Raw genomic sequence first — 576,716 nt, forward strand, 5'->3', positions numbered from 1 at the left:
TTTACCTATTTGATAGGCCATTCTCAATTGTATGTGCATATTTGTCCATATGTATAATGTGACTTTAAATGAAAAAAAAAAAAAAAAGTGAAATAAACACCAGAAATAAAAAACAGACATCACATTCACTTATTAATTTTAATGCTATACTGAACAAATGTTTTGTTGAATTTACAGACCTTTAATTGAAAGCTTGGTATTTCTAAATATACAATGCATTGAAGTAATTACAGAAAAGAAAATCTACATCAAATAAACTGGCAGATAAACATACACGTACATTATGTAAAAAACAATCAATCAGAAGTATGCACTCTCATATGCATTCTGGTTTGATATAACATTCAACAGAAAATTATATCAAAATAAGTTTCCATACCATTTTGAATACATACCAAGCTAAAATCAAATTAAGACATAAAATCAGTTTTCCATTAAGAAAAAAATGAATCAATAATGGAATTTTGGGTTATATTTTCTTTTATCAGAGATTAAGTCACACAAAATTCTGGAATTATTTGTACGATATGATTTTTTCCCAGGCAAGCAGGTGGTTCATTGTAATACAAAACATTTAAAATATATTTGGTATAAAAAACGCTCATTTTACACTATTTTCTTCACCATTCTACAGAATTAAATATGTATAGATAAAAAATAAAAATGAGAATAATAAAAGTATAGTACAGGCAAATGTGCACTACAGCTCTATATGCTTGCTTTCGAAATTACACATTTAAAACTTTTGCAAAGGATGGATTTGTTTAGAAGTTTTAGTTCAATTTAGGTTTCTATTTAATAAAATATAAAATGCATTATTGAAATATATGAAGATGCAAAAAACACAGAAAAATCATTTGAAGATTATTCTAATTAAAACATACACACACACAAAAAAAATGCAGATTGTAATTTAGCAGTTAAACTTGTTTTTATAATATTATTGGACAGAATTTTATATATCCATGAGAGGTAAACTTGTAAGTTTCATCTAACAACATAAGAATTCAATTAAAAATGATCAGTCTTTACATAAATGACTTTTTAATTAAGATATATCTAAACAAAAAGCAATTAAACATATAATATATTTATAAGAGGTAAACAAGGAGCACTAAATATAACTACCCTAGGAAAAATAATCAGTACTAAAAAAAATGCCAGTTAAGGTAAATCAAACATATAATAATTACATAGTGATGGAAAAAAAAAAGCCTACAGATGATTAAACATTAAACAAGTTATTGGATGAAAAATAAAAAAATGCAAAAAAATATAGGAACATGATGCTAATTCTCACTTTTAAACAAATGGTACGGCTAAAGATTTTAAATGGCAAAATGGGGTATTTTAAAATAAAAATATGTTAGAATTGCAAAATTTTACAATTTATTTTTATTATCTGTAATTATTATTACTTTTTTTTAAAAAAATGAGAGTATCTCCAAGTAATTTTTAATACTTCAAAAAGCATGCATCATACCTAACTGTACAATGTACCTTGCATGTGCCATACAGTTAAAAGTACTCAATAAGTTCTAAACATGCAAAAACACCACTTACATAATTTTGACACATTAACTGTGAATTACAAGATGGAAAATTTGTGCTATATTATTAACAGCCCTTGTGCTTCACACAGGAAACCTTTAAAAAGGGGGATTCTTCAGATATACAGGTAAGGAATTTTTAAAATGTTAAGATACAAAAAAAAAAAATAATAATAATAAGCAGATGGCAATGAGTTATTTTTCAAGTACTGGGTAAAAACTTGTGACTTAAAAGTGAAAATTAAACTGCAACTTAAATCACTCATAACAAGTTCTACAGTACTATAGAATTCAGAAATACTTCTAAAATGGCTTCAAATAAAAACAGGACAAAAATTAACTTGCAAATTTCAGATAGGTAGCAGAGACAACTTATTTAAATTCACAAGACTCACAATTACCATAGAAAACACACACTGTTCATATGCTCACTAATTCAAAAAAATTATTATACACATATAAAATTTTATTATAAATTAATTACTAACATTACATTCAATATTCTGTCAATTATGAAAATCGTAACAAAAATTCAAGCTTTTGGTCTTTCACTATCACACTCAAAAAAAATTTTTTATCGCACTTTTTCTTTACATTCTCACTCTGTTACAAAAAGACGTGTAAATACAAAGACATAACGAAACTGTTATGTTCTTCTAACTGACACGAGATCATGCTAGCAAAATCTTTTGTAAGCATTCTATCAATTCCACCAAAATTAAAATAATGAAAAGTCATAATGAAGGACTGACTTATAAATGTATAACCTTAAATTAATGTCGATTTGAGAAAAAAAAAATGATGATTCTGATATAGATTTTAACTACTGTTTTGAAGCAATAACGGGTAAAAAATATTAAATAAACATCCACATTTTCTATACAAATTCATTCTTAATCAAACGGTTAAATATTTCGAGCTTCCTGAATAAAATTTTACTAATATATCAAACATTAAGAAAGTTATAATGATTAGTTATTTACAACATAAAAATCATTCAAATAACAACACATTAATCAACCATAAATGCAAATAGTTTACCCTAAATTCAATTAAATAAATGTTAAGGGACAATTTAAATTAAAAACTGCATATAATTACAAGTTTGCAAAACAATGCAGGCTAGAATACAGCAACGAATATAGCAAAGTTTACAGAAAGCAAATACATATTTATACTGTTCAAAGAAACCCACCAAAATCGTGAAGATTTAAAGAGTCAGTGAGTTTAATATTTAAATAACTATTAATAAAATAAATTTATCTACATAAAATCTGGCTTGAAACTATACATGATATAAGTTATAGACCAGATGGGAAAGTTACGAAATTATTCTTATTCAAGCCCCTTATAGCAATCATCGTTATTTACCATATAATAAAATTATTTTTAACAAAAAAGCAATACAACATTCAGAAGTTAACTTAAAAATTACAGAAACAGACAAAGAATAAATAATTTATACATTATTTTTACTTGGCACAAAAAATGTTTTATACACAATAACAACTTTAATTATTAAGCAATCTTTTCTTATATTAACAATAAAATAAGAGGTGAACGGTTGAAGCAGAATCGATTAATACCGGAACAAATTCATATTTAAAATACAATAAAGCAACTATTTTTTTTTATTTTTGTAAATGAAACACATATAATCTGTCGCCTGCAGCTTGATTAGAAGCCCATTTGAGTAAAGAAATGATAGGGCTGTAAAGACCTCAAAATGGTGAAATTGTAGTATATACTTAACAATTACAAGATAGTAAAAAAATGAGCAGATTTCTCATTTCCAGAAGAATCGAAAGGTGGGCCTTATTAATAAACCACCTCGATACATAATGCTCAATGCTGACAAAAAACTCGGTAGAAAACTTGCACAATATACGCTGCTGCAGTTGGTTTTGAAATGACGACAGAAATGTAAAACGGTCCGGAGATGCTTTGGACAAGTTTTTCGTTTCAATAGATAAGTTATCCGAAAAAGGTTTAATCTACATTCAAAGTGTGGAATGTTAAGGTATCATTAGAAAATCATTCCATGCAGTATATTTGTCAACAATGCAAATTAGAAGCCCAGAAAAAAAAAGAATTAAGCAACTTTGTTTCAAAAATTAACTATTGAGGGGTGACTTGACCATCAAAATCTACATTTATGAAATAGGTTTACAATGATCTGTTCTCATTTCTTAAATTTACAAGTATGCCAAAAACATTCGCACTGAATTCCGAACATCCCTCCATTTATGATATCAAAAATTGTTTCATTATGTATAGATTCCCTGCAAAAACATTGAAAGAACTGGTATAGAGAAGAGATACAGTAAACACATGAAATCTGCTACTGCAGTCACCCCACACTACACTGGAAAAAGGGGGTAAGTCCAGTTATACATAATGCACATCTACGACATCTATATAACACGACAGATGCTTGGAAAAGTATGGTGCCACTCTAGGTAGAGTGCTGCAGGGGGGAGATGTTGTGGGGGAGTAAAGGGATTTCAACTCACTGACAGTGTAACTACACACATGCACAGTAGAAGAGTGATTAGCAACATAAAAGACACGCGCAGATATATTTTTAAAAAAAGTAAACTGAGGTCCAAATAGTTAACAAACAACAAACAAAATGAAACATAAAATGACAATGGCATTGTTTGGTTCTGTGCAAAATTCTGCAACGACGACAGCAGATTATTTTTTTTTCTGTTACATTTTTTTTTCCTTTTAATTTATTAAAAAAAGAGTTCCTGCTGTGTCGTGCCCAGAGAGAGATAGAGAGAGAGGACTTAAAAAAGAGGACTCTTCTTCATTTCTTGCAATCTGTCCTCTCCTCGCAACTTATCTAAATTAAAAAATGTATGTCCAACAGTGGAAGTTTTGTGGTTTGACACACTTTCTTAAGCATAAAACTCCTTGTTGCTGCTACGTGTGTATGAATTGACCGTAGGGGATCGCTTAGGCTCATCCAGTGCATAGCTTCCTTCATCCTTTTTCCTCATGCGGTACACAATAAACATGACCAAGAGTATGGCACACAAAAGGCCTACGACAGCACCACCGATAACAGCTAAAAAAGAAATGTGAAAGTGAATATTAGAAGTATAAATAATTTAATAATTCACGCAACTTAAGAAATTTATTGAAAGATTTCAAATTCTATTAAAGGGATTTATTTTATATTATATTATATTATATATATATATATATATATATATATATATATATATACACTACATTCATATAAAGTTGTTTGAAGGGTCAAATCTCACATTAAAAATATTTTTAAAAAATAAGAGGATAAAACATTTAATATATATTTCTGAATATAAGATGATTAATGTATAAGTCAAGATTATATTATCACCTACATCAAATATTTAGACAAAATTTAAAACCTGTATATAAGACAAAAAGGATGCTCTTTTAAAAATCCTGCAATTTTAAAATTATGGCCATGAGAGTGAAAATATTGCTGAACAGATGGAATATTTTCCAAGCATGTAACTATGAAGTAAAACACCAAATATCAACAACAATATTTAAAACTTTGACCTACAAATTTATTTAATTCCTTATTTAGATGACTATTGGGACCTATTTCGGACGTTTATTACTAGTTTAATTCTTATAAATATATCAGGGTATTTGAGATATTGAAATGATTTTTGCATTGAATAATAAATTGAATAATCTGATGCACAATTCAGATTATTATATGTGAAAGGGTTAATTCTATATGAAGTTAGTATATATTTTTACCCCGTTCATACAGCATGGTATCTCTATCTGAATAGTACTGTACGAGTTAGACATATTTTCTGTGTCATTTTAACTACTTAATGATTTTTAAAAATTGAAAACCCCTTCCCATAATGTCATGCACAGTGAATTTATAGTAGATATATTTTCTATATAATAAAGGTTATTCATTTTAAGTTAACTTACAAAAAGAAAGGAATAAAAATTAATAAAAAATATGGAGAGTAATAAAAGTTTAAGACTATTGAGTTCACATGAGAAATTTGATTTAAAAAAATCATTACAATTTGGAATATCCATTTTTAAAATCCATAACTTTCACAGAGATGACAGATTTTGCACAAAAAGAGCTGCACTTCATAAACCAATAAACTGTTACAAAAATAAACCCCAAGAATTAAAATAAATGATTAAATAAACAATAGAATTGATAAAGTTAAACAGAAACTACACAAGATACTAAAATTATCAATGAATTCATTATATAAAAAAAATTAATCGATCTCAAGAATCATAAAATTCGATTTTGAAAACTAAAATGCATGTTTCTATAGAAATGTATCATGTTCGCTTTGGAAGATATTCACTAACTTAAACATCATTCTTAATTTTTGTTAAAAAAAAATCACCAACATCATCCATCATAAGTCAAAAGTAGTATAATAACACAGTGATCAAGAAATAATAAAGACTCATTTCTTGAAATAAAAAACAATAATTTATATGACCAATAACTATTTTTTTAACATCTTAAAACTATATTTAAATCAAGCTACTAATTATTATAGCTTCTAAAATTACTCTTGCTAATAATATGTGCTCTTGATATATGGATTTACATAAAAATATCACCCACAATTACATCAAATATCAATTATAAAACAACAATCTCATCATAAAACAGAATAAGTTTAAATACATCTTAAGTATTAAAATGTGAAAAGTAGTCAAAGGCAAAATTTAATTTAAAAAAAAAGAATATTTAAAAGTAACTTTATCACATATATATTAGAACTTTATAATGAAAAATTCATAATCGATTTTTACAGTGATAAAATAAGGTGTGTGAATATCATACGAGTATTTTTTTCACATAAAAAAATAATAATAATCTCAAAAATTAAACAAAATTCGATAGATTTATTTTTAGCAATCTAATAAAATAATTATACTTTTATAAAAGAAAATGTAATTACATATTAATCCAATTATTACAGATTTAGATAATTACTCTTTGTTTGCATTTGGCAGATTTGGAGATGGTAGAGACAAAAGATGTCAAAATCGGATAAAAAAAACGGTGGCAGTATGGTTAGTGACCCTAGTATTTTTTATTTTTTTCAAAATGAAACAAAGTTTATTTTAGTAATAAAAATAGGGTATAGATGTAAATACAATAGCAATTTTTTAAATGCACATATTATAATTTTCTGCAGCATAATTTTTATTCATGAATTGAAGTTCAACAAGTATAAATTCTCATACACATCTGAATTAGTTTGTTTCCCATTTAATTGATAGAAAGGGAATTTTATAAAATAATCAAAAATGTAATTTGCTCCTTCTACATCCAATATAAAAATTATAATTAAATGATTGCCCAAGTCTGAAATATTTAACCAAAACTGAAACACTCAGAAAGCTTAATTCCATACCAGCAAGTATTCCAGGCTGACCAAAGAAAGAAGTCTGCCTTTCTTCTTGTTTCTGACCCATGATGGAAACATCATTGCTCTGTGTGTTAGAATCTGTGAATTTCGTAGGCACAACTTCAGGAATATTGTGTCTAGTCGTAGCTTCATGAGTCACAGGTTCTAATGCATCAGGGATTCTATTCTCTTCATCAGGCAATGATGGATATTTTGGCTAAAAATAATATTTTTAAATATTTAATACATTTGAAGACCATTTTCAGTTTTACATAGCAAGTAAAATTGCAACTAAGAGATATATCTTTTAAATCATTTTTTTATAGGATAAAATAGCATTGTAAGATTAAATGATACTGAGTAAAATAATATTTATTTTTACTTCTCTATCTATTTGGTTTCATAAAGTAAATACATTAATATTTGATTTCAAAAGCACACCCTTGTTATGTATCTGGCAACAGCCAGATTAGAGAAGGGAACTTGTGTATCTGGCAACGGCCAGATTGGAGAACCTTCCAGGCTGTGTGACGCGCACGTGCTTTTTTACCTTTTTGGGTTCCGTAGTTCTTCGTATTGTACATGTTCGGTGTAGTTGTTATTATGCTCATTTGTGCCTGTGTATCTTAATGCTAATAAATGTTCTTTGCGTGTATGTAAAACAAATCGTATCGTCTCTCGGTCTACCTGGCATACATGACAACCCTAAAAATAATACCTGGACCATTTAATTTCCAGTAGCTGATTTTCTTGATTTTATATGGAAAAAATTGTGATTCCTGCATAAATCTATAAACTCCATGCGATAATTATACAAACAGAATATCCAATAACCATAATACAATCATAAAATGAAAGTAAATTATAAAAACTATAATACAGATCAAATCTATAAATAAGAAAAAAATATCCAATTCAAAAGAAAGAAAAATTTGCCAAAAATTAACAGTAATGGCATAAGAAAGTAACTATAAACCCCCTAAAAATAGAAGATATTTCATATCAAGATGGCTCATAAAAATAAACTTTTTTTTAATTGGAACACTAAAATATTCAAAACTAAATTTACAATATTAGATTTTAAATTTAAACAAATATATTTTCATCATCAATAAAGCAATGATAGTAATACAATGAATTCTTTAAAATATTAGTTCACTTAATTCAACTGTCTAATGTCACCATATGCCAACTGTATAGCATTCAAAATCTAAATTATTTATAATATATGACGCAATAAATAATTTAATAAATTATTCATTACTTGAGAATATAATTCCATTTAACACATTTCATAGATTATAATTTTTTTTAAAAATTTGCAAGATTTATATATAAGCTAAACTAATTGTAAAGTTAAATCAACAACTATTTTCAATTTTTTATATTATTTTTACATTTTTACTCTAAAACAAAAGAGAAAAATAAACTATATATTTGTGTAAATATTAAAAATGTTTTTTAGCTTAAATACAAAAACTGGACAGAAACTGAAATATAAAGGTTAGAAAACTACCAAAATCTTTAAGTTTCTAAAGCAAATATCCATATTAATAACACAGCCATAATCAACAAAACTTTAAAACAGTAACTCAACATCACAGAATGAGTATTTTATTTATATGATAAAAAAAAAAAAAAAAAAAAATCTGAACTTGAGTAACAAAAAATTCAGCACAGATATATTTTCAATAAAAACAGTTGCTAACAATAAAAATAATTTTAACAGAAACAATAATTTTGCAAATAACTGCCATTGATAATAAAGAAATATTAATCTAAGGAATAATCTATAGCAATAGACAATAGTTATAACTGAAGATTAGAAGTTATAAAAAAATGTTTTTGCCATCATAATAAATTTGATAACAGATATATTATTGAAACACAATGGGGGGGGGGAATGTTTCGAAAGAAAAACAAGATGAATTGAACGTTGCAAAAGAGTTACAGTGAAATAATATTATTCATATGATCCACAAAGTTTTTAAAGCACCCAATACAATATAATTTCCATAAATTACAATATCTGGAATAAACCAACTAAATAATTGATAAGTAAACTCCTTAAGGCAAAAGATTTCTACTAAAATTACTACACTAGTAATTTTAGTAGATAATTATAATGTTATCAACTAAATGATATTATTGTTATGATAAAAATATAAATAATAGAAACTATTTAAAATACAGAGCAGTTTTGTTTTGAGATTCAATGACCAATCAAATGGCTTAACTTTATTTAACATGATAAATGCAATCATTCACTCCTATCAAAGCATTGCAAGGAAACTGAATTTCAAATATTTTCCCTGACTGTTCAACTTCAAATTCCTTTTGTGCACATTGAAATAATAATGCTTGGAGGTCATAAGTATTATATGCATAATAGATTTGTGAATGCTTGATAGTTGACATCTGATTCAAACAAAGGGATGAAGAAGGGGATTGCAATGATAGAATGAAAGCTGCAATAAATTGCAGGTTTATATTGTATTCAAATGTCTCCAAAGAATTTAAATAATCAACTTTCAAGGTGGGGAGAAAATATTTGCTTTCGATTTACATAATTTTCATGTTGTATAATTTCTTTTGGAAGCTAATACAATTTATAATAGAAGTTATGTGAATTCTTAGAATTTTTTTTGTGGAATAAGAATTATTATAAAATAAAAATGTAATTGCAAAATATTGCATTGTGTCTGTGTCATGATCTCGAAAAACTCAGTCAAAGAGTGAATAATCATTTGTTGAAATAAATATCTTTATAACAAACAATAAATTGCATCTCAATTAAATAATTTGTAAAGTTGGCTATTTATCTAATAATTCATACATTTAAACCATATTGGAAAACATATGATGTTCAACAGTAAGATATTGTTATTTTGAAAACAAAGTTATAAATAAGTTGAAAACATTTCCCTTCTCATAAATTTGTAAATACAAAGTAAAAAGTAAAGGGTTTTATACCTTATCCATTCTTGACCTAACAGTTGTAGTAGTGGACATAGTGGTTGTTTTAACAGGATTCTGTGGATGTTCCAGAGGAGATACTGCAAGAAAAAAATTACTTAAAATCTATGGAAAATTAACAAAAGAAAATCTGAAAATTAGAAATTTAATAATGAAAAACAATAATTTGGATAATTAAATTACAAGTGCTGGAAATCTAATTTTTGTAACCAGATAATACAGCATATACACCATTTGAATTATTTACAGTTTTTTGATTTAGATTTAGCATTTTTCAAATATATTAAAGGAGTAGAATATCTAAATATAAGTAATAACAATTTTGGAGATGAACAGAAAGGAATTGATTTAGGAATCTAATAATTATTTCATTGCAGTTAGGCAGCATCTTGATATAAATTTCCAATATCTACCATTTCTTCAGAATGCGAGCATGTTTGCAAGATACAATATTACTAACATCCTTTTACATCAGAATGGCAATCTACAGTTATTTTGCTTCTCAATATATGCATGTAGATTCGAATGAATAAGCTCATTTATTGGTAGGTAGAGTTATAATCAGAACTAACATGTAGTATAAGCTAAATATGTTAATTCTATTTTACATCCCACATATTATATAATTCGATTAGAAATTTAATAAGAGCCTCTAAATAAAATAAAGCTTCATTAGATTTGGTAAAAATTTATTTTAATACGAGGAAATCATGTAAAATGCTATATTTAAAATTAGAGAAAACACTGCAGGAGTTTTTATTCACAGCATAATATTTAATTTTTATAATCACAAATATGTGTTTAGTAAATGCTTCCATAACCGAAGACTGCAAATATGTAAATTGAAAGGTCATACAAATAAAATGTTATTAAATGTTAAATATTCCAACTAATTTCCTTGGATAATATAAGCTTAATTATTAAAAATATGATGATATATTAGAATGCTTTTTAACAAAAACTTGCCCATTTGATAAGTATTACTTTTGTTTTTGTAATTTCACTCCATCAAAATTATTCAGGTATAAAGAATTAAAAATCATACAGAATCAAATTAATAACATTGTCATAAAAATTCACTCATGAATCATCAAGAATTTAGTACTTACACAAATACTTTTTGATGTGAATTATAAAAATGCTTTGCTATTACAGAAATCCTTATCACAAAACAAAATCATAAAAACATTTATAAATACAAATTAATCAAACATAAAAATGTCCTCCACAAATATAGAACAGTATTTTAATGTTCATTCAGCACAATTTACTCTAAAAATTTTAAGTAATCTGCTTCTACGTATTAATGACATTGTTTATTAAAATCAGAAGAATTAAGTTTCAAAAATTTATATCTGCAATAGATTTCACAGTTCATTATTTGATTAATACTTATAATAACTTAAAATTAATATATTGATGTCCAATCACAAAATATGCATTGTATGTTTAAGAAAATTGCACAATAATGAATATTATTCAAAATATTTCAATTATATCAAGCAAAAACTACATAAGTAATTGATGCAACATGCAAACCAAGCTTCAAACTATACGAGATTTAATATATTTATATGGAAATTAATGCACGAGTTGTTGCTATTGTCTTTTTATTGAGACACGTTTGTAGTTACAGGCTCTTTAAAATTAACCTCAGGGTTACAGTTCTGATTAACATTTTATTATGAGGACTTCAGTTACACATGCCTATCGCTACCAGTTTCAAGACTGAATTGTGTGCATAGTTAATATATCTACTACTTTCCAAAAATGAATAAAAATCTGGGTTTGAAAAATATGTGTAGAATCTAAAAAAGCAATTAAAACATGTATAAAATTTTAATGCAATAAAGTAATCACTGAAGGGTGGTTGCTAGTGGAGCAAATCTGATAGTTTAAATTGTCAATTTGGCAACAAACAAAAGATGCATATTAAATTCAAGATATACAAGAGATAAGGTCATAAAATCATTAAAAAAGGTTTAAAAAATGCTTTTTGTTTTTGAAGCTTTTCTATAACTTACGTCCACCTGATCCTGCATCATCTTCATCCTCCTCTTCATCCTCGTCCTCCTCATCATAAGGTCCAAAACCAGACCCTGGTGCATCTTCATCATCAACCCCTCTTCCAGAAGAGTGATCAAGGTCAGTGAATTCTTCATCTAAAGCACTTCCTTCAATTTGATCCCCCTGGAAAACAAGCCAAAGCAGTTAATAAAGTGAAAAATTGACAAAAAAATCAATATCTTGAATTTAAATACTTATCTGGAAAATAAAATTAATTAAGTACAAATTTACTCCTAGCAAGAAGTGGAAAAGATAAATAAATAGCCTACCGGAGAGTCATTCAGAAAGTATAATTCACTATCTCCTTTTTTTACATCTGGATCCTGAAAGAAAATTTAAATTTATGTTATAAATCAATCAATCTTTCTTGTACATTAACAGTATATATTTTTCAATATAAACTTATAAGAAAAGAATGATTATTAAACAAGCAAAATTAGTATTTTTGAGCAATTGTAGGACGAGAGCTTAAAACTTCACAAATATATAAACAGTAGTACAAACTCATTCATTTTTAATATCCCCCCCACACACTTTTTAGCTTTTGAATTCAAAATGATGCTAAAACTTGGATTAATGCACGATTTCTTGTCAAATACGCCAAAATCGAGCCAATCTTTCAGAAGCTCACCAAAACATACCTCCAAGATAGCCATTTTGGAAAGCTATCAGAAATAGTCAAAAACAACTTTTAGAGTTGCAATAAAAATATTACATGTCAATGAGAAAACGACCCCAAACAATTCAACTTTGGCCACTGTATATTAAAGTGAAGTCCAGCCAAAATTTAAATGAATATGATAAGGCCATGATTCATTCCAATATGGTATCAAAGTAAAAAAAAAAAAATATTTTCAATAAAAATTACTGAATATCATTTGACTTATTATTACTTAGAAACAAATCATTAAATTTTACAAAATAATAATTTAAATATATTCTAATATATATAATATTAAATATATTCTATACATTAATAAAATAATATATATATATATATATATATATATATATATATATATATTCAATTTATCTATTCCCATTCAGTAATCTTTTTGCTGAGATTTTAGATTTACATAATTAGTTTTAGAATTTGTTATAATTAATTTTGTTTTTTCTAGCGAACTGAAAAATTCATTATTTAAAAACAAAACTGAATTAGAAAAAAATTAAATGCCAACATCTGCATTTAATGCGAATTTGCGAAATTACTGATGAATTTCCCCAAAATACTTTTAATTATAAACAATTCATTTTTCGAATTTACCTTCACAAATAATTTAAATTCGACTACAAGTAAACTAAAAATTCCGCGCCATTTATCACTTCGAATAATAAATGCACGATAAGCAATGCAATTTGAAAATTAGTTTGTAAAAATAAATTGGAAGCTGAGTTTAGTAATGATCGAAAACTGTAGATGGCGTAACAGGCCTGAAGGAAATTAAAAGGATTTCATTGCTCTCATGTTTAATAATTTGAGTTTTAATGATAAATTTTTTAATATAACTTTTTAACACATATGCAATTTTTAAATACAAATTTATAAAATGGAAAACAGTTAAATAAAATCAGAAGAATATTTTAATGCAATAATATAATATATATAAAAAACGGAAATACTTGTTTACTAGCGTTTCCAATGTTAAAAATATTTCTCATAAAATTCATGGAACAAAATGGAAAATAAAGCAATAAAAATGAAATATTAATAAAATAATTTCACTGAGAACACAAAATTAATCAAGAGAAAACTGCATACAAAAAATTTTACAGTTAATATCTACTTGTACAGATATTAGTATTCATTTTCATTGATTCATTTTTTAACAAATACAAATATTTATAATTAATGGGACTGTCACACAAAAAATTGTCAATCGTATCTACATTAGTGGTATATAAAATAAATAATATTATTTGCAAGATAAATTAATTAACACAAGCGTGTGTAATGACATATATAGCATGTCATTATAATGCAAAAGGTTAACAGATTAACATTATTAAATTAAGTGTTAATCTCGGTGTCTTTTTAAATCTTGCTCAACCCATCAAATTTTTACTTTTAATTTCTACATAGACAATTTTATGTAGTAAAAAATAAATAATAAAACATTTAATTTGACGTCACCTTTAAGTAAGTTGGTTTCAGAATTTTGTCTATAAAAAAATTCAAATTTAAATTCATATTTTGTTTAAATTCTAAATAGAAGACAGATTTTTCAACACAACCCAAATGTTATTTAATTAAAGGACCAGACGGCTTTTAAATTAAAAAGCAACATATCTTGTTCGATTTATACAAGCTAATAAAATAAGACTCGCCAAAAAAAAAAAAAAAAAAAAAAAAATTAGGAACATTGTTAAAATAAACATGCAAAAGTTAAGCGATTTTTTGCTTTTATTTAAATAAGTTGGAATGCAAGATCCATATAAATTAAATTTCTCTAAAAATACCGGAAGAATTAAAATAATAATAAGAAATCTGGAGGCACCACAGCACACACCTCCAGAACTGCAGAGCCTCTAGGGAGTTATATTTACTAACCGCCCTTGATTATTACATCCAGTAAAAGAATCCCGAATGCGATCCTAATATTATCTAACGAAAATAAATATATTGGAAAAAATTTTAACTTTCAGAAATAATTTAAATCCCATGAAATGGCATTTTTATATAAAAATTTAAATATATATATGTAATAAATTAATAATATAAAATAATATAAAAATATGAAATTTAAAAACTTTTAAATAATAATATAAAATTTAAAAACTTTTTATATAAAATCTGTTTAATTACATGCAACTCTTCCCCACAGACCGAGATGCACAGAAATAGTATTATAAAAATCACATTTAGTGCAATTACCTACAACTTTCCATAAATGGCAACAAAAAAAAAATCTCGCAAAATTAAGAAAACACACTGCTTGATTAATCATTAAAAGGTAATGTTTTTCGAATTTGCAATCGCTAAGAATCAAAGAATTCTTTAAATTCTTGGGATTTGTAAAGCGTATTTATTACAGAAGATATTCGCTTCTGCAATTCGTATCCACAATTCCCAGCAGTAATTTCCGTTACTTTCACTTCGCACCTACCTTCTTTGTGATAAGAAACAATTTTACAAACCCTCGAAAATTAATAAAGCAAGTTCAGATGACTATATCAAATCTAAAGGTTCAATACAGAATTTCCTAAAATTCCGTAGTCCTCCTGAATACATACAACGGCAATTTGTAATAAAGATTTTTTTTTTGAATGAAAATCATGGAAAAGCCATCAAATGGAGATTGCTGTGCAGGTGAAATAATAAATACAGCCAGACTTGCGTTCGTCATCACAAGTCACGAAATAAAAAAAGAATAAATTGAATCGGCAAAAAGAATACGATATTAAGTTGAAATTCTCACTCCAACATAATCAAATTTTCAGTTTGTACAAATAACGTTCTTTTAACCCTTAAACGCATGAAATTTCATTTCTAATAAATTAAATTTGAATCGACTAGAAAATAGGTGTAGTTAATAGAAAAATAATAATAATAAAAAAAAAAATTTTAATTTTTTTTTTTTTTTTTTTTTTTGAAGGGGAAAAAAAAAGATGCATTTTGTACATTATCTTCAACAATCTCTCTTTGAATTTTACAAACCAATTGCGTACAATAATACAATATTTCAAACATAAATTGTACCTCATATTACAAGACATGAAAATTCACGGAACAATTATTTTTAGCATTCAAACATCAAGGAACATTGCATTTGCTAAATGGTCACTGTGTGGTACCCTTACATAATCGATTTTTACACCTCAGTCAATTTGGAAATATAGGCCAGTGGACTAACACCGTATTTTCGTTCAACCATAGAGGGCAGAGGATGAGATGACCCTCTAGATTTAAGGAACTTGTGTAGAACCGGTTTTGTATACTGATGTATTTTACATCACAAAAAAAGCTACATTTTTCTTGCATAAATCGATCAGAATATGCAAAAATATACATACGATTCATTACTCTTACCTTGTTTCTATCCAGAAACAATTTTCCCTGCATGTTTTCATTATTTTTATACAAATAATCGTTATTCGTCACAATTACGAAATAAAATTGTACTCAGATAGCGCGCCAACAATGAAAATTGTCACTGATAAAGAAATAAAAACTCTCAAAGATTCTAGTTGCGTTCGGAAATGATAAAATAGTTTTGGTAAAATTAAAATTTAAAAGAAAACTATGCAAAGGTCTGCTACATAAAGAGATACGAGGTTTTAAACATACGACGCAAATGTATATAGCTGTGCATTTAAGTGTTAATACTTATCCAAATTTAAAACAAAGCCAATGAAGGGAGAGTGATATGGTCCTGCATGAGCAATTTTTACACCAAATTTATTGAAGCAATTAAAAAAAAAATAGATAGAATTGGGATTCAAAAAAAGTTTTTCATTAACCTTAAATACGACAAGCTGTGTGATGGATTTGAAAAAAATCAATTAACTCATAGTCCATAAAATGTTTGAGTATGTTCGAACAAGAACATGAATGGAGCATGGATAACAAGAACAGGCCATGATATGCTGCTGATAACAATCACATTAAGAATTCATCGATGTTGAGATAGCCAAAAACTGGTTCATCATTTCATCGCGAAGAATATTGATGATACACTGAATTTACATCAGCCACAAAATTGTTACGACCCTGTTTACGTAACAGTAATAACAGATAATTAGATTTGGTGCAATGAATTTCTTTCTCCTTCCCTCTCCCCTCCCCTCCCCTCCCTTTGTTAGTCTCTGTTTTGAAATGAGCTTCTTTTAATCTTTTAAGAAAAAGATTAAAAGAACGACGAGTTAAATTAGTATCATTGCATTTTTTTTTTAAATTTCAAAACAAAGTTAAAAATGATTTTATTACAATAATACTTTCAAAATATACAGCTGACAAACAGTAAAAACTTGTAGAGTTCTTAATTAAATACCAAATTCTGATATATTTACAATGGTATCCCTTCTTGTAAAAACATGTCGTCAAATTTCATGAAGTTATTTAAAAGACGTTATCTTTAAATCATGTTACATACAATATCAATTAGTAGTCATATACATTATCATTAAACAATCTATAAGTCATATTACATACATTGTACATACGATGAATGGTAAAGTTCTTTTCAGCCTTTTAAATTCAAAACTGAGTCTCGAATAGCCAGGGAAATAATGTATATTTACTGTAAAGTGACTATGCTGTATTTTTTGAGACGGGTTATAGCGCTCCTAGCGTCGAAATAATTGTTATAAAAATAACTCAAAAGAATAAAGGAGATCAACCCAAAATATCTAGTTACAAAATTATACACTATACCATAATAAAGATACAGGAAAAAGTTTGATGGAATTATCGGCAAAATCGCGGAGATATTTTGAAATAAAATTATAACTTTCCGTGACTACAAAAAAAAAGTTCGTCAGGGAATTGAAAAATTTATTTTCGATTATTATTAAACAATTTTTCCGAGTTAAGCACCGAAGAAATTAAATAATAATAATTTCAAAAATTATAAAAAAAAACTGGAGAAAAATGAAAATGAAATCTACGATCGCAAATTTCATCATGTGAGAACATTATTTTTTAAGTCATTATTTGTCTTAATTCATTTAAGTCATTAACCGGTTTAAAACAATCACGAGGCATCTCTATCGGTCTCTCTCTCTCTCTCTCTCTATTATATATATATATATATATATATATATATTATGAGATAATTTTTTTAAACTTTCATTTTCAATTTTTCTAGCTGACAAACAAAGTTTTGGAGCTCGACCGGTTTTGAGATGAAATAAAAGCTATGATGTTATAGTTCTACGTCAACCTTTTAAAAACACTTCTGCTGTTAAAAGGAGCGTACATAATAATAATGCAATACTGGTAAAAGCAGGTAAAAATATATGTGATTAAAAGATGAAGAAAATTGCCGTTTATGCTTTATTCATTGCCTACGCGATTTCGAGCTTTTAAACCCCCTAACCAAAACAACATGTTCTCACATGATAATAATCTGAAAAATGCATTGGGGGGGGATAGATTCTGAGAATACATATTTCAATTATTAATTAAAATTTAAGCGGAATGTTGGTATTAAAAACAACTAATAGATGCCCATTTCAGCTTGACATCTCTCTTCGATTCCAAATATTATGGCCCGATTTAAACCTGGAAAATCGATCTACAATTAAATATTAAAGATTACATAAAGGAAATTCAAATCGTTTCGATTGGCTCTTCACCATCGATGTAGTTTCACCGCCAAATCTAAATTATCGTTTCATATATAAATTTCCTTTATAACGAAGTTTTTAAGGAGATGATGAGACTTCGTTTAACCGAGATGCGATAGAAAGAGAAACAACCGTAACAGATCTAGAAATTAACAAATATTAAAGAACGGTAGACCCACAAATAGGTAGAAAAATACGGTTCGGTACACAGTGTCGTTAAAAAAAAAAAAAAAGATTGAAAAGAAAAGCCCAACGTTCGAAACACCTGAAAAACCAAAACGAATGCAATAAGTCACCACCACTACCAGGGTCGACACAAACTCGGTCATTCCTTCCCAAGCAGCCATTCTTCGAAATAAAAGTTACACATGATTAATGTGCTGTGGAGGCACCAACATGCATTAGCAGAGACCAGACCCACGGAAAATACGGGCTAATCGATGGGGGCGCTAAAAATAAGCCAGCAGAAAAGTAGGACGAAATGGTCTAATTGCGACCAAAATAAAAAGCCAACTCTTTGATTACCTGCACTGGAGAGAAATCCACCACCAAATGAGGACCGCGCTAATCAATCACGGTCCAAGGTTGTAGGAAAGAGCGGAAACCTTGGTGCCGAGGAACTTTAATTTCTCAAAATCATCTCAATCGCGATTTAAATAAATAAATTAACCATAAAATAAAGGTGTATATTATTACCAATCATAGTTGTAAACGAGTTTTACAGGTTCAACACAAAAGTCGTTAAAATAATGTCTTGCATTTATCTTTAAATTCATTTTTAAAAAATTAAGCATTCTTTCTTCTAAGACTAATATATTCAGTTTCACCACAAAGTACAGGGTGGTTATAATAAAAGTTCCACCTTGAAATGATCATAAAAGGAAAACTACGGGACCAAATGTTATCAAACTTGGTAATAATTTAAAAGAGGTCATGAGATTTTTTTCCACCGAATAAGTTCAAAAACTCACCACCAGGGAGGGAAATGGAAGGAAAACTACTGGACCAAATGTTATCAAACTTGGTAATAATTTAAAAGAGGCCATGAGATTTTTTTCCACCGAATAAGTTCAAAGACTCACCACCAGGGAGGGAAATGGAAGAAAAACTACTGGACCAAATGTTATCAAACTTGGTAATAATTTAAAAGAGGCCATGAGATTTTTTTCCACCGAATAAGTTCAAAGACTCACCACCAGGGAGGGAAATGGAAGAAAAACTACTGGACCAAATGTTATCAAACTTGGTAATAATTTAAAAGAGGCCATGAGATTTTTTTCCACCGAATACGTTCAAAGACTCACCACCAGGGAGGGAAATGGAAGAAAAACTACTGGACCAAATGTTATCAAACTTGGTAATAATTTAAAAGAGGCCATGAGATTTTTTTCCACCGAATAAGTTCAAAGACTCACCACCAGGGAGGGAAATGGAAGAAAAACTACTGGACCAAATGTTATCAAACTTGGTAATAATTTAAAAGAGGCCATGAGATTTTTTTCCACCGAATAAGTTCAAAGACTCACCACCAGGGAGGGAAATGGAAGAAAAACTACTGGACCAAATGTTATCAAACTTGGTAATAATTTAAAAGAGGCCATGAGATTTTTTTCCACCGAATAAGTTCAAAGACTCACCACCAGGGAGGGAAATGGAAGAAAAACTACTGGACCAAATGTTATCAAACTTGGTAATAATTTAAAAGAGGCCATGAGATTTTTTTCCACCGAATAAGTTCAAAGACTCACCACCAGGGAGGGAAATGGAAGAAAAACTACTGGACCAAATGTTATCAAACTTGGTAATAATTTAAAAGAGGCCATGAGATTTTTTTCCACCGAATAAGTTCAAAGACTCACCACCAGGGAGGGAAATGGAAGAAAAACTACTGGACCAAATGTTATCAAACTTGGTAATAATTTAAAAGAGGCCATGAGATTTTTTTCCACCAAATAAGTTCAAAGACTCACCACCAGGGAGGGAAATGGAAGAAAAACTACTATGGATATGTTTATGTCCTATTTTACTTACCAATATAGCATACAGCGCCATTTCCCCTCTGGTGGTAAGTGTTTGAAACTTTTTTTATTGCGGAAAGGAAATTTCCATGATCTTTAAGCCATTACCACGTTTGATCACATTTGGTCCAGTAGTTTTCCTTTTATAACTATTTCAAGGTGGATGTTAATTATAACCACCCTGTATTATAAACGATGCCGATACACTGAATCCACATCACAGTACATTGATTTAGGCAATAAGCAAAATATTTAATTAATTATCAAATTAATCAAATATTTACTCAAAACATAAAATTTATAAAAAATATAAACTGTAGACAAAATTTATTTCATTTCGAATTAATTTGACGAAATGCTGATTTTAAATATTTAATTATCAAAATGAATGTAAAATTTAACCTTTTAGGCAAATCTTTTATGTCGTACACGATTTTAAGTTCGAAAATCTCTCGGTTTCAACTGGTCGCAGAACTGTTATAACCTCAACATAACCCATTAGTAACAATGATATCTAGATTATTGAAAATTACGTTGCCACATTTCAATAAAATATCAGTCGTTTGCTAATTTTAATATGGTTTGCGTGGATTAAAATAGATATTTTATCAAAAATTTCTCGATTCCATTTCAGTTTCCAGATTTTCTGTATTTCAATTTGGGATATTACTATATTATAAAACGGACTGAAGTTCTGAAAATTATTATAGTAAAAAAATTTTCGTATTAAGAATTTCGTATTGAATTGCCAATTGGAGGGGAAAAAAACAACTACGAAATCAAATATCCCTCCCACATGTAGTAGTATATATACGATAACTGTTAGCTGTAAAAAAAAAAAAAAAAAAAAAAAAAAGCACGAAAACCTCTAATAAGTCTCCCGATTCATTTTAAAACAAAGTGTATAGGGAAAAAAAAAAAAAAAAAAAAAATTGGCGTATCCGAATAGAAGAAACTTTTGAAACTTTTAAAACTTCCGATTTATTTCATCGGGAGGCATTTTTTGTACAAGAATAAGTGGTCAGAAATACGTCAGTCTACATCGCGATACAAAAGCAGGAGAGTAAAAGAGAGCAACATTTTCTCCTTCACTAAGATTTCGATAGGGATTTCTTTGACATGTGTAGATTTAGAATAGGGAAATTTAGGCATCTTCAAAAGAATGTTGACAGAATTACGGATTTTTATCTCTTGGCTCAGAGCGAGAGAACCTCCTGAAGTGAACAGTTTTATAGAGCGCATGCATAATTAAATAAAAAAGTGGGAATTGAATCAGAAAATAAGAGAAAGTTTGAAAATAAAATTAATATGGGTTAAATTAAGATAAAAAGGATATTAATTAGGGCTTAATTTAAAATATATATTAGCAGCTTTATTTCCCCTAGAAAATTGTTTTCGGATTATATGAATCTAATGAAAATGAAAACTCTTGTTCAAACAGTTCAATTGGAATATTTAGACTATATCTACAGCAAAGAATGAGAATTTAATTTCACGATCATTAGAGTTTGATCTTTGTTCCTAAACAGACACTGACAAATATCATTTCGATTTCGAAAGTTTACGTGACGAAAAATGTTATTCCCTGCAAGCAAGATATAAGAATATCAAACAAAAATGTTCAAATCCAACCAGATCCCAGATTAGTAAATAATGATTCGCCAGAACCAAATAGATCCAAAAATAATTTTTCTGCCTTTTTGTGAGTAGGGAATAACAATGAAAGTACGCCATCGTTGGACAGAAATGTGAATGTTTTCGAATGCTTGGTTACAGTTAGACACAGACAGTGAAGGGGAAAGAAAGAAAAAAAAGGAACAGCACTCGTACGTCCAGATCCGAAGTGGCAATGTATAGTCAAATTTCATAGAACACTGAATTCCAATGAATAGGATAAAGACATAAATCTTCGAAAAAGAATTCGAAATTTAAAAATATTTTGCTAATAAAAGAAAAAAAAAAATAAACGAATTCTCAACAGAATTTTAATCAGAACCAGAAAATGTCCATGTTCTCAAATTAATATTCGAACGTAAATGCCAAGTGACACATTATTTGCTGGACGCGATCAATTTTTTTTTCTTTTTGAACAAAAGAATTTTAAATTTCAGGGCATAAGCACATAAAGTTTATACATTAAAAAAAAGTATAATTAGGAACAGGAGTTGATTGAACAATCCAAGACCAATTCATCTGAACAAATAAAGTTCAAATCAACACGAACCGATTGAACAATTCAAAAACTACCTGATCTGAACAAATCAAGTTAAAAAAAAAAAAAAAAAACACGAACCAATTGCACATTTTAAAGCTACCGGATCTGAACAATTCCAGTACAAATCAACACGAACTGACTGAACAGTTCAAGATCAATTTATCAAAACAACTCTAGTTCAAATATTATTCCAATTAAGAATTCTTAAAAACATTTTGTTTAGAAGAAATTTTGAAAACATTTTGTTTAGAATAAGTTATATCTGAACAGAATTTTAAAAAGAAAAAAAAATCTTTAAAGAAAAATAGTAAATATTACAAATGTATTAAAAATAAACAAATAAATAAAATATTGAATTATCAACTGTAAATGCACGTTTCAGACGGTCATTTAGATATAGCAAATCCTATAATAGTAAGTATTAATTTTTCGGCAAACAGATTTAATAAATGAAAAACGTTCAAAACTGTCCTTCGTTTTAAAACCGAATTTTGTTAAAAAAAAAATAAAAAAAAATTCCAACACTCCCGATTGGTAGACAGGACTGTCTGCTTTTCCTTGAAGAAATTATACAATACAAACAAATATTAAAAAGTTTTCGAAAAACATTTTTACTGAACAAATATCCTGGACTCTGTACTTCATCTCATCTTTTAAAAGAACCAGATGAAAGACACATTGTAGTTTTTTTCCCCCATCATGGACCCGAGCCAGAAAAAAGTCAGGGCAAGGCCTGTCTAGAGGGTCGCCTCGAATGAGCAAACATCCGAGAAGAATTCCAAATATTCCAGAGGAAATGATTGTTTCCCTTCGCTAATCGGACAAGAAACAAAACAATTTATGCAGAAATAGTTACCAACTTTCTTACGAAAGATTGAGGAGGGTGCCGTCCGTGCCAGGAACATACTCCATGTAAATACTTCCATAAGCGAATATTAATGTGTGTTTTTGAGAGGGAAATGTCCTTTTTCTTTTTATACCATCGGGTCAATGACTTCCGCCAATGAGTTGAAAATAATGCGAGACCACATTTACTGAATCTCAAACCCAGAGTTCTAAACGAGGGTTTCGTAAATTATGGACCGCGAATCCCAAGTGAAATGATGCAGAACAATTATGGAGTTGCGTAAATACGCAAGACACCTTTCATATTTCCTTTTTTTTGTAAACGTTTGAAATATTTCATAAAAAGTTACTTATTAATATTGTTAGTAATTTGTAATGCGAATTCCAAACCATGTTAGCTTTACAGTTAGAGATTTAAGGAAATTCTTAATGGATCCACGTCAGCGACTCCCGATCTTGGGAGACAAAGATGAAGGTTCTGGAAAATGCAAGAATTATGGCGAAATCACGCTTAGGAACCACCAAGATTTAAGTTCATGTGACATCAAGCCTTATCTAGAGGGTATTTAATCTCGAGTAAAAACGGATAAATATTTCTTTACATTAACCAAATGGTACTCAAATGGGTATTTCAAGCCTACATGCTAAAAGTTGTCATACAATTGCAATTTACAAACATACGAATATTCAAAAACTTTTTATTTATAATAAAAATGTATAAATAAAAAAAAAAGGTTCTATTGCGCACACGAACTGTTATAACTGCACGAATCTTATCTTTAGTGGAATATGCAATTAATCTAAATTTACAATTTCATATGCTCAAGAAAAAGCCCAACCATGCAGCTATACCATCTCTCAAAGAACAATTTAAAAAATCCTAATTCAAAAAATACCCATGAGATAATCCCTGTTACTATTGTGAGAAGCATTCTTCATATCTGTTTCAGTTATTTCATTCCTGCATGCTAAAGAGGTTGCAAGATAAAATCTACGATACATCCGAATGAAATTATTTCAGATTAGCATTCAGATATTTGATGACTAGCTAGTTAGCTTGAAATATTATGTGTTCATTCCCAATTAAATCTACAATGCGTAACTTCATCTTCATGATCTCTTCCAAGAAAAATATTTAAATCATAAAATTGTGACATGCATTAAAACGCTTTTATTTTAATAACCTTTTATTCTTTCTATTCAGAACATTCTTAATAGAGTCAAGTCCCATGACGTCATAATGCAATTCAAAACAAAACTGCCCGCTTCAATTATCTACGAATTTTCGTGATACTGTAACTTCCCTGTTTTATTCATCGAGTAAGCTAAACAAGCGTCTTCTTTCAACAACGCAAAATCAGAAGAGCAGAAATTGATGAAACAATGAGAGCGGTTTTGAACCTTGTGGAAACAATGTTATCTATTATCGAAAATTAGGCAATAAATAATAAAAAATGACAAATTGATGAAACTGCACGGTTATAAAATCGGTATTATTATTATTTTAATTTTCAATTGCTGAAAAAAATTTTACTGAAATAATATTTTTGGGACTTATTGTGGAGGAAAATTAAAAATAAAAAAAAAAACTCTGTTCCGATATGCTACTTAACACCGTTCAATATTATATATATATATATATATATATATATATATATATATATATTATATATATATACACACACACACTAAATTTGGTAATTGTAGGTCAATCAGTTTCATCTATGGAGCACCAACACATATATTCATCTTTATTATTAGTAGATACACATATATAGACATTTAGGCAGTCATAAGCAGATACATATGCCGCTATCCAACGTGTATCATTCGTTGCGAGCAAATTTCACAAAAATTAGCATAAAAGAGACTATAGCACAGATGTTGCCCGTGTGACCAAAGGAAGTCATATAGGACAATTATTAAATGCACAAATAAAATTCAAAGCTTCGTTCTTTTTCAAAGCTGCGTTTACTTTCTTTCTATCGTTGCTTACAAGGAAATTATAACCATCTGAAAAAGAAACTGCAATTGTTTTAAATAACTTTTTTCTTACCTTATCAATAAGCGCTTCTTCCTTTACTTGTTTTCCAGTTTGGGGTGGCAAAAATTCTCTCGAAAATTCATCGAAAAAAAATTAAAATTCGTTCTTTTTTCAAATATTGCTAAGGAGATAGTGTGGTTGGGTTAAATAAACAACCAAGATTATTTTTAAATCTTCAAATTCTGATTTCCGATCCTTTTTGATGTAAATAATAAAGAACTCAAATGCAAAAAACTTAAACTAATTTAGAAAGATGAGAGAGAGAAAAAAAAGAGCAAAATAATATGGGCGTCATGTATTATTTAAATATCATTTTCTATGTCAAAAAAATCATTGTTAATTTTCGATAACATTTCCACAAAGAATGAATAACTTTGATGATAAACTGAGCAATTCATCAAAAACTATCCGAAACAGAACGGGTGTTTTAGATAAATATTATTATTTCAAAATGAAATTATAAACACACCTTTTAAAATAACATTTTATCGAAGAGTCAAATTTTTAAAAGCATTGCGAAAGACTTCAGACAATATGTCCTCATTTCAGGTATGAGACTTCTGATTTGGCAATAGAGATTTTTTTATTGTCGGAACAAAATGACATTAACCAAATTAATAATATTTGAAAATTATAAATATGAATTCCTCAAACTTTATTTGTTTTATTCAACCAAAATATTTAAAATCGTTAAATACTGAAAGAAAAGAAAATTGAAAACAAGAGACATACAAATTTCGATATTTTCTTTGAGCGAATAGAGTAAAAAAAAGATTTAAATGCTTATTTTTCCTACCATATAAATAAGCAATTGTATAATAATAGTCATAGAAATAAAATAAATCATTTATTTGTGTCTTCCAAAACATGGAATTTCGCGTTGTCTTTTTGTTGATTATTCTTCAGTTTCGGAATTTTATCTATAGCAAAGTAAGCAAAGTTCTAACGTAAATTGCAAATATTTTTGGTAGGAATGCATAAATTTCCTTTAAAAATGACAGTAATGTTGAAAAAAAAAATTAAAATTCCTTCGAAGAAATTTTCCACAGGATAAAAGTGAATAAAAAACTATGCAAATTTATTTTTCGTAAAAAGAATAATAAAGAATTCCACTTTAACTTATAGTCCTACAAGACAAATAACTGAAACACGATATTGACTTCGTTTATTATTCGTTAACTATCTTCTGAAAGTTTATATAGTAATGCCCAAAACAAATAAAAATACTAATTTCTTTTTCTTTTTAAGAACTTTCCGAAGTTTCATGAGCATATTTTACAAAAAAAAAAAAAAAAAAAAAAAAAATAAAGTTTTCGCAAACTTTAACATACGAAATTCCATTATTATGAATATAATTATACTCAGATAACTTTGAATAAGAGTGTTTACACAGAATTCGAAACGAGCATAAGAAAGAAAAGAACTTCATGCAAACGATTTCTTCCAACTATAGAATAAATATTATTCTATCTTTAACAAAACAAAAACAAACAAAAAGAATAGTGAAAGACAGATAAATATGCGGAAAGTGCATCCATTTTTACGGAAATAAAACATCCACAGATACACAAAAACTCTTCCCGTAATAGGTGCCTTACCCAACCATTTTTCCGATTTCTAACCAATTCTGGAAAAAAGTATATTCCTTGTTTTCTAGAACAGTCAGAAGCTCTTTAAATTCGCTTCCATTTCGACGAACACAATGGAAAAGGACCCGGGTCTCCATTCGTTTGCATATAAAAAGGAAATTCTGGAACAAAATGTAAGCCTTATGCATTCGATTTGCAGTTAGGAGTTCGCGGTTTTTACTGCCGATAGGCTTCTTTTCTTTAAGTCTTTTTCCCAAGAAATGTTTCTTGTTACACCCTTTTTAATGCCGTTTCTTTTAAATGAGAACTGTTCTACTCTCTCTTTTAAAGCTTTGACAAATGCATTTTCAAAGAGAAAATGGTACTAGAACAAGTTTTTTTTCCCTCACATACATAATTTGGTGTTACGGTTTAAAGATTCTATTCAATGTAAATCATGAATATCAAAGGTGTGATTTGAAAAGTTAAAGCTATGTCAAAAGGAGTCGACACATTAAGGCCATATATATTTCCTGAAATATATATTCACAGTAGAATTAGAAATAGATAATCATTTGTTAAACGATGAAGACATAAGCGCCTTATGTTTTTAATTAAATGAAATAAAACTTTTTTTTTTTTTGCAAGGTGAAATGATAATTATTACATTTCTTAAACAGAGGATACTTGGGGGGGAGGGACATTAAAGTATCTTTTTCTTTTTTTACCAATTCTTATTAATAATGTTCGTTTACAAAAAAATTTAAAAAAATAAAGATTCCCGGAAAAAGTCTGTTTCATTATAAAATAGGCAAAGTCGGAATTGCCAAAGCACGACGATTTTTTTAACGATATTTTACAAGTTATTTCCTTTTTAGCTTCCTTTTAATTATAAAGGCCACAGAATTCAAATTGTTCATATTAATTTTGGAAAAATATTCCAATAATATTCCTAATTACCGTTTGTATTACGTTATTTAATAATTCTAAGAAATATTTGATCATACTATTAAATATTATTTAGACTGCTTTTTATTCTTTTGTTTAATACACTGACAGCCGCGCTGAACTTCTTACAATGTAATTTATATGGGTCCACAGGTCACAGGTGATCCCCATGGAAATCAAGGTATTAAAATGGTATGGAATTTTAATCAGATGTGCATTTATTTAGATGAGGTATACTAATATCAACTTTCTAAGTGATCTGCATTTACGCAATTTCTTATTTCAATTCACAAGATTTTGCTATGTTCTTATAAAGTTTATAAATATTAAATTAATATCGAAAAAAAATTTGGTTTTGAAAGTTTGACGGGAAAAAGGGCCCTTACTAAAATTTCTAATGCATACATTAAAAAAAAAATCCTCTAGGCAAGCTGGAATGCAAAGGTAAATTCCGTTACATCTAAATTACTCTCTGGCAACATAAATTGTTGATGTTAGAAACAATCACAATTTGAGCTTGAAAATCAATTTTCAGCCCCTAACTTCTAAGATATTGCAGTTATCGAAAAACTTTATATCTTCAATATTAAGAAAGATACAGAGAAATAAAAATTTCACCCCCCACCACCACCATTTTCATCTCTGAGCTTTTCAGATGGGCCATTTACCAACTCATCCGAAGTTTTCACATTTCTAACAACATATTACAAGCCAATTAATATCCAAAAAAAATTACTCTAGTTATTCTTTTCACAAGATAAATGCATTTTATATACACTTTTTAATGAAGGGTGGTTTGATGTTCTAGGGAAAAATGATCGGTGAAGAACTTTTATTATTATTATCGAAGTCTTGCCATGATAGCCATTGCAATAGGTAATCTTCCTATAGGAATCTACCTAAAAGGGGAGTGTTTTCTATCTAATTCTTATATAACTAAACATGTTACAAGCAGTGTATGATACATCATTCTACTGGCTGATTTATGTAATCAACCCTTTTAGACTGGCATCCCTCAAAGTACATTAAAAAAGACGGTTTTTCACTGCATCCCTCCTTTTAAATATAACGATAATTTTGGAGGACATCAATGAAAAATTTAAATCATTTTAAAACTTTAAGAATCATAATCACACAATTTACCTCTAGAAGCAATTTTTTTTTTTTTTTTTTAAATTCTATAAATTTTGTTTCTGTAACTGTACGAACGGAGTGTAACAAACAATTGCACTGTTCTACAATAAGATTGGACTTAGAGTTACTAAATTTGGCACGTCGTTATTTCTTTGGTAGTATGTGCTCATTAAAAAAATAATTTTTTAACTAAAAATTAATAGATACTTTCTGGTTCACCCTTGATAATTTCGGAACTTTAAAGTTCAAAATCTTTTCATTGAAATACCAGTTTTAATTCCGTGCAATGTTTTTCGCTAATTATAATAAATTAAAAATTAAACATTATTTGCAAAAATAGTCTGTTTTAGTAGTGAAATGTCAATTAATTTTATTGTTTTATCAAAATTCTCACTAGCGTACCTTATTAAAGTTATGGTAGATAAAAAAAAAAATTGCTTCAAAGCAGAATTTTCACTAACGCTTTTATTAATTTGATGATGTTTTCAAGCTGCCATTAATTATTTCTGTAAATTGCGTGACATGAAACTCATTATGCACAAAAATGCAACGGCTGTTACAATCAAGCCAACTGAAGATAAATCTAGTCTAAAACATTATCCTTTTATGATGTTTCTTCATATTAAAAATTAGAAATCGAAAAAAAAAAAAAAAAAAAAAAATTAGTCAAACAACCTATTTTGAAACACATTTTCACTGAATGCAATGACGGCAAATAACAGAAAGCAAATGCAAACAGAATTTTATAAACATTTTCGCTTAATGTGAATGGCAACACGCATATTGTTTGCAACGGATTCTAAAACCCTCCGCACTTTTGCGCATGCGTTAGGATGGGTTTAATACGGCAAAATAGCGGTGAGAGGAAAGAGGAAATGCATCCTCTCGTGTGTCACCCCGTAGTGACATAGAATCACCGAAAAGAGGGCGTCTCAGAATATTGAAACGAGCAATAATATATTTTCCCATTTTAAAATTCCACAGTCGAGAGAAAAGAGAGGGGGGGGGGAGACCCTCGCATGTGCTCAACAAAAATCCCTACTCTCACTCATAAATTTGGAGCAAAATTGGGAACATAGAATTTGAAAGAACTACATTCCAAAATTTATGCATATTGCTAGTTGCTTTTTTTAGTTATCGTTTTCTATAAATACAGGAATAAAATAAAACAAAACCAATTTTATTATTATTATTATTATTAACGGGACTAGGATAAAAATTCATTAATCTCAAAGTCAAATTCTTAAATGTATTACAATACTTAACATAAAAAAAAATCTGGTTTTCATTATAATAAACTAGTTATTGTTATAATTATTAAAATATACTCAAAAGTACTGCCAATAATCGTCAAAGCATAATTAATATACGCTCATTTCCTCGGCTGTAATTAAACTTTCGCAACAAGTCTGGTTTTTATTGAATAACAAAGGTTTGGCATCATTCATTTCGCAACGACTGCTTATACGATATGTATATAAAAAGAAAAAAACAACACCCAGAATTCACCGGAAAGATTTAATAGTGCTGACTAGTATTGAATGTACCTGAAAAGTCCAACAGAAAATAAAATATATAGTCACGCTATTATGACGTTAGAAGGCTGAAAATTACCATAATCGGACTGTCGGAACGGTTGAAGGCTCGAATGTCATTCGAAAGAAAATAGAAAACTAGAGAGAACCCGATGAAAAATAAATCTTCCAATTTTACAGATGCCATTATTTGGACATTACAGCAGCATCTAATGAAAGATAATGTGTCCCGGCATGACGTACTTTCCGAGAACGGCAAAATCAAGAATTCTTTTAGTGAGAAAAATAAAACGTTGCAAACGACATTTGAGTAAGGAAATGTCATCGAAGGTGTGGTATATTTCGCAATTCGTAGATTGTTTACGATTCCGTCAGTGGTCAAAACGGACAAGCATCAATCATGAGAATTATGTCCTAAAAAGTCATAACAGATAATTATTAAGATCAAATTTTGCAATATTTTCCCAATACGTCAGAGCTTAATTCTATTTATTTTACCTTCTTATTTAAAGGAAAGTTGTAAACGCCACTCGAATTATTCCATACAATTTGGTGGGTGACGCTTTTATAGTGATGGATATAAAATAAATTTGTTCAGTTATTAAAATATTTGGTTCTAAACGCCAGCATTGTTTATAAAAATTTTGGTTAAAAATAGCCTTCAGTTTTAATTTGCTTAGTCCAATTCAGTTCAGTTCATTAAACCATTTTTTTATTTCAATATTTTTATAACTTAATGATCAATTAATGAATTAAATTTTGGCTTCATAGCATGGCGCCATCTGGTAATAGATTGCAGATAAATTGATTTCAACATTTTGAATGATTATAACAATGAATTATAAATTCAAATCTCGGAACAAATCCTTTTTTTTTTATTTTTTACACTTAAAAAAAATAGTGTTTTTATAATGCGCAACTAGTATGATTTTGCGAATAATTTCAAACCTCATAATGATAACAGCAATAGAAATTACTCAAAAGAATCCAAAGCGAGAAAAAACAAGTAAATAAATAATCATAAGTAATTTTTAAATCACCTCTCTCAAACTTCTACAATAAATCATATTTTTACTTAGCTCTGTAATATTGTGAAAGGAATCGAGTATGCATACTGGATCAATGCTGCTTTGTGCTATCAATTTTGACTAACAAATGATATAAATTCAAAATTTTAGTCTAAAAGCTACATATCAAATTCATCGATGTATTTTTTTCAGTTTTCAGCTATCATTTTCTAATATACATAAACGGACGAGAAATATACATACAGTTTTAAAAAGATATTGGGGGATGGGGGGGGGGAATCTAAACAAAAAATTCTAACAGAATATTTTGAAGATTATACAATTTTAGAATACTTATTTCAACGCTACAATAGAGTAAAGTTTATCTTTACAAAAGTAAAAATGAAGAAAGATTATATATGCGTATCGAGCTAATAAATTTGAGATAAATTAAAAAAAAATATTATAAGTAATCTAAAATGTAAAAACACCCTTATGATCTAATCTTTTTTTTTCCGGGGAGAACAAGTTACAAAAATTCATGGTTAACTCTAAGAAATGCAATTTAAATGTGTTTTTTTTTTCCCCTCTATACAATTATATCTGAAAACCTCAAAAAATCAGCTTTATCTACTTTTGTCATTTAATTCTGGTTGAGCAAAAATTTGGATAAATTTCACAATTCACTTGCAATTGCAAAGGAAGCAAAAAATATATAATAAAGATAATGGGAATTTAAAATTATTAAAACGCATTTTTTTGATGCTGCATTTCATTTAACGATGTTCGAAACATCTGACTGCTAAGATCGAAAAGCAATAATTTCCACACTGTTCTTACGCTGTGCGGTGGCATCTCGTCTACGGTTTTGTTTAACCAAACGACATTTAAAAGTTCGTTTCATGTAAATAAGACAGCGGAACAAAAATTTTAATTTTAACTCCATACCACCTGCACCAGTTGCGATAAAGAAACAAAATCCAAAAATAGACAGATTTCATACCTGAAAGGAAAGAAGAAAAAACAATTAATATTTAATTTTATCAAAGTTGAAAAAGATAAAATGCATTAATAGATTAAAAAAAAAAAAAGGTATAATATGAATTAAAATTCAAAAAAAATGATGCGATATATGAAACTAATTCCAGTCTTATAAAATAAATACAGATTCTACAGGTTACCTTATTCAAGAAAGCACAATTTTTTAAAAATATTTTGCACTTTATTACTTAATTACGCCACTGGTTTACAGAACTGTATTCATTCACGGTTTATTCAAAGCTAAACAACTATTCGTGATTAAGATTCCTCTAAATTCATAAAAAGCATTCTACTCTGCGGTCGTTAGCTCATTATCTAAGGTTAATGGTTTAGATGGTAGAATTCATTAATTAAAAAGGAATAATAAGCAGTTTTGTGTCTTTATTAACTTCCTGAAAACGAAAACGTTAACTCTTTCCGCGAGAACAAGATCTTAATTGCGTTATGGTCCGTCGTTAATAAATCAAAATGCAGAACGGTTAGAGAATCTCCAGATAAACTATCATTTAGCTATTTTCGCCCTAAATCATGATATAATGGGAAGAAAAGCTCTTCCAAGAAAATATCCCAACGTCTCGAGTAACTTTTCCCATTAGGAGGGGGTAAAAAACGAAGAACAAAAGATTCCATGCCGATTAAAAGCATTCTCTTTTGTTTTAGTAAAAGGAGAAAAGCTCAAGAATACGAAGAACTTGACTCCCCAAAATCATAATTGTACGCCACCATTTTTCATCCAACAAAAAGAGCAAATAATTATCTCCCCCTCTCTTTATTCTTTTCGACGAAGAACAAAAAAGAAGAGAAAAGGCGGGAAAAAGTCGAGGCATTTTGTTGCCATTTCTTTTCCAAAGGGGGGGGGGGAGTTTCCAGAAAAATCGAAAACGTATCAGCCGAGATCCATTATTCTTACGTTCCGAGAAACATTACGTATTTTTCAAAGTGGCGTGAGGTGTTATATAAAAAGACGAGTGTTGCAGAAAAAAAGAAAACTTGGGACACGCTATTTCCGCTCTCAGGTTTAACAGAGACTCGGCGATCACAAAAGAAACTCAATTTGTTACTTTCATGTGGTGCTTAAATGGTTCCCTTTCGCAAAAAAGTTTCTGAAAGAAAACTTGAAAAAGCAAAAAGGAGAGCTAAGTGCAATCCATCTACGAAAGCATGCAACAGTTTTTGAATAGTAGTGATCTATGGGTATGCCATTATGTAATACACACGCCCAAGAAATGACATTTTCTAAAAAGGAGAAAAATGTATCACTTTAAATATCGTTCTATGACAATATATTCTAGAAAAGAAATCATCACCAAATTCAATTCGTAAAAAGAAACTCACATAAATTTAAAGTAACATATTAGAAAATTGTGATATTAATATGCATTATAAAGGCTAAAGAATTTGTGTAAATTCTTTAGCCTTTATAATAATGCATTATAAAAGCTAAAGGATTATCACAGAAATACTTTAGCCTTTATAATGCACAATAATATAAATAAATTCTTAGAAAGCCATTAAAAATTAAAGAAATTTTAACTAGAAAATACATATAATGAGGTTTGTCGTTATATTCTCTCAAAAAATATTACTCAAATCGTAATTTTAAAATATTATACAAATCGTAAATTTATTATGATGCTAACATTTTTCTTAAATGTTGGTTTCATTTTCTTAAATATATTTCACTCCAGATAAATTTAAATTTCCGTTTTGCAACGATTATTATTTAAATAAAAAATTTTTTTAAATTTACATTTTAATTTTCATACGGCAGCAAAAGATATAGGAATTTTGAAATATATGTTAATAAAAGGCCTATTGGAATAAGAAATAACAAATATGAAATTACATATTTATCGTTTAAATATCACGATAATTCCAAGTAATACTAGAATTGATCCATGAGATATTTCAATAACAAACCAAATATAACTGACCGCCCCATCAAATAGCATGTTTTATCAAGTTCTTCCTTTAGCACAGTGCCAATGGGTATCAAAATTACAATGGCGACATGCATTTTAAACGTTTTGTCCAAAATAATACGAAAAAAAAAAATTACTTTATGCTGCCAACAAATATATCATGCCAATTCAACTCTGAAATCTATTAACATTTTTCAGAAGATATTTTATAGTTAACTATCTAGCATGTACTGTTACATTTGTTATATGATTGTGAAACCACAAGAAACGGGACCATTTTATTCTTTATTATTATTTTTTTTTACTTTGCATTTATATTTTTCATCATTATAGTTGAAGATCTTCTATAATTACTTACAGGAGACTAGTGCCATTTTTAATTACCCCCCCCTCGGAAATTATTGTAACAAACGAACAAAGTGAAGAACAAATTCTTTCATTAAGAGAAAGAAGAAAATATTTTTTTCTTTTTCCCACCGATTTTAACCATTTCAAGGACAGCGGAAAATTCATTTTTTTTTAAATTTATGACCATTTTAATTAAAAACAAAATTTAATAAATAATAATTTCGCAGAAGGACTTCAATTTCAATATCTATAAAATATATAAAATAATTAAAACTTAAAAAACGCATTTCTTTATACAAAAAAGTTCCATACTTCAAAGATTAAAAACAAAGATGCAAAATAAATGTTATAATTTTAAATCGTAAACGATATAAAATTAATCTTTTTATTCACAATTGCATCAATGTGCCATGGATGGTGATTAAACGATTGCAACAGTATGATCAAATTAATTAAATTTATAAGTCTAAACATGAATTAAATTCATTACAACTCAAATAAATCTATACAACAAAAAAAAAATCAATCGATTAGTTTTTCCAAGAGAAAAATACAATTACTTTAAACATATGAATAAAAGAGAAAAAAAAAAAATCTGCCATAAAATTGCGCAAACGATACAGAATGTTTTTTATTATTTTTCTTTTTAATATGAAATCGGTTAAATAAAAATTTTAAATCGATTGGTTCTTCCAAGAGAAAAATACAGTTACTTTAAACATATCAATGAAAGAGGAAAAAAGGTTATAAAATTGCGCAAACGATAAAGAATGTTATTTTTATTATTATTTTCCCTGGCGACATCATAGTACAATTAATGACAATCAAACGATTAAAACACCCGGACAGTTAGAAAATTAAACTAATAAAAATTCAAGAATCTATACGTCAAGTATTAATTAATCCAGAACGATTCTCCGAAATAAATTCATGCAAAAACACACACGTATAAGATATAACAATCGGTCATCTTTTCCGAGAAGGGAAAAAAAAAATGAATATTATTTTACTGGTCACAAAGTGTCATCAAAACACGATATAATTCAGAGAAAGCCAACGAATATTATTAGCCATTTTACTTCCTAAAGCCAATGTCCTGTGTCCCATCCAGGGTGAAAGTTGTCCTTAGAAATTGTCCCATTTATTGTCGTTTATTTCCGTCAGGCTTAACGGGTTCGGGATTTCTTACCCTTCATTCGTTCTACGAACGTCAAAGGGGTGAAAAAAACGTTGGTATTCATACTGGAACTTGTCATGTTTCCAGCTGGCAGTACGTCGGAAGAAGGGGAAGGGGTGGGGATTGTCGCGATTGTTTCTGATCTCTCAAAACATCGTCCTTTGCTTTGTCAGCAAATGGATATCTTTGATACCATACAATTTAATTAATCGTCATCTTTAATTCACCGACTGATGTTAAACAAGAAATCAATACACAGAAGTGCAGATGGGCACTTCAGGGTACTCAAATAAGGGTTTTCAAATAAGGGTTTTTTGAGTACCCTGAACTAGAATAATTTGTTATTCCAGCAGAAAAAGGAAATTGAGAACTTATAATCTAACAAAAATATCTAATTTAAAAAAAATAATCAGTAACCCGCTCTAAGTAAATGCTGTATAATTTTGCAAATCGGCATCTATTCAAAATAGAATTTATAACCAAGTTCCAGCCATCCTTGATCTTATAGGTGATTAATTTTGACAACTACATCATTAATTTTTTCCCTTCTATTAATTTATACAAATATACAAAAATATAATTCGTATATTTAAATTACAATAAACTTATATTGTCCAAATAATTTCCTTAAGATATGTGCTACGTTCAGGGTGAATTTAAAAAAAAAAATGCTCTAGAATAGTTCCGTTTTTGAATCTTTGCACAAAAAAGATTGAAAAAACAAACCAAAAAATGCCGAATAATATTTTTTTTAAAAAAAATGATAAACTGGATTTTTTTCCCCCTAAAAAGAAGTGTAAAGCAAAAATCTTTTAATTTAGAAAGTAATCAATTAATCTGCTTAAAAATCTTGCAGATAGCTTGAAAAAATATATTACCTAGATCATGAGCTAAAAAAATAAGTAGCATTTTCATTCATTCTTTCAATATCAGGATCCGACACAATTAACACGAAATTTTCATATGTTTTCGAATAGTGAAGAATTAAAACAAACTAAAGAATATTTCTGAATGAACAGATTACTTATTTTCTAGTTCAGGAACCGCTGAACATATTGAGAAACTTTCAAACTTAATTTGAATAAAAAATATGCGTTAGATTTTAACTTATGATGTTTCCCATAAGAAAAATCGACTAAAACTTTGAATTTGAGAAAACAAATTTTAAAGATGTAAAACAGCATTCAAATGTGTATAAACGCAAATACAAAAATTACAAAACATTAAAAAATCAAATAAATTTCAAATGATTTTATAAAAAAAATTGTTCGAACAGTAAAAATATTATTTCGCAAAAAATCGACTTTTCAATGTGACTACATTGAAATGACCTACATTCAATGTGACCTAATTTAAATTATCCCTCTTTTATAGAGAAAAATTACTAAAAAAGATAATTCAAGAGGTATAATAAATAATAAAATCCAATAAATAATTAAAATAAAAAGTCAGGGATATTATAAAAAAAATCAGAAATTTAATTTTTAGAATACGAATATTATTAGCTACGTAGAATATTTACTATTCTAATAGAATATCAAATAAATAGATTTTATATAAATCGGAATATTTATTCTTAGAAATCTAAAATATTAATAGAGAGTAACATACTTCACGATGAAATTCCATATAACTGTTCTAATAATATAATAATGTGAAAGCAAAATTAGAAAAAACCGACCGATTTAGTATTGCATTGCAGCGATATATTCGGTTTTAAATTTGAAAGAGAATTGGCATCTTAGATTTAAATTTATTTGTCTAATTTGTCTAATTTTATTTATTGGCATCTAATTTTGTCTAATTCTTTTCATTGTGTAGAATTCATTTTTTTTTCATTTCATTTTATTTTCATGTTAAATCGTATTCGGTTAGCAGAGCAGACGATTTTCCACTGAACTGAATGGATTTCGTTCAAATTTGAACAAAATTTACAAATTTCATGATTCACGTCAAAATATTGAGCTCGAATTTTTTGATGACTACAATACTTTTACTTTGTATAATTCATATAAGGGAAAGTAAAAAAATCAATAATTCTATTAGCTTTCTGAATTAAAAGTTTATATGGTTAGTTTAAATTAAGAGGTTTATTTTTGGAATATCTAATTTATTTTTAATTGCGAAGTTAATAATAATTTTTTTCCTCCTATAAAAAGTTAATTAAAAGTTTGGTAATTAAATAATAAAACAGGAAGAACATGTTACTAAGCAGGACATTTTTTAATAAATATCATTTGAACAAATTATCGGACTGAATATATTTTTAATTCCATATCTAAAATACATTTTATTTGATTAAAATAATTGTCCGAGAAACAAAAATAAAATTATGATCTGTTTACATTAATAAATGGAATTTTACCTTCGAAGAATTACTAATCATTTGTGCGAAAAAAAACAAAGAATATTTTCTTATCTAAACTAGAATCTTCGAAAGCTGGAGAGTCATTAAAATTTTTTTATCTCCGTTGTTCTTCATACAGCGAATTAATTTTTATTTCTTATACCAAATGAATCTTTAACTGATATTATTTCTCTAAGTTTTTTTTAATTCTGTTTTATAAATTAATTTTTAATTTAGAATTTCTTATTTTTATAATCTTCTTTTCCCTTTAGTATATATTTTTTTTGTTTTGAAATGTCAACATACGTATTACGCATAACAAAAATAATACAAGCCTTCTGCTACTGAAATAGTACACTTCTGTTATCTTTACTATTAATAAAAGTGAGTGTATGTGTGTGTATTTGCTGGTGCTATACAGGCCCCGACCCTTTGACTCAGTACGGACATACTAGAACTCGGTCATTAAATTATATATCACTTTAGGTGGGAAGGTGTAGGTAGAAGATATTTTTTTTTCAATTATTTTTACTTTAATTAAGTTAAAAGAAATTCTGGTGCATAATTGCCGAAAAATGTTACAGCATAAAAATATATACATCGACTTTAATTTCAAAAAATTATATTTTCAACAATATCAACTTTCCAGTCATGTTATTTTTTAACAATTAAAAAAATTTTTCTTTTTTAATGTATTTTACACCAATTTATTTCAATAATGAAGTGAAAGTCAAATCGTTTCCATTGTTAATATGACGCTGGAATTTTTTTTATATTAATGATAATCAAAATAAGAAAATTCATTCCCCCCCCCACAAGCTGAGAAGTTTTTAATATGAGACACTTTTAATAAAATTCTTGAAATTCTATTGTATTTAAAATAAACTTCGGAATAAAGCGATTTTTTAAAAAAAATGACCGTTTTTTTAAATGCGGTTGTTCTTTCCTGTATTATAACTGGATGTATAAAGATAGAGAGAAAATTAAGGAAATGCAAATCACAATGAACAGCTTATAAAACAATGCGAGTTATATGTTTATCAAAATCTAAAGTTTAAAAATATTTTAAAAACCATTAATTTTGACGAAGCACCTGGTCTTTAAAGGCGGCTAATTTATAATAACGAAAACATTTTACGACACTACAAACCATAAACACTATGCATGAATAAATTTAAATACGCTTGCCTCTAAAGAAAAATCGGAAAACGCAAATTTGTTCATCTGTCTTTCTGTCTAATTCAATTAAACAAACAGACAAAAACATACCTAGGTGAAGGCAAACCCCTTTGACAAATTGATTCCTTATAAAAGAATTTCGTCACAAGGTAACTGGATCAATGCCGAGTACGCGATTATAATGCTTCCTATTTTTTTTAAGCGTCTATAAATTTAAGGTTGGCTCTATTTCAGTTTCTTTTTTTAAATCGCAATTCATTCGTTTCAGCTCAAGACTTGGTATTTTTAGAAATGGAAAGGAGGAACGCAAAACGGTGGTACAAGATTTGGGAAATAGATAAATTAAAAGAAACGGCAAACAAAAACAATTCCTTCAAGTAAAGATATATATATTTTTAGATGTAATGAAAAATTTCATATGTTTATATTGATTGCCGCCGTTGGCGTCCAATTTGTTCGCCAAGATTATTAATTTATTAGGCTGTTAAATTATTAATAGTGGCTGAATTTCTTTTAAAAAAACATTTCACCTAGTTATTTAATACGACTAAAACACATGAATTCAATTGAAACAGTTTACTGCAATTTATAAATAGTATGTATTATGAAATAAAAGCGGAAAGGAAAATCCTACCACGGATTGTATGACTGGCAAACGCACGTGTTTGCATTTTTTTTTTTATGGAGAGTTTAAATATCGTAAAAACATTGTTCCTGAGAGTATCAAATTGAAATAATAATATTATTCAAGTTAAATGAAAAATTGTACGAAAATGAAATTTATATTATTAAAAAGGTAATTTTTTTTTTTAGTCTCAAGACAAAGCAAAAAGCAATTTTTATAAAAGCATTTTAAGATAATTGTTTGGAAGATATGAGTCTCAGTTTCCGAATGCAAGTCACAGCTATTATGGCTAGATTTAAGATTAATATAAGGGCGCCAAAATTGAAAAAATTTCGAGCGATTTCTCGCCAAATATAATTGCGACAATTTTTGATGGCGACTTTATAAGTCGTTTGTTAACATTTCTGGTATACTAGTACACCCAGGATTGCAGACTTTTAAAGAGTGTTTGGACAATTGGCACGATTTTGACGCGATTGGCGAGAAACCGTATATTAATCTTAAGTCTTACCATGATTACTTATCTGGCAACGGTTAAGCCTACATTTACGCTTAATTAAACTTTTTGTTTGAAGCTTTTTTTTTTTTAATTTCTTTTGTATCTTTTTTCCTCAGACCGAATGTCCTCTTTAGTGACATGGCGAACTATTTTCAGAACAGTTCTAATAATATATTGCAGCTCCATTAGTTAAGCGAAGCGCTTGATTCAGTATACTGTAAAAATGTTCAATGAATAAAGCAATCTGAAACTCGCCCATATTTTATTTATATCTAGCTGTTGCCATTCGACAATTAGTTATAAACTCGATTTCCATGGCACGTGCGTTTTATAATAATATATATATATTCAATTATAATAGCATTAATGACAGACATAAAAAAATACAGTTATATAAATAATTTAGATGAAAACTTAAAAAAAATAATTGGTAAGAATTCGAAAAATTCTTCATTATATGAAACCAAACAAATATTCCAATAAATGAAAACGAAAGAAGATGGAACCAATTTTTTTTAGATACGTAATCATAAAAAGTTCATATTTATAGATTAAATATAATCAGCTTAATTGTAGCAACGAAATAAAAAATATACATAAAACTACGATTTCAAGAAATAAATAACCAGCCACAAATCGGACAAATAATTTCATAATTCCCAAGACAAATAACGTTAAAAGCTAAGATTTTTAATACAACGAACACATCCCATCTTCGAATAGCTTCAATAATAAATTGCATTATATATATAAAAGATGTTTTTTACCAGGGAAGATTTTTAAAAAAGCTCGCCAAAATTAAATTATTTTTCACTCCTTCATTAAGTTCGGAAATCTAATGAAAAATGTCGATTAGTCACACAAACCAAAAACGGTTGTTATAGATGATACACGACGCCAAGAAAACAGCCAAGCCCGTTGGGAAGTAACAAATTACAAGAGTGGTCCGGGAAGCGTCAAAATTGAGTGCAACGTTCTAATTATAACAGTCATTTTGATTAATTATAAGAATCGCATGAAAACCGTCGTCGTATTTTCTCATTAAATTTTCATCGCCATCAAATCGTTTTAGAACGCTGAGATGATAATTGGCTCAGATTTTTCTTATACTTATTCATTTTATATCTTAGCAGAAACTTGTAATCTATTAATCTGTGGGTTTAGAAATAAACCGTAAAACAATCAACCCATCCGCTGGCCATAAAAAAACAGCATCAATGTTTTAATGAAACAAAAAATGTTTTTTTAAAAAATGAAAATAAATATATTTTATTATCCATTAATAATAAAAAAAAAATCCAATTTATTACTAATGACAATACATGAATTTTCTATTATAAAAATAGCACTAAGTAACTGAAGTTTTGATTCCAACATAAATAAAATGCAGACAACGATATTGCCGACAGTAAAGTAGAAATAAATTCTTATCTACTTACACAAAAATTAACTATTTCAGAATTTAGCTTTCTTTTTTGTGCGATTTTCATATAAATTTTTAAGAACCGATAATTTAAAATCATATTTGAAAAAGTATTCGTACAGAATAATTTGGAACAGTGAATATAGTACACCAAGGGTAAATCCTTAGCGAATTGGAAATATGTTCCCATTTTAAAACAATCTAAATAAAGACGATAAATATACTTCCCCATGTATTTCAATGTTATTTTCTAACGGCTGTTTACCTTAGTTTCAACAATGTTGGGGAAAAAAAAGTAAAAACAAATCCTTTCTGTTATTATTCATTTCCTGCAACGGTTGTTTGCAAGATAAATTCTTAAGTTCTATATTTCTTTTTATTAGCAGACGATTTTAATTTTTCGAAACAGATTTAATAAAAATACATAAAATATTTATTTTCATATGGCATAAAGTTAAATAAACAAATTTTAACAATAATTCTACTACTCTAGTCAAACTACCAGTTTTTTTGTCAATAAGTTGCAATTATTTTTTTTTTTTTTTTTTGTACTTAAGGCAGTTCGAAACGTGGATATTCGTCAGAATCTCGAATTCGTTTATCCTGAAAGTCACAATACTTTCTCTATACTTCGTATATTCATAAAGATTATGTTAAAAACTATCAGATTTCTCCTGTGGAATTTTTTTTTAAAGCTAAACACCGAACATACACGGTCGTTTACATTAGCACGACAATTTTTTGACAACGATGCTAAGTTCTTGATGTTAGCAGATGTTCCTCGTAGCGCCTCATTTCCGCCATAAAAATAATCACGGCCAAATGTTGCAAGTCCATTTTGATGAAGGCAAATGGAAAAGGAACTAATTTGATATGACACAAGGTTTCTGCATTTGCTTTCCTTTTCAATTTATCATTACTAAGATCAGGGAAACTTGCAACATCGCGGAACTTTAGCCATATTATTTCCCACTTAAAATGGCGAAACTCAATCCTATTTTTGATAGTTTCCCGTTATGTATTATTTCAAGTTATTAATTCGACTTTCACTTCTTGTTTTATTACATGGTAGTTCAAATTCTTCCTATAAAGTCTTTATTTCACTATAAATAATCTTCCAATACAATTTTTATGATTAACCACTATTTTAATATTTAAATAAAAATAAATTATTAAAAAAATTTGTAAATATATACCACGTTTTTAAAGCGTATTAAAAAGTATACAATAATTTCTCCTGTTTCTATATAGAATCTTAATGCCATGAAGATACATTATCCCGAAATTTTGAGATTGTGGATCTTTAAAATTCACAATCAAACTTTCACGATAAACTGTATAGAATTAAGAATCTATATGGAACTAGGAGAAGTTATTTTATACTTTTTAGTATACATTTTAAAAACATGACATATTAATTTTTTAAATAAACTATTTCCTTTTAGTCTTGTGACCATGGAATTTTGCAATCGATTTTAAATTAACTTTTCGAAGAACTAACAATACGGAATGGCGCCATCTATCGGCAAAGAAAGCTTCTAATGGATTGCAAAATTTATATCCATCAAACAAGTAAAGAGAAAAACAAGAAAACGAGTTAATATCACAATGCCATCAGGTTCTGAACTATGTTTACAGCTCCAACTCTATAGCCGATTAAGTTGATATTTAAAATCGATTGAAAAATGTGCACCGAGTAAACAGAACCGATAGCAAGTTAAAAAAAAAAAGTTAAAAAAATCAAAACATTTGGACTCATTTCACCAATATGGATACAATTCCATAAAACATAAAGCAAGTCAAGATGAGATTTTTTTTTAAATTTTTTTATCTATGAATATTTTTAGATATATCCGATGGTAGAATAAGGCATTAAACTTTCTTCTATGAAATTTGAGGTATTTATATAATTAATGGAATAGGGTAGGCATGTAATAGATGTTGAATTTGAAAGCAAGCAATTAAGTTGGAGGTCGTAGTGGAAGTCGCTTTCAATAAATCCATTAATTTTCTATTTCAACATTTAATGTATTAGTAAGATTTTATCCTTGTGTTCCATGCTTTTTTCCAGTTTCCCACTCCACAAACAAATCTCAATGAGCAGTTACGAACAATATTTAATAGAAAATAGGTAGCTTCAGAATAAACGCAACACCTGTTCAAAACGTGAAACAGAATCATTGCATGCATAGATTTCCCAACAATTTGAATTCTAAATTACGGCAAACAGTAAACAAGTTGGGTGCAGTCAAGAGAGATGGCTGCGGGGAATATCGACCGGTCACTTCGATGGTCAGTGAGCTTTTCACGTGCCTGTCAAAATAACGCAACTACGACAACAGAAAAGGAAAGGTTCAAGTTTGGGCAGAGATTTTGACAGGTTGATTTGCATATTAGTGGAATAATACAGCAGGAATGGCCATGTTATTCAAAATGCATACATTCAAGTCATTTAATAAATACAGTAAATATCAAAGATGTCATTAACATATAAAGGTTTGTTTGTATGGAAGATTTATTACCGATTATGATGTTATATATTCTTTAGAATAACACAAAGCAAATAAAAATAATAATATTCCTTCCACTGTAATAATTATTTTTCAAAAAAAAAAATCATTAGCACCACAAATAAATAAATATCAAATATATCATGATATCAATGCCTCTTTAACTAAAAATAATTTAAGAATAATAAGTTATGAACAAAGCCTGTAAGACTAGTAATTAATTATTTTTAAAAAGATTGAAAAACTTGATTATTGTAAGTATTTTGATATTTCAAATGCAGTAAATATTACGGTAAATAACAAAGCTACAACATAATTAAATTCATGGAAATTGCATCTCACATTTTGATACAACCAAACGACCCATTTACTAAACTTGTTCAAATGTTCAAAAGAATGATTTGTCTTGTGTATTCTTTTTTCCCCCTTTCATGGAAATACAGAAATAAATAAATTGAACAGTCACAAACGATTCGTAATTTATTTGAACAAATCGAAACAACTAATATACTAATTATTCCAATTTTTATTATATTCCGTTCCACTGGACGATTAGAACATCCACATTTAAAACTCCAATTAAAGATCCAAAGAATCAGCAAATAAATTATTCACTCATTTACCACTAGCAGACGATTACTAGACTCCAAACGATTTTTAAATGTAAAAGGGATATTAGCATTTGTTAGAAGTAATGATGAAGACGTTGTTTCTTGTTTGGTTCATTGCAAATGAGAGCGACTCATTACATCTAAATCCACCAGACAGAAGAAAAATAATTCCAATACTTAGAACAAAACATTCGGTTATTAATCAAAAGTATTCGATACAAATAATCACCTTCAAGAAGGATAATATCCCCGAATCGTCATTTTCCCTAAATGATCTTTAGGTTCTCTTTTGGGGCGAAACCCTAAAAAAAAAGGACTCAGAAACAATAACACAAATCAAGCTTAATGTCTTAAATCGCCTAGGTGATTATCATCAGGAAAGGGAGACTATGAGAATAGCACTTAAAATTACGATTCTAAATTCAACTTATCTCGAAATTACGCACTTAAATCGGGCTAGCTGGCCCATAATTATCTCTAAAATTCTGCCCCGGTTTTAACTAATGCGTCCTTGGAGGAACTAATAGTCGCGTTTATAGTATGCGTAGCTGTGAAATACGCTAGCAGCGACAAATCTGGAAGTTTCACGTAACATATATCCTCAACCTTTGCTGCTTGTAATCTAAAAGTTGGTTAAATAAGGCAATTGTCAACGATTAAACTAATTATAAAGTTTGTAGAAGCCCAACAATTTTGTAAATGCAGCATACTGTCAGGCATGAAACTTTTATATACAAATAAATAGTCCTCTTTTTCCCACCCTTCCCCGTTTTTTTAACAGATATATATAAAGCTTCTAAAAATATATGTTTCAAAATCTTTAATTTCGAAGTTCTAAGAATGCCATAAATTAGAATGGATTTTATAATTTTGAAATATGGATAATTAAACGAAAAAAAAAACTTATACTAGCACATTACAACTAACAAAAATGTTTTATAAAGGATTCGATTCCACATATATATACAAGGTTTAAATAAATTCCGGAAATGAAGATCGAACTCTTGATTCTACGAATTTTATATTATGTATAATATAAAATTTATATTATATTTATTTTATATTGTATATAATAAAATAAATATATATGCATTTATATCTCTGGTTTTAACTAAAATATGAGAAACATAAATATTAAAATAATAAATTTAACTAACACATTATAAAGGAATTTTAAAAATTTCAGAACAAATCTAAATGAATTTATGAACTCGGGCTTAAAGAGTAGCATTGCAATTTTTTTCTGTAATAGATGCACACGATGCATTTTATTAATAAATAACAAACGATTTTATTAAAAGGTTTCATTTTCAACATTGATTTTGGTTTTCAAATGTATCGTTTGGCGTTTTCATGAATCATTCCGTTTAAAATCATTTTAGAGTTGCATCATTTTTAATGGGATGTTATGTTCTTTTAAAATTTAATTTTTGGTTTACTTGTTGTGAATTATTATTTATGATTACGGGAATTAAATTCATTTTTGACATATGGCAGCTTTTTTCCTCTGCTTTAATTATTTAAAAAAACATTTCTCCACTTTACCATACTTATCTACCTTCATTCTTTCAATCAAGTAATTTATTCTGCAGCCTAACACCACATTAGCCGAAACACAAAAAAGAAACGAAAGCAAAACCGAAACAAATGGATGAATACCTTTTTAAGGCGAGAAGCTACTTGGAGCGAAAAACCGGTTGGTAAGCATATCATTCACTCTACTTTTTTTCCCCCACGTCTTTACCCTTGTTCTACATTTCTTCTTTTTGGAACAGATGTAGAAAAACTGCCAGTGGATCGCACGCCGCAACTGGTCAAGACGTTGTCAGATCTGTCTCACAATACCCCCATTTATTTTTGAGTGGCATTGCGCTTTAAGAGAAAATCCCCGATTCGTGCAGGTTAAGGCCGGTAGAGAACAATGCGTAAGAGAGTCAGTTACTGACGTTTTTCTTTTGTATAAATCGCTCGGGTGTTGTAATGGATGATATGGTTCAGTAGGTCAAACGAGCGGATGCAGAATTTAACACCATGAGAAAATAACGACCCTTTCTAACTTATGAGAGGGGGAAAAAAAAAATTAACAACAATTATTAAGCTAGAAAAGTTGAAATTGCGACTTTATTTTAGTCATATTAACGTCCCGTTTCAAAATAATACTAGTCGCTTTAACCTCGTAATTTTGAGCCATGGTCAGAAGATGAGGATGACATTTGAACTGTCATTCCCCTCTCGAAACTTTCGCACCACAACAGCGAGAGGACTGTTGGCAATGGTGAATTTAGAATGCACCAGATCAGCTTATATGGCGGTTCTTCGATGAAAATAGATCTCAAACCTGGAAACTTCCAGTTTCAAAACCTTATCACCATGCTATCGCTGCCCTACTTTTCAGAGGTTGGAAAAGCAGGAGGAGAAAGAGGGCGGGGCGGAATTTGTACATTTTCGAACCCAAGCAATGCTTAGTGGAAAATTCTTTAAATAGCTGGACAAATTTTGTTTCACAATTCAATATATTTTAACTGAATCTACATAATGATAGTTTAATCCATTTTTATTAATGCTTTTATGAGGATATTTAAAAAAAAAATTTTTTACCATGAATATTCCGAAAAGAAATTTGACTAAAATAATAAAGTAACTCAAAATAATTCAATTATTCATAGTAATTGCACTATAACACGTAATAGCATTAGAATACATGTGTTAATACGTTATAATGCACTATAATACATTAAGGTATACGTCCACACTTAAAACTTCGAAAATCGTTCAAAAAAATCGTTTTTTTTTTTTTTTTTTTTTTTTTCTTCAAAATATTTGCTGATTCTTTAGCTTTAAAACGATACCAAGATGTTGCCAATATTCGGAATATTTCTCGAGTTATAATTATTTTTCTTGAGGTACTTTCACTAAAAACTTTAGTTTCGGTTTTTTTGAAACTCATTTTATGAAGAATCTTATTTTTCCATTATGTTGCTTCATTCAAATAATCATAACTCAACAAAAAATGAACCAAATGCAATTATTTATATATCAAAATCTGTATGAAACAGTGGATGTTTTGTGCCTCAATCAAAGTTATATTTATAGAAATAAATTTTTAATAGCTATTTAAGTATAAAAATGACAGAAAAAATCTAGCTTTTTCTATTCATCGTTGATGAAAAAAATTCTTAAAAAAGAACTGTATATTTTTATAATTTGATGGAGGCAGACAACATGAATACTAATATTAGGCATCATTTCCAACTAGAATTGTGTGTCTGTACAAATTAGAATTTAAGATATCATGTTTCAAAAATTATACTAAATAGCTCATTAAATATTATTTAATTAATAATTAATGTAATATGGTTTTTTCTCACTGAAATGTGTTTAAACAGATGTTAATGACCTACTGTGAAAAAACTGGATTTTTAAAGATAAATTTAAAAAATCTTCTAGTGTGTACGTACACCTTAAAAATGTGGGAAATTAAAAAAATAATTAAATTTATCAAAACAAAACGAGGACCCCACCCACCCCCTCTCTCATCACCTAAACAGAAAAATGCAGCTAAAAGAAAGATGAAACTACGCATTTAACTGTATCGTGAATAAGAAACTATATCTAACAAAGATAATAGTATTATCTTAAATGTCCAACAACAACGTCGATTTCAGGATTTATAACTTGCGCAATAAAACTGATTCGGAAACAAAAAAAATTCGCTGATATTTAGTTTCAAAGAGCTTTTAAAGTGTCGAATGTATTGTAATTCCAAAATTTAGCTTGCTTCTTGACCGTTATCGCACTTCCTGGTGTTAATTGGGGGAAAGTTCAAGAACAATTAAAGTCGATAAATTAGGCGTTTACGGCGAGTAGTTATCCGTGAAAAGATAAAAACTAGCTAACATCAATATGGATGCAAATTTAATCTGAAGAAATAATTAAAATTAGAAAACTATTTAAGTGCATCACGTGAACATTCATTAGCTAGCGAAAAGAGGGGGAAATAGTATGGCTTGACCTGTTTCTTAAACACCACGGGATATTTGTTTTAATGGATACGAGTGTATTTTGTAGTATTGGATCAGGAAATAATAGAATAAATAATTACTATTCCAAGTATATTGTACTTTCTCATTCAGCCAGTGAAACTAAGAATAGTTATTAAAAATATTTGTCACAATATTTCCTTTATTCAGCTTAACATACTATTTTCTAGCATAAAATCGAGCCAGCCGTTTCATTGTGCAATAGGAAGAAGAATCAACATTGATAAGCATATGATATTGCAGTTTCAAATAGTTTCTTTGAGATAATATTATAAAGGAATCAAATCTTTTGTCATACCTTGAATATTTTTATCAAAAGTTTGCCAAGAAAAATATAATCACCAGGATATATATATTATATATATATATATATATATATATATATTTTGTTCGCCTTTATTTTAACCGTTTAAAGGGCCATTTTTTTCTAGTCATATTATGTTAAAATATTTTTAGGCATGAAATTAGAATAAGAAAAGGGATTCATTTAGCTTATTAGATAAATTTAATAATTAAGTAACAAATCAAGACGCATCATCTTGTCTGAGATAAAGAACTGAGGCATCTAAGTTTCTGACTATCTAAAAAAATTTGTCATGACTTATGCCAACCTACATAATTTCATACAAGGATTGATAAATTTGGTGGGAAGCATACTTCCCACGGCCCTAGAAAGGGTTAAATATGTATCCTTCCATAAAAATATCAAGAATAAATATTAATCTAAGTAAAACTTGCTTAAAAAGCTCACAAAATGAAAAACAAACTGAGGCCAAGAGGGCTAAAAAAACTGTCCACCTTTTACTTTTTATGCTTGTTGAGATATTTTAAGCTACTTGGAAATTTGAAGTTATTCATAACTAAAATTAACAATTTCTAATATCTAAACAGGTAAAATAATAGTTTTTATCTAAAAACTAGATATTTGACCATTTAAGGTACGAATCTGTGCATATATATTAAATGTCCATACGTTTAATGTTAAACTCTTGCTATTATTACATTAATAATCGATCTTCCAAGAATTAATCACGTAAGAAGGAAAGTGGAAGAACAATTAGTAAACCTGAATGTATTAAGGTTTTACCATAAAAGAATATATTTATTTAAATATTGGAATGGTTAACTCAAGCTCACATAAGCAAGAAATTCTTTAATTTTAGAATCAAAAGTGCCTGTATTACCTAATAAGATTACAAATATATGCAAAAGTTCTAATTTGTCGGAAGACAGTCAAGGAATCCGATCCGATGAATCACAGACATCTGTTTCCGAAGGTCATCGTAAATGGATGACAAGTAGAAACACATAAACATGCAATTTCACATCTGCGGCATCCGGAAAAAATAGACTAATTTAAGGATACGAAAAAGAAAACGAAATATAAGCGGAAAATTATGATGGATGAATTTCCATTACAAATTATTTTCAAATTTAAATGATGGACACAGTCAAGGACAAATTCATTCTTTAAAAATAAATTCTAATAACTTAACCTTAAAAAACCTTGGTGCAAAACTACTATTTACCATTTTAATCAAATCCCTTCTCTGTTTATACACCAACCACTAATTTTTAGTACATCTTTGGTTACAATTGAATTTCAAAAAATTTCCTCAAAGCAAAATAAGTTGAAATTTTAAAACACTTTTATAAATAAATGAAAATCAACAACTAAGAAAATCTCAAAAATCTTTCCTCAAGAGCATTAAGAAGCTTTGAACAATCAGGACACGGAAGGTAAACGAATATCTGGTGAAAATACACAGTAGAATAATGCCAAAAAAAAAAAAAAAAAAAAAAAGTATTCTAAAAACAAGCATTGATAAATTTCTCATTTTACTTTAAAAGGAATAAATTGAATAGTGAAAAGTAAACATACTTTGAAGGCAGAAAGGCTAATAGAGTGAAAGAAAATATTCCAGAATCTGTGCTCTTTAAACTTCCACAGCCTCAAATAAATTGCGCCATTTTTAATTTATAAAGATAAAAGCATTTCCTTTAGAAAAAAAAAAAACTTGTTGATAAGAAACATTTCTCATCTATTAAAGTTATAAAGCAGACTACAAGAAGAACAAAATCAATCGTTACTTCATATTTCGTTCCTGCGTTCTTCGATAAAAAATATTATAAAAATCTTCAAAGCGACTCATTTATTACAAGCAACTCAAACCGAAAATGGAACTTTATTTTCCCTTGAGCGTTAAGAAATGCATCTTATAAGAAAAATTGCTACCTTGTAACTCAGATTTAAATCTTTGAAGATGTTGCCATATTCCAAAGATGCGAATTACATTTCGCCAAACGATCATTCCGTCGTGCACAGACAGCTGCAAATTTTCAGCCAAGGAAAATTCGCAAACATAATAATTATTCCTATTCTTAGTGTTGGAAAAATATCAAAATTCTCCGAGCGTTAATTCTCTTTTCTACGACCCCAATACATTTATTTTAAATATTTTTGTTGTTGTTATAGAACTTCGTCATGTTTGTTTAGAATGAATCTTTCTTAATAGTCACGCAAGGATAAAATAACTACGTGGTGGGTTAGAAAAAAAATTCTTGAAATTAGTTCGCATAAAAGTTTTCCATCTTTACAAATATAACTCTATTCACGAATAAATTAAACTTTTTTTTTTCATATCTTGAAAAATTTATGTATCTTTAAATTATCTTATTTTCTGAAATGAAAGTTTTGTCCATTTGATAGAAAGAGATTATAACGATTGAGAAATAAAATGCCAAAGAAATCGCAAACAAATTTACCTTTTTAAGATTGGATTTTGAGACAATGCTTTATGCAAAAGAATTTTGCAAACTTTTTTGTGCAAAAAACGATAGTGCAAATATTGACATTTAAATCAGTCTCAACAAAGCAAGGGTAACTTCATTTAGCCAAATAGGGAAAGAATCAAAACGAAATTGGCTCAAGTCATTTAAGATACACGAAAAATATTAAATAAGTGATGTTTTAAAAGAATGAAGATATAATTTAACAAACTTTTGGTCGTCATAGAATTTATTTTACAAATATTTATTTAACTGACTTTGAATACAAGAAATTTCTACCAAAGAGAACTGCAGCTTTAAATCCTTACCAATTAAAAAAAACAAAAAGTGCTGCTAAGAAATTCTCTTTAATAAACATTTTTATTTAATGCAACAATTTATTACATTGTGATGAAGAAAATTCTAAAGGCTTTCATATTATATGTCATCTGTTTCAGTGATGCCAATTTTATTTCGTGTAATATTAAAAAAAAAATCAATTTCGATAAATCTTCTACAATTAGTTTAAACACATTTTTGTTACAACGATTTGCTACAACAAATAGCAAAATTATAAATAATAATTTTAAATCTCTTAATAACTGATGTGCAATTAAGCAAAAATAAATATTTTCCAAATCATTACAAATTAATGCTTTAACATTATTCAAAATAATGGACATTTTTTACTATGATAAAGTTTTTAGGTTGATATTCGTTTTTTAAATATTGTGAATTTAAAATCGTTTGCACATAATGAAGCGGATGCAACAATCAAGTCAAAGCATTATCAAGTCTAAAACGTTAGCATGTATAAAGAAAGCATTATCATGCAACTATGTTTCATGTTAGAAATTCGAATCTTTTCCCTATTCCCCATCCCATTTATCATTTTTGATTCCTATTGAGGAATAAATTTTTATAGAAAAAAAAAAATATTCTTATTAAGAATAAAAATATTCGTTAAGAAAAGAACATAATTAAGCATTTCAAACTTCTTTTCTTTGTTTAAACACGAATTAAAAAATAATATTCTGACTTCAGACAAACATCAACAACAACAAAAAAAAAAAGAAAAAAAAAAAAAGGTTTTCAAATGCAGCAACATTAAATTGATTATATTAGTCCAAAAATCAATACACTTTTTTAAAAAAAATGAAGACTTAATTCTAATGACACAATAAAGTTAATTTTTTCACTTCATCGGAAATAAAAATAACAACTACCTCGATATTTTAATATCTGTCTAAAAAGCAAACGTCAGATGCAAACGATAGATAATTGTTTCAATTATTTTCAAAAAGTTCTTTCGAGAATTAAAAATATTCTAAAATAAATTAAATCGAAGCAATTTACCATATTGGATTTTAAAGCGATTAATCTAGCATGCAAATGTGTTGCGCAAATAACAGCTTTTAAACGGTGTAATTATTTTTATTTTTTATATTTTTTCCTCCTTAATTCTTTCGAGGCACAAGGACTTAATAGCTTTTTCATTTTCTAAAATATATTCAGTATCCAGTTTCAGTTTAATGTTCAAAATGAAAACAAAATTTACAATTGGTGTTTTTTTCTTTCCTCTCCTTTTAATAACCGAATCAAATATTTATTTTTAATTCACGAAACTGATTATCGTCGTCCATAATTAATAGGAATAGCTGGATTATGGACTCTGGAGAGGTTATTCATAAATGCTTAAATTAATAAAAATTTGATTTTTTTTTTTTTAAATTTCTGCAGAGGTTTTTGGAATATTCCGCATTAATGCAATTAAGAAAATAGTTTTAATATCGTAATTTTATTAACACGTTTTTTGAAAAAAACAATAATAAATGAATTTTAGGTTAAAGAAAAACTGCAATTTATTTGCGAATCAAATTATATTGTATTTACAGGCCTTGGATAAAATGGGGAGGGGGAGATGGAGAGAGGGAGGAAGAAAGAAAAGGCACTACGTAAATAAAATAAGGCGGGAAAGAAACTAATAATAAAGGAGTGCGTGTGTGCACCTGCCGACATTTTTAGGACAAACTATTAGAACAAAATCTAAATTTGGCATAGGCATAGTTTGAAAGATGGAAATGCACAAAAAGATTAAACAAAATTTTGAAATTTTCTACCAAAACTTTAAAATATCATTGTATAAAACTGATTTTAACACCATTTTAAAATTTAAAAAAAAAAAAAACCCTTTTTAACCATATTTATTTAATTGATGTACTGATTTTTTTTTCTCAATTTTGGCATTTAAAAAAAATATTTCTTTGTTTAATTTTCAATAATAGATACTTAGCTGAAATATTTTCATTAAAGGATTTCATGCATGATTTCTTTCATTATTAAAGTTAAGAAAGAAGGATTCTGTTTAAGATCAGCGTACTTTACAAGACAAATAAAAATTTTACAAAACAGCAACATTTAGAAAACAGATGAATAGGATATTTGCTTTTTTAATAGCGCTATGACATTATGGGACTGTCACCATTAGAAAGGTTCTGTACACAATAAATAGAACTTAAATAAGACAATTAAAGTAAGAAGACTTTAATGTCTATTAAAATTTATGGTCAAAATTAATGTTGAGATATTTAGGAACATCAGATTATACATTAACGTTTATTGAAATTAAAAACAACCAATATTTTCGGAGAACTAGCTGGTGACCGAAGATAGGTAGTAAAAATTATACAAGAAAAAAATTATCTATATTAGAAGAGCTAGTACATTCACGAATTTCGTTTTACAGTAAAAATTTTATTAATAAACAGGGAATGTCTGTATAATTTACACTTCAATGTAGTAATCTACTCTTAATACATGATTATTACTTTTTTTTAAGTTAGTAAATAATTAAATGATTAATATTAAATTAAAGCAAAAAAAAAGAATAATGAAAGTAGAATAAATGCTAAATGTCTTCATACTCCACAGCTCTTGCGAAACTCTATATTCCTTAAGAAAATCAAACCAATTCCCAAAAACACAAATTACAATAAATAAATAACCCAGCGGCAGTTGTCTTTCCAAAACTGTCTCGCATACTCCCTAATAAACTTGTCATACCAGAGAATGCCTTACAGGACACTCGCATAAAATAATTATGAAATATTAATTTGGCGCACGAATTTAGCATTTTTATTGAATCTATCGTGTCACCCTTGGCGAGTTATTTGGCGATTAATTCCTGGCATGCGGTTAATAATATTAAAAATCGAATTTGTATTTTACATGCGTTTTAGCGTTTTTAGAAATCAATTAGATCTAAAACGGCGGGATTCATCAAAATCTCGAGTTTTTCTGTACTAAGTATACGAGAAAGTAAAAAGCATGCTCGTTTTTCAGCAACAAACATTTCATTAGAAATTATATCGCCAACGATGCCAAGTCGCCAATGCTATGAAAGAAAGATGGGACATCGATTTACGATACGAAAGTGTACCAGCAAGTAGATTTCGATCATATTTAATGTTTGATATAAGATGTTTTCAACTGTGAGAGATAATTTTTTTAACGACAACATTTTAGTTCTATTATGAAGTATTTAACTTCCACGAATAATGTATTTGAAACCTTGGATTGTAGCTTTGCAAAAGTAAAATTATAATTTATACGTGAAAATGTTCAAAATCACTCATCGTTTACTTTAATTATAGATATTTTATAATTCATAATAAATTCTATCTTTTTTTTACTGCATTATAACGAAGACAATTCAATAACTATACCTACATTTAATTCAGTCAATGACTGTACTCAGAAGAAATATTTATCATTGTTCTTGTAACGTAATAGTAATTGTCAGCAGCGCCATCTGGTGTTGCAAAGTTTCAGTAAAAGCCAAGCGAATAAACAATATTATTAACAGACGTTTCTCTCGTTATTATTATTATTTTGCATTTTTATTTTTAAATAAATGTTGCAAACTCTTCATATATAACTTAATAAAAAAAACTTACACTAATTGTTTAACTGTAGTTAATTGAACCCACGCTTATTAGGGAAGCAAAAATAAACTCATTTCATGAAGAATGAAGGGGGGAGGGAGACCATGTTTTCAAGATGTAATCTGATCCGAGTTGATATGTGGCTTCGCATTATTTGTTATATAATTCTAAAAATGCTCCTTATCAGCAAAAAGTTGCCAATCCTTGTTCTAGACGATTGGTAATTAAAAGATTGGTGCAACGGTTCTATAGCAAAATAAAAGAAACATATATCACCCCCCCCCAAAAAAAAAAGGAGGGAAACTTTTTCCACCATTAACCAACAAAACAACTTTCTTCTCTGTGGAAAAGAAAAAAGGCGTAGAACAACTTGCGAAAAAATAATTACCAGGACAAGTCGTGCAAGGCGATTGAGCACATGCTACAATCTAAATCAAAACAGCCTTTCAGCAGAACAGTTCCTCAGAGAGGGGCCATAACTCAAAAAGAAACCCTGACAGACTTCCTCCATCGACATAGATTATTTTGACAGGTGCTGACCAATGTCCAGCCTGGGCCATCACAAGCAAGCGATATCGGAGTCTTGCGAACCACCTTACTCAGCCAATAGATTTTTATGGGGAGGGAGGCATTGTTCGTGACATCAAAGTACCCTCCCCCCATACACACGTGGCCGACCCATTGTTTGGTCAGGTGGTGACAGATAATTACTCCGAAGAAAAATTGATCGAGAGTTGTGGATGTGTTTGTGGACGGAGGGGGTGGGGGGTTATATATATTACAAAAGAGGAATCGGATGTAAAAAAGAACTAAAAGTTGGCAGTTTGGGACACAATTCTTCTTAGAGGGGGAGGGGCTGCTTGTTTTTTTACATAAAAGGATTGATACAAAAAAAAAAAAAAAGTTAAAACTTATTACAGCTTTAGAGCACGTGTTATGAGCTTTTTGAATTCATTCAATTAGGAGCGAGTTCAAAAACGCAGAAGATGTTTACTTTTTACAAAGCATTACATATAAACAATACAAGTTCCAAATTACAACAAAATATTAGTTGGATTCAAAAAGAAAAAGGATATCAACAGGGGAAAAGAATTTTTTTTAAAAAAAGCGTCTAATAACAAACTCCGGAAATGTGCTTTTCTTACTTACAACATAACATACGTCTGCGGGATAAAAGTTGTACAAAAATGGCCAAGGATGACTTTCTGAAAATCATACTCGAATAACATTCATAATTTCATCTTTACAAGTTCAGTTTAGTTATATTAACGTATCGGTTTAAAACAACACTAGGGCTATTTCGGGATGGACTTCGTCATTTTGAACCAAGGTCAGATGACGAGGATGAAACCTGAGCTGGCACCCCCACCCCCTCCAAACTTCCATACCAAACCAGTGGGAGGGCGTTTGGCCCCGATGGATTTAACATGCAGCAGACCCACTTACACGACGGTTTTTCGGTGGAATCGGGTCTTGAACCTGAAACCCTCCGGTTCTGAAGCCCAAACCTTAACACCACGCCTAAGTGGCCCTTTCATCTTTACAAATAGAACAGAAAATAATTTTTAAATTCATACCAACAATGATAGTAAAATCCAAACATATATTTCATACCTGAAAAGAAAGAAAAAATTAAATAAATATAGGATTTTATTAAACTAAAAAACAAAAACATATAAACAATTCATGCACAGAAAAAGAAAAACTTAACGAACGAACTGTAAATCAACAGCAAAGATCACTGCAGCTGTAATACAGCATTATGATTGTATTCAAGTAAATGTTGTAAATTGTTAACAATAAATTTTGACATACCAGAAACAAAGAAAAAAAATCACACATACACATAAACAGCTTTTCAAACACTTACATTAAGGGGATGGTGGACACTATTAAGTATTTTTGCGAATTATTCATTTGAAAATTATGAAACTTTTAAGTCATATGTATTAAAATATTAATACATCAAATTCTTTTTAAAAAACTTTTTAAAACAAAATATTTTTTAAATATTAAAACATATCATTTTTTTTAAAAATATTCCAATCGACTTAATTTTTAATTTTTTTTCTATAATTCGTGATTTTTTTTATGCGCACTTACTGAATTTTCATAAGAATTTTATGTTTCTCAGAACTAAAATTGACTTTTAACTATCTTAAATATTATATATATATATATATATATATATATAATGCATGCCCTGTTTTCTTTTAATACTTAGCCGAAGTCTTTATTATCAATCTCATCCAATTTCTTCAAAAATTAAGATACATGGAACATTTAAAGATATTTAAATTTATTTGCAAGATCATTTTGAGAAAAGTCATTAAAACGTGTTTGTTTTCCTTAGGCTCTTCGAATATTTATTTTATTGGACAAGACATTTTATAATACTATTTTAGTGGAATATAAACTTATATTTTGGTGATGAAACGATTAAAAAAATTACACAAAAGTGGACGGAAACGTCCACTTTTGCTTATTTCAAAATCCATTCTTCCCTTAAAATGAAGTCATCTTTCTAATAATGATTACATGATGTTAACAATTGCCAATAACGATTATTTGGTAATAATCATTTGAATAAGATTTATTTCGTGGTAAACAATTTCAAAATACAATTACATTTAAAACAAAACGAAATCAATACAAGTACATTCACCAGATAAGCTCCAAAATGATTAAAAATAATTAATAACGTTAAAAAAAACTCTTTTCAAAAGAAAATTCCAATAATCCATATAAATAACTACGCCCAACTCGCATCCATTACTAATGACCCACCTCATAATAAATGAAATGCATTCAATCAGAAAAAAAAAATATTCCGTTCAACAAAGAGATTATAAATAATTAGGTGAGGTTGAAAGAGTTAATTTTCACATGCGTAAAATTTCAGCTAAGCCTCTTCTTTTATAAAATACTAATTAGTGGAGAAGAGGGTTGAAAAAATATTTAAAACATCTCCAAGCAATGAATCAATTTCAAACACTCCGGTAAACCTAATTAACGAAGTTTAAAAGCAAAGGCAAGTATCTATCGATTCATCCGATGAATCCAATTTGAAAATCTGACTCAGTTTTCCAACTTCTTCATTCTTTATTAAGTAAGAAATTAAACTTATTCAGAGGAAGGGGATTAAATGTACTTGCGTCGTTCTTTGGAACAATGAAAGAGAATTCCAATTAATGGTACCCACAAGTGGGAAAAAATATCGAATTGATTTTTCCACCACCTGCCTCTTACTCAATTTTTTTTTTTTTTTTTTTTTTTTTTTTTAGAATTGGAAAGTTAAAAAAGAAGAGAGAACACATACATTAAAAAAAATTGTAAAGCATATCTAACTTTGAAAAGACAAAAGCAATGACGATAAGTCTAGACAGAAAAATCTTTTACAAAAAAAATATACGTATATAAATAGTAAAAAAATAAAATAAAATAAAATCGAATAAATAAAAAAATTAAAACAAATTTGGCAGATATGTCATCTGTTATATTCAAATACAAACGATATCAAATAAAACATTAAACTCTAAAGAAAGTTTTAACAAATAACAAATTCTCGAATAAATAAGTTCTTGATTTAGTAGAATTCAATATTAATGGATATAAGATTCAGATTTGCTATTTAATTAAAATACCTTCCCCAGTTTCAATCAGTGGTCCAATGTCGCCAATTTTTATATCATGAAAGTTCATGACCTCTAAATAATGCCATAAATTCTTCACCATCACCTTATAAAGTGATTAATGAAAAAAATATATATTTACAGCTTTATTTATTGTGATCATCCAAGGTTTTCAATTAATGCTTTATGTAAGTTAATCAAGTTCAGGTACTGAAATTCGGGTTATCGAAGCAATATTTTTTCGGTATAATATTTGGTTTAGAATGACTTTAGGTAAAGAGTTCTTACATTTTAAAAAGAAATTTTTTTTCTATGATTTAACTTTCATCAGATAGTAAAAATACAACGAAAATTCAGATTGCAGACACAGAAGAAAAAAAAAAAAATCCTTACAAAATTAGGGTGAGGGAAAAAAAAAAAACAGCAAACGATAAATAAACATAATCGTCCAAAAATAATTAAAAGATATCTAGTACTACTTATAGTATATGAATATTAAAATAGTAATAATAATTATAGAAGAACTAAAATTATTACAAAAAAAACCATAAAAAATTTAGAAATAGCACTCTAATCTGAAAAAAAAAAAAAAAAAAAAAACCACACACACACACACAAAAAAAAAAAAAAAAAAAAATCCTAACGCCTTTCAACAACATTAAAAGTAAGACGATGAGTCCATTCTTTAGCCTCAAAGCATAAAATGAATTCGATTACTCAAGAACTTGTTATTAAAAAAATCTTATACGGATTTTCTTCTTTAAAAAAAATTTAATCGAAACGGACAATTCATAAATTACAAATATACGGATAAAAAAATGTCACTACAGTTTATATATTTGCTCAGATATGGATTCGAATTAAGAATCATTTTTCACGATGGCTTGCCGCGACAAGCCATTAGTGTCAGTTCCGTCTGTCAAATCGTCTGCACCCAAATACAATCGAATGATCAATGTCCTGGAAGATTTTTCTCTCAGTTCCAAACGACTCCCAACAAATGTCCTTGACTTTCTTGGAAAAAGACTGAATTTATAGCTGCTCGTAAACTGTGACATTAATTAAAAAGCACTTCATTCCCATTCAAATTGCTCACTGCCCACTCGAGTAGGTTGGATTCAACATTTTAAAGGATTAATTTATTTAAATGAAGACACTTGTTCAGAGAACAAGTGAAGAAGATTCGTGCGAAGATTTACACTTTCAATTTGAAACGTCGGTTAGCGAGAAATATTTAAGCCTAAGAAGAAAGAAATTGATACTTAGGAACTAAAGAATGTTTTGCAAAACTTGTACCATTACTGGCCAATAATAATAATACATTCAGTGAAACAGTAAGTGTCATTTGAATTATTTCTTCCATGCTGACATAAATCTATTCAAAAATGATAAAATTAGTATCACAGCCCTCCCCCTCCCCCAACTAGGAGGTTTTATAATGTTGGGGTAAGTATGTTCGAAAAATAAGCTTTACACGTCTCTTACACGTGTTAAAGAGTCCAGAGGCAATAATCAATCTCGATAACATTCAAAAATTAAATAAATACACATGAACAAACGTAAAAGAGTCACTCGTCCTACGAGTGATGTTTCGAAGAACGAGCGATGAGGGAATACCTAATGCCACATGCTGAATTCGCCTTTATCAGTCTCTTTTGAGCGCTTCTTTAAAGAGAAACTATATTTACATAAAACAAGCTTTGATTGGATAGCGTTGTCGAACACGACTCCAATTAATTTAAGCAAGTGCCTGTGGTGACTTAACCGAACCGTCTCTGATCAAGATTATGGGACCAGGAAAGGATAATAATGATATCGACAAGTTGATGGAAAAACATAAAACTGAAGAACTTATGGAGCCAAATTCTGTGTCAAAGCGAAACGTTACAGATGAGATTTAATCTAGAAAGGAGAAAAAAATAGACCCAAAACAGCAATAATTCTCCAATGAAATAAGTAAGATGATACAAGGATGGGAAATTATTGCATCGTATGTTGAGACTTAAGATATTTACCCTCATAAGGCAGTAGTTAGGAGCACTACAAATTCTTTTAATGATAATACTATGTTTCATGTTCGTCAAATTTTGAAATGAAGCGAAAGACAAATGACAGACATTTTTTTTTTTTTTTGTAAAAAAAAAAAAAAAAAAAAAAACTTTATTATAAATAAATTATATTTTTACAAATTAGTTTTACTTTTTAATTTTAAAATGAAACACATTGTCCAATTTTACTTTCTATGAAAAAAAAAAATGTTTTGCTTCACGAATGATTTGGTAATGAATATACATATTCAGTAAAATTCTACTTTATTTTATGTTTTTTTAATGCATTCAGGATTTTTTCTCCGAAGATTGCTTTCATCAAACAGTAAGCTGCTAAATGTCAGATTAACCAGTTATAAGCAAGACTGATGAAAGCAGACTAACCAAGATAAAAAGCAACAACATTCTTAATTTGTAATTGCTGTTCTAAAAAACATATTCCATGCGATAGTTCGTCAACTATGTTTGGCATAGAAACCAAGTGAAAGATGCCAAATAATTTTTGCTTTGATTAGTTTATTTGCTGCAAGCACTTGGCAACTGGTTGAATGGATTTAGTTGATGACATTACAATTCTATGACAAATATGTCACCTAAACATTCATATCAAAGCTGTAAATAGAATGGCACAATGCGCACATATCTATCATTAACATTACACATGACGCTCTGATTTATATTTTACACAAACTTTAAGAATAGAAGAAAATACATTATCATTCGGCTTTTGTCTATTATAATACAAAAGAGAAAGACGATGGATTGTTCATGTGAAAATGGATGTTCTTTCAGAGAAAAATTCAGAATAATCAAAAGCATTAAACGTGAAAAATGAAGAGTAACTTATGTCTAGCTGGCATTCTATTAACTTTGAAAGATTTTCGGATACACTGGCATATATTTATTTTTTAATAAACAAAAAAATATATAATTTAATAAATAAATTTAACGAAATATATTATAAATTAAAAAATCGTCAATGAAATTTAAATTACTTTGAAATACTAAGAAACCAAACGATTCTAATAAAAATAGAAAACGATTTGAAATAATTGAGGCAAAATTGAAGAACTATAACTTTAAAAAAAATCTTAATCGTAATTCTAAACCAATTCTAAAAAAGAATGCATTAGTAATATAAATTAAAAATAAAAACAACTTGATTAAAGAACTTCGAAGTTTAAAAAATTAATATCCTAATATATAGAAATAAAAATGTTATCAATAAAAATGTACGGACAAGAGAATTTAATTTAAAAAAAAACTTCATACAATGACGCAGCAGATTCAAAAATTCGTTAGGTTCATTTGGTGTTTATAGTGCGAGACATTATTTGGTCGCATTGAAATAGTTAAAAGAAGCAATAAGCTGATATATATATATTTAAAAAAAAAATAAGTTCACCTTTTACAAATTTATCTCTTCGTGATAAATAAATATATCATATTTATCATAAAGAAATAAATTTGAAAAAATTGTAAAATGTTAAAAAATAGTTTTCAAATTTGTGAATTAAAAAAGAATCCAATAATTTTTTTTAAAAAAATTCGAAAATGAAGCATAAAAGTGATGACTAATCACTGAGACCAATGTAAGTAAGACTGCATGAAAATGAAGCAAATGGGGAATTTAAAAATTTGAACATTCAATAACGATATGTTCCACAGATATAGTACAGCCACAATACGGCCAAGTAGAAGTTGGTTAAAATTGCAGATAAAAGTGGATAAATTCTGTGCGTCCAATACCAATTCTGGTCAGAACTGCTCTGCCCAAAATCTGAACTGATACGGACCACTCTGTACTTATCATTTGAGAAGAAATCGAATCCACTTTTTTTATTTAAAAAAATGCATTGATAAGAAAGTTGAGGTCCACATCCCAATCAACCACCAGTAACGTGCATGAACTCCTCATATGAATCTTTCCATAAAACTTAAACAACGTTCGGGCTAGATTACTTAGAAAACAACAGGATAGCTATAACAATCCTTTTGATATCTTTCAATATGTTAAAACTGTTTTCCAGATATGTTAACCTCATATATTAGATATATTTACAGATATTCTTAATAGATGCCAAAGCAATCATCTCTGACCCAGGTGACAAAAATGAAAATTCCGGAAAATGGACCCTGTCTCTTAGAAACCGAGATTCGGAAATTCTTACGGAGATTTCCATCATATGTTATGCCTTGTCGGGAAGCTAAATAAACATGAAGAGTTCAAATGAGTTAATGTCTCTATGAAGTTTATAGTGCGAGTTGTCGATGAGGAGGGCCGTTGATAGTGACGATACTGTCATTAGCGAATTGCTTTCCATTTTTGTTCATTTTCAAAGGGGCCGTCCTTTTATGTATTGCACTTCGATTGTATTGTGTTACCTGTGCTTTGTTTTCTCCAAAACATTCGCGAATTAAAACATCGTTTTCCATTACCCAGCTTGTTGACCAGCACTTGTGAAAGCACACTCATCAGACGATTTTTGCAAAATATTTTCCTCCTATGTAGAGAGAAAATTTGCACCTAATTCTTTACACAAAATTTTGTAGAGAACTTGCTGCTTCATTTTATCAAACATTGTTATTTTCTTCTGTGTCAGCAAAAGACGCATTGCAAACTTTGCAAAACTTCAGTGACCTACCCCACCACCTTACTTCTTCAGAAGCATGCAACAAATCTCAAAAGAAAATTCGAATTAAATCTTCAGCGAACATGAAAGCCGAGTCATGAAAACCCGACATAAGCGAAAACAGATCAGATCGGAACAAGAACAAATGCTAAATATATTTCAAAAGAACCCTAGTTGAGAGTTGGGGGCGGCAGAGGGCACCCGAAAACTAGGAACAAAATAAAAAAACCAGAGCAGCCGGGGAAAATTCTTCGCCAAACAAGGCCCTCGAAAAGATAAAACTACCTTTCAAAACAAAGAACGGAGCAGACAACAACAGATATTCCACTATAATTTAATTAAGAGAAGAGCACGAATGACAAGTTCTCCAGTTTTATTCGATAAAAGAGGGCTCTTTTCCCGGTTTGAGAAGATGATTAAATTGTAATAAAAGGGAACCGGCTATCGATTTTTCAAGGACTTTTCGAATTAAATAACGACAAAAATGGATACTTGAGCCGATGGCAAAAATGTTTTAACCTTATGTTGTCAAAAAATGGATTTCAGTTGTGAAAAAGTTGCCATTTTACCAAGACTAGATATCAAAAAGTTTTATGAAATAATAATCAGCTTTTGATATTAAGGAATCCAAAGGACAACATAATATTTTTGTGATAGCCAAGATCTATAAAATAAAATCCTTAGGGGACAGAAATTACAACAGTTTTTCTAAGTGGAAAATTTAAATGTTAACTGCCTTCTGTGACCATCTTTTTCGCAAAAGATTTCTACATTTTTAGATGTTAAATAATTTATATGGCATGCATTTAATTAAAACATTTTTAAAAAATATCTTTAATCTGATGAGATAGAAAAACATGATTTTAATTGAATAAGTTTACCGAAAATTACTAAGCGCATATTAAATAAGTGCGTATAAAATTAAATAAAAGAGAAAGTGAGAATCCTATTCAGAAAAGTAATTCTTTAGATCTTAATTTTAATAGTAGTTAAAGTACGCGATTAAATGATTCGATTGTTGAGCTTCAATTCCATTATAACATTAAAAAAAAATCGTTTCAAATTGTGTATCAAATTAATTTAAAAATATTTTTTTTTAAATTTTTAATTAAAAAATTAATACTTTTAACGAGGTAATTTTTCGAGTTTTATAGAAAACGTAAAAATCATTCCCAAGAGAAAACAATTTAGGAAGATATAAACATCAGGCAAGTCAGAGATTATCTATATGGCGACGGTTAAACTCATTTTTGAACTCGCTTTAACCCTTTCACTACTGAGCCGGCCCAACCGGCCTTGCAAATTCTATGCCGGCAAACCGATTTCTGTTTCAAACGATAGGTGTAAGATGTAAAGCGACGGCATCCTACAACCCTCGTTTGAAACAGAAACCGGCTTGCTGGCATAGAATTTGCACGGCCGATTGGGCCGGCTCAGTAGCGAAGGGGTTATTTTCTGTTAGAGGAAATTTCTCTATCATCTCCATTTCTTTTAGATCTTCTCTCTTTAGATTGAATAAAGATTTCGGCGATAAGGCGAGCTTTTTTCCTAGCATTTTTGATACCATTTTATAGTTTCATTAAACAATTCAGCAAAGCATTGAGTCAATTTATAAAACGATGGGTCTAATATTCCAAAAACCGCCCATGGTGAGAAACTCTTCCAGTTCGTGTATCCTCCAAAACATTTTGCCTTCTCTTAGTACCAAAGGACATTTTAAGATGCTTAAATCTTTTTTTCTTATCCTGATCTTTTATATCTAAAGTAAGTCATTTCTAGTTTTTTAAAAAGACATTCGAGTTGCGTGCAGAACAAAGATTTTTTCCGATAACGCAAAATTACAGAACACCAGAAAACCATTAAAGATTTTATGTTGAAAAATAAAACCTTAATACTAATCAGAAGTGCTGTTACATTTTTTTAAGGGCCGTGACATGATTTAAAAATGTGTTCAATTCAAACGAACTAATAATACGATGAAATAAAACTAAATTAACACTCATTAAAATTATCCCTTCAATTAATGCACGCAAACACGGGCGTGGTTAAATCTCCGAATCAAAATAATTTACGGCCAAAAAAGGAACATAAAATATCATAGAAAATAGTTAAGATGGTTTATTTGACATGTTTTGACGAAGCAAGTCAAAATAAGACTAAAACCACCACTCATTACGACTATAATTTTAAGAATAAATAATTACTTTCTCGTATGCGTACTACAGAGAAAGTATGGTAATCGTCAGACAATTCGAACTCAAGATTTTCGCGAATTCCAATGTTTTAAATCTCCCTGAATTCAAAAAACAAATTTTTGGAAAATGGACATCAGTCTGACTGCGACGAAAACATCTCACACACACTTTGAGATAAAAAGAGGTTGAAATTTGGTATATAAACTTAATACCAAATTTAAGATTTCTATCAAATAGACTAAAATCCTCTGTCCGAATAAAAATGAACACGGTAACTTTAAAACGAAGCGAGAAGAATAAAATTCGTTCAATACATTTTGAGCCAAATACAGCAATGGGTGGACTGTCTGTTGGACTGCGCTTTTAGGTATTTGTAAACGTTGTAATTCAGAAATGCAAGGACTTAAATTTATCAAATTCGGTATGTGTTTTTGGTTTTGGTTATATTAACGTCCCGTTTGAAGCAACCCTAGGGCTATTTTGGGACGGACCTCGTCATTTTGAACCACAGTCAGATGACGAGGACGACACCTGAGCTGGCACCCCCCTCTCTACACCACACCACACCAGCGGGAGGACGTTTGGTCATGACGGATTTAACGTGCAACAGACCCCCTTACACGACGGTTCTTCGGTGGAATCGGGTCACAAACCTGAAACCCTCCGGTTCCAAAGCCGAGACCTTACCACCAGGCCACCGCGTCCCAATTCGGTATGGGATTTTGTGACTACAAGTGCAATTTGGAACCAAATTTTTGTTTCATTTGGTTCAGAAAAACGTGTCTCAGACACAAAATCGATTTTTGGATACTTTTAATGAGCGCATGTCAGGATAAATCGCCAAATAACTCGCCAAGGAATGACACGACATGTTTAGTAAAAATGCTAAATTCAAACCAAAAGTTAATAGTTCGTAGCTCATGTTTTAGCTATGAAACTTCTTCTAACTAGTGTTAAAAAATGTTTGAATGCATGACTAGTTTATCGGAGTGTACGCAAGAAAGTTTTAGGGAGACCACTCCCGCAGGTTTAAAACAAAATATTATTTATGAATATATAATAGACTATAATGAAATATTAGTTTTAATGAGAAATATATTTGAATTAGATTTTAAAAATTAGATTATTGCAATTGTCAAAAAATTAGAAAGCGGGATTTTGAAGAATCCTCATGTTTTATACTTTCTTGAAGCAGATTAACACTCTAGGAATTAAGTCTCTCTCTCTCTCTCTGCATGCACGACAACTCAAAAAACGGTTTGAAGTAATCTGATGGAATTTTGTACAGTTCACCATCTGTCCGTCTGTACTTTCACAATCTTCCGAATGTGATAACCGAAACGCAATTGCTTAAATAAACGAAATCCGGTATGCGATTTCATGACTATTCTGCATCAAATTTTGATTTCAATCAGTTGGAAAAGAAAAATTCAAAATACGCATTAGGTTTTCCGGTACTTTTGTACTAACCACAATTTGAATCGCCAAAAATAATTGTAAAAAATCGCACGCTAATACATTCTTTCGTAACAGCTATTTGACAATGGCATACGTTATTAATACACTTATGCAAGAGTATTACATAAGCAAAACTTGTAAAATATTGTATACAATATTATATACGTACACTTACGTATTAGTGCGCGTTATGCACGTGTACTGTACACAATATTACACACACACACTTGTGTATTAATGCGCGTTATGCACGTGTACTGTACACAATATTACACACACATACACTTGTGTATTAATGCGCGTTATGCACGTGTACTGTACACAATATTACACACACACTTGTGTATTAATACGCGTTATGCACGTGTACTGTACACAATATTACACTCACACTTGTGTATTAATGCGCGTTATGCACGTGTACTGTACACAATATTACACACACCCTTGTGTATTAATACGCATTATGCACGTGTACTGTACACAATATTACACACACCCTTGTGTATTAATACGCATTATGCACGTGTACTGTACACAATATTACACACACCCTTGTGTATTAATACGCATTATGCACGTGCACTGTACACAATATTACACACACACTTGTGTATTAATACGCGTTATGCACGTGCACTATACACAATATTACACACGTACACTTGTGTATTAGCGAGCATTATGCATATGCACTATACACAATATTACACACGTACACTTGTGTATTAGCGAGCATTATGCATATGCACTATACACAATATTACACACGTACACTTGTGTATTAGCGAGCATTATGCATATGCACTATACACAATATTACACACGTACACTTATGTATTAGCGAGCATTATGCATATGCACTATACACAATATTACACAAGTACACTTGTGTATTAGCGAGCATTATGCATATGCACTATACACAATATTACACACGTACATTTACGTATTAATGTGCATTATGCATGTGCACTGTACACAATATTACATAAGTACACTTATGTATTAACGTGTTATGCATGTGCATTGTACACAATATTACACACGTACACTTATGTAATAAGTGTACCCATGCACACATTATATATTATTAATAAATATATAGTTATGTATTATTATTATTGCATAAATACATGTGAAAAAGTCTAAGGGACTCCCGCTGGTAAATACATAACAAATGTTATTCAAAATAAAACTGAATCTTAATTTTGGAAAGGAATACTAATTAGGCATTCTTTTTATTGAAAATAAACTTTGAAACAGAAACTGGAACTGGAAGTAATGGGCCCCATAAATTAATAATGTATATTTTTCGGGAAAAAAAAAGAAAAAAGAAAACTAGTAAAGAACTTTAAAAGCGTCATAATATTCAGTACATTTTTACAAAGAAATAATCATCAAGTCAACCATTCATGAGCAAAATTCTTTCCTTTTTTTTTACTGCCGCAAACGTGTCCCATTAGTGTTCCTTAAAGAATGGAATCTGTACTAAAAATAATTAATGACAGCATCTTTCTGCGTAGGCGCTGTGGCCATTTTTCCGACCCCAGGAATCCGTATCATCACACCCGAAGAAAATTGAACAACGTCATGTATTCAAATGAGGAGCCTTCAACACCAGACAACACGATTATTTATCCATAAATTAGTAACCTAAGAGTTCTTTTGCGCGACATTAAGCAAGACGGCGCAGATTCAAATCAGCATCCATAAACGAAAGCTGAAAGAAAATGGCGGAATCAGCCAGGGTGGCGGAGGATTACGAATGGAAATGAGACATCGCATCGCGTCAGATTTCACGTATCATAGTGGCGGCGTCAGTTGGCAAGATTTTAAACTCCATTTGTAAGCCGAGAGAGAATTAGTAAGGAAAACTGATATCAAAGTCAAGACGCTGCTTTTAATGAAAAGGTATAAAAAGAAAGTTTTACAATTTTTAAGGTTATTATGCGCATAGGCTGGTATGCCATCGCATATACATCATACGACTTGCTTCATTGAAAAACATGCAAAACACTCTACATAGCCATTCATTATACTTTAAAGTTACAAAATTTGATAGGTAATTATTTCTCATGTCTATTCACTTTCTAATATACGTAGGATAGAGAAAGTATAGTAACCGTCAAAAAATTCGATCTCCAAGCTTCAGACATCACTGAATTCGAAAAACACATTTTTGGAAAATGCCCGCCTGTTTATCTGTGACAACTCCGACTTTCGAGAGAAGTTTTTATGAATTTACTAGATAAGAACCAATTGCTACATTCACGTGTTACCCATTTGGCAATGTTGATGTGGAAGAAATAACTGAAGATATAAATTATATATTATCTTTATCTCTCGAGGAAAACGAAGTTTTTCTCCTTCAAAATGACAATTTTAAAAGCACATAGTTCAAAACCCAAGAATAATTTTTGGAATCTAATGTACGAAGTAGAATATCCTAATTTTTAAAAATTGCAAATAATTTAACATTGTTCTTTTGCTCTACCAACCTGTGTGAATCTGCATTTTCAACGACGAATATAATTAAGACAGCATATCGTTCCCTTCTCACACTTAAAATCCAGTGCAAGATTAGTAGTTAGTAAATATATACCAAGATATTCAAAACTGGCGGACAGTAAGCAAACTAAGTCTTCTACTAACTATTAAACTACGAGAACTAGCTTTAGATGAAAATGATTTATTTTCTAATGTATTTTGAACTGTTTGATATTAAATGCATCTTTAGATATCATTATATTTGTGGCAATTATTATTATGTTTTTAGTTATGTATGTAAATACAGGGTGTCCCAAAAAAATGTATACACATTTTAGCAGCTGATAACTAAGTTATTTCTTCTTTCTTTACATACTGAACCCATTGAACCGAGTGATGGCAGACAGACTTAAATTTGAAGAAAGGAAATTTATTCTAAAATGCTACAGGAAGTATGAAAATGCAATAGAAGTGCAAACACGATGTAAGAGGGAGTTTAACAAAGAACCACCTACACGAGTTACCATCACTCGAATTAGAGATAAGTTTGAAGCTGATGGAACTGTTCAGGACGTCCATAAACCTGCAACAGTTGTTCAATAGAGGGCAATCATTGAACATGAATGTACGAATGTCCCAAGGGAATTGTTCCATCATGTGTGCTATTCCATCGCTTCGCGTTGTCAGCAGTTTCTGGAGCAGAACGGACATCAGTTTTAGAACATGCGATAACAAGACAACAGAATGATATTTGTAGAATCTTTTACATGTTGAAAATTATTCGAATTATAATAAACCCCAAATTTACAATTATTTAAAGTGTGTATACATTTTTTTGGGAGACCCTGTATGTATTTCGTATTTATTATTAAAATTATAATAAATATTGTAGACTTTTTTTTTTAGCTCGCCACTGGGTGTACCGCAACATCTTGAAAGAGTTAGAAGTGGCCTATCCCTTGGAAAAGTCTGCCCACCCCTGATCTAAAATGGGGATGGGCTGCTCATTGCTTATTTTTTCGTAATTTAAAGGAGAAAAGTTATCTTCTAAATTCAACTCATTCCACAAAGAATTATACCACTTTAAATTCTGCGTTTGAAAAATCACGTGCGTCAAAAAAAAAAAGGGGGGGGGGAATACAATATCTCCACTCCCAAAAACAGAACCACAAAGAGAAAAGCAAATTTACGAAAGAAAAAAAAATAATAAATCAGTCTAAATCTAACGGAGAGCTATCGACGACAATGGGAAGTGACGGATTAAAAGTGGTCCGGACGCAGTGAATCACCAAGCTGGTAAGTTCCAAAGGATGAACAGACATAAAGTGTTCATGCCGGATGTTCGAAAAAGAGATCAAAAGATATTTTGTGTAAGAGTGGGGGTCGCAAAATGAGGGTTTGTAAATGCACAAGCAGGAACGACTTCTTTTTTGGTAGTATTTTTATCGTTTGGTTTCTTTTAATGCTGAGTTTCCTCGACTGAAAAGTAACAGTGTAACTGTATTCATCTACAGAGGAAACCAATATCGTTTTGTTTTTATTAAGGCTGTTATATTTTTATTTCTTTTATATAAAAGAAAAACAGAGGTCTAGAATAACGTGATGATACAGATAAATAAGAGCTTAAACTGAAGATTTCTTTATTCCGGAAAAGAAAGAAAACATTTCCTTTCTGAATTCAGCTTTTCTTTTTCTTTTCTAAGAACGTGTCGTGAAATACGAATGACGAATAATAACCCAGGTTTTTTCGTTGAAAGAAACATTCGGTCAAGAATTAAAGAATGACACATCGCTTTATTGTCAACTCTTGAATATTAATACTGGAATGAAACTGATGACAAACCAAGTTATTTTTTAAAAACTTATTCTGAGAAATAATAGTGAATCATTCAACGAATTTTTTTCTCTATTAATATTAGTAGCTATAATGACGATTTAAAGTTTAGCATTGCTGAACTAAAGAACAAAAAGGTATTTAATATTTGAATCAATATTTTGTGGCACTTTTAAGAAAATTGCTATATAAATTATGCCGGAGAAAAATTAGTTCAATTCCAAACAGATGAATGTTAGTTAAATGAAATGAATTGTTAGGAATCTGAGCTTCAAATTTGTCAATAAGAAAATGGCGAAAATAGAATAATGTTGCATAATATAAACTACAACTTTCAGAAGAATTAATTCTCATTAATACGGGTTGATTGTTCAGCTTGCACTTTCTGCCTTGAACTATAGCTATATGCACAGCATAGCATAGCATATATTTTTCTTCAATAGGACCGATTCGATATCTTTTTTTTTTTCCCCTCTCTTTTCAAAAATTTAATTCATTGCTAAAGAATGCAGAAAAGATAAGAGTAAGCAAAAAATAAAAATTGTTATAATATTCCATAGTACTTTTTTTATTAGCCGTCTTTGGTGACTAGCTTGTTCGCCCAGATTGATTTTTCAGACTGTTAAATATTAATGTGGAATGCATATTTTTGAAAAAACATCTTGCCTCATTATTTGATAAAACTGAAAAATATGATTTTAATCGCATAAGTGAAAGCAAATTATAACGTATGCAATTTAAAAAGTATAAATGCTACGAAATAAAAAAAAAGGAAATGAAACTCCTGCTTGAGTGAATATAAACAAAAAACCTTTATTTTTGTTTCAATTTTAACACTGGCAAAAGGATGCAAGTTATTACTTTGAAGGGAAAGTTTAAATATCACAATAATAAAAATTGTTACAAAATGAGTATTACGAGTACATTTAAAAAAAGTTATTAGAAGTATAGGAAACATTACACAGAAATGGAATCGACATCATTAAAAAGGTAATATCAGTTTTAAGAAAAGGTAAAAAACATTTTTGCAATATAATAGTTTTGATAGATACCCATATCAATTCCCATAAGCAGGTAAAATCAAAGGGAGTATCCATCTGTCAATGGTGAAGCCTATTTTTAAACTAAAGTTCCCCCCCCCTCATCTCATTTGCTCTGAAACTATCATATTATATATTATATATATATATTGATCTTCATCTAGAGCATCTCTCTTTTATCCCCACCTAGAGCATTTCTAATAATACTTTACAATTTAATTAATGAAGCACTGAATTAAATGCAAAATTTAAAACGTTCAATGAAGTACAAGGTGGTTATAATTAAATTCCCCCTATAAACAGCATCCTACAACGCCAATGGGTGAACGGATTGCAACGAAATTTGGTGTATACACGAGATGCGCTCACGGAATTTCGGGGGAAAAAAAATTCCAAAATGTCCACCAGAGGGTGCTTTTTCCGGAAGAAAACATTAAATTTAACACAATAAACGCCTAAAACGGAATACAGGAACAATATTAACAATCCTGGACAAGAAAAATGAGTAAAAAATTGTAAAACCGGGAAAGGCTGACAATTCTAGGAAAAATGACGAGATTTGTTTGCTTGGGAAAAAGAGGAAATTTTATGCAAAACAGATTAGGGTAAGAAACATTTGCAGTCGTTGTCATGTTTTATGTCGTTGTTTCCGACTGTAATGATGACGGTATCTTGTTGCGACGTTGAATGGCTTAAAGATCTCCATAACGCTTCATGTGCGAAGCATCACAACTGATCAGTTACGATCTGCTGTTGAACACACTGTCCACCGACTTCAATTTTGCAGGTGAATGAGGGTGGTCAAATGGAGTACCTTTCCCTACATCGTCCTGGACACGGTTAACAACTGCTCCTCATGTGCAATTTCGTCCTAATCTGTTCTTGTTTCTGAAAACTAAACTGTTTTCCTCAAACAGCGTACTGTTGTTCTGTCCTTACCTTTACTTAATATGGTTCGATGACAAGGTGATCAGAAACTAGTCAATAAATATCAGTGTCTGAATTCCGCTTTGGTCATTTATTGTGTTAAAATTAATGTTTTTCTGGAAAAAGCGCCCTCTGGTGGACATTTTGGAACTTTTTTTTTTTTCGTAATTTCGTGAGCGCATCTCGTGTATAGTCTATACACCAAATTTCGTTGCAGTAGGATGCTGTTTATAGGGGAAGTTTAATTATAACCACCCTGTATAGTGATTTGTTTACAGTTGACTGTTGCCATTCGACAATAATTAATAAGAATGATTTCTGCGCCACGTATATTAGCATATATAACATTATTTTGGTTGAAGCAGAATGGAGGTTTGAAGACATAGAAGAGACTGTATTTTTAATTTCGTTTTATTCTCTTCCGGGTGGCAGGCATCATTAGTTACAAGAAGGCACAGAGCGGCACAAAAGTAGAAGAGAAAAGGGGAAGGACGAAACAAATGATTACTAGTCTTATATAACACGGGATTTCCGGCTACGTGCCGATGAAATACATGTGTTGATCTGTGACAAGGGCAACGAAAGTATCACTTTCATTTGATACGTAGTAGTGATTGCGCAGTAATTTTTACACAGTTTCAGTTGTATTAATTAAACAGAAAGTGGAATTGTATCAGGAAATAAAAGAATATTTTACTGAGGGCTAAATTAAGATAAAAGTTTTGGAAATTAATTTGGTTAAATTAAGAGTTTAAAATATCATTACATTATATTATATATATATATATATATATACAGAAATACAATACATTGTGAACAATTTTATTTAAATAACATACAATCTCAATTTCCAAACGTACACAGGCGTTAAGCATTAAAAGTTATTGGTGCAGTACATAAATGCACTCTCTAAATTTAAATTAAATCGTATTTTAAATATTCCAAGGAATTCCTCGTCCAATCACACACAGTTTCTAATTTTGAATTAAATTTTGTACACAATTGTGCCATAAGTTAACCAAGAGTCAATTAAAAGGTGAAGGCCTCTACCGTCCTAAGAACCACAGCGAAAACAGACATTCCGCGGCAAAATTATGTAACAAGGAAGGAAGAGAACGTTTCAAATAGAAGGGCGAGCCTCACGAAAACGATTACGATAGTATCTCAGAAAAATATCAGAAAAGTATTTTAGATAGTATCTTATAAAACATATCAAATGATTAACCCTAATTTTAAGAGAAATAGCTTTCTTCAAATAAAATCCATCGCTAGGACGAAGGAAAGATATATTTCGTTCTGATCCAAATTTATGCATTTACTGAAATGAAAACGAAAATAACAAATGTAAAAATTTTGAAATCTCAACATACTATTTTAATAGGGGTAAAATTGAAAGGAAAATCGTTCAATCATTACTTAATCGAATTTTGAAATAAACTAGGTTTTGCAAACCCACCTTTCTTTTATGACGCAACAATAATGTTTTCGTTTACCGTGAGAAAATAAATTACCCATTATATATAATAATATCTCTGAATCTAAATTAAATCCCAATTAATTTCCTAATTTTTATCTTAATTTAGCCCATATTCATCCACCTTTTTTTAAAATTTAATTAATGCAACATGAGCTCTAAAATTGTTGAAATCGACAAGAATTCACACTCGGAGGAAGGCAAGATTTGTTGATCTAATCACATTCTTATAAAAGATCCCTATAATTCCCTTACCTAAATCGAAACGTGTTTATTAGATTATTACACGTATCCTTTAGATTGCTACGAAGTATATCCAAGTAAGCCATATGACTCATAATGCCATCTTTAAAAACTAAATTTCCTACCCCGGATGAAGCCATGCAACCCCAAATCACGACGGAGTCACCATCATGTTTAACTGTAGGGTGTAAATTTTTGGATTCAAAATAGCCTAATACTATTTTGAATCCAAAAATTTACACCATAAAGTGCAACGGGTGTCACTGCCAAAAATGTTGATTTTTTTTTTTTTTTTCCATCACTAAATATAACTTTTTTTCACAAGTTATTGGTACAATTGATGGATTTTTGTATATTTTAAACGCTTTTTCTGAATTTGCAAGCTGATGAACGGTTTCTCTCTAACAATTCGATTTTTATATTCAGTTTGTGTAATTACATTTCGCACAGTTTCAGCATTTACACTTCTGCCTATGATTTGAGAAATTCTTGCAGCAAGTTGGATGAACTATACGGTCTAAGTAATCAAAATTAAAGTGCTAAAAATTGGTTTAGATGAAAATTTTATTTTCCAGCAGGACAATGACCCCAAACAGAACGCTAGTAACGTCAAAATGTGGTGTCTTATTCATTGTAAACAGCATTTACACATAATACCACAGGACCACGACATCAATGTCACACAAAATAAGAAACAAATCCCTTTTAAAACAAATGTTGCAAGAAGAAAGGGATAAAATATCTTCAAATACCACCAAAAATGGGTCGAATTGGTACCAGGATGTTTAAAAGCCATTATAAAAACCAAAAGACATGCAATTAAATATCGAAACTTACTTTCTATACGAGATATTACAAAAATTTCATTGGTGTATTCTTAATTTTTTAAGGCAAAAATCTGCGTATGTTTATTCAAAATGCTTCTAAAATTTTTCAGTTTATAGGTTTTCCGTTGATTGTTCTTTGTTTTTACTTTAAATTAAATCATTTGTTATGTGTAAAAACATGTTTGCACTTCTCGGTAACGTGTTATTTATATTGAAAGTCAGATTTATCAAGTAAAAGTAAGGTGTACTCTCAATTGTTTGAGCCACTGTATAGTTGCAATGCATTAAACTGCATATCGAGCGTCGATAACGTCAAATGTGCGTGTTCGTTTTTTTCGATACAGGCAGCATTATTTCAGGCCGTACAGGAAAGGTCGTAACTTTTAACTGCTCACATGTTAAATACAATGTAAGTAAGACCATAAACAATCTTCGAAAACCACATTTGTCATCAGTATTTCCATGGGCTTTCAACTTCAGGAGCAATAAAACCAGGAATGCATATGGCTTTTCATTTCATTTCACTGCAAACATCAATAAAACACGATACGAATTTAACCGATAAAAAAAAAATCGTTCGTAATGTGATCGTAAAGAGAACGTTCTAGACAAAATGGTACCAGAACATACATTGCGGCAGATCTACAGGGAGACATAAGAACAAAATAAATAAACGCTGAAACGAAATCAGATATATAACTTCGCTGCATGCAACACAATACGAAACCCCTAAAAATATATCGTATTTCGAAAGCAGATTAAAAACAATTTTTATAAGAAACAAAATAAGAAGAAACATTTTGCATACATTTCAAAATAAATTCAAACGATAAACATCAATTCTACGTCAAATGGGCCAAACGATAATGCTTTCTTTCTTTATTTTCTGCGGATGGAAGGAAAATACAAAGAAAAGAAAAATTATTACAGCTGTCAAAATATTCATACGCTGAAAGCAAATGCAGCGTAAAAGCACAACTGGGGAAGATTTTTTTTTTTTTCCCCTCATTCGATTTTGGGAGATACCTTTTCTATTTATTCTTTTTCCCCCCTCCCCACCAGTTCTTTTTTCTTTATTCTATGTTCCATGCGTGATCCTCGGCCGATGTCGCATGTTTTATACGAATGCGAAGATTTACGGCTGTATCAGTGCTATGGGAAATAACCCGAATGGCTGGGATTTCCGTGAAAAACGCGACGCCTCTACAAAGAAATAAGAAAATTTGTCGCACGTTGGGTAGTTTATTCACTCTAAAACTGGGAAAGGGAGCAATATACGAATTCCCTTTTTTTTTTTTTTTTTTTTAATATTTTTCCCCCATCAAAAAAATAATAACTGCTATAATTCATGGATTAATAAAAAATATGTTCGTGCATTCCTTATAAATAGTAGTAAAGAAAATTCAGAAACTTTTATTTTCAATCGCAATCTTCGGTAGCCCCCCCCCCCAAATTAAAAAAAGCCGTTTTTACTTTTGCGTCAATTCTTTTGAAGAAAATGGGCTATAGTTTAACTTTTCGTAGTACTAATGCAGAAAATAATGAGTTTCATAAACAAAACCAAAATGGGGAAGTGAAAAAAAAAAACCCATGAACGTTAAAAGGAAGGTTTTTAAACCTATATTATAATTGTTTTATTTATTTAATTTTTTATTTTGCAATCAGTTTTTTTTATTATGTTAGTCAATTAAATGATACCTCAACCCAATAATTATGTTTCATGCGCTTTCATTCACATTTTAGTGTGAGAAAAGATTTGCTGTCAGGTTTAATTTATTTAAATATTTAAATTTAATGAAAAACTTTTCACTAATTTAATAATTTTTATAAATGTGAATTAATTCTTTTCCAAATTCACAATGTCATGACAAAATAAAAATTGCAAATTCCATAAAATAACGAGAAACAGATGTTGTTGCTGCTGTTCCAAATGACAGTAACTTGAATTTTCTTTACTCAAAAAATTTTGAAACACTTTTTACTTTTTCGTTTATAGAGTATAGAGAAAGTATTGCAATAGTTAAAAAAAAAAAAAAATCGACCTGGAGATTTTTTGGACTCACTGGAGCTCACGAATATCCACAGTGAGATCAAGATACGGCACATTTCATGGTCAGCTGCCATAGACAAAAAGGAACTTAAAAGAACTCACTTTTCAATAAGAACCTTGCATTCAAAAATGGATTTTCAAATCTGCATTGCAATCGCTTCAATGCCAACGTGACGCCAATTTCAGCAAAAAAAGAAAAAAAAAGAAACACTCCCAATGCGGGCCTGATTAGTATATCGATCCCCTGTCTCAGTAAAAACCAAAAATAAAACTTTAAAAAGTAAGAATAAAAAGATTCTAGCCATCGAACGGAACAATTAATTCTTAACGGCACCCGATCCATGCAGAACACAAAGAGAAAAGGAACAAAAATTATAATTCTTCCAGCTCCAGTTCCCGCGCCTGCAGACGATCACCTCACACCTGGAAGTATCTTCTCACGTTTCACGGGCGAGACTACGTAATTTCTTCCTCTTCTTTTTTTTATTTTCTTCCAACTAGCGGCAATTTATATTTGTTCTTCCGTTCGCGTTGCATCTCATGCATAAATTTAGAGCTTCAGAAATCGTAACAAAGCAGTGCTCGCTTGGGTGGTCACATTTTCCTTTCCACGCGGCTTTGCAATGCTGTTTTAAAGCGGAATTATTCTTTGGTTCGATTCGATAAGCATCGTTTTTCAGGAAACTTCTGATATACTTTTTATAAAATTGTACATATATATTCGATAAAAAAGACGGAAAAAAATAATTTGAAACAAATAAACAAAATGATTTATTTTTTAAATTCGTATTTAAATATATAACGATCTGAAAATAAACTTCGCATTTTTAAAAAAAGTTCTTAATAAGAAAATTACAATAACTAACCACTTTTTTTTATTTATTTAATCTGCTTTCATAAAATTAACCTTAGAATGCACGACTTTTTAAAATTTATGGAAAAAAAAATACACGTGTTTTGTATCGCCAGCTGCATATAATTTAGGAAAATTATTTTTTTTTAAAATAGATTTTTTTTTCTCTGGCGAAATTTTAAAACAAAATGTGCTAATTGGTTACATATGAATTAAATAATATTCCAGTGACATAAATTACATTAAAACCATTCTGCAATAAAAACAAAAGTTATTTTTTGCCAATATATATATATATATATATATATTTTACAAAAAGAAAATATTTCAATTGCACTTTTTATGATAGAATTATTTATATAACAGCCATCTTGGTATTTTTTCCAAGTTTCCAATTTAAATCTAGTTCTAGTTCGGCTTTTTCTATATATCATGTTTCCTGCAAATGTTTATCAAAGTGCATTTAAAAAAGAATTTCCAAATACTTATTGTTGCCCTCTGGAAACAGTCATCTGAAACGTATAAATGAAAATAAAAATATGTAGTCAAATAGATAGCTACACGATGCATTGTAAGGTAAAATTTCTCACTTGAAATACATTAATTTTATTCAAAATAAGGAATTGCTGAACTAATAATTTTACACGGAATTTTATCGTTTGCATTTATATATAACTTTTCTGAAATGCAATTGTCTGTAATTGTTCTTATTAAAAAAACAATTTGGTATTTTGCTCGATTCGTAAGAATAAACATATTTATATAATGTCGAATATGACAAATAAGTAAGAAAATACAATAGGTTTGAATTTAATTATTACGAAATTTATTTCCTGAGCACTATAAACAAAGACAGCAATTTCTTTCATATTTTAAGCAATATGTGATTCATTAGTAGATTTCGCATACAAATTTCCGTTTACATAGTTTAATTTTGTTCGTACGTTTTACATATAAATCTTGACATTGTTTTTACTAATTAGATAGTTAGTAGTTAATATTATAGTTACTTTTTAACATCGATTAATATTTTCAATATGAGACTGCCAATTATATTCTATGCTAAGAATTATTTATTTAAGTGCTAAGAATGATTTCACTTTGGCTAGCCATTTATATGCTACGCATGAAATAAATGGCTAGCCAAAGTGAAATAATTATAATTCATCGCAATAGCTTAGGGAATATTTCTGCTGGACAAAATGTCTCTTGCTAAGTGATGAATATGCTAATGTTTGAAAATAAAATAAACGAATAATCTTTAAAAAAGAAAACAATAAAATAAATGGCAGGGCTACGATGACCTTGACTAGGTTCCGAAACGAAATTCGATTCTAACAGATCTCATCGTTTTATTGAGTTTGGTGCAAACAAGCAAGTAAAATGAAACCAGATTTATTAAAACTTGATTTTGTTTCGAATATTATTACTTAGAGAGACTGGTGTATCTAAAACTGGTTCAAGTGAGACAGGTACATGTTAAGAAAATATTAACAAATAAATCAAACGAAAACAGAATTTTTTAAAAATCAGAATTCATTAAGAAACTGCTCGTGACAAGGTTTAGGATCGAGCAATGGTAGTCGAGAAAGTCGATTCTAACAAAATCTCATAGTTACTATAAAGAGTATTAATACCAGTTTAACATGCGCCAAACAAATCTAATGAAACTAGATTTTTTTTTTTTATTAGAGCTTATTTCAAATTAAATTGTTTCGTTTCCAATTTTATTGCTCTAATTAATATCATTAGATCATGCCTAATCATTTCAATCATGCTGGATTTTTTTTTTTTTTTTTTTTTTTTTAAAGAAGATATTGGTTGCCAGCGGATTCTAAAATTCTAAACGTTCTTGCGCATGTGTTAAGATGGGTTTAATTCGTAAAAATAGGGGGCGAGAGGAATGATGAAAGGAGGAAATGTTTACATTTAACAAAAAAGTAAATACAGGAAATGCCCACATCTTTCCGCGTGTCACCCATTAATGACTAGGGATGACGAATATTTTCAGAGCGGTTATTACGTAACCAATATCAAAAAGTCACAAATACAAGTGATCAATACTTTTCAAAGAGGGGTGTGATTCAAATCCTTGATACGATCTTGCTGGTGATATTTCGATTACAGGTTTTGGATCACGATAGAAAGTAACAATCGATACGATATCACTGAAATTTGTTGGAGTGGTGACTTCACTGGAAAGTCACAATCGATACGATCTGTCCAATGGAAGCTCTCGAAAGAAATCTGTGATTGGATTGAAAAGTGAACGGACCGGTTATTGGAATTATCGTATCGTATCATTGAATTGCATATCACTGAAATTTATCGGAGCGGTGATTTCACCAGAAAGTGCGCAGCTTCACTGGAAAGTGTGAAGTCACCGCTCCACTTTACGGGAATGACTTCCGATATTCGCATTTGATGATGCACTATTCCATACAGATCATTTTTAATTGCTCGTGACATGATTGACTTTGATTACATATATTCTGTTTACTGTTGGCGCCATCTATTGGTAGAATAGAGAACTAAAGTAAACATTTTAAAGTAATTACATATATTTTTAATTCACTCCAATAAATAGTTTTGAGAAAGAAAATAAAATTTAAAAAGTAAGCTGAAACAGATAAATTAATTCAATCACACGTTACTTAAATTAGTAAATTAAGTATTAATTACAATTAATAAATTTTATATTTAATATTAAGTAATAATTTTTAATTAATAATATGATTGAAATAACAGATATTTGGAACACATATTTAAAAATAACAATATTATCTGTTATTAAAAAAATCGTGGATTATGCATGTGTTAATAATGACATAGAACCGTCGGAAAATGGTCGTCTCAGAATAATGAAACGAACAGTAAAGATTTTTTAAAAGATTTAAAAAAAAAAGTAGATTAAAAAAATGAGAACAAATCTATATACATAAAGCGCTAATGTATTGTTAATGTTCAGTATTCTGAGACGAACACTTTTCGACGATTCTATCTCATGAAGGGGAGAGACGCGGAAGGATGAGTGCATTTCCGGAATTGTTCGTCATTCTTTGACCTTAATTTTCGCCCTATTCGACACTTTTTTTGTTCATTTTTTTTTTCACGTGCATGTGATTATCGTGTCGTTTCTGACCGTATTATTTTTAATTCAGTCTGCGAGTAATCCGAGTTTATTTCATTGTTAAATGCAAACATCCCCTCCTTTCATATTTCCTTCGCCCTTATTTTGATGAATTAGATCCATCCTAATGCATGCGCATAAGCTCGGAGGGTTTTAGAATCTGTTGTCAAACAATACATGGTCGAATGTAACAGTTTAACGTAAACAAACCATCGTACATCGTACAAATTTCAAATTGTTTCATTAAACGTCTCTATAGCTGTATTGAATTCTACGCTTAGGTAAGGTAATAAATGGAAATACAAAATATTACTATAAAATATTCGCCGCGTCACCAAAAAGTCCATACAGACAGAGAACAGAAGATATAAAAGAAGCCAAGAAACACAAGCTTCGAAGTTTAATCGAGCGTAAAAATAGGCTTAACCGTCGCCAGTGGATAATAGCTAAGGCTTACCTATGGAATTCGATGCTGTTATCTTCCAAAACAGTTTTCTTTGAAAATAGTCTTATCTTAAGACTCTTAAATTATATTTTAATGATATCGATTTCATTTCCAGTACAATCTCTGTCTTCAATTTAATAATACTATTTAATTCAAATTGATACACTATTTGATACAATGTTCTTGCATATTCGGATGGAATTAAAATTCATCCATAAAAACATCAAAATGCGTCAATTATGAATTCCGCGAAGGATTTCCATTTCCGCTTTTATTTCCAAACATATATACATTTTTAGTACTCTCTAATAATGTAAATGCACCAAACAGGCGCCAACCCCCTCGAACTGTAACACTTTAATAAAGCCAGTGTGCCAACCTTCTCGCCAATCCAAAGTACGGCAGTACGGTGCTAGCTGCAAGACTATGAGCATGAAAAACCTACAGACCTCGAGAATTAATTAGGCTAAGCTGTAAATTTAAGTATTGGCTAAATGTAGAATTGTTGTGTAACTGCAAGTGAATTGTATAATTGGTTGTCTATTAAATTCTTTTAAATTGTTAGAGCTCGTTCTTATTGCAATGATCTTACACTTTTTAATTTGCTAATCTTAAATTGATTTAAACGAATTCGCGTTTACTCATTTTTTTAATGGGCATTCTGCATGGATCATTTAACAACTTAAAAATTAAATAATCTGGGTGAACAAACGGGTCGCCAAAGGCGGCTAGTAATCTTGGAAACAAGTAAGGATACCATTAATCTTCATTTTTATTTTTCAGACACTACGCATAATGGCAACAAAGAGATTACACGCTTCAACAAAGTACTCAAAACACTCCAATCACACCAGAAGCTATTAGAAAAGCGAAGGCATATCTTAAGAGCAACCACAAAGGAGCTTTTAAGACAGAATATCACCAAGATGAAGCGAGAATTCAGGCAAAGGCAGGGGCGTACCGGCGTGATATAATTCATTCGGGCCAAGGAATCGATCCGCGTGGTGTTGTCTCGTGCCACAGCCATCCAGGTACAGAGGATGGGTTCGGAGAAGCATGGGAAGGTTTCCAGATGGACGCGTGCGTGGACCGGGTTCTTTCGTGTGTAAAGAAACGCGGTAGGGGCGGGAGAGCACATGTTGCAATAGGGAAAATCTACTCAAGAGGAATATTATAGAATACTACACACACTTTAAAAGGATAAAGGCTGGGTAATGTAAGGAAATCGAATACTTGCGGGAACAGTGCATCTATGAAAGGATAGTGTGTTGTGGTTTGGGGGTCATAATATTCATATATCCTCCAACAGTGCTCTCGTGTGGTACTTTTTTGAGGGGGCGGGGATTAATGCCTGGCAATTAGCAATAGGTGTTCGAAAAACGATTTTGTACATTAGACGCATTATTTCCAACTGATTGGAATAAAAATTTAACAGCACTAAAAATATAGTCATAAAATTCACATACCAAATTTCATATATTTAAGTCATTGCTGTTTTCAGTTGTCGCATTCACATGAATGTAAATATATATGTTACCGTTAAAGTATATAATGCAGCTATTTCATAGAATACCTAGTTATTCCATGAAATAACTGATCGTGTCCGTTCAAGTTTGTAATATGTTATTAATTTGACACTTTAACTAGTTATTCTATGAAATAACTATGTATTCTATAAATTAACTAATGAGAGACAGTTAAAATGAAAAAGAAGCAATTTATCTAAAATGAAATTAAACTAATGATAGACAATTAAAATGAAAAAGAAGCAATTTATCTGATTTATGCAGCGTATAAATGGTATTTATGGAAACGTACCATAAAATCATTTGTTACAACAAGGATTATTAAAATGACACTTGGAATGACAAAGAACATTATTTTTAAAACAAAAACCTTTTTTTGTCGACACACTGGGTTTTACACGAACATTTTCGAAATCCCTGACCAGTACTTAAACTTTGAGCTGTAGTTCATAAATGCAGCAGGGGTGGAAGGTAAATGTATTTGTCGTGCGAGATATATGATATAGATTATTTTACACTTTAACGGGCTGCAGATCGTTATTTTAGGAAATAACTAGTTAAACCATGAAATACAAGAGAATTTTACACTTTAACGGACGCGATCAGTTATTTCATGGAATAACTAGGTATTCTATAAAATAACGGATTTCATACTTTAACGGTAACATATAGATCAAAAGAAAGTCACCTTCCGATGGATTAGTTTTTCCCAAATTTGATTTCTATATTTTAGATGTTAAATGTGTGTACCAAATTTTATCTATCTAACTCTTCATTTTATAGTTACAGAGTTGATTTATATTCAGACAACCAATCAGACTCCCTCTGAATGGATTTCGTTTAAAATTCATCGAATAATGAAAAATTTGACATCATAAGATCATATAATAAATTCCATCCCTCTAGCTCAAAGCGTTTATACTATTTTAAAAGACAGACACAATCCCAAATATGCTTTTTTTGGACAGGGAAGTTCGAGGCGTGGAGATCTGAATTTTTTTGATGAACACAATACTTCCTCGTTGTACTCTTCGTATACTAGAAAGTAGAAAAATACTGGCCGAGTGTTTTATATAGGGCGACATGTTGGACAATTAAAATCCAGCATGAACGCGAGAATCGAAAATCGTCGGGAAGTTCTTATTTAGTGCAACTGTTGAAACTATAAACCAAGTTTATCATTATTCAATAGATTAAAATAAAACTACACTAGAAAACATAACAATCACCGGCAGTGGACCGTAGACTGTCTAGTAAAGGTGTTATACCAGAGAACGCCCTGCATTGACATCTGGCGTACAATAGTTACGAAATATTAACCTTTGGCGCGAATTCAGCATTTTTGCAGAATCTGATCTGTCTTCCTTGGCGAAATTTTTGGCGTTTCATCACTGGTTTAGGTTTAGTTACATTAACGTCCCGTTTGAAGCAACGCTAGGGCTATTTTGGGACGGGCCTCGTCATTTTGAACCACGGTCAGATGACGAGGACGGCACCTGAGCTGGCACCCCCCTCTCCACACCACACCAGCGGGAGGACGTTTGGTCATGACGGATTTAACGTACAACGGACCCCCTTACACGACGGTTCTTCGGTGGAATCGGGTCTCGAACCTGAAACCCTCCGATTCCGAAGCCGAGACCTTACCACCAGGACACCGTGGCCCCCCGTTTCATCACTGGCATGCAGTTAATATTATCCGAAGACCGAATCTGAATTTTAGATGTGTTTTTCCTTATCGATTGAAGCAAACATTTGTTAATAAGCTACATTCGTGGTCAAATTTTTTAAAAATAAAATTTTAATATATTAAACTCATTGCGTTTTTTTAAGCATCGCATTTACATGTTTTTTTAATGTACAGGTGGACAGAAGGTCAACCCTTCATTAGTTTTGGCTTAGAATTTGACACTATAGATGTTAAGTATACATTGCCAAATTTTATCCATCTAGCTCTCTTCGTCTTGCAGATTATCATGTTAACTTATATACGAACAGACGGACTTCCTCTAAATGCATTTTGCTCACATTGATAGAAATCTGAAAATTTCGTGTAAACATCTTACACCTAATTTCATCCTTCTAGAAAGAGAAAGTGCTTTGTAACTGACAAACAGACGGACGGACATTTTCCAAAAATGTGTTTTTCGAACTCAGGTAGATATGAAACGTGGAGATTTCGCCAAAATCTCAGCGTTCGAATTTTTTGACGATCTCTATACTTTCTCTATATACTACCTATACAGGAAATTAAAGAGACAGGAAAATTCCCCTCGGATCACAGGGTTATTGACACTTGTTATAGCCTTCACTCTCCCAAACGAGATAGATCCCTGGCGTGCTAAAGCATCATTCCGGAGCAGTTCAAACAGAGGGCGCGGAATTTTAATTGGATGAGGCCGGAAAGTCAGTTTCCCTTTAAACCTTTATCGTCCGAGACAAAAAAGATGTCCCATAATGCTTTCTGCTGATGAATGGGCAGCTCTGTTCACTGAAAGAATAATTTCATCGTGTGTGTAATGTTGGCTTTAATTGCGGCTGAAATAATCTTCCAGCTGCAAACAGAGAACTTCCTGCAATTCAGATGCAAATGCAGGCACAACGAGCAGTTATTTCAATAGATTCGCCACTGTATTTGAAGTCATAGGAAAATTAAAATCCCACTGTTTCTAATTATGTTAAGTCATACCTTCGCGGATATTTAGGCATTCATGTTGTTTAGTTAAATGCAACGACGTCCGAGATAGATTTTTCAAAATTTTTACAAATCACGTATTTTTACTTTCTAGCATACGTAGCGCAGAGAAAGTACTGTAACCGCTAAAAAATTCGAACTCGAGCTTTTGGTGAATCACCACATTTTAGTCCTCCCCGTATTTCCAAAAACATATTTTTGGAAAATATCCGCCTGTCTGTTTGTGACAAAGATAATCAAAAATGCTTTGAGCTGGATGGTTGAAATTTGGTATAAAGCCTTTACACTAAATTCGCGGATTTCTATCCCATTGTGTAAAATGTGTGTTTCGAGTATAAATTAACACTACAACTGCAAAATGAAAAGAGCTAGATAAATGAAATTCGGTACACAGATTCCACCTATTGTAGACGACACCTATTGAATTTTCGGCCAAATCCAACTACGGGTTGACTGCCTATCGGTCTGTATTTTCAGAAACATGTAAACGCGATCATTTAAAAACGCAGTGGTTTAAATGTATCAAATTTGGTATGAGATTTCTTTTACTTAAATTTGCAATTTTGTGCCAAGTTTTTTGCTTCAATCGATGAAGAAAAATGCTTCAAAAACACAAATACAATTTTTTTAATACTATTAACGCATATCAATCATTAATCGCCAAATAACTCGCCAACGATGACATAATAAATTCAGTAAAATTACTAAATTCATGTCAAAAGTTAATATTTCGTAACTATTGCACGCCAATGCCATGAAAGGTGTTCTCTAACACGACAAGTTTATTAGAGAGTAGGCGAGAAAGTTTTGGGAAGACCTCTCCAACTGGTTTAGTTATATTTGTCACAGACAGACAGATAGTCAGACGGTCATTTTCCAAAAATAAGTTTTTGAAATGGGGAAGGTCTAAAATCTCGAGTTCAAATTTTTTGAAGATTACTACACTTTCCCTGTAATATATATACGAAAAGGTAAGAAAGACGTTATAACCACAGATATTTAAAGATATATTTCCGTGATTAAAGGGTTAATCATTCAATTTGACGGCAACTTTTTGAAATAAATCGCTAGTTTTCTACCATCAGTGGTATTAAAAAATTAGAATGGGGCTTGAACATGGAACAAATTAATAATGTCACGACCACCGGTAACTTTTTACACACTGAATAAAGTAATTATAAAACCTTGACGCGCAGCGTTCGACTTATTTTAATGTCTAGAGATTAAACGAATATTAATTTACAAGAGAACGATTTGTCAAGGAATCGCTCAAAACAATTAGCATCTCACGAATCAAGTTATGAAGTATCTGCGCTTGTGCAGTGAAGGTGATTTCAGATTAATTCTAAAAATCATCCAAACAGTATTAACATAATTATCGGCATGAAAATAATCAACAAGCAATAAAGGCCAATACGTATCCGATAACAAGTCCAGGATATCAAAATACGCATTAGATGGACTCATTAGGAAGAACAGGTATTTAACGATAATTAAAATAAAAATGCCATTTTCCCGATCGACACTTCAAGGTCAGATGGATCTTATTTATGAACGTGAGGGAAATGACAAGTGAAGAAAATGATGATTAATTAAGTTCTTTTGAGTAGCAAGGTGTTACGGAGAATTTTAAGAACCAAAGAGATGTGCGCCTGAGTATTAATTAACTAGTAACCATTGTCGACCAGTTGGTTCGACGGAATGAATGGCTGCTAAAAAATTTAGTTAAGACATTTTGTGTCATTTGGTCTTAAGTATTTTCACACTTCTTATTGAGTACTAATGCCTCCTTTTATCTCAAGCCACGTAGAATGAACGGCCCGGTGAATCATAGATGCGGTTGATGGTAACGTGTCGAGTTAAAACAGAAGGATCTGTACTGGTAATTTATATACTGCACTGCAAAAATTTATTAGAGAAAAAGTAAATTAAAGGATCTAAACTGTTCACATTTCAACATAAATTCTGTAATATTCACCGTGGTATATTTATAAAAAAACATTAGGCATACCCCAAGAACAATTTATGAGTTCTGTACGTGCTGTGCTGTTATAATCGGGAACAGCGGCAGCAACTACGGTTCGTTGCACACTTACGGAATAATGAACAACTAGCAGAACGCTGCTCTTTTCTTGTCACAATTTGTATTTTACACATGACAGGATCGTAGCAGACGCCGCTTTCAGTGCCTTGGCAATGTTTCCAATGCAATTCTATGTCTTCCTCAATTAATTACGATAAAGAAAACTAGGCCGAATAGTAAGGAAGTCGGATAGTCGCGAACCGGATACTCAAGAGTGTACTGTATTATAATAAAGCAATACACACTGCTATGAAAAACACATAACGCTATGAATGACAAAAATTTCACTGCATCACACAATACACTAACCTTAATTACGGCAGCACATACAACTGACTGATGCGCTATGATTTGTAAAAAATTATCACTTATTTACGCATTTATCGTTAGTGCATGGCATAGTCAAATAAATGAAAAATCTTTAAATAAAATAAACTATATGACTATGAGTAATTTAATTTTTGTGGTAGGTTAAAATATATGCCACAATATATAAAAATTTAAGCAAAAGGTAGTAAAAGCTTAAGTATTATAAGATGATGTAACAATCAATTTATGCAGCAGTAACTTTCGGAATTAAAAAAAATGTAATTTTTAATTGAAATTTTAAAAAAATTTAACCTGAGGTGGCATTTTTAAAATATATATATAGTCTGTAGAATGGAAACACACAAACACCTTCATATTATTAGTACTTATATCTGACTCCCTTTTTTTTTGTGGGGGGAGGGGGGGTACTTCTAAAAAAGCTCAAAAACCTCTGGTGTCAAAGTATTCAACTGTCTGCTTGTAACTATTTCCATATCCAAAAATAAAAAATAAAAAATCAAATAATATCAACTCAATGTATTTCCCTGAAAACACATAACCCTAAAATCCACGTTCAACAAAGGCAAATGAAATTATCCGAAACAAAGCACACACACAAATAAACACAACTAAATTTCAAAAACTGAAACTTCAAACTCAAAACCATTCATTATACTTTAGAAACAAACAGCGCTAAAGTAAGGCGACGTCTAAAGACAATTTTCATAAAGCCCAAGAAATAATACCCCGAATCATCAGGGACTAAAACAAAATGGAAAAATTATACTTTTACTCATGCATTTATAATGTAGCCAATTACATCACTTGAGCCTTCTTCCATACCAGCAACGGCGTCGAACGTACTAAGGGGCTATAATTACTAGGCTGTCCTCCATTGGAGCCTGCAAACATGCTATTAGTGCACCGGTTAATGCTGTATTGATACCTCGAAGGCGGCACAAAAAACATTAGGGTGAATTCGTTTTGAAAGTTTGGGTGTCAGTTTACACAATAGAATATGAGAACTTATTTAGGCCGGGAGGAATGCTTAGAGGAACGAAAGGATTTTTTTTACTTTCTCCTATACGCATTATAGAGAAAGCATAACAATCGACTAAAAAATTCGAAACTCCAGATTTTGACGAATCTCCGCATTTCACACCACCCCGAGTTCGAAAAACACATTTTTGTAAAATATCCGTTTCTCTGTTTGTGACAAAGATAACTCAAAAACGATTTGATCTAGACAGATGAAATTTGGTATACGTTATTTACATCAAATTTGCAGATTTCTGTCAAAATTTGAGTAAAATCTTTCAAGAAAGTAAGCCTATCCAACTGCTCAAACATAAGTTAAAATGATAACAACAAAACGAAGAAAACTAGAACAGATAAGATTCGATACATAGATTTAACATATACAGTAGACACCTGTCAAATCAAATCTCATTTAATAGAATCAAGTATCGAAACTGGTTTAGTTTTATTTAGTTATATAAACATGAAGCGTTTAAAGCTACACTAGGCCCACACCAGGGCTGGCACCTCCTCTCCAAACTTCAGTACCACACCAACGGGAGGAAATTTGGTTCCGACGGATTTAAGATGCATCTGACTCATTTACGCGATGGTTTTCGCTGGAATCGGATCCCGAGCCGGGACCTGGAACAACGGATAGAAGATAGTTTTCTCTTCTAAGGGTCTGGAACAGCAGAAAAGGGGAGAGCTTTCGAGAGCTTTTTATATTCATTATGTTCCACCATTTGTTGATTATTACGATGAATTCCATCGTAAGCAGAATCATTCAATCTCTTTAAAGCTTTTGCATTTGTTAAATCAAATATTTTTAAACATAAGCCAACATTTTGCCTTTCAATATCACTGATATTTTTATTTATCTGAAATAATAATGCTATTCTTTCTGAACTTTAAAAGTTGTCCATTTGTTTACAATTATTTTAAAAAGTAAAATATTTCCTGCGAAAAAAAGTTCAAGAAAAATTTAAAGCAAAAAAATTAGGGAAACAAAAAAAAAATTGGTTTTCTGTGAAGTCAAAAAAATACTTTATAAGCAAACAAAATAATTCTGCTATTAGTATTACACAAATTGAATCGTTAAACCACTCGTATTTACACTTTGCAATGAATGAAGAAAGTCTAATGCTAAGAGACAAGAAAGGATTTTAGGCTTAATGTATACTTCACATTAAAACTTATAAAGCGAAAAAAAAAAAAAACTGCTATTAAAGAAAAATAATTAGTCTTCATTACTCGCAGGATAATCAAGTGTGATACGGCACTTCGTTTTAATAATCCAGAGGCGATGTCACAGAATTTTGATGCAAAAAATGCTCAAAAATCTTCACAATCACAAACGAACGGACGCTAGGGATAATGGACATCAATTGACCAAAATCAACTGACCATCGCTTAGTTAAAATTAGTAATGGCGGAAACGGTCACTGTTTCAGGCCCATAAAACTTTTATTGTTCTCTTCGTTCTCGTAGGCCCCGCCCGAGTCTAGAACCCTCCGGTCCCGAGGCTGAAACCTTGCCATGCCACTACGGCACAAGGTTTTTCATTTAGAATCCTCCAATTTCAAAATAGCGACTTTATTATGAGGTTAAACGATGGATTAAAAGGAAGTAATTAATATCCACATTTTTATAAATCGCTCGTGAAATAAATAAAAATCTCCAAACACAAAACAAAAGTTAATCGCACATTTGCTTTGCCTGCAAACAAACATTCCTTTTCTGATAAAGTCAGAAAAGCTACCAACCCAAACTCACTAAGTAAACCCTTAACAACATGCTTTTACTTAGTTCATGTCGAGCATTTAAGCCATATCTAATCATTTGAAATGCCTCCGACATAAAAGAAAGGCTTTAGGTCCTTCTTGCGAGAGGAAGTCGATTAAGCCCGATAGGAAAACTGCAAATCCCGGCAAAATCTCCCATCGTCTTTTATGCCTTCTTTACGGCCATATGTTCCAGATTCAAACTGCTGAAGATTCGAGATTTTAATCGGCGGTCCGGGATCAGCATTTTGGCGGGACTCCATGACATCATCAAAAATACATGTATACTATTCAGAAAAGTTTATTTTGAGGACCAAAGTAATTTAAAAGTCGGCAGCGAGTGTCTCTTTTTGGCATTACTTTTTCCACCAGTTCGCCAAAATGGCATTTACAGCTGTTTGCGCGCAGGAAACTTTAAATATTAATTGTTTAGCAGGGTTAACAGCTGGATTGGAAGGTTATAAAATAGGAAATGAATTTTTAACTATAAGGTACGAGCATAAACCCGAAGGTCTGGTTAAATATTTAATCCGAGAGAGAAATCAGAGGACTGAATTAGTTGGTCATATTTTGAAAGATCGGAACTAGTAATTTCCGTGTACCATAAAATTGTTAAATGAAATATAATGCAATGAAAGGTTTTAGATACGTCAAGATAGACTCGCATTCAGATTAGTTATTACTATTCGCTCGCTATTAGATTCGAAGGAATTTTCTTAATTTTGAATAACATTTTTCTAGTAGCTCCGATTTTCTTTTTAAACACATGGTTAATATATTAAAAGTTTATTAAAGGGTACAATTTGATTTTAACGAGAACCAAAAAGCGGCAAAAAAAAAATTCGAAAAATTCTAAAAATATACTCAAGTGCATTATTATTTATTATGAAAAATTTTGAACGTGCGAATCACATGCTATATATTTGATGATTGAAATCGCCAAATTGGCGAAATGTTTTCTTGGCACGTTGTGGTCGCCGCAACAACCAACAAGTACCTAAAGTGCAATACATAGTTACTATATTAAAGCTTATCAGTTAATATATTAAGAAAAATATAAAAAATATTTTTTTTAAAAATGAAGAAATTTGTTCGGAATGAATCATTTCATAAATTCTATAAGGCATGGGATACAGTTATTCTATAATGACTACTGATCACAGCTGCGTAAAAATACATTGCCATATTTATTAAATATCGAGTAAAGACTCATGCTATGAAAAGGATTAATGTAAAAAATGACAAAACCTACAATCAAAATGGGGGGAAAAAAAAAAAGGCATTGAAGAGAAGTAAACTACCGGAAAGTTATTCCTTAATATTGCCCCAAACAGTGTATCTGAAGGCAAAATTAACACACAATATTGTTTTAAATTTATTTGCTTTTAATTAAAGCTGCACTTTTCCTTTGTCACAATTTCATTGCCAAGTGCATTATATATGCTTACTAAGACGTAATAATAATTCTAAAATATTTCAAACAATACTGGCAAAACAAACCTCAAATGTCATGGGTCAGGTGATTCGCTATCTACCAATCACAAAGCGAATAAAATGCAATGTTTACATAAAAAAAAAGGTTTATATAATAGAGTGAATACAAGAGATAATATCGTTTGCACACTAATAAAATAAATGAAATTATATATTAATATTATATCTTTGATATTATTATGAAATGATATCTTATTATTATATCCCGAGTTCAACGCCGCCCTAATTGGAATTTTGACCATATTCAGATTGTATTTAGAAGCAGAATCCATAATTTTAATAATATATATACGTAACAGCTATAAAGGTACCCATTTTTATATCCTGCATTTCATTTCACATTATATTTTCTTAAAGAAATACAGCTAGTAGGTTGACGCCTATCGAATCATGCAATTTACAAAGTCCCTTCCTCAATTGCTTCACCTCCATATATTTCTGAAAACACAAGTTCGCATAACCCTAAAATAAACCAAAAGAAGAATTTTCTACATACAATAAAAGTGTTCAAAAACTCATTAAATTCGACGCACATTCATCATTTCATGAATACACTAGGTGGTTCGATTCATTTTTCCTATTCTTCAGAGCAATTCTTCGTAGTAAATTATTGAATTTTTTTAAACTACATTTCAAATTTTCACTTAGCGGGTGATAAATTATTTTAGTGCCTATTTCATATTAAATCGATATCTACATTTTAAAACTTTTTATTCTTTTTTTTTTCTGGAATATATTTATGAAGGAGTTATAGAGAGCACTTATCCACTTTTACGCAACGAATATCAGATGCATTTTATTAAATAAAACCGAACGTTTATAAAATTAATGGACGAAGATACAGTGACATGAATAATAATAATAATGTACTTTCCCAAGAGCAATTTCGAAGCGATGATATCCCATTTTAGCATTTCATTATGGGAAAAAAAAAAAAAAAAAAATCTACCTATCTCGTTTCGTTATTGAATTAGTTGCAACAAATGCGCCATCTGGTGAACTAAATTGTCAGTGCTCCTCAGAGTGAACGAAGCATTAAATGTAACTTATGTTGGAAACGAATGGAAAATAAAGAACGATAGCGATATAGAAAAAATATATCTGGCGATTCGCCATAATGATATTTTTCCAAAACACGTTTTGCTCAGAATATTATGATATTGCGCATTAAGGAATATTATTTTATTGCTTATTTGGCCTACGTATATAGAATGTGTGGTATTTACTTTGCGTGCGTGTGTGCATATCAAAATTAAAAGAAGTTAAAAGTTTCATGCAAATACTGATGTACTAAAAACATTCGTGACGAATACAAAACGAATACAATTCGTTCGCAGAAAGGCAGCCTCGAAAGAAATATTCCAAGAATGATGTCTTCACATTCATTGAAATCTCAATAGTTTCAAAAATTTATGGATTAAACTACAACTATATTATCTCTGTATACTTCGAGCACGTGAAAAAAATTAAAAATTGGAGTATACATTTCCGAAATAAAATTAAGAAATCGGATAGCTCACTCAAAGAGCAAGAACATAAGAAGAATTCATCTGATCGCGACAACTTTTATCGATAAGGAGAATAGTTTACCCTACAACTTAGCGTAAAAATAACTCCTTGGAACTATTATCTTTAAACCTTATCAGTTCGTGCAAAGTGTAAAAGGACTGCCTCTTATGAACGTTTCACATTTTAAATACAAGGTTATCAACATCAAATGCTGCTTGCCACTGCATTTCAGGTGATATTATATATATATATTTTTTTTCCAAATCTACAGCCGCAGTTGCCAATAGATTCTAAGAGTTGATTATTACCTAAAAAGACAACTTAAAAAGGTAAAATAATCGATGATATAAAAATGACAGATAAAGCAAATACAAAATATTAGTTATAGAACAATAGACATTAAATATGAAACAGTAATTCATGATTTGCGCTATTAAATATACGAATTTATAACTTCTCATCGTTTCAACCATATATATTTTATAAAAATTGTTTTGGCTAGAAAAAAATAAATAATCGGCATTTGTAACTTTCTTTTTCAACTAATTGAAAGTTTAGTATGGCAAAAAAGATATTCAAATGGAAATACCCCCCCCCCCTCCCATTTAATTCATCCAACAGGAGAGATTTGAAACAACGGTCAGAAAAAATAGAAAAAAAGATTTACGGCATTTTGGAAAGTTTTTCCTGCGTTCAACACATTCTAAAATATTCGCCAATTTATGGAACCAAAAATAAACCAGACTCCATGATTGATAAAGAATATAAAGAAAAGAAACAGAATTGGAAAGTGCCTGAATTATTCAATTAAATAATTTAAGAATTATTGAGAACCTTTAGTCAAATAATTTAAGAATGTCTACATTTAAAAGTAGACATTCTTACAAAATTATAAACATTATATCACTTACAAAATTAAAAACATTTTACAGAGGAATCATGGCAACAGCTTCAACAGAAAACTCGACTTCTTTATTAATCGATTCTTGATCTGGTTCTGAAACAAAATCTGACCAAGACACTAAACCCAACATTTCCAAATTTGAAATTTTCAAAATAAAGATTGGGAAATTTTATAAAGCTCAATTATATCGTTAACTCTTCTTAAACCTTTGAAATCTTTAGCGTCTATTTCTTTAATATTTCTTTTTTTTTTTTTAATATTTATACATACCACTTTATATTAATGTTCTTTAAAAAGATTCATTCATACCATTTTACTTTAATATTTTTTCCCAAACAATTTATTCTTTTTACTTTAAATTTTATTTACGCAGATTAAATACATAATTTGGAAAAATATATTTCAAAAGTATTCACTTTCAAAAAGTCAATAAAAGTATTTTTTTAAAGTTTATATTCTTTACTAACTACATTATTACGGAAAATCTACATTCTTTTCACGTTTCATAAGTCATCAGGTATAAATAATCATTATATACGAATATTATATTATATAACATATATTATATAACGAATATATATTATATAATATATTATATAAACACTCAGTAGAATTGAGATAAGTGGTTTTGAAATTTATTATGGTGGCAATTCACTTATCTGAACAAAAACAGAAAAAATAAATGTATATGATTTAAGATGCCTTAACAGAAAACAAGGAAAGAACATAAAAAAAAAAAAAGACAATGCCTTTTGCCCTAAAAGAATCTTTAGCATTTTTTTATCAATTAAAATCAGCATCCCCCCTATAAAAGAATATTTTTTAGAACTGAAAATAACATGACATCGAATGTAGTCCTCTAAATCTCAATAATAAATAACATTACTGTTCATTACAGTATCCTGAGAAGACCAATTTTCGACGATTCTATATCACTAAGGGGTGAGACGCGGAAGGATACTGTATTTCCGGAATTCAATTTACTGTTAAAAGTAAATATCACCTCCTTTCATCTTTCCTCTCACCCCTATTTTGCTGAATTAAACCCATCCAAACGAAAGCGCGGAGGCTTTTAGAATCCGTTGGCAAACAATACACACCTGCCATTACACAACATCGCCAATCACAGAGTTGCTGAGAATGTCACAAGAAATTCGAAAGTGTTTAAAAATTGCCAGCTGATCCATTCATGAAACGATGTCTGGATGAATCCTTCTTATGAAAGTAGCTTATCTCGTAAAGACACAGAATTTGCAAAACCACCTGCAGATAGAAACTAGCGAGAAAATCATCAGCAATATCGTCACAATGTCACTGTGTGAACCAAGAGAGCAGGTGGAAAAGCACGTCGGTCCCAGTTTCAAAAACTGATAGGGGGTAGGGGATAGGCGATGACAAGGAACTAAATATGTTTCTGTATCTCTATTTTAAACCCTTTCTTCAACAAGGGGGGGGGATCGAACACTACAAGTACGGCCGTCGTCTGCAACACATCTGCTAATAAAAAATCGAATGCATCTACGTTTCTAAATTTCCATATGGGAAGACATGCAAGTATTCTTTGACAAGAGGGGGTTCAGTGAATAAAAAATTCTTCCGGTTAGTAGGAAAGGGCTTATTCTTTTGTTCCATATTAATTCTTTTATGTTATGTTAATTCTTACGTGTTGATTGCAAATATTACTAATACACGCATAAACAACGGATCTGCATGGAATCTAGCACTGAATTCGCAACCCTCCGGTTTCGAAAATGAAACTGAAATGACTTTCAGGAAACTAAACACAACGAATCCTAAACATATATTGAAATTATTTTCTTATATAGTCTATTGAATAAACATCTAAAGGGCGCGAGAATCATTATATTATATATATATATATTGTGAGTAGTTGCTTTTACTCTAAAACAGGAACGTACCATTTACAGGAAGGATTGTACCGCGGTCGGTGATGGACGTTAGGTCACAACCACAGTTTTTTCAATAAATTTAATAAATGTTTAAAAATATTTTAAATGCATTTTATAATAATACTTATATTGGTCTAGTTTCTTGGTTCATATCTACGCGCACATTACAACGATATTCAATATAATGTGTGTGCGTTATCGCTATTATAAAATTAAAATCAAATTTTAAAATTAAAAAATAAAATTAAAATATATAGATCAATTCTAAGTCATTATCACGCTGTAATGTTCAGGACTAGAGGATAGAATGTTTCCTTTTATTTTATTTTTTGACCAGCAGCATTCTATCTGAATCAAGAAGCCAACATTAAAAACAGAAATTCATTACCCACGCACTAAAGCAAATAAATAATAATTAGGAATCTCATATTACTTCCCGACACAAATAATCTTACAGAAACAGTTTTACAGATAACTGCAATGATCGGAAATGGATCAATGCCATTCGGCCTTGGAGACAAAAAAGGTGACAAAAATATCGGTTCACGAATGCGCAGAAACTTTGGCGATGTTTTTATTAGGGGCAAAGACATGGTTCTTTCTATATCGTTTGATTCCAGTCACATCGAGCTATAAAAGCGGAGGCGCACACACGAGTAGTTGTCGAGTTAATTCGCTTTATGAAGTGTTGATCTCCAGCGATATCTTTCTGAACACTTTATGCTTTTTGAGTTTGTTTAATAATGATTTGATGACAGCGCATGTACAGTCAATATTTGCAAGAGTTGTCTTTGTATATGTTTCTGATGTGAAGTTTCAGATTTGGAATAAATCGCTATAATATCCGTTAATGAGCTTTTAGACTTTTCCCAGTAAACAGCTTTTAAAATATACTTTGAAATAAAGTCATCAAAAGAGATTGGTTCGAATTCTTCTGATTACATATTTTGAAATCAAAAGTTTCCAACACAAACGGTAATGTATTTAGCAAGTACATATCTTTATCCGAATTCAAATATTCTCATTAATCATTCATAATCATTTCCGATTCGAAAAACACTAAAACCAAACTAGACTTCATTCAAAACTTTTACCATTAACAAAAGCAAAGTAACAATTCAATACAAATTTCATTCGTTGTTAATCGAAATGCAAGTTTATCATTTCCAAAATGCTGAATTTATTAAATCCACCGGGAAAAAAAATTAATGGAATTTTGCATTCATCTTCGAGAAATATCTTCCGCATGCGACAAAAAGTTAATTAAATCCAGATAATAAAGTAAATAAACTGAAAGTAATAACTATTCGGATTATTCTTTTAAGTCCTGTGGATTCAATACGTACTAATTAAAAACCCGCGTCTATTTATAAACTAGATACCAAATGTTATTTTACATTTATATGGATAAACTTGATTTGTTTGCGGAATTTCAAACCCTAAAATTTAATTCCTTAGTTGTTAACTGCAACCCAGCCTCGTAATTAAACTAATCAAAACTTTTACACCTTTCTAATTGAATGTGAACATTTTATAGCAAATTAGCAAAGTAAATTCGTTATCAATTCCGTCACATTAAAAACTCCTTGCACAAAATGATTTTAATTTAAATTACATTTCGATATATATTTTATTACTAATTTATTAAACATATTATCAATATATAAATAAATATCTAATTACTGAAGTTGGAAACTTGTGAAAACATTCACTTTATTTCAGAATAAAATATGAACATACTTATATTCTCGAAAACTGGAATAAAGAAATATTAGGAATAAAAAGGGAGAAAAAATAAAGAAAAATATTTGAAAGATCATTTGGTTTTGCAACAGGATAAAGAAAATTTTTTTAATTGAACATCATACCACTTGCAATACACAAATCAAATCCAAACAAACAGAATAGATTCCATACCTGAAAAGAAAGAAAATTCAATTAATATTCTTTTTTTAAAAAGGATGATAAAGATAACAGATAATAAACTACATTATATAAATGTAAAAAGTTTTTCATAAGTCTTGCCAACAAGAAACAAATTTTGAGGTTAACTTTATTTTTCCACAGGAGGGTATGATTTATACACAAGGGTAACCGGTGAAACATGTCCTTTCACAACGGAGCACAAGAAAAAAGTGTGAGAAATTTTTCTCACAACACTTTTATTGACAGATTCTCATAGGGATTTCCTTGACATCCCTATAAGAATCTGTGAATTTCTATGACATTTGAGTAAAAACCAAGACAGATTTCCCCATTGACAATCATTAACTCGTTTTTGTCAATTTTCATTTGATGAAAATCCATATATATCATCAATAGTAATCGTCCGTCCTCCATACTCAAGTTATATCGGAAAATTAAACTTAATCGTTACACATTCTTTTGATTTAAAGAACCAATGGCTCCTAGAGGCTGGAAGAGTTCAACGAACCCCGTCTTTATAACTGAACCGATTTCATTATTTTTACATGACACTTTGTATGCAGATCTAATAAATCAGAGGTTGCCCTACGTTTATCATATTGTGAAAGCATAATTGAAAGTACTTTCGCTTAGTGCGATAAGAAGTAATTCGTCAAAGTTGGTTAACACTAAATTAATGTTATTACAATGATCAGTCATTATAAATATTTATCGATATTCTGCGATATAGAATTCTTTTTTAAAAGCGAAAGTATTTTTAATGATAGAAACTTTCTTTTATATGTCTAAGGTACACAGAATGCAGAAACCGTCATTCACTATTGATGCCATCTCTATTTACATTATTACATAATATTTACTTTAAATGGTCATCGATTACAGTAGGGAAAACCATTTATTAGCAGTGGAATTCGTCTCACAAAATTTTTTTTTTTTTTTTGTATTCTTTAATAAATATGTTAACCCAGAGAATGCCTTGCATGGCATTGGCGTACAATAGTTACGAAATATTATATCTTAATATATATAAATTACGTGTCACGTTGTTTTTCCGCGATGGACTCCTAAACTACTTAACCGATTTTAATCAAATTTGCACACCGTGTGCAGTTTGATCTAACTTAAAAGATAGGATAGCCCTTTTTTTGAATTTTTAATGAGAATTTTAGTTATTAATTAAAAACTAACTTTCCCGCCAAAAAAATCTTTTCATTTTCCCCACCGCCAAATGAGTACGGCTTCAGTTTTTTCCCCCAACAGTCATGAGGCTGGGCTTAAGATTTTTCGGCTGATTATTTGAAACGATTCTATTTATTTTCTTAATGTTTGATGCATTTAAAATTAAACATTGTTAATGAATCGTTCTGGTCATAATGAATCTGAGAATATTTTGTTGACAAATTCTTGAAATATTACATAAATTAGGAAAGATATTCTTTAGTGCCCATAAAGTTTAAACGCTGATTGACACTATTTTCAGTAATCAGATTATAAAAAAATGCTTTGTTTCAGTAAAAAATATTATTATATTAATTGCAGATTAATCCTTTCCACTTTAATTTATAGTATAAATTCTACGAAACTAATAGAAAATTACAGAGATGCATATTACATTATGACTTAAGGCGTTTATAATATTATGAGAGAATTATATGACTATCAAAATTTGAAGTTTTAAAATATTTTGATGAAGAAGCTATTAAAATAGGAATTGCATAAAATATTTAATTATTAAAATTTAAACGAACCTTAAGATTGGCGAACCGGCTGGTCGCCAAAGGCGGCTAGTATATTATATATATATATATATATATATATATATATTGCGTAAATTTAGCCCTTTTACAGCACTATGTCATCCTTGGCGAGTTATTTAGCAATGCGGTTCATAGTATTCCAAAAATTGAATTTGTGGCTTAAATGCGTTCTTTAAACCGATTCAAACAAAAATTAGACACAAAACTGCACTTGTAGTTGCAAAATCCCATATCAAATTTGATACATTTGAGTCATTGCTTTTCTGCATTATCGCGTTTACATGTTTCTGAAAGTACAAACCAACAGACACTCAACCCATAGTGAGATTTGGCACAAAATTAGACAAATGTCTATACTACAGATGTGAAACCTATGTACCGAAGCTTATTTATCTAGTTTTCTCTGTTTCAGAGATATCATGTTAACTTATATTCAGACAGACGGACTTCCTCTGAACAGATTTTACTCAAAATGTGACAGAAATCTGCAGATTTGATGTAAACCGTTCATCAAATTTGACCGTTTCAACCATCTAGCTCAAAGCGATTTTGAGTTATCTTATAGTCAAAGGCAAATAGACGGACATTTTCCAAAAATGTATTTTTCGAACTCAGGCGGGTCTAAAACGTGGTAAAATATCTAAAACGAATTATATCTGTCTAGTTTTTTTTTCGTTTTGTAATTATTGTGTTAAATTATATTCGGACAGTGTGACAGACGGATTTCCTCTGAACAGATTTTACTCAAAATGCGATAGAAATCCGAAAATTTGACGTAAAAACAATATACCAAATTTTAACCCTTTGGCTCAAGGCGTTTTTCAGCTATCTTTGGTACAGGCGGACATTTTCCAAATATGTCTTTCGAACTCGGGGTTGGTTCAAAACGTGGAGATTCATCAAAAGATCGACTTCGAGTTTTTTGACGATTACTAAGCTTTCTTTAAACTATGTATACGAGAAAGTAACAGAAAAAGAAAAAAATCATAATGCTTGATATTATATAGCCAAATAAAATAATTTTATTGCCATTAACATCGTTTTTCGCGCAAAAACGTTCCACTTTCGGACCCGAAAGAGCTCTTAAATGTCCACCCCAAACATTCCCTGAACTTTTTATCGCTCAACAGAAATAGCTACACGAGTTAATGCGGCGTCCGGTGAGAGGACTTTTAAAAAGGACGACCTCCCCTTCCGATCCACCGAGTCGAGATCATGGCCGACCGTCAAGACAATCCACCCCGGTGGAAAAGGATCACGCCCCTTCCACGTTGCCCCCGTGGAATGCCACGCTCCGAATATCATTTGTTCCGAAAGCTTTTCGCCGCCTGAAAAATAGCCTTCCGGCCGGTCATTTGTCAGAAAGGAGGCATCAACCCCTTTAGAAGGCACTCTCGACTCTCAGAAGCCTCCAATCGATGCGTCCCGAAAAAAGAATCCTGGGACGGAGTGAAGTAGAAAAGAAAAGCAGTCGCACGGTGGTCTGCTGAAACTGAATAATGGAGAATCAAATATAATCGGTGTATGACAATCTCGTTAAAATGCCATTTTCATTTACTCTGGAGTGGAAACGTCACTGTTGTAATCCTTTAATGGAAACGTATAGTCAATTTGACTCCCGCTCCAGGATTAATCCCTTGTGAAAGTGTTGATGCATTTTTTGTGAGTATATAGAAACTAAATAATATAGCATTTTTTAAAGAATTATTAAAATAAATGAACTTTTTATAACTAACAATAAAGATAAATGTGTGTCTGTGGTGATCATAGCTTTTGCACGACATTCGTACGGTGTTCACAGCTTTTTGCAAGGCATCCATCCATTGTTCATAGTTTTAACGGCATTCAACTCTGTTCATAAGTTTACATAATATTCATTGTTGCCATGTATAAAATAACAAAGCATAAACAAATGAATCTTAGCCACACAATTAAGATGCTTAAATATGAGTTTACTAAAAGAGGAATTCGCCGTCATTAATGGATCCAACACAATAACAAGCTGATAAGATTTTGATCCTAGCAGAAATTTACGATTCTAAAATCCTGTTTAAGTAATATTCTGGAATGAATACTGGACTGGCACTCCTTTATTCACCAATAAAAGGAGAAAAAAAAAAATCACTAAATTATTTGGAAATATGCAGCGACTCAAATAAGCCAATGCATTTACTTTGAATTACAAATGTGTAGCATAGACGCACCTCAAAGCACTTCCACTAAGGACATCCAGAGGTTGACGACTATTCTAAGCAAACTCACTTCAATTAAGGGCTATTTAAACAAGTCAGGACTTTCTTTAAAAAAAAAATCCCGTCGAGGATGATTAGTATGGGACAATGCAACACAGCTAATCTCCACCCTTTTCTTGTTTCTTGGCGCCAATCTGCTGACTATTCAATTCATGTTCTTGTGGAAACAAAACCAAAGTTAAGCCTGGAAAATTGTCGCCTCCCCCCCCCCCCGAATACAAAACGAAATTGTATTTCCAAATGGAACTGTTTTTCTTCTACAAGCAAAAATCAAACTAATTTTTCAGCGAATATTATCATTAAAAACAAACCGAAAACTTATAAGTCAGAAACAAAACTCACCTATTTGCCATTAATCTTCCAATAGGTGGATAATTATTGCAATGTCTTTGGATCCAAGATAATATGTGGATAGCAGAGAAGTCGAGAATTTTGAACTAAAATGCGATTTCTAAGAGGTTTAAGTTTCTGAATCGAAATTAATTTAACTTAAAATTACTTGCCAGATGTAATCGCAATACGATTTCAGAAAGATCCATTCATGGGATTTTACAAATTAAAGCAGTAACAAGCGAGTACAAATTAACGAAATACTTTTAATTACTTTCAAATTGGGGAAATGCTGCCACTTGGCATGATTTTTCTACGCCTAAAGTATCATGGTCCAGTGTACTATTTAAATGGTCATAAACTGAAGATCTTGGATTTATTCATATGGTACAAAAGGAAGAACTGACTTCCTTATTTATGTATTAGGTTCACCTCATTCTCCATTTTCTTTCTTTCTTCTCCGTTTCATTTGAAATGAGTAAAAACACTTCTAAATCCTCCAAACTGAAAATTTAATTTAATCTTATTTGCCACTCTTATTTAAAACATCAAGGAGTCTTACAATTTGAAAAGCCTGATACGAGGCGTATTCGTACTAGTAAGTACTAATAAGTTATGAAAAAAAACTCGTAAGAAAATAATTTTTTTTTTCCAAGCCAATTTTATTTTTACATGAAAGAGCATACTGTAACATTCCCCATTTTCCAGTACTGGTAAGACATTGTGTTGTACTGATTCATTGTGTCGTCACTGTTACTTACTAAATTCCTCGAGATAGCCAGATGGTGGCTCTTTTCACCTGGGTGGTCTCGCATCTGTTTATTAGCGACTACAATGAAAGACCACATATGGAATTCCTCGTCCCAGAGGTATTGATAGTACCTTCAAAGAGAAAGGGGTGTCCAAACATCTTGTGAAAGGACCTTCCTACGACCCATTGGCGCAGCTGAGAGAGCATATGGCTGAACCCCGATTGGCCGAAGGAGAGCTCAAATGACCAATGTAAATTAAGAGGCGGAGATTGTCGCCGAAATAAAGCACAGATATTTTTTTTTTAGAGAGAAGAGAAGAAACGAATTGCAGGAACTGTTGGACTACGCCCACGAGTTCGGAGTCTAAGAAACTACCCCTGGAACGGTCGTGCTGACGAGATACAGAACTGAGTTTCAAGAAAAACCTTCGATTTTGACTGTTGTATCTCCTACTACAGGTGTAAATAACTATTAATTTAACCAAGATTAGAACAACTTGTTCTTTGTATATATATAGGGCTGTAAAGTAAAGAATTGTCTGGAAATTCTGCTTCGTTATTTGATCAGCCTAGATCAGGACATTACAATACCTTAAACTATTTTTCTATATAGTTCCCACCAATGTGCGAACACTTGTAATAGCGGGTTATCAGCTTTTCGAGACTTTCTTCATAGAAACTTCTCGCCAAAAATGATAAACACAACTCATTTTAGGAACCCATCGGGAAAATACCTGCTGATATAGTCCACCTCACGATTGTTGGCGTTCGACTTCAGACGAGTCCACTTCAAAACCGGTTGGAAACAAGACGAGCCAAGGTTGCTATAATCATGCGTTGGCGAAACAAGTTTCCTTCGTGAAGCGTCATTATTTGTTTACGATTGGCTTTGCGAGTGCCTTGCGTTTATTGGTGCTTTTCCGACTTCTTATATTTCTAATCTAAATTCATCTAAATATCAGTGCCATAATGCCTGGGAATCGCATTGTTTCCAAAGAAAGAAAAATAGTTATGAATGTTTTGAGGTATTTTGAAAAGGAATGTTCTCAAAACGAATAAAGTATCCCACTTTGTCAACGGATCAAAAGAGCTGCAGAAACGACCAGTGTTTCGACTAGAACACAGTAAAATTAAACATTCATCAGCTTTGTGGCTTTTTTTTTTTTTTTTTTTTTTGCATGATTTGCATCCTGGTTTTTCAGTATACATAACTTTCTCTATTGACGGTTCTTATGATGCTTAAATATTATAGATTGTTAATATTCAAATTAGAAATTCTTTGTTTTTGTTAGAATTAAGACAAAAATTTCTCTGAAAAAATGATTTGGTTTGAAAGCTAATGCGTAATAACATGAAATTTCATCTGCCTAATGTAAAACTTGATTAAATAATATTGAATTTTATTATATAAGGCAATAAAGAAACCTTGAATTACTTTTCGGAAGGAAGTAGTTGAGTATTTCACGGAATACTCGAGTATTTTACTGTTTTCTCTTAACAATGTAATCGTATTTATCTAAATGTCATCGATGTTGCAGAATAAAATATCACGTTCGAGTTCCTTTCAAATATTACCGATTTGAAGCCAAATCTAGGGGGAGCGGTGTCACCCCTCATCCCCTCCTCTCACTAAGTTCCTGGGAATCTATATAAAGTCTGAAACTGCATATGCAAATACCAGCTATCTTGATTGATTATAGTAATGCTGAATTAACTTAATCATATGATAATTAATTAATTAAATCATAAGATAAATGATTGATTCAGCCATATAACTGTAGTATTATTTCATTCGCCGCGACTTTTTATTTTCACAAATATCGTATCATAGAAGCTGAAAAAAAAAAAAAAAAACTGAATGCTTGAGACAAATCTCCCCGCTAATGCGCCAACTATGGAAACCTTAAAAAAAGGTCCGATGAACTGTGTTACAGGAACAGGCAGGAGATGAGGAGTGAGGTGCATGACGAAGCAAAGGTAACAAATGTCTGACAGGATGTGATAAGAAGTGCAACATGGATTGGGTAAACGCAAGGCCAGCAATTTATAAGTTTATGAAAAATAAAGTTATGACAAATTTAGAAGTAATTAAAATGGAAAAAACAAAGGATTAGGGAGGGCTAAATCAAAATGTTACGAGGTCTTTTAAAACGGAGATTAGGAACATATTTAGGAATATCAAGAACGGCTTTGTTATCATGATTGTCAATATTTTTGAAGAATTTTTCAGCAAGTTTTTTGATAAACTTTTTAAGTGGAGGGTAATCAAGTGCTTTATACATATTTGTGTTTGGCATATACCAATAGCAATTACAAAATCTTCTGATAAGGTTGTTTTGTTGAATTTCAATTATTCTAAGATTAGATTTAGCAGCGTATCCCCAAACCGGACATGCATATGTTAAAACTGGACGCAAATAGGCAGTGTAAATAAGTATTTTGTTGGCCCTGCTCATTTTGGAGTTTCGAGAAATTAAGGGAAAGAATTTACGAGTTAGGTCTCGAAACTTCTTTTTAACATAAATAAAATGGGGTTTCCATGTTAGTTTATTGTCAAGAATGACACCTAAATATTTGCATTCCTTAGACCACGGGATATTTTGGTTTTTAATTTTAATTGGGCGGAATTCTTTAAATACATGATTTTTTGTGAACATGATAGCTTCAGTTTTGCTAGGATTAATTTCTATTTTCCATTTATTGAACCAGTCTTCAAGTGTTTTGAGATGCCTAGTGAGTGCTATTGAGATGAAGTTTGGATTTTTATTCCTGGCTAGTATTGCAGTGTCGTCGGCATACATGCAGAGCATGGTATTAAATTGTCTTGGTATGTCGTTAATGTAGAGTGAAAAAAGAATAGGACCAATTTTGGAGCCTTGGGCAACACAACTTTGATTTGCGGCTTGCTTTTATGGCCCTCCCCATTTCCTGCTAATTCGATGTTTTCGACTCTACCGTCGAGCGCCAACAATACTGAGGTGGACTATAACCTAAGCGGTCTGTAACAATTTCTGTAAAATGAAACGGTGATTACTTTCCGAATATGTCTCGTATTAGATGATAAGGTGTCCAATTTACATAATAAATTTTCCGCACATAAATAATGCGAGTCATATGCTAACACCTTAGATGTACCGCAACACACTGAATTTTGAAGCGCAATTTTGGAAAAATCAGATGGCAACAGAACAAAATACATATCTTAAACCTTTGCACTCGTTAAAAGTAATCCGATGCATAATTATTCACATAATACAACGATTTGTTTATTTCTCTGAAAAATAAATATGCATAATTGTTTTAAGTCGAATTCCTTTGAAAAATGAATCGACATCTTTTTAGCATTCTGTAGAAATGTTTAATAATTAGAATTGAAAAATAAATAAAACGTCAAAATGATGCACCGTCTTGAATGTTGAGTGTGAGGCACCATCCGACCGCAAAGGGTTAAATATTATTCATGAAATGCGATTTTCACTTCTTACCTAATAAGTTTATTCTCAGAATTAATAATGTAATTCAGATTTAAAATAAATACTATTCTGAATCATGCGAGTGTATAACTTAATAAATGCACGAAAAAAGAAAAAAACATTAGGTATATCGAACACAGATGCTCACGGAAAAGATCGTGCACATCTCAGGACAGGCAGTCAATGAAAGAGCATCTTTCCATTCATTACAAAAATGAAACCATTATTGGAGACAATGCATCCAGATTGCGTCATTATTTTTAACCATTCAACGTCAAGTACTTTAATAAATATTTGCAACGTTAGGTATATGCAATAAAGGAAACTACTATATATTCACAAATGATTTAATACATAATTAAGTTAAATAAATGATTACTAATAATAAAGGTGTGTGTGTGTGTGTGTGTGTGTGTGTGTGTGTGCGTGCGTGCGTGCGTGCGTGCTTGAGTTAGCACCTCTCCAAATCCCAACATTTGACCTACAGTTACCAAAATTGGTACATATAAGACTTGGAGGGTAAGAATGATGCAGATGCAAACAATTTTGAAAATTTAATTAGAATTTTAATTACTTAAAATTAAGCTGAATTTTACCATTCTTTCGTTATAAATTCTGAAAATAATATTGCACAAAAGTATATTTTGCACCGTTTCAAAATTCGAACAGTTATCTTATTAATCTCTTAGTTAACTTTAATCAGTTATCTAACTAACAGTTATCTTATACGAATCAAATAGCTATGCAAATTTTTTTCTGAATTTCAAGTTTTTAATATTATTTTTTAACATATTTTGGCCTAATTTCCAACAGCAGATTACACTTTTATTCTGAAATTCAAACAGTTTTCATTATTGGATCAGATATTTAATGGCGTGACTTTATTCTATTCTTGAAAGGTAAAGAAGGTTATCTTTGACACCAGTGTAATTTACAAAATTGAAGGGGGGGAAAATGAATCTACAATATCAGGAAATTTAGAGTAGATAAATCACACATTTAAGGCAGTGAGATTATGGGACTGATCCGTATTTGAAAGGTTCATGCTCCCAATAAAGAGAAATAAGACAATTAAAATAGCTTGGTATTAATATTTGACAATTTAATGGAATCATGAACATAAAAATGTATTTAAACGATTCTAGGCATGTTAGTTGATCGTCAATGACGATTAGTATATTATATATTTAAAAAAATATATTAACAAAACAATTGCAAACAAACATGATCAAGATGATCGTGAAATGATTGTCAAATGTTATGTCTATATTAAATCGCTGTTATGTCATGGGGCTTATCTCCATTACAAAGGTTTATATGCACAAAAAGTACATAAGTAAAACAGTTAAAATAAGATGGCTTTATTGCCTCACAATTTGGCGAAAGCGTGGGCATGAAAATATATTTAAACGATTTAAGGTGTACGTACACACTAGAAGATTTTTTTTTTTAAATTTTAACTTTAAAAATCCAGTTTTTTCACAGTAGGTTATTAATATATGTTTAAACACATTTCATTGAGAAAAAACCATATTACACTAATTATTAATTAATTAAATAATATTTAATGAGCGAATTAGCATAATTTTTGAAACATGATATCTTAAATTCTAATTTGTACAGACACACAATTCTAGTTGGAAATGATGCCTAATATTAGTCTTCATGTTGTCTGCCTCAAAAAAGTTATAAAAATGTATAGCTTTTTTTAAACAATTTTTTCATCAACGATGAATAGAAAAAGCGAGATTTTTTCTGTCATTTTAACTTTTAAATAGCTATTAAAAATTTATTTTTATAAATATAACTTTAATTGAGGCACGAAACATCCGCTGTTTCATACAGATTATTTTGATATGTAAATAACTGTATTTGGTCAATTTCTTGTTGAGTTATGATTGTTAGAATGAAGCAACATAGTGGGAAAATATCATTCTTCATAAAATCAGTTTTAAAAACACCGTAACTAGAGTTTTTAATGAAAGCACCTCAAGAAAAATAATTATACCTCGAGAAATATTTCGAATATCGACAACATCTTGGTATCGTTTGAAAGCTAAAGGATCAGAGAACATTATTAAGCAATAAAAAAATATTCGTTAATTTGAACGATTTTCGGAGTTTCAAGTGTGTACATACACCTTAATCGGAATTAAATATAATCAATATCCACGGCAAACCAGCTGGTCGCCGAAGGCGATTAGTCCGTAATAATGAATCTAGGGGAATTGTATGTAATGACTGAGATGCTATTCCTATGTTGCTTGATGAAGATGATGGAAAGTAAAATCGCATTATTTGCGAAGTAACAAAACATGAAGAACATGACATCGTCGCCGTTCGCAGGCGAAGATTAATTCCAATTTCACACATTCCAAAATCCGTTAAAACGTGACTGAGATGATCTTGAAGGAAAAAGAAAAATCCAGAAACAATTCACGTTTTATGAAAATGCAAATATAACCGCTCAACCCATCATTCCAGTGGCATTATAACAATCCCGCCGTCACACCAATCCAAGGATGCTTCAAAACAATGGGGCTCTTTCAGATAACAACCCGTTGTACCGAGAAACACACCCACGAAACATTTCATAGTTTCCAAAAATAATCACAAGGACCGCTCCGAATGTTCCGCGCCGGAGTTAAAGAGGCCAAGAACGGATAAAACAAGAGCAACCTTGTTCGATTCCAGAGCGAACTTCAACTCAGCACGTCGCCGAGCGTTCACCTTTTGACCAATTAATCACGGCCGACGACGGCGAACTTGATACCCGGGACCTCGATTTGCAATGCAAATGTCAGATGAAACCTGAAAATTCGAAAATAACAAGAAAATAACCCTTGGAACAGATATCGTATTTCTTCTAATAGTTCTTGGCATGAAAATGGTATTATTGACTTTTTTTAAAGGAAGAAAATCACCGAGATTGTCACTCGAGATATGCGAAAGAACCAGTAATAAGAAATCTAGGGAATATATAGTACGTTCGGCATCATCAGGGGGCCACTCAGACAAGGAGGAGGGCTTCCGGTATGATGGTTGATTTTCACAACTGTGATGAGTAGAGAAATGGCGAGGAGTCAGCTACCCTCTGCCGATGACTGAATGTGCTTCCTATGGATATGGCTGTACTGTGGCCATAGATTTAACCTTATGCTCAATCTTTGCGGTCGCGCCTTCCAGTCATTCAGCTTCATCTGTGTATTTTCGGGCTGGTTGGAGTAGTTGTTTATGGTAACAATTCGTTTAAAGATCCTAAGACTAGTAATTTTTGATGACTTAATTACACAAAATGATGATACACTGCAAAACATACGCATTCCGGATTTTTATTTTTTTTATTTTTAAGTGCCGGCACTTCGATTTCCGTTCTGTTATATGCAATTAATTTTTGATTACCTATGAGGTACAGTTGTACCTGGCATAGGAGAGGTTGCTTCATAACAGGTTTCACTGACATCCGCATAGCATTCGGCCAGGGCACAATAATATACAGAATATATAGATGTCTCAAATGTCCATATTATATATATGCAGGAATCAGTTGTTGGCGTAAAAACAGTAGGCAACTTTTTAACGGAAGACATTAATCAGTGAATTGCCGTAGATATCATAGGTGCCAGTGGCGTAACGATGGTCAGGGGTGAGAAGGCAAAAGGGAGCGATACTGAAACCAATTAGAAGAATGCCAATTTCAAATTCGAATATCCATTTACCTTCGTTGTAACAATGAAAGACACAGCGGAAAGAAAAAGGAAATAAATAAGTGTGTAACAACAGTGGATGGCTGGGTGTGTCAAAACTGTCCAATGTTGCCGATGAAACAACAATCAAATTTATTGAAGATATTAGACGACTCGACTGAAAAGCTAATACTGTAAATGACATCACAATTAATAACTTGAAAGTTTGAGGTTGGAATGTATAACTACAGTGGCTGTTATCCCCTGTTCTCAAATGTAGACACCGAGTAAATAAAGGGTCTCACAAAATTAACGCAAGATTTGAATTTGCCACCATTCGTGCAGTTAAGTGTTGACAACCCTATTAAAAAAACATATGACAGCAAGGGCATTACATTTGTACTAGTTAGCATAACATTTTGACTAGTTTAGGGGTTATTAAAAAGGGAGCATTACACAATAGAACAACGTGTTAATGCAAGATTTGAATTAAATAAAAAAAAGTTATTCTTCGAATTGTTGGATATTTCTTGAATCGTAAAGTACACAGAATAGGGTTATGTACGGAATATCCTATAGGGTAAATGGCCACCACGGCTTTGCTGGCACATACGCACTCTTTTGTCGAAATTATACATGGTCATTTTGCATAAATATGGCTGAGTTTCGTTGATGCAGCGTTAAATTTCCTCCTTCAATATATTGTAAAGTCTCGATCCAATAACAGGTAGCGTTATGATCAAATTCTTTATTTACGGCTTTATTACATAAAAACAACTCTTTCTCATCTAGGTTAAATGAATGATGCTATTTATAGCACGAAATTTAAACAAGAATAGTTCCTCGAACAAATTTGGAGAAAACGCCTTCACCAGAACAGCTAACAGGCGGTTGGCGAATTTCCTTCGGGTTGAATTTTTCTCAGAAGTCCACTTCATACCAAGCTCCTCTCTCCCTCCTCTTCCGAAAAATTTCACCTTTTATCTTTCTCTCAGACTCCACATTTCCTGTCCACTCCCTGTTACCCAATCACCGTTCAGAACAACCTGAATCGTCTCTGGTCGCCCGTGGGAAATGTCCATTGATGATCCACCCTCCACAATGGGAAAAATGAAGGACATCTGGAGTGTTTGACACTCTCGCCTTTCGAAGACACGATTTATTTCCCTGGGAAACGCACGTGTGGTTCCTTATCTAGATTAGCACTAATTGGCCAGACGACCGTACTTAAAAGGAGGGTCTTCCATTTGGCAATCTGGAGGCACTTAACACTGTGGGAGTTTCGTTGATGAAGAATGGCCCGGAATGTAAATTATCGAGTGTGAGAAAAAGGAATGTCACAGTGGTCACCCAGGGAAGAAGCTGAATCATTACAATATACGTGCTTATGGGCTTGTTGGCACAGACATCTGACTTCAAACAACCGTATAAAAAGAAATCCAATAGTGTTAAATCACACGATCTAGGGGGGGGGGGGATTCTCACATTTTCGAACTGTGACCGTCAGACCTCCAGTATTTTTTAAATATTGTTCAACGAAAATACGTTGTTCTACAGAGTAACGCTCCATTTTATACTAACACTAAACTATCAGCTGTCAAATGGCTTTTTTTATAGGGTTGCTAGCATTTTATTGCACGAAAGGTGGCAAATTGAAATCTAGCCTTAATTTTCCGTCACCTTTTACATCAACATATACACACATATTATATATAAGCATTATTTTATGTAAAGCAGAATGTAGTTTTGAAGACAGTTAAGAGACTTTCTATTTCGTGACGTTGTTTCATTTCATCTTGGAGAAGCATGCATTATTTACAAGCTGAGACGCGGACAAGGCACGTCCGCCACAGAGCGACACAAAAGCAGAAGTGGGGAAGAAGAGCGAAATAAATTATACCTCGTCTTATATAACCTGAGATTTTGATAGGGAAAATATTTCTTCATATTGCTTATATATTAATAAGATTCTGATTGGGATTTCTGACGCATGTCAATCACAAGTAAGGGAAACATAGGGATCTTTTAAAAAGAATGTGCTTACTAGACATTTTTCTATCCCTTCACGCGGAGCGTGAGAATGTGTCGGCGTTTAGCCGATTTAGCAATTTTATAAAGCTTATCTTGAATTAATTAAGTAGAGAAAGTGGTATTGGATCAAGAAATAAAGAGAATGAACTTACTATGAGCTAAATTAAGATAAAACTTTGTAAATAAATTAAATTGAAATTAGAGTGAAAATATCATTACATATATCACAACAATAAGGAAGTGTCAGTCAGTCCCTTTACAATTGAAGGATAATTGCATTGAAGCAGTTCAATCCATATTTGTGTTTCCAAAGTTTTAAATTAAAAGAAGAGGTATAACAAATAGAGTAGAAGAAACAATGAGAAGATTCGGTTAAAAGGACCATAGAGACCGCTACGGGATAAGACCCATGAAACTGATAAACATTGAAGCGATTCATTGTTTGAAGAGAAACTTGGAAACTGGTTTTATTACCAGTTATATCAGTCAAAAAAGATTTTAAAGAAATATTATCTTGCTTTTCTAACTGTACTTTAGTCCGTATCTATCTATTATCCATCTATAATAAGCATACACTATACACGTGGGAAAAAAAAACTACTGTTCGTTTCAGTATCCTCAAACGATCACTTTTCGACGATTCTATCCCACTGAGGGCTCAGACGCGGAAGGACGTGCGGATTTCCGGAATTAACTTTTTTGCTAATTATAAATATTTCCTCCTTTCATCTTTCCACTTACCCCTATTTTGTCGAATTAAACTCATCCTAACACATGCGCAAAAGCACAGAGAGTTTGTAGAATCCGTTGGTAAACAATACTATATGATGATGATGCCGTGTCCGCGTTACCACGGAAAGGGGGTGCAGTAGCTTCTGAGGGTAAAGACCCCTGAGCACCCGAGGGCAGAAGTCTGACTTCTAGCTCATGAAACTCACACACATTCGCTTGCACAACCCCTTTTTACAGGGGGCACATTCACACACCTCACAGAACGCAGATGAAGAACAACCATGCCCGAACCGAGATTCGAACTCAGGACGCCCAGATCACGAGGAAAAGGCGCTACCCCTACGCCAGGACGCCGGCAACAATACTATATGAACTATATCATTAACTTTGTTACACTCATAACTAAATGCATCATTACGAAGCTTAATACAATTAATAAGATGTTCCAACCTTGAACGACCAACAACAAAAAACCTATAGCATGAATAAAATACCGGATGAAGATGGTGAAACATTTTTTCTAGAACTCCATAACCAATGACATATTCTTTGTTGCAGCTAACAGAAACCAACTGCTCAACACGAAATGGTCTTTAGATATCAGAGATACACAATTAAGTGAAAGAGATCAGATAGCAACAGTTCCAGAAATAACCTGCGATGCGCCCAACATAATAGGTAGAAGTAATCGCCTGTGATAAAGATGCATTTCTTGGAAAAATCATCGCTTATTATTGCGAAGGTTAATCGAACCGAGGCGAAAATATGACAGCAAAAAATTGCCTTTTTTCCTTACCGATGCTCAAGGCGGGCAGAAAAAACATGACCAAGCACAAAACAGTGACTACAACTTCCACTACCACTATGCAGAACAATAGGTGGAAAGAGAAGAAAAAAAACAATGACGCACAGAATAAAAAGAATCTGACCGGCTAATCTCTGCTGCCAGGTTCAGAAGAGGAAAAATTCGTTATGTTTACTCAAAGGCTAGAGCTAAAGAGGAGAAAAGAGATAAAAGCAGGCAGAAAGAAAGACAAAACCTTTCAAGAGAGAGACAAGAGATAACAGTAAAAGTTGCTGGACACAGGGTGCATCAACTTCGGCAAAAAGTAGCTGCTCAACTTGATAATAAATTTTTGAAATAAAATTGACTTTCGGCATATAAAGAAAAAAAAAATTGGTCGCACCGATATTCTCTAAATACTTCTACAAAAACACATAGCTAAGGTTAAAAATAATTTTCTAAAGGCGATATGCAACTAAATGTTTTTGATAGACATAAAATACTGATTACAGAAATTCATGATTTAAAAATAAATAAATAAATTATAAAATTAAAGGAGATTGAAACATTTAGTTCAAAACAAGGGATAATTTTTTTAGAATGCATTCGTCTATTATCATTTGAGAACATGATGTTTTGGTTAGGGGATTTTGAAGCTCGAAATCGCGTAGGCAATGAATCAAGCATAAATGGCAATTTTCATCATCATCTTTTAATCGCATCTATTTTTTTTTTTTGCCTGCTTTTACCAGTATTGCATTATTATTATGTAAGCTTCTTTGAAAGCAGAGCGTTTTGAAAAGGTTGACCTGCTTTTACCAATATTGCTTTATTATTACGTATGCTTCTTCGACAGCAGATGTATTTTTAAAAGATTGACGTAGAACTATGATATCATAGCCGTTATTTCATCGCAAAATCGATCGAGCCCCAAAACATTGTTTGCCAGCAAGAAAAATTGTAAATGAAAGTTTTTAAAAAAATTATCATTGCATTATATATAGAGAGAGAAAAGTGATCGTTTCAAACCGGTTTAAACTGGTTAATGACTTAAATTAAGACAAATAATGACTTAAAAATAATAAATGTTCTCACACTTCTGCAAGTGTCCTCCAAACGTGCACCGTCCTGTTGTAGAGAAAAGAGAGAAATAAGATTCGTCAGACCATATTAACTTTCTTTCACTTATCAATAGACCTGGGTTTGCGAATGCGACACCACTGTAGACGACATTTACCATTAACATCTGTGACAATTGGCTTGGAAATTGCTGCTCTGTCATAAATGTTCTGTTTATGAAGGTGCCTTCTAATTTTAATCACTGACACTGGAGAATCCAGATGTGAATTGAGCTCTGAGGTCTCTTTTTCTACAGTTGTTCGCATTTTAGACAATACAATTCGCTTCAACACCCGTCGGTCTTTTTCACTGATCTTCTCCTTCCGCCCATTATTTTGCTTTGCTGAGTTTGTCTTGCCACTCTGCGCGTATGCTGTCATGACTTCAGACACCTTACCTCTTGAAACGCCAGAAAGTTGGGATGTTTAGGTCACACTTATTCCAGCTAGACGGGCTCCTACAATTTGGCCTCTTTGAAAATTTAAGAGGTCCGATATTTTACGCTTTTGAAAAAAATTCAAAAATTACAGAACTTCAAAAAAGCTAACACATACTACCAGAATATATTTGGTCTAGGAATTAATTCGTGCGGTTTTACAAGAGATGGCGTAACTAGCTTATTGTCCCATAGTTTCGTTTGTTCAAACATGCATTTAAAACTACTGTTATTGCGCATCTAGTTTAGTATATGCCATTTGGTTTAAGCGTAAACAACAACAATTTTTATTCAACAGAAAATGTCAAATTTTGTGCCTGATAAAGTGCTTTTGCGGGGGGGGGGGTCTTCTTAATTACTTTAACATGAAGAAAAGTGCTACCGAAAGTCATCGTATTTTGGTGGAAGTTTATGGTGACCATGCTCTAGCTAAGCGAACGTGTCAGAAGTGGTTTGCACGGTTTAAAAGTGGTGATTACGGCTTGGAAGACCAAGAACGACCTGGACAGGTGTGGTGTACTATGAGCTTCTGAAACCTGGTGAAACTATTAATGGAGAACGTTATCGACTTCAGTTGATGCGTTTGAAACAAGCTCTGGCCAGAAAATGACCAGAATGGGATAAGACATAATAAACTTATTTTTCAACATGATAACGCTCGACCACATGTCGCAAAACCAGTCAAAACAAATTTGGAAAATGTCGGATGGGAAGTGTAACCCCACCAGCCGTATTCACCAGACATTACTCCTTCAGACTACTACTTGTTTGATTGCATGAATAACGATTTGCTTGGACAGCGGTTCACTTCTTCAGAAAATATTGAAAAATGGATCTCTGATTGGATCGCTTCGAAAAGTGAGGAATTATTTCGACACGGAATTCGTAAATTGCCTGAAAGATGGGGAAAAGTAGTGGCTAGCGATGGACAATATTTTTGATAACGTATTTATGTATTTTGCTTTTGAAATAAAGCTAATTTTTTATTAAAAACCACACGAATTAATTCCTAGACCAAATATATTGCTATTTATATATAAAAAAAAACCCGGTGGATGTTATTATATTTTAATTTTTATGAAGCGCATTCAAAAATGTCACTTATCCACAGGTATTTCCATCTGCATATTTTAATAACCACTTGTATATTGCAAAAAAAATTGGACATTTCAAGTTTATCAGTCCAGCTCCAGTATTTAAAGAGTAGAAATTCAGTTTATTTCTTAAGCTTTCTGCAAAATTCTAAACCATTCATCTCACAAACATTTCAACTACGTTTTTGCTTTATATTTTTTTGAGCTCAAAAATATATTTCTTCCAATTTACTAAACATTTTCGGCTTTCAATTGTTTTATTATTATTATTATTAAGGTATGTGACAACGATCAGGATGAACTTTTTGAAAAACGTTAGAAAATTACTATATTTTTGAATAATTGCGCAAAAATAATGATTGAAAAACATCTCAAACCAATTCAAGTAGCAAAAGTAATTTTTAATTTTTTTCTTCTCTAAAACGTGGTATTAGATTATCTTGGCGTGGTAAAAGATTATCTTAAACCATCTACAAAATTTTAAAAAATTGATTTTATCTAGTTCTAGAACTAAAAAATAAGCTTTTTTAATACTGATATTCGAATGATGATAAACACGAAATTTTCAAATTCTTTTCACGTTATGAAGTACTAAAATATCTAAAATATTTCTAAATGAATAGATTACTTATTCTCTAGTTCAAGGACTGCAGAACACAATGAGAAATTACTATACCACATTTGAACAAAAAAATATGCATTAGATTTTAATTTAGGAGATTTCTTCTCTTCTTTTATTCAAAACAATATTTATACCAGACTAGGTGGTACCCGGCGCGTTGCTGCAGCAGAAGAAATAATTTTGGAAATATCGATAGAAATTTGAAATGGCTATCCTGTTTCACTAGGAATGATAGAAAGGATGATATTTATTTTCTTGTCGACAATGAATACATTCATAGAAATTGAATGATATATAAAGGAGAAGTATAAACAATAATAATAATAATATATATTATACAGGCTTTATTATTCAAACATACGTCAGAATAGACAAGGATATTTTAGGGTACTTTTTGCTTCTTTGTCTTCAGCCAAAACAAACAAATTTCCTGGCTGTCCGACTCGTAGGCACCCAACAAAAAATGGCCATGTGAAAACATACATTTTTCTAGGTCCAAAGCAATAAGTTGGCAAAGTTCTATCGTAATCGAATGAACGGTACAGCAGCGCATAAGGTATGAACAAACAAAAATTCCTTCTTATATATAAGATATGATAATTGTACTATGCCTATAACTTTCGTGTAGGTGCAAGCAATAAGTTGGCAAAGTTCTATCGTAATCGAATGAACGGTACAGCAGCGCATAAGGTATGAACAAACAAAAATTCCTTCTTATATATAAGATATGATAATTGTACTATGCCTATAACTTTCGTGTAGGTGCAAGCAATAAGTTGGCAAAGTGTTGTCATTGGATGAATGCTTTGGCAGTGCATAAAATACGAACAACAAAAATTCATTTTTCCATATTACATTATAAATATTTTCTTTATTTTGAACTAGATCAAACTTTTTCTTCCATAAAAAACTAGCAAACGTTATTTTGCTTTACGCGACATGCATTAATAACGTAGTCCCACGTGGGGCAATAATTTACAGTACTCTAATACACTTCGAATCCACGAAAATAAAATGGCGAAGAGGTATGCCATTAACAGAATGAAGTGCTTTGTACATGAGTAAGTAAAAAAATAAATAATTAAAGACAAACGATGTACTTCTATAAACAGAATGGTCACCTTCTACGAACAAATGATTAAGTTTTTCTTTTTTCTCCCCCTTTTTTCGGGCCATACTTCGCCCCCCCCTTTTATTTTCTTGCAGAAATTTTCTTCAACATATTTCATTTCGTTTATTTTAAAAATGGCGGAGGGGGCATTAAATTTCTCGGAGACGCCTATCTCGAAAGCGCTGTAGCAAGGGTTACGTCTAATTAACTGCAATTTCAGGGGTAAGGGGAGTTAAATCCATTAGCAGCTCTCCCTTATCTCTAATGAGCGACCCGAGGATCACACAGGGAGTTTAACAACGGGCGATGCACTTGCAGACCATTTTTCATGGCATCTTAAAAGCTGTACAATAACGAAGGAACATTAAATCTGCGGCGATAAAAACCTGAGCAATAATTAGTAACACGTCTTAAGGAATTTATTCAGTATCCCCCGTCACGATTTATTGTGCGTGTGTGTATGTGTGCAAACTAAAAAAAAACAAAAAAACAGTACCATAATTGAAGTAAAAACATTTAAGATTATACTCTGTTTCACCCTAACTTGGCAGTATTGTAAAAGGTAGAAAATGTGACGCTCCGCGTTGCGAAAGAGTTCCCCATCAATTCCGACTTTAAAATAGTTAAAATGCGCGGAAATTTATCAAATAATATCATAAATTACAGAAATCCTTTTTTTATCAATATGTATTTAAAATTATTCTCAAGTTAGAAGTGCTTATCTGTTAAGTATTTTGTAAATAAAGCGAACGAATAAAACTAAAAGATTGACATAATGAATTCCACTTTGGCTAGAACCGGTCTTCAAGGTCAAATATTTGGCGCGCTTTTCTTTTACGTCTTCGCCAAACATTCAGGTCTTGTAAAATATGATGATTTTACATTATCCTGTATTTGACGAAAAATCCATGTATATTTTCGTAGAAATGAGATCCCAACATTAGATAAAGTTTTAAAAGATGTGAACGATGATACAGATATCTTTTCGAAAAACATTAACCGAACTACGCTTTACCGAATATTGAAAGATTTAGGGTTTTCTTTTCAGAAACGGTGAAACGAAATGAAATAACTTTAATGATTTATTAAAATAATGTGTCAATAATATTGAAAAAATAATGAAAATAAGGAAACAATTCTCCGATAAAGTGATAATATAATAAAGTAAATAAATATTTACTATTTGGCGAAAAAGTTGCGAGATAAAGTTTCGCCAGTGATTTGCATTTCTAGTAACTTTGTAACCCAGTTCCCCTGATAACGACTGCGATTCGGCATCCCTAGAATATACACTACTGCCAAGTTAGGGTGAAACAGAGTATAGTGAACAATAAAATTACCCGAATAAGAAGGCCAGTAAACAAAATTCTGTGTATTGAATTTTTATCTAAAACTATATACTAAACGGCTATTGTTTGCCATCGGACTCTAGAATCCTCCACGTTTTGCGCATGCGTTAGGATGGGTTTTAATTCGGCAAAATAGGGGGTCAGTGGAAAGGAGGGGATATCTATATTTAATTCCGGAAATGGCACACATTGTGATAGAACACCGAAAAGTGGTTGTTTCAGAATATTGAAACGAACAGTATATTGTTATCTATGAAAGAGTTTAGTTACAAGGTGGAAAATCTAAAAAAAATAATGAAAAATATCTAATACAATAGTCGCCGTTTATAGCAATTGCGGAAGTAACAGACTACAGGTTATATAGATAGATCTTGCGTATATATATTAAATACGTAGAAAATGCGCCGGTTCTAGTAATCAACAATTTGCTTATGGTGATCAACTTCGATAAGCAGGGAGTTCCACGTGAAGATTTTGTTAGAGCCAATCAAGAAAATGACAGATTTATCGAAATCAGCAGAATTTTCCGAAGATTATTGTGAGGCTTGCTTCAACACCGACATAAATCAAGAAATTTAATACAAGCGGGAGTGGTCTCTTCGAAACTTTCTCGCATCCTCTCCAATAAAGGTCTGATCACCCGTCCTATGCATATACCTGTGGACCTTGCGCAAGGCCGTGAATGCTTTCACAGCAATGGCGAACAATACCAACGGAAGATTGGTCTTTGGTGGGAATTTTAGCATTTTTACTTTTACAGCAAGAATATGTATTTTGGGCGTCTTCTTACGATCGATCGACTCCACATTTTATATGGAATTACAGTTACAGTTACAAGATAACATACCCAATATGAATAAATCATCACATTTATGAATTACAGCGGTTACATGCATGTGAAAGTACAGACAGACAGACGGTTAAGTGTTTGACATAATAAATTCTTGTGCGCAAAATTTTATCGATCTACTTTCGGTTTCGTAGATAGTGTTCACCTATTTGTTCGAAAATGCCAAATTTCAGCCATCTAGCTCAAGACATTTTCCAGTTATTGTGTTCACAAACAAATATAATAGACCGATTTCTCTCTCTCTCTGGATTCGGAGAGGTTCCGAAACATTAAGATCTGAAATCTCGAGTTTAATTTTTTTAACGATTACAAAAACGATAAATTTTTTTAAAAAATTGTTCCTACATAAGTTTTATGGCATATAAATATAATATAGCATGCTAAAATCCCGCTGGTCATACTCATGTAATGCAAATAAAATGCCCAGTTCATCATGCGGAATCAACAGCAAATTTTATATTAAAAAGCAAAATTACTGCGACACATGTGCCAGATGATGCAGTTATTTAATTCGCATACAAATGCCACATCATCTAACTTGATTCCTTTTTTTTAGGAAAGTTCATGTACACGATTAAACAACAATTAAATGCAAAATTACTAACATTATACAATTTAAGGGGTCCGACTACGTTAAAAACACTGGTTTTCGACCACATTGGCGAATTCTTCTTTTATTACTATTTCTTGTAGTTCAGGCTTTCCTCTTTCCAAAATAGTATTTTCTAGGAAAAGGAAGGTCTGATCTATCATCCAAGATAATTTTAAACAATTTTTTAGCTAAAATATTTCTTTAACTTCAATTTTCTTAAACTTTAATTTTTATAAAAATTTTCCACCGTTAACATGATCTCAAAAACTAATAGAGGTATTTACATAAAAATTTCAGCGTGTGTTTTAAATACTGTGGGCAATGAAATGAACCAAAAGTATTATTGTTGGTGAAATACTTTTTTATTTATAGATGTTTCTAGAAAAATTAAGTTGTAAATTTATGGAAAAAATGTATATATACGTCCATTTTTACCCATAATTTCTTTGCAACTCAAAATGTTTCTTAGATTTTGGTTCATTTCATTCATCAGTATATTCTATAACTTGTGTACAAAGAAAAATAAGATTGCTGCATTACAATTTTGTGTAGAGTGTTAACCGTTTTGGTTAAATTTCATTAAAATTTACTACAAATTTTTCTATTTCTCAAAATATATTATATTTCCAAATAATTTTTTTTTGTATATATAGTGTTTATAATTGACAATACATCTAAAAACCATAAATAGTTTTTAAAAAATCCAATTTTTCAAAAATATTGCTTCGAACGTAGTCGGCTACCTTAAATGACCATGACAAGAGAAAGTTATGCATAGTTAAGTATATATATCTGGAAATTTTAGGAATACATTTCAGAAATTCAAAAGAAAGACAATATTAAACTGCGCTGCTCTGATCGATTTTCCCTTGAGAATCAAATAGTTCTAAGGCGGTACATACTTCAGAGGATATTTAAGCTTTTTCAATTAGCCATTTGAGTCAAAACATTCCCCACCAAAATAATGAGAATATATATTAAAAAAAAAAATACCACCTTTCCTAATTAAGATAGCTCACTTCAGCCATCACTCAAGCACTGATCCTTGAAAAAAAAATACAACAAAAAAATGACTGAATCTTTTTTTCCCCCAAGGGTAAAAAAAAAGGATAATAACCCCGTCATTATACCCCCCCCCGCTTACTTACACAGTACCGTCAGTCAGTCAAAAAAGATACACCCCATAAGAATTACTAGCACGTCAACCCTCCTTTAAAAAGAACCCTACTGAGACCAGGACATAGTAAATCTCAATCTAGTCAACAGGCGCTAAATGACGCGCGCGCACCACGCACAACACACACAGAGGGACAGAGAAAAAAAAAAGACAGCGCATTAACCTTATTATGATAACTCCATGCTGTTGGCTGAAGTCCACAAAAGAAAAGAAGAAATGACAAAGAGCAACACTGAAAACGATGAAACGAAAGCAGGGTTTTTTGGGCGCCAAACAGGGCTGGGCAAAGAAGGAAAAAAAAAAAAAAGAGGGGGGGGAGAGAGAGAAAAGAAACGTTCATCTACTACACACTCCTTTCACTGAATAAAGTACACTCCAACATTAAGTCTCCTTTGGACGTACTCCATCATTTTTTTTTATTTATTATGCGCACGCGTACGACAAAGGAATTCGAAGACGTAAAAATAGATAAAGTGGGAATATTCCCCGATATCATAATATTCTTCCCTTTTCTTTTCGGTGAGTGTAAACACGATGAGATATGCTGCAGATAAGGTATAAAAACAAATTGAACATATACAACTTTCCCTCCCCCCACACAAATTCTGGTATGATACATTGTCTTCAAAATACAATTTTATTCACCAACTTCGCGAACAATTCTAGAACAAACATTTTATTCTGAGATGTAAAGACGCAAGTGAAGTAGCAAAACATCCCTTTAATACACAACATTAAACGAGTTCGTTCGGTAAACCAGTAGACTTAGTTCTTTGGCCTAGTTTATAATAGCAATTCTTCACAAACAAATAAGGAATAATTTACATTAGAAGAGAGACATAGGCAATAAAAATTTTTAAATAAAAAACACAAAAGTTAAAAAAATAAAAAAACCTATCAAAATCGATCCATTGTTCTTAGGATAATTAAAACATTTAGTAATAGGTATTACCATTCATTTATAATCAACAAAATGTGTAAAAACATTTTTTGAAACTTTTGCATTAAAGAACTAAGCCTACATTTCACGTCGATGTTCTGTTTATTTTAAAAACATATGCATTCATAGTGTACAGCGTATTTGATTTTACGTTTACTGTGTTTAAATTAGACAATATAAAATTTATCTTAAATTATGTTGAATGTTTCGTGAAGAGCTTGCTTCTTATGTACCTTTTAGAGAACATTTTTTCTTGAATTATCCTCGAATCGGAGAATAAAATTGTATTTCACAAGAAGTAAATCACAAAATCGAAGGGGAAACATAAACGTATTTTTATCCGCAACACGCCCAAAAAGAGAAAGGAAAAAAAAAAAAAAAAAAAATTGCGATACAGAAATAACATTTATTACTAACATATACAGTGGCTCCCAAAAGTATTGGTACACCAACAAGAATCAATTAAAAACCTCATTATTTACCATTATATATTCTTATTTTTACATGAAAATTTTTTCATAGCATATTTTTACAGTTCTTAATAAAGCAGTGAAGAATAAATTTTAATTACGATGCAAATTATTTTTTTAAAAATGACAAATAAAATTGCACACAAATAGGACACAAAAGTGATTATACACTTTAAAAAAACATCACTAAATATGAAATTTTCTAAATTTTTTATAAAAGTGTTTAGTATTTAGTAGGATATCCTTTATTCTTTATAACAGTTTTTAAACGTTTGGGCATAGATTTAACTAAACGGTCGGTTACTTCTGCACCGATCTTGTTCCATTCTTCGATCATTACTGCTTTCAGTTGAATTTTCGATTTAATGTCGTGACTACTTATTCGCACCTCTAATTCTTTCCAAATATGTTCTATAGGGTTTCAATCCGGTGATTGAGCTGGTGTTTTAAGGGTTTGAGGGCAATGATAGAGGCAAAAAAGACGAACATTCATGGCCGTGTGTTTAGGACGTTGTCTTGGTAATACACAAAGTTGTTTGAAATGCCCAATTTTTGTGCTGACACTTTTAAATTATTATTGAGAATATTTATATAAACTCTATGATCCATTATGCCATCAAGGAATACTAAATTGCCTACTCCAGCCGCTGACATACACCCCCATGACACCTCCACCGCCATGTTTTACTGTTCCAACTAAATTCTTGGGATTAAGTTCTTCGTTTTTTTTTTTTTTTTTTTTTTTTCCTCCATACAATGATTCTCCCATCCGACCCAAAGATGTTAAACTTACTTTCATCTGCAAATAAGACACGATTCCAATAGCTCTCTGGCTGGTTTATCATAGATTTGGCAAATTTTAGCCTAGCAGTTCCGTTCTTCTGACTTACAAAGAATTTTCTTCGTGCAGAGCGGCCATGTATACCAGCATTCCGAAGAATTCTACGAATAGTTTCACAGGAAATAGAAGTTCCATTTGATTCATTATATTGTGAAGTAAACTTTATTGCACTCAGACGTGGATTTTTTAGAAATTTACTGACAATATTTCTTTGACTTCTAGCTGACAGAATTTGAGGGCGACCATTACGAGGCTTGTTTGCAATCCTTTTTCCCTCCCTATAACGTTTTATTATGCATTGCACCGTTGAATGAGGTAGATTAGTTATAGTTGCAATGCCTCTAATTGATTTTCCAGCTTTAAAATGAAATAATTAATTTTCGTACGTCTAAACTCGTTTCTTCACGAATGCGCGTCATATCTAAGAATAAAGTAAATAGAATAAATAATTGTGATATTAAATACTGAAATCAAACGATTTTAGTGTATTTTTCAATTAGAAGAAAAATAAGCCGCAAAAGATGTTTTTTTGGTGAATTTAAATAAATAATGTTTGGATGTACGAAGACTTGTTCTAATTTTGTGAAATTTTTTATTTATTTTTTAGAACAATACTACTTGATTTTTTATAAAAAATATTTGTTCAGTTTTATTAAGAACTATTTAAAGATGCTAATTAAAAAAACCCAACTAATAAAATGCTTTATTAAGAAATATAGAACACAATTTCTGCAAATTTCTTTAGTGTACGAACACTTTTGGGAGCCACTGTACCAGACATCGGTAGGAATTAAAATCTTTTCATGTCTAATAGCGTAATTTTTAAAATAAAATCCTTTTATCGCATGCATTTAATTAAAATAAGAATGCCAATTGAAACAGACGATTTTTTATAAACCACAACTAGCTTATTTTCTCCGTAAGCTATTAATTGTTATATTAGCACTGCAAATTCTGTTCACAAATGCTTTATATACATACATTGTATATATATACATCTTCCTTTCATAGATTGACTAAGCTTAGTTTAAAGTCATTAAGATCAATAAACGGCTTCGTTGAAAAACTTGTTTAAAAAAAAAGAATTCAAACAAATTAGGCGGTTCTAGTAGCGATATGCGGAAAGAAATGAGCAATTATTATACCTCTTAATTCCGCGACTAATCTTACGTCCTACTTTTAAAAGTAAATCTCCATCTTTCTTCTCACCTCTTGATCGAAATAAAAACCTCCTGATGCATGCGCAAAAATGCAGATGATTTCCGAATCTGAGAATGAACACAGTATAAAATGGATTTTGGCGTTTAATGAATTTGAAGCTTTTTAATGCAATTGATGGAATAGAAGCTGAGCATTTAAATCCGCCCTATCCGGCTTCCGTTTCTACCACATTAAGCCAGATGTCTCAAAGTCTACTGTATTGTGTGTCCACCACGAGAACACTTATAGGAAAATGTCTCTGTTTACGTAGGGCGTTACAGACACAGGTTTCAGTAGGGAAGATAAATTTCGAATAGGAGGAATCGAACAGTAGTCTGGGGATTATTTTTTTTTTCCCCTTGGCGTCAATCTGAAGCAATAAAAAAAGCAGTTGCTGATTCTTCTTCTCGCTTTAGCCGCAGTGGCACGTGTTTTTATATTCGCTTAACTTACTTTTTATATTTTATTAACCTTTTCTTTGGTTAATATTAACTGCATTTCATTATTTAATAATTTTTTTTGTTGCCCCTTCAATTTTGACATCCTTAATTTAAAAAAGAAGAGACTTTAAAATAACAAGCACATGAAATTGTGCATAATGTTGCAGAGTTTTGTTCCGAAGAAGCTGCAGCAAAATTTTCTCTTTTACAAGCTATGAAAAGAGCTTCTCAAGTGACTGGAGTGTCGGAATTTGCTGTTAGAAAAATTAAAAATAAAGTTTCGACATTAGAACGAAACGAAAGTTTGGAGAACACCTGGAAAGCATCGCAAAGGTCTAACTATTGAAATTGTGAAATGGATGACTTCTACCTACGGGAAATGAGTTCCTCCTATAGTAACCTAGTTCTTTAGCGACTGACATAAACCTAGACATTTGGCGGGAAGTGTTCTCATGGTGGACACACAGTACTTCATCTTTATTTTAACCATTATTTATGCGCATACGCAAGACAAAACTCAAAAATACACAAATAATATTTCTATATAGATACCATAATGCTATTTCCTAATCAGTTGACACCCCCCCCCCCCATCCCGTCTTGAGTAAACACGGTAAAATATGCAACAGATAACGAAAATTGCGCTTACTTATACATTCCCCTTCAATTCTTAGATGATGTAATTACCATCAAAAATGCAATTTTATTCTCCGGTTCGCGAATAATTCCAGAAGAAAATTTTATCGGAAGGTGTGAAGAGGCATATAAACGTGAAACAACCCCTTCACGTACACAAGTTCGGAAATAATAAATTATTGAAAATAGGAGATGGGAGAGTCGGTGATTTTCGAGAGGGAAGTCGTTTTCGCAGCGAATTGCAAGCTAATCTACCAAGAGTGGATGAATTACGTGGAGGAAAGTGGTTTAATGTCGCGCGAATGTGAAAAACTAAATAAATAAAACAAAACGGATGTTGTAATAAAAATGAGCTCTCCCACAGGAAATGGTTAGTATCAAATAATCCACTAAGTATCAAAGGCCATCATTTGAATATATTAATAGATTTGAAAATGGTTATTTAAAAAACATTTTTGTGTGTACAAGGAAATATGACCGGGTGAAATTTAAAGATAATGGAAAATGTGGAAATGAGGAATAAATTAACTAATTTTTACAGTCATTTATGATCAAAAGAACCCCATTGGGCAACTACGATCCCATGTCTCTACGCAATATAAAACTATTTTTTTTCTAACAAAATGCGTCATCTAACCCTGCAGGATAGGTCTCTTCAAAACTCTCTTGCATACTTTCCAACAAAAGTGTTATTTCAGTGAATACCTTACCTTACATTGAAGTACAATAGTTACGAAATGTATGAACCTTTGGCGTGAATTTGGCAATTTTACCGAAACCATTATGTGATGCTTGGCTAAGTTTTTGGCGACTCATCCTTGGAATGCGATTAAAAGTATCCAAATAATGAATTTGTGTTTCCCCCCAACCTATTCAAACAAAAATATGATAAAGCTACACTTGTAGTCACAAAATCACATTTTCAATTTGATACATTTAAGTCATCTTATTTTTAAATTATCGGATTGACATGTTTTGGAGGGTACGGACTCACAGATGGTCAACACCTTGTGGAATTGGGTTTAAAATTTGCTGGATCAACCTTACACATGTTGAATCTGTGTACCGAATTTTATCTAAAGCCGCGTTCCGACGATCTGTGGCTTTATGGATTTGATCATAAAGCTGCCAACTGACCCACTGTATGACCATCCTCGCCAGTGGACATCGATCCGGAGTCCCCCGCAAGTTGTCGGTGAACTGAACAGACATCAAAGAACCACGGAAAACCACAAGAGAGGAAAAAGAGGGGGAAAGCGGCGTTCCTACGACCTCTCCGCCTGCAGACGAGGCAAGTTTTCCCCTGTTTTCCCTCGCTAGCAGTTTTCTGAGGTTCTTTGATGCCTGTTCAGTTCACCGACAGACAGGCATCAAAGGACCCATGAAAACCACATGAAAGGCTCGGGAGGGGGACGCGTGCCTCGTCTGCAGGCGAACACATCGTAGGAACGTTGCTTCACTCTATTTATCGTGTTAACTAATACTCCAATAGAGGATAGACAAATTCCTCTGAATGCATTTCGCTCAAAATTTAATAGAAATTCTACAAATATGGTGCTACATTTTATTTGTCTAGCTCAAAACATTTGAGTTCTTTGTTACAGATAGACAGCCATTTTCCAAAAATAGGTTTGTCGAACTAGGAGAGATTCTAACATAGGAATTTGTCAAAATCCCAAGTTCGAATTTTTCTAGGATTACAATACTTTCTCAACACTTTGTATACGAGAGAGGGAAAAACTTTTGCTATTTAAACCGTTATTTAGAATTCTGGTTTCATCTCAATCTAATCTTCCTGAATATGCTTGAAATTTAAACTGCAATCCGTTTCTTTTCTGATTGAATTACAGTAAAGATAATTAAAATATACCGACATTTCGAGGCCCAAAATTTGTCATTTAATGGTAAATTGGTAATGCCATTCCTAGTATTAATCAACGTTGGAATGTGAGAAACAATCCATCAGTCGATCGAATATTTCCATTGGTTAAACAAATCAACTTAACAAGATTTCGCAGACAAAACAAGCACGCGTGGGAAGTAAAATGTTGCTCGTCAAGTCGCTGCGCACATGCAAAAAATACGGAACCGTAAATTAAAAATAGAAAAATTATCACAGGTTTATTTTATTGGAAACTTATTAATTATAACAAGCCGCTTTAGGCGACCCGTTTGTTCGTCCCGAATAGCATAAAAATGCTGTTAAATTATTAAAACGCGATGCATTTCTTAAAAAAAATCACCTAATTATTTAATAGATTAACCCTTTCTAGGGCCGTGGGAAGCATGCTTCCCACCGAATTTATCAATCTTTGTATGAAATTATGTAGGTTGGCATAAGTCCTGACAAATTTTTTTAGTAAGTCAAAAACTTAGATGCTTCAATTCTTTATCACAGACAAAATGATGTGTCTTGATTAGCTACATAATTATTAATTAACCAAATTAATTAATTAAAATTAAATTTATCTAATAAGCTAAAGGAATCCCTTTTCTTATTCTAATTTCAAGCCTAAAAATATTTTAACATAATATGACGAGAAAAAAAATGGCCCTTTAAAGGGTTAACACACATGAATTCAATTGAAACAGTTTACTGCAATTTATAAATCGTACGTATTACGAAATAAAAGCCGAAATGAAAATACTACTTCGGATTACACAACTGGCAAAAGCACGTGCTTGCATTTTTTATGGAGTTTAAATCCCGTAAAACATTATTCCTGAGAGTGTACCAAATTGAATTAAAAATATTATTAAAGTTAAATGAAAAATTATAAGAAAATGGAATTTATGTCATTATAAAGGTAATATTTTTTTAGTCTTAAGATAAAATAAAAAGCATTTTTTTTTTATAAGAAATGTTTTGGAAGATACGAGTATCAATTTCCAAAGGCAAGTCACAGCGATAACGGCTAGACTTATTATGTATGGGCGTCAAAATTGAAAAATGTTTGAGCGATTTCTCGCCAAATATAATTTTGGCAATTTTTGATTGCAACTTTAGAAGTCGTTTGTTAACATTTCTAGAATACATCACAGATTGCAGAGGTTTCCCCCCCCCGTAAATTCAATACTGTGATATAATGAAATAAACCAGCTATTGCGGTCTCCCCACTATTTTCAAGCACACTCAAATAAAGGTTTCATATCCCTTTTCCCCCACATAAAATTACGGAATTAGTAATGATCTACTTTGGCGTATATCTAACATTTTTACTGAATCGATCATGCAAGTATGTATTTCGGATGCCCGTTTTTCTTCCAAAATATATGACACCGAACAGAATTTCATTCATTTATTTAAATCAACGCACTTATCAACGCAATTTTGCAGCAGACTTCGACCTCTTTTGATTCAAAATCTGATAAGAATCTACATTTCAGATGCTAAACCCGTTGTACCAAATTTCATCTATTTAGCTCTTTATGTTTTGAAATTATCGAGTTTACTTGCATTTGAATATACAGACATCTTCTGAGTGGATTTCGATAAAGTTTCATAGATATCCACACATTTGATCTCATCTCCCAAATTTCATCCATCTAGCTCAAAGAGCTCCTTGGTATTAAAATATGTCAACTAGTGATGCCATTTGCAAATTTTTTCAAAAGTAGTTATGAAAAATGAACAATAAGTGATTAAGAAGTTTATGAACTATATATTTTTATATTACTTGTTTGCATTAAAAAAAAACATAACATAACTGTAATTTTATATCGTTTTTTATTGAATAATTCTAAACTGAACAATCGATCGCCATTAATATCAAATAATTATTTTTATTTTCTTCAAGAAAAATTGGAAAATGATTCAATTGGAATTCGGAGAGATATCGGTGTTTGAAGAAGTTGTTCCTGATTTTTTGAGAAGATCTGTGCGATTCGGGTTTCTGTGTTAGGATCCATCCGATAAAGAACTATGGAGTTCTGGAGCGACCCCTGAAGTAGCCATTTTGAGCTAACAGCCTATTAGTTTTTTTTTTTTTTTTTTTTTTTTTTTCCCGTGACTTATTCTCCGATTTGATCGAGGAACTATTTCATGATTAAAATTTCAACTGTTGTGTGAATTTTGTAAATAATATTAACCTAGATGAGAACAAGTTGTTTTTGTGTACATATATAAAACTGTAAATAAAAGAATTGTTTTGTTACGCTGCTATCTTATTGGATCAGTCAGGATCAAGACATCACAATGCCTTTACGACTTATATCAAAATAATTCAACAAAATTTTATTCGCAAGTGAAACTACTTTCCCGTTTTCCTGAAAAGCGAAATACAATATGTAGAACATTTGACCTTGAGATATGTATACATATTTCACACTACGAACGATACTCTAATCAAGAATTATGACAAAAATAAAATTAAAAAAAAAAAAAAAAAAACGACATGCCGGAAAGTTACTACAATAAGACATTTCCAACAGCAAAGAAACTATACAGCTGCGACGCAATGCGCAAAGAAAAAAAAAAAAAAAAGAAAAAAAAATTAAAGAATTCTCGGAAGCTACGGAAAGAGAAAAATTCCTGACAGTAGGATCCAATATGGAAAACTTAATTTTCTATCTTTCCCAGTCACAGAGAATGGGAAGAAATTCGGAAGACGAGACAAGACGTGACAGGCGAAACAATTTTCTGCGACACCCCTGCTGACTTTCTAAAATTGAGAAAAAGATCTATCTATTTTATCGTTCGGCACAATGAACTTTTCACCGTCTTCTTCCACCCTTTCCCTCTCCACGAGTCAGACCGTCTTAGACATTAAGAGTGATAACTAGTAAAATAATAGTTAGCTTTAAGAAAAAATGAAGTAATATTAAATAAGGAAAAGTCAGGCGGAAAAAAAATCAATTTTCTTTTGTATGACATATACAAGAGATGAATAACGTAACTGTCAAAAAATTCGAACTCGAGATTTTGAAGAATTTCCAAATGTGAAAACATTTTTTTGTTTTAGTTTAGTTATATTAACGTTCCGTTTTAAAGCAACACTAGGGCTATTTTGGGACGGCCCTCGTCATTTTGAACCACGGTCAGATGACGAGGACGGCACCTGAGCCGACATCCCAAGCTTTCACACCACACCAACGGGAGGATGTTTGGCCCCGACATATTTAGCGTGCACCAAACCCGCTTACACGACGGTTCTTCGGTAGAATCGAGTCTCGAGCCCGAAGCCCTCCAGTTCCAAAACTGAGACCTTGCCCCCAAGTCTCCGCGGCCCTTTCATCTTTACAAATAGAATAGAGAATTTTGAAATGCATACCAACAATGATAGTAAAATCCAAACATAAATTTCATACCTGAAAAGAGAGAAAAAATAAAATAAATATAGGATTTCATTAAACAGAAGGAAAAAAAAAAATCATGTACAGAAAAACTTAGCCGACTGTAAAACAGCTGCAATTCTTGAATACAGTATTATGATTGTATTCAAATAAATGTTGTAAATTGTGAACAATAAATTCTGACATACAGTCATACTAGGAATAAAAAAAAAATTATACATACACGAAAAACAGCTTTTCAGACATTTATATTAAGGGGACGGTGGTCACTATTAGGGATTTTTGCGCATTATTCACTTACGAGATATGAAACTTGTTAAAACGAAATATTACTTTCAAAAACATAAAGGTATATCGTTAGATAAACTTTTTTTGGAATTAACTGGAAAACGAGTTGGAGCTAGACGGATGAAATTTGGCATAAGGCCGAACAAAACAATTTAAATGAAATCTGGAATGTGATCTTATAATTACAATTGTAATTCAATGTAAAATATTGATTTCTATCAATAAAAAAAGCTTCCAAAATATTTATTAGCTTTTGATACTTGTGTATTAACTGCATGCCAGTGATTAATCGCAAAAAGAAAAGGTCAAAGATCACCTGCAAGCGATCGATATTTCATAACCGCTGTTTGCAAAGGGCATGCGAAAGTACAAGTTTTCTTTACTATTTACGAAGAACGAACTGCCATGTACGGAAGCTGAAATAAAAATCTGAGCATTCATGGCACAAACCTTGTCCATGAAAGTCCCCAGTTTTATGCAGAGGGAATGGAATAACACCTGTATTAGACAATATGAGAGAAATTGTTTAATACTAAGAATAAAAAGTAACATTCTCCGTTTGATTTCCTTGTATACTTGGACAATATGGTGTGTTTTGCGCTTACTTCCTTATTACAGCGAAGAAAATAGAACATGCATTTTGAACCGTTTTATGCTGTGGAATACGAACCACAATTTGATTCAGTATGCCTGTTTTTTGTTGCCAAGACATAGCAAATCTCATTTATCTAGATTGTTGTATATTCGCGATCACAAATAATCAAACATGTGTTTATCTCGGATCAAATTGTAAATCTGTTCGAAAATTCGACTATAACAGAAAATTCAGACAATTCTAGAGTTAAAAAATCATCGCAAATTTAATCCATCTCGAACATTATGTTTTTGAATTATAGTGTTCATATATACAAAAACTAATGGACAGACAAATATCAGATTCATCTAAAACCGGTTTAAAAAAAAAGAATTTTGTTATTAGGATGGCAAGCCAAATTTTACTTTCTAACTTATTCTGTTTTTGATTTACCGCATATTCCTTGGATCCTCAGACATAACATGGCGAGACAGATATAATGCGTTTTTCGAACCCTGGGAAGTTTAAAATTACAATAATTTATCCTTGCATTACGACAATTTATTTTTGCATTTCATATGAGATCAAGCAACCATTTTCGTTTCACATACGTTGAAACAGTCATTATTTTGAAAATATGAAATTGTTTTTACGAAATTGTTCAACACTGTTAACCAACAATAGTTAATGAACGCTCATTTTTCACTGATATTTCATTGAAATTTACATATAAATGCATTTATAATTTGTCATCGCTTAATGCCTCATTATTAACTTTAAAGGTATATACGCGGGCGTGTCATTTTAACATTCCAATAAAAAATATATCAAAATATCTATTAGTAAGAATGTAATAAATAGTATCAGTTTTCTGATTATATTTTCTATCATGGCTGTCTTAAAAAATGCAATAAATAAATAAATTCACAGATACTGATATTATCGGAGAAAAATCGTTTGCAAATGAAATAACATACTTTTTAAAGTCACATTTTAGCATTTTTATGAGCAATACCGGTAAAAGCAGACAATCAAAAAATTTCATTCTTTCTACTGCATTGTCTAACATTTTTTTTTTTAAATCAATGGTTTATTTTTAACTGACTCAATCAGTTTTTCTATATTAATTCAAGTCTTTTTTGAAAGAATATTATAAACAAAATTCGGAATGCTTCCATAAATAAATAACACACATTTAGAGACGAATTAAAAAGGAAATCAATCTCTCAATTTAATTTATACAATGTAAAATCAAAATGTTGCTTTTATACTTTGTAATTAAAGTATAATTTTATTTTTTACATTATTATTCCATTTCTCGCACTTAAACAAAAGGCAATCATTTTATCTTTGCTCTTTACAGCCGAGTTTTTCGATATATAATAAATAAAAGCTTTAATTAAGAGATAAAAAAATAAATAAAACATTGCAATTTAGCACATTTAAAATAACATAAAGTGGTTTGACTTTCAAATTTAAATACGAATTCAAAATAACGGAAAATAAAAAACGAATCATTTTTTCTATTTTTTTTATAAAAAATGATTTATAGTTGTAGACTTTCAGTTACCACAGTCAAGTTCTGTATACCCCAAGGCAAGTGTATGCTCCCATTCTTATACCAACTTTCATTCGCAACAGTCGCAAGGGAAATCAAGAGTTTACTTGTTTCTTAAAGTGCACATATGAAAGAAAGAAAAGAACACAGTTTTTTTCCCCCATCTATCGATTTATTCGGTGAAATGAAAAAGACATGCGTCTTTATATAGTATTTTCTCCATTTCTTTAATACTTTTTTCTCCACTTTCTTTCAGCAATTGATGTGAATTGAAACTAAAAATGGCTGGTAAATTCTATTTCATTATCGCTCCAGCAAAAATAAAAGTAGAACATCGCAAGAAAATACTCGAAGAAAATATTCTACATGGATTGTAACAATACTATGGTTGAGAGGCGTAGCCTGGGGGGAGGGATAAATACAAAATAAAGAAGATTCGATTTTTAACCGAAATATTGTAAAACGATATTTTGGGCTCTATCTCTGCTTGATTTTTAAAAAAAGATTCATAATTATATAGCAGTGAAAATATGCACACACACACACACAAAACTGTATTCGATATCAATTCAATACGCGTGTTTATATGCAAAGTAAAACAAAAAATATTTTTAAAAATTTCTTAATATCAAGAGAAATTTTTTTAAAAAAATTCTAAAGCTATTAAAAATGGTTTTCGGGGCCGATTATAAGCTCCGATGTTATTGAAGGAAAACAGTATAATTTTGATTACTTTTTATTTAAAAATTAGTAAATTTTAAAAAATTATTTCTTAATGAGAACATTATATAATAAGTAACTATCTGGCAAATTTAGTATGGTTATATTTATGTCCCGTTTCGCTACAACACTAAGACCTTTCAAAATTATGAGAACCGTAAAACCTCGAAATTTTTAGCAGCATCAGATGATGAGGAAGACAACTGAACCGATATCCCCCACAGCAAACATCCAATCCATATTAAAGAGATGACACATGGCTCCTATGAATTTATCGCGCATGAGGTTCATTTACACGGAGTGCCACAGGATAGATGTCAAGTCCATGCCCTCCTCTGTCTTAGCAACAAAAACAAAGGTTTTCGAAACTAGTGGAATTTTGGCGATATCTCAATAAGAAGAGAAGATACGTTGTCCTTTTAGAAAACACTTAGCACTGTTGCGAAGATAATAAAAATTTGATACACAGAATTTAAGCAAGTGGCCGAGTAAATTCTGTTTTTGGAGTGATGATCTCCAACGAGTTCTCATGCCTTGCAGCTGTTTAATAACGACATGATGTTCGTACGCTGTAGATTTCTACAAGTACTGTTTTGTGTACACTTCTTTAGTGCTTTGTTGCTTATGTTTCGTGCACAATATATCGTCAGTAACCATTATTAGACCTGTTGAAAAGTTCACCGTAAGCACACACAATGGACTGATTTTCTGTAACAATATTTTTTTCCGACATAATTCGAACGTAAACATGTTGGAGAGATAAATTTCCGGATGATTTTTTTTAAAATTCAGAATTCGACGCTAAATTTATAAAAATGTGCAAGAATTATTGCGCTTTTTCAGCACGTTTTATGCGATCTACCTAAAAAGATACAGACGTGATTTTTACTATCACACACACACACACACACACACACACACACACACACACACACACACACACACACACACACACACACACACACACACACACACACACACACACACACACACACACACAAAATATAAATAAACCCACACCCACAAAAAATAAATAAATAAAACTTTATTTCCAAATCTTATTTTAACCGAAAAATGAACTTAATTAAATTTCAATTTCGGAAAAACTCTGTATTCGTTTATTTTTTTATTATGGAAACTCATTCTTTCTAAAATATTAAAATCTAAAGCTATTCATTCACTTTCTAAGAACTCTTGTCTCATGTGGTGGCTAAAATTAATTTTAATTTCTATATTAATCTTTAAAAGAAGCCCGCTAAGACTGCAAACTTAATTAATGGGCATCTTTTAGAATTTTTCAATTTGTTAATAGTTTTGAGGAAAATTCTGCAGTTTTAATCATGATATTTAAGAATAGAGCGTCAAAACGAGGTAGATTTTAACTATTTAATTAAGGGATGAAATTATAATAAGAGTTTATTAAAAATTTCCAAGAATATTATATAAATAATAAAATTATGATTTGCTAGATATTATCAAGGTAAATTCATATATTTACATATTCATCTGCTCCAATTTTTAAGAAAAAAGCCCCATGATGATTCAGTTATTAAGGAAAAGCAATTAAGATATTAACTTTTACAATGGCAAAATATTATTAGAACAATTTTTGGAATTTTTAATCGCTAATATTGTTATATTTCAAAAAATATTATGAATATTTTAATCATTATTCAAAATTAAAAGCGCGTCTTTCATTAAAAGGTATCAGCATTTTTTTTAAAAAAATCCTTCTTAAATTAAAATTTCTCCCAAAGAATTACCTCTTGTCTTAAATCTAAAAACTTTTTTTTTTTTTTTGTCGTATAAAAATATTAAGATCACGAAAATTCTTACAAAGCTTTTCAAGTTTTTCAACGTTTAGAAGGAAAATGTATTGGAATGAAAATAAACTAAAAATAAAAAAATAAAAGTGAGAAAAAAAAAAATCAAACGACTTTTTTTTTATTTTAAATTGCCAAATGAGCATTACTTTACAATGTGATAAACATTAAAAGAAATAAATAATTCAAAAGAATGTATAAAGATGTCGCTAATGTGAATCCCCCCCCCCTATTAAGGATTCCAAATTTAAATCGGCTGGCCGCTTTTGATGTGTCATGTAAGCAAGGATCAATTTCAATTACGTTAAATCATACTTTGAATTAAACATTCCCCCCCCCAACTTGAATATTTTATTTTTAAAGACGGAATTCGAAAATATATTTTTCATTCACTTCCAGACGTTCTAAATTAGAAAAATTTTGAAAATTTATATATTCTCGATGATAAGATACTATTTTAATATTTCTGTTAATTGATTAATATAAGTGAATTTTGATTCATATTCGTGGAGCCATTGTAAAGTCTTATTAAAAATATTTACAATAATCGAATTATAAATTAAAAGATTTAAAAACAGAAATCATTTTTTTAAAAAACCTGCTATTTAATATATTAATGTGCATTTATAGAAACAATTTTTATTAAACTTATCTTGCTGTTTTTCATTTATAAATTAATAAAAAGGTTTGAAGATATTCCGAACCATAATTAAAAAAAAAAAAAACACCAAAACATGCTAATTATTCGCAAAAGTTATTAAAATAATGGTTTTGGGCATTCAAAAACTATCTCATAGTTTTCGTATAAAAAGGGGGAAAAGAAAGAAGAAAGGAAAACCAAACGAAATCCGAGCTCCAGCATCGAAAGCGAAAGCGTTCAGCTGGGAGATGGAATCTGGCATCGGATATTTGATGGCGGGAGAGAATCCAAGCTGTGCGGGACAGAATTGTTCTCCCGCAGTTAAAGACCAGAATGGAAATGCTCAGTTATCAAATTACAGAGCATAGTGTGGAACTCGATCGGCTAACAGCTTGAGCGGCGGGGAATTGGAGAGAAGAATAAATTGGATAATTCTTTTGGATTTATTTGCTTTTGGATTTGTTTCGGTTTTTGTAAAAGGAGGCCGCGCTTTCCGAAAAATGAAACTACGTTTCAATTTCAGAAGAAGAAACTGAACAAGAAGAAATTAATGTGAAGCGCGTTTGTTTGACAACTTATTTATATTTGTTTGTGAATTTACATTTGGAATTCAAATGAGAAAAAGAGGAAGGTTATTTTCTTAAAGTGAATTACACAAAATTTCATTTAAGTTACCAGCAACTAAGGCGCAACTATTAAATTACCCGAGAAAAAGATAGTGTTAACGCGCACAATACATTTGATTTTTTCCACACGTTTTATGCAAAAATAAAAAAATAACATACAAAAAATGCATTCTATTTATTAAAAAAATAACAGGATATTCTAAAACCACAGCGTGATTATGTTTCAGACTCAATTCATTTATCTTTCCACTTTTTAATTAACTTTTACAGTAATTCTTCACTAAAAATTAATTATAAACTCTTCATAAATATTATATTTAAATAATCATAATCATAAATATTAAAAATATAATATTTAATTATACATATTAAATGCATCTCATACATTGTAACGCGCGTTTTAAACTCAGTCACCAAAATAATGAAAAATACAGTGGTAAAATAAGTTTGAAATATTTTTAAAGAACTAAAAGAAAAATTGCACAGAAAAATATAGTTCACAAAACTAAAATGCTCATATGTTAAAATTAAAGCGGTAATATATATGAAATGAAATTGAATGAATGATAAAATTTTAAAATACAATTTAAATCATAATTAACTTCCTCATTTTTATCTTCATTTAGCTCATATTCACTTCATTCTAAAATTCTCTCATTTCCTGATCCAATTCCCATTTTTTTTTATTTAATTAATTCCACGCACGCTCTGTAAAACTGTTGACTTCAGCATTTTCTCACGCTCTGATTGAAGGAATAAAAATCCCTAGTGCTTACAATATTCTTCGAAAGATACTTAAAATTCCCTTTCCCAAGTCAACACGTGTAAAAGAAATCCCCATCAAAATCTCATAGAAAAATCATTGAAAGGAAAAATTTCGGATTCTTTTGCTTTTGTGACGCGATGTAGACTGATGCATCCTTGACCACATTTTCTTTGTACCAATTATGCCTCCCCAAATAAAATAAAGTGAAGATAAAATTTCAAGTTTTATCTTCGAAGTTTTCCCCTATTCGACCACGCAACTGATAAAATCTCTCTCTCTCTCTCTCTCTCTCTCTCTATATATATATATATATATATATATATATATATATAAACTCCTGTTACTTTTGAATTGTTGGAACAGTTAACTTATCCCAAAGTCACAGATAGATGAGGGGGGGGGGGGGGGTGCTGTCAAGTTAGGCTATCGCCATTTGATGAGAATCTACAAATTTGGTTTCAAATCAGTATACAGAATTTCGTTCATCTAGCTCATAGCCCTTTGGAAAGACAGACGGAAGGACGGACGGGTAGAGATAACGCCAAAGATATGTTTTTCGATCTCGGGGAGGTATGACACGTGAAGATTTGTCAAAATCTCGAGTTCAAAACTCCTTGCACCGGAAGGCGAAATTTTCCAGTTCTTTTCAGTCGGTGTGCGGTTCCCTCGCGTACATGTGACGACTTTTTTTATTTAAAGTAATTTTTATAGAATTAAAATTTATTTTCAAATTATTACTTGAATAATTCCTATACGATCTAGTTAGGAATATAGGTGCAAAAATTACAGAATGTAATTCAAGAAATCGTCCATATATTCATAAAAACTTTATCTGATTTTCCGTTCCATTTTCTTCTTATCGCTATTAAAAATTCTAACTGCTTGCAGCTACTCTTTGATATTTCTCTATTTTCGAATGTTCACCCCCCCCCCTTCTACTACAGCGACACAACAGTAGTTAATACCCTGTTCTGTAAATGCAAAATGCAACTATAAGATATCCATTATGCAAAAATGCATTTTGTTGATTTTTGTGTTAACTTTTTTGAGTATTGACAACACTTTTGAGAGGGGATACTGAGCGATACCCAGAGGCCATGCGGGTAACTCGATGGGGCCTCCGATGCGCAACCCCACCTAGCACGAAGGAACAAACAACATTTGATGACATTGGACATTTGCAAACGACCAAAAACTCTAGAGGAAACGCACATTGGTACAGAAAAAAAGAATAGGAGAAAAAATTTTACATATTAAATTTTGATACGTTAAAAGTGCATAAAATACTTTAAGTGTACGTTAACTTTTTACTTTAGGTGAAAACTAGTCAAGAGCTTTGACAAAATGTCCCGAATAGAAGATTTAATTGTAGCATTTTTATGAGTTCTGCGACGTCAAGAAACATCCAATTTCTTGAAAATTTGAGTCTGTGTTCTCGCCATAGTGCACCGGCTTTGATCACTTGATTTCTTGAGCCTTTTCGGTGCTACACTGACAAGTCGAATATTTGTCAAAGAAACGACTTTGAATCAAGGAAAATACACCATGTCCAGTGCATACTTGATTAAGATAAAAATCCCCCTCCATTCGGTTAACCCAAACATTTTTAAAACGTAGGTTGTTCTTCCCTTGATGGAACTATTCCATCATTTTGAGAGGGGATGAAAGTCCATCTCAAAAGAGTCAATCAGTAACTGGTTAATAAAAAGTGTTAATTACCCACTGGTTAATATATACAATTCAAAATATTAAATCGCTATTTAATGAAGATAAATTAAAATTTGAATTTCACTATATTTAAAGAAAATTGAATTCCATTTTTGTCGATGACAAAATTCGATAATTTACAATTCAAACAGATAAAAATTAAAAATTGTTGAAAGGAGTAACAATTTAATATAACTTTTATTTCCAGGGATTAAAAGAAAAAAGTTATAGCAAGTTTTAAAAACAAAATATTTTTATTAACCATGAATTATTAAATTTCCAATACGATGCAATTTATATAGTACACAAAGTACAAATTTCAAAAAGGTGCGGATGTATTTTTGTATCTATGTATTCAAACAAATATGAGCATATAAACTAGGGGAAAATCATGTTTAAAAACGTCTTCGAAAATCATCAAAAATGCATATCATCGTAAATAAGTTGAAACAACAAAGGCAGAAATAACAGAGTTCAGGTTACTGAACCCATTACTAAATTCCTAACACTAATTCCTTGCAGATAAAACAGAAAGATGTTAAAATAATCAGGTTTAAATTAATTTCTTAACTAAGAGCAAACAAATTAACTATTAGGTACCAGAGATTAAAGATCATTGAGTCCAGGTGCTCCGTCGAAATAATCATCACGTCGTCGACCCATTACTAAAGAATTGAGGCATAAAACTATCACAAACAGTTCGCAAAACTATCTTTCATGCCAAAATTATTCCATTCGTAGTCAATACAAACAAGAAACGCCGGTTATTTTAATCTTTTCACACGTTTACGCAATTTAGAACCCGGGGAAACATTTATTTATACAACAAAACAATTAATCAGAACCTACCAGACTTCCCAAATCTGCATTTGCTTTTACTTAATGACCCTAAAATCCTTGCCGCAAGATTCAACTTTTCTTAAAGTTAACTACTATCCATTTAACGTAACTTAAACTAACGCCAAAACCTCTCCTGCCTTAAACAGCGATTAGCAGACCTTAAAATCCCGCGCACTTGCTCTCGTTTTCATGCTTTTTACTGTCAAAACTCCCCGAACACTTTAAGCCTAATTATCACTTAGATGGAAGGATGATGCAAATGAGAGCCATCTTTCACCAAACCGCGCAAATCGAAATATCCTTCCGCGCGTGAAATAGTCCCTCACCTCTTCTCAAAAGTAATCGCGAATTAAACACCGATAACCAGATAGCCTGGCTTCATTTGCATAAGGGTGAGTGCCAAATTAATTGCTGGAAATCCAATCAAAGATCTGCTGCAGCAGCAGACAACTCGCTGTCAATGGCATCCGTTTTCGAGAGGATAATGAATTGCAAAATGGCTACTGTCCGAAATCGTCTGCGAAGAACTACGTAATGCGCCTCAGGTTTTCGACAATGTGCAATCAACGACAAATGAAAATGACAGTCATCAAGAAAGAGATAGGGCGGTGCATATTTAGATGCTACTTCAATGATTGATGACGACGCTGGGTTGAGAATAGCTTTCGGAACGGTGCGAAGAGGTAATTAACATAAAGAGCATCGGTATACGGAATAGTAATTTTGTCTACACGGCTTTCGCATGTTCAAGAAATGAAAGAATGGCGATTCAAAAAATTCTTTAAAATTCAAATGAACTGTTCTTCCGAAAAAAAAAAAAAACATTAAGTGGTTTAGTGGGATAAAGCATGTATTACGAAAATTCCGTAAACTCGAATAGGTTCGCTATAATAGGTATATGATGACAATCAACAGGTTTCAATACCAAATAGTGACATTTATTAACAAGAATACACAGATGATAAATACACAATCGAGACGTATACAAGCAATACACAGCAGTGGCAGTGCATACAACTCACAAGTAGTAATCGGTAGCAAACAACAACCACAACACACAAAGCGGCCAGACAGAACTCAGCAGGAGGAGGGGATCCACGTAGCTATTCACTAAAATCTCTCCAAACGGCTGCTTTTCTCCACTGTCTCTTCGCTTTAGCTGTACTCAACTGCCGACTCACTATTATACGACTGGCTACTCCACACACGACACAATGCTGCTTCAATACTTTTCTCCAAGACTTGGCGCACGCCTCGATTCTCACTCCAGTAACTGCTTGAGATCCATTCAACGTTGGGTTGATCCAACTAATTTATTGCTGACTCAATTCTAACTATAAGACTGACTTCGGCTTGGATTGCCTACCAGCCTTTTATAGATTTCGAAGCAGGTTCTTGAATAATCAACATAATTCATTTTCTATTGGTCTCATCGCCAAAATTTCTGAAGATTTGAGTATTATCCATTTTGTCAACGAACTCGACAAATCCATCGCCAAGTCGTCAAGTTTGTCGCTCTGGCCGTGGGTCATTGATCCGACATCCGATCAGTATCCAATAGAGCTAAACGTAAAATTGTCTTTTCTACGATGGAAGTAATTGCGATAAAAAGCAATGTTGAAGATTCATAATACATGGCTTGACTGAAGAACATGAGTCGAAGAATAGCAGTCATGTTTCCATTCTTTATATCTTAACTATTATACAAAAATTGATGCATCAATGTGCTTTAGAAGCAAACTACTAGCTGCAATCTGGCTTAGTCTTTTATTATTATTATTATTTTGTAATGAGCGGAATCGAAATTCTCCTGTAGAATCGGGTCTCGAATCTCAAACCCTCCGATTCCGAAAATCGAGACTTTACCACCAGGCCACCACGGCCCAACAAAACAAGATAAGAATCATCAGAAAAACATACACCCCCCACCCCCTGCCTCCCAAAAAATCTAGCAGAAATATATGCCAGGAGGAACAGCTAGTGAATGTTACAGCTAAAGAATATATTGATCTCCGTACTTGTTTATTTTAATAAGTGACAACACAATATCTAGTTAAATAAGTGAGTTAAAGTACCCCAATATATGAAATTTTTAAAAGCAGAAATCCATGAATCGGGATTGGAGGAGAGGTAGAGGAGAAAAATTAATATTACACTCTAGGCACCACTGTAGTAAGTACAAGTTGATTTTGAGCAATAAGTCATTTTCACTAAGGAATCGGAAATCGATATCATGGTAATTAGTTCCTAATTACATACTACACCTGAATAATACATTAATTATCAGCAGAATCGCCCTATTACTTCATTTAAATAATTACTTAATTGATGCCTAACCTTGAAGGAATTCTTATATAAATACACAAGGTTGCAGAGAAGGGTTGAGATAACATGGAGTCCTCCCTCTCAATGACAGGATATCGCTGTTGATTTGTATTCTGCAAGCACATCATTAACAATATTTATGTCAGCTAGATCAGCTAATACAATCGACAAGTTGAAAGCAGCTATTGGAAAAGCAAAGGCGCCCAAATGCCAAACGACCCTTTCAGGACATTTCAATAATGATGATTGAAAATTGCAACCTTTTACGATTTTTTCAATAGTTTTAACACTCAATAGCTCACTCTTTCAATGACTAACATTTCAATCATTTTTACTTCCTCGTATAAGATGCATACAAAGAGAATGTAATGTAAATTTTCGAATTCGATACAAATTGAGTTATTATTTTTGATAATTCACGAATATTGCTCATTTGCGGTGCTTTCTGTCCGGTTCCTGGTGATTATTTAAGAGTGTTCTCAAAAAAATAATTCCCCACACTCTAAACCATGCGAAACTTTGCGTATACGTTTTGTGGAAATACACAAAAATTGCTCACATCTTAATTCAAATACTTAAGAATATATCAGTGTTTTTTTACATATGATTTCCTAATTATTATAAATAAAAATTTCGAATTAGAGAAAATAGACAAATTTTCGTAAGAAAATATGTTTTTGGAATTATGTTTGCATGTCAATGAACATAACTCAAAAATGGTTTCGGCCAGACGAATGAAATTTGGTTTATGAACTGACGAACGAATTTGTAGATTTCTATTAAAATTTTGATCGAAATCCATTCAGAGGGAGTCTGTCTATCCAAATATAAATTAGCATCAAAAGTACAAAATAAAAAAAGCTAGATGGATATAAAAAATTTTACACAGATTTAACACTTAAAGTGCAGACATATATCAGATTTGAAAGCCGGTCCATGAAGAGTCAGTCTGTACTTTCATAAGCCTATAAAAGCGGTAAATCAAAAACATACCGACATAAATTATATAAAATTTGACATGTGATTTTGAGATAATTGTAATAGCGTGCCAAATTTTGGTCTCAATCAAAAATTTGAGGGTGTGATCTTTTCAAAACTTTCTCGCGTACTCTTTAATAAATTTGTCAGAGGCCCTTTACATGGCACAGGCGGACAATAATTACAAAATATTAACTTTTGGCGCGAATTCAGCGTTGAAGAGGTGTTTTTGGCGATAAATTCCTGGCATGTGATTAATAGAATCAGAAAATAGAATTTGTATATTAGACGCGTTTTTCTCAAACGATTGAAGCAAAAATTTGACACAAAATTACCCTTGCAGTGACAAAAATCCCATACCAAATTTGATATATTTAAGCCACTGCGTTTTTGAATGTTCGCGTTTATATATTTCTGAAAGTACAGATCGTCAGACAGGTCAATCCTTTACAGGATTTGGCTCAAAATATAACAGGTGTCTATACAATAGATGTTAAATCTGTGTACCGACCTTTATCTACCTAGATCTCTTCATTTTTAATTATCGTGTTAGTTTAAATTTGAACAGGCGGACAGATAGACTCCTGAACGCAAATTGGTCAAAATATGATAGAAATCTAGAATTTCGGTGTAAAGACTATATACCAAATTTCCTTCATCTGGCTCAAAGGGTTTTTGAGTAATATTTGTCACAGACGGACAGACAGATATTTTCTGGAAATAAGGTTTTCGAAACGTAGAGGTCTGACATGTGGAGATTCGACAAAACCTCGAGCTCGAAATTTTTGACAATTACTAAACTTTCTCTTCATAAATGAGAAAGTAAAAGAATCGGATCAACCTCAAAGACTTTAAAAAAATGGAGTTGCCGAAGTGCCAGCCAACAAATAACCTAATAAACCGATCTCCTTCAAATTTCCAATCGCGGTCATCAACACAAAAGAAACTCGTTGAACCGAAAATCGATCTTCCCAACCCTCAGGGATGTATCGATCAAATGATCGCCGGGATCGAGGCAACTTTTGAATTGGATTAAATCAAGGGAGCTTGGGAAAGACTTTAAAAAATGGCCAGACACAAGAACGCTTTTAAGTGCCGGCATTTGGCTTATATCGATCTTTTAACTCTAAAATGATTGCAGAGGAAGAAACCAGAAAGTTGACTCTTTTTGCACTATAAAACTCTTTATGCGCTAGAAATAAATGCCACATGTACAATTGGTCAAGATGCTTACAATGCCGTGATTTAAGTGATACGAAACATAAAATTCACAAAAATTGTGAATCTTTTAGAATCAAGCAATGAAATTTACTAATTTTAACATGATTAAAATCAAAAGATTTTTTTTTAAACACTAGTGCCGTCTTCGAAGACCAGTTTTTCTAACACGATATTATTAAGCTTTCATGAAATAACAAAGTTTGATTAACTTAAATCTTACCACAGAGAAAAAGAAAGTTTTATTTTCAAATATAATTACACAATATATAACGATCAGTTTGATTATTTAACTATTTTGTAAAGTAGGAAAATCAGTTGATGAATTTAAAAACGTTCTTATTGATCAACGAAACCGCCGGGAGTGGTCTCCGAAAACCTTTCTCGCAGACTGTAACAAAGTAATGACAAAGAACGCTTTATATGACATTAGCGTACAATAGTTACTAAATATTAGCTTTTGGCTAAAATTTTGCATTTTTACTGGATCTATAATGTCATCCTTGGCGAGTTATTTGGCGATTCATCCCTGGCATGCGATTAACAGCATTTGAAAATCGAATTCATGTTTTAAGAGTTTTTCCCAACCGATTGAAACAAAAATTTGACACAAAACTGCACGTGCAGGCACAAAATCCCATAATAAATTTCATATATTTAAGTCCTCGCGTCTTTGATTTATCACTCTTGCATGTTTCTGAAAGTAAATACCGACAGACGGCTAATCCTTCATTCGACTTGGCTTAAAATTTAACAGGTGTCTGCACTATAGATTTTAATTCGGTTTATGGAATTTTATCTATCTAGCACTCTCCGTTTTGTATTTATCGTGTTAAATTAAATTCGAATAGCCGGACAGACAAACTTCCTCTACGCATATTTTTCTCAAAATTTTGGGGTAAATCTACAAATGTGGTGTAAAGATCATATACCACATTTCATCTGTCTAGCTCAAACCATTTTAGTTATCTTTGTCACAGTCAGACAGAACGATATTTTCTAAATGTGTATTTTTCGAACATGAAGATTCATCAAAATCTCGAGTTCGAATTTTTTGACGATTACTATACTTTTGCTATACTTAGTATACAAGAACGTAAAAAAATGTCAAGTTCCTCATTAGGGTTTGTGTACACAGACTAAGGAACGCTTTTCTACGAGATCCCCAAAACATATTTATAATCATTATACAAAACCAGGGGTGGACATTAAGTCAATCGCGATCGACCTCTGGACCACCAATTTAGTAAGATATAAATTGATCATACTGAAAGAAACATATTTATGGAACACCGACGAAAAATGACTAAAATATTTCAGACGAGTTGTTTAATAACGGGGGGTACATTAAACAAAGAAATATTATGATGAGAAAATAAAACTTCATTCCGAATTTGAGGGTAGTTTTTATGAATTTACTAGATAAGAACCAATTGTTACATTCACGTGTTACCCATTTAGCAATGGTTGATGTGGAAGAAATAACTGAAAATATAAATTATATATTCTCTTTGTCTCTTGAGGAAAACGAAGTTTTTCTCCTTCAAAATGACGTAATTTTAAAAGTACGTACCTAAGAAACTAAGAATAAATTTTTGAAAATCTAATGGACGAAGTAGAGTATTCTAATTTTAAAAAGTTGCATGTCATTTAACATCGTTCTTTGGCTCTGCCAACCTGTGTGAATCCGCATTTTCAAAGACGAATATAATTAAGACAGCATATCATTACCACTTCACACTTAAAATCCAGTGCAAGATTAGCAGTTAGTAATTATATGCCGAGATATTCAAAATTGACGGACAAGTATCCAGACTAAGACTTCTAGCTATAAAATACGAGAACTACAGTTAGATAAAAATGATTTATTTTCTAATATATTTCGAATTTTTTGATACTAAATGCATCATTTGAATTATATTTGTGGCTTTTATTATTAGTTTTGTATCTTGCTGTTATATTTCGCATTTATTATTAAGTTATAATAAATATTGTAGACTTTTTATCTAGCTCACCTCACCTACACTAATGGGTGGACTGCAACACCTTGAAAAAATTAGAAGTGGCCCGTATCTTGGAAAAGTCTGCCCATGCCTGTACAAGACCATTAAAGAAAATCGTCCCTATTCCCAAATCCATACCGATGCAATACAACGTGTGCAACGGGTCAATTAGAAGCACGCGCGCCAGCGGTACTTAATTCCAGTAGAGGCAGACTGAAAGAAGGCGTAAACAAGTCTGATTCATACGGGATGAACGAGTTCATTCAAGGTCCGAAATCATTCACAACAGATCGTTCCCTCTGTCAGCGGAATCGATGCGTAAACACAGATACGGGTCAAATCTGGGCGACGACAGCTTTTAATGATGCCTCTTTTTGAACGCTCTCCAAATATTTAGTTCGACCGATCAGCTCACTAATCTGAGGTATAAACAGGATTTTATATACAACAGACAGGGAGGTTTGCCCAATGAATTAGATTTTATTCTTAACAAAACATAAATCGCTACCAGGTCTTTAAGTGATAGCAGAGATTTCGATTTCAACAGGACAGAAATACAGAAGCTCTCAAGGCGATGATACTTTTCATCAAATGAATAACAAATATATACTAATAATAGAGATGTGTATACATGCATGCGTGTCAGTGCGTCACAGTCCAGACTATTTGATCTACAGCTACCAAATTTGGAGTACACATACTTTGGAGAGTGGAAATAAACACCACAGATTTTTAATTTTAATTAAAAATTAAGTTGAATTTCGGCGTTTCTTCCATGATAATTTCCAAAATTATTATTGCACGAAAATAAATATTACATCGTTTCAATTTTAAAAATTCTTTTTAATGACATCCATTTAATACTCGTCCGTTTCTGGAAATGCAGATCGTCAGGTAATCAACCCGTAGACGGATTAAGCTCAAAATTTGACAGATGTCTACGTTTTAGATGTTAAATTTGTGTATCGAATTTTGTCTATCTCGCTCGAACAGCCTGACAGCTGGACGTCCTCTGAATATATTTTACTCAAAATTTCATAGAAATGTCCAAATTTGATGTAAAGAGCGGAAGTCCGTATACCAAATTTCACCGCCTAGCTCAATCCGTTTTTCAGTTATCTTTGTCATAGACAGACGAATGGGCATTTTCGAGAAATGTGTTTTTCGAATTCGTGGAGATCTAAAACGTGTAGATTCGACAAAATCTCGAGTTCGAAGTCTTCGACGACTGCTATACTTTCTCCATAACTAAGTACACGAGAAAGTAAAAAGTACTCTAGATATTACAAATATTATAAAATAAATGCGTAGCAAATGCAAATATTATAAAATAAATTTCTACATAACATTTATGCAGAAAGAAAAATTTCGATTCTGGAAAAGCTGAAATCCGCATTTCATACTGCCATGGTGGAAAATGAAGATATTTATTTATTTACAGCGATTCATGACAGTTTGACACTCACATCCGAACATAACATTATTTAAGTACACAATTAGTGTTTATAAATACTATAACAAGCAGTATTAGCTTTATGTATAAATTATTCTACAACTTAGAGCTGTCAACGATAATTGTGTGTGTGGTGGCAATTATTATTCGAGTGTGCAAATGTAATACATATTAAATATTGTTACGGTATTTCTGGGGTTCGTTTGGATAGTGGGGGTTAAATGGTGTGAAGAACGCTCAATCATGAAGCGGCAGTAGAAAATAAAACAGCGACGTTTATTTACACGAAGACAGCACAAAGACGACAACTATATACAGCACAAAAGACTATTATCTTCAGCCGAGACGTGCAGCATACAAAACTCTACTACAGACAGTAGCACACAGCTTAGTTCAACACTAGCTTCACTCTGTCGCTGCTCCGCTTATCTCTGGAAGGCCAGTTCTTTAACGTCGGTTCTGACTACTCTTCGACTCCACTGGTCCACGACTCTTCTCTGTCGCTTCCAACTATGACCCGTTCACGACTCAATTCACCGTCGGTTCACCACTCCTCGGCAGCGGCAGGACTGCTTCCTTTTATAGGCATCAGGAGGCGGGGCTAGAAGCCTCTCAACCAATCAGGAACGTTCGAGGCGTAACTCGGTTCCTACTGGACAGATCGGGAAAATTCTCGATGTTTCGGGTATAATCTATTTTGACGCCAAAGTCGCCAAGCTCTGGGATCTCCTATGGAACCCACTATGCTGGAAAGCCGCATCACAGATTCGTAACAATATATTACTTAAGACTTATAAAAGGTATATTTCAAACAGATTCATTAATTTAACTTTTATTACCGCTGCTGGACAGAAATTTGATCAACCTTTTTGTTTAAATCCATCGTTTCTAATGAGTTAAAATTAGTATAATACTTTATAATTCACAGGATATATATTTTCATCAAATTTATTTATTTGACAACTATGATAATATTTTTTTAACGTCCAATCTGCAATCCCCCCACTTCAGTCGAGTGGCTTCAGGCATCTAGTTGCTTAGTCGAAAATCCACCATGGTATCCACTGAATAAATGGCCATATAAACGAATAGACCGATCCGACAGATATTTAATTCACTGACGGATATGGCCCAAAATTTAATACAGATATCTACAATTTTGGTGATAGAAAAAAAAATACAAAATTTCATTCATTTATCTTAGGATTTTTGAGTTTTCATATGAATCGTAATAAACTGACAACAAGTTTCACTTTGCCGAATTTCATACAAAATTAGAAAGATGTCTTCAATTTTGGAGATGAAACCAATTACAAACTTCCATTTATTAATATCCTGTCATTTCTGAACTGTAATTGCATACATCGTAATCGATTGACAAGGACCATTTTGCCACTTATTTGTCCGAATCCAAAATTTCACATATCTACAATTTTGGCGCCTCAAATTCCATTCTTCTAACTTGTTTCGTTCTTCAATTTATTGGATTCAGATAGATAAAGATGTAAATAATCCCGTATTGTTCTACCTTATTTAAAGAAGTTATCAAAGTAAAGAATCATCAAAATTTCAAGGATGGATTTTTGACAATTGCCATATTTCCTATTTATACATTTCACATAAGTGAAATCTAGAAGACAAATTTATTTTTATTATCGAAGTATTAAAACATCAAAACATATCACTAAATTCCCGCTATTCTCTTTTGCGTGACAATATCGTTTGCATGAATCAAACAGTAGGAAATCGGAAACATTTGGCAATGCTTTTGATGTAGAAAATATCTCTAAGCATACATGTCAACTTAGTCATATCAAAAATTCAATTATGACAGCACCTAAACGCTCAAACTTTGTGAAAAGTAAAAGTAATTTTTAACTCAAGGTGAGATATTTGTAGAAAGAAGTGTTAATGCGTTAAATACTTTGGTTCTGAGACAAAAATAACAACATGCTTCCTTTTTAAAAGGAAAATGTTATTCAAGCGTTACGAAAGCGTCAAAAGATATTGTGACGCACATTTTAAACGTCAAAGAAAAGGCAAATATTTAAACAAAACTGAAGTGCTTTGCTTGAGGTGGCAAGCGTCGATTTGATAATCTGAGGGTAACTTACCGAGAAATGTTTACAAGTGAAAGCCACTATAGATAAAACATAGCACGAATTTTTAAAGAATCTGTTGTTTTTAACCATCCCCACTTTTCCGTTTTCCACGAAATAATTTGACGAAGAACTTGATAATAAAGGACAGACGAGGCGAGTGAAAGAGGAATTTAGTTTTTCAAATTTTTACTGTCCTGTCTTTTTTTTGTTGTTGTTGTTGACAAAACGCAATATTTTAATTAAAATTCTTTAAATAATGTTTAACTACAGCAAATATACAAACATATATTAAATTCACAATCGAATTACAATTAAAATAGATTCGAATTTTTAATTGAAACATCGTGACATAATGTCTTAGGCGCTTGTTTTGTTTCCCTTTATTTTAATTTTTTAAATTTGCTTTTAATTATGTAGCTGATACAATATACATACAAATGCACATAATAATTTTAACTTACGCAACGCATTTTAACTTAACTAAAACAACATATTGTTCCAATACATATTTAAACATATTTTTTATAAATTTATAAAAATTCGAAAATAAAAACAAAAGGAATAAATTTCGGAAGCAAAAAGTTTCATTTTAAAGTGATACGCAAATGGTTCTCGTGCAATAATATTCTCCGAATTTATTAAAAAAAATGTTAACATACTGATTAATTTTTAATTAATAATCGAATTTAAAATGTTAAAATCTGTATTGGTAATTAATTACGTTATTATGCAACTATTTACGAGTTTGGAAGTTCTTTGAGCTCAATTAGCTTTGAAGCATGTTTTGAATAAATGTGTATCAATTAGAAATAATTACAAATTTACAAAAAATAAATTATGTGATTTACAAATGGCAATGAAAGACTGTAAATATAATTTTAAAAAAGAACTAAATAAAGTATGCTAAAACTTTGCTCAGTTTTTACTAAAAACTATACTTACTTCAAAGTCCAAAAACTACATATATAAACAACTCTTTTTTACTATTATTTTTATTACAAGAGCAAAATTTGAAACCAAATATAACATTTATTAAACAACCCCCTCTCCCCTAGTTTAATAAAGGAGTCCTCCTACCAAAATGTCTTTCTGCACTGCAATATAATCCGCCATTACATATAATTTCTAAAAAATATATGCGTGCAACTACTAAAGCACTACGTGCACAGAAACTATCACTGCATCTTTAAATTAAAAGAGATTTATTAACAAAAGTCAAAACGAGAGACATTCAGCCCCCCCCCCCCCAAAAAAAAAAAAAAAAAAAAAAAAACTAGAATCACGCGAAGTAGGTGACGAAAAAAGGTTTCGCAAAACGGATGAAACAGAAATGTCAACCACACCCTGCATAACTGAACAGAAGAAAAACATGTGGTTTTCCTAATTACCGCCTTTCCTGCAATAAAGGGTTGGATTTCAGGTGTGATATATATTTATTTCTTTTTACGAGTCGAAAACAGATGATAAAGTTACCGTTTTAAAACAACGATCCCCCCCCCCGTAAAAGGAAAAATTAGTTTTGCTTTCCTTGACAGAAACAGAGCGCGAATACAGCAAACGATTACAATAAATTATGACGGATTTTTTTTTTAACTGAAACATTAGAAGGCAATATTTTTTTAACATTAAAAATAGAATTCGGAATTAAATGCGTTTAATTCAACTCGCACAGTGTGTTGCTGACGATTCTACAGTTTAAGTCAGTTTCATCAAATAAATAATTTAATTCAAATAGCTATTTTTTTTTTTTTTTAACTATTCGCCATTTAGACAGCGAATTTCAAATTTCAGAAAAAGCTTTGAAATTTCTTATAAAATTTATTAATTTTCAATAAATAAATTTGAAAATACTTGTCGTTTAATTTAATGATATTGTAGCGAAAACTATGCAGTTTAACAAGTTGTTATTCATTAAATGAGAAAAAAAAAATTACAAATTCTTAATCTAATTTAATGATATTCTAAATAATCAAAGATCGTAGAAACGAACTTATTCTACGGTTAAGTATAGTAAAACAGAAATAAGCTATACATTTATGTAAAAATTAATTTAAAATGTAAAGAATCCTCGTTCGGAAACATTATACATCTATCATTATTAGCAAAGCGAAGCAAAGGTTAAGACAAACAACAACAAGCAAACAAACAAACAAAAAATCGCATAAATTCTGAAATATTTTATCCTTTCCAGGCATTGCTTCAATCTATTGTACTATGCACATATAAATTTATATCAACAACAACAACTAAAAACTTTAATCTCGTGTACTGAGGGTTAATTGGTCACAAAACATAACTAGTCACTTTTGGCGACCAGCTTGTTCGCAAAGATTGATACCTTAATGTTACATTACTGATATGGAGTATATAGTTTTCCCACCTAGTTATTTGATAAATTCAAAAAACATGAATTTAATCGAATCAGTCTACTAAAAATCACCAGGCGTAAAAAGTGTATATACTACGAAATGAAAAGGGAAGTAAAAATTCTTCTATCGTCCGATGAAAGCACTTTTTTTTTAAATCTTAATTTTAGAAATGGCAAAAGCATATGATTGAATGCTTTAATTAATGATTTTTATATGATGAAATTCAAACTCAATTTCAATTTTTTTTATATCAAATAAAAAAATTTAAATATTATCAAGAATAAAGAAGGGGGGGGGGATGTGTGGAAACAAATTGATATCATTAAAGAGATAAGTTTCTGAATTTTAAGACAGTAAAAAATTATTTGTTGTCATAGTTGAAAATATGATTAGCAATTTCCGTAAGCAAGTCACAGCGATTGCCTGCTTGGTGATGATTAAGCCTCGCATCTTGATTTCTTTTGCATCATCCTGACTGCAAATGAAACGATGGTTTCGGTGATAAGGCGAGGCCTCTTCCGGACATTTCTAACACTATTTTGTAGTTCCATTTATTAGCAAAGTACAGATTTGACTTAAGGGAAATTGTAAAAACGTTCGTATACCGATTTGTTCACATTTGACTGTTGCCATTTGCCAATAAGTAATAAGGACAATTTCTATACTATGTGCATTAGGGTTTTTACAGATATAAATTTACATTGTCTCAAAAGATTAAGATAAACATTATTTAAAATCTGGTTATTTTCCCAATCTTGTTGAATAACTGAGTTTCCACGAAAAGATAAATGTTGTATAGCTTGAAGCCCAGTTACACATCACGCAATCTCTAGGCTCATTTATAAAAAAACTGCAAGGCTGTATTATTTACTTTACCACAAACGATGCTCCAAAGATCCTAGATGGGTTTCAATCACAGTTACAAGCCACTCATTTGAGATATTTTAATTCTACGACTTTAATTACATTTTTCTACTGTTTGCAGTGTTGGATCGAAGCACTGTCTTTATTAACAAAACAATATTTCAATTTACTCTGAAAATTCCTTTTTAGGCAAATTAACTTCAGTGGCGGATTTCTGATCAGCCAGATTAGATAGCTACCTAAAGGAGTGACGTTTCGACGTTAGGTTCGTCTGAGGCTAGAATTTCCCAAAATAGTAACATGCTGTCAACTAAGATTTTAAAGTAGAATTATGATGTTTATAACTGAGTGAGCTCAGAGAAATTTATCTGCGCTTTATCCGAAGTCCATTACATTGTTCTGACAACAAAATGCGGCCAAAATTGTTATCACGTCTACGATTAGAAAGGCACAGGGATTCTTCAAGCAAATCCAGCCTTCTTAGTGCAATGTATGACCAATCAAATAATTAGACATAGTAAAATCAGCCTTATATTACCATTTTTTGTAAAAAATTATTTAACAGTACACCTGAACAAAAAGACATAAGTCAATTATAAATAATTCCATTAAAATTAATTAAAAATTGCAATATTTTTTATTGAAAACATCAATTTATTCCAATAAGAATCGAATACTTTAAACGATGCAAATACGCAGTGATTCATAGCACAGGGTTTAAAGCACGACACAAAAATCGCTTTGTAATTTATTCATACTGCAACCATCAGATAAAACAAAGAGCAGCTGAAACAACAAATAAAATGAGAGATCGCTCAACGTTTGGTTACTTAAAAGAGTTCCACGTGGTTTCCCAGTATTTAAGGAAAGAGAGGGAAAAGAAAGTTTCACGCTTCAGTGCGAAAGCTGAAAATTGGATTAAGTATGGGAAAAGTCTCAGTGGCGGATGACAGTGAAAACAAAATTTCTTCTGTTCCTAAATGACGATGCTTTTCGATAACTTTTTTATCGATAAGTGTTTAGCAGTATCAAATTGAATTTATTATAGCTGCTTACACTTCTTTTTTCACAGAAAAATCAGTTTAAAGGCGTTATGTGGAATATAGGGTGAAAATTCAGCAATGCGGTTACATGGACAATTATATAGCGATGGCAATGCAGTTTAAATGGCGAAAAGAAATGACGAATTTATTATTCATTTCCATATTTTATTTGATGTTTTCATTATTAATATTATCCAGCATATAATCCTGTTTTTAAGTTGCAGAACAACAACTAAGGAAGGCCCTGGTAACGGTTAAAAGCTCTGCTGTATTCACAATATATTTAATGTACTCTTCAAGTTTTAAACAAGCCATATAATAAACACTTTTCACTTGTTTCATATTTATAAAGATGGAATTTTGTAGTTGATTTTTCATTCATTTTTTGATGTTTTAAAAATATAAAATTCTGTATAGTTAGTTTCATGCTCTCGATTGTTAATGCAGTATTATAAAGTTTTCAAAATTTAACTATTAATTAATCCGTTAAGTTAGTTAAATTTTGAATCCATACGAGTATTGCCATCTAGCGGTAGAGAAAGTAAGAAAAAGACTAACTGAAATATTTTACAGTATTCATAATAAAATTTAAAATAAATACTTAAAAATAGAAAATTACAAAATTGATTTATCTTTTTTTTACATGCTATTAAAATCTTTTTAATATTTTATTAAATTTAACTAAATTATTTAGCGTTTCTCTATACTGACACATAATACAGCATAATCATATACACACAATCATTAATAGAATCATACAATCATATTAAAGGGAAGCTAACTGCATTTAAATTAAATTTGTAAGATTTATAACTCTAGAATACAAATTTAAGATTCCCACAATGCCATTTTCAAAATATCAAATCAATAAACATCTTTTCAGACGATTAAGCATACGGTATAGTATATCAGTATTTTTCACCCCCCCCCCCATTCTTCATTTCTTTCTATCCTATCAGAAGATTTTATCACCCCAAACTAATACGCTCTCCATAAGATTTACAATTTCATTAAGTTGCGGCTTTTATTTATTTATTCTATCGACAATTAAATTAAAGTCGCCGACAACTGTCGCAAAGGTACAAAGACGACAGACAAGAAATAAAAAGTCAATGGATTTAATGCCCCCTGTCTGTTCCGTGAATCCAGTGGTAACGAAGAGGGGTGAAGGACCTTGAGCGGGCCGGAATCGATAACAGAGTCTGGCGAAAGCCTGATAAACCGATTTCAACTCTTCAGGTATAAACAACACCCTCTCCTCGAAATAAACATTTCAACCCCCTAATTAGTGGAATAACAATTTCACGGAAGATGGCTTTGCCCCCTCAAGAAGAAAATAGGCCTTTCGCAATGGTTACTAACGACAACTAAGGCATAATGATGAAAACGCGATGCCAGGTGGAAATATTAATCTGCGTTTAACAATGCTTATAAGGATGTCGTAAGTAAAAGGCAATTAACAATATTTTGAAAGTCATAGGTAAAGGGTTATTCTGAACGAGTGAGATGTCACAAGTGGTAATACCAACATCGTTGGGGAAATATATTGTTAATTGGATACGCTGAATATAAATAATGTTGAAGGACAATTAGAAAAGAGTTGTTCTGGCAGGTTCTGTAACACGCTTAGAAGACCTGCCTAATCTTTCTTTGACAGTATGAAATTTGATGGTATTTTGTTAATGAATGGAAATCCATGAAACCGCTCCATAATTTCCGAATGTTTCCAACAAGAGGGGCAAATCAACGAATGAAGAAGCAGGACGAGGATCCACTAACTCAGAAAAAGAACTAGAAAAGGTTTGTTTCAGCAGGTTTCGTAACAATGATAAGATTAAAACTTTGGCAAGCAATACGAATTTTGGTGACACTCCACCTATAAATGAAAATTTGCCAAACACTTGCTCAGATTTTAATGTTTCCGCTAAAGCCACGATTCAACAAGTAGCTGGATGAGAATCAACTCATTTAGCAGGAGAACTAGAAAAGAGTTGTTATGGCAGAGTTGTTGTAACAATTAAAAAAAATTAGCAGTATGAATTTTGATGGCAATACATATAAGGAATGGGAATCCATGAAATCCTTCTACTGACTTGGAATGACTGTCGATTTGCGAGGATGGCAGGGAGTGCTTAAACTCTGGGTTCTTAACCTCCGGACATAATAGAGGGCAAATGACAGGGCAATGAGATTCCTTATGTGCTTGTGCAAGAAAAATTCAGTATTTACTCCAAGTATGACAATTTATAGCAACACATTTTAAAGAGGAAAAAATCTACGATTGAAGGAGAACGAAAATCAACTCATTTAGAAGGAGAACTAGACAACGCTTTTATGGCAGAGTTGAAACAATTTAAAAAAATGGCAGTATGAATTTTGATGGTATTACATATAATGAATGGGAATCCATGAAATCCACCGATTCGGAATATTCTCAGCTGGAGGAATGATTGCCGGTTTAAAGAGTGTTGTGGAGTGCTTGAACTCGGGGTTCTTAACCTCCAGACATAAAAAGTGAATAGGATAAACTGCATAGTATTGAGATCCCTTATTATGTGGTTGGGCAAGAAAAATTGAGGATTTACTTAAAATATGGCATTCTATAATAATACATGGGAAAGAAGAATGATTGAAAGAGAAAGTTCAACTTATTTAGAACTAGAAAATAACTATTACATCAGGTTTTGTAATAATTAAAGGTCTTATTTTTCGCTCGCAATATGAATTTTGATGACACTTCATATACAAATGGAAATTCATAAATCCTTTCAACAAATTCCGAATGTTACTAACAAGAAACTCGTATCAACAAATGTGGAAGAACAAAGATCTATTAATTAAAGAACAGAAAAGAGTTATGACAAGTTTTGTAACATTTAAAAGATCTAATCTTTCATTGGTAACATGTTTCATGAAAGTCCGTGGAAAACCGCAGAATAATTTCAGCGCATTTTCATTGCGTTTATTTAACATTTCATCACTTGCGGTGGGGAAGGCGTGCCAAGCACGTCGAGATGCGTTTGTCACAGATTCGCCAGAGACGTGTTACATACGTCAATTGGCAACAGTCACAAAAGCAAAAATGATGCTCGCAACCCATCAAACGGAGACTGTTCGTCGGAACTTAGTCATAAGTAGAAAATTAATTCACTTAGACATAAATCTTTTTCCGATTTCAGTAAGGTATCGGATAGTTTGTCTGGCCACGCTGCGTGTCAAAATGGATTGTTTTAGCTTGGACATCTGTGAATTTCTTGACACTGCAAGTGCTTATAATACAAATATAATGATGCCCACAACATTATAGAGATTTCAGAGAATTAAAAAAAAAAAAAAAAATCAGACACCACAGGAATAGAGAAAGTATAGTAATTGTCAAAACATTTGAAATCGAGATTATAACGAATCCCCACTTTTCAGATCTTCATGAATTCGATAAACTTTTGAAAAATGTCCGTCTGTCTGTGACAAAGATAACTCACCAAAGCTTTGTGCTAGACGGATGAAAATCGGTACACGGTCTTTACACCAAATGTGCAGATATTTGCCAAATTTTGAGTAAACTCCGTTCCAAGGAAGTCCATCTGTCCGGTTGTTCGAATATGAATAATACGATAACTATAAAACAAAGAGCTAGTTAGAAAAAATTCGACGCACATATTTAAAATCTCTAAAGTAGACATAAGTCGAATTTTGTGCCAAACGCAAGTAGGCGTTGACTGTTTGTCGGTCAGTACTTTCAGAAACAAAGCGATACTCCAAAAACACAATGATTTAAATATATCAAATTAAGTATGGGATTTCGTGACTACTAAGGTAGGTTTTTAATAAAATTTTGTTTCAATCGATTGGGAAAAACATATCTAAAATACAGAGTTGATTTTTAAATGTTATTAACCACCAAATACTAACCACCTCACCAAGGATGCCACGATATATTCAGTAAAAGCACTAAATCCACGTCAAAAGTTAATATTTCGTAATTATTTTACACCAATGCCATGAAAGGCATTCTCTAGCTTAACATCTTTATTAGAAAGTATGCGATAAAATTTTAGGGAGACTAAGACTGCTGGGTTTCCCCGGAATTTAAACTTCACACAAAGAATACAAAATCGAAAATAATTTACATAAAGTTTTAAAACTATTTCAGCAAACTCAATTATTTTAATTTTTGCCTATTGCAGCAAAACGATATAAAATGTTGATAAGAATTTTATTGTGTATTCGTTGATAAAATATCTAGAAAAAAGAAATATTTAAATATGATTGTAAAAACCAACAACATCGAAACGATTTGATTATATTTAAAATCTGAACATATTATATATATGTAATGATATTTTTAAATCTAATTTAAACAATTTCCTAATTTTTATCTGAATTTAACTCATATTAATTTCATTCTAAAATGTTCCCTTGCTTCCTGATCCAATTCCATCTTTTTTACTTAATTAATGCGACACGAGCTCCATAAAACTGCTTTAATTAGCACTTTCACACGCTTCAAGTGAAGGGATAAAAATCTGTCAAGCTAAGAAGATTCTTTTAAAATCCATATTTCCCTATACTAAGTCTACACGTGTCAAAAATTCCTTGTCAGAATCTCATAGTATAAAATCACCGGGGAAAAATATTTCGCGCTCTTTTCTTGTGTCGAAAACTGACGTATCTCGTTCTTGCTAGTACATATTAAGCCTACCGGGATGGAATAAATCGGAAATTTATCAATTTCAGTGTCTTCTCTCTTCGGCCACGCTGCCGCTTAAAAAATTATGTTCTTGCATTATATATATGTAAACATAATTTTTTTTAAAGCAGAGGCTGGAGAGACAGAAGATACTTTCGAATTTCAAACTTGCTTTATTCCATCCCGGGAGGCATGATTTATGTATAAGCAGAAGCGACGAGACACATCACACAGAACGACACAAGAGCGAAAAGAGGAAAAGCTCATGAAAAATGTATCCCTGCGATTACATATTGTGAGAATTTGATACAGATTTCTTTAAACGTGTCGTTTTAGGTAAGGGAATTAGATGGATCTTTTAAAAGAATGTGCTTGGATGTACAGTTTTCTATTCTTTCACTCAAAGTGTGGGCACTTATAAACTTCAGCAATTTTAGAATTCGCGTTGAATTAATTCAATAAAAAAGGTGGAATTGGATCAGGAAATAAGAGAACACTTTAGAATGAAGTTAATATGCGTTAAATTAAGATAAAAATTAGGAAATTAATTAAGTTTAAAGAAAATTTTAAAATATTATTTCATATTATATATACATTCCCACCTTTCAGACGATCTAACGTCATAAAAAGTACATTCAAGGTCGAAGTTCTTCATTTTCAAGATGAGCACGCATTCCATATGGCACACCAAGCTAAGGGCACCCATGTAATAAAAGGCATTAGCTCTCAAAACGAAATAAAATTAATTCAGAAGCTGTCTTCTCAAACATTTGCAACAAACACACGAGACTGGTTTCTTCACTTGCAGCAAAACAAAAGAGCACACGGGTGTACAAAAAAAAATAGCAAAAACCGTAACATCGAACCATTGCATGCATGAAAAACACTTCAAAACTATTTCATCGTCAGAAAGTCAGCAGATAAAAAAACATAAACGCCTTGTTCAAAACGCTCCGGTCATCTCACTTCGAATGGAGAGCACGTAATCCACGAGACACGTATTCAAATTCCCAAGCGTGTTGCCAACGCGGAGGACGATATATTTGTATTCACGGCAAGCAGCTGGCGCGCGTAGGGTTTTAATTCATTTCCGATGGAACGCTGGGTTTTTTTTGGGGGAAATTCTATTATTTCATCAAGAGAAACAAAATGAAGAGGATCTTGAGAGATTTTATATTTATGCCGTGTTCCAGAAGTCAAGTCGGGTTCGTTCTCTCTCTATTTTAAACACGGAGACCTTATTTTTGCACAATAACATACAAATGTTTTCAGTTCATAAGTTCAGGTGGTGCATTCATTTCGGTGGTAATTATAAGAGCTCATCATAAGGCTGGCAAAGGGAAAGAGGATTTTATATAAACAAATGAAGTAGGCTGGAGTTTTTAAATAATTATAAAGAAGTAGAGTACATTTGGTTTGAGATATATATATATATTTACTTTCTAGTATATGTAGTACAGAGATAGTAAAATAATCCTTAAAAAAATTCGAATTAAGAGTTTTTAACGAATCGCCATGTGTTAGACGTTACCGAGTTCGAAAAACACATTTTTAGAAAATGACCTTCCGTCTTTCTGTGATAAACATAAGTGAAAAACGCATCGAGCTAGCAAGATGAAATTTGGTATTCTTCACACCAAATTTGCAGCTTTCTATCAAATTTTAAGTAAAAATCTGTTCAGGGGGAGTTAGTCTATCCGGCTGTTTGAATATATGTTAACACGATTACTACAAAATGAAGAGATCTAGATAGACAAGATTCGGTACACAGATTTAGCATCTATAGTGTAGACAGACACCTGTCGAATTTTGAGCCACATCCAACCACCGGTTGACTACCGGTCTATACTTTCAGAAATATGTAAATGTAATAAATAGTTCAAAAATGCAATGATTTAAATATATAAAATTTGATACGGCATTGTGAGATTACAATTGTAGATTTCAGTCAATTTTTTTGTTTTAATCGGTTTGTAAAAACATGTCTTAAACAGAAATTCAATTTTCAGATACTATTAATCAAATTTCAGGCATTCATTCGACGTTACTATTAATGCATGCGAGAGATTAATCGCCAAATAACTCGCCAGAGATGACACTATAGATCCATTAAAAATGCTTCATTCATGCCAATGGCTAATATTTCGAAACTGTTGTAAGCCAATTCCATGCAAAGCGTTCTCTGGCAGGAGAAGCTTATTAGAGAATATGCTAGAAAGATTCTGTTACAGCATTCCGATGGTTTTAAGTTTAAAAAAAGGATTAAGTATGCATAAACACAAAAAATTAAAACCTATTATAAACAATTCTTTACAAATTAATAAAACGCTAAAAATGTATTAAAATAAGTTGAGCAGTGTGCTTACATACAAGTTAGACAAACAGGATATTTGAGAAGTATTGAACATACAATAGATCCCGCTTGTGGCGGATCACAGGAAACGATCCATAGTTGAACTAATCAAAACTGTGATGAATGCATTTCCCGTATCAAAATATATGGATTCTAGTGATCAGCAATTTGCTTATAATTATACGTTTCCATATCCGGCGATTTAGAATTGGGAGTTTATAAGGACCCATCAAGAGGATGAACTTGATTCATTGAAAAGTCAGTTGATCTTTCCAAGAGGATTGTGAGGATTGGATTCCTGGATCATTGACATAAATTGGAAGGAATTAAAAAAAAAAAAAACTTCAGAAGGAATAATTTGTCAATCACAGAAAAATCAAAGAGATGAAGACACACAGCAAAGATAAAGAAGATTTTAAAAAGAGAGAGAGAGAGAGAGAGACAGAGAGAGGCAGAAGAAAATTATTATCCCATGAAACTTAGCAAGCCCTTTGATTCTTAAGATATAATCTTTTGTTTGGTTTAGTTATATTAACGTCCCGTTTGAAGCAACATTAGGGCTATTTTGGGACGGACCTCGTCATTATGAACCACGGTCAGATGACGAGGACGACACCTGAGCTGGCACCCCCCTCTCCACGCCACACCAGCGGGAGGACATTTGGTCATGACGGACCCCCTTACACGACGGTTCTTCGGTGGAATCGGGTCTCGAACCTGAAACCCTCCGGTTCCGAAGCCGAGATCTTACCACCAGGCCACCGCGGACCATAGAATCTCTTGTAGAATATTATTCGTATAAAAGGTTTATCTAACGAATTCCTGAGCATTCAACAGCATCGATGACTTTTATAAAAGTATAAACAATTAAATATGTACGAATATTTTTTAACCCTGTACATTACATCCATTTTTCTGTTAAAATGTTCTGGATGTGCCAGTACATTTGGACTTAGGAATGTCTTTGGTTTGGGTCTAAAGTGATCGCTATCAGAGACATCCACTGTGTTACAAATTATGTAAAACAAAAATCAGAAGATGTATTAGAAGATTATCAGCCTACAATAGAACAACTAAAGTTAATAAATCTAAATGTGGTATCCCTTAGCAGAGTGCAATAATATGCAGCAACATGCTGCTATAAATGCATATAGCATATTTATATATAAACAAGATGTTTAATACCACAACCTTTCACATCACAACACGAATAAATTCAAGATAATTAGAAATCGAATAACATGACTACTAACAAATTCTCATACAATTATGTATTAGGATGCGCACACGTTTGTACACGGAGATGTTACCGGATAAAAGACAGGTCAAGGGAGTGAAAGTTTTAATACTAAATTTTTTTCGCTTTTAAATAAAAAAAAAAAAAAGGTATTGATTAAAAAGTTGTAGATATTATAAAATTCTAAAAAATTGACATAAAACGTAATGATAATATAAGTAGACCAGAAGCACATTTAAAACACGAAATAATTGTAAAAGAAATAGTTTAAGTTAGGCTGAAATATTTTATTCTACACAAGTACGGGCAATATAAATAAGAACTAATTTTTAAAAAAATTCAAAATCGATACCAGCATTATTTTCTTAAAAAATCGATTCAGTCGGAAAAACAAAAGAAAGAAAGTTGTCAAAAAATGTCTTTAAGTTTTACTTTATTATTATTATTATTTAGAATTTGAACAAACGGGGGGGGGGAGGATTACTCAAGAAATGTTGTATAGTTTCAAATAACATCATAATGGTCGGTTTTCAAGGAAAACCAAGAGCGAAAATCGAATCTGAAAAAGAAATATATACTGTTCGTTTCAGTTTTCTGAGACAACCACTTTTCGACGATTCTATTTCATTAAGGTGAGAGACGTGGAAAGGTGTACGCAATTCCGGAATTCTTCGTCATTCTTTGACCTTGATTTTCACCCTATTAAATACTTTTCGTTCAATCAAAAACGCGTATATGAGTATCGTGTCGTTTCTGACCGTATTATTTTAATTCAGTCCGCGAGTAATCCGAGTTTATTTCATCGTTAAATGTAAGCATCCCTCTCCTTTCATCTTTCCTCTCGCCCCTATTTTGAAATTAAACCCATCCTTACGCATGCGCAAAAGCGCGGAGGGTTTTAGAATCCGTTCTCAAACAATATATTTGAAGTGGCTGATTATCAAAAAACATTAAAATTAGGACTTTTGAACGTAACAATAATCAGAAAATTAATTCTTGATAACCCAAATAAAATGTTATCCTGAAATTTAATCGCCCTCATCCTTTTTTAATCGAACATTATAATACCAAAAATGTCTTCCACATTTCAGTATTTTTCATGTAAATTCAACAGGAATAAATAGAAACATGAAAATCTTCAAACCATTGTAATGAATTGATATAATGAAATTATATAACTCGAATAAAATTATTGAAATGGAAAAAATCCAAGTAATTTAAAGATATTCAGAATGACGTACACCAAAAATTTGAGAGAAGTATGTTCTTTTAAAAAGTAAAATATTTCTTTAAAAATATATTTATGTAAAAGAAAATCTCAATTCCAAATTTAGAATTCCACCTATAAGCATTAATATTATCAACATAAAACTATTCATAAATGAATGTAAAGAAAGCAGCCATAATGAAAGTAGTAAACGTTTGAAGTATTGCAGATGTGTCCTAAGAGCAGTTTTATCTTAAGCGTTGCCAGTTCATTTTAAATGAAAATTTTTCGATAGCAAACTAACAAAATTCTTGTTTCATTCAACTGTTCCGAATTACTTACGAGGGTTCTTAAGAATTTTCATTACGCTAGCGGAAGAGATTTCAAACGCGAAATTGTTCTCGAATAAGTTGTTTTTAAATAATATGCAGCAAAAAGTCGTCTGCGAATTTCCCTTTCACAGATTGGCTTTCGGGCATCTTTTTAATGGAAAACTTTGCCAATTAAAGTAGAGAAACAGCTGTTATTTAATTACATCTTCAATTTACTTTCCTCCCTTGCAGCAAACGAAATGATTAAAAATAGATACATTCAAAGGGAGAATATAAAAGAACAAAGGAAATTAATATTCTGATGAAATGCAAGAATTTTTTTTTAAAGCATTGGAGTAGTTTAGATTTTTAAAAAAAAATGCGCGTAAAAGAAACACTACAACTTTTTCTCCCTATGATAATAAAATGCGATACAATTCGAATAAATAAAGCCAAACGATAACGAATATTCTTCATTACATAATAAAAATCAAAATAGTTGATACAAATTCAGCTAGATTTCAATTTAATAAGGAAAAATTTCTCATTAAATTATTCTACATTTAAAAAAGGAAAAAACGAATTCATTATGTTTAAAAATTAACGCATTATTAAAAAAAATATATATTTTATACAAATTCAGGTTGATTTCAATTTCAATTTTTTTTGTCATTAAATGATTTTACATTTAAAAAGACAGAAAGCTTTCATTATATTTAAAAATTAAGGCATTATTAAAAAAAAAAAATCAACATTTTTTCTACGGGCTTTACAACATTTAAGTGAGCTATTATGAATCTATGTTCCATAATTAATAAATTTATAAAATAATAATTTAAAAAAATATTATGTCGCAAAATGCGACGCAATTGTTTGTAATAAAAGACAATTTCGATCACTTAGAAAGGGAAGAAAAAAAATGCATTAATATAAATCAAGCAATTAAAACTTAATTGGTTTATCAAAACATACGTTTTTCATATATCATAAGAAAAAATACCCAATTTTTTAAAGTACCAATCAATGATAAAACATTAAAAAAATAAATACGAAGTAATGAGGATAGTAAAAAACCACTTAAAATCTAAAATTTTTTTCTTAAAAACCCTTCTTAAAAATTCATCAATAACTTTCATCGAAAGACGAACGACTTATGATATTTAAAACAACGCATTTCCTCCAACATAAACTTGCACTAGCCTTCATTTTCCTCATAAATAAATGATAACCAAAAAGTAATCCAAAAAACGCTTCAGGCCTTATCTGAGATAAATCATTCAATGAATCAAAGACAATCTACCGAAAATGGGAAAGGGGAAAAAAAAAAAAAAGACTAATTTTTCATTCAGTCTATTCCCATTATAGCTTTAAAAGAAAAAACAGAAATAAAATAAAAAGCATATTTATTACTATTGTTTCCCTTTTTTCAAGCCCCAAAGCTAAAGCCATCTTTAAAATGCATTAGAATCGCATTCGAAAGCCAAATCATTTACATAATGGGCAGAAAATGGCTCCTTTCAATAACTGGGGGGGGGGGACAAAAAAAGTCAGGGAATATTTTCTACATTTTTTTTCTCACATAATTAATACAAATTTAAGATTCTTGACTTAATTCAATGGTTTATGGTCGCAACTATTGCTGCCAGCATGGAAGTTGTATTCTATGATAAATGGAACTAAAATGTAGCATTTAAAGAAATTTTATTCAATTCTGTTTCTAAAAGTTGGAAGCAGGAATGAAAAATATAGATATTATACCTAAACTGGAATTTTTTTTTTTTTTTTTTTAAGGAAGCTAAAATTGATTTCTCTTTTCTTACTTTCGCATATACATAGTACAAAGAAAGAACAGTCAAAGAATTCGAACTCAAGATTTATCAAATTCTCCACATTTCAGGCCTCAGCGAGTTCGAAAAACGCATTTTTGGAAAACGTCCGTCTGTCTGTGACAAAGACAACTCAAAAACGCTTTGAGCTAGACGGATGGAATATGGTATATGGTCTTTATACAAAATTTGCAGACTTCTATCAAATTAGGAGTAAAATCTGTTCAAAGAAAGTCCGGTTGTTCGAATACAATTTAACACGATAATTACAAAACGAAGAGAGCTAGATGAATACAATTTGGTACACACATTAAACATCTAATAGTACAGACATCTATCAAATTTTTAATAAGGCTGCTGTAACTGAAAGACAGTTTCGAGTTGAGATAGCGAAAGAAGAATGCGAGGTCACATCCGCCCTTCTGAAATGTCATGCCATACGAGTTTTGCTCGATTACTTCCTAATGTTTATTTTTCTATCTGCAAATCTTGTTCATGTTTGTATGCCCAAAATAAAAAGTAGATGAAAAACTTAAAGTGATCCATTGAAGTTCTCACATGACTCAAGGCAATACAATGTTCCATTGAGAATTTATATGAAAGCGCACAGGGACAGATTTCGAGACGTGGTTAGATGAAAAGGTCGATTTCTGCAAAAACACCATCGTTTCTAAGCTTCCAGTTAGAGCTATTGTTTAACTCACGACAACAGGTTTAAACTGCATCTAGGCACACAATTAGACTTGCGAGAAATTTCCAACACCGATATTATTGCCCAAGTTACTACGATTATATTTACAAATTTGAAACTGTTATCGAACTTATGATTCTGTAAACACGAAGCTAAGATTGTTCCGTCATTTCATTACAACCTTCCACATTGGCAGAAGTATACAAAGGGTATTTAAGAAATCACAAGACTAACTCTGAAGTTATATTAGGCATACAGAGACAAATCATTTTTACAATGGGGCATGGAGTCACAATACAAAGGGGGGTCGTTAAAGGGAGGCCCTAAATTAGTAAATTCGAATGTAATTATAGATTAACTTTGGTAAGTTTGTTTTTAGTGATCACAACATTGGATGAAGGCATTTGAAACCTGCTCTAGAATGATGCGTAAAAACATCAATTCCCACGGTTACAGCAACAGGAAGAAAATTTACATAATAAAGAAGATAATATAAATAATAAACAGCTCTAAAAAAAGCCATTGGAAAAAGTACCTATAGTATGATAAAACGCACGCGATGGCCATAGTTTAAGAATAATTTGATAATTTTAAAATAAAAAAGCAATTAAAAAGCACAATATTTATTATTATTATTATTTTGAAATTCCCACGTTTGTTCAAAACGAAGAGGAATTCCCTATATCAGCAACACACACACACACACACACACACACACACACACACACACACACACACACACACACACACACACACACACACACACACACACACACACACACACACACACACACACACACACACACACACACACACACACACACACACACACACACACACACACACACACACACACACACACACACACACACACACACACACACACACACACACACACACACACACACACACACACACACACACACACACACACACACACACACACACACACACACACACACACACACACACACACACACACACACACACACACACACACACACACACACACACACACACACACACACACACACACACACACACACACACACACACACACACACACACACACACACACACACACACACACACACACACACACACACACACACACACACACACACACACACACACACACACACACACACACACACACACACACACACACACACACACACACACACACACACACACACACACACACACACACACACACACACACACACACACACACACACACACACACACACACACACACACACACACACACACACACACATATATAAACTCACTAATTCACAAATTAAGAAACCCCCTCCAGTGTTCGTCCTCTGCATTTAAGACACTATTTTACTGTAAAATGATTTTTTCTTTGAATGGATAGCCTAAGTTTGTCCCATAGCATTAAAAACACTTTGCATATAAAGAAGAAAACATTCTATCATATCAGTGCAATTAGCATGACTAATTTATCATTTAACTATAAATTAGGTTATTTAAAACAACTCTTAATCTTTTGATTAAAAAGCTTATGCTGTCTTCATTAATAACAGCAGGAAGTAGTTTATTTCAAACTTCTCTTTCACAAATCTTAGTTTATTTGGCCAGCAGCCAAAGATAAAACACACAGTTTATAAACGGCTCATTATATTCGTATCAAAATCGCAAATCAGTTAGCGCTATCTGACAATTAATCGTCTGCTCTGACTTCTCCAGGATTACGAGTCTGGCAACACAGTAATTATTAGATCAAACAAGAGTTGAGAAGAATTATTCTAGTCAGCCATTCAGATACTTATCGTTTGAGAATCGCTTAATTATATCTGAAGTCTGTTAATTCTTCGATGCAGATAATGGCACATATTTTCGCTAATTGTTAATAAATCCTCAAAGTGCAAAGTTTAGTGTTGTAATGACAGAAGACAACTCGAAGAGAAAAAAATAAACTGCTTGGCGGCAAATTAAATTTTGGCCGATAAAAAAAATTGCAGGTAATTTTGTACCTCCTATGTGAGTGTATTTCCTAGATCTCTATGTAATATAATATATAAAGTTTATATAAATAATGATATACACAAAAATATATTAAAATATTTTAATTAATTTGCAAAAATGCAATGGGATATAAATTTTTTCAAAACACCCTGTATCTGCGTATTATCAAAACTAAGGGTTCCGGAAGTTTTAAATACTGTGACACATTTTTAAAAATTTGAATGTATAGCAAGCCACTTCATCCTCGGTGCATATAAGGAATTCCAGGTTCCTTTCTTTATCTTTGCCATGGCGATAGCAGAAAATAATTCACAAGATGATTTTCATCATCATGACACTAGACACCATTCTCTTCTTTTTAGTGCTTAGGTGCCTGACAGAAACTTTTTTGGTGTTTATTATTATTTCTAATATTTTTTTTCTGTATGTCACTGTATGTTCTGTATGTCTGTTTTCTGCACAAAACTCCTTTTCGTGAAATAGAAGTTCATAATTTATTACAAACAGCGAGCAAACGTTAAATAACAAAGATTCAGCCTAATTTTTTTTTATTTATTTAATTTAAATGCATACTTCAGGAAATAACTTTGAATTGTTGAAACTATATAAACTGTCCTAGAAATAAACTTTAGCATGGCATGTGGACATTTTTTGTTGTTATTATACGCTATATCGGATGTTCTTTTAACAATTAGTGTTATTTGCTTTAATAAATATATCTAAACTTAGTAAAATAAACATTCTAACTTTTCAAATAATATGATCCAAGATATTTATAAGAGAGAGAAAATTATTTTTAACATGCAATTTGACTTCAAAAACAAATTTCCCGAAAACAAAATGCTTGTATTGTGAGAGAGTCTATGTCTAAGACTATAAGAGTCACAAATTATGGTAAATGTCACAATTATACAAAATATATAAAAGCGTTAGTAAGATTTTTTTTAAGTGCACATTTTGAATAATCTATCAAAATAATTTTAAAATAATAGAATGACTTCGTAATTTTGTAAATAATACTCAATTTTTTTACCCCAAAAAATATTTTGTATCATTTTAGTAAAGAACATTATCTTTGTACATACCAAAAACATTCCAATATGTTATTGCAATCCAAAATAACAGAAACATAACATACCTAAAAAGAAAAAGAAAATATTAGCATCAGATACCTTAAAAATTTAAACTGACACCGATATTACATTCATAATACCAACAAAGAGGGATAATGAAAGACATTCGAATTAATATATGAAAAGTTTTTAAGTAATCATGAAAAACAGTTAATGAAGTTTTTAACTGAAAAACATTTCAAACTAATAAAAAAAGAAATGTACTATAATTTTTTTTTCCCCGGATTCAGAAAACGAAAACTTAATTTGAAAAGAGTCCTAAAGAAATTTAATTTAAAAGATTTTATTTTATTTTCACCTTTTTACTTTCCAGTTCATATTAAACTGACATGGAGAATGCAAGAAGAGTAATTTAAAAAAAAATTCTTAAAACTAAAATGTATAAAAAACAGTTTAATTAAGAAGCGTTTCTCATTTATATTCTCTTTTCAAATAAAAAAAATCTCGTTTATAAATAACTTTGTTTAACTATGATAATTCAGAATGAATTAAAAAAAAAAAAATGGTGGTAATCTAAAAATAATCTACAGCTCACATTGAGAATAAATACAACATTTTTTTATCAAAATTCTATATTCTCCACTTCATAATTACCGAAACTAAAATTATTCAACATTTCAAATGTTAGTTTTTACATTTATATTTCTATAAAATAAACTTTTTGGAATTAGAATAAAAAGAATCGATCAAGATTACTTTTGCTTTTATGCTCATTAAAAATGTATCAACATATAACAATACACATATTGTAAATATTTATAATTTTGTGACGCTTATAATTTAAACGCATTTTATACGTATGACAAAAACTACGCATGAAATGTTTTGTTTTTGAAAAACAAAACATCACGTATAATTTATTTTATGTATAAATGTTACCGTTAAAGTATATAATGCAGTTATTTCATAGAATACCTAGTTATTCCATGAAATAACTGATCGTGCCCGTTCAAGTGTGTAATATGTTATTAATTTGACACTTTAACTAGTTATTCTATGAAATAACTAGGTATTCTATAAATTAACTAACGAGAGACAGTTAAAGTGTAAAATAAACAATTTATCTAAAATGAAATTAAACTAATGATAGACAATTAAAATGAAAAAGAAGCAATTTATCTAATTTATGCAGCGTATAAATGATAGTTATGGAAACGTACCATAAAATCATTTGTTACAACAAGGATTACTAAAATGACACTTGGAATGACAAAGAACATTATTTCTAAAACAAAAACCTTTTTTTTTGTCGACACACTGGGTTTTACACGAACATTTTTGAAATCCCTGACCAGTACCTAAGCTTTGAGCTGTAGTCCATAAATGCAGCAGGGGTGGAAGGTAAATGCATTTGTCGTGCGAGATATACGATATAGATTATTTTACACTTTAACGGGCTGCAGATCGTTATTCTATGAAATAACTAGTTAAACCATGAAATACAAGAGAGTATTACACTAACGGACACGATCAGTTATTTCATGGAATAAATAGGTATTCTATAAAATAACGGATTTCATACTTTAACGGTAACATAAATACAGAATGTATTAAAAAATCTCTTTTTCACAAAATTAAACGAAGATAATGGTTAAATTATACTTTTATTATGAGGGGAGGGTCAAAAACTTTAAGTCAGCGAATGATAACGATCCATCCATTACAATATACTCCCGAGAATCTGGTTCGCGACTATCCGGCTTCCGTACTATCCGGCCAAGTTTTCTTTTATCCAATTAAATGAGGAAAGCAAAGCAACATTGCCAAAACATTGAAGGAGGGCGTCTTCTACGTTTCGTGCGCAAAATACAAGTTGTGACAGGAAAGGAGCAGCGTTCCGCTCCTGATTCATTATTTCGTCAGTGTGCAACAGACCTCAATTCCGCCGCTGTTCCTGATTATAACTGTACTGTGTGTACAGGATTCGAAAATTGTTCTTCGGGTATCCTTAACGATTTTTTAAGGGTACCACAGTGAAGATTACGGAATATATGTTAAAATAGGAACAGTTTTTATCCTTTCACTTATTTTTCATCTAATAAATTCTTGCATTGCAGTATATAAACATATATAAACTACCAGTAGAGAGCCTTTTATTTTAACTCGACACGTTACCGGCAATGGCTTCTAAAGATTCATTGGGCAACGGCCGCGTTCACTTTCTATGTGGGTTGAGTCGTCATTTGATGCCTGTATCTTAACGTTATTAGTGATTCCTATAAACATGAGATTGGTGCGAACCACGCGTTTATCAAAGAATGGTTTTATTGAGAATTAAGAGGCGTGGCATTTAAATACAAAAACGAAAACTTAATCTTTTTATGAAAATGCTTTTTAAAAACCTTTGACATTTTATTTTTATCTAGAAACATTATTGAATAACAATTTTGTCACTATGTATAGTAGAAGTATAATTAAGAAATGTTTTTCCCCTCCATTTTAGTTGTCTAGAAAATATTTTAAAGGAGCATTTGACATGTTGCATCCCTTCGCTTTGATTTAGGATTGAAATTGCTTTCTTCTAGATCATCAATAATATTTCTTGCATCCAATTTCGATAAATATACCCAAAAATATAACTTTATTTATTCTTTTCTTTTCTTTTAATTTCTTTCTAACCGTCTTTAACGATCAGGTGGTCCTTTGGGGATATTAATGATGATTAATTTAAATTTCTAACGTATAAGTTATTCACGATTTCCTAAACAAGATATATTTTAAAATTAAATTGCGACAGGCATAGAAGTGTGTTGGCTTAGTACTCAATAAGAAGCGACAAAATAGATATTATAATAGCGAGTTTCGGTATAAAAACTTTGCCTTTTGGTAACAATGAACTTGGGTATAAAAACTCTCCTCTGGTATTGATGGGCAAAGAAATGAGTTCATAAAAACTGCGGCCTATCTGGCTATTTTATTACCCTTCCGTCATATTTGGCCAGATATTCGGGAAAGTAGTGGAATTCAACCATCACAGACGGAGACATACAAGAAGATAGAGAAGTAAAGCTATCTTCACAGTGATTAAAGGCTATAGATTAGCTAAACGAGGATAATGATGACAGTGTTTTACTGAAACTACCAGCCCATAAGTGAAGACTACGAGGTGGGGAAGGGGAGATCCCAGAGTACTAAGAAATGATACATCTCCCAAATTTAAAGTCAGCCACCACTCAGCAATTAGAACCCAAGTCATAGCAAAATCCGATGCATCATTAAGGAAATTGGAATAAAATATTCCGTCTTCTATTCTATTTCAACTTTACATTGGAATCACGAAATCGCTTTCGAACAAACCTCTCGTGCTCTGAATGATCTCATTATAAAGCCAACAAGGGAGCGTTTTGTTTAAATTGGAACATTTTTCTCCCTACGCTGCACCAATAAAAGAAGAGTTCATTCCAATAAGAATGTGATGTTTTCATAATTCCTCCCCCACTTCAGAGAGGTGGGGCATGAAAAAAAAAAAGCCCACTCGAGTGTTAAGGGAAAAAAAAAAAGACAATGATTGACGTTTCTTTCGCTTAGGTTTCATTACAAGACCTTTTGATGACCTATTGAGGGACCACACCGCAGGGTTGCTGGACTCGCCAAATCATCTTGGCGATCTAAGATATCGCCAAAAAAATAAAAGTCGTTTAGCGTAGAGTTCTATTTCACAATTTTTTTATTTCGAAAAAATTGTATTTTTATTTTATAAATGCTGAGTGACTATAAGGAAAACCACATCAAGCGGCTGTATTAAGACCATTTCTAATACATGAAAGAAAGTACAGATTGAATGAATATTAATATAAACAAGCAATAAAAAATTAATGGTGATTTGGTAATATGATAATGTCACAGGATTTTGTTCCGTCAATTTTTATATTAAAATGCCGTTCTAAGCCATTTCTGTCACGTCTCGAATTTAAAAGTTATATCGACAACAATGTGCACACACACACACACACACACACCTGTACTCAATACCGTTCCAATGAGAATGTGAGAGTAAATAAACGCAATTACTAAAACACTGAAAGACACTATAGTAAAATATATTTAAAAATATTTATTAAAAATAGAGGAGAAAAATCAGTGTGTAAAAAAAATTTGATTTTAAAATGGCGTTAAAACTGCTTTTGTGCAAAACTATATTCCGAGTATATAAAATTTCAATTAAAATGACCAAAACAATTTTATTTGTGGGAATCTCCTGCCCAAGAATGAACTAATTAGCAAACTAGTAGATATAGCCCAAAGGTCTGTTCGGTACAGTATTTTGAACTTTTCCTATGAAGTATGCTGCAATTTACACAAATATTACAATTACACAACAATTACGTGCGTGCGTGTTTAAGTGTTAAATCAATATACGTTTTTTCCTATTACTGAGTTAAACTAAAATGTTAGTATATGTAATCATTCACAGCTGTCGGTAACGTTAGGTGTAGTTAAAAATATCCCCTTCTTTATAATTGTTATTATCGGTTGCGCAAATCTTAACACAAGTTTCGGCGTCTAGCAACTGAGACTTTTTTTTTAATGTAATAAACCTAAGCATGAAAAATAGCAAAGGTCAATAAGCAGAAATCTGCAATTTTTATCATTTTATATTCTCTCTTCAAAGACCAAACTAAAGATTATTAGTAATGCCTTCTTTCGGAATTATTATAATTTTCTTTTTCGTATTAGGCATTTTTTTTTTTTTTCAATTAGTGGATCACTATTTCTTTCAATCCGATTTTAATGATTAGTTTAGTGTTCGTGAACATTGTGGATACAGAAGATACCACTGCAAGGAAACAAAACTTCTTACATTACTACATACTAGCCGCCTTTAGTGACCAGCGTGTCCGCCCAGGTAAATTTCTTGGGATACTTAAATATTAATGTAGAATGCGCGTGTGCGCTCGTGTGTGGGGGGGAGGGTTAATTTCACCTTGTTATTTATATCGAAAAGCATGGATTTAATTGAATAAATGAAAACAAATTAAAAAGTGTACATACTACGAAATAAATGTGGAAATGAAAAATCTATTTCGGAATTAATATACAAAGAATACTTTTTTTAATATTCTTTTAATAACAGTGGCAACGACAAGCAGTTGAATGTTTTTATGGATGAATTTGAATTTCATAACATTAAAAGTTGTAACAAATTGCGCATTACACTAAATAAATTATTAAAATAAAAAAGCATATAACAGAAATGAAATTGAAATCATTAAAATAACATGATACAAAAAAAAACCATTTTTATACATTACAATACACAATAGTTTGGGGGGATATGGTCATCCATTTCCACAAGTCATAATGATTATTCACTTGGCGATAGTTAAGCCTATTTTCGCGCCAAATTAATCTTTTTGGCGTCTATTTTTTAATAACTTTTATATCTTCTTTCCCCTGAGAGAGTTTTGTAAGAGTTTTCATTGAATTTATACGAACATTTCTAATAATGTTTTACATCTACATTAATTAGCGATGTGTAGAATTAAGCGCCCCTGTAACAACGTTCTGAAATGTTCGTATACTGATTTGCTGACAGTCAACTGTTGCCATTCGACGATAAGTAATAGGAAAGATTTATGTGTCTCATATCTGAGCGATTATATATATGTAATGATATTTTAATTTAATTTCAATTCAATTCATTTCCAAGATTTTATCTTAATTTAGCCCATAGTAACTTCATTCTAAAAATATCTTATTTCGTGATCCAATTCCACTTTCGGTTTAATTAATTCCTCTCTAAAACTAATGTGCCATCAGTACTACGTATCAAAAGTGATCCCTTCGGTGCCCTTGCCAAGATATCAAAGGTCAACACAAGTATTAAATTGGCGCGTGGCCGGAAATCCTATGTTATACAAGACTAGTGATCATTTGTTTCGCTCTTCTTTTCTTATTTCTGCTTTTATGCCGCACTGTATATGCTTGTAAATAAATTGCTTTCCCGAGATAGATATTAAAGAGAATAAAACGAAATTAAAAATACAACGTTTCGTCTATATCTTCAAACCTGCATTCTGCTTCAACGAAAATAATGTTTCATATATATGTTACCGTTCGTGTGTGAAATCTGTTATTTCATTGAATAACTATGTATTTCATGAAATAACTAGACAAGTCAGTTAAAGTATATAAAATTATTGAATTCTACGATTCAACTAGGTATTCTATAGAATAACGATTACTTGATCGTTAAAGTATGAAATACGGCACTCGACAGTTCTTTATACCGGTTCTAGCTAGCTGTGTGTAATAGTAAAAAGTATGCTTGTTTCAAAAATACTATGCAATGCAATTCAAAGTGCCATCGCAGCAATCTTTGCTCTAATAAATAATGAAAAGTAAAACAAAGGTATTTCATAAAATTTAAATTAATTTTCTCTTACAATTTTGTTTGAAAAAGTTGACACAATGTTTTTATGAAGCAACAGTTTTTCATCCTAGCATGCATGTTTTTGGAAATATTTAAATATAACTATTTCTGCAACATGTCTTCCCCGCTTTCTGTTTAACTTATGTTAGCAATATGAACAATAATAATGTATATAATCTGCTTTTCCTTATTATTTATCAATTAATCATCCGCAATAGGGATAAAATGTATTTTTCAAGTGCTTTTAGCTATTTATGATAAATTAATTTATCAAATGACTTCGAAATTGTTTATTTTTCACTTCAACGGTCTATCATTAGTTGATGACGTCGTGTCCGCGTTAAGCGGCGGTCCAACGACCTGCCACCTCACGGATTTGGTCATAAATCTGACATCCAACCCACTGGGGGACCACACTCCCCCGTCGCCCGTGGTACGTCTGTAGCTTCCCGCAAAATGTCGGTAGATGGATAAACATCAAAGAACCGGAAAATTTGTTTGGGCTATGGGGGGGGGGGGAGGGAGTCAAAGAAACTGAGGGTTTTGAGAGGTCGAAAGGGGAACGCGTGCCGTCTGAAGATTTCTCTGGTCGTGGGTAGGCTGCCACAGGCGGGGATGGAACCACGAAGGAAGGGTGACAGTTTTATGACCACATCTGTGAAGATCATCCGGCCGTTGGACCGCGGCTTTACCACGGAAAGGGTGTGCAGTAGCTTCTGAGGGTAAAGACCCCTGAGCACCCGAGAGCAGAAGTCTGACTTCTGGCTCATCTGAAGATGAAACTCACACATTCGCTTGCACAACCCCCTTTTTACAGGGGGACACATTCACACACCTCACAGATAGATCACAGATGAAGAACAACCATGCCAGAACCGGGATTCGAACCCGGGACGCACAGATCACGGAGAACATGGTCTACCATTAGTTATTTCATAGAATAACTAGGTAAATTATGAAATTTTTCATCTATTATATACTTTAACTGACTGTCTAGTTATTTCATGACATATCCATACTTTGACGATAACACATACACAGGCAGATAAATAGACTTGCAAATATCCCTTCACTTATTTCTTAAATATTCTGCCAATGCGCATATTATCTAATAAATATTTCATTAGTTAATCCGCAACAATCGGATCTAGATATTGTTAACAGGGTAGATAACCTGTCTAGACAGACACGTCTTATATTAATAGGAAATATTCAAACATAGTAGGTTTACTATTTTAATATATGCAACGTCAAAGTCATATGCTTTCTGCAATTCTATCAGCTCTAAATGGATGTGAACATATATAACACAGTACACAGCTTAGCCTAATTCAAAATATTCAATAATGCCTCCAAATGAATAGCCATAATTATTATCCAATTCTATAAATCTTCCTTGTAATAATTCTAAAGCGAAATTTCGAACAATGTATTTTAAGTTAAAAACTTAATAAGACAGACATTTGTTCAATCTATAAAATATGTTGTCACCCATCAAAGTGACAAATTTTATCTTAATATTTTTACCGTTCCAAAAGGAAGAGAATATTTTTACAGAAATCCAAAGACTTCATTTCCTTTCAATAAAGCGAATAGCAGTTAAGAGGAACGGCGAGTCTAATGGAAAGGAATGCGTAATGGAAGATTAATGCGCAAGACATTGTTCCAAATAACATTCTTTCCGTATAAATAAAGCTAAAGGAAATAACTGTTCCAAGATGGAACAATAACTTCTATCTATAAGAAGAAAGCTACAGGAAATCCTACACGTTTATCCAAAATAACTAGCACATATTGGGTAAATAGCCAGAATTCCTCACTGTTTTCCCAATTCAAATTCGTAGAGCATACATGCTTAAATAACGGGGGAAATATATATGGCTTCTTGGGCTTATCATTGGATTATGTTTCCACTGTCGGGTACTTTTTTCTGCCTACAAATGACGTTTCATTTGAAATACAAATGAAATTTTACATCATAATATCAAAACAAGCAGTGTACGTTTAAATTATGAAGCATGTTCTATTTCTCGAAACTCACATTTTCTCCTCAAAATTGAGTTATTACCACGGGAAATGCCTAGCTCCAATTTAATTTTGGAATCCATTGCGTGCTGTGCTAAAGAAAGCGATGCCACAACGCAATATTACATAATCTGTATTTTACATGGTCAGAAAGGTGGATTTAGAGCTACCAAATTTGGTGCATATACATCCTCGAAATAAAAACTTCGAAAGTGCTGAATTTTGATTATAAATTAAGCGAGATTTTGGCCCTTTTACGATAATATCGGAAAATATTATTGGACAAAATTAATTTTCATACCATTTTGAGGTTTTTAAGAATAGTTTTAATTTTAATTATATAAACTTAAACGCCATGCAATTCAATGAATACAGTCATTTTTTTAAAATGCGTATAATTCTGAACAACAAGTCCTTTGATGTATCTGAATTTCATTGATTAAGTTAATATTTAATCACCTGATTTTCTTCTATTGCTGAAAATATTTTCTTACACACTGAAACCAAAATTTGATACAAGACTCCATAGTAACAAGATCACATACGAAATATCATTTATTTACGTGGTCGTGTTTTTAAGTTACCACTATTATATACATGTGAACGTATAAACCAATAGGTAATGGCAAATTTTGGTATAAAAATTTCATACGAATTAATAAATATTAAAGCTATATATCAAATTATAACTGTCTAACTCTCTAAGATTTAAAATTATTGTATTATCTTGTAGTCAGACAGACAAACAGCTATTTTCTGAGTGGATTTGGTTCAAAATGAGTAGTCTGTACATTCAGTGTATCAGCGACCACATCGAGCCAAATTTCATCCGTCTAGCTTCAATCGTTTCTTAGTGTGTTCACAGATCATTTCAGAAATGCGTTTGATTCAGGGAAGTCTCAAAAGCGGAAGTTTGTCAAAATATCGACTTCCAGTTTTTGGTGCTTACAAGATTTTCCTTCCGCCAGGAATTCATTGCCAAAAAACTCGCCAAGGATGATACGATAGATCCAGTAAAAATATTAAAATCAAGCCAAAGGTTAATATCTTTGTAATTATTGTACGCCAGCGCCGTGTAAGGCGTTCTCTGGCATGACAAGTTTATTAGAGAGTATACGAGAAAATTTTAGGGAGACACTGCTGATGGTTCATTATGACAAATATTGGAGTACACAGATACCAAGAGTGAGAATTGTACAACAGCGTCTACGCTCATTTCCTTGTTGACTGCACGCATGACTTCACACAGTTTTGTTCTTAAAAAGAACTTCGAATATTCAAAATTCCTGTTGACTGTGGAGGAATTCTTTGAAAGCTGTCATCGTCAGCAGGCTGGTACGTTACCCAAATACAAAACCGATGCTAATGAAAATTCCCAAAAGAAAGAAAACGTGCTTTGAATAAATTATCGAACACAATTCTGTGTCATTTTTACTTCCCCGTATACAAAACAGTATCGTAATTGGCAAAATATTCGAATGTGAGCTTTTGACGAATTTCCACGTTTCAGACCTCTGAGTTAGAAAAACACATTTTTGGAAAATGTTCGTCCGTCTGCCTGTGAACAAAGAGAACTCAAAAACACTGAGCTAGACAGAAAAAAAAAAGAAAAAAAATTGGTATATAGTTTTTACACCAAAGTTCCATATTCCTATCAGATTTTAAATAAAATCCATTCAGAGGAAGTCTTTTTGCCAGGCTGTTGGAATTTAAACCAATAGGATGGTTGGATCGAGTTATACAAGATTCGGAAGGCGGATTCGGATTTAATCTGTCAAATTTTTCAGCCAGATCCAACAAAGGGTTGTCCATCTATCGGTCTGTACTTTCAGAAGCATGTAAATGCGATCATTCAAAAACGCTATAACTTAAATTTACCAAATTTGGAATGGGATTTTGTAACTACAAGTGCAATTCTGCGTCAAATTTTTGTTTTAGTCGATTGAGAAAAATGCATCAAAATCAAATTCGATTTTCGTGTACATGCTAAGGATTAGTCGCCATAAAATGCTAACGATAACAAACGCATATTAAGAATTAATCAGCATAAAAAGTCGCCAAAGATAACACGATATGTTCAGTAAAAATCGTACATTCACGCCAAAGGTTAAGATTTCGTAACTACTGTACGCCAATGCCATGCAAGGCGCTGCTGGGGGCGGGGATAATAAAATTATTGGTAAAAGCTTTGAGAAACCACTTTCGCTGGTTAACAAATGGAGTCCACAAACAATCTACAGCATTGCATTAAATGTCCATTCTTTTAAGCGAGACTTTTTTAAAAAACAAAGCTATTGCAATGTGAAATGGAATATATCCGTAATTTTATAGATGTAAAAAATCGAAAAAGCAAAGAACTGATTTCAATTACTTTAGATTGTAAGGAATTACTAACAGCATATTAGCTGGAGGTCGATTATAATATATTTAATAATTATTTAAATAAAAACTAATATCTACATTTTTAAAAGACTAAAAAAAAAAAAAAAAAATATTTTTCTCCGAGCTCCATACAGATTCCGATCTTGCATAAAAAAATTGTTCGGAAAATTCATGATTGTGAAATTTTAAAATTCAGTGATCTTTCGATTGTGAATATTTGTGTTCATGAAATTGTAAAAATTCGCAAACATAAATTTCCAGGATAAATTTGTTCAGGTCCAAATTTGTATTTGTTATAATCTATACGATACTAAGAAAAATTCGGCAGTAATTCTAAATAGGGTTTTCACTTCCGATTTTATCTCATCGTATGTAATTCTTTAAATTTGCATGAGTTATAACTTATTCAATTAAATTCTTTTTTTTTTTTTCATATAACAAAGTGAATGAATTTTTTTTCAAGAAATATACATTCCACATTAATATTTAGAGCCTAAAAATTAATAACTTGCACGAACAAGTTGATAGCCAAAAGAGGCTAGTATGAATGAATTGAGCCAGTAAAAAAACACCTTAAGCTCAATTATTCCAATGTCCTTAAATCTTCCTCATGTGGTGGAATGAAGATCGTTATGATCCGTGCAGGGGAAGCAAGAGAACGTATGTTTTCGGGAACATTTCTTTAATGATCACATTTCACACAAAACAAACACAAATACGAAAGACAAGACATCAACGCGTGCACCTTACTAACAAAACAACATCTCACCACCTTATAATAACAATCGCAATGCACTGTGGGATGCGTACTGTAAAGTCTCGATCCAATAACAGGTAGCGTTATGATCAAATTCTTTATTTACAGCTTTATTACATAAAAACAACTCTTTCTCATCTAGGTTAAATAAATGATGCTATTTATAGCACGAAATTTAAACAAGAATAGTTCCTCGAACAAATTTGGAGAAAACGCCTTCACAAGAACAGCTAACAGGCGGTTGGCGTCTCAGGCTACTGCAGGGTTAGCTCTAGGAATCCACCGAATTTCCTTCGGGTTGAATTTTTCTCAGAAGTCCACTTCATACCAAGCTCCTCTCTCCTCTTCTTCCGAAAAATCTCACCTTTTCTCTTTCTCTCAGACTCCACCTTTCCTGTCCACTCCCTGTTACCCAATCACCGTTCAGAACAGTCTGAATCGTCTGTGGTCGCCCGTGGGAAATGTCCATTGATGATCCACCCTCCACAATGGAAAAAATGAAGGGCATCTGGAGTGTTTGATACTCTCGCCTTTCGAAGACACGATTTATTTCCCTGGGAAACGCACGTGTGGTTCCTTATCTGGATTAGCACTAATTGGCCAGACGACCGTACTTAAAAGGAGGGTCTTCCATTTGGCAATCTGGAGGCACTTAACACTGTGGGAGTTTCGTTGATGAAGAATGGCCCGGAATGTAAATTATCGAGTGTGGGAAAAAGGAATGTCACAGTGGTCACCCAGGGAAGAAGCTGAATCATTACAGTACCTAATCAGGTATCGCCATCTATTATCCAAAAGAGAAGATAGAGTAATGCAACTGTTGCAAGATTTATTTATTTTTTTAATTTCCATTTGGGATGATTAGATTATGCCTTAAAACCTTCTCTTTTAGCCAATAACCCTGAATGAAATTCCGAAAAACTGATTGGTTGAACTTGCTCAGCATAAAGCAACTTATTTCTAGCCATCATTTGAGTGATATTGTTGCCACCACATTCCTATTCAAAACAACATTTGCTTCCATAAGCTTGAATCCACTACAAACTAAACAGGAGAGGGGAAGGGGTGGATTTCTTTCTCCCCAGAGCAAAATAAATATCGGAAAAGTTCAAATGCAAACTCCGCAGAGGATTGAAAATTCTGTTAAAGAATATCAAACAGACAACCCTTCTCTGCACAACCGCCCTAATAAGTGTCCCTTATCTGTTATGCATGAAATATGCGAGGAGAGAGATATTGAAAATCCATTTTTCTTTCTGCAAGGTTGAATTCACCGAGGAAGAACTCGATTTGCACTGGAGGGTGTGCAGACGATTCTGAAACGTGATACCGTCCTCCGAAATGATGATTCTCGGCAGCGTGCACCCCATTCTACTTTCGTGATTTGCAACATAATCCGATGGTGCGCCTCGGTAAAAATGTAAACATTTGTCAACAAGGGGAGATGGAAAACATGCATACTAAGATATTCAAGGAAAAAAAAAAATTCAGTCAATATATGATCGAATTGCTGAAAAACGTCGATTGCGGAGCGTTGATATTCAATACGACCGTTTTCCAGTAAGATTTACAGATGCTTTGCAAATACCATTCAGAAATGAAGATTCAATGTATACTTAAAACAGAATATATACTTAAATATTTACAGAAAAAAAAAAAATTCTGAGTTTTTAAAAACCTAAGCACCAATATCATAAGATAGATTTTTTTTAAAAAATCTAATTAAAACAGAATAGTTACACTTGTATAAGTCCGTACATGCGCATGTGTGTCGGCGCTATACAGAGAAAACCATAAGAGTCAGTCGCCAATCTGCCACGGATATACTTTATATTTAATTTAGTTTATTTTAATTTAGTCATATTAATATCCTGCTTCAAAGTAACCCCAATGCTATTTTGTGACGGATTTTGTAATTCTGAGCCTCAGTCAGACGACTAGGATGATATCAGAGTTGGTATCAATTCTCCATATTCGGGAGGACGGGATTTAACATGAACCACACACACTTACACGGGGTTTCCTTCAGGGGAATTGGGCCTCGAGTCCTTCCATTCCAAAAACAAGATTTTACCCCAGGTCACCGCGATCTGGATACAATTTAGAAGGTAAAAAGATATTTTTAAATTTTATTTAAAATTTTAATTAAAAATGTAAATAATATTTAAATATTTTCGGAAGCTCTATAATGGGAAAATGTTAAAATACAAATCTGATTTTAACACCACCTTTAAAAAAAAAATAGGAAAGATGTCTTTTTAATGATGAATTTGATTGATGAGTATTTTTTTTTCTTCTGAATTTTAACAATTATTTTTTAATAATTTTGTTGCACAATTTTTAACAATGAATTTCAGGCGAACAATGAAATTCAAACACATTTCATTGTTTCGTCAAATATTTAATAGCGTTTTTCTTTTCCGTAGTTGAAAATTAAAGAAAAACTCTGTTAATTGCTAATGCAATTTTCATCAGGAATTTTAAAAAAAATGAAACTGCTTTAATACTCAGAATAACATGCATTTCGAGATAGACAGTCGCTTAAGGTATATGTCTACGTTTGGGATAGTTTTAATTAATGTTGAAAAATAATTATATTTCCGAAAGTTTGCATAAAAAAAGATTGATAAAACATTAAGGGAACCAAATTACACCAGTTAAGTGGGATTTTAACTGGGAAAAGATCTTTTGACTGAAAAGAGGTATAACGTAAAGTTCCTGTAATTTCGAATTTCATCAAATGATTTTGTTAAAATTTAGCAGATAGCTTAAAAAATATATTATCAAACTCCTGAACTAAAGAAATCTATATTTCGATCCAACGTATATATCTTTAAATATTGGGGTACCCACTGATACATAACACAATTTTTTTTCCCATGTTGTGAAGCACTAATACAACTATAAAAAAATTTCTAAATGAATAATTACTCATGTAGTTCAGGAACTGCAAATCACGTTGAGAAATTACTGTGCCAAGTTTGAACACGCATTAAATTTTAATTTATGTGGTTTCCGAAAGAAAATTCTATCAAACATTAGACTCTAAGAATATGGCTTTTAAATACACAAAATCGCATTAAAACATATGAAAATGCAAATATAAAAATCAGTGTAACGTCCCCCAAAATAGAGTGGTTTTCTCAAAACTTTCTCGCGTACATTTTGAGAAACATGCTATCCAAGAGAACGTCTTGCATGGCATTGACGTACAATAGTTACGACATATTAACATATGACGTGCATTCAGCATTTTTACTGAATCTATTATGTGTCCTGTGGCGAGTTTTTTTGGCGATTAATCCCTGGCATGCGGTTAACGGTATTTGTTTTGAATGTTTTTTTCAACCGATTAAAACAGAAATTTAACAAAGCTGAACTTCTAGACATAAAATCTCATGCCAAAATTTGATACAGTTAAATCACTGTATTTTTGAGTGACCGCCTTTACATGTTTTTAAAAATACAGACCGACAGATGGCCAGCCCCTTGTTGGATATAGTTCAAAACGAGATAAGTACCTACACTATAAATGTATGATCCATATACCAAATTTTATCTATCTAGCTCTCTTCGTTTTGTAGTTATCATATATGTATACTTGTATTCGAACAGCCAGACAGTCTTCCTCGGAACGGTATTTATTCAAAATTTAATAAAATTCTACAAATTTGATGTAAAGACCCTATAGCAAATTTCACCCGTCTAGCTCCAAACACTTGAGTTATGTTTGCTACACACAGAAGGACATTTTTTTAAATGTGTTTTTTGAAATCACCTAAACGTGGAGATTCGAGTTCCAATTTTTTAACGATTACAATGATTTCTCTATACCTCGTATACGAAATGTAAAAACATCAAAAACAGGAATGATTTGTTAAGAAGTCGATAGCCAAAATAGTGAAAGAGGTAAGGCAGCGAATTCGTTAAAATCTAAATACTTTTCTTTTGATCTGAAAAGTTCTGAAAATTTTTCTTTTCATAAAAATAACTTTAAGGGCAAATACACAAGAACTATATACCCATACAGAAATATTCACGATTGAAATGTGGCAATACGATTACTGACAAAAACCAAACGATTAAGTATTGAACAATTCCTTTTTTTATTTATTTACTGAACTAGATTACATTGACATTTTTTCTTTTTGTATATTCCTAAAATAATTATAGTAAAATCTCGATGCCAAATTTTTTGACAATCACAATACTTTAATTATAATAAGTTAAGAGCGAAGCATTCTAAATTGATATTACTAAATACATGATGTTCGGAAGAACCCATTCTCAAATCGAAGATCTTTGAATCACGAAATTTATAAATTTCCAATTCTTGAAATTAATTATTTTACTTTTTTTTCTTTTCAAAGATCTGAAGACTTTTAATGCCCAATAATGATAATATACAGTGGTGGCCAAAAGTGTGGACATTTTTTGAAAGTTTCATGTTTTTCAACTTTGCGTGCTTGTAGAATATATTAATTTTCACTTAAATACAAATGTTTATATATTAAATTGAAGGTAATTTAATGTAGAATTTAATAACAAAAACAGTATTATAATATCTGTATTACGAAAAAAGTCTCATTTTAGTAGAACAAACACAAATCGTTTTGAATAATGACTTGTTTTGCAATAAAAGCGTACTAGCCAATCACAAACACTGTTCTGAGGACCCCATCAAATGTCTGTAACTATAGTTTAGGTTATTTGGTATGTAAAATAGTTATTGTTGTGGAAATATTTTGCGGAATGATGCATACAAGTACAATTAAATAGAGTATTGCTGTTTTTGAATATTTTAAGTCCTTTTTTCTAATTAAACTAATTTTAAACAATGTCACCAACAAGAACTGATTGGATATCTACAAAAAGAAGCCGAATTGTCATATTGAGAGAAATTGTCCTCTCTTATGCTGAAATTGCAAGACAAGTTGGTGGTTCAGTGACTTGTTCTGGCGTACGAAAGTTCTGTTTACGTTATGAAAAAACGGAATCAGTGGAAAATAAGGCCAAATCAGGCCGAAAAAAGTGCACAAGTGCTACTGCCGATAGAAAAATTAAACGGCTATGCCTTCAAGATAGAAAAATTTCATCAGATGCCATTAGATGTTAAATGAATGCAGCGGGTATTGCAGTAAGTTCAAGAACAATAAGAAGAAGGTTATCAGGATTTGGACAACAGGCTAGAATTCCAAGGAAAAACCATATTTAAATCAAAAGCAACGCGGAAAACGAATTAAGTGGGCAAAAGAAGACATTAAATGGTCAGAAAATGAATGGAAGCAAGTAATCTGGAGCAATGAGACTAAAATATTGCTCTTTGGTAGTGATGGTAAAAAATACGTGAGACGTAGAGTAGGTGAAGGACTTCATCCTGATTGCATTGAAGCAACTATAAAAACTACAACAAATGCCATGATTTGGGCATGTATTTCTGCAGATAGTGTGGGCCGAATTCAAGTGATTAATGGCATCCTGAATGCCAAAAAATACATCGAAACTGTCCTGGAACCAAAATTGATACTTTCCATCAGGGATTTCTTCCCCAACAAATCACCATTTATTTTTCAGCAGAATTCAGCTCCATGCCACACAGTAAAAGTATGCAAAGCATGGTTTCAAAATAAAGGCATAGATGTATTACCATAGCCAGGAAACAGTCCTAATCTCAATCCAATTGAAAATTTGCGGCAACGTTTGAAAATTCTTGTACGAAAAAAAACGTCCCTCCAATAAAAGACAACTTATTGAATCTATAATTGATTCTTGACACTATGTGATTACGAAAGATGAACTCCAAACACTCGTTCACTCGATGAAAAGACGCTGTGAAGCTGTCTTAAAAAATAAGGGTTATCCTACTAAGTATTGATTGTGTAAGTATCACTTTAAAAAAATGCAAATCTAAGATAGATCTTACTAAAATGAGCGTAACTTTTTTTGTAATACAGATATTGTAATACTGTTTTTGTTATTAAATTTTACATTAAATTACCTTCAATTTGATATATAAACATTTGTATTTAAGTGAAAATTAATATATTCTACAAGCACGCAAAGTTGAAAAACATGAAACTTTCAAAAAATGTCCACACTTTTGGCCACCACTGTAAAATAAATTTAAAAGCAAATATATAAGAATCACAACATACGAAATAATTACCGATAAAAATCAAACGATTAAATATTCATTCGCTCTTTTTTATTTCACTGGATTTAATGAACATTTTTTATTTGTACATTTCCTAGAATAATTACACCTTATCTTCAAAATCCATTTAAGGTTTCATTTTCGCAATAAATGATGCCCCGAGTGAAAGATTCGTTAAAATTCCGAGATAACCTCTCCAGAAAAATAAGATCTCTTCCATTTCTCAAAAACGCAATGGAGATAAAAACACACTAAAAGAAACATTCCGGTTTATCTCACAGAGGAGCAGATAACTCGCCAAATCTGTGGGCAGATTATACCCATATCTCAAAGTCGCTTCCAACAGGCGTTTAACACTTGGCCCCTGATGCCTGCTAATCTAAAAGAGACAACAAAAAAGAAGAAAAATGTGTAAGATAAAGCATGATCTTCTCACATTCTTCTTCTGTGGGTTAATGAAAAAGTCACTCGTGAGTTATAGCGGTCTATAGTTACAAAAATAGCAGAACGTTTGAATAAATCATTTTTTTCTTTCTTTGTTGGTGTGAAATTGGAATGGGTACGCTTCTCTAGGACGTTGACGTCCTCTATTTTATTTTCTTATTTCTTTTACAGCCGAACGATACGAATTCTTTTTCCCGATATTGTATATCGGAAAACTGACAGATACAATGCATGAAAAACTCGAGATTCCGGGATTTCAATTCCCATACTTTCCAAAAGCTTCTTTTATTTGTTTTATGCGCCAGCTGATTCTGATAAATATTTATCTAGTTTTTAGTTACTTCGATGGATTTAAAAAAAAAATAATAAAAAGCAAAATACAAATAAATATTTTAATCTTACATAAACAAATGTTTCGAATTAGCTGGAATAATTCCCTACAAGAAAAATAATCCTCAATTAGAATTAAATGTTTCAAACTGTTCTATTTTATTTTTTTTTCATTGAAAGTAAAAAATTCCTATCATAAAAAAATTTAATTAAAAAATAAACTAGAAAATTTACTATCATTAAAGACTTATTTTCAGCAGTACACGAATGAGATGTGAACTTAAATAAAGGTAAATGGTAATTGTTTTTCTAAATTTAAAAATCAGCCGCAGTTCTTTTCCTGAATCTTCTAACGTAATCGCTCTGTACTCTTTCCTCTCCAGCAAAAAATTATGGTCCTTTGGTAAATCAAACGCCACTAGTGCTCAGATCCCCCAACCCAACCCACCTTGGGGACAACACATGAAAATTTTATCTTCCGTATATAAAAGAACTGGATATGGATTTTGGAAGCCCCCTCCTTTCCGAACAATTAAAACTAAAATTTCATATCAATTTAATAACCTTAAAAACAAAATCTGAATACAGTACACTCCCGATTATCCGCGTAATTGGGTGGCGCGGCCGCCGCGGGTAACAAAAATCGCGGATAATCCGAAAAAAGCTAAAAACGGGTATAGCAAAAGAGAAAACAGTCATTCCAACTTTGAAAAATCGTGTTATGTACAATAAAACGTAAAATAAACAGCAGGAAATGTTTAACTAACGCTTAATATTTTAGTATATCACTCAAAACTAACCTAAAATGCATTTTGCTAATGAAAACAGAAAAGTGCTTTGTACTGACGAGAGGCGTCAAGGATACACAGAAAAATGAATACATATGTATTGTTTTAATACTGTAATGTATTATGTAATTACAAAAGCATAACTGTAAAACGACACCTTTTTGAAGAATCAGTTATTTATGTTTGTTTCTTGCTTTGGAAACATTTTCTCTTTGATTGGAAGCAAAAAAAAATTTAGTGCGGCAGGCGCGGATAATCGGGAGTCTACTGTAATTTCATTTATCGATGCCGTCGCATTTTTTAGTCATCGCTTTTATTTGCTTACAAATGTACAGACAAAGAAACGGTCAACCTCTTGTCGGATGGGGTTCAACATTTTATGCCTTTTATTTTATTTTTTGGACATCAGATATCAAATCTCTCTTCACAAAATTTTACCCAACCACCATTCGTTTCACCATCCCAAGACTACCAATTTTCTACGATTTTACCTCGCTAAGAGGCGAGATGCGAAAAGTAAGCGCGTTTCCAGAATTCTGCGACCTTCATTTTCGCTACTTTAAATGTTCTTTAGCTCATTTTTTTTTCTTACATTTATGCGATATGAAGAACTTACGTACCGGGAAAATGAAGGTTCCTTTTTCTCACACATTAACTGTTTTCTAAGCCAGCAATCGCACGTCTTAATTTGCATAGCAAGAATTTGAATAGAGCACTTATCGTTTGCGCCACCTACTACACGGGACGGTACTCTAAAATGGAGTTATTTCGCTCACGTCCTACTCTGAAGTTATGCCAATAAGAGCGAATCTCGTAACTTCAACCACATTTCTAAATGCTACCAGAGCTAATAAAGTGGAAGCCTCCTTTAACGAGCATAATTCATTCTTCTCCTTAGCTGTAATGTGAAATACAATTTTTACACGAAACAATTTTTCTATAGGAATCCATGTAAAATAGGCCCACTCGTTGCATTTTTGAAAAATATACTCAGACAAATTTACAATAATGTAATTTATTATTCATAATGTATATTTTATTTAATAGAAAATTATCTGAAAACATTTTCCTTTGTCTACGATTCAAAATTTCGCGAAAATGAGGCACAATATCATTAATTCTTTCACAATTGACTAGGCCAAACCGGCCAGGGCAAATTCTATTCTGACAAGCCAGTTTCTATTTCAAACAAGGGATTGCATGCTGTAAAGCGAGGACATCTTTGGTGATATTTCGTTTTACATCCTACACCATTCGTTTGAAATGGAATTGACCTGCCAGGATAGAATTTGCACGGTTGTTTTGGACGGATCAGTAGCGAGAGGGTTAAATGAATTTGTAGCACGCATAACTATTGCCTTATGACAGAGATGCTTTTCAACATATGACATAATAATTTCCCATCTTTCAACGTCTTCCTTATTTCACAGAAAGGTTGTTGCTCGGTTGCATCGATTATTTCTTCGTCTTCTGCCCAAATCTCCTCCGTAGCTTTTTGCTGTGACACAAAATGTAGCTCTATAAGTTCTTGGATAGTCTGGTGGCTATGTTCTTCCCCCCACCATTTCATCGATGCGGTTGCTATTCATCTCTAGTTCAATTATTTTGGTCGGAGACAAAATTTCGTCACTTAATGCTCGAAAAAAGTTACAACCCCTCGGAGTCGCATTCGACAATGCTATCTAGCCAAAACTTCTGTGTTGATACAAAGTTTTTCAAACAAATGCTCAACACAGATTGATATAGCAAATTTCAGCATGTGACGTCATGGTACCTCCTTGCCACTCGTTCTGCGAAACATCGCTCTTCAAGTGAGATTTGACTGTATTTCATACCCAAAAATCCCCACCACAGCAGTGTGATTTCATTGACTTTTGACGTCAGATTTTAAGAATATTAACCCACATGTAGTGCATGCATACATCAGCAGGATGGAGGTCTTGAACCAGAAACTGATATCCAAAATTTCGCCATCAAGCCACTGCGACCTTGGAAGTACAGTTATTTCAGTCCCCTTCCTAGTCAAATCCGCAAGACTGAAATGTGTCGGTTCTGGCAACACAGTTTGTCACCCTGAAACCGCAAGCCACACAGATGGATTTTAATTTAAAGCAATTATTACAGTCAGAAAAGCGGGGGCTAACATCTAAATTCGCAAGTTAACGGTCCATTTTCGACACAGCAGTTCATTAATATTCACCACAAGGTATTTATCAAAATTCTCCGGCAACATAATACAACCAACTCCGGAGTAATCATTGCGAAGTTATTAGTCGACTATTTGGGGTATCTCATATCTGTGTTTCTAGAAACCCATCAGAATTTGGACGGTGCAAACAGGAATTCGTATTTAACTGAAGCGAGATTGATAGATTCGGCTGCACCCCTCCCGATGTATATTAGAACAGATGCGAAACGAATCAGCCATCATAAACGGAGCGGCAATACATCAGTCAAGAGTGAAAAGTTAATTCTTGGTAAGTGTTGACCACGGAGAAACCGACACTCCCTGGAAATGTGACGCCATATCAAAATGCATCACTTAAATGTCACAAGAGAGAAGTGAGACTGATGACACGGTTTGCAAATAATAACATTCATCTCCGGCAGTGCTGATGAAAGCAGACCCACTGAATATGACAACGCTTTTAACCAAACGATAAATTTGGAAAAGAACGAGAAGGAACGATATTGATTTTGCATTTTCCTCTCTTCCAAATCGATTGGGTCTTCAATTTTTCCTTTTCCCATTTTTTTTTTTATTCCGTTATTTTCTTCTTAAAATTTTTATTTTATTTCTTTTCAGAAGGATGAAAACAGCTAAACTTAACGACATTGGAATAGCAGTGTAGGTAGTGACTAATGATTCTATGTCGAATGTGTGCAAACGTCGCTTGCCAAACAAAATTGCCATCTACTTGTGCTGCTATGACAACAGCGACAGAGAGGAAGGAAAAGAAAGAAAGAAGAAAAAAAAATGGGTGTTTGAATACTTAAATCTCGCTAATGGATGAGGGGGCTGTGATAAAAATCATAATTACACGGTGGATGGATTCGTTTTTACCCTCTTCTTTTTCGAATAGATTAAATACGGATTAGACAATTAGGAACTTTAATTACTGGAATGAAGTGCTCTCTTTCTGTGTGCTTATCATTAGGGGAAAAGGATTTAAGTTAAAAGAGTGTAAGTGAAAAGCTTTCAATTTTGAAATAATGCAAGGTGCAGTTATCTGAATTTTTTTTCTTCTTCAATTATTTATCTGATACATAAAATAAAGGCAAAGGAATTTTAAGGAAGCAGTTTTTAAAACCTTTTCATACATGGGGGGGGTAACTAATTTGAAGCTGACGGGACCAAAAAAAAAAAAAAAAAATGGATTTACCAAAAAATTTGTTAGAGATACCATGACTGAAAAAAAATGAATACAACAAGAGAAAAGGATAATCGATCAATAAAAAGACAGCAATAACGATTTCTAATATTTAACAGTTTTAATTAATAATGCTTACAAATATTATTAAATATAGTAATAATAATACTAATTGAAATATTTCATAAGTTAACTTTAATAGACAATAACACCTCGCTACATACAATAATTATAGACAAGAATAAACATTACTTGTCCAAACAATGCAAGGACTGTCATTCACATTCAATCTAGAAAAAGTTTTCAAAAAAGTATTATTATTATTATAACTACATTACTGCAGTAACGACTTTGAATGAATTAAAACCCATCAAAAATTAAAAGGCAAATATCAGTGATAATACAAGATACAAACATATTTTACAATAAAAAATAATGCAGAAATGGCAATTGTGTATTAATCGCATAACAGCAATGAATCGCCAAAAAAAAAAAAAAAAAAAAAAAAAAATCATCTGGAGTTTATATTAAATTTGGTAATGATATGGAGATAAAGCAAATGTTTGCCAATAACATGCAGTCACGACCAATAATTTGCCAATGGCCTGCGGTTAATACACAAAATCCAAACTGTAATTAATAATAATTTAAAATTCGATTTCTATCTTATTCCCAAAGCTTTATTATGAGATCGAATAAATAAAAATAAATATGAATGATATTTAAAGTGTGGTAACCTGATTTTAAAGAGGTTAGTAAAAATGCTTTCATTAAAAATTCGAATTAGTAAAATTTTAATATATGATTCAAGAATTTCATTTTATAAATTTTCTTTCAATATCGCAATCGTTTTTGGCATTTCAATCGTATTACCACTGATGGAAGTTTGCACGAATTTTTTCAATTGTTTTCATCATATTAAAAAAAATCGGTAAACTGGAAGGTAAAGGTGGATAGATTCCTTTACATCTGGCAACATAAATAACTGATATTAGAAACCAACAAAATTAGGGCATGAAAATCACTTTTCAGGTCATAACTTCTAAGATATTGCAGTTAATGAGGCGCTCATTTGACTAATTGGGTTTATTTTTCTATCATCAATAGTAAGAAAGCTATAGCGAAATGAAAATTTAAACCCTCCCAATATTTCCACTTCTTTTGAGGCAGATGGCCTATTTACGAACTCGCACGAGATTTTTATATTTTTAACAACATATTCCAAGCCAGTTAAAATTCAAACAAAATTACTCTGGTTATCCTGTACACAAAATAATATGAGCAAATATTTAAATAACGGGGGTAATTACGTTGAAAAGTAGATTTTGAAAGGAATTTTATGCCGGGTTTAACTCGGCCAGTAAGCAGCGCATGCGTAAAAAGGCTCAAAAATGCTCTTCAGTCGAGGATAAGTAATTGTTCCGACGGCATAACATGCCACTGTATTGTATTTTTTTTTTTTTTTTTTTTTTTTTCCCTTACTGCGCATGCGTTTATAGAATTTGGCGGGTTTTTGGCGTGAAAAAATTGATCATTTATAGATTACTTCTGTTTTTTTTTTTTTTTTTTGTTCTTGTTTTTTTAACGCGAGGTGTGGATTCCTTCCCCATTTTATTTGTCACTTCTGTAATTTTTCAAATTTAGGTATGTTGACACTTTTTTTTTTATTTTACCACGTTTCTTTGTGTAAATATCCATAACTGTAATACGGTACAAAGTTAAAAAAAAAAAAAAAATTATGAGACGGCCATTTACAGCCAAGCATGGAATGCCAGAATCTATCTTAGTGGCAAACATAAATCAGTCCCTTTCTACGCATGCACAGCTTACTGGCCGTCTTATAACTGGCCGAGTGTAAACATGGCATTAAGATACAAAGAAATTTATTGTAAAATCTCTATCCTGTTTTGTTTTCTTAAGCAAGGCAATTCACTTTTTGGCTGGCTTTCGCACATCTTTTCATTCATAAATATTTTACATTAGTCCGTTGAAAGATGCATAAATGGTGTTTTATAGTTATTTTCTAATTAGCGTGAACGAGTAGAAAAGTTTTACGCGAATCGAAGTAAAAAAAAAAAAAAAAATCTACTTTTATTTCTCAATTCGTTTAAAATTTGATTAGGCCGCTGCTATTTCCAGAACCAAAAGAACATTCAAAAACTCAAAATGCACACTGTATTTTCTTCGAAGTTCTGAAACAACACCTTTGCCCTCGGCATTCGACATCGATTGCCAAGACGTGAAGAAACAAGCGCGTGGGAGCACGTTCCAAGTAAATGGGAAACACGGGACACAATCCCGTTAACCCTAACCGCAACTTCAAAGTTCACACGGAAAAGAAAGTTAAGTGAAGTCACCAAACGAGAACCAAAGAAAACTAAACGCAAACGATCTCTTTGGTATTCTTTTTATATTTTTTTTTTTCAATTCGCACAAACTACTAAAGTAGGGCGGAAGTCAAAGGCAAGGCAAAAAGGAAAGTTTAGAGGCAAAGGGGAGGGGTAAGTACCTTCTCTTCTAACTTCCACCCCTTCTCCACCACTATCATCACAAGGTTCCCGACGGCATGCGCAAAGTAAGCGAGACTAATCCTCTTCGCGCATGTGAACTTTTTTTTTTCTCCCTCCCTTCTCTTCCACAATAAAGAAAGGAGAAAATCGAATAAAAAGAGGAAGTGGTCAGATATCGTTGATGCCAGACTGGGTTTCGAAATAAGATTTTAGGAAATCTTTTTCGCAAGAAATGTAAAGAGGTTTGATACATTTTTTTTTTTTTTTGTAAATAACTTTTTAGTGAATAATGAGACTTATTCATACCACTGGCCTTCTCAAAAACTGACACGTGACATTCGACTCTGTCTTTTATTTACAAGGTTTCCATGGAAATCGCAAGAAAAGAATGTTTATGGACAGATTAAGAGCACGAGGCTGTTTATGTTTGTAGTTTTTAAACCGTTCCATTATAAGAGGCATGTTATTTTTTGCAGTTAAATTTACACAAGTCTGCTTTCATCATCCGTTCAGACGAGGTTCTTCATTTTCACCATTTTAGTCGCCTTTAGCAACAAATCTGTTGGCCCAGATTATTAATTTTTTTTAATCAAATTATTGGTACAGAAAGCATTTAAAAAACACATTTCACCTTGTTATTAATACATTATTAATGTTATTAATGCATGTTCATTGTTATGAATAAACATGTATTAAGAACAAGAAATAACTAATGTTATTAATACATTAGTCATTTCTTGCACCAATTCAACCATTTCAAATATTTATTTACTGATTTATTAGCTGGTAAAAGATTAAGTACTGTTCAATGACGCATATGTAGAATTCCCCGGATCCGTTTCAATTAATTCTACTTTTATTTTTCAGAGTTGAAATCAATTATTCAACATTTTTATTTGATATATTTAAAATTCTCTTAGGCTATATGATTCAATATATATTAGGAAATGAAATTTTTGTTACACTTTTTTCTTTTATTTCACACTAGCCGCTTTTGGCGACCAGCTTGTTAGCCAATAATATTGAATGCGTTTAATTTAAATTAAATACATGTTACACATAACTTCATGATTCTCAAAAAATAGGAAGAAGTTGTATTAATAAATCCAATAGAAACGCAACCGGCTGAGATGGCACATTCTATTTCAAAATGCGGTTTATCTGCAGCGGTAATGCAACTTTATTGTCTAATTCCTCATACAAATTGCTTTATAATGAATTAATTGAATCTCCCTTCATACGCTTTCAAGAATAAGGGGGAGGGGGAGAACCCGATTAATATATTTGATGAAAATAATGGAAAAATATTTTTTTTAAAGTGTCGAAATTCATGATAAAATTATGCGGTATCAAATAAGTGTCGTACCTTAGAAGCTTGATTTTTTCAAATAAAATATATAAAACATATCAGAGTGTTCATTGTAGTAGCCAGGTAAAGAAGAAAATAATAATTCTAAAAAAATAAAATAAAAAAATATATAAACACAAAAATTGATACCCACAAAATAAAAACCACACCTGAAATAAAAAAATTGATACCCACAAAAATAGAAAGATTTTCTTGAAGCAAAATAGGGCGCTTGCAAAAAAAAAATGACTACATTATCTAAACTATAAAAATAACTATATTATTGTAAAAATAAGACATTCACCTACCACAACAGTATTTTTTTTTGGGGGGGGGTGGATGAAATACGTCAAAGGTTTGTTCCGTTAAACTTTTCCGAAACATATCTCACTCGTTCAATACGGTGGGAAAACAAAATGTCGTATTATTTGAACAATTTGGACAGCTGACGTTTATCCTTTTAACTTGTGTTCAAAAAAATACTATGCAATGGTATCATACTCAGGTCAAATATTAAAAACAAACCAACTGCAATTGTACAATTTGATTTAAAAATCCGGTATCAAATTTGACATTTAAGACATTTAAAGGGTTGTTTTTTTTTTTAATTTTAATTTTTTGCATTTCAAGACGGTATAAAAGTCAAATTGTGCTGCATTTTTTTTTTTTTTTTAAATCCATTAGAAGTGCACATTCTCATTGTATAAAATATATCTGTTCGGAATTGGGTAGCTCTTACTCTAAAGCTTTGTTCTATAGAGAAAGCGCATACTATACAAGCACGGATTTCCTTTTTTATAAGAATAGATAATTCATTTAGTATATAAAACATCCCATTAATTTGCTTTTTGTATTGTAAGAGCTCTTACATGCTTCGAATCAACTATAAATACTTTTGAAAGCAACTTTTTACAATATAGTTTATTTTTATATATTTATCACCCTCCCCCCTCAACCATCCTTTTTTCAAATCGTTTTGTGTCATCATATACTGGGTTATAAGTAGATCAAGATATGATGCCACAAATGTTAAACAAGTTTTAGTTTAGTTATATTAACGTCCCGTTTTAAAGCAACAATAGGACTATTTTGGGACGAATCTAGTAATTTAGAATTGTGGTCAGATGACGAGGACAACACTTAAGCTGACAGTCCCCTCGCCAAACTTCTACACCACACCAGCGGGAGGACGTTTGGCCCTGACGGATTTAATGTGCACCTGACCCGCTTCCACAACGTTTTATCTGTGGAATCGAGTCTCGAATCTGAAACCCTCCGGTTCGAAAACTAACAACTTACCACCAGGCCCCTAAATGTTAAGCGAGACGCGCCAATTCTGGAGTTATGTATTATTGAACGCACGCAATGTTGCCATATAGGTTTACATGATCAATTTAAAACATGATCATAACATGACAAGACCCCACTCCAATCTGTAGACCATCTTGCTCTGTTGCTAGCTGACGCGATAACAAATAATATATAAATTTACAAAAAAAAAAAAAAAGTTAAATGGCAAAAAATTTTAAAGCTTTAGTCGCTTAGTCTAGTTTCATAATCAAAATTAATAATCGTCTGCAAAAAACCACGATTAAAAAGCCATTACAGATATTTTTGAAGAATATTTAATTGAGAAATGACACAAAATATAAAACATCCACTCCAATTCGATGCCACTTAAGGTACATTCTCGATATTACATGCTCTTTTTACCCACGCAAACTTGATAAATATGCCACCCCTGATTTACAATCATTACTATTTGATAAGAACTATTGCGTCTTGTCACACGCAAATCGATACACCAACAAATCTTCCGCAAATTCATTCCGAAACAGGTGGGCGAAAAAAATAATAAAAATGAACGAAACTGCAGTAAAGAAACCGGTATTGTGCTGGAAAAAACACACCTCTAAAGAAGTTCAACTTTCAGCCATCCCAATCAACTCTTGGAGGAGGAGGAGGTTATTGCCTTTGAAAATCTTCCTAAAAACACGACTTTGAAGTCATAAAACGGGAAGCAATTTCGCCAAGAGAGTAAGCACGTCCTCTTCCTACTGAGTTGGGAGAAAAAAATTCAATAAACAACACAGCTTTAAAATGTGCCATAAAAATGAAAAGTCATCCGATGATTCCTGGTAAATGAAGTGGCCCGTCCGCCATGAATAAGATGCGGTTCTAATACTACCCGAATAAGGTTATAAAAAAAAGAAAGCCAATCTTAAGGACAAGAAATATAAGACGTCTTTTAAAACACTGTAGCCGAGTAAAGCTAAAATTAAAATATCACTGTTCAGAGAATTGTGGGGAGGGTGGGGGGGGGGGGGAATATGGCAATAAGAGTACGGTGGAACATAGAAAAATGAATGACTCATAAAAGCGGCTGTTCCGTGACGGCTTTTTCTGGTATGCTTTCAGAAAATGCGTGGTTTGTGATACGCTTTGTTAAACGTTGCTGGAAATATCCAAAATTAGACATATGCACAATTTCATTGTCAAAATCATATACTAATTTTTATCTACCCGTTACGTTTTTGAGTAACTTAGTTCACAGGCACATGAATAGAGATCGACAAAAATTAACCCAAACGCTGTATTTAAATCAAAAATTTCAAAGAAATCTGCAATTTCGGTGTGAAGAATGCATATATCAGATCTCATTTTTATGTAATTTATTGTGTTTTTGAGCTGTTTATTGTAATAGCATTCCCCTCCCCATAAAAAAAAAATCATTATTTTCATATTCAGAAAGCGGTTAAAAATGTTGATTCATCAAAACTGCACCATTTATTTTCTTTCCATTCTTCGTACACAAAAAATTATAAAAATGCAAAGGAATTAATAAATAACCAAGTGCAGTGGTTTTCCCAAAACTTGTTCAATACTCTCTAGTAAAGGTCTTACCATCCTTCCTTTGCATACAATTGGCAATCTTCAGTAAGGATGCCTAGCAGGGTATTGGTGAATGAGATGTACAAAATATTAACCTTCTAGGTGAATACTTCATTAAAATATGCATTTTGAACGGTTTCCCCCCTCCCCCTTCTTTCTTCTCCCCACACTCCAAAGTTTAACTCACGAGAAAACCAACCCAGTTTTACCGATTTAAGTCGTTGGGTTCCTGCGAGCGTACAGACTGACAAAGGTCAACCATTTCACAAATTTAGTTCAAAATTTGATAAGTTTTGATTTCCAAATTTTAGACTTTTATTTTTTACTTCCAAATTTAAATAGCTCAACGTGTACAAAATTTTATCTATTGAGCTCTCTGCAACTTGTACTCCGACGGCCAGGCAGACAGACTTCGTGTAAATGGATTTCATTCAAATTATGACAGAAATCTACTCATTTGGTCGTAACTCTATTGTATCAAATTTCACTCTTCCAGCTCACATCGTTTTTGAACTACTGTGTTCACAGATATAATGCCAAAAATATATTTTTCAGACTGAGAATTCTGAAATGTTGAGGGTCATCAAAATATTTTGAAGCTTACAATACTTTCCCTAAACTTCGCATACGTGAAAGTAAAAAACACGAGATACTATTATTTTAAAATATACTAATAGAAAATAAACAGCAATCTTTAAAAAGACCGCACACGGAATTTTGATAAATTCCCACATTTTAGAGCTCTCCGAGAAGGAGGAGAGTTAGATGGGTGTACTTAAAAACTTGGATTTGTTTGCAGATAGATATTATAAAGCCTCGATCCAATAACAGGTAGCTTTATGATCAAATTCTTTATTTACAGCTTTATTACATAAAAACTCTTTCTCATCTAGGTTAAATGAATGATGCTATTTATAGCACGAAATTTAAACAAGAATAGTTCCTCGAACAAATTTGGAGAAAACGCTTTCACAAGAACAGCTAACAGGCGGTTGGCGTCTCAGGCTACTGCAGGGTTAGCTCTAGGAATCCACCGAATTTCCTTCGGGTTGAATTTTTCTCAGAAGTCCACTTCATACCAAGCTCCTCTCTCCTTCCGAAAAATCTCACCTTTTATCTTTCTCTCAGACTCCACCTTTCCTGTCCACTCCCTGTTACCCAATCACCGTTCAGAACAACCTGAATCGTCTCTGGTCGCCCGTGGGAAATGTCCATTGATGATCCACCCTCCACAATGGGAAAAATGAAGGACATCTGGAGTGTTTGACACTCTCGCCTTTCGAAGACACGATTTATTTCCCTGGGAAACGCACGTGTGGTTCCTTATCTGGATTAGCACTAATTGGCCAGACGACCGTACTTAAAAGGAGGGTCTTCCATTTGGCAATATGGAGGCACTTAACACTGTGGGAGTTTCGTTGATGAAGAATGGCCCGGAATGTAAATTATCGAGTGTGGGAAAAAGGAATGTCACAGTGGTCACCCAGGGAAGAAGCTGAATCATTACAATATGAACATGAGGAACCAAACACGCAAAGAACTAAGTGCACAAAATGTCACGTGGTTCAGTCACTGACATTGCAATTAACATCTTACAATGATATTACACTAAACCAAAAGTCATTACTGAGTGATGATCAAAAACCAGGGAAGTCCAGTCTCTGCAAACCCTCCTCATGATCGGAAGCGGGGTGCTGGACTCCAGTGAATGGTCAGAAAGATATCTGCACGAAATTGTATTTTTTTCAGGTTTCTGGGGTCACCATGTTTTTGAGAAAGCTTTACGTGATGCTTACCAGTGTGCAGCCTTCTGGAGTGTCTACTACGAACTTCAGTAAATATACAGGGTGTTTATAAAGTCCCGGACCCATTTTGATGTTTAATAACTCATAAAATAATAAAGATATAAACACACTTATGACATATATTGATGAAATAACTCATATATTTTCCTTTTCAGGTTTGAATATTTTTACTTATGTAAATATCGTCTGCACATATGGTTAATTTCAGATAATTTCATTTTCCAGTCTAAATATCTGTACTTTTCTAAATATTGTCTGCTTATTAGTTGCATTTTTCTCTTTTGTTTTTGTCAACTATTGCAATGTTATGTTTACTTTTGATGTGTTTGTTCTATGTAGTACTTTTGTATGTGATGTTTTATTCCAGCGGGTATTAAGGAGAATGCATACACCACAAGAGAAAGCACAGATTTTATGGTGGTTCATAGAAATGAAATCGATAGTGCAAGCACAGAGAAATTTCAGAAGAATTTACCAAAAAGATCCTCCATCCAAAAACAGCACCTTGCGGTGGAAAAAGAATTTTCTAGAAATTGGAAGTATCGAAGATAAGAAACGTTCCAGACGTCCTTGCACAAGTGATTTTGATGTTGAGCGTGTCAGAGAGACATTTTTACACAATCCTAGAATATCTGTGAGATCAGCGGCAACAGAATTGGATATGCCAATTTCGACGGTGTACAAGGTTATTAAGAAAAAATTAAGACTGCATGCATACAAAGTTCAAATTGTTCAAGTTTTGGAACCGAACGATAGACCTAGGAGGATGGCCTTTGCAACAGATATGCTAAGGAGGATAGAAGATGCTGCTGATTTTCTGAAGAGCATAATGTTCTCCGATGAAGCATCCTTTCATGTTTCTGGCATTGTTAATTGCCATAAAGTGCGCAAATGGCTCTGTGGATGCCAACATGCTTGTCGCTACCTGGCGTGAAATTGACTATCGACTTGATATTCTCCGTGCGACGAAGGGGGCACACGTGGAAGTTCATTGACAAGGGTCATGAAACTTTTTGAGTCTATTTAACCATTTATGTTATTAATTTAAATCTATCTTTATTATTTTATGAGTTATTAAACATCGAAATGGGCCCGGGACTTTATAAACACCCTGTATTTATAGCCCACTAAACTGAGTATTTGCCGAGATTATTAAAGTAAAAGTAATAAGTTAACGGATATATATAAATAATTAAGAGCTATAGACTCAACAGTCATATTAGCTCTTGCAATTTTTTTAAATTTTATTTTATTTAACTAACCCCACGATATTTACAATTTAAAAAATCAGATATCTTTCAATTAAAAAATTGGCATTCATGTATCGCAACTGAATCAAGAATTTGAAAAAAAAAAAAAAATAAACGCCAACAAATCTTTTTTTTAAAAAAGAAAAACGTATTATCACACAATCATTGTTAATAAAAACCAGCGGAATTGGTTTCCCCGAAACTTTCTCGCATATTCTTTAATAAATGTACTTGGTATATTATTAACCGTATGCTACAGGCGAACAATAATTACAAGAGTCCATAAGAGTGCGATCGTCGGCGATAAATCGTTGGGCTGTAATTAATACACTAGTGGGAGTGCCTTCCCCCCAAAAAAAAATTCTCGCCTACTCTCCATTATATTTTCTTATCTCCTCCCCCCTACCCCCAACGAAACTGTAGATCTTGGGAAAGGCCGTCAATACCTTATACAGCATTGGTGAACGACAATGACAAAACATTTTTGATAAGTTGATAATCATAATCATCTTTGATAATCATAAGTTGGATTTTGTTTTTGACGATTACAATACTTTCTTTATATATAAGAAAGAAAAAGAAGAAATAATCCACTAATTAAAAGAATATCAAAACCAGGTTAAGAAAGAAAAAAAAAAAATTCTTCATTCCCTCTCCTTCCAAAAAAAAAAAAAAAAAAAAAAAAAAAAGAGGACTCGTTCCGTTTTTCAAAATGCTGATTCAATTCAACGGACTAGAAAGTCTAATAAGAAATAAAAGGTAATTATTTATCATATTAATAAACAAAAAAAAAATATTCAGCAAGATTTCTTCATTTTAGTTATTCAATTTTAGCCTATACGAACACATATCTGAATCGACGGATCTATCTGAAACAAATTTTATATTTAAAATCCCATTAGACTTTTTAAATTTTTTGTTTATATTCAACATTAACCATTCAAGTCTGTTCTAGCAGAGAACTAAAAAGAACTTAAAGCACCATATTGATCATTTCGAACTCAATTTTGAGACGATTACAAATTATTTCTCTCTCAATATGAAATCTTTATCTCCATACCGACTCTAAAAACTGTATATCAAATAAAATTAGTTAGGTTCCAGCCAGAAATCTGAATCACTCCATTAACAAAACCACGAAACTCATCTGGAATCGGTGTATATTCGACTTCACTCCAACAAACGTTCCATTACGACGTACCAAAGCGCGCCTAAAATCCATCACTTTCGTTCTTTTTTTTCCCATTTTCCCCTCATTCAGAGAGGTGGGAAGGGGGAATGAAACGAAGATCATTGGTGCTTTTCCCCCATTTCTCTCCCACAACTTCGATCCAGTTTCTTTCCGCAGACTTTTCATTCGCTGCATTCTGCGTCGGTTACAGTTATTCGAATCAGATTCTTTTTGAAACTTTTATTTTTATTTTCAAATAAATTCGAAGAAAATATTCTCTACGAATAGTTTTTTTTTTTTTCGCCGTCTACTCCAAGCTTTTTTTTCTCCCCCTTTCTTTTTGTTCTTCAGAAATGCAGCTGATATTTTATTCTGTATTGGAGTATGAAAAATATCATCTGCTTTCAAATGTAAATCTTAGTTTCGTTCCTTTTCTATATAGTTTTTTTTTTTTTTTTTTTTTTGTAAGTGATGGCTTATTTCTGCTAAAATCGTTTGCTGTTTTTCATAAAATTTCCCCAAACTTATAAAGGCAACTGCAAATCTTTACAAGAAAAGTGGTAACGGTAGATTTATATGCAAATAGAACAACCAAATATTTTGAGAGAATACAACAATTTTTATTATTATTATTATTTGTCATGGATCTTTTATTTTCAATCCTATGTAATCTTCGTAAAGCTTTTCAACTTGTTTACCATACAAAGAGAAGCTGTTTATTAATTTACCATCCTATTGTCCTCGTTAGAATTATTAATCGAACATAGCTGGGGGAAAATTACCTCTAAAAGCATTCTCGTCGGAAGTCTTGTAAGATGAATGCATAATTTGCAGAGCGTTAATTGCGAGACAACGTCCTTGAATTCTCATTAAGATCCATTAACCTCGCGAAGGCTTTCTCCTAGAACAAGTCGCGGAAAGTATTTAAAGAAAAAGATCTTATTTATGTTATTGGATAATGTTATCTGACGGAACAGAAAATAATCTTTATTCTTAATTCCAGAGTACTAAATCTGACAATAGTGCGCTTATATTTTTATTCTGTGACTTCTTACAGTATTAAAAGGTCACGTGTTTCACGATATATTAATGTGCTTAACTAATCCAAACTTTAATCCTTTTTCTGACGGCTTTCCATAGTGTGTGAGAAGTAGAAAATTCTTCGAAGCTCAAAATCCTGGAATCTTTTCGGTACGGATTTTATTTAAAGATAATGCCATTATTTGTTGATAAATAAAATAAAGGCGGTACTGTTTATGACATTATGATAAAGATAAAAGACTGTCGTGGCATTTGTAAATACTCACATGACACTTCAAAATTATTTTGGCTCTCCTTTTTGAGTTAATTTTTGTAACGTTTGTTATTGTAACAAAAACTATAAATGCTTCTTGCATTCATTATTTACAGATGCTGATTTCAGCATCATATACATTTAAAACTTCTCCAATTGGATGTTCTTTGGAATTTCAGTAATTTATACTCTCGCAAAAAAATATAGATCATCATCAGTTATAAGAAGCTGATTTCCCCCCCCCCCAATTAGAAGTATTTATATTGTTCACCAACGGAACTAAGCGCGGATATCTAAAACTCACCGTGCTTCTGCGCATGCGTTTTGTTGAGTTTATTCAACAAAATAAGGGTGAGAGGAAAGATGAAAGGAGGGGATGTTTACATTTCTCTGATTACTCGAAGACAATTAAAATAATGCTGTCAGAAACAACACGATATTCACATAATGTGAAGAAGAAGAAAAATTGGACAAAGTATCTAATAGGACGAAAATCAAGGTCGGGGAATGACGTAGATTTCGGAGATGCGCCCGTCTTCTCGCGTCTCTCCCCTGAATGAGATAGAATCATCGGAAAGTGGTCGTCTCAGGATGAAACGGACAGTACTCACGTGGCACTCACGACCTTGAGTAAGGAGCACAGTTTTATGCCGTGGCAGAAAAGGGGGGGGGTAACACCTTTACGGGAAAGTTTCAGGGAGATTAAGTCCTGTTAGTTCATAAAAATACTTTGTTTCACAAAAAAATAAATAAAAACTCCTTTTACACCATCAAAGGAAAATTTTTTTAATATATCCATCAAAGAGCCCAGAGCTCGCGCACTCAGCCAAAAAACTCATCGATATTGTGCGAGGCTTTGGATCGTCTCGGGCGATTTCTTTCACAGAAACTCATATCCCCTTCAAAAAAGTAAAAAGAAACCACTACCAGCAGCGTCCAGACGACACGACACTGTCCGCTTTCGCCAAATCCACTTCCAGAGCCGCTGCCTTGTCCACCCCTCTAAAACAAGTACCGGGCCAATTCACTTCAGCTCCTTCCAAGGACCAAACGACACAAGAGACCCTTGAGAGCAGGGTTGGAGCAGCAAAAGCGTCTTGACACAAGCATTTTCTTTCATCCTCCTAGTAGATAATCTGCCATGAAAGTATCTTTCTTTGCAGAGAACTTAAATTCGAACTCGGGGTACTTTTTTTTTTTTTTTTTTGCTGCTCCATACCTCCAGAGAAAGAGGGGAAATGAGTTTCCCTTTTAGAACTGACAACTGGCAGACGATAAATTTTCTCTTCACGTAAAATGCTTATTTAGCTCCCCCCCTCCCCCTCTTTTGCAGCAAGTTGCGAATAAAGTTGCTAAAAGAGGATAGTTTTGAATTCCTTAGAAAATCGATGTCTCTTTTTTTTTTTTTTGGAAAGTGTTTTCCCAGTCGATGGGAATAGTCAATAAGCTAATGCGTGTGAGTTTTCCGGCGTTTTATTTAAGAGTCAGTTGCTTGAAAAGTCATTCCATTAATTATTAACTTCCTGAAGAAACGCGACTTAGAAAGTGAAGACGAGAAATGAAATGGGACGATCACTACTTTTTTCAAGATATTAAATTTTGTTGCTTTAACATCTCGTTTCCAAGCAACATGAAAGCTACTTCAGAACTACCCTCGGAGCTTTTAATGGTAGCTCTGTAGACGACATCTGAGCTGGCTACCTCTTTCTTTGTCTTCAGCCATGGAAGAAAATCAAAAACTATTTACGGGCTTCCAATTTTTTTTTTTTTTAATTCTGCACTTACACAGATAATACAAGACTAGCAGATACATAGAATAAGGTATTAAAATACGAATTTATAAATTAATCAATGCGAAACACGACAGAAAATTATCAGCGTAGAGAGATCACCATTAAACCAGCGTGTGTGGTCACAAGAAAACTTTTTCGTATACTCTCTAATAAAGATGCTATTCCCCACACTTTTCGGAAATAATATGGAACTTTGAAAAAGCAGAGAACGCATTACATGGCATTATGAAGTATTAAATTTGGCTCGAATAAAGCATTTTTACTGAATCTATCGTGTGAGATCCTTGGCGAGTTATTTGGCGATTAAGCCCAGGCAGACAGTTAATAGTGCCCGAACATCCATTTTTGTGCTTCAGATCTATTTTTCACAATCGATTGAAACAAAGATTTGACACAAAACTGTACTTGTAGTCATAAAATTCTATACCAATTTTGATATATTTAAGACAGTGTTTTTTTTTTTTTTTTTTTTTTTTTTGTTTTAATTATTACTTTACAAGTTTCTGAAGACAGTCAACCCGTACGGCTCAAAACTTGATAGGTGTCTACAATATAAATATTAAAACCGTGCACGGAATTTTATCAATCTAACTTTCTTCGTTTTGTAATTACCGCGTTACCTTATATTCGAACAAACTGTTTAGTATGTTTAAGACCAATGCATATGCCTGATGTTAGGTAGTGTTAGATAAGCCATTAGGGCAAAATGTTGGAGACCAAATTAAGCTCTGATGGCACCCCATAAGTAAAGATTCTGGGGTTCACTTTTAAAATCCGATTTTAATATCTTTATTTTACAGCCAACAAGTGCAGTTTTCACGTAGCAATTGCCATGACAAACAAAGCAGAGCAAAACAGTGGATGGAGGGTTACTTGAAGAAATTGGTTTCCTGGTTGGCTCACAGGCAATCGTATCTTTGATAAACCGCTCTGAACAAAACAATAGACGAGTAGTATGTAAGAACCTCCCGCAACGCTGAGGTGTCGAATAAGTAATTAGCGACCTTTTTGCTCTCTGTTTCTAAAGGCACTATTTTTAAAAACGCCGCAGCTGTGTTATAATTCATAATATGTACCAATTGGAATGATAAAAAGAATAGAAATTTACTTTTACCTTAATTTTTTTCAAACAATTTTTTAAAAAAAATCAACGATTGAGGCAATTTAATAATTAAAAAAAAATGATGAAACAGTTCGAGGCGTCTTAACAGATCAGAATCCTTTTTCTTTTTTTTTCTTCATCACCAAGCAGAAAAGATATTTAATAAACCGTCACGATATTATTTTTCATTGTTATCGTTCGATTAACTTTTGTCCCTAAAACAACCAGACTGTTTGTTGTTATGAGTATATCATTTCATAAAAAATTTACTCCCTTTATTGAATAAAAAATTGTTCACTTATCATCTAATGTTTCATTTTCTGAAGAGCATTAATATTAAAAACTATAGAAAAATAACTTTAATAGTTGGTTAGATAATTAAAATTATTATTCTATAATTAAATTTATTTTTAAAAAATAATTTAACGATACAACAAGGAAAGAAGAGCTTTGTTATACATAAACTTCAAATATTTGTGAATTTTTACATTCCACTTAAAATTAAATGTCACCCCCCCCCCCCCCTCTGTTTCCATACAGCACAAATGCAGACGATAATTGAAACATGTGAGAATCCACCAAAACGGAAGCAGTCATCCCGTACATCAACTCACAAAACGGGACGGATGAATACGAAAGTACCTACGGCACAAAGCATCACATCGTCTGCTTATTTTATTAAAAGGGGGTGAGCGAGGGGAGAAGGTGGATAAGTGCCCTCCAACACCCACCACTCACAGGAACAAGTCGAAAAATCACGCGGATGGAGGCGTCGAACGACTTCTTCCCATTCATGGAGGCATCGTGACTCATATCACGTGACTAAGCGTTCACTCCACAAATCTCGTGAATGAAAGCGAAAATTGCTCCAAATCTGAAACCGCGCGCGTAGAGCGGGATGAGAGAGGTTCTGTGGCTGTCTGCCTGTCACCCCCCATTTCTAAGATATCCTGTTGGGTTAAATGCGAGGCGAGGAAGTTGAGTAAAAGGACGGATTGGATCGGGTTACGGTTACCGTGATTGTCATCACGTTTGTCTATTGTAGAAAGCGGAAGGTTTTGATTTATGCAAGCATTGTTGAAGTGGATTTTTTGTTTTCATTCTTTTGTATTCGCGGAAAATTTGTGTTCAAGCGCCTTAAGGGGGCTTAAGTGTAATGGATTACTCGGAGGTTTAAATGAGTATTATTTGCAGAGAATAATCTACTAACTCGAAATCACGCCACGCATAGCTTTGTCCTTTTATTATTTACGATTTAACAAGCGAAAAATTAAGAAAAGGAAACGTCTGCTGAAGGTAAAATTAAGATTGAACAAGTTACAGCGCACACACGAAAACATAAAAAGCATTTAAACTTAAATGATGAATTAAAATTTTGGATTATAAAAACTGTAAGTGAAATAAAAATGGAATGTCTTTAAAAATAAAGTAACTGACAAAGAAGAAAGAATTACAGTGAATAAAAATCTTGTACAGTTTTAGCAAATAAATATACTCGGAATTCTTTTATTATTAAAAAAATTCAATCGCAAAAAAAAATAAAAAAATAATGAAATAATTATAAGAACACTTATGAAAAAAAAAACACAACGAACTTAAAATAAATAAACGAATAAGAAAGAAAATTATCGTCTGCAAAAAAGATCAGAAATTAAAATCTTAACGCTAAGGCTATTAATAATTACAATTCTACCTTCTGTAATGGATTGATTTCTTTCATTACTTTAACCGAAAAAAAGAAATTGAGAAAATATCTAGATAACAGTAACATTGTTGCCATTCGATACACCGAATCCCAGATAATGAGTTACTTTAATTTCGAACATTATCGTTTTCTTTTAAAATTTCTGTATCACCCCAGATGCGCATCCCAATCTCAAACGATAATGATACAGCAAGTAATCGCCTCTTTTATTTTTTTGCATATTAAAAGCTTTGATAAGAATTTGTGAAAGTATTATATAATAAGCTATGAATTAAACTACATAATTTAGCGATGCATTTATTTTTTAAAAAAGGAAACAGATTATTTATCCATTTTTCTAAGAGAAAAGCGACAAATTGCAGACTTAAATTTAATAGTTTTAAAATATTACATTTTATCGCAAGGTCACTTTATTACATAAAAGAAAATAAATTGATTAACAACCAACCGCAGCCTCCCGTCTCCACCAGTTTCCCCTACAGAAGGAATTTTTTTATATATATAACTCCAACGGGGGAGGGGGAGGACAATTATTAATGATACCTAAACGAAAATGCAATTTAACATGGCTTCTTAAATTGCTTTTAGTTATAAAAATCGAAAAATTTGAAATAATATTTCTGTGATCCTATTATTATATGGGAGGGGGGAGGCGGTATTTAAATCGAGATTACGACAAAATTTAAGAAGATTATAATTAATTGCATTAAGAGGAATAACATAGATAATTAATGTAAATAAATAAGTTACCATAGCAACGCGAGATTATACGAGAGCATGCTGATTTATTGCATATCTCATTTACATCATTAAGAGTCAGTTGCAAAGGGTGCCTTAAAACCCAGATTACCATCAGGCCGTCACGATCTGAATAATGATGCCGACAATCCACGCATCGTCGTAGTCACATGATAAACCTGACAGATTAAATCACTTAATATTAGACTGCACAATGTCTAACACGTTATAATACGATGCAGTATTAAAAGAACAAATGCACAATTCTAAAAATCATTTATATAATTATAAATAATTATCTCGTTATATATTAAATTTCGGCGCCTTTCATCTCATGAAATCATTGCTATATTATTGCTGGAAAGACTTGCACTTTCAAAAGGAGTGGGGGGTGGGTCGATTGTTCGATTATGGTCTAATGAAATAAGGGCAATGCCGAATTTGAGTAAGTTGCAACCCTTTGCAGTGCACATTCTGACAACGCCTCTTTTAGTAAACGGTTAAATTAGTTTCACATTTCGGCAATTTTAATTAAACTAAAATAAATAATTAACGTGTTTATTATTTTTCTTATTTTAGTAACTTTGTGAAAGATATATATGAAAAAGTAAAAGAGGATATAACATGGGAAGATAAATTTATAAAATCCTTGTAAAATCAAATTTTTTAATGGTTTCCACGTATATAAATATGAACATTTAATTATCATGTTAGTTTGTGAGAAAACAATATACATCAAACACACAAAGTACTATTTAAATACTATTTTACCAACCTATCAAAGTTAAAAATAACAATCATTTAAATAATATTTCAGTAAATTATAAGTTTAACTATTATTTTAATAACTCAGGGTAAACGCACACTCGTTTCCAAATATTTTATAACTTATCGAATTTTTATTCTTTACAAATTAAGTTGGCAAAAAGCGTAATAACGCTTTATTTATTTATTTTAACTCGCATGCTTGCAGCACCAATCAGCAAATAATTGCCACTAATCACTGAATATATATTGTGCACGTTTGAAAAACTGAAAGTTCATAATTACCTTTAAAAATGCACTCCTAAGACAAAGAGATAATTTGTCTTTTTATCAATTCTCCCCCCTTCCACCTAAATTACGTAGGCAAAATTTTATTTATTGCAATTGTATGAAATCTTATACAACAACATTTACAAACATTATACAATAGTTAAACCTATTTTTTTAAATTTATTTCTTTATTTCTAATATACTTTTAAAAGGTGGTTTTTACTTGAATGAAAATAAATCCATGATAATTACTAAAACTATATAATAAACTTTTGGAATGACATTTATTTTTTTATGAGATTATTTATTTGTGATTATGAACTATCGAGATTATCACATCACAACATCAATTTGATATCAGAAAATAAGTACCTTATAAAACAATTAGGCTGTTTTTTAACCCGTTAACTGCTTCTGACGAGTATAATCGTCGTGTAAAAATTGCAACATTTTGCGTTATGACGAGTTCATTCAATGCCAATTATAATATTTATATAATAATAGTTTAATTATTATATTTATATAAGTGTGTGTGTGTGTGTTTATGACAATTTTTAGCTATGTATTTTCCGAAGAGGTCGAAACAGTTAATTGGTTAATGAAAACAGCTATTTCTTTCTATGAACATTTATTTTTACATCCAATATAATATTAACTTGCCAAAAAAAAAATCCTTTTTATTTGCAACTCAAATTTTGACGACTTCTGTTATCGAGAACGCTCCTGTTCGTTTTCATCGATAAATTGTTAACAAACAACCCATCAGTTCTTCACAAAATACAGAATTTTATATTTCAAACAGTTGAGCTCCGCAAGTCCAAGTTAATTCCCCATGAAATTAGAAAAAAAGCAGACGATAATCCAGAAAAATCCACTGGTACTTGAAACACACGCCGTGGCAGCTTTTAAATTAAATGATTTACAATTCAACGGCTGCAGGGAGCGAGCGATATATCCTGTTTACGTAATACGAACTATACACCAGACAAGGGCGAAAATTTTTCTTTTTACGGGAAACAGTGCCTTCCTTCTTTCTCGCCGAAAAGCACATGGCCGGAAGCTCGCCAAATAAATCCAGCACTTCCACAACTCACCTCCACATTCACTCAAATAAAAAAAGAACAGATTCAAAATGACTGCGCTTGCATAATACATTAACGAACAATGGTTTGGCGAAAAATCTTCCGCCGACCCACATATAAAGCTCAGATTAAGTCCAAACATCTACTAAAATATTTAATCACCAGGGCTGACTATACGTGACATTTTGGCGCGTTATTGATCGACGCTTACCTTGAATAAATAATAGACAGCGAGACATTAAAGCTGCTAAAAACTATCAACTAGCAGTATAGAGTAAATATGAAAGGTCAAAACATAAATATTATGAAAAAGGGTAACGGAATATTACCGTTTTGCTTTTCGCCCTTATGGAACCGCAGCCAGACGTTTGGGAAGTCACGTTGCTAATAAACATGACAGCCAACCAGCTTTTATTGGGTCATTTAGGGTAATTCAAAAAGATATTTCTTGGTGTTATTTTTTTTAACGTTCATCCATGTATCGGCACAGGAAATGTGGTACTTTAAATGATAAAATGTCCACAATAATTTTTAATTATGGAAATATGCAGATTCAGTAATAATATTAAATTACGAAGCGAAACCGAAAATTATTTTAGGTTTAATTAGTGGGCTTAAGTGCTTGATGAATTTAAAGTTTAAAGAACGCATAATGCAAGATTTTCCAATGTGACTTTAAATACGATAACATGATGGCAGATATACAATAAAATGATTCTTAAATTAATTTTTCCCCCTTTTCATGCAAAAAATTTATTAAAAAGATGAAAAAAAAGCAAACTGTAATAAATTAATAATTTCCAGGTTAAATATTGATATATTTCAAATCAAAAGCATGACAAATTCTACCAGCAATTTCTATTTAAATGACAATTCGATCTAAAAAAAGTATGAATGTGTAACCAAAAAACAATGTATATTTTTAACGTATTTGAAACACTAGCAAACGCCGATAAAAATTATACGAAATTCAAATATTACGACAAACAATTTATTTTCTGAAAATTCAGAACAACTTTTTTCTTATGGCACAGAATATTAGTAAAATATTAAAAAAATCAAATTATGCGATTAAGAAAAATGGCAATATTCCTACCATAGGCTTTATCAGTAATTTAAGTTTCTGTAGATCATTTGTAGCAGTTTTGTAAGAAAGAAAAGGAAAAGGAAAAACATGATCTAGTAAACACAATGTACCTAGAATATTTAATCAAAATTTTACGAAAGTTTGATCATTGTCAAAAATATAATTGCAAATCAATGCGAACACAACTAAAAAAAACTATTTCAACAGAAAGAGATTAGGAGAAAAAGTATCAGAATGTTTGCATATAATTTGATCTTTGCACCGTAACTCATTTATAAATTCTCCTATATTTTAAAATTATCCATGGCATGCTTAGAAAAATTACATTTCGACGGTGATAAAATTTGCATAATTACACACTGCCACTAGTAGCAAATAAAAGATTTCACATACTGCTTACTGTCAGACGAAGACTCAAATTAACATAAATGAAACAAACAAATTTCAACGTTAAGAACAATAATTAAAATACTTTTAAATAAGCATTCTTTAACAGCCTCCTGGCAAATTCTGAAAACAATTTTTTCACGATTTGACATATTAAGTCTTGAATTCGTTACATTATTAGACTAAAAATTCTTGCCTCCACGAACAACAAAACTCAACAATCATGAGGGCTGTTCCCATGACAACCGATATTCCTTTCGCGTTACCATAGTAACGTGTTTCAGCTTGGTATTTGGGTTGCCTTTTTTTCGAAATTATCTTTTCAGAAGTGGTCTAACGGTTCTAACACGACGTTTATCAGCGTAAAATGAATCAGTGTCAACCGCAAACTGCCAATAAAATTGTAACAAAAAAGTAATAAAAACATTTCTTTTTATTATTATTTTATTTTATTATTCTTTTTTATACCCCCACTTCTTTAGATAATAGAGGAACTATCAGAAATCGATGGAAAAAAATTTCATCGTAAGAGAATTTTCCTGAAAAAGTTTTTATTAATTTTATTTATTATTTTATTCTTTTTTTTCCTTATATCAGGGATTTCCGTAAGTTTGTAATTTAATATTTTAAGTGGAGACAAAAAAGGATAGGAAATATTTTCTATACGGTTTCAAATAATAAAATACTAATTTTATAATGGAATATTTTATACGAAGTAGATAAAGTAGGTAAAGAATGTGTGGCATGATTATTATTATTTTTTTTTTTTTTTTGAAAAACATAGTAATTTTTTTTAATAAAAAAACATACATAACCAAATATACCAGTTAAATGCCAAAAGATTTTTAAAAACTGATTTTTTTAGCAAAAAATAAATAATAAAATCGTATAGTTCAGTGATTAATCAAACGATTTACTTATAATTTTGCAAATAACTTGAGAAATATATAATCTAGTTCCAGAACTAAAAAATAAATCTCATTTCTATCCACTTTTTAAACATTTGGGTTCAACTGCTAAAATAATATGAAATTTTTGTTTTGTTTCACATTATTAAGCATTAAAACAAATATAGAATATTTCTAAATGAATCGATTACTTAAAATCTTGTTCAGGAACTGCAGTGCATATTGGGAAATCATAACTCAAAATTTGAACAAAAAATATCTAAGATTTTAATTTGAAGTTTTTAGTAAGAAAATTCAACCAAAGACAAGAGTTTGAGAACATAGAACTTTTAAAAGATGTAAAATAGCGTTAAAATTTAAATGCAAATACAAAACTTAGTGTAACTACACAAAAAATGGACATAGAAACAAAATTCAAATGGTTTTTATAAAGAAAACTGTTCAAACATTAATAGCACTAAATGAAAATATTATATATTTTTCGAAGAAAAAGCAATCGATTTTACAAAGTAGTCATTTATCTTAAGTTGGAGAATTTTTATTTTTGTATATCAAAAAGTAGAATAATTTTTATATGATTATATATATGGGCTGGTCCATAATCTATAAATCTCGACATACGACAAAAACAGCTTTATAGTTAAACAGCTTTATAGTTAAAACTACCAAATCGGACCCATAGTTATTTCTTGGATAAGTAGAAGCTCAATAATAAAATTTTTAAGCTCAATAATTAATTTTTTTAAATTTTTAACTAAAAATTAACAAGAATAATAGCATATAAAAGCACAGAAATTTTTAAATGAAAATTCAAGAACTCATCTTTTTAGGAATATTAATTTTATTTCTGCACAGTTACAATAATTGATACATTTTTAAAAACAAACCCAAATGTTATAATACATCTTACATCTAAAGTGCACTGCAAATTATATTTTTTTATTTTGTTTACTAAGCGAACTGTCAGTGTATATTAGATTTTTCTAATACACTCTTTAGTTAGCTTGTGATAATCAGATCTGATGCGTTGTTTACATAATAAAAAGTCGTCTAGACGGGGGAAATCTAGTCTGAAAATATTTACCTACATTCGCCGAGTGTGTAATCCAATCAGCTATACTGGAAAATTAAGCATGAGCATAAATTCTCGGCATTAAATAAGATTTTAAGTAACAGATAGAAACCTACATGTCTCCTAATACTATTAGATAAGGCTGAGCTAAAAAAGAAGATTTCGAAAATATTTTTGTTTACAAAACATATCTTTTTCTTCTTACCTCTTAGTATTTCGCAACAGAAGATCAGTGTATTCACAGTAGAAAATGTAACTTATCTTGACAGATAGCATGCATTTCGAGAAAACCTAATAACATTTTAAATTCCTTTCTAGGACTAGGACTATTTCGGGACGGACCTAATAATTTTGAACTGCGGTCAGATGACGAGGTCGACACCCGAGCTGCACCCTCCCATTTCCAAACTTCCACACTACACTTTCTTAAGCCGTTTGACGGATTTAGAGCGCACCAGACTCTCTTACACGACGGTTCTTCGGTGGAAACGGGTCTCGAACCTGAAACCCTCCGGTTCCAAAGCTAAGACCTTACTACCAGGCCACCGCGACCCCTTTGTTTTCTAAGTTAGGCTGTTTATATTATATGCTTGGAAAACACAACAACGACGAATAAAAATTTTTAGTTTAACTTTTAAAATTAATGTCCATTGGATATTTCTTTATTGAAATTGAAGTTTTTGTACGATCCTAAAATTTAGCACATATGTTTCGAGACAAGTCCTCTGTCAATTTTTTAAAGCCCAAAAGTTAATTAAAATATGTTACTTAAAAATTATACAGGTTTTTAGTATTTTTCAGCTTTATTTGCCTATAATATTAATAAAAATAATTTTTAAATTATCTTATCTTGAATTATTATATTATATAAACTATCTTTAATATTTATCTTTATAAAATATTTTTAATGATAATTTTAATTTCCATGCAACTTATCTTCGCTAATTTAAATAATTGTTGAACCAGTTAACAGTTTTTAACGAGTGCACATGTCATGGAAAAAGTGCAACATTTTGCTTTATGACGAGCTTATTCGTCAGGAGTAATAAGTAGTGACAATTTGCAGTTTGATTTACAATTTTAGTAAAAATTAAAACATATTCACAAATATCCAGATATTTAAAATATTTTGATGCCAAGTCGAAATCAAAGGAACAAATAAAAGATTATAATGCATTGTACCATGCTTCGCTCAATACTATCGTCTAACAACAAATTAAAATAACAAATGAATGTTTGTTTTTCTTTTCGTTCATATGCAAAAAAAAAAAAATATATGTGTTAGTTTAAGTAAATAAATGTGATTACTGAAATAAAATAAACAGTCATTTCATTACAAAGTAATTTCATATTACGCACATTCTGTGTTTGACGAGTATACTCGCTAATTTTTTGTGACACAATTTAGATACGCACTTTCCGAAGAGGTCGAAACACTTAAATGGTTAAAGATAATTTAATACATAACCTAACAATGTTCTTTTTGTGATAAATTTAAACAAGTTAAATAATACCATAAAAGATTTTTTTATTACTTCGCTATTAATATATCGTTACATTTTGATTCCTATTTATTTCAAAGTGAAAAAGATCGCAGTTCAAAAGTAAATCGACTACTTAAAATTTCTAGAACATCAATATTTCATTTTTGAAATGGGGTAAAAATAATCTTATCTTTTAGTACTGGAATAAAGATAATATCTATCTCCCCTCCATCGCCTCTCCCTTTTTAATACGGCATCTTAATAGAAAGATAAAATAATATTTCCTCTTTCTAACTATAATTTGATATTTCCAAGGAAAAAAAAAGAAAAAAACAGTTATACAAATTGTTGCGATCAAAAGAATGACGAATAATAAGCAAAAAAGTTTTATTTTACTGAACTGTATAAGAATGATCAATTATTCAAACTGAGTTTTCAAAATTTCATTTTCACGAATTGAAATACAAGAAACTAAACAGTCTCGCAATGCGCGCGCGCAGAATTTACCTTTAAGGGGACAGTGAAATAAGCAAAAATGGACGAAAACGTATAATTTTATTTTTATCGTTTCATCACCTAAATGTTTATATTCAATTAAAAGTATTGCAAGATATATTGTTCCATTAAATTAATATTTCAAAAGGTCAAGATTTAAAAACATTGGCCTTGTAATATTTTAAAAGATATTTAAATCCAATTGCAGGTGTCTTCATTTTTGAAGAAATTAAATGAAATTGCTAATAAAGATTTCGGTTAAAAGAAAATGGGGTAAGCATTTTATGTTTCAAGATTTTTTAGCTCGTTAAAAGCCAAAAAAAGTTTTAAAAAAAAACATAAAATTACTATGAAAATTCGGTAAGTGTACATAAAAATATTTCTAAAAAATTAGCATTTCATTGGAATTACAAAATCATGCGCAGTTTTGTTAAAGATAAATATACATTGGGTAATAAAGAAAATAGAAAAAATTAAGATGCTTGGAATATTTTGAAATTTTTAAAAATTATACATTTTTTACATTTTTTTTAATAATATTTTATTTTAAAATGTTTAAGAAATTTGACGTATTTATATTGTATAATACATATGCATAAAAAATTTTCAACCCTGACTAAATAATTCCCAAAAGTGTCTAATAGAATCCATTGTTCCCTTAATGAATATTTTCTAAGCGATATTGTTAATTCTTGCTAAAAAATTACGCTAGGGAGAGGCGACAGAGAAAAAAGAAATCTTTATGGAAATTCCTATTCGCAATTCTTTTTATTTTGCGTCTCTATTTTTCAGCAAAAAAATTTATATTGAAAGAATTCACGACACCAAAACTGTTAAACAATCGACAACATCAAAATTTTACAAAATTACCTTCAAGTAATAGACCAAAAAAAAAAAAAAATCCCAAAACTGTCACAAATTTTCAGTAATTACGGTTAAAAAGTTTAATAAGATATAATAGGTATGAAAAATGGAGTTTCTATCTTACGATTACACATACACAAACAAATACAAATGAAAACGTATCATACCAAAGATGTTTCGGAAATGCAGCCAAAAAATATCCAAAACAGAAAAAATAAAGTTCATACCTGAAAAGAAAAATAGGGGGAAAATTTAATTTTTCCATGCAAAAAAGCACAAACAATACAGTCACACTTATTTCAAATAAATACAATATGCATTTTCAACTCAATAACCTCCGTTTAAAGAAATATAGTATAAAGCAATCCCAATGGTGATATATAAACAATTGTTCTGATTTTATTAAGGAAAATTAAAAAATGACGTAACAATGTCAATTATTATTTTCCATTTCGCTAAAGGGAATACCAATTTTTTTTAAAAAGATAAATATCAATTTCAACAAGCATGAGAATGTAATAAAGCATTTCAACAGAAAAAAAATAATTATGATAAGAATCGCCCATTCATAAAAATTTAATTTTTTTCCTTGCATCTCGTTTTAAATGATAAATAACTAAAAGCAGGTACCATGGCAACCATAAAAACAAACACTTTAAAGAAACAGAATTTTTTTATTTTTTTTTCAGAATGGAACTTTTTATTATATATTTCAGCTCTTTCTGGATCATACAAAGTCCAGCTTTTTTCACAAAAATGATTTTTAAAAAAAGGGAGGGGGGAGAAAGAAAGAAAGAAAAGAACATTTTACGTATATCTAAAAAGTTTTCTTTCATTAAAAAAGCCCACTTAAGGAAGTTTTCAAAAATATTTAAAATTTGAGAAATATGAATTATTTCAAAAAAAAAAATCCTTTTCTTTCTTTCAACTTAAATGGCTGCTTTGAAGAAATGCAAAGTACTTCAAATTATGGTGATATTACAGAGAATGAAGAAAAGCTTGATAAAAAAAGTTATTAAAATTCTTAAAAGAAACGCCAACAGCATTTGATACAATAAAAATGCGATTACATAGTTAATTGAATTTTAGAAATAATGTGTCATCTGATGCAAATAATATGGTCAATCAATGAAATGAAAATATTTTATTTTCATTTCATTCAATTTTAAAAATGCTATCTTTTTTCTCAAGTTTAGGATACATGTTAAAGTTAACAAAAAAGATCGGAAAGGTTTGGTCTTTGTTATTTTTTTTATTTAACTTATAGATTACTCTATAAGAGTTTTTTTTTTTTTTTTTTTTTTTCCCCCTGCTAAAACGAAATGAAACTTCACATTATTTTGGATAATAAACGGAATCCACGTGTAAATAAAATATTTGAAAAAACTGTAAAAGCCGGATAAATGGAAACTTGTATTAAACCAAAACTAGATATCAATATTAAATTCCATAGATTTGCATGAAGTTTCTGTCATAAATACACCTAATTCACCTCGTTTATCCCAACAATTTTAAACCGAAAATATAACTATGGAAGTGAACAGAACGATCAAGGACATAAAAGTTAGTAACTTTAGTTTCATTTTTTAAATTAATATTAGCCAATCTAGACTAATAATAAAAATGAATGTGTGTTTGCGCGCACAGCTTTACAATTTAGAAGAATTTCATCTAAAGCCATCAAATTTGTAATACATGTATCTTGGAGGGGGGGGGATGCGTATAGCATCTTCGAGTATTTATTTTAAAATTTTAAGTTTAACAAAGCAGGAGTGGCGCGCTAGACCTTGGCGTTTTTCAGCAAAAATTTTCGCACTCTTCAAGCCGTTTTAAAATTCAGAAACATTTTTTTAAATATTAAATTTAGCAGTACATTTTTGAAGTAGTAAATTATGACAAATAATTCCAAAATTAATCGCCTTTTCTTTCATAATTTAAGACAATATTTTCATGCAATGAAATTCAAACCTTTTTCATAGTTTGATTAAAAATTGAATGGCTCGATTTTTTTCCATTGTTGAAAGGAAAAAAGGAAAGCAAAAATTGGGAGGGAAAGCAAGGAATTATATATTATATATATATATATTATATATATATATATATAAAGAATCAGAAGGAGAAATCAATCGCCTATTGATTCTAGTAGAAAGATTCAGGCGCGTAAACGAAACAGGTGCAGACTATTAAAATAATAAGAAACATCTGTCAGAATTGGGTAAAATTATTTTGTTGAGGAAATCCTGAACATCAAGTGACGCATAAGAAATTTCTTTGAAATTAATTATAACAAATATTTCTGGAGAAGCAAATGGTCGTTAAACACGTCCACTGTTTGCCAACGGATTCTAAAACCCTCCGTGCTTTTGCCCATGCGTTAGGATAAGTTTAATTCGCCAAAATAGGGGTGGGTGGAGAGAAGAAAGGAGGAGATATTTACTTTTAGCAATTAAGTAAATACGGGTAAATGCGCACATATTCCCGCGTCTCACCCCTTAATGATATAGAATCTTCGAAAAATGGTCATCTCAGGATACTGAGACGAATTAGTAATGTATTCTAATAGTTAATAAACTAAACTAATCACTAAATGGATTATCGTACAACGTGAACAAAAAATCTGACTAGTTCTCAAGAAGCTGTCTTATATAGTCTTTTTTTTTTTTACAAAAGCATGCGTATACAATGTATTTATAAACAGTACTACTGACATTTAAAAAACACTTTTGAATTTGCATCAAATCATCCTATAAAGCATCTTCTGTATAATTGAATTCTCTTTTGCATAACATATTCAAGCATTTTGCGAGACTTTACAGCTGTTTAGATGTTTCTTGTAAATGCTCCTTTGTGTATTAAAAGTTAATAATTCAATTATTATGTACAAGCTCTCAAAACCCAAGGAGCAGGGGTGGGGTGGGGAGGACTTCCACTACAAGCCCCTTTTCCGATTTTTGAACATTCAAACTTATTGTTGCATACATGGTTGATACATGGTTTTGAGTCAAAAATCATTTACACTCGAAAACTGACATACAGGTAGAAATCCCACGCCATTTGGCGATTCCCAATGCATCCTTCGCCAATCTTGCCAAAAGTCTTCAGCCCAAGTATTTCGCCAACCCTAACCCTCATTCTCTTCTTAAGAAGATCGGAAGTTCGTGAAGTATTCATGCGTGAATACATCGAAGGTTAAAGAAGCAGCTGAAGGAATCCAAGCAGCAGGGGAGGAGGTAAAGAGAAAAATATAAAAGAAAATGAAGATGAAAAAAGAATTTTTTTTTTTCCTTCTTTTGATAAAATAGGAGAGAGCTGCAGCGAAGTCATCTTTACGGAGTTACTTACGGATGAGATGAAACTGAACGCACTGACTGCCTATTTCATTACTCTTAACCTTGGAACAGGAAGCGATTGGCCTCGCATGCAAACCGAAGACCAGATGGGCATCTTGAGAATTTCAAAAATCGTGATTTTTTTTCTTTGAATAAAAAGTGCACGTGTTTAAGATTTATAAAAAAGTCAAAAAGTGAGGGAAATGTAAATTCAGTTTTTCCACCCTTTTAACTAAAAGGAATCCAAAGGTCACAGATGTCTTTCAAACTTTCCAGGGGAGATAAAAAGGGAAGAGGGTTGAGAACCAGAAGAAACAAGGGTTTACGAAAGAAAAGACTACTGTGTATCTTGTTAGAAGATATACAGTTAGAAATTTCTTCGGAACATTTTACCTTAAAAAAAAAAAGGGGGGGGGGGGACTTGCTTTTTATTCTCTCAGGTCGTCAAATTTGGAGACTCAAAACAGAAAAGAAAGTCCTAAGTATGATAAACGAGCTCAACTGAAAGATATCCAAGCATTAAATTTCATTACAATTTTCTAATTCCAGATGGTTTTTTTTTTTTTTTTTTTTTTTATAAATTTTTTATAAGAATGCTAAAACATTTGTAAAAGTAGTTACAGTGGAATATTACGAAAACCTTCAATTTACTTCCCACGATTCCGCTTGACAGTTTAAAGCTAGAATCAACTGAATGTGATCGTTTTCTATGCATTCTCACAAGCTACCATATATTCTAAAGTTAAAAACCGAGAAACATACATACAGGTTTGTTTTTTTCATTTCATGATTTTTTTTTAATATTAACATAATTATAACGACAGAATCTTTGTGTAAATATACACAAGAAAAAAAATTATATAAATTACTTATATTTTAAATATACACAAAACTATTAAACTATAAATCCAATAACAATCGAGCCACTGTACCGATTTCGACAACTTTTATTTTATATGAAAGGTCTTGATTCCTATACAGGTTGCTAATAACCGCCTCCCCCAATCACCTAGCGCTCTTACATATTCGAGAGATATTGCAATATCGACAGATCCCCGGCCTCAACAACTAGATTGATTTCGTGAATTAATTTCCCTACATTATGACCATAACCAATCAGTCAGAATGCTCGATGTTTTATTGTAAACACATAACTTACAGTAGTACTTCCTTTTGTTGTGTGTGATAAGAGAGTTCATCGAAGTAGGTTGATACAACAAAATATGGCTTATTTAATACAGTGATCGTCTACGGAGGTAAATATTTTTTTCTTTAAAAAAATAAAGCTTTTTAAAGGCGTAAATTATTTAAAATTTATCCATGAACTTCTAGATAGTCAGGCGAAAAAATTTATTTAATCATATCTTAAAAGGAAAGTTTATTGAAATATTCAACTCTGTAATGCCACTTGCATTTCAGCAATAAAAATGGAAAACCACAGAATTCAAGCACTTCATAAAGCTTCCTAATAAAATATAGGTGAAATCTTGAAAAAGAATGAGCTGTATATTGTCAAATAGGAAAACCCTTACATCTGCGCATGCGCCTGAAGGAGCTGATTTCACCAAAATAATGTGAAATGGAAGAAAGAGTAGAAGATGCTATTTGATTTAGAAATAGAGTAACCCTCGATTATAAATGATATTGCATAATGTAACAATAGCAGTTAATCCATAAAATTGAATTAGTCATATGACTTAAAGATTAAGTTTCGAACTAAAAATTATATGATTCAATATGACAAGCAGAGAAAAATCTGAAAGCAAGCGTATCTATAGGAGCAAAGATCAAAACCTATGAAAGTACTCCGAAAATAATACCGTCTTTTCTAATGTGCATCACCCCTCTGTGAGGTGAAACCGTCCAAAAGTGATAATTTCGGGTTGCCGAAACGAGCAGTACTGTTTATCCACCGATTCGAAAAACCGACTCATTTTTTTTTTTTTTTTGCGCATGCATCAGGAGGCAATTATTTCTTCAAATGAGAGAGAAAAATGAAAGGAAATGTTTACATTTAGCAATAATATTAACTCGCAGAATTACGAGGCATAATAATAGTTCATATTTCTGCATGTTATCCCTTCGCGAAGTACAATCATCAAAAAGTGCGAAATTCCGATTCAAACAATAGATGTTTAATTCAGAATGTTTTAAAGCGAACTTTCCTAAAGCCAGTAAATAAACGATAAATATCGTCATTAATGTCCCCAAAACACTGCATTAGATACTAAATCAATACACGATACAGCTGAGCGCACATCACAAAGTAACGATTTTCATTCCAAATAAATATTTACTTTTCATTCTTTGACATTTAAGGAGCATAAAAGTCAAACAAAACAGATGAACACAGCGCCAAGCAAACAAATTAGAGACTTTCGATCCGAGAATAAGAAAAAAAAAAAAAAAAAAAAAAGAATAATAATAAAATAAACCAGGTATTTACTTACCGACGCTGAAATACGAGACCGTCTTTTATTGGAAGTAGAATCAAATCGAGCCTCGTGTCATTAACCCCAAGTCTGTTCGCCAGGAGGCGATAAAAATCAATACGCCAAAAGCGCCAAAAGGAGGACAGAAAGATTTAAAAGTTGGATGTAAATCGCTAAAGCGAAAAAATTCACTCAAGCAGCAAAAACTTTAAGGCCCACGGAGGAAGGCAGTAAAATAAAGTTATGCCCTCCTATCGGGGGTGTTAAGGGATCGATTTAATTGAGATTCAACGGAGTGTTAAGTGTCCAAATTGTTTCGATAAGGAAGCAGGCACAAGCAAAATCGGCTTTAAATTTGCGGCAATAAAATTACGGTCGCACTTTATGAAGCAGGTGCAGAAGGTAAACTCTTAAGTATAAATTATAAGATCAAAAAGAATTCGCAAAAGGAATGAGATTCGTTCCGGACAACCCATTATCGTCGCTATTAATGACTGCAACCCCAAATTCCATTTTATATTGCTTTTATCAAGAATTCGATAAATTATGAAATTAAAATCTATAAAATACTCAGTAATTTTATTTAGCTGTGACTCTACCACGTCATAATGGAGAAGCTTCCGGCGTGTTGGTTTGTTCTCGCCACCCAGGAGAGTATATGAAAAGTGGGGGTCTAGCTCCTCCCATCGATAACGGGACGCACTTCCTTAGGGAAGGATTGTACCGTGGCCGGTGTTGGCTCTTAGGACTCAACCGCAGTTCCAGCCAGTGTTGCTGTAACCAAGCGGACCTATCATTCAGTTTTCATTCATGTGCCTTCGAGGTGGATCGGGGAGTCAGTGATGTGACTTAGCAGTGGTGGAATTATTGAAGTACAAAACTGAAGCTGTATGGTTGGTCAAACTTATCGAAATAAAAATGGAAATACATAATAATCTACCTTCTTACATACTCGGACATAACACACACACAAATAATGAAAATTATTTAAATCGTAGTTTATTTTCAACAGGAAGAATCAAGAGGGAAATATTGCTGCTAATCTGCGATGTCGTGTCTCAGCCAAGTCAGTACGATCACTAGGAAGAGGTTTACAGGGATTCTTAATGGTTACGGACCAATGACCCCTGACCTTCAAGACAAAAATGAAGGTTTGGGGAAATACGAGAATTATTACACTATATATATTAAGAATCGAGAATTTGAGATTCTTCAGGAAAATTCTGAGACTTCACACTCTTTCGAGAGACTATAAAAGGCGAGGTGCACACACGAGCAGAAAGTCTTTGTAAACATGGTTGCAAAGCGAACTCTGGATGTTTAGACTAGGCGATATTACAATTTCATATTTAACGATTTGTTGCTTTCTTGTGCTGTCAGCGCCTGCAAGCGCGTATATTTTGGGCGTGTTTTAGTGATTTATATTCCGTGTCTATAATAATATATGATAAATAGTTGGTGCCATTACTCGGTATATTGGATTTCAACAATAACGCGTTGGTCGATTTGTGTAATATACAGGGTGTCCACTCCCACCATGATCAAACAGCTAATTTCTAAACCGTCAGAGAAAAGACTACTTTGAGCTAGAAATATGTTTGAGATAAAAATATTTTTTGAGCTAAAAAAATGTTTCAACCTTTTATTTACCAAATAATTTTAATATCAATTTGCCAAATTTATTTTTAAGCCATTAGTTAAGTTTTGGTACAAAATAAACCCAGGATGAAGAAGGGAGGAAAGACCAATTAAAATAATTAAATAATAAAATATTTTTAATGTTATTTTTTAGATGATATCTACTACTTTCTATTGGAAAAACGTTTTTCCTGTTCCTTTAAATACCGTTAGAAAAAAGTCATAGTGGAGATATCAGCCAGAGTTAAACGAACTACCGTCGGTAAATAAAGGATTAAATGATCGGAAGAATTATATTTTATATTTTTTGAGTCCATCATATTTCTTAAAATACTGCGAAATCTAACTTTTTATATACTTTCATGTTTAATAAAAAAATTCTTGACATTAATATTTTTTAAAAAATTCTATTAGAGTATCGAAGACAGTTTGGGGCAGACCCCTCACGATGATTAAAAATGTCATTCTGAAAAAGTATTTACTTATAATTATCACTTATAATAAGTCATAAAACTATTGAATTTTTCATTTAAAATGCAATAATCAGTAATTTATCCGAATTATTTTCTAGTAATCCCAGTAAACCAGTTATGATTTAAAAAAAGTTTGCAAAATTGCCAGCAATAGAAAAATTCAACACATAAATTTGCAATCAGTTCATTTATTCAATTTTTTATATTTAAAATTATAATCAAATTTTTTAAAGTAACTAAATCGAAATACACACAAAAAAAAAAAAAAAAACTATTTCTCTACATAAAAGACAAGTATCACAATTTAGTTCTATAGAACTGACATCGGTTAATGCGGATTTTGTCCAGGATTGTGCAATTAGCACTGAAAAGCACTCATTAAAGGGGAAAATTAGTTTACCCTGTTGAATCGGGGACAGTAATGAACCAATAAACAGCGGCAAACCTTATTAACTCTACCAGAAACAATACAACTACATTCTGTTAGTGCTACACTAACCACATCACAGTGAAATGAAACAGAATCGAAACCAATTTCTAAAATACACACAGAATTGAAGCATTTTATCAACTATTTCAATTCTTTTCTTTGGCAATCATGTTCATAAAACAAATGGAATTACTTCAAACCCAACATGACTGCACAACTTTATTAAATTTACTTAGAACAAAGAATGAAGTTGAGATATATAAACATTCTAAAGCGCTGAGCATTTCTAACGCTACTTATCGGTCCGTGTTTTCTCAAACCTAGAGGGAGAAGGAGTGGAGATTTGGTTTTGGAAGAGCCCCAGGTAAACATAGATGACAAAAACCACAGAAAATTCGTCTGAACGTGGCCCCGAACTTTAATTTGGTTTCCCTTTTTTCGTACATAATTTGATTTCGAGTTTATTGTCGTCAGATGGAGAATGTTGGCAACAGCTCGAAGTTTCGAGGTAACGCAATTTACTTTTGGGCGTGGCCATTTTCTTCAAGCTCACTTTCATGAAAGTGGTTATCAATATTTTTTCATTTAATGTTTTTCAGACACTCCACCATTCTATTTTATTTTTTAAAGAGGACGTTTTTTCCTGCAAGGTAAAAACATTTCCAAAAGACCAAGGGGAAAAAAGTAAATCTTATATTATATATATATATATATATATACACACACACACACACACACACACACACAATTTCAACACATAGAAATTTTTTTTCTTAAAAACTGGCCGCCTTCGGAAACCAGCTAGGTCAATAATGTGTTTTAAATTTCAATTCTGTATTTTCTACCTAATTTGATATTCACGTTTCTTTTTACAAAGAATTTTTTAAATCAGATTATGATGGGTTTTATGCCATGTTAGTAACCTTGCACTTTTTCTATTTAATGAGTACATAAATATCCCTACTAAAATCAAATAACACGACATAACTTTCCGCGATATCAAATCGCATGTTGTCAACGCAAATTTCACTTTTTTTTTTTTTCTCCCTCTTGCAAAATATATTCATTCGATTTCCAGCAATGCTAAAGAATGAAAAAATAAATTTTCTTTTACATTTATTTTGATTAAATAAATTCATTTTTGAATAAATAATTTTTTTAAAAAAAATCACAACACGACTTTGTTGATGAAATAAATTAACACTATGTGTTGTTTGCCAACGGTTTCTAAAACCCTCCGCGATTTTGCGCATGTGTTATGATGGGTTTAATTCGACAAACTAGGGATGAGAAGATGAAAAGAGGGGATGTTTATATTTAACTATAAAGTTAATTCCGGAAATGCGCACCTCTTTCCGCGCCTCACCCCTTAGTGAGATAGAATCTTTGAAAAGCGGTCGTCTCAGAATACTGAAACGAACAGTAGACATTAACAATTTTGTTTCATTAAATAGCAAGCATTTTTGCTTTTCTTATAATGTTTAACTGATGAATAATGATTTAACAAACTCCCAGATTCATTTTTGTTAAGAGGAGCTATTCCAGAGATTTTGCATTCATGCTGGAACAAGATTCCGGGTTTTTTTTTTTTTTTTAGTGTGTGTGTGTGTGTGTGTTTCCTTAGTTGCTCATTACATATCCATAGCTCTTGGATGGTATTCTAATGGGATATAAAAATATATTTGGTAACCGAATCTTTTGGACTGCAATCTGCGACATAGCAACAACACACACACACACACACACACACACACACACACACACACACACACACACACACACACACACACACACACACACACACACACACACACACACACACACACACACACACACACACACACACACACACACACACACACACACACACACACACACACACACACACACACACACACACACACACACACACACACACACACACACACACACACACACACACACACACACACACACACACACACACACACACACACACACACACACACACACACACACACACACACACACACACACACACACACACACACACACACACACACACACACACACACACACACACACACACACACACACACACACACACACACACACACACACACACACACACACACACACACACACACACACACACACACACACACACACACACACACACACACACACACACACACACACACACACACACACACACACACACACACACACACACACACACACACACACACACACACACACACACACACACACACACACACACACACACACACACACACACACACACACACACACACACACACACACACACACACACACACACACACACACACACACACACACACACACACACACACACACACACACACACACACACACACCATCACCATTATTCTGTTTCATTTACCACATGGCGATTCGGGCTGTATTTGCGTCCGTTTAAAATAATCCATTTTATTTATTATTATTATTTAATAGTCTAAACACAAAAAACGATGTATAGTTTAAAATCATCAAATTAATTCATATAAATGCTAAGCAATATTTAACAAAAATTATTTCAATAACAGAATTAGTATTTTCATGTCCAATGAGTCATAAATTACTGCATTTTCACTAAGTTCACTTCTAATTTGACATACACAAATTAATAGAGTAATCCAATAGTCATGTTAGGTCATTATTTGACCGATCGATGGTATCGGTCAAATATTAATTTGACCGATATCAGAAGAAAACCCTTTAGTACTTCCCCAAGAAAAAAGTTGCACATTGCATCATTCAATGCAATATAAAGTTTGGCTGGAAATTTGAAATTTCTACAAGAAATGACCATTGAATTTTCTACCAATGCCATTCCTCGTAATGGCGAGATAACCAATCAGAAGGCTTTTGGGTGTGGTTTGCAAGTCAGTTTACTCACAAGACACGACTTGAAATTAATTAATGCAAGAATGCAGTGGCAATCACTGCATTCAAGGATCGAAATACATTGCAATTTCCAAGTGTATTATCTCTGTCACTAACGAGAACTGCAGGACATAAGGTATGTATGTTGGCTGTCGCTATAGTTAACAATACAGTCAAAATTAGGGCAGAAAGATATATTAGATATAGTTTTTATCTCATAATAGTTTTTAGTACACTTATACTTGAATAAATTTATTTCAAGTATCAACTGCAAAAAATCGTCTAAAGTAGATAAAATTACGGAAACCGACAAATGCAGTTACTTATTTTTTTGTCAATACTCTTGCACACAGTACAATTTATGTACTGTGTGCACATACAATCACAGTACAATTTATGTACTGTGTGCACATACAATCACAGTACAATTTATGAAATTTCAATATAATATAAAATTTAGATAGCACTAAAATAAGAAGAGTGAAAACTTACGCTTATTTTTATATTTTCCAGATTCTGGGCTAACTAGTTAGTTGTCTATAAAGAAATGCAATTTATTCATCGAATACTGCTTAAAATTGCTGTTTATTCAGTTCTTTAAAGACCAAGACGCGCCAGTGTTGGATTGACTATTTTGTTAACTTACTTAAAAGAAGTCTGCAATGCCGTAGGCATTGGACAAAACTGTAATTACCAATTGCTTAAACTTAATTGAAATTTTTAAAAAACGTAAAATCACTAAAATGAAGAAAATGATACCAAAAAAAAATCTGAAGGTCAAAACATAAGTTGTACAAATGCTATGATAAGGATTTGGTTAGTTTAATTTACGATAAATGGATCATTTTAAATTCAACACAGTTATATGAGTTCAAACTTTCAACTGTTATTTTTGATTTCTGATGAACAAAAAAAATGTATTTTGGCTGTATTTTGTGGTACATGGCTGTACGATGTAACAAAATTGTACGATGGTAGCATTTTAGTTTGTTTCCATCTCTTTTAATAGACTTACAAAGTAGGCATATTCATTCATAAATATTGTGTACATTATTTGAATTTTGAAAAAAAAGGAAAATCCATAAAATAAGTTTCAAGCTCCACCAAATCATTTCTTACAGGAAAAATTAAAAACCAGGAGGAAGGGTCTCCCAAAACTTTCTCGCGCTTTCTAATAAAGATGATATTCCACAGAATAGCAACAATTACGAAATATTAACCTTTGACGTGAAATTAGCATTTTTGCTAAATCTATCGTATCATCCTTGGCGAGTTATTTGGCGATTCATTCCTGACAATCTATTAATAGCATCTGAAAACCGAATTCGTGTTTTAAATGCATTTTTTACAACCTATTGAAACAAAAATTTAATACAAACACTTGGAGTCACAAAACCACATTCAAAATTTATAATATTCAATTATCGCTTTTACATGTTGCTAAAAGTACAGACCGACAGACGGTCAATCCCTCGTTGGATTTCGTTTAAAATTTGATAACTATCAAGGCTATAGATTTTTATTATATGTATCAACCAAACTGTCTTCATTTCGAGGTTGTGCTAATTATATTCGAACAGCCTGACAGACTACCTCTGAGCATATTTTACTCAAAATTTGACAGAAATCTACTAGTTTGGTATAGAGACTGTGCGGGTTGAGGTTCGAACTCGAAACGTTAGGGTTCATAGCCGAGTAACAAAGCCACTAGACAAAAGTGTGCACTCTTCTCCGGAAGTTGTTATCTGCCTTATGATGTTACCACCAAAATAATCCCCCACCAGTGAGTCGGTAGAGTTTATCGCGCCAGTTATGGCGAGCGACGAACGTTGATATCGCGCCAAGTGTTATGGCGGGTGACGGCGAGAGTGTGTGAGTGGTTGCTGCCGGTAGATGGAGCCACGACAACTGAATGAAGGATGCGGTTGTTCAGAGCCAGGGTCACCAATGTGCATGTTGAGGTTCAAACTCGCCACGTTAGGGTTCATAGCCGAGTAACAAAGCCACTAGACAAAAGTGTACACTCTTCTCCGGAAGTTGTTATCTGGCTTATGAGGTTACTACCACAAGACTGTATACCAAATTTTAACTGTCTATATTAAAGCGCTTTTGAGTTATCTTTGTCACAGACAGACGAACCTTTTTTTAAAAAAATGCGTTTTTCAGACTCAAAGATATGAAAATGGAGATTCGTCAAAATCTCGAATTCGAATTTTTTTGCGAGATTTTAAAAAATACAAGAAAATAAAATACATATACAAGAAAATAAAAAGCAATGCTTCACAGTCTACTATTACATATAAATTTAAAATACAGTGACAAAAGTATTGAAAATTCCAGAACCTATCTGAACACTCAAAATAAGACCAAGTTACAGTAATATTTTTAATTTGTTTAATTTAATCCATTTATGTCGTAATAAATATTGCATTCTACATTTTCCTTTGATACTATATATAAGAAAAATTAAATTCATCAACTGTTACTATTATTATGGAACTGCCAAAGTATCTTTTACAAAGTTTCTAATTTCAAGAGTTGATGACTTAAGGCTTTGTTAGTGGCGAAATTAGAGAAAATAAATATCAACGCGGCCATATCGCAATAAACATGTTTTCACTCTATTTTGATATCCAACAAGCGCGATTTAAACTTCCCGAGACGCTGACTTCCGAGATGGCCAGAAATTAAAATGGACGGCAGGCCGCCTCCACAGATGCGTTAAATTCCAGGCACGGCTCTTGACAAGCTGAAGGTTCTTTTCTAGGCAGAAGTTTCCATCTTGGGGGAATTCTCCGAATAAACAGGGAGGAGGTTTATGCTAAAACGAGCATTTGTCAGGGTTCCAGACGGATATTTCCCTACAGGGAATTTCCTGAGACAAACCACGCGCAAGATACGTCCTCTCCCGAGACACTCAGAGCACCGGCCACCGATCGCGAGATATTTAAAGAGAAAACACTTCTGGATAAATGAAATATTGCGGGGAGAGGAATTGCGATTTGGGGGCACCTCGCGGGGATTTTCTGGATAGATTTATTTCGACTATAAGATAAGAGGAAGACACCTATAACAGTTTCATGTCCGTATTAATAAAAAATCAGCAATAAAAAATCATGTTTCTAAGTTTCTAAGTTACAAACTTCAAGTTATTTCAGATTAAATTCATTCAAATGTTTTTTATCTCATCTTTCGTTTTTAAAAACAATTCATTTTCCTTCAAATTCCGTTTCGTATCGAAAGTTTCAATTTGTAAAAGCTATTGGGTACAAAATTAAAATGAAAAGTGCTACAATGCTTTAATAATCAATAAAACTAGCATTAAAAAACTATCTCGTGCCCATATTGGTATATATACTTATAGTAGTGAAGGGAAGGGTGCATTGCTAACAATCAATTTGTACAGAGAGTGCCAGAATTTATAGAATATTTCTAGGTTTCTTTCCTAATTCTATTTAAGATGATGCGAGGATACCAATTATACCTGTTCGTCTCTCACTGCGAATATTTACAAGCTAATTCTTAAGCGCAATGAGCCAAATTTTAAAAATATTAGCAAAGAGATATCATATAGGTCTTTATTAAACTTTAAACCAAATCCATCTCCGGTAAGAGAATTATTTTTAACACACATTCCATTCCCTACGCCAAACATACAGGGAGACAACTGGCAAAAAACAAAAAGGTCATGCCCTCCATTATCTTTATCATTGGCAAGAGATTCAAATAGTCATGGTCACCATTGTCTTTGCCATTGGCGCACCTATAGGAAGGTACATTGGCAAAATGAGATGGGCATTTCTAGACTTTACTTCTACTTAAGATGGTGGGAGGAAAAAGAGAGGAATGCCTGTTCGTCCATCAGTGGGAATGAGATTCGAAACGCAATGAGCCAAATTTTCAAAAATCAGCAAGCAAATATAACTATAAATCGTTAGTATGCTCCGAACCAAATCCACTTCTGGTAAGAGAATTAGTCTTAACTCACACTCCCTTACCTGCACGAAACATATAGGAAGACACAACCGGTGGAAAGCAAAGGTCATGCCCCCTCCGTTATCTTTATCAATGCTGCACAATAGGCAAAAAGCAAGACGTCATGGTCTCTTATATTTGCCAGTAGTGGCGCACTTATAGGAAGGTACATTGGGAAAATGAGATAGGGCTGCACTAAATTTTATTTCTATTTAAGAGGTGAGAGGAAAGAGAGGGATTATACCTGTTCGTCGATCAGTGGGGATGAGAACAGGCTAATTTCGAAAGGCAATGAGCCAAATTTTCAAAAATAATTATAGATCTTCATTAAGCTTTGAACCAAATCCATTTCTGGAAAGAATTATTTTAAGCGCATATTCCATTATCTATGCTAAGCACGTAGAAAGACAACCGGCAAAATGAGAGGAGCCATTGTCTCTCTTACCTTTGTCAGTGGCGCACCTGTGTGAAGGCACAGTTGGCCATAGTCTCCATTATCTTTATCAGAGGCATAACTGCCAAAATATAAAGAACCAAGATCTCCATTATCTTTGTTAAAAGTGCACCTGTAGAAAGGCATAATAGTGGAAGGCAAGAAGCCATGGTCTCCATTATCTTTGTGGCGCACTTACAAGAATGCATAATCGTCAAAATTAGCGAGACCAAGAGTCTCCATTATCATTGCCAGTGAAAACATACGAAAGTACACGTGCCAAAATGAGAAGACCTATGTTCTCCATAATCTTTTCACAATATAAACACAAACGGCAAAATGTGATGGATCATGGTCTAATGGGGTTCTCATTCGTGGCGTTACAATCACAAGGGCATACAGATACTAATGCTGTTACATCTTGGATTGAAAAATGGTTCCACGTTAAACATTCGCCTTATGCTGTACACTGCCTAGATACGTCAATCATTCTTGGTGTACTATGGAACCGATACAAAAAATACTCTTTTTACATAGTTTTCATAACATACAAATTTTAATTTAATCTTTCATTCGATCCTTATAGTCTAAGTATTTCATTTCCTTCATCCACCCTCAATGCTCAACTTTTCGCTTCCCTGAGGTGGGGGTACGCATCCAACAATCCTGAGTATTAACACAAAACTAACCACTTGTGGTACTAATTTTGGAAGGAAGAGGACTAGGTAAAATACTTTAGCTACACAACAACGCATTCCAATACGATTCAAGTCAAAACGTGCCGAGTTAAATATCCTATCATCCCTTCAGAATGGTACCTCCCAAAAATAATGACGTACCGAAAAGCGATCATTACGAGGGTGGAGGAACGTCACTTTTAAATCCTTCGTTCACCTGCGAGCAGCAATCATGGGGAACCAAAAGCATCGATGGGGGAGGGACGGACCACCCGAGGAATTAGAAATGAGTTTCGCGAATCTGCGCAATCCACGTGCAGATGGTCAGAAACTCATAACTTCATTCGAATTCTGAAGAATTCGAGGATGAATGAACCTGAATGTGGCAAGGTGAATGCAGAGGCGGTTACGGTTAGACGGTATGCAAGCTAATAAAGGTTTGTTTACGGACGCAAGAGTTCGACATAGCTAGGCTGTACCGAGAATAAACGAAGGGTTTAAGGGATTACACGCTTTCGCGTATTTCTCATCTCTGAATTTCAATTAAATTTCAGAGAACGTTCTTTAAAGTGTATACATTAAGTGTATGATTATTTTTAAGAGAAGTTTTACATCTAAAATTAATATATCTTTTCATCTATACTTATATATAAAGCTCAGTGTGTGCGTGTGTTGGCGCTCGACAGAAAAGACCATTTGACCTACAGCTACCAAATTTGGTACGTGTATACCTTGGAGGTCGGGAATGTGCGCCTGGGGCCCTTTTTTTTGAAATTTTAATTAGAATTTTAATTATTAATTAAAAACTAACTTTCCCGCCATAAAAATTCTTTAATTTTCCCCACCGCCAAATAAGTAAGGCTTCAGTTTTTGTTTTTTTCCCCCAGCAGCAATGAGGCTAGGGCTAACATTTTTCGGCCGATTATTAAAAACGATTCTGTTTATTTTCTTAATGTTTTATGCATTTGAAATTAAACATTGTTCATTAATCGATCTTTCAGATTCATTCTGAAGTACTTTTGAATTAAAATAAAACAGATTAAAGGAAATTAAAAATGTCTAATCTACATAGCGTTACCCCAACTGGTGTAGAAAAATTCACGCATTTGCGTTACCGTAACTGGCGTTGAAAATTCACGCATGCGCGTTGTATTCTGATTGTTTACATTTCAACGGATGCGGACTCGATTTAAATTATTTTTAGGTTAGTTGTATGCTTTTGTAATTAAATTGTATGTTAGTTTAAGTTCATCGTTTTTTAAATAATTTTTTAACCTGTTTTATACTGATTATTTTAAACGATTCAGTTTATTTTTTTAGTGTTTGATGCATTTAAAATTAAACATTGTTAATATACCTGCTCAAGATGAATCAGAAAAAATTGTCGACAAATTCTTGAGATATTACATAAATTAAGAAAGATATTCTTTAGTGCCCATAAGGTTTAAATGCTCAGTGACTCTGTTTTCAGTAATCATATTACAAAAAAAAAAAAATGCTTTGTTTCAGTAAAAAATATTATATTAATTGCAGATTAATCATTTCCACTTTAATTTAAAGCATAAATTCTACGGGAGCTAACAGAAAATTGGAGAGATACAGATTACGTTATGACTGAAGGCCTTTATAATATTCTGAGTGAATTGAAATTTGAAGTTTTAAAATATTTTAATGAAGAAGCTATTAAAGTAGGAATTGCATAAAAAAGTTAATTATTAAAATTTTAACGAGCATTAAGATTGGCGAACCGGCTGGTCGCCAAAGGCGGCTAGTTAATAATAAATAAGACCCAGTTGCAGAATTTCTCCCCAAAACTTTCTTATTCTCGAAGAATATAATTAGGTTTCTATTTAATTTCATAAAATAGAAGTGGGTATAACTATACCATGCGAAAAAGAGATGGCTTTATTTCAGAATGCCATTTTTTCTCCGTTTTGACAGAAACAATTCAGCAATAGTTGAGACCCTCACTAGATAGTGATTATCCCATTTTATTTTTAGCAAACATTGAAACAACTCATCAAATTCAATTTATTTGACTGTTTAAAATTAAAGCATCAGATTTCAAGAATGGACCGTAACAATGATACGTTACTAGCTGATTTTGAGGCCCAGCTCATTCCCCCAGATTTTTAGGCTGTTAAATGACCAATATAGAATGCATATTATATATGTGTAAACATACTTCAGCAGATAGGTGGTCGAGAAGAAACTTCACATTTTAAGTTCGATTTATTTCATCCTGGGAAGCATCATTTTTGTACAAGGAAGCGAAACAATGATAAAATGACATCCTTTTTTTTTTATTTTTCGATTCGTCATATCAAACCATAAAAACATGCGAAATTAATTTTACCTTCTGGTTAACCTAAATAAACTTTAGAACCAAGATTAACACAATGGACGAAATATCTGGTCATGTTATTCCCTAATTAATTCAAGTTTTAGCAATTCACAAATATAGAATAAAATTAAACGCGAATGCATCTTTTTTTTTTTTTTTTTTTTGTTGTTTTGGGGAGTTACATAGATGGACTAGAACAAAGATTGTTAAGACAAAAAACTCAAAAACCGCGATTTTTCCTTTTTTTTCAATAGTACTTCCTTATTTTTCTGCCTTCTTAAGGAAAGTTATTTTAATGAGAGTTTTCACAAATTTAAACAAGCTATTCAACTACTTTGCATTTAAAATAAACACATTTTTTTAATCACTGAAAACCGCAGATTTAATTGTAAAAAAAAAGAATTAAATGTAGGCCAAAATCTATGGTATTATTAGACAATTTTAAAAAATAAATATTTAGAAACCAGTGCGATTCAGGCAATGCATCTTGTTTGCTTTCCGTGCCAAACTAAAACTACTTTGTAATCATTCGTTTTGCCTGCGACGGGTAAAAAAAAAAAAAAAAAAAATTCTAGTGTTATTCTTCAATCAATAAAAGTTCATACAACTCGTAATGCCATGAATGATATATCAACAAAACAAAGTCGAGAACCCGAAATAAAACAATGTCACCCATAATATAAGAAATGATTTTCGAAAATTCGAATATATTTATTTCATACTGTTTTATTTTTTATTTTCTTCAAGACTGCACGACCACATCTGAAAAATCTAATAGAAATAATGTAATCGAAAAATTTATCTACTTTGAAGGGGTTATATCATCCTCTTAAGCAAGCCATAACATTTTTTTTTTTTTGTACGATTCTATTTCAAATGCAAAAATGGAAGAAATTTCCTTTTTTCGTTCATATATTTCGCCGATTATTCGAGTCTAAATTGCAAACGCACGAAATTAATATCATTAGTCCGCTGGTTAAAAATTATGAATAGTTGCCATGGCAACCGTCTGACATTTACACATTTAGGGAGACACAGAATGATGGCAAGAGCGATAAATCAATTTTAAATAGCGTTCCGAACAAGAAAATGGAAACATATACTTAGAGAATTACACCTATATGAGAAAAGAACTTAGGTTTAAGAAATGATATACCTTTAAAATTAATAAATCTCTGCGGAAAAGAGTACAGTAGAAACTCATTTAACCGAACATCGAACAACCGAAACCTGTTAACTAAGACGATAAAAGAAAATTGAAAGACTCTTTCGACTTTTTACGAGGAAGTACACGAAATATATAAAGCATTGAAAACGTAAAATTGCGAATCGAGATTTTGAGGAACCTTAGCATTGCAAATCTTTCTGAGTTATCAAAACAGTTATTTTTAGCATTATATCTGTGAAAACAATAAATAAACCGATCAAGAGTGGTCTCCGGAAAACTTTCTCGCATAATCTCAAATGAAGGCGATATCCATTGCCACAGCTTTGATGTACATTAGTTACAAGATATTAAATTTTAGCGTGAATTGAGCCTTTCTATTCAATCTACCATGTCATTCTTGGCGAGCTCTTTGGCGATTAATCCTTGGCATGCAATTAATAACATCTGAATTTGTGCATTAGACAAGTTTTTCCTCAATCAATCGAAACAAAGATTTGATACAAAATTGCGCTTGTAGTCACAAAATCACGCGCCAAATTTGATATATTTAAATCATTCCGTTTTTGAATGATCGCCGTTACATGTTTCTGAAAGCACAGACCGACAGACGGTCAACCCGTAGTTGGCTTTCACTCCAACCTTGGCAAGTGTATACTACTAAAGATATTAAACCTGTGTAAAGATTCTTCACTATTTAGCTCTCCGTTTCGTAGTCATCGTGTTAACATATATTCGAATAGCTGGACTTCAACTGAACAGATTTTACATAAAATTTAACAAAAATCTGCAAATTTTGTGTTAAGACCGTATGCCAAATTTCAACCCTCTGGCTCAAAGCGTTTTTCAGTTATCTTTGTCACAGACAGACGGACATTTTCTAAAAAAGGTTTTTCTAACTCGGGGAAGTTTAAAACGAAAAGATTCGTCAGAATCTCGAATTCGAATTTTTGACGATCGCTATACTTTCTTTATGCTATGTATATGAGAAATGTATGAGTTTGTGAAAATGCTAATGCAAGGCAGTACTTGCGGCTTGTTTTAGTTAAGTTTAGTTATATTAACATCCCATTTTTAAAGCAACATTAAGGCTATTTTGGGACGGGCCGCGTCATTTTGAACCTCGGTCAGATGACGGGGACGACATCTAAACTGGCACCCTCTCTCCAAATTTCCACATTATTAAAAAAAAAATTCGCCCCGCTTGTATAATCTCAAACAATTCTGGAAAACTTCAACGAAAGAAAAACAGTCATTGTCAATTTACTAGCCGAGTTATCAATCCGAGTTGACTATGGTCCCAATGTATTCTTTTATACTTATATATCTAACACACACACACAAAAATTATATAATAGTGAAACAGTTGGTATAGAAGAAATTCGACTTCAATTTGTCGGTCAATTGAAATTTTACTCTTTACATTTAAATTTCCTATTAAGTAAACGAGGGGAAAGTAGGTGATAATATTTTGTAAGTCAATCCTTTTGAGGAAAATATTCATAATATAATCGAATAATTACAAATCTATTGTTTTTATACTCCAATATATTTTTTTTATGAAGAAATGTATTATCTTTAGATCTATTTCTTTAAATTCTCGAATTCGAATTTAAACAGATTCCACTAACTTCAAAGTAACCAAGTTCTACAACACTTTTGACTTTAAGCGTTAACGGCAGCTATTGCTAGTGATTGTGAATAAATTTTCTTATTCAGAATAAAAGAACATACAACCACAAAAGTGCCCTAGGCTCATTATAAAAATATGCAATTCAACAGAAATGGGGACGAAAGAGGAACGTTCGAATACTGCACTCCAGGCTCCCCTCCCCGAAACCCCTATTTACCAAACGATTCGTCCCCCATTCCTTTACAAAATGGTGGCAACAAGTAAATAACGAGGCAGGGCTGAAGAAATGCAAACCTCAAGCTCTTGCCCAGAAGGCACGCTATCAGAAGTGCCCCTGTTTTCGCTTCGCTCGTTGCCCCAGCAACCAACCAGATAAGAGCGCCCTGGCGTACAACAGCCCAATTTCTCTGTCCAAAGCCCCGATTAAGAGTGCCTGCCTCCATAGAAGCATAATCAACTGCTCATGTGGAGTGAGATCAATCTGCTGCTGGCGGGATATTTTGTTCCATCAATTTGCGCACCGCAGCAGCCATCAACAACAGTAATGATGCATTTATTCGAGCAGTATTTGTTGCCATCTGCGTGGGATGAATAAATATCCAGTAGAGAACGATTAGCTAGAAATGGAACAGATAATCAAGATTGCAACACAGTGATTAAAAGAATCTGTCCAAAATGACTGTGCCATTTCAGACCAGTTATATTTTCACATTCGCAAAGCGGCATAAATGACATGACATTCTTTTAACATTTTATTTATTCGAAAATCCAGCAGGAGATGTTCTATCTTCCAATTTTTTGTGGGTGAAAATCCAAATATGTATGGTTGCAATAGGTCCCAGTAAAGAACAATTAGAAAAAGAATGTATAATCAAGATTGCAACACCAACAAAGATTCTGTGATTAAAAGAATCTGTCCAAAATGACTGTGCCATTTCAGACCAGTTATGTTTTCACATTTGCAAAGCGGCATAAATGACATGACATTCTTTTAACATTTTATTTATTCGAAAATCCAGCAGAAGATGTTCTTTCTTCCAATTTTTTGTGGGTGAAAATCCAAATATGTATGGTTGCAATAGGTCCCAGTAAAGAACAATTAGAAAAAGAATGTATAATCAAGATTGCAACACCAACAAAGATTCTGTGATTAAAAGAATCTGTCCAAAATGACTGTGCCATTTCAGACCAGTTATGTTTTCACATTCGCAAAGCGGCATAAATGACATGACATTCTTTTAACATTTTATTTATTCGAAAATACAGCAGAGGACGTTCTATCTTCCAATTTTTTGTGGGTGAAAATCCAAATATGTATGGTTGCAATAGGTCCCAGTAAAGAACAATTAGAAAAAGAATGTATAATCAGAGTGCAATACCAAAAAAGATTGTGATTTAAACCATCTGACAGATGTCCAAAATGGCTGCGCAAATGCCAAACTTGCATTTAAAACAGTTACTTTATATTTTCAGATTCGCAAAGCGATATAAAGAGCAATGCATGCTCTAAACAATACATTTATTCGAAAATCCCGCAGGAGTTGTACCTTCCAATTATCTGGTGAAAACCCCAATATGTAACGTTGCAACAGGTCACATTTGTAACTACTCGCTTTCCAATCCAACCATTTTCCTGGTTTTGTCTCACTGTCGCCCCAAGCTCCAAAAATACAATGTACTTGATTCAATGATTCTCCATCAAGTTACGACAGCGGTTCTTAACCTATGGGTCGCGACCCAAAATTGGGTCGCGCTGAGTCGAACCAAAAAAGTTAGTAATACACCAAATTTCAGACATTTTAGAAATGACGACTTGAATAAATATCAACAATCGAAAATGAATGTGATTAACAAGATCAAAAAATATCCAAAAAATATAAGATCCCTTTGCAACAACATATATGTGTGAGGCTGGTTTTTCGGCTCTGTGTGTAATCAAAAACAATTACCGGAACAAGTTAAATCCTGAAATAGATATAAGGTGCTCCTTGACAAGCATTCAACCGAGGTTTGAAGATCTTTCAAAATGTATTCAAGCACAAGGTTCTCATTAAAACTGTATGACTTGCATGTAAAATTTTTAAGACTTAACATATGTATTGATATTTCTTTTCTTTTTTTAGGAATAAGTTAAAATGTCAATTATTTTCAAAAAGTTATAAATATATTTTAATTTGGTCAATAAAAATTATTAAAAACACTTGATTATTAATTAAATTTTCCTTGGATCGAAAAGTACTTTTGTTTATCTTTATTATTAAAAAAATAAATAAAAAATTTGTAAGTTAAAAAAAAATCATCATCGTAGGATTGAAGATTTTTTAAAAATACGATCTAAAATAAAGCAATGAAAAAAATTTGACTTTTTTTTGGGTCGCGACATGAACATATTTCTCAAATTTGGGTCGCAGCTTAAAAAGGTTAAGAACCACTGAGTTACGAAATGAGAAGAAACAGTACCCACTGTTTATTTGCAGGTAAAAGCACGTCGATATTAGTAATATTTAGATTCTATTCGGTGCATAGTTCCGAGTTCGTACATTTAAAAGACTCAGAAAAATAATACCAATCAAAATTACGAAATAACTACGAAACTGAAAGATGTGGCTGAAGTTTCAGGCAGATATAAAATTATATTGTTTAGTGGTCATGCCTAATAAAATTTTGCGAATACATAATTGCCCTTTTTAGCCTATAATGCGAATGTCGAAAAACAGTTGTCAGTTTGGAAAACTGAAGTAGTTTTGATTTGTTATTATAATTTTAAAATCACTTGCGTCCAATTTTTACTTCCTTGTCTAAGAATAAAAATGACAATCGCCAAAAAATTCGAATTCGAGATTTTGACGAATCTCCACGTTTCAGACCTTCCTGAGTTCGAAAAACACGCTTATAGAAAACGTCCATCTGTCCGTCTGTGCCAAAGAACTCATGCACACTTTGAGTTAGACAATTCGAATTTAGTATACAGGCTTGAAAAGAAATTTTCAGATTTATATCAAATTTTCAATTCAATCTGTTCAAAGGAAGTCCGTCTGTCCGGCTTTTCGAATAAAACCAAACTCGATAATCACAAAACGAAGAGAGTATGTATAAAATTCGATATACAAATTTAACATCTATAGTGCAGACATCTGTCAAATTTTGAGCCAAATCTAACAAAGTGTTGACTATCTGTCAGTCCGTACTTTCAGAACAAGTAAAGCGAGAATTCAAAAATGCAATGATTAAATTGGTATTTAATTTGTTTGGCATGGGATTTTGTTTCTACAATTATAGAGTTTAAACACATCTTTTTTTCTATCGGTTGGGGAAAACACATCTAAAATACATTTGATTCGATTTTCGGGAGAATATTTTCTGCACGCCAGGACTTAATCGCCAAATAACACGCCAGGTGTCACACGATAGATTCAGTAAAATTGCTAAATTCGCGCCAAAAGCTATTACTTCATAACTATTATACGAAAGTGCCATTCAAGGCGTTCTCTGGCATGACATGTTTATTAGAGAGTATGCGAGAAAGTTTTGGGAAGACCACTCCCGCTGGTTTTATAATAATATTGATGCCACTCGAAACAAATTTAAACAGCATTTAAATCATTTTGTATTATGAGCAAATGACGATTATGATGAAAGCTAACAATCATCGTAAAAATCAACTACTACAAAGAAAGATAACGTCATCTTTGAGCTTTTTTTGAAAGGTTGGTTGGTTTTTTTGGCGCAATAGCCAATCTTGGCCATACTGCGCCAAGCATATGGTTTTACATATGGCAAGATTAAAATGAATCAGTTATAAAAGGTTAAAAAAAAAAGTAGGAAAATTAAGCAAACAAGAATATTTTTGTAGCAATGAGTATATTAAATTTTAAGTAGGAAAGCTTTTTTTGAAAAAGTTGCATCTCACAAAATTAGGTCCAGATAAGGACATATAACCTTGCTAGAATCTCGCAATCTCAAAGCGATATTTCTTATTAAAATATACATAACAATGCGTTCATTCTAAAATTCTATACTTGTGAAATTTAATTAATATTTTGATTTAATAACGAATTTCCAGTATATTTCTTCTTCTACTTGTACAGGTGGTCGGACTTGTATACCTTTAATTTCTCAAACGGAACAAGTTAAATAAGTTTAAATTTTTCCCATTTTAAAACATATGATTTAATAAGTTTTTGTGCTTTTCGCCAAATAATTCGCCAAGACAGACACGATAGATTCAGTAACAATGCTAAATGTTGGCCAAAAGTTAATATTTTGTAACTATTGTAATTTAACTTTAGCGCATTCTAGTCAATTTAGTGTTCTCCCAGGAGTACACATATACCACAGGCGATGTCCTGCCAACATTATTTTCATAAGATTACAGGTAGGAAATAGCCGATTTAAACAGATTACCGATTTTTAGCACTGTAGCATATACAAAATGAATTTCTGACAGTACCGGCGGCAATAAATAAACGAAATTTTGGTGATTTATACAGTGCAAATTCAGCAAGATTTTCAATCAAGTTTTTAAAAAATCTAAAGCATCGGATATTTCCTTGTGCTTTAAGGAAATATAAATACCTATTTCCTCCATTAATTTATCTAAAAGGATTTAAATAACTATTTTCAATATCAAGAACACCATAAGGAAATGGTTAAAGATCAGGAAGCAGTTTACAGATTTACTTCAGAGGATAAATCCTTGAAGAAAATTCAATTTATTCCTTCACTTCCCTATTCTTTTAAAAAAATGTTTAAAAGTTCCCATCGAATAAAAAAAAACTCCACCAAAAATGAATTTTGTCATTAAAAATATATTTTGAACTTCAAAATGGCTCAGGCAGTTCCCTAAGTTATCGTCAGGGAATTATAAAATTAAAGAAAACAGTAAGAGTTCTTTAAAAATGGGAAAAATACATTTATTATTATTATTTTTTATTTACAATATCTGGAATCATTAGATATTACTTAGATAGAATTATTCTTCTCCATAGATTAAATGAAATTAAGGGATTATACTTCCAAGTTACCCCTGTTCACCTCCCCCCCCCTCTAAGAATCAAGGTAGATTCTTTTAGAATCCTTGCCTCGTGAGCCACATAGTTACGCATTTCTGTTAGTCATAAGAAATTATAAATACATTCATTACTAAACGTTAATTTAAATTATTAAAAACTGAATAAAACAATAGCATTAATATTTCAACAATTACTAAAAATTAAATCATCTATTATAAAATTAAAATTTTCTAGACTCGGAAAGATATGTAAACTATAGAAAAAAAAATTAAGATGCTTCAAATTCAAAAATATTTACATCAATCTGAAAGCAATCATTTAAAACTTTCTTACGAGGCTTGTTTTTGCTCCCAAGAGGTCTATCTCATGACCGATTTCGCCAATTTTCGTCGCCAAAACGATTTGATTTGCCCATTTAATAGTTGATAAATTCGTCAACAATTCCGGCAAATTCAACAGATTTTACCAAAATATATTTTTTCTTTAAAATATGGCAACATTGTGTTCTTTCCACTTCAGTTCTTTTTTTCACTCAGAAAACATGCCACGCTAAAAGAACAGAATCATCTCGTAATTCCACAACTATGTTCCGGTAATTCAGAAATGTCGATCCGAATGAAAACGCTTCTATTTCATTCATTTCAAATGGAATTTCTTATAAATGATTCTTCAACACTTTCATTTGCCATAACTTCTCGTGGTATTTGTCGGTTGTAAAGGCAACCAAAAAGCGCCAAGAAAAAATTTCGCCAATTTAGAGATTTTAATCGTTAAACTATATAGCATGCGATTCGCATGTTCAAAATTTTTTCTTAATAAGTAATAGTGCACTTCATTATACTTTAATTTGGCGCAATTTTTTGCTGGCGCGTTTTGGTCGCCGTTAAAACAGAAAGCAGTACCCCTCTGAAACTTCAAATATTTCGATTTATAATAGAAACTGCTCCATTTTAACACATTCTTTCGTAGTATCCATCTCCAAAAAAATTAACCTTATTTCAGATTTCAGCAGAGGCAAGCAAGTAAAACATTCGAACGTCAGAGCCGTTGCCAAATGACGATTAACAAATTCAACCTGATTTTGCATCCACATAAATGTTTGATATATTTAGGTGAAAATGAACGAGTCAATCAAACAGAATAAAAATTTTCTCAACCGTACAGTAAAAACTACGAAATATAAAAATAGGTATTTAATAATCTTTTTGTACTAAAAAAAACTAAATATACAAAGTACTAAGCTGTAACGTAACTTTTGCAATAATTGATTCAACGACGGACAATGTTATTTTTAAATTCACTAAGATGTCATTGACAGAAAGAAAAAACAGAAACAAAAAAACTAAATGGAAGAAACGCGATGAAAGTTTTGCACTTTCTTTGAAAACATATTTGGACGTTTCAACATCCTTTCAACTCCATATTTCCTGGTTGCCATAGGAGGAGAGGGAGGGAGTCGGGGATGGGGCTGTCCTCATGAAAAGATGACGAACCATAAGAAAAAGAGACACTGGAGCTGAAAATGACGTCACAAATGATGACTTATCACCATGAAAATAAAATTCAAAAAGTAAAAGGGGGAAAAGGATTTTTTTCCTCCCATTTTTTCCCTATCAAAGCAAACGATAAATAAAGTAGTGGCGCGGGCTTATGCCAGAGACAATAAAGAATTCAGTGTAATTTTTTCTCAATATGGCGGCAGCAGAAGAATATTCCGTTGAGTTGGTTGTTTTGGGTGATAAATGGAGGCACTTGTAAGACCAAAGGGCGGAAGCAAAAAATAAACAAAACACGTAAAATGGCACTTCAAAACTGCAACTTTCGGAAGACTTCAAAAGGAAAGAAACGCAGCCGCCGAATTGCAGCATTTGAAATAATTTGTACTTTCTCGCATACGTAGTATAGAAAAAATAATTATCGTCAAAAAAAAAAAAAAAAAACTTGACATTTTGACGAATCTCCACGTTTTAGAACTCCCCGACTTCGAAAAACACATTTCTGGAAACTGCCCGTCTGTCTGTCTGATAAAGACAGTTCAAAAATGCTTTGAGATAGACAGATGAAATTTGGCATACGGTCTTTACACCAAATTTGCAGATTTCTATTAAATAAAGAGCAAAATTATTCAGATGTAGTCTGTCTGCCCGGCTGTTCGAATAAGCTACACGAAATCTACAAAACGGTAAAAACTAGATAGATGTTTAATCTGTGTTCCGAATTTTACCTATCAAATTTTGAACCAAATCTAACAAGTTGACTGTCTGTCGGTCTAATTTCAGAAACAAGCAAACGCGGTACTCAAAAGTGCAACTGTATTTAATTTTGTAACAAGTGTATTTCTGTATCAAATTTTTGTTCGAATCGGATGAGAAAAATGCAATGCAAATTTCATTGTTGGATATTCATTACCGCATGCCAGGAATGAATCGCCGAAAATTTCCTCTAACTTCAAGTTAACGGTTAATATTTTGTAATTATAGTACGTCGAAGTCATACAAGGCGTTCTCTTGTATAACACCTTTATTAGAGCATATGCGAGAAAGTTTTAGAGTGATTATGGTTTCATCCTTTACTAGCTCGTAGTTTGAACAGTAGAAGTAATAGCAAGAATAAAATCCGCTTATAAACAAAATCTTTATTAATGAAATATTATCTCACACGCAACCAGCTGTTGTTACAAGTGAGTAAAAAAATAAAAGTAATTCGAAATTGACGAGAGAACGGGAGAGAAAGAGAGATTAGTCAAAATGAGTCATTTCAGTTCACTTTTTAGAATAACGATTCGTATAGCAGCGCCACCACAGTGATCAACACTGTTGGTTTACTATTATTACAGGTCGCGTATTTATATACAGGTGGCTATGTAAAATGATCTGATTCAACGGGAACTGTTCCCTATTTATTGCTTTTACGAAGGATATTAATTCACTGTCTCAGACAATCTCGCATGTCCTCCTTAACCTGTTAACTGGGGAATTAACTTAAATATCAGCTGATTTCGCATTGACATATTTTGTCATGTCCGGTTAACAAGTTAACACACAAAAAAGGAAAAGAAAAATACTAGAGAAAAAAGAAAGAAAAATTTCTTTTCCAACTTCAGTTAAAAATGGAATATCGTTACGTAATAAGGCCAGTGTGAAAGAATCAGATGAACGGATGAAAAGATAAAAAAGATTTACAAGATAAATGAGACCGCTTGCTCACAGCATACTTCGCAATCGTGAAAGTACTTTTTAAAAACTCAGCATAAAAACCAATCCTAAGTGTTTTTTGTAGGTCCATTTTAAATATTGTTTACTGAAATTTTTCTGATCTATATAACTGGAAGAAAATGCACTAACAATGTCAAAAATCAATTAAGTGAAGTTGACAATTGCAGACTGAAGTTAGAAAAAAAAAAGCCTATTCTAGGTTAATAAGCAATAAAATCCAGCCAGATAAATAATACAAAAAGGAAATAATAATTTACAACCTTAAATTATTATAATTTTTGTTTTCCAAAAAAAATAAAAATTGGAAATCAACTTCAAAATTATATCACAGATAAACTGACACCATCAAACGATATTACAAGAGAACAAGTAATAAAATCTGGAGAAATAAATAATACAAAAAGAAATTGTTTATAACCTTAAATTATCATTTTTTTTTTCATTTTTCAGAAAAATAAATCTTCAAAATTATAGAACAGGTAAATAGACATCAAACAATATGACTAAGATATTTAATAAACAAATCATTCAACGAATTTCCCTATAACGAAATTATAAATTGTTTTCATTCAAAGAATTAATGCCGCAAATATATACTTTTGTTACATCTTGAATGCAAGGTTAATCCAAAATACGAAGGTTAGTGATGCCATCCAACAAGAGGAAATGAACTCTAAATTTTACAACAATCTATGGGGAAATTTTGGAAGGAAACTTATCAGTGTGACGTAAACTGGTTAAAAAGAACTTCATTTCTCATTGGATTCATTTATATGCAAAATTGGAGGAATTCTCTTCAATCAATACACAGTAGAATTAGATAACTGCTGGCTACAGGGAAATTTTCCTTTAACCTTGAACCGACTTCTGATTATCAGATGAATCAAGTACGAGATAGGTCATTATACCATGGACTTATTTTAAAATAATTTTGGGGCCAGCGAATCGTTTCACGCATTTTATTTGTTTTTGTGAATGCCTGTTAAAACGAATAATATAACGAAACTTGGTTGATTTGAATGTTTATAAGGCGAATAGGTCTAGTTTTCAATTTGTACAATTGATATAAAGTTAAAATAAACAGTTGAAAAAAAATTTATTTTTACCAATGTTTTTAATAGTTGAGCATACCTTCTATATCCAGTGACGAAAATAAATTCTTTGAAAACCCTTAATTCACTCAAAAACTTTGGTGCCAACCAACGTATATCACTTAGAATAGAAAGTTGCAATAAAAACTTATCTAAATAATTATGAAATTATTGTTTATTTTATAATTTCATAATTATTTTTAAATTATATATATTTTAAAAATTTTTTATTATTAGCTCGTTGAAATTAGTTACTACTTAGTTATTAATCATGTGCCATTAATCAAAACTGTTGGTTATTAAAAATAAACGCTAACTGCAACTATTTTTAAGGTAAAAAATTTTAAAACCTAGTAAATTTTAGAGTGAAACTCGGTATTTCTAAATTCAAATTTTTATTGTTGCCCAATCATTTTTTAGCCATTAGCTTCAAATGGGTATTTATCGTTAAACAATTGAGAAACCCTCCCAGTCATCCGAAATTGGCTATAATGTTGAAGCTTCTAGATATTATATTTTAAATAAAATTGGTGAGAAATCACCAAAAACTAATCCCTTTGTATTTGCTAAAATTCCCAATGGGATTTTATTCGAAAGCTTGAATTCAAAAAGGTTTTTCTAAAACCATAAATATTCATAATACAACAAATATTCCTTCAATGCTATTTTCCCAAACGGAAATTATTAAACATTTTGAAATCGTCTGCTTTTAAACTTTTCTTTCAGCATTCTTCCAGAATTTATTAATGTATTCTAGCAATTATGTTATTTCTGTATTCTAATTCGTGATATATTTTAATGTTCGTATATAAATGTCAAGAATATATAGAAATAAATTGCTGTGTTTATTTATGAAAGAGAAAACCTTCATTATCCAAACTTGGTTAAATATGATAGAATTGACAATTACAGCCAAAAGTTTCCTTTTAAATGTACATAAATAAATATCCCTATATAAAGTTATCACTAGGGAAATTCTGTAACAATGACTTAATTCTTTTCTTTGGCCTCTAAAGAACATTCATCGACAGACAATATAAAAGCACCTGTTATAATAATTAGCAGACAGTGCGGAGCACAAAACGGCGATTATCCTATCGCTCCAACGACGGCTTTTGTGACTTTGTAAAGACCACCTGATTGTGACGTCGAACGGATTAATTCTGCTCCACACAATTGGCTATCTCATAGCAAAGCAAACCCAACACTGATTGGCAGATGCACCCGGCAGAGGGCACACGTTAATCAGAGCAGAAGGTTCATTTAAGCCGAATTAGTCATGCTAAATAGAAGTGCAGACGATAGTAGCAGTTAACAAATCCAACCGTTGTGGAAAAAGGGAACCTGTGCTTGCCGTATGCTGATAATGATTATTAAAATGAATTTTTACGGTTTTTAGACAGATATCGTGTTAACCGAACTGAAAGATAAAGCAATGGAGTTTAATATAACAGGAGGGTATTATATTACATAACATAATTAATATGGTGATATATTTACTGCGCAAAGTATCTCTTTTCCCTAATCTTTCTGATAAATCAATGAATTTTAATATCCATTTCCAATAGGTCACTTTTAACTAAAAAATATATAATTCGATCCATAATATTTTTGATAATTCCCAATCTCCAACAATTCGAATTTTTTTCTTGCCACGTGATTTTTTATAAAACAAAATGGCACGATATATCATTTGTAATTCGAATTTATTAAATTCGAATTACAAATGATATATCATGATATATATTAAATTCGAAGTTAATTTTTTTTTTAAAAAAATTGCAAAATTATCCCAATTGACGAATTGTTTTCAGTAGTTAAGTACAATCATGTCTTCATTAATTATAAGTGTTTCAGTTAACCCTTTAAAGGGCCGTTTTTTTTTCTTGTCATATTATGTTAAAATATTTTTAGGCTTGAAATTAGAATAAGAAAAGGGATTCATTTAGCTTATTAAATAAATTTAACTTGATTAATTAATTAATTAATTTGGTTAATTAATAATTAAGTGACAAACCAAGACATCATTTTGTGTGAGATAAAGAACTGAAAGCATCTAAGTTTCTGACTTACTAAAAAAAAATTTGTCAGAACTTATGCCAACCTACATAATTTCATACAAAGATTGATAAATTTGGAGGGAAGCATACTTCCCACGGCCTTAGAAAGGATTAAACATTAAAAGAAAATAGGGAGTGCATTTTATATTCCGAATTTTTTTTTTTATAGTTACAAGTCAATTTTAGTTGAATTAAACAAATTTAGACACAGTTTTTGTTCTAAAAAAATTTACATTGGGTAATAAAAAAGAAAAAAAAATTAAAAAATTAAGTTGCCTGGAATATTTTGTATTTTAGAAATTATATATCTTAATTTTTTTAAAAACAAAGTATATTTCGTTTTAAAAATTTTTTTTAAGAAATTTAATTATTTATATTTTAATACATATGCATAAAAATTTTTAAACATATGCATAAAAAAAAAAAAAAAACCCCTAAGTGAATAATTCGCAAAAGTGTCTAATGGAGTCCACCATCCCCTTAAACCTTTTTACATATAGTGTTCAAGAGGCTTTCAACAAATAAGGAGTTTGCGAACTCGGAACTATATGACATTACAATGCTATTAAAAACTTACGTATCAAGTTAATTACTATTTGTAATTTAACATTGTCTTTGCAGTATGTAACTACACGTTCCAATTCCTCGGGCAAACTGGTTAGAAACTTTCTTCTTTAGCTTTCAAATATAGAGAAAAAAAAATCACGCAATTAAATATTTGGGAAAACAATGAAATGATTGCTAAAAATCATGAAAAAAATTGATGCTCACTAAAATTTTTTTTTAAATTGTCAAAAAAAAATGCAGGGCAACTGAATTTATATCATTAAAAAGATAATTTTTAAATTAGTATTAAAAAATTTCTATAGTATTTTCAAAAATTAAAATTTTGATTAAAATATTTTTTTAAAAAAATCGCTCCGAAGGGCATAATCTCACTTTTTGTTTGCTTAAGGGTATGTCCAACAGATACAAATGCTTCCTTATATAAAATTCAGATTGAAATTATTATAATTATTAACCATTAACCTTTTTGCCACAGAAATTATAATTACTAACCTATTATAAATTTTAAATTATTTATTGGTTATTTGTAAATAAATTTCTTACTACTTATTAAAATTATGAAGTATTATAAATGCATTTTTACAGCCATTTTTAGTTCAGAAAATCGATATTTCCTCTTTCCAAATGTCCAATATCTTTGTATACTTGTTTAGGCTCTGCTTCTCCCAATTCGTTTTATATATATATATATAAAATGGAATTGTTAAAACGGTCCAGTCAGATACAAATTAGCTAAGTTGCATTTCATTTTCATTTTCAATTACAATCCGGAAACGAATTCATTATTTCAGCGACATTTCCCAGCAAAAACAATCGCATATCCTTCTAGTCCGAAGCGAGCATCAGCATGAAAAGCCACAAAACACAGACGCAAGCATCATTCAAGCACGCTATAAATCATATCTCCCCCATAAAAGCAAACAGGCATCTACCAACCACCCTTTTAAGTGTATGGGATGCAAATTAAACAACCCTCCTCGTAACAATCCATCTTCATTCGTGCACCCCATGACCAAAGTCATGCGCACAAAATGCAAAGCGGAAGAAGCTGAAGCGACAAAATGAGGAGGATAAAAAGGAAAACAGTAGAGGCACAGGAAAACCACTTTTTGTCACAGAAACTGCAAAAGCACAATTAAAAATAGAACAAATAAGTTTGCCTCAAACGAGTTAGTGTTTACTACTGTTGAGAAAAAGTAGCAAATATTTCAATATTTGTGAAGTTCTTATTTTTTCGAGTTTCTATTTTTATACTTTGTAACGAGAAAATAATAAAAACAATCAGAACACGAGATTTTGATGAATCATGCTATTTCAGACTTCAACGAATCCGAAAAGCATATTTCTAGAGATATGTCTGTACGTTCGTTTGTAAGTCTCTCCGTCTATGAACACGAAAACACCAAAAGCTTAGAGACAGAGAGATGAAATTTAAAATAATTGTGTCAAATTGGTGGATTAGCATCCAATTTTTTTTTCAAACAAAACCAATTAGAGGAAGTCTGTCTGTCCGACTGTCTGATTACTTGAACATGGTAATTACCAAAAGAAAAGACCTAGATATATGCAGTTTGCACACACATTTATCATCTGAAGTGTAAAACCGTAACAAATTTGGAACAAAATCTGTCAACAAAATAATCAATTCGTGCTTTCTCATACATGTAAATGCGATAAAATAAAAGCGTAGCGCCTTAAATAAGTGAAATTTGGTATGTGATTTTGCTACAAAGACTATAGTTCAACGTCAGTTTTCTGTTTTCGAAGTACCAAAAATTTGCATATGGATTTTCGATATGTGTCGGCGATTAATCGCCTTTCAGATTCATAAAAATGCGAGATTTAAAAACTGATCTTTCGTAACTATTTTTCATCAACGGTATGCATCTAATACACGAGTACCGATTTTCTTTACAATATTTAGAAGCACACAACTCGTGTGAAAATAAAAATCTAAGTACTCGTGGCGTTCACTTGCCAAGAACCACAATGGAAAATGATAACGCCATTATTAGAAAGTATACGAGAAAGTTTCAGGGAGACCATCACCTGTGATTTGGCTTGCAACTTTGTTCTCATAGATCTGATTTGTAGAAAAGAGATCTTCGACTTAAAATATATCTTGAAATTTCAGTAAAAACTATAATAGCATAACATGTTTTAGGCTCGAATTGTCTGCCTTCCTCCACTTAGAAGAATAACAATTTTGCACTGGACAATTTACACAATGAATATGAGTCTGAAGTGGTTACTTTCTTGATAATAAAAAATATTTAATTTTAGTTTAGTTATATTAACATTCCATAACATTTAGTTATATTAACAAGTTTTATAAAGTATTTTAACACAAAAACCGTTCCTGCAACGCAGCTTTATTTGTCATACTTCCTTCCCCATTAGATTCCAACTCCTGAATCTTGGCTTTCTTCGTATTAAATTAAAAGTTAAAGATGTCTTTAATATACTTAAGAACATTTTCAGATCGCCCAAGCCAAAAGCAATTACTGCCGCGTTTTTAGTTTGGTTATACTAACGTCCCGTTTTTAAAGCAACACAAGGGTAATTTTTTACGGACCTCGTTCATTTTGAACCGTGGTCAGATGACGTAGATGGTACTTGAGCTGGCATCCCTTCTCCAAAATTCCATACCACACCAATGGGAGGACGTTTGGCTCCGATGGATTTAACGTGCACCAGACCTGCTTACAAGAAAGATGGTTCTTCGGTGGAATCGGGTTTCGAACCTGAAATCTTCCGGTTCCGAAGCCGAGACCTTATCACCAGGCTACCGCGGCCCCCAAAAAGAAATATTTAGAGGAATAAAAATAATAAGATATTTTTAGTATAAAACAACTTTTTATGAAAATTTGAATACTGTCGAAAGAATGGGAGTAAAAAATTCGATTAAACAATAAAATTGGTTTGAATTTCATTACAATAATAAAAAGGTTTACTATAAATTAAGTTTTAAATTAATTTCTAAAAAATTAATAAAATCAAGAAAGGTTGCATGGAAATAACATTGCTTTCAATGAAAAGTTCATTCAAAAAGAAAAATTTAATGCACTTTGAAATTTATTGAAGAAAAATTTTCAACATTTCGCGTAAACTGCTATTAAAAAAATCTAATTAAATTTTTAAAAAATTTTATTAGTGAATATTGATAACCCATGAAATAAATATATGCTATACTTGGTAGCAGTAGATCTAACGTCTTGAAACATCAGCCAATTTATATATAACATACCAGCCAATTTTTTTTAACCAATGAAACCAGTCAATTTTTTTTAACCAATGAAACATTTTAACATTGTCATATTAAAATGCTTCATTTTTAATGAAGGAAGGAAATGAATTAGGTAAAGAAATATAAAGGTCAAAGATACCTACAAAAATCATTTTTTTATAATTTAGTAGTACTAAACATTCAGAAGACAAGCCTTTATTTTCTATTTTATAGTACTTGTACTTTCGGAAAAGAAATCTGACAAATTTAGAAAATTGTTCTGAATTTAATTTCATTACGGCAATAAAAAGCATTACTATAAATTGAATTTCAAACTAATTTTGAAACCGAGTTTTAAATTAATTAATATAAACAAAAAGTTTGCAAGAAAATAACATTGTACCAATAAAAAACTAATTTAAAAAGAAAATTTTAAAGTGGTGCAAACATACGTTTTGTGTAATAATACTCTCTGAAGTTAAAGAAAAATTTCCAACATTTCACTTAATTAAAAATCGAATCAAAATTTTGAAAAATCTTATTTTGACCTCGAAGTAAATATATGTAAAATTTGGTAGCAGTAGACCTCGGGTATTGAAACAGCCTCCCCCCCCCCTCTGAACCAATGAAATCAAACGAATGAAACATTTTAACATTGCCATATTAAAATGTTTCATTTTTCTTCTAAGACAATATGAAATTCAAAGTCACTTACAAAAATCATTTTTTACAATTTATCTGTGCTAAAAATTCAGAAGATAATCATATTTCTTGTTTTATAATATTTACAAAAAAAGAAATCTGAAATTTAGAAAACTGATCTGGAGCTAATTTCCTTACGATAGTAAAAAACATCAATGAGTTGAGTTTTAAAAACATTTAAAACTCAATTTATAGTAATCTTTAAAAAACTATTACCATCAATGATATTAACACTGGTATCAATGAAAAGCTCATTTTTAAAAAATTAAGGTGGTATAAACTTAATGCTCTGAAATTATTGAAGAAAAACTTCCAACATTTCGTTTCAATTTTAATTAAAAATCTAATCAAAATTGAGAAACCTTAATATTGAGTACTTATAACCCATGAAGTAAATAAAAGCTAAACCTGGTAACAGTAGACCTAATATTATCCAATATAATGTTTTCTTTTTCGTTAAGGTAATGTAACACCTTCAAAAATCATATTTTCTTACAATTTATAAGCTAAAACCCAGAATGTAAACACTTATTTTCTATTTTAAATATTTTTCGAAAAGAAGATATCACAAAGCAGTTCTGTTTAAGTGCTCGCATCTTCCCAATTTATCATCAGACCAACAGCAAAGTTGAAGAATTGCTTCCCTGATGCCTATCAGATCCGCCCATGCCAACGACATGACTCAAGGTTTTCAATAAATTCACTATTTACATAAGAGATAAGCCGAAGGATGAAGCACCAGCCATCACGTATGCTTCACAAGATAAAGTCGAAAGAAGTTTCGTCACTGTCGTTCCCTTTATTCAGGTGGTCAGGTGCGAAATAGAGAAACCGTGAAAAATGCCAGACATGTTCTGCTGAGACGTATATTCAAAGGAAATATTAGGGTGTCCCATAAGTTTCTTTCCTAATTTTAATATAAATGAATACACAATATTTACTGTTTAAGATATTATTAAGAACCCTTTTGCTCTGTTACCGTCTTCCATCTCTCAGGAAGAATCATTATACTTTCTTTCCAAAATTGTTGTGTTTTGGAAAAGAAATAATCCTTGAGGTGCGCTTTTATTTCGCCGGTGAATTTAAAGCGCTTATCGCGAAGAGAATTTTTTAAGAGAAAGAAGTAATAATCGGATGGAGCGAGATCTGGAGAGCATGCAATTCTGAGTCAAACTTTTGTTTCTGTCGATTGAGAAAAACGTATCTAAAGGAGAAATTCGACGTTCGGTTACTAATAACGCATGCCAAGGATAAATCGCCAAATAACTTGCCAAGGATGATACGATAGATTCAGTAAAAAGGCTACATTCACACCAAAAGTAAATATTTTGTAACTCTTGTATGCCGATGCCATGTAAGGTGTTCTCTGGCTTGACAAGTTTATTAGAGAGTAGGCGAGAAAGTTTTGAGAGACCACTACCACTGATTTTTGTCGTGAATTGACCGATCCTTCATGATTAATGACTGACATTCGCAGAATTCCTTTATTTAAGAGGAGCAGAATTCCTTTATTTAAGAGGAGCAGAATTCCTTTATTTAAGAGGAGCAGAATTCCTTTATTTAAGAGGAGCAGAATTCCTTTATTTAAAAGGAAACTTATGAGGGTTTTTTTTTTTTTTTTTTTTTGTAGAACAGAATGCAAGTTTATCATGGACTGGTTTATATTGAAAGCAAGGAGGTGATGTTTGGCTTAACTCTTTCGTACAGCCATAAAGCTGTGTTGTCACGGATGAATTGCGAAAGCAAAAGGGATATAAAAGAATTAAGTATCTGATAATAAAAACCCAAATTTATAGCATATATCAAAAAATTTTGAAATATATATACAGGCACAGATAAATTACCAGTAAACCATTAAAGGTACATTTATCGATAACTAACAATTAATAAATTTCAAAATTGCACTTGTCTAATTTCAAAAATGCCAAGATATTTTTTTGCCTTGATGTGATAAAAATGTACGGTACATTCCCGAGGATCCGGCCTAATGTGGCGAAAGGACTGGCTGGATAATAAAGCCGGATAGGCTAGAGTTCTATGAATCCATTTCTTTGTCCAATATCAGGAAACAAATTTTTTATACCAAAACTCGCTGTTACAAATACGTATTTTCTCACCTCTTATTGTGTTCCAAGCCCTCTATTTATCCCAATGTGAACGGAGCCGCAGCCCGGTGAATCACAGAAGTTGCCGGTAACGTGTCGATTTATAATAGAAGGCTTTGTATTATTAGTTTATGTATGTTTATATACTGCACTGCACGTTTCAAGAATTAGGGAAAAAGCAAGTTAAAGGATATAAAGTATTCACATTTTAACATAAATTCTGTAATGCCCAACTTAAATGCAGGAAACATAAACAAAACATTAACATAAATCTTTGTGCAAATTTTTAAGAAAATTGGCTCAAACTGATTTTATTTTTCACTCATAAATGATTACACAGATATGAACGCACCCTTGGCTTAAAATCACTGACTTCTAAAGTCAGTGGGCTTATCTATGACAAGTGCCATTAGAAACAAAAATATTGATGCCCTTTTTTCAAAAATATCCAATATTTTCAAAATAAAATATAATTTGAATAGAATTATGCTGTTACGCAAATAACTCATCCGATCAAAAATTTCAAAAAAAAAAAAAAAAAAAAAAATGGTAGTTAATTGGTTACGCGATATCTACTGAATCAATCAAATCTGAAGTAAGCCCTTTTCATAAGACACTGAAAAAATCATTTAAAGCACTAACAAACATTCCAAACATATACTTGACCTCTGGCATTTATTGAAACAAGAAACACGAACCCCAATAATAATAAAAATAATAACATCCAACTTTCCACAGCTGTGCATTCCAATCACTTTCTCCCCGGCTTATTTATCGGTCCATCACAGCAAACCAGAAGGATCAAGAATTTTCTACCCAAGTGCCACTTGGGGTAAAAGAAAGTAAGTACCAAACTTGAGAGCTCTTGCCAATATCTCATTTGATCCCAAGAAATCAAACTAAAAAAAATAGTCGCCAAAAAAGAAAAAGCATTTCTCGCCAACGGCAACCGAGCCCTGCGTCGTGGGCCTGACCAACAAACAAACATACGGTGTGGCGTAGCGCATTATTCGAAGAGCGCAATCAATTGGCACAGCAGAAACTAATACCGGAAGGAAGTGGGAGGTGAGACGCGGATTTCCGCAGGACCTGGCAGAAGATTATCTTCTGGACCTGAGCCCCAATCTAATGACCACAACCAGAAAATCAATTGGACGCAGGCGGCACGCCACACAGTCGTTTGATAAAGTGATACACGCCTCCGCGCAAACGATTTCCACTCGAATGAGTTGAGTTGTAGCCTTCATTTACTGATGAAAAGCTTAGGCTCTATAGAATGTAACGGATTCCGTCGGTAAATACAAATCGAAGATGCAGAAATCGTTTGCTGAACCATTCCACTGCCTTAAATCTCGGAGAATTTCTGTTTCGGAACTTCAAACTAAAATATATTCGATCGTTCCGAAATTTAGAATAAGCAAGGCTCATTATAAAATGAAAGAAAACGTTAAAAGACGGGCGAAAAGAACATCAGTTGAATTTGAAACATTACAGACGAATCACCCCCCCCCCTCAGGAATAGAACGGTAATGCTTTATAAATTATCTGAGAAAATAAAACCTTTTTACTTTCTCATATAAGTGCGCAAAGAGAAAGTGTTATAAATCGTCAAAAAAGTCGAATTCCAGATTTTGTCGAATCCTCGCGTTTCAGATCTACCGAAAACGCATTTTTGAAATTATGTCTATCCGTCTATGAAAATGATAATTCAAAAATGCTTTGAGCAAGACGGATAAAATTTGACATACGTTCTTTACAATAAATCTATAGATTTCTGTCAAATTTTGAACGAAATTCTTTCAAAGGAAATCTAGCTGTCCAGCCTCCAGCGAACAAGCTAATGCAATAACTACAAACGGAAAATACTAGATAAAATAAAATGTTGCTCACAATTTTAGAATCTAAAAGGTAGATTCTTATCGTCTGTCAAAAAGTTGGTCGCCGCCAATCTATGCTTTTGTAAACATGTAACATGTAAACATTTTAATGAATTTGTATTGGTCACATTAAATTTGTAATAATCAAAATTCTTCATTAAAACTTGAGTCGTACATCGTTTCATTTATACACCGTTTTATGTCTGTCCACTGAAAAAGGTATAGGTGGCGCTTTATTCTACGTATAAAATTTAACAAAGATGTGATTTTTTTTATGTAAAAAGGCACCTTTCAACAAAGAAAATAAAGAGGCGGAAAATGAAGAGCTATCGGATTACTACAATTCTAAATATTCCAATAAAAAAAGCCATTAATTTTTCAAACCTTAGAAAATAATTCAAATTTCTCAAACTATCAAATGTGAAAATTCCATTTGTTTCATAACTCAATATTTTCAACAATAAAAATACACAAATTCATAGAAATTCATAGAATAGCATTTTCACTCTAAATAGCTACCCAGTCAAAATCTACTTGGAAAAAGATGAACACACGCATGCGCAGAGGTTCATAAGAATTTATAACCTCACAACCAGACACAAAAACTAATTCCACTAAATTGAATTCAACAACCTCAATCCAGAATTTCAAATCATGAAATTTCTCTGGTTTTCCATTTTCTACACGAAATTACTACTTAAATCACTTGAATACTGTATTTGAACTATATTCACAAACAAATCTATATATTGCATCAAATGAAATTTTATATCAATTCTGATGAATATTAGATTATAATAAACGTCACGGCCATTTCTGAAAAACGACCAAAAACATTCGTGATATGCATTCAGTTTTTATTAACTCATAAAAAAAAAATCATTCACATTTCTATTCTATACAAAACTATGCCAGACTTCTGTATCAATATAAACTCAAATTTCAGGCTTCTTCAATTTAAAGCAGACGATCTGATAAAAAATATTTTATAACAAATAAGAATTTCGAAAAAAGTTACGAAAAATCATTTTTAAGCCATTTCTTTTTACTGTCTCGTATACGATAGTACAGGAAAGTATTGTTTGTATTCGTCGAAAAATTTGAACTCGAAATTTTGACGAAATTCCGCATTTTAGACTTCCATTGAATTAAACATTTTTTTGGAAAATGGCTGACCATCCGTCAGTGACTAAAATAAATCAAACATGCTTTGAATTATATAAATGAAATTTGATATATAGTCTTGATAATAAATTTGTAGATTTCTGTCAAATTTTAAACAAATTACATTCCAAAGGAAGTCGGTCTGTCTGTCCGGCTATTCGATAACACGATAATTACAAAACGGAAAGAACGAGATAGAATTCGGAACGCATATTTAACATCTATAATGTAGAAACCTATCAAAAGTAGAGCTAAATCCAACAAGGGTTTGACCATCTGTCTGTACTTTCAGAAACCTGCAAACGTGATAACCCAAAAACGCAAAGACAAACAAAGATCAAATATGGTATGTAATTTTGCGACTACAATTGCAGTATTGTGTCAAATTTTACTTTCAATCAGGTTGGGGAAAACACGATTAAAATGTAAATTCGTTTTTCGGACATTATTAACCGCATACGAGGGAATAATCGCCAAAAAACTTGCCAAGGATGGCACGATAGATACTGTAAAAATGCTAAATTCGCACCGAAAGTTAATATTTCGTAACTATGGTACGCCAAGACCATGCAAGACGTTCTCTAAGATAGTATTTTTAAAGCGTATACGAGAAAGTTTTGAGAAAACTACTCCGATGGTACATATATAGAGCTTACAAATAGAATGCACTGTAAACAAAAATTTCGCACACCGATAATTTAAACATTCGCGACCGTGAATTTAAACATTAAAAAGAATCCTGAGTTGCTTTTCGCCAAAACAGAAGTAGGATTTGCGCATCCGGTAACAACACAGGCCAAAAGATATATTTCAATTCAGCAAGCGCCGGCTCATTAGAAATTATTCACTGGCTTTAAATAAATTATTCCAATAGTAGATGTTCGATTAAAAGGGCGTGTAATAATTTTTAATTCGCCATTTTCAAGAGTAAATACTAAAAATTAAACGAAAATTTCATTCGAACTTCAAACAATAAAATTCACCAGTTTTTTTCCTCTTCTCCCAGAATTTCAAATTAAGCAGTAGAATAGAAGAAATAGAATTAATAAAAGAGGGATTTAGTACTTCGAAATAAGTAAAAGAATGAGGGGGGGAGGGAGATAAAATACATGTTCTCAGATACTAAAACGTCAGTAGGAAGCTCAAAGTTTCATTTAATATGAATTCTGAAAATGAGGAAATATGTTTTTTTTTTATAGAGTGGCCATTAGCAATAGTACTTAGGGACACACCAAGGTTATTTCCGTCACTCGAATAACTCAAATATAGGAAATAGCATCTGCCACAAAAAGGGACATCCATTTATATTTAGCCAAGGAATTAGGATTTTTTTTTTTTTTTTTTTTTTTTTTTTTAATAATTAATGCACATTTTCTCTTCACAGTCAGCACAACTCAATATTGTAAAAAAAAAGTTCAGCATCAAACTGATACAAGCTCTTAAAACTGTGCGTTTCTTTTGAGCTCTTTTTTTTAGTAATTTTTGTACATTCTTGAACGCACAAAAATTACTCAAAAAATTTTTCAGATGTATTTTGCAGATAAAAGTTACAATACTTCATAAAAATAAACAGTAATTTCTTTTTTTTAAATAATTACGAAAGTTTTTTTTTTTTTTTTTTTTTTTTTTTTTACATTTTAAAGCCTGTTTATACGAATGATAAAATATCCTACAATAAATATACCAACACATGAAAAATGTTAGAAAAACCCGATAGAAATGATTGTTAGAAAAACAAATAATTGTAAATTTGTAATCATAACCAGCTGGAACGGTCTCCCCAAAATTTTCTCGCACCCTCTAATAAAGGTGTCCCCCATCCCTTGCATTTCTATTCTCGGCAGACATAGGGTAAGACAGAGACCGCCTTGTAAGGCAATGGCGCGCAATAATTACGAATTATTAACTTTTGGCATGAATTTAGTATTATACTTAATCTATCATGCGATCCTTGGCGAGTGATTTGGCGATTCATCCGTCGTATGAGACTAATAATATACGAAAATCAATTTCAGATGCATTTCCCTAACAATTGAAATCAAATTGACAAAACACTACACTAATAATCACAAAGTAGTATGCCAAAATTGATATATTTAAGTCATGCCAAAATTGATATATTTTTGAGCTATCGTGTTCACATGCTTACGAAAACACACACCGACAAGCGATCAGGATCACCGGCATCACCGGATTTGGTTCAAAATTTGATAGGTGTCAATACTATAGATGTAAAATCTATGTACCGAATTTTATCTATTAGCTCTCTTCGTTTTGTGGTTATCGTATTAAATTATACTTAAATACCCAGACAGACGAACTTCTTATGAACAAATTTTCATAATCTGCATCAAATCTGCATTCTTTGCATCAAAATCTGCAAATTTGATGCAAAGACCATATACCAGATTTCATTCATTTAGTTCAAAGCGGCTTCGATTCATTTTTGTCAGGCAGGCAGAACGTCAGAGGCAGGCAAAAATGTGTTTTTCGATCTCAGACAAGTCAAAATCTCGAATTCAATATATTTAATGATTACAATGCTTTCTCCAACTTCGTACATGAGAAAGCAAAATCAATTCATTTAAAAAATCTTAAGCAAAAAATAATTCTTTAGTTTAATTTTAAATAACCTGGATAATATTCAGACCATATTGCGCCTTAAAAGTTATTAATAACTCGCATTTTATTTTATTTTTTAAATTTTAAGTAAAAGACCTGAACAAGAAAAAAATATTAAAAAGGCGAGAAAAACAAATTATGAACCTTCCAAGAACACTTTGTTACTTAATATATTAAATCGCCTGATTCCAATTATTCTTTTCAAGATATTTCTCTAATCTAGAAATTTGATTTTGAAAAAGATTGGTATTGGATATTAATTCATTTTATCGATCTACAACCCTCCCCCAACCGAAACCAACTTCAGGTTTTCTTTTTCTCTTACTTTCAGCAAACAATGTATAATTGAGATTTTACTACTTTGCGTTCTTCATAATATTCAGGAAAAAAATGGGACACTTCATCTTCCAGGTCCATTAACTTGAGATGTTCTTAAAAAAAAAAAAATGCTAATCCTCGTCTAAGAAATCAGAAACTCCATCAAGCGAAGTTCAACTAGGGGAAATACTTCTTTTCTCTTTACTAACTTTTAATACCGTCTATAATTACCAGCGTTGAATGACGGATGGGCAATCAATAAGAAAAAGCGTAAAAAAAAAGTTGAAGAATTCTTCAGAAGAGCAAGTTCTAATTACAAGTAACGTTTTCTTCCGGAGGAACTAATTAGTAACAAGCAATAAGAAAGGAAATTCGAAAAGGAAACAGAAGAAAAAAAAAAAAAAAGGAAAAGGAAAATTGTAAACATTTATAATTCATTGATTAAGTATTGGGTTTCTCTCAAACACAAAATGGATAAAAGAATTCGATTCAATTTAAATATTTTTCAAAGGGAATCATTTGAAATTTCGATATTATTTAAAATAGTCGGAAAATAAATTTTAATATTAAAATATACTTCTAAAAGGAAGAATTTCTGTTAAGCGTAGCACAAAGGAAATAATTAATAGCAGAGAAAAATTTTGTTGCTCGATATTTTTTAAATGATCATTATGACACAAATTAAACCTTAATCCCTTAAAATGGCTTTCAAAATGCCTGTAATTCATACTAAGTTAAAGAATACAAAAGGCATTAAATATTTCTATTGTTTAAAATATAAAAAAGAACATTTCAATTTCAAAAACCTAACTTGAAAGCAAGAAAAATATCAGACGATATTTATAAAAACGATCGAAAAAATTCAATTCTAAATTTAAAAAAAAAAGAAAAAAAAAGGAAACAGCTGGAAATAACATTAATAAAAAGAATAAAATGGAATTTCTGAAAAAGGGCAAAATCGACTAATACGTTTAACTTAAATTTTTATTTATGAAAAATGTAACGATTTTTTTTTAAAATTATTTCTTCGAGATAAAAAAGGACTTAAATATGCATTTGCTTGTAATTCTATTCTAGTTTAGACTTAAAAGATGTCATCTCATTCAACAAAAATATTAACTTTTTTTCCCCTTAGTTAATTTTAACGAAATTAAAACTGCGATAAAAAAAATTCTATATCTGTTTCTAATCTCAGCGTGATTTCTTTTTTCTTTTTTAATAATACATTGATAATTTTTTTTCTCTTTCAAATTCGTATAGGTAGGTGTAAGAGAAAACAAAATGTAGAAGACAAATGGCATAAAAAAAAAGAATAAAAGCATTTAACTTAAAACTAAAGAAATATTTATTCAGTAAACAAGAAAATAAAATTCAATATAAGGTTCTTTATTATATTATTCAATATAAGGTTTAAGGTTCTTATTCAAGAACAATAAAATTACTTTAATATAAGGTTCTTTATTTTTATTTTATTTTTTACAATATATTATTAGATTATGCTATAAGATAAACATATTCATTAACTTTTAACATATTTTACAAGCTTTTATATAACTTTCCTTTCAATTTAATAAAGTTAGAATTTGTTAATCGATTTTTCACTAACTCCCTTATGTACTTTCTGTGTTGCAATTTTGTACCGGTGTTTGTTTTCGATAGTAACGCAACATTAACGTTTTTTGAAGTAACTTCACTAATTACATGTTGAAATTTGAAACGATTTTTCGATTTTAACGAAAGTTCTAATGTTCTTCTTCCAGCGCAGGGGAAAGTTTTTCGAATGGGGCAATATAAAGATAAATAAAAATCATGGAGCCTTTTTACTACAACAAAATTTAACACAACATGTTTCAACTTTCTCCAACCATGATATAAAATAAAATATTTTATGCATTATGCGCATTAAATTACAAAAGTAGAAGGTCATTTTTCAATAGATTCGACAGTACTTAATACTAGACAAAGCCAAAAGGAAATGAAAATCTCATTATCCAAATATATATATACATAAAAAAAAAGGAATCCATACTTTAGAAAAGTTACTTAACTGATGATTTGAAAGAAAAATAATAAATGACTTTTGAATTGTCTACCCGTTTTGAACACAGAAAAAATTATGCGCAGGGAATAAAGTATTAACAATTCGTCTAGCAGTCAAGATCAACAGGTATTCATTTCGCAATTTCCTACAGTGAAAAAAAATATATAAATAGATTTTATTATCTCAAATTCTAAACACGCAGTACACATAATAATCATGAAATGTAATACAGCTTTTAGAAATTAGAAGCTGGTTTGGTACTAATAAGATAGAAATACAATAATCCATTCTTTGGGGGATTTCGTAATATCGAAGCTCGTAACGAACGAACTAAAAGAATCGAATCTTGGTGAAAGAAAAGCCGATAGGTTTTTACCAATCAATCTTTGAGAATCTGGCGGGAATCCAAGGACATTTCTTGAGATTTATTCAATCGCGTCTACTTAAAGTAATTCAAGAAAATGTATAATTAAAATTGCTTAAATAACTTGGAAAGCTTTTCAGTTTCACAATGCAATCTTGTATAATCGGAGTCAACAGTTATAGAAGGTTATTATGTAGAATGTATTTGTCATTCTGTAAAATAAAATTCCGTAAATTATATATCATATTTCCGCAAAGATATGTCATTGTTTCTGATAGACAAATGGCTTTAACAAAGATATTTAGACAAGAAGTTTTTGTACAATCTTTATAAAAATTTAAAAAATAAATAAGAATATTTAAAAATAAGAAATAAAGAAAAAACTATAATTATTTAAATCATATTAAAATCATTAATTAAAACGAGTTTTCTATTATATTTAAGGCTTAATGTAATTAGCATCTGAAGCAATTGCTGATCTATACATTTGAAGTGACTGTCAAACAAAAACAAAAAAAATCTTATAATTCCAAATACTAAGCAGATTTCATCAATTCTTATTCTACATGAAAGTTCATGATCCCTAAATATGTCATAAATGGCCATCTACCTCACTGCCCTTAAACGACATCCATTTCCGAGAGTTATCACAATATAAAATTTCTGACAACCCCGACTTGAAAAACTGGATTAATTTCGCCAATTTTATCCAACTACTTTACTTTGCAGGCTAGCTAACCAAACAGATTTTCTACATTTTTTTTTTTGTGCATATATAATTTAAATTGCATTCCTATTCGTATTTTATACACTACTTAACCTTTTCTCCTTAAAGTGAGGTCTCTTCACAACGTATATTGTTAATGAATATTAAAAAAAAAAAATTACAAAAGTTAATCACTAAAATCAGATTAAAACGCTATGATCTACTAACAGAAAAAAAAATGCAAAATTTTAAAAAATAATGGTGAAAGAAAAAAAAATATTAGCAATAATATCTAACTTGTCTTAAAGTGAGAATATGAGAAATCATTGATCTCTAATAAAATACAGCATAAAAACTATAAATAGAATAGAAAATCAATTATTCCATGATTGATTTTTATTCATAGCTAGTAGATAAATCAGCTAATTTTGTACATTTAAAAAAGTTTTTTTGGTGATGGTGGGATCTGCATTTCGGAAAATGACGCAGAAAAAATAAGTGGGGGTATTTTCTAAATCTGCCCAGCATTATAGATGGCGGTAGACTATAATATATACTAATTAGAAGATGTACCCATCAAAACGGGCTGTTATTCTATCAATAATCTCAAATATGATTGCCACAAAAGCATTCATTTTAGTGGTAACTTTCGTTGCCAATAAAACAAACGTAGCTTGGAAACTTAGTCTACTTTAAATAGCCAACTTGGCAACTTAAACCAATTAAATGACATAGAAAAAAATAAATATCAAAATAATAATTCGACTAGATTGTATGACTGATTATTAACATTTGAATTTATATTTCATGATAAAACTCACCTGCTTAAACCGAGCATGATTTCCTTGAGCAAAAGAAGCAATTAAAATTACGGACGAAAAAAGACTTTACAAACGCCCTTAAAAAAAATCCTTATTTAATAGTTAAATGAAAAATTGAAAAGAATATTTAGTAGACTACTAGTTACAAAACAAAGACTGGATACTGATTTCCGACTCTAAAATAACTTTCGGCGAGTTTCCAGCAAAAGCGGTTAAATCTCGTTTAAAAAGAAAGCATAAGCATGTTTTGTTAGGCCAGAATCCAATTTATTTCTTAAAAACACGTGTTAAAAGGAATAAAAAAAGTTTCTAAGCACTGAAAGAGTTTATTCCCTCGCCCCTTCCTCCTCGTTCTCTCATCTCATATAGGAAACACATGTCAAATCTAAAAATGTTCCTCGCGAGGTAAACAAAAAACGAACAGGAAACAAGTCACCTACTCTCCTCCCTTCCAAGCCATTCTCTCCTTTTTTTACAGCTATGGAGTCTATTAAATAGATTGACAAAAAAAAAAAAGGAATGCACGAAGAATTTAAATAATAAGAACACATAGCCAAGTTTTTTTTTTTTTTTTTTTTTTAAATCAGAAGGTAAGGTTGCGTGATAATATATCAACCGGATACTTTGCATCAGGTACGAAAAAATATCAGGCCCACCAAACAAAATCCCCATTCGCTTCACGGATATTGCGTAAATCTGACCCATTGTAGGACCACTCTCGCCAGTGGATGTCGATCCGGAGCTTCCTGCAAACTGTCGGCAAAATGAAGACACCAAAGAGTCCCGGATAGCCACAAAAGAGGGAAAAGAGGGCAAAATACGCCGAACGCAAAGCACATACGGGTCATGGGAGCGGGTCTTAATACAGACTAGGAATATTAGTTTCTTTGTACAGTTTTAAAGTCTGATACCGATCGACAGACATTTTCGCCGCCCTGACTCGGTGACATGTTTTTTTTAATTAATATATATATATATTCCATCTACAGCCATTATTGCCCTTTATCTCATGTAATAATGCAGATATAACTGGAAAATCCCGTCTTCTATATTACTAAAGCTTTTTCTTTTTCTCTTCTCAACCATCCATCAATCACTACTCAAACCAAAATCACCGACTTATCGAAAGCGTTTCAGCGCATGTGCGAGACCCAATGAGTAACCGGTTTCATTCAGATAGGCACAGAAAGGGTTATCATATACAAAAATATCAAACACGAGTATCATAGAGTATCAGTATCAACCTGTACCCGATATAGCAAACGCGATCAATGAAATCCTATCAAAGTCTGCTTTTGCAGACTGTTTTTTTTTACACCCACATATTAATTTTACTTGGTTATCAATTGTCTCAAGCTTGGTTAAAATCTACTCAATCTGTTATTTCTATCCAAATCAGAATGCAAAGGAACACCAAAAGTATTTAAACATGCCAAACGACTTTTATCTTTTAACTAAACTGCTACTTCAATTTAAATGAAAATTGTTTCAATATGAAATGTTGGACAAATGTGTGCTATAAAAAGATTTCAAGGTTATTACGATAAAAATATCCATGGATGCCAAAAGTGTCAAAGTTTAAAGATTTGGAGAAGTAAATTATCGCCAGAAATTTAATATCTAAATTTCCAATCCAACTAGAACTAATTAAGCCTTTAACATCTCTAAATAAGCAGTTTTCTAGAAGAAGTCTTTCTTCAGAAAGAAGAAATCGATATCCAGTTTTTGACTGGCATCAGTCTTCCTTAATTACTTTCTAGGCCATCATCTGGAATAGTACCCCCTAAATGACGTTCGCTTTTTTCCCATCTCATTCTTCGGAATAACTTCGAACAAAAAACAAAGAAAAGAAGGGATCCAATTTTTCTTCCCAACTCGTCATAATTTATTCATACACCTATCTATCTTTTAGAAAAATATCATCTAAAATGTAATAATCTTCGAAACTATTATAGAATATTCCCAAACGTTTCAGATTGTCCAAAAATGAGAACAATCATCTGCAAAAATAAAAAATAAACAAATCTATAACATTCTAGATTGTTGCCAAAATGCAATAAAAATTAGAAAATATTTTACGATGATTCAGAATGTTCTTAAAAAAAGGCTGTATAAATTTTCAGAAACTAAGAAAGTTCTCAGTTTACCCAGAATGCTCAAAAATAACCAGAAATTTTATTTGTTTAACTATTCCATATTTATAATGATACATTTTCTTGATATAAATAATTATCTCGGGATTAATTAAAATCGTTCTAACGATTTAAGATGTGAAAGAAAAATACATTTAAGCTCCAGAATTGTGAATTTATTCGGTAGAATATTTCATATTGGATATTTATTGTTCTTTTTATTCTTATCAAAATGTAAAGGAACACCAAAGATATTTAAACATACCAAAAGACTTTTATCTTTCAACTTAACTGTTACTTTAATTTAAATGAAGACTAAACAAAAATTCTTTCATCCAATGCACGAGTTTGGCACGTCATTCCATTTTTATTTTATTTATACTCATGTTACAGATATCCCCACTGGGACCGGAGATCTTTGAATTGAAGCAAAATCTCAAGGCCAAGAAACTAATTATTCCCAGAAACTTGGTACAAGCTAAATTTCCAATCCAACTAGCAGTCACTCCGGCTTTAATATCCCTAAATAAACAGCCCTTAAAAATTGTTTTTCGTCAAAAAGAAGAAATCGATGTCCCTACCTTCGATTGGGATCAGTCTCCTTTAATTACTTTCCAGTCCATCACCTGGAATAATACCCAATACCCTAAATGAGGTTCTCTCATTTTCGTCTCATTCTTCGGAATAATTCCGAACAAAATTCCGCCAAGGAAGGGGGGGGGGAAGGGGAGTAGAGCCCATTTTTCTTTCGAAGTCCGTTACCCCGTTTCAGAAGGCAATCATCGAGCCCATTATCCAGATGGCGAGACAGTTTTCTTTTCTTACTTACTTTCATAAAAAAAGAATCTGAAATTGAAATACGATTGGGGCATAAATTAGCCGAATGACCGATGAGGTTGAATGACTTGGAACATTGTCGAATAACAGAGACCACTTTCATTACTGAGTCGTTTGAGATGATCTCTGGGAACCACACTGATCTGGAAATAAAGTGGCATTTGCATTCGAAGAAATAAATCAATAAATAGTGTATTTATCCAGCAATGAGAGATAATTAGTATATGCCAAATCGAAAATCCTGTTAAAATTTGCAAAAAAAAAAAAAAAAAAAAAAAAAAAAATGCTAATAAGGATACGAATAATGAAACGAAGCAAATGGCAACAGCAATAGTAGTGTTACCTAAAGTGTATGAAATTCATGCCTTTTTTATATCATGCGAAATTAGATTTTGGGAATGTAGGAAAAACTAACCACATAAATGTAGCGTCTCAAAATTTACAAGAGACTAATTCTGAGCCATTTACTCGAACTTCACAAAAAGGGGGGGGGATAGGAAGAATAGTCTCCCAAAACTTTCTGGCATACTCTTTAATAAACTTTTCAAGTCAGAGAACGCTTTACATGGCACAGGCGTACAATAGTTACGTAATATTACCATTTAGCATGAATTTGGTATTTTTATAGAATCTATTGGTCCATCCTTGGCGAGTTATTTGGCTATTAATCCCTCTCATGCCTTAATAGCATCCAAAAATAGTATTCGCGTTTAGACATTCTTTTATCTCAATCTATTGAAACAAAAATCTGAGACAAAACTGCACTCGTTTTCACAACCTCCTATAACAATTTTGATATCGCGTTTTTGAATTGTCGCATTTACATTTTTATAAAAGTACAGACCGACAGACAGTCCAGCCGCGATTGGATTTGGCTCAAAATTTGACACTATAGATGCTAAAACCGATGTCTGTACTACAGATGCTAAAACCGATGTCTATACTACAGATGCTAAAACCGATGTCTATACTACAGATGCTAAAACCGATGTCTATACTACAGATGCTAAAACCGATGTCTATACTACAGATGCTAAAACCGATGTCTATACTACAGATGCTAAAACCGATGTCTATACTACAGATGCTAAAACCGATGTCTATACTACAGATGCTAAAACCGATGTCTATACTACAGATGCTAAAACCGATGTCTATACTACAGATGTTGAATCCGAGTACCAAATTTTGTCTCTTCGTTTTGTAATTATCGTGTTAAATTATATTCGGACAGACGGACTTCCTCTGAACAGAGTTTGCAGAAAATTTATTATGAATCTGCACTGCAAAAACCATATATCAAATTTCATCCGTTTAGCTCAAAGCAGTTTTGAATTATCTGCCATTGACAGGCAAAGATATCAAAAAATGTGTTTTTCGAACTTAGCTCAAAATCGTAGAAATTCATCAAAATCTTTTATTGAAACTCAAAATCAACCAGACCGACGAATGTGAAAAATGGACAGTATTTGAAAGGCATGGGAACTGTTGAAGTTAGAGCTGTCTAACTTGAACAATGTTAGACATTGCGATTGCATTATATCATGCTTCATCGAATATTCGGTCAAGTGTTGTGAAATGTAACATTCCTAAGACATTCTTAATTAAGTGAAGAAGCAGACATGATGAATGAAGATGATAATAAAGACTTAAATACTTTCGAAATAAGAATTCTATTACCGTAAGAAAAATATCCATCAACGTATAAAAATACAGAAAAAAAATCAATTATAAATTCCTGATAACATTACAAAAGGAGTATTTCAGCCCAGTGTTAAAAACGATACCGAGTTGAACAATCAATGTTCATCACAACAGAAACAGTTCAATGTAATCACAACAGAAATTAAAAATTGCAAAACTGCACTTTTTATGTAAAGATAACCTTGAATATTTTGAAGTCATTTGGGACCACTGGCGAGATGTTTAAAAAAGTACAAATTGACCTAACAACAAGACTTCTTAAAATGCGAATAACAAAACTCGTACATTATTCTTTTAAAATTCTTCAATATTTATGGTCAAAAAATTTCTAATCCCGATTTAAAATAATGCATTAAAATTGGTAAAGATATATTAAACTGAGTTTTTGTTACTGCAGCAGATTAAAAACAAGCAGTACTTATAAAAAATAATCCCTTTTTTTTTTTTTTTTTGCCTTTTTTTAAAACATATTTTATTATATTGATTTTATGTCTCCTTTCCATTTAATCGCTCTATTAAAAAGATTACATCCTAAAATTCATGATTACATTAATAAAATAGATTCCATAATTAATTTCGATTCATCTTTCAATCTATTTGTAATAACTAAACAAACTGAATTTCAAAACGAATTTATTTTTTATCTAAAGAATTACTTTTAATGATCTTTAATCATCGTACATTTGTATAAGAACACAAAAATTAATCTCATTTTTTATTCAGAAATAAATTCTTATTTGAAGCTTGAAAGTTTCACTAGGTCAATACGAATATTCTTTTCAAAAAATCTGTAAAGTTATTGAATAAAACCAATCTTTTCCGGTTGCGATCTTTTTAAAAGAAAAAATTAAATACGATTCCAACTGAAGTTTTTTTAATTAAAATGCATATTTAATCAGTAATCCCAATGCTGATTTTATGTTGGATTATAATTATCGGCATAATACTAAATACCTACATACGTACATTAAAAAATACATTTTCATATTTAGTTAAAAAACGAAGGAATCCATAAGGCAAACTAGTAAATCTATTACCATAATAATCAGATTATGTTCCAAAAACCGAAAAAGTGAGTTAAATTATTTCATAAAAGGAAGCCCATTCTTTTCCAAATAATTACAAAACAAGGCTTTTGAAAATATGTTATGTGCAATACACAAGTTATTTGACATTAATCTTACAAAATGTCAAATATCAAAAGAATGTTCTCTAGCATTTCAGTAAATTCCACAAATGGCAGAAAAGGTGCAAAATTAAATATCGTTTGACTTAATACATCAACAGCAATCGTAAAAATCTTTTGAAACTGTAAAAAAGATTAAATAGGACTGCAACATAAGTATAAAGGAAATTTATAGAAATATTCAAATATAATTTCGTTATTAATTCGATGACTTGGAAAATATTTAAGTTATATATAAGATTTATGTTACTTAAAACAAAATGGTAGAATTTCTTAACATGAACTTAAAAACTATCATTGTATTTCTATCTTGTTAAGCAATTTCTTCGAGATAAAATAACATTGATTTCCTTCATCAAATAGTTTCAATGCCACTGCTTCATAAATCTTTTCAAATGACGTTCTTCAATTTGTTTATTCAATCAATTTAATAAACTTTTAAACTCATTTTGTTTGAACAACGCGCACCTATAATACGCAATTGACAGAAAATAGCTATATTAATGGGGCCGAACATAACTAAAATGCTTAGCATTAATTTAAAAAAACTGGCCATACTAGTCAGGTCATGTCTCTTAATACATTTTAAATTCAAAACATAATAAATCATGATTTGGAATTCAGCAATGCGCACAATTATTGAAAATTGTCGTTCATTACACTTCAACATAATCAAAGAGAAAAATTAAATAACTTTTTTTTTTTTTTTTGTCTAAATATGAAAAAATTTCGCTACCAGATACAAAAACGTAACATTCGAAATTTTATGATCTACAAAATACTAGAATTAATAAAAATGCATTAGAAGTTATTGATTAAAGTAAATTTTATAATTTATTTATTGCTGGAGATTTCTGTTCGATTGTTTTTGTAAATTAATGACATTTTTCATGCAATTTATTACTTTTGGAACATTTCTTAAAATATTAATACTTCAAAAAGAAATATTTAATCATTTTTTAAGATGAAATAACAATTTATAAATTCGAAGCTAGAAAAGCAACTAAAAAAGATGAAAACACCAATTAGACTTAAAGGATAAACACTTTAATGAGCTACACTTAATAATGGATTCTTTTCTTTTACCAAAACGGAACAAAAAAATAAAAACAAAACGGAGCTAAGCAATTGAAAAGACCAAAAGCTAACTAACGAATTAAAGAATTAAATACAACCGTTTAAAACAAATTAACTTTCCTCGTTTCATATTGCAACGTCCTTAAATGTCATTTGTTGCAATTCAACATAAATGAGAAAATTTGCTTCATATATACAAATTACTAAATTACGACAATTCAGTAAAATTTTACTGTTGAAAACTAATTAAAGTTATATTTTAATAATTAACACATGCTATCATTTTTGCTTTAATTAAAATATGTGCAAGAAAGATTACAAATAATTAACCACTTCATTGGTTTTTTTACCCTCCACTTTCTTATCTAATTAGATTATACCTTCCATTTCAGAAATGTGCTTTCACTTAAGATTCCATAGAACGCTTGAGGTGTTTGTGAATTGTGTAATTTTTGTATCGAATTATTGCATCCTAGAATGATTTAATTTCAGCTAATAAATTAAATAAACGATAATTCAATATCCACACAATGGTTGCGCACGAGTTTTAAAGTCGTTTGGCAAAATCAATCGACGGTCAATTTGATAAAAAGCCGTTTGGTTTACTGTTAATTTCAAATAGAAAATTAGAAAAATAATTATTTCATTGAATTTTATTTAATGATAAACTTTTACAACAATCATTCACAACACTTGATTTAAGAGGCATTTACAAAGATTAGTTAGCCTATTTCTATAATAGATTTTCACATAATAAACATAAAAAGGGATTTCACGATACGTTTTTTTTCTTACATTAAAAATCTAATATTATTGGCTTAATATTGCTTTATTTATTTAAAAAATATTTTTCATCTTTCTTGAGTAATTAAATTGTTATGAGGGTTAATTTTGGCCTTTTAGTCGCGCGATTAAACGATCATTAAACTAAAGATAATTGCAAAATCTTGTATTGTAAAATAATGTTTATTAACCGGAAAATTAATTCCTAAGTACTATTCTTCCTTTTTATACATGTTTATTTTCAAGAATTTTTTAAAAATCTGCTATGAGATTATCCGAAATAAAAGAGAACAAAGCAAACTTATGCTTGGCATATTAAATAAATTTGTCCAGCAAAAACGTTTCAGACAATTTTAATTAATGTGGCTACAATGCATACTTTAAACAAAAAAGTTATTTAAACAGAAATGCAGAGTAGTAAATACATTTATCATGCAAAAAGAATGTTCTCCACAAACTGTTTCATTTCATATTTGAAAACTCGTGCAGCTATAAATATTATAATTAGATACCAAAAAAAAACTTTAAATGAAGGGGAGGGGGGAAACGAAAATTAACATTTTACATCCTTGAGACACAAATGATTTGTTTTTAATCCTTCTTCGTTGAATGAAAAAAAAAAAAAAATTACATCAAAAGAGTATTTTATATAAAACAATTTTTGTCCCTCATTAAAATCTAGCCGGCTTTGGCGGCAGAATTTCCATGGCAGATTAGGCAGCACCTAAGCCTAATCTGCCGCTATGCTGTGAGCGGGGGTAGGGACTGATAGCAAGTCGGTTAAAACATTTATTTTTCTAACTGGCAAATAAATAAGTTCGTAAAAAATATAAATTCCCCGAATGATAAAATATTAGAATAATATTAATACTTTATAAAGTATGATTGGTCCAGTTTCTACATATTATATTACATTCACTTAGTTATGACAATATTTATAAATACCAAATCTCAGCTTCAATAATATCGGTAAAATGAGTTAGTTATATTTTTATTTAGAAAAAAATAATTCTACAATAAGTGGGCTAATAATTTTTGCATCTAATATAGAGAACACAAATTCTTTCATAAACTAACAAAAAATAAATTATCATTGAACTTTCACACTTGTCAACGCCAAGAAATTATCTTCTTAATTTCTCGAAGAATTATTTATAATACGAAGCTAATTTTTTAGCTTCGATAAACTACTCTTATAACAGGTATTTTGCATATCCTGTTAAAAAAAAAAAAATTCTTCATTTGATGTGTATAAACTCTTAAAAACCTTTATTCGATAAGCTTCCAGAAATTCTTTATCGTTTTCAAATGTATAAAAGCAGGAACTGGCAATGTGATTGCTTTCCTCATGTAAAACCATCGGAAACAAAAACGTCATTATCGTTAAAATAAAGACCGCTTCCGTTGTATTAATCATTTAAATTCCGAGCAAAAAAATTAAACCAGAAATACAAAGTGCATTTTTTTTTTTATTGTTTTAGAATGTTGCGTTTAGTCAGGGAAAAAAAATCGGAGGGGAAGCACTTAAGTGACGTAGAACAGGCAAGACACACACACACCGCCATCTTTCCTTTCAAACTTTCATTTGATACATCCGCATTTTACTGATTACTTTTTTTTTCGTGGCGAAAGAGTTCAAGGACAGCCTTTTTGTGACGATCTTCCTCGATTTGTTTACGATTTCGAAAGGGTTGGTTTGCGTGAAATCTTTTAATTGTCCACCCTAGCATGACTTTCAAGCACTTTGAAATGTTGATTTAGATCTGATAAAGACATTCAAATACTTAGTAACGATTCGCATAGCACGTATAAGTGCTATTTTTCATTTTCCCGTATGCGAGACATGCAATGTGAAAGTACTGTAATCAACGTCAAAAAATTCGAATTTTTGACAAATCTTTGTTTCAGACATTCTGCCTATCTATGGACACGATAATTAAAAAACATTTTGAGTTAGACGTATAAAATTTGGTATATAGTCTTTACAACACATTTTTAAATTTCTTACGAATTCTAAAACTCTCCGCGCTTTCGCGCATGCGTTAGGATGTGTTTAATTCCTCAAAATAGAAGAGAGGAAAGATAAAAAAGAGGCAATGTTTACATTTAACAGTCAAGTAAACTCGGATTACTCGCAAACTGAATTAAAATAAAATAATAGGGTCAGAAACGAGATAGAATCGTCTCGAAAAGTGGTCGTCTCAGGATACTGAATAAAATTTTGTGCACCTGCATATGGTCCAAAATATTTTGTGAGGAGAAAGGATATAATATCTTTATTGGAGATTTCCGAGAAAGTTTCGAACGGACCACTTCCAATGTGAAGTTTGAGAATTTTATTTGCGAGTGGATTAAAAAGGGGGGCCATATCAATTTACAAATTTGATCCCCTTTTGGTAAAGTACTTCCACTTTTGTATAAACTGTACCAGACTGATTTATAAATAACTGATTTTAAAAAAATGAATTAGATTAATTTTTTAAATAAATTAATCTATGAAGAATTTACCACACGTAAAATTGGATTACCCTAACAAGAATATGGGTGAATGAATTTTTGGGAAAAATAGTAAAAGAAATACCAAAGTATGCTATTAATCCTTTTTATCTTTCCTTGATTTAAAAAAAAAAAATTGAATACCGATAGAAATAGAAATATATTAAATCTTGCATAGAAGTACAAAGATCTGGTCTATATTTTAAATCAAAGTTGCACTTAAAATCTTTTAACAGAATTCTAAGCTGAAAACGGGTTTTATTTAACTTTTTTAAATTATACATTTCTTGTTCTCTACGCTCCAAGAAAAGCGCATGACAAATACTATTATAACAAATTATAATAATTTTAAAACAATTCATTATTTTAAGAACGATACATTTTCGCAATCGTATTATATTACCAAATTCTGACAGCACATAGGTGTTTAAAATGAAGGATTTTAATATGAAAACTCTTGTTGGGAAAGGCGAATAAGAAACGAACAAGTTTAAATTCAGGCTTAATATTTTCCTCCTATTTTATTATTCTAATTTATTGTTGAGTATCGTATCGTCTGAAATGGAAGTGTCAATTCTGACTCATCTTACAAACTCTGAATCTGACGTCACTGAGCTATTATATAAGAGCGATTTTTTTTTTTTTTTAACAAGATAACGATTTCGAACTGACACACTTTCTGTAACTTGCTCAATAAAAAAAATTGGTATAATCATTCTATACGGCAAGTCTTTAGACTTAAGATTACCAAATTTGGTAAGTAGTTAATTCTTAATTATTAGATGATTTTTTTATTAAAAATTAATGGAAATTCCAACATTTTTCTTTCATTGCTTCGAAACACATCATTCCACAAGAACAATTCTATAACGTTTAGAAATTAAAGAGGGAGAGATTAGCTTTTTAACTGTATGTATTTTATTTTTATACAATTTTTACTTTCATTTTAACTGATTTATCAAAGTTTATCGAGCAACGATTGAAGTAATTACCATTTCTTAACGTTTCAATTTCACTGCTTGACTAAAAACTCAGCTATCTTGTTTCATTATGGACTATCACAACAGAACCTTTAATTCACCAAAATTAGAGCATTTGAATATCAAAAATATTACTAGATTTTTATTTGGAATTGGATGAAAGCATTTTGCATTTTGACTATATTGATAAAATGTTATGAATTTGTAAATGATTAAAAAGCAACGGTGGTTTTAAAAATCGTAACATTACGCTAATTTGTTTGAAATTAGATGCTCATTTTTTCTCCCTCAATTTTCTTTGTTTTTTTTTTTTTTTTTTTTTTCGATAAAAGAAGTTAACAACTATATCTAAAATGCTTAGTTAAAAATTCCATTTTAATAATCCAGGGTATCTTGATATTCTTGACAATATAACTTATACAAAATAATTTCAGCAATTGTTCTTTTAAGTAAAAAAAGTTCAAGGAACATTTTGAATTAAAAATATATACAGTAAGTCTTTATAATATAACCAAATTAACAAAATATAATAAATTTAGAGGCTTCTTTGACAAGACAATAGAAAAAAAATGGCAAAATCTGACACATGCAAAAACAAAGCATGGCAACAATCGATCTTTGAAAATAATATAATCTAGACCACAAACATTAGATTAAGAAAAAATTAACATGCTAAAATGGAAAGAAAAAAAAATCAAGTTTGCACATTTCTTTCCTCTTTCAAAATTATCGATCAGGTGGGTGGATGGTTACTTAATCTTTAAATGATAGACTTGAGATAATTTTTTTAGTAAAGAGCAAAATGATGTTTGCACTTTTTATAAATAATTTAGAGTATAAACTAAGTATCTGACTGATTACTCCATGGATTAATTATCCACATCTTAATGATTTTTTTCATTACAAATGAGATGACTGAATAGAAAACAACCCCCCCCCTCAAGTAAAATCAATCTGCTAGGTAATAAAATGAGAAACAAATTAATGAAATGAGGTGGGGGGGGATACAAAATATTAGTTTACTGGTGCAACAGTAAAGGAAGAAATTTCGTTAGCACATTTATAACAAAAAAATTATCTTAAAAACAAAGGTTATAATAGCGATTCCTAATATGTATACCTCAGTGCCAAAATAAAAGTTAAATTCCTCACAGGAGTGGCTCCAGATATTCCATTCTAGATAATTCCATTTGCTTCCTGTTTTTTTTGTACAAACCCAATTTGTCACAGTTGCTGTCATTAAATCCAAATATCATGCTAAAATCAGTGTGAAAAAGAATACAGGCAGGTAGTTTAATTGCACAACTTATGAACATATTTAATGACCAAAGCCAGAATGATAAACGGAATTGTTAAAACTAATTCAATAATTTTCCACATAATCTTTTTTTTTTATCTATTTTACAAATTAATAGTATTTACTATTCTATAAAAAATATTTATCGGAGTTTCATATACGGCATCTTTTTAAATTCTGGATTCAGCATAGGTAGTGCGAATCAGATATAATAAGTAATATGAGAATTATAGAACAAAAAAATCTGAAACTTCCCCAAAGAAATAAGATTTTGAGAAGGAAATAAAAATTGATTTCCCATTATTTTTAGTCATTTGAGGATATTATCTGCAATTTTTTTTTCAAATAAGTCTAAGTTACTATTTTTATTTAACTGCAGCATCCACTAATTTACCCATCACATAGGATAACCGACTAGGATAAGAGAATAAAATTATCTAGCTGATAAGAAGAAAGACAAGATTAGCTGAATTCGGGATGAGGCAAAAATGGCAAAATCCAGTTGATAAATAAGACAACTATAACATTTGTAAAGTAGAAGGGAAAATTTATTCAGTTGGTACATCTGTACCACTTAAAAAAACACAAAAAGGCATTCTGATAATGGAATAAAAAGATAAAACAGAGGATTATTTCTTATACAGAATCCATATACATTTAAGTAACAATTTAATTATAGTTTTTCATTGTAACTATGATATAAAGTAGCATGAAATGCCGAATAAGATCGTGTCATTGCACCATATTATGTAGTCATATCTTTCCATTTCATGCCAAAATCAAGTTTAACATTCTTTTTAAAAAATTCATATTATTCTCAGGAAGAACTAAAAATAATAACTTGTTACATTGTAAAAAATAAATATTGTTTCTTCATTCTGTACTTGAATACTTTACATAAGAGATTAAATCTTTCTTATTATACATGGAAATTATGATAAGAACAAAATACAAATATATGTATTTATATATATGTAGTATTCAATTGCAAAATTCTTTTTTTAAATTGCTACATATAAACTATGAACAGACCAGTTATTGAAATATAAGGGTACAAACAATTCTATAAAAAATTCTCAGAAAAATGCAACTTCCATTATTATCATTGTATATATGTTCCTAGATCCTTCCATTAGTTGAGTGGCAGAAAAATTTTAGTAAAACCTTTACAAATATTACCTAAAACTGAATGACTTAATGATTTATGCAGCGATAATGACAACACACCAGCATTAAGATTTTACTCACCGAGAGAAAAGTATTATAATGTGTTGTTAAGTAGCATTTTGATTAGTTCGATATTCAATTTAAATATACGACATTTTAAAATGCATTAGGATCAATTGGGTATAAAAATACTTAGAATAATTGTCTTACACTACCATCATGAGTATATATATTGACATATAAGTATATATTATATAAAATGATTTATTAAAAATTCTAAAATAAATTTTCATAAGAGCTCCCCCACCCCACCCCAAAAATTTTTAATGAAACTACAGCTTCGAAGATATTAATATAAACTTATTGATATGAATGCATGACTGAAATGTGATAAATATATTATGAATGAAAAATCGCACTACTATCCAACACTTTTACCGAAAATAACTAAAAATAAATTCTATGTATATTATAAAGATAATAAAATTTTATTTTACAATAATTAGTTGCTTAAATATAAAATTATGGATTCCAATATGACACTGACAGAAAATTAACTTTATTTAAATAATGATTCTGCCTTTATTGAAATAACATCTGGAGCAGCTTTATATTCATTTAAATAACATAAGTACTTTTCTTAGTTTTAAAACTGCATACAAATATATGCTTATTTATTGAATCAGTCTAAAAATGCAAATTATAACATTTTTCTCATGTATATTAATTTACTTCATCAGGTATTTTGTATGTAGCCTCTTTTCTAGTAACTATATTGCATAATTATATAAACATTTGTGAGCTTTAAACTTTCACCACAAGTAAAAATAAAATTTTGGGTTTCAGTGGCAAGCTTTTTTGTTAATGCTCTAATTAAGGCAAATATTTGCTGAACCTTATTGCAATTATGTTAATTATCCTAATCTAGTTTCATAATATATTCACTTACAGAAACTGAATACAAAAATATTTGAAGTAACTAAATTAGACTATTAGTTAAAGAAATCAATGTTAACATGTCAAGTATATCTTGCTAAAAACCTAAGTGAAAATATTTTGTTTGCGAAAAAAATTTATTTTATACAGAGGCTTAACTATGGAAATATTTGTGTTTCTCAATTATATTAATGAAATAATTCTAAAGCTTATGATTATCTTTAATATTAAGATATAAAAAAAAATATAGTATGCAAGATTAAGTATAATTTTTAGACCGATATTTGAAATTTCCTAAAAGCGGGCCAGAAAAAAATTCAATAATTGTTAATTTTAATACTTTATATAGCATGCTAACATTGCAATGGTATATCTTAACTGGAATTTCAGACTGAAAATTAGCATTGTTGAGAATCGCGATTCTTTTACATTTATTGTCAATTCAGTAGTTTTAAGTATTCTAGAACTGTTACGGTTTGAATTGTTTTCAGTAAAAATAATCATGCTTGAAACATTGCAAATATTTTTGATACTTGTGTATTAAATACATATTTATGATTAATCACCTGAAGTACTATGTTAGTCTATTGAAAATATCCTCCAATGGCAAGTGGCTAAGCTAAAAGTTTGGCAAAGCATGCAATTAATACACAAGTAGCTTTTTTTTTTATTTTTTTTTTACACTGCAAGTACATAATATTGTTTTTGACATATTATCACCAACCAAGTATCAAATAATATGAATAACGAGATACTTTCTAGTTATAGAACAATGAAATTTGTTGCTCATAATTATACTAGGTTGAGTACACCTACAAGTGAGCTTCATAAATTAAAAATGGAACTTCATATGATACTGAATTTCAAACATCAATATAATGAATGGTGAAATTATATATAAAATTGTAACAATTTAATAAGAAAATGTTTTTCAAGAAAAGCATACAAATATTTTTCTGCCTAAATTTTGGATTTGTTCGCTTACTCCAAAATATTAACAGAAGATATTATAAGCCATTCACCAATGATGTGGATATATGAAGCTTTTTATTTACCATCAAATGGAATTACCATTAAATAAAATTTAGCAGATTGTTAGTGGAGGATTTATGAAATCTTTATCATGAAATTAATTTTTACAGAAAAATTACAGCAAGCTTTATATAGCTATAATGCCCATCTTATATTGAGAAAGCATTTCTAGTATAATAAAATGGTATAAAAAAATTCACAACAAATAAGAATATTTTAAAGGTGATGCAAACATTAATTATGCATGGTAATGCAAACAAATCAGCCAGGCAAAAAAAGAAAAGATTAAATAAAATTTTAAGAACACAAGACATTCTTTTTTGGGGAAAAAAAAGAACTTAATTCTATTCAAAGCTAATTTGTTAAATAAAACAGTATATGAACAAGTTAAAACCCTAGAAATGTACAAAACTTCTACTGTACTTCCAAAAACTATAAAAATTAATCAGAACAGACAAGCTATTAATTTAAGGTATCCCTTTTCAATTCAATAGCCAATAAGATTTTCATTCCCTTCAACCCATTTAGGGTTACCTATCTTAATTTTTTCTCATAACAATAAGCACATTCCCCAGGCATATAATGATATTAAGTAAATAAGTTATTAGTAACTATGAAATTAAAAAAGAAAGGGACAAACTCTAAACATTTTGAGGTATAAGATATTTATTTTTTACATGCATATCTATATGAATAAACTGCAATTCAGAAAAGAATTTTAAAAATGGGACATTAACTACTTCTATTTCATGAAAATAATTTTAAAAATTACCACTTGTATCCAATTTTAACTATCTAAGAATTTTGCATTTTTAACGTTCACGTTTTCGATAATTCCGAGTATACAGCCATTCAATAACCTGAACAACTTTCAAGGTTTATCTATTCTTGCAGATTATAAAAATATTTTTATTATATTTGGAAATTACGAAAAAATATTTTATTTTAGGCTTGGTTTATAATATGCATTTCTCATACAAATATTCTTAAAACGATTAATCTTTAAATAAAAAGTAAGGAAGAATATAAATCCTTAAAAAAAAAAACTTAACAAGCAAGAAACATATCTTTCTTTAATGAAACAAAAATCTTATCTTAGAAAATAAAAGTAGTAAAATTTCAGTTAAACAAATTAGACCTCGTGCTATTACACTTAACACGCGTATTTTCTTAAATGTTGCCAAAGCGCTCGATTGAAGGAAAAAAAAAATTAATTAATTGTCCGTGAAGGATTTTTACAAAAAAAAATTAACTTTTTCGTGTAAAAAGGCATTCGTGGACGTTAACAACATGACGCGGACACTTCCTTCAACTTAAAACTCTTATAAACGAAGATGATACATTTTTAAAGCATGACAGATGTATTGAATAAAAGAACTTTTGTCTATCTATCAAAGTCTCGGCTTCATTAAATTCTAATATCACATTCTTAGATATCGATCGCACATGGTTCTTCGCAACCAATCGGTAAAACACATGGCTTGTCATAGAGATACAAGCCGAAGGAAGCAACACAACACTCAAGAGCAGTAACCTAAGCGGTAAAGAAAAGAATCCGGACATACCTTTTCTCCATTCGTAAATCCGCTAAGCACATTCACAGTCAATAACAGGCAGAATAAGTAAGTCCACATTTCCTAGGTTGGGCGGTAGTCCTCGTGCAGGTATAAAACGTAAAAATTCACAAGATTTTGTTGTTTCTTAAGGTATAGTTCGAGCAAAATTTTAGCTTACAAGCCAGCCCTCGAGAGGAAGGTGGACTGTAATTCGTGTCTTCTGATTGGTCGTACTACTTCACATTGAGTCGATCCAGCCGCTTTCACTACTGGACGAAACCGCTTCCTTAATGATAGACTGTGCTGCCATCTTTGATTTAGAAACAGAAACTTTATTAAGTTCTATTTCGAAAATATTGAAAATTAATCAATCATTTCTTCAGAAATTACTTCGAGACCATTCGAAGCCCATAAATTTGCAGGTGAGAAATTATTATTTTTGTGATATTACAGCAGAAGATTAAATTTACTTGATGAATAATATAACAAATGAATTTGAATTCCGATTAAAATAATATCACAAATAAAATATAAATTTATCAATTTCACTTCGATATCTGAAATAATAAATACTCACCCCAAGAGAGGCTTCAAACTCTCAGAGAAGAAGTGATGTTTTTTGATTGTGGAAGTCCACAAAGGCAAAATAATTTTTAGGCCTCCTCCTGTAAAATTTTACCTTTAAATAAGTTTCTTTTTTTTTTATTTCTTTTTTTTTAATTTTATTGCTATTTTTATCATCTAATATCGTTATATATATTCTTTATACTTCATATATAAATCGGAGTTTAATGAGCTCATTTCACATTTTTTATATTGAATAAGATTTTTTTAAAATTTATTTATTTAAATAAAGAAAAACAAAATGTATATACAGTGAGCGTCAAAAGAAAGTAAACACCCATGATTGATATAGAAAATATTTATTCCAAATACGTTATTAATTTATAATATAAAGTAGATGTATACAATTGTTAACTTATTCATCTAGGATACAACAACTTGTAAGCGTTTAATCAATCAAAATACAAAAAGAAATAATTCAACTAAAACAGAAAAGCATCAAATTTCATAAAAAATAAACAGTGAACATTGATACAGAAAAAAACACTGAAAGCTGTAATATTAATATTTTGTCTACAGTCCTTTAGATTTTATCATTGCTTTTAATCGTCTATGCATAGATGTGACCGTTTTTTTTTTTTTTTTTTTTTTTTTTTTCGTTAGTTCGGGAAAGTTTTTTGTTATTATTCTGTGACAATTTGTTTCAACTTTTCATTATTAAAAATGTTTCTTTGGCGGACATTTTTCTCAAGATATACCCATAAATTTTCAGTGGGGTTTACATCTAGTGGCTGTGGAGGATGGTCCAAATTTTCCGCAGCACGATATAGTAACCATTCTTTCACAATGGTTGATGTGTGTTTAGGATCGTTATCATGTTGGAGGATCCGACTTAGAGACAACCCCAAATTCGCCACACTAGGATTAGCATTATCTTTTAAAATAATTAGATAGTCCATTTTTTTTTTTTTCATTGCATATATGACATATACCAAATTACCGACTTCTGCTGTCGCCATACCCCCCCCCTCCCAGATCATTACAGATCCCACGTTCAGTTGTCTTAACTGAATACTTATTTCTGGATTCTTGAATCTTTGGTCCAAATATTTTTTCGAATTTCTGTGCTCCAAACAATTCAATTTCTTTCTCATCACTAAATAAAATATTATTACAAAAAATTAAATCCTTATTAAGGTATTTTTTAGCAAACAGCAGACCCTTTTTCTGGTTCGATTTCGAGATGAATGGTTTCTTACGTGGAATCCTGCCATGTAACCCATGTACATAAAGAATCGTCCTTATAGTGCTTGTACTTATTGTCTTCGTTGATTTTTGCGAGATGCTTTGTGATATTTTAACAGCATTTATAGCTGGATTAGCATTGGTTCTCTCATATAACTGCTCTCCCCTCTATACTAGGAAGTCGTCTTGGTCTTCCTGTTCTCTAAGAATCTTCTGAATTTGGAATATTTTCAAGAATTTTCTTCACTGTGCAATGTGCTTCAATCAACAAATTTTTCTATTTCATGTAAGGATTTATCATTTTCCTTCAAGTTGATTATAATTTTTTTTCATTTCTAGTGCTGTTTGTTTCCCCATCTCAGATTATGTAAATTTCTAGAAAAATCTGAGAGATTTTTCTAGAAATTCACATAAATTTAGGCAGAATATAAGACCAGAACTTATATCAAGATCCTGTAAGAAAAAAAAAAACAATAATATATTTGAAATAACATATTTTCTAAATCAATCATGGGTGTTTACTTTCTTTTGACTCTCACTGTATATATTGTTACAATCCAGTAATGTTGCTCCCTAGCACGGTTGACTCTATAATCGGAAAGAATGATTTACAATCAGCTGTATTGGATGCTGCTCGGGTGTCGAGCCAGTGACCCCAGGGCTTGGCGACAAACTTTGCTACCATTTGGCGACTTAGCGACGAATTTGGCGACAAAATGGATAATGCTGGAAACTTCGAGAATTTTAACGATCCATCCAATAGGAACTGATCTAAACCTGATTGTCCCAGAAGGTTCTAAGCCCGCCTCCCGGGAACTATAAAAGGCCGGCAGTCTCAAGCTGCAAGGAATCGTGATTGGAATCGTAGTCGGAGTTGTAGACAAGTAACGAGTCTTCGACAGAACAGCGAAGCAACAGCGGAGTGCCAGCATTGTGTCGAACCCAAGCTATTACCGAACTGAGCTGTGTGCCTAGTCCTGTTGTCTATTGTGGAAGCAGTGTCGTGTCGTGTGTGGAGTAGTCAGTCGTGTAGTAGTGAGTCGGCAATTGGTTACAGCTAAAGCAAGGAAACAGTGAGAATTTCAGCCGTTTGGAGAGATCGAAGCTCTGAGGATCCCCTCTCCTGCCGGATTCTGTCTGGCCGTTTTGTATGCTGTAGTCGATTACTACTTGTGGGCTACTGTCTGCTGCTGTGTGCTGTCCTGTGTGTACGTCCCTGCTGTATATATTTGTCGTCTTTGTATTCGCCGTCTGCGTCTTTGTGTTTAATAAACGTCGTTGATGCTTTCTACTGAGGCCTTCTGATTGCTTTCACACTATACAATCATTACAAGCGAACCCGGTGATCCACAACAATATTATTGTAATATTTATATCAAATAGATAACACATTTGCACCTTTTTAATTGTTATTTCACTCTAAACAGATTTTTTTTGACAATATAAAAGAATAAAATTATAGAAATTTATTTAGATCTGTTATTGTTGTTTCTTATCCCCCTTGGATTGATTACCGAGGAAGTCCGAGAGATCCAATCGCATGATAAGATGGAAAGGGCTAGTGAACAGCTTCAATTTAATGTGAGGAACCTCAAAGGATGAAGTCCGACTTGACTTCACTGTGCCTGCTAAGCTTTAGCTGGACATAATGGGGTGACCTTCACGCCTTGGGTGGCCCTACCGGGAGAAAATCTCCAGGCGTATATCGCCCACCCTGTGCAGGGACCCCCTCCGCCACTTTGAGACAACATAGCAGGACTTTGGGAGAATATTTAGGTCTTGCTTCTAAATAGAAAAATTTTATATAAAAGTATCTAAACGTTAAAACTTTACATTACGCAAAAACAATAATAGAAAAAAAAATCTTAAAAAATATATATATTTCTACTCTTCTATATTTATGTCTTAAAAAATGCAATTTATTCAATTTAAAAAATGGAGAATGAGCCCAGTAATCACCAACTTATTTATGAATCATAAGGAATTTTACAATTTTTCATTTTCTCTTATACGTAGTACAGAAGAAGTATAAAAATCGTCAAAAAAATCGAATTCGATATTTTGACGCATCTCCACTTTTTAGACTTTCCTGAATTCGAAAAATATTTTTTTGAAAATATTCGTCTGTTTTTCTGTGACAAAGATAGCTCATAAACGTCTTAAACTAGACGGATGAAATTTGGTATATGGTCTTTATGCCAAATTTGTAGATTTCTGTCACATTTTGAACAAAGTCCATTCAGAAGTCTGTCTGTCTGGCTATTCGAATGCAATTTAACATTATAACTACAAAACGAAGAGAGGTTCGTATGTAATTACAATTCTGCGTACGGAAATTCGATATACAGAATTAGCATCTATAGTCTAGACACCTGTCAAACTTTAAGCCTAATCCAAAAAGGGATTGACCGTCTGTCGGTCTGTACTTTTAGAAAAATGTAAATTCGATGCCAAAGACGCAATCACTTAATTATATAAAATTTGGCATGTGATTTTGTGATAACAAGTGCAGTTTTGTGAGACCTTTTTGTGTCAATCGGTCGAGAAAAACGTGTCTAAAATGCAAATTCGATTTTCGTGTACTACGAACCTTATTCCAGGGATTAATCGCCAAATATTCGCCAAAGATGACAAAATAGATGCAGTAAAATTGACAAAAGTTAATGTTTCGTTATTATTGTACGCCAATGCCATGCAAAGCGTTTTCAGGGAAAACGCCTTTATTAAAGATATGTGAGAACATTTTGGGGAGACCATTCCCATTGATTTTTCCTCTGAAATTCCAGCGGAAGTAAGCAGTGTCATATTTTTTTTAGTTTAGCGATATTAACGTCGTAATTTTGAACCGCGGTCAAATAACGAGGATGACACCTGGACTGGCATCCCTCTTCTCCAAATTCCCTCATCCACATAAGCGGGTGGACGTTTGGTCTAGACGTGCATCAGACCCGCTTACACAACGGTTCTTCAGTGGAATCGGGTCTCGAACCTGAAACCCTTCGGTTCCGAAGCCATGACCTTACCACCAAGACACCGCAGCCCAAGCAATGTCAGATCTTTATTCCCAATAGGAATGAGGGGCATATGATAAAACCGGCTTCAGATACCGGATCAAGTTGGGAACAATATTAATTAATCATCCAAGTTTCTAGAAAACTTAAACCCAGTGGTTTTTGTCGTTGTTGTTGTTGTTTGAAATCATTTTTTTAAATGAATGTAAGGATTTTGAAGTAACGAGAAGAAAAAAAAAAGATTAGACAAGATGTCTTTATTCAATTCTCAAGAACTTTGAACCATTTGAAATGGTGCTGACGCTACATGTCCGCTTGCTACTATACTTACAAAGGTTCTCGTAGAAGAGAGGTCCTATTGGGAATAATGGGTTTAGTCTGCTAAAGATCGGTCTTGGTATATTGTATTAACAATACAGGAAGGAACAAGATAAAATTGTCCCTTGCGAAGACTGACCAGCTGAGAGAGATGAAGATATGCCAACATGAGCCACGAGGAAACAGAGAAAAGCAGAAATTAGATATTTCTCTTTCTCTCTCTCTTTCCTTCGCTCCTTTGGTAATCATCGGAATTAGTTCCCCCGCCTAACCCCAGGTGGCAGCGCATCCCCGTTGTCTTGGAAGTTCAGCAGAAAACATTTCTTGTTTTGCCTGGCAGTGAAGAAAAGTAGACGTTCATGTGGAGTGTGAGCGATCAGTAGCTCGAGAGGAAAAGCAGAGCAAATTTATTTTAACGATCACACGGAACTCAGAAATTAGTAGTTTATGAAGAAAATAATTTTTATAGTCTTTAAGAAATATTCGCAACCGTGATTTGGAATTGCTTATCGAAAATTGTATAAAAATAAGGAGTGGCTCGATGCGAATGAATTACTAGTCAAGAAAACTGTTTCCTGATTTTTCTTGCGTAGAATCTTCTATTTTTTGCAAACTGGAGCACAGGGTATGTGCTCACGAACAGTGCAGAATTACTTCGTTAGGAAAATGTCCCCTATATTCGACAATAATATCGTTATTTATGTATAATTGTGTGAGTATAATGTATGTATAGGCCTGATTGTATGGAAGCAGGACAGTCTCGAACTGAATAATCGGGAGTGTACTGTATAGGTTTTTAAAAAATGAATTCATTTGCGTGGGCATTGAAACTCCATCAATTGTTATAATTAAATATATTTTTACTTTCTTGCATAAGAAGAACCGGACCACCAGGAGGCAACAATTGATATGAAGTTTGTTGGAGAAATAACAGAGAACAGGTTTTTGAAACAACTTTGTTTATTCGTCTTGAATAAAACGTAAAAAGAAAACTTAAAAATGAACATTCGGGCATGTTTGGTACATCTCCGTCTATATCCATACATTTATATAGTGAGCTCAATGGCATCCGAATTCATCGGCTACCTTACGGCACTTTTCATAATGATTCCACGACTGATTACCAACAAAGTTACAATTACAAGCGTTGTTTTGTTATAATGTGCTTACCAATGCTTAAGAAATGACAAAATTAAATTGAAAATTTTGGGGCATAGTTAATTTTTAATTAACCAGAGGGGAATGATCTCTTCGAAGCTTCCTCCGTTATAGGTCTTATCTCCCCCCCCCCTCCAGATAAAATTTTGAACCTTTGGCTAAGGCATAGGCGATCAATAATTGCGAAGTATGGATCTTTAGAGGCCGGGATAGCTTGGTTGATAGTGCGTTAGATTCACATCCCTTGGGTTGCGAGTTCGAACCCCGCCGGCCTAAGACTCTCCATGTATGCGGTGGCTGGCGCACGTATAAATCTGTGGTAGTCACAAAGTTCTCTATGTCAGGAGAAATACCACTTGTGATATTGGTTCAGAGTTGGTCGTTCTATGATTCAGGTCTAAATTATGATCTGCGGATGAATGAATGAAGTCTGCCCCGTAAAATGGGTTGCGACTTGTGAGTAGCTACGTCGTACTCTTGGCCCTAGATGGCACTACTGAAAAAACAAGAGACGGCCATTTGGCTTAAACCGCTGACAGATAACTGTCAGCAGGCTTGTACCGAGCCATAAGTCACAACATGGATCTTTTGTGTTAATCCCCTATTTTTAATGAATCTATCGTAAGAATATGTATTTTGGACGCATTTTTTGGTCGATTGACACCAGAATTTGGCACAAAACTGCAGTTGTAATCACAAGATAACATTAACTGAATTTCATTGATTTAAGTCATGCATTTATGAGTTATTGTGTTTAAATGCATGTGAAAGTATAGATCGATAGACTGCCAACAATATGACGAATTTGGTTCAAAATTTGATAAGTATCTATATTTTAGATACGAAACTTGTGTACCAAATTTTATCTGCTTAGATTTTTGCATTTTGTAGTTATTCAGATCATTTGTACTCGAACAGCCAAACTGCCAGACGCCAGATTCCGTCCAAAATTTTATAAAACTCTGCAAATTTGATATAAAGATCACATACCAAATTTCATCCCTAAACCACAAAGCGTTTTTTATTGTCCTATTCGCAGATAGACAGATGGCGCTCAGACTGATAGATAGATATAATTTTTTAGAAAAATGTATTTTTCGGATGCAGAGAACTCTAAAGCAAGATGATTCGTCAAAATAAAAAATTCGAATATTTCGATGATTATATGTATTTTTGATTTTGTATATTTCGTATACGCGAAAGTGAAAAGTAATTCATAATTTGTGAGAGTTAAAATAAAATACTTTACCATAGTATATATACCCAAGAATAATAAATATAGATATATACCCAAAGTATGTATACCCAAGAATAATAAATATAGATACATACCCAAAGTATATATACCCAAGAATAATAAATATAGATACATACCCAAAGTATGTATACCCAAGAATAATAAATATAGATACATACCCAAAGTATATATACCCAAGAATAATAAATATAGATACATACCCAAAGTATATATACCCAAGAATAATAAATATAGATACATACCCAAAGTATATATACCCAAGAATAAGAAATTAGAATAAGAAATATTTTGCCTAAGTCTATCTTTTTTAAAGGATTTCGAAATCTGCTCTTGTCTTTTTTAAAAAAATTTTTTCACATTAAGTAAAACTAATATTAATGTAACAGATAAACTGATCATTTGTAGAATCTGTTCAGAAGTAGCATCTAATTTTGGGGAATTTCAGTAATTCCAGAAAACTATTCTCTGTCGGTATTCATTCTTTCTTCATGTGAATAATCAATTTCCAGTCTTCGGTGCAAAGAGGAAAATCGATTCTTCGAAATGGGGCTGTGAGTCAACCGTCTTGATTGACTCACAGACCTATTTCACTCCTAATGGATGAGCAAGATACAAATTTCGGAGAAAACAATGAAGGACTTCAGAAAAGTGTAACAGATTTTACTTTTGATGATGAATTTCGGATGACGAATTCTATTTATAGTGAGCCACTAGAACATTTCTCAACTAGCCACACCAAAGCGTTGCATTGAAAAAAAAATGATGTGTTATCGAACCCAAATTTAAAATGTGATAAACTGTTTACTTCAGTAAATCTGAAGAAATATGTCTAATTATTTTTATGAAATTTTAAAATTGTTAATGTATCAGTTATTTTTATTAACATTCTTTTAACTTTCTGAAAACTGAACTGAGGAAATTGAAATTAAATTGAAAAACTGAAATTGAAAAAAAAAAAACTAATTAAATTGAATTAAAAAAAATTGAAACTAAAAAAAAAAAAAAGAATGAAATCGAGTTGAAAAAAATTGAAATCGAATTGAAACTCGAATTGAAAGAGAAACTCAAACGAAAAAAAAATTTTAGATGACAGAATGAATTATATATTATGTTGTTTCAGTCTATAAATGTATTACTGAAGAAATTACGAATTTTATTTTTTTTACAGCCTTATCTCTTCTTGGATATATTTAATGAGATAATTTTGACACATTAATATTTTAAGCCCGAAAAATTCCATTTTACTATAAACCAAATGGATCGAATTTTGAAGGTCTCAAGTCTCTTTACTAAATCCTCGCCGTACATTCGCAGTATGTACAATTTTAATAAACGGATTGAAACGAAAAGGCAATACAGGGTGTTCATTAATTATTGTCGGGGTTTCCGTACCTCATAACTTTCGAATAAAAAATATTACGCAAAAACCGATTACGTATTCGTAAATTACAACTCAAAGAATTTTATTAATGATATTAAAGTGTAAAACGTGCACAATTTCCATTTTGTAGGCATTAAGCTGAAGGCGATTACGTATTCGTAAAATACAACTCAAAGAATTTTATTAATGATATTAAAAAGATTAATGAATTTGCACATGGCTGCCCTTCGAGGCTCGTAACACATCGAGACGAAATTCGATTTCCCTCCAAGTGTTCTCCAGCATTTGTGGGGTAACATTTTGGATCGCAGTAACAATTCTGCGCTTCAGTTCATCAAGGGAGGGCACAGGGGTCTTGTACACAATGTTCTTGACAAACCCCCATAGAATGAAGTCCAGCGGTGTTATATCTGGTGATCTCGGAGGCCATGGGATTGGTCCACCTCTTCAACACCACCTGTCGGGAAAGTTCTCGTCTAAAACGTCACGTACAATCAGGCTTCAATGTGGGGGTGCACCATCCTATTGAAATATCACATCTGGTTGATGTAGTTGCATCTGAGGAACCGCATACATCTACAGCATGTCAAGGTATGTCACGGAATTTATTGTTGTTTCAGCAAAGAAGAAAGGTCCAATAACTTCAGTATGTAATAAAGCTCACCAAACATTCACCTTTGGGCTATCTCTTTCCAATTCTCGATAATCGTGCGGCTTCTCCGAGCCCCATATTCTACAGCTATGTTTATTCACTTTTTCTGACACATGAAAAGTGGATTCGTAACTGAAGAACCATTTCCGAAGGTAATTTTAATCATCCTCAATTCGAGTCAAAATTTTTCCGCGAACTTAAAACGACGCGGTTTATCATTCGGGTGTAAAGCTTGCACAATTTGCACTTACTAGGCATTTAGATGAAGACGGTTATGGAGAACGTTCCATATCGTCGTATGCGGCATATGTAACTGCGCAGCTGCTTGTCTCGTTGATTTTCGTGAAAACTGAACTGAGTAAACGTTTCATGGATGCGATCAACATTTTCCAGCGAAGTGCTCGGTCTTCCCGCTCCCTTTCGGTGTAGAACGCTACCAGTTTCCTGAAATTGTGCTGACCAGCGTCTGATAGAATTATCCGAAGGAGGATCTTTCTTGTACGTGGTCCTGAAGCGACGTTGAGTAGTTATGACTGATTTAGTTTCGAAAAACACACACATTGCTTTTTCTTGCACGGTCGCCATTTTTATTTATGACGTCATAATTACCCAGACTGCAAGTGCGATAAGATCGCATTGTTGCCACGTAAAATTCTTTGAGTTGTAATTTACGAATACGTAATCGGTTTTTGCGTAATATTTTTTATTCGAAAGTTATGAGGTACGGAAACCCAGGCAATAATTAATGAACACCCTGTATTTTGTAAGAAAACGAGAAATTCACGGAGCAAATATTTCCGGTCACTTCATATGTTTTTTTTATGTGTGTTATGGAAAAAAAAATCTCCGTTCGGTGGGTATACATTAAAAAAGAACAAAAAGTACACCGCCCCGCCTCGAAGACATTCCGAAAAAATCTGAATGACCAAAACATAGTAACAGCAATGGCGTTGTGTAGCTATATTTGAGTCCTGAGGACCGTTATGGATTATAGTACAGCCCTCCCGCAGGAAACATTACCCCATTATCAGTATGAGATAACTAGTCCCTCACCAGTTCTATACCCGCCAAAGCAGCAATCACCGCACTGAAAGCTACTCATTACCTTTTTGAAATGTCCCCGGGGGAGGGGGATGTAGATGTATGTTCAGAAAGTCCAAGTAACAGATTCAGGCACTTTATTCTACAAAAAAAGCAAAAAAACAGCAAAATGAAAGAGGCGTACACAGAATACCACTTACAGAAATCAACAATAACAAGTAGCAGATCATTATTAAACAAACGCAATAGCACAAAGAACCCAGAGAAAACTTGCTGGATATTAACACTCCAATGTGAGAATTTACTCAATATGAACAGCTACTTTCATATGTATGCTTCCGTTTTTATAGCTCCGTCACTGAACGAAGAATGCTTTAGAACAAATGTTGGAATTCATGTCTTAATAGAGATACTGCCAAATATCAAATGTTGGGATCCTTCATTTTTGTTGCGAAACGGTCGCTAAATTTGAAACTAAAGTGGTGGGGTAGGTCATTAACCCAATATCCATTCAGCCTCCTTTAAGGATACTGGCAAAATTCTCTTACTTAACATGAAACAACTGAACAGGTAAGCAATATTTCAAATTCCTAACAACATTTTTAAATTGACTTTTGTTGTCAGAAGCATTCTGAGGCATATAGAAAATTTCAACAGTAATATGACTTACCAACCTATTTAACATGCTCTTCTTGCAATTTTATTATCATGTGAGCACATGATGTTGTTTTGGCTTGAGGTTTTTGAAGCGATTTGAAGGCAACAAAGTACGTAGGCAACAAATTGGCGATTTATCTCTTATTTTGGAGTCGGCTTTTATAGTATAGCTTTTGAAATGTCTATCGTCTGCTAATGTAGTTTTATTTTGTAGTCGGCTTTCACAGTATAGTTTTTTCATTATCTATCGTCTGCTAATGTAGTTTTTTTTGGAGGCGGCTTTCACTGTATAGCTTTTGAATTATCTATCTTCTGCTAATTTAGTATTTCCCTTGGAAATCACAGTGTTATTGCCTAGCCGGCGCAACGTTTTTTGAAAATAAACCAAACAATTTAAAATATTGTTTGTTTTATCGATAAAGATTGTTTTTTCAGGGATAATTTCAACTAATTAAAATAAGGTTATTAGAAAATAATGCAGAAGATTGTCACATTTGGCGATTTATCGCCAACTAAAGTTACAACTTGATTTCCAAATTTATACATTCTCTGAATTCTTACGAATTGTATTAATTAATTTAAGTCATTAACCAGTTTAAACCGGTTTGAAACAGATTACATATACATCAATATTTAAAAAAACGTTTTTTTTTTTTTTTTTTTTTTTAAATCTCAAAATTGGTCGAGCTCCAAAACTTTGTTTGCCAGCTAGAAAAATTAAAAATGAAAGTTTAAAAAAATTATAATTATAATTATATACCGAGAGATGGGGATAGAGAGAGGAGGGGGGATAGAGACCGATGGAGAAGTCTCTTGATTGTTTCAAACCGGTTTAAATTGGTTAATGACTTGAATTAAGTAAGACAAATAATAACTTAAAAAAATAATAATGTTCTCACATGATAACTTGAAATTTGCAATAGTAAATTTCCTTTTTTTTTTGTTCATGCTTTTAAAGATATCAATTAATTGATTAATTTAAATTAAAGTTTGGTTCCTCATGACTAGCGCCATCTGGTAATGAACGAGGGAAAAAAAATTGATTTCAAGATTCAGTATCGATTGTAAAAAGTAATTATGAAATATCAAATACTAAAGAGAAAGTGATAAATAAATATAATTGTTTAAAGCTCAGAGTCTCAAAACGTTAAAAAAATTATCCAAAACCTGAAAAAGTCTATATACATGGCTCCAAATATAATCGTGACCCAGTAATTTATTTGTAATCAATAGAAATCGAAATATAATTTTAATGAGAAAAGTGCTTTAAATAATACAAAGAATAATTATTTTTTCTTATTTGAATAAATAAACACAATGATTAAAAAAATTACAAAATTTTAATTTTTAAAAAATTCTGTTAGTCATATTTACTACAAAATGTTTGATACTTTATGACCTGAAAAATTCTAAAGCTCATATCAGGAGTATAAACAAATTTGTTTCACGAAAACATTATCAACTTTTGAAAAATAAAATGTTTGGATGAAATTTAAAAAATGACATGGCAGCATTTTTTAGGTTGAATTATTCAATAGAAAAGGTTAAATAATTGGATGTTATGTTGTTTCTGTTAATAAATATATTGCTACGAGACTACAAGATCTTTATCACTTTCACTACAAGATCTTTTATCACTTCTATGTTCCTATTAAGTTATATTTAGCAAAATGTTGCTGCTAAAACTCTTCTGAGATACTTTAAATGAAAAAAAAGTTCCACTCTTTTGTGATCAAAAACTGACCTAGTTATGAAGCTTTTAATTTCATTATTTTCGATCAATCAACATTCATCTCAGGGTAATGGGATTCAAAATTTTAAAACATCAAAACTGGGTCAGGCTTAATCGCAAAATAATTTTTTTTTAATTAGAAAAGAAATATTAACACCTTTTTTTAAGTATAACTAATAGGACTGAGAGATTGCATAAAAAATTATGTTCTGTAATTTCTTTCAGTAGTGCATTCATGCAATATGAGAAAATAATTCTTTATGTCAAGGATTCCCAAACTTAAAACTCCCATTCAGAAATCGAATATATAACGCGTCCCTTCATCCTCAGCGCATTGCATTTTTTCTAAAAAGAGAATTTATAAATTAAAAAAAATTAATTTAATTGTAGAAATTGCATTACTTTATCTTCTCTTTTGGATAATAGATGGCAATATCTGATTAGGCACGCATCCCATTGTGCATTGCGATTGTAATGAAAATGGGATGATATGCTGTTCTGTTAAGCTGAGAGCTTGAATGTCTTGTTTTGTCTTTCGTATTTGTGTTTGTTTTGTGTGAAATGTGATCATTAAAGAAATGTTCCCGAAAACTTGCGTCCTCTTACTTCCACTGCACGGATCAGAATGATCATTATTTCACCACAAACTATAATAAATGTTTACACAAATAATAACGGAAAGCTTCAAAATTAATGTGTACGCAAACTGAATTGAACATTCATTGTGAAAAAGAGTTTCAATTGGATAGGTAGGGTATGAATTACAATGTGGAAATTTAATGCTAAGTGCAGCAACAAATTGGATCAATAAAAGATGCGACGAATGTATCGTTTACAAAACGCGGTTCTTTATCTATGCATCTGCACAAAAAACACTTGCTTTGTTTATTCATTTCTTATCATTCAACACGAGTTGCTTGTTTATGTATTGCGTCATTTTTTTTAATTTTTTTTTTTTTTTTTTTTTTTGTCTTGCATTGAATCGTTACTATATGGTCTTATGAATATTTTAAGTCCGTATAACAGTTTTGAAAAAGGTGGGAAAATATAAATGCATGCAAAATTTTATCGCGTCACGCCAAAAGTTAACCTTTAGCACTCGGAAAAGTAATTCGCAGCTACATTAATCAGCTATTGCAATGTAAAAAATATTTATTATAGCTTTAAGTTGAATTTTACAGAAAAATTAATCTGCATTTTCTTACCATTCCCTAGGTATTCTTTAAAAATCAAATAAGTAAATAAAATGTCAAAATGATGCACCGTCTTGAATTGTGAGTGAAAGGCACCATCGGAGTGCAAAGGGTTAATTCGCGATCCACAGTATAGGTCATTCAAAGACTTTTTCTAACTGAAAATATATGCTTCCTTCTAAAAGGTGTAGAAAATAGCTATTGGGCTACGATTATAGTGGATATCCTGTTCATGAAACGCAAAGAAAACGTTCTATAAATAAATCCTGTAAGAATAGTACGAGTGTGAAGGTTCCTTATACATAAATCAATGATTTTTGTTCTTTCTTAATGAAATTTTCCCCGCGCGCTTTTCAAAGCGAGAAAAATATCACCTTCAAATTTTTACAACCCAAGAATTTAAAATTAGGCAAGATTTTGTCGTGTTTTTTTATTACTATTATATCTTCTAAAATTATTTTACATAAATGACTTAAAATCATTTTAACGTTCAAAAAATTACTTTTTTTTAATGATACCTGTTCGGTGTTGTGAAATGATTGTATGGTGGCGCCCCCAAGGTGAAGCGAAAATAATTCTGTAACGCGAGAGTGGCTGTGTAGAGAGAGAGAGAGAGAGTGTGGAAAGCACGCGAATAAAATGGAGTTGTTCTAAAGTCTCTGCCATCTGATTTGTGTTGTGAGTTACATTAAATGTGTGCGTAGAACTGGCGAAATAACATGGTCCGTCGAGCCGGAGGTGGCTGGGACCGAAGAACAAAAATTTTGAAAATAGTGCATCGAAAATTAATTGAAAACGAAAGCGATAGTCTTGTGTTCAGAGTTCAAGTTTGGGTTTCACGGAGATTCAGTTGTTATTGTTACTTGGTGAGAGGTTAGTTATTCAAATTTTATGATATTGATATTGTTATATCTAGTGTTTTAAGACGTAATTAATTTGTGTTTTATTAATTTCATTTGTGATTGAGTTAATTTTTGTGAAAATGAGTATTACTAAGTTTAAAAAAGAGGAGTTAAAGGCTATTGCCGAGGAGTTAAAATTACCTATACCTGATAATGCTAAAGTTCTAGATTTAAGAAAGTTAATACAGGAGAGTAAGATTTATAAAACAGATAAAGAATCGTATCAAACTATTGTTGACTGTGTACTTGAGGAAATAAACGAGAGAAAAGATAAACTTGAGCGGGAAAAATTAGAAAACGAAAATCGACTTGAGCGGGAAAAATTAGAAAACGAAAATCGACTAGAATTTGAGAGAATTAAACTGTCCCAATTAGAAAGGGAATTAGAAATTGCAAAATTGCGTGAACAATCTCGAGAGAGTGAGCCATCACAAAATGACATTAAAACAATCGGAACAGAGTGTAATGTAGAGAGTTTGATTAAGAGTATTAAAACTCTAACTATTCCGATTCCTCAGAGAGCCGAGTCATTTAATTTATTTTTTCAGTCGATTGAGAAGGCATTTAAAACCAAAGATGTTCCCGAGAAATTAAAACCCGAAATTCTTTTAAATATCCTTGGAGAGAAAGCGTGTAATTTAATGGTTTATCTTCAAGAAGAAGATTTGAGTAATTATGATAAACTTAAAGCCATAGTGTTAAAGGAGTTTCAACCAACACCCCAAGAATGTCTAAATCACTTTAAAAAGGCGCAAAGGTTACCCAATGAAAGTTATGTGCAGTTCGCATCTAGATTGAGTGCAACTTTTGAATACTATTGTCAGTTACGGGAGGTAAAAGACTTAAAATCAATTTGTGAATTAATAGTGTCAGATAAAATAATCGAGACGTTGGATAGAGAATTAACTACTCATATTGGCGTAAAACAAGGAGAGACGTGGTTTAAACCACATGAGTTAGGCCGAGAATGCGATATTTTCATATCGTCGAAGGGAAAAATTAGAGAACAAAGTTTAATACCTAATTATAAATCTAAATATGAACCGCGGCGTTATGATGTCAGTAATCAAAATAATAGTCGTGGGTCAAAAAATACTTCAAGTGTTTATCTGTCTTCCGTTAAAAATGCGAAATGCATTGTAAATAGTTGTAAAACAAAGGAATCCCACCCACTGTATTTGTGTCCTGTGTTCAAATCTCTTAGCGTTGACGAAAGAATAGATATCGTGAAAACTAATTGCTTATGTTATAAATGTTTTTCCTCAAATTTTTTCATTAAGAAGCCGTGTAGAGCTAAAAATTGTTTTTGTGGGAAACCGCACAATAGATTAATTCATTATCCCAAAAGAGATAACTCTTCCGCTCAGACACAAACCGCAACAGGAGCCAATGATTCGACGCCGTTGAATCCAAATGCACATGCTTACGTCAGTCAGGGAGGGTCAGCAAATATTGCCTTCCCCCAAATTGAGAGCGAGAGAAATGCATCAGTAGTGGCTACGAGTTTTTTGCAAAACAAAACAAAAACAGTTTTATTGAGTACCGTGCGATGCTTAATAGGAGACAGATACGGCGCGAGACATGAAGTGAGGTGCCTCCTAGACGGAGGAAGCGAATCAAATTTTATAACGAAGGATTGTGCTGATAGATTGCAGTTGAGGAATGAGAAAATCAATTTACTTGTATCTTGTTTAAATGATTCATCAATGACGGTTAATGGGTGTGTTATGGCAACCATAAATAATCTTGATATGAGTTTTAAAAAAGAGCTTAATTTGCTAGTTGTCAAAAAAATAACCGATTTAATTCCTTCAAGAATGATTAATGTTTCAATTGATTTACCTAACGATATTGAGCTGGCAGACTACAAATTTAATATTCCTGGAAAAATTGATGTTTTATTAGGCGCGGAAATATTTTATGAATTGCTTAGGCCAGGTCAAATTTATACAGGAGATTCTCGACTACTTTTGCAAAATACAGTGTTCGGATATGTCGCTAGCGGAAGTGTAGATGAGGAGGTGAATAACAAAATGCACTGTGGTTTAATTCGAGATAGTGATTTAAATACAACATTAAAGACCTTTTGGGAGTTAGAATCAATAGGTGTCAAGGACGAGGGTATTACTAGTGAGGAGGACGTGAATTTAGAATTGTTTAAGGAAAATATATGTTTTAAAAATGGTAGGTATGAGGTGGGACTCCCTTGGAAAAGAGATAGTAATGAGTTGAGCGATAATTTTGATTTAGCAAAAAGACGACTCAGCAGTCTTATGAGAAAAATGCAAAATGATAAGGTGTTGTATTCTGAGTATTGTAAAGTTTTAAAGGGTTACCTTGATGAAGGGATAATTGAGAGGGTAACAAATCCGTTTGCTTCAACAAATAACCCAGTGTTTTATCTTCCTCACCAAGTGATAATAAAAAATGAATCTCTAACAACAAAATTACGTATAGTTTTTGATGCTAGTGCACATGAAATAGGACAATTATCGCTGAACGATTGTTTACATCAAGGAGTTAATTTAAATCCAAACATTTTTGATTTGTTGATATCCTTTCGCTTGAACAAAATAGCCATTTTAGCTGATATGGAAAAAGCCTTTCTCCAGATTTCTTTGACTCCAAAAGATAAAGACGCAGTTAGGTTTCTTGTGGCTAACAGTGAAAACGATGTTCAAGTGTATAGATTCAATCGAGTTCTTTTTGGTGTGAACTCGTCTCCATTTCTATTGGCCGCAACTATAAAAACCCATATTGAGAAATATAAGGAACAATATCCCGTTACTGTGCGGACACTCGATAGTTGTTTTTACGTGGACGATCTCGTCGCTGGTGAAGACGATGTATCATCAGCATTTGACTTGTCAAACACAGCAGCGAAAATCATGGATGATGCAGGGATGAATTTGCGGAAGTGGATTTCAAACGACTGTGATTTAATGAAACAATGGCAGACAGAACATTTCGACCATTTAAATATTAACGATTTCGTGAACCAACCACATCGTGTTTTGGGACTTTCGTGGAGTCCTCAAAATGACGATATTAGTCTTAATTTAAAAGGTCTATTGGACTTCCTTCTGAAAAGGAAAAATACTAAACGATTCTTGTTGATGGCCGCAGGCAGAATATTTGATCCAATGGGATTTGTATCCCCCTTCACTATAAGATTTAAAATCTTATTTCAAGAAATCTGGCAAAGTAAAACAGACTGGGACGAAGAGTTACTGCCAGATGTTAATGAGAAGTTTGAACAGTGGTGTTCAGAAGCGTCTTTCTTAGGTAAACTTCAGATTCCTAGATATGTCCTTGAGTGTGATAGTGAGAATCCCCCAGAGTGTGAAATACACACATTTTCCGATTCTAGCATTAAAGCGTATGGAGCTGTCTCATATTTAAGACTGAAAACTCCTAACAAAATTTGTGTGTATCTTTTAGCTTCAAAATGCCGTGTGGCTCCTCTAAAGCCATTATCCCTTCCACGTTTGGAATTAATGGGTGCGTTACTTGCTGCGAGATTGGCAAAAGAAGTATCAAGAGTCCTCAGTGAGAAAATATCAGCAACCAACCACTTTTGGACAGATTCCACTATAGCCTTGAGTTGGATTCAAGGTTCCAGCAGCAGATGGAAAGTCTTTGTCGCCAACCGTGTGAAGGAAATACAATCCTTGACAAACAAAGATATGTGGCACCATTGTCCTGGAAAGGACAATCCATCTGATCTTCTTACGAGAGGCATCAGCGCCGACTCACTGTTGAACTGTGAGAAGTGGTGGAATGGACCGAGTTTCCTACATGAAGAAAACATTGTCCCTAAAAATGATGACGTGATACTTAGTGATGACAGTGTGTGTCAGGAAGAACTAAAATCGTCTGAGAGAAAAACTTTGGCTGTGACTTTGGACAATAGTTTTTTGAACAAAATTCTTTCTGTATCTAATAATTTCCAAAAAATTTTATGTGTTCTTAGTTATATTTACAGGTTCATCGATAATTGTAAGCAACCATTTAACAAACAAACTGGACCATTGAAGATATCCGAAGTCCAACGAGCGGAAACTACGCTTGTGAAGTTGGTGCAACAGGTAGAATTTGAATCAGAATTAAAGGACTTGTCCACTAAGGGTATGGTTAGCCCTCAAAGTAAGATAAAAAATCTCTCTCCATTTCTAGACTCTGAAAAGGTACTAAGAGTAGGAGGTAGACTGGCATATAGTAATTTAAATTATGACAAAAAACACCAAATAATTCTTCCTAAGAATCACAAGTTAACTAATTTGATTCTTGAATTGACTCACAAGAGACAATTGCATGTAGGTCCACAAACTTTATTGTCTATTGTTAGACAGAGATTCTGGCCCTTAAATGGTCGTAATATGTGCAGGAAATTAGTTAATAACTGTACAATTTGTTTTAAAGCAAAACCCGTTACTTGTTCACAAATTATGGGTCAATTGCCAACCGAGAGAATTTCTCAAAATTTTCCTTTTAACAAAGTGGGAGTAGATTTCTGTGGGCATTTCTGGATTAAATATCCTAATCAGAGAAAAGGCGTTTTCAATAAAGTTTACGTATGTGTTTTCGTGTGCATGGTCACAAAAGCATGTCACCTTGAATTAGTTTCAGATCTAACTAGCGAAGCCTTCATTGCGGCTTTAAAACGATTTTTTAGTAGAAGAGGAAAATCTGAACATATATTTTCAGACAATGCTTCCAACTTTGTAGGCACACAATTAGAGTTAAAGAGACTGAGAAAAATTCTGAGTAATAGTAACAATAATATGAGTAAATTTTTGTGTGATGAACGTGTTCAGTGGAGTTTCATTCCACCAAGAGCACCAAATCATGGAGGCCTCTGGGAGGCTGGAGTCAAGGCCGTCAAATATCATATAAAGCGAATTATGGGTAATTTAAAATTCACTTATGAAGAAATTTTAACGATTCTTAACTAGATTGAGGGAATTCTCAACTCACGTCCCCTCTACCCTTTATCATGTGACCCTAACGATTTTGATGTTTTGACTCCTGGTCATTTCCTTGTTGGTCGTCCGATTTCAGCAATTGTTGAACCGAGTTTAACTGAACTGCCTGATAACAGGTTAAAGGTATGGCAAAAACTAACAAAAATTGTACAACAGATTTGGAAACGTTGGTCAAATAACTACCTAAGTACACTTCAAAATCGAAATAAATGGTTTTTTGAGAAAAATAATGTAAAAATAAATGATATGGTAATTTTGAAAGAAGAAAATTTGTCTGTGTGTAACTGGCCTCTTGGTCGAATTCTTGAAGTGTATTATGGTAAAGATAATAAAATCAGAGTAGTGTTAGTGAAAACTAAAAATGGAGTTTTTAAACGTCCTATTACTAAAATTTGTATTTTACCCATCCCAAATGAGTAATTTGTGTGAAAATTTCTCTTTATGTTATGATCACTGGTTGTTTTTGAGTATTATACTTGTTACCTTTTGTGTGAATTCAACTGTGTATATTTGATAAATTGAGTATTTCTTGTTTTTGCAATGTTGTATACTGTTTATTGTATTAAGTGGTATGTGTTCATTTGTATTGTTGTTGTTGTTTACTTTTAAGTTTTTGAATGTATCATTCAACCCGGGGGTGGATGTTCGGTGTTGTGAAATGATTGTATGGTGGCGCCCCCAAGGTGAAGCGAAAATAATTCTGTAACGCGAGAGTGGCTGTGTAGAGAGAGAGAGAGAGAGTGTGGAAAGCACGCGAATAAAATGGAGTTGTTCTAAAGTCTCTGCCATCTGATTTGTGTTGTGAGTTACATTAAATGTGTGCGTAGAACTGGCGAAATAACAATACCAATTTAATTGTGGTACAATTTTTCTCCGCTTCTCCACAAAATTCTAGAAACTACTTTATATCAGAAGGTTACATGCTTAAATCACGCCCAGATTCTCAGATGTAGATGTGATGGTATTGCATATATTTATTTAACTGGATCATTTATAAAAAAATAATTTTACTTACAAATAATAACATAAAATGATAAACTATTTATTGGAGAAAACAGCAGCGGTATTAAATACTATCATGATAGATAAAAGGATAGGTTAATTGTCTCGTTTAGAAGCAACACATGGTCTACTTTGGGATGGATCTTTTAATTTTGAACCTTGGCCAGGCGACGAGAACGGCACCCGAGCTAATTTTATCATGACGAAGTTTCCCATAGCATTTTTTGCTCCGATTATTTGTCGATACATATTTTATAGTTATAATATATTGGTCAATGTTTTCTGTGCTTGCATGTTATGTGAATATGTCCATAATAAAAAGAATTTAAAAGCTAATGACTACTCATCATCTTTAAATCAAGGCAATATAATAGTATTTAATCAAGGCAGTATTTCGAAAAAGTTATCGTTCTTTCAAAAACAAAGATAAAGGCATGTATGATTCATAAATTATAAAAATATAAAAAAAGTAGTTCATTAATCATTAATTAATTTTTTAAGCAAGTTAAAATTAGCAGTTTCTGTTTTCACCAGTAAAACAGTATGATAATATAAACAAAAATAAAACCAATGATGCGACATTTATTTATTAACAAAAAATAATTTCCCAATGACACTGAAATTTCTCTTCTGAAATTAAAAAACAAGAGAAAGATCTTTAAAATACATATATTTTATGATAAACCATCGATTTTTATTTAAAAAAGTTGTAAAAAAACTTATATCGGTAGCAAAATGTAAATAAAAATCTGATGCCATACAAAAAGTCAATAAAATAAAAACAATAAAATCAACTTTTACCTAAATTTGTATATAAGAAACAGAAATAAAAAAAATTTATTCAAAATTTCAAATAAAACAAAAAATAATTTTCTAAAAAAAATAGAGAGATTGTAAAAAGTATTTGGTTTCACGCTTTTCTTCAATAGATATTTTTCAATTTACATCTTCAATTAATATTTGCTGAAATGTGCATCAAAGCATCATCTAAAGGTGGGTTTACACTCAGCCAGCTATAATCCATCCAGTAAGACCACGCATGCGCAGAAACTGTACAGTAGCAAGTATTTATCCTGTCGAGACAAGAACTTGCTACTGCTCGTTCTTTCAGTGCAAGCGCAATCTTTCTTCTGCGCATGCGTGACTTACTGGAATCTTAACTGGATGAGTGTAAACTCTCCTTAAGGATCTACTGAATTTCAAACGCCTAATATTCCACCTCATATTTTCAATGAAAGATACTTTTAAAAGAATGGGATAAAAGATTGATAAGCATAACATCGATTGCATTGTCATTAAATTCGTTCCTGAGGCATCCGTCGTCGCTATTGACTTCACAGTTAATCGTCACTTTCAGAATCTATCATTTCCATGTCATCTAAAAACAAACAAATCATACATTTTAAATAGAAATGCATAGAAAATAGAACAGTGTTTCTATAGTTAATATTCACGTGCAGTCGTTCTGAAAATGGCATACAAGTTTTCAAAGCAAGACGATGAATGGAGTGTTCTAAAATCAAGCAACTTTTATAAAATAGTGATTTTCAATATTTTTATAGTACATTCAATTTTAGACGCAAAATAGTAGAACTTTTTTTTAATTTACAATATTAGTGTCCTGAGAATGTTTATTTAATATGGATCACAAAATTGACGGTTTGTATCTTATAACTTTAAAAGAGCAATTCTTGTATATACAGGGTGATTCAAAACTTGTCATTCAAATTTCGTGGATAGGAAAAGAATATGTCATGAAAACCGATTTCACATAGAAAAGTATGTCCGCAAACGTCATGTGTACGGACAAAATGAACAAGTGAAGTGAACACAAGGAAAGAGTACAGTTAAGTGGTAACGAATGTGAATTTTATTCCAAGAAGGTAAAGTACAAGTTCACAGTAGGTGCACGAAATTGCGACCATTTACACGACCTACAGGATTCACAGCGCCGTTGCACTGATAGCCGAACATTTTCAAAAACACCTGGCATATCACGGACAATACTTGCGGTTGCCACTATTCGTGCAACACGGTCCATTTCACTGTCGACGGAAGTCTTTCATGGCCAACACAAAAAGAAATCCAAGGGTGATAAATTGGGTGATCTGGGTGGCCAAGCGATCAGTCCATCTCTGCCTATCCATCGAGCCCCGAATGTTCAGTTCCGGTAATCACGCGTAACAACTGTGCTATGGTCTGGAGCTCCGTAATGTTGACACCATACATCGGCGGATAGGCTGCAGGCATTGTCCGTGATATGCAAGGCGTTTTTGAAAATGATCGGTGATCAATGCAACGGCGCTGTGAATCTCGCGTTAGTGTAAATGGTCGCAATTTCGTGAACCTACAGTAAAGCACCTACTGTTAACGAATGTACTTTACCTTCTTGGAATAAAGGTCACATTTGTTACCACTTTGTACTGTTTCCTTGTGTTCACTTCATTTCACATTTTGTCCCTGCAGATGACATTTGAGAACATATTTTTCTGAGTAAAAACGATTTCCTGAGACGTTACCTACTTCTCCACGAAATTCGAACGAAAAGTTTTGAATCACTCTAATATATTTATTTCGTGCATCGGAAACGGCTTTAACAGTTTGGATCAATTTTGTATTTAGATAAGATTTTGCTTTTTAAGTTTTTCTATATAAGTGTCTTGCATGAAAAAACGCGATTTTATACACACACATACACACAAAAAACATTGTTTTATAACTATCAGAACCTTTTTATATCTGCTCTCATACTGACAATGTCATATAGCGCCATCTATTGTCCAATTTCACAGTGATAAAACTGAGTGTTAGTTCAAAAATATAAGGAATGATAGTAATATAAGTAATGAATGCTGTAATATAGCAAATTGTTTCGAATAACATGTTAAATTAAGTGCATTCATGATTATGTTATTTAAATGATCAGTTCACATGTGGGTAGGCCAGATTGAAAAATATTCATATGTAATCAGTACGTAATTAATATCCAAATATTTTCTGCAAAAAAAAAAAAAAAAAAAAAAAAAACCTGCTAAGTGAAGCCAAAAATATTCTTCGTACTGGGGGAAAACGACAATATTGAACTAAAGATTTAATTAAAATTATGAAAAACACAGTCTTAGATAATACCTACTAGAAATCTGCTTATTACATTTTGTTACATTGTGAAGATCTGAGATATCACTATGTGACAAGTTTTAGTAGCTTTAGGACGAGCAGTTTTCCTTCTTTGGTATCTGAATAATTTTATCGCACATATCGTAAATATGAGATGACAAGCCCAGATAATAGGCCCATTTATAAATGTTACTTTAAAATAGCATTTGTAATTTTGGTAAAATCCTAGTTTAGTGTGCCCCTTATTTCGCCAAGAATGCCAATAGTACAATCAAAATGGCTGACCATTTTAAACAATTACATGAAACAGTTACAGTAACCCATTATTTTTATAAATTATGAGATTTAGTGGTTACGATCGTTTTCTCTAACGTATCTTTTTAAACCTTTATGAATTTAAAATCTCCTCTGAATTCAGAAATGCAAACCGAATGCGGCGATTTGTACTTTAGACAGTAAAATTCGAATACATACCTTCGACATCTGTAGAAAACACACGATAGAATTTTTTATCTTTAAAAAAAAAAACATTCAACGGCTTTGCTAGCAGCGGGAACTGGAATCAAGTAGCTTTACTAACACATTGAACATAAGAATTCTGAGAATAACAAGAACAGCACAATGAAAAGTGAAAGCATCCATTCCTAACAGCTTTGCTACTAGAAATTTGTGCTTTTGTTAAGATGAAATTTGAAGGAATGATTACACTTATTCGATTCATAAAAAAACAACGGAACTTTTCAGAGATGCAAACGTTGTTATGGTGGTATGATATATTTCGAAAAGTAGACAACTGGTTATCTGACTTCAATATCCCTCATAATATTTATGACCATAATATTTCTAATTATCCCAATCACCAGACATAGGATAACTGAACACTCACAGATCGAATAACCACGGAAAATCCACGAAAAGAGCAGCAAAACGCAAGGAATTCCGTTTGAATGGTAAGAATATTAAAATGAAAAACTTTGAAATAAAGAAAACGATTTAAAAAAACGAGCAGATGTTCTTAGTTTTTTTTAAAATTATTATTTTCTATTCTGACAAAATTCGTAAATAGACAGTTTTAATTAGAATAACAATACGGTAAGAATTTTAAAATGATAAATATTATCTGTTCATAGTTCACTTTAAAAATACACTGAATGTTTTATTAACAATAATAGTACTTTCAGTTATAAAACATAATTTAATTAAATTCTTTAATGTATTTTTAACTGTCGTTTATGATGAATTTTAATTTGTTACAAAATTTCTGTAGTTGATACTCAACAAGCGAAAATAAAAAAAATTGTAAACAAATCAGTATTAGGGTTACTAGGAAATTATTCCGCTTGCTTTTTCTGGTTACCATATTGGCGACAATCTCGAGGGTACACTAAACTAGGTTTCAATCATATATATATATTTTAAACATTTTCCTTTACGATGCATACAAGGCGAAAGAATCATAATTCTCATTCAAACCGAATGCGAGATTGTGACAACTTTCCACATTTAAGACTTTTCCAAATCCAAAAAACGCATTCTTGAAATTCTGACAGTCTATTTTTGAACATGATGCTTCAAAAACACCTTGAACTGGACAGATGAAATTTGGTGTGTGGTCTTGACTCTAAATTTTTAGATTTTTATTGAATTTTGAAAGAAATTCGTTCAATGGAAGTCCGCCAGTTGTCCAAACACAAGTAAACGTCATTATTACAAAATTTATCGAGCTAAACGAAATGCAGTGTGCTGATTTAGCATCTAAAATGTAGATATGTCAAATTGATCTGTTCTACAATATGATCGTATTGATGGTTTATCATTTGGTATTTTTTCATGTACGTAAATGCTATTACAAAAAAAAAAAAAAAAAAAAAAAAAAAAAAAAAAACGCAATAAGTTAAATAAATAAAACTTACTGAAAAGTCTTAGCATCTTATCTAAACTATACAGCATCTAAATTTTCATATCTAAATTATAGGACATTTAAATTTTAATATCTAAATTATATAGCATTTAAATCAAATTTTGAATAAAATCTGCCAACAGGGTAAACCGTCTATCAGGTTCTAATTCTGTATGTAAATACTATAGTTCAAAAATTCCGCAACTAAATTTAATGAAATTAGGAATGTGATTTTTTTAAAAAACTATAGTCAAATTTTGATTTCAATCGGCTAAAAATAAGGTATAAAAACACATTTGGTTTTATTAACTACTCTACAACGCCCAAAATGCTCATATAGAGGACTCTAAAAATAAACATTTGAGCACTCATGGAATTCTCGGTCTTTTCCAAAGTTCAAAATTTTATCCGGGGGAAGAGGAGATTAGTAAAATGCATGGGAGAATACTTCAGGGAGACCACGACCTCTGGTTTATTATCTTATCCCCCCCCCTTTATCGCGATTGAAAATGAAACTAGCCCATTGTGTGATGGTGAGTTTGCTACTCGTGATAAGAGGGGTGGGAGGCATAAAATAAATTTGTACCTGCATTCTTATGTTTTCAAAATCCCTCCCAAAATATTTATAATAAAACTAAATTTTAAATACGAGTTAAATTCAAAGTGGCACTATAAATCATTAACAAAAATATTGAAAATAAAAAGGCGTTCTAAAAGCTAAACATTAATTACAACTCGTCTTATTCAGATTGCTCAAGTTTTTGATTGGCATAACTGTGGCGACTTAAGAACGAAATTAATTTCATAAAAAGTCATTCATTAAATAATGATTCATTAATAGGGTATAAAAACCCGAGTTCAAATGAAAAATCGAGAAAAATTTGCTGGTGGAATGCTGTAATTTTCCATTACAAATAGGTAACTTATCTATTGAATAAAACATTATATGAAAGCCATTTTTCAATTATAGTAAAAATATGATTTCTCTTGCAATAAAAGCTAACATAACAGCAGCTGTATCCATTTGTTTGCAACTAGCTGTCTTTGACGACCTGATTCCCCAGCATTAAATGGTCAAAAATTCAATTAAATATTTTGTATAATTAGGCTTCAATAGCTTCCATTTCAAAATATTTTTAAATGTCAAATTTTGATGAATATACTATAATTCTTACTCCTTTAGAAACCTTGTGCCGTTCTATTTATTCGATTATACATTTTTCTAGTTTGCAAACTTTATGCATCCAATTGTACCACAGGAAAGAAAAGTTGTATTTAAAAAGTTGGACGCACTTTAAAAATTGTTCACCATTGCTTGATTTAGAAGTTAAATCCCAACAGCAAACGCAACAAAATTTTCAAAATTTAATTAAAACTTTACCAAAACAATGATTACAGTTCGATTTTATTAAATGTGATATCTATTCAACATGGGTAATAAATCATGGGAAATCAGCAATGGAAAAAAGCCGGGATGAAATACTTGAGGTAACAATGAAAACGATTTCAGTTTCAATTCAGCAATGAAATATATTGCTGGGAATATGGTTGAAGCTTTTTAGAAAAATTGTTTAATTAAAAAATATATATACGGTTAAATCCTTAACGTCATTGAAAAGATAATTTTTTGAATTTTAAGATGGCGTAAATATTATTTTTGGTCTCAAATAATTTCGAAGGTTATCGTGGAAAAAAAATCACGAAACTTTGCTTAGTTTTAATCAATTAAAATTCTAATAAAAATTTCTTTAAAAAGTCACCGAAATGCATATAATACCAAAGGTCTGTTTGTTAAGACGCACACATATCTTTATATATATGTTACCGTTAAAGTATATAACGCAGTTATTTCATAGAATACCTAGTTATTCCATGAAATAACTGATCGTGTCCGTTAAAGTGTGTAATATGTTATTAATTTGACACTTTAACTAGTTATTCTATGAAATAACTAGGTATTCTATAAATTAACTAATGAGAGACAGTTAAAGTGTAAAATAAACAATTTATCTAAAGTGAAATTAAACTAATGATAGACAATTAAAATGAAAAAGAAGCAATTTATCTGATTTATGCAGCGTATAAATGGTATTTATGGAAACGTAGCATAAAATCATTTGTTACAACAAGGATTACTAAAATGACACTTGGAATTACAAAGAACATTATTTCTAAAACAAAAACATTTTTTATTTCTAAAACAAACAAGCAAAAACATAAATGCAGTAGGGGTGGAAGGTAAATGTATTTGTCGTGCGAGATATATGATACAGATTATTTTACACTTTAACGGGCTGCAGATCGTTATTCTATGAAATAACTAGTTAAACCATGAAATACAAGAGAGTTTTACACTTTAATGGACACTATCAGTTATTTCATGGAATAACTAGGTATTCTATAAAATAACGGATTTCATACTTTAACGGTAACATATATAAAAGATAATATCAATGCACACTTCATATTTGAATTTTAAAATGACGTTAAAACGTTTCTTGGGCAAAAGTATTCTCTCTAGTGGGGGGAAACAACAATATTGAATGTTTAATTAAAACTATGGAAACCCCAATTTTACAGGGCACCTATTAGAAATCTGCTTATTACATTTTGTTACACAGTGAAGATCTGAGAAATCACTATGTGACAAGTTTTGGTAACTCGAGGTCGAGCTGTTTTCCTTCTTTGGTACCTGAATATTACTTTTTATCATGCATATTGTGAAAATGAGGCGAAAATCCCAGGTTGTAGACCCAGTTGCAAATATTTTGTTAAAATAGCATTTACCGATTTCTAACTTTAATTACAATTTTGTTAAAATCCTAGTTTATTTCACCAATCCTATCCTATTTCGCCAAGGAAGCCAACAAAACATAGTAGCCAATCACACACACACACGTACCATAAGTTTTGACAACCGAACTTTCATTTTAAAAAATAGTTTCTCTTCCATATTGTTACCACAGATAGCGATTGTAAATTAGAACTAGTATGAACACTAAATTATTGCGAACGAAATTGCATTTTTCAATATAATACTCCGACCTTTCCTTTACTCCGTGCTATCTGATTCATGTAATAAAGCACAACATTCGATGATTAAAACTGATTAATTTCAAAGTAATAAATAAAATCGATTCGCCTTTACTTACTTTTTCTCATTCATGCTTTTTATTTTCTTAAGTCTCAATATTCTGCTTCTCAAGGCTCCTTCTACTTTTGGACAAACATGGTTATAACTTATATCCAAGTCTTCAAAGAACATTTTTTTCTCCATCACATCTATCAAGGCATCGAACCCTTCTTCTATATCATTGAAACTTAGATCTATCCTTCTCACATTTGGGCAATTCTTTTCCAAAGAAGCTGCTAGAAGTCGAACGTCTTCCGAGATCAAAAAACATCGTCTCAAGCTCAAAGTTTGCAAATTCTGAAGGGACTGGAGACACCGAAAAAGGAGAATGACACCGAATTCGGACAATCTGTTGTCATCAAGTACTAATCTTACCAGTAAAGGATTTGAATAGATGGCAACTGATAAGTCTACCATGCCATCAAAGCCTATACGATTTTTGGATAGATCAATCGATATCAGGCTTTCCAATTTCTCCAATAACTTAGAAAGAAACGAGACTCCCTTATCTCCTAACTGATTATTACTATATTCAAGTATCTCCAATTTCATCGGTTTTTCAACTTCAAGACCCTTTTCAAAACAATTCCATATGTATCCTGAAATCAGCTGCGCTCCAATGTAGCCCAGACAATTATTGCTCAGAGAAAGTTCTTGCAGAGTTAAACAACATGGAGATTCAAAGAGGTCCTGAAGACCGACTACTGCGATTGGACCCAAAGCAGTGTCAACCATTTTAAACTTCACTAATTTGGCATTTGCTCTTATTATACCTTTACCCATGTAAGTTAAGATTTCTATTCTTTCTTTGTCGTATATTGTGTTAAATATGCGTCTCCATATTACATTCTCCAAACTGGACTGATTTTCCAGAGCTCTGCCGATAGCTTTTGCACCTACAACGTCGACACCTTCTCCTTCCAGGTGCAATGTTTTCATTCCGGGACACTCATGGATCGCCCGGATTGTCTTTGCAGCGAATTGTGCACTGCTGACACAAAATTTAAAATCAATTTTCACAATTTTTGCTTCTTGATCTACAGCTTTGGGTGCAATGGCTCTCATCATGAAAGCCATGGGTGCCTGCCTTCAATTTTCTGAATGGAAAGTCCAAGTATTTGCAAGAAATTAAAGGTTACTTAAAAGTAGGTGTCCCAAAATACAGTGCGTATTGCCATCCAGTGAAATATAAATGTCGAAATATTGTGGATCCGAAAATATAGAAACGAATCAGTTAATCGAATCAGTTAAATAATCGAAAATATCAAAGTCTGCCACGAGAATTGATATAAATGATAGAATATTATCCTAAAATATATATAATATTTTAATTATATAAAATATATATAATGCTATAAAAATTTTTACTTCATTTTTCTTATTTTTCCGTTAATTAAGAATAAAAGTAAAAACCAGCAGTTAAAGAAAGAACATAATTTCAGCGGGCGTCCTGGCATAGGGGTAGCGCGTCTTCCCCGTGATCTAGGCGTTCTGGGTTTGAGTCCCGGTTCGAGTATGGTTGTTCTTTCTCCGTTCTATCTGTGAGATGTGTGAATGTGTCCCTCTGTAAAAAGGGGTTGTGCAAGCGAATGTGATGCGTGAGTAGCTAAGACGTACTCTTGGCCCTAGTTGGCGCTACTAAAAAACAAGAGTTGTTTCCTTGGGTTAAAATCGCTGACTTCGACGGCGAGCTTGTCCAGGGCAAGTGCCATTATAAACAACAACAACGTAACTTCAATAACTTCACATAACTTCAGTTTAGTTTAGTTATACATTAACGTCCCGCTTTAAGGCGTCACTAGGGCTATTTTGGGATGGATCTCGTACCTTTGAACCACAATCAGATGTCGAGAATGACAAATGAGCTGGCACCTCTCTCTCCAAACCACCGCCCCACTCTAGCAGGAGGACATTTGGCGCGAATGGATTTAACGTGCATCAGACCTGCTTACACGGCATTACCTCGGTTTAATCGGGTCTCGAACCTGGAGCCTTCTGACTTTGAAGCCGAGACTTTACCACCAGGGCACCGTGGTCCCTATCAACATTTTCAAGAAATGAAAGAAAACTAGTGGAAGTGGTCTCCCTAAAACTTTCTCACATGTTCTCCAAAAAAGGACTTATCTCCCTTTATCCGCATAAAATTGTGGATTTTGTGCAAGGCTGCAAATAACTTGTATGACCTTGGTGAATGATTGTCACGAAATACAGATATTTGGGGTGAACCTAGCATTTTTAATGTATCTATCAAGAGAATATTATTTTGGACGCATTTTTGCCAACCGAATGACACCAAAATTTTACACGGAACCTCAGTTTTAATCACAAGATAGCATACCGAATTTCGTAAATCCCTGCGTTTACATGCACTGACCAACAGGTGGTCAACTATCGGACAGATTAGGTCCAAACTTTGACAAATATCTATATTTTAGATACTAAATGGTGTACAAAATTTATCTATCTATTTTTTACTTTCTCTTATAACATAGTATAGAGAAAGTATAGCAATCGTCAAAAAATGCGAACTCGAGATTTTGACGAATCATCACGTTTTAGTCCTCTTTCAGTTCCAAAAACGCATCTTTAGAAAATGTCTGTTTGTCTGTCTGTCTGTAACAAAGATAATAATAAAAAAAAAAACTCTTCAGCTAGAAAGATGAAATTTCATATATGCCCTTCACACCAAATTTGTACATTTCTATCATTTTGAGTTAAATCAGTTCAGAGGATATCCGGCTGTTTGAATTTAAATTAACGCTGTAATTGCAAAACAAAGAGAATTAGATAGATAAACTTATATGCACAGATTCCATGTCTATAGTGTACACACCTTCCAAATATTGAGCCAAATTAGTCTACGAAATAACTGTCTGTCGGTCTGACTTTTAGAACATGTAAAAGCGATAATTCACAAATGCAATAAGGTAAGGAAGGAAGGAATGGAGGTTTGTTTTCCGGCGTATTCTCCAGAACGAGTTCTTAGCTTGTGCGCGGTTAACAAAATCAAAACACGAATATCGCAAAAAATTTAAAATCTGCCAGAATCAACATAGAAAGCTAAAATAGCCTTCACTTTATGACAACCCTGAAAGGAGAAATCACAAATCCAATCTAAAGAGAGTGGAATACAACCCAACTTGGAGCGGAGAGAATCTCTAGCTGTCTCATATTTACGGCAAGAGAGGACAAAATGTTCATAATTTTCTGGAATTTGGCAATGGACACAATTTAGTGATTCAATGAGTCTACATTTATAAAGAACTGCATTGACTGGAAGAGTCCTAGATATTAATCGAAAAATTAAGACCTCATTACGTCTAGATAAATTGATTTTTTTTTAAATTGAAAGCATCAAGCCATTTGTATTTTTCATAGTATTTAGAATTTTCCCATTCTAAGTTTTGTTTATGTCGCACAATTTTAGTGTATACCGAACTGGTGTCTTCGGGTGAGATCCAGTCGCAGATATTAGAAGTTAAGGCTTTCTTAGCTAAATCATGAGCCTGTTCATTTTCTGCAATTCCCATGTGGACAGGAGTGTATATCAGCTCTAATGAGGAACAAATCTTTAAGGCATTAAATATAGCTCGGGCCACAAAAAGAGCACTTCTGGAAGAATGGAAGATTAGGCATCTCAGGGCTGTCAAATTGGATAAACTGTCAGTCAATAAAATATAATCTTTATGTTCTTTGACAAAATTCATTAAAGCCAGAGCTATAGCAAAGCCCTCCCCTGAAAACACAGAGTTAATGCTGTGAACCGTTCCCTTTATGACAACATTCGAGGAGCAGTTGACAGCCGCCACCGCAGTAGAATTCTCATTCTTGGATGCATCTGTGGCCAGGATAAGATTCGGGGGGAGCTGCGATTTGAACTCGGCGAAAAAATGTTTAATGGTAGTCGGATCCAAGCTTCTTTGTTGGAAGCTCAAGTCATGGGTCTTGATAGCGAAATGCTTACAATCATCCCAACTTACCGGAACCATAATCGGGATTATTTGGTCCAGGAACGGGTTTTTTTGACGACAATATTCTTCTAATGTGACTCTGCAGGGGAGTCTTTGGAAAATGTGGTTAGAGATAACAGATTTCACCTCGGATATTGATCTTGATACTTCTGTGTTCACGGGCTGAGAACTGATTCACAGAAAATATCACGTTTTTCTTTTCAAACCTTAGTTTTATATTGATTTCATTTGATATTTTATATAAAATTGGGAGAGGTGTCCACTGTGGGAGACCAAGTGCAAATCGAAGGATGTCGTTCTGTGTCGTTTGCAAAGCTGCAAAGCCAGCTTTATTAGTCATACCGACCGTATGAGCTCCAAATTCAATGGATTGTGTGATGCAAGCATTGCACATTTTTATCAAATTAGATGCGTTCGCACCCCATCTGGGAGCGGCCAAACCTTTGATCACATTTAACTTTCTAAAGGCTTTAGTTTTAAGCTGGTCAATATGTAAACGAAAGGACAAAATTGAAGCAAACTGCATGCAAAGATAGCGAACATTATTAGACCAAGGGATACTACAAACACGAAAAAGGACTACAAATCCTACTAGCGATTTTCTAGATGAAAGGTTTGATATTACTTTTTTGGGGAGCAATATCCATATGCCATTCGTTGCACCAGCTTTCCAGTTTAGAAACACAGAACCGCATCTTATTTTTAATCACCTCGATATTATTTTCCTCTACTAATAAAAATATGTCATTCGCATATATAAAGCAATGAACATCGTTGGGTAAGATACTATATATGCCATTCATAAAAATTGTGAAGAATAACGGGGAAAGGACACTTCCTTGCGGAACGCCCTTTTCGTGATTAAAAAGTGAGGAAGACACTCCTCTCCATGAAAGAAATGCTTTCCTATCTTGTAAGAAATACTATGAGATCCACAGGGCAAGATTTCCCTTCATCCCCGATTGTAATATTTTAAGCATGAAGCCGTCATGCCATACATTATCATACGCTGCCTTAGTATCAAAAGAAATACCATACACGAGCTTCTTATGAGCTCTGGCTGTTAAAATTTTGTTGAGTAGGGCTTCAGAAAGGATGTCACAGCCTTTGTACGGGAGGAAACCAGCATGAAAAGGAGAGAAAAATCATTTTTCCGAGTAATGGCGCAGAAGCCTGTCCAAAATCAGTTCGAAAATCTTTCCCAATACTGATATTAACGAGATGGGTCTGTAGGATGTGATCTCTGCTGCATTTTTCTTAGGTTTTAAAATTGGAATAATCTTCGCTATTCTCCAGCTTTCTGGTACAATCGTGTTAGCCCATAAGTTATTGAATAAGTCTAGAATTTTATAGTTATTTTCATCGAAAAGACGACAATATTTCCTGGTTAATCTGGTCCGTGCCAGGGGATTTGTTTTTTGTTCTTTTTAATGCATTTTGAAATTCGCTATAAGAAAACGGGCTGTTCAAACCCATTTCATCATAATTTTCAGAATCATCTGCTGAAAAATCTAAAGGAATACTTACATTTGGTGCTCTCTTAATGAAGCTAGCTGCTATTGCATTTGCTTGAGCAATCAGCGCTGTCAGAGTAGTACCCGATGAGAGAACAAGATTGGATATACAGGGAGACTCATCTTTGTTAAGTAAGGCTTTAACGATGCTGAATGCCTGATGGGAAGAAGCTACCTCCTGACAGGTTTTCTCCCAAAAGCTGCGTTTTTTACTCTTGACGTACTTTCTGAGAACTGCCGCCATTTCTTTATATGCAGTCCAGTTTAAAATGGAGGGATATGATTTCGCCTTTCTTAATAATTTCCTTTTAAGAGCCTTAAGGTAATTACATTTTGCATCCCACCAAGAACAGTAAGATGAGGAGTTTGCGCTTTCCTGGAAGATTTTAGTAAGTTCATCGAGGATAGAGATAACCCCTTGACCTTAGAGAAAAGCATTAGCCTTCTTTGAGAATCGGCCCCAATTAATGTATTTCCGAGTATAAAGAGACTTTGCATCTAAATTGCAAAGGGAAATAAAAATGGGGCAGTGGTCGCTTTTATACATATCATGAGAGATCTCTATACTAATCTTATTGATTATATCTGCGGAGCAGATGGACAAATCTAATAACGAAGGGGCTTGAGTCCCCTGGTATCTGGTATATTGTTTCATACTAAGCAAGCACATATGTTTGGTGCTAATCCAATCCAGGACCCGGTTTGCATCGGAAGACGAATGATCGCCCCCAAGTGCTGGATGGTGTATATTAAAATCCCCCAGTAATACGAAAGGAGAAGAGATTTGTGAGTATAATGATTCCAACCAGTTGTCACCAAATTTACCTCCAGGAGAGTAAAGATTGATAACCGTGAGTGGGAATTCAGAATTTGGACCAATCCATATTTTTACCGCTAAGACCTCCACTTCTGACGGAGGAAGTGAGAGTGATATCACTTGAGTTGTAATATTCTGTTCTACTGCAATTAACAGTCCACCTCTAGCCGAGTTTTGTCTTTCAACTCGAAAGATTTTTCTGTTTTTGAGAGAAAAAGAAGAAGAATCTTTGAGCTAAGTTTCTTGCAAAATACAACACTGGGCAGACGAAAAAGGGGGAGCCTTCAGAAAATAAGTCTTATTTTTGATCCTCCTAACGTTCCACTGAACAAACTGCATAGAGGAGAAAAAAAAGTAGAATTTTTTTTTTTAATTAACCGATACCCGAGAAATCCTCCGCAACACTGAAATGATTTATTTCAGCAAGGAACCGTTGATCGTGCGCAACACCTGGGCTCAGTACCTGGCTATATTCAAGATTGGATTCCAGAAGGACAATTTTAGATTGAAGCAAATCAATCGTTGCCCTTTGAGTCTCGATTTGGTTCCGGAGAGTAATATTCTCTTCAACTTGTTTATCTAAATTTCCCTGAGTTTCCCCTAAACGTTCAATACACTGTCTGTTGACTTCTTGAAATTTTAAGAGTTCATTTCCTTGGGGTAGTAGAGCAGTAATTAGTTTTGTTAAGTCCTGTAAAGCCGAGTAGAGATCTGTTATTTGCTTTTTGGGGTTTTCGGTACACTGAACCGGAGGATGACCCTTTACCTTTTGCGCATAAGATTGCGATTTTACTATCCTCCTTCCAGAAATGATATATCTTTTTCTCTGACCAGATTTATAATCTCTTTTTCAAGACAGTAAATACTGTACTTTTTGTCGAGTGCATCGAGGGCCTCTTCGCATCTAAAACATTTAGTGGGTAACTTACACTCTTCGGCATGTGAGCCCCCGCAATTTTTACATCATTTATCGTTTTGACACCGGAGCTGTGCATGACCGAATCTTAAGCATTTATAACATAACTTGGGATTTTCTACAAACCTGGTCACTTTGAAGACGAGTCTACCGATCTTTATTTCAGAGCGATTTGTTTTCCCCATTTCTTCAATTAGAACAATTGGAATAGGGTCTGACGTCCCCTTCTTTTTAAATCCAACATTTTTGGTTGCGATAATATCCTGTGTAGAAAGTTCTTCGTTAATCCTTGCTTCCGGAATACTATAGACAAAATTAGTTACTTTCTCCACTGATCTTAAGTGCCGAGTAACTAGAACCAATTTTTTGTATTTATTTAGGGAAAAGGTGTCTTCTTTATGGGTAAGTGGTCCAAACGTGGTATTGATTGTTGTGGATTTAATCCATGGGGACGGACCATTATTACTATCAATGCACAATTTTATTTTGGGGCAACCCCTTTGAATTGCAATGTTGGCTTTATCATAAATTGAGAACTCATTTGCTAAAATATAATTAATCTTCCTGCCCATATATTTCCCCTCAGACTAAGTCTTCTGGTTTCCTCTTCGTCATCACTGACGAAGAATCTCATTGGATGCGGCCAGAATCAAAAAGTGCAGTAACCGAAACAATAAAAAAGAAAAACCCTACCTTGATTTTTCAGAAAACCAGCGCCAGCCTCTTGACACCCCGAAAATAAAGAAAAAATAGCTTTGAAGTCAACGCAAAAGCTGGAAACAAAATCTGAAAAATAAACTAGGGAACCTCCCCCAACAATATCACCATTACAAGTTGTTTCGAGAAAACAAAAGGCAGAATGACTGCAAACAAACCAATGGCAGAAACAACTACAAGAATGAGCACAGCCTTCACTTCAAGCCGCCTTCCTTCCCAACTCCGCAATAAGGTAAATACAAGCATATGAAATTTGGTACGGGATTTTATGACAACAGTTGCAGTTTCTTCGACAGTTGATTGAAGTGAGAAAGTACGAGCGAAGCTGGAGAAACTAAATTATTACAGTCATAGTTAAGCTGATGTTTAAGTAGAAATAATAATACAATTAACAATGAAAAAGTTAGTAAAATAAAAATTATACAGTTTTATTATTATTATTATTGAAAGGGATAAGTTGGGATTGCCAGTAGCAAAGGCTGTCTTTCCCTAATGCCCGAAAGTCAGAGTTTGATAAATATATAAAAAAAATTTCAATGAATGAAAAATAATTTGAAGAAAGCGCGCTGATAAAAAACATTTTTTCTTTTTTTAAAATCGGAATTTTAAGAGATGAAATTTCTAAGTGATTGAAAATGAACTTGCTCCAAAGATATATCCTTTAAGTTGAGTACTTCAGACAGTGCAAAAGAATATTGCCGCACAAATCAGAATAAACAACAATCGCCGTGGCTTAATTGGCAGAGCATCTCATTTCTCATTGGTTGGTTCATGGTTCCAATCCCAGCCACTTTGTTTCATCCAAGGACTGGAATTCTTTCATTTAAAATGTTATCTTTTGTTTATCTAGGATCTAGAAGGTTCTAGATTTTTCTTAAATATTCTATATGTGTATAAAAGCCGAGTCGCAACAGCGATGGTTAAGTTCTCAGTCTCGTGCCATTGTGAGTTGCTTCGTTCTAATAAATCTAATTGTTTGTTTAAAGTAACACCGTAGTTCTTTGCATCTTAATGACAATATGTTCAATGTCATTTTCTTGGTTACAGATGCGACAGTCAGGATTATTTATAAAGGCCAAATTTATTCATTAGAGCTGGAGGGATGATCACCCGGGTAATTAGGCGTGCTTTTATCACATCCTCTCTTCTATTTTTAAGCCATGAGGAAAGGGAAAGAATAGATGAAATATCGCCTAGACCTTCTTGATACTTCCTATTTCAGTAAATTTAATGCATGTTTTGAAGTGCGGTTTTTTAATAACAATAGATTAAATTTTCCAAACAATCCACTCAAAGTTCGTTTTTGCAAGGTAATCCGCTTTTTCATTCCAAGTAATGTTTGAATTCCCTGGAGTCCATACCAATATGATTTTTTTTTTTTTTTTGAGATTTGTTTTAATTAGATTTTTTTTAAACTGTTCTAGGAATAACTCTTGGAGATTTGAAAAATATATTTTTCAAGGCTTGAAGAATAGAAATACAATCTGTTAACAACGGAGGATTGCAGTCAAACAGATAATGAATTAAAAAGGCATCAATTTTGCTGATGCCAATCCACTGCATATTCGTGAAAACATTGACAGTTCATACCACTGAACGCACTCATTTGTGAAGTATTCATTTAGTTTAGTTATATTAACATCCTGTTTAACTGCAGCACTAGTGGTATTTGGATATAAAACTCATCATTTCGAACCACAATCAGATGACGAGGATTACTTTTAACCCTCTGTTTCTTGAGAGGTGACTTATAGTCATCATTCAAGATGATGCGTCATTTTGACGCTTTATTCATTTTTCAAATTTGATTGTTAAAAATACTTACAGAATGGTAAAAAGATGTAAATTAACTTTTCCCGGAAATTCATCTTGAAACAATTATATATATTTATTTTTCGGAAAACAATAAACCAGCCCTTGTATTAGGTGAATAATTATGTATCGAATTACTTTTCTGAGCTCAAAGGATTAAATTAGCATCCCCAACCCAACTTTTAAGTTTTCAACTTCCGCACCACATTTTTATGCTTGTCCTGCATAATCAGAGAGCAGAAATCTTAACGGCCTAAAAGACTTAAAAGAAATTTATTTTTTAATGAAATTAATTTGAAAAATCGAATACAGTGACATTCAAGCCAATTTGCATCTCATAGAAAATGAATGCTGTACCATTCGTTTATTTTTCACTGCGTTAGAAAACTAGCAAGAGCGATCTCTTGCTCTCCCCGATATTTTCTCGCATAATCTATTAAAAAAGGTATCGTAGTTCCTAAAATTGCAGACATTGGACAAGGGCTGTAAATGCCACAAGAGGTTCAGATTATTATTTTCAGTATCCCAGGCATGAGCACCTTGTGCTACGTAGCATTAAAAAGAAAATAGAGTATAAAAGGTGATCAAAAATAAAATGCTCCTTATCTGAGCTCTATACAGCGAACTACTTAGTGTAAAGGCTTCCAAATTCTTGAACATACTTTCAAGACATAGGGAAACGGTTTATGAAGAAAAAAAAAGTTATAGAAACACCGATAGATGGCGCTGTACAACAGGAAATATGCTGAAAAGACTCAAAATACACATTTGTAACACATTTTATTCGAACTTATCAAACATTCAATCGCAAAGGCATTATGGATGCAATGAAAACTGCCCAATATGATCCCTTCTTCCAGATGTAAAATCTGCATTCTGTGGACAGCTTGTTCAACCGCGGATCGTAATTGGTTGATTGAGAGGCTTCTCACATCCAGAGTGATACTGTTGTTTTTTTTAAAATCTGCCAAGATTACCAGACGTCCTTGATAAACAAGATTTTTTAAGTATCCTCAGAGCCAAAAATCACAGTTAAGATGTGTAGAACGAGATGGTTAGGTTGCCGGCAACGCACGACCAATTCCTCTATCATTAGGAAAATGTTGCCGAAGAAATTGCTGTACGCAGAGTCCAATGTGTGGAGGCGCTTCATTTTGCATAAAAGTAATTGTATCAAGTCTTTGGCGAAGTTGCATTAGGGGTACAATAAAATTTTCGAGCATGTTTTGATACCTTCTGATCCTTTGCGTAAATTCTCAAGTCTGCGAAATTCTCGAAGTGCAGCTGCAGCATTTCTTTTGTTTTCATAAAACAACCTCACAAGCAAAGCGCAAAGCCATCGTCAACAGATTTTGAGACGACCGCATTTCGACGACACCATCTCATTAAGGGGTCAAACGCGGAACGATGAGTGCATTTCCGATATTCCCTTTGAACTTGGATTTCCCCTATTAGATACTATTAGTAAATGTAAACATTTCCTCCTTTCATCTTTCCTTTCACCCCTATTTTGACGAATTAAACCCATCCTAACGTATGCGCAAAAGCGCGGAGGATTTTACAATCCGTTGCTGAACTATAAGAACGACATTTTCCCAGCTTTATTGCTTTTATGCCTAAAACAATAGCAGCAAACTAAGGATTTGTGTAAATTTTCGTGCTTACAATGAGAAATTGTAGTTACAATGACAGTTACACTTTCTTCACTTTTTTATTTTTATTTTTCCTTCATATCAGCAATAGAAGTTAGAAAGGTAAAATGTCATGCCGCATGTGTTTCTTTTGTGATTATTTTTGTCTTTTCAGCCTATTTCCTGTAATAGTATGTTCAACATAGCAATAAACCGATAGCGCCATCTATCGGTGTTTCTGGAACTCTTTTTGCTTAATCCGTTTCCTCATGTCTTGAATAGTATGTTCAAGAATTTTGGAGCCGTTACACTGAGTAGTTCGCTGTATAAAGAGCTCAGAGTAGAGGTGTTTTAATTTTGACCACCTTGTACGTTTTGGCCACCATTTTTTTTTTTCTTTCCCGATCGAATTGCAACCATAAATTGACACGTAACAATAACATACCAAACTTCATGCATCCAATTCAATATTCTTTTGGGTTATCGCATTTACATGTTTGCGAAAGTACAGACAGACAGACGATTGATCTGCTGGTGGGGTTGGCTTAAAACTTGGCACAGAATTTGCACTTAGGATGCTCAATCAGTGTATCCAAATTTTATTGAGTTCTTTGTTAAAGCTCTGTATTTATCGTGTTCTCAAAGCGACGGCAAGAAAGGAACTCGATGAAAATTAATCGAGGAAATAAATTTACAAACGTGGTGTCAAGAAATGCATGCAAAAGTAATCGACAGATCCTTCACTTTTGTCACTTTATTTTTGTCAGAATGTATTAAAAATTTTATACGGTTTTGATTTTAGATTTTAAACCTGTGTATGAAATTTTCTTTATCTACCTCTTTTCAGTTATTGAATTCACTTTCACTCGAACATCCAGATTTCCTGTGCGTTCATTTCGTTCAACATTAAAAAAAATTTACAAATTTAGATCTAGACCCAAATATCAAATTTCATCTCTCTACCTGAAACCATTTTAGAGCTATAGTGCTCATAGATATAGATGTTAAGAATTCAGTTAACCACGTGATCTTCCTGGGCGGAGCTAGCTGCCAATCATGTATCACGTGGTCTCCATGTTGTTATTTAGTATATTTTTTTCCCAGTAGAAGTGAACTTGGCCCCCTGAGAACATGCCTATTCAAGATCTCTTGGATTCACTAAGAGAAATCAAATCTATGCTGGCGGAATTTCCTGGCCTTCTCAATGCAGCGAAAAAGATCAAAGTGGCTAAGACAAAAGAAGAAAGGAAACTCATCTTAATTAATGCTCTGTTAGAATAATCACCCAGCTCTTCTCTCTTGCAGCGCTGGTACGCCTCCCTTAACCTCGCCGTCTCCTGATTGGTCCTGACAAGTTTCTCCCAGTATCCTGCACCTCATTGGCTCCTGGCTACTAATCCGAACCCCGAAAACCAGTGCTTCCTTCTCCTGGCCTCACTCCTGTGGTGTCATCTTAATAATCTCTCATCATCTACTAGTACCTTGAACTAATAAGAACATTTTTATTCACCCCAAAGTTTTATTTCTTGTTCGATTTACGGATGGTGGGGCCTGTGGCCCCAATGAGCCGTAATCCCTCTAAACAAGGATAAGTGAACTTGGCTCCTATACTATGAGAAGACTGATCTCGGCTATCTCTCTCCCGAGAAATTTTATGTGTAGTTCTCTAGGCCTACTACATTATGGCGTACTCGTGTGCCTTTTGTAGTTGATGTTACCAATAAACCCCATAAAAGACACCCTGTGTCTTCAACTCACTTCACTCAGGACATAATCTCCACTATCAAATAAATTATTGTGCAATCATGAAATGCCATAATTTTACAATAGATATACATAATGTCAAAATTGCAATTTCAGATACAGGGAAGTCTGAAAACATGGGGACTCGTCAATATCTCGAGACCAAATTTGTTTTTATAAAAAGATTTTTAAAAAAAGATTATAATACTTGTTATTTGTATACGTCATATTCGAGAATATACGTCATATTTCTGTACAGATCGAATGGAATTTCTATACAGAAGGAATCATGATCGATTTCTTTTTAAATGTTAACCGGCGGGGGTGGTCTCTCCAAAACTTTCGCGCACACTCTCTAATAAACTTATGCCAGAGAACGCCACACATGGCATTAACGTACAACACTTACGGAACATTAATATTTGGCGTGAATTTAGCATTTTTACAGCATACATCGTGTCCTCCTTGGCGACTGTTTTTGGCAATGACTCCCTTAGTATCTAAAAGTCGAATGTGTGGTTTAGACAAGTTTTTCTCAAACAGTGAAACAAACATTTGACACAAAACTGCACCTATAGTCACAAAATCTCATACCAAATTTGATAAATTTAAGTCGCTGCGTTTTTGATACGTTTCTGAAACTACAGACCGATCGACAGTCCATCTTTAATCAAATTTTGAAAGAAATCCAATGTCTACACTGGAGATGTTAAATCTGTGTACCGAATTTTATCTATTTAGCTGTCTTCGTTTTGTAGTTATCGTGAATTTTGCACAAAATTTGAGAGAACTGTACGAATTTGATATCAAGTTCGTATACCAGCCTTCTAGATCAAGGCGGGTTTTGAGTTATCTTTGTGACAGACAGACGGACATTTTACAAAAACGTGTTTTTCGAATTTAGTTCTATAACGTGGAGATTATCGAAATCTCGCGATCGCATTTTTGGATGAGTACTATACTTTATAATACGTATAACGAGAAAATAAAAAGAATTTCACATCACAAAAAAATTTCGAAAGTAAATAAATGAATAAAAGTCGCAAATTTGATGGCAAATTGTATAAATTGAAAAGAGTGCTCATTTTTAAATAGCTTGCTTGAAAATAGTAAGTGTTAAGAATTTTTTGGTTTATTTAAAATATCGTCAAATATGCTTTAAGTTATAAATGAAAGAAAAATTTCGCCTGAAAGAAATATACATGAATATTTCTCTAACTGAAACCAAACACAAGAGAAATAAATCTTTAAATGTACATAATTACAAATATTCGAACTATATAAAATCATTTTTCTCGATAGCAAGATACAGTTAAAATCTGACATTAAAAAAAACTGTATAAATTTCGCAATAAAATAAAAAGCAGAATCAAAAATTTTTTTAATAAATTTCAAATTAAATAAAGTTTTTTTTTTTTTTTTTTGTAAAACGGAGTTTTGGAAGTATTTATTTTTCTTTGACTGCAACTGGAATGAGAATTTATTGGACTTGTATCTTTGCATCTTTTAGGGTCTACTGATTGATTTACATTATCTCAAAATTATAATATTCCATCTCGCATTTTTTGACTCTACTGATGAATTTACATTAATTATCTCAAAAGTATAATACTCCATCTCGCCTTTTTAGGATCAACTAATGGACTTACATTAACTATCTAAAAAGCACAATATTCCATCTCACGTTTATAGCATCAACTGATGGATTTAAATTAATGATCTCAAAAGCATAATATTCCATCTCGCATTTTAGGATCCACTGTTGGATTTACATTAATTATCTCAAAAGCATAATATTTCATCTCGCGTTTTAAGCTCTATGGATGGATTTACATTAATTATCTCAAAAGCATAATATTCCATTTCGCATTTTTAGGCTCTACAGATTGATTTACATTAATTATCTCAAAAGCATAATATTCCATTTCACATTTTTTGCCTCTACTGATAAATTTACATTAATTATCTCAAAATTATAATATTCCATCTCGCATTTTTAGGCTCTACTGATTGATTTACATTAATTAACTCAAAAGCATAACATTCTATCTCGTATTTTCAATACTTAAAAGAATAACAATATAGTTATAAAAAACAAAACTGGGAAAAAACCATGAAAACTTATATTTGCTTTAGATTCACTTTACTTACGTTTCAAGAGAAATGTACAATGAATAAGTTTGAGGAAAAAAAAATGCGAATTTTAATATTGTATCATGATAAGTAAAATTTATTTTATAATTTGTAATAGTTAAAATTTCTCAAGGTAATTCTTTTTCAAGTTTCGTCTTTAATGAATCCGTTGTTAGTCGCTGTCAGAATCCGACACCTCCATGTCATCTAAAAATAAACATACCACACAGTTAAATTAGAAACATATTTACAATAAAATATTGTTTTCATCTACATGATATTCACAATTTAAATGCAAACCATCCACAGTTAAATGTTGCAAAGAGTCCCAAAACTGAATATATGCTTTGACAGCTGGATAACTATTCGAGCTTATTTGTTTATTTTTATAACCCCAGGTTTACTTGGCGAATTTTAAATTACACCAAGATCGCGAAACTCCATGTATAATACACCAAGATTTTACAATGATGGTTTCATTCCCTCGTTACTTGGCAATTTACAGATTACATTAAACAACTTGTTTACTTGTCAATTTTCAAATAAAACCAAGATCGCCAGGCTGAATTGTAAAAGAAATGCCAACATGTCGTCAGGCTCCATTACACATAAAAAGCAAACAATTTCACGAAAATGGTTAAATTCTCGGTTTATTTTTCGATTTTCAGTTTACGTTTAGCTCGCCAAGCTTTAGTACGCATACGATGTCAAGATTTCGCCAAGTTCATTGGTGTGGGGTTCTGTTTATTGGCGATTTAACATGGGACCGTAAAACATACTTATTAATTAATGGTGAAAGATGGAGGATTCGTTGACGAAAAGAAACAACCAAATAAAATATTGTAAAACACAAAACTCGTCAAACTATAAACAAATTGTAAACAAAATGTACTAATAAACAGAATTTTTGTTTTCATTTCGTAGAAGCGCGCTCGAAGGGTTGCAATTTTCTATTTGGTTAGGGTGTTACATTTGGCGAGTTTTTGCTCTTACCCGTAATAAGTACCTCGTAAAAATATACAAACACTTTTGTAGATTTCACATATTTAAATTGCAAATAAAGAAACTGATATTTTACCAAACTAGCAGAGGTATAAGGTCTTCAATTTCACCGTAGATCCCTACACTTCACAATATTCAACACTTTTTTTTTTTCGATTTTTCTCGTGAAAATTGTTTTCTGCGTCCCAAAACATATCACGGAAGTAAGGATAGGGAAGAGAAGCAGCAAAACTTTTAAGGTCACAGCGCCAATTTTATGAATATAGTAGCAGCCGTTCCGAAATTAAGAGGGTGACAATAGATTTTAGAGGGCATATTATATAATATGACAACTTTTTTTTTAGAATAACAAAGAAAATATAGAGTACTTCTAGTCATCATGGTCTATCAGTGGTGTAGCAACAGGGGGGCATGGGGTTAAAGATCCGATGGGTGCATGTTTTAAGGAACGCCATAGAGACAAAATGTGAAAGTAGTGTATTCATATCACCATTTAAACAAACTGCTTTGAAACTATTATTCGTGCATATATTCAACGTATTATTTTTAATAATACGTGTTCAAGACCGCAATTGTTTTGAGGAAAATACTCCAAACTAATGAAATGTCTCAAGTTCTTGATATTTTGAACTGCGGCATGCAGCATCGCTCAGGAAGTTTTTAAACCAGCGGGAGTGGGCTTTCTGGCATGTTCTCTAATAAACTTGTAAGGTGTTCTCTGGTATAACATGGTATTAGCGTACAATAGTTAAGAAATATTAACTTTTAGCGTGAATTTAGCATTGAACTTGAATATAAACAGTGAGGAATATAGCCACAAAGGCTGTTAACCCCAAAATTGTTTTCTGGCCCATGGAGGGATCGAACCCACGACCTTTGCGTTATTAGCACGACGCTCTAACCAACTGAGCTAATGGACCACGAATTCAGCCTTTTTATAGAATCTATAGCGTCATCCTTAGCGATTAAGCTCTGGCATGCGATCCAAAAATCGAAGTATTTAGACGGGTTTTTCTCAATCACAGATTGCAATCATAAAATTCCATATTAAATTTAAGGTAAAAGTGTACTTTAGTGTGCCCCTTGCTGGACCAAGGATGCCAAGTCACCAATAAAGATGGCGGACAAAATAAACAAATACTTCTACAAAACAGTTACGGTTAACACTTTCTGCATTAAAGTTATGATCTTTACGGATAAGTATTGTTTTATCAGATTTTTTTTAACCTTTGGGATTACTATCGCAATTCATCTTAACAATTTTGAAATAAAGAAGTTTTTCAAACCGGCTGGGCCGGTCTGTTATGTAGAGTGTAAAATTTAGAACATGCGATGCCTTCGGCATCTGAAGCCACCGTGCAGAATTTATTAACTTAAAAAAAAAAAAAAAACATCCTATGGCTTTGCTAGCAACGGGAGAGGAATCCTAGTAGCTTCGCTAACTCGTTGAACATAAGGACTGTGGGGATAACAGAAATAGCACATAATCAAAAGAAAAGAAAGGACGAAGAAAGAAGCAATCATTCCCCATAAAATTTCAAATACGCATCCTTTTCCCAACTTCATCAATTCGTAAATAATATACCCCACTCACCCTTCATCCATTCTGTAGGTTCAAAATATTTCTTGCTATCCCATTCACCAGACATCCATTCTTGAACAATTAGCGACATAAAAAATTATCAAGCAAACCGCCAAATCCGAAAAAGAATTACGAAAAATGCAAGGAATTCCATTGCAGATGATTTCTTAAATAAATAATAAAGACAATTTCAGACGAAAATCAAACCGACAGATAAATATTGCAAGAGAATAAACATTTTCCGTTCGTATTCACATTAAAAATATTACAGTGTCTAAAATAAAATAATAAACTCTGTCAATAAAAAGCTTAATTATAACACAAAACAATTAAAAAATAATAAATATCAAAGATTTCATTTAACATTTTTTATAAAATAGTTGTAGTTTACGTGCAACTCAACCACTGTAAAAAGTAGTAAACTAAACAGAATTAGAAATGCTATAAGATCATTTCGTTGGGTTACCATATTGGCGCTACACTCGGGGGCACACTAAACAAAATTTCAACCAAATTTAATATATTCGAATCACTGCGTTTTTGAATTAGAGCGTTTTACTTGTTTCTGAAAGCACAGACCGACATATAGTCAACCCCGTAGCTGGATTTGGCTCAAATTCTGACAGGTGTCTACGCAATAGATAAATATGTGTACTGAATTTTATACAGATAGCTCTCGTCATTTTATAGTAACTGTGTTAACTTACATTCGAGTGCCGGACGGACAGACTTCCTCTGAGCAAATTTAACTCAAAATTGATAGAACTCTTCAAATTTGGTGCAAAGTCCACATACCAATTTTCATCCATCTAGTTCAAAGAGTTTTTGGTCCCTCTTTGTCCCAGACAGACATTTTCTAAAAATGTGCTTTTAGAAATCTAGGAGGTTTCAAACGTGGAGATTTTTCAAAATCTCGAGCTCCAATTTTTTGACTGTTACGATATTTTCTCTATACTACGCATGCGAGAAAGTAAAAAAAGAGCAAGCATCCTTTGCCAACGGATTCTAAAACCCTCCGTGCTTTTGCGCATGCATTAGGATGGGTTTATTTCGTAAAAAGAAGGGTGAGAAAAAAAAATGAAAGGAAGGGATGTTTACAATTAACAGTAAAGTAAACACGGATTACTCAAGAATTGAATTAAAATACGGACAGAAAAGACACGATACTCGCATACACGTGAAAAAAAAAGTGAAGTATTTTATAGGGTGGAATCAAGGTCAAAGAATAACGAAGAATTCAGAAATGCGCTCATTCTTCCACGTATCACCCCTTAGTGAGATAGTATCATCGAAAGATGGTCTTCTCGGAGTACTGAAACGAATAGTACAAATAACATAAGTGAAAAAATAAAGAATAAATATTTCGCGCCCTTTCCCTTGATATGATAAAAATACAGGGTTTCCCCTGTATTTTTATCATATCATTTTTATCATATATATTTCATGTATTTTATCATATCATATTACAGATAATTTCCCCTTCGGTTATTATCAATTTCTTAATGTTATCAAAATTCTTAAGTCCAAGAAAGATTACATCAAATGACAGCTCCTGTATATGTATAGATAAAACATCACACTTAAAACAATTTTACATCGTGATTTTCCTCCCTCTTAGGGGGCGGGAATCATAATTTTTTTAACGAATGATGTATACGATTGGTGGGCCAGAGAAGGCAATTATAAATAACAATTTTGTTTAATATTTATTTAAGCATACTATACGCTCTGTAACTACATTCAAAACCATTCCTGAAACATTATCTAAATCGGGTCGAATGAGCAAAAAAATCATAGGCACGTTTATTTCAACCATTTTTTGACATAAAAATGCGGTAGGGCCCATCGCTCATTTCGATGGCACTTTCGCCAGCCATAAGATCTTAATTTATAAAAGCTAATACCACATTTGGCAAGCATTCATTTAACAAAAAAATCCTAATATCTTGGTAATATCTTGTTAGATAGATTCATACAGGAAAAGTACCTATTGCATTGGCTATCATGAGAGGACTTCAGTACAATTTCTTCAGTTCTACACCGATCATAGTCCCTAGAACCCAAAACCAGCTTCCGCTCAAAAGCATATATATACAGTAAGTAAAAAAAGTTTCCGTATAATTTTTGGCACAAAATATTTTGTTATGAAAATGAAAATTTTAAAATTGGTTTAACACAATTTCATTTATTATTTATGAATATTATAAAGGAAAAACTATGAAGAAAATTAAATACTTAAATTGAAAGAATAAAAAGATGCCACTAATAAGGAACAAAAAAGTTTCCGTGCGGTATTTACATACATGATAAAACCTGTATGGTATAGCACATGATAAAACCTTTTTCATGCTGATCAACTTGCATTTAATGATTGGTAGGCCTTCCTTTGATCTTTATCACTTCTCTCAAATGTTATGGCATAACTCTATAATCAGTTTTTTTTTGTTGTTGTTTTTGGAAAAATACTACTCCAAATGTCTTGAATGACCCTTCTGAGTTCAACCTTGTTCTTTGTGTCATATTTTTTAGTTCACGGCCGATTTCTTCCAATAAATATCCTTTAAGGATTAAATCGGGAGACTGGGGAGGGCTATAAAGCAGTTTTTTTTTAACATGATAGAGACATTACTCTTGACAAATCTTGGAGGTGTGCTTAGGATCGTTGTCCTGTTGAAAAGTAAAGTCCATTCCAAGGGACAGTTTATCTGCATTGGTTAAAATGTTTTGTTTTAGAATCTCAAGATGTATGTACCTATCCATATTTCCATTTATAAAACATAAATATCCGACACCATCAGCACTTATACATCCCCATACCATATTCCAACCATCACCGAAGTTCCACATAAATTCTTAATTAACATATGCTGTTTTGATTTCCTACAGATCATAACTTGACCATCTGACCCACGGATATTAAATTTTGATTCATCACTAAAAAGGACCGATTCCCATAAAGATATAGGCTTGCTTATATGCTTTTTTGTAAACTCGAGACGCTTTTTCTGTAGCAGGTAAACTGTAGACGCTTTTTCTGTAGCAGGTAAACTGTAGACGCTTTTTCTGTTCTTCTTACGGGCCCCACATCCATTATAACCATTTTTTTTAAATGACATTTCTCACAATTTAAGATGCGAATTTAATATTGTAATTAACCATTAAATCAGTTGCAAGTTGAGGTGCACTAATTCGAGGGATTATCTTGCACCTTACATATGATATTTCTTTTATGCAAGCGATTTAACTTCGGAGTTCTTCCGGATCGATCTCTATCCTCAAATGTTTACACATCATGGTATCTTTTAATAATATACTGCATTGTAAACTTTGTTTGTAAGTCATTTCACTGATTTTTTTCATAAATAATCCATTTTTTTGCAAAAGAATCATGAACTCTCGAATGGATTTCTGAATTTCCATTTTAAGACGATCAGCGAAACATTGGAATTAAACAACTGTTGTTATGTCGTATTCTTCACTCTGACAAACCATCAAACTTCGAATATTTAATGTGGATTAGTTGTAGAGTACGTCAGGAGGAATTTACATATTGCGTACGGAAACTTTTTTTGCATGATACTTCGTCATTTATCTTAAAAATTGCAAAGATTGGAAATTATGCTAGTTTATTTTTATTTTAGTCTTCCGTAAGGAAACTTTTTTTTACCCACTGTATATTACTTTTCCCATGTTATTTTGTCAACAGGATAATTAGAGTAATTTTGTTTGAATATTAACCGGTTAGGAATAAAAATGGGGAAATCTCGGACGAGTTCGTAAATGGCCCATCTAGCTCAAAGGAGGGGAGGGGGGGATGGTGGAAGGTTGAAATTTTCATTTCGCCATAACTTGCTTAATATTGAAGATAGAAAAATAAACCCAATTAGCCAAATGAACACCTCATTAAGAAGAACAACTTTTGTACTTTAAGGTGTAAGTACACACTAGAAGATTTTTTTTTAAATTTTAACTTTAAAAATCCAGTTTTTTTTACAGTAGGTCATTAATTTATGTTTAAACTCATTTCAGTGAGAAAAAAAACCATATTACACTAATTATTAATTAAATAATATTTAATGAGCTAATTAGCCTATTCTTTGAAACATGATATCTTAAATTCTAATTTATACAGACACATAATTCTAGTTGGAAATTATGCCTAATATTAGTCGTCATGTTGTCTGCCTCAATCAAGTTATAAAAATATATAGTTTTTTTAAAATAATTTTTTCATTAACGATGAATAGAAAAAGCGAGATTTTTTTCTGTAATTTTAACTTTTAAGTAGCTATTAAAAATTTATTTCCATAAATATAACTTTGATTGAGGCACAAAACATCCGCTATTTCATACAGATTATTTTGATATATAAATAACTGTATTTGGTTAATTTTTTGTTGAGTTATGATTGTTTGAATGAAGCAACATAGTGGGAAAATATCATTCTTCATAAAATGAGTTTTAAAAACACCGTAACTAGAGTTTTTAATGAAAGCACCTCAAGAAAAATAATCATAACTCGAGAAATATTTCGAATATTGACAACATCTTGGTATCGTTTGAAAGCTAAAGGATCAGAAAACATTAATAATAAACATTAATAACAGCAATAAATTTTTTCGATATTTTGAAAGATTTTTGAAGTTTTAAGCGTGTACATACACCTTAAGTCTTTCGATAACTGAAGTATCTTAGAAATTAGGGACTGAAAAGGGATTTTGAAGCTCTCATTTTGACTATTTCTAACATCAACAATTTATGTTGCCAGATGGTAATTTAGACGCAAGGAAAACTGCATTTGTCTTCCAGCTTGACGAGAGGAATTTTTTAGTTTTTCAGATCACTTAACTTACAAAAGGCAAAAGCAAAGAGGATCCACAAAAACAATATTTTTGCCAGATGCCATTCATTCCTGTTATATTCTTTCTGTCGGCAGTAAGTCTAAAAAGAAATAAATTATTTCGAACTTGAACACTTACCATCACTTGCCATCATTTCCACTCTTCTTTTCATACGAAATATTCTTTGTAGTAAAGATATTTCCGTTTCTTCATTAAAATCATTGCAGCTTATATCCAGATCTTCAAAATATTTCTTATTTTCCATCGCATCTAATAACATATCGACATTTGAATCGATTTCATTAAAACTCAGATCGACCTTCCTCAATTCAGGGCAGGAATCTTTCATGGCAAGCGCCAAGTGCAGAACACCGCTCGATCCAACGCGACAATGCTTAAGGCCTAAAATTTGCAGTTTCCCCAGGTCTTTCAAGCAACTTGAAAGACGGTTTACGCCACCTTCGAGCAAGTTATTGATATTAAGAATTATTTTTTCCAGACAAGGATTTGAATAAAATACATTTGACAGTGCTGTCATTCCACTAGATCCTATCCCATTACTGGCCAAATCAATCGATTCCAAACTGCTTAGACCCTCCAAACATTTTGCGATGAATGCGATTCCGTCATTCCCCAAGTCATTATAACTACAGTCAAAATCCTTCAATTTCATCGGCTTGCCTTCTTTAAGGCTGTTCCTAATAGATGTGGACAAAAAATCAGACAGCAGCTTCGCGCCTTCTTTACCTAAAAGGTTAAAACTTAAATTAAGTTCTTCCAGGTTGAAAGAGGAAGGAGATTCGAAGAAATATTTTAGACCCATCATTCCTCCCGAATCTAAAGAATTTTCGCTCAAATTCAGCGCAACTATATGAGCATTTGCTGTTGCTATACCTTTAACCAAACAGCTTAAAGCTTGAGGAATTTCTTTTCTGTCTGTGAAATTAAACATGAGTCTCCAAAACACTCTTTTTAGATTCGACTGACTTTCGAGAGCTTTGCCAATAACTTCTGCGGATTTTAAACAAATTCTGTACACTTGCAGGTCCAAACTTGTCAAACCAGGACAGTCTCGAATTGCCCCGACAATTTTAGCATCAAGTTTTTCACTTTTGAATTCTGAAGATAGTCCAATAAAACGGATTGTTTTCTCCACTTCTGGAATGTCGTAAGAAGGCACAACTCTCGTGCTAGGCATAATTGCTCCTTTTTTCGTTTTCGTAAATTTCCCAGTATTTGACAAAGAATCAGAGTTCACAGAGAATGGTGTTGCCATCATTGAAACAAATGTTTGAGTATTTTGACACATGAAAAATTACTATTATGTAAATAAATAGCTTCAAGGAATTCTTTTTGTTAAATTTTTTTTCATTAAATTTAACTTAAATATACTATTTATATAATAACTGGAAGGGAACTTAAATCATTTTATGGAATATAAGCCGCAAAGCATTAAAAAAAAAGGCTTCGAACTAATAAATGGTCAACCTTAGTAAACGTCCAGGATTCATTCCAAATTCCCTTTTAGTGATGGGCTAGTTCATCAGGAATACAGTTTCAATTTCATTTACACGGCGAATCATAAATTTCCACACAAATGGTGTGAACGATGACTTTCTTTTTGTTTTCAGGAAAGCTGAACCAATTCGATTAAGAAAAATGTCTCTAAAGCTCAAAATCCATTTTTTATTTTATTTTATTAACCGCATGCCAGATATAAATCGCCAAGGTTGGCGAAATACATTCGGTAAAAATGCTAAATTCCCACCAAAATTTTATATTTCGTAAATATTTATTGTACGCCAATGCCAAGTAAGGCGTTCTCTGGCATGACAAGTTTATTAGAGAGTATGCGAGAAAGTTTTGGAAAGACCTCTCCAGGTGGTTTTTTTTTCTTTTTTTTTTAAATGTTATTGCATGTCGCAAAGAGTGAAAAAACCTTTGTTTCATTAACTTTTGTGACAATTCTTTAATTTCTTCTTCCATGTCAGAAATTTCTTTTTCGAAGCACCTTCTTTTTTTTTTTTACTCCAAAGAGCAACCACATTGTATGAATAAAATGTACTGTACTGAGTAAAATAAACAATGTTTCATGCGAAAAAAGTAATTTTTAAAAAATGCAGATGTATTTGTAAGAAATGTCACACGTCTGAATTTATTTTAGGTGGAATTGCTGAAATAAATATTATATACACATTTGCAAATCCACAGCGTATGCAAAACCAAGTTTAGTTTTTTATTCTTTTCTTTTTGAACAAAACGCACTGCGTTTTCTCAGAAATGTCCATGTATCTTTTTCAGTTTACCTTTCTTACAAGTTTTGAAAACTTGTATTTCCCATAGCATACAAACCCCCCTCCCGGGGAGGGGGGCACTTCAAAAAGAGGACGAGAAGCTTCCGGTACGGTGGTTGGATCTCGCCACCCTAGTGGTTACATAAATAGGTGGGGGATCTAACTTCTCCCATCGATGACGGGACGTACTTCCTTCCGGAAGGGTTGTATCGTGGCCGGTAATGGCCCTTAGGACTCAACCACAGTTCCCGCCAATGATGCTGTTGTGGCGGTCCGGTTATTCAGTTTTCTTTTTCCGTGTGCCTTCGGGCGGGTCGGAGAGTCAGTGATATGGCTTCCCATAACATATTCTATTGTGTTGCAATATCAATTTTCTATGAAAGATAATTTGCAACTATTTTAAGTGACATTTAAAAGGTATACTACAAAAGCAATCGCTATTATTGAAATGTTATGGCTTTAAACTAAAATTTTAATGCACTCAATCGACAACGTAATTACGCGCAGCAATAAATACCCATTCAGAATTCAATCTAGTAATTTACCATACAGTAAAATACCTTTCGTAGGTATTTCAAAAGATCGTCCCAAAACAGCATATAAACGCGAACCATGATCGAATTGAACATGACTTCATGGTAATCAGAATAAAAACGTCTAAATATCATACATCTCTTTCATTTGTGAGTTCCTCCCGTTTTCAATTCATTTTGCGCATCAAGCACGTCTTATTTTACGTCAGTGGGAACCAACCTGCATATTCTTTAAAAACCCGCAAGGTTAAACATGAAGTTACCAGATACGGCTAAAATAAATTCTTCGCTATCTAGAATACTAAAGAAGCTCGGGTTGCAACATGTTTGACACATTCCTTTTATTTCGTCTTTTGAGCATAATCATTTTAATATAATGCCCATTGTTGAAGAAAGAAGTGAGAAAAAGTCCATTAAGTGTTATCTTAACACTAATTCCCTACCCCGAATTCTCTCCTTTCGTGGGTTTTCTTCCTTGATACATCCGATAAACAAAGATTTACGACTACGCTTTCGATTTATGATATTCAGTGTCTGCGGGAATAAATATTTTCTTTGGACTTTCGAGAAAAGTAAGCACTTTTAAGGACATTTTTGTCGAAAGTGAGCACTTTAAGGTGCTTACAAATTTTTGATTTTCAAATTTAAGCACTTTTTATGACGTTACGCACCCTGTAAATCCTCACGTTGGTGTGGTGTGGAAGTCAGGAAAGGGAGGAGGGTGCCAGCTCATGTGTCGTCCTTGTCATCTGATCGCGGGTCAAAATAAGGAGGTCCCCACTCACCCAATACAGCCCTAAAGTTGCTTTAAAATGGGACATTAATATAAATAAAAAAAAGTGCCTTAAAATCAAATGCAAACCCTCGTCCCCAATAAAACACGCTTTTTCTTTAAGCAAGTTAAATTTGGCAGTGATTTGTTATCATTCATGTAAATGTTTATTAATCTTTTTAACTTCCTTTGCAAAGCTTCTTTGTGGATCACAAAACTATTTTTGGAAAGTAACGTGTGCTGTTCCTCTCTGAAAAAGTATAATGCACCGATGAGAAAGTGGGTAGCAATGTTTAAAATCCCTGTTCTAAAGTAATTGAAAAATTTTATATTAAATTACATCGTCAATTTTATGTTGTGATTTATTATATTTAGAAAAAAAATCTGATTCTACGTTTCTCAGAGTAATATTATATTATATATATATAATTAAACGACCCCAAAAGGTTCTACTGTTTCATGTTAAATAAATGTCATGAGGTTTTGAATCCTTATTTATAAGCAACAGACTTCGTTTAATTCTAGAAGAAAGGCTTCATACATTTTTCCTATTCAAACTTTTTATTTCCTATAGTATACTCTATTGTATTGCAATATCAATTTTCTATGAAAGATAATTTAACTACTTTTTAGATTTCCTGCAACCCCATTTCCAAGAAAAAATTTCAGCTTATGATTCCAAAGTCAGAAATTAAATAAGAAAATAAATCGAATAAATTAATGATAATCATAAAATTAATCAAATTACAAATAGCTACTTAGTAAATTTTAATGAAATCCTTAAAATTTTCATTCCTTTTTATTAAATTAAAAAAAAAAAAAACCACTGCCATAGTACTTTTTTTTGGAGTCTTGATTGTGGTTGTGACCTACAGTTTAAAAATCTATGTTAAATAATAATACCTTGAATTATAGTTTTGCATCAAGTTAAATTCATATTCTATTTAAATAATAAAAATATAGCAAGCAAATGTCTTTTATTAATAAAGATGATTGCAATATTAGGTTTTGGAAAGCAGTAGTCACTTTTACAATAAATATTAGAAAACTGCTATAATCTTTGACAGAACCAATCAGGTACAAAACTTATTATGGAATGCCATTAACAAATTTACAAATATGGGTATTTTTACAAGGGTATGAAAGGCACAGGAGGTAAAAAAGAATTTTTATTATTATTATTATTTGTTACCCAGTCAACATTGATACAAAGTTTTCATTAACACATGTTTTGCTTTATTTTCAGCTGTAACATACTGCAGTGGTTGCGATAAGAATAACTGAAGCAAGTTTCTTGTAGAAGCATGAAAATAAGGTTGTTTCACTGCATGCTCTATTACCAATAGAGGACCACTGATGTCTAAACCATACTTGGGTTTTTGGTCCTCTCCTTTCAGAAGCCCAATGACAACTAAAAACTGATTGTTGAAATCTGTCGCATCTTCTGAATCAAGGCTATAAGCTTTTGATAGTAAGTCATCCGCATACTTGGAAGCTGCAGTTTTAGCGCTGTCATCCTGAAGGGTGACAACCAAAGATATTGTTAAAAACACTTCAAGATAATCTGTAATTGTGGGATCTTTGGGAAGAATTGACATGACATCTTCTTTAGCCTTGTGAAGAGCCACAAGTGTTTCAGGGGTAGGATTTGAAAGAAAATCTGCAAAGCTGAGCTTAGTCATGGGGCTTTTATGGCTGGTTCTGGACATCGGACTTCGATGAGTTTGGTCTCCCATTGCCCTGCTGGATTCATCTTGTGAATCATCATCGTCGTCGTCATCATCATCATCTTCATCAATGTCTTCATAATCCTCGTCGTCATCATCTTCAGGATCATCATCATTCTCACCTAAAATAAGTTTTTATGGATTTTATTATAACAGAAAACTAAACGACAATCTTTTTTCAATCAATACAGAAAGTGAAAAACAAACATCACTTTTTAAAATTTAAATTGGCTTTTAAAGATAGCTTAAGTTTTTTGAGGAATTTTGATGCACTTAAAGACAAATATCAAAGCACTAAATTTACAAATTAGTCTCACCACACAGAGCTTATGAAATTATCCATTTTGCTTTTATAAGCAAATGCACAACTCATGCTGAAAATTTCTTAGTTCATATTACTTTTGAAATGCAATGCAATGACATGATTATATTAATCACAACAAAAAGTTTAACTTTTTATATTGTAATTTCAAGAATTTAAATAATTTTATTGTTCACTTTTCCAATCCACTTATAGAATATCACTTTTAAATGTCATTTTTCATCATTTACTCACATGGCAAAAAGATGTCTGCTTGTGAATGATATACAGTAACACTTGACTAAACCATAGCTGATGAGACTAAAATGATTTATCAACAAATTCTAAGCTAAGCTAAGCAGTACTATTTTTAATATTTGATAACTAATTAATAAATGATTTTAATTAGTCATTTTTCATTATAAGAAATATATTTTTTATAAACAACTATTATATAACTAATGAGATGGAATATTTCTTTGAGAGATTTATATATATATATATATATATATATATTTTGTTTAGTTTTGCCTTTTTGGTTGAATGCATTATTTTTAGGTAAAGTACCTTTAAAATAATTATTAATTTGCAATAATTGAGGATACGAGATACAAATAATTATATAAAATTATCTATTATATTAAAATAAAAAATTACAAATAATAATAAAATTATGTACAAAATTAATCTTTTTTATTACAATATTGAGTTTTTAATTTGAAAAACTTTCTTAGATGTAAATATTAATGCAAAAACAGAATAATGTCAACTTTTCAGTTGACAATGATTAGGATTCTGTTAATGGGGAAGTACAGAAATTTGAATAAATTTTTTTTAGACAAGTTTAGTTTTATTGTTCTATAAATCATAATAAGCATACAAGTAAGATTTATTATGAATCCATTTCTTTTGGCTAAAAATAGTCATATTATATATCTATACTTATAAATAAAGCTCAATGTGTGTGTGTGTGTGTGTGTGTGTGTTGGCTCTCTACAGACCAGGTCATTTGACCTACAGCTACCAAATTTGGTACATGTATACCTTAGAGGTGGGGAATGTGCAGCTGGGGTCCCTTTTTTTGAATTTTTAATTAGAATTTTAATTATTAATTAAAAATTAACTTTCCCGCCAAAAAAATCTTCTCATTTTCCCCACCGCCAAATGAGTAAGGCTTCAGTTTTTCCCCAACAGAAATGAGGCTAGGCTTAAGATTTTTCGGCCGATTATTTCAAACGAATCTGTTTATTTTCTTAATGTTTCATGCATTTAAAATTAAACATTGTTAATGAATCTATCTTTCAGATTCATTCTGAAGTACTTTTGAATTAAAATAATACAGAATAAGGGAAATTAAAAACTTCTAATCAGCATAGCGTTACCCCAACTGGAGTTGAAAATTCACGCATGCGCATTGTGTTATGATTGTTGACATGACAACCATTATCAACGGATGATTTAAATTATTTTTAGGTTAGTTGCCTGCTTTTGTAATTAAATTGTATTTATGTTAGTTATATATTTTTTGTATATGCTTATAGTTTAAGTACATCGTTTTTTAAGTAATTTTTTTAAACCTGTTTTCGACCGATTATTTTAAACGATTCATTTTATTTTCTTAGTGTTTGATGCATTTAAAATTAAACATTATTAATGAATCGATCTGTTCATGATGAATCTGAGAAACTTTTGTAGAGAAATTCTTGAGATATTACATAAATTAAGAAAGATATTCTTTAGTGCCCATAAAGTTTAAACGCTTTGTGACTCTTTTAACAGTAATCATATTATAAAAAATGCTTTGTTTCAGTAAAAAATATTATTATATTAATTGCAGATTCATTCTTTCCAATGTAATTTAAAGCATAAATTCTACGGGAGCTAACAGAAAATTAGAGAGATACATATTACGTTATGACTGAAGGCTTTTATAATATTATGAGTGAATTATATGACTATCAAAATTTGAAGTTTTAAAATATTTTGATGAAGAATCTATTAAAGTAGGAATTACGTAAAATATTTAATTATTAAAATTTAAACAAATATTAAGATTGGCGAACCAGCTGGTTCTCAAAGGCGGCTAGTGTGTGTGTGTGTATATATATATATATATATATAAATTTTAGTGGGAACATTTTAAATATCAATACAATTCATTATAACAGTATAAGCTTTCATACAAACTTCACTGAATTGACTTATATAACTTATTATAAGACTGCATGTCATATTGGACAATTCAAATTTAACATAAAAGATTTTTTTTTTCTATTTGAATAAAATTATATTTATAAAGGTCTAAATTCATTAACAGGATATAAGAAAATTTTTATAGTTAAAAAACAATTTTGTTAGTTATAACTATACCATACAAAATTACAAACATTACCTTTAACCAATAAAATATACATTTGAAGTTTTTAATTCAAATCTAAAATCGTGTCTTTAGGAATGACTAGTTTAGTTTAGACAAGTTAGACAAAGTGAGAAAAAAAGGGTAAACACTTTTTTTCTTTTTTTCTCGAATTTATGAAAGTTTAAGACACATGGTTATTTGAGATTAATTAACGATTTTCTCAATTTTGTCTTCTTTTAGAGTGACAAGCCCATCCATCATACATACTTTGATAAGCACGACAAGGGGTATATATATATATATTATATGACTTACTAGGATACTAAGCCTCCAGCTCGCTACCACTTGCCAATACACTATAATTGCTACGGAATTACCTTTTTGAGCCTTTCTTTGCCCTATGTTAATTACATCTTGGCTATTTTGTTGATAAATACAGTCAGCTTCAGAATAGCAGCATATTGCCATCAACAGTGTTTATAATAATCACACTGACTATTCAGATTAACTATTTTCAAACAAAATTAATGCTCAAAAACAACAAATTCTTTAGAATTTAAATTTAGATGCAATGTTATGGTGAATGAGTTGTAACTTTTCAGCAAATATGTGTTCTTGCTTCTGATTGCATGTTTGGTGCAATTGATTGTTATGTCTTCTGAGAATGGCTATGTGTTATTGTTTCATCAGCTTTTTATATAATATAGATATGTCGATTAGAAATTTAACAAAAAGCAAATTTTTGTAGTTTGAAATCCTAATGATTTTGGTTTACAACATTCCATTTACTATGACACAACTCGAATATACATAAAAGATTATAAATAGCTAGCAGAATAGCAAAAATTTTCATTTCATGATCTTTTACTCATCAAAATATCGCAATAAACAAGAAAAATTTAATATCACACAAACAGTTTATAGAGGAAATACTTTTTATATTCTAATGAAATGATTCATAAAAATTTCATTTATTTGAGTACATAGCATATAATATTTAATAGTTTCTTAGATTGTCAATCCATTTCTTAGGACATATTTCTACAAATATCTTGGACTTTTTTTTTTGTCATCTGTATTTTAATTTACTTCCAACTAGATAAATGCTGGGACTAATTTCTCTCTACCATATTTTTTGCTAGAATATAGGTACTTTTCTTTTATTAAAGCATATGCATTCCTCAACACTAGTCGTTAAAACCAAATTGAATTTTTCAATAAACAATTTGTTATGTGTATTTAAACAACTACCTCATTCCATATTATTAAGTTTTAAAAAATCATCCCTAATGTAACAAATTCATTTCAATATGTTCAATGCCTTTCATATCAAGAATGATTGTATATATACCTCTTTCTAACCTCAAGACAAAAAAATTTGTGAAGAATTAATTCATAAATCTAATTGCTGATTTAATAATCAAATGAAATGATTTTTTAGAATGGAACTTCTTTTATTAAGTCTTCTAAAAGCTGATTTGTGTTTTGGTAACACTTTTTGCTAATTTATTAATTTTGAAAAAAGTTATAGAATTAACTTTTCAGGCCAAGTCATGAAAATAGATTATACATTAAGTTCAACATTTAGTTAGAATTCACTTTCCAAGATTTATAGTTATAAAAAGCATAGCATTTTTAAATTTTCTGGCATAGTCTTGCATATTTTTGTAATTGTATTCAGAACATATGCCCCTGAAACTTCCCAAAATCAATGAGTAGATCACTACTCTGGCATGGAATCCAATCAGTTACTGTTAGAACCATCTTTACCTACTTTATCGATGAGCCAAACCTGGTCTGTTATTTTTAAATGAGAGAACAATAAAAACAAATTAGAAATACATTCAACAAACTGTACAGAGGATACAGACTATGTTCTCCAAACATTCTGCAATAATGGAAACAAGAGAATATGCATTATCCTAACCAGATAGCAAATGATAAACTAATTGCTATTTGTCATTTCAGCATGCAAAAGGATGACTACATGAAGATATACATTATAATAAATATAATAAGCATTGGGCATTGCAATAAAATAAATTTTATCACTCATTTCAGATGTGTTCTAAAGATAAATACAGGGCAGAGTTGGGACGAATGGGACAGATTTTTAAAAATTTTTCTCTTTACTAGTTTAGACTTATCAAGAGAGAAATTTATAAAAATCTAATAGTATGTTCTTTATATTATTTTTTAAAAAATATACAAAAAACAACTAAACACAAACAACTAGTTTTTATTTTCATATCCAAAAAAAGTATTTTTGTCCTACAACTTTCTTACATGAGGGAGGTAAAAGTTTTAATAAATAACTTTCATTATTTAGGTTCCTTTTTTTCCCATCACTTAATATTTATTATATTACTTATTACTCTATTATATTTACAGTAGAATCTCATTAACTGAAATTAGGTGGTAAATAATTAATTTTAGGTAGACATTTTTTTATGTAAAAAATACAGAATGATCTACAGTATGTATTTGGAAAATTTGGAGATAGACAACTCTGCATTGGCTAACTTGTCATAAGCTGAAACTCACTAAATAAACACTTAAATGCAACCATCTTGGTGAAATCATAACATCTTATGTATAACAGAGGTTGGCAATCTTGGTGAAATTTGAAAATCATCAAATAAATCTGGAAACTATAAAAATACACAAATACCAAGATTCTATAAAATTATATCCTATCTTTATGATCACATTGCAAAAACAAATAGCCTAGAATAGTGCATTAAACACATATAAATGTGTAAATATTTTCATAGCTCCTGGGTTGAAAATCTTAGAATTAAGTCAAGAATAGCAAACTATATTATACATAATGTAAGCATCTTAGTTGTTGAATCTGGAAGGCCGCTGTATTATATAAGTAAAAAAAAAAGGTCCCATCGAATTTTTTCCCCAAGACTATCATCTCAAATTTCTACAAAAGTAATTCTTAAAAAGGATTATCTTTTGAATGCAAAATAATTTACGATGAAAACAAACAGCAGTTTTTATACATAAAAAGAACACAATCTTTTTTTAAATGCTTTTAAAGAAAGGGAAAAGGAGAAGCAATCAGGATTTGTATTACAGTTAACCTTTATCCAAAGAAAGTTATATATATATTAGTGCCTTCTGTTATATTTATAATACTTCATCAAATAACTGTAGGCATATAGAGGAAAATAAGCTGTCTCAGTTTAAGCTATATTGCTGGAAAAAAGTATAGTTTTTAGTATAGTTAATAGATCAACAGAAAATACATCTTTGAATAAAAATATTATTTTTCCAAAAATATATTTGCTTAATTTAATAAAAATGTATAGTGTACATGTACAATTTAATCTTCTAAATTATTTAAAATAATTCACATCATTCATGATATAATATTAGTTTTTAATTTACTAAAGAAATACCCGCAATTTAATTATTTTCAAACGTATTCCTAGAAATTCCTAATAATCAAAAAGCATACATAATCTATAGTGGTCAATGCAATAATATGCAACAATTTCAAAATACTATCATAAAATATATATAATTACTTTGATAAAATTGTAACAAACATCCTTCCAGCAGGAATATCAAAATAATAAAACTCATAAATATGGTAATGCGATGCTGTGCAAATGATGCTATGGAAATCACTATAATAAAAGCTATCTCGAAGACCTTAAATCCAGCAAGCAATTGTTAAAAACACATAATAACAACTCTTGAATTCCTACGATTTAAATTTGTATATCATTTAACATTGCAAATTAAATGAAAGAATATCTTACCTTCATCTTCACTCAGTGATCCTAAAACCTCCAGTTTGCCCAATTCTCCCATTTTATCTTTAATAAATTGGCAACCATCTTCACCAAAGTTATTTCCATTTAATATAATAGTCTCTAAAGACTCCTTGTGAGCAAGTGCACCAACTATAGCTTCCCCTCCTGTTATGTCAATTTCATTGAAGCCTAGATTGATATTTCTAATTTCAGGGCAGCCATCTTCAAGAGCATTTGCTAAGGCAAGAGCACCTCCTGTCCGTACAAGACAGTCACCGAGATTCAGCATCTGAAGATGATGTAGAGATGGTAAACAATCAGCTATGCATTGTGCACCTTTTTCTGTCAAGCTATTGTCTTCAAGATTGATAACTTTTAACTTAGGATTTGCATAGAATGCATCTGCTAAAGCCTTAATACCAGGAGAATAAATCCCATTTTGAGGCATTGCAATCGATTCCAAAGTTCCCAATTCTTTCAAAAACTCTGCAACAGCAATTGCTCCATCATTCTCCAGTCGATTGCGACCACAGACGAAAATCTTCAATTTCATTGGGGTGCCTGCACGCAGGCTGCTTTCAATACAATGAGATATAGATTCTGACAGCAATCTGGCTCCTTGGATACCCAACCCATTGTTATTAAAATGAAGTTCTTCCAAAGTATAACAGCAAGGAGATTGTAAAAGCTCTTGGAGACCTACCAATCCTCTTGGACCAAAAGCATTGTCACTCAGGTCTAACACTACTAATTTAGCATTTGCTGTCATTATACCTTTACTCAAATGACTTAAGGCTTGAGGAATTTCAGTCTTATCTCTTCTTGTAAACATGTCTTTCCATAGTGCTTTTTTAAAAGCAGACTGGCTTTCTAAAGCCTTGCCGATAGCTTTTGCAGCAGGAATACCAACTGTATTTCCTTCCAGTTGCAATGTTGTCATGCCAGGGCAATTTTCGATCGCCTTCACGATTTCGGCAGCATCTTCCTCGGTGTCTAATGTTAAGGCTTTTCCAACAAAACTTACTTCTTTATCTTTGTCTTCTTCATCAACAGATGCAGCTGCAAGTTTCTCAATTAAATTATCAACAGAAGCCATGTTGAATCCAACTTTTTTTAATGTAAGTACCACAAACAATTTTGTGAATCAGATTCAAATGTGGATTTGATGCAAAAGGCGGTTACAGTTGCCGCGAAGTGCAATGCAGCCAGATTTCTGATTAGAAATATAGAAAATAAATAAATGGTCAGCCATAGAAGTTGACGAAAAAAAATTATTACGATCTCAAGAATTATAAAATTACGAACTTTTACGATTAAATACACAAAATTTTTGTAAATGACGTCATTTTTCCAAAAGAGAAAATAGAAATTCTCCTTCCATTTCTCTGTATTCTTTTCCATTTTTCAAAAGATCATGTCTAGTCTTATATTTTGTTAAGCATTACATCCTATATTTCGATTTGAAACGATACGACGAAAATCTTTTTTAAAGAATGGTCTAAGGCTAGCATATCGGCCAACACATTTTGTCAATTAAGAGAGGAATAACTATCACTTGATGAGAGAAAATTTGTTTCAGGATTCAAAGGAACAGTTGTCGCAAACAAATCCCATGGTCTCACCGTTATAAATGTGCAACATACAACTGTTCACTTGCTGATATATTGCAGATGTTTGAGATATGAGGTAGTGGTTCGGATTCTGTTCAGTCTTTTTTCCCCCAAATTAAAGCTTTCTTTTCTCTTCAAAGTACATAAATAGTTAAGCCAAATCATCAGAGAGAGATTTTGGGACAAAAAAAGTTATAAGCTCAATTCAACTTTGGTTTATGTGACGTAGTTCTTGACTAATTCTGACTGGATTGACTAACTTGATTTCCAGCAGGGTATATACCGCTTTATAGGGCACAGCAATTGGAAGGGGGAGAGGCACGTATACCAAGTACTTCAATCAAGTATCAATAAATGTACAATAAAGTATTTCACTATATTGTATCATATTTTTTTACAATATTCAAATAGCGGAAAACTTAGCACTTTTTTGTTAATATTGAGTTCCATTATTTTATGATATTATCCGAATATTGTACAGTGTAGAATCAACATTGTACAATAGCCACTCTTTACCAATATTTTAAATATTGTACCAAACAGTTTGTAATATTAAAGAATTAAACCCAATATCCTATTAGAGGGGGGTGGGGGTAAAATTAAAACTTTCATATATCATATTTAGACTCTTTTTTAAATGACATTTGTTAATTTTGTCACTTCTCCTGTTGCAAATTACTTTGTGATTCGAACATTAGCCTTAGCTAATCGGTGTTTCATCCATTGGACAAGCAAGATTTGGAATAGTAACTTAAGATTATGGCAATTTCGGATTTGCTAAAGAATTTAGTTGAATTAAACATTTAAAAAATAGCTACTTACTTAGATTCGAATTATTTGCTTTCAAAAAATTTGGGATATTAATATCTTATTTTTGTATAATTTTTCCGAAGGTGCTAAACGTTTCTTGATTTGAATCTGAATATTAAAATTTTAACATTAAGAAAAGAGTGAAATAGAATTCTTTGTAAAATTCTAAACATCATACGCGCAATAAATTGCTTAAACAGAATAAATTTTAAAAAATGCTTTAATCCCACATTACTATTAGAGCAAGGCATGATAATTTTAACATTTTGATATTAATATTTATATAATGTTGATTTCTTTATATAAAAATATTTGAAATATTTTTCAACTTTTACAAACATAGTAAATTAATTCACATTATGGTAATTTTAAGATTTTATTAATGCATCTGAAGAAAAATTGAAAAAAACATGCAAAATTTTGAGTAATAAATTAATCCATTAAATAGGAATTGAAATCTGCTGTCTCAAATTTTAAGCTATCACATGAGAACATTTCATCACATGAGAAGTCACTTAGTGTCAATCCGACAGAAAAACATCATGTTCTTACATGACTCAAATTTTGGAATCACAAACATTTAGAAAAGCGAGGTTTTTGGACCATCTCAAACTTAATTGAATTCTAAAATTTTTTTTCTCTAGACCAGAATTTCTTTTTTCGTGAATAATCAGCTTAAGCCGGTTTTAAACAGTCATGTGACTATCATCTCAAAATCGTTTGAGCTTCAAAACTTATATATATATATATATATATATATAACTTCTTATGTCCGTGCTCTTTATTAGCCATACAGGAGAATCGGGCGCATGGCGGACATTTGCGTCAAGTTGTAATTTTTTATTGGGTATAGGGCGATTCATTATTATCTTTTAGTATTCCTAAAAGCGAAAAATTGATGTCGCAGAAACTATAAGTCGTCAATTTTCTTCTTATGCATTTTGTGGCTTCAAAGACCCCAAACTAAAACAACATCAAGTTCTCTCATGATGGCAAGATATAAATGAGACCAAGCTTTTTGAAGAAACCTCATTTAGACTCTTCGGTAGAAACGCTTTGTCAGATTTACAAAAATAACAAAGTTTTAGAAGTTTTTATATGATTGAGAATTTTACTTACAACGACCATTCTTATAATAAAAGGAAAAAGAAGTTTTCAGAATTATTATTAACTAATTGTTTTCGGCGACTAGATTTTCTTTTCTTATACATGCATTTAAAATAATTCGCGAGATCCAGATATTATTCATTCCCCCCTGCCACACTCACTTTACAGATTGTGTCAATTTTTTATTTCATATGAAACTAATGCTAATAGCACTTCTACTCCCAATCAAAATTTCATAATAAATGAAAAATGCCCTTCTTACAACCACCATCCCTTTTCGAAGGAAATTTTACAAGCATTACTTCATTGTAGATTCTCTATAGGAAAACACAATCACAACTGCTGGAAAGAAATATATAATGTGTTGTATTTGTCAATTTTTATTTCGTATGAAATCTCAGTATCTTTAGATATCATAGATCAGGGATCGGTTGCCCTTCCATTTTCGACAGATATCGCAAAATAGACACTTCTCCCCCCCCCCAAATTTCAATAACTTGACTGATTTCGTCAATTTTCACCCAATAAATGTCGCCATTTCTCAATCATAGCTAACTAAATAATCAGAAAGCTTTATGGCAGCATTTAAAATTAAACCCTCGTTTACTTTGACAAGATATGTGTTTCATCAAATTTTGTCGCAATAATTATATTGATGTTAAAATATTGCCACTGAAAATGGTTCGTATTAATAAAGAACAAGTATTTAGTTATGTCGATCAGCTTTGATTAATTATATCGCATCACAACAAATATATATATTGTTACGAAAATTGTCCAGGGTTCGTTTGGATAGTGGGGGTTACATGGTGTGAAGAACACTCAATCACCAGGTGGAAGTAGAAAATAAAACAACGACGTTTATTTACACGAAGACACACAGGACAGCACAAAGACGACAACTATATACAGCACAGAAGACTATTATCTTCAGCCGAGACGTGCAGCATACAACAGACTACTGCAGACAGTAGCACACAGCTTAGTTCAGCACTAGCTTGACTCCGTCGCTGCTCCGCTTATCTCTGGAAGGCCAATTCTTTATCGTCGACTCCGGCTACGACGACTCCACTGGTCCACGACTACGACTCCTATCTGGTTCACCACGACGACTATTCTTTCGCTTCCGACTCCACTGGTTCGCAACTCAATTCACCCTCGATCCCGACTTCTCTTCGACTCCACTGGTCCGCAACTCAATTCACCGTCGATCCCGACTACTCTTCGACTCCACTGGTCCACGACTACCCCGTCAGCGGCAGGACTGCTTCCTTTTATAGGCATCAGGAGGCGGGGCTAGAAGCCTCTCAACCAATCAGGAACGTTCGAGGCGTAACTCTGTTCCTACTGGACGAATCGGGAAAATTCTCGATGTTTCGAGTATAATCAATTTTGGCACCAAATTCGTCGCCAAATGGTTGCCAAGTCTGTCGCCAAGCTCTGGGACCTCCCATGGAACCAACTATGCTGGGAAGCCGCCTCACAGATTCGTAACAATATATATATATTCCTATGAATGTTTAATACGAGATTTCATATGAAACAATAATTGCGAAATCAGACCAGTTGTTGAGGCTGGGCGAATGGTTCATGTGACATGCTTGTTATTGAAAAATATATAGATTTATTTGAAATCAGCTAAGTCACATGGATGCTTAGCTTGGTTTTTAATAATTTCAATTTTTCAAGAAATCTTGAATTTCATCGAAATCAGTGATACTGAGGAATTTTTTACAATAAACTAGCTGGTAATCGACGCGTTGCTGCCGCTGAAGAAATAATTTTGGAAATAAAGTTTGAAATTTAAAATAGCCGCCTTGTTTAATTAGGAACGATAGAAAGATTGATATTTGTTTTCTTATCAGCAATGAATACATTCATTGAAATTTAATGATATATAAAGGAGAAGTACAAATAATATTTATTCAATTTTTTTGACTTCATTGTTCAACTGTTTTAGGCCAGATAATATTTTTTTGCTTTTATGTTTTCAGCAAAAATAAATAAATTGTTTTGGCTGTTCGACTCGTAAGCAACAACCCAATGTCGAAAACGTGGATTTTCTAGGTTCAATCCGCACAATTGAAGTGATTGACTTTGCGCTTGTTGATAGTCATCGAGAATGCATGTCGAATGAGGAACTACAGTCGTTTGAAATCAAAAGGTATGTCGGTGGGAATAATGGGAATGCGTAGAATCTGCACATCTTCTCTAATCGACTTTCGTTAAGAATAGTTGCCTCTCTTCTTGCCGCATATTAGTCTTTTCTGATGCACATAATCAGGTAGCATATAAACGCCGTTTTTCAATTCTTACGGAATTTTGATCTTGAGATTCTGAAGCACGCAAATTTCATTTCGTAAACGACCTGCTTTATTCCTAGAGATGCATAATCCACGATTTTTTGAATAACAAATAATATTGCTATTGTTATTTTTAAATATGCGTTCCAAATATCTGTTATTTCAATCATATTATTAATTAAAAATTATTACTTAATATTAAATATAAAATTTATTCATTGTAATTAATACTTAATTTACTAATTTAATTAACGTGTGAATGAATTAATTTATCTGTTTCAGCTTACTTCTTAAATTTTATTTTTTTCTTCTCAAAACTATTTATTTAATTTATTTATTAGAGTGAACCATTTTCTGGAAAAGATGAGTTAAAAATATATGTCATTTCTTTAAAATGTTTACTTTAGTCCTATATTCTACCAATAGATGGCGCCAGCAGTAAACAGAGTACATGTAATCAAAATCAATCACGTCACGAGCAATTAAAAATGATCTGTATGGAATAGCGCATCATCAAATACGAATATCGGTCACTCCCGTAAAGTGCAGCGGTGACTTCGTACTTTCCAGTGAAGCCTCGCACTTTCCGGTGAATCACCGCTCCGATAAATTTCAGTGACATGCAATTCAATGATACGATACAATAATTCCAATAACCGGTCCGTTCACTTTTCAATCCAATCACAGATTTCTTTCGAGAGCTTCCATTGGACAGATCGTATGGATTGTAACTTTGCAGTGAAGTCACCGCTCCGGCAAATTTCAGTGATATCGTATCGATTGTTACTTTCTATCGTGATCCAAAACCTGTAATCGAAATATCACCAGTAAGATCGTATCAAGGATTTGAATCACACCCCTCTTTGAAAAATATTGATCACTTGTATTTGTGACTTTTTGATATTCGTTACGTAATAACCGCTCTGAAAATATTCGTCGTCCCTATTTATTCCTCGCTTGTCGTTCCCTGTTTGTTTGAAAAATCTCGAATCGATTTATTTCTATATGCTGCGCTAGTAGATCTAAGTGATGAAGGTTTGGGGACATATATTTTGTTGAAGAAATCAACACAATATATGCTTCTATAACCGAAAAATCGTTTGTCGATTCACTAAATAAGCTGAAGAGTTACTGTTTGTACTGGAAAATTTCCATTGTATTTATAACTTAACTTAATCGGTATCAGAAATAATAATTCTGTTTTGAATGTGTGAGATAAACTCTGAATAATATGTGAGGTTCGCCGTAGATAAAATGTTGCGCACGTTGAAATACAACATTCTGCATAGATGACCATACATTAACGAGAAGTAAAAAATGAGTGCTCGCATTCAATATTTTCGGTTTCATTTCATTCTTTTTGATTGACATCAGTCATAATAGTTTCATTTGTTGAAATATGTGCGATTAAATCCGAATGACATGTGCCATTTGCCATTAACTCTTTGTCTTTTGTTAATTGTCAGTTTTAAAATATAACCTTCGCGCAAGTGCAAGCAATAATTTGACGAAGTTTCATTGCAATAGGTTGAATGGTACAGTAGCGCATAAGGTACGAATAAACAAAAATTCATTTTTATGTATTAGATAGTTATAGGGGTATAGGCAAATATATATATATATATATATATATATATATATATATATATATATATATATATATATATATATATATATATATATATAAACCTTTTTTGTATAAAATAATTATTTTTGTTCGTAAAATTTTTATACCACCATCTGTTACTTCTGTTACTTTTATATTATCGTTTTCCTTTATTTCTTAATTATTATTATTATTATTTTTTTATTTTTTTTTTACCAAAATGAAAGTTTTCTTGGTATGCGAATTTTCATTGGCATTGTTGAACAAAATTTTTCTTTTATGTATTTTATAAACTTCGATATAAATAAAAAAATTATGATTAATTATTAAGAAAATATTAAGTGAAGTAATTATTTTATTTTATTTGTTTTTTCCGTGGAGAAAGGGAGGCAGGTATTCTTAATTAATCCGATTTAGTGGGTAGGAATGCTGAAACAAATGTTTGTCTACGGTGTAAAAATTTCTGAAGTTCGATTCCCCTTTAAGCAGGGATTCTTTTCCTATTAGTCACTCCAACGTGGACACTACAGATATAGAATGAGAAGATTTTCAGTGGTTGTTTCTCGCTTCTCTTTTGAGCGCAGTAATGTTGTGGAGTCGAATGACCTCCACTCCAATGATGGAATTCATTCCTGAAGGTTTCTACCATGTTGATGATAGTCATTAGGATTCGACCTTAGTTGCCGCCTCTCTGATATCACGATGACAGTCATTTAACTAGCAACTCCAATGTGTAGTCATCTGATTATCTAACTATTCACAATACCTTAGAAGGAAGTGAATAACCAACGGGGTTTAAAAATATGAAAGGGAAACAATATAAAAAAAGTCGAAGTAAATACATAAAAAAGTAGATGGTCAATCTGAGGTAATAAATAATATGCTTGGACAGGATATATATCAATTTTCATGTAAAAAAATGTTATTTTTAAAAACAGGAAAATGTATACAAATAACAATTATAACAACTTAATAAATCAACAATCAGAAATTTGACGAGAAGAATAATTAACTTTGGGGCAAATGATAATAGGAAGAAAAGAATTTTGGTGACTAAAGAAAGCTCTAGTTTTGCACTTCGAAAAGAAAGAATAATATTATCAAGGGAATGATCTTATTTGTAAGCAATATTTATAGGTAACTGAATGACCTCTTAGAGAATACATCATAGATATACTACATGTCCAAGATGGCTTCACACAAGATGTCATCGTCTCACAATTTTATATAAGATCAGCAGAAGAATCAATGATAGTACGATTTTGCTATTGAACCCTTTCATTACGAAAATGACTCCATGCCCTTAAATACTAAACCTTTAACTGTCCGAAAGCTGAAAATACGTCATTACAGGACTAAGGTATGAAATTTTCAGTGGCATTCTGTAATAAAAATTTCTGTTCTATTTTGCACTGAGTAATCACAAGGAAAACTGCGCTCTAACTATGAGGACATCTAGTTAAATTTGAACTAATGGATAATTGTAGATAATAACATGGGAAATGAGAACTTCATTAAGTAGATACCATGCCAAACAGCTCATGCGCTGAACCTCCACAAAGAGGTACGTTTCTGTTTTGTTGCTTATCCCCCTTGAAGTGAGTCCCAATTCAAACCAAAACAAGTGATCGCGGAGAGAGTAGTGCAGTAGCTTCTGAGGGTAAAAACCCTCGAGCACCCGAGGTTAGAAGTCTGACTTTCTCATATGAAGATGACACTCACACATTCGAATGCATAACCCCATTTCACAAAGGGCTCTTTCGCACACCTCACAGAGAGAACACAAGGTAAAAAACAACCATACTCAAACCAGGATTCGAACACTAGACGTCCAGATCACAAGGAAGGATAGTACGTTCCTTCATTGGCGATAGCACTATAAGCCGACCCACCATTATTACTGCGTCTACAGAGCATCCGAGAAGTTTCTTTTTAAAACGCAACTTCTCTTCCTCGTATTCGTGGTGCCCTTTCCCAGAGAAGTCTTTCACCAGTTTTATAATGACTAAAACCGACATAAATTGTAATCATTCGTGTATATACCATTAATTTATGCAACATGCAATATAGCCATAAGCAAATACTTTCATAGACAAAGGGAAAGCAAGAATAAATGCATGTAAGCAAGAGAATGAAAGTAAAGGTTGTTGCATTCATTGTAATCTGACTCTGAACTACAATTATAGTCACAAGACAAAGTGGCGAATTTCATTGATTTAAATCTTGCTTTTATGAATTATCGCTTTTACATGCATGAGAAAGTACGGACTGACAGACGGTGAACAGCTTGATAGATTTGATTCATTCTCTATTTTAAATGCTAATCCTGCATACCAAATTTTATTAACATGGCTCTTTCCATTTTACAATTATTGAGTCCATTTGTACTCCGGACAAACACATTTTCTCCGACAGATTTTACGGGCCGCGGTGGCCTGGTGGTAAGGTCTCGGCTTCGGAACCGGAAGGTTTCAGGTTCGTGACCCGATTCCACCGAAGAACCGTCGTGCAAGGGGGTCTGTTGCACGTTAAATCCGTCATGACCAAACGTCCTCCCGCTGGTGTGGTGTGGAGAGGGGGGTGCCAGCTCAGGTGTCGTCCTCGTCATCTGACCGTTGTTCAAAATGACGAGGTCCGTTCCAAAATAGCCCTAGCGTTGCTTCAAACGGGACGTTAATATAATCAAATCAAATCTGACAGATTTTACTCAATATTTGATAAAATTCCACAAATTTGATGAAGAGTATATAAGAAATTTCATTTGTTTCTCTTAAAGAATTTTTGAGTTATTTTTGTCATAAAGAGATTGACTGACAGCCATCATTTTCGGACTGAAGGACAGCCAAAATGAAGTGCTTCATCAAAATCTCGAATTTGAATATTTTGACGATTACAGTTACGTTCTCTATACGTCGTTTACGATAAAATAAAAATGAAATATTTACAACCACAGATCATTCTTATGTTGCTATTAAATAATTCAGTATTTATTATAAAATAAATAATATCAAAGTACAAATATTATAGAAATAATATACAAATCTAGATTAGTTAAAAAATTTATATTATTGAAAATTCTTAAAATTTCTAAAAAGGGCCAATACTTTGTGTTAGTCGCAAGAACTGAAAGTTTAGTTCATGCATTTTAAACTTATTTGAAGAAATGAACTATCATCTGCAAATATTCTTGTTTCAATTAATCGCAAACATTAACATTTTTTAACAGAAAGTGTGAATTTATCGTTTGATTTTCCATTTATATTAGAAGAAAAAAAATCGTTTGCTTTTCTTAATATTGTTGCTAAAATCTTATCTGTTTGTGCATTTAAATATTTCGATTATGGCTATTAATTGGAATAAAAGAAAATTTACCATCAGTTTTTAAAAAATATTATTTGGCACTTGTGTACTAATTGTGTCATTGGCGAACATAGTCAATAGAAAAATAAGATATCTTTGTCGATCTTCTTTTAGCGATTAATCGTTATTTGTCGGTTAATAAAACTATCCATTCTTGGGTTCAAGCCATGATGGTTGCCTTTTATTATTACAATATTTTTAATACAGTGTATTGTCAGTAACGCGATAGATATGAAATTAAAAACCATCAAATTAAAAAAAGTTAATAATCAGAATAATGAGGTCCATTTTTTTAAAAATATGTCAAGAACTAAAAAACATCCAGCTTTGGAAAACTTATAAGCTGGCCGGATTTACATAATGCTGCCATTAAAACTTTCACCTCCTTTCTTTTATTTAATTAGTTTCATTCAAGTTTTTAATCTTTACACCACTTGCATTTAAAATATTTCAAACCATTAAAATAAAAGAAAAGCAAAAATTTCATTTCTTTTTTTTTCAAAACTGGCAACGTAAATTGATGATGCTCGGAACGTTCAAAATGAGGGCTTGAAAATCACTTTTTAGCCTCTCAGTTACAGAGAAACTTTAAGTACAAAAGCTGTTCGTCTCAATGGAGCGTTGATTTGGCTAATAGATTTCTATTTTTAATATTAAAGAAATTAAAAATGCAACCTAATCCAACCATTTCCACCCGTTGTTGGGCTAGATAGCCCGTCTACGAGCTCACACGAGATTTTTACATTTCTTACAACATATTCCAAGCCAGTTAAAATCCAAAGTTAATCTAGTTTTCTTGTTCACAAGATAACAATGGAAAAGTGTCATACGTCTGTATAAACAGTGGCTCAAAAAGTTGAGAGTACACCTTATTTTTACTTGATAAATCCGACTTTCAATATAAATAACACATTACCGGGTAGTGCAAACATGTTTTTATTTTTACACATAACAAATGGTTTAATTTAGAGTAAAAATAAAGAAAAATGAACAAAAAACTTCTAAAACGAAAAATTTCAGAAGCATTTTAAATAAATATGCGCAGAATTTTGCTCAAAAAATTGAGAATACACCAATGAAATTCTTGTAATATCACGCATAGAAACAAAGTGTCACTATTAAGTTGCAGGTCTTTTGGCTCCTATGATGGCCTCTAAACGTCGTGGTACCGATTCGACCCTTTTTTGGTGGTATCTGAAGATATCTTACCCCATTCTTCTTGCACCACTTGTTTTAAATGGGTTTTGTTTCTAATTTTGTGTTTTTGGACCACTGATTCGAGTGTGGCCCGCAGATATTCAATGATATTGATGTCGAGGTACTGTGGTGGTGTGTGTAAATGATATTTACAATGAAAAAGACACCATATTTTGACGTTACGTGTATTCTGTTTGGGGTCATTGTGCTACTGAAAAATAAAATTTCCTTCTAAACCCAATTTTTTAGAACTTTCCTTTAGATTGCTGCGAAGTATATCCACGTAAATTATATCGTTTATAATGCCATCTATAAAAATTAAATTTCCTACATCGGATGAAGCCATGTAACCTCAAATCATGACAGAGTCACCATCATGTTTAACTGTAAGACGTAAATTTTTTGGATCCAAAGCAGTATTAGGCTTTCTCCATACAGTAAGATGGTTGTCACTGCCAAAAATGTTGAGTTTTCTTTCATTACTAAATATACCTTTCTTCCCAACGTTATTGGTCTTCAATTGATGAGTTTTTGCACTTCAAATTGAACTTCAAATGCCTTTTCTGAATTTGCAAGCTCATGAACGGTTTCTCTCTAACAATGCGACTTTTATATCCAGCTTGTCTAATGTCACTAGCACAGTTTCAGCACCTACACTTCTGCCTATGATTTCAAAAGTTCCTGCAAAAAGTTGGATGAACCATGTAGTCGCAGCAATCTAAAGGAAAGTGTTAAAAATTTAGATTTAGATGGATATTCCATTTTCCAGCAGGACAACGACCCCAAACAGAATGCACCTAACGTCAAAATAGGGTGTCTTTTTCATTGTAAACAGCAGTTACACACACCACCACAGTACCCCGACATCAATACCATTGAATACTCGTGGAACGTATTCGAAAAAGTGGTTCAAAAACACAAAATAAGAAACAAAACCCATGTATAACAAGTGTTGCAAGAAGAATGGGGCAAAATATCTTCGGATACCGCCAAAAATGGGTCGAATCGGTACCATGACGCTTAGAGGCCATTATAAGAGCCAAAAGACATGCAATTTAATAGTGACACTTTGTTTCTATGCGTGATATTGCAAAAATTTCATTGGTGTATTCCCAATTTTTTTGAGGCAAAATTCTGCGTATGTTTATTTAAAATGCTTCTGAAACTTTTCATTTTAGAAGTTTTTCGTTGATTTTTCTTTATTTTTACTCTAAATTAAACCATTTGTTATGTGTAAAAAGAAAACATGTTTGCACTTCCCGGTAATGTGTTATTTATATTAAAAGCCGAATTTATCAAGTAAAAGTAAGGTGTACTCTCTATTTTTTGAGCCACTGTATATATGTACGTATATGTATGTAAGTAATGATATCTCTTAATTTAAATATTAATTAATTTCCTAATTTTTATCGTAAATTAGTCCGTGTTAATTTCATTCTAAAATATTCTCTTATTTCCTGATCCAATTGCCACTTCTTATTTAATTTCTCCTACACGCGCTCTATGAAACTGCTGGTCTTGGGATTTCTCACGTTCCGAGTGAAGGGATAAAAATTCCTAATGCTTACAACATTCTTTTTAAGGTATGCTAACATTCTCTTTCCTAAGATTACACGTGCCAAAGAAATACATTTCTTATAGTTTATACAATTAACAATTGGAACTATACGTACGTTTCAGACTGCCTCATCGAACGATTTTACAGCTGCACCGAATTCAACGTTTCACTAATAGATGAAAGTAAAAAATATTATTAGGAAGCTCTGAAGAAGACCACAACATTTTTAATCGTGCTTTTATTTTAACTCTGTCTCCAAAAACTTCATTCAGTCAGAGGAAAGAAGTTGTGAAAGAGGCCACGAAATAGGCATCAGGCAGAAAGAATAATATAGCCCAAAAAATAGGCTTAATCATCAGCAGATCGATAATCGCTTTGACTAATCTATAGATAGAGATGATCATATTTTTTCATAACTATTATCTCACGAAAGCTGCTTTTGTATTATCATTTTGTATCGTTTCTGAACAATTTTGTTTCTTTATTTTCAATAAATTCTTTTACATTTAATTTAATATACAATGTTAAAATTTTTTAATGCTATTATGAAATTCAAATTCATCCACCAAAAGAATAAAATGTATGCTCTCGTCAATGTTAAAATTAACATAAAAAATGACTCTCTTTAGGCATTAAATCTGAAATAAAGTTTTGGCTGCGCAGAAGAATCTTTTAAATTTTTTAAAATTTCGATTTATTTTACCATAATGTACGTACAAAGAATAAGTGTTAAGAAATATGTGAGTCTACATCGCGACACAAAAATAGAAGAGACAGAATTTTTTCCCTTTGATCATTTTACTATGAGATTTTGATAGAGATTTCCAGTGTTTATTTTGTGTTTATTTGTTAGTGTTATGTGTTTATTTTGACTGGAGAATTTATCTATTTTTAAAAGACTATTATAAACATTAGGGATTTTTATCTCTTCATTCGAAGCGTGAGAAATATTGAGACCAGCAGTTTCATAGAGCGCGTGTAGAATTAATTAAATAAAAAGTGGGAATTGGATCAGGAAAAAAGACATTTTAGAATGAAGTGAATAATGGCTAAATTGAGATAAAAATTAGGAAATTAATTAATATTTCAGGTTAAGAGATATCATTACACATACACACACATGCATACACACATATATTTCATCATAATTTACGTACAAAAAATAAATAATAAGAAATATACATATTTCTTACTACATATTTCTACATATTTCTTACAGTATATATTCCATATAAAAACGGCATATATTCCATATATATTGTTTACCAGCCTAAATAGTTAGTGCGGGTAAACAAATTGGTCGCAAAAGGCGTATAATACAAGAAAAATTAAAGTAAAGAAAAAGTAAACATAATAATGAAAAAGTAAATTAGTAACGCTGTGTTCAATGATCCATCTGCAAAGTATCAACAGAGATAAATGAATATAAAAACACCGTGAAGATTCGTCAAAATCTATTATTCGATTTTTTTTTTTTTTTTTTTGATTATTGCAATGCTTCCTGTTTTATGCTTCGTATATGAAAATGTTAAAGTAAAATAAATAAATAAATAAATAAATAAAATGAAATTGCTGTTCGTTATTTTTTTAGCATTTAGAGAACGTGCCTCTTCGTCATTTTTATACTTCAAAAGTGAGGAAATTTTGTTATAAGCAATTCTGTAAAGAGTTGCTTAGAACTCTATAAAGAGTTTCATGTAACCTTTTTCTCTCAAGCTTCCAACTTTTCCAGACAGAGCATTCCTTATCTTACAGAACTCCGTCTCGTTTCCGAGCGCCGGGGGGATCTGCCTTATACAGATAAAAGTTAAGGAAAGTTCCATTCTTGTTTAGCAGAACAAAGAAGAAATCTGTAAGAAGCTACTGTTGTAAGAGTGTCAGTGACAACTGTTGAGAGATCTTGAAAAGAAAGGATAAAAAAAAAATAAAGATGATACAATAGATTTTATATCAAAAATTATTTATTAGATTACTAAACGATTACAAAAAATTAACAATTAAATCAGGTTGCCAAACCATTATAAAAAGGAAACAATACTTATAGTCATTTATTAGCATTAAAATTATTTTGTGAGGTTGCTAAATGATTACAAAAATAACAGCATTTATAGATTCTTTTGAATTAAAGATTATTTCATTAGGTTGCCAAACAATTTCTAAAAGTAAGTATATGTAAAAAGATTTATTTTCATTAAAAATAACTTTTAATAAATTGCCAAACGATTACAAAATGTTAAGAGCATTTTAATATTTAATTGGATTAAATATATTTTATTAGGTTGCCAAACTATTGTAAAAGTAAAACTATATTTGGATAAATATATTAGTACTAAATTGATTTTATTAGTTTGCTAAATGATTTCCAAAAATATTTCCAATATTCAAAATTATTTTTTCAGGTTAAAAATTATTTCATTAGGTTGCCTGATAATTTCTAAAAATAAGAATATTTTGTGAGATTTATTTGCTCCAAAATTACTTTTGTTAAATTACCAAACGATTAGAAAAATGTAAAAATATTTAAACAGTTTTATTTAGATGTCACTTAGGTATTATAAAAATATTCATGTCTTTAAATTATAACTTTATTTTTGTATACGTAAGTTACCACTAATTTTCAATGAAAAAATTAAATAAATAATTATTGCTAGCGGATACAAACATAATTTTGTTTAGTAATCTTGTCATATTTTATCGATTGATTATCTTTCTTGAGCATTTCAAGAAAAGAAATTCTCTACCAAAAGTTAGAAAATACGTGTATCTATTAGTATTTTAGAAGTCAAATTGTTTGTGTTAAACTTTGCACAAATAAACTTGGAAGAATGGAAATGTACATCCTGGAGGGATTTAAAAATGGTTTTAAAAAGAATTTCAATTATTTAAAAATTGAATATAGTTTTAGCATTTTTCCAAATTAACTTTCTTAGATATTATCCCTTTAAAATTGAACTTTAAACCATTTTAAAATGAAAAATTGTCTTTTTAAGATTACCAGAATATTTTTTCTTAAATTTTAACATTATTTCACATTGTTAAAAACTGTTTTTATTGCCTTATCGAATAATCAAGTTCATGTTCTTTTTTTATGTAAAGCTAGAAAAAAAAGATCCTGTTTATTATTGTGTAGTTACAATTCTACTAATTATAACCAAGAATGCGTGTCGATCAGCGCTCCAAACAGACAGTTAGACCATAAGTTAAAAACTTAGAAATAAACAAGGATAGAAATGTGCACTCCGTTATTAATATTTTTTAAAATTTGAATTTGAATTATTTGAAAATTATGCAAATTTTGATATTTTTTGCCGAAACACCTTCTGAAAGATTAAAGCATAAAAAAGAGTTTCTAGACTATTCAAGAATTCCAAAATTGTCTTCTCAATGATGTCAGTATAGTTGACATGCAATGTATTTTGGATAACCTTAGTTAAATTTAAAAAAATAATTAAATATATTTTGCAGTATTACATATATTTGAAAACAGTACAGGAAAAATAGGGTTTGAAATGGCTACTACTAAAATTTCGTCTACTGTTTTCTTTTGTTGTTGAGAGTGTTTGAAAATTCTGCTTATTTTTCTTTATTGAATAAGTTTCTGTTTAAAGTACATTTTAAATAATAATTTCCGAAATTGCGTTATATTTACAATAATGGTTTCACTTCAGAAGTAAGCAATGGTGAGAAGATTTTAAGTACTTCCATTTTTAATATTGTTTTTTTAAACTATTTAGATAAATTCTGAAATGCATTCTGCAGTGCAAACAAAATTTAGATGAAAACTCTATTATAAAATCTCTCTATAATAAATAACTCTATTTTCTGTTCCCATTTTTTAAAACATTGTTTGATTCAGCAATAAAGTTATTAGATTAGTTTTCTACAAATTTCAAGTCGAGATATCAGGAAATTATAGAGGCGCGTAGCACAATGAACAGAACGGCAACGTAAGGATTTTAAAATAGCGCACGTCTATTCGTAGATTAAAAATACCTGTCTGAGAAAGCCATTAAGAGTTAGATATAAAAGTTTAATTGAAATTTCTTTCAGCTAATAATTACGATGAAACCCCTAATCTCCAAAGATGACTAATAATATATAATATTTTATCTAATACTTCTATATGACAGGTTACAGCACCCAAAGCGATAAAATGGGGAAGTTGCAAAAAAAAAAAAAAAAAAAAAAAAAAGATTACTCAAACAATAAAAGAGATCGGCCAGAAAGTCTCCCCCAAACTTTCTCGCATGTCCCTTAATAAGATTGTCATACCAGATTTCGCCTTATATGGCACTGGCGTACAATAGTTACGGTATATTAGGCGGGAATTCAGCATTTTTAGCGAATATATCGCGTCATTCTTGGCGAGTTATTTGGCGATTAATCCCTGGCATGCGTTAATAGTACCCAAAAAATCAAATTTGTGTTTTAGACAAATTTTTCTTTTTTCGATTGCAATAAAGTTTTGACACAAAATTGCACTTGTAATCACAAAATCCCGTACCAAATTTGATATATTTAAGCCATTGCTTTTTGTATTATCTCATTCATATGTTTCTGAAAGTACAGACTGACACAAGTCAATCCTTTGTTGGATTGGCTCAAAATTTGAATGGTGTTCATTACAATAGATGTTAAATCTGTGTGTCAAATTTTTATCTATCTAGCTCTCTTCATTTCGTAATTAATTAGCGTATTAATTTATATTCAGACAGCCAGGCAGGCGGGCTTCCTCAATACAGATTTTACTGAAAATATGATAGAAATTTGCAAATTCGAGGTAAAGATCGTATATCAAATTTCAATCGTCTAGCTCAAAGCGTTTTTAGGCTTATCATTGTTACAGACAAACGGACATTTTCTAAAAATATGTTTTTCGAAATCAGAGAGGCCTAAAATATGGAGTTGCCTCAAAATTTCGAGATCGAATTTTTTGACGATTACTATACTTTCTGTTATACTACGTATAACAGAAATTAAAAATATATGGTGGCAATTTTAAATATTATATGATTGGAATGAAAACACGGCGTCGCCATTTTCGCTGGCAATTTAAAATAAACATGACTATTGTTATTTTAATGGGGGTGAAATCTGTATTCATTGTTTATATCTCAATTTTCTTTATAAATAACATGACAGTAATAATTTCTTTGAATAAATGAGTCGCTCTTATTTTCTTAAAATACATTGAAATGGATATTAAACCGCTTATTGTTATTCGAAGAAGCAAAATTAATTTTGAATCAAATTACTTTAAGGTGCGATGAAAATATAAACCTCTCCGGAAAAACAATATAAACAGAACTGATGATTTTAAAAATATTTTTCTTTTTCCTGTTGATTTAAGTTTCAAATTTATTTTTTTCAACATTTAAGTGGTTTCTAATCTCCAAATTCCATTTTCGAGTACTTAGAATAATTTTTCTTTGCATTTATTTTTTTATTGCTTTTTTTAGCAATTTTACTGCTTTTTTTAGAGTTAGATGTTTTAGGATCAAAAACTTCTATGATTTTTTTTAATTAACTTAAGTATAGCAAGAAAAAATAAAATAAAATATTTTTAAAAAAAAACTCAATGGAAGCAAAAGTGTTCCGCATGAGTTAAACAAAAGTTTGCATTAATTAAAAAAAAACTAAAATATATTGTATAGTACAAAATGCTTTTTTCTTATAAAAAAAAGTCAGTAACATAGATTTTTTTTGCTTATGTCGTAGATTAATTGGAAAAGTCTGATTTTTGTAAAAGAAAAATTCGTGGAAATTCTGAAAAAATTTCAATATTTTTATTTATATGCATAAAAAATGCCTTTCTATTAAATGCTGGCATTAAATATATCTTAACTTTCTTTGCACATGATGTTTATATGATGCATTACTGACAAGAAATATGATAAGCGATAACTTTTATCATTTAATTATCCGCCTTTGTTGACTGTTTGTTGTCCGGAATACTGACTTTCTGTCTGTTAAACTATTAAAATTATTGCGACGTTGATTAAAATTATTGTGGTTATTGATTCTAAATTGGCACCACTTTTGGCGATTTGGCGAGAAAATGCTTTTTTGGAATGAAAGGTTTCGTGTTTTGGTAAAACACAGTATTTAGATACTGAGAAATTTCTAGAAAGTTCGATCCCTCACCTCGCCTGACTAAATAGTGGGCAATTGATCTGGTGTTCAGTTTTAGAATTTTTCTTTCCTCTCCTTCCATATCCCACAGGAGGCACCTCAGATATGAGGATGAGTAGCTTCCGGCATGGTGGTTGGTTCTCGCCGCCCTGGAGGGTACACGAAAAGGTGGGAGTCTGGCTCTTCTCATCGTTGACGGGACGTACTTCCTTAAGGAGGGTTTGTACCGTGGTCAATGATGGCTCTTAGGACTTACCCACAGTTTCCGCCAGTGTTGCTGTAGTCGCTGTCCGGTCATTCCATTTCTTATTCGTGTGCCTTCGATATATCCGTGTGTCTTCGATATTATCTGTGATATTATTTCATCCCCTTTCATATCCCACAGGAGGCATTTCAGATATGAGGCTGCAAACCTTCCGCCATGGGGATTGGTTGTCGCCACCCGATGAGTACAGAAATAGTGTGGGGTCAGTTACTCCTTATTGATGATGGCACGCACAAAGGTGATGATGGCACGCGAAAGGCCCTCACTGACCACGGTGAAAGCACCGTGGTCAGTGAGGGCCTTTCAGACTGAACAGCAATTCCGGCCAATGCTTTAGCGGCGGTCTAGTTATTCAGATTTATCCGAATAATTGTGCGCTTCAAGGTTTGTCGGAGTAGTCAACTTGTGATTTACTCCCTCCCATGTCAAATACCTCATCTGATCACTAGTGTTCTTCGCTTTCATTCGATCTTTCACAAGGCAAGATTGCCGACAGACTACACTGGAACGTACTGAAAGCAGGCTATTCCTCTATTCTGTCATTTCCCGGAGATATACCCCTTGTTGGGCTAGGTGCTCCGTTAACCACATCACTATGGAGTTTAATTTCGGAGTTGGATGAACATCTAAGCATATTTAGCACTGCAAAGTCCGTGATTTATGAAATTTATAATTAATGCTCGTGTATGGTTGCGTTTAAGTTTTGAGTTATATAAAAGCATCTCTTTTCACATCTGAATTTGTGATTTATTACCATAAAGTAAATTATTTTAATCTAAATTACTTGGACCATTATTTATACCTCTTTTCACAAGTGAAAGACAACATTTGATGCAATAATGTAAAATGCATTTATTTAAAATTTCTCCATGTTATTTCTTTGGAAAATTTTAATTTAAAGGAATCGCTCTACTAAAAATTACTACGCGTGCATATTAAAAATTTTATTTAAAAAACAAAACAAAATTCTAATTCGAAGTTAATGTCCAAAGAAAGCAATTCTTTTTTTTTTTTTCAATCTTAATTTATCATTGGCAAAATCAAGCGAAGGAATAAACTGATAAAAAATTAAATTAGTTTGAATTTCAACATAACAATAAAAGTATAGGCGTCGAGCATGTTTCAAAATGAATTATAAAAATTATTAAAATGAAAGAAATAAATATATGCGAAGCTGAAATTCACTTCCTTAAAATTTTATTAATATTATTATTACTTCATTTTAGTTTAAAGATAGCATAAAAATAATTTTTATGTGATAATGTTTTCGGAAGCTGTAGATGGAAAATCAAAAGCCTGCTTTCTTTTTATTTATTGTATTTTCATTTAATTGATTTTTAGACTTTGGAAAGTTGATAGTGTCTTTTCTATTGTTTACAAGAGTACGAGTGCGAAATTGTACTAAATCTGGAAAATAAAACACTGCAAATTTATATAAAAGACGTACAATTTCTTTATGTATATACCGGGTAATCGTCCCGGTAAAGTCCTTTTATGTCTTTTAAATTTTAAACGGCATCTCGTATAGCCATGGAAATTACTTGCATATGTATTGAGACATTGTGCAGCGCTCCTAGTGATGAAATAAGAAAAGCTCCAAAAATATAAAAAAGTAAAGAGATCGGCCAAAAAGTCTAGTTAGAGAAGTGTACACTGTACCGTATTAAAAATATAGAAAAATTTCTGCGAACTCATCGTTAAAATTGGCGAAGATATTCGCGATTAATATTATGAGCTTTCCTTTAAAAAAGAGTTCGACTTAAAAGTGAAAAATGTATTCTCGAGTATTATCATACAGTTTTTCCGAGTTAAAAAGATATTAAGAGATTGAGTCAACACTTTGAATCTCTTTATTTTATCCCACTCGACAAGTTGAACTCCACCGACAAGTTTATTGAATCGCTGCAGCCTATCATCGATCGCTGAATTACTATCTCGCCGCAGTAGATTGGGAATGTTCTTATCGGACTACTTGATAGAATGCAAATATGTACTGTTGGACCAAATATGTACTATTTTTACTTTCTTGTATACGTAGTATAGAGAAAGTATAGTAATCGTCAAAAAATTCGAACTCGAGATTTCGACGAATTTCCGCATTTCAAATCTCCCTCAGGTGAAAAGACACAGTTTTGAAAAATGTCCGTCCGTCTGGGACAAAGATAACTCAAAAATGCTTTGAGCTAAACGGTTGAAATTTGGTATATGGTCTTGGTACGAAATTTGCAAATTTCTATCCAATTTGAGCAAAATCCGTTCAGAGGAAGTGTGTCTGTCCGATTGTCCGAATATAAGCTAACACGATAACTAAAAAACGAAGAGAGCTAGATAGATAAAATTATGCACACAGAATTAACATCTATAGTATCTGTCAATATTTGATCCAAATCCAACAAGAGGCTGACCGTCCGTCGGTTTCTATTTTCAGAAACGTGTAAACGCGATTATTCAAAAGCGCCATTACTTAAATATATCAAATTTGGTATGGAATTTTGTGACTACGTGCAATTTTGTGCCAAATTTTTGTTTCAGTCAATTGGGAAAAACATGTCTAAAACACAAATACTATTCAGATACTATTAATCGCATGCCAGGGATTCATCGCCAAATAACTCGCCAAGGATGACACGATAGACTGAGTAAAAACGCTCAATTCACGCCAAAAGTGAATATTTCGTAACTATTGCACGCCATTGCCACACGAGGAGTTCTCGGGCATGACAAATTTGTTAGAGAGTATGCGAGAACGTTTTAGGGAGACCACTCCCGCTGGTTCAATATACTTTCCACGTTTTTCTTTAAAAATATAATTTTTTTTCTCTTCGTTTATTTTTGCTAACCTGATCCTTTTCCTTTTCCTTTACATTACAAAGAATATCAGGCATTTGCATTTGTGTTTTGTTCGGAGGATTTAACAGGATAGAACCTTTAAATTGTAAGTCCCCTTTCGTGGCTGTATTCCCGTGAGGTTTCAACCAGGTATTTGGGGAGTTGCACGAAGTTTGTGAATTCAGATCCTCGGAATTCCCTCCCCCCCCCTCCCCCGAGTATTTTATTTCATCTATTTTATTGTTATTTTTGTTTATTTTCATCAAGGCTTCAATTTCACTTCGCCATTGTTTAACTGGAAATTATTGTACAATAATAAAGGAGAATCTGTTTTCCATTTATATGGCAAACCCATTTTATGTCAAAAAAGGTCATATTTTTAATCGTAAATATATCCATCAGTTTTACAGATAATTCCACTAAATTTTTTCCAGTGCTTTTATTATGATATAACGTGCATTTTTACTTTTCGTATGCGTGGTATTGAAAAAGTATAGTTATGTTTTGGATCTCCCTGAACTCGAAAAACACATTTTTGGAAAATGTCCGTCTATTTGTTAGTGACAGAAATAACTCAAAAATGCTTTGAGATTGACGGATGAAATTTGGTAAACGGTCTTTATATCAAATTTGCTGATTTTTATCAAATTTTGAGTGAAATCTGTTCAGAGAGAGTCAGTCTGTCTGGTTGTTCGAATATAAGTTAATACGAACACTACAAAACAATGAAACCAAATAAATAAAATTTTATACTAAGAATTAACATTTATAGTGAAGACACACGCCTGTGAAAATTTAAGACAAAATGAACAACTTGTTGACTGTCTGTCTATACCTTCAGAAAAATGTTAACGAGATATATAAAAAACGCAATGGCTCAAATGCATCATATTAAGTATGGGTTTTTGTAACTACAAGTGCAGTTTTGTGTCAAATCTTCGTTTCATACGATTGAGAAAAACGTGTCTAAAGCACAAATTCGATTTTCGGATACTATTAACCGCATGCCAGGGATAAATCGCCAAAACCCGCCAAGGATGGCACGATAGATTCAGTAAAAACGCTAAATCATCGCCAAAAGTCAATATTCCGTTTCCATAATCATTGTGCGCCAATGTCATACTAGACATTCTCTGGCATGACAAGTTTATTGGAGAATATGCGAGAACATTTTGGGGAGGCCAACTCCCGCTTGTTCTAGCTGGACTTTCTGACCGATCTCCTTTACTTTTTAAGTTATTTTTTGTAGCTCCCTTATTTCGTCGCTTGGTGTGCTGTAACCAGCCTCGATAAATTTAGCGTAATCATTTTATTATAGGTAGATATGTATATTTATAAACATAGCTTTCAGATTCATGACAGAAAAGAAGAAATTTTTAAAATTAGATTTTATTTTATTTTACGCAAGAGACTGGAGGCATTCAGAGAAAAAGCGAAAAGAGAATCAATCAGTCTATATCGCGACACAAGGTAAAAAAAAAGTGAAAAATTTGTCCCCTCAGGGATTTTATTATGAGATTCTGATAGCTATTTCTTTGCTACGTGTCGACTTAGTTAAGGGAATCTTGGGTATCTTTTAAAAACATGTGCTGGTGATAAAGATTTTTATCTCTTCATTCTTGATGTGGAAATCACGGAGTCAGTAATTTTGTTAAGCGTTTATTAAGAATTACTAAATAATAAACCCTAAAAAAAATCTCAAAATGGCAACCTCAACCCTCAAAATGGCAAGTTATCATCTGAGAACATCATTATTTTTAAGTCATTGTTTGTTTCATTTAATTTAAGTCATTAACCAGTTTAAACTGATTTGGAATAAACATGCGACTATCAGATTACGCATGCGTCGATAGTCAGAAAAACGATATTTCTGTTCTTTTTTTTTTTTTTTTTTTTTTACATTTCACAATCGGTCGAAGCTCTAAAACTCTTTCTCGAGATCAGATTTTATTTATTTATTTTTTTCTTTTGAAAATCCGGTTTAAACTGTTTTGGAATGATCACATAACTATTGTATTCCATATATGGTTAATTTTTAAAAAGCAATGGTTTTTTTCCCCCCCATCTCAAAATCTTTCGAGCTGCAAAGATTAATATATCATCTAGTAAACGATATAAATCAGATCTTTTCAGAGTTTTATTTATACATTTTATATCACTGGAAAAATTGGTGAATGCTGCGACGACCATATAAAATATATAATATACAAATTTAAGTATTTGGGAGATAAATTTTCTTGTCGCTCTATTTTATAAACTGTCAATACTTTTTGCACACCCTGTATATAATCCATGAGATATATAGTTATTCTAAAGTAGAGCTCGTTAAAGATAATGAATCTAAATTTCTCTTATCCAATTTCTTTTATCGAAATATTAGGAAGTAGCAACATCTGCAGTTCTCAATATATCTAAAACACAATTACCTATACATAAATATAATTGAATGATTATTTGTTTATTTGAGTGTTACACCACTGCGCACTCCTTGACAGAGTCGAACAAATTTAGCACTCCTGTTTTTTACCACTTAGAAAGATAACTGCGTTATTCAAAAATTTCTATGGCTTCCTAAAGAGGATGAAAAGGGGACGGTGGAGTGATTTTATGTTTTTCTACCATAACTTTGAATCTTATCAATGTACAAAATTTATTTTTGTACCTGCTAAAAATTTAAAAAATTGATTTAAATTTAGTTTTTGTATGATTTTTTTCTCTAGCTTTAATCACATTTTCAAAATTTTAGTGCAATGATAATTAAATTAAAATTGAACATTCTAAAACATCTAAAGGGATTGAATATAAGAATATAACAACTATGTCACATAAAATTACCCGTACTTTGATTTTTCACACACATATATACTATATCTATATATACTTATTATAAAGCTGAATGTGTATGTGCATGTGTTTGGCGCATATATACCTACCAAATTTGGCATATATATACTTTGGAGGTCGGGAATGGGCATCTAAGAGAGATTTATTTCAATTTTTAATTAGAATCTTAATTAATTCAAAATGGAGCGAAATTTTGCGTTTTTCTGCTATAGTTTCTGAAAATATTTCTGCACGAAATTGGTTTTTATACAATATCGAAGTGCAAAAAATAATCTTTTCAATGATACTAATGTCTTAACTAACAAATTAAATTTCTATTTTTAATGAATTTTTAAAAAAATAATTTAATCGTATTTTTCAACAATTTATTTCGTACAAAATAAAAATAAAATTTAAGCTACACGAGCACATTGCACATTAATGAGAAAAAATTAACTTTTATCAACGTGTTGCCATCACATTAACCAAAGCTCACATTAAAAAAAATAAGTTAACTACCATTGCAAATGAAACATATATAAACTTAATTTTCTGTACGTTTCTGTATGAAATGAAATCCTTATGAAGCATACTATTTTTTGAAGCGAGTTCGCAAATTGCACAGACTAACTCTATGGCAAAGGATACCGACGTGCTCTGATGGGTCAATTTCTTTCGCACAGACTTTCTATGCTGTATCTGTTGCAACCCTGTTGAATTGTTTAGTTTCTACGTACTTTTTTGCCTACCATTTTTCAAAATGGATAAATTAATTCTTCCAGAGAAATACAATTATAAAATAACTGAGATTGACGAGATTAGAGCTATTTTTCGTATTTCAGATCTTGTAAATAAAGAATTAGCACAGGTAGAAATTTTTCTGTGAAGTATTATTAAAATAAGACTTGAAAATTAAGATTTTATTTTACAGGAAATGATCGGCCAATTTTTTAATTAAATTTTCACGTTAAAATCATTACCATAAAATATTTATATGCAAATATACGACATTTATTAAGATATTTAGATGACATTAAACGGAATAGAAATCATTATAAATCTTATTGAATATTCATGCAAAATAAAATAACACAAGAAGATATTTATTTAATAATTTCGTATTCAAATTATTACCATAAAATGTCTATCTGCAAATGTACTATATTTGTTGATATATTTAGATTCATATAGTTATTAACAATCTAATTTTTAATCTTTATTTTTGTTATTAACTTAATATTAAGATGTATAAATATATAAATAGTTTATACATTTCTTTTGAAACTTATTTCTTGCATTTCTGTAACACATATTTTAGGAATGGATTCAAGAATATCAATAAAGTTCGGAAACAGTTTGGCACAGTTTTGTAAGGTTTGAGCCAAATAAGCGATAACTACACTATTATGAGTGCAAAACATTGCCAAAAAGACCAATCAGAGCACGTCGGTATCCTTTGCCATAGAGTTGGTCTGTACAATTTGCGAACTCGCTTTTTTGAAAAGTAAATGCAAGGAAACGTTTTCTATGTTCTTTCACAATACCTATATTACTCATTCAATGAAATAGTTTTATTTAAGGCAAATATGACTTAATATGTACAAGATATCTACTCTAATAGAATCTCAACAGCTCATTTGTAACCTTTAGTAATAGGCATACATCTTCTAACAAAATAGTCTACATAAAATAAATAATTATATTTTATATAAGTTGAGTCAATAAATGCAAAATAATTACGAATTAAAAATTTTTGCTTATACCCGCTTCCTTGTGAATCATATTTAATAAAATATTCTTGAGACGCTATTATCATTATTCTATAAAAATGGGCGATTTTAGATGACTTCATGAATTGTCTCAAGTAAGTCAATCATCCCAATGTTTTTCACGAGTGAATGGCTTAGATTATAAAAATGTCGATTGTTCTAATATTGCAATATTCAAAACTTAATAAATCGGTCAGATTTGATCGCAAAAGATACAAACGTTTATTTATTTATTTAAAAGTTGAAATGTGAAGAATATTTTGTTGAATATGATTCCTTGGGACCAAAAGACTGTCTGAAATTTAAACTTCAAAATTTTTAAAAATATATTTATAAATTGAAAAAAAAATATTATTACTGACAGCGTTTATATCCTTTTGAAAATAAAACTATAAAACTGTTTTCATTAAATCCGTGAAATTTTTGTTGAATAATTCTTTGAGATATTGTAAATTGTGAAAATGATATTGTAGTGAATATAAGATTTCAAATCCGAACGACTCTGCTTTCAGTTCTCATATTTTTTTGAAGACATGCTGGGATTCACTAAAATGCGTCTTTATATTAATTGTAATTTTATTATTTCCACGTTAATTTAAAATTGAATATTACGGGTATTATAGAAAATGAGGGAGAGACGCGTAATACAGTGAACAGAATGGCTTAAGGCCTACATAATAGTGTAATTGAATAATATGACTATCAAAATTTGAAGTCTGAAAATATTTTTCTGAAACACCTTTTATGTGACTAAGTTACATAAAATATTAATTGAATATTTTAACGGGCATTAATACTGGCGAATCGGCTGGTCGCCAATGACGGCTAGTAACAAAATAAAAAAAACACGCAGACGGAATTGCTCATGTAATGACTTTAAAAATTGAAAGGTGTATTTAAATTTTTAAACCTTTCTTAAGAATTTCATGAATCTGCAAATGTTCCTAGAATTTATACAGCTGCGCTGCTACCATTTTGTGCAAACAAATCATTCATCTTCATATTTTTCCTTCCATTGAATATGTCTCAGTTTTTCCCTACTTGTCAGCAGAAAAGGGGAAAAGGGACGGCTATTTTAAAAAGAGTTTGATCGATCACATTAGAAGATGGTTCAGTCTTCTCAGAAATCGAAAAGAACAAGAATGTTCTTTCATTACCTTTTCCTTTAAATACTATCACAGCTGTCACAATAGGGATTACTGAAGTTTTTTTTTTTTTTTTTTTCAAATAAAATCCTAGTTTTTTTTAAAGTTGTCATAAATTTGTTCCAATTCATTTGGGTGCATTATACAAGATGTGAAATGAATGGGTGGATTCCAGAATTCCACAAAATCTTAATAAGAATCAAATAACATAAAAAGAGCAATTTTTGTGTATATATATATATATATATATATATATATATATATATATTACTGTATCTAGAAAATGGCTCTAACGATTTGTATCAAATTTTATATTAGATAAAGCTTTGCTTTTTAAGCTTATCCGTATAGGTGTATTTCCTGGAAAAAATAACGCGATTTTACACAAAAAAAATACTTATTTTTCATAACTAGCTATTACAGCTATTTTCTATGTGTGTGTTGGCGCTCTTCAGGCCGGACCGCGCGGCTTATAGCTACCAAATTTGGCACATGTATACCTTGAGGGTCGGGAATGTGCACCTCGGAACGGTTGTTTTGAATTTTTATTTAGAATTTTAATTAATTAAAAATTGTGCAAATTTTTGGCGTTTTTCCGCTCATTTATGAAAATATTACAGCAACAAAATTGATTTTTACATGATATTGAAGTTTAAAAGATAATCTTTTCAATACTGATGTTTTAGCCAACAAATTATATTTCTATTTTTAATGATTTTTTTAAATAATTTAATCATATTTTTCAACAATTTATTTCTCACAAAATAAAAATAAAATTTTACCTGAAAAAGCACATTACGCGTCAATAAGAAAAAATGATCTTTTATCAACGTGTTGCCATCACATTGACAAACGCTCAAACTAAAAAAATAAGTTAACTATTGTTGCAAAATAAGCATATTAACCCTTTATTTAATGAATAATGATGCCATCAATTTTTGAACTTCATTTTTGCACTAGTAGTTAATTTTTCTTGCAGAATAATCCCAGAGAACCGAAGAAAAATATTTTAATTAATAAAAATATCTTAATTAATTTAATTATTAATTAAATATTTTTAATTCCTACTTTTAGCTTATATTAACTTCTTGCTATCTGGGTTACATTCTCCGTGTTCTTTAGAATACCATCAGCAAAAATTGTCATATTATGAAGATATAAGCCAGATTTAAATGGTACTTTTAAGTACCGTCAGTAAATAAAGGGTTAAATGTATAAAATTGTAATTTTCAGCACGTGTCTGTATAAAATGAAATAAATATAATTTTTTTTTTGAAAATTAAATGCAAGGAAAAGTTTCTATTATCTATTACAATACCTATGCTATTAATTCAATGAAATAGTTTTATTTAAGCCGTATAGGGTTTAATATGTGCAAGATACCTACTCTAATCAGAGTCCAACAGCTCATTTGAAAGTCTTTAGAAATCGACATACATCTGCTAACAAATGGTCTAAATGAAATACATAATTATAATTTATCTTATCTTAATGGAGTCAATAAGTTCTGATGAATTACGAATTTTAAGTTTTTACATACATCCTCTGCCCAGTGAATTCTATTTCACAAAATATTCTTGAGATACGAATATCTTAAATCAACTCCAATGAACTAAATCACTGCAATTAACAACGACTAATGAAAATTTCAATATCACTATTCTATAAAAACGGGTGATTTTAGATCCCTTCATCGACCGTCTCAAAGAAGCTAATCATCTTCCAGGGTTTCTCAAGAGTCATTGGCCTATATTATGGAAATGTTGATTGTTCTAATATTATAATGCTCAAAACTTAATAAATCGGTCAGATTTGATCGCAGAAGATAGAAGCGTTTATTTATTCATTTAAAAGTTGAAGTGTCAAGTATATTTTGCTGAATATGATTCCTTAAGTCCAACGGACTGTCTAAAATGTAAACTTCATGATTTTTTGTAGAAGCTATATTTATAAACCGAATAAAATAAAATATTGTTATTGACATTATTTAAATTCTTTTAATTATTATTTAAATTCTTTTAAAAGTAAAGTTAAAAACTGAATTTTTCTTTGACCCTTTGAAATTTTTGTTCATTAATTCTTAGAGATATTGTAAATTATGTTCATTATTCTGTAGTGCACTTAAGATTTCAATGCCGAACGACTCTGCTTTCAGGTCGTCCCATATTTCTTTTTAAAGACGTGCTTGGATTCAGTAAAAAACTTCTTTGTATTACTTGTCGTTTCATCATTTCAATTTTAATTTAAAACTGAATTTTACGGAGTTGATAATAAAGTAGAGGGAGATGCGTAGTACAATGAACAGAACGGCTTCAGACCTACATAATAGTGTAAGTAAATTTTATAACTATCAAAATTTGAAGTTTAAAAATATTTTGCTGAAAAATCTATTATGAGACCAAGTTATATAAAATATTAAATGAATATGTTAATCGGCATTAAAACTGGCTACCCAGCTGGTCGCCAAAGACGATTTTGCTGTTTGCTTTCAGGGCCCTATTCCTAAAAATAAAAACAATAACAAAAACAGTGGGAGAGGTTTTCCCCAAACTTTTTCCGCATACTCTGTAATAAACCTGTCTTTCAAAAGAATGCCTTACATCACATTGGGATAGATTAGTAACGAAATATGACTTTTGGCGTCCATTTAGAATTGTCATTGAACCTGTCAAGTCATCCTTGGCGAGTTATTTGGCGATTTATCCTGGCATGCGATTAAGAATATCCGAAAAGAGAAACTGTGTATTCGATACGTTTTTCTTAACCTATCGAAGCTGACACAAAACTGCATCCGTAGTCAGAAAATCACATACCCATTTTGATATTTTTAAGCCATTGCTTTTTTGAATGAGATGTTTCTGAAATGACAGATCGTCAGACGGTCAATCTTTGCTTGGATTTGGCTCAAAGTATGATAGATGTTATATCTGTGTATCGAATTTTATCGATCTAGCTCTCTTCGTTCTGCAGTTCTTATGTTAACTGATATTCGAACAGCCAGGCAGACGAACTTTCTCTGAGCAGATTTTACACCAAATTTGATAGCAATCTGCAAATTTGGTGTAGACGGGATACGAAATTTCAATCGTCTAGCCCAAATGGCTTTTGGGCTATTTTTGTCACAGACAGACAAACGGACATTTCCCAGAAATACGTTTTTCGAACACATGGAGGTGTAAAACGTGAACATTGGTTAAAATCTCGAATTCAAATTTTTTGACGGATACTTACTTTCTGTAATATACATATTAGAAAAAGTAAAAAAGGAAAGAAAGAGAAAGAAAAAAGGTAAAGGATTAATTAATTATTGTAATTGCCACTGCCGTGCTATTAATGCACAAAAACCTACTGGTTATAATTCTGCGAAGCATGCAACTCTCATCTATGGGACTCCGAAATAAAAATCTGAGTACTCATGGCGTTCAGGGTATTACTGAATTTCTACAATTTTATGCTGCGGAAAGGAATGATGACGTGAGAGCTTTCGAAATTTTCGGAGACAGTACTCCTGCTGAATGAGGGGGGGGGGGGAGGATGGACTCATCTTGGTTAGCTGGAAGGCAAAACTATATTTCTTAACATCTAAGTCACTATCTGGGAGCATAAATTGTAGATGTTAGAAACAATCAAAATGAGGGCTTGAAAATCATTTTTCAGACACTAGCCTCTAAGATATTGCGGTTATCGAAAAACGTAAAATACGATAGTTGTTCGTCTTCATGAGGCGCTCATTTGGCTATTTGGATGTATTTTTCTATCTTCAATATGAAGAAAGTTACAGCGAAATGAAAATTTCAAGCTCCTTCTATTTCTATCTACTCTGAGCTAGATGGGCCATTTACGAACTCGTTTGAGATTTTCTACATTTCTAACACATTCGAGGCCGGTTAAAATCCAAACAAACTTACTCTAGTTATTCTGGTCACAAGATAACAGCATTATACGTCTGTATATATATGCGTATGTATGTATGTATTTAATGATATGACTTAATTTAAATACTAATTAATTTCATAATTTTTATCTTAAATGAGTTCATGTTCATTTTATTCTGAAATGTTCTCTTATTTCCTGATTCAATTCCCACTTTTCATTTCACTAATTCTACACGCGCTCTATAAAACTGATGATTTCAGCATTTCTCACGCTCTGAGTGAAGATATAAAACTCGCTAGTGTTTACAACATTCTTTTGAAGGTACTTAAGGTTTCCTTTTCTTAAGACTACACGTGTCAAAGAATTCCCTATCAAGATTTCATATCTTTTATCATCGTTTGTTTCTTGTACACATTATGCTTCCCAGGCTGATATATGTATATATATTTCCTAATTTTTATCTTAATTTAGCTCATATTAACTTCATTCTAAGATGTTCTCTTATTTCCTGATCCAATTCCACCCTTTTTTTTTATTATTTAATTCATGCGCCATGAGCTCTGTAAAGTGAAATCTGTACTTCCACACGCTCCAAGTGAAGAGATAAAAACTTGTGGTTTTGAGTTCTCGGGAGGATGATCGGTGAAGAATTGAAGAAAGTTTCCCCGAAGTCTTGTCATGAGCATCGTCGCAAATATGTCGTCTTCCTATAGGAATCTACCGATAAAAAACATACCCTTGATCTTTTTTTAATAGTTTGAAAATATGCATATACATTCATCACGTAATTATTTAATTTTTTTATCACGATTTTACTCCCTTCTAATTTAGAATATTTCAGTTGTATAATCGCCACCATTCCTCACATTCTCCCCTCGAACTACTAGAGCCTTTATACTTTCTATCATCAATACCTGCCCTATCTCACCCAAAGACAGAAAAAGAGTCAGGACTCGCTCGATGATCGCTCATCCGATGACGAGGGAACTCTGACGGCTTCATTTCTTTCATGATGAAAAACCGAAATGTTCCGGTTTCAGCCGAGAGGCGAAATATCAAATATCGGGTCACCTTCGGACGTGATCGGAATGGAAGGACGGTGTCTCATCCAATAATATTAATTGTCCCGGAGTTCCGAAAGGATCAAAGTTTTCGACGAGAGTTATGGAGACTTGTCACTCAGAGACAAGTATGGAATTTCGAAGTACCCCGAACTTACGGGGTTCATTTTCTTGGAAGGGCCAAGAATGTCAGGATTAGTAAGATTCTGATCAATGTGGGATGATTCCAGCAGGATTGATCAATGCCGGAATTTGAATGTTCTGGAAATGTGAACTAAGTTGAATTTTGAAGTCCAAACTACCTCTTTTCAAATTTCAACTGCGGGATTATATTTAGGAATATGCTGGAATATTTTTTTGTAGAATTTTGCTGCACTACCCGCCTATGGCGAACAACTTGTTTGTTCAGATTATTGACTTTTTAGGCTGTTAAATACTAATATATAATGCATGATTTTTTGAAAAAAAATATCTCATTGTTATTTGATCCCGTCACCCTCCACGTGGGAACCGCTGACGCAATCATTTTTACAAAGCGTCAATTGAATTAATTAGAATTGAAATTAGAGTTTAAAATATCATTATATATATATATATATAATGTGCCAAATTGATACATTATAAATTAAACAATACTCCAAATCAATTATAACAATTCTGCAATATAAGCCCACTTTTCGAACATATTTTTTAAGAAGCAGAAAAAAAGTATTTTGCCTGAATTTTTAATGGTAGAATTGTTCATGCAGCAGCCGTCCTGGTATTTTCTTTATCCCAATTTAAATATAATTCTAATACCGCTGTTATAATCTGTCGGCGCTTTCTACAAATTTTTATCAAAAAGCATTTAACCCTTTAAAGAGCCATTTTTTTCTAGTCATATTATGTTAAAATATTTTTAGGCTTGAAATTAGAATAAGAAAAGGGATTCCTTTAGCTTATTAGATAAATTTAATTTTAATTAATTAATTTGGTTAATTAATAATTAGGTAACTAATCAAGACACATCATTTTGTCTGAGATAAAGAACTGAAGCATCTTAAGTTTTTGATTTACTAAAAAAAATTGTCAGAACTTATGCCAACCTACATAATTTCATACAAATATTGATAAATTTGGTGGGGAGCATACTTCCCACGGCCCTAGAAAGGGTTAAAAAAAGATTTCCAAACATTTACCTTTGGAATAGTTATGTGAAATTTATAAATGGAAATAAAAACATGTAGCCAAAATGGCAAACGATGCACTGAAGGGTTAAAATGTGTATATTCTAAAAAATAAAAGTGAATGTGAAGATCCTATTTCGGAATGAATGACCAAAAATCTTGACATTATTTTAGGATTAAACTTAATATAAGGAAAAGGTTGCGATTGAATGTTTTGACGAATGAGATGCATTTCATTACATTAAAAATTAAGTGTTGTAAATTGTGTATTACAATTAAAAAATGTATCAAAAATTTAAAAAAAAAAACATTATAAAGAAATAACATTTGTATCATTAAAAGAAAAGTTTTTTTTTTTTTTTTGAATTTTAAGATAATGCAAAAATTATTTTTATGTGATAATAGTTGTGGATGTTATGACCATCGGTTTCCATAGATAGATTCTTTTCCAGACGCGTTCTTATCAATCGATTGAAACAAAAATTTAGCACAGGATTACAATTGTAGTCACAAAATCCCAACCACATTTGATATATTTAAGTTTTTGAGCTATAAAGTTTACATTATCCTGACAGTCAACCCCTTGTTAAATATGGCTCAAAATTTGACAGGTGTCTCTACAATATAGATATTAAATCTGTGTACCGAATTTTATTTAATGAGTTCTCTGTTATTTTATTTATTTAGCTTTCTGTATTAGCTGTTAATATTAGAGAATGTTAGCTATCAATTTATATTCGAATAGTTGGACAGACAGACTTCCTCTGAGTGGATTTTGCGCAACATTGGATAGAAATCTACAAATTCGGGGTAAAGACAGTATACCAAATTTCATCCGTCTAGCTCAAATCGTTTTTGAGTGATTTTAATCACAGACAGATAGATTTACGCCTTCCAAAAAATGTGTTTCTCGACCTCGGAGAAATCTAAAGCGTAGAGATTCGTCAAAATTTGAATATTTGAGTTTATATGAGTATATATGAGTTTGAATATTCTAACGATCACAATACTTCTTCTATACTTCATATACGGGAAAGTAAAAGCATCAGCAAAACCAAAAATATACTAAGATGTTAAAAAAAATTGGAAAACAATGTAGATTTTTTGGCTAAACAAAGTTATAAAGCAAAAGTTTGGAAGCTAATCAATTGATTTGCTTAAAATTTTGTGGATAGCTTAATAAATATATTTCCTAATTCCTGGACACAAAAAAGAAAGATACCATCTATCCAGTCTTGAAATATTGTGGTTCGACTGATAAATAATATGAAATTTTCAATTTTTTTTCGCATTGTGATGAAATAAAATAACTTATACAGTAGACTCCCGATTATCCGCGAGCGGGTTATCCGCGGTGCGGATTATCCGCGCCTGCCACACAAAGTTTTTTTTTTTTTTTTTGACTGTTTTTTTCAAAAAGGTGCAGTTTTACAGTTATGCTTTTGTAATTACATAATACATTACAGTATTAAAACAGTACATATGTATTAATTTTTCTGTGCATCCTTGACGCCTCTCGTAAGTACAAAGCACTTTTCTGTTTTCATTAACAAAATGCAATTTAGGTTAGTTGTGAGTGATATACTAAAATATTAAGCGCTAGTTAAACATTTCCTGCTGTTTATTTTACGTTTTATTGTACATAAAACGATTTTTTAAAGTTGAAATGACTGTTTTCTTTTTTGCTATACCCATTTTTAGCTTTTTTCGGATTATCCGCGATTTTTGTTATCCGCGGCGGCCGCGCCACCCAATTCCGCGGATAATCGGGAGTGTACTGTATTTATAAATGAATATATGACTTATTCTCTAATTCCGGAACTGCAGAACGTATTCAGAAATTATTATACCACATTTCTACAAAAAATTTGCATTAGATTTTAATTTGCGATGTTTTGCATTAAGAAATTCTACCTATATTTTGAGGGAAGAGCATTTAAAGATGTAAAATATTATTAAAGCATGAAATGAAATGAAAATTAAATTTAAGGTCACTAAATATATTCGAAACCAAATTCAAACGGCTTTATGAAATAGAATATTCAGAAATTATGAATAATGAATAAAATATATTTGATATTTTTTTTTCTCCAAAAATCGATTTTTGAATGTAATTACTTATCTTCAGACACTGAAAAATAATGTTCAAAACTCAAGACTAGTTACTATCAGCAGCCATTGAGAAAGAAGATGCTTAAATACTTACTGATGCACTCAGTGAACTTCGCTCTTCGATCTGCATTATAGACTATGGCTAGATAATAAAGACTAGGTTAGACTACGGCTAAAGACTATGGCTAGATAATAAAGACTAGGTTAGACTACGGCTAAAGACTATGGCTAGATAATAAAGACTAGGTTAGACTACGGCTAAAGACTATGGCTAGATAATAAAGACTAGGTTAGACTACGGCTAAAGACTATGGCTAGATAATAAAGACTAGGTTAGACTACGGCTAAAGACTATGGCTAGATAATAAATTCGAACATTTTTGATAACTGACAAATTCTACATTTATATCAATTTATATAAGTTGTGGAATATTGGTGAAAGTGATTAATCATTTTGTAATAATTATTTGAAGTGTATGTAAATTTTTGGGATGCTATTTAATTATTCTTTACGTCATACCGGAAATTTCATTTTTTTTTCAAACTAAAAAGTAATGTCAGTGCATTTTATTTGTATATTACTACTCGTAAATATGAGATTTTCATTGCCTGTTAACCAATGAGGTCAATATAAGATTGATGACTATGTTAAAAAGGCGATTTTTGTGAAAATATAATTTTTTAAAAATATTTAATATTAAAATTTTAACAATTTCTTAAAAGCATTTAAATGTTGTTTCTAAATCTATTTCTTGGGGAAGTAACACGGATTTTTATATTTGTACATATTTATATATGTTTACACCTTTAAATGCTATTTTCCTAAATTGCAAACTTTGATTGAATTTTCTTACAAAAAATCGAATAAGTATTTTTTGATCAAATTTTTTACAATAATTCCTCAATATTTTCTGCAGTTCTTGAACTGTAATTTATTCTTTTAGAATATTCTATAGTTGTTTTAATGTTTGACAATGGGAAAAAAAAATGGAAAATTTCAGTTCATATATCTATTGAACTCCAAATTTATGAGTGGATAGAAATGCTTATTTTTAATTTCTGGAACAAAAAAAAACAAAAAAAATATTTTTAAAGCTATCTGCAAAATTTTAAGCAAACCATATGATAAATCTCTAAACTAAAAAATTCTTACTTTTGAAAAAAAAAAAAAAAAAAAAAATCCAACTTTAAAAAAAACTTTTGACATTTAACTAGTATATTTTTGGTTTCATAGATTTTTTTCTATTGTTTTTATGCTAAACATTCAAAAATATAATTATTTTAGAGAGTTTTTTTTTTTTAAATTCAATCCAAACATAGTCGCCAACCTTAAAAGTGCAGATTTTCTTTTAAAATTTCATTTAACAAAAAATTTCATACACTGACAACTACCAATTTTTATCACTGAATCAAAGAGTCATATTAAGTAAATTCAAGATATGTATTAATAATTTTTAATTCATTATTTATATTTGATAAAGATAAAAATTTTAGTCTTCTAATTTAAACCAAATTATTTGTACTGAATTCTGAAAAAATAGTTTTATAGGTCTAATTATTTATTGCAAATTTTAATTATTAATCCATATAAAATAATAAAAATAAGCTATTTGTATTCTATAATATTCTACATCAATATACTTTTATTGTCAACTGTGCATCTCTATGAAATAAAACAAGAAGGATATCTTAAAATATCAAAATAGAACTCTTATTCTTCATGTGATAACATTTTATTTTTTGAAAGAAACTTGCAACTCTTTTCACAAACTTCTAAAGGGCTTCCAGTATATTAAAGCAAGCAATTACAGTTCTTCATAGCTCCCCAGAATGCTTTTGATACCAAGTAACGTCCTTCAATTCTTGCAACCTACGCAGAAAATATATTTCTACGGACGAAGAAACGACTTTTTCAAAAAACGTTAATATGCCCGAAGAAGTACGACTTACGGTTGTTAAATCGGTAAAAATCCGAGAGAAAATGTCATTCGACGGAGAAAGAAACTTAATAAAACTGACAACTTTTTTCTTTCGCTTTCTTACCTTTTTTCCCCTTCTCTTTTCTTCTTTTAGAATGGTTTTTGTGCGTTATTTTAGTACTATTCAATGGCAACGGTAAGAACTGCAGACGACAATTTCTTCTCGTCTGGAACAAGAAAATTACGCATTCTCTTTCGGTCTTCGCTCTTAGTTCATTGTTTTTATCACCTTTGGTTACTATTTGGATGCCATTCTAGAATGTTATGTTTTTCTACTTTTTTTCCTTTAATTTTTAGAAAGTACTCTTTTTTCCTCCCTTCTTTTGCTTTGAAAAAAAAAAATCCTGATATTTTAAGAATAGGAAATGTATACAGAATTTATTCAACTCTATGATTTTTAAACGATAAACTACGAAATTTTTAAAATCCAAACAACAAAAGATATTGCATAGATTATTTATATTTTGCATTGATTATTGTATAAATTGTTCCTTTTCGTATAATTTTGTAAAAAACAATTATGAATTATAATAGTAATAGTAGTTAATAAAATAGCAGTTAATAAAAATTATTAATTATAGTTTCATGTTTTTTTTTAAATATACATTTTTAAATATACATAAATTTAAGTTGCTGATGGTGACCAACTATAGACAAACCGTATTAGTAAAATCAATTAATGTAAGTAAGATAGTCAATTAATATTACTATTGGTCAGCAAAATCTGCCCAGTTGTAAGTTTTTGAGGTTTTACTAAGTAATGCAATATTCCTCGAAATTTTAAGATAAGGAGAGTAGGGGGGGGGGGGGTATGCGACCATTGATAACTTATCAAAAATCAGTGAGAAGTCTCCGGTATAGTGGTTGATTCTCGTCACCTTGGTTTGTACAGAAATAGTATAGGGAGTAGCAGGCCTTATCTCCCATGACCCACGGGAAATAAGGTTTCAATTTTTATATTTATTTATTCCTCCGAGATAGTGTTGAATTGAAATGGATGAAATGCAAAATCAAGTTTAGGATATAAATTTATTGAAGACAAGTTTAGTTCATTTATTATCTTTTATACAAGCTTAATGATTGAATCTGTTAATGTTAAGCCTATTTGTTATACTAGCTGCTTTTAAAAGAAAACAAACCAGTTAATTAATTCCTTCCAGCGTTCTTCCTATTTCTTAAATTTAAATTCTATAATATGTTTTTCATTGTTAATTTTTTTTTTTTGCATTTTAATGATAAAAATATTAGAAGCTCAGCTTTATACCAGTAAAGTCTTTTCTTGATGTTCTGCTTAAATAACAAATTGTAATTGCGATTTAATTTTTCAATATATTATTTGTTCACCCAATGATGTAGCGTTGGTTAAGATTGAAAATTAAATAAGAGTAAACAACTACAATCTTTTTATACAAACTCTCTATTTCTTTACATCAAAAACCGAAATGATATTTAGACTATCATGTGTTTATAATAGTCCTGCCAGGAGTCTTATTTATTCGACTGTTATTAACTTATTCATAATTTTGGTAAAAAAATTCTGTTGAAAAAAGTTCTTTTTAGAATTTTTTCATCAATGAACCTTTAGGTTTAACACAGTTATTTAGTTAAATAAAATTTTTTAGAGTTATATCTGTTCTCTCTTAATATTAAGAATTTTCAATCATTACCGAGTTTTATTTTTGAAGCTAAAATGTAAATTAATATCGCTATGAATAGCTATAAACTTAGTAATTTATATTTTTTGTTTTAATTAAATACTTTAATTATTGGTAAATAAAATCTAACATTTCTTTAAAAAAAAAGAAAGAAAGTTGCCATATAAATACTCAATTCCGGCTTGCCAAGGAAATTATGAAGAAAATAAAGTCATCATTTTGGATATCTTGTTGATGAGGCTTTAAGAGAGAAATGACTGCGCGCCTTTAAAAAAAAATTACCATTACAAAGAACTCTAAGGTTAACTATAATTAGAATTGATAATTACTATATTTAAATATTTTGAATTATTTTTGGGTGTAAAATATTTTAATATGTGTTCATTTAGTCTTAATATTTGTGAAATGTATTTATACAGTTAAAGACGAGTAAAATTGTGAATTGTGCAGCTTAAGAATACCGCAATTTTAGTCGTCATTTTTATCATGTGAGAACATGATGTTGTTTTAGCTTAAGATTTCGAAGCCACAAAATGCGAAGGCAACAAATTGTTGAAGCCTCAAAATGCGTAGGCAACAAATTGGAAATTTATCGCTTTTATCATCCCGATGAAACCCTGCAAAGCACCATAGTAATCCTATGGATTTATTAAAGACCCCCTTCCCCCTTCTCATTGAATCCTCTACTACGCATGCGCAGATTATTTTCGTTATAAAAGTAGATGTTTCAATTTTGTATCTAAAATTTATAATCTAATTCGTTGATTAATTATTAATCAATCAAACTAAAGTGCAAATCTAAAATTAATCAATTAGGCAAAATAATTTCTTTTTTTTAAAAACAATCTCATTTCCAAAAAATATACCTTGATTAGAAATAAAAGGGAGGGGAAAAAAGAAGTTTTAAAGGAATAAAAATAGCAAAGAATGTTATAAGAATGAAACATGAGTGATTTTTTTTACTTACTTAAAACTTTTGAAAAGAACATTTGAGTAAGAATGTGAAACTGCAGGAAATTGTTGGAAATTTGGCATTAGTGTTACATATATATTAAATGCAATAAACAAATATACACTTTTCAAATTTATCTTCCCTTTTATTACCATTTAACACACAGCCAAGAGCTTAACACAAACAATTTATAAACAAATTACAAATATACATTTTAGTAGCAACCAACAAATTTTCAATAACAGGCAGGATTTCAATAGTTTTGTAGCAATGTAATATAAAACACAATAGCAAATTAACCAACATAGCACATTAAAAAAATGGAATACTGAGAGTAAAATGCATTAAATAAATACATACTTATATGAATTAAAAAATTAAGAAGGAAGGACAGAGAATAAAATGAACTGTAAAAAAAACAACTTTATTCATTGTACTGAGGGTTGCCAAATATCTAAAGGATAATAAAGGAATAAAAGGATAACGGACTGTAAAAATTATGTATCATGTTTAATTTTCCAATCATTATATCAATTATTAAAACATAGATAGTTGGAATTGATTTGCCAATGCAATGATTGTTTAAAATGAATAGCATTAAAATACAAACTACAAAAAAAGAATAAATAAATAATGAAATCTTAGTTTTAATGTAATTGCTCGACAATGTAGTTGTGTTTAAGTAAATTTTTTCTCAATAAGCATCATATTTAAAACTAACCAAAATTCAGCCACCAAAAATGTTGTCAAATTCATTACTGTTGCCTTCTATCAGCACTTTAAGCTTTAAAGCAAACTATTACCAAAACTCAATTGTTCATAGAATTGTCTTTCACCTTTCCCTTCCATTTTAATCCTTCATAACCTGCAATAATTGTAATTGTAGCCCTACAATGCTTATAATAAATTATTTGTATAAAATGAGATTACTTGATTGATTCCATTCCTTCCCTCTTATGTACAGGGTGGTGGGTGCAAAAGTCAAGAAAAACTTTTTTTTAAAAAAATCAATGATTTATTAATGAAAGAGATTTGTAATGCTGAAAAAAGCTCAGACCCTTGTCTGACAGACATGCTCCTGAATAGGTGACGATACTATGAATATTTGTTTGCTGCTATTTCAATCAATATTTAATCATCTGTTTTCATACTCTTACATTGTTCTACAATTGTTTAGTAGTTTAAAATTCTAAATTATACCTTTGATAAATTTCGATTTCATAATTAAAAATATCTGGTTCCACTACAATCTTTTCTCTGTAAACGGCATCATTTTATCTTCATTCATTTATGACTATTGGCTTTTAAAGTAGTTCCTGCATGTATGTGGCTTTATAATTATCTTATATATAATATTTCACCGAGTTAAAAAAAAATGTATTTTAATGCCAATATTTTCTTCATTAAAACAATTTTTATTGCAATAATCAACAATTTATTTCCATCTTTTTCTGATACAAGAAGATAATTTTTGTCTAAGTAAAAATATGACAATTTGTATTTGAATTTAGTTTGAATCGGAACATGTGGCAACCCTTGTTGTGCTACACCAAACATTTGCATGCTACAGTGCACGTAGAACAGCAAAACACATCAATTCTAACATTCACAATTCTAGAAGTAAATGCATTTGTAACTTACTAATACGACAGAATGTCATGCAAAGAGGAAAATTTTAAAAACATTCAACTACTAATACAAAGTTTGCAAAATTTCATAAATATCATACATAATTTTGGCACAAAGTTTATTATTTTAAATATATTAAAAGGAAGGAACATATAATATGGAAGTACAAAGAGAAAATATCTATGATGAATCAAAACACAATAATAGGCATTCAAAAATATTTCAACATATAAAATAAGTCATTTTCAAACAGCTTTCAATTGTTTGATTCACAATTACCAAAATTAAATTTTGTTTAATATTTTAGCAATCCATTTTTGTTCAAAATCTGTTTTAGTAACCTTACACCGTTCTGTTTATAGTGTTATGCAAGAGAGTTTTAGAGCTTACCCATATCATTGCCATTTTCATGTTATAAAAGAAATACTACAGGTCATAAATATCTAGAATTGAAATAATTTGAATCTGTGGGCAGATGACAAGGCTGATACCTGAACCCCCCCCCCAGCCCTTTTGCAAATTTCATTATTGTATAATAATGAAGTAATGGAGGATTTCCAATTAGGCAATTGCCTAGGATGATTAGTTTGATAAGTGGCCACAAGCAGGTCATTTAAAACTTTATTTTAATAGTTGACAAATTAATAACAAAATGTAAACTTGTGTAAAATGCAAATTCTATGATTGATAATCACCAAATTGTTTCAATAATATTGTGTAAAAATGTGGAAGCAAGGCAATTAATTGGGTGTCATAATCGATAAATAAAAAAAAAAATGTTAAATTCACTTAATAATTAATCACAATAATAATCATCATAATCAAGTTAACCCTTTAAATGGCCATTTTTTTTTCTAGTCATATTATGTTAAAATTTCTTTAGGCTTAAAATTAGAATAAGAAAAGGGAATCATTTAGATTATTAGATAAATTTAATTTGATTAATTAATTAATAATTAAGTAACAAATCAAGACACATCATTTTGTGTGAGATAAAGAACCGAAACATCTAAGTTTCTGTCTTTCTAAAAAAATTTGTCAGAACTTATGCCAACCTACATAAATTCATACAAAGATTGATAAATTTGGTGAGAAGCATACTTCCCATGGCCTTAGAAAGGGTTAAATAAAATAATAAATCATTAACATGTTAAAAATGTGTCTGAATTGCAAAACTAAACTGATCATGCTATTAAAAGAAGGACCTTATAATGGTTCCTTGGGGTTCAAAATACCTAAATCAACATTGAAAAGAAGGAGGTTTAATCCAAATAGATTTGTTAATCACTAAAGCAAGTATAGAAGATGGACCTTAATTAGAACCGAATACTGACTATAAGGATGCACTGACAGAAGACAAGCATGCTTGAATATATTTTTATTGGTCTGCAAGCACAATGGTTTTTTGCAAAAATTAAAGTACTCAAGTTTTAAAGGTTATTTAAAAAGTTTTAAAGTTATAATTATTATTAAGAGAGGACAGCCAAATAAATAATCTATGGGAAGGGGGTGGTATCATTTCAATTTTAAGTTCTATTTACAATATCCATATCAAAATTAGTAAGATTGTAAAGAATGAAAAAAAAAAAAAAATATAACAACTATTTAAGTAAGAAAATTGTAACAGCTGAAACATGTTATCTACAAAATAAATATGGAAGCTAAATATTTTGCCAACAAATGCATAAATCACAGGGTTTTTGTTTTGTTTCGCATTCAACATTTAAGAACTTTTGATAAAAATAGATAATGTATATCCATGCTCGCACAATGAATGTCATATTCTGCACTATCTGTATAACAAACCAATTATGCTTGAAATGCAAACATACTCTATTACATACAAAAATATATAAAGAACATAAAAAAATACTAATAAATACCTAATACTGAAACACGATCAAACATTTTTGAGAAAAGGAAAATACAGATAGATATTTCAACAATTTGAAAATTTCTCTAGAACAGCATCATAGTCAAAACCATCATGTTCTTATCTTTTCAACAACTGATATGAATAGCATTTTAAATCAATTTTCAACAATTCTTTATTAGAATAACTTTCAACACTTTTATTACCTCACAATTGTTAATTTAAAAAAAAGTCAGATTTTAGATTTCAAACTCTGAAATGATCATTATAACGTTTCCAAAATTTTGTCTAAAGTTATAATTGTCATTACTATCTTTCTTGAAAGCTTCAAAATATATTACTATGCTTGAAAAGTTCCAGAACCTTTTTTTAATTAGGGAGGGAATGAGTATGGATAGAACCTGTTTATTTTATTTACTTCCGATTAATTATCCTAAAAAAGTAAATATTTTTACCATTTTTAATATATAAAGATATAAATGTAGATTACATTCTTATCACTTCCACCAGTATTTTAGTTGGAACTTGAGAATTATCATCTTTCAGCAAATTAATCATTTGTAACAAAAGTCACATGAGCCAAGATTAAGAAAATAAAATTGCTATGGAAATATCTTTATGTAACTTTACACCAAGAGAAACCTATGACCAAGTGCCTTATCTTAATAAAGCAAGCACGACAGGAAGTTTTAAATGTCTGTTATCAAAAGATTAAATTGATGCATTGTACATATTTGATCCAAATAAAATGTTATGACTAGTCGATGATCTGATATCCTTTGCTTGTTCTGCAGGAAATGATCTAATTCATTCATGTTTATAAAATATTTAACAAGTTCTGAAAATTTTTGAAGCATAGCGGTGTAATAATAATAAAAGAAAGAATAAAATTTTGAAAAAATCTCCAGCAAATGAACATTTTACTTATTCTGAATTTCGAAGAAAATTAAACATTATATACAGAAACAAAGACAAAAAAATTGGATTCCATTGTTTAGATTAAAATTGATAACAATTTTTTTTTTTTTTTGAGTTATGTGTTCATAACTAAAATGCTTCACGTTCTAAACATTGAATTACTAATTCATAACAGAAACAATTATTCATACCAAAAATAAAATAGTTAAAACAAATGAAATCTGAATTTTTAGTGTAAAAAAGCAATAGCAAAAACTGTGAAATTAAGAGAAATATACATATTAAAATATTTAGTTCTGTTTAAAAATTTGTTTAGCAGAATAGATAAATTTGGTTTGGATGTATTATCGCATGAATCAATAAACATTAGTAAAAAATATATAAATATTACCACAAATACTAATAAATCATCTAGAGATATTTTTTCAATCGATAACTTTTAAATATTCTACTATGAAAATACTACCTAAAATAAAATAAAATAAACATAGTAAAAATCAGCAAAGACACTGTTCTTCAATAGAAAAGATTAAATTTGACCTCTGATTTATTTTTTATAAAAAAATTACAAATTCAAAATTATATTTCATTACTCATATGTATAAATAATAATTCACATATTATATTAAATAAAATATCATTTTTTTTTCAATACATACAGAAATAGATATCAAAATACAGGAAAGATTTAAATTTTTTTGGCACATACTATTTACTAGTGAAAGCAAATTTGAGCCAAAAGGTAAGTTATATTCATAAATAATTTAATTGAGTTTAAATCCAAATATACCTATATTCTGATATAAAAATGTAATATACATTAAAAAGAAATGTACTATAACTTAGAATACTATCCAATCAAATTATGATTGTACCAATTAAAAAAATTATTAAACTGTATTAAAAAATTATATTTCTAAAATATAAATACAAACTAATTTATAATAAATTTGCAAAAACAAGAAATCATTTTCACTAGACTAACTGCAAGTCAAATACAACACACAGTCTAAACATTCATAATAGCAAACATCTCTATTGTAATAATGTTACGAGACCATTGGCAACATTTCTAAAATATCAATAAAATATGCAATATCTGTATAAGTGGAGGGATTTTAACTGCTATAAAGAATAGACTGCTTGTTCAGGAAAATACTATATACAATTGTTAACAGTTAATAAAATATAATCAGTAACTCAACAAAATGCTAATATTACACAAATGAAGTTTTGGAATAATAATTATAAAGTTGTAACCAGTGGCATAACTATAAGGTAGGTGGATGGTCTGGCAAAATAAACAAAACTCAAGGGTATGGCAAGAATCTAACTCGAGGAGTTATAATTACATAGATATGAACATATCATTTTTTTTTCTTTTTTGATCTGAAAACTGAATTTTAAAGAAGTAACAGCTGAAATGAGATAAATAATTTTAAATTATTTGTAAAATAAAGTTACTTTACAAAAAAGTCAAAAATGCAAATAAATATTCAATTATTTCCTTACTCCTTTGAAATCACAAAATCCTTAAAATCAACTAAAAGAGTCAATAAGCACCTCAAAAACTAAAGTATCTTTACAATTCATGATAGTGATGAGTTTAATTTGTTAAGGGGGCCTGTCCCAAATGTTTGCCAAGGCCCTTATACAATTTAGTTACACCACTGGCTGCAATATAGTCCGGAAAAAAAAAATGAACTGCTTGATGCTAATAAAGTAAATGCAATCCTATGAAATTCATTATTTGTTACAAATAAGCAAATAAACTATGTTAATATAAAAGACCTATTTAACAATATGTACATACTTTAAACATTTTACTATCAAGGAAGTCTACGACCCATGTTAAAAAAATAAAAATGCTATATATACAATTTTTTTTAATACTGGATCATCCATTTGCTCATTTCATCTTATACACACTCGTCTGTATGGTGAGAATGTTTCCAAGCTGACAGTCTTTTTGACACCTTTTTCGGCAATTTGTGATATGTATCCGTACATCTGGCTCTGGATGAAAGTTTCTTCTTCTTCAGCGAGCTTCTCGATGAAAGCTTTGTTATTGAAGGGACCCAAAAGACCACCAAATTCAGAAGGAAGGATATCAGTAGGTATGTGAGAATGCAGAGTTTTCATGTTACTTCCATGAGTATAAATCTAGAAGAAAAATCTTAAATCAATAAATAGAATAAAAATGTTAACAAAAAAAAATTCATTAAAGAGGAAGAGGATTAAACAGTAGAGCTTAAAATCTTTTTTCCATTACAAAATATTAATCTTTGGCATAAATTTTGGATTTTAAGCAAATGAAATGAAATCATATGAAACTTGGCAAGATTTATGACAATTAATAACAACTGAAAATCAAATTTGTGTTTTAGATGCGTTTTTCCCAACTCGCAAACCACAATCTGACAGAGAACTAAAATTGTAGTAAAAAATAATCCCATATCAAATTTTATATATTTAAATCATTGTATTTTTTTAATTACATTTACATGCCTCTGAAGATACAGATAGACAGAACAATCAATCCCTTGTTGGATTTGACTCAAAATTTGACAGATATATATACACACTATAGGTACTAAATCTGTGTACCAAATTTAATCCATCTATCTATCTTCCCTTTGTAGCTATCAAGTAAACTTATATTTGAATAGATGGCCAGATAGATTTTATCAGAATAGATTTTGCTCAAAATTTGATATAAACCTACAAATTTGAAATACAGACCATGTACCAAATTTCCCACATTTAGCTCAAAATGTTTTAGAGTCACCTTTGTCACAGAGATAGCATAAAACTAAAAACATGTTTTTCAAATTGAAGATGGTCTAAAATGTGGAGATTCAACAAAATCTCGAGTTCACATTTTTTGACAATTGCAATATTTTCCCTATATTTTATATACAAGGAAGAAAAATTGCAAGTATGTATGACAGTACTATAAATTCATCCATGGATTGATACTACTACCATCACTTTTCTTAGAAAATGGAATAGTGCTTACCTCTCCAAACTAGAAAAACATCAAACACTTATATTGAATTTTCAAAATCACACTTTAACATAATACCAAATTCCTCATCTAATCAGTTACACTCAATGGTGGTTTCTTCTCATGAAATAAGATGGTTTCATAATTCCTTCCTTACTTCTTATTAGTTATTCTCAGCTCAGAAGTAATAAAAAAATTCACCACTGACATCACTTGAGATTTAATGTTCATGAAATAGTTCAAGTCAATCTTAGTGATTCTAAAAGTTCTGCATCTTTTCATGTTGTGTGTCAAAATGTGACATAAAGTGCAATTATTTTTCTTTTTGCAAAATAAAATACTCCCCTTTTTTATTTAATATCATCATCTAAGACATTAAATGAATTCTATTTTAAAAAGGTAATAAATAGCATCAACACTAAGACTAGAGAAGACTCTTAATAAGTTCCTGCAGTTAATGGATGAGGATTAATAGAGCTATAAAGGTTCGAAACTTTTAGTTGCAAAGGTTGTTACCCTCACATAAACAAAGGATTCTAAGCAATATTATATATAAATAAATATATACTCAATAAAGGCTTCAATTATTTTCTAAAACTTTGGATGGTGAATTTTTTTCTCAAGTTTTGATGGACATGCGAGTAGTGAGCAATAAATGTAATGCCATCTTTTACTGCATCTGAAACATTAACGAACAATCTCAAAACAATACCTTATAATGATAATCCTCTCCCCCAACCGATTTTGTGATCTCTTGAAAACTGCACAGATATATCAAATTTTACAGCACATGCACACACAGAGATATACAGTATAATTTTGGCAGTTACATAGCCAAAAGGAAGAGATTTTTTTAAAAAAATGACAGAATTTTTCCCTTGTGTTTTTTTTAATGAAATTCCAACATCAATCTATTTGACACATGTTGACTTAGGAAAAGGCATTTTAGATATCTTTGAAATAGCTTAAAAGTCAGGATAGAAGAAGGAATTATCAGACAAAATGAGTCTGCACTCTTGTCTATTTAGTTACGAAGAAAAATTTTAAAAGAATTATAATAAAAAATGCATTTTAAAGAAAAACAGATATGTGAGAAAAACGGGACTTAAAGCTGAGAAAGATTGAATACACAAGTTTATATCTCTGTATAACATAATATAGCTATTAAGGCAGATATAATACACCTTAAGTACAGCTGACCATTGCAACACTCAACTACCTAACACTATGGTTATAGTATCACATAACAAATTGAAGATCTTATATTTATGAATAGATTCATCAAATTATAATTCTGACAGTTTAGCATTGATTATTGGATGTTTTAGAAATGCACAAGTCAAAGTTTTTATTATTTTTTTTATAGTTGTTAAGGCTGAGGGGAAAGAAAAAATTAAAAGTTCCTAAACCAAATATTAATATAGTTTTAAAATAAATTTAAATAAAAATACAATAATATAAATAAAATTGTTATTACTACTTGTATTATCAAGTTTTGTTTTAATGGAAACCTAAAAATCCTCTCAGAAACAGACTCATCAAAGTGTTCTCAAGTAAACATCATTTTACTTTTTTCAATAATGTTGGCCATGAGCATAATTTGAATACAGAAATTGCATCTTTCTTAATCATTTCCTCACCTATTCACAACTGTTACCCAAATGTGCACATACAGAGTAGCTGTAGTATATAGTTTAACTACTGATGGCAAATTTGGTTTTAATTGGAAAATTAGACATTATATAATTCTTGGAATTTTAACTAGCTATATTTAGCCCCATGGAGGGGACCTAAATGCCCAAAATGGAGCTGAGAAGCATTCAGTACAGTATTTGATTCTCATTTCCCTGGTGGGTCAAGCAATGATGTAGAACTTATTACCAATACCCAAATTACAAGACATATCTCCTATTGAAGAGAGCATACGGCAGCTGTTGATTATTAGGACTCGACAATAATCCCCCCCCCAAATAAAGTAATTTTGCTGTGGTGATGATGGTTATTCAATTTACCCTAGACACTACAGCAGGACTGGTACAGGATTACCTTTTTATGAAGTAACCAGTTATCTTAAAAGCCATTGATTAGGAGATAAGATAAATTTCAAGATTAGAGTAAATGATGCAGGTTTTAAATAATAAATATGCAATTTATTTTCATAATAAATATAAAATGTTTGCAGTTTATGGAAATGCAAATGTAGGAACTATTTATACCAAAAGAACTTACTCTCTTCTTCAACTTCTCACTTATGAGAGGTTTCACTATAGTTAAAACAAGATCAAACAAAGCAGGCTCATTAACAATGTGCACAGCCTTGAATCGAGCAGGGAAGGAATCCTGTAATAAAGCAGAAAGAGTTTGTATAATCAGCATATATAATCACCCAATGCCATTTGTAATTCTGGGTACAGTTAAAAATATCCTTGCCTTTGTGGTTTGCATCATTATCAGATACTAAATTCCAATTTTCATTTTAGGTCTGTCTTAGGGAATTAAGAGAGTTTCTTTTTTTTAACTAATTTGATATGAACATTATATACATTTGATGATCGTTCTGATTTGCTATATCCTTCATGGACGAAATTGAAGGTTATTACTAATATTTTCTCTCAGAAATTGTTTTTAAATTTTGTAATTAGAATTGCACTTTTTGTTGTTAGAGGAGAACTAGGTGTTTCAATTTGATTTTAGTTTCAATTTGATTGTTTGTGAACATTACGAATAGAGAAGATCCCACAGCAAGGAAACCAAATGTTTAATGTTTCTACCTATATAAATTTAAAATTTATCAGAATTTTTTTTTCTAATTTCTTAACTACCTTACCAATGTGCTTGAGCATTTCTATAATAACTTTTCTTAGTTAATCTGTGACAATCTTTTTTTGTTAACAATATTTTGGATACTGATAAAAAGAATAACCAACCAATTACATAAGCACATTTTTTAGTTATTACAAGAATAGAAGGAAAGTTCTTATTAAAAAAATGTTTATGTTGGTATAATGTAGAAAAATTAATATTAAAAAATTAATTAAATTAAAAAAAAAAGTCTTATAAACATAAGACTTTTTTTTGTTTCTTTTCTTTTCTTTTTTTTTGCTGAGTGTTATGTATTGTTAAAATATCCATAGTTAACAATATAGTAAGCTAAGAATTCTCAAACTTTTAAACACTGCAATAAACTTTTTTGAAACCAAATCAACAGTAACAGATGCATTTATTAAAGCAGAATGCAGTGATTATGCTGACAAGAAATGAAAAGTCCAAAAAAAAATTAAGAAATAAATAATCAGTTATAAGGCGTTTAAAATAAAGCGCTGAACTTGAGCTACTCAAAAGAACATAATAAAAAATAAAGCAAATCTGTAACATCTTATGCAGTAAAAAAATTCACAAATGTAAATTTACACACATATATGTATAATAAACAAATGCAAAATCCCATAAATACTTTTATTTCTGAAATGACATCATTATAGGCAACCAAGTGGAAATTAGTAAATATTCAGCAGCTATTTTACAGAAACTCCACCTAACATATTGTTAAATGGATACTTTTATATTCAATTTTAGAACTGCGAATTCTGGGTAATTAAATTTAAAAAAAATCCTAAATTTATGGAACTTTAGAAAGCAGGACATAAAAATAAAGTTTCTTTATTAGTAACAGACTTTTTTTTTTTTTTTGCTGTTGTTGAATTGATTTTTTTTTTAAACAAACAAAGCAAGTTTATAAATCCAAATGAAATTTTGTGAAGGAAATTAATGCATTTATTATTCAATAAAATAAATGTTTTATCAAATAATAATGAACTTTTTTGAAATTAATATGTATGGAAACTAAACTGAATATTCATACAGAAAAGGAGTTTCTGATTAGGTAGGCAAAAGCATAGAAAGAAAAGGTAATTTAAATGAGTCTGCAGTTACGAGCAACAGATGACCAGACAGATGTACAGTATGTAAAAAGTTTGTTCTTTATATAGGAATATATTTTGCACATTAAAATTACACTTGTTTCGTTTCTTCATCTCTTATCAATCAACACAAATAACTTATTTGTAAATTGCACAATTTTTTTTTGTCAAGTTATTACCATATGTCTTAATGACGATTTTAAGCCATAGCATATTAAATTTTTATAAATTACAGAAAGATATATATATGTTCAAGAGCTTGCCAGACTCGTCATATACTTACTCAGAGATTGGGAACCCCTGCAGTAGCAATGGTCATTTGGCTTGCTGCCAAAAATATAGATTTTATTTAAGTTTCATCAAATTGCTTCTGTTTAACTAGATGTTCAAGTCCCAGCTAAGGCTTAATTCTCCACCCACAAAATATTCTTAAGTATCAAATTGTGATACACCTTAGAGCCATATTATTTTAATAGCTTTATACCTGCTAAATTTATTTTGTGAATGAATAGTCCTAATGGAGTCAAGTGCCATGGCACCATATTTTGATTCAAACTATAACTATCCAAGTAATCGATCTAAACTACCTGTTGTTATTCATAATATTATATGCATTTCTTTTCTTTTTTCTGTATATAAACTATACAAAATATAATCAACATCTTTTTTTTTTATTCTTAGCTTTTAACAATGGAAGAAAATATTTGAGGAAACAGTGAACACAGTTTTAATTTTATTACAACAATAAAAGTGTCATTGAAAATAAGCAATAAGTTATTTTAAATCTAGAAAAATTCAGAAATAAATTTCATGATAACTATAATGGTATCGATAAAAAGACAATTAGGATTCAAAATGATGCATTATTTTAATGCAAAAACATTTTTGAAAGTTACTGTGCAAAAAATACCATCAAAACTGTGCTTAATGTTAAATTAAAATCGTATTTACAATTTCAAATATGTGTTTTTTTATGTCAAATTTTATTGATCTAGGGAATATGACATGTGGATGACATAGGGATCTAGGGAATATGACATAAGCCTTAGTAGCACTAAAAGACAGGCACATTAATATCTACTATTAGTAGAGATAGAAAAGATTATGAAAGTGAGATAGCAAATTATGAAGAAACATATGTTCATAATTCAAGAATTCAGTACCCATTTTCTGATAAACCAAATCTATTAAATCTAAATTCCCACAGAGCACTTTTTGGCTTTGTAAAATAGCTCCTATAGCAGGTGACAAATTTCTATTACAAAGGAACACAAAAACTGATCACAAGATACGACAACTATTTCCATTTCAGTGGAAGGAATGTTGAAAAATAATCAATTGTCAATATACTTTTTCCCATAAATGTTTCTATGTAATTTATGCTTTATATTATATATATATATATATTGCAGGCAATGATGGATTAACTATTGCATCTAATTAATTTTTAATTGATATTCAAAATAGTATATATATATTATGCTTAATAGAGTATTGTTCGATTATTGTTCATTCAATAGATTAATTTCTGAAAGCATGACATTTGCCCAATTTATTATACAATATGTTACAATAACTATGAAGTTTTTAAGATAGATTTTACAAATATTTTATACAAAATCACAAAAGTAAGAGATGAGTATATATATTACGCTTCTGAACAACAAATTACTAATTTCCACAACATTTTATTTAAAATCATTCATTGTGACCAAGAAGGAGTTAACAAAAGAATATAAAAATTTAGCATAAATAAATAAAAAGGAAAGATGATGCAGTGCTTAAAGGATTTAATTCATTAACACCTGACAATTTAAAAGCTCAGATTTCAGTTAATTTTTTAAAGAATTAAATTGCAAATGTCCAAAATAAGAAAACTGCACAATAAAATTAAATTACAATGAATGTTTTTTTTTTTTTTTTTAATTTTGATTCAAAAGTGCTTTTTAGATAGGTTACAGGGAAAAAAATCAGTAAAAAATTATTTAAACAAATATATATATTTAAGTTTGTTTCATTATCCCAGAAATAAAAGCAATACATAAATAAATTAAAGATTGGCACTTTGACTATAAAATCTGGTTAACAGGCAATATATGCGAGCTGAAAATTGTTCGAGAATTGAGAGAAATTATATTTACATCTTAGACAATGAAAAAAGAAACAGCATGCATTTAACTTAGCCATGGAAGTAAATGTCTTATAAATAAAGTGCTGGATATTAAATGGTTAAAATATTAGATTTAATATTATAAGTTATCCAACTTTTCTGTGACATTAAAAATTTCTTAACACCTTAGACAGTTGGTTTTTTTTTTTAATACACATGTACCAATTACTTTTATAATTCTGAAATGAAATAATAAAGTAAAATAACTTTTATTTTAGACAGGAGATGTTATGTTATTATATATAATTTATGATAATTATTTATAAATACATTATATATAATAATTATATTATTATTATATATAATATATTTTAGACAGGAGATGTAATTTTTAATGTATTTTTTTAATCATTAAAAATTCTCAAAATGAAGTAAATGCCCTTTTGTGCAATACAGGATATTATTACTATTCTACTAATATAGTAGTAATCAAAATCAGGATGAAATTTTCCACTTCCAGCTAAAATTGGAACATCTCGTGGTTACTATGCTGACAGAAAAATACTGGATCCCATATATACTAACAATGCAAAGAGAACATAAGTTTAGAAATAATCAAACGATAACATACTTGCACTAACGACACCACCTTGAGAGCGTGACTAGGAGAAAAGTGTCGTACATGATGAAATCCCAGCGATTTCATGTCCAGTATAGCTACAACTCCATTTATCTGAGTTAAAGGGTCGTCAATTTGCTTTTCTAAACAGATCACATTGGCACGAAACAAGTCATCAGCTGAACATAGGGAAGGATCCCACAAACCTACAAGAAATCAACACTATTTAAGAAAAAAAGCTTATGATCTTAAATGCAAATATATATATATTAAAAGTTAAATACAACATAACTGTAATAAATTCGATAAAATTAAAGCACATTAAAACTTTATTGCTATTAATTGCTAATAATAATTTTATTAATAAAATTCCTAAGTCCCAAAGTGATCACATTAAATGGCAAGAATTCTATTTCTCTTTTCTTCATGTTACATTATTTTACAATATGATTCAAAAGACCTTAGACAAACTTAAATCAGGCATGCAAAAAAAAAATATATATATATATATATAATAATAATAATTTTGCAAAGAAGCATCTGGTTGAAACAACACTTCAGGATTCTACAGGTAAAGAAACAAATAGAGAGGAATAAATATGAGGGATATAGTTTATGTTCATCAAAAAAGAAATCTACAATACTCATATTAATATTAGATCATTTCAGTACATTGCTCAAGAAATATTTGCTACTAAACACATGGCTTTTCCTAAAGGAAACAATGATCAGCATAAAGCAATGAAACTTGAAGTTTTGTAACTTGATCAGTTCTGGAAGCAAAAGAGCTGGATATTATTTTTTTGTTGTTGTTTAAAATTGTTAATGCACCAAAAACATTCTACTAAATAACTAGAAAAAAATTTAAACTTAATAATATTTCAACAATTCAATTATTAACAAAAACAACTTTACAGTCATTTAAAACAACTACCCGAATGGAATCGCATGATATCCTTAAAACTTTAAAAATTAACCACTTAGTCATGATAAGAGTGAATATTCTTTGTATATAAGTCTAAAATTTTAAATGGTACAATTCAATTTTAATAGCGACAAAAAAAGTACCAAGATTTTTCTTCTTTTTTTCCCAAATTATAAAAATTTACTCAAGTACATAAATCACATGCTATATAGTTCGACGATTGAAATCAGCAAAATTTTGTTTTGACATTCTTTGGTTACCATTACAACCGACAAATACCTTTTAAACACGAGGCTATTATAGTTGTTCTAATATTAAATAAAAAATATTAATTTTTTTTTCTTAAAATATAATTTTAAATCATCAAGATTTTTTCTTAATTGCATATCAACAAAGATTTCAAATAAAATTATTGTTCCTTTATAAGTCTTCATTTATTTTTTGAAATAGAAAATTTGCTTCTGCGATGAAGCTATTTTTGAATATTATATAAAGCTAATGTTATTTAGTTTTTCCATTCTTTAATATTTATTGAAAAAAAATTCTGTTTAATTGTTTTAAATATATATAGATGTATAGATTTTAAGATTCCACAAATGGATATTGAAACAATGATAACTTCTGTATATTATTGCATTTCATTTAAATTCTGTCCAAATATCAATATTCTTTTGCTTGGAGTTCAAGACAATTTAGTCAGAAGTTAGAAAAGTCAAAAATAAATAAATAACTACATTTTATTTCAAATAATACATATACTTTTACTTTCTAAAAAAACCACATGAAATTTTGCAAATCCACAAAAATTCAAACACATGCTTCTCTCAAATGGGTTAAACCTTCTATCGTAAAAACTATTTATATAAGAAAGTTTATACAATGTGGTTATTTTAAATAGCATTACTAGTTTGACAAATGTAATTGCAAGCTAACAATGATGATATGACTAACTATGATTATGATTCCTTTATTGACCTTTAAAATGTGTCTTGGATTTCGTAACTGTATTGCTGTGTACATTATATAAGCTTTAATTAATTCTAAAATGAATCAATTGATAGGAGACTAATACAAAAAATAGTAGTTATTAGTAAATACGAAAAATCGATACGACTTTATTTTTACCTCCTCTAAAAACAAAAATTGCTCTGCCTTCTGGGTCTCTGAATGGCAGAAAACCTTGAAGGTTCAATTGGTGGACATGCTTCAGAGCAGTAGGAGTGAAGTCCTTGAAAATGTTGGCATGTTTGACACGCATCATATAGTAATTCTGCAGCAAAGTAAATGAACGACTGTAGTCAAACTTTCGTGCACGCAAGAATCTTAACAAAAAGGCATCATCTGATCTTGAGACTAAATCAGGATCATCTGGAAAAAGGAACATTGCATCACTTCAGGAGATTTAGGCTAAGAATATAAAATAGATTTGTTAGATTTTTCTTTTTTCATATATATTTTTTCACACTTTACTTCTTATAAATTAAAACTGAATTAAATAATACATGAATAGAGTGTTAATAAATAATAAATGATTTCATAAATTTTAAATTAATGGAAATTACAAAAAACATACATATAATTAAAAATACATATATAGATTAAAAATAGATAATAAATTTTCTAAAAAAAATTAAACTAATTTTTTATTTTAATTATACAATGACTATCCTGGAATGGACCTCATAATTTTGAAGTAGGTCCAGAAGATATGAATTACAGTAAACCATTACCCCACCTTCCAAACTTTCACTATACTCAAATGTAAGAGGGTCAAATCAACATACCTTCTAAATAAAAAGAGATTCATTATTGATTTGTAACATTTCAAATAATTAACTTGTATTGCTGAGTCAAATATTACATGTTTTCCGGTAACACACCCACTATATTTAGGTGTTCCTTTAACAAATTTAAAATTCATCATAACTACATACACAGTAAATTTCCTACAGAATTGCATATAAAAATTGTCACTATTTCATCACAAGGATATCTTTGAGTCATATATGATCCATTTTATGTACAAGAATCAATTGTATTTATGCACATACCAACTATCATATCCCTAAGGGCTTGTATATCTCTATCTCTCCATGAAGGTTTTTCCATCAATTCCCTCTCTGCTTTTTCTAACAATTCTTGACTAAGGGAAGAGTTATCAAAAGTGTCATTGATGTCTGTGCCACCTCCTACGGAACGGTTATAAAGAGCCATGATGATTCAGATCTAAGAAATAAATAAGAAAATTTTTTTTTATTAACAATATTCAAAATTTGTCACATATTATAAATATAAGACATAATAATAAAGAAATAAAATGCATAAAATAAATGAAATTAATAATCAACGACAAATCAAAAAGTGAAGACGATGAAGTGGAGTGATGAAGTCTTATGAATTAAAAAGTACAAAATATAATTTTACTAAATTTGATTATTTTAATTATACAATGGATACAGAATAAAATAGTTTTAAACACCTATAATCCATATTTTGTATTTTTAAATACAGTCAACTCCCAATTTTTCCAGCTACATGTAAATGGATTATGCAGATAAATTAAAAGTGGTGGGGAAAAAAATGCAAACATTTAAATAAACAATTAATAAACAGTAGATTTTGGTACCTATAAATTAAATGTTTTTTTTTTTTTTGCAAATTATAAGTATTTTTTTAAATATCAAAATACTTTTTTATTTGGAACCGCAATTTTTTTTTAAAAATTTTTTAGCCATTACAAGCTATAATTATATGATTCAATTATTGCATATTTAAAATGCAAGTTATTAACTTTAAGGATCTATGTCTCTCTCTTTTTGAATACTTAAGGTAAAGCTATTTTAACAATTCTAACTTTGACCTGTTTATAACGTTAAAAACCACAAATGCATACAAAATACTAATATTATAACCACAAACTGTGGTTATAACACCTAAAAAAACTATGGATAACAGAGAAAAACACTAGGAAGTTATTTAGCTATTTTGCTTATCCCCTTTTAGGTGACAGCATTATATTTTTGTGGTTTATTGATTCTTACATAATTTGGAAGCAAAAGCCACTGCTGATTATGTTGCATTACACTCAAGTAAAAAAACGCACTTATTACTGAAATAGTTATTGAATATTTAAATATTTATTGGAGTACATATAACAGCAAATAAAATTAAATAAAAAAACATTTAGTTTTTTTTTCTGTGTGTATGTAACTTATTGAAGTAAAAAAATCAGATTATTTAAAGATATATTTCATGCAATACAAATTCTCTATATTTTGTAAGATTCCAAAGCAATAAAAAATAATTTTTTTAAATATAAGAATTTCTTAAATATGCAATTTTCAATTCAATACCAATTAGTGTTTCATGATTAATCTATTATAAATCCAAAAATCAGTTAATACACATCACTTGAAAAGTTACTTTAAAGAATTTAATAAGAATGATCAAACTTTACAATAAAAGAATTAATAGTAAAAATAAATTTCTTTAAATTTTTCTACTCCTAAAATAAAAATACAATTTATTTTTGCAAAATAATGAATCATCATAAATCCTTTAGTTCCACATTTCAATATTCATTTTCAGAAGTTCTTTCTATATTTCATTAATATTAAAAACTTTTGGTTGAATAAAAACATTTTTATAGGAAAAGATATTCTTAAGTATTAAAATAAAAATCAATTTAATATATCAATATTTTCTAGCAATGTAACAATTTATACATAATTTTAATATAGCCAGTCTTTTATTATGTAAACCAAACTAAAATATAACATACTTTTTGTTATTATAAGAGATGAACTTATTTTTAAATGTTTTTTTTAAAACTATTATATGTTATTTAATGTTATTTTAAGATCTATTAATTGAAACTATGATGAAAACAGTTTATGAAGTGTAACAAGTAAACTGAAGAAATAAATAAACAGTTATATTTTAAATTATAAAATTCAGTATTTTTTTCAAAAATTCAATAACAAAAATTTAAATCATATTCTATCCTTATGATGTAATATGTTAATTTTTCTATTGATGTAAATGATACAAAAAATTATATTATAAAAAGTATGGTTCTAGTTATTGGTTTATACATATATATCTTTTTTTTTTTTTAGTATAATATATATAATTAGTTGAAATAAAATCCATTCTAAAAAGTGTTCTTTTCCACAACAGATCAGGTGAAATTTTGAAGATGACAATTATAATAAAACAAATAACAACAGCTTTCTTGAAAGAGGAGATGATAAATATTAAAATTCCTATTACACATTCAGGTTCTAATATGTTAAATTATTACATATTAAAGGTATCTTACAATACATTATCTATTTCCTCCTTAGTAATAGTTTCCTCAAGAAATTATTACGAATTTTGCAACAAACTATAAGATTTGACAAGTAGAGAATTCTCTAAATTTTGGGTTCTGCCTCCAAATGGTATCACTTGGAATTATTTAAATTAAAAAAAAAATTCATAAAGTCTTTTCCTGTTACATTTAAATACTTGTTGTATAAATTTAAGCAACGCGTAAACATTTCTATACTTATAATATAGAAATTAAACTTATTTGATGACCTGTCAGGCTCACTATTAAATTAAAAACATTCAAAAGTATCAAGACCGATTACAAGACATTCTCATGATACAAATATTTGAACATCCTTATTATATTAATTCAGCTTTTCTAATGACTTACTAAATTTACCATTAAATTAGAGGCTTTCAAAAGTACCAAAACAAATATTTTTTCAATATAAAAGATTTTATAACACAGCATTTACTGTAATAGAAACAAAACTTCCATAATAGCTTGACATGTTTGTCATTATAATTGGATCGCGCGAAATATAATAGTGATTTATAATACCGATCTAAAAGAACCCAGAAATAGTTATTCTTTTTAAATGAATCATCATCACCATATGCTTTCGATTAAAGTTATTGGCAATTCTAATTCGCAATGACATCATTATGGATAAGATTTTAGAGAACGGACACGAAGCATTTTCATTAAAATATTTGAGCTAATCGATTTTATTTACAAGCAGACTATTCAATATGTATTTTCATGACACAACTGAGAATAAATACTGATACATAGCCATTTTTATATTTTAAATGAACGACTTTTCTATAACAATACAAAGACTGTTTTAAATGACAATTTTGAATTTTCGAAGGCCAAAATGAAATAACATGAAAAATCAAACTTACTTAAATCTCAGCAAATAAATCTAATAATAACATAAAGAGATTATTTCAAAGTGTTCAAATATTCATCATTAAGCCATAACAGCTTGCAACGAAATTATATACATAACTATCTTCGAAGAACTACTGCCTTTCTTATCAATTTGTATACAAGACTTTTTGATTTCGATTTTCTCTCAGAATGGTCATTGCCATATTTAAATTTTCAAATGCAACAAAAACCAAGAGAAACAGTTACAGTTAAAAGTTCGATTCAGAAAGAAAGGGAGAAAAAAAAAAAAAAAAAACACCACCCATTGGAGTAACTATCACATGTGACGAACATTTTGATATCTACGGCGTAGATTTTAAAATAATGCTTAATGATAATTTTAATTTCTTTATTCAGAATCTTCGTCTTAAAATATGATTTCTCCGCAAAAAGATGCCTTATTATCTGTAATCAAATCAATTGCTCTAGAAAATTCTCAGAACTTTATCGATCCAGAGGGTGAAAGCTTTGTATGAAAGCGATGAGGTTTGTATTTTCACAAGTATATTACTCGGTAAATAGAAAATGTATTTGCATAAAAAATATGTATGTATAATAGTTATGTATAAAAATGTATAAAAGCATAAAAAATATATAAAAAATTGAAAATCAGCTTGTTTGTTTAATTCTATATTTGAACCTTATACAGTTCCACACCCCTTGACGGATTCGAACAAAATTTATATATGTTCCTTAACACTTAGAGGAATTTATTAAATTTTAAAAAAATATATTAATTTTATTAAAAAGTTTCTACGACTCTCTAAAGAGGGTGAAATGGTATTTGAAAGATATAACAATTTTTTGCCTATAACTTCTGAAGAAATCATTCCACAGAAATTATTTTTTTTTATCCATTTTTAAAATTTAAAAATTAGCCTTTTACTGACATAAATTTCATTTTAAATAGATATTTCTTTAAGTTGAATCAATTTTTAAATATAATTTACGCATCTTTAATAACAATGTCTTTTTAGTTGAAATAATAACCCCCTTTTTTTAATTACGTTTATCACTAGTTCGTTTTTTGTCAATATTGAATTAAATTATTTTTTTTATCATTTTTACTTTGATTATGCAGTCTTTTTCTTTGAGTTTGAATTGAATTTGTTATGTAGTAGTGTTTCATATGTGTTTTAGCCAGTGGATCTCTCTAAAACTTTCTCGTAAATTTCCTAATGAACTTGACATACCAAAGAACGCCTCATTGACAAACAATCGCCACGAAACCGATATTAACCAATGGCATGAATTTAGCATTTTTACTGAATTTATCATGTCATCTTTGGCGAGTTTTTTGGCGATTAAGCACTGGTGTGAGGTTAACAACGTGTGTTCAGACACGTTTTTCTCAACCTATTTGAACAAAGTTTGACACGGAACTGCATACAACTTGTTACGAATCTGTGATGATGCTTCCCAGCATAGTTGGTTTCATTATCAGAAAGACTGTTTTACAGTCATCTGTATTGGACGGAGTCCGGGTGTCGCGTCGGAGGTCCCAGAGCTTGGCGACAAACCTGGCGGCCTTTTGGCGACTTTGGAGCCAAAATAGATTATATCCGAAACATCGAGAATTTTCCCGATCCGTCCATTAGGAACCAAGATACGCCTCGAACGTACCTGATTGGTTGAGAGGCTTCTAGCCCCGCCTCCTGAGACCTATAAAAGGAGGCAGTTTACAGCTGCCGGTGTTAGTCGGAATCGACGGTGAAGAATGAGTCTTCCAGAGATTAGCAGAGCAACGACGGAGTCAAGCTAGTACTGAACTAAGCTGTGCGCTACTGTTTGCAGTAGTCTTGTTGTGTGCACGTCTCGGCTGAAGATAATTGTCTTCTCTATGCTGTATATAGTTGTCGTCTTTGTGCTGTCCTGTGTGTCTTCGTCTAAATAAACGTCGTTGTTTTTTTTCTACTGCCGCCTGCTGATTGAGCGTTCTCCACACCATATAACTTACACTATCCAAACGAACCCGGGAATTTCGTAACAAACTGATAAATATCCACACTTTCAATGCTAAATCTTTAAACTAAATTTCATTTATCAAGTTTTTACATTTCATAATTTTTTTCCTTACTATCAAACATTCAAACAAACTTCATGTGAAAGGATTTCACTGAAAACTTGTTATAAATCTGCAAATTTGCTGTGAATGCGTTCAGCTGCCAAATTCCATCCATTTAGCTCGAAGTGTCTTGAGTGATCGTGTTCCAAGATAGACATAATTAATAGAATTTTTTGGGCTTGGAAAGATATGAAACGTAGAGACCCGTCAAAACTTCGAGTCCTAATTTCTTTTTCGACGATTACACAACTTCGTAAATGAGAAAGTAAAGAATAATATTAAATAATATTTGAGCGAATATTTAATTATTTTTGATCATGGTGAATGAAATTAAAACGAATAAATGAAAATGACGATGCGTTAAAAATAAAAAGAAAGCGCTATAAAAATAATCCTCATGATTCTTGATTTCCTAATTTGGCAGTCTAGCCAAATCAGTGAAGAAGAAAAATTTTCTTTAGCTGTTTGGCCTCGTATTAGGGAAAATACCTTTGAATTCATTAGGAAGACAAATTAATTAAAAATTCAATGATTAATAATGTTTTGGTCCTTCCTATTTTAAATTAAAAAGAAGTCTTTAAACAATTTCATCAAAAAAAAAAAAAAAAAAAAAAAACGGAATCAGAAACTGGGATGCAGTATTTTTGTTTTAATTTACAAAATTTTGTGGGAAAAGATATTATTTATAAAAATATTTCAAAATTCAGTAAATGATATCACAGGTGCAGGACAAATTTCTGTAGAAAGGCAATTGTTTATTCTGTTCGAAAGGACACACATCCCTCTCCCCCACTCCCTACAATCATTAGAAATGAAACTGGAAAAAAAAATGCGTGCAAAATACCATTCAAAATATAGAAAATGTTAAATAAAAACAATTTTATATTAAATTTCAAATTTCGGGGAGCTGTGTAGATAAAACTATTATGGCAACTTCAATGCCGTATTTCATGGTTGAAAATAAGGCTGGGATAGCCTGGTTGGTATGGCGTTGAATTCGCATCCCTTGGGAAGTCAATTCGAGCCTCGCCGGCCGAAGACTTTCCGTTTACATGGTGACTGGTGCATATATAAATCTGTAGTAGCCACAAAGTCCAATGCCAATGATGATGGGGTTTTTTGGAAGCGCCTAGGCTCGGCGGCCTTTCTTCTTCCGCTCAGCTGAAATGGTTATCAGTGACAGACAAATTATGTTGAGCATTAACTAGGGTAGGATTAAATAATAATTTGGTTAGATATTTTAACTATAATTATTGAGTGCGTTTGAATGACATGGACGACACAAGATACACAACAACAACAACAAAAAAGAGCTTTTACTATGAAGGGTTTTTAGTTGTCCTAATGAGTTCCATTGGCTAATTGGCGCGAGTGTAATCTAGTTGAGGCGTAGGGAGACTAGGTGTTTAAATGAGCAGGGTTCTCGGTCTTCTCCTGTTTCTGTTGCCACAAAGTCCTCCAAATCAATACTACTTAGGGTACTGGATCAGAGGTGATCGTTCTCTGGTTCAGGTTTAAATTGCGATCTGTGGACGAGTGAATGAAATGTATGAATGAAGTCCTCCCTGTGAAAAGGGTTGTAACGCTTGAATAGCTAAGACGTGCTCTTGGCCCTAAACGGCGCTACTGAAAGAAGGGACGCTAAAACTAGGCGTAAAATAGCTGACTTTGTCAGCGGGCTAGATTATGACAAGTGCCATAAGCAACAACATGGTTGAAAATACGATAGGCGTTTCTGGGACAAGCACACATATCCTTTTATAAATACAGCTTTTGACATCCGGATTTTTTTTACATAAAAAATAATTTTTTTAGCATGCTAATAGAGGAGTGTTTAAACTCATTTGAGTCATAAGTGCATATATACGTGGAGTTTTTAAAGCCATTATCATCAATATAAGCTAGTTTTTTTTGGGGGGGCGCATAAGAACAAAATAGTAGCTTGCAGAGTCTCAGCATGCACGCAATTCGTGGAAAGTCGTACCTGTAAAGTGAGACCAAATTCTTAGAAAATTCCATGTTAACCGATGCTTTCAGAACATTCGCAAAAAAATATTATTTTGGTACGATTATTGAATAATTGTCTTATTTTGAAAACTTTTTATGAATATAGAGCACTTTAAATAAAAACCAACGAGAAAGGTTACACCAAAATTTTCTAGCACACTCTCTAACAATAGTGTTATCCCACAGAACGCCTTGCATGAAATACTAACTTTTGGCGTGAATTCAGCATTTCTTCTGAATCGATCATGTTATCCTTGGCTATTTATTTGGCGATGAATGCCTGGCATGCGGTCAATAGATCCAAAAACAGAATTTGTGTATTAGCTACGTTTTTCCCAACCGATTGAAACAAAAGTTTGACACAAAACTGCACTTGTAGTTAAAAATTTCACAACAAATTTCATATTTTTAAGTCATTGTGTTTTTGAGTTATCGCGTTTAAATGTTTCTGAAAGTACAGACTGACATATGGTCAATTCCTTTTTGGATATGGTTCAAAATTTGATAGATTTCTACACTAGACATCTGTGTGCTGAAATTTAACTATCTTGCTCTCTTCGTTTTGTAATTATCATATTAACTTATAATCGAACAGACATGATAGACGGACTTCCTCTGCTCAGATTTTACTCAAATTTGATTAAAAAAATCTGCTAATTTAGTGTAAAGATCCTATACAGAATTTCAACTGTCTAACTCAAATAGTTTTTGAATTATCTTTGTCACAGATAGACGGATACTTTCCAAAAATGTGTTTTTCGAACTTATGGATGTCTAAAACGTGTCGATTTGTCAAAATCTCAAGTTCGATTTTTTTTTTTTTTTTTTTTTTTTTTTGACGATTACTATATTTTCTCGGTACTACGTATACGAGAAAGTAGAAAAACGAAAGACGATTAATTTTTTTGATGTGATAAATGATCATTTCAAATACTATAATGTTCTGTAAAATTACAAAATTTAATTTCGCAAATTATTTTTAATATATAACTTTATCGAACTAAATAAAATTATATATATTTGTGTCAAATTTTGTTTTTCTTTTATTATCATTCCGAACTGTTTCGATCTTTACAGAAAGAAAAAAAAAATGGTAATATGGATTAATTCTATTTAGTTCGAATGGTAAAAGTAGGTAAAGAATTCTTATATTTATTTTTTGAAACATTTATAAAAAGTACATATCGAACAATCCTTATTGAGAAGAGACCATTTTTGAAGCTAATGGAATTTTAATCAAGGAACAATATATTGTCATTTAAAACAAAACAATTAGGATGTTTGAAGAGCCCAAAAGCATTCGATTGCAAAAATAAACCCAAACAAACGTTGTCTATAACAAGCTGAGGTCAATTCACGAATGCGAAGCGGCATATCCAAGACCTACTTATAGCATCGCTTGAAGCTATGAATTAATAACAAAATTTACTCCGTCTTCCGTCAAAGTAAATTTCATCGCTATCTGAAAACCGGATCCTGGAAGTGACTGCTGACTTACTTCCCCAGATTTTAGATTATTATTCGCTTTAGAAATTATTCTTAGAAAGTGTATTTTCTTTTGTTTTTCATTCGTTGATTCTCTGAATGCGAAGCAAAAATGAGACTGAAACAAAATAGAATAATAAAAAAGCAGGAAAAAAAGATGGCGTCGCTGATAGTTGAAAAACTATGAATTCTTGTCACGCAAATGGTAGGATGTGTGAGATAAAGTTTGTTCGAGTATAGAATATTTATATTGTCATTACGAATAAAAGGATGATTTTATTATTAAAACGAGTGGGCTATATGTGGGATAAATTTTAATCCAGTAAAAAAAAAAAAAAAAAAAACTGAAGAGGAAATGAAGTAAAAAGATTGTAACTTTTTGTCCAGGATAAAAACAGAATAAATTCGTGATCACGTGACATATGTCAATGGAGCAGTTGCAGTTTAATTCTGGAATCCAGGTCTTGCATAACCTAAAAAACGCGTCAACAAACGCAAAAAAAAAAAAAAAAAAAAGTGTAATTAGATGTTAAATGCGAGTTAATGTTAGTCACGTGATTTCGACCCATCTTGAGAATAGTTCTTTCTATTTGTGTATATCATTATTTAGTTCTTATAAGAATGATTCAATCTCTTTTGAAACACGATCGTCTGAATTAAGAATTCCCTTTTTTAGAGAAATATTAAATATTTTACTGTTATCGATATTAATATAAATATCGTCTGTACAAAATAAATTCATATGCATTGGCTCCTAAAAGTGATTTGATACTTTAAAAATTGTTAATGGAAGAAGCCTTGAAGTTAGTATTGAATTCGAAAAAAAAAAAAAATGGGTTCGTTAATTTTTTTATATCATTTTTAAATATAATTCAGAATAAAACTTTACACACATTTTTAAAAAAAACTTAAATATTTTTCTTCTAAATTGAGAATGTAAACAAAGAAAAAGGAAGCAATAAAGACGATAGGAAGTCAATACATTTTAAATAAATCCATCAAAGAAATTTACTTCAGTCTTTTCTTAAATTTGTTTTTACGAAATCAGTAGTGAACATTTGAAATATCTTTTGATTTTTATTCTTTTTTTATATATATTTCACAAAAGTATTCTATTTAAATAAAATAATATGCTAATGATAACTAATAATTATAAATATTAATACTCTACAGATTCTAAAGGAAAATGTGTTTTGGCGTTCTTTGGGACAGACTGTTTGACCTTTAGTTATCAAATTTTGCTGAAATATACTTGGAAGATGGGTATGGCAAATTGGAACGGAGTTTTTAGAACTTTAATTAATTAAAAATAAAGCGAAATTTTGAAATTTTTCCAAGAATAATTTCATGAAATACAATTACACGAAATATTCTTATTCCATTTTAAAATTTAAAAAGTTATCATTCAATAGTATTGATTTAATTATCCTACAAATGTTTTCTAATGCTCGGCAGATTTTTTAAAAATATTTTTTTGTCAAATTTTTAACAGCAAATTTTATTGTTGAAATGAAATTAAAACTGTCTTCATTGTTTCATCAAATATTTAATAATATATTTTTATTTCATTGTTGGGAACTAAGGATGAATTATTCTGTTTTTTTTTTATCTACACAATTTGCCTGGCGAATTACAAAGTAAAGTTATATTACTCTTATAAAACAAAATGCGATTTGAAGGTAGATTACCCTACCAATTGCACTTTAATAATAATACGTTATCATGGGACTTGATTTTATAAGGAATGTTTATGTACAAGATTATCCGAACAAGTGCAAGGCTACTTCGTGTTAATACATTGTGGCTTTAATACATATATAAATTTCATGTTTAAAAATATTTTGTAAGAGAATTATGAGAATGAAGCATCCACAAAGGTGCCAAGTTACAGCAAATGTCAAATTTGATCCATCTAGCTCGTTATGTTACTAAATTACGTTGTTAACATGCTCACTGATGAAGAGATCATTTTTTCGGATTCAAAGTGGTTCAAATCTTTAGAATCTGAGACTCATCAATTTGGAATCTCACTCTCTCTGAATTATAATACTTTCTCTTGTTTTGCCTTCAAGGAGAAAAAGTCTTTTCATGTGAAATTATTTCCGCCTATAAAAAAATTTATTTTTGGACTTTTATGGGAAGCGTTAAATTTACGTTAAATTAAATTTAAGCGCTAAATTTACGATATCACATCTATATTTATGAGCATCCCCTTTCAAATTCGAATTCCAATAGTTCTTGAACTTAAAGGTTAATTAATAAATTAATTGAATCAATTAAACTAATTAGAGGAACAGTTGATCCACTAAGTCATTTAGTATGGAATCAAATTATATAGGCCAATTAGGAATCGAACTTTTGAATAAAAATCACTAGCATGCAGAGGGAATGCAGAGAATTTCCTTTGAAAACGTGAGATCACTTTTAATGATAATTAATTCCTTTTTTTATAGTGTGTAATTATAAGACATCTGTCAATGTTAGAGTTAATTAATTCCTTAAATTTTTATTTTTTATGGTATGCAATTAGACGACACCTTCTGATTTGGGAATGCGACGCCATTTAGAATCAGTTTAAAGTTCATGGAAGATTTGAGATGTTTATAAATGTGGGTTGTTTTTTAATTTCAATTTAATTTTCTATATTGTTCTTGATTTCCTCTGAAAAGTATCTAAAAAATACATCTAAGAATAATACATATTACAACCGTACTATTTTATTAGCTTTACACCTATTCAGTTAATTATGTACATAAACCTTATGAAGTTCTGTGACACCATAATAACATTGAAAACCTTCTAGGTATATTTTCAAAATAAACATTTTGTTGCAATGCAATCGCATTTTCTTATTCCTTCCGTTCAGATAATTAACAGATTCTTTTGAACAACTGAAGAGAATAGGTGATTGAATGTTTTATGGAACAATGAAAAAGCTTTGATTGGTCAGCGCAAAGACTAAATAATAATTAAAAATTATGTCAATCATTAAAAAAAAAAGTTTTCAAAATTCACGAAAAAAATTGCACAACTCAATTAATATTATTAAAAAAAATTATTAATATTATTCTTTTTCAATTTTAAAATGGTGTAAAAAACTATTTTTCGTAGTAATATATTGGTAAGTTATCAGATTATTATCATTATCGTTAACCTGGCTTCATTTTAATTGATTGAATTCGGAAAAAAAATCACTCTAAGGTGTGCATTTGCTTCAAATTGGTAACCTATAAGGCGCATATTTTTACCGAAACAACAACAAAAAGAAATGATAATGGTCACGTGAATGTAATAATAATAATAATAATCTTTTACTTAAAATATGACAAAGTCTTAATTAAAGGGTGTGTGTGTCTTTTTTTTCTTTTTTCTTTTCTTTTCTTTTTCTTTTTTTTTTTTTTTTTTTTTTTTTTGCAGAGGAACTTAGTATATTGGAGATTTAAATATTGGGTCAGCTGATATAGATCACATTTTGTTCACGTGGACAACTGCGAGGTAAATGGTGATGATAATAGAATCTTGCTCTAAAATGCAAAAACGATGAGTCTCAAAAAAACGCTTGGGAATCTTGAGTAATGCAACGGCATCTACCGTGTTTGGGAAACATTTCTGATTCAATATTGTTATATGACTCTGAGTCGTTTAAATATACTTTACCCCTGGTGGTGAGATATACACTTTGAATAACTATCACATGAAAAATTAATAAAATATATCCGACTTTTATTTATACGTAGTATAATATGAAATCACCTGAAAGCGCCTGTATGTTGAAACCCTAAAACATCGAGAAATAATTAATTTTGGAGATATTTGTACCATTTTGTAGGGCATTTATTGGGGAGGTTTTAGTATATTTAACTTACATAAAAATAAAAAAAGGAGTTTTATAATTGCGATTTTAATTATTTTCCTGCTACGATTCGCGCATGCGTAAAGCAGCAGTATCTGTGCTTTGCACTTATCCGCGCGTGAGCGGAAATCTCAAACTTCGCATGTGTAAACAGCAAGAGCTGTTGTATTCAAATGCGATACATTTTTTTGTTTACGTCTGATTTTAAACAGCGATTCAAATCTTATTATCCCCAAAAGAATTGAATTCAACCTTGTCATTGAAACAAACATTACCACATTAAATGCCAAAACTCTTCATTTGTTGCGCGATAATGAAAATGTAGAGGAAAGAAACGTTAGGTTAGCGAATATCAGAGAAAGAATGTTCACACTTTCTTCAAAGAGGGTCTTCTGCTGAGCGAAGTAAGCGTCTCTCTTTAAATTGCACTGCAATTGAATTGCAGAGACAGAGCGAATCTCGCCTGTCTGCTGACACAGAAAGACATTTAAATTTGAGACACAGGAGAAGAAGTGAAAGAACAAACGCTCTTGATATTTGGTCCGAAACGGAGTACGCCGTTCTCAATTTCGATCCATGAGTGGATTAGAGAAATGATGCATCGGTTTCAATAGGAACAATGTCTATAGTCTGTCCATATTGTTCAGCTTTAGGAACAGCTTTGATTTACATCATTTTCGCCAAAAAATAATTTATCGTCAAATTTTAGCGAAATGGCAGAATGTGGCGAGAACGGCAGCAAAAGCGCCACCGAAAAATGGCCAACCTCGCAAGGCGCAAATTGACTGTATATCAAAGTTAGCCCAGCTTTAAAATGGAAAGATGAATCAAAAGGCATGTGTTGTTTACAAGGGAAAATTGGAACCATTTTAACAGTCTAAATACGGAACAGCATTGAAAAAAAAAAAAAAAGATTTTAGAAAGATAGTTATTACTGGTGTCAATCGCCAAAATTCTTGAAAAAGTCTGTAAAAATCTTCTTGAGTCTGAGTATCTTCTTTATCAGGGTGCCACTGAGCTAGAAAGCAACATTACAAATTCGTAACAGTGTGATGTAGTTTGTTAGTGAATGGATTAATCGAATTTTTCGTGTTTGAAAATATCGCCACGTGTTGTTTACCTGAACTTATAATTGATATGTTAATTATGTGTTCAAGAAATATTTGAGAATGAAAAGTGATATTTCCAGCAAGTTAGAGAACCTTTTCATTAATATTACTATTTTGAGTCTATACTGATGAAATGTTGGTGAATGAATGGTAAGGTCAGAAAGGTAGCATTAAGTTCACACTGTTGAGCGCTCTTTACCTGAATTTGATGAACATTTTTTTTGTGAGAATGCTTGAAACATTATATTTATAATTTAAAATCAACTACAAAAAGCGATTTGAGAGCATTTATTGAAGAAGAAAATGCTTAAATTCTTCGCGACATTTGTAATTTTTTTGGTTTATTTTATTAACAGTATTTGAACAATAATGTTCAACAATTTAACTGTATCCGATCATTTACAAAATGCTACAGTTGATTTAATTTTAGTAATGAAATTTTGATGCATCATATTAATTTTTTATGTAATAATTACTGGAATTGTATATACATTTTTTGAAATCTCTTCTGCATATGTGGCTTTCAAATGGCTTTGAAATTGTTGCAAAGGATAAGGAAAAGGAAATTTTAAATAATAAAAGAATATTTAAGGACAACAATTATCCCTGATATTACATTGGATGAAAAATATTCAACAGGCCTATCAATGAAAGAAAAAAAAATCGCGTCTTCAAGTTTCAATAAACTTTGAGAAAAATCGAAAAATAAATGAGGTATTAATTGGTGATAAACAATTTTTTTTATCAATAATATTATTTTTCAAAATATTTAATGACATGAACAGTATAGAGTTGCTCTTTAATATTATTTTGGTTTCCAATCAGTCTGAAAATTTGTCAGAAAAAATTGTAATTAATATTTTTAAATCCTATGTATTACAAGAATCCATAATTTTAAATGTCCAATAAAGAAATAAAAGAAAAGTTACAATATCCTTTGATTTCTTTGTTTACATAATATATAATTTTTTTTTCTGATAGGCTATGGATTGATTTGACTTAAATGTTGGTAGGTCACCCAAAAAGAAAAGTGCCCCGGATTGGCCTAATCCATGAGAAATAACAGGGTTCACCTACTGATCGTTGACACTGTTTTAAGAGATGCCAAGAATTCAATATGATGTTCCATTACAGCTAGCATGCTGTTTTCTACCATCAACCAATCGTTTAGGACTGTTTGAAGAGCCCCCTTTTTTTCCCATTGGTATTCTTTCTAATTTAGATGGTTCTTTATTTGTTACTAGCACTATTCACAGAAAATAAATACAGAGAGATTTTACGAAAGAGCTATTTTACTTTAATGAATCCTTTAAAAAATATTTAGATTAAACGGAATAATACCTTTATGTCGCATATGTATCAAATGACACGATTTTAAAACTTTAAATAAAATCGGGTCATTTATAAAAAATAGAATGCCAATACAAAAAGATACACATATCAAAATCACATGGAAATAATAAATATTTCAAGTGTTTTATGATGCATGTATATAAACTACAGCACATTCCTGCAACAGAAAATGTCCACTAATTACATTGCAACGAAAACAAAATAATTAACAGTTTTAGAACTGGCAACAGTAATTGTAAAGTGTGATTAAATTAAAAAAAAAATTGTTCAAAGTAACTGCAAGATTTGTTTTTCTCTTCATTGGGCATGCGGAATGTATAAATTAAAAGAAGGCTATAATTAACTCTTTCTTCACTTTATGATGCTGGGTGGTATAGAATTATTTCCTCTACACACGGGCTATTATAGATGCTGTCCAAACAGAATTCTTTCTTTTCAGCACATAGCCTGGTATAGATGCCGTTTCAACAGAATTTTCCCCTCTGTCATCTACGGTACAGATACTGTCCCAAACGAATTTATTCCATATCATGTAGGTTAATATAGATATTTTCCCAAAACATTAAAAAAAAAAAAATCAGAACAGGATCTGGTGCAGATGTCTTTAAAATAGAATTCTCTCTTTTGCCCTCAGGCTGGTACAGATGGCGTTCCAATCGAATTTCTTCCTCAGTATACGATTGGTACAACTGCTGTTCAGAAGAAAGAATTCTAGATGGTATAGATGTCGTTTTAGTAGAAGATTTCCCTCTGTCCATGGACTGGTACAGATGTTGTTTCAACAGAATTTATTCCATAACAAATGGGCTGATATAGATATTTTTCCAAACGAATTTGTTTTTTCCTCAAATAAAGAACTGGTGCTCATGCCTTTCCAACAGAATTTTTCTCTCTGCCTATAGGCTGGTTTAGACGTTGTCTCAGTAGAAATTTTTGCATAGTATATTGACTAGTACTAGTAATCTTTAAATAGAATTTCTTCCTCACTATACAGTCTGGTATAAAAACTATTCAGAAGAATTCTGGACAGAAAGAATCTATCAAAATAAATCGTCCAAATTTCTATTAATTCTATTAATTTCAGCAAAGGCAAAATTGCTTTAAAAGCAAATGATATTTAATGTTTCACACGAAGTTAAAACATTAATAAACTAAAAAATGTTTTTTTTTAAATAAAGATTTTCAATTAAATGTGTGATGTAAAAATTATAATTATCTTACTTAAATTTTTTCTTCCGAATACAGGACGTATTATTTTTAATGTTAAGAGCAACAAGAGGCGAACAGTTAAAACTTACAAATTTCTCATTATATTTATTTCGTTACAACGAATTAAAAAATGTTTTTTTCTTTTCTTGCTAATGTCAAAAATAATTTTTGTTTGTGCAGACAGATACCATATGGTTTTCAAGACAACATTCAAAAAAGGCTTTTTTATAAATATTCTTTCTATATATATATATATATATATATATATATATATATATATATATATATATATATATATATATATATATATATATATATATATATATATATATATATATATACATACATACAGAGAGAGAGAGAGTATTCTTTAGAAGAAATGAAAATTTTTTACATCACTGTCTCAATTATTCCCTAACCGCTGAGTTTAGAGAAAAAGATTACCAAGATCTGATAATGTACAATTAACATTGCTTTTAATACTCTTTTTTAATCTAGTGTATACGAAGTATGAAAAGAAAAATTATTTCCTATCATCAAAAAATTGGAGCTTGAGGCTTTGTTGAATCTCTAAATTTCAGAACTTCTTGAGTTCGTAAAATACATTTTTGTAACTATGACTATCTGTCCTCTGTGTGTTAATATGATTATGAGTCAAAAATACTTTGAACTAGATGAATAAAATTTGGTACTCGGTCTTTAAATCAAATTTGTAGGTTTCTAGCTCATTTCAAACGAAATCCATTTTGTGAAAGTCTGTCTATCTGGCTGTCCAAATTCAAATAAACATGATATCAGTAAAACTTAAAGAACTAAATGAATAAAATTTGATTCATTTAACATCTAAAATGTAGATTTGTGTGAGATTTTTATCATCCTGGTGTTTGACCACTTATCAACATATATTTTTGTAGGCTTGTAAAAACAATGATTTAGAATTGCAACAAATAAATGAAATTTGGTATGTGATATTATTACAAAAATTGTAGTTTCAATCAATTGATGAAACAGAATCCAAATTGCACAGTCGATCTTTTTTTCCATACTAAAAAACATAAAGCTCTCATGTACGTAGTTCTGAAAACAGAAATCTGAGCATTCTTAACATAAGCGGTTTTTTCTAACAAGGGGAGGGCAGGGGTTGAAATCTGAGATCGGGAGGAGATTTAGTATAATGATGGTATACATTTAGAATGTTCATTCATGAAAGTATAAAAACGCAATGGCCAGTCAATTCCGAGAAAATGGTCCTCAAACTTTTGGTAAAGCTTATATACTGATAACTTGACTCCCGTCCAGATGATCCCGATGGCGTGGTTGTCTAGGTAACCGTCTCATATGCGGAAGGTCAGAATTCGAACCTGGCTAGGAATTTTTTTGTTTTTTAATAACTTTTATTCAATTAAAAATTTACAAATACTCTTAATTAATATTTTTTTAATTTTTTTTATTCAAAAAATATTTATTATCGAAATACATAATAATAAAATTAAAATTTTAAAAGAAAAAAAATTATAAATACAGATGCATTTTTTAAACAAAATGAAAATTATTTAAATTTAATTTACTGTTTACAGATAGTTTTAATTAATATGCTACTTATTTTTATGCAAGAATAAATGTTTATTCTTTTAATACTTAAATTATAATTTAATGTTTAAAGGAAAAATAATTAAAAACTTAACATTAATGGCTACAAATAGTTTAACTTGCTTGCATCTTTTTCAAACAATTAATTTTCAAATTCTCGGATTTTAATAATAATAAATTATCTATTCTAACTCAAAAAAGTTGTATTTATACCAAAAATTGAAGAGAGCAGCTGATATTTGTTAAATATGTAAGCAAACATCCCCAACTGCAGAAATCAAAAGAAATAGTAGAGAGCAGGTGTTAATTTATTGAATGCGTAGGCAGATGGTTCAAAGCGTATAAAAAATTCTTATTTAATCGAACATGACCAAGAAATAAATTCTTGCGAAGATAGTGTAAAAATTCAATCAATTGTCATCACCAATTTTTAATAACATGATAAGGTATGCATGGTACGCTGTCCAACTTTCTGATCAAAGAGAAATACTTTTAAATGCAAATGAAGTTTGTTTTTCCTATAGATTTCTTATAGATCTCTTTTCCCATAGATCTTAAAGATCTCTTGCGGACAATCATCATTTATCAGTTGTGCAAGATGTCGAAATATAATCTGTTTCTATTGTTTTTACTATAATTACCATTCTGGTTCTTGTATATAATCGAAAGAAAGTGTATATAGGATAATGTTTTAGAAATATTGAATAATTTTTTTTACGATGTGAATATTTATAATTAATAATTATCCCCATTTATGTTATATTTATTACTTTATTTTAAATATTAAATTACAATTTAAGTATAAAAATAATAAACTTTTATCCTTGCATAAAAATAAGTAGCATATTAATTAAAACTATCTGTAAATAGTTAATTAAATATAAATAAATTCATTTTGTTTAAAAAAATGCATCTGTATTTATAATTTTTTTCTTTTAAAATTTTAATTTTATTATTATGTATTTCGATAATAAATATTTATTTTGGATGAAAAAAATTAAAAACATATTAATTAAGAGTATTTGTAAATTTTTAATTGAATAAAAGTTATTAAAAAAATCCTAGCCATGTTCGAACCCTGACCTTCCGCAAACGAGACGGTTTCCTAGACAACCATGCCATAGGGATCATCGTGATGGTAGTCAAGTTATCAGTATATAAGCTTTTACAAAAGTTTGAGGACCATTTTCTCGAAATTGACTGGCCATTGCGTTTTAATACTTTCATGAATGAACATTCTAAATGTATACTATCATTATACAAAATCTCATCCCGATCTCAGATTTCAACCCCGTGCCCTCCCCTTGTAAGGACCACAATTTCATGCAAGAAGAATGGGGATTAACACCTTTAATAGAGATCATGAAAGAAAGAGACATCTGTAAGACCTCTTCTACTGGTCGAGTTTGAAATCTGTATTGCTTTTGATGTATATAATGTCTGTCTGAATTTTCAAAAATAAAGAATCCTTCAAAATATATTCCCCCCGCAGCGCTTACTTTTCACTTCATTTGACAGGTTCTGCTCTCCATATTAGTTCTTCTCTCCTTGCAATTTCAAATGCATAAGAAATAAAATCGACACAGATTCGACAGAAAATTGCATGTTTTTTAGAATTCAATGAGAATAAAATACGGGCAAATTGTACCAATCCAGAAATACAAATCGATGAAACACATTTAAGTAAATGGGTCGACGAAGCGAACGGAATAAGTGTTATTATTTTCGAATAAAAAGCACAATTCCGTTTTTTTTTTTTTTTTTCACAGATGAAAAGAGAACATCTTTTATGGAAATCGATGCAAATAAATAGAGCGAAACTTTGATTATTGGTGTAATCGGATCACGCGAAAACGACAGGAAGTTTCGAACGCCTGGGTGAATAAGTTTATCACATTACCGGATGTTAAAAAAAACTTTTTAATTTCTTTTTATCTAGGCATTCAATTTTATACTGACATTAACATTGCTAATTTTTTTTTGTGTGTGTATGTTCTTCAGGGGAAAAAAATATCAGACTAAATGAATCTCATTTGGGTTTATTGCGGGGTATAAAATAAGTGGTTAGAATGGATATTTTTAAAACATCCATTTTTGAAAGTTGTCTTGAAAACAATATAGTATCTGTCTTTGCTGAAACAAGGGTTATTTTCGATATTAGCAAGGAAAGAAAAAAACATATTTTAATTCGTGGTAAGGAAATAAATATAATGAGAAATTCTTAAGTTCAAATTGTTCACATTTTACTGCTCTTAACATTAAAAATAATTCGCCCTGTATTGGGAAAAAAATTTTTCTTTTAAATAAGATAATTAAAATCTTTACAGCACACAATTAATTAAAATCTTTATTTAAAAAAAATTCTTTTTAGTTTATTAATGTTTAAACTTCGTATGAAGCATTAAATATCGTTTGCTGTTTACGTAATTATCTTTTGTCTTTTTTGGAATTATTAGAATTCTAGTTCAAATTCGGACAGTTCTTTTTGATAGATTTATTAAACAAATTTATAGATTACTTTTTTTATATATGATTTTTAAGGCTTTTACTTACATGATTAATTAGATTACTTTTTATCTTTTCAAGCTAGCTAATAAATATATGTAATAATTTCAATTTATTTGGGTTACAAAAATTATAACTTTCTAATCATTTCAACTCTACTTTACTTTAACTAGAGATGCGTGGAATCTTATTTTCCCACGATGAGTCTCGCACACGCTGAAATCAAAGCATAGACTCAACTAACTTCCCTTCTAAAATGGATATTTGTAAGGCTTTTTATGGGTTTTTTTCCTTGCGTCATGCCTTTCTATTTATACTGCATATTTTGCCTTGGCATAGTTCGAGCAAAAAATTATAGCTAATAATTGAGATCATTTTCATTATCATGAACGAATAAAGTGCATTATTTAAATAGTCCATATCAAATTTTCTTTTCCAGCAAAATTTCCTTTCATGCATGCAGTATTCTATTAAAAAAACTTTAATGACTAATAAAATCTTCTCATAATAGAATGTTATGTTTATTACAAAAGGAGACTTAAAATTGGCCTTTCGAATTTTCTCTACTCATAATTTTGATACTTATTTTTTTATGATATCTTATGGCGTTTTTTAAACTCAAGAATTTAATGGAAATATAAAAAAACAGTTTTCGTACAATTTTCACTTTTATAATGGGTTTATATTTAATAAAATTTATTTTTTTTAATTAATGAGGAAATGAATTTCAAAGCAATACTACTATACAAACAAGTTTTTGAAGTATAATATCTATATGTATATAAATGCTAATAATATGATATAGTATAATATTATGCTAATGTACGTAGCGCAGAAATCGCTATAACTTATTCTAAAATGGCAACAGTCAAATGTAAACAAATCTGTATACGAATGTTTTAGGCTACTTCAATTAGCGCTTTTGCAGCTGCACTTAATTCAACATTTCCCTAATTAATGGATAAAATATTATTAATTTGAAAAATATTATTTTACATGCTGTTCGCCATTCTTCCAGAGAAATTAAGAAATAGGAGTCGGAAAGTTTAATCGAGCTCGAAAACAAGATTAACCGTTCCTAGATGGATCATCGGTACTGTTTACCTATGGAAATAGATGACCTTACCTTCCAAAACTATTAATTTCACAAAAATGGTTTTTGCGACATTGGCGAGGATTAATTCGTTAATCTTAATTGGTAGCTAATATTTTCAATTAAATATTTTATGTAACTTTGTCTTAATCTTCAACAACATATTTTTAAACTTCAAATTTTCATAGATATGCAATTCGTTCTATTTTAGTAGCCTTACGCCGTTCATTTCATTTTTACTGTACATTTCTCTTATTTCTTGCCAGTTCCCCTAAAATTAACAAAAAAAAATAAAATGGATACACTCTGTTATTCCTAGCCTTTTAATAATATAGTCAAATTTCTAACTTAAAACATTGTAAAATTTGACATTTTTCTTCATGTTAATAGTATTTTCAATAGAAATTTAAACCTTTTGCGGATACTTCTCAGAATAAAGTAAATATATTGCTTGCTTTCTTAAAATCTGCTTTGGTTGTCATGATTTGTGTTGACGACAGAAGTTTAATTTAACTATTTTCCTCTTTCATTACCTTTTTCTGTTAATAGTAATTTGGAAATATAGATAGTTATTCAAAAGGTACTGATACTGATTCGGATTGCAAAACAGAAACTTAAAGATGTCTGCAACTTTAATAGTGACTTCTATCAATAATTTTGTTGTTCTTCCGGAATTCTTGTGTTATTGTAATTGTTCGTGATATGTTTATTTAGAATTTTTCCAATTTTTTTTTCAAAAATATGTTTGAAATATATATATATATATATATATATATATTAAAAATTATATGACAAAAAATTGGTGTAATTGAAAAGGTGATTTTTTTTTTAATTTTAAGATGAAAAAAAATATTTTTGTGCCGGAATGTTTTCGATAGTTATACTTAAAAAAATGTCAAAATTTTTCTATTAATTAAAATTTCAAAAATATCGCTCCAAAGTGCACATTCCCATTCCCCGAAATATACATACAGTGGCTCAAAAAATTGAGAATACACCTTACTTTTACTTGATAACTCCGACTTTCAATATAAATAACGCATTACCGGCAAGTGAAAACATAAACATGTTTTTATTATTACACATAACAAATGGTTTAATTTAAGGTAAAAATAAAGAGTAATCAACGAAAAACTTCTAAATTGAAAAGTTTTAGAAGCATTTTAAATAAACATAAGCAGAATTTGCCTCAAAAAATTGAGAATACACCAATGAAATTTTTGCAATATCATGCATAGAAGCAAAGTGTCACTATAAAGTTACATGTCTTTTGGCTTTTATAATGGCCTCTAAACGTTGTGGTACCGATTCGAGCAATTTTTTGGTGGTATCTGAAGATATTTTACCCCATTCTTCTTGCACCACTTGTTTTAAATGGGTTTTGTTTCCATTTTTGTGTTTTTGGACCACTTTTTAGAATGGCCCATGAAAATTCAATGGCATTGATGTCAGGGTACTGTGGTGGTGTGCGTAACTGCTGTTTACAATGAAAAAAACGCCATGTTTTGACGTTATGTGCATTCGGTTTGTGGTCGTTGTCTTGCTGGAAAATGGAATTTTCATCTAATCCCAAATTTTTAACACTTTCCTTTAGATTACTGCGACCATCTGATTCATTCAACATGTTGCAGAAACTTTTCAAACCATACACAGAAGTGTAAGTGCTGAAACTGCGCGAAATGCCATTAGACAAGCTGGATATAAAAGTCGCATTGTTAGAAAGAAATCGTTCATCAGCTTGCAAATTCAGAAAAAGCATTTGAAGTTTGCAAAAACTCATCAATTGAAGACCAATAACTTTTGGAAGAAAGCTATATTTAGTAATGAAAGAAAACTCAACATTTTTGGCAGTGACAACCATCTTACTGTATGGAAAAAGCCTAATACTGGATCCAAAAAATTTACGCCCTACAGTTAAACATGATGGTGACTCCGTCGTGATTTGAGGTTGCATGGTTTCATCCGGGGTAGTAAATTTAATTTTTATAGATGGCATTATAAACGATATGGTTTACTGGGATATACTTCGCAGCAATCTAAAGGAAAGTGCTAAAAATTTGAGTTTAGATGGAAATTTCATTTTCTAGTTGGACAATAACCCCAAACAGAATGCACGTAACGTCAAAATATGGTGTCTTTTTCATTGTAAACAGCGGTAACACACACCACCACATTACCAAGACATCAATACCATTGAATATCTGTGGGCCACACTCGAAGCAATGGTCCAAAAACACAAAATTAGAAACAAAACCCATTTAAAACAAGTGGTGCAAGAAGAATGGGGTAAAATATCTTCAGATACCACCAAAAATGGGTCGAATCGGTACCAAAACGTTTAGAGGCCATTATAAAACCACAAGACATGCAACTAAATACTGATACGTTCTTTCTATGCGAGATATTACAAGAGCTTCATTGGTGTATTCTGAATTTTTTGAGGCAAAATTCTGCGTATGTTTATTTAAAATGCTTCTGAAACTTTTCAATTTAGAAGTTTTTCGTTGATTTTTCTTTATTTTTACTCTAAATTAAACAATTTGTTATGTGTAAAAATAAAAACATGTTTGTACTTCCCGGTAATGTGTTATTTATATTGAAAGTCGGATTTATAAAAGAAAAATAAGGTGTACTCTCAATTTTTTTTACCACTATATATCAAGTTTAGTAGTTCGAAATATAATTCTAGTTTTTACATCAATCAATTAATTTTAATTTTATTTTTTAAATCTATTCTTAAACTTCGTCTAATGTATTAAATATCGTTTGCCGTTTACAGAAGTATTCTGTTTGTTTTTGCCAGCATTACTTGAGTTAATCTAGTCTAAATTTTATCTACTTTTTTTAAGCATATGACAGCATAAATATTATTTTTACTTTATTTTACTAAATAAAAGCTGATTTTCAAAACTTTTATTCATCCTAAATTTAAAAAAAAATTAACTATTAAACCTAGATTTTTAAAAAAATTAAGTTTTCAACGATATTTTCTTTAATGCAATTTTTCTCTCTAATTTTCATAAATTAAAAAATATCTTAAAGAGTTTTCAGTTATTACATATTTGTTCTAGTTCACCGCATTTATATTAACGACGTGCTCTTTAACGTATCTGTATAATGTAGAGCCAATTTTAAAAGAAAATACAAAGAGAGAGAAACTAAACTAAAATATTATCATATTATAATGTTTCAAAAAAGAAATATGAATCACCTTTAAATTCTTTTCTCTCAATAATTTTTCAATTTAGTTTTCTCAATATGATTTGATACTAACAACAACCACAAAAAGAATTCTTTATTTTCAGCTGAAAGTAAAAGTTTATTTTGGCTTTTTATATATTTTATGAATGTTTCTTACTAAATAAAATTATTATTTATATATATGAAATATTGATTATACGACAAACTGGAATTTCTATAACTTTTATTTAAAATTTCCGGTCAAAGAATTACCTACATTTTATTCTAGAAGCTTTCGGTTTCAAATAAAATTTTATAGCCATAAATATTTCCCAGGTTTTTCCATTCTTTTTGTATGGTTTTCGCAATAAAAATCAATCAAACTTCACCATTTGTCACCACATATTTTTGAAAAATTGACACATGTCCTAGCAAAAAAATCTAGCGACAGCTTGCTAAATAATCGTCGACCTATAAGTCTTTGATTATTTTCCAAGAAATGTGTAATGTCCAGAAGAAGAAAAAGTAGACTTTTTAAAGCAGGAAATATAAAAAGGCGGATGTGACAAGGCGGCATAGGGCGTTTCATATTCTTTTGTTATGATATCTTTGTCAGAAACGGAAGCCCTAATGCACTTCGAAAAAGAGGGCGAGTTTTTATTTTTTCGCTCAGACTGATACAAGATTCCTAGATGTCTGCAGCGTTACGACGCAAGGAAAATATAAACATGAAATCTATGCAAAAAATATTTGGAACGTAAATAATAAATGCACGGAAGGTCAAATTTTTTGCGTCCTTTGAGATATGGCATTACCGAAAGACAAAATGGTGTCATTCCGAAGCAAAACACGTAAAGAATATGTTTTATGAATCAAATATAATTTTTTTTTCCTTTTTACTTTCTCATATAGCAGTAGTAAATAAAAAGCAAGTTTTGTAATCACAAAAAAGATTCGCATTCGAGATTTCGGCGAATCTCCACGTTTCACACCTTTCAGAGTCTAGAAAACGTGTTGTCTGTCTGTGAATACAATAACTTTTAAATGTTTTCAGCTAGATGAATAAAATTTGGTCTTTAAGCGAATTTATAAAATTTCCTTCAAATTTTACTGGCGATCATCTTCAGGAATTTTGTATATTTGTCTGCCTATTCGTGCACAAATGAACGCGATAAATACAAAACATAAAACACTAGATGGATGAAATTTGGTATATATATTCATTATCTATAGAGCAGATCCGTATTAAATCAGCCCCAAATCCGTCAAGAAGTTGGCCATCTGTTGATTTCCACTTTGGTATGAAAGTAATTCAAATACGCCACGATTGAAATAAATGAAATTTAATATGTGACCTTTTTTTTTAATTAAAACTACAGTTCTCTGTAAAAGTTTAATTCCTATCGGTCATCAAAAAGTCACCCATTAAAAAAATGTACAGGACTCTGAAAATAAAAATCTGAGTATTCGTTTTGACCTTTTCCAGGATGCACAGCTTTATGCTGAAGGTGAGAGAGAGAAGATAACAGACTTATTCGGGAATATGTGAGAAAGTTTTAGGGAGACCATTCAATTTGATTTAACATATAAATGCTTATAGTCTGGCCAACTAATTGAAAAATGATTTATGGAACATGTGTGATACTATTTGCACTATTCAAAATTGTTTTGTAGTACAGGTTGTTGCACTTTGAATTTTCAACTTTGGCACGTAATTACTTCTTAGATTGTTGATGTTCACTAAGCAAAAGTTTTTCAAGAATTGAATTAGATTTTTCATCAAAAATGAATAGAGCATTCAACATTTTTCTATCCATAATTCTGAAGCATATTTTCGTGCAGGAACCATTTTTATATTAATTTATAAACAATTTTTTTTCAATGGTATACTTAATTTAAACTTAACTTAAATGAAATAAATTAAGTATATTTTAATTTTTTATAATAATCCTTTTTATTTAGTTACCGAATGTATACTCATGCGTGTTATATATATATATATATATATATATATATATATATATATATATATATATATATATATAGCAAAATTTGAATGGCAAATGTCCGGGTACGGGGGAGGGACTCAAATTTAGAAACCTGATTCCATTAAAGATCTCTCATGCATGCGGGCATAGTGTTTGTTAAATATAATATCGTTAGTTAAAAAAAGTTCTCCCTATGGTGTGGTGTGAGAGTTTGGAAGAAGGTGTTAGCACAGATATCATCTCGGTCATTTGACTGCGGTTGTAAGTTACGAAGTCCATCCCGTAATAGTCCGAGTTTTCAAACAGAATATTAATGTAACTGAAAAAAACGCAAACAACTTCAGTCCATTAATAATCCAGATCTAATATAATGAAAAAAATACAGCATTCGATTTTTACATTTTACTTTCTCGTATACGTTGTACTGGGAAAGTATTGAAACCGTCAAAAAACTCGAGACTGTGTCGAATCACGAAGTTTTAGATTTTCCATAGTTCGAAAAACACAGTTTTAAAAAAAGCCCGTATATATGCCTGTCTGTCCTGTGACAAAGATAACTCAAAACCGCTTTGAGCTAAATGGATGAAATTTGGTATACGGTCTGTATAACAAATGTGTAGATTTTATCAAATTTTGAGAAAATTCTGTTTAATGGAAGTCTGTCTGTCTGATTGTCCAAATGTAAGTTCACACGATAGCTTCAGAACGAAGAGAGTAAGATAGATTCTCTACATATATTCTACAAGTAAATACAGTTATCGAAATTTTTTGTTTCAGTCGGTTGGGAAAAACCCGTGTAAAAAGACAACTTCGATCTTCGGATGCTATTAACCGCATGCCAGGGATCAATCGCCAAATAAGTCGCCAAGTATGACACGATGGTTTCAGTAAAAATGCTTAACTGACGCCAAAGCTTAATATTTCGTAACTAATGTGCATCAGTGCCGTGTAAGATGTTCTTTATTTACAAATAATACTAGAAAGTTTAGGGAACATCCCTTCCGTTGATTCTTTCCGTAGTGCTGAAAGAAAACGTCTAATTTCAAAATTTGGGTGAGGCTAAAGTTTAAAGCTAGCTGTTTTGAATTTAAGAATGTTTTCTTGATTGTTTTATACGAGGAAAACAAAGAACAAAGAGTTTTCCAGTGAATTTGCGATTTATGAATTCGGCAAATAAAAGTTCTACAAAGATTATTTCTTAAGAGCATACAATTAAAATACTATTTAAAAAACCAATTTTACTTTTAAATAGTCTAAAACTCTTAATTGTAAATTATCTTGATTTTATTTTAGAAAGATATCAATATATTATTTTTTACTTTCACGTATATTATGCTTTCTCGAAAATATAATAATCGTCAAAAAATTCGAACTCGAGATTTAGACGAATACTAATGTTTTAAATCTCCATGAGTTCGAAAAAAACGTTTTTAGAAAACGTCTATCTGTCCGTGACAAAGATAAAAACGCTTTGAGATCCACGGACGAAATTAGGTTTGCAGTCTTTACACTAAATTTGCAGATTTCTATCGCATTTTGAGTAAAATTCTTTCAGGAAAAGTCTGTCTGTCCGGCTGTTCGAATAGAAGTTAACACTATAGTTACAAAATGAAGAGAGCTAGACAGATAAGATTCGGTACACAGATTAAAAACCTATATAATAGACAGTTATCAAATGTTAAGACAAATTCAACAAGGGGTTGACCATCCGTTGGCCTGTACATTCAGAAACAAGTAACCGCGCCAGTTCAAAAACGCAATGATTGTATTATATAAAAGCCAAATGTATCAAAAAATGGGAAAAATGAAAGTGCAAGAATGTATAATGTTAATGAATTTATAAATGAAATACTGATTCGAAAAACAAACGTTACATTGCCAAGAATGACACTATAGTTTCAGTAAAAATGCTAAATTCCAAACAAAGGTTAATATTCTATAACTATTGTACGCGAATGCCATGCAAGGCGATCTGGGATATAACACCTTCATTAAAGAGTATGCGGGAAAGTTTTTGGGAGACCAGTCCCACTGGTTTCGATGATTGATTCATAAAGCAGAGAATTAACCAGTAGTGGTGGTCTCGCGTATTCTCCAATTAAGGTCTTATAATAAGGCACGCATAAAACAGCGGGCCATAGGTAAGACCATAAATTTCTTGCAGGCATTGGTGAATATTAGTTACGAAATGTAGATTTCTGGTGGGAATCCAATACTTTTACTGAATCTATCGAGATAATATGTACTTCGAACATCTGTTTTGTCGACCGAATGAAACCAAAATAGGACACTACATTTGCTGTCACAAATAACTGAAATTTCAACACTTTAAGCCACTCCGTTTAAAAGCACGCGAAAGTACAGGCAAAAGCAATGCAAGCCTTCTTTCCTTTCAAAACTTTCAAAACCAAATATTTTTTTAATCGATTTGAATTAAATTTTTACATAAGTTGATTTAGGTAGCTAATTTTGACAAGATGAAAATATCAAAACGCCTAGTCACTCTCTAAACCACCACAAACTGACTACTCCGACCCCGCCGGAGGGCACACGGAAAAAATTAAATGACCGGACAGTCACAACAGCAACAATGGAGGGAATTGTGGTTGAGTCCTAAGGGACATAACCGGCCACGGTACAACCCTTCCCTAATCAAGCACGTCCCGTCATCGACGGGAGGAGCCTAACCCCCATCTTTTTATGTATCCACAAAGATGGCGAGAAGCAACCACCATACCGGAAGTTTCGCTTCCTCAATTACGAGGTGCCCCCTCCCCTTCCCTGTGGGACTGATAACTTTTTAAAAAAGATGGTTTCCATTTATCAAGAATAAAAAAAAATGTACAACTGAAACTTAAAATATAATTTTTAATAAAGTGGCAAAACAAAGCCAAAGAGAGAGAGAAAACTTTTCTTGGTACAATTTATATGTATAATATTCACGAATTGGATCGGACATTTTTTGTAATTATAAAATACCATATTTTTTAATTATAAAATAACAATGCATTTGGCATATTACTAGGATAAAGTTACAAAATCATCTTAAACAATACTTAACTTTAAATTACAAAGGTTTTTTTTTCTTCTTTTGCTTGGCTTTTACAATTAAATAATTGGTAGCCAAGACTTAAATGTATATATTTTTTAAATCTGGAACTCTTTTGGAACCTCTTTTAAATACTTTAAAAAATATCTCAAGCACTCGGACCTTTCTAAAGTTGTAAGACCCCCTAATCCAATGTTAATATTGTCTGTTTAATAAAGCGGTCCTGTGAGATATTAACTTAGAGGCCTATTTTGATTAGCCAACTGAATAATTTAAACCAATAAAATTGTTATGTATTTTCTCTATATTTTAATACTTTTCATTCGATTGTACTATTAGCTAAGGCACACTGAAAGAATTTTGCTGTTTTACAAGCAGCTTTAATTTGGGCTTATTTATTTATTTTGTTCCCCCATCTATTTATTTATTTTCCTTTTTAAGAGTTTTTTTTTTTTTTTCATTTTGTTTGATTATCGAGCTTTTAAAGTGGAAAAAAAATAATCAAATAGGATAATAGAAGCAAAGAATAAACTTGACAAAAAACTTCAGAGAATGCTATTAATCTGCAAACATAATGGATAAGTCATCACTTAATTTTCCAAAAAAATCTATTTCAACTCGATATTTGGCGATTGATTATAACTTACGATTCAATGAATAATGTTTACAATTCCAAATTCGTGACGAATACGATCATGAATTGAGGGTGCCCATACCGCTTTATTGTTACACAACAGAACAAATTTATTTTGTGTACGCAGTTTCCTTTATTATTGAATGTATTAACCCTATTATGCATAGATCCATTCTTTTATGTATCTAACAACATCTTATGAGACCAGGCATTTTTTTTTGAAGTCGTATAGACAAAAGAACTTAATTCTCTTCAATAATCAGATTAACAATATCCTCAGAAAATGAAACAATCGGTTGATAGGTTAATGCGTACAAAAATGAAATAAAAAAACTATCAAACATTGGTATTGTTTCTTTATTATGAATTCTTTATTATAAACGGAAGTATAACCTAGTTGGATTATTCAGTGATCAGATTTATGGAAAGAAACAAGAGTTTTAACATGGCGGAAATATTACGTACACTTTACGGTAACGATCATTATGAATTTGGGCACGCCGATATTGTGAAATATTTTAATGATATTGCGTAATTCCTCCAAATTATTCTTTTAATACAAAACAAAAATTTTAACAAAACTTTAAGTAGTTATAAAATAAATCTTATAATCCCTTAAATAAGAATAAATAATATTTCAAAATAAAATATTTTTAATAGGCATTAAAACCATAAAAACTATCGCTTTCCGAAAGCTATTGGATATAGTTGTGCAATAATATATGTAAACATAATTTTGCTCATGCGTGACAGAAAAATAAAAAAATAAATAAAATTTTAACTTTGATTTATTTTACCACGGGAGTCATATTATGTACAGAGAAAAAACGATAAGAGATGCGTCAGTCTATATCGTGATTCAAGAGCGAAAGCACTAGAAATTTTTCCCTTCAGTGATTTTATTAAGATAATTTGATAAGGATTTCTTTGACAAGTGTAGACTTAGGAAAAGGAATCTTAGGTATCTTTGTGCGGGTGTAACGCCTTTGATTTTGGCGGGGAACGACAGAATCATCAATTTTGTTAAGCACGTATTAGAAGTATTTAAATAAAAAAGTGGGAACTGGATCAGAAAATAAGGGGACACTTTAGAATGAAAATATGGGTTAAATTAAGATAAAAACTAAGAAATTAATTCAGATTCAAATGAAATTATCACACACGCACGCACATATATAATCATCCACTGCAGTCGGTAATACTCAGCGGAATTAAAAATATTCCCGCTGTCTTGGTCTGCGGCATTATCCACGTCGGATAGAAAATCCCAACCTTTGTTTTGAATAAGCACTTTAAAGATATATATTTTTTAATGTTGAAATTGACTGCTTTTTCGATGTAAAAACAGTAAAGGTCATAAGCTGTGTTCTGCAGTTTTTATTATTTTATTTATTATTATTATTGTTAATTCCTTATATTTTCCCTTTACGAACCAAATTAAGGGTTATTTCTAACATTTTTCAGCGCATTTTTTTGTTTAGTATTCGGTACTTTTTTTTTCTTTTAATGCATCATCATTTCAATCCATAATTCATTGATTAGTTTCAATTTGAATATTTGGAACATAATGGACAGAGAAGAGCAAATTGCAAGGGGAAAAAAATGTTTATTTATTTATTTTTAAACACTCTGCAAATGCGCACGGGATTCTCTACTACGACTTTCGATATTAATTAGATAATTAATTCCTAGATAATCTTCTAAGATAATTATCCGATTCCTACGTTTTATCGAAAACATTGACATTCGATATCGGATTATTAATACTGTGAATTTAATTTGTATTCTTAGAATATTTTTTCCATATCTTAAACGATTTTATAAAAATATTTTTAAAACTGAAATGAATCGAGATCAAAATAAAAATGTCCTAATAACCACAATGTAGAAAATAGATATTTGGCTTAGAATGCTCATTTGATTGCTCAGTGAAATCTTGAGCTCAAAAAGAAGTTTACAATTTAAAATTTTTAACTGCAAGCATTTTGAATTTAAACATTAAAAAAATACTTAACGAGAGCTTGAAATATTTCACAAATGTCTTAAATAATTTCCATATTAATTTTTTTCAATAATATCTCTTAAACACATGTTTAAAATTGAAAATTTTGAAATTAAAATCTATATTAGCAATTAACACATGGTCATTCTAACCGAACATTGAACTCGCTATTAAGACATAGAAATAGATTTCGCCATAGTATCTCAGAATAGAACATTTCTTTAAAATAGATGTTCTCTTTTAATGCTTCCTTGTATACCAGGAAGAACAATTTCCATTCATTTTTCTTTCATTTCAGTTTTCATGTTTCGTGAACATAACACTTATTGAATAAAATTTGTTTACCTTTTACTGGCAACGGAAGAAGCAACAGCAGATTCGATTTATCCAAATCGTTTGCGCTTTGTAGAAAAAAACCGAAAACGATTTCAATCCGGCGAGAAAACTGATTTAAGGCGAGAGACACAGACGGAACTTGATGTCTCTGAAAATCTCGGTCACTAGTGCTAATCCAAGTTTGAACGTCCTTGAACTTCTGGTTTGTTTCTGGATACTATTTGGCTATTGGCCCGTTAGAGCATGACGTCACTGATTATTGTTCTAGTTACATTTTTTTCCTCTCAGCGTAGCGTGGAAGAACATGTTCGGAAAGAGAAGACATCCTCATTTTTTTTCTTCTTTTTTCTGATAGTAAGGTGTTGCGAGTGTATTCTTGCATAAACGAACAAACAATGGCTATCTGTTAATCGAATTTGCTACCTGAAAAATCAGATGGAATTTGTTTCGTCTTCCTGAGAGGTAATCGTTTAAAATGGCGGAAGTTAATAGTTCGTTGAACATTCTAATAGATCATAATTGCATAAGAATGTTCGTCGAAGAAGAATCTGATTCGATGAAAAATTTATCTCTAATTGTTCTTATAAAGAAAATTATATTTTATGCTTGTTTTGACTTTGATAATCATGATCGTTTGTCTACTAATGTGAAAAAAAAATCGGAAACAACAACAATATTCATCTTCAATTTCAATGATATGAAGAAAATTTTATGAAAGTTTAAACTTGAAACAGCTTTTAAACTGATTTCAGGTTTCTTCTTCAATAAAAATTAAAATAAAGGAAGAATGTAAAATTCTATTTGTCATTTTATGAGCTAAATATCATATCATCGTTTTCAAAATTTTGCCCTTTTTTTCTTTATATTAACTCTAAAATTAGACGCAAGTAGATATTTTTAAACATATATAAAATGAAATTTAAAAAAATATTAATGCTTGTCTTGAAGGGTTCAGAATTTTACAGTAACATAAAAACATTTTCAGATTAAAAAAAAGATAGATTAAATAGTTAAACATTAATAATAATTTCTTATGATTAATAAGAGTTTGAACTTAAAACATTTAAAATGATGTTTACGAGTGATTCTGAAACATTGTTTAACACACACACACACACACACACACACACACACACACACACACACACACACACACACACACACACACACACACACACACACACACACACACACAGATCTTTACAAACAACATACTTGACAGAACACAATTGAACTCGGAGCTGCCAAATTTGGTTATTTCTTAATTTTGAACTAAAATTATGATAGCAAAAAATTTTATTTCGTTTATTAAAAGTTTATTTCAAAATTAAAAACTTGCCCAGTTTTATTAAAAATTCAGAAAATAAGCAAAACATTAACAAGGAAATAAATAAATGACATGAAAAAGGTCATTTTTTTCATAACTTTGTTAATAAAAATATGATTGAATGATTTGATTAAACGATGAATTGACTTCACAGGGCTACAATTAGCAATTCAAATAAACTTAAAAACGTTGTTTAAAAATGCAGATAAATACAAACTGATATTATTTGAGTAGAAAATCATTTTCGTATGATATATATTCAGAAGTTATCGTGGAAGAGCATCGTAGTTTTAGTTAATTTGTAACAAATTAAAATTTAAAAAAAACATCTTCTTTCTCTTATACACCGTCATAAGGCCCAAAGACAAACTTTATTCTAGGTATTGCGGCCTGTTCTTTAGAGTACATCCATCACAATCTGTAATGAATCTAGTTCAGTTTATTTTAAAACAGGATGTAAGATTTATATCAGAAAAAAATTATATTACAGTAGACTCCCGATTATCCGCGGGCGGGTTATCCGCGGTGCGGATTATCCGCGCCTGCCGCACAAAGGTTTTTTTTTTTTTTTTGACTGATTTTTTCAAAAAGGCGCAGTTGTACAGTTATGCTTTTGTAATTACAGTATTAAAACAGTACATATGTATTAATTTTTCTGTGTATCCTTGACGCCTCTCGTAAATACAAAGCACTTTTCTGTTTTCATTAACAAAATGCATTTTAGGTTAGTTTTGAGTGATATACTAAAATATTAGAGTTAGTTAAACATTTCCTGCTGTTTATTTTATGTTTTATTGTACATAAAACGATTTTTCAAAGTTGGAATGACTGTTTTCTCTTTTGCTATACCCGTTTTTAGCCTTTTTCGGATTATCCGCGATTTTTGTTATCCGCGGCGGCCGCGCCACCCAATTCCGCGGATAATCGGGAGTGTACTGTACTTTTATACCTTATCCAGTTTTTTTTTATACTGATTTTTACAGTTGAAAACTCATTAGACCCATTTTGTTAATGGCTGAAAATCTGTTTCATATTTCAAATTTTTGAATTTATCCAACAGATATAATTTTATATATTTCATACAGGGCTGCATTAACAGATAAAAAAAACTGGGTTATCTAAAGTCTCAGTAAATCTGAAGGGCCCTGAGACCTCATGATTTTTTTCTTCTGTGTTTTAAGGATCATCTGATAATCTTTCATCTGTTTATTAAATTCAAATACTTGTCAAATTAAAATAAAGTATCGCTTTAATTTCTAAACATTATTTTAAGGGATTTTTTTTTCAAATTTTTAGAGTCATTTGCAGATAATTTTTAAAAAAAATTAATATATCGATTAACTAATATTTAAACAACTCTGATATATTTTGTATTTAAATATTCCAAATGCTTTAAATTAATAATAATTTTCTTTAAAAAAATTTAATTGAATGTATTTTTTTTTTGTTACGAAATATTGAAACCAATTTGAAGGAAGGAGGACTCTCAATTAAATATTTACAAAAAGATGTGGCTTTTTAGACAAGTGGTTATCATATTAATAGTATATCAGATTTGATTGCCACAGATTAACTAAAGAAGTGGTAAAAAAAACTAAGAAACTTTGGAAAAATGCTTAAAAAATAATCTACTGGTTGATGAAGAAATAACAGGAGGTGTTCGGAGCCCTGTAGCGTGCTATGTACTGGATGAAATATAACAAAATTTGGCCACCATGCTCATTAAAGTTTGCGGTTTCGATTTATCAAGAAAAAAAATTAGTACCGAAAAATGACGATAAGGGAAATCCGGGCACTGCAAGCGCATAATGTGTGGAAAAGGAATACATAACTGCCAATGGAAACAGTAAATAACAACACACCAAATACCAATGAAAAACATTTATTATAGCAACTTACAAATTTGGCTCAAGGTGACCACCAACTTGGTGTTCCAATAATTACGAGGTTTCAGACGGTGGCTTGCAGAACATCGGCATTCATTCGTCGGACATGTAACGTTATTTGATCTTTTAAAGTAGGAATGTCAGGAACATGTTCTTGACATTCCACATCCAGCATCCCCACATCCAGAAATCGCCTTCGGCCTGATTGTACAACAAGAATTCCTTTTCTTTCAAATCTTTCAACCATTCTTCGTAAATTAGTTATGGTCATCTGTCCTCTACGTCTGTTTTAACCGCTGGTATTCACGAAGAGCGGCGCTGGCATTTTCATCCCGATGATAATACAACTTGACTAATAAGGCACGTTCACGTAGTAACAACGCAATCGACGGGCGAATTCTTGCAGAATGACTTTGAATTTCCGTAAGCCTTTCTTTAATCTCGATGTTATGTCACAAATTACCCATATAAGCAAATTACATGATGAAATTTTTGATTGAAACGGCAGAATTTCTCCTATCGGTGTTTTTTGGTACTATTTTTTTTTTTTTTTGATAAATCGAAATTGTATTCTTTAATGTAAATGGTGGCCAAATTTTATTATATTTCGTCCGGTACCTAACACGCTACAGGGCTCCGAACACCTCCTGTTATTTCTTGATCACCCTGTATATACACTAGCCGCCTTTGGCGACCTGTTTGATTGCCCAGATTATTGATGGTTTGGGTTGTTAAATGATTAAGATAAAATGCATTTAAAAAACATTTCACCTTATTATTCGATATGTCTGAAAAATATGACTTCTATTAAATTAATTTACTGCAAAATTAAAAAGTGTGTATATCTATACTTATAATACAGCTCAATGTGTGTGTGTGTGTGTGTGTTGGCGCTCTACAGGCCAGACCGTTCGACCAACAGCTACCAAACTTGGCACGTGTATACCTTGGAGGCCGGGAATGTGCACCTGGGGGTTATTTTTTCGAATTTTTAATTAGAATTTTATTTATTTTAAAATTAAACGAAATTTTGGCGTGTTTCTGCTATAACTTCCGAAAATATTACCGCACAAAAAAGATTTTTACATCAAGTTAAAGATCAAAACTTTATCTTTTAAATGATACCAATGTTTTAACCTTACAATTAAATTTCTATTTTTAATGAATTTTTAAATAAATAATTTAACTATATTTTTCAACAATTTTTTTCTTACAAAATAAAAATAAAATTTAAGCAGCACGAGCACGTTTCGCATTCATGGGGAAAAATTAGCTTTTTTCAAAGTGTTGCCATCACATCGATTAAAGCTCCAATTAAAAATAAATTAAATCTTTTTGGAAATGAAATCTGCAAAAATATAATTTTCGTCACGTGTCTGTAGGAAATGAAACAAATATGAAATATTATTTTTTTCTAAAAAATAAATTCAAGAAAAATTATTTTATGATCTTTTACACTATCTGTATTATTAATCCAATAAATCAGTTTTATTTTAAGGCAAGTTTTGTTTAATATGAACAGGATATTCATTCAAATCAGGGCCACACTGCTAATTTGTAAACCTTTAGTAATAGACACAGATCTGCTAAAATGGTCTAAATGGAAAATGATTATATTTTATGTAACTTGATCCAATAAATACTCTAATATATAACGAATTTTTGATTTTACATAAAGCTTCTGCTGTGGAAATCACGTTTAACAAAATGTTCTTGAAACACTAATATTTTAAATAAAGAATTAATTTCCAATGAACAAAATGAATCACTTAAACTGACTGATTTATAAACATTTGAATATCACTATTCAAAAAAAAAAAAAAAAATTAGATTTTCCATCGATCGTTTTAAAGAAAATACGCCAATCAGCGCGCGCAGGTTTCTCAAGATTAATTGGCCTAAGATTATGAAAATGTTGAGTTTTTCTAAATTTTTAACATTCAAAACTTCATAAATAAGTCTTAGTTAATCGTGGAAAATAGAAACATTCATTTATTTATTTAAAATTTGGTGTGTCCAGAATATTTCTCAGAATATGATACCTTACTGCATAAAATTTAGACTTCATAATTTTTGAAATATCTTTATAGGCCGGAACAAAATATTATTATTGATTTCATTTCAATCCTTTTGAAAGCAAAACTAAAAACTGAATTTTATGCTGAATCTGAGAAATTTTTGTTGAATTATTCTTTGAGATATTACGCAAATTATGAAAAATATTTTGTAGTTTACATAAGACTTAAATACCGAACGATTCTGTTTGCAGTACTCATATTCAATAATAATAATAATAAATAAATAACAACAAAAATGATAAATAAAATAAAACGCTTGGTTTCATTAAAAAATATCTTTACATTAATTGCAATTTCAGCATTTCCACTTCAAATTAAAGTTGAAGTTTCACCGGAAATGACAACACATTAGCAAAATATATATAGTAAATTGAACGAAACGATCTAAACAACAGTATAAGTTTGGTATGACTATCAAAATTTGAAGATTGAAAATTTTTTGTTTGAGAAGCTATTAAGAGACAAGTTACTTAAAATATTTAATTGAAAATTGTAGCGAGCGGTAATACTGGTGAACCGGCTGGTCGCCAGAGGCGGCTAGTTATGAAATAAATACGAAAATGAAAATCCTACTACGGAGTTAATGATGGGTAAAAACATTACTAAGCCCGTTTTCACACTCCATTAAACTTTATGTTTGAAGCCTCTTTCTTGATTTCTTTTATGTCTTCGTTTCTCTGAATGAATGTACATTTTGGTCACACAGAAAATCATTCCGGAGCATTTTTAACATTTTGCAGCTTTATTAATGAATTAGGAGAAGCGTTGGATTCAATATAGTTATAAAAACGTTAAAAGAAGATGAAGTTTAAAATTGAATATTAACTTGCACTACTTGGAAAAACAAGGTTTTTGCCAATATCTATATAATGTAAAAACATATATTTTAAAGCAGTTACGATACAAGAGAGAAAGAGAAAAGAGCGAACGAGTGTGAAATATTTTTCCCCGGGGTTTATATATTATGAGATTCTGATAAGGAATTCTTTACACGTGTCGATTTAGGTAAGGGAATTATAGGATCTTCTAAAAGAATTTGTTAAGGTTGGCAGATTTTTATCCCTTCACTCGGAGCGAAAGAACCGCTGACTTAAGCATTTTTACAGAGCTTCTGCTGCATTAATTAAATAAAAAAAAGGTGGAATTGAATATATATATATATATATATATATATATATATATATATATATATATATATATATATATATATATATATAATATATAATATATATATATATATATATATATATATATATATATATATACAGTACACTCCCGATTATCCGCGAAATTGGGTGGCGCGGCCGCCGCGGATAACAAAAATCGCGGATAATCCGAAAAAAGCTAAAAACGGGTATAGAAAAAAGAGAAAACAGTCATTCCAACTTTGAAAAATCGTTTTATGTACAATAAAACGTAAAATAAACAGCAGGAAATGTTTAACTAACGCTTAATATTTTAATATATCACTCAAAACTAACCTAAAATGCATTTTGTTAATGAAAACAGAAGAGTGCTTTGTACTTACGAGAGGCGTCAAGGATACACAGAAAAATGAATACATATGTACTGTTTTAATACTGTAATGTATTATGTAATTACAAAAGTATAACTGTAAAACTGCACCTTTTTGAAAAAATCAATAAAAAATAAAAAAAAAACTTTGTGCGGCAGGCGCGGATAATCGGGAGTCTACTATATATATATATATATATATATATATAAATTTTAATAATTGCGGAGGGAAAATATTACCTTTATTTCGGTCCATGAAGGGAAAATATAATGAATCAGCATAAATATAAAGTTATCAAAACTGTAGAAATCAGCTTATGGGTCTTTGTTATCTATTTATGCACAAATTTGTGCGCACATCAATAAATCAATCAATTTAAACAGGCGCATAACAGAAATTGAGATTTCGCATCCACGGGGTATTAAAAGGGGTTAAGAGTTTTTTAACTTCTCCCAACGTTACAAAAATTATGAATGATTGCATTTACTGACTTCATTTTGATGTAGCATGTATTCCTAAAAATTTATTTATATAGAGGTTGAATTAAATTCAATGAAGAATATATATGGTTTTTGAAATTTAGTAGGGGAAAATGGGAGCTCCGAATTTTGCATCCCTACAGAAATTAATTCGATTTTGATCTCCTATCTGCTGGCACTTTCTTGTACCTGTAACATAAAGGAGTTACTGTAATCTTCAAATAATTCAAAATTTTGTCGAATCTCCACATTTCGGATCTCGTTAGTCCGAAAAACACACTTTTGGCATTATGTCTGTCTGTCTGTGAACACGATAATTCAAAACCGCATTAAGCTAAACGTTTGAAATTCAGTGTATGGAATTACGACTAAATTTTTAGATTTCGTTTAAATTTTGAACGAAATACATTTAAAGGAAATCTATCTGCCGGGCTGATCGAGTACAAGTGAACTCGATATCTTCAAACCAGAAAGAACTAAGCCCATAAAATTTGATACATAGATTTAGAATCTAAAATATAGATATTTGTCAAATTTCTAAACCATATCCATCAAACTCTTAACCGTCTGTCTGTCCATTCTATCGAATGCACGAAAACGCAATAACTCATAAACACAATGACTTAAACCAATGAAATTCGGTATGTTTCCTTGTGATTACAACTGTATTTCCGTGTCAAAGTTTGGTGAAAAGTAAAATGTGTTTAAAAACATATTTTCTCAATAAATTCAATAACGATGTTAAATTCACCCGGAAGATATATTTTTCATCATTTGTTGATGTACCTGATTCACGACTTTACCCAATGTCCACAGTTTTATGTAAGTAGATGAGGGTAATTGCCTTATTGGAGAGCCCACGAAAAAGTTTCGGGGAATTCATTGCAAGCTCATTTTTTTACTCTCTCGTATACAAAGTATAGAGAAAGTATAGTCATCGTCAAATAATTCGAACTCGATATTTTGACGACTCTCCGCGTCTTAGAACTCCCTGAGATCGAAAAACACATTTTCGGAAAAATGTCCATCTGTCTGTCTGTGACAAAAAAATAACTCACAAACGCTTTGGGCTAGACGACTGAAATTTGTATGGTCCTTACATCAAATTTGCACATTTCTATCACATTTTGTTTAAAAGCCTTCACAGAAACTCTATCTGTTTTGCTGTCCAAATAAAAATTAACATGATAATTACACACCGAAGAGAGCTAGATAGATAAGATTCGGTACACAGATTTAACATCTATAGTGTAGACACCTGTAAAAGTTTGAGCCAAATCCAACTACAGGTTAAATGTCTGTCGGTCTGTACTTTCAGAAAAATGTAAATGCAATAATTAAAAAACGGATTGAGTTAAATATATTAAATTTGGTATATGAGATTTTTTGATTACAAGCGTACATTTTTTAAAGACATTTTTTTTAAACAGGTTGTGAATAACGTGTCTAAAACACAAATTCGATTTTCTGATATTATTAACCGCATACTAGGCTTAATCGCCAAATAACTCGCCAAGGATAACACGGCAGATTCAGTAAAAATTCTAAATTCCCGCCAGAAAATATTTCGTAACTATTGTACGCCAATCCCATGCAGGTGTTCTCTGGCTTGACAAGTTTATTAAAGAGTATGGCAGACAATTTTGGGGAATTCACTCCCGCTGGTTTCAGCTGGATATCTGAAATGTCTAAAAATTGCTTTTGGTCTTAATTTATCAGTAATGCAGTTTACAATCTATTACGTTGGCGCCGTCATTTATTAGATTCGAAGATTAATTTGAACGTAAAATCGCGATGAAAGATCACGTTTGCTTCCTCAAAGTACTAAATTAAGACGCACTTTACGTGACATTCATCCCAAAACCAAATACAGAACAGAACAATGACCTCATTAAAACGCGGTATTTTTACCGGATAGTAAGCTTGTAGGATTTCAAATAAACTCAGTTAAAAAATATATTCATAAAACAAGAAATGATAGATGAAAATGTCATTAAGAACAATATAAATAGACATGGTTTTGTCTGCGTACTCTCGTTGATAATTCTCTTTCCATTTTTTCCTCAATTGCATCTGGGTGAAGAAAAGTCGCCAATTCTAATTCTTGCATACCAATTCGCAACTTTAGCAAGAAGTTTTACACCATCTCGGATCAGATTATTGATCGTTTTTCATCATTTGAAAGACTTTGCGCCGAATGTTTAATTCTTACTTTTTATTTAAAACGTCAAGTTTTTTTATTTAGTTTATCAAGCTTAAGCAAAGTGAAATGACTGTGATCGTCAAAAAAAAATTTCAAATTCAAGATTTTGACCCATCTTTTCACTTCAGAAATCCATGAATCCGAAAAACAAAATTTTTGTAATTATATCTGTCTGTCCATCGCTCTATTCATCTGTCTATCTTTGAGCATGACGTGCATCTTAAAATCATTTTAAGCAAGATGGGTGAAATTTGGTATATAGACATTACGAGATATTAGTAGATTTCAAAATTTGTACGAAATCCATTCTGAGGAAGTCTGTCTGTCCGGTAGTTCGAATGTAAATTAACACTATAAATTAAAACGTAAAGAGCTAGATGGATAAAATTTGGTGCACAGGTTTAGTATCTATGACGTGAATACGTAATAAATCTGGACCAATCAGACAAGGGATTGATCGCCTATTTATCCGAATTTTCGCATATATATAAACACAATACTCTAAAACGCAATGATTGCAATGCATGAAATTTGATATAAAAGTTTGGGACTAGAATTATAACTCTGTGTCAAAGTTTGGTTTCAATAAGACGATAAAATGGTGGCCAAAATGCATACTTAATTTTCTGGTACTTGTGTATCAATCGTATGCCAGCTTAATAAAGATTGCTTGCAACATTCAATAAAATGGCGGAATTCACATCAAAGATCGATATGCCTTAACTAATATTCGTAAATTCCCATGCAGGGTATTCACTGCCTTATGGGCCGCTGGGGCCAGGTGGGAAGGTCTGAAGATCGAGGCCCGATTCTACTGAACAACCACCGTGTAAGCGGGTATGATGCACGTTAAATCAGTGAAGGCCAAGCGTCCTACCCTCTGGTGATATGCGGGATACCAGCTCAGATGTCGTCCTCGTCATCTGACTGCGGTTCAAAATTTCGAGGTCGTCCCAAAATAGCCCTAGTGTTGCTTTAAAATGGGACGTTAATTAAACACTGCCTTGTATAAAGTCTGCAATAATATAAGTTATGCAAAATATTATCTCTGTATATATGTATAAAATATTATCTATGTATGCAAATATGCGAGAAAGTTTTGGAAAGACTACTCCTGCAGGTTTCACTTCGGAAATATATGATGTATTGTGTGTGATCGCCCATTTTCCGGAACTAATATTCAGCGTTCTTGTTTCTATAAAATTCAAACCGTTTTTATTATTTCATCAAAAATTTGATTGTGAGATTTTATTCCGCTATTAAAAGCTAAAGCAGAAAAATTCTGCTCAGTATCTTTAAAATAAGCCAATTAAAATAAAATGGCTTTAGTGTCTCACAGTTTGACAGAATCATGACCATGAAGTTTCTTCTAAATGATTTAACTGAAATGAAATGCGATAATTTATTCTTGTTAATATTATTATAATATTAATAAGAGTGAATTCACAGTTTTAAGAAAGTTTTTATTTAGTTTGTTAAATGTTTTTTATTTCATGTTTTAATTATTTATTCTTGCCGTAAAAGTTAAAATGATGAAGCTATATTTTCTGCATTTTAACCAATTCTAATATATATATTTTTTAAATTTGGAACTGAATTTTTTTATTCATGAAGTTTTAAAACAATTTGTTTCCTTTTTCTTTTGTTGTCTGGTGGGTGGAAATTAATTCTCCTGGAAACATACAAACCTTAAGACATGCATGATTCCAGGACAACATATGGGTCCTGACACCAAAGTAATCTTAATAATTAAAACTCCATAACTTTAAATTATTTTAACCCATATTTTATTTCAAAATAATCTTTATTAAAGTTCTTAACAACCATACGCAATTTATATTTTTTCGGTCAACAAAACTGAATATTTTTTTTGTTTTTTGCCATTTCAAAAATAACAACAAAAAAGAATAAGATGGTATTCTAAAGTTTCATATAAGTTCAAGCCACAATCTTACTCCCTTCCCAGTAACTAAGTTACGGTACAGCATATTATTCCTTTCACAACACACTATTTACAAAAGTGTTATAGATATGCGTAAGTGCTAATACCGAAGCCACAAGGGGATTTAATGGTCCGTCCTATACGCGATTGTTTATAAGGAAGATTTTTAATTGCAAAAGATAAATATGTTGGAGATTTGAAAGGTTGTCTTATTGACTTTGTTGATCGTTCTGTAGTAACGTCTGTTATTTGCAAGAAATATGCAGATTTCAAATCTATCATCTGTAGAAATCTGTTTTTCATCAATAGACACTGTAGCTATCTTTATCTCAGATTTTTATCGTAAAATATTTTTCTGTTTTGTCAGTCACTTGCAAAGGACCATTGCAAGGAGGTTCTAATTGTTTTTTAACACTAGAATGTCCGGGATTTCGATTACCCTTAAACGTCCGCCGGTGTCGTTTCGACACCGCGATATAAAATAATTGTAATAACTAAATAACTGCTTTTAATATTATTTTAATATTATTTCACTTTTAATATTATTTCATGTATTTTTAATATTATTTTATGTAATTATCATATATTATGACCCTTTATATCATAAAAAACAGTAACAAAACAAGTTATTTAATCTTGTAAAATGAAATAAAACAGTATTATTGTCACGTAGATATTTTAGTGTGGAACGCAATGACACACAGAAGAAGTAGAGCTAAACCAATTTATTAACCCAACTCTGAACTGAGAACGCAGTGACTGACAGATCTTCTGCTTTTATACTAGCAGGGAAAGTTCCAGAATACTCTTCTGGAGACAGTAAGAAGAGTGCAGAACACTTGTCTGGTAAACTAAAGAAATGTCCAGAATCTTCTGGAACATGAAATCAAGGAATTAAATATTTACACAAACTGTGAATCGCATTGTCTCTAGCGGGATTCGCACTTAAGGTCTCATGATTATGAAACCAGTGCCATAACCATTCGGCCATGGAGAGTCGACTGTCGTTCTTCAATGCGGCATTATTCATAAATATTAGTATAATAAGCAAAATCGTATTTTTGTGAGAATGCAAGTTTTTTAATCATTATTTATCGTTTTTATGCATAATGTTTTGTATATACCTCATTTGCAACGGATACAGTGATATTCAATTTTTCCTGTACATTTGTACATTGCTCGTTGGACCACTGCTTTATCGCATAACATTTCGAGTCGCAAATCTGTCAGGAACATTACCATTTTGTGGTATCTATTCTGTGCCATCCCTAGCGGCGTACATATCAGGATTTACTGCAATATTATCAATTTCATCTGCACTTTCTTTAGATTCTTCGTAGTCACTTTTACGCAAATTTATGCCTTCATAGGATTCTAAATTAGAACAAGACAGCTCACCACCATCCGATTCATTCCCAGGAAGCTCTCACAACAAATTAGCAATTTCATCAGGGCTTTTTTATGATAATAAATTGCCTTGTAGTCGAAACGACACTAACGAACGTTCTAGGTATATTTAATTGTAAAATCTCTCCTAATGAACCTACAACCACAAAACTTTTTCTGTGTAATCACCGTGGAAAATGATTAAAAGTCACGAAAATTTTTCAAATTCCCTGTTAAAAATGCTGAAAGGAGAACAAATGAAACAAGCTCCTGTGTCCACTCGACACCGACGGACATTCTAGTGTTAACTCTTTCTTGGAGAATGTAATGTTGTTTTCAAGTCTTTAGAAACGAATATTTTTTGAACGTATTTTTCGGATACTGTTCTAGGTCGAATAATTGGTGACTCGTAAATTTTATTTAAAACAATGCCCAAATGAATGCAAACCCAATTTGTTCTTATCAGGTTTAAAATATAATGTTCAACATCATATTATAATACATGGTCAACCTGCAATATATATTTTTTTTCAAGATAATATTTATTACAGCTTTTAAAAACCATATACAATTTATTCTTTTCCGAGCAATAAAATTGAATAACTTTTAGTGCCCATTTCTAAAACAACAACAAAAAGTAAATGAATAAGACATAGTAACTGCTATTTTAAAGTTCCATATAAGTTCAAACCACAACAAACAGCGAGGTTTGCGAGCGAAAACCAGTAAGGTGTGAAGTCCCCAAATCAATAATGAAAAGATGTTAGTCAATAGTAAATTATTTGCATACTAGCCGCCTTTGGCGACCAGTTTGCTCTCCCGAATTATTAACTTATTAGACTGGTAAATTATCGATATGATTCATTTATTTAAAAACATTCCACTTAGTTATTTAATATGATTAAACACATGCATTCAAATAAAACAGTTTACTGCAATTTACAAAGCATGTATACTACGAAATAAAAGCAAAATTAAAACCCCACTACGGATTGAATGCTTGGCAAAAGCACATGCTTGAATGTTTTGATGAGTAGTGTGAATCTCATAAAGCATTGCTTCGTATAGTGTATCAAATGAAATTAAAAACATTATTAAAGTTAAATGAAAAATTGTATAAAAATGAAATTTATATTATTAAAAAGGTAATTTTTTTTTAGTCTTAAGATAAAGCAAAAAGCACTTTTTATAAGATAATTGTTTTGGAAGATATAAGTATCAGTTTTCGAAGGCAAGCTATAGTGATTACGGCTAAACAAGATTAATATACGGGCGCCAAAAGTAAAAAAAATTAGAGCGATTTATCCCCAAATATAATTTTGACAAATTTTGATTGTAACTTTATAAGTTGTTTGTTAGCATTACTGGTATACACCGAGGATTGCAGACTTCCAGAAAGTTTTGAACGACTGTCACGATTTTGATTTGCTTGGCGAGAAACTGTATATTAATCTTAAGTCTTACCCCGATTACTTATCTGACAACGATTAAGCCTATTTTTCCGGGCTATACTTTGATATACAGTTATTTGGCGCCTTGCGAGATTGGCAATTCTTCGGTGGCGCTCTCTTTGGGGTCACAATGCCACCATTTTTTTTTTTAACTACTTTTTTTTTTTTTTTTTTTGCCGCTCTTCTACTGTTGTTACGTTTTCGCGTTTAACCGATTTCGATATATTTTCAAATATTTATACCTGTTTCTTCTAAAACAGAATCCTGTTTCTTCTAAAACAGAATCTTTAAAGGATGTTATTGTCAAATACTAGTTCCTGCTGACTGAGAATACGGAGTTGCCGAAAACACAACACAGCTTGTTTGGTAAAGATGGTAATCCTACAAGGTTGTTCTTTGTTTTTTTGTCTGTCATATTCGGCCATTTCAATAAAATTTGGCGATAAACTAATTTTTTTTGGCTAAAATGACTGTATATCGAAGCTGTTCCTTTTTTTCTCTGGATTGAAGTTTTTGTTTGAAGCCTTTCTTGATTTCTTTTATATTTTCTTTTTTGGGACTGGATGTCCTCTTTGGTGACATGACAGACTATCTGCAGAACACTTCTAATAATATTTTGCAGCTCCATTAATCAACTAAGCGAAGCGTTTGCAACAGCTTCAAAAATGTTCAATGAATAAAGCAATCTGAAATTCGCATGATATTTTGTTTATATTTGATTGTTGCCATTCGACAATTAGTAATAAGCTCGATTTCTTTGTCACGTACGTTAGCGTTATATATATGTAGATATATTACTTCTGTTCTTGTCTTTTTCATGGAAGAGGGAGGGGGACTATCTCAGCAGCTCTTCTTGGTGAATGCAACATTTCCTATTTTCTCATGCTCATAACTTCAGTTTGATACACTCAAAACTTCTACGTATTGAATGATGTAAGCTCAGTCTCTTCATTAAGTTTAAAGATAGCAAAACCAAAAGGAAGAAGTAGTTATCTATTTTAGAAACCAGTTCACGATGAGGAAAAATCTGATTCCTCTTGGTATTCGCTCATCTATAAATAAGTTTACTTGCATTTTTGAAAACGAAAAGGTCAGAACTCAAGGGCAGAGTCTGCCAATGCGTTCTACCGATATGACGGAAAAAGATTGCGACATTTGGATGTTATATCATTAGTTCTACGAAACAATTTTTTTTTTCATTGATTCCAAGAAATATTTCAAGAAGTCTTACTATCTCCGAGTACTAAATGAGAAATAATTAAGTAATTGACAGTGTTGTAACTTAGTACTTCATTTAATTAGAGTCGTCTTTGACCACCAGTTTGTATGCATTAGATATTGATTGTATTTAATTTCATTTAATTCACTTAGAAGAAACGTCATGGCCATGATTCTATCAAATTGTCAGGCATCAAAGCAATGCTATTTTAATTAGCTAATTTTCAAGATATAAATCAGAATTTTTCTGCTTTAGGACTGTGTAAAACTGAGATTTCATAATTTTTTGAAGTATATTTATAGGCTGAAACAAAATAAAATAGTATTATTAAGTCATTTAAAACTGAAAACTGAATTTTATGATGAACCAGAGAATTTTTTTGTTCGAATAATTCTTCAAAATATTACAAAAGTTGTGAAAATTATTGTGTAATGCACATATGACTTCAATGCCGAACGACTCTGTTTTCAACACTCATTTTTTTAAAAAAAAGTTTTGTTCCAGTAAAAATTATTTTTATATTAATTGTAGTTTAATCATTTTCACTTTAAGATACATTAACTTTTTTAAAATTTTAACTTTAAAAATCCTGTTTTTTTACAGTAGGTCATTAATATAAGTTTAAACTCATTTCAGTGAGAAAAAAACCCATTAATTATTAATTAAATAAATAATATTTAATGAACTAATTAGCCTATTTTTTGAAACATGATATCTTAAATTCTAATTTGTACAGACACACAATTCTAGTTGGAAATTATGCCAAATATTAGTCTTCATGTTGTCTGCCTCAATCAAGTTATAAAAATATATAGTTTTTTTAACAATTTTTTCAACGATGAATAAAAAAAGGGAGATTTTTTCTGTCATTTTAACTTTTAAATAACCATTAAAAATTTATTTCTATAAATATAACTTTGATTGAGACACAAAACATCCGCTATTTCATTCAGATTATTTTGATATATAAATAACTGTATTTAGTTCATTTCTTGTTGAGTTATGTTTGTTTGAATGAAGCAACATAGTGGAAAAATATCATTCTTCCTAAAATGAGTTTTAAAAGCAGCGTAACCAGAGTTTTTAATGAAAGCACCTGAAGAAAAATAATTATAGCTCGAGAAATATTTCGAATTTTGACAGCATCTTGGTATCGTTTGAAAGCTAAAGGATCAGAGAACATTGTTAAGCAATACAAAAAAATATTCGATATTTTGAACGATTTTCGTGATTTCAAGTGTGTACATACACCTGAATTTAAATTCTATGAGATCAGGCAGAAAAATTAGAGAAAGATACATAATGTAATGAGCAGAATAGTTCAAGGTCTCCATAATGGTATGAGCGAATAATATGACTTCCAATATTTGCTTAAAAATATTTTGCTGAAGAAGCTGTTAAGTGACTAAATTGCATAAAATATTTGATTGAAACTTTTAGTGAATATTAGTATTGGCGAACCGGTGGGTCGTCAAAGACGGACAGAAATGAATAAAAGGGGAGTAAATTCAGGAGAAAATAGGGGTTTTCAAATTAAGTTCAAAAGAATCATGCTGAATGACTTTCTACTACAATAAGATTGATCTATCAATCACAAAGTGCATTTGAAGTCGAAGTCTGAGTCCTGAAAAATGATCTGTGAAGACATTTTTTTTAGTCATCGTAATTTATTTATTATGGTAGAATTTAGGAAATACCAAATAACTGTTAATGGACTTTTTAAAACATAATACATTGGACATACAACCTTCTTGCTTTCTCGTATACGTAGTATAGAAAAAAGATAATATTCTTCAAAAAATGCGAAATCGAGATTTAGACGTTCGGCCCCCCCCCCCTGAGTTCGAAAAACACGTTTTTGAAAAATGCCCGTCTGTCTGTCTGCGACAAAGATCACGTAAAAACACTTTGCGCTAGACGGTTGAAATTTGATATACGGTCTTTAAAATAAATTTGCAGATTTCTATCAATTTTTCAGTAAAATCTGTTCAGAGGAAGAGAGTTTGTCCGGCTTTCCGAATATAAGTTAACATGATAATTACGAAATGAAGGGAGCTAGATAGATAAGATTCGGCACACAGATTTAACATCTATTGTATAGAATACCTGTCAAATTTTGAGTCAAATTCAAAGACAGGTTGTCTGTCTGTTAATCTGTATTTACAGAAACATGTGAATGCAATAATTCAAAAAACGCAATGACTAAAATATGTCAAATTTGGTAAGAGATTTCGTGACTACAAGTGCAGTTTTGTGTCAAAATATTTTTCAATCAGTTGAGAAAAAAGTGTCTAAACCTCAAATTCGATTTTCGGATACTATTAACCGCATGCCAGGGATGAATCGCCAAATAACTCGCCAAGGATGATTTAGTTGTATAAAAATACTAAATTTAAGCCAAAAATTAACATTTTGGGACTACTGTACGCCAATGCCGTAAAAATGACAAGCATTAAAAGTTTACTAGAAAGTATGCGAAAAAGTTCTGGAGAGACCACCCCCCGCTGGTTTCTATATATAAGTCTTAAATGAGTTCAGCTGAAAGAATATAAGTTAACACAATAACTAAAAACCGAAGAGAGCTAGATAAATAAGATTCGGCAGATACATTTAACATCTATAGCAAGTGTGGACATTAAGTCAATCGCGATCGATCAGTAGATCGCCAAGACATTTTGGGGCGACCCCTTTACTAAGACCTAAGATGTGCATACTTAAAATAAAACATATTGATGGAATACCAATGCCAGCTATTTACAACTATTTACAACTATTTATTTACAGCTATTTACAACATTATTGAATGGAAAATATTCGATATTTTGAACGATTTTCGAGATTTCAAGTGTGTACATACACCTGAATTTAAATTCTATGAGATCAGGCAGAAAAATTAGAGAAAGATACATAATGTAATGAGCAGAATAGCTCAAGGTCTCCATAATGGTATGAGCGAATAATATGACTTCCAATATTTGCTTAAAAATATTTTGCTGAAGAAGCTGTTAAGTGACTAAATTGCATAAAATATTTGATTGAAACTTTTAGTGAATATTAGTATTGGCAAACCGGTGGGTCGTCAAAGACGGACAGAAATGAATAAAAGGGGAGTAAATTCAGGAGAAAATAGGGGTTTTCAAATTAAGTTCAAAAGAATCATGCTGAATGACTTTCTACTACAATGAGATTGATCTATCAATCACAAAGTGCATTTGAAGTCGAAGTCTGAGTCCTGAAAAATGATCTGTGAAGACATTTTTTTTAGTCATCGTAATTTATTTATTATGGTAGAATTTAGGAAATACCAAATAACTGTTAATGGACTTTTTAAAACATAATACATTGGACATACAACCTTCTTGCTTTCTCGTATACGTAGTATAGAAAAAAGATAATATTCTTCAAAAAATGCGAAATCGAGATTTAGACGTTCGGGCCCCCCCCCTGAGTTCGAAAAACACGTTTTTGAAAAATGCCCGTCTGTCTGTCTGCGACAAAGATCACGTAAAAACACTTTGCGCTAGACGGTTGAAATTTGATATACGGTCTTTAAAATAAATTTGCAGATTTCTATCAATTTTTCAGTAAAATCTGTTCAGAGGAAGAGAGTTTGTCCGGCTTTCCGAATATAAGTTAACATGATAATTACGAAATGAAGGGAGCTAGATAGATAAGATTCGGCACACAGATTTAACATCTATTGTATAGAATACCTGTCACATTTTGAGCCAAATTCAAAGACAGGTTGTCTGTCTGTTAATATGTATTTACAGAAACATGTGAAAGCAATAATTCAAAAAACGCAATGATTAAAATATGTCAAATTTGGTAAGAGATTTCGTGACTTCAAGTGCAGTTTTGTGTCAAAATATTTTTCAATCAGTTGAGAAAAAAGTGTCTAAACCTCAAATTCGATTTTCGGATACTATTAACCGCATGCCAGGGATGAATCGCCAAATAACTCGCCAAGGATGATTTAGTTCTATAAAAATACTAAATTTAAGCCAAAAATTAACATTTTGGGACTACTGTACGCCAATGCCGTAAAAATGACAAGCATTAAAAGTTTATTAGAAAGTATGCGAAAAAGTTCTGGAGAGACCCCCCCCCCCCGCTGGTTTCTATATATAAATCTTAAATGAGTCCAGCTGAACGAATATAAGTTAACACAATAACTAAAAACCGAAGAGAGCTAGATAAATAAGATTCGGCAGATACATTTAACATCTATAGCAAGTGTGGACATTAAGTCAATCGCGATCGATCAGTAGATCGCCAAGACATTTTGGGGCGACCCCTTTACTAAGACCTAAGATGTGCATACTTAAAAAAAAACATATTGATGGAATACCAATGCCAGCTATTTACAACTGAAGCTTTTTCAACTCAACTGTAACGACACATGTACCTTCAATGGAACATCGGTTACACATTCACTGCTCATGTATGTTAGCTGCTCGTTACATTGAATGCGTTCACGGTCTAGCAGTCGCCCATCATTGTTCAAACATTCACCTTGACAATTTTGTGTTACTTGTGTTTATGTAATATTAATAGTAATCTGTCATATTTAAAACGAGGGGTACAAAGTCGGAAACAAGTGTCAAGGAAAGAAAAATATAAAATTTTAATACAGAACGGGAAGAATAGTTTTTCTTTATAATGGTGAATGCAAAATGTAAGTACATACATATGGCATGCAAGTGTGGCACTTCTAAAAAAAAAAGGGAAACATTGAAAGACATTTCAAAAGCCTGCATGGAAGTTTCAATACAGATTTTGCGTTAAAAAGCGAATTGCGTAAATAAAAGTTTAAATCGCAATTCTTCGGACTACTCTCATATTTTATTAAGTCAAATACTACATCTATAGCTGCAACAGTTGCACCTTTTCATGTGAGTCACGTGTTTAGCAAAACGAGAAATTTTTCGTAACTGAAGAAATAATAAAAAAGCGTTTTTTGAAGCCAGCGATTCATTATTTGTTTTTATTCAAGAACAAAAATGGTTATTTCCGCAGTTAAAGACGTGCCACTATCGCGTAGATATTCCGCAGAGCAGAAAAATGCAAGATTGGCGGATAGTATTGTTACTGATTTACTCTTCCGTTGGGGTTCTTTTTGATTTGTTGGTCGATGAAATGAACAGTCCTTTAGTGACAGACGATGACTTTTACTAACACGATGACGACAAATATACAGGATAGCACATAGCAGCACACTACAACAAACAGTAGCAGCTCACTACAAGTAGTATTCGGTAGCAACCACAGCACACAAAGTGGCCAGACAGAATTCAGCAAGAGAGGGAATCTTCGTAGCCACACTCTACGCTCGCGTAGGTCTCTCCAAACGGCAGAAATTCTCCACTGTCTCCTCGTTTTAGCTGTATCCAACTGCCGACAAACTACTACACGACGGGCTACTCCTCAGAGGACTCGATTTTGCTTTCGCAATACACACACAAGGACTCGGCTCACAGCTCAGTTCACTCGCTTGAACTCCACACAACGCTTTGCAAAATGGTCGCCAAGCTCTGAGATCACTGACGCGGCACCCGATCAGCACTCACAGGGCTGATCGTCAAACGGTCTTTCTAACGATGACACTATTCATGCTGGGAAGCAAAAATTACAGTTTTGTAACAGTATGCTATAAGTCTTCTACTAATTAACTACGACTAACTATACTACAAGAACTAACTAACAAGAGCTTCTACTAACTATACTACAAAAACTAATTAACAAGAACTTCTACTAACTATACTACTAGAACTAACTTTAGATGAAAATGCGTTATTTTTTAATGTGTTTTGAATTGTTTGATATTAAATGCATCATTTGATATTATTATATTTGTGGCTATTATTATTATGTTTAGTTATCTAGGTAAGTACATAGTCCGTATTTATTATTAAGTTATACTAAATGTTGTAGACCTTTTTTTTTTAGCTCAACAAACCTACACCAATAGGTGGATAGCAACACCTTGAAAAAATTAGAAGTGGCCCTGATGAAGTCCACCCACCCCTGGTTTATTGTGTAGACACCTATCAAATTTTGAGCCAAATCCACTGAGAAATTTTAGCTTTAAAAGAATATATTATGGGTAAACGAAATCATACAAAATTATTTCTTTTATGAAATATAAATATTTAGTTTGTTTTTTTTAGTTAAAGTTTAGTTAGTTTATTCTTAATCTTGCAGTCAACGAAAAAAATGAACAATAACAACAGTTATGTTTTATCTATCAATTCAAAACAAAAATACCATTGCATTGTGGGGTTACTGTTTTCCGCTTCAGCAATTTGTTTTTGGTGATAAAGAATGTCATAATAATCTTTTACTTATTCATCTGTAAATAAGCCGATTATAAGATCGGTGACGGGTAGGTGAGATTTCAAGGACAAAAATAGTATCGAGGGATTCTTCCAAATCGTCGAGGAAAAGCAGAGTTTGTTAATTAATAACATGAATATCCCGTTTTGAAAGCATGTTTTAAAGAACTCATTATTTTGAGCCTGATCAGATGGTAAGGACGGTTTCGGGATTCTTGGTCATTGATATAAATAAGATATTTACATGTGAAGGGACCAAAATTTGAATATATAAACAAAATAATTCAAGGTAGATAATTATGTTAAAAGTCTTTTTTTTTTAGCAAAATTTTGAATATTTTTTTATTCAATAATTTTAATGTTTGAACATGTTTTTTTTATCAAACCGTTAGAATTTGTTTCTATGTCTATTTTTTGTGAATTTACGCAAATTTTTATATTTGTATTTGCATACGTTTTAGTTTCCTTTACATCTTTAAATGTTATTTTCTCAAATTATAATCTTAGATAGAATTTTCTTACAAAAAAAAAACCCCTCATAAATTAAAATTTAAAGCATATATTTATTTTTTGTTTAAATTTGGTATAATAACTTTTCAATATGTTCTACAGTTTCTGAATGGCTCGTAGAGTTAAATTTTATATTTATTTGTGTGAAAAAATTGCTGCAAATATGCGGATAAAATATTTTAAAAAAATCATTAAAAATACAAACTTGATTTACAGGTTAAAATATTGGTATCATTAAAAAGACAATTTTTCTAACTTTACCTTGATGTCAAAATTATTTTTGTACGATAACATTTTCGGAAGTTATCGCAAAAAAAGTGAACTGAAAATTTTGAATTGATTAAAAAGTTGAACATTCCTGACTTCCAAGGTATACAAAGTCAAATTTGGCAGCAGGAACTCAAATGGTCCGGCCTTTAAAGTGCCAACACATACATTCACCTAAATTATAAGTATAGATATGATGTATTTTTACTTTTTCGTATACGTAATATAGAGAAATTATAGTAATCATCAGAAAAGAAAAAAAAAAAAAAAAAATCAAACTCGAGATTTTGACGAATCTCCACGTTTTAGACCTTCCTGAATTCGAAATACACATTTTTTGAAAATGTCCGTCTGTATGTAACTATAACTTAAAAACGGTTTGAGTTAGAAGAATGAAATTTGGCATGCGGTTTTTATTTCACATTTGTAACTTTCTTTCACATTTTGTGCAAAATCCGCTGAGAGGAAGTCTGTCTGTGTGGCTATTAGAATATAATTTAGCAGACTAACTACAAAAAGAAAAGAAATAAGATGGATAAAACTGGATGCGTGGAATCAATATCTAAAGTCTAGATACCGTTCAAATTTTGAGTCAAATCCCACAGGGATAGACCGCCTGCCGTCCTGTACTTTCTGAAACCTACTGTTCGTCAACGGATTCTGAGGCGACCGCATTTCGACGATTCCATCTCATTAAGGGGTGAGAAGCAGAACAATGAAGGTATTTTCGGTATTCACTTTTGACCTTGGATTTCCACCATTAGATACTTTTTTAGTTCAATTTTTTTTCTCACGTATATGTGAGGAGCGCTATGTTATTTCTGATCGCATTTTATTTTAACTCAAAATTTTGTATTGATATGGCTAGTTCAAGTGGAAAAAAAAAAGCTTTCAGGAATGGCACGAAGAAAATTTTACATAATATCATTAAATAGTGTGACCAAGAAGCAGAAAATGGGAAATTAAAATATTGCCGAAAAAATTTAATAGCATATAAAAAAAGAAGCATTTCAATATAAAGAAAATTATTATTATTTTGTAAAAAAATCAATTACTAAATTTTAAGAACAGAAATTTTTATTTATTCTTCTTAACTTAATATTTATGCCCCTTAAATGAAATAAAAATCGCTCTGAAATATTTTATTGTGTAATAGTATCTTTTTTTCTTCTGTATTACTAATTATCTGTAATGTTTACATCTCATAAAACCGCGAGTTTTCATTGTTAAATGGAAACATCTCCTCCTTTCATCTTTCCTCTCACTCCTATTTTGTCGAATGAAACCCATCCTAACGCATGCGCAAACGTGCGGAGGGTTTTACAATCCGTTGTCAAACAGTATAAACTTGATAACTCAAAGATGCAGTGAATTAAATATATCAGATTTAATATGTGATTCTGAGGCTACAAAGGCAGATCTCTATAATTTTTTCAATCGTTTTGAAACGCGTCTAAAAAACAGATTCGATTTTCAGATACTATTAACAGAATTCCAGGGAGCAATCGCCAAATAACTCGCCAAGAATGATATGATAGATTCATTAAAACTGATAAATTCTCGCCAAAGGTTAATATCTCGTAATTACTGCACTCCAGTGTCGTGCAAAGCGTTCTCTGGGATATCAGATTTATTAGAGAGTATGCGAGAAAGTTTTAGGGAAACCACTCCTGTCTGGTGTTATCCCAGAGAATGCCTTTCGTGGCATTGGAGTACCATAGTTACGAAATACTACGTTTTTGGCGTCAGTTTAGCATTTTTACTGAATCTATCGTGTCTTCCATGGCGAGTTATTTGGCCAATAATTCCTGGCGTGCGGTTAATAGTATCAGAAAATTGAATCTGTGTTTTAGACGCATTTTCAGCAAATGACTGAAAGCTTAAATACGATTAAAAACTACAATTCTAGTCACAAAATTACATACCAAATTTAATATATTGTTACGAATTTTCGGGTTCATTTGGATAGTGGTAGTGATATGGTGTGGAGAACGCTCAATTAGCAGGTGGCAGTAGAAAAACAATGACGTTTATTTACACGAAGACAACACAGCACACAGACGACAAATATGTACAGCAGAGACGAACACAGTAAACTACAGGATTTGGCACACAGCACTTCAGCACTCGCCCCACACAACGCTGGCAATCCGCCGTTGCTTCGCTATTCTCTCCAAGACTTGTTACTTGTCGGCGACTCCTACTACTCGCTCACACGACTTCCCGCAGCTTGAGAGTGCCTGTCTTTTGGTGGTGTCCCGGTCAGCATGCACAGGACAGATCGTACAACGGTCTTTCTTACGATTACACTATTCGTGCTGGGAAGCAAATTACAGGTTTGTAACAGTATTCAAGTAATCAAGTTTTTGAGTTATCGCGTATACATGTTTCTGAAAGTACACACCGACAGATGATCAGCCCCATCCTAGTTGGATTTAGTTTGAAATTTGATTGGTGTTTATATTGCAGATGTTAATTCTGCGTATCAAATTTTAACTATTTAGCTCTCTTCATTTTGTAGTTATCGTGCTAAATTATATTCGAACAGCCGGGCAGAAAGAATTCCTCTGAGTGTATTTTAATCATAACTCTATGGAAATCGTCAAGACCGTATACCAAATTTCATTCGTCTAGCACAAATTGTTTTTGAGTTTTCTTTGTCACAGACAAGCAGACGGACATTTTCCAACTCGGGGAGGTCTAAAACGTAGAGATTAGTCAAAATCTCGAATCCGATTTTTTTTTTTTTTTTTTTTTTTTTTGACGGTTACTACACTTTCTCTATACTACGTACACGAGAAAGTAAAAAAAAGGGAAGAAAATGAATTTAAAAGCTTAATTTATTTTATTCTAGAAGTAATGATACCTTCAAGATGTGTTCAAACCTTAATCACTAAAAGACAAAACGAATATTGATTTTTTCACCTAAAGAAAATAGACTCATATTTATGCCTTTTTTATTATTATAGAGATAAAAAACTATTATAAATAATAGGAGCTGATTCTTATTTTATTCTTTGTAGTGAAGTATATAAATCTATTCAAATATTAAATATTGTAATTTCATGTCAAGGTTTTAAGTTAGCTTCAACAATTTATAAAGCTTCCAATTCATTGTGATGTGAAAATACTTCAATATTTCATATATAGATGGCAGCACTGCATTCAAGGATTACTTTCCTTTCGATATACATTCAATTGTAGTCAGACCAAATTGCACTTATTTAAGTCACCGTGGTCATTTTTACATGCATTCAAGTGCACATATTGACAGAGAGTCACTTTTTGTCTGCTTTGATTCCAAATTTGGTCAAAAAGGTCTACATTTTAGTTTCCAAAACTATGAATCAAATTTTATTTATCTAGCTGTGTAGATAAATAAGTGTAGTTATAAAATGTTTTATGATAATAAATATGTTAATAAATGTAAATATATTAATAAATATGTTTTTTTATTTATGTTTAGTAATTGTATTCACTTGTACTTGGACAGCCGCATAGGCGTGTTTCCTGTGAATGGATTCCTTCAAAATTTGATATAAATTTACACATTTTGTGCAAAGTTCATATACCAAATTTCATTCATCTAGCTCGAAGCATTTTTGAGTTATAGCTTTCACAGACAGACATAGTGACATACATTTTCCAAAAACGTATTTTCGTATTCAGAGAAGTGGGAAAATTGGATATTCGAGTTCGAATTTTTTGATGGTTACAGTACTTTCTTTCTGTATACTTCGCAAGAGAGAAAGTAAAGAGATAGATTGAAGAGTATAACAATGAAGAAAACTTTTTTTAAAACTTTTCATCAAATCAAACTGATTATCAATAAAAATCAAACTTTTAAAATTAGAGACTATTTTTAGAAAAGTGATAACATATCTGATATCAAAAGTGATAACATATAAAAATTTGGGACATAAAGCATAGTTAATATAAGAAAACAACACTTTGTAATTAAGACTGGCAAAGATGTAAGCGATTCATATTTCTTTTATAAAAATGATTCCTTGTCAAATTCATTTTAAGAATTTTAATGTTAATCAGTGGTGTATATAAAACAACAAGAATTTTCTCTTCGATTCCAAAAGAGACATAGAATTCCGACAGAAACAGATTAGAAATATTGTGTTGCCATCTAGTGTAAATTATTAGCATTATAAGTCAATGTAAAAATGACTACTTTAAAATTATTCTATATGAAACAGATTAGAAGTATTGTGCTGCCATCTAGTATAAATTATTAGCATTATAAGTCAATGTAAAAATGACTACTTTAAAATTATTTTCTATGAAATATCTTTATTGTTATAACGGTCAAAGACAACTTCTAAAATATAATTTTTTTTATAATTAAATCATTTTTCCGAGATGCATATTAACAAACATCAGACATGTATAGTTTAAAAATCGCTAAAAGCGTTTTATCAGGCAGGCAATTGGACTTTGGGTTCATAAATTAAGCAGATTATTACTGCTTGGACAATAAGTATCATTAAAAAGGGTTCAGAAATTTTTTAAAAATAGATATGTAATTAAAAATTAATACAAAGTTTGAAGGTTTTTAAAATAATTTTGTAGCATAATCTCTGTTAAATCTTTAAAAAATGAAATCCTCTTTATGATTAAAAAAAATGAATTTTTCAATTAAATTAATTTTATTTTCGTACACAATATTTACCTTTTATTTCAATAAAATTTAAAATTTTTGTCAGAATATTTTATAATAATTTTTTTCATCACTACCATTTATTGAATTTATGAATTTATTATTGAATTATGTCCATGAAAAAGAGACATACCATAAATTTCTTTTCATTTTAAGCGTTGCCATTCTCTTTAAATGAAAATATTAATTATTCTATTTTTTGTGAAATGTTTCATTTTAATAAAAAGCAAACAAGAAAATAAAATTAGAAATATTAAGAAAAAAAAATATCATGATAAGTCAATTGCGCCACAAAGAATAAATGAATTATTGAATTTTAAGATAGATAAAAAATCATTATCTTTGAAAACTGATTTTGCGATTTCCGAGTTTTTCCAAGAAAGATAAAAATCACGAAATAAATAAATAAATAAGTAAAAAAAAAGTTATTAGAAAATGCCGTTTCCGATGTTTCTAGAGGCTTTTTTTTATAGATGACACGAACTTTTAGATTAAAGATATCCAGAAGCAACATTTTAAATTTCCCAATAAAGAATCGTCCTTTTATGTGATTGTATGAAAAAGAATAAGACAAATATCTTACATTTTTATATAGAATATTATTTTTATTTACATACCACGACTTTTATATACCGTGGAATGTAATATAAATAATTTACATTTATATTACATACCGTTATTATTTTAATAGTTGTTCAATATTATTTTTTGACACTACAAACTACACAGCAAACTACCATTTAAACACATATTGAACGCACGATTATCAATGGAAGAAACTTTAAAATAGAACATCAATGTGAGCTATTTTTGCTTTTTTTGAAAAATATTATAAAAAGTCTCATTCGTTGGGGTTACGATAAAAGAAAGTTTATTTTAAAAGAACGACGAAAAAATCTCTGTAAAGAGGTCGGATACGAAAAAAAGTTCTGTTTACTGAAGTTATCTTTTTTCATCTGGCAACTTTGAAGCCTAATCGCTTCCGGGTTTACAATTCGCTTCCACAATTTTTTCTCCAGCTTCTGTTGTAATCTAACATACACAAAGAAATTATAATTATTATAACGCCTTTTGAAACAGGATTTTTAAATCTGTATTCAAATTTCAAGAATGTTTTTATTTATCTTTCATTTATTTAATTAATTTATTTTCATGTGAGCTAATTAAGTTATAACAAACGGTTTTCAACATTTTCATTTAATGTAACTCATCTTATACTTGCAAAAATGTACTTTTGTTATCAATTTTTGCATGATTTCATGATTTTAAGACCAATGAGTTATTAATCAAATGAAAAATTGTAATAAAAATTTGCTTTTTATCTCACAAATAAAAATGTTTTTTAACTGCTTTTACCTCTTAGTTTTTTTTTTCAAATCATGAATGTATTCAATGTAATCAAGTACTACACGTGAGTTGTTTATGTATTTATAGTGCAAATGATTTATAAAATTATTTGTTTTTGCAAACTTATTAAGGTATTAATTATTGAATTGCAACATCAGAAATTTTTAATTTTATTGTCTGATATTTTCCCCAGATGATTCTTACTAAAATAATGTTAGAGCGAGCTGTATTTTTTTTACTGTATCTTCACATAAGGAAATAAAACTCAATTTAAGAATTTTATTATGCGATCTTTCACACTTTCGTTCTCAGAGAATTTACACTTAAATGTTTTTAACGAATGATCGTGAGTTAATTATTAATCAATGCGTGGCATCAGTCGATGGTAAGGATTCTTCATATCAATAAAATAGAAGCAGTCATATAAAAAGTTAATATATAAAAAAGTCAGGAGACTATAAGCAAAAAATCATCGTTGCAAACGCTAGTTTCCTGATGTCAGGCACAGGAAATCGAATACAGTAAACATTTCCTCTTTGTGATTCAGAAGATTTTATTAGCTTAGAGTTGCAAAACAATTTCCGATACAGAAGACTGTAAATAAAACAGATTGCAAAAATGAGTGATTATTTTTCTAATGTTTTGTATTTCATTGAAAAAATTTATAAATATTTTAATTTGTTTATTATCACTAATGTAAAATTTTCATTTGCTCATATACTTTGATTCTTCAAAATAGCAAAATATATAATTATTACTGTTAAACGAATTATTATTCTTTTTTTTTCGAATACATTACATATTTAATTTTAGTATACAAAATAGGTATGCCATTACAGCATCACATAAGATAATATTCTATTAAATATTAGATAATATGTATACATAATCAGTGATTATAAATTTAAATGTGACAATTTGAAATGAATTTCATGATATAAAAGACATTAAATTTTTATGAAGTTCCTGAGCAATTTGAAATAGTTTGAATTGCATAAGCACAAGTGACAAAAAGCTTTCGATGACAAGTTTAAAATGTTTAGTATAATTAATTCATTTTATCTTTATGATAAATTATTCTTACTACTTTATTTATTTTGGATTTTCAAATCAATGTTGAGCAATTGTTTTAATAAAAAGAAATTAAATTAAAATAAATCACCGTTTATAAAGAACTGAAGTAAAACGAAGAGTAAAGCAAAATTTATACAAAAACAAATTATATTTTTAATAAACAACATTGATTATTACTAATTTAAAAGCGTCAATGAAAATTCACCTAAAAGTAAAAAAAGATTTTAATACCAGTATATCACTGAACAGCAATGAAGATAATAATTAACCCCTTAACTGTGGCGTACGACAATGTTTCGTGTGTCGAATAACAATGTTTCTTTATTTAAATGCAATTCACATCCATTACCATTATGAAAAATAAAAAGCGCACTTTTATTGTATATATATTCTGTACAAATTAGATATTTTTTTATTTTATCAGATTTATGAGCACACGGGAAGGTGTTTTCGACATCAATAACGATCCACAATCGAAGCTTTTTGTGGTACAAATGAAATATTTTACCTTTAAAATCATTACGAATAAAGAAGGATTGAACTGAAGCGAAATATACATGAGAAATACAAGAACGATGCTTTATTGTAAGTCCTAAACTGACAAAACTGAAAGTTAACTCTCCGTCCAAAAGAATTAACGAAAAATTTCAAGACACATATTTCCTTTAAATGAAGCTAGAAATAATAAAGAATTCAAGAAAAATTGGCAATGTTTAAATTCATTTTCTAAAAATAAAAATTGAAGTCTGCCAGAAATTTGTTGCGTGAAAAATCCCGATTTTTCACAATAATTAAAAAAATTTCGCTTTTTATTTTGTATCAAATATTTACAATATTACTTTTGTAAATTAAGTTATATTGTAAATATCTTTAGCAACAGTCATCTTCGGACTTGGAACAGGTTAACTTATTAACCTGTATTTGTATTAATCCTTTTAGATCCATTAGTTACGGTAAACGAGCATTTAGTGACTTTCGGAAGCGAATCTAATCTGTGAACAGAAGGTTTGATATCTGATTTAAGCCAAAAAAATTCTGATCAAAACACAGATAAGATGATTTGGTTCGAAAAAAAATCTTTTACAAATGAGTAGTTGTGATTAAGTAGTCGAAGAAATGATTCCAGCTTTTTCTTTATTTAAAATGACCAGAATTCCTGAATCTGAATCTTTAATTTTCCAGATATTCGCAATGATTATAAATTGGGATATTATGAAAAATCAGGAACAGAATTGCTGGTGATATGATGAAAACTAGCGAAATCAAAATCACAATAACATAAAATAAAACTATGAAACAGAGATTATAAAATAATGTTGCTTTTGCTTTTTTTTGTGGCATTATGATCGTTTGGCGAATTGCAGACGATAAAAATCCTAATAAATAACTGAAGCTGAATTCGCACTTTTTAAAAAAGGAAACAGAACAAAACAGACAGTGAAATTAGAAAATTTGATGCAAACGATTCTATTAGAAATTAAATTATCCAAAAAGAATTTTCTTGATACCTGATTTCTTAATTTTGCTTCTCGCCAAATCAGCGACAAAGTGAAACTTCTACTAGCAGATCTTCTCTTTTAGTAGCGGATCAGCAAAGAAAATTTTTGAACTCATCAGGAAAACAATTAATTAAAAAACCAATGAAAAAAGATATATTGATCGTTATTGTTTGATATCAGAAAAAAATATTCCATAATATTTTTAAAAAATTATGGAATAAAATAAAAAAAATAAAAATATTGAAATATTATTTAAATTGATTATATTATATTAATAAAATTCATTTTTTTTAGAATTTTGCTGTTTTTGGATTTTTTTTCTGCGAATATGATAATGTGATAATGTATGATTTGTGTCAAATTTTGGATATAATTGGTCTAAGAGAAGAAGTCCTAAATTATTACCGTTTTTCTTCTCTATAACACAAAAGATAACCAATGGAAGTGGTCTCCCCAAAACTTTCTCGCATACTCACAAATAAATTCGTCATGACAGAGAGCATTTTACATGGTATTGGCATACAACAGGTGCGAAATATTAACTTTTGGTTTAAATTTACCATTCTAACTGAATCTATCGTGTCATCCTTGGCGAGTAATTTGGCGATTAATCTCTGGCATGAGGTTAAAAGTATCCTCAAATCAAATTTGTGTTTTAAAAACATTTTTCTCAAACCGATTGAAACAAAAATTTGAAACAGAACTAGAATTGTAATCACAAATTCCTATATCAAATTCGATATATTTATGTCATTGCGTTTTTGAATTTTATCGCGTTTACATGTTTCTGAATGTACAGACCGACAGACAATCAAACCTTTATTGGATTTGCCTCAAAATTTGACAATTGCCTAAACTGTAGAAGTTAAATCTGTGCACCTAGCGCTCTGGCGTCTATCTAGGGCCCTTCGTTTTGTAATTACTGATTTGCTATATATTTGAACAGCTGGATAGACGGATTTCCTTTGAACAGATTTTACTCAAAATTTGATAGAAATTTGCAAATTTGGTGTAAAGACAGTGTACCAAATTTCGATCTTCTAGCTCAAAGCGTTTTTAAGTTATCTTTGTCGTAGACATACAGACAGATGGAATTTTCCAAAAAAATATATTTTTCCAACTCGGAGTGGTATAAAACGTGGAGATTCATCAAAATATGGAGTTCAAATTTTTTGACGAGTACTATACTTTCTCTATACTAGGTATATCTGAAAGTAAAAAGTGCCATTTTTTTTCTGAAATTTACTTTAAAATTAGAGAAGTATATTTTCATTCATTCTTTTTGCAATATTAAAAAGAAGGCTTCCAAAATTTAATTTGGAGCAATGTGTTTGACATCTGCTGCTACATGAGCACAAAATGGCTCCAAAATGAGATAATAGATGACTGAAATATCTCCTAGTGAAGTAACAAACCATTTTGTTACACCACTTGCAACCAATGCGACGGATGACCGAAAATCTTATCTTCAATCTGTTACACTTTGGTTAGCATTTCAGAGATGAAAAAAATCCCAATCATGAAGACTGGAACAAAAAGAGAGAATTCGAGATAAACATGAATAGTCACTGGATAATGTTTGGAAATTGCTCGAAAAAGATAAAATATGTCGAAGTTTTTTTCTGTGATTAACTGCTTTTAGATATAAAAATCAATTATATTACCAGAATAATATTAATTTTGTTTAAGGTGTACGTACACGCTAGAAGATTTTTTAAAATTTTAACTTTAAAAATCCAGTTTTCTTACAGTAGATCATTAATATATGTTTAAACTCATTTCAGTGAGAAAAAGCCATATTGCACTAATTATTAATTAATTAAATAATATTTAATGAGCTAATTAGCCTATTTTTTGAAACATGATATCTTAAATTCTAATGTGTACAGACACATAATTCTAATTGGAAATGATGCCTAATATTAGTCTTCATGTTGTCTGCCTCAATCAAGTTTTAAAAATATATAGTTTTTTTTTATGATGAATCAACGATGAATTGAAAAAGCGAGAATTTTTTTCTGTCATTTTGACTTTTAAATAGCTATTAAAAATTTATTTCTATAAATGTAACTTTGATTGAGGTACAAAACATTCACTATTTCGTACAAGTTATTTGATACATAAATAATTGTATTTGATTAATTTCTTTTTGAGTTATCATTGTTTGAATGAAGAAACATGAAGGAAAAATATCATTCTTCATAAAATGAGTTTAAAAAAACCGAAACTAGAGTTTTTAGTGAAAGTACTTCAATAAAAATAATTATAACTCAAGAAATATTCTGAATATTGACAACATCTTGGTATCGTTTGAAAGCTAAAGAATCAGAGAACATTTTGAAGCAATAATAATAATAATAATAATTAAAAAAAATTCGATATTTTGAATATTCGATATTTTTTTTCAAGTGTGTATGTACACCTTAATCAAATGTAAGCAGACAATTTAGACAAACGAACTAAACATTATTTCTCTCAACAATTAAATAATTATTCAATGCCTAAAATATTAATTTCCCCAATTAAAAAAAATGTCCTCTTAGCATGTTATATGTCAAAGTTAGATTCCGTTTATAAATTTCTGTTTTCAAATTGCTTTCAATCTTTGGACGAAAATCAACAGGAATAGTCTTCCCGAAACTTTCTCGCATATCCTCCCATTAATTGTGCATTAGAAAAATAATCGTCCTTTTTTTAAAAATTTATATTGGAATGAAGATTATATTGTTACGCTTTTAATTATTTCAATTATAACTATTAATTGTAGCAAAAGAAAATTTATTATCAGAAGAATTTAAAAAAATTTAAATTAAAAAAATTAAAAATATTCTTCGACACTATTATTAACTGTATGCCGCTGGCAAACTTTAGGCTTAACCGCATGTCATTGTGGAACATAGTCAATATATTAACGAGATATCTTTGCCGCTCTTTTTTGGCGATTAATTCCTATTAATGGGTTAATAAAAATTCTCTTATTTTGCTTTAAGCCATAAAGACTCTCTTTTATTATTACATCCTTTTTTAATACAATGCAGTCTCAGCAATGTTGCAGATATCAAACCAAAGGCTCATCAAAAACAACGGAATAACAAGGTTAATTAAGAAATACATACAGAATTAAAAAAATACGCAGTTTGTAGAAATTTTTAAGCTGATCCTTTTTACGTAACATTGCCATTAAATCTTTCTCTTCTTTATTTTTATTTAATTAGTTTTATTCAGGCTTTAATCTTTACTCCATGTACCTTTATACCATTTCAAACTATAGAACTGATTAAAAAGAAATTTTATTTCATTTTTTTTTTGAAAACTGGCAACATAAATTGATGTTGGAAACAGTCAAAATTAGGGCTTGAAAATCACTTTTTAGCCCTTAACTTCTAAGATATTATAGTTATCGAAAAAACTTTGAATACAAAAGTTATTTGTCTTGTAGGCGCCACTTTGGCTAATTGGATTTATTTCCTATCTTGAATATTAAGAAAGTTATAGCGAAATGAAAATTATCAGGTCTTTCGGCTTTCAGTTAAACAACTTTAGCAACTCAGTTAAAAAACATTTCTTTTTTTTCTTTCAATTTTTCTTTCTCCTGTTTACGTCTCTCCACACTACTTGTTGCCATACATTCATACACAATAAATGATTGTTACTGTGCCTTACACCAATTCTTAAAGTTTGTACCATGAATCTCTGTTTATCCTGTATTCCTTAATTAATTTGCCCTGAAGCCAATGTCACTCAATCGCCTGCGTGACATAGTCTCGATTGTGAAATGGTTGCTCACGTGGATGATTAATCTTAACACCTAAAAAATAGGTGATCATCAGATGAAGAAACGTTCGGGGATTAAAGAGAATAAAGTAAAATCTCTCAGCAAATTCTGTAATGGCAAATGCCATGGAACCAGAGGGCATACAATAATGTTTTCTTTTTCGGTTATTATATAACATCCATTTCCAGTATCTAGTATCTAAATAATGAATAAACCGAAAATTCGAACAAGAGATTTTGATTAATCTCCGCATTTAAACCTCCCTGGTCTCAAAACAAATTTTTAGAAATATGTCTGTTCCTTGGCAACATCAAAATTCAAAAACATTTTGAGCTAAATGAATGAAGTTTAGTGCTTGGTCCTTATATCAAATGAGTTCATTTGTCAAACTTTGAACGAAATTTATTCAGATGATGTCTGTCCTTCTGTTCGAATACGCAAAACGAAGAGCTATGTAGATAAAATTTAACGCACAAATTTAGTATCTAAACATTAGATTCATTTCAAATTTGGAAACTAAATCAATCAAGGGATTGCCTGCATCTACATTCGAATGCAATCAAACGCGGTAACTCAAAAACGAAACGATTTCAATATATGAATATGTTATATGTGAATATGATGTTCTGATGATATGACATAGGGCCTCGGTGGCCTGATGGTAAGGTCTCGGCTTGTGAGCCGTAGGGTTTCAGGTTCGAGACCCGATTCCACCGAAGAACTGTCGTGCAAAGGGGTCTGTAGCACGTTAAATCCGTCATGTCAAACGTCCTCCCGTTGGTGTGGTGTGGAGAAGGGGTGCCAGCTCAGGTATCGTCCTCGTCATCTGACCTCGGTTCAAAATTAAGAGGTCCGTCCGAAAATAGCCCTAGTGTTGCTTTACAACTAGACGTTAATATAACTAAACTAAACTGATGCTATGATATGATGTTGTGAATACATGTTATATTTCAATATATGAACATGTTATATATTTCGTATCTATTATTGTAATTTTGTACATACATATTTTAGTTTAATCGATCTTAAAACAAGCGGAAGTGTTCTCCACAAACTTTCTCCCATACTCTGCAATAAAGGTGTTATCATAGAGAACGACTTACATGGCATTAGCGTACAATAGTTATGAAATACTGACTTTTGATGTGAATTTAACATTTTTACTACATATATCATATGATCTTTGACAAGTGTTCTTGGCCATTACTCCTTGGAAAGCGGTTAAAAAATATCCAAAAATCGAATTTGTATTTATGACAAATTTTTCCTACTGATTGAAACAAAATTTTGCACAGATCTACACTTGTAGCTACAGAATTACATAACAAATTTCATATATTTAAGTTATTAGGTTTTTGATTTATCGTGTTTACATATTTCTGAAAGTACAGACCGACAGACGATCAACCCTTTATTGGATTTGACTCAAAATTTGACCGATGTCTACAATATAGATGTTAATTCTGTGTATCGAATTTTATCCATTTAGGTTTCTTCGTTTCACATTTATCGTGTTAACTTTTATTCGGACACCCGGACAGCCAGATTTCCTCTAAATGAATTTCCTCGAAATTTGATAGAAATCTGCAAATTTGATCTGAAGATCGTATACCAAATTTCATCCGTCAAGTGCAAAGCATTTTTCATTTATCTTTGTCCCAGACAAGCAGATGGGCATTTTTCAGAAATGTGTTTTTCAAACGCAAAGAGGTCTAAAACGTGGAGATTCAGCAAAATCTCTACTTCGAATTTTTTGACGATTACTTCGTATACGATACGAAAAAGTAAAAAGGCGTACATAATACAGAATCGGTTTTGGCTCTTTTGTGTTAACTGGGTGAAAGTGATTTATTGCCAAAAAGAATCTCTAAAGATCGCACTTTCATGGATTCTTTCATAACTATTGTTCACCAATGACATAGGATTAACAAATACAGAATTACATTTATTAGAGAGAATGCGAGAAAGTTTAGGGGAGATGATTCCAGCTGGTTTGAATATCTCATAATAATTTTAAAAAACTTATTTGATTTACGAGAAAAGCTTTATACATTCATTGAATCGCATAAAGTAAACGAAATCACTATATTCTTTGATAATTTTTCAACGTAAAATTTAAATGGCATGATTATTGTTTCTATTCACATCATACAGTGCGCTCTCGAGTATCCGGTCTAATATGAAGGAAGGACTGGCCGGATAACTAAAAAGCCGGATAGGCCGGAGTTCTATAAAATCATTTCTTTGTCCACCAATACCAGAAGACAAAGTTTTTGTACCAAAACTCACCTTTATAATACGTATTTTCTCACTTCTTATTGAGTACTAAGTCCCCCATTTATCTCAAGCAATGAAGAATGGGAAAACGGCCGTGGCCTGGTGAATTATAGAATCCGTTGTTGCCGGTAACGCGTCGAGTTAAAATAGAAGGCTCTGTACTGGTAGTTAGTTATACATGTTTATATACTGCACTACACGACTCAAGAATTTATTAGAGAAAAAGTAAGTTAAAGGATAGAAACTGCTCACATTTTAGCACAAATTCTGAAATGACTAACTTAAATGCAGGACACATAAACAAAACATTAACGTAAATCGTTGGGTTGATTCGTAAGAAAATTGGCTCCAAATGATTCTATTTTTCACTGATAAATGATGACACAGATATCAAAAGGTAATCCTAAGGTAAGACTCAAAACGTACAGTTTTTTAGTTTTTGAAAAATTTCTTATTAAATGACTGCTTCTGCATTTTAACTAGTAGCAGATGCCTGCCTCCAATGCCTTGGCAATGTTGCTAATGCACCGATTTGCCTTCGTCATTTTAAAATTCAAAAAAAAAAAAAACTTTTAATTTAATGATACAAATGTTATTTCTTTATAATGTTTTTTTTTAATTTTTGATAAATGTTTTTAATTGTAATACACAATTTACAACACTTAATTTTTAATGTAATGAAATGCATCTCATGCATGAAAACATTCAATCGCAACCTTTTCCTTATATTAAGTTTAATCCTAAAATAATGTCAAGATTTTTGGTCATTCATTCCGAAATAGGATCTTCACATTCACTTTTATTTCATAGAATATACACATTTTAACCCTTCAGTGCATCGTTTGCCATTTTGGCTACATGTTTTTATTTCCATTTATAAATTTCACATAACTATTCCAAAGGTAAATGTTTGGAAATCTTTTTTTAACCCTTTCTAGGGCCGTGGGAAGTGTGCTCCCCACCAAAATTATCAATATTTGTATGAAATTATGTAATTTGGCATCAGTTCTGACACATTTTTTTAATAAGTTAGAAACTTAGATGCTTCAGTTCTTTATCTCACGCAAAATGATGTGTCTTGATTTGTTACTTAATAATTAATTAACCAAATTAATCAAATTAAATGTATCTAATAAGCTAAAGGAATCCCTTTTCTTATTCTAATTTCAAGCCTAAAAATATTTTAAAATAATATGACTAGAAAAAAATTTCCCTTTAAAGGGTTAAATTACGAAAAAAGAAATCTAGGCCGGATAGTACGGAAGCCAGATAGTTGCGAACCGGATACTCGAGAATACGTCTGGGCGATGACGGAATTTCATCATCATGATATATCGTCCAACACATATCGATATTTTTCGATATATCGCCATATTATTATTTATGTAGAGCTATTATAAGTCATGAATAGCATTTCTTAACATACTGACTGATCAGAACGACTCCAAATAAAAGGAAGTTACAAGTTATGCTAAGAAAATATTTTTTTTTCTTTTCAATAAAAACAGTTAGAAAATAATTTTGTTAACACTCTTTTAATAAAGTGTTCAATGCCAAAGCAATGTATTCATTATACAATTTATAACATTGCATTTAAAGCAAGTATTTTTACATATTAGAATATGACAGTATTTATAAAAATATTAACAAAAATTCTGCTGAAGGGCGATAAGAATAAAGAACAATAAAAATAAACACTAAACCGGTAACTAAAGCGAAATCGAAAACGTGAATTAATTGTAAATATCGATTTAATGCATCGCGATTTATCGTGAATCGCTAAGCGATAGCGAAAGTATAACGGAATTTTTTTTTTATGCGAGTACATTTAAGTGTAAAAATGCGAGCTGCGAATAAAATTGTGAATTTAATCTGAATGAATCCTTATTTTGCTTTCATTTCTGAAAATGAATATTTAGCGATTAAACAAAGGATAGTCTGCAACCTTCTGATAACCGCAATTACGTTTTCATAATGGATTCAGATAGGGAACGATAAATAGTTTATTCCCAAATGACACGCTTTAAACAAGTATTCTTATATATTAAAAGATGACAGTATTTATAGAAATATTTTTAAAAATTCTATATGAAGGTGAAAAAAAAAGAAGAGTAACAAAAATAAACACTAACCGACAGCCAAAACGAAATCGAAAACGTAAATTAATTACGAATATCGATTTATTGTATCGCGATTTATCGAGAACTATCATTCGTGATCATAATATTTTTCAAAAACTGGCATCAAAACAATTTTTTTAAAAATATAGATTTTTTTCGATAAATCGAAATTAGGCACAGCCCTACTCGAGAGTGCACTGTATAGTATTAGACTTGTAATATTCAAAGAACAGGTGTAACTTGCAAGCCACATTTTGGCCCCTGCAGGTCTAGGCAATTCTGAGATCGGCTTTGTTTTGAAGGTCAACAAACTAAAAAAAAGTATCCAGACACTTTCACTTTCAACTATAATGGAAAGTAAATGGTTAACGCTTCAGGCTTTTGAATGTTTAGGTCTAAACTGGTTGTAAGGATCTGCAAGAGATTCCTTTTCTATTTTTAAGAGAGAATTTCTGTGTCGAAAGAGTCATCTAGACTGCTTTCTTTCTAGAATTTCAGGAGGCCACGGTTGGAGTAATTGCGCGAATGAAGCAATCGCGAACACGCGCAGGAAATTACTTGTCCGTTCGTTTGTCAGCGATAACCTCTTACGGGAAAAAGAGTTCAAGTTCGATTATTGCAGTGGAAATGTACCAACCACACAGAGCATAGAGTAATGCCAGTTACATAAGGATAAGATAATTTCCAGTTCTATTTTTCGGCCGTTTGGAATATATTCGATTATTTCTGCAATACAAAAAAGTTTCACAAAATGGAATAATATTAAACTTGCCTGTAGTCTATAGAAGAAAAATTTAATTGATTTACGAATAAAAGTGGATCGCTCATTCTAAAAGGCTGTACATTTTGAGTTGTCGGATAAATGTTAAAAGAATGCTAACATCCATCGTGTAAGGTTGAAATGCGATGAATATTTTTACTTTCTAGAATACGTAGTATAGAAAAAGTACAGTAATCGTCAAAAAATTCGAATTCGAGATTTTGATTCATTTTTAGACCTCTCTGAATTTGGAAAAAAAAAACATTTTAGGAAAATGTCCGTTTGTCTGAGACAAAGGTGACTCAAAAACTCTTTGTGCTATGAGGGTGAAACTTGGTATACGGCTTCTACATATTAAATTATTCATAATTTAACTATCAATAACTTAAATAGAAATTTAAATTAATTAATCAGAAATATAAATAACAATATTATATATAAAATATTATAATTTAATAATAATAATTTAAATAAAACTAACTTTTAATTTAATTTAAATTAAAAGATTGTGAATATGCCATTTGAAGAGAAAGCCGGCTTATTTAAAAAAGAGAATTGATACTTCATTCTGGAAATTTTATAAAGTGTTAAGTTAAATTTGAAATGAATATCAATATGTGTGGCGAAATGCATGATGAATGTTTGTTTTTCTCCTTGAGAAAAATAGAATTGTTTCGCCTCTCATTTAGAAAGATAAATTTTTCATTGCTATTTGACAATAACTTAAATGTCAAAAAGCTTGCGAATATACCATTTCAAACCAGAACTCATAACTCATTATACAAATTTTATAAATTATCAGGGTAATATTAGATCATGCCAACATGCCTCGTGCTGTTGTTTCTTAAGGCACTTGCTATGGACAAGCCCATTGTTACGAAGACAACGATTGTAAGCCGGTGGTGGAGCGTTTCTTGTTTTTATAGTAGCGCCAATTAGGGCCAAGAATACGACATGGCTACTCACGCATCACTCATTCGCTTGCACAGCCCCTTTTACAGGAGGGCACGTTCACACATCTCACAGATAGAACAACCATGCCCAAGCCGGGAATCGAACTCTGGACGCCCAGATCACGGGAAAGACGCGATACCCCTATGCCAGGTCGCCGGCACATGCTTTGTAGTATGAATAGATTTATTTTTCATAAACTAAAAGAATATCTTTGTCTCATTGCTGATTTAGAAAAAATTCTTATTCGCTAAATGACAGTCATTAAAAAAATCCCAGCTGAAGTGCCCCCCCCCCAAACTTTCTCGCACGTCCCTTAATAAACTTGTCAAGCCAGAGAACGCCTTACAGGACATAGGCGAACAATAATTACCAAATATTAACTTGAATTTAGCCTTTTTACTGAATCTATCGTGTTATCTTTGGCGATTTATTTGGAGATTAAACTAAAAATCAATTTCCTGTTTGAGGCAAGTTTCTCCTCAACCGATTGAGACAAAGACTTGGCACAAAATTGCGCTTGTAGTCGCAAAATCCGTACCAAATTTGATATATTTAAGTCATTGCGTATTTGAATTATCGTGTTTATATGTTTCTGAAAGTACAGAACTAAAGTACAGAAAGTACAACCTGTAAATGGATTTCTTTCAGACTTTGACAGGTATCTACACTTTAGATATTAAATCTGTGCACCGAAATTTATCTATATAGCTTTCTTCATTTTGTAATTATCGTGTTAACTTATATTCGAACAGTCGGACAGACGAACTTCTTCTGAACAGAATTCACTCAAAATTCGATAGAAATATGTAAATTTAATATAAAGACAGTGTACCGAATTTCAACCTCTAGCTCAAAGAACCTTTGAGTTATCTTCGTCACAGACAAACAGACAGACAGACAGACAGACGGACATTTTCCAAAAAATGTGTTTTTGGAATTTCGGAAGGTCTGAAACATGGAGATTCGCTAAAATCTAGATTTCGAATTCTTTATCGATTATTATACTTCCTCTGTATTACGCATACGAGAAAGTAAAAGTTAAAATAAAAATGATTAAACTTATGATACTTGTTTTTGCTATTTGAAACTGAAAGCTAGCTTATTCACGCGCAAGCAGAAAATTTTGAAATTATTGAAATACTAGAGGCGAAAAGCAGTGAATTTTGAGAATTAGAGTAAATATTAGATATATGCCAATATGCATTGTTTCATTTTAAGCCAAAATGAATCTAATTTTCGTAAATTGATTTTAAAAATCTATGTTTTCCTGCTCAAAACAAGATGAGATACACTTGATTACTGTATGACAATTTTAAAAATTCAAATCTCAAGAGAGTGTTTAAAATGTCAAAATTGTGCAACTGATGTCTAGAACACCTCAGAAACGAACTGTAATTAGGTTTTTGCTGCAATTATGCGCTTCAATGGATTTACTGCAGCAAAATTGCCTCAAATGATTCTGCCTCTTCGGTAAAATTAGCGTCTTTAGATATTTTCGTAGTTGCGGTTTGACAAAAATTATCTGGCATTTGTGCGCAGTGGACTGAGCCCAACGTTCTAATTTTACCAAGTTGAACAAACCATTATCAAATTAACATTACTCGGAAGTTTGGAAATCAAGTGTCGATGTTTTATTAGTTGAAAGAAGAAAAAAAATAATCTCCTCCAGTAGTAATGTCGATAATTGTCGGTATTTTTTACTAAACGTAATGGATATGTTAAAGAATAAGAAAACTATGTTTTCGCTAATAACCCACAAATATTGTTCAATATTGTATAACATTAATCAATATCCGCAATATTGTATAATATTGTTGAATATTGATTAATATCATGTAATATCCTCACTATTGTGTAGTATTGTTGAATATTGATTAATATCATGTGATATCCTCAATATTGTATAATATTGTTGAATATTGATTAATATTATGTAAAATCTGCATTATTGTATAATATTGTTGAATATTGATTAATATCATGTAATATCCTCACTATTGTGTAGTATTGTTGAATATTGATTAATATCATGTAATATCCGCAATATTGTATAATATTGTTGAATATTGATTAATATTATAGTATATCGAATATTGTACAATATTGTCATATCATATAATATTATAGTATATCGAATATTGTATAATATTGTCATATCATATAATATTGTATAATATAGAGTTATATCATATAATATCACATAATATTATATAATATTGTTGAAAATTGATTTATATCTTATAATATCGCTCAATATTGTGCAATGGGCTTTGTTATCTGGAGAAGTAAAAATGTCTATTTTGAAGTTTGTAGATTTTTTTTTGTAAACAACGAACGCATATTCTTTGCGGAATTAATAATAACGAAACCATTTTTTTTTTTTTTGAAAAATTTGAGCGCATATCCAAAGTAACTGAGAAGCTTTCGTCAAGGTTTAAGAAAGATAATTTGCATGCAATCCGTCTAGAAGTGCAATTTAGTCATTTCAAGGACTCTTAAATGAAAATAAAACGTCCGATTTCGGTCAAAGAGTCAGTATGATGCAGTGAGGACTCAAGAGGTAATCCAATAGTTGCGGTCAGGCTCGTTTTAGATATTATTTATAATGAGAAACCAATTAACTGGATATAAATACATTTGCTGGATATAAATACATTTTTAAACAAAGACATTTTGTTATTTATTTTCTAAGAGTTCCCTTTGTTTTTTTTCTTATATTAAGAAAGAAAAACCAGCGGGGTGGTCTTCCCAAAACTTTCTCGCATACTCTCTAATAAACTTGTCATGCCAGAGAACGCCTTACATGGCATTGGCGCACAATAGTTACGAATTATTCATCTTTCGCATGAATTTAGTATTTTTACTGAATTTAGCATGACATCCTTGGCGAGTTATTTGGCGAGAAATCACTGGCACACAGTTAATAGTATCCTGAAAATGAATTTGAGTTTTAGATGCAATTTTCGCAGCCAATTGAAACCAACATTTGACACAAAACTGCCAAAACCAAATTTGATATATTTAAGGAATTTCGTTTTTAAGTTATCACGTTTACATGTTTCAGAAAGTATAGACTAATAGACAGTCACCCCTTGATGGATTTTGCTCAAAATTTGATGTCTAAACAATGGATATTAAATCTGTGTACAAAATGTTATCTATCTAGCTTTCTTCGTTTTGTAGTTATCATGTTAAAATATATGCGAACAGCTGGACGGACAGACTTCCTCTGCTGGAATTTTGCTCCAAATTTGATAGAAATCTACAAATTTGGTATAAAGACAAAATTTCATCCATTTTTGAATTATTTTTGTCACAGACAGACAGACAAACATACGGACATTTTTCAAAAATGTGTCTTTTGAGCTGAGGGAAGGCAAATGTGGAGATTCGTCAAAATCTCGAGTTCGAATGTTTCGACCATTACTATACTTTTTCTATACTAGGCATACGAGAAAGTAAAAATATCCATGAAACTTTTCTTGGGCCTGAAGGAAGAGAATAATTAAGCCAATAATTGGCAATGTTTTGAATGTTTTCACTGAAGAATATGAATAGTAATTAGAAGAAGTTAAAACAGTGAAAAGTGTCAATGAAAAATTAATTTAAATTATTACAAGGAATAGTATTTATAAAATAAAAAGTAAAAGAACCATATACTAATCATTAAAACAAAAATCCCATTTTTGTTAAAATACTATGTTTTTTGTAAGATTGCAATTTTGATGAAATGTGACATGGTTCTTTTAGAATGATACAAAATGAGACCCGTTGGTTCTATATTTAGTCGAAATGAAGGTAATTAAGAAAGTATTACTAGATGCAATCTAAATGGGGTCAACACCTCTAAAAATTGTCATGACAGCGCTTTTTTTATATTGCAACATCGTTCAAAGAAGAAGAGTTACATCAGCATCACATTAAAGAAGAATTACAAAGCTTTCGTTCCGAGGTTTTGTCTTACAAACTATCTCAAGTCGAAAGCTCATTTGCAAAGTGAGGTTTCTGTTCAAGATTATTTTTTAGATATAATAAACAGAAAATTATAATTGTTACTTGAAAAAGAATATTGTCAATTTTCATCTCCATATTCTACTCTCTTAAAGAAAAAAAATATCGTCTGCACGAAATATTCAATAAGTAATTCTCTTCTGATGGGATTACAATAAAAACAAAATATTTCATAATTTTTTAAAAATTAAAATGTAAAATTGTAATTAATTGCTAAATTGTTAAAGGATTAAATATATATTTCATCCTTAATTTATTAAATTTTTAATACTTTATAATATTTTAAATATTTTATAAATTTATAAAAATAAAACATTTTTTAAATGAATGGCAATGGCTCGTTCATTAAAAAAAATTGTTTAATATAGTAGATGTTATTGAAGCTTGCATCTTAAATTGTCTTTGTTGAACAGTATAAAAGTAAATTTCTATCATACATTTGAAGAAATATCGATTTTTTAAAGTTTTAGAATAAGAAAAACAATTCAGTGCATATTTCCATAGTAACAAATTTAAATTTAATTAGAATGGTTCAGTAGAATATTTTTAAATCGTGAAAGATGGTAGAATTCGAAAGCAAATATTAGATTTAAATATAATATTTTTTTAAAAATTTCTAATTAGCCAACAGTACAATTGTCCAGCTTTGCATATATTTCCCCAAAAGTAAACTGATCCATTTAAAGATATATAGGATATTTAAGAGAATATTATACAATATAAATAAAAATATTTAAGAATAGTTAATAGTATTGGGAATACAAAATTAAACGTCATGTTAAAATATTGATTATTAAGTTACACCGGTAATATCAGATAATACTTTTGTATATGATGTAAAAATCCAGTTAAAATCAATTATTACTATCAAAAAGTTAATATTCATTTTTCTCGTATACGTAGTATAGGGAAAATATAGTAATCGTCAAAAAATTCAAATTTGATATTTTGACGAAACTCAACGTGTTAGACCTCCATAAGTTTGACAAACACATTTTCGGAAAATGTCCGTCTGTCTGCTTGTGACAAAGATAACTAAAAAGGCTTTGAGCTAGACGGCTGAAATTTGGTTGCTGTTTTTATACCACATTTCTAGATTTGCATCAAATTTCTATTTCTACTATTCTATTTTCAATTCTTTGAGCAAATTCCACTCAGAAGTCTGTCTGTCCGACTGTTCGAATATAATTTAACGAGATAACTACAAAACAAAGTGAGCTACATAAATAATATCCGGTATACAGATTTAACGTCCACAGCGTAGACTTCTATCAAATTTTGAGCAAAATCCAAGTACGGGTTAACTGTCTGTCGGTCATCTTTACTTTCGCAAATAAGTAAACGCAATAATTCAAAAACAAAAAGACTTAAGTATATATTAAATTTGGCGTGGGAATTTATGTCTACAATTGTAGTTTTGTGTCAATTTTTTTTTCAATCGGTTAGGACAAACGTGTCTAAAACACAAATTCGGTTTTGTGATATTGTTAACCGCATACCAGGTTCTAATCGCCAAAACTCTCGCCAAGAATGACATGACGGATTCAGTCAAAATGCTGTATTCACGCCAATGATTAATATTTCGTGACGATTATAGGCTAAGGCATTTTCAGGAATAACACCTTTATTGAAAAGTGTGCGTTTTTGGGTGGTTTTGGGTACCATTCCTGTTTCTTAATAACTGCTATAAATGTATATACATAAATACTTTTACTGATGTGATTACGATTTGATGTAAAAGACTGCCTGCCTGAGAGCTCTAGATTGAGAGAGAGATAGGTTGATATGAAGCTATTGGATTTGAGTTAAGATGTTACTTAAATGCTAGAAAGTGCCCTAACGATGAGGGGTTTTATATTTTTATTAGATTTTGTGTTTTTTCAAGAATCTTACGGTTATTTTTTAAATACATTTTCACCAATAAGGACAGCACTCCGTACTCGATAGTTGCCGCTTTTCAACAAAGATCGGATTTTACAACTTGATAATTGACAGAATTGGACATGCTTCAACAATTCCTGAAAAGGGAAGTAAAACGTTTTTATTTCCTGAATACCAACACAAAAATTTTTGAGAACGCTTGAATTGAAATTGATAAAAACTGTAAAAATGTCCACTGCTCTATACGAGTTTTAAATAAAAAGGAACTTCGCTTAACGTAAAACATTCGTTCAGTGAAACATTTTTTTCCCATAAAAATCTATGTTAAAAAAACAAATTCATAATAAAGTAGTTTATTATTTAAAATGTATGCTTTATATTAAAGAAAATTGCTTAAAGACACTTGCATTTGGTAACGTTTCAAAATTTGGCGAAAATATGACTCAACATTATAGGTAAATGGATCTGTAACGCGCATTATTATTACTTTATGAGAGTGATGCATCTGAAAGCACGATGCAATCATTTACCGTGCTTTCAACATCTCCTTTATTTCACTAGATGAATGTTTTCTTTTCTCCAAACCAATTCTCCGCCTAATTTTTTGCTAGGACATAGTACACAGCTTCATAAACTCTCTGGTTATAACATAACATAAGTTCTGGTTACATCCTTCCACTAGTTCATCAATGTCTTTGCTACCTCCTCTAAGGAAGAGAGAAAATCTCATCGATTAAGGATCCAAAGGCACTTGCCCAAACCCCCGGAGTCTTGTTCGTCAACGCTATCCTATCAAAATTTCTCCTATATACATATAAGGTTTCGAACCCCTCAACAAACATTAATCTAATCCAGCATATGACGTCACGGTATCTCTTCACTATTCGTTCAGCGAAACAATGCTCAGTAAGTGAGTCATTATTTATATTTTATTTTGCTCGTTATGGGAATCATTCATAATGCAAGGTGCTTGTTAAGCGATTTTTTTTTACATTTTATTTTACTCATTATGCGAGTCATTCGTAATGCGAGGTGTTCGTTAAACGAGTCACTTTTTTATATTGTGTTTTGCTCGTTATGCGAATCACCCTTAATCCAAGCCGCTCATTATATTTTACTCACTTTTACTTTACTTTACTTTGTACTTGACTCACGTTTTTATATTTTATTTTGCTTGTTATGTGAATCATTCATAATGCGAGGTACCCGTTAAGCGTAAAACGTTTTTACATTTTATTTTGTTCGTTATGCGAATCATTCGTAATGCGAGGTGCTCATTAAGCGAGTGACTTTCTTACATTTTGTTTTGCTCGTTATGGGAATTATTCGTAATGCGAGGAGCTCGTTAAGCGAATCACTATTTTACATTTTATTTTGCTCGTTATGTGAATCATTCGTAATGCGAGGTGCTCGTTAAGTGAGTCGCTGTTTTGCATTTTGTTTTGCTCGTTATCGGAATCATTCGTAATACGAGGTGCTCTTTAAACGAACTTCGACTGTAATTGAATGCGGATTTTTTTCCACCAAGTTTAAAAATGATGAATTAAGAATAGTACACACTATAAGAACGGAATACGAGACTCTTAATAAAACTTTCGAAATGATGCTAAATATGTTGTTTCATATGATATATGTTGTGTGTACTGGTGTCTAGCAATGCAAAAAAAAAAAAAAAAAAAAAAAAAAAAAAATAAAGCTTACTTGTAATGGTGTCTGTATTACAAGAATTTTTATTTTATTGCAACACTTTAGCAGTTTTTTTTTTCTGCAAATGATTGGATTGTTAGATTTCCTCCAGCTACTCGTTCGTGACTAGTTTGGAATGTTTCTAAATGGAACTTATTCGAAATATAGTTTGCATAGTTGAAAAAAACCCGAACAGTATTTAAAACTAGCGAAATCAATGCAAAGTCACATTGGCTCTGATATGTGTGTTTGGGGGAGGCTATTGGCGAACAAATGAATGAAAAGTTGAATGGAATGAAGCTCATTTAGGATCTTGGAATCCCATTTTTGTCGCCAAAGTATTACAAACAATACATCGTTTTATGCTATTATAAGGCACTGATTACTGTTTAGCATTGGAGGCTGTTTATACATTGGAATCAATCCTCTGGAAATCCCACACGATAAAGAAGCAAACAAAATAAAACTTCTAAATATTTATATGAAAATAAACACTAAAAAATATCATAAAACTGAAAAACGGCCCACCTCTTCAACAAGTTTAATCCCAGTTAATACAGTTCGCGAACTTTTGGACTAATTAATGCGTATATTCCCAGCACTCCCATTTATGTATAACACATTCTGAGAGCGAAAAGCTAAAAATAAAAAGATATATCTAAATGCTCGTATTTTTGCATGACATTTCGCAAAGTAATTTATTATGCTTCTTTAAATTACAAAGCACGTAGAGGTCTTGATGGTGTCGTATGCAAAGTGTGTACTGCACGAATTGTGTATGGAATTGGTCAAGGAATTCGACAACCAGATTATGATGAATCTCCTTTATGCCTGTCCGAATACGAAAAACCTTTTTCAAAATTATAATTATATTGAACATGATTGAGGGACATTATCACTTAAATGTCCCCTCTCAATGCTTAATCATTAAGGCAACTTTAATACATACTATCTGTTTGTCTGCAAGTGTATATGAATACGATAATTTATGCCCCAATGAGCATAAAAAAATTTCAATGTTTGATTACTTTTATAGCTGTAACAAATTTTAGATCAAATCCGTAAATAAGGAAAGGGAAATGATTTTTCGTCACTCGTTAAAGTGACTTCTTTAAACTACGAAAGTGCTGCGTTAACGGTAAGTTCTTTGAAAGTAATGCGTTCATGGTGACTTCTGAAAATGTTGCGTAAATGAACTACTTTTTTAAGCGCGGAAAATGATATGCTAAAAGTGACTTTTTTAAATTCTGAAAGTTATACTTTAACGGTGACTTCTTTAAGATTTGAAAATAGTGCTTTAACGATGCCTTTTTTTGCTCTGAAAATTCTCCGCTAACAATGACTTCTTTAAACTCTGAAAGTTAATGACTTCTTTAGGCTTTGAAAGTTGTATTTTAAAAGTGACTTCTTTAAATTTTGAAAGTTGCTCTTTAAAAATAATTTCTTTAAATATGAGAAAACCTGAATGGGGAAATTTCAACTAATAAAGTAATACTAATTAATTAAAAATACTATTTTTATCCAATATGCATAGTAAAAAAATTAAATAATGCTCCAAAACTCACAGTTAAATAATGCTTCAAAAGTACAAGTTATTTTAATTTTGTAATTTAAAATTTAACAAAATTTTATCGTATTTTTTCATAATTCATTTGAATATAGATTAATTTAAAACATTATAGTTTAAATTATTATATTAATTGCTAATTTTATATTTTCTGATGTTTATCGAAATTTGTAAGGATTTCTGATATTTTATTTATTAATTAAAAATGTTATATTAATTATTAATTTAAAATGTTACGATGTTTATCGAAATTTTTAAGGGTTTCTACGATATTGTACTGGTTATTTTAGTACTAAACTTATCATTTAGATAAATGTTTTCTTATATTTTATAGTTCATTTAAATATAGATTAAATTAAAAAATTTTGATGATATTTGTAAATTTTTTAAGGGTTGTGCTGTATAGCCTTGAGTTGAGAGTAAGAAAGGATAATTATTTTTATGACTGAGATGGGTTGAAGTATGGATTATTAATTACAAAATTTGTTTAATTTCCGCGATTTTAAAATCTTAATTAATATAAATAAGTGAATTTGTTAACAACCTAAGTTTCTTTTCTCCGTTCTCTCATATGTTTGAAATAAAATAATCAAAAATTAGGCCTTATAATATATAAGAATTAATAAACAGGTTTTTAAAAAGCACTTAAGAGTGTACTAATAACAAGAATTTTTTTTTTTTGAAAATTGTATTTATTTGTTTTTTAATTTTTAGAACTACTGCTGATCAAACTTATTTCCAAGGGATGTTACAGTTTCAAAATCAAATTAAAATATTATATAAATAATAATAAACTTCTGAAAATATTTAAACAAAGTACTGTCACAGATACAGGGGTCGTCCAAAATGATGAAAAAGCCTCGCTGAAAACTGTGACTTCCGTATGTGATAACATGGGATTAAATTAAATACGTAATTAGCAGTTTTTTGTATTGCATTGTTATTTATAGCCCCCAGAGTGTGTGCAAGTGTATTGTATATCATTGTCAGTCTAATTTCGTTTCGGTTGAAGCTAAAATGAGAGACTTGTCAGAGTTCCAAAGAGAGTAGATTGTGAGAACCCGTTTGGTTCGTGCATCGGTAACCACAGTGGCACAACCGTTAGGTGTATAAATAGACATCATATCAAAGACCATTACAGCATACAACGATCAGGGAAAAATAACATCTGCTAGAATGAACTGTGGAAGAAAAACCAAACTGACTGCAACAGACAGGCAGACATTACGGAGGATTGTGACCACCAGATGGGAGACCACTGCAGCAAAACTGACTGTTGAGATGAATGGCCATCTACAGAACCCTGTGTCGACCCATGCAGTTCGAAAAGAATTGCATAAGCAAAATATTTGGAACAGAGCAGAGATTGCAAAACCCCTTATGACAGATGTAAATCGAAAAAGGCGAGTACATATGATTTTCCATGAATCCAGCTTCTTCCTATTCCCCACCACGGGACTGGTTTATATGTGGCGAACCCTCCACAGAAACCTACAATCCACATTTCCTCCTTCCTACAGTGAAGCTTAGGGGTGTTCTGTAATGGTTTTTAGCCTCAACTCGTGGTTTGGAGTTATCTTACATGGATACCCCTTGTTACATAGATGGGTCACAAGCATTGGCCATGTCATTTTTTTTTGACAGACCAACTGCCTTCTACAGTGCAGACATTGTTTTCGTCTGGGGATTGTACCTATCAAAATAATAATTCCCCTATTCACTGTGGTCGAACTGTTCATTCATGGTTTTGGCAATATGAGGTCTCAATAACACGCATTCCGTGACCAAAGTAAATCAAGAAGTGAATAAAAAATGGATTTCTAAACTCTCTTTTCGTAAGCATGAAACAAGAAGTTAAACAAAAGTATTTAAAAAATGTAAAAAACAAATACGCTGATTTTTTCTTTCATAACAAATTTATTCTTAAGTAATATGATAAATACAGAATAGGAAGCATAGAAACAATGTTAGTACACAAAATTAAATATATACAGAACAATGAATTATGTACACGTGACGTAAGGCACAACAAAGCCTGGCCCAGCCCAGCCATGCTATACAATACAATAGGGATTTGCTAACAGAATTTTCGAATATAAAAAATTCTATCACAATGCTTCGCCATCTCTTTTACAGCCATTGAGATCAAATATTCAAAAATATAATCTTGAAATTTTTTTCATTTAATCAAAAATGCATCACAATACGGTCTTAAAAAAGTTTAAGCCGGCGTGCTGTATGGATTTGGTTTCCAAAATTGCACATTGCAAACTTATGTACAACGGCATAAATAAGTTACACAATTAAATAACAAAACAATAACAAATTTCCAATATTCACATTATTTAGCCCCGGTATACAAACTTATAACCCCAATAATTTTCCTAAATCTGCAAAAATAAATATTACGAAGTTATAAATAAAAAAAAGAATACTATAGTTATGGCTATCTCAATCAATTCATTTTATAACTGTTCTTTATATCATCATATCACCATTCATTTCATGTTGAAACATTTCAACATGTAGGCAAGCATGTTTTTATGCATTAAATATCATACAATGAAATCACGTGGAAAAAAACGTGAAAACACATTTTGCCTGGCGGCAACTTTAAACAACCGGCTACAACTGTCATTTCGTTCGGCAGACGGCGAAAGTTCACGTTTTGGCCTTCGTTTTTTTCACCTGGACTTCTTGTTGTTTTTCTTTTCGTAACCGTATGAAAAGATTGTAGTCAAATAGTCCGCTGTAGATTCCATGTGTTTTGACCATTCTGAGTTGTTGAATTCGGGCAACTCGCCTTCGTATTCTGCTGGAAGAACGCTGGGAGTGATGTACTTGTGTAGTTTTTTCATGTTCTTTCCGTGGAAGTGGAACTGAAACATAAATTAAATAAACAAATAAATAATGAGGAAAAAAATTTTATTACTAGACGAATACGAAAAGAACTCTGTTTTTAAAAAGTAATTTATTTTCCAAAAACCTTGAGATTCAAGGAAATGTTTTCTGGTTGTTAATAAACGCAAAAGCAAGAAAAACAGGGTTAGATAAATACAAAAGAAACGTAGTTGACGATTCTAAATTACTTGTTTTGAATTCTTTTTTAATCTTATTTTCAATTTTTATTTCAATTTATTTCTAGGAATATGTTTATCGTCTGAGACTTTTTAAATGTTCATTTTTACTGACAATTTTTTCTTTTTCTTTTTCTTTTCTTTCTTATTTTTAGGTTTTGAAAAGTATTTCCAGTAACTAAATTAAAGAACTATAAATAAAAAAAAATTAGCAACTGTTTGTGTTTAAATTAATGCTATATTATTTTTCAATTTTGTTTTCCATGATTTTTCTGTTGTTGTTCTTAACATGATTTCCTATTTTTATGAGATAAGTAATCTAAATCAGAAGATTGCAGCGTGGATTCTTGCTCAGCCATTTGAAAGTGTCCTCATGTCGATAACATTGCTGCTGGTAGCCAGTTACTTATCTGCGATTTAACTAAGATTTCCTAATTGTTTGCTTATCTTCGCTGCTGAAATCGGTGTTGAATTGTTGTGATTTACATAATAAAAACAAACGAAACACTTAAAATTATCATGAACAATCAACCTTTAAAACCCACCTCTAGATAAAATGTTTGAAATATTGTATAGCTAAAGTTAACTGGACGGTTTAGGTGGCGTATTATTTTTTAATTTTACAGCCTTACACTACTTACTATTTTATTTTAAATACAACATTTCCATATAAATTTATTGTATTTAAATTCAACTGATTTATATGCGTCTTAGCGTAAAAAAATTTTTGTCGAAAGAAAAAACAATAATTAAAAATTTTCTGATTAAGAACATTAACTAATGTTAAGTTGAAAATTTAAAATATTTTTCTTTAAATTAGTAAACAGATTTCTATGAAAAATTAAGAGAGATATTCTCTGATATAAAAATGAGGAAAGGCGGGGATTATAGTTTTCATTAAAATGAAGGGATATTTGATTTCCTATGATCAGTAACAAGTGATATATTAGAAGGGTTGAACGGAACACGTCAAACTGGACAAGAGTGGACATTGCCCTTTTACTAAGCTGTATGGTTCAGTGAAGTGCAAGTTCCAGAACAAGTTAGCAGCGACGGGAGAGGGATAAGCCAGATTCTCCAGCAATTCTTGTGGGATTCTTTTTAGATTCGGTTTAGGCATCAAGCGGTTTATCAGTCATCTTAGGAAAATGAAATAGCTTTCCTTGAGTTGTTGTTCGCTTTTCTGATGTTCAATAAAAACACATTTAGGAATTAAATAAAGACTACTTACTCTGTCTTTCAGTTTTGCGCTGAGGAGTTGTTTCAGTACTGCCCAGATGTAAGCGAACAGATGGCCTTCATTTACCATGTGAACAGCGCGGAATCGACCAGGAAAGCAGTTCTAAAAGAAAAAAAAAATACCATTCAGACATACTGTTACCAATTCAGGATACTTATTGTTTCAATCAAAGTATAATCGAATTTTCGTTTTCAATGTTAAGGTCAGTCTTCTAACGTTGAATTTGAAAGAAAACACGTAGGAAATGAGGTGATGCTATTATTTACAACTATTCGCAACATTGCGTCTGTTCTGAAACATCAATTATTTTCAAATATTTTAGGATCGTATTTAGAATTATTTAACTCGCGCAATGATCGATATCGTTTCTTTCCCGAGTTAACAACTGGACTGTCTTTAATTGATTGCCTTAAAAATATTTAATAATCTTTTTAAATATTTGCTGTTTGTAGATTGTAAAATTAATCATTACCGAATATTTATTTTAGTGTTTAATATCCATTAACTTCAAGAGACAAGTTTGCAGCTGTTAAAATTTTCTCAAGGGTAATTTCATATATCAATAATCTAATATAACCAGACATTTGATGATTATGGTTTTAATTCTTTCCTTCTTAAAATTATATGTATAGTTATTCTTATTCTCAGTAAAAACAAGTTCTTAAGTTGTTTCTTCCAACTTTCGTTTAATTCAGATAATGCATTAAAAATATAATGTAAATTAAACGAAAGTTGCTTTATAAGAAAGCATCATGTAAGTTTTTCGAATATATTCAATTCAATTAATTACAAATTATTTATGATAATTTTATGTTAATTATCGGTGGCGCATTGATTTAAAATTCACTTTTAAAATTTCTATTATGCATTCTACATTTAAAATCTTATAAAACATGTATAAATATTTTACATAAGAATTTTTTTAATGTAAGAGTGAAAAAAAAATTGGCATCTAAAACAAACTAAAGTAAACATGCCGATATTTATTCTTTATTCGATTCTAGAATTTACCGTTAAGCTCTTCAGTATGTTTTGATGCTAAAGGGGTTATCATTTGAAATATAAAACAGTTATTAAAGGAAAGTGTGATAATAGATTAAAACGCAATTATCAGCACTTTTTTCTTTTTTCTGCTCTAAATAGAGAGGAATTGGGTCATTCAGTCAAAAAAACTATGACAGTTTCAAAATTCGTTCATATAAAAAAATAAAGACTTGTTTCAAAGTACAAAGAATTTCAACATTTTAACTGTAAACATTGCAGGTGCTGATAAAGATTCAAAGGATGTTATAGTCCTTCAAGCACGTGCCTGAACTCGAAATATTTTCAAACGATTTAGCAAATGTTTACCAATTGTTGTCACATTTAATGCTTTATATCGATTCCATTGTGAAATTGAGAATAAACGATATGTGAATAAGAAATCGCTTATTATAAAAAAAATATGTACTGTAGAATTTTTATAAACTGAACTACGATATTTTGAAAGTCTCTGTATATCAAATAATTTTCTAGAATCGTGGATAATCACTAGAAAAACAGTTTCCATATATCGAATAAAATTTCTATATATCGAAAAAAAAGTTTCGAATAAAAAAAACTATGAAAAGCTATTCTGGTAAGAAATAACCACTAGATCTATATATATAAAGGAATATCAATTGAATAAGATTGTTAAACTTATTTTTACTGAAATTGATATTCTTTATAGACAGAAAGTTGCTAATGAAAAACAATGAACATCTGCCGACAAAAATGTGTTATTTTTTATTCAACGAATCGCTTTCATAATTAGGAGACATAATTTTATTTTAAATTCAACATAAAATTAGATTTAAAAAATATTGATCATGTTTTTAAACAAAACTTTTAAAATACCAAAGGGAAATAAAGCTTAATAAATTGTTTAGAAAATGATATGAAAAAGAAAGAGGGCAAATTAAAAAATTAGCTGTGGTATCATCAGCTTAAGACATTGATATTTTTGCATATTTGAAAAAATAAATTTTTAAATCTTTAAAATCTTTATGAAACCTAAGAAATATTAAATTCGCATAGCCGTTTTTAGTAATAAAAATGTGATACATTTCCTATATGTATTTTTTTTTATATATTGATATATTTTATAAATCGAACTTTTTCTAGGGCTTTTTAAGTTATATGGGAGTTTTAATAGTATTTCGGGATTTAAATGGATTTCGTTGCTGACAAAATTTGTTTTGTATATAATCTTATTTAAAAAAATTGTGTTTAAATTTGATAAAGGAAAAATAAATTGATATAAGTTTTAATAAATTGTCCGGACTAAAATAATTAAATCGAATACTGGCTGGTATTGATCCATATTTTTTAAGTTTTAAATGTTTTTACTTATAATATCTCGATAAGACAAATTCGAAGCCAAATGTAAACCTTAAAATAATTTTTACAAATACAAAAAAAGGCAGAATTTACTATGATTATATCGAACGCGACTATGACAAATGCAGTAAATCAAAAGCTTGATTTAGGTTAACATAACAGATTCAAAGAATCAAGTGAATAAACAGTAAAATCATAAAAAGAAGCATTAACAGTGGCCCACTGTTTACAAAGTGTGGCATAAGCTCAACTGTTGGGTTATAAATTGACTTTGCTGGCACTATTCATAAACTACTGACACTTTTGTTGGCTATATTCCGTTATAGACTTTGATAAAAGGACACATTAAATGAGAAAATTAGTTGTAAGATATAATTTAATAACAAAAAAATATCGTTTGATTTTTTTTACCGCTTTATAAACTTTCATATTAAATTTTGTGCTTTTCAAAGTTTTTAAAACGAATACCTAAAAAGTCGATAACTCAATAGAAACCATTTTTTTCCCTCACTGAGTATTAAATTATGCATTTTTTAAATACTCTGCGCGGCGGTTTTTATAGAAAATAATCAAGAATTATTTATAGGAAATAATTATTACATTACAAGTTAGGAAATTATGTGCGATGGAACAAAATTATCAGAAAATTATGGTTTTCAATTTTTAAGCACTCATTTTACTATGCAAAGAATTTAATACAATCTTTACCTGTAATGCTTCAGCAAAAAGCCATAGATAAGTGGGAGATACATGCGGCAGCTGTCTGAAAGTGAAGCCACTGAAGTCGACGATCACTTTGAAACCAGCAACCTGTGTGGAAGGACTTCGAATAGCATTGAGAAGGCCGCAGGTTAAAGCTCTCATAACATCGCCCAAAGGATGCTCATAGGGATTCCAGTTTTCTGAAGAGGGGAAAAAATTGTTAATTATATATTTTAAGAAAATGATCAAAAATATCAAATTTTAAGAATCTAATGAAATATTTTTTTTAAATATTATGTTTTCTATCAGGGGCTTATTTTTTTCTTATTTACTAATAGATTTTTACTTCATGAAGATGCGTTGAAGTATTTTTACAAAAACTGAAACAAGACTAGATTGTTTTTTTAAAGCAAAATGTGTTACGAAGTATCTTAAAATAAAAAGCAGGAACGGGATAATCGTTTTTTCGGTGCTTTAAAACTTAATTTTCAGTTATTTTTCTTTCTAGATTTAAAAAAAAATTGCACTTTCAACACAGTAGGACAAACATTGCTTTTTACAAAATTGCTCATTATTTCCATTTATTTTTCGAATTAAAACGTTTCTGTATACAATTTTTTTTTAATATTATATGTTTTCATATTTGATTTATTCCATGAAATGATGCTTGGTTTCCTATATACTAGAATGACCCTCAGAATTCAGAACACAGATTAAATAACAGAAATTTTAACCAGAAGATCACGCCAATGTGTTGAAAACAACAGCAACTTGAGTCTTGAATAGTGAATCTTTATCAGAAACGGACCTATGAACCACCGTCATCAACCCCCAAAGTCTAGACTAAATAATCAAAGCACCCTCTTATTAAAAAAACAAACTGGTAGTTCTTTCATTTTTTAACTTAGAAATAAGATAATAAATTCAATAGTTAAGATATCATGTCATCTCCCCCCCCCCCCAATGGCACTCACCAGAATGATAAAAAGAAAAGAACAGTACTTACTTGTGGAAAAAACAAGTATGCAACACCCTTCTTCGTCCCTGTAGGGTAAGAAACCGATGTGGCATCCTTCCAAAGTTCTTTTAACTTTTGCGTAGTCAAAATTTTCATAGAGTTCGCTGTGTTTCCTCATAACGTTGTAGAAGTTTTTGACCACACTGCAGGCTCGCTTCACATCGAATTTTCTTGCTCGTAAGAAAGCCAGCAAGAACCTGTCATCGTCTTGCCAGTTGAGGCCTTTCTCGTCTGAAAAGGCATAAAGAAAAATGTATTAGTTTTGAAGATGTGAAATCCCAAAGTGTATTTTATATAAAAATTTCGAAAAATAAAAACTAATAAAATAGAACTGTTTAGTTGTGCAATGATATTTTGAAGTAATGATTTCGATGGGATGTTTTCACTTCACAGCTCTTTCTATTTTCATTGCTTAGAATTTAATTGTGACAAAGAATATATGTCTATGTTACACCAATAGAACGTCCTGTCATTGAGAAACTAGGAAAAATCCTGAAGAAAGACCAAGAGATTGAAAAGAAAGTAAAATTGAGTCTTTATCGGGTTTTGAAGACAGGTAGCAATAAAAAAAATTCCATTTTATTATCTTCAGATAGCATAAAGATATGATGGTTCGAGTATTGCATTGGAAATAGGTGATTTAATTTATTCTTGCGTTATAATATTTTGTTGATTTAAATTATAGTTATGAATAATATTCAGGTTTAAAAAAATTAAGTAAAATATTCTATTTTCGATAAAAAAAAAGATAAAGATAATATTAGATAAAGTATTTTGTTGTTATTCAAAACAATTGATGACATATTTTAATTTGCGACGATATGATAAATTTAAGGACATTCTCTATATTATTTCCACAATATTACTGTAAAATAAGCTGGATTTAAATAACAATAATTAAATTACGATAAATAATTTATATAAATGAATTGGGTAGAAATCTATTTTAAAGTACTTTTTCACAACGCCAATGATGCCAACAATGCCAAGACACCAAAGTTTTAAAAAAAATCAAGATGGTTGAAAAGACAAACGATACAGCTCATAGGATTGTTAGAAACACTATTGCTCTTGTTTTGGGTTACCCTATTGGCGACAAATTCAGGGGAACATTTAAATAGATTTCAACCACGAATTTAAAAGAATGCGTCAAAGAGTAGGACAAATAAATGTGATTGAACTTGCGAAACTATCAAAATTTCAAGCAACACATTTGTTTTCAGAACAATACAGGCTCAAAAAATTATGGTCTAATTTTTCCTTACCATCCAACATATTCTTGAGGAGTTTGAGGCTGTGCACTCGGGTGTCTTCATCTTCGAAGAGTTCCGACTTGGCCCTCTTTCTGAGTTCATCGGTCATGTAGTCCAGCTCGTAGGGCAGAGCTTTGACCACCTTCTTTTCTGGTTCGGAAGGCATTTTTACTAAACTGATTGAATGGATAACTCAAAATGGGAAAACTTCAAACACTTCTACCAAATCTGAAAGAGAATTGTAAACTTATTAGTTTTCCAGAAGCAAAAATTTTCACCAAACTTCAAATTCATTCATATCATTCAAACCATTCACAATAAAAGGAGGAAACACTGTTCTTTAAAATTTGTTTAAAACATAAAATAAATGAATAATTATCAGATATATCGAATTGTTGTGTTTTTTTAGTCTCCTTGAAAAAATAAAACGCTATAATCAAACAACAATCAGTGATGAATCAAGTTGCAATGCAAGGAAATATATTCTGTGCATTATCACTTCCAGAAAAATAGTCCTCGATATTATGATAAATTATTTAAAATCAATCAATATATTATAAACAGTATAATATATATATATTTATTGGATATTACTATTGGAGGATTTTTGATTGTATAAAACTGCTCATTCAGAGATAAAGTTATTAGAATTCTCTGCTCTCTTTTTCATGCGCGTAGAAGCACATAGTGCATCAATCAGCTGTGATGCGATCGGTTGTGGCTTTCTGGATGCTGTTGTCTTGAATACGCAAAGTTTGTTTTCAAATTTTTTCAATAAGAACAGGATGCATGGAAAAATTAAATTCAAGAAAAATACTTTAGATTAACTATTTCAAGTTCTGAGATTATAGCTGGGGATAGTTTTTACATGGAAATTTTAAAAAAATTAATGAAAATTTTAAAAAAAGATAGCAGGTTAGGTCAAAACATTTTATTTTAAATCGCCATCATTTTATAAAAGGCACTCAACGTATTTTCTAAAAACTATATTATATATTTGTAAGTTATTGACGTACACGAAATGAAAAAAAAAATGTCAGGTACAACTGGTTTTATTAATTAAATGGAATCTAAAAAAACTGGCGGAGCATAGTTAAGAAATAAAATATTAAACAAAAAAAAAATTAATGCGAATAAAAGTTTGAGGACGTAAGTCAGTCAAGCATTTAGATCTTCTAAAAGACTATATTTTCTTGATAAAGCGATAAATTTGGGAATAACATGACAGATATAATAAAATTAAGATCAATTTAGCATAATTTAAAAAAAATTTCCGTTTTTAAACAATAAAAATACAAAGATCTAGCCATAATTAGAATGAAAATAAAACTCTGGAATATCGTTAACTTTAAAAAAGCTTAGAAACTGATGGAGCGTGGCATTTTTCCTGTATATTTAATCATATTAATTTGCCTTTTAATGAATATAATAATTGCATCTAAACACCTAAATTTTAAAATTACACTATAGTTTCTTTGCAAGGTCAGACAGAAGATATGCGTTTAGAATTAAAATTATTGTTATTTGATGGAGCAAAACAGCACCAATTTACGCCAAAGCATTTATTTTAGAATAATAAAAATATAAGACATAGATGATGATAAAGATAATAAAAATTATACTATTAGAAATACTACTGTTAGAAAATATTTTAGATAAAAGGACTACTGTTAGAAATTAAATATTATTTTAGATTCTGTGAAAACCAAACGATTATTCGTTTTTACATATTTGCTGATGCTGATGCTTTAAAATGTAAAAATTAAGAGCTTAAACAATTTAATCAAACGACCAAACGATAAAATTTATTTTTCATTATAAGTATGCAATAGAAAATCGAAATTTAATTATTCACATCTAATTATTTCATCGTTATCTTTATCGCTATCTAAACAGCATCTCATTATTGCCGTAATTGCGCATATTTTTACTTTCAGGTGTGTTTTTTATTTATCAGTTCATAAGATCCTACCATTCTTTGACTCATAGATTATAAGTACTGCGAAGACTGATCTAAGATTTGCACACTGACCTACATTTTGCAATTCATTTTTTTTTTATCATAACAGAGATATCGGTTGTCCTTGTACTCTTTAAATCCTTGTACATCATCTAGAGCACGTTCAACTCAGCCACGTACGTTTTTTGATTGTTTGCTTGCTTTACAATTAAGAGATTAAGGCTTTTCAAATATTTAAACTAACAATTATAATATTGCAAATAATCGCATCATATTTCAATAAAATTAGCAATTAAGAATGGGAAAATATTTGTCATTTTTCTTGTATGAAGTAATGTATTCAATTTTTGAACATATTTATCAGTTCTAGGGCAATGAAAGTTTTGAAGAAATTCATCTTTTTTATAACACATTATTAAACAATTTTTGAATTTAAAATGTTATGAAACAGATGAAATTTTTTTTATATATCATTTGATATATTATCTTAGTTTACAAGTTTAATCAAGCATAGTTTAAAAAATGTAATATTTGAAAAAAAATTGTAATATGATTATATAGTTTTACATATATTTCAAGCAATTACTATTATTCAAAACATTATTATACTATTAATCCAAATGCATGCTTTAGATTAAAAAAGTTAGCATTGTTTGATTAGTTTTATATTAAGTAAATTTCATAAATTGGGAGAACGTACATTTTCTCCATTATTATTTAATTAATTCACTTTAAATCATCGTAATTTCTCTAAATGCATTTATTAAACAGAAAATAAAATAAAATCATTTATTAGAGATATTTTATGCAATAGATTGTAAAAACACACACACCCTAATTTCGATATAGATTGTTTGCGTCAACAAAAACTAAGCACTGGTTAATCCATGCATCAGTTGCCAATTTGAGAAAAACATTAAATGCATGATATGCGATATGGGCGAGATATGAAATTTCCTGCGTTTAAATTCTTTGTAACATTATTTTTTCTAAAAATAAAAAGTAAAGTTTAATATCAACAGGTCAAAACTGTTTTAAAGAATTTACAAAAAATCTTTTTTTAAAATATCACCCATTAAAAAATTTAAAAGAATTGAAAGAAATTTTAAAGATAGATATTAACAATTTTGGATTAATATTTTATTTCTATTACTTTATATATAAATGACCTAAAACTCGAAAAATATTAAATAACATTCAAAGTAAAAATAAAATTATGACCTGTTAAAAATAAATTATGATGTTAAATATGATGTTAAAAAATAAAATTATGATGTTAAATATCTAAAATATTTCCAATTTTATACTTGAAGTTTAGAAATAAAAACATTAAAACAGTAAAAAAAGTTTGAAAACAATATTAGAAAGCAGGTGTTCAATTATTATCATAAATACTACCTCGTCAGAGACGGCAGGGGGTTCGTTTAGAATTTCCGAATGCACAGATATCTTTATTAAATCGAACAAAACAAGCTCTAATTTCTAAACAGACATGAAATTCCTTTTTATTCGTTCAGATAATATAAATATTAACGTCACTTTTGTCTGATAACACATGTTTTTGTTAAACGTATCAAAAGGATCGAAGGATTTTTTTTTTCTCTCTCGCCATTTTTGATATCTTCGGTTCCCAAAGTAACGGAAACATCATAAATACGTAGTTTCTTGGACTTTCGACGTTCGATATGGGGAGAAAAAAAACTTTTCGTCGAATAAATGTATGAAAATGATTTGACGCAGTGTTATGATATTTTACAGATATTAACGGAAGATGCAATACTGTAATCAAAACAACGTGATTTTCGAAAACAATGGGATTTCCCATTATCTGTTCAGTAAATTACCAATTCTGAAGTTGAAAGTTCAGAACATATGCATTTTTTCAAAACGGGATTCTTAATTTATTTTAATATGATAGTAGATGTTTATAAATTATTAAAAAATACTAGAATTCAACAAAAAAATAGCAATTTCTTCTAAAAATTAAAGAATAAGTATATTTTTGCTTGTCGAAACATTTTAAGTTTCTCATCTTGTTGCCAAAATAAATGCGACAAATATAAAATTATAATTTGGAATTGATTTCCTGATGCAATACCTATAATTGATTAGAATCGTCTGAAAAATTTTGTACATTAAATTGCTTTCAAAAAGAGCAAAGAACAAAATGATTACTGAATATTATTAAATACTATTTATTTAAACAGTTCACAATATTTTAGTTGTATTATATTCAAAATGTAATAAAAATGCTAAGATTAATAATTAAATAAAAAATCTTTCAGGAAAGAATTCAATGATAATAACCAGATAATTCAAATAAATTATTTTTTTATGTATGTAAAAGAATATTTAAAATTTAATATAAATTGGAAAAGTAAGTGTTTTATTTTCAATTCAAAATAAATAAATAAATTATGAATAATCTGATAAGAAATAAATGTATATAGTACCCCTTGAGCATATACGAGAAGACTTTCTTGGACGAGAAATATAAAGATTACAGTCACAAATTTCTGCCTGATGCAAAATATCATCGAAGTCAAGAAACCAAAACAGCGATGTGCGTTAGTTCTCTTTTTGGAATCAATATGAAGAAGAAATGGACAAGAAGTCTTTTATATTCAAATAACTGTCATTGGAAAAATCGTCTGCAATTATGAGCCAAGTTCACGTTTCGATAAAGAAAAAAAAATCAATGAAAGCAGACTACCGGGGTCAAGAATGAAAATGAAAAGAAGTTAAATTTTTGATTTCCGGGTATATATGCGTCAATGCGAAGTAAAAAAATTTGCATGCCAATTTTTTTTTCATTCTATATGTATTGAAGAAAGAAAAAAACACGACTTTAGTGAATTGATTTTTTTTTATTTGTTAGTTTCTTGAAAGCCTTTCATTTGCATTTTTACTATAGTGGAGATACAAAATATAGTAATTAGAGTGTCATTTGCTTCCAGAGTCTTTTTTTTAAAACAAGGTTCACGTCATTTGTCAGGTTATTCAACTTGATATGAAGTTACACAAGCATTCCTCTTAGAAATATATTAATTCAATCAGAATAATGAGAAGTTTAGGAAAAAAGATTAATTTTAGATGACTGAAATTGAATTCCTTCGAAAAGATTAAATTCTGAATTAACGTATTAATATTAAATAAAGTTTAAAGTTATTTGATTAATTAAAATTCATTTGATTTTTTAAAAAAAGTCAAAATTTTATTAAACTGGTATATTTTAAAGACAAACAATCTTTTAAAATGCTTTATTTCAAAAAAAAAAAAAAAAGATGTTACATTGCCATTTCAAAAATATTAAGAGAAGAAAAGCTTTAGGAAAGAAGTTAAATAACAAAATAACCTTTTTTTTTATTATTATGAGGAAATGCTTCATTAAATAATGAATTATTTTATTGTTATCCATTATGAATTAGCAATTTCATAAATGGAAAAAAATAAAATTATACTATTTTAAAGCATGTTACAATATTAAATATTAAATGTATGGTGCCATCACTAAATTATTACACTATTCTTATCGTTTGCTAATTTGATTAAAGTTTACATACATTTCAGATATTTAATTCAATCTTGAAACTATTTAATTATGTATATTAGATAAAAATTAATAGCAGAGGCTTATATCTTTTTAATTTTCTCGAAACCAATGTAATTAATTAAATTAGAAATAAAATCTACTATTTGTAAATTCAAGATTTGAATTCAACTTATCAAAAGTTTATTTTCAATTAAAAGCTGGTCCAAAATCTACTGATTCTATGGATTCAAATTTTTATACTGAGTTTTAAGATCTTGTTCAAAATCATTTCAATCATTCTTTAGTGCAGTTATTGGAAAGTGCATGTTAAAGAAATTAAGTTAAACAAATGTTATATGCTTTAATGACTTGTGAATACTACAATTTTGCCTTATGGATTCTGTCTTAAGCTTAATTTAAAGCATTTCATTAATTCTAATAAATCATCTAATTAAGTGATGCACTAATTCATATTAGTTGGAAATTATGTAAAAATAATTCTGTGAAAACCTCATTATTAAAGCTATTTCTTATATTCAAAGTAAAAATTTTGTTTAAAAATCATCTAATCTCTACCAAAAGATATTGTAAAGCAATAAGATCTGTCAATATTTCAACATTTTCTTGACGAAATGAAGAAGAACTACTCGCTACAAAGTGTAAACAGGAAAAACACAAATTGGAATAGATGAAATCATGGAACAGTTTTAATTGTTAGCAGACTAATTAGCATGTCATTTCGCATAAATTATAAAATCAGTGAAAGGCTGAGGTTGAATTGAAGGTTCTGTTTACAAAGATATGCTAAACACTTGTAAACAGGAACAAAATTATCTGAAGTTGCTGCAATACTTGTTTTTCGCAAATTAGAGGAAAAAAGACATTTAATTGAAAACTGGTGTGATCAAACTTATAAGAGCTCCTAATTAAAAATTGCATGTAGGAAAAACACTTTTTTGAGAAATTTTGGGGGCATCATGGAATATTTTAAAAACTATCTTCTCATTAATATATTATAGACAATGAAGAATTATTATCAACAGTTTTTGCTATATGTGCATATGCTGAAATTTTGCTGAAACTTTTCACGAATAATATCGTTTTGATTAACTTTTACAAAATATTAAAAGCCTGAAAAAGAATTATATATTAAAAATCAATTTATGTTTGTTTAAGTTTCAAAACTTTTCAAGTACTTAATCAATTAATAGTCCCAATGTTAGAAGAAATTGTTTATTAATATTTCTAAGAAATGTTTTGCATTGATATTTTATTTATTTTAAATCAACTGCGAGTTTCATGACATTGATCTTTTCCTGTTAGAACGCCTTGGTAATTGATTGTATATCTTATTTGTTAACGCAGTTCAATTAGGCATAATACAGCATGATGATAAAATTTAAAGCACGTTTGCAAGAAACGTGAAACGAAAAGTGGATGATAAGGAAAAATATGCAAATGTTTTATCACTGTCCTTAAGAAGGAAGTAAATACAGCAATGTACTAATAAAAGATCTAAGAATCAGGTTACGCATCGATGATAAATTTTACGAATTAAATAAACAGAAAAAAATCCTATTTTGTAAGAGTTAAATTTAAAATATGAATTAAAATTCACAAACCTTTTTGTTGAAATCTCAATCAGTCCTTTTTAATGATAAGATATAAAAAGAATGTCTTATCATCAATCATGATACCTGAAGCAGATTAGAATTTTTAAAATTTTTGGACTTGCAAACAGTAAACTTTGCTGTAAATGTTTTTGAATTTTAGCTATTTATTGGAAAGAAATACCATATAAATTTTTCATTAATTAAAGTAATTTAAAATTTATTAATGGTTTAAATTTTTCTACAGTTTAATCCTATTTTAGTTCTATGAAATAAATGGGAATATCGTTTGAAATTAAATAAATATGAATCTTATATAGATTTCTTCGATCAGCAGAGTATTCAATTATTCTAGATATACAGATCTATGCAAAAAAAAAAAAAAATTATGAAAAACTGAAAATAAAAATATTTTTTTTCGAATGACTGGCTACTTTATGCAACTCAAACTAATTCACAGCAGAATAATTTTTTTTAAACTTTTGCTGTCAATAGAATACTGTCAGAGTAATTAGAGAAAATTTTTGTGTAGTATTTTTGAACTTGAGAGTTTAAAAAAACACACCAAACGATCAATAGTTCAATAACTAAACTCGGAAAAATTGCGCCACGTTAGGTAATAAGTACTTTTTATCTCTGAAATTTGTGTTTATTTACTGCGTTTTCGATATTTTTTCTCCAAATCCATAAAAAAATATGATAAATGTCAAGGCTGATGGTATTGTTATTGAAAGTCAGAATTTAAAAATAAATTAGAAAGATAATACAGAATTTTAAAAGAATTTAATGTATTTTGTATAATCTTTAAAAAGTTTTCAAATCGTTTCAATTTTAAATTCGAGATCATACCATTTTAATAGCTTTAAATATATGTCTGCCAAAACTCATGATCAGACGTTTCATGAGTTTTGGTCTCATGAAACTTTGGTCCAAAGAACATGGTCATTGTCCTTTGTTCCATAGATATGAACATTCTTTAAACTAAGCGTTAATAAAGATAAATGTTAATTATTTGAATATTATTGAGGAAATTTTTTGGTTGACCATTTTGTATGAATGATTTTTTATCTTGAAGATTTTTCAGTTCATGCATTTGAATTAGAATGCATTATTTCGATGAAATTGGAAATGAAATGCGAAAAGTCAAAACTATAAAGAATATTTACTATATAAAGATTATAAGGGAATCAAATTTCAAAATGACGTATCAAAAATTTTGCATTCATTGTTTCGTTTTCCTTTAAAAAATGTAGATTTTATTTGGAAATGATATAAAAGATTTCGTAAGTTTTCTATAACTCTATTACAGTTTCATCAACAAAATTATTTTCACTGAATATACGAAATTATTAATAGAATTAAAAAGCAACACAGATGAGTTTTCCCTATTTATTTTAAGTAGCGAAAGTGTAAAAATAAATGGCTAAGACCTGCCGTAAAAAACGTACGCAACTCTAAATGAAACAGGTGATATATTCTTGTTTTCTATGGAGGGTGCTTTTCGAAAGATATTTATAGAACCACACTCTGGCACCTTTCTTTTGTATTGTTACTGTTTCTCATTAGCGTAAGATCATCAATTTTGCAATCACGTTTGATCGGGCAATATTCCAATAGTTCAACGGAACCTATTACTATTTATGTGTTTCTTCGAATTACTTAATTTTCTACGATACTGTCCATAATTTTGCAAACTGCAAAATTATGGATCAATTTTTTTCAAAGTTTAAAATTTTTTCAAGTTTTTTTCACAAGCTAACATTTTTTTTTTTTTTTTTTCATTTTCAAATTAAGTCTTAAAATCTTACCATTTATCCGACTGTTAAAGATTTGAAATATGGAATAAAACAAAATCTTTTCTTCTTTTGCCAAATTTTTATATTTAAATATTATGTATAATAAATTAAATATCGTATATGGTGAAGTTTATATCGATTCTCTTATTGAGTTTTTGATCAGAATTATTAAAATTAAGTAGCTGCATTTACAAAAACTGAGCAGAATAATTATAATACGTGTTTTCAAAAAAAAATGTTTTATCAATAAACTTTTACTTCAACGTCAAATGATTCTTAAAATAAAAACAAAGAATTAGAAAAATATTTGTTTTCAAAAGTCATAAAATAACTTCATGCTTTTTGTTCCGATATTTATAATCGGAAACAACTGAATTATAAAAAATGCTTCTTATCTTTCTTTTCATCAAATTCAAATTAAAATCTCGCTATAAGAAATCAATTTTCATAGCAATTGTAGTATCTCAGAATAAAATATTTTCATAGAAAATGTTAAAGGTAAAAAGTATTTTAAAATAAACAAACGATTCTAAAAAGAAAATCGACCAAAGATCTCATGAATATAATTAAAATTGAATCGCACCTTTCAATGGAATTTGATATATGTTACACCTGAATACTTTTACTTTCTGCGTCATTTTTCTCACGTCAATTTTTCCGCGTCATTACCTTTTTATCAAAAAAGAAGAATAAACGTATATTGAGAATAGAGTTGATAAACTATTATTTACCTAAGAAATCTACAATTCATTCATAAGATATCAATTTTATATATCTTTTGTCGATAGAACTGTATCATCTATCAGACACAAAATCTTTTTCTGAAAGATATTATATAACTAAAGTAAAATAAATTTTAATTTTAACAATGAAATGTTGTCTGTTGGTTTCATTGTATGAAATTGTATTTCCTTAAATAAATTGTTCATTTTATTAGAATGCTGTCTGTTTTACAAATTAAAAGATAATTTTTTTTAAATATGAAATTTTACTTTTTATTATGACAATTTATTGTCGATGTTGTTTCAAATTATGTATTTTACTGTGTATCGCGCATGAAAAGATCCGTGCAAATTTTTATAAGCTATATTGGTATTACAGTTTGAACTGTTTTTCATCTATAATGTATTTCGGTTAAAATTAGTTCCAATATCGAATTAAACTTATTAAAAATATATATAACATGCAGTTAAGAGTTCGTTACAATTGCTACAGAATCAATCAATATATTGACTTCAAAAATGTTTCTGTATTTCTTCATATTTATAATATTCATTGCCAGATTGTTCTTTGTTAGTAATTTTTGTTGCACCTAATTTGTATTAAATTGCTTCATTCCAAAGTATAAAATATTTTAAAGACCAATTTATAAATTCTTAAAAACTTTTCTTTTTTGCCCAAAAAAGTTTTTCTGAAACACCTCTTGATTTAACTTGATTAAAAAAAAATCATTTCTAGAAACAAGAAAAATACGCGATGTATTTAATATATTTAGAATTATAATTTAATTACAATTCTGTAGGTTTATTTTGGATGATTTCAATAGAAATAAAACTTGAAACTGTTAATAACACTCGAACAACAAGGTTAACGCAGATTATTATGTGAGGACAAATGTAAAAGAAGAAATGGATATAATAGAAGGTTAAATTTCACGGCATTGCTTTCACTAAACGTGTCACTATTTACACTTCATTTCTCGAAGGTAATTTCTAATACAAACAAAGCTTGACTAATTACTTATATGACACGATACAAAAGAAGCTTTTGCACAACATTTGTTTATTTTTAAATAGCCGGCAGAGCAATTAATCTTGAACAATAACTGTGTCCTCATTGCTGAAATTAATATTCTTCTCTTTTTTCAATTGCCTTCAAACACTAAATACATGAAGTTCGTTAAGGAGCTTCGAATTATTACGTAATTCATCTTCATTTTTTTAAATCGTCTGTTTTTATTTTCTGCCAAACATAAAAAAATAATGCCGCAGACGATAGTCTTTCGTATCTTTTTAATTCCAGAAGAATACGAAATAATTTTAAATTAAAATGTATTACATTTTTTTTTAAATTTCTGAATCACAATGCTCATGGTAACTTTTCTACAAGAATATGTACGAATATTTGATTTTATACAAATATTTGAATGTGTAAATAATTTCAGAAATGTAGAAGAATTCTTTGATTTAATTATTTTTTGTTTGCTTTCTTTAATGTGATAAACAATAAAAGCCCAAACTATATCATTTTTACACAATTCAAATATTAATTTTTTCATAAATAACAAAATTGCAAACGCATTAATTTTTTACTTTGAATTAGCATTCTATTTTTTCAAATGGTAAATCATGATTTTTTATTTTAATAATGATTAGATTGTGTTATTTAGATCGACATTTAGATAAAAACGTGTGTATATGACTCTAAAATAAGACATCAAAAGGAAATCTAATTACATCTGGAATTTATAGCTATTACCATTAAAATAAAACAATTTTCTGCAAAACATTTAACTATTGCTATGAATTTGGAATTTCCAACTTAAATAAATTTAATTTGGAGGTGAGGATAACAATCTGAGGTTAAAAATTGTTTTAGCAATCATTATTTTCCATCTCATGCTTAATGTAAACACAATCATCAAATAAATTTTGCAAATAGAGAATAAAATTAAGGTAATTCTTCCTGTAGATTTCACCACTATTATTAAAAAAAGAAAGACCATCCTTGCCAAGTAAACAATTCAAATGAAGACAATTTGACAAGCTGATGACGACTCAACAAGATGATAGGTTGATTATCTATTCTTTGAATATATTTTTTAAATAATGGTGCATCTAGAATCTTCAAACGGCAACAAAACTACAATTTTTGAAGCATTGTGAAGGACATTAAAAATAAAGATGGGAAGTTATGAAGAAAATCACCTAGTCTTAGAAGAATAAACTTTCCAACAGACAGATATTGTTAAGTGGAATGGGAAATCTTTACAACAAAGGAAATCGAAATATTATTTGCAACCTAATTCTAAACGTCTGGTAATGTTGTTTTGCGTCATTTGAGCTTCAAGGCGTGCTTATTAAAAAACGATTCACGCATTCAGAACTTCCAGAAGTTTCTTCCGTACAGCATTTAACCTTGCAAAAAATCTTTGTTCAAACCCGGAAGCATTATGGAAATTATATGAATTAGGGTTAGTAGTCAGACTGCTTTGAGCGAACGGAGAAAGCCGAAATAAAATTTTTTTATTTATCAAAAGTTTTTAAACTTTCGTTTTTAATGTTTTGAAGATTGGAAACGTGCAGTTTAAGGCTTTGTTTATAATTCGAAATGAGTATATGCCATTTATTTCTAGAAACTTCTTTGTAATGTAATTCTGTTTTCAATAAACAGGTAATATGACTACAGGAGCATCATATGCAAAATTTTTAGTCATAATTCTCTTTACCACATAATAATAAGTGACCCAATGCATTATAAAAGGAAAGTAAAGGGCTGTCTGAAAAACTGATTATAAATCTGATGATCGGATTTGGGGTGAGGTGGGGGAAGGGATTCGTGTTATGAATAGTTTGAAGGAATATCCCTTTCCCAGAACAATATAATGCAAACTTTGTCTTGGAAGAGCCCATTTTCAGTTAGTTAGATTCAATTAGTTAGATTCATTTTTTAAAGCATTTTTGCTTTATCTCTGTTACTTATATTTTAAGAGTTTCTATTTCACTTTTATTACTATGCCGTTCAAAGTTTAAAGGCTTCTATTTCATCTTTGGTTACTTTGGTGATTCCGGAGGGCAGAAGTTTATTTTACTTTAATAAGCATATTATTAAAATAAAAAATCTTTAAGATTTCTTACTTTACTTTTGTTATTTTACCATGTATATTTTAAGGATTTCTATTCGGTTTTATTAATTAACCACAGCAGAAATACTTTTAAGATTCGTTTGAGAATGGTTTATTATATAAACACAGATATAACATAATTTAAAAGAATTAAATAATTCTGTTTTTTATTTATAAGTTCATTTAAGGAATTGGGTTTTCACTTAAAATAAAATATAGGCGATCAACGTCTGTTTGATTTAATTTTACAGGTACCTGTAAATATCTTCAAATCAATTGAACTGTATATTGCGAACTCTGTCAGGTAAATTTCTTTATCCAGTAAAGCTATAAAGATGTATTTTAGTGTTGAAACATTATTTAAAAATTACAGAGAAAAAATTAAAGCTAGTGGTTGTTTGAAAACTAAATACAACAAAAAATATAATTCAAAAATATGTAATTATTTAAAAAGTACAGTGTCACTGATATTTACTACGCTTAATACAGTATATTTAATTTAATAATACAATATTACGATTTTAAAAAAAAACATAGTACAGTACTTACGTTTAATAACAAATATGCTTTAATATGCAATTAGTTGCTTGTTGTTTGTTTTTTGGAAAAAAGTTATACATAAGTAGCCAGCGTTATTTGTTAAAAACTGACAATTTTTTAGACTTGTGGAAGATGTTTAGAATAAATTCTTAGACAATATCCATTTCTTATATATACTGACTTCACATAAGTCATTATTTTCTTTTCTTATTACACCAATTTTCTTTTACTATACATAGATAGTATCTTCAAAAATACTTTATTTTTATTACAATTAAGGTTATAAGCCAAAATTTCATCTAATGAAATTTTTCAGGAAAATATAAAATGATGATTTTAGCCTAATTCTGCAAAAAATAGACTTCATTTCCTTTCGATAACAAACCATTGTCTCAAAACAAAGAAGTATTTGTCAAGGAAATAAAAAGAAATGCAGAATTAAGTATCTCAATTCCTTTTATTAGTATTTTAGAATTTGAAGGTCATTAATAGTAGTTTTCGCCCGTGACCTATTTAAATCAACGAAAACTACAAATCTTTGAGCAGCGTACATATTTGACATTGAGTGATGAACTATTTCCGATTTTTTTCCTCCTTATTATTTTCATACAAAAATAAAACAAACGATCGGTAAAAAAAAGGAAGAAAAAGCTTAGAATTCATTGGGAAAAAGGAAATCTCAAATTTCATATCTCATTTGTATTCAAGTGTTGTAAAAAACAGCTCAATTGAAACTAATCCATTCAATAAGATTTTGAAATTGATCCGCGATATCTTGTTAAATGTTGACCTTCCCAAATATGGATATATTACAACGAAACTATTGCTAAAAAAACTCTGCGATCTTTAGTGTATCGATGAAAATATCAGAACGCTTCGTTTACTATAAAAGTATCAAGAAAAAAAAAAGATTTTTTTACATAATTCTTAAAAGAACTCATGAACCGAAGAATTTATCTAGTATTTAAAATACATATCTAACAATAATTTAACTACCAAATTTATTCGAAAAGAATATATATTAAGTTAAAAATATTCGAAAAGAGTACAATAATTTGAATAATATATTACAAATGAAATTAATTAAGCTAGAAAGGAAAAAAAATTATTATCTTATTTAAATATATATTATAATATTGATTTGATTTTTCTGGATCGATTGTGTAAGTATTGCATATCTGAATGTAATTATTTTTACGTCTCGCAGCTTACAGAAAGAATGTCAGTCTAAAGAATTATCAGTTCGTTGAAATTTGATAAATTTAATGTTAAATCCATATAAGAGATTTCATCTCTCCTCAAACCATTTTTCATTTACCGTTCTCACAGGCGAACCAATAGAATGCCTTTTTTTAATTCAATGAAATCTGAAACACAAAAATTCATTAAGATCTCGAGTTTGATTTTTTCGCTGAAAAGCTTATCTTTTAAAACTTTAAAGTAATATCTAAATGGTTTTTGCTCTGTAATATGTTCGAAGTTATTGAGAAAAAATATTAAAATTTATATTAATTTTTATTTAATAAATTGTTTTTGAATACTCTTTTTTGTTAGAAGCCTTTAACTCCCAACAAATAATTACATAACAAATTTGGTTGCTTTAGATTCAACGGAGCTTTATATTCTGAGTATAAAGATTTTCACCTTGCGCAGTTTTCGGATGACACGTCGGTTTTGAAGTATTATCATTTATATAATTATTTATTTAGTAATTTACATTTTCTTTTATCTTTAACCTTACTAGGCTTTACTTTTAATGTTGCAATGGTAGTTCTAATTTTGGTTCCGAGCAATAACTTTGTCCTTCAACGAAGCCCGTCTAATATTTTGACTGAGCGTATCTCAGTGATGAAATTTTGCAATAATTTAACTACCTGACTACCTAACTATCTGACATGCATCTTGCAGAAAGAAAATGAAAACAGAAAATGATAGTTTCATCATAGCCGATAGATAAAATAAGTAACTTCATTCAAATGCTACAACTTTCAAAATTTATTTTTGATATAAAATAATCCTCCCTTCAGATTTATAAAAGGAAGATCATTGCCATTAGGGTTACTTGATAAAAAAAAATCACATCTTTAGAAATTCATGAATAAAATTCTCGAAAAAGGCGATAAGTACTTTGGGATCTGTTCTCTGGGTGCATAAATCAGATAATGACCTTTGACTGTTAAGATGACCTTGATGATTAACGAAAAACGCATTAATTTGATAACCTTGAAATCAAGAATGACATCAGATGAAGAAAAAGAAATTTATCGCATGTATTTCATTTCCAAATTGAATACAATTAAATACAAAACTAGCTACTTATGTTGTCAAAAGTTCCGGTTAAAAATCGAAATTTCTCAATTTATTGTTTAAAATGAAGAAATATTTTGGATATTTGAAATTCAAACATGCGTAAAAGTGATTTATCTATCCGTTTAATTATCTGGGTTGTTTTATCAAATGAGGCGTATTTACATGATAGGAGCAGTTAACGACTTTCCGCTTGGATTGAATCTAAAAAAAAAATTATCGCTCAATTCTAATTGCTGATATAAATTCACTTTAGGGAAAATCAACGAATATATAATATATTTATGATAACTGTGTCCTTGTATAAGAAATAACTAGTTCGTAAAAGACAGCTGCATAATGGAGTCATTTTCGCATTGATTTTTCCCATTTATTCAATATTCTTTATTTATGATAAAAGGAATTAAATTTGATATTTTAATCTTTTGCTGCCTTTCCTTGAACTTGAAATTGACAAGAAAATAATTTTCCTTATGCGCCTTGAAAAAAGATTAAGTCATTATTTCACATGCTTTTATTATTGTCTCATTCTTTTTTTGAGAGAAAAAACAAATCAAAAGTATTTTAAAATGGTTTGATAACTGTTTTTAAGTTTGCATTTGTTATTTTAAGCAATTCATTGAGCAGCAAAGTAATACTTTATCTGAATCTTTAAATTAGTACATTTCCTTTATCTTGGGAAAAAACAAAACCATATTTAAAATTGTTTAATAAAAATTTTTTAGCCATTGTTATTTTACTTTGACGTAATATGTAATTGCTGGTTCAAACTCTGTTCTGGTGCATGAATATATTTATGATGATAATATCTTTTAAGAAAATTTTTATTATTCGGTAATGGTAAAAGTATAATTTAGTCCATTTACCGTATCTGTTTTTTTATTATTTATTTCATCTTCTTCGATTATTAAATATTATTTCTTTAAGTAAATTCAGACATCATACTGTGAATTATTTTTCATATTTTTTTTTTATCCATACAGACATTTTTCTTTTTCACCATATGTAAATCCATTCAACTAATTACTTTTCTCCTCTGAATTTTGGTAGGGATTTTTTAGTGGTCAGAGAATCATTACTGTTATTATTATCATTTGTTTTGTTTTTGTTAAAAGAAATCAGCTTTGTTTCAAAAAGGTTTTTAACTTCGAAACGACATGTAGAATAGATCATTAATTCTAAATTTTACAAAATACCTAAAAGAATTACTAACACTTTATAAGCAGTTCAAACCGCATATTTTAGATAATTCCAATTATTTTTTAAAAATTAGACACAGATTAGTATGATAGCTTATTTTCTAGAATTAAACAATTTATTTTTTTATTACTAAATCTCAAAAGTTCTTCCTAGTTTATAAATGAGAATTAAATGAAAATGTTTGAATTAGATGTAATTTTTTTTCCTTCTTTTATTTTTATGAAACTTAATAAGATTGCATTTAATCTTTAACATCTGTTTTTGAAAAATAATAAACTGAAGCGCTGAAGAATTTATTGAATTTGTGTTAGTTCTCGCTCTACCAACCTACTTAAACCGATATTATTCAAACTGGAAATGGAAAATCGTTTTTTAATCACAGAAATTATCGGCTGTACTTCAAAAAGTTTTTGGAAATCTTGAAATGACGTATAATTATTTTAATTGAGTTCAGAATAAACAATAGACCAGAAACCCAAAGATGTAAATCTTTTCAATTCTCCAGATAACAGGAAAAGAAAATTACAGGAAAATGAAGAAAGGAAATTTAGAGTTTGATTAAAATGAAAAAAAAATCATATTGTTTCAAGTTTAAACAAACGAATTTTACTTCTGTTATTACAGAAGAAATATTAACTACAATGGAAACAGACGATTTTCGTGCGAAATGTTGCGCCCAGTAAAAAATCGTTTGAAAGTTTTTGGCAAAGAATTAAGGAATTCAGAATTTAAATTTATATCATGAAAATGCAAATTATTTCTTATAAGAATATTAATTATTCTACGAAACGCAAAGTGTGAATAAATTAATTATTAAATTAAAGATTTCTTTGCAGCCGAATTAAAAATTTTTTGAGGAAATTAACAGTGATTGATTCTTTCGTTGCAAGACTTTTAATGACACGCATGGCAACAGTTGAGATGTGAAAAAAAAAACCCTTTTTTTTTATTTGGGAAAATTTAAATGCCTTATGAAAAAATAACAATAAGATATTTCTTAAGCAAATTTCAAATGTATTGAATAATTAATTTTCTTGTAAAACATTTTACTAAAAATATTAAAATCGATGCTATTAAGAATTTTGTCTTGTTTATTCGTTCAGCATATTTTGTAATATCTTTTTATATGGCCATAACTTTATAATTATCTTAAATGATTTATTGAATACACGTAACAAATATTCCAAAAATTAAATGAAAAAGTATATTTCTTTCTTTAAATAATTTTTTTTTAAAAAAATCCATGCGATTTTTAATATAATAATAAAAGAAAAATTTCTAAGAAGATTAAGATTTCATTACACAGATTTAAATGGAAATGAGTATTGTTCATATTTATTTTCCATTACTCTCTGGATTTAATATTTTTGATGTTCAAACTTAAAATACTTGATAAAGAATTTCAAGTCATTTTTTTCCTCCTATTTTGCATTTTGAGAAGACTTCGAGTATTTAACAACAGAATACTTATACACTACCACAAATTGATTTATCAAAAATAACATCAATAAATTACTGCGCTTACAGAACATTAGGCGGATATATTTCCTCAATTAGGAAATGCACAGGAAAAAACGATTTTTAACTCGGTAGCATCACGTAGTCATATCTTCCTGTGCATCGTGGAAAATGAATCAGTTATTGAAGTATTAAAATAAGCATGTACGAACACAAATAATTTTATTCATATTTTAACTTTACTGGAACCGCGCAGAAGGGTATGTGTAAAAAATTCTATCACCTAGCAAAAGGTAATGATTTTTTTTTTTAATTTTAGCAATGATTACAACTTAAAAAATTTGTGCTTTTTTAACTCAATTTTTGTAAGTTTGTATTATTTTTAAAGATATTTTTTACTGGTAATATTTTGAACTTTGCTTTTTCTTTTATAATTTGAGGCAGCGAAGAAATGCACAAAGAAATGCATCGACTTAAAGGAATATTTTTCGATATAATTCTATGAAAAATATATATTCAGAACGCTTAAAATAGGAAAATGAGTCGTGCTATTGGATAAAGCGTATTAAACAAAGAACCTTGTTGAAAAAAGGTACCGAAATCAAAAATATACTGCATTATTTTCGGCAAGATTTTTTATTTCATAATTATTAATTATTTGCATCATTATTTGTATCTTTTGATTTTAAAACTACCAGGGAAAGAAAAAAAAAGATTTTATTTGATGGAAAAGAATAAATCCTAAATATTTACAATTAATATAATATTCAGAATCTATTAAGAATTAATAATTGAAGCATTTAAAAAGGGTTACTAATTAGAAAATTTTGCATTTTAATAAATTTTATAAATTTTTCACGAATCCAAATACTCACGTATAAATTTCTATCGTTTTCTATTCATTAAAAAATGCACCATTTCCACTACTGTTTAAATTTAAACAGATATTACATAAAATTCATGATTTATGCTAGTTAATGATTCAGAAGAACACTTTATGTTGGCGAACAGGAATGTACAACTTAAGTACTCACAAAATTTCACTTTTTTTAGAACCGATTTCAGTTATTCATCATAATAATTTTTTTAAATACTAAATTCGATTCTAAAGGTTTTTCATTAACGCATTCATTGTATGTTAAATACGAGGAAAGGACCTTGAATAGATACAATGATAAGTAGCTGTTAATCTAAAGCGTTCGGTTTATTGAAATAACAAAATGCAATCTGGATTGACAGTTGAATGACAACCTTAAATTGTAAATTTCTTCCGCATTGCGCGGAATTAAGAGAGAGAGAGAGAGAAAAAAAAAAGGATTGAAAACGAAACTTACTGGCCTGGTTTGGAAACACGTGCACGTGCAGGTTTTGACCGGCTTTTGTCCCATCATGTGTTAGTCAAAATGCTCCAAAAACGCGGTTGTACAGCAACAACAGCAATAAGAAAGTAAGTTTTGGTTTACAAAACGGTTTATAACATTCTGTTTAAACTTTTAAAAAGATTTTGCCGTTGTTACTGCAGGAGAATATGATTAAATTCGATTTTTAGATGAACGGATTGCCAAAGTGGACTGTGAAAACTAAACTGCGATATCGAAACGTTTTTAGCGTTGGTAGAAAGAAACGCAAAAACTGGAGTGTGCGTTTGTTGTCACCTGAATAAATGTCACATCTGCTATTCCGTCATTTTGGACTAAAAATAGACAGGAAATAAAAAAGATTCATGGCACTTTCAGTAAAGTTCGCCAAAAGTTTCGTAACACGTGACTCTGGCAAACACGTGATGACTTGAAATTTGTAATAGGGACAAAAAATCCAGAAAAAAACATGCAAACGAAGCATTGTTAACAGGGAAATAAAGATATATATTCACCAAAAACATAAGACATAAAATATATATAAGGAAAAACATATATGATTGATTCTACCTAAGAAATATTATATGATTTGATAGAGATTTTGAATTGTAAACTGTGATGATAAAAAAAATGTTACGTAAATTTAAACCAATTTTATTAATAAACTTAAATATTATGTATCTTTAAACTTCTATCATTCTGTAGATGAAAAATATTAGTTTGAATATTAAATATTTGTTCCATTTTTTTAATTTAACTGTATTCTTTGTTTTGCAAAGAAACCTGACATAGAATTATTATAGTTGGTTTTACTAATTATTTCAAATTTTTACTTCTTCTAACATGTTTATTAAAATAATATATGTATTTTTTATTAATAATAATTTTTATTGACAATAATGAAAACAAATTTTGTGCATCATAGAAACAAAATAATAACATTACTTTTTAAAATAATTTTTTTTTTCGGTTTTTCTGTGGAATAGTCAATTTTCACAACGACCTTCTTATTTTACAATAAACTAATTCTCAGGTAATATTCTTCTACTCTTGGTGCATTAAATAATTAAAAAATTCTTTTAAAAAAAGCGAATAAATTTCATAGAAATATATTTTTATTCATTATTATATCCATACTCAGGATAAATGATATGATATGTAATATTTAACGAAGTTTTCCTTCAAAAATATTTATTTATTAATATTATATTATTTATTAAATATTAAAATCAATATTTCATTAGCAATTGTAGTAGAAAATCTGGCGTTACACCGTAACGCTGATGTTAAATTTTGCAACTCTTTTTCATGAAACGGTTGGATAAAAGATACATTCAGTGTTGAAATATCACCTAAAAAGCTAAGATTATCCTTATTTTTTGTGCAACTTTTCTAGAAAGACTTGAATAACGATAAAACAATGTTCTCATAACAGTATAAATATGGGCAAGTTCTCTAGAAAGATTTGAATAACGATAAAAAAGAGTTCTCATAACAGTATAAATATGGGCAATTTTCCTAGAAAGATTTGCAGTATAAAACAAATTTATCATCCAGAAATTTCTAAAATGACAGATTCTATCAAATTTTTAATATATAGCAATATTAAAATTAGAATGATAGCAATTAATCAGCGGTGTTATTAAAAATTGATTTGAAATTAATTAAGAAATAATTTCTCATCTATATTTTAATAATTAATTATTCTTTTACTCAATAGTTGCCTTTTGTTTTAGATCAAAAAGATAAATTAGCATTACATGAATTGAAAATATTGATTTAGTTCTGAAATATGTATTACTAAACAAAAATCAAAGCTTCTTATACTTTAAGTACTTGGATATTTAATTTATGAAATATTAAAATAAATTGCATTAGTTTCAGACTCAAGGATATCGTCACCAATTTTAGAGTACTCTTCTAAAAAAAAAAAAAAAAAAAAAAAAAAGGAAATTTAAAATGTTTAAATCGAAATTACTTTAATGCATCATTTTGTAAAAATAATTTATATATTAACATTAAAAACAAGCACATATATTAAAGAAAAAATTTATATTATATATGTGTTTTAGTGAGCTATTAAAAGAATCTGCATTGAAAACATCAGATATACCATAAATCGTTAACAAAATTGCAATGGAAATACGTCATAAAATTCAATCATAAATTTGAAACACATCTTTTTTCTCAAATATATCACAAAAATATTGCAAAATACTTGCTATTTCTGAACTTATAATAACTTCTATAACTTATCAAATATGACGAAAAAATGTAAGGAAAATTTAATATTTTTAAACACTAGTGAAAAAAGTTAGGAATAAAATAACAATTTTAAAATTTTTGATATAGAATTTAAAATATAAAAAAATTATTGGCAGTTCTTAAATTTTCTAGAAATTTAAGAATTCGAATCTTTTACAAGTAAGAAAAAGTAATTTCTAAAACTCATGCGTTATACATTCCATACAAATCTTAATCAAGTAAGCGTGCACAAAATGCAACAAACTTACGAGAAATTTATTATCCAAAAGGCCGAAAGAAAGCAGAGCTCAGACCGTAAGTGATAAAAACACGAGCGAAGACTCGGACTGTCAGACAATATCTACTTCCGCCCGCTGAAAATCTTTCACTTTCACTTGATCTCTTTAACCGAAAAAATTAAGCCGCCAAAAAAATAACAAAGAAAAACTCATGCCGAATCTGGGTTTCGACCTAAATGAAAAGTTCCAACTTACCTAAGAGAAACAACACTGTCACTTGTAAAGAATCTGTCTCAGTCAATTCGTCAGTCAAAAAATATTACTCTCACTTTTTGGTGCGCAACAAATCGCTATTTTCAGAAACTCTTGTTTCAATGAATTGTATTTGAAAGTGAGCGTATTTATAAAATACATGTGGGTTTTCTCCATAGTCTTAGGGATGATAAAAAACGTGACGCTTTACGCAGTTGTGGTCTTGACCAATCAGGTGAAAGCTGTGACGTCACGCCGTCGGTCTGGAAGTCCAATGAGAGACCAGTCCGTCAAATTGTCCGCTTCGTTTAACCATGAGGATTTTCAAGCCATTAAACAAATAAAGAAAGTTAAAACTAATAAAATAAACAAACAGGGCAGATTAGGAGGTGTTATGGTAGTTTGTAGATAAAGAAAACACAGGGAAATGAGTAGAAGATTCATTGATTGTTGATAGTGAAGAAATGTTTGTGAGATTAGATGCCAAGATTCGGATTAGAATACCATTTTCTAGAAAACAAAATTTACCAGTCGGACCTCCGCACGAGGCATTCTGACGATTCTATTGTGTTAGGTCATCACTCAAAAGTAAAGAGCAATTATTTTTTAAGCTTGGAAGGGTCATTTTATGCGTTATTGTTCTTGCAAGAAGTGTTCTTGTTTTTAAACAAGTTCAAAGTCACACTTACTGTGTAAAACAAGATTTAGTACTTGCAGATTTTTTAATTTTGAGACATATAAACTGATTTCACAATATACTTTATTTTTAGAAAAAATATGGTTTTACAAATGCGTAGGGAACAGTTTTGAAATATTTTCTTTTTGAGTAAAATTTTTATTTTATAAAATCAGATGATATATTATCTATAATATATTTATATAATTAATTAAAAGTGTACATTACAGAGCATTTAAATCTTATCGCATTCTGTAACGTATTTTTAAGAGAAATGGATTAGGAAAAGATTCTGATTCGCATTCTGATCGCATTCTGATTCATTTTATCCAGAAATATTTTTTTTTTTTGCAAAAGTAGACTAGAATATAAAAAATGATATGAATTAATAATTATACAGAATTTATCATACAATTAATAATCATACAGCATTTATTAAAGCAATATATAAGAAAAGGAAATAAATTATTATAAATCATAAATAAAAAAACAGGAATGTAGAAATTATTATTATCTTATTATTACAGAATTCTTAAGACTTACAAAAATAACACAAATAAATAATGAATACAAAACAAGCACATAGATTTATGTTTTTAAAATTATTTTTTTATTACGCAATATTTTAGAAAATAGCATATTTTAATATAAACAAAAATCGTTTGGCTAAATAATGTTTTTTTATTATGCAATATTTTAGAAAATAACATATTTTAATATAAACAAGAATCATTTGGCTAAATAATGTTTTTTTATTACGCAATATTTTAGAAAACAGCATATTTTAATATAAACAAAAATCGTTTGGCTAAATAATGTTTTTTTATTATGCAATATTTTAGAAAATAGCATATTTTAATATAAACAAGAATCATTTGGCTATATGTGTACATACCACATATCTATCAAATCATGTAGATCAAAATTAAAGAAATTTTGCAAACTTTTGGTTAAACGCAGAGAAAACTGCCAACATTTTAAAATTCAAAAATATAATTAAATACTAAGTTAATTAGAAATTAATCGAAATTTTGAAGTTTTCCTATAGTAAAAAAGGAAGAAATTATTCCACAAAAAATATTTTTTGAGCTATTTTAAAATTCAAAATTTTACCTTTTCAAAGATACCAATTCCAGTTATGTGAAAAGTTTCTTTCAATTTTTATTATTTTTTTTAAAAAATTAATTAATATTAAAAGATTGCAAGTGGTGTTGAAATAATGAAATTTATGGATTCTCCGTTGCTAGGCAACAGTGCGATTTTAAATTATTCTCTTTTTCTGATATTTTTAAAAAAATATTTTTGGCGGAATTTTTTCAGTATTTTAGTAGATTTTTGAAAATTCATTATATTCATAGTTTGCAACAATATTTTTTATTATTGTAGAACAAGAATACATACGAAGAACAGTTGCCAGAAAACATTAACTGAATTCTGAAAGAACATGAAAAGAAAAATTTTAAAGCAAACGATTAAAAGTTTATTTCAGGAACAACTATTGATTTGAATAGCTTCCAAGCTTTTTATTATATGAATCATAAATTTATTAGTTGCTATTATCTATAAATAATAGTAATCTATATATCTATATCTATATATATTAATTGACCACTATTTATGAATAAAATTGAAAGTAAGAACAAATAAGTTAGTCAATAATTTAGACAGAAAAGATGTTAAACAGCATATCAAATAAACCAGACGATTTTTAAAAATCTTTTGGTTTAATTGATTTCCTCATTAAAAACGTTTTTAAAAAAAACCATAAAGATGATAAGATTAATTTAAAAACGCTTCAGATGCTAAGAGTATTTTTTGTATTAGAATATTTTGTATAAAAATAGTTTTACATTAAAAATGTTAAACGTGCAATTATTTTAATCCACTGTCTTTATCAGCTAGAAGTTATATGCAAACAACTCTCATAAATTATTTGATATATGAACTTATTTTGCAATATGGATTATATTTAGGATTTTTATTTTAAATCTTTCAAATATGTCTATTTGCCTTATTGAAGAATTAATTTCGTTGCACAATCAGATAATATTTTAGAAAATGATGAATTTTTTACAATTTATTCAAAGCAAGAATTAAAATTGATTCTCTTTGAATATTTGTCTTAAGCACGTCTCACAAAAAAAACTTATTCGTAAAATCAAACGATATTTTAGAAACACATAAATTAATAATTAATTAAACGAATGACTTATACGTTATTTTTGTTTCATTTTCCAAATGTTATATAATATAATAAAACTATTATAAAACATTTTAGATAAATAAACTTGCTTTGATTTTTGGAGGAATTTTTCAAACACGTGTAAAGAATATTTGTTTCGTTAAAGATATTACTCGAAAAAGTTTATATTTGTAGAATCAAATGATATTTTGAAGAATAACATGTTATTTGGAAGACATCGAGAATTTCGAACCAACCGCTCATTCTGTAATCGATTTTATGTATCGATATCTAGGCACAATCAGATATAACAGAATTACAAAGGTTGTGGTATTACTACCCATATCTTTAATTGCTTTTCAAATAAGCAAGCTAATTTTATAAACGATGAGATTACTTTCAAGAAATTTTGATTGCGGTTTCTTATTGCACTACCGAAATGAAAAAATAAAAATTCATAGAATTTTCCTACTAAATTAGTTGCTTTTTATTGTTTAAAAATACTGTGGCGGCATTTGGCGCTTTGTTGTCAGAATTTCATATTCTTGTCAAATGCGTATCAATTATTGATAAGGAAAACGTGGTTCTTTTTTTGTGATGTACAGCAAATCGTGATAAAAAAAATAGGAAGAAATATCCAGAAACTAGACAAGGAATATATTTATATGTTGACTTGAAAATCCTTACACATCATATTTATCACATGATAACTTAAACTTCCTATTTTTCGCTTCTTTTTTTGCATTTGATTGATTTTTCTAAATTGCGATTTATTTAAATAGGGTTTGTTCAGGAATCTTCATCTACTTGCAGATTCTTAAAAGAATTTTCTTCATTTAAATAGAACTTTAAAAAATTGACTTAAAATTATGACAGGAATTCAAATTCAAAAAGTTTTTTTTTCTAAATCTTAAAAAGCTCTGATATAATATAAATATTCATATTTTATTCTATTGTTCCGGGCTATTTTCCTTAACGAAATGGTACTTTGAAACGACGCACTATGCACTGTTATTCAAAAAGAGATTTCTTAAATTACGTTGGATTCAGATTGCTGTTAAAGGGGAAGAAAAAATGACAGAAAATTTCTTAGCTATTAATAGTTAAAATTGCATAAAAGTATAAGGGTTGCCCAATGGAAGAGTGGTAAATTGAATGAAAAAAATATTTTTTTATTGAAAATTAAAACAAATAGCCATGGGGGTTGTAATACAGGTCCCGTCGTTTAGATAGCAAGTCTATGTCTTTGTTGTAGAAAGATGGTGGTTGATTCTTGAGAAAGTCCTGCACAGCTTCCTTCACTTTATTGTCCGAATAGAAATGTGTCTCTTGTAATGCTCTGTTGAGTGGCCCAAAGATTTGGAAGTCACAGGGGGACAAATCAGGATTGTACGGCAAATGTTCCAACATTTTCCAATGGAATTTTTTTAAGGTCGCTTGGGTTTCATGGGGGACATGTGAGGGGGCATTGTCATGGAGAAGGATCACTTGTTGTGTGAGAAAGCCTGGTCGTTTGCTTTTGATTGCTTTCCTTTGTTTCGTCAGAGTACTGTTAAGTGGCCCAATATTGCGTTGTATTGGTCGTGCTCTCTTTGGGCAGGAAATCAATCATGAGCGATCCATGGCAATCAGTGAATAAGATATTGTACTATCGTGCGTTTTTCTGATCTGGACGCACCCAGGTAAAGCACGACTTTACTTTCGATCAATTTCCTCTACCGCCAACAGCTTTCACTGTTGAGTGCCGTATGTAGTGCACACCTTGTTCAGTGGCACGCCGTTAGCAGCAATTCTTCTGACGCAATCGCAAGCGTCCACTTTTCATTTGAGTAACTCTCAAAATTGCACACCAAAAAGAATAAAAGGATGATACCATAGGTGCCAAATAGAGTGAAGTAAAAAAAATACAAGTGAGATATGACAGTGCTACCAGTTCGAGTCTTTAACTGATTGTATCAATTATTGCATCCAATTGCCTCCCATGGTAACTATAGATGACTACTCCGACCCACACATACACACACAGAAAACATTCTGAATAACTGGATTATTGGTGGGAACAATGTTGAGTCTGAGTGGCCATTACCAGCCACGGCACAACCCCTCCCATAGGAGTTACTGAGTAGGGATCGTCACTCCACACTATTACTGCACTCATCAGGTGGCGAGAACCAATCACCATTCCGGAAACATTTCATTCTCTGGTCTATGGTGTGCCCTCACCGTTGGCATGTACCTCCGATAAAAAACACGCATGACTGGATGCTGTTGCTCTTCTGTTTTCATCTCAGTACAATGAAGTAACTAGGATGGCTCAGGCAGAACATACATACTCCTTGTGAGTACAACCGACCACCCAGCCACCACAGAACGAGGCAGTATCGGCAGGCTTTGTTGTGGCTGACTGCTGTCTTTAACATAATCCATCCATATTACTGACGAATTCTCCGAAATGGTATCCTCTTCGAAGCAGTTGGCCCTCAACCACAGGTGGTCAATCTCTGACCTTCCCCCTATCTTTCCCCTGTATTTGCCATGCTGTTTTACGAGCAGCAGGTCAACACTTTGAGAAAATCTTCTAAAAATTCCCTGCATTCCTCCAAATGTGCGTCCCACAACAGAAGAAAGGCAAACAATTTTAAACTTTGAATTTTTGCCGAATTTTCAACATTATGTATTTCAGTAATTTAAGATTTTCCAGCACCTTAGTCATTATTTTCAACTTTTAGATTCTTTCTTAGTTATGAAACTTCTATACATTCGTTTAAATAATGGTAAACAGTACAGATTCCTCCACAAATGCATTTATTTTCCTGCATTTTTTCAAATCTTTGAAAGTATGCGTTAAATCTACCATGTCCTGATATAATTTGGATTACCAGTGGATGGTATTTTTCAGAAGATATACACTGAATTGCCATTTCAATAAGGAGCAAAGTTATGATCAATCATTTTTCGTGGGCTACTTTTTAAAACTTTTACTAGAGAGTAATGCGAGAAAGTTTCGGGGATACTATTTCCACTATGTGTATTTTTTGTTCATAAACTCACTATAAGGTATCATCCTTGATGCGAATCAAAAATTAATTTATGATTAAGCAAGTAATAATTATATTATAAAAATATTATTAATAATGTATTGTAAGTATACAAAATTTCAAATTCCAGTATTCCAGAGATTGAATTAAAAATAGATTAAAATTTTTTTATCATTAATAAATAAGTTCAATAAAAGCACTTAAAAATGAGCGCCCTTAATACGGTAAGAGAAGGGAGGTTTTAAGAAATCATTTGAAAATGATCATCATATCTCGAATGAATGAGAGTCAAGAAAACTAGATCATTGTAAAAAGTATTCTTTAGACGTGCATTCGATCGACTGCTCGTTTCAGATCACAAGACTAATACTTTTCGTCGATTGTACTTCGCCAAGGAGAGATACGCAGAAAGATGAGCAGCTATTGCGCTTCCGAATTTCGCCAATATTCTGACTTCACACTATTGCCAAATGTAAACATCCCCTTTCATCTTTTTCTCTCACCCCTTTTTTGACGAAATAAACGCTTCCTGAAGCATGCACAAAGACGCGGAGAGTTTTCGAACCTGAGAATGAACATTATAAGTATTTTTAATAAGATTAAATAAGAACACAGCGTATGGAGGAGAAAATCTTGTTCTTTGAGTCACTCAGATTAAACCCCATTCTGCTCTAATACTAAAACATATTGAAAGAAAATAATACATCAATTTAATCATATCGAAATGGAAATTACTGTACAATATTCCAAAAATAATTCTTTATGAAAAATTCTTTGAAAATGGTAAAGTTGCTTTGTTTGTAATGTATGAATCTGCAAAATAATTTTACAATTTACATTACCTGTTGTAGAGTGAACAGTCTAGGACTATCTAGAAGTTTCTTAGTTTGGTTGGCGGATTTCAGTCACGTGTTTTGGATATTTTTCCATTCACTTTTATAAACTGTGTGCTGGTGATAGCCTTTAAGTCACGTTTCTGGATAAACCAATCCGATGGCTGGTAATCCAATCGGATAAATTTTTTTTTTAATATTTTCATAACCAAGCTATGAAGGAATACTAAATGGTCTTTTATTCGGTATTTCTTTTGCATATTCACTGATATTTAAATATAAAGTTAAAAATGCTGCTTAAAAATGTTTCAGTATTATAACGTAAACATTTACAGAATTAATTTCATTAATGTTTTATACTTTATTTATTCAATGGAGCTGTCTTTTTGTTTCTATTAAAAAGACTTGCACAGAATCTATAAGCATTAACTGGTTTTAAATGATTTTTAATGCTATAAAATATGCAGCCAGCAGTTTCACATGTGAGTTGTCTAGTAACAAATTAAATTCATCGTACGGTGAGATACAAAAGAAAATACAGAGTGAACAGTCTCCCTGAAACTTTCTCGCATACTCTCTTATAAAAAAAGTTAAAAAGTTTTAATTAATTTATTTTTTAATAATTAATAATTTAATAATTTAATTTTTTAATAATTAATAATTTAATTTTTTAATAATTAATAATTTAATAATTTAATTTTTTAATAATTAATAATTTAATTTTTTTAATAATTAATAATTTAATTTTTTAATAATTAATAATTTAATTTTTTAATAATTAATAATTTAATAATTTGATTTTTTCACAGTATAAAATTATGGACTTCCGGCAAGGCTGCCACAAGTGTCCGAATTTTTATTTTCAGAGTGCCACACTGGAGATTTTTGTACCTTATAGTTTAGAAAGAAAACTTGCACTTGTATATTAGTTTTATGGTATTGGCGGACAAAAGGAACGAAATATCGATCTTTGGCGTACATCTAGCAATGCGATCTTAAACGATTTCTTTTGGTGTATAATCGCTGACATGCGATTAATACACAAGTATCAGGAAATCAAATATTTATTTTGGCCGCATTTTTCACACCGATTGAAAGCCAAAATTTGACAGAAAGCATTCATTGAAGTTTAAAGATCACATACGAAATTTCACCTATTTTAGTCATTGTGTTTACATGAATGTGAAAGTATAGACGATCAATCCCTTGACTTATTTGACAAGAATCTATATTTTAGCTATTAAAACTGTATATGTCCAAATTTTATCTATCTAGTCTTTTACGTTTCGTAATCATCGTGTTCACTTGCACTCGAAAACAGTCGGACTTCCAGTGATTGGATTTCGTACAAAATTTAATAGGAATTTATAAATATTGTGTTAATCTATACACCAAATTTCATTCGTCTAGGTTACATCTTTTTGAGAGACCGCGTCCTCAGACAGATAGACAGACATTATTCCAAAATGCGTTTTTCTAACTCAAGAAGGTTTGAAATAAGAAGATACGTCAAAATCTCGTATTCAAATTCTTTTACGATTGCAATACATCCTGTTCGTATATTTTGGAATACGTATACGAATGCAATACATCCTGTTCGTATATTTTGGAATACGTATACGAATGCAATACATCCTGTTCGTATATTTTGGAATACGTATACGAATGCAATACATCCTGTTCGTATATTTTGGAATACGTATACGAATGCAATACATCCTGTTCGTATATTTTGGAATACGTATACGAATGCAATACATCCTGTTCGTATATTTTGGAATACGTATACGAATGCAATACATCCTGTTCGTATATTTTGGAATACGTATACGAATGCAATACATCCTGTTCGTATATTTTGGAATACGTATACGAATGCAATACATCCTGTTCGTATATTTTGGAATACGTATACGAATGCAATACATCCTGTTCGTATATTTTGGAATACGTATACGAATGCAATACATTTGTATGTTCGTATACGAATGCAATACATTTGTATGTTCGTATACGAATGCAATACATTTGTATGTTCGTATACGAATGCAATACATTTGTATGTTCGTATACGAATGCAATACATTTGTATGTTCGTATACGAATGCAATACATTTGTATGTTCGTATACGAAGGGGGTTTGTTCGAGAAAATGTGTATTAGAATGAAGACAAAGAAATTGTTCTTGATTCATTTCTGGAATATTTCGAATGGTATCTTAACCCTATAATGCGAATTCAGGAGGCTTTTTCATCATTGAATGGCGGAGAAAAATCTATTTAAATCACGAACTCCGAGCACATATTCATTTCGGGCTTATGTAAAATATTGAAAACAGCAATGTTTCTTAGTAGAAAAAATGAACAGCACTTGCTTCGAAAGATAAAAATAATCCGATGAGTGCAAAGTTCGCTTCTTTGCTTTTCGGTGGAAATAGCGTGGAAAAGATGGGCGACCTTTGAGCCGTGGAAAATGTGATCAGGCATCACACAGAATCACGCAATTCATACTTTAAAAATGATGAAATAATGCTCTCGTGGATTAGATGAATATGAGAAAGATCACACTGTTGTCTTTCAGTACAATGTTTACAGTTTTCTTCGGCCTTTGTACTAAAATCTATACACACAAACAGAATAGAAAAATTAACTTTTAAATTTACCTTAAATTAACCTACTTGGTCATATTTATATATGTAATGTTTTTTAAAAATCTAATTTCAATCTTAATTAATTTCCAAAGTTTTGTCTTAATTTAGCTCATATCAACTTCATTCTAAAATATCTTATTTCTTAATCCCATTTAAGCAATTTAGAATTTTTTTAAAAAATTTAAGCAATTTAAAAAACACACACCTTAATATGACATTAGGCAAAAGCACGCAATTGAAAGCTGGGAAGGATAAATTTTTATTTCACGCAAAATTAAAAGCATTGTTACGTATTAAATTAAATTAAAAAAAAATTGTTAAAAACAAAGAAAAAAGCAATAGAGATATGAAGTTGATATCATTAAAAGAGTAATATTTTAAGTTTCAAGATAATGCAAAAACATTTTTTGTGAGATAATTATTTTGGTAAGCAAGTCCCTTTGTAGTGGTAGTTAAGCCTATATTAGCCTTCGATTGACGCCTGACACTTGATTCCTTTTATACCTTCTTTCCTTTGATTAAATGGAATTTTTGATGACACAGCGAGGCTCCTCCCGAGCATTTTCAATAATATATTACATCTTCATTAACTAGCGGAACGAATTACAAAGAAAAACTGTAGTTCAATGAAGCAGCAAGAAACATTCGTGTAGTGATTTGTTTGCATTTGACTGTTGCCATTCGATAATTAATAAATAATTATTATTTCTGAGCCACGTATGTCAACACACACACACACACACACACACACACACACACACACACACACACACACACACACACACACACACACACACACACACACACACACACACACACACACACACACACACACATATGCAGTTGTGTGGCCGAAGAGCGAAGACACTTTGAATTTTTTAAACACTTCGCTTTATTCTTTATTCCATCCCGGGCGGCATAATTTATGTACAATCAAGAAGCGATGATGAAAACTAACATTCGTTCACAAGTGATACACGAGCAACAGACCGAAATATTTTTACCGGTTTTTTTAGACTATGAGATTTTGCTAGGGATTTCTTTACATGTGCCGATTTTGAAAAGGGAATTATAGGTATCTTTTTAAAAGAATTTGTTTAGCTTGACAGATTTTTATCCTTCACTCGGAGCTTGAGAACCACCGATTTAAGTACTTTTACAGATCTTCTATTATATAATAAAATAATATAGGTGGAATTGGATCCGGAAATAAGAGAACATTTTAGAATGAAGTTAATATGGATTAAATTAAGATAAAAATTAAGACATTAATTAAATATTAAATATGTATTAGATTTATTATAAACGTATTTAGAACTCTCTTATTTCGTATGATTTTTCATAAAATGTTTTAAAGCAGTATCCCCCCTCCCATTTTTGCGATTTTTGTTTTGAGCTCCAAATTTTTTAGGAAATTTTATTTTCTATTATCTAGTATACTAATAAAAACACACTTTAAAAGTTTTTCTTTTGACTTCTTATAATTATTGTTTGGTAATATTTATTAAAAAAAGAATAAAAGCAAATCGATTCTGTTAAATATGGATGCGTAATTACTTGACAGAAATATGGATACTTTATAAAGATATGAAGTATTAGATTAGATTATGTGAACGTACATGGAAGAATTATTTCAATATCACGTTTTTATACTCATATAAATAAAATTGTTCCATGAAAATACGGCGAAAATACGAGCAATCTTTGCAGATGATTTTGATAGCTGTAGTGCGACTTAAGATGAAGTATTAGATTTCAAATTTATAGTTATTTTATTTCCCATTTTATGATTGGTGACGACTTGCACTATTTTATTTTTCGTTTTGTGTTTCGTGAGTTGATCATGTACGCTTTTTGATCTGGCAGGTGGTTTTTCTCTAAACTCAAAGCAGATCTTAGGCTGAGTGAAACCTTTTCGCCGGTCTGTTCTTTCCTTTTATCAACAGCTTCTTCATCCTTGCGTTTTGAAATACTTTGCTCATTATTTGTTTCAAATTTTGTTAAAAATTTATTTTGGGCTTTAAATGAGAGAGCAGGATTTCAAATTGGCCTTATTTCGTAAGTACGAACTTTCCTTTTTTTCAATTCCTACTATTAGCTCACACACACTCTCTCTCTATATATATAGGGTGTTCATTAATTATTTTCGGGGTTTCCGTACCTCATAACTTTCAAATAAAAAATATTACACAAAAACCGATTACGTAGTCGAAAATTACAACTCAAAGAATATTACGTGGCAACAATGCGATCTTAGCGCATTTGCAGTCTGGGTAATTATAACGTCATAAATAAAAATGGCGACCGTGCAAGAAAAAGCAATGTGTGTATTGTGGTTTTTCGAAACTAAATCAGTCATAACTACTCAACGTCGCTTCAGGACCACGTACAAGAAAGATCCTCCTTCGGATAATTCTATCAGACGCTGGTCAGCACAATTTCAGGAAACTGGTAGCGTTCTACACCGAAAGGGAGCGGGAAGACCGAGCACATACAACGATATGGAACGTTCTCCATAACCGCCTTCAACTGAATGCCTACAAAGTGCAAATATTGCAAGCTTTACATTTTAATATCATTAATAAAATTCTTTGAGTTGTAATTTACAAATGCGTAATCGGTTTTTGCGTAATAATTTTTATTCGAAAGTTATGAGGTACGGAAACCCCGACAATAATTAATGAACACCCTATATATATCTTGTTAAAATTTTCAATCGTTAATAAAATACTTTTTATTCATACACTCAAGTTCAAACACAATTTTTTAAACTTTTAGTGGATGGCACTTGATGTTAATACAGTTTTTTTTAATATATTGATTAATTAATTAAATTTGTCCAGTCATTTCTATTTGGTAGCCAAAGTCGCCAAATGAGTCGCCATATCATTGTATTATTTAATAAAAAGTAATTAAAAAAAATTTGTTGACCTAATTAGGGATTGACTTAAAAAAATTTTGTTTTATATATTACTTGTTCGTAATATGAAGGATTTCTTGATAAGACTTAAGATCAATGTCCGATTTCTCGCGAAATAAAATCGTGCCAACATCCCAAAAAATTCGCTATCTTGGATAATTACAGAAAATAATAACCCAAGGCTTTTAGGGGTTCAATAAAAAAAAGTGAAGATATCATTTGGGGAAAAATCGCTCCCCGGAAATTCAACTTATGCGAACGGACATTCATTTTCTTTTCTAAACAAAATTTCTTTTTTCTTTATCTGAAATATTTTTTTTCAAAACAACAATATAGTTCCATTTTTAGTGTTTTCGCGAATGAAGAAATATGAACACTAGTTAATTAATTAGGTTATCTATTGTATCATTCCACTTGAAGTTTAATTGGATAAACTTGTTTTAAGATGGCATCTACCCTCCCAAAACTCGATGGAACCAACCAGAATTCGAACACGCGTACGGTGCCTGTAATCGTATCTGTACACATGTTAATCGCGAATCGTTTAATCAAATGTTGAATGTTAAACATACTATCATTAGACATTGGCGCGTTAAAATACACATTACCTTATCTGTTTGTAAACATCGGAAAATAACACCTGATAATAAGAAATCCGGTTGATTCTGGATTTTTCATGTCGTGATTCTGGAGGAAATGAAAAATATTTGTGAACGATTGATTACGATAAAAATTAATAATAATTATGTTGCAGTTATTGCAAGAAACCGTAAATATGAAGATTTAGAAATCTAGAAGTTTGTGGAATTTAGTGGCAGCACGCGAGTTTAACGACACATGTTTGGTGAAAGACAGTACAAGCTTATTATCCGGAAATATTATTTCTATACTGTAAAGCATTATGCATTTATACAAGCGTAGCATCAAACCTTTGTACCTTTCCCTATACGAAGCATTTGGGTGTTCCATAAGTTTCTTTCCCATTTCTAATATGAAATGAATACACAATATTTACAATTTAAGATTTTATTTATTTTGTTATATAAAAATTCTTTTGCTCTATTACCTATTTTGCTCTAGGAAGCCTCTTTATGCTTTCTTTCCAAAATTGTTGTGTTTTGGACAAGAAATAATCCTCGAGATGCGCTTTTATTTCGCTGATGGATTTAAAGCGCTTATCGCGAAGAGAATTTTTTAAAGACAGAATGAAGTAAAAATCAGATGGAGCGAGGTCTAAAGAGTATGCAGGATGCCGTAAAACATCCCAATCAAACTGTAAAAGCTTCTCTCTTACGATTAATGCAATATGTGGTCCCACGTAGCCATGATGAAAAACAACACCTCGTCTGTTCATTAATTCTAGCCATATATATATATATATATATATATATATATATATATATATATATATATATATATATATATATATATATATATATATATATATATATATATATATATATATATATATATATATATATATATATATATATATATATATATTTTAGCTATAGCAGCTTTCAAGTGATTCAGTTGATGACAGTATTTCCTACAATTTATTGTTTCACCTTGAGGAAGGAGCTCGTAGAAAATGACGCCTTTCCAATCCCACCAAATGGACAAAAGAACTTCTTTGGGATGTAGTCCTGGCTTCGGATGCAATAGATCTTTGGTACGACTGAAACCGATGACATAGACGGCTAATAGATAAGCCTGCATGTTTGCACAAGCAAAGCCAGATAAGGCCATTCATAGAGCAATGAGAAAGAAACTTTTGGGACAATATATAAAAGGGAAGCCTTGCAAAAAATAAAAGTGCAATTTCCAAGTTTAAATGAATTGACACTTTTGAAGTCTTCTCGAGTTCGAAAAACTTATTTTTGGAATTATGTCTGTCTGTCTGTGAACACGATAGTTCAAAAAATACTTTAAACTAGATGGATGTTCTTAAGAAGAAATTTGTAGATTTTGGTCAGATTTCAAATGGTTCTCAAGTTTATCTGTCTGAATTTCCAAATACAGATGAGATCGATATTTAATATAAAAAATGAAGAGTTAGATTAATCAAATTTTATACACAGATTTAACATCTAAAGTGTAAATCTATATCACAATTTGTACTAATGTGACAAGGGTTTAACAGTCTATCGTTATTTTATTCAACCCTATAAATGCAATTGTTATGTTATTCTTCCCAGCCTTGATAGGAGGTGAAGAACCATCGAGTTCAAATACTCCGTTAACCGCCATCTCAAATCGGCATCCGCCTATCAGTCTGTACTTCGCACGCCACATGTACGTTAACGCGACAACTAAATCTAAAGCAATGACATAGATAAATGAAATTCACAATTTTAGTGCCTGATGAGTCGATCTTTATAAAATTTTTAATCAAATCTGTCCGAGGATTAAGTCTTATGCATGCGAACGGAATTATTCGAAAATATAACAATTTAAATAACTGGAGAAAAATTTAAATGAAATCTACGATCGCAAATTTCAAGTTATCATGCGAGAACATTATTATTTTTTTAGTCTTTTTTTTTGTCTTAATCAATTTAAGTCATTAACCAATATAAACCCGTTTAAAACAATCACCAAACTTCTCTATCGGTCTCTATCCCCCCCCTCTCTCTATATATATACACAATTTTTTTATACTTTCACCTGGCAAACAATGTTTTACAGCTCGAACCGATTTTGGGATGAAATAATAGCTATGATGTCATAGTTTTACGTCCACCTTTTAAAAACGCATTTGCTGTCAAAGAAGCATACGTAATAATAAAGCAATGCTGGCAAAAGCAGGTCAACCTTTTCAAAACGCATCTTCTTTCAAAGAAGCATACATAATAATAATGCAATACTGGTAAAAGCAGGTAAAAAAATATATGTGATTAAAAGATGATGATGAAAATGGCCATTTATGCTTTATTCATTGCCTACTCGATTTTGAGCTTCAATATTCATTGCCCACTCGATTTCCAGCTTCAAAACCTCCTAACAAAAACAACATCATGTTCTCACATGATAATAATTGAAATTTCGCACGTGATTTTGTTACTAAAATTTCAGGGTTGTTTCGAATTTTGATTTGAAATGGCCGTCGAAACGGCGCAGAGAATTCAAACTTGATTTTCTGTATCATATTACGAAGTACAAAAGGTTCATATGCGGGTCTCTAATATAGAAATTTGAATATTCGTTGCGTTCTCGCCCTTGCCTATGTATCTCAGAAATTACTTGTGGAAGAAGGATATTATCTTTATGTGGTAACACGCGAGCAAGTTTCGAGAAAGTCAGCTGATTATGTTCTAAGAAGCAATGTGGATTATAAAATAAAATTCCCATAAATGTGCTCGATATTATTTAAAATCGAATTCATAAATGTTTCTGAGAAACATAGTATTCAATTAAACTGGAGGATAGTTTAAGATTTCGCTAAATTTACATTTACGTAGCGTGCGAGACGGTTTCAGAGAGACCATTCCAGCTGATTTTATTGCAAAATATTCTGTAAATTACAAAATAAAATTCGCATAAATGCACTTAACAATATTCTGAGAAAATCCGTCAATATTTCTGGGAAAAACATGGGTATTTTCAATCAGATAGTTATTTCTTTAAAACTTCGTTAGATATACATTTGTTTCAAATCGTTAAAGCATTTATATTCTCCTTTAAAACTCAGCTCCTCGAATTGTTTTTTTATTTATTTTTTCTTCTTTTCCCTTGATCGTTGACTGCGCGCTGCAGACGGAGAGAAAAAATAAAAGAACTCCAGTGAATAAAAAACTTAAAAAGAAAAAGAGTTATAAATAAACAAGTGACAGTCTGCTAATTAAGGGGTTTTCTTGCGTCACCCTCGCCTCCGGAAGTAACAGTTGGTCCGCTGCGTACACGACTTTCATAGCGATAAACTCGCGTCCTGTGTCTTGCACGCACCAGACTCAAAACAGGCGACGATTTTTTTTTTTTTTAATGGTAATACGTAACTGACGTAAACAATAATGAACGTGCGAATGAGTTGAACCAAGGTTTTGTTAGAGAAAAAAAAAATGCCAGTTTCTTCGTGATTGTTTGTTGACATTTCTTTCTCGATTTTGATCACGTGACCCAATCATCCCTATATTCGGTCAATGATGACAAGGATAACGAGTTTTTTTAACTGATTTTAGAGGTAAGAGTTTGTTATCTGTATATCATTAATTGTGAGAGTGTGATGTTATCTGAAATAAGTATTGAAATTATTTTCTATAAGAATAATTTTAAGCTTTAATAAATAAACTTTCTCTTTATTTATATTATAAATCTGGATACTTAATAGCATATAAAAGTAAATAAGACTGTGCACTGATTTCTTTTCGCTTTTAATAGCAATTTTATTTCGCTTTTAATAAAATAAAAAAAATTATCTTTAAAAAATAGACTGTGAAGATTTTCTTTTCTATGCAGCATATAAAAATTTTCTGAAAATATGATGCAATGAAATAAATACATAAAAAATAAGTGTACTCTGCCATAATATTACGAAGTGAAATAAAAAAAAAGCTATAGCAATTTTTACGCTGTAATATATGATAACCTTAAATTTATTTTTACAAAATGTTATATGAGAAGCATTTTGTATAATTTTATATGAAGAATACCGTGTTGTACTTTGATCATATTTCTTCTGTATCATTAGTATTTCTGTTAAGAGATAACCATGTTCAAATGACTTTATAAAACTACATTAGTAAAACTTAATTCCGGATTTTCAAATTAAATGATGAACGTTTCAGCAGCAAAACGTGAAATCCAATATTCTATTCAATGTATAAACATTTTTAGATTCAGTGTGAAATTATTTGCACTAAGCACACTTCCTAGACATTCTAAACATTGCCAAATGACAAACTGATAAAATAACAAATAAATCGATCAATATTTTTTAGAAGAAATAAAATTAAAAGTTATTCAAAACAAAGTTCTATTCAAAACCTTCTTGATGTAAAATGTTGGATCCTATTTTATTTCGTTTTCTTTAATTTCTTATTAAATTTAAATAAGGTTTATACAAAAACAGACTTTTTAAAAAACCGGTTTTAGCTGGTTTTCGAATTTTTGTCAAAAAAAAAAAAATAGAATATTGAAAATATTTTATTTGATTTATATAAAATAACAAAAAACGAAATCGATATCAAAATCAAAGTCAATATATATATAAAAAAATTAAGAATTACATGTACATATTATTTACAAAAAATAACGAAAACAGAAATAAAAAACAAAACAAACTTCTTTTTTCGTACGTTGAATGAATAGCAATTGCTATTCCATAGAATTCCCAGGTATTATATACATTGTGTAGGAAAAGTATATAACATATAAAAATTATTCTTTTTTATAATAAGCCAAAAATGCCTAGGCATTCTGTGGAATGCTGGCATCTGATATATTATTGGTAACTATTTTATGCTTAAATCGTGTATATTGTTTTCTCTACTTGGAAGTATTTCAACGGAATTAATTTGAGTGGCATTGCAGAAACTGCGTATGCGTTTTAACGCGAGTTCGCAAATTGTACAGACTAAGTTTATGGCAAAGGATACCGACGTGCTCTGATTGGTTTAAGCCTTGGCATCTTTTTGGCAATGTTTTGCCTAAAAGATGCCATACCGCAATATATTTTTATAAAAATAAGTAAAATTTGTGAATCTATCCCCCCCTCCTATTTTTTACGGTTCACATGTAATATTAATCTGGAACGCATATACAGCAGAAAAGATCAAATCCTGAAACCTAAATTCAGGAAATATTAAAATTACAATTTATTAAAAATATTTTTTGTGTGTGTTTCTTCTTAATATTATTTTTATATAACTAAAAAAATTAGGAACGAAATCACATATTCCGTTAAAGCTTACATATTTATACGTTTTGGGTATTAAATAATCATCTCCCATATGTAGTTGATGGGAAAGTAACAAACGTTCAGCAACAAGTTTCAATGACTGCATAAATTATCTAATAAAGACATGAAAATAATACAAGAATAAGAATTATTTAATTGCTGCATCATATGTTGAGTAATTACTTCCATTTAGTTTTTATACTTCTGTGCATAAACAACATTAGTTACTTGTATTACTAGTATTATTAGTAATATTTATTATTATTACTATTAATTAGTATTAGTAGTATTACTACTAATATTTAGAGAAAACAATTATATTAATAAAAATTAGATCGTTTTGATATTCACTCGTATCTTCCATAAAACTAATGAAAGATACAAGGTTTGAGCCAAATAAGCGAAAACTACACTATTGTGAGTACAAAACATTGCCAAAAAGATGCCAAGGCTCAAACCAATCAGAGCACGTCGGTATCCTTTGCCATAGACTTAGTTTGTACAATTTCGGAACTCGCGTTTTAACACCCAACTGCACGCTATATTACGTTACTCTGTGACGTCACATCTTTTTGTTGCCAAAATGTTTGTTGAAGCTGTGTTTTTGACACGTATCACGTGAACTTAAATAAGATGAGACTGATACAGAAAATATTAAATATTTAATTTAAGATAATTAAAAGTATAATTTTTATAATAATAGATTTGTTTTCTTCATTTATTTTGCACAAGTGGGCATTAGACATATTAAAAATCGTCTACAAATTAATTTGGGAAATGTCATCCTAAATTACAGTTGAAAATAAAGCATGATCTTTATCTTATTCTGAGAATCATTTCACTTTTAATATCTCTCAGTGAAATTCGTGAATTACCGACATGGCTAACAAGTGCTGTTTTGCCACAATTGTTAAGAAAAGTAAACATTTCATTGCACGTTATCATCACATTTCGAAAGTACGGATGTTTATTATCCTCAGGAGTTCAGCCATGAATATCGTTATTTTTCTTCCATTTAAGCGTGGTTTAACCTTACCGTTTTATTGAATAAAATTACCGACATCGTATAAATTACCGAATGAATAAATGATAAAAAGAACTAAACGAGGAAAACTCCACAAACTCCGAGCTGTCGGAACCAGACATCTGACGGAAAGTACGCGCGAAAATTACCAATGCCTTCTAGAAGAGTCCACGTTCAAGGATGATGGTTACGAGATGCACAATCTCAAAGTGAGCATCTACGAAGAAGAAAATTTAAATCGGCTTTTTTTAAATACGTGTTTGTGTGAGTGTTTTCAAACGTTCGCCTACACGTCAGTGTAGGATTGTGTTCAGTGACCTTCTGGAAATGGTTTTAAAACATTATTATTTGACCAGCCATATGCTGCCAAAAAAAGGAATGTAATTCTGAGGTCAATTTTTTTAAGAAAGAAAAACTAGTGTGTAACTTTTCATTTTATTTAGAATCAAGATTTTTGAGACGACTGCAAAAGTTTTTATAGTATACTGAGCATTTTTTTAAAAGAAACGTTTTCGTATATATATAATGCGAGAATATTTCAATCGTTAAAAAAAGTAGAATTCGATATTTTAATGTACCTTAACGTTTTAGATAACGCGGAATCTGAAAAATATATTTTTGGAAAAAATTCGACTTTGAGACTTCAACATTATAGATATCACGGAATTAAAAAAAAAAACACGTATGTTTTGAAAACATTCGAATTCTAGATTTTAACGGATTTCAACGTTTTAGACATTAGGAAATCCGAAAAACATACTTTTGGAAAAAAAAAAATCCAAATTCGGGATTTTAATGGATCTCAACGTTTTAGACATCACGGAATCCAAAAAAACATATTCTTTGAAAAAAATCCGAATTCGGGATTTTAACGGATCTCAACGTTTTAGACATCACGGAATACAAAAAAAAAAATATTCTTTGAAAAAATTCGAATTCAGGATTTTAACGGACCTCAAAGTCTTAGACATAGCGGAATCCAAAAAATATATTCTTTGAAAAAATTCGAATTCGGGATTTTAAACGAACATTTTAGACATCACGGAATCCAAAAAACATATACTTTGAAAAAGTTCGAATTCGGGATTTTAAACGAACATTTTAGACATCACGGAATCCAAAAAACATATACTTTGAAAAAGTTCGAATTCGGGATTTTAAACGAACATTTTAGACATCACGGAATCCAAAAAACATATACTTTGAAAAAGTTCGAATTCGGGATTTTAACGGATCTTAACGTTTTAGACATTACGGAATCCAAAAAAACATATCCTTTGAAAAAAATCCGAATTCGGGATTTTAACGGATCTTAACGTTTTAGACATCACGGAATCCAAAAAAACATATTCTTTCAAAAAATTCGAATTTGGGATTTTAACCGAACATTTTAGACATTACGGAATCCCAAAAACATATTCTTTGAAAAAATCCGAATTCGGGATTTTTACCGAACGTATTAGACATTACGGAATCCAAAAACATGTTCTTTGAAAAAATTCGAATTCGGGATTTTAACGGATCTCAACGTTTTAGACATCACGGAATCCAAAAAAACATATTCTTTGAAAAAAATCCGAATTCGGGATTTTAACGGATCTCAACGTTTTAGACATCACGGAATACAAAAAAAAAAATATTCTTTGAAAAAATTCGAATTCAGGATTTTAACGGACCTCAAAGTCTTAGACATAGCGGAATCCAAAAAATATATTCTTTGAAAAAATTCGAATTCGGGATTTTAAACGAACATTTTAGACATCACGGAATCCAAAAAACATATACTTTGAAAAAGTTCGAATTCGGGATTTTAAACGAACATTTTAGACATCACGGAATCCAAAAAACATATACTTTGAAAAAGTTCGAATTCGGGATTTTAAACGAACATTTTAGACATCACGGAATCCAAAAAACATATACTTTGAAAAAGTTCGAATTCGGGATTTTAACGGATCTTAACGTTTTAGACATTACGGAATCCAAAAAAACATATCCTTTGAAAAAAATCCGAATTCGGGATTTTAACGGATCTTAACGTTTTAGACATCACGGAATCCAAAAAAACATATTCTTTCAAAAAATTCGAATTTGGGATTTTAACCGAACATTTTAGACATTACGGAATCCCAAAAACATATTCTTTGAAAAAATCCGAATTCGGGATTTTTACCGAACGTATTAGACATTACGGAATCCAAAAACATGTTCTTTGAAAAAATTCGAATTCGGGATTTTAACGGATCTCAACGTTTTAGACATCACGGAATCCAAAAAAACATATTCTTTGAAAAAAATCCGAATTCGGGATTTTAACGGATCTCAACGTTTTAGACATCACGGAATACAAAAAAAAAAATATTCTTTGAAAAAATTCGAATTCAGGATTTTAACGGACCTCAAAGTCTTAGACATAGCGGAATCCAAAAAATATATTCTTTGAAAAAATTCGAATTCGGGATTTTAAACGAACATTTTAGACATCACGGAATCCAAAAAACATATACTTTGAAAAAGTTCGAATTCGGGATTTTAAACGAACATTTTAGACATCACGGAATCCAAAAAACATATACTTTGAAAAAGTTCGAATTCGGGATTTTAAACGAACATTTTAGACATCACGGAATCCAAAAAACATATACTTTGAAAAAGTTCGAATTCGGGATTTTAACGGATCTTAACGTTTTAGACATTACGGAATCCAAAAAAACATATCCTTTGAAAAAAATCCGAATTCGGGATTTTAACGGATCTTAACGTTTTAGACATCACGGAATCCAAAAAAACATATTCTTTCAAAAAATTCGAATTTGGGATTTTAACCGAACATTTTAGACATTACGGAATCCCAAAAACATATTCTTTGAAAAAATCCGAATTCGGGATTTTTACCGAACGTATTAGACATTACGGAATCCAAAAACATGTTCTTTGAAAAAATTCGAATTCGGGATTTTAACGGATTTTAGCGTTTAAGACATTACGGAATCCAAACAACATATTCTTTGAAAAAATTCGAATTAGGGATTTTAATGGATCTCAACGTTTTAGACATCACGGAATCCGAAAAACATACTTTTGGAAATATATTTGTTTATCAGTGAACACGATAAAACGCCTTGGGTTAAAGGAATGAAATTTAGGATTGAACTTTGCACCAGATTTGTGGATCCCTATCAACATCGCAGGAAATCAATTTAGAGGAAGTCTGTTTGATCAGCTGTCCAAATACAAGTTACAACGATAGCTAGAGAATGTAAAGATCCAGGTAGATAAAATTTGGTATGTAGATAAAGCACTTAAAATTTAGATTCACATTAAATTTAGAAACAAATTCTTTAAGAAGCTGACTATCTGTCAGTTTGTGTTTATATATATGTATAAATAAAATATGGACATTAATTCGGACATTTAATAATCAAAAACAAAATGACTTAAATTATATTTGGTATGTGACTGTGCAACTTCACCTTTATGGCAAATTTTGAATTCATTCGGTTGGGAAAAGGCATCAAATGTGCAGAAATTTTCCGTAAACATGATACACTACTGGTCAAAAGTATTGCAAGTTTGAGAAATTTCACGTTTTTTCAAGAATAAGCCCTCACAAAAAGTAATATTTTTTTCATTTAAAGTGATATATTTTGAAGTCACTGTGTTAAATTAGTTTAAAAGCAAGATATAATTCAGTTGCTGAATAAAAAATATATTTAATTTCAAAAAGAATAAAACACAAACAAAATGTACAAGTTATCTGCATCGGAATCCATTCTGGTTCCCCGGAATAAAACGAAGTAAAGAAAAAATTTCAAGTTCTTTTGATCAGAAAGAGTTCAAGTTAACTGAAAAGCATTTAATATTTGGTTGGGCCGCCTCTGGCTTTGATCACAGCAGCCACTCTGTTAGGCATAGAATCCACAAGGTTTTTCAACACTTCTTTCAGTGATTCATGGTGCTAAACTTTAATTATTGTTTTCTAAAGTTCTCGTTTTGTTCTGGGATGATTCTCAGTTATTTTATTTCCCAATATACTCCATAAATTCTCAAAGGGGTTTAAAATCTGACGAGTTCCCTGGCAATGCGAGAACATTAATACCATGTTTTGCAACCTAAAGTAACCTAAACCTAATCTTAATCTAAAATATTGAATGTCTCGATATAGAGGTCAGAACTGAACTGAATCGAAACTTAAAATTTATTGCAAAATTTGTCTTATCTTTTTCGATATATGGTAGGGTGCTATATCTTGCTGAAATACCGATTTCTTCCTTGGGAACTTGTCACGAGCACTACGAAGCAATTGATCCATCAGCACACCAACATACTTGTCACCATTCATGGTTTCCTGTGCAAAATGAAGTCTTCCAGCTGACTGATATGACAAGCACCACCACACCATGAAGCTTTCTGGGTGTTTTGATGCACGAACCAAACATTCTGGCCTCATGCTCTCCTTTGTTTTACGCCAAAAAGGACCAGACCTGGCAGATATAAAGAAAAGCGGCTTTCATCGTTGAATATAATATGTCTCCATTCCGAAATACTCCAATTTTTGTGCACCTTGGCCTACTCCAATAATTTTTTCCGCATTGCTTTTATCAGTTCTGGATTTTTTTATAGATACTTGTGCCTTGTAATCAGCTTCACAGAGCCTCTTACGAATTGTTCTGCGACTGGCAATGACAGATTCCGTTCTCTTGCAATTGTAGCAGAACTTTCAAATCTATTTTTGTGGCATAATCGTGTCAATGTAGCATCAGTACGTTTAAACGATAACTTCGTACGACCACTTCTAGGCTTTTTATCTACTGTTCCTTCGGTTTTGAATCCCTTTATGAGGCGTGAAAATAGTCGACTGACTGAAGTCGTACCGATGAGCAATTCCTAACATTTGAAGTGTTTTCTTGATACCTTAAAATAACAGTTTGGAACTTCTCACGAGTTAATTAACATATTTTAAAAAGAAATGAACTGTTTAAATTGAAAAGCAATGCGCAGCGAAGGCACTTTGACAGCGTAACAAACGAAATGAAATCCTTTGCAGTCGGAGAGATTTGATAGTAAACTACCGGGATGACACTATCATTGCAAACGATTATTTCACAATGGATGACACAATAGCTTGACACTTCTACACCACACTTATACTAGAAAATATCACTTTAAATAAACAAAATTACTTTTGGGGGTCTTATTCTTGAAAAAACGTGAAATTTCTCGCAATTCTTTTGACCAGTAGTATAATTCTCTACAAACGTGATAATACAGAATTCTATAAATATTATAATTATCTGTAAACGTGATAATTAAAAAAATGGTTTCAGCTTGAGGAATGAAATTTAGAATGTGGTATTTACATCAAATTTGTAGATTTCTATTAAATTTGGAGTTTGTATTATAAGAGTTAGTAAGTTTATGACGTACTCAGTTTGAAAAGAGTGAGTTATCCTTATAATTTTTAGACAGTTAGAAAGATAAGAATGAGAGAAAAAAAATTGATACAGAATTTTAACATGCAAAAAATTCCAATGTGTAAATCATCAAACTGCTAATGAACAAGTTTCGTTTTGAATACATTAAGTGGATTTCTTTATGGATATCAATTGAGACAATTTACGTCTGTAATGTATAAAAAATAATATTTTTATACATTAGATAAAACTGTTATAATTTATATTCTTACGTGGAAGTTGAAATGCAAATTGAAAAGGAAAACTCTTCTATTCTTTTATTTTTCTGTAACTGAAGAAATGGAACGGAAGCGATGAGTGTGTGCCTTTCATGGAAACCTTGAACTCTGTGTTGGATGGTTCTTGTATGACTCTTTTGTATTATTGCTATCAGTGATTGATTATTTGGGACTCTTCCCAAACTTATTTCTGGTAGCATTAGTTGGCCCACTTTTTTATGAAATATGATTCATTTCAACTGAGTCACCTGTTGCATTTATAGGCAGTAATGCCCAGAAGTTACATGGTAAATGGAGTGGGTGAAAAATGCTTCATTAGTGATCTAACTTTGCATACATGTACAACAAATAAATTTAAAGAGGCCGGGTTCCACGAAATGAGTTATTTTATACAATCTAATAACTGATTTAATGAATTATTAAAATGCGTTATTTTGAGGTTGTATATTTAACACATGCATCTGATGATTAAAGGTCTTTTTCAATTGATTGATTTTTTTGAAAAGCTGATGCATCTTAAATAAAACGCCTTTGTTAACTTTCTCTGTCTGTTTGTTTGTTCAGTGCAAATTTTGCAATCGATTTTAAGCCAACTTCTCGATGAGCTGAGGACTTGGAAATAATTTAAACATAGCTCAGAGCGGAATGACACTGTGATATTAACTAGCTTTCTTCTCTGTCTGTTCGAGACAAATTTGGGAATCAATTTTAAGCTAACTTCCCGATGAGCTGAGGACTTGGAAATAATTTAAGCATAACCCAGAGGATGACACCGTAATATTAACTTGCTTTTTTGTCTGCCTGTTCGGTACAAATTTTGCAATCTGTTAAAAGCTTTTATCACAGACTGATTGCACCATACAAAGTGATTAATTTATCGTGAAGTTAGTTAAAAATCGATTACAAAATTTCACGGACTAAAAATATAAAGTAATTTCTCCTTCTCGGAGGAGAATGTGCACTTTTTCTGTGAATTATTTCCAATATTAATTTTTTATAATTTTTTTTGTATTCTTTTTTTTTTTTTTTTTTTTTTTTTTGGTGTGAGAATTATTTGAAACTGGAGGGAGAAATGGGAATCTTCATAACTTTGACCTCTCGTGTTTATTCTTTAAAAAAAATCCCTTTCTCTCAAATGTCTTCCCCCCCCCCCCAAACTTCTGTGAGGTACTGTTAGTTTCACAAACCTGCACCTACCGTTATTGGACGTTTTTACTCCACAGAGGGGTAATATGCAATATGCAAAATCTCACTTTCCAGCAGTTCTTTATGAGGCGCAGTTTTCGTATTTCTATTTTTGATCGGTGTTGATTTTCATCTCCTTTTCGAATCGCAATCTTTTATTTTAATTTGAAATTTATGTATTTCTTTTCTATATTTCGTTTGGTAAAAGAATTAATACCTCCTAATTCATCGTACATCTCATCTATATTTTGGTAAAATCAAAGCCAAATAGAGCATGCGCAAAGTCTTAGAGTGTTTTTCGCATCTAAAAACAAAACAAAAAAGTAATATTAACAGATTGTATACTACGAATTTTCGCTTGAAATGGGATGAAGAGATCGCGCATCTCAATGTCTAATTTTTATTTGTCTTTTTCAGTCAAATTAATTTTTTCAAAGATCGAGATAAGAATACAATTTGAAGTGAATCAGGTTCGATTTTTTTGCATTTAATTAATATTTGCTGATTAAATAAATGAAACATGTTGCTTTAATAAATATGCGATTACTTTGCCGAAACCGTTCAAAATGTTTTTGATTTGGATTTAATTTTTGAAAATTAAGAAATAAAATTATTAATTAAAAGACTTTAACTTGATTACTATTAATAGTTCATGTAATTTAAAACACTAAAATTCTTGTTATCAAATAGAATTTTATCAAATTGTTTAAACACACAGCGTTGCAATTTTTTTTCAGTTTTGTAATTTTAATATTTTCCGGCGATTATTTCAAAAATTATAAACTGCATAATTCTTAATCCTTTGTAAAATTCAAATTTTTTTATCTCTTCAGTGATTTTAATCATTTTTTGGTACAATGTAGCCAAACATTGTTTAACGAGCATGCAGCATGTTGCTTGACAAGTAAAACAAAATGTTGAAAAAAAACCCCTCCGTTTATGAACGTTGCTTCGCAGAACGAATGACGAGGTAACATCATGACGTCATCTGCAGGATTGACATGTATCTTGGGTTTCAATCTGTACTGAGCGATTACTTGAAGAGAATCCTTATTTCTGCATGGAATAAGCTTTGGCCAGATAGCGTTGTCGGACGTGACTCCGTGGGATTTGAACAAATACCTACGCAGCTGCAAACAAAATATGCAGCAAAAATCTAGAGAAGAGATTTGATCAAAGAAGAAGAAATAATAGGCTCAACTAAGCAAAAACCTTTCAGTGAAATAAGGGAGATGCTGAAAAAAATTGTAAGTTACTGCATCATACAGGGTGTCCCTCCATTCATGGGTCAAACTTTAAGGGTACGTAAAATACATATAAAGAAATATTTTTTGTGTATCATTATAGGGTAGGAAACGAAAAGTGCGGGTGGAACAGTTAAGTGTAAGTAAATACAAACAAGGCGAAAAAATGCATTGTCTACGGAACTCCAATTGACTATGATGAGGGCCTCATTGCAAAACTTTTGGTTGCTACTGCAACTGTTCATGAAATACCAGGCACTTTCGAAAGAGTGCGTCAATCACTTCCTAGACGCTACCAGACCTTCAGTGATGTTGATAGCGGTCCATTTGTGCACATGCTGTAATACTGTGTAAGTAAACAGCTTTATTTTCATTTCCTCAACATTTTTGTTCTTTCCGCCAAAAGCTTCCATTTCCAATCTTATATTGCCTCACAAAAAATATCTCTTTATATATATTTTACCCCTTTTAAAGTTTGGCCCATGAATTCAGGGACACCCTGTATATTGAGAAACATCACCCTAATAAGGCAGTAGCTGTGGGTGCTAAAATTTCCTTTCCCAAAATTTGAAGCGTATCTAAAGATAAATAATGTCTTTAGACAATCCTCTTGGGTACTTTGGAATTATCCCGTCGACCAAAAATGCCAAAGCATTGGCATTCTCGCCAATCCTTTGGCGCATTTTGCGAGAATTGGCGCATTTTTGCGAGGAAAGTACCCTTTCTTGTAAATAAAAATTATATATTGTTAATAATAAATTGTATTATTATAAATTTGTTCGAATCTTTTTTGGAGAGTAATGCATCGCCCTTATTTTACATTGATTCCTATATTAAAAGTTGTTTTGCTTAAAGAGTGTTTTGCATTACGAGTAAAATTCATGATGAATTCTGCTTGTTAAAACGAAGTTTTACTGCATATATATTTCATATTTCATTCGAAAGTAAGGCATTCAACATAATTTCTTCTAGACCTTACAAATATATTTAACTTAATTAACTAGCAAAAAATATTTCTGTTAAAAAAAGTCAGAATTTTTTTTGGGTAAAGTGCATTTTACATTAATTAGTCAGCGAGAAAAAAAAATCTGGTTCATACTAATATTTTTCAGCAAATCCAAGTACCTCATATAAATGAATACAATTTTTTTTGTTTCTATGGTTACAAAAAAATTAACAAAGCTAGGTGCTTTCTGATTGTCAGAAGTTTGTTAAAAATAAACTCATATTAGTTCAATTTTTTAGTCTTTATTCGATAAAGATTAAAAATAAATGCATTAAGAGATAATTTATCACTCAACTAATCTTTCTGGAATTTTTCACGAGTTGTTCTGGAGATTTAAACAATAGATTACCAAAATGAATTGTCATGTGAAACTGACAGTGCATACCTTTGAATTTTATCAAAATGGATTGGAGTAAGAGATATCTTTTATAGTAACAGAGGAAGAAGTTTGTCAGTCTGTTTCAAAAGTGAAACTTCTGTTATAGACCATTATAGTTCTAAATTTTATATAATATATTTTAAAAGTGTTGATATGTACATAATATCGAAGTAATTTTTTTAGATTTTTATCTTTTAATTAATAAACAATTAATCGAATTTTAGTAAAAAAATTGAACCAATTCTGTATTATGAACTACTGTATTAATCTCGCGAGTTCTCAAATTGTACAGACTAAGTCTATGGCAAAGGATACCGACGTGCTCTGATTGGTTTAAGCCTTGGCATCCTTTTGGCAATGTTTTGCCAAAAAGATACCATACCGAAATATATTTTTACAAAAATGAAAATTTGGGGATTTATCCCCCCTCCCCCCAAACTATTTTTTACGGTTTACATGTAATATTAATCTAGAACACATATACTGTGGTAAAGATCAAATCCTGAAACCTAAATTCAGGAAATATAAAAATTACAATTTATTAAAAATAATGTTTGTATGTGTTTCTTCTTAATATTATTTTGATATCACTAAAAAAAATTAGCTACGAAATCACATATTTCATTAAATCGTACATATTTATACGTTTTGGGCATTAAGTAATCATTTCCCCATATGTAGTTGATGGGAAGTAACAAATGTTCAGCAACAAGTTTCAATGACTGCATAAATTATCTAATAAAGGCACAAAAATCATAGAAAAATAAGAATTATTTAATTGCTGCATCATACGTTTAGTCATTACTTTCGTATAGTTTTTATACTTCTGTGCATAAACAACATTAGTTACTTGTATTACTAGTATTATTAGTAATATTTATTATTATTATTATTAATTAGTATTAGTAGTATTACTACTAATATTTGGAGAAAACAATTATATTAATAAAAATTAGATCGTGTTGATATTCACTCGTATCTTCCATAAAACTAATGAAAGATACAAGGTTTGAGCCAAATAAGCGAAAACTAGACTATTATGAGTGCAAAACATTGCCAAAAGGATGCCAAAGCTTAAACCAATCAGAGCACGTCGGTATCCTTTGCCATAGACTTAGTCTGTACAATTTGCGAACTCGCATTAATCTCATTCATTTCCACTTTCAAAACGGTAGTGAATTTTTTTCCCTCCACAAAAGATTTGAGCTGATACTGTAAAAAGTAATATAACATTCAAACAAAGATTTGACATTTTTGTTTTAATTTCTTGCGTTGTTTGTCTTTAACAGTTGAATTAATTTTTTAAATATTTTTTATTGTTTCAATCTATTTGATTTGATATCATACTTATTTTAATAGTTATTTAATAACATTAAATATTTATTTGATTTATTTTATTCAGATTTAGTATACTGGTGAAATATTTTTTTAGAAGTCGGTTTAAATCAAAACTTTTTAATCAAAACATTTTGTCAAAATTTTATTTCCTAACTACAACTTCAGCAAACGATTTTTGTTTTCGGTTTAATGGCTCAATTTTTATAATTGAGTCACAATTCAAGCAAGAAGGGACGAAATAAAATCCTTTCTTCACAAAATTTTATGTTTAAAAATTTCTGACATTTTATCTTTTTTCAATGAAAACATTTTTTAAAAAAATTATAACTTTATTCTTACACATATTTTCATATTATTTATTTATTTTTTATTATCAAATATTTTATTATTTTTTCACCTCCTGTATGAGAACTCATTCATTCTTTTGTGAGGAAAAATTTCATAATTTTTAAAGTGCGAAATTAAATTTTTCATCATTAATCTTTATTTCAATGCAATTATTATTTGGGGTATTTCCTTTGAAATTATGATTACAACTTTTTCCAAATTTTTCAATTCGATCACTTAATAAAAAATAAATTTTAAATAGTATTGAAGTCATTTTAACAAGTTTAATAGTTTGAAAATGATAATTAATGTTATTCTTTTGCAATTCAGCAACGATTATTTTAGTTACATACAGTGGCTCCCAAAAGTGTTCGTACACTAAAGAAATTCGCAGAAATTGTGTTCTATACTTCTTAATAAATCATTTTATTAGTTGGGTTTTTTTAATTAGCATCTTTAAATAGTTCTTAATAAAACTGAACAAATATTTTTATAAAAAATCAAGTAGTATTGTTCTAAAAAATAAATAAATAAAAAATGTCACAAAATTAGAACACAAAAGTCTTCGTACATCCAAACATTATTTATTTAAATTCATCATAAAAATATCTTTTGCGGCTTATTTTTCTTCTAATTGAAAAATACACTAAAATCGTTTGATTTCAGTATTTAATATCACAATTATTTATTCTATTTACTTTATTCTTAGATATGACGCGCATTCGTAAAGAAACGAGTTTAGACGTACGAAAATTAATTATATTTCATTTTAAAGCTGGAAAATCAATTAGAGGCATTGCAACTATAACTAATCTACCTCATTCAACGGTGCAATGCATAATAAAACGTTACAGAAAGGGAAAAAGGATTGCAAACAAGCCTCGTAATGGTCGCCCTCAAATTCTGTCAGCTAGAAGTCAAAGAAATATTGTCAGTAAATTTCTAAAAAATCCACGTCTGAGTGCAATGAAGTTTACTTCACAATATAATGAATCAAATGGAACTTCTATTTCCTGTGAAACTATTCGTAGAATTCTTCGGAATGCTGGTATACATGGCCGCTCTGCACGAAGAAAATTCTTTGTAAGTCAGAAGAACGGAACTGCTAGGCTAAAATTTGCCAAATCTATGATAAACCAGCCAGAGAGCTATTGGAATCGTGTCTTATTTGCAGATGAAAGTAAGTTTAACATCTTTGGGTCGGATGGGAGAATCATTGTATGGAGAAAAAAAACAAACGAAGAACTTAATCCCAAGAATTTAGTTGGAACAGTAAAACTTGGCGATGGAGGTGTCATGGTTTGGGGGTGTATGTCAGCGGCTGGAGTATTCAATTTAGTATTCATTGATGGTATAATGGATCATAGAGTTTATATAAATATTCTCAATAATAATTTAAAAGTGTCAGCACAAAAATTGGGCATTTTAAACAACTTTGTGTATTACCAAGACAACGATCCTAAACACACGGCCATGAATGTTCGTTTTTTTTGCCTCTATCATTGCCCTCAAACCCTTAAAACACCAGCTCAATCACCGGATTTAAACCCTATAGAACATATTTGGAAATAATTAGAGGTGCGAATAAGAAGTCACGACATTAAATCGAAAATTCAACTGAAAACAGTAATGAGCGAAGAATGGAACAAGATCGGTGCAGAAGTAACCGACCGTTTAGTTAAATCTATGCCCAAACGTTTAAAAGCTGTTATAAAGAATAAAGGATATCCTATTAAATACTAAACATTTATAAAAATTTAGAAAATTTCATAATTAGTGATGTTTTTTTAAAGTGTATGTTCACTTTTGTTTCCTATTTTTGTGCAATTTTATTTATTGTCATTTTTAAAAAAATAATTTGCATCGTAATTAAAATTTATTCTTCACTGCTTTATTAAGAACTGTAAAAATATGCCATGGAAAAATTTTCATGTAAAAATAAGAATATATAATGGTAAATAATGAGGTTTTTAATTGATTCTTGTTGGTGTACGAACACTTTTGGGAGCCACTGTAAGTGAAAAAAATACAGTTTTTGTCTGCGTCAGAAACTTTATTTTCCTGGATCATGTTTATCTGAGGTTCTCTTTTTCTGTGACTTTTCCACGAACTCTTTTTTTTTTAATATCCGTACGTGTTATTTTGTTTTTGGCTGTTTCCCACAACCTCATTCTCAAAGGTGAAGCCGCTTCAAAAAACCGTGGAAAGTTACACTTTCTTTCTTCCAAATCAAAATGAATGGTTTTTTAAGAAACTTTGCCAATGAAAATGATTTTTTTTTTTCGCATTTCGAATCTTTCTTCAACTTTATCGAATGTCTTAACGCTTTTTGTAGAGTTAAAAAAAAATCTTATTGCATAACATTTCATCATGAGTCTATGCTATTACTATACAGTAGTAAAAACTTCAAACGGTTTGAAGTTTTTAGTAAATATTACTAAGTGTCTTTTGAAGCATTTTTCGAGATAATTTATAAAAGAATAAAGCGTTCAAATTATTAAAACTTCTATTTAGAACATTGAAAAGGTACGATAAGGCAAAATAATAATTCAGAAACCATAAAAAAAAATTAAGTAGCTATTTTTTTCAAACTGAAGCATAATTAATACAAGGATCGTTTTTTTTTCAAACTTCGATAAACCATATAGAAACCAGTGGAAGTGGTCTCCCAAATGTTTTCTCGCACATTCTCTAATAAAGTTCTTATACAGGAGAATATCTTCCATCGCACTGGCGTACAACAATTACGAAATATTAACCCTTGGCAAAAATTTAGCAATTTTATTGAATCTACCGTGCCAACTTTGGCGAGATTTCTGGTGACTCATTTTGGCATGAGGTTAATAAAATCTGAAAATCGAATTTGTGCTTTAGATGCATTTTTCCCAGCCTATCGAAACCAAAATTTGACAATGAAGGTGTTATATCAGAAAATGCCTTACATGACAACCGTTACGAAATATTAATCTTTAGCAGTAATTTAACATTTTTATTGAATCTTCCGTGTCAGATTGGCAAGTTATTTGGCGATTAATTCTTAACAACATTCAAAAATAGAATTTCTGATTTAGATGCACTTTTTCCAATCGAATGTTATCAAAATTTGACAGAAAACTACATTTGTAGACAGACATTTAATATATTGAACTCGTTGTGTTTAATTAACTCATTTCTTGAGTTTTCGCATTTATATGTTTCTGGAAGTACAGACATACAGATAGTCAACCCTTCAATGGGTTTGCTTTAACATTTGACAGGTGTCCGTACTATAGATGTTAGATCTTGTGTACCAAATTTATTCCTCTGGTTCTTTTAGTTTTGTAATTGTTGTGTGAACTTTCAATTGAACAGCCGGGCAGACGGATTTCTTCTGAACAGATTTGACTCAAAATTTGGCAGAAATCTGCAAATTTGGCGTAAAGACCGTATACCAAATTTCATCCACATAGCTCAAAGCATTTTTGTGTTATCTTTGTCAGACAGACAGACAGACATTTTCCGAACTTGCGTTTTTAGAAGTTTGGGAGGTCTAAAACGTGACAATTCGTCAAAATCACGGGTTCGAATTTTTGGATGATTACGGTTTTTCTCTACCGTAATCATCCAAATCAGGGGGGGGGGGGGAGGAGGAGGGAGTCACAACTGCAGATGACAAATTCAATTTTTTACCAAACGTGTTTACTTCTGGCTTAATTACTGTGTAGTTTATTCAGGCATTTACTGTATCGGTGAACTATGTTTCCTTTTCAAAGACCGTTGCCTCAATGAAACATTCCTTTGAAGTATCAAAGTTTCTTCTAAAAAAAGAGAAAATGAGAATATGTCCCACAGGGGAGGGGGCATCTCATAATTGAGGATGAGAAGCTTCCGGCATGGTGGTTGGTTCTCGCCACCTTTGAGGATACATGAAGAGAAAATGAGAATATGTCCTGCAGGGGAGAGGGTACCGCGTATTTGAGGATGAGAGGCTTCCTGCATGGTGGTTGGCTCTCGTCACCTTTGAGTGGTGGCCTTGAAAGGTGGGTGACATTCATTAAAAATGCCAAATTTACGCCAAAAGTTAATTTTTTGTAACTATTGTACTCCAATGCTACGCCATGTAAGGCGTTCTTTGTGGTAACACCTTTATTAGAGAATATGCGAGAAAGAATTGGGAAGACCACTCAAGCTGCTTTAAAAAATTATACTTTATATCAGATTAATGTAATATTGCCATGTCAAAAATAGAGCCGAGGAGATCATCAGAGTTCAAAAACTGATACCGACTACCTGATATCTTTAGTATGCATCAGTTTTATGTACCTAATGTTTTTGTTTACCTTATATAACAAATTAAGTTGATACAGTATCACCGAATTGCACAGCACGCTGTGTGAGTGCTTATGCTGGAACTATACCGAGATAGTATCGGATGGTTTTGGTGTACCTGTATATATGTAACTTAACAACATTTCTGCTATTAAAAATATAACTAACTGAAACTTTAAAAAGAAACTGAGGCACGTACTATGTTTATTTTATTGCAAAAAAATTATGAAATATTTTGGTTCTATTTTATGAGTTTTAAAATTTCAAGAACGGTTCGATTCAAATTTTCCAAGATTTTCGCGAGATAGATTAATTAAAGATGTTTAGTTTTCAATGCATCAAACACTAAGAAAATAAACAAAATCGTTTGAAATAATCAGCCGAAAATATGTTAAGCCTAACCTCGTTAGCGTGGGGTAAAAAACTGAAGCCTTACTCATTTGGCGGTGTGGAAATAAAAAGATTATTTTGCCGGGAAAGTTAGTTTTTAATTGATAATTAAAATTCTAATTAAAAATTTAAAAAATTGGCCCCAGGTGCGCATTTTCGACCTCCAAGGTATGCATGTGCCAAATTTGGTAGCTGTAGGTCGAACGGTCTGGCCTGTAGAGCATTAACACACACACACACACACACACACATACATTGAGCTTTATTATAAGTATAGATGTAAGCACCTCCTCCTTTGATCTTTCATTTCCCCGTTATTTTGCCGAATTAAACCCATCCTAAAGCATGCGCAAAAGCGCTGAGGGTTTTGGAATCCATTGGTAAACTATACTTAAACAATGTTTTTCAATTGGATTTTGGTGGGAAAAAAAAGAGTGACAAATATAAACACTTTCTTTGTTCTCTTTTATTACCAAACATATTGTTAACAATACTGTGCTAGAAGTAATTACTGTTTCCAATTTCTATCCCTTACAGTACCAAATGAGTACAAAAAAATGAATCATTTTTATCGGTTGAATATCATATTACAAAGATTCTTAGTCATTCAAAACAAAATCATATTTATTGGGAAAAAAAATTATGTACACTAGTTCATTTACATCACACTTTGTAATGCTAAAAATTTTACATAATTTTTACTTGAGAATGCTTACAAAACACTTGTTATTGTACTCGTTCTCAAACAAATTTATCACTTTTTCAAATTTGATTTTGTGCAGCGTCATCGGAATATTTCTTTTTAGTTGCTTTCGATTACAAAACGCACTTGCAAGTGTAATTCCACAACAATCAAAATCATTGCCTTGGCGCCAAATCGATGTTTCGAAAGTGGTTCTTGAGAATTCAAAACATCGCCAAGCGCCATTTGTACATAGCCGTAACCTTATCTGATATGCAGATATTGTACCTGCAGAGATTAAAAAACGAACTAACTTTTGAGAATTCGTCACTAGATATGACAAAAAATGAGCTTATGGAATTTCAAATTGGACATTTGTTAAGAATTGATTAAATTTTTAACTAATTCTAATTAGGTTTAAATAATGGATTAGTGTAAGTTTTTATGGGACATTTTGGACGAAATCTGGCATCATTTGAATCTGAATTTTGCCAATTCATGCTATCTCCACAACGATTTCATTCATTACTAAAATGATTTTTGGCGAATATGTTGTGATATGGCGACTTGGCGTACTTTCACATGGAATATACTTTTACGGAATTCTTTATTTTGTATATATTACAAGCTTTTGACAGATGCCATTCATTGATTGGACGGTTTCCAATGAACTAAAACAGAAAAGGTAAAAATTTGTGATGCTACAGCTATAGTAACAAGATAACACAGCGGATTTCATTGATTAAAGACATTGCATTTATGAGTTATTTTGTTTCCATTCAGGCAAAATTACAGACAGACAGACGATTAATCATTTGACGGATTTGATTCAAAATATTTCGATTTACACTTTATATTCTAAATATGTCCCTGACTCTTTGCGTTTGGATTTCACTTGTACATGAATAGCCAGTCAGACAGACAGACTTTCTGTGAATGGATTTCGTTCAATATTTTATAAACATCCAAAATGTAGTCTTAAGTCCTAAACAAACAAATATTATATAATTTCCTGATAACAAATATATTATAACGAATTTCCTTATAACAAATTTCAACCGTCTAAAGGAAAGCGTTTTGGAGTTGTCGCAGACAGACAGACATAATGCCATAAATGTGTTTTTCGAACAGGGCGATCTGATATGTGGAAATGTGTTAATATCTGAAATTTTTAACGTTTTTAATACTTTCTTTTCTTCGTAATCGAAAAATTGAAAATTAAATGAGACTGGTGCATTGTATTGTAATTGTAAACTACATACCACGATAATAACTTAGGTTAGATTCGTCTGTCTGTAATTTATTATTAATTTTTGTTTTTAATTATCTAATAACGATAATGTGCGCAGAAAAAAAATGCATTTAAAAGCATTACAATGCGTGCACAAAATATTTGTTTAGTAGCATTGCAGCGTGGTTAAGTGTAACTTAATTAAATAAAACAATGAAAAGTATTATTGTAAACTATATTTAGAAATATTTTTTTAAGTTATTAGGAGAATTGTACCAAATAAAATTTATATCAGCGAAAAATTTAAATATTTGAATTTTAAAAATGGATTTTATTTATTTACTAGCCGCCTTTGGCGACCAGTCAATTCGCCAATCTTAATGTTCGTTTAAATTTTAATAATTAAATGTTTTACGCAATTCCAACTTTAATAGATTCTTCATCAAAATATATTAAAACTTCAAATTTTGATAGTCATATAATTCACTCATAATATTATAAAGGCCTTCAGTCATAACGTGATATGCATCTCTCTAATTTTCTGTTACCCCTCGTAGAATTTATACTTTAAATTAAAGTGTAAATGATTAATCTGCAATTAATATAATAATATTTTGTACTGAAACAAAGCATTTTTTTAATAATATGATTACTGATAATAGAGTCACTGAGCGTTTAAACTTTATGGGCACTAAAGAATATCTTTCTTAACTTATGTAATATCTCAAAAATTTGTCAACAAAATTTTCTCAGATTCATCATGAACAGATCGATTCATTAACAATGTTTAACTTTAAATGCATCAAAAACTAAGAAAATAAAATGAATCGTTTAAAATAATCGTTCGAAAACAGGTTTAAAAAAACTACTTAAAAAATGATGTACTTAAAACTGTAAGCATATACAAAAAAATATATAACTAACATAAATACGATTTACTTACAAAAGCATGCAACTAACCTAAAAATAATTTAAATCATCCGTTGATAGTGGTTGTCATGACAACAATCAGAACAATGCGCATGCGTGAATTTTCTTCGCCAGTTGGGTAACGCAAATGCGTGAATTTTTCTACGCCAGTTGGGGTAACGCTATGCAGATTATACATTTTTAATTTCCTTTATTCTGTGTTATTTTAATTCAAAAGTACTTCAGAATGAATCTGAAACATGGATTAATTAACAATGTTTAATTTTAAATGCATAAAACATTAAGAAAATAAACAGAATCGTTTGAAATAATCCGCCGTAAAATGTTAACCCTAGCCTTATTACTGTTGGGAGAAAAAAAACAAATTGCCTTACTCATTTGGCGGTGGGGAAAATGGAAGATTTTTTTGGCTGGAAAGTTAGTTTTTAATTAATAATTAAAATTCTAATTAAAATTTCAAAAAGAGGGACCCCAGGTGCACATTCCCGACCTCTAAGGTATACATGTACCAAATTTGGTAGCTTTATGTCAAATGACCTGGCCTGTAGAGCGCCAACACACACACACATTGAGCTTTATTATAAGTATAGATAGATAAGCTCAGAAGTTATTGATGAAAAACGAAAAAAACTTTGATTAATTGTTATTAACCCTATACAGAGTTTGGAACAATATTTTTACCATATATGTTGCAAATTGAAAGTAGGATTAAAACCTATAAATATAATACTAAAACGACGCTAAAGAAAAAATGAAGCTTGAAATGATTCATGAATGATTATATCACCTTTCATGTAATGCTGTCGAGAATTAAGCAACGGTTTCGAAACAAGTAATTAAATAAGAAAAAATGTATATCCAGGATGGCGTATTAATGAAGGATGTTGTCAACGTTTTAAGCACATGACTTCTGACTAAGCAATATTGATTGACTGCCAAGTTGGCTGCAGGGAGAAAAAGGATGATTCCTTATTGCTGAATTCATCTGACTTCCTGATAGCATGTTTACTTTTTTTTCACAGACAAATCATGCAATTATGAATCAAATCAATTAAAACTGCAGAATGGAATAAGCAGAGTTTTGAAAATGAAACTCAAGCATAAATTATTGTTAAATGCGTTGGGAAAAAAGAGATAAGATGATTTTTAAATGCACCTCTTTATGTATAGTCAATCAAATGATTTAGTTCTACTTTAAAATGTTTAACCATCACTTACTCCCTAGATTCCTGTTGACTTTATTTATACTTTTTCTGGTACAAGTTTTCAATTTTCTCGGATGCATTTATATATAAAATTGTGAAACATAAGTTCACCCTCCATTTTCGTTCTGGCCACCCTTTCCCGAATACACAATTATGCTTCTGTGTCGGCTATATATAACGGTCCTTTAATATTAACCATACTGACGATGATGACGTCAGAGACAGCTCCCTCTGATGCCTTGAATCATTTCAGGTCAGGCGATGGCATGTGCTGTATGTTTTGATCCATGCTTTTATATGTATATCTTAAAATTATTCTAAATTTTTGTATGTAAATTGTCAGTGTGTAACGTAATATATAAATAAATAACTGTTACACTAATTCAGACTTTTTACTGAACCTTTTAACGATCAACACGATTGCTTTAAACGAGATTTTAGATTGGTTAGATTTCTTTGGTTTTTACAAAAGTTATAATTATTACGATTGACAGAGTATACATTTTTGAGCTCTTCAGCTGTAATTAGGTTATAATATTCATCTCCCTAATTTTGAAAAAAAAAAAAAAAAAAAAAAAAAAAAACAGAATTGTATGGCATTTATGTTGAAATGTAAGCATGTTTGTACATAACGTTTAGAAATAAATTCATTTTCTCGTCTACACTTCTATGGTCCATTACTGTACAGAAAGAAAATACAAAAATAATTCTCGTAACGTTGATTGGTAATTGTTAACCGTTCTAATGTCTACTAATAATGGTAAGGTAAAACCTAAATAGATGAAAAAGTTACTCTAGATAATAAGAGGAATTGCAATAAAACACGAGTTATTTCGGAATCTGTCCGTAACAGATGGTGTGTAAGACACGAGTAAACTCGTGATAACAATGCTTTAAATGAATTTTTCCCTTTTGAATGTTATGTTTGTATGTTTGTTTCCGCGTTTTAGAAAGTAGTTGATTTAATGATGTACTTTTCCTAAAATCTTAATAACGGATTTATATTTAAATCATCAGAAATAGAAGTTATATTATATTAATTGTTTCATCCTTTTTTCTTGAGTTGTCAGCTTTTGCTGAAAAATAAATTTCTTAAATGATGTAAATAAGAAGAGTGTATATGAGTGTATGTGTTTTTGATATTTGATCTATAAGTATCAAATATAGCACTGAGTTATTTTGGAGAGTGGAAACTGCTCATTAAAATGAATTTCTTGAAATTTTTATTAACTAAAATTTAAGTGAGACCTGGGAATTTGTTTACGATAATTCCTGAAAGTATAATTGCATAAAACTAACTTTTGCTCAATTTCAAAGTTAAACAATGTTTTTTTAACAATACCAAGTAAGTTGTATAAGAAGTTGCTTTTCTAAATTTTAACAATTAAAATTTTTTTGGCATCACTGTTAACAGCAGATTTTATTGGTACAATGAAATTGAAACCATTTTTATCTTTTCATCAAATATTTAATCACGTTATTTTTATTTCATTATTGGAAGCTAAAGAAGAAATTAGCGATTAAATCACAACACGCTGTGCATGAGATGGACGAGTCCATTGAAAGACGAATTTTTTCGTAAGTAAAAGGCTTAAGAAGAAGAGCCATTTTCCTGTTAACAGTGAAAGATTGGCGATAATACGATTTTTTTGTGTAAACAGCACATTAGATGCTTGTTTTCTTCTCGTAAGTTATCTCTCATAGGTTGACGCACTTTGGTGTTACATTTGGGGAGTTTTAGCTCTTTCATCGTTAATTAATATCAAAATATAATTAAAATTGGGAAAGTAATGAGTAATTCCTTAAAACTTAAAAAATCAATCAATTATATAATTCTTGTATAAAAACCCATATAATATTTTTTTAAAAATTTAAAGAAAGAACAGAAAAAGCACCATAGTATTTAGAGAGCGCAACTGCAGCTACTACTAAAACACAGATGAATCACGACAATAATAATAAAAACCAAGTTAATAGTAAAAAAATCAAAATTAAACCAAATAAAATAATAATCCGGCCTGAAGACTTTCTCAAGGGTCACCTTCAGGCAGGGCTTCAAAAAAATGAATTTTTTTCTATGAAGGAATGCAGACTAAAAAGTCCAATATCGATTACTCGTGACCAGAATTTTTGTTTTGCCTGCTCCTGGTATGTTCTTTAATTTTTGTTTTACATAACTGGTTTGAGTGTTATTATATGGTTATTTTATATTATTGCATTTTTGCTTATTAGTTGATGTATTCTTCTAATTTATTGTTTTGTGTTTTTCTTTTCTGTTAAAATGGTATATCTCTTAGGCCTAATATTTCAGGGGAGTTTCGAGTCGCGAGGAATCGATATTGGACTTTTTAGTCTGCATTCCTTCATAGAAAAAAATTCATTTTTTGAAGCCCTGCCTGAGGGTGACCCTTGAGAAAGTCTTCAGGCCGGATTATTATTTTATTTGGTTTAATTTTGATTTTTTTCATATTAACCTTGTTTTTATTACTATATATATATATATATATATATATATATATATATATATATATATATATATATATATATATATATATATATATATATATATATATATATATATATATATATATATATATATATATAGCGGAAAAATTATATTCAGAAATATATCTTCAAAAGTAAAGAAAAAAACTACAAAAATCTTCATCAATTACTCATAACCTCAAAATAAGTTTAATCCCCAATTATATATAATAACATTTAAATCACAGGAAGAGTACCTTTAAATGGTACTTAATCAATAGGTAATGTACCTGCAATATGTATTTTCATTAAATCGCAGTAAGTTATTAGCAGTATAAAATTTAATTCACTGATTAATTTTTAATTCCTTGTTTATTTTAAAATTGTGTTAGAAACATTCACTAAAGTACTTCTGACACAGATAAAAATGAACTGGTGGAGCAAACTGTAAATTAATTTATCATTTTGAGCATCGTTTATATGATGAAGTGATGGAAAAATATCCGATTCCGTTTTCGGATACAGTATTTCTATAAAAAAAAAAATAATCCATAACTTGGATCGTAAAATTAGAGCAAATACAGATTTGGAAATTCAAATGATGATGATGTCGTGTCCGCGTTACCACGGAAAGGTGGCGCAGTAGCTTCTGAGGGTAAAGACCCCTGAGCACCCGAGGGCAGAAGTCTGACTTCTAGCTCCTATGAAGATGAAACTCACACATTTGTTTGCACAACCCCTTTTTACAAGGGGGCACATTCACACACCTCACAGATAGAACACAGATGAAAAACAACCATGCCCGAACCGGGATTCGAACCCGGGACACCCAGATCACGGGGAAGATGCGCGATCCCTATGCAAGGACGCCTGCTGGAAATTTAAATAAATAGACTTTAAAACAAAACAATAAAAATTTTTTAAATTTTTACCCAATCTGCTATTTTACTGTTGCCAGATACCTTAAATCCTCGATTTGGCTTTTACGCGTCTCCAACAACATAGTTTCGGAAGAAACAAGCCACATGGCTACGTATGATAAAAACCCATTTTGACTTTCTCAATAACTACTTACTTACGAATAAAATCGATTCGCTCATCCAATCCACAACCGTGTTGTGATTTAGCCGATAGTAAAAGAAGAACGTTTATGATTATTGCAAGCTTAATATACATGAGAAATCAGAAAATGCTTGAAAATATTTTGTTAAAGAAATCATAAACGTAAAATTATGAATTAAAGAGTCAAACATAACAAATATTGCCATCAAACCCGCTGCTCGTCAAACCCTGACTAGTGAATAAATAAGTAAAGAAATAGAAACCTACGAATTTTAAATTCAGATTCAAACTGACGTTACCATTTAATAAATATTTGCATACACAGTCCAGTCATATTAATGTGACCACCGCCTACTTTTGTTGCCAACGTTAAATAACCAATCGCAGCAGGCACGTGTTATTTTCAAATTTGGTGGATATATAAAGTGCGTTGTAGGCATTCAGAAAACATTTCAGTTCTTGCAGACATGCAAAAACGGAGCGATTCGTCAGACGTCCAAAAGGGCATGATCATTGGCTTTCGGGCCAAGGGTGGAAACATTTCCGAAACGGCTAATTTTGAAAACTACTCGCAGGCCGCCGTGGTAAAAGTATACCGTGCATGCCAAAATGGTACTATCCAAAATCAACGATGTGCACCACAGGCCATAAATGGCAAAGGTGAATGACGGCTGCGGAGATGCGTTTGGGCGAATAGATGTGCAATCGTTGAGTAACTAACCGCCCAGATGAACCAAGGGGCTAACAATAGTGTCTCCACAACGACGATTCAGCGAACGTTGCTGCGTATGTGCCACCGCAGCAGACGCCTGGTTAATGCACCTATGCTGCCTGCTGTTCATCGGCGACGAAGGCTGGAATTTACACTCTTGTACCGCAACTAGACTTTTACTGAGTGGAGACAGGCGGCTTTTTCCAATGAATCACGTTTTATGCTCAATCGGGCAGTTGGACGTTGGTGTATACGGCGCGAAACATCAGAAAGCAAATACCTTGCAACAAATGCCGGAAGGGTCCAAGCTGGGGGTGGAAAAATTATGGTCTGGGGAATATTTTCGTGGTATTCTCTGGTTGCACTCATCATTGTAGAAGGCATGATGGATCAACACAAGCATGCATATATCCTTCACCCCTACATCCGAAATGTTTTTCATTACAATGAGGGCATCTACCAGCAGGACAACGCGACGTGTCAGCTCAGTGTACGTTCGTGGTTCAAAGAACACCAGGATGAGTTTATCGTACTCTCTTGGACAGCAAATTCCCCGGACTTGTGGGACCAACTCGATCTGGTTGTTCTCACTAGGGATCCTCTCCAGCGTAACTCAGCGGAGCTGTCCACGGCACTGGAGTTGGCATGGCTCAAGATCACAGTGAGCACCTTCAGGAACCTAACTGACTGTCTTCCTGCACGTCTCGCAGCTGTCCGCTCTACGAAAGGTGGCTATTCTGGATTTTGACAGGTGGTCGCATTAATGTGATTGGACCATGAATATAAAATTCAGTACACAAACTAGTGTTTTTTCATTTCTTTTTATTCATACTAAAATGACGAATTTGTTTGCAATATATTATAAAACGTACAAGTGCAAGCTGGATGCCGTAAGGAATAAAAAAATTTATTTCAGTTGACACTACATGAATTAAAAATAAATCTAGGCTTTTCTTTTTATACAATACTAGCCGCCTTTGGCGACCAGCCGGTTCGCCAATCTTAATGTTCGTTAAAAGTTTAATAATTAAATATTTTATGCAATTCCTACTTTAATAGCTTCTTCATCAAAATATTTTAAAACTTCAAATTTTAATAGTCATATAATTCACTCATAATATTATAAACGCTTTTAGTCATAACGTGATATGTATCTCTCTAATTTTCTGTTAGTTCCGGTAGAATTTATACTATAAATTAAAATGGAAAGGATTAATCTGCAATTAATATAATAATATTTTTTACTAAAACAAAGTATTTTTTTTTTGTAATATGATTACTGAAAACAGTCACTGAGCGTTTAAACTTTATGGGCACTAAAGAATATCTTTCCTAATTCATGTAATATTTGAAGAATTTGTCAACAAAATATTATCAGATTCATCATGACCAGAACGTTTCATTAACAATGTTTCATTTTAAATGCATCAAACACTAAGAAAATAAAACGAATCGTTTAAAATAATCGGTTGAAAACAGGTTAAAAAAACTACTTAAAAAACGATGTACTTAAAATTATAAGCGTATACAAAAAATATATAACTAACATAAATACAATTTAATTACAAAAACATGCGACTAACCTAAAAATAATTTAAATCATCCGTTGATAATGGTTGTCATGTCAACAATCAGAACACAATGCGCATACGTGAATTTTCAACCGCAGTTACGGTAACGCAAATGCGTGAGTTTTTCTACACCAGTTGGGGTAACGCTATACAGATTAGAAATTTTTAATTTCCTTTATTATGTTTTATTTTAATTCAAAAGTACTTAAGAATGAATCTGAAAGATCGATTGATTAACAATGTTTAGTTTTAAATGCATCAAACATGAAGAAAATAAATAGAATCGTTTCAAATAATCAGCCGAAAAATCTTAAGCCTAGCCTCATGACTGTTGGGAAAAAAACTGAAGCCTTACTCATTTGGCGGTGGGGAAAATGAAAAGATTTTTTTGGCGGGAAAGTTAGTTTTTAATTAATAATTAAAATTCTAATGAAAAATTCAAAAAAAGGGCTATCCTATCTTTTAAGTTAGATCAAACTGCACACGGTGTGCAAATTTGATTAAAATCGGCTAAGTAGTTTAGGAGTCCATCGCGGACAAACAACGTGACACGTAATTTATATATATTAAGATATCTATTTCCGAAACATGTTCAAATTCATGCCATGAATTTTATATTTAAATTTTTTCAGCATCAAAATATCGAACAAAAAAAAAATCAACAAGTGGTTTGCGCCGTATTGTGAACCCAGACGTCGTGAACTTTTAAGTTCAGACATTGTATCAACTCTTATCGTAACGGTGAGATGTATGTAATAGTCAATGACGTCAGAGTCAGCCAATTTTAACGTTTTTTTTATCGATAAACTTTTAAGATATTTAAAAAAGAGTTATCGCTATAGGAAAAGACTGAGCTGATAATGCCTACTGATTGCAACTACAGGCATGTCTTTTTTTCTTTTATACTTTCTCGTGCAGGATGCTATGCAAAGATAAGTTATGAATTTACATTTCTGTGATTTGAACGCCGATATTCATCCTTTCATTCGAACATCGTCAGATTTTACATTCCTATGTCGAATCTGATTCGTCATTCTGAAAGAAACATTGTTTTCATATCCGTTTTAGACAATGATTATCATAGAAACCATAAAACAGCAAAAATTCTATTATTAATTTTTAGGAATTATAACAAACATGTAATTATGTTTTTGAGCTTCCTAAACACAAAAAAGAAATTCTTACTCTCATTAATGTATATTTATGCATCTTATTGTTTTCTGGAGCAAGAAGTGCAAACTTTCAAATAGTTTATTGCTTTAAATTGAGATTAAATTTGTAGATATTACATTTCAATCAAATGTTAATTTTTTGAATTCTCGAAGTTCTCGATTTAATTTCTTAAATGTTGTATTACACAGTTCTTTTTCTTTTTGGTACCCTCTTTACAGTAAAAAGAACTATAATCGCTTTAATTTCTACTAATAATAAAGTTAAATGTGTGTATGTGTGTGTAATGGCTCTCCAATAGTGTTATACGACCATTTATCATATAGCACTATTTTACTATACTTTGGAGAATGTAAATGTGTAAAGCTAATTTTTTGAAATTGTAATCAGAATTTTGCTTAATTACAAATTTAGCTGTATTTGGGCATTTTTGCGCAATAACACAACAAGATATTTCTGCACAAAATCGGATTTTACATCATTTCAAAAGTTAAAAATATCATTTTAAAAATACCAATTTAAAATCATGACAATTTTTGCTTCATTTTGGCAATTAAAGAAATTATTTTTGCTTGGTTTCCAACAATTGTTGCTCTGAAATTCAAACCATTTTCATTGTTCCATCAGATATCTGAGTGAGCGATTTTTTTCCATTGTTGAGAGTTAAAGTGGAATTCTGTTTAATAATTGTGTAGTTTACGAGACGGATAAAAATTGAAGTTACAATACCATAAAACTTAATACAAGATAGATGACCATGCATTTGCATTTTTAATAGCACCACGATATCATGGATTGCTTTCCATTAGTATGTCTTATGAGCTGATCATATGCAAAACAATAAAAGTAATACATTTTTAATGTCTGATAATTTCATTGTATCAATGACATGAAGTTATGTCATATTCTTTGAGTCACATATTCTTTGAGAAACACAGCTCGTAAGAATGCAGTTAAAGTCGTAAAAAGGAAGGTTGTAAAGTTTACAGAAATATCATTAAAGAATCAATATAAGTTCGTGTATTGCAAAAGTGCGATAATTAAAACGCAAAGAGTTCGAAAATACGATTTTCCAGCGATTTTTGGTTTTGCAAGATTAATTAATTACAAGAAAGGGACCAAACGATAAATTATTAGCTGTTGCAAATGAATGAAAAAGATAACAGCAATCAAAAAATAACATCAATAAAAATATAGGTTTTTGAATTTTAAGTGAACATAAAACTGAGGGAATATCTGATACTGTTCGCAAGTGGAAAAAATAATGCTGAATTCTTTTTTTTTATTTTTATCAAGTCACATGGACTACTCGGTCTATGTGACCTAATCGACAAAATTATTTTTAATCTCAAGTTACTTTTAATCATAAAATCAAGGTAAAACTGTACGAATATATCCGTCGATTTAAAAGACAATTCCAGATCCTTTCATATAAAATTTTTGTAAGTCACATAGAAAATTCGGTCTATGGGACACAATAAATAAAATTAGTTCAAACCATAAATTACTTTCAACCATAAAGTGAAGGTATAGCTGCTGAAATATTTAACATTGTTTGTCATTGAAAAAGATAATGTTGGATTCTTTCTTATAAGATTATTGTTCGTCACGCAGACAATTTGATCTATGCAACAGAATAGACAAAATTACATAAGTAATTTTAAATAATTTATTTTGATAAATAATTAACAACAAAAAATTATTTGTAATTCTAAGTATAAATCATAAGTAACAAGAAATTACTTATGATTTACATAAATAAATCATAAATAATTTCTTTGTATGGTAGTACCATGCATAGTCAAGGGGGGGGGAACCGTGGAATTTTTTAATACTTTTATTCATCTGAATGCATTAAAAGCATCTATTATGAAATTTAATAGCTTTTTATAAAAAAAGATTCTTTTGAATTAAAAATATCTGAAAATTTATTTTCTTAGTAATCTAAATAACACAGAAATAATATTAACATTAAAAAAAAAGGCTCCAAACTTTAAAAAATTGTTGAAATAAAGAAAATAACAAAGCAGACATTATTGTTCATAATAATACAAAAATTATTAAATTTCATTACAAAAATTTACCTCAAAATTTCTTGATTGACCTTTGTTTTTTCTATGAGTAGAGAAAGTGCTGAAATTCAATCACCACTTAGGAAAAAATGCAGACGAAAGATTAATTTTAAAAAGTATTTTTAAGAAAACCTTCGAAATAGAATGTGCAAGAATACAAATAATGTTTGGCTGAGAAAATCGTTTGAATTTAAACTTCCTGTGTGAAAAAAATTCTTTATTTTGATAAAAATAAATGGAGCGGCAATGCAGGTGAAAGTATTGGTGCAGAAAAGATAATGCTTCTTTATTCTTTTTACTTTTTCAGTTCCTAAATATTTGTTTTTGGTTCTTTTTTTTCCCCTGAATATTTTTGTGTTTTAAAGATAAATCTTTCACATATTAAGAATGATTTAAAACATTACTTAAAAAGGATTTTTTGCAGAATTAAGACAAGGAAATAAATTTTATTAATCTACAAAAAATTCGTTTATTGCATAATAATTTGAGCAAAAAATTATTGCACTCATTCTAATAACACTAATAAATTATTCTTATTCTTAATTTTTATTGTTGCTTCTGTGAGATAATGATCGAGACATAAAAATAAAAATGTAGAAATGAAAATTAGGAAAAATTTAATCATATTTTATAAGCCTCGCTTCTCTGTAAGGATATATATATATATATATAAGTATACAAGTATGAGGCTTATAGTTAGTTACAGTCTATGAGTAATTATTGGAATTTTCTTTTCCATTTTTATAATATTTTATGATTTTACAAGAATATTTATGAATTCTTCCCTAAGCCACGCTGATCTCTGCGCCTATAACGATTACAAATTTCTATAATGAAACAAGTATAAATTTTGTCCAATAGAGGACTAAATTGGCAACAGAGCAATATTTATATGTCTAGTTGAAGTTCTGGCTAGGAAAGAAAGAGAAAACAAGAGAATAATAAGAACTAGGTAAGTTTAATTATTATTCTTAACTGTGGCAATGCTACATAATGTTCTATGAAAGGTGTTATTAAATATTTCAGCCAAACAAATCGCAACATTAAGGACAATTATTTTTATATATTTTAATTTACAAAATATTTCGATCGATTGGATGGATATATAAACCACTTTAGACAACATTGATATATGCCATATTGTTTTTCTTTCAAAAATGTATTTAATCTTATGTTTTATAAATGGATTGACTTATGCTATAGGATTCCAACATTTTAGAATATCAACTTCATTATTACAAATGATTAATTTTGTTATGCCAAGATGAGTAAATTCCAATCTCTTGCACAAGAAGCAGGTTAAAATAGAATTTTTAAATTTGAGAAATTATGGTATCGGAGTTGTTTTCCTACAGTGATTTACGAAAACAATTATATCTCAAAAATGTATTTTGCAATATTGAATTTCTTGTGGTACGAATGTGAGTTATATGATTGTTTGTTCCTTTAAAAAATGAGCATTATTTACTAAAGCATACTATTACAGGATATTTCAATCTTAACGTTCAATACATTATGAAAAAGAATTCATCTGCTTGCAACAGCTGTAAAAAAAATGAGAGTGCTTTTAACAGTTTGGGCACGCTTCTAATTTTTATATGGTTACTATAGACAATTCCGTTAAAAACTCACAAATTTTACATTTTTTTTTTCTGTAATAAATTTTTAAGAACAGCAACTGAACTTGCTTCCATTTTTGATACAATACATTTTAATATTATCAATTAACATTAAAAGCCTTTGTGTAATATTTATTTATTGTTTTATAAATATTTAAATATACATACAATTTGCTATCTGAAGGAAAGTATGAAAGTTAATATTTTATACGTGGTAATTAAAACTATTGATTTGAAACTGATGGAATAATAATTTTGAAAAAGGGCATTTATTAAAAATTGTAAAATATACAATCAAGTTATTGTTTTTAATATTTGTAACCCTATTAGTCATTATCTAATTTCAAAAATGATTTTGTCAAACTAATATCCGGTATTTAATATAAATTTTTTTGGTGATACATGCGAATTGTATTTCGCCAATTTTAATTTGTAATGCGTTAACAATTTTGAGTTTGTTGATCGTATAATAAAGAAACAATTATTTCGTTATTTAAAGTGCCGTTTTTTTTGTTTCTTGTTTTCTTTGGTATTATAATCATCATTATTATATAAGAACTTCAAATAAAATTTTTGATGTTTATTCGCTTTCTAATTTTATTTATTAAATTTACATTAACCCCGACTAAATTAAAATGTTATTCTTTATATTAATCAATAATAAAGAGGTTCTTAATTTTGGCTAAAATATTTCAGATGGTTCATGCCAAATATTGGACTTCATCATTCCATCTTAATTACACACCAATTTTTGGAGTGTCTTTGTTTATTTTTAATAAATAAAACAGAAAAAAAAAACACCAAAAGAATATTTTTAATTGATTTTTTTTTTCTTGATCACTCTTAGGTTTGAATTTTTCAATTACAGGCAATTTTCCGGACGCTATATTTATTCCCTTATAGGAACTACATTCTAATTATAGTTTTGTAGAAGCGATTGCGATATGAGTTACTTAACTTGATTAACATTATTTAGGCTGAAAATATATCATTATAGTTTTATCATAATATGAACGATATTTTTGCAGAAAA

The 576,716-nt window shown here is 30.9% G+C and overlaps 8 protein-coding genes and 1 non-coding gene across 15 annotated transcripts in view; 2 read left to right on the forward strand and 7 right to left on the reverse strand.

The window, feature by feature from the left end:
• Positions 1-472: 472 nt before the first annotated feature.
• On the reverse strand, positions 473-289,192 carry LOC129975269 (syndecan-like). The gene is made up of 6 exons (XM_056088323.1): positions 288,952-289,192; positions 12,277-12,330; positions 11,965-12,130; positions 9,938-10,020; positions 6,971-7,181; positions 473-4,623 (listed from the first exon to the last, which is right to left on the reverse strand). Exons 1-6 carry the CDS (start codon positions 289,018-289,020, stop codon positions 4,454-4,456), a joined length of 753 nt encoding a protein of 250 aa, XP_055944298.1. The 5' UTR covers positions 289,021-289,192; the 3' UTR covers positions 473-4,453.
• Positions 289,193-298,305: 9,113 nt separating this feature from the next.
• Positions 298,306-309,009, forward strand: LOC129975283 (uncharacterized). The gene is made up of 4 exons (XM_056088337.1): positions 298,306-298,468; positions 306,038-307,928; positions 308,040-308,200; positions 308,762-309,009. The coding sequence occupies exons 1-4, from the start codon at positions 298,306-298,308 to the stop codon at positions 309,007-309,009; spliced, it is 2,463 nt and encodes an 820-aa protein (XP_055944312.1).
• Positions 309,010-310,868: 1,859 nt separating this feature from the next.
• LOC129976290 (ran GTPase-activating protein 1-like) lies at positions 310,869-319,331 on the reverse strand. Its single transcript, XM_056089778.1, has 2 exons — positions 318,211-319,331; positions 310,869-311,419 (listed from the first exon to the last, which is right to left on the reverse strand). Exons 1-2 carry the CDS (start codon positions 319,266-319,268, stop codon positions 311,416-311,418), a joined length of 1,062 nt encoding a protein of 353 aa, XP_055945753.1. The 5' UTR covers positions 319,269-319,331; the 3' UTR covers positions 310,869-311,415.
• A 14,169-nt stretch (positions 319,332-333,500) lies between these two features.
• LOC129976237 (ran GTPase-activating protein 1-like) lies at positions 333,501-342,086 on the reverse strand. Its single transcript, XM_056089713.1, has 2 exons — positions 341,009-342,086; positions 333,501-333,652 (listed from the first exon to the last, which is right to left on the reverse strand). The coding sequence occupies exons 1-2, from the start codon at positions 342,066-342,068 to the stop codon at positions 333,618-333,620; spliced, it is 1,095 nt and encodes a 364-aa protein (XP_055945688.1). The 5' UTR covers positions 342,069-342,086; the 3' UTR covers positions 333,501-333,617.
• Positions 335,294-335,367, reverse strand: Trnai-aau (transfer RNA isoleucine (anticodon AAU)). The gene has a single exon. It is a non-coding gene; the product is annotated as a tRNA-Ile (tRNA).
• Positions 342,087-345,625: 3,539 nt separating the features above from the next.
• LOC129976649 (ran GTPase-activating protein 1-like) lies at positions 345,626-353,812 on the reverse strand. Its single transcript, XM_056090330.1, has 2 exons — positions 352,633-353,812; positions 345,626-346,318 (listed from the first exon to the last, which is right to left on the reverse strand). The coding sequence occupies exons 1-2, from the start codon at positions 353,720-353,722 to the stop codon at positions 345,666-345,668; spliced, it is 1,743 nt and encodes a 580-aa protein (XP_055946305.1). The 5' UTR covers positions 353,723-353,812; the 3' UTR covers positions 345,626-345,665.
• Positions 353,813-399,679: 45,867 nt separating this feature from the next.
• LOC129975683 (alpha-tocopherol transfer protein-like) lies at positions 399,680-443,786 on the reverse strand. 2 transcript variants are annotated; one of them, XM_056088809.1, is made up of 6 exons: positions 443,658-443,786; positions 410,994-411,168; positions 410,068-410,310; positions 408,030-408,223; positions 403,598-403,708; positions 399,680-400,524 (listed from the first exon to the last, which is right to left on the reverse strand). In XM_056088809.1, exons 2-6 carry the CDS (start codon positions 411,154-411,156, stop codon positions 400,276-400,278), a joined length of 960 nt encoding a protein of 319 aa, XP_055944784.1. In that variant the 5' UTR covers positions 411,157-411,168; positions 443,658-443,786; the 3' UTR covers positions 399,680-400,275. The 2 variants fall into 2 exon arrangements, with proteins under 2 accessions (XP_055944784.1, XP_055944783.1); XM_056088808.1 differs by lacking the exon at positions 443,658-443,786 and adding an exon at positions 414,163-414,346 and having other exon boundaries at positions 399,681-400,524.
• A 51,978-nt stretch (positions 443,787-495,764) lies between these two features.
• Positions 495,765-526,014, reverse strand: LOC129976094 (alpha-tocopherol transfer protein-like). Of its 3 annotated transcripts, none has more exons than XM_056089471.1 (6): positions 525,862-526,014; positions 503,531-503,746; positions 502,254-502,496; positions 501,254-501,447; positions 498,176-498,286; positions 495,765-496,746 (listed from the first exon to the last, which is right to left on the reverse strand). In XM_056089471.1, the coding sequence occupies exons 2-6, from the start codon at positions 503,682-503,684 to the stop codon at positions 496,552-496,554; spliced, it is 897 nt and encodes a 298-aa protein (XP_055945446.1). In that variant the 5' UTR covers positions 503,685-503,746; positions 525,862-526,014; the 3' UTR covers positions 495,765-496,551. The 3 variants fall into 3 exon arrangements, with proteins under 3 accessions (XP_055945446.1, XP_055945448.1, XP_055945447.1); XM_056089473.1 differs by lacking the exon at positions 525,862-526,014 and adding an exon at positions 523,100-523,312; XM_056089472.1 differs by lacking the exon at positions 525,862-526,014 and adding an exon at positions 506,877-506,997.
• Positions 526,015-537,141: 11,127 nt separating this feature from the next.
• The window catches only part of LOC129975111 (retinaldehyde-binding protein 1-like), a 248,683-nt gene continuing 209,108 nt past the window's right edge, over positions 537,142-576,716 (forward strand). For 2 of the 4 annotated variants that reach the window (XM_056088049.1, XM_056088046.1), the window contains exon 1: positions 537,142-537,295. The gene's annotated coding sequence lies outside the window, so the exon portion shown is untranslated. Of the gene's footprint in view, positions 537,296-542,163; positions 542,338-576,716 lie in introns of those variants that run through there. The other 2 variants (XM_056088051.1, XM_056088047.1) reach the window with 2 other exon arrangements.

This window comes from Argiope bruennichi, chromosome 7, assembly GCF_947563725.1.
Source record: "Argiope bruennichi chromosome 7, qqArgBrue1.1, whole genome shotgun sequence".
NCBI lineage: Eukaryota > Metazoa > Arthropoda > Arachnida > Araneae > Araneidae > Argiope > Argiope bruennichi.

Excerpts from the sequence above, each read along its gene's own strand:
- LOC129975683 (XM_056088809.1), bottom strand. The coding sequence starts at position 411,156 with ATGGCTCTTTATAACCGTTCCGTAGGAGGTGGCACAGACATCAATGAC. Across the intron at positions 410,311-410,993 it reads CCTTAGGGATATGATAGTTG|ATGATCCTGATTTAGTCTCA; the intron begins GTATGTGCATAA and ends TCCTTTTTCCAG. Across the intron at positions 403,709-408,029 it reads AGGTGGTGTCGTTAGTGCAA|GATTCCTTCCCTGCTCGATT; the intron begins GTATGTTATCGT and ends GCTTTATTACAG.
- LOC129975269 (XM_056088323.1), bottom strand. The coding sequence starts at position 289,020 with ATGTGGACTTACTTATTCTGCCTGTTATTGACTGTGAATGTGCTTAGC. Across the intron at positions 12,131-12,276 it reads ACTTTCTGAATGACTCTCCG|GGGGATCAAATTGAAGGAAG; the intron begins GTAGGCTATTTA and ends CTTGTTTTCCAG. Across the intron at positions 4,624-6,970 it reads TCAGCCTGGAATACTTGCTG|CTGTTATCGGTGGTGCTGTC; the intron begins GTATGGAATTAA and ends TTTCTTTTTTAG.
- LOC129976237 (XM_056089713.1), bottom strand. The coding sequence starts at position 342,068 with ATGCCTAGCACGAGAGTTGTGCCTTCTTACGACATTCCAGAAGTGGAG. Across the intron at positions 333,653-341,008 it reads GGAAATGATGGCAAGTGATG|ATGACATGGAGGTGTCGGAT; the intron begins GTAAGTGTTCAA and ends GTTTATTTTTAG.
- LOC129976290 (XM_056089778.1), bottom strand. The coding sequence starts at position 319,268 with ATGGCTTTCATGATGAGAGCCATTGCACCCAAAGCTGTAGATCAAGAA.
- LOC129975283 (XM_056088337.1), top strand. The coding sequence starts at position 298,306 with ATGGGATTGGTCCACCTCTTCAACACCACCTGTCGGGAAAGTTCTCGT. Across the intron at positions 298,469-306,037 it reads TACATCTACAGCATGTCAAG|TGTTCGGATATGTCGCTAGC; the intron begins GTATGTCACGGA and ends TGCAAAATACAG. Across the intron at positions 307,929-308,039 it reads TGTCAGGAAGAACTAAAATC|GTTCATCGATAATTGTAAGC; the intron begins GTCTGAGAGAAA and ends TTATATTTACAG.
- LOC129976094 (XM_056089471.1), bottom strand. The coding sequence starts at position 503,684 with ATGCCTTCCGAACCAGAAAAGAAGGTGGTCAAAGCTCTGCCCTACGAG. Across the intron at positions 498,287-501,253 it reads TTTTTGCTGAAGCATTACAG|AACTGCTTTCCTGGTCGATT; the intron begins GTAAAGATTGTA and ends TTTTTCTTTTAG. Across the intron at positions 496,747-498,175 it reads GCGCAAAACTGAAAGACAGA|TTCCACTTCCACGGAAAGAA; the intron begins GTAAGTAGTCTT and ends TTTATGTTTCAG.
- LOC129976649 (XM_056090330.1), bottom strand. The coding sequence starts at position 353,722 with ATGGCTTCTGTTGATAATTTAATTGAGAAACTTGCAGCTGCATCTGTT. Across the intron at positions 346,319-352,632 it reads ATCACTGAGTGAAGATGAAG|GTGAGAATGATGATGATCCT; the intron begins GTAAGATATTCT and ends AACTTATTTTAG.